This window comes from Urocampus carinirostris, chromosome 2, assembly GCF_059441175.1.
Source record: "Urocampus carinirostris isolate Australia breed hairy pipefish chromosome 2, RoL_Ucar_1.0, whole genome shotgun sequence".
In the NCBI taxonomy this organism is placed as follows: Eukaryota; Metazoa; Chordata; class Actinopteri; order Syngnathiformes; family Syngnathidae; genus Urocampus; species Urocampus carinirostris.
In genome coordinates this window covers 58,324,425-58,901,140 of record NC_142350.1, presented here as the reverse complement: position 1 = coordinate 58,901,140, position 576,716 = coordinate 58,324,425, and the positions used below count along the sequence as shown (strand labels likewise).

The window sequence follows — 576,716 nt, the reverse complement described above, 5'->3', positions numbered from 1 at the left end:
GAAAAAAATAATTACATTTCGCAAGATAAGCTGTAATTTGAACTACCTTTTTCACAAAATACATAAGAAAAACAAGTGCTTTGATTATCCGTCAATGGTACTATACATATATATTTATTCTGATTCCCTCAAGGTTTCTACAACATGGGTGATTTGAGAATCGCTGGTCAACGGCAATCCTTTCGTTTGGTGACATTTCTCCTAATTTTATTGGTACTTTCACGTTGGATATTATTGTTGTCCAGTTAGATTTCGCTTTCTTGACTGCCAAGAAATTCAGGAATGGAAACAAACTATTTTAGAAAGCAATGTGAGCTTTTCATACTGGTCAAACTGTACTATTTTAAGTTTATATTTATAATTTTTTTTTGCTAAAACATTACAATATTAACCTACTTTAAGTGATAATTATTATACTTTATTAAACTTCATTTTCTCTAGCCATTGTTTAAAAATCTCCCATGCTCATTGGTTCTTTTGGCGATTACGGATGCTTAATTTGGACATAGGGACAGAAAAGGCAGCAAAAGAAAGACAACTAGTAGAGCTGCATTTTGCAAAACTGGAAAGTATCTTAAGAAATCAGGATATACCAGTACTAAATCAATCCCACCACTACAGACGCTCCACCAACTTACGACCATTCAAGTTTCGAAAAACGGTAGATACGATCATTTTTTTCGGGATGTTGAAAAATATTCGGACATTGCTGTAAGTTAGATTTTGTATTGTGTGCACCTTTTTCTGAGTAAGGACATTATTGTTGTGCTTCTTTCCGCCGCTAATGGCGTCACCCAGTAACCACCCCGAAGAAGAAATCTGCTTCCTATATCCGCTTTCTCTTCCTAGTTCGTGTGTAAACATTCTATACTGTATCTCTAGCGCGCTAAGAACTTTGACATTTTTATTGTCTAATATCTTGTGCACCCATTCAATATGGTTGGTGTAAAGTGTGAAAAAGAGGCGAGCCGTTTCTTTTAAAATGAAAGTGGAATAAGAAAGGTTGATGCGGTTGAGAAAATGGTAGGATAATTTTTTTTCGGCCACTTTCTACCACGGAAGAGCAAGTCGCTTAACTCTTGAACGCATCTTCCAACATTAAGTTAAACTCAACTTTATTTATCTCTATAGAGCATATTATTTTTTTAAGTACAAAACAATACGGGTTACTTATACAAACCTTAAACATACATCGCTTTTTTTCAACCACTTTCTACCACGGAAGAGGAAATCGCCTAACACTTGAAGTTCATCTTCCAAGAGTAAGTTAAACTTAACTTTATTTATCTTTATAAAGCAAATTAGTTCATGAAATGTTTATTTTCATAGTTGAAAAAAAAAGGTACCGGTTACAAGCCTTAAACATACAAAATGTAGCACGAAAGCAACTTACGAACAAATTCAACTTACAAACGATCTCATTTGTAAGTAGGGAAGCCTGTGTATCTATACACTTATTTCATAAAATCCCTTAAGCAAATAAATAATCACATTTCTGGGGAAGGAAATAATCAACCATAATTCACGATTAGGCAGGGCTCAAACAGGGTTCCTGACAGCTTAAGTTAAATTCAAGACTTTTTAAGACCTTTTTTAATGCCTTTTGAAATCAAATTTGAGACCAAGTCGACAAAAAAAACCCCACAATTTAGACAAACAAAACATACAAAAAACATGGATTTGTGGCAAATTTAAGGAAATGTTTATTCTATCTTATTTTTTTTAAATCACATTTTGGTCCAGTTGAAAACTTTCCATCTGAAAAAGATAGCACCCTCCAAAGTTTTAGACATAGAAAAAAATACATAAAAAGGATGTTTACGGTACATAATGGATCCTCAGTCAAAACAAATAACCACCAATTCCAAGTAACTCTTCTGCATTTTTATAATAATGCATGGAAGAGGACTTTTTTTTACTACTTTTTTAGTTCAAACAAATATAACGTATACATGAATGTGTTTTTACATTTTTAAGAGTTTTGAAAATTGGATTTAAGACCTTTTAATGCCAATTAAGACCTTATTTTGAGGATGAAGAATTCAATGCCTTTTAAGAATTTTCAAGGAACCGCAGGAACCCTGTCAAAACCGTAATGCCTCTGTTATTTCAAAATGAAACCGGCTTTTAAATATATCTCAGTCAAATGAACTACAAAGCAATGAGTTACAAGGGGCACTGCATGCATACTAAAGGGAAATTTTGGGGAGGGGGAGATCAGATTTTTTATCTTGATTCGTACATATTTTAGTCAATCAGGGTTTCTCAAGGAATGCCTTACTGATTTGGCCATATTAGGTATAAACCTTTATTTTTTTAGGTTATTCGATAAAATCCCCAAAGAAAAAAACTACTGCTTTTATGTTGAATTGGTACGATTTTAAGTCACTCAGGGTCGACAGGTATGCATTTTCTCAAGGCCGGCAAACTTCCCCGCTATTACGCCATCTTTTTATGTCCTCTGGTTTGCAGAGAGAATCATCTAATACACTTGGGTCAATCAGGAAGCATGCGAGTCAGGCCCGCAAGACTACACACTGAGAGAAGCGCAGGAGATAAATGAGCTGGAGTTTTACAAATGTTCACTTGATGTCACCTGAGCCAATCACCACTTGCAAAGCAACTGTCGTAGTATCTTTCTATCAGTCTCTTTCTATTCCTCTCTCTCCCTTTCTTTTTTTATCTCTCTTTCCTGCTCTTTCGTTCTCCCTCTATTTTTTTTCGTCTATCTCTTACCCTGTCTCTCTCCCTTTTTATCATTTTCTCTCTCTTTTTCTGTTTCTCCCTCTCTTATGTGTATTATTTTTTCTCTCTCTTTTCTATTCCTCTCTCTACCCTTTTTTCTCTCTCTTTCTTGCTCTTTCTTTCTCCTACTTTTTTCCCCCAATTTATTTATTACCCTGTCCCTCTCCTTATTATATCTCTCTTTGTCTCTTCCTCCCACTCTTATTCTTTTTTTATGCCTCTCTCTTTTCTATTCCTCTCTCTACCCTTTATTTTCCCCCTCTTTGCTGCTCTTTCTTTTTCCTAATGGTTTTCCATTTATCTCTTACCCTGTTTCTCTCCATTTTATATTTCTCTCTTTTTCTCTTTCTCCCTCTCTTATGCTTATTCTTTTTCTATCTCTCTTTTCTATTCCTCTCTCCCCTTTATTTTTCTCTCTCTTTCCTGCTCTTTATTTCTCCTTCTCTTTTATCCCCATCTATTTATTACCCTGTTACTCTCCTTTTTATATCCCTCTTTTTCTCTTTCTCTCTTTCCCCCTCTCTTATTCTTACTATTTTTTTCTATCCCTCTATATTTTCTATTCCTCTCACTACCATTTCTTTTTCCCCTCTTTCCTGCTCTTTCTTTCTCCTTCCCTTTTTCCCCCATTTATTTATTAACCCTGTCCTTCTCCCTTTTTATATTTATCTTTATCTCTTTCTCTTGTGAGGCCCCTTCTCAAGTTTTCTTTTTTCCTCACGATGAGGTTTTGAGTTTTTCTTTGCCCGTCTGTTGGTTTAAGGTCAGGCGATGGTGTCGTTGTAATCTTGTGCAGTCCTTTGAGACATTTTTGTGATTAAGGGCTTTATAAATAAATGTGACTTGACTTCTCTCTTTCTCCCTCTCTTCCTTTGCTCCCTCTCTGTCTTTTTCTTTTCGCTTATTCTTTTCATCTTTCCTTCTCTCGCTTTCTTCTTCTTTATTCATTTCTTTCTTCTTCCTTTCCTTTGTTTCTCCCTTTCTCTATATTTCACTCTCTCCCTTTTGCTGTCCCTCTTACCCCCTCTCTCTGCACGGACCACAGACTATTGCAAACTACAGACTATTATTACACCATCCCCTGATCTAAAACCTACATGAGAGCAAGGAAAAACTGAATAAAAAACCTCAGCATGAAGAAAATGAAGTCTCTCTCTCTCCTTTCTATCCCTCTCTGTCTTTTTCTTTTCACTTATTCTTTTCATATTTCCCTCTCTCGCTTTCTCCTTGATTTCTTTCCCCTTCCCTTTCCTTTTTTCCTTCTTTCTATATTTCACTCTCTCCCTTTTTCTGTCCCTCTTACCCCTCTCTGCACGGACCGCAGACTATTGCTACACCATCCCCTGATCTAAAACCTACACGAGAGCAAGGAAAAACTCAATAAAAACCTCAGCATGAGGAAAATGAAGTCTCTCTCTCTCTCCTTTCTATCCCTCTCTGTCTTTTTCTTTTCACTTATTCTTTTCATCTTTCCTTCTCTCGCTTTCTTCTTGATTTCTTTCTCCTTCACTTTCCTTCTTTCTCTTTATTTTTCACTCTCTCCCTTTTGCTGTCCCTCTTACCCCCTCTCTCTGCACGGACCAGACTATTGCAAACTACAGACTATTATTACACCATCCTCTGATCTAAAACCTACATGAGGACAAGGAAGAACTCAAAAAACATCAGCATGAGGAAAATGAAGAGTCTTTCTCTTTCTTGTGCTTTCCATCTTTTTTCTATTTCTTTCTGTCTCTTTTCCTTAAATCTATTCATCCGGCCCCGGTAAGATTTATTTTCTAGCATGTGGCCCCCAGCTAGAACGAGTTTGAACCCCCTGATCTTATACGTTGAATGCAAACTAAAGAGGAATCTTGCTCATTTTTCGTTTTTACACAGCAGATGTAAATACAGGGTGAAAGTAAAGGCCTAGGTTCCAAATGCCCGTCAAAAGACAGGTAACATAGGAGCGTTACTACAGTACGACTGAATGTAATACAGTACAGTAACGCAGGCTCATTTTTGTCCCGCCCTAATAGCTTGATCATCCGGACAATAATAACACACCCAAAACGCAACCAACCACCTCATTTTTAAATGCCAACGAAACAAAAAATGTACTTACCGCATAAGAATAACCAATTCAGCTGAACGTATTTGTTGGAGCCAAGGGCGGAAGTCGCAAAAAAAAAAGAAAAAAAAAGTTACTCTCCTGTCGCGTCAAATAATTTACGGCCAACTGCATACACGAAGTTTGTGTCAGGTTGCGGTCACCAAACACAAATGAATTTAACTCAAAAGAAAATAAAGGCCTCTTTGAAAAATAATTAGAGGAGTCATTCGTGTTTTCCTTTCGTTTGAGTTTGTTGCCGTCCGGTGTTTGGCTACTACGAGCGGCTACGGCTAATCCCTGGTGGTTACCGCAGGTGAGTGGTGACGTCACGCAAGGCGGGTATTAATGCGCGGAGAGGCGGAAGACTACATCAACGAAAGAGGAGTGATGGGAATTGAAAACCTTTTTTTTAAAAGAAGCGGCTATTTCGATTTGTCTCACGAGAAAAAGACGTCTCTTTCGGCTTCCAAACGGTTCTTTAGATTTTTTTGTATTTATTAAATTATTCTATTACTATTTCTTTTATTTTATGATGATTTTATTTTCAACACAAGGATACTGCTGGAAGTGTGAATTTCCCTACTGGGATGAATAAGGTATCTATCTATCTATCTATCTATCTATCTATCTATCTATCTATCTATCTATCTATCTATCTATCTATCTATCTATCTATCTATCTATCTATCTATCTATCTATCTATCTATCTATCTATCTATCTATCTATCTATCTATCTATCTATCTATCTATCTATCTATCTATCTATCTATCTATCTATCTATCTATCTATCTATCTATCTATCTATCTATCTATCTATCTAATAAAGATGAATAAAGTATCTATCTCTGTCTATCTATCTATCTATCTATCTATCTATCTATCTATCTATCTATCTATCTATCTATCTATCTATCTATCTATCTATCTATCTATCTATCTAATAAAGATGAATAAAGTATCTATCTATCTATCTATCTATCTATCTATCTATCTATCTATCTATCTATCTATCTATCTATCTATCTATCTATCTATCTATCTATCTATCTATCTATCTATCTATCTATCTATCTATCTATCTATCTATCTATCTATCTATCTATCTATCTATCTATCTATCTATCTATCTATCTATCTATCTATCTATCTATCTATCTATCTATCTATCTCGTTTGTAGTTTGCAATAGTTTACGGTCTGTGCAGCGTTTTGAGACTCCTAGTGATTAAGAGTGTTACAAATAAATATGCTTGACTTGAGAGAAAGAGAATGGGAGAGAGAAAGAAAGAGAGAGAATGAGAGGGAATAAAAGAAAAAGAAAGAACAAGAAACAGCAAGAAATAGAGATAAAAGGTGAAATAAAGCAAAAGGGGAAGAGAGAATAAGAAAGAGAGAGGGGGAAGAGAGAAATCAAGGGAAAGAGAAAAGGAGAGCATGAAAGAAAGAGAGTGAAACAGACAGAGACAGAATGAGAAACAGGGAGAAAGAAAAAGAAATGAAAAGTGGAAAAGTGAGGGAGATGATAATAATAATAATAAAAATAATACATTGCATTTCAAAGCGCCTTTCAGGACACCCAAGGTCGCTGTACATATGAGTGGGACACAAGAGAAAGAACAAGGGGGGAGGAAAGAAGGGGAGAGAGAAAGAGATAAAGAGAGAGAGAGACAGAGAGAGAGAGGGGTAGGGAGAGCGCGTGGGAACAAGAAATAAAGTAAAAAATGAAAAAGACAAAGAAAGAGAAATAAAAAAGAGATAAACAGAAATAACAAGAGAAAGAGTGAGCAGAAGAGAAAGAAAAAGAGAGAGGTAAAGAGGAGGAGATAGAGAGAGAAATAATGAGGTGAGGACAGAGAAATAACGTGAGCTAAAGGAGAGAGAAAGAATAGAGAGAGACATAAACAGAAAACAAGAAGAAGAGAGAGAAAAATAGAGAGAAATAGGAAAAAAACAAGAAAGAGAGAACTCTGAAGAAAAAGAGAAGGATGGAGAAATAATGAGAGAGGAAAAATAGAGTAAGAGAGAGAAAGAACAAGGAAGAGAAGGTGAGGAAAAGATAAAGAGAAAGAATGAGGGAAAGGCTGAAAAAGTAAGAGCAAAAGAAAAGGAGGGATAGAGAAAGAGAGGTATATAAAAAGAAAGTGACCGAGACGCGAAACAAGAAAGAAAGGGGTCGAGTGTTCTTCCACTATAAAGAGTCGGCTCATAGTGCTGTTCTGTTCCTGAACGACACACCACTACACACGAGACGTGCAGCTCGGTGCAAATTCAGAAGAACCTAAAAAAAACAGTTGCATCAAACATTGAACAAAGAAAAGTGTTCGTGCTGCTGTACACACATAATGAAAAAAAGACGCGCACAGCCGAGCCAGCAAGTTATTTCCAAACAAAATCTTTCATTCTGCCCTATTTTCCCCACTACAGAAGCACTTCATCACCATCGCCTCACTATAGAAAACAATATCGCTTCCCCAACTGCTGAAGATTGTGAGTCACAAAAAGAAACAATAACAGCAATTACGGCTCGAGTGAGAAAGAAAGAATACAGCAAACGCATTCATGATATGAGGAAATCACATTTAATCCCAGAAAAATACAGATTTACACGAATGTGATACTAGGCTGGAGTTACAAGGAGGATACATAACTATTCTATATTACTCTCCATTCCACTAAAAGTATTATTCTCTTATTGTTTTGGACGGTATGCAAGTATACAATAAGTATGTTGCCTTTTATTAGTAGGAATCTTTCAAAAGTGTTGCCTTTACAAAGATTACTGTTAGAGGAAGGCGATACCCGGTATTGGTGCAGATGCCAGCCGATGCCAATTTATGGTTGCCTTCTTGTGGCCAGTTAAAATCAGAAACCTGAAATTAAAGGAATGTTCATGTCATGATAACCAATGTGAATCACCTGTGCCCGCTCCATTGGCGCCAACTGCCTCGGACTCTGATTGGCTACCTGTCCCTATTCAAACCCACTCCTATCTGTCCCTTTTTGTCAGTCCGTCTGCAAACCTCAGTTAACACTAGGCAAGCCTTTTTCGACCCTGACTCCCACCCGTCTGTCCCCGGGCTTCGACCCGTTTTTGTCCCCGACCATGTCTACTCTCCTTTCCTGAATTACGACTCGCTTCTGACCCCGTCTACGTTTTTGCTCTCCTGTCCCGGCTACTGACCCGTTTTTCTGCTCCCGACACCGCCATCGCTCACCACAGAAGACCCACTTCCGCGTTCAGAGTGACCTGCTTCCCGCGTCCAGCAATCACCGGATTGTGGGCGCAACCCTTTCTCTTTCTTCCAATGAAACTTGTGAGGAACTCAACACAAGTGGGTCCTGTCTCCGTTCTGGTCCTGACAGTTAAATTGCCTTTTAAGACAAGCTATATTAAAGGGGCAGTGTGTATTATGCATTACGTGGTTAGCGCGTGTGCGGCACTGTTCTGAGGTCATGAGATCGAACCTCCTGTGTTGAGTTTGCATGTTCTCACCGTGCTTGCAGAGGTTTCCTCCAGGCACTTCGGTTTCCTCCCACGTTCCAAACACATGCATGCTAGGTCAATTGGCCGGTCGAAATTGTTCCTAGTTGTGAATGAGCTAGCGAATTGTCTGTCCCTGTGTGCCCTGTGACTGGCTAGCAACCAGTTGACGGTGTCCCCTGCCCACTGCCTGAAGATAGCTGGGATGGGCTCCAGCACCCCCGCGACCCTACTGAGGATAAGCGGTGCAGATTCATTTAATATTTGTTATTAAATGAATTTGTAATCATGAAAAAATGTATTTATATGAAGAGCAAAAATACACGAATTATCGTACAAACATGCAATATGCTTTGAAAATAGTCACAGGTTGAGAAATTTGCTTTTATTTTAATATAACAAGACCCTCATAAAGATGTAATTGTCCGCCAGCTTGCTGCTACGGGTACTGAACATCCCAAATTCTTGCGACATTGGTGGGCAAAAATAAAAGAAAATTGTGATTTTTGGTCACTTTGAGTGATATTTAGCACTCGTTTTTGGTTGCACGACACACTCTAGCGACATCGAATGGTCAAATAATACACACTGTCCCTTTGAGACTGTCATGGTTGCCATGGCGCCCAACTGGCCACGCCCGTGTGGCGCCAGCTGCGGCTCATTGACAGATTGGCTCTTCGTCTTTTTAATCTCAGTGCTTTCATTTTTCCTTTGTCGGTCCGTCAACGAACCTCTGCCCCGCAAGACGTGGGTTTAGACTTGGTCCTGTTTTCCTGTTGGTATTCCCTGTCCGGTATTGTTCCCGTTCATTTTTGTCCTCTTTAATATCGGTTTCCAGTTTCGTTCCCGTCTATTTTCGTCCTGTTTATTTTCAATATCCTGTTTCATTATATATCCTGTCTGTCCCGTCCTGTCCGGTATCGACCCCATCTGTCCGATATCAATTGGTATCGATCTCGTCGGCCTCTGGTTTCCTATCATTTCACGCCAGACTGCTGCCTCACGTGCATGACTTCCCATTTCCCGTAAAATAAAAGGCTTGTGTGAGAACGTCACACGTTTGGGTCCTGATCCTGTTCAGGTTCCTGACATAGACAAAATACGATGTAAAGTATATAAATATCTGTCTTAATTTTGCAGAGGGAGAGATTTTTTTGTACTTTTATACTTGCGTTATGTGTTCTGTACTTATTCTTTGTGTAAAGTATCACGACTGCTATCATTGACTACTCTAGATTTGGGTATTCTATCGGTCTGCATTGTGTAACTATTGTTATGGTTTACGGCAATTTGGGATTTCTGCAACAACTGTATCAAAACTGAACCCCCCTAACGGATTTGCAAAAATATATCTTTGTAAAGGCCAGTATTTTAATACTTTTGTATCGAGTCTAGATTAGGTTCTGCAAAATAAAACCCGATAATGTCAAGCTAAGACATCCTAAAGAAAAGTTCCAGTGAGTGCCATCCAAGAACGAAGGCACTTTCAAGGTCAGGTTTTTGATGGTTTAGCTGCAGTGCATGCACAAGCTCCAAAACAAACTGTAAACCTACTGACAGTAAACTAAAATCTACAAGACATTTCTAGCTTCAGAAGAAGACTTCAGATGTTTGACTTGTGTGTCTTCAGCAACAATGCAAGTGTCATTTGTTGGCTCCTGTGACAGAGAACCCCCTGAATGGTGACGTGGACCTTCAACGCCGTTTTGCGCGGAGATATGCCCCAGGCGGGGGTCGGAATCGATCTCGTAGCGATAGTGATATCCCTCCATGACATCGTGACACGCGTCTCTCATTTCGATGATCCATTTCTTCATGTCTTGGCGGTTCAGGTAGAGCACAAAGAGGAAGACCATGCCCACAAAGCCCAGCACCAGTCCCAGGAAAACATAAGACGTCTGCAATCCCAGCTCGCTCATCTCCGCTTGGGTGGGAATGAGGCAACCGATGGTCTTCAGCCCCAGTCCTCGGATCCGGACGTTGGCCAAAACCTTGGGCGAAGCGCACCTTACAGAATCCACGTCTACGTTACCCCGGGAGTCATTCAACCAAGCCACAAAATTCTGGATCTCACAGGAGCAAGAGTATGGATTTTTACCCAGAAGGATCCGGACGCCCCTGAGTTTCTCCAGCTCTGTGAGATCGTCAGTCCCGAACACCCTGAAGGAGTTGTGCCTCAAATCCAGAACTTCTAGCTTGCTCATACCGGAGAAGGTCCCGCTGTAGACAGCTAACAGCGAGTTGTTGCTAAGGAGGAGTTGCTTCAAGCTGAGAAGGTGCGAGAACATCCCTGGGGGAAGCAGAGCGAGGCCGTTCCCGGACAGGTCCAGACGGAGAAGCCCGCTCAAGTCCCCCCAACGAAGAGCTGTGGTGAGGTCCGTCAGGGCGGTGAAGTTGTAGAGGGAGCGGCTCAGGTTGAGCTCCTGCAGGGGACTGCTGGGGATGCTCAGAGCTTCAGGGTGGATGATTGACAGTTGGTTGCTACTCAGGTCCAGGAAGCGGAGGTTGATGAGGGCCGAGAAGCTGTGCGATGCCAATTCTGTCACCCTACGGGCAGAGAGGTACTTGTTATTAGGCAAAAAAGGCAATTGCTTGGTGCCTCCGAGTTATCAGTAGCCCCAAGAGGGCCAACCAATGTTCCCTGTAATTTTCCACGGGTCTGAGCGTTCACTCAAAGTCGGTGAGCAACGCTTGAAACAACAGTGGGCAACGGCAATCCCAAGTGTGGCAGCTAAATCATTATCAAACATGTCCAAAACTTGACATCACGTTACATTTTGGTGAGCAATGCAAAATTTTTTTTCACTTTTGAATGAATTGACTAGTGTACGATTGCAAAGGTTGCAGGGCCTACAAATGGCATTTGTTTTTACAATTCTTTCACAAGATTTCCATTTCTTTTATTCCTGGTATCTTTTGTCGCATAATACTAACATTTTGGGGGGCTTATTTAGTCGGTTGCACGATACAGAACTGTATTTAATTACATTTTTTAGTGGAAATTATTTGAATGCAACACAAACTTTTTTCTTTTTCCCTGTTTTTTTTCTCCTTTTTTTTAAAATTCCTTTAAAAAAAAATCTCATTGTGTTTATTTTTTCCTAGCTTTTTTGTTCTCTATTATCTTTTTTCCCTTTGTTTGCTTCTTTCTTTTCTTCTGGCTTTTCTTCTGAATTTTTCCTGCTCTTTTCTCTTTTTCTCTCCTTTTGTTTCATTTTTTTCTCAGCTTTTCACTACTTTTTAATTTTGGTATTTTTTGTTCTATTTTGTTCTATTTCCCTCCCTTCCTTTAAGTCATTTTGTGAACAATTTTACATAATATTTGGTCGTGTAGGGATTAAAGAAGCAAAAACAACCCGAAGAGCCGTTTGGGACCAAAAGAGCCGGTTCTTTTTAGTGAGCCGAGCCGAAGAAGCCGGTTCTCGAAAAACTCTACTGACTTTACTCAACTTCGTTCTACTTCGACCTTGACTTCCAAACACCGCATTTAGAACAGAACGTCAGGGAAACCCGTGAATTTTTACCTTCATGCACTGTAACTTCGGCTTAATTCGCTTTTTAATTAGCAATTTCGAGCCCTGATTTTTGTGAGCTGGCTGGATTTTCTGGGTAGTGCGCAATTACGCACACACGCAGCTTAGAGGGAACATTGGGGCCAACATTCTGCGTTTTTGCATCACAGTGCATATTTATCTTTAAGACTATGACTTCCATTGTGCATTGACAATTGACAAAATCGGCCCCTCCTTCACTTGTTGCTCTGAGTCACAAGGTTTGATATTTCTCGTGAAAAGAAAATATTGAGTGTCACGGTTGCCATGGCGCCCAAATGGCCCCCGCCGTGTGGCGCCAGCTTGTCACGGTGGCCATGGCGCCCAATTGGCCCCGCCCGTAGGCGCCAGCTGAAGCTCGTTGACAGATTGGCTCCCTGTCAGTATTTGAACGCTGTCCTGTCAGTAGCCTTTTGTCGGTCCGTCTGCGAATCTCCGTTTTTCCTGTGCTTTTGCGCTTGTTTTTCTCCAGACACGACATGTTTGATTTCGATTTTTTCCGTTCCCGGCACCATCATCCCTCGCCACGGAGGTCCCACTTCTGCGGCTGAGCAAACTACTCCCCGCAACCAACAATCTCCAGATTGAGTGTGCGCTCCTATCTTTTTTTTCCCTAATAAAACTGCGAGTAACGTTATGCGAGTGGGTCCTGTTTCCTGTTCTGGTCCTGACATTGAGAGAATCTCAGGGAATATAAAAAAAACCAAAACAATCAAGCAGAAATTTCAGGCCGGGCCTGAAAATGTCAATCACTACGTTCGGGTCTGGCTTCTCTTTCGCTGCCTTTTTAAAAATCATCCACCTGTCATTGTGCTTCTTTGTCTCTCTCTGTCACTCTCTCCCTTTAGTGCCACACCAAATTATTAAAGACGTCCTGCTGCTATGGTGTACGGCCGAATTTTCAAACCGTCAAAACAATGGAAGGCCTTAAAATTTTCCAGTCAACTCTTAAATAAAATCCGTCAATAATGGAAAATTGTTGGTTAATGTAACTCTACAGACACATAAATATAAGAGATGTAAATGTTTATACAGCCCTGTTTAACTTAGATTCTGCTACAAAAGACAGGCTTTCATTTGTTGTCATAAATCACCTATGTCAGGACCAGAACGGAAACAGGACCCAATTGCGTAACGTTTACCACAAGTCTTTATTGAAAGAAAGAGGAAGGGCTGGAATTAAATTATATTCAAAATGGCACCATAACTACAAGACAAACTGAGTCACTCCAATGTTTGCTGATTTTAATAAGCTTCCCTAAGTTTGTGTCAAATGAAGATTTCCCCTTTATGAATGTACCACTGTTTGCTGCATCAGTCGAGGTTTTGGAGCAGGAAGCTATCAACTGGACATTCTGTCATTTCCTATAGTCAATGGGCGCCACCAGGCTGTACTTGCCCAAGACACACCATAGGAAATGGTGCCCCTTACCTAGTTGTCAAGAGATCCAACCCACTGATTTTGATGATGCCCTTGTTTCTTCATTTGAAATTGAAGTTTTTGAGTTTTTTCTTGCCCTCATGTAGGCTTCAGATCAGGAGATGTTGCAATGGTCGTCTATATAGCGCTTTGGGACTTTTTGTGACATGACTTAACTTGATGACTGCACGGCGGATGGGTGGTTAGCACGCACCCCCATGGTGCAGAGGTTCAGGATTCAAGTCCAGCTACTGCAGCCTCTCCGTGTGGAGTTTGCATGTTCTCCCTGTGAATGTCAGGTTAATTGGCCGGTCCGACTTGTCCCTAGGTGTGGATGACCGAGTGAGTTGTCCCTGTGGTGTGCCCTGCGACTGCTTGGCAACCAGTTCAGGGTGTCCCCTGCCCACTGCCGGGAGATAGCTGGGATGGGCTCCAGCACCCCCGCGACCCTACTGAGGATAAGCGGTGCAGATGAAATGAAATGATCTGCATTTATATAGCGCTTTTCAAGTCAATGACTTCCCAAAGCGCTCTACGATGTGCTCCACATTTCCCAATAGCCATGTAAGGCGCTAACCTGCTTATTGGGGGTATTAGGGGTTCAGTGTCTTACCCAAGGACACTTCGACATGCAGCACGGACGAGCCGGGATTCAAATTGGGATCCCTTGATCCCAAGACAAGCGCTCTACCTCCTGAGCTACTGCCGCCCAAGATAACGGATGGATGTAGCTGTTAAGTCATTTATTGTAGGAAATTTGCAAAGACGGCAGTTGCCAAGGCTGTTTATCATTTTATGTCGTTTTTTCACCTCATCTCATCTCATTAGCTGCAGCGCTTATCCTCAGTAGGGTCGCGGGGGTGCTGGAGCCCATTCCAGCAATCATCAGGCAGTGGGCAGAGGACACCCTGAACTGGTTGCAAGCCAGTCGCAGGGCACACAGGGACAGACAATTCGGCCAATTAACCTGAAATGCATGTCTTTGGAATGTGGGAGGAAACCAGAGTGCCCGGAGGAAACCCACACAAGCACGGGGAGAACATACAAACTCTGCACAGGAAGTCCGATAGCTGGATTTGAACCCACACAGGAGGTTCCCAAGAACTTAGAACTGTGCCGCACAAGCGCTAACCACTGCAGCACCGTGCTGCCCTCGTTTTTTCACCTGATATGCTTTATTTCATTATTGTCCAATTATGCCGTGCTTTGATTTTCACACCCTTTGGGGCTGATCTGGTTTTTGTAAACTTGAAAATGTAATAAAAAGAAGGTGTTCACGGGAGGGCTTCAAAACAAGGGTTTGAACCCCCTCATCTGAAGTCTTCCACCCCCTGTCCACATTACAATTAAAAATTCATCGATGCCTTCTTTCCTTATTACTCAAGTTTAAACTTGACAGTAGCTGACATTTTTAGTTGCAGGAAGTTCTTCCCATTTCAAATTACCGCTGGGAAACACAGCCTTCATTTTTTAAATGTCCATAATTTATAAATAATCCTTGCATTAATCCACATCTCATACTGCCCTGTTTATGTCATGAATACCGATTTGAAGCACCTTTGTCCGCTCATTTCGCGCCAGCCGCTGCAGGCTATCTGATTGGCTCCCTGTCCCTTTTTAAACCCAGTCCTGTCACTCTCCGGATGTCAGTCCGTCTGCGAACCTCTGTTGTTACAAGGCAAGCCTTTTTGACCCTGACTCCCGCCTGTCTCGTTTTTGCACCCGTTTTTTCCACCTGTCCGTTCCTGATCTCCCTGTTAGTCTCCGGTTACGACCCATTTTTTGATCTCGACCACCTCTCCTCTCCTGTCCCGGCTTACGCCCCATTTTTATCCCTACCACGTCTGCTCCCCAGCCTGGCTTACGACCCATTTTTGATCCTGACCACGTCTGCTCCCCCATCCTGGCTTACGACCCGTTTTTGATCCCGACCACGTTTTTGCTCTCCTGTCCCGGCTATCGACCTTTTTTCCGTCCCTGACACCGCCATCTCTCGCTACTGAAGATCCACTTCCGTATTCGGATCACTATCCAATTGCGAGAGCGACTTGCTTCCCGCGTCCAGCGAGCACTGGATCGCAGGTGCTGCCCTTCCTCTTTCCATTCAATAAACTCGTGGTTAACGCTACGCATTTGGGTCCTGATTCCGTTCTGGTCGTGACAGTTTAGGTGTAGCATGCACCAGTCCTCTTGGGCGCTACCTGTAGTGGACGATAACGCTTTATATGTCACGGTTGCCACGGTGCTCAATTGGCCCTGCCCATGGACACCGGCTGAAAGGCGTTGACAGATTGCTCCCTGGGAGTACTTAAACGCTGTCCTTTGAGCCGTTTGTTGTCAGAGCGTCTGCGAAACTCCTGCTAGACTCAGTGTGATATGCCAAGTCCTGTGAATTTGCCTGTGTTTGATCCTGTTTTATCTTCAGCCCGATCTGTTTGATTTTGACCACTCTTTAGTTCTGATTTCAATTCACGACCATCGATCCCCGGATTGAGTGTGCGTGCATTCCTCCTCTCCCCAATAAACTGTGAGTAGCGTTACGCGATTGGGTTCTTATTCCTGTTTCCTGTCCTGGTCCGTGACATTATAGGGGCGGCAGTGGCTCAGGAGGTAGAGCGCTCGTCTTGGGATCAAGAGATCGCAGTTCGAATCCCGGTTCTCCTTGTTACATGTCGAAGTGTCCTTGGGTAAGACACTAAACCCCTCATACCCCCAATAAGCAGGTTTGCACCTTACATGGCTGCACGGCCGCTATTGGGAAATGTGAAGCACACTGTAAAGCGCTTTGGGAAGTCTTGACTTGAAAAGCCCTATATAAATATTTATATATTTCATTTCAATGTCAAAAACCAATGCCGGCTGCCGTTAAACACGAGGGAAGAAATGCAATGGCAAAGAGAGGCCACCAGAGACCAGAGTCGGTGTTATTTTTAAGCATACGTGTTGAGGAATGTGGCAACAGTTTCAAGCATTCACAAGAACATCACCTGAAATGCAAGCATTTGTAAAGGTTTTAAGCACCCATACGAACCCTGTACAATATTCACAGTTAACCAAAAACAGTACCAAAGTAAAACCCCGTCATGCTGTTAAATACCGTGCATTCTCACCCGTTGTCGCTTAAAATGACATTAGAAACGTTGTCCAGCTCAGGAAAAGAATCCGATCCGATCCTGCCGATGGAATTCCCGGTGATGATCACAGTCTTTGCGTATCCTGGCAGAGTTTTTGGCACCGTCACCAGGTCCTTCGACACACATTTCACTGTTCGTGTGATCGAAAAACACTCACAGCCACCCGGACACTCGTGGTCCTGGGACCGGGCACCCGAAAGTAATCCCAAAAGCACCCAAGCTGCAGGAATGTGCATTTCTAAACACTGTCCGGTGAGCAAAGACACAACCCAGAATGAATTCAGAGTCAAATCTTTTTCGAGTAAGGCAGCAGAAAAAAAAGCACCTTAGTGATAGTCCTTCCTTTGCTGCACTCTGGAAATAAAGGGGTCTCTTGAATTGATGGCAGTTCTTGTAGCGCTGAATCTGCCGGATGAAAAAAGTGGGTGGTCGCCTTAAAGGTACAGGAGACCGTCGGAGCATCCGCTGACTGCGACCTCCACGATGCGATGAAGCCCCAGAGCAGTCTCGTCAAGTCAAGTCATGTTTATTTGTGACGCCCTTAATAACAAAGAGTCTCGAAGGGCCAAACAGATCAAAGACTATTGCAAACTACAGACTATTAGAAAAAAGTCGACACGGTGCAGTGTTCATTTGACCTGTGAAAAGTGAAGGGTCCCGGGGACTCGCATGCTCAAAAGTCTATGGGTCCCAACAGAGATCTATGGGTCCCCAAAATGTAGTGTTATCGCGGTTGGAATTGTAAATCGGCGACAAATATATACCGTATTTTCCGCACTATAAGGCGCACCTAAAAGCCTTTATTTTTTTCAAAAGCTGACCATGCGCCTTATAATACAGTGCGCCTTATATATGGATCAATATTAAGTTGCAAAGTCTTGCAACTAAAGCAAGCAGCCGCCGACTAGATTTTCCCCCGAAGGCGAAGTCGTCCGCGGTGTATGCTGGGATTTATATACCGGCGTTTCATTTCCTAACCAATGTGTCAATCATCATTTGAATCGGTCACTATTGGCTAAAGTTATTCGGAGGTAAAGGGGGCGGATCCTTTTAATCATTTACAGGCATAGGCTAAAGGGGCGAAACAAAGCCTGCACTTGGCCGAAAAAGATGAATGTGAATCACAGGTTGGGTTGCACTACGGCATAGAGAAAACATTTTTGAATATTCTGTATTTGTAAATATTTTACTCTCCTGGATTTACAACACTCACGGTTGTAAGAAGACCATGGTTACGTAACATTATTGAACGTGATGGCTGCAAGAGAACTTAGGTGAGATATGCGGATTTATATTTTCCCGGTATCTTGTTTTAGAACGATCTTGATGTTTCTGTGATGAGTCTATTTTTAAACTAAATTCAATTCAAAGCGTTTATTGTCATATGCACGGTAAAGAACCCCGTTTCCCTGCACAATAAAATTCTTACTTTGCTGTCCACACAGTTGCCGGCAAAAAACAAAATGGAAACTAAGAAATGTTTGTTTGGTGACATCGTACGGACACTGTTTCCGTACATGTCTGAGACATGTATTTGCTTCTTTGCAAGCTTTCGGAATGTTAAGGGGGTAATAAGTTTGACTGAACTATCTGACTGTTTTGTCGACGTTCCCATTGTAGCGCCTTATAATCCGGTGCGCCTTATGTATGGAAAATATCGGACAAAAGACTATTTTTGGGGGGTGCGCCTTATAACCCGGTGCGCCTTATAGTGCGGAAAATACGGTAATATAAATCTATATATTCATTCAGTTTTCAAATCAGTTATCACTTCAAGATTTTTCAGTTCACAACAATATTGTACATTATACAAAATAATATTGCTGAAATAATCATATTAATCTATATTATCATTCAGTTTTAATCATCATGTAACGAGTGTAATAACTTTTGTGTTATTGAAATTCCTGCTGAAATATGTGTATAGTTTTTGGTAAGTGTCCTGCAATGATGAGTCCAATAGTGCCACCTGCTGGTATGGGGTAGGGTTTGGTTTTGGCTTCTGACATGTGACCAGGAGGCGGGGTTTGTTGGCAGTCTACAGAGAGAGCTGCCAACTGTAAGACACGATCTTTTGGTGCTCCGCAAAAAAAGTTACTTTTAAACATTCTAACCACAGCTGACAAATCTCTCAACATGCACAGTAATGTGATTGATGTTGTCAAGCTGTTTGGATTTATTTTCGTTTTGTTTCTGTTGTACTAAAATGTTAATTCCCCTTATAGAGATCAAAGAGATCAAAGCCAGCAGAGAAGCTAATGTTGTGACTCATTTCATCTGCAGATAAATTGTATCCGTTTTTATACTCATTATTGTTCTTATTTTTATTTTCTCATATATATAAAAAGGATAATGTTGGTTAAAATTCAGACTAAAGAAAATATGTTGAATTCATTGTGAACGTTAAAAAAACACTATACGATCTCTTGTTAAAATGGATGTAAAAATGTATTGTGATATTCTAAAATGCATTTTATGTAAATTGAAAAGAAAGCTCTTTGATATGCTTTGGGCAGTCTACTGAGCCAGCTGCCAACGAGATCAAAGCCAGCAGAGTAGCCAATGTTGGAACTCATTGGGCGGCAGTAGCCCAGGAGGTAGAGTGCTCGTCTTGGGATCGAGGGATCCCAGTTCGAATCCCGGCTCGTCCGTGTTACATGTCGAAGTGTCCTTGGGTAAGACACTGAACCCATAATACCCTCAAGGCCGCTATTGGGAAATGTGGAGCACATTGTAAAGCGCTTTGGGAAGTTATTGACTTGAAAAGCGCTATATAAATGCAGATGATTTCATTTCATTTTCATTTCATCTGCAGAAACTGTAATAAAAACATCATCCAGTCCAGCATGAATGTGGATCTTTGGTGGGACAGGTACACCGCGGTTACAATCACAGTTAATTGGTAATACAAAGCAGTTATCACTTCCAATTTTTCAGTTCATATATTCTTTGTGGTTTGCTGTCCCGCCACAGTTGTAATGCCTTCTCAAGGTCCAATCCATTATCATCCTCCTCATAGCGTAACCAGGAATATAATTGAGTTCATTTTGGCAGAAAAGTCCTTTTCTTGCTCGGAGTATTCTTTAGTTTATTTTCTTTCGGCGAATCGTTGGCTTCAACACAAGTGTTTTCCTTGCCTTCGTGGTCTTCTGAAGAATTTCTCCGCAGTTTTTTTATGCCGGAATTATTACCGTTGTAACCACTTTCTGTATTATGTTTCGACTTCTTACCGACACTGAAGAAATTACCATTTTTTTGTTGATTTGCACCTAATACCAGCTGTTTTTTCGGAGGCATACATCTCTTTCACTCGACAACCGCCAAAACAATGACGAGATCTCGTTTGCCGAGATCGGCGCGAGACCAAAACAACAATGGCGGATCTGCCTGACGAAAAGTTTGGAGTGCGGTAAATCTTTGTTAAAAAAAAAAGGTATTGGGTGATAATGATAATTTGGTGTCAAAAAAGTTGGGTCCCGGGGATGCACGTTGATTTGACACAATGCGTCCCCAGCAAAAATAATGCGTCTAGGACGCAGGGACGCGGGCAAACGAGAACACTGACGGTGGAACCTTCAGATTACCGCTGACCATGATCACAAACCAGAAAACGCAGATAAGCTTCCCCTCCCGGTCAAATAAATAGAAATGGCCATTGTTTTGCCGCACACTTTGGTGTCAATAGGCGGCCCGCGGGCCAGATCAGGCACACCAAGGGATTGAATCGGGCTCGTGAGACAACGCCGAGAGAAGTGCAAGAGAAAAATGAGCTACAGTTTTAAATATGTCCGGCTTATGTCGCCTAAGCCAGGCGCCACTCACAAAGACACTGTAGCTGCATTTTTTTCTTTTTTTGTTTTTCTTTCTTTCCCTCTCTTTTTAGCCCCCTTTTTTCTTCACTCATTCTCTCTCCCCTGCCTTTTTCTCATCCTCTTTCTTTCTGTCTCTCTTCCTCTATTTTGTCTCTTTTCACTTTTTTTCTTGTCTTTTTCCTCTTTCTCTCTTCCTCTCTCGGAAATAACGCTTGTGTACAAATATTAACATATATTTAAGTCATTTAGGTTTTTTTTCCCTTTGTAAAAGAAAATAATTCTTGCCCCCCTTGTCAGAATATGTCCTTTTTTGTAATTATACTTTAATTTCTAGTTAAACTATTCCAAACATATTTCCTCATTGTCAGAAAATGTCGCTTATTTTAGTTTTAGTTTCAGATTTTATATTTTTAATCCAATTCATAACACATTTACACTTGCTGTCATGATTACTGATGTGACTCAGCTGTGCCCGCTCATTTGGCGCCAACCGCCGCGGGTTCTGATTGGCTCCCTGTCACTAATTGAACCCAGTCCTGTCAATCCCCAGGTGTCAGTCCGCCTGCGAACCTCAGAGCATACTAGGCAAGCCTTTTTGGACCCTTACTCCCACCTGTCACGTTTTTTGCCGCCCCCTCTGTCTCCGGCTACGACCTGTTTTGCTCCTGACCACGTCTGTTCTCCCGTCCCGGCTTACGACCTCTTTGTGTCCCCCGACTACGTCTACTCTCCCGTTCTGGCTTATGAGTTGCTTCCGACCCCGACCACACCTTGCTCTCTCAGTCCCGGCTACCGACCCGTTTTTTTCCGTCACTGACACCGCCATCGCTCGCTATGGAAGATCCACTTCCGCGTTCTGAGTACGAGAGCGACTTGCTTCCCGCGTCCAGCGAACACTGGATCATGGGTGCAGTCCTTCCTCTTTCCTTCAATAAAACTTGTGAGAAACGTAACGCAATTGGGTCCTGTTTCTGTTCTGGTCCTGACACTTGCATTCCCCCCAAAATAATTGTATTATTATTTTTACTCCATTGTCAGAAAATGACACTTGTTAGTTTTTTTTACTTCAATTCATAACAAACAGGAATGACTATTTTTACCCTGTTGTCAGAAATTTTATGCAATTATACAATATTTTTACTTCAATTTCTCGTTACAAAAGTCTTCACAAAAATATTTTCACCCCATTGTCAGAAAATGTCGCCTATTTTAGTTTTAGTTTGTAATTTAACATTTTTAATTAAATTCATAACACATTTACTCTCATGATTACCGATTTGGATCTCTTGTGCCTGCTAATTTGGCGCCAGCCGCTGATTGGCTCCCTGTCCCTTTTTAAGCCCAGTCCTGTCACTCTCCTTTTGTCAGTCCGTCTGCGAACCTCTTTTGTTACAGGGCAAGCCTTTTTGACCCGGACTCCTGCCTGTCCCGTTTTTCCACCTGTCCGTTCCTTATCCTCCCGTTTTCTTCCATGTTCTCTTTACACTCGTTTTTGGTTGCGCAACACAGTAGAGCGGCATCTGGTGGACAAATAATAAACACCGTCCCTATAAGTTTAGTAGCAAAATCGCTTTGTTTTCCACTTATCGATTTAAAATGAAATCTCAATTGCGCACTGTACCAACAACCAATTACAGCTCGTCAGTTCTCAGAAGCAAAGCCGTGATTGGTTATTATCTGAGCAATTGTCACGCCATTTTAATCAACATTGAGCGGCAAATTTCATTTCCCGAAGTCAAGGTTCGTTCACCAATTTCATGGCAACATTTAAGCACTTTCAAAGCCAATTTTTTTAATTTCTCCAGTACCAATCAGAGAAGAAATAATGCATTATTATATTGTTAATAATAATAATTAATGATTAAATGTCATGATCAATTATAATTATTGATCCCACTAACGCTAACAATGAAATTTTAGGTGGGTACAAGACAAAGGGTCATTTTTCTGGAGTTTTATTTTTGTTCATTTAATGTCAAGTCCATTCGAGACATACTTCCAAGAAACACGGTGTCGATCTCAAGCATTTACAAGCACTCCACCCAAAATCCAAGCACTTTTCAAACTATTAAAACACAACGTTAAAATCCTATCATTTTCAAGGATTTCAAGCACCCGTACCAACCCTGAAGTGGAAAAAGAAGTCGATTTTGCTTCCTCGTGTAGATTATTCCACAAACACAAAAATGATCAGGTCCAAATGACATATTTTTGTAAATACATTTTCTACGTTGACACGATTATTTACAATGTTTCTGTCATGCACTTTTTGAAATAATTTGATGTTTGTGACAATGACGATACTGTTTTATTCTTATCAATGCCATAATATGCACAAAAGAGGAAAATTGCAAAATATGTCTTTTCTCTGGTCTAACTAAACCCTTTGGAGGATCTCTATAAAAATACAATGCACAATGATAGCGAACCATTTTTAGAATATAATTCCGTTGCAAGTAGAAAAAAACATACAGGAGTTAAATACAATTCATTCAATCCATCCATCCATTGTCTTCCGCTTATCCGGGTTCTGGTCGCGGGGGCAGCAGCCTTAAAAGGGAATCCTAGACGTCCCTGTCCCCAGCCACCTCCTCCAGCTTTATTATCAAATTGGATTTTAGATTTCCTTCTCAATAGAGAACAGTTCGTTCGCATTGGTGAGAAATATTCATGTTCTATTGTCCTCAACACAGGTACGACTCAGGGCTGTCCATTCTCTCCAACTTTGTATTCCCTATTCACTCATGACTGTCAACCCAATTCTGACAATTCACTAAATACCATGGTCTCGGACTTAGAGGTGCTGATCCTCATCCCTGCCGCTGTTGTGGAATAGAAACTTGCTGACATCTGTTAAAAAAGACTTGCTTACATTTCGGGAAAGTCTTGGCAGACGAATTAGTACAAACAATCCTCCTTAAGGGAAGCGTTTGACCTGCCAATACTTTCTGAGAAAACCGAGGGAAAAATAGTTCCGAAGAAGTTACGTAAGCCCTCTCACGGGGCTGAACTGGGGTGGGCCGAACCGGTTCCATATGCTGTATTGAAGCTATAAAAACCCACACGTATCTGAGATTTTCTTGCTCAAGATGTACCAATAAAACAAGAACTCCCTCTGACGTCGTCTGATTCCTGCAATCTCTGCGAACGCGTACTAGACGAATTCTCGACCTATATTTATTCAACACCGCTTCACACTCGGCTGCAAATTTGTTCCATATACCAGTAAATACAAATATTTACTGCAACGTTATGGACCTAACTGTTTTCATATTGGACATCTAAAGTATTTTACTTATTGATGTCACTTGTTTAATGCTAAAATAACATTCCTTAATGATGATGTACAGGAGTAGGCATCGAAATGCACTTATAACACAACATGTAACCAAACTTAAAAAAAAAACACAATAAAAAAAAAACACATTTACCCACTCAGTGACATGTTTTTCTTCCTATGGGTCTTTCAATCCATCTTTGGTAGTTGCAGCGTATTACTCATCTCTTGAATAATTGATAACTACTTTCAGCATTAGGATTGTGTCGTGAATCACATTGTCATTTTACAGTCGTCAAACTGGGAACTCTCATCATAAATAAGACATGGGAAACTCGACACCGCGTCACTCAGGTATTGTAAGCACCTGAGCAAAAAACAACGTCAAATGTAGATCATAAATAGGCAAAACATAGTATTGTATTTCCCAGACTATGAGGCACATCTAAAAACTGCAAATTGGCTAGAATTTTGCCTTATAACCCGGTGTACCTTTTATACTGCAGGTAAGGTGAATAAGATTGGAATCGCATATAGTGTTTGGAGGTCTTACTATAAAAGGTCTTTTTTACGCAGGCTCATTCGAACCTGAGTCGTGGCGGTGAGGGCCACTAGATCACCAGTGGATGAGATACAAAGGCACTAAAGCGTATCTCATTATCACACACATCTTGCCAGTGCCTGAAACACTGATTTGCATAGTACATTCCTATAGGTTAAACAGTCTCTTCAAGTCTTCACCTGTGCGTCGACACCACTTCCAAAGATCAGAACCAAAAAAACAGAAAGTCATTCAGCAAAATACTACACATCGCTTCTACCAGTGTCTGAAACTCATGACAAAAAGTTACCGGACACCAGGGCAGACAATTCTGAAAAGTTGCCTGCCCCATTTTTCACTACTTGAAATGGAATAAGACGACTGAACCCAAAAAAAGCCGTTGTGGCAAAGTATTAAGGATTGATAATCAGAATATATAAGAGAACAACACTTTAAAATTAAGTTTATTATAAACCTACTTATAACATTCATTGCATGTATATGGCATCGCTGTTTTCCATCTGCCATCAGTATGTACCTGTATTTAATCTTCATTCATGCAATGTTTGCTACAAGCCACGTGAACTCCTCATTCTACGATGCTTTTAATATACGTTTACGTTTTGTAGCGTCATAAATTTTGTTAGCTTCTTTTGAATCTTTCTTCTGGGGCTGAGGTTTTGGCTTGATTCCTGGTAAGGATATGTCAGAGTGTGCAGTTTCCTTTTGCGTGAGAAGATAAGCAGGACATTGTGGTTCAGCCTTTAAGCATATTTATTTATACTCAACAGTAAACAAACAAGAACACGGCTCCATTCAATGCAACATGGCGATCAACAATTAGCAAAACGAAAAATGGTGCGTGCGTAATGACGTCACACAATGGAAAACGTCTTACCGCAATACCACGAATAAGAGCGCTATTAAATCGACAAATCTTAACAATTCCAAACCACTTATCCATTTTTGTTATGTTCTCTGTGCGTCTACTTTGCAAAATGAAATGCAAATGCGCGACCTTATAACGCTCGGGAAAGTCCGGAAGCATGAAGTTATTCGATGCAGGCTTCTGATTGGCTCCCGTGTATGCAAATTGCCAAACGAACCGAAATTCCAAAATGAACGAGGATTTCGAAATCAGAATAAAACGTTACATTGATAAAGTTGTCGGCCACCCGGGCAGAGACGTTTTGTAAGTTGTACGCCCGACGTAGAAGATGCACGCCCCGGGCGTCCGGGCAGACACTGCTTCTACGTACATATACACAGGGTTGGGTAGGGTTACTTTATCTGGATTCCATTCAATTACTTTTGGATTACTCCAATACCAAATATGCTAATAAAAGACAAAAGAAACTAAATATGAATAAAATGACTAAATTTTGTGCAGGCTTGGGGAGTAACGGAATACATGGAATGGCAAAAATGATGTTGGCAAGCTGTTTGGATTTATTTTCATTTTGTTTCTGTCGCATTTGATGTTGGTTTTGCCGGAGATCAAAGCCAGGAGAGAAAGCTTACCACGTGTTGTGAGTAATCATTTTATTTATATTTAGTTTCTTTTGTCTTTTATAAGCATATTTGGTATTGGAGTAATCCAAAAGTACTTGAAAGTAATCAAGTTAAAGTAACCCTACCCAACCCTGCATATACATATTAAATTGCAATGTTATCGACACGCAGGTGAAGAAATGGAGAGACTGTTGAACCTGTCAGAATGCAGAACAAAATGCACTATGCAAATTAGTGTTTCTGGCACTGTGTTTACAACGGCCTAATATTTAGATAAGATCCAATGCCCTTTCAGATGTTATCTGTAGTACTGGTAGTCTGGTGTTAATGTGTCGGCCCCCTCACCGCCACGACTTGGGTTTGATTATTATGTTTTGTGATTATTGGCATGGTTATTCACGAATAAACATCTTACTGTAGTCAATTTCATGCAACTTATGTATTAAAAATACCGTAAATTCCGGACTATAGAGCGCACCTGATTATAAGCCGCATCCACCACATTTCGGGGGAAAACCGATTTTGTACATACACAAGCCGCACCTGTATATTAGCCGCATGCGCCAACATTGAAAAAACGCAATACTTACACGAAATTAACCCATACCTGATGCAGTCCAAGAAACACAGCTGTCAAAATGAACGGAAAATGATACCGGTACTTACCATTTAATGCAGTTGAATGTAATCCAAGGAAAAAAGTGTATATTTCCAAAGGTAAGGGTGGGAAAAATATATATCCACTATTGTTGGCCGCATCCACAAACACGTCTCACCTTTACTCCACTTCCCGTCAGCCCGTGTTTGCCCCGACCCTTCTTTCTCATTTGCTCGTACAAAACATATCAGAATAAGTTTCTAAAATAAATACATTACAAAAATATACAGTTGCAAATACATATTATACATGGTTACACATATTTACATAGAAAGACGGTACACTGAGAGAGTTTTCAAAGCTTTAATAATAATATTTTAACTTTCAAACCCAAACCGTGCCTGTGAAGGGTAGCAAAACGCTACTAGGAACACGCTCGCAACACAGCTAACAGTTGTGTTAAAAAAACATACTCACTTTCTTCCTTATAGCTGACGTCATCAAACCCGTCTTCCTTTAGTCTGGGAAAGAGACTTTGTCATATAGACGTCGTCCCACGCCCCCTTACTCAAAAACACGCTAGCATCACGCTCACAAAGTAAAGTTTGCGCGCGATAGCTCTGTTTCCTTCTATAACGGACCGATTGCGTTTAGCTTGAATGTTGCGTCATGTGCCTTTCTTTTTGCAATTTGCATGATGAAGAAATGTCTACGCTAATTTAATTTGTGCACAAGCTAAAAAGTTGCAGTCTAAATCTTACCTCTTGTACTCGAGCGCCGCTGGCAGCCGTTAGAAAAATTACATAAATTGGCCGCATCACTGAATAAGCCGCAGGGTTGAACGTTTGGGGGAAAAGTAGCGGCTTATAGTCCGGAATTTACGGTATATAACAAAAGATTGTTGTTTGTGGCATGTGCCTTATAATCCGGGACACCTTAAAGCACAGGTGTCAAACTCACGGCCCGCGGGCCACAACCGGCCCGGCGTACAATTATATCCAGCCCGTGAAATCCTTTTATATACATCTACTATAATGCCCCGGGTCTATGAAACCCTGATAACTTTCAAATTATACTCGGATACTAAAAACCACAATGGCCGAGAAAATGATGTTAACTGACATTGCCGGTAAACCCGTGTGTCTCATTCGTGAAGATTTTGCGGCCGTAATTAAGGAATTTAATGTAAAACGGCACTACAAGACAAAACTTCAGAGTAAGCTGAAAAACCTTGAATCCAGAGAAAAGATAGTTGAAGAGTTAAAGAAGAATATGAAAATTCCCAAAGTGAAAAGCACAAATTTGATTTATATTTTCCGTTTTTTTTTATTATCATTTTTACAGTTTTGACAGGAGATATTTTTATGGAGAGCAAGGATTTTTAATGCATTTCATGTTTAAGTTTGTTTATTCTGGAATAATATTCCTAACTGTGTTATATTCTTTGTTTTTTTTTAAAGGAAAGTGTATTCAATAAATATTTATCCTGTTCGGCCCGCGACCAAAGGTGTGGTTTTGAGTTCTGGCTCTCTGTATAATTGAGTTTGACACCCCTGCCTTAAAGTGTGGAAAATATGTTATCTCTCTGCTGAAAAATTAACATGGGTGTGTAAAATTACCACCCTAAACAGACACCGCACAAAAAACTTAAAAACTCTTGCAAAAACACTTCCTCATACGAACGTAAAATGGTACTCGTGTCTATGTTTCTTGCACAATGTTGACTGCACTATGTTTACTGCTCACCTTGCACAATGCTGACTATTTTTTTTGCACTATATTGACTATTTTTGCACCAAATCCATATTGCACAAACCCTTACGATGCCAAACTGTATGTGACATCCTACATGCCGACATTTCTTGTTTAAATATTGTGTAAATAATAACCAGAACCTTATCCTCCTTGTTTTATAACCTTATCTTCTCTGTCCCTTTATCTTCTTGTTTTTTTTTTACCTCACTGTGAATGTGTGAAACTGGAGTCTCATGCCCAATTTCGTTGTCACAATATGTTAACCCATTTTGTAACAATAACAATAGAATATATTCTATTCTATTCTAAAAGAAATAGTCTCCGCGAACTGGATCACTGAAGGTTGAACATGAAGACGAACGTCGCGAGGGCAACACTGAGCATGACGAAGGGCAGCCAGGTCTTGAAGAACGCTGACCAGCTGAAGGATAGGAGAAGAATCGAGAACGTTATAAACTGCTAATAGAATACAAATGGGAAATTGCGCGAATCCCGACCGGCTCCCCTTTTTTGTCTCCATCGCAAAGAGACAAGGACAGGGCCCGTTGTCTTTATGTCTCTATGTTGGTTGTCCTGCTACTCCCACCCCCAATCTGAGGGAGCCCCAGCAGAGAGGTGACCTCCAGCGGTTGCAGGGTTTTGTCAGTGATGAATTGCACGACTCCCCCCGAGTTAAAGCGACTCCTGTGGAGCGGGAGTGGATGTGCGGAGGCAGCACAAACTGTGACGCCACAACTCTCTATGTGGGTCAAGGGAGAATAATGAGGGGGCGACTCCTGGCCATATGTCTGGGTGGGACAGGAAAACCTCGTGTGCATGTTCTCCATCTACTCTACATGTTACTACTCATACTGGCCTCATTCCGATGATCAGACAGAGAAATCAATGGAGATTCGACCTAACATTGATCTAGAGCTTCCTTTAATTGCTTCTTGGTTGTGCTACTTCCAGATGTGTGTTTTCATGTTTAAGCATTTAGCCAATCACATTTCAGCCATTAGAGACACTGCCCTACTTACGAACGAGATAGGTCCGGACGATTGATCGTAAGCAAGATTGGGTAGGGTTACTTTAACTCGATTACTTTCAATTAGTCTTGGATTACTCCAATACCAAATATGCTAATAAAAGACAAAAAAAACTAAATATGAATAAAATGACTACATTTTGTGCAGGCTTGAGGAGTAACGGAATACATGTAACGGCAAAAACGATGTTGGCAAGCGGTTTGGATTTATTTTCATTTTGTTTCTGTCGCATTTTATGTTAGTTTTGCCGGAGATCAAAGAGATCAAAGCCAGGAAAGAAAGCTTACCACGTGTTGTGAGTCATCATTTTATTCATACAGTGGAACCTCGGTTTTCGAACGCCTCTCAGTTCCAACAAATCGGAGTCCGATCAAAAATTTCGAGAAATTCTTGCTTCGCTGTTCGGTCAAAACGTTGGAGTTCGAACGCCGGTAATGCGTGAGTGCGTACGCTAGGGTGCGATGCTGAGCGGTGTACGGTGTTTTAGCCCCTTATTATGCCTCCGAAGAAAGTCAGTGCAAGCAGAAAAGTTGCTACAGGTGAAAAAAGAAAAGTAGTGCGTACAACTATTGCATTTAAGAAAGAAGTAATAGCCAAATATGAAGGAGGTGTGCGAGCACCTTCTGCTGACCACCACAAAGGTAAGAAATCCTATTCATTACGATAACGCGAACGTACGATTAGCCTGGGTTAGCTTTAAGTTTACGTTAAACATTCAGGGTGTTGGAACGGAGCCCAACATTGAGGGTGTTGGAACGGAGCCCCCTTTCCAATCAACCGCTCGCCACTTGTTGTGGAGACCCGGGTGCTAAATGACTTGTAAACGACCTGATTTTTTTATTTTTACACGTTCATGTTAGCGTAATCTTTCGTACGGAAGATTACGATAACGGAAACGTACGATTAGCATGGGTTAGCTTCAAGGTAAGCATTCAGGGTGTTGGAACGGATTAAAACGATTTACATTATTTTTAATGGGAAAAATGATTTCCATGATTGAACAAATCAGTTTTCAAACAGGGTTCTGGAACGGATTACGGTCGAAAACCGAGGTTCCATTGTATTTAGTTTCTTTTGTCTTTTATTAGCATATTTGGTATTGGAGTAATCCAAAAGTAATTGAAAGTAATCAAGTTAAAGTAACCCTACCCAACCCTGTTCGTAAGTTCAATTTGTTCGTAAGTTGCTTCAGTGCTATATTTTGTAAGTTTTATATAATTACGTTTAAGGCTTGTATAAGTAACCTGCATTGTTTTGGACTAAAAAATACAAATTTCATAAAATATTATGCTCTCAAGATAAATTAAGTTGAGTTCAACGTACTTTTGGAAGATGTGCTTCAAGAGGTCCGCCTCTGAGGTAAAAAATTGTCCGAAGGAAAAAAAAAAAAGAGTTATGACCATTTTCTCAACCGCATCAAGCTTTCTTTTTACACTTTTGTTTCAAAAGAAACGGCTAGCCTCTTCTTTACACCAACCATATTGAATGGATGCACGAGATATTAAACATAAAAAAATTCTTAGCGCGCTGGAGATACAGGAGAGAATGTTTACACACGAATTAAGAAGAGGAAGGTGGATTTCTTCTTCAGGGTGGATGCTGGGAGAGCTCTCACAGCGCCACAAGCCGGTAGTGGTGAAAAAAAGCACTGCAGTACTGTCCTGTACTCGGAAAAAGTTGCACAATACAAAATCTAACAAACTGCAATGTCCGGATATTCAACATCCTTAACATTTTTTTTGTATCTACCGTTTTTCGTAACTCGAATGTTCGTAAGTAGGGGAGCGTCTGTACTTTGAAACAAAATCTGATGAATTAACAACTGCACGGCCTCCTCCACTAGTCCAAAATACTAATTGTGAACACCGCATGCATTATTTGAGTCCTTACCTCACATATTTGCCATGAAACAAAGACCCAAAACACAAGTTGACCATGTTCCATGAGGAGCTGTTGTCATATCGCATGTTGTTGAGTGCCATAGCGACGTGGGAGTGGCAGTTGTCCAAACACAGGTTGTGCTTTCGACACAAACGATACAAGATATCGAAATGATGTTTCGGAAACTATGATTAAAACAAACAAAACTCTTGTTTTTTCTTATTTTACCTGCCTGCCTTTGTATTCCTCAGATGCATCGTGCACTGCTTGATCCCAAGTGGCAGCACCATTGCCACGCACTTTGTCCACATCAAGCTTCCAATACCTATAAATATACAAATGAATACGATATCATTATAGCATAATTTCGATCATAATGTAACTTAATACTAGTGTTTTTCAACAAGTGTACTGTAAAACCTAGTCTAGTGAGCCGAAAGAAATTGCCCAATTTCATCTTTGCAAAAGAGCATGCCATGATTCAGTATATTTGCTTTCTTCCAAGTCGAAGTAACTAACTATCATCCATATTAGTAAATGGCAGCAGATTACATTTTTTTTCTTTTTATATGCCGATTATCTGGTCATGAGGTAGCACAGGGAAATATATATTTAATATTGTATATTGTTTCAAGAAGCTGCAGTGCTTTCGATAGATAGATAGATAGATAGATAGATAGATAGATAGATAGATAGATACTTTATTCATCCCTGTAGGGAAATTCACACTTAAAAAGAGCTAAATAAATCAAAAGAACACTTCCACATCATTTTAAAGATTTAAAACAAAAAAAAGTTTTGGGGTTTTGGGTTGTTCCCGTAGCAGCAAAACGGCGGATACTCTGGATGAACATAAAAGTTTTTATCAACACACAAGTACAGTAATGCCTTGCTATTATGCTGTTTACTTTTCACGGTTTTGCTACTTCACAGATTTGCAGCGTGCATTGTTTTAAGTCTCCCTGCTTATTATTATTATTTAGCAGTAGTAAATTGTAATAAAACAATTGAAAAAAAGAACATTTAATTTTATCTGTTAAAACAAATTCCTGACCAATTAAAAATGATTTGTTCTTTAGTTTCAGTACATAATAGCAGTGTCTGAAATAACGTCTGCCCGGACGCCCGGAGCGTGCATCTTTTACATCGGGCGCACAACTTACAAAACGTCTCCGCCCGGGTGGCCGACAAAAAAATAAATAAGAAGACAAAAAAAGATTTTTTTTCAAATCAAACGTTTGCTTTATTCCGATTTCGAAATCTTCGTTCGGTTTGGAAATTTCGGATCGTTTGGCAATTTGCATACTCGGCAGCCAATCAGAAGCCTGCAAAGAATAACTTCCTGCTTCCGGACTTTCCCGAGCATTATAAGGTCGCGCATTTGCATATCATTTTCCAAAGTAGACGCACAGAGAACACAAGAAAATGGATAAGTGGTTAGAAATCAAGCCAAAACCTCAGCCCCAGAAGAAATATTCAAAAGAAGCTAAGAAAATTAATGACGCTACAAAACTTAAACGTACATTAAAAGGATCGTGGAAAGAGGAGTTCACGTGGTTTGTAGCAGACATTGCATGAATGAAGAGGAGTAAATACAGGTTCATACTGATGGCAGATGGAAAACAGCGATGTCATATACATGCAATGAATGTTATAAGTAGATTTATAAAAAACTTAAACTTAAAATGTTGTTCTGTTATATTCTGATTATCAATCCTTAAGACTTTGCAACAGCGGGGTTTTATTTGCGATAAGTCGTCTTGTTGTGTTTCAAGTTGTGAAAAATAGGGAAGGCAACTTTACAGAGTTGTCTGCCCTGGTGTCCGGTAACTTTTTGTCATGAGTTTCGGACACTGATAATAGAATATTTATTTATATAATATTATTAAAACAAATAAAGGTTTCTACTTCAAGGATTTGGCCTATAACGGTTTCTTTTTAAATAATATCACCCCTGCGAAAATGAAAGATTATTTTATCGATGAAAAGAATGCACATTTATATAAAGGTTCATGAATTTTTGAATATTATCCAAATCAATGATGTTTTTACTGGTTTTTTACACACTGCCCCTTTAATGAAAAAAAATTGTGAGAAGACCTACTTACTTTGTTGGTTTTCCAAAGCCCATGTTGTCCTCCTGGAAGATACATATCATAAAATAATTGCAAGCTTAATCAAGTACAAAAGAAAAGGCAAATCCCAAAATATATGTGACTAAGAAGTGATGATAAAGGGGATACGAACCGCCACAAAATAAGATCCAGCGAAATCTCTGATAATTCCGGAAGAAGTGCATATTCCCATGTGACCAATGAAAGGCAGCACCCACCTGCGGCATAAAAAAAGAACCAACTATATCTTAAAACACTGATTCAGAACATTCTTCATTATTGTGGGTGTTGTGCCTAAATTCGACTTCCCTGCAAAATCTGACTCCCTTAAGCTTCTCAGCACAGCACCTCCGACGTTTGTAGTGAACATAGTCTGTATAGTGTGTTTATTAAGGCATCCATCCATTCATCCATCCATTATCTGTACCGCTTATCCTTAGTAGGGTCGCGGGGGTGCTGGAGCCCATCCCTGCTATCTTTGGGCAGTGGGAAGGGGACACCCTGATCTCCTTGCCAGTCAGTCTCAGCGCACAGAGACAGACGACTCACTCGCTCATTCACATCGGTTTGGACTGGCCAATTAACCTGACATGCGTGTTTTTGGAATGTGGTAGGAAACCCACTCAAGCAAAGGGAGAACATGCAAACTCCACACAGGAGGTTCAATCTCATGACCTCAGAACTGCGCCGCCATGCTGCCCCTTAGTAAGGCATATAATGATTAATATGAAATGAAATAATCTGCATTTATATAGCGCTTTTCAAGTCAATGAAGACTTCCCAAAGCGCTTTACAATGTGCTTCACATTTACCCATTCACACACACTCACACACCAATAGCGGCCGTGCAGCAATGCAAGGCGCCGACCTGCTTATTGGGGGCATTTGTGTAGCTCTTAATCACAAGGAGTCCCATAGGGATGCAAAGACCAGACACTATTGCAAACTACAGACTATTACTACACCATCCCCTGATCTAAAACCTACATGAGGGCAAGGAAAACCCCAAAAACCTCAACATGAGGAAAATGAAGAAACCTTGAGAAGGGACCGAACATAAGACAATCCCCCTTCCAGGACGACCAAGCTGCAATTGATGTTGCATGCATAGTATACAATAATGAAATTTGATTGTTTTGAGTTTTTTTAACTCTCACAAAATCTGTGTTTTTGTTGCATTACCGTTAAAATTCTTGTACAGCATTCATTTGTTAAGGAATGGGCGTGAGCGACTGTCTTTTTCGTTTGGCACTTTATGGGCTTCTGCGCTTGTCGTACCTTCAGCTCAATCACCTCGTGCTGAAGGTAAGCTGTGCCCAATATCAGTTCGGGTAAATGTTCATATTTTGCTATATATATATATAGAAGCTGCTTTCACAAACTTTTTTGTATATAAATGCATATAAGTTGCGCTAAATAATGCATAAAAAAGCACTAATTAAAAGTAAAGTAATGCAGCTTGAAACGATGATTACCGTGATGCAAAATGTTTCAATGCAACCACGCCACGTCGTGCGACATGTTGAGTGATGTCCTGTTTTTGTATTTTTCTTAATGTTTTAGATGTATGCAGTCGTGCACAGACGCCCTGACCTATTTGTATTGTTTATTGAATGCAGGCAATAAACCAAGTGACTGTGAACCTTGTGTTGCGCATGAGGGAGGGTCATTACTATAACTAAAGTACAAATAAAAAATGGATGACCGTGTTGCAATGGATGTAGCATCAACAAACGATACACAGACATTGTCAACATGAAATATAGGTCATATATGAGCTATAGAATAGTGTGTTTTAACCCTCGATTGTAACACTTCCACTGAGATTGCAGGTCGGATCTCGAGAAGTTTCCTGTTGCACTGCATCTCCAAGGCCTAGCTTTTCTTTTCTAGTTTTGCTCTGGCATGTAGTGTGTCTTGGGCAAGTACAGCCTGGCTGCACAGATTTCTCTCCGCACATTTTTGTAGACTTTATGTACTATAGTAGCCTCGTTGTAATGTATGTTTATTGGATGTAGATGTTAATTGAGGGCAGCACGGCGGCGCGGTGGTCAGCGCGTGTGCGGCACAGTTCTGAGGTCATGGGTTCAAATCCAGCTACCTGACTCCCTGTGCTTGTGTGGGTTTCCTCCGGGCACTCCGGTTTCCTCCCACATTCCAAAAACATGCATTTCAGGTGAATTGGCCGGTCCAAATTGTCCCTAGGTGTGAATGAGCGAGCAAGTTGTCTGTCCCTGTGCGCCCTGCGACTGGCTGGCAACCAGTTCAGGGTGTCCCCTGCCCACAGATAGTTGGGATGGGCTCCAGCACCCCCGCGACCCTACTGAGGATAAGCGGTGCATATAATGGAAGGATGTTAATTGATCGTTGCAACTAGAGGACCATTGTGAATGAGACACCTGCCAAAATCGGACTCCCCCCTAACTCCCGGGAGAAAAGTCTGAAACCACTGAGGTGACATATTAACAACACGGCTATTATAGTACACTAAAAAAGCCTACTTGTGTACACCTAATCGTGATAATGGATAGTGTTTCGCTACATTGGGTTGCCTTCGGTGTAGATGACGTTTGCATGTATCTTCATAAACTTATTGAATAGACTACGATCGCTTTTTTTGTTCTAATCACGCTAATCAATATGCCTTAATCGTCACATTATACTAACTGCAAACACTTAAAAACATTGCTAAAGCAAAGGGGAGTCAGGTAAACAACGAGGGCTGTACACACGCCATTTCCATTGGTTCATCAAACTGCAAATATACGGACAACCATTGAACGCCACACACATGCTAACCAGCTAGCTCGTTAGCTCCTTACGATAAAATCGGAATTGGAGTCCAGACAATGCAGTAAGGATAGCGAAGTTGCTCGTAGTTTTTCTTCATGTTGCCGTCGTCCGCCATCAATTCTTGGCCGGTTGACGTTAACGAGAAGCGAGCAAGCGGCGCGTTGTCGCCTCACTGTGGACGGATGAACGCTCCTTGAACGCAGCACCGCCTCACCCTGTGGGACATCTAAAGGGCTCTCAAACAGAATGTTCGGATGCAAGATCATATTTTCTCATTTAAAGTACTATTTTTGGGGGGTTATTTTTCCTTTATTCTTTCCTTTTTGATATTTAGTTAAAATTAACTTTTATCTGTTTTTTTTTCCTTTTTCATTCAACCCCCCAATTTCTATTTTATTTTACTCCTTTTAATTTTTTTTCTCTTGTTGTTTTCTTTGTTATTTTCCCCCTTTTTAACATTTTTTCTTCTTTCTTTTCTTCCCCCTTTTCTTTTTTGTTCTTCCTGAAACGCTAGGCAAAAAAGTGAAGGAAAATATTGTTGTGATTTGGTCACTTTGAGTCTCCATAGTTTGTATTCTTCCTGGTGTATTTAGCGCTCGTTTTCTGTTGCACAACACCGTAAAGAGACATCCATCCACCCGTCCATTTTCTGCGCCTCCTATCCTCTAAAGCAGGGGTGTCAAACTCATTTTAACTCGAGGGCCACACGGCAGAACAAACATTCTGTCGGGGGCCGTACTAGTAGATTAAAGAGAAAGAAAAAGAGAGATAAAGAAATAAGAGAAAGAGGGAGGAAAAAGGAGAGAGGGCAGGACAAAGAAGGAGAAAGTGAGAGAGAGAGCGTGAGAAACAAGAGATAAAAAAGAGAAGTCTTGAGAGAGGGGAAAAGAAAGGGAGAGGAAGAAAGAAATCCTAAGAGAAATTGAAAGACAGAAGGGGAGAAAATAGAAAAGAAAGCGCAAAGGGTAGGAAGAGAGAAAGAGAAAAGAGAGAAAAGGAAAAAAGGAAATTACAGCAAAATAAGTTAAAAAGACACGGAGAGTGAAAGAGACAGAGAGTGGGAGAAAAGGGGTGGAAAAGAGAGAGATAAATAAATACAAGTACAGTGTCTTTGTGAGAGGCACCTGGCTTTGGCAACATCATATTTCAACCTGCAGCTTGTTTTTCTCTTGCACTTCTCTGGTTGTTGTCTCGCGGGCCGGATTCAATCCCTTAGCGGGCCTGATCTGGCCCGCGGGCCGCCTGTTCGACACCTGTGCTCTAAAGGGTCGCATGTGGTGCTGGAACCACTGGAAAAAACAGAGACATCTAGTGGTCAAATGTCACACGCTGTGCCTTTGAAGGGACACTGCGTTATTTAGCAACAATATTGATTTGAATAATAAGCAAAAATATATGATGAAATATAATCTGAACGTGCAATTCCTTAAAATACCCGTAGGTCGAGAAATTTGTATTTATTTTACATAACATGAAGCCTCACCTAGAGGGAGCTGACATGATCGTCCACCATCTTGCTGCTACGGGTACCCCCAAAAACAATATATCTTGTGAATGGCTTGGCATAAAGAGAAGAAAGATTCTTTAGTTTGGTCACATTGGCTCTCCGTAATTTGTATTCTTCCTTGTCAGTTGCACCACAAAATACAGCAATATGTAGTAATCAAATATTACTCTGTGTACCTGTAGCGTCTGCCTGAGGTCAGTAGTCAAACTGGTGGCCTGGCTCAGAGGGGTCTTTAATAATGTTACGGCTGTCCAAGCCGCAAATGTCCTCCAAACTGGACAAAGGGCAGCTGATGATCCTTTGGGCTGTGTTAATGATCTGTTGTAAGGTTATCTGGTATACTGCCATGCACCCAGCATACCATAAGTTTACAGTAATTGTTTTTTCTCTGTTTCTCCGGAAAAATTTGAATGATTTCAATGTGTTGGACATTTGCTTATTATAAGGTGGTGTTTTACATATCGCTCTGAAGGTTTTTGTGGTGGTATTGGCATTTTCATGAACGGGTACAGAAATCCTGGTCCTCGTGACGTTTCAGCCCAGTTTTTTATGTATCTCCCCCTAACAAAGTTGATTTGATTAAAATAAACTTAATAGCTCTGTAGATAATTATTGCACTTCTTTTGTTTGACGTCACCTTTGGCGTTCCACAGGGCTCTGTATTTAGCCCCCCTTTTTTTTTAGTATTTATATGCTTCCGCTTTGTGGTTTTATCTGCAGGTATAATATTAGTGTCCATTAATATGCAGAAGGAACTCTACTGCATTTGCCATTGGAGGCAACAGCTCCGTTAAGTTGTGGAAATTTGCAAAAAATGAATGTCACGAAATGTTTCTGCACCTAAACCCAGAAAAAAACAGATGTTGATTGTTGGTCCATCTCACTGTTGTGACCTTCTCTCAAACTCTGCTCTGAACCTTGACAAAAATGATGTAACCCAGAGCGTGTCGGTCAGAAATCGAGGTGTCATATTTCATCCTAATTTGTCGCTTTAGTTACATATGAATAGATTACTAGAATAGATTTTTTCCACCTTCGTAATATTGCGAAGATTGGCCCGATGCTGTTGAGATCAGATGCTGGGATTAAAATTCTTCAACTTATTTCTTCTTGGCTTGTTAACTGTAATGTATTGCTTTGTTTCTCGATATCCAGCATCAAAAGTTAGCATCTGGGTCAAAAGACGGCAGCAAGACTTTTGACTAAGACAAGGAGTTTGATCACTTCAATTTTATCTAACTTGCTCCGGCTCTTTGTCTAAGATGTTTTTAAGGTTCTGTAACCAGGGTTAGGTAGGGTTACTTTAACTGGATTACTTTCAATTAATTTTGGATTACTCCAATACCAAATATTCTAATAAAAGACAAAATAAACTAAATATGAATAAAACTATGACTCACAACACGTGGTAAGCGTTCTCTCCTGGCTTTGATCTCTTTGATCTCCGGCAAAACTAACATAAAATGCGACTTTTGTCTTTCATTAGCATATTTGGTATTGGAGTAATCCAAAAGTAATTGAAAGTAATCCAGTTAAAGTAACCCTACCCAACCCTGTCTGTAACTAACATCCATAAAATTGCATGGACTTGCCCCATCTTTTCTCTCGGATTCAATTCCCCCTATGTTCCTCCTCGGAGCCTGCTCTCAGAAAACGCTGGTCTACTTGTGATCCCAAGAGCCAAGAAGAAATCTGCAGGCTCGAGTGTTCTCCATTCGAGCCCCGGTGCTGTGGAATGATCTGCCCTCTGAAATTTGATCTGCAACCTCAGTGGTTTAAATCAATGTTTTTCAACCAGTGCGCCAGGGCACACTTTGCGTGCCGGGAGACCTTGTCTAGTGTGCCGCGGGAAATTTCCCGATATTATCTTTCCATAAATAATCATGCCAGTGATCAGTATATTTCCTTGTATTCCAGTGGTCAACCAAAAACCTTTAACATTCATCTAACCGGCAGTAGTTTTCTATTTTACCCATTAAATATGAATTATGAGGTAGACGGAAATGTTATTAATAACCTATTTTCTTTGATGAAGCTGTTCAAGATTGCACTCCAATAGAAATACAGTGGAACCTCGGTTTTCGAACGCCTCTCAGTTCGGACAAATCGGTGTTCGACCAAGAAATTTCAAGAAACTCTTGCTCTGCTGTTCGGTCAAAAAATCGGAGTTCGAACGCCGGTACGCTAGGGTGCGATGCTGAGCGGCGTACGGGTGTTTTAGCCCCTTATTACGCCTCCGAAGAAGGTCGGTGCACGCAGGACAGGTGAAAAAACAACAACAAGTTGTTCGTCCAACTATTGCCTTTAAGAAAGACATAATAGCTAAATATGAAAGAGGTGTAGGAATTTCCGATCTTGCTAGTGAATACAGCATGGCTAAATCTACTATCGTGCGATAGTAAAGAATAGGGAGGCTGTGAAATCGAGTGATGCGGCTAAGGAAGTTAGCGCTATGAGCAAGCAACTGCCGCAAGTTTCGGAAGAGGTTGAAAAACTTTTGATGATTTTTCTCTTCCACCGTCCACCACAAAGGTAAGAAATCCTATTCATAATCCTTTTTTAATTTTTACACGTTCATGTTAGCATAATCTTTCGTACGGAAGATTACGCTAACGCGAACGTACGATTAGCCTGGGTTAGCTTCATGTTTACGTTTATGGTAAACATTCAGGGTGTTGGAACGGATTAAAACGATTTTACATTACTTTTAATGGGGAAAAACGATTTCGGTGATTGAACAAATCGGTGTTCGAACAAGGTTCTGCAACGGATTATGGTCGAGAACCGAGGTTCCACTGTAATACAATTAATCAGTGTGAAAATATTTCTACTCATAGTGCTCATTTGGATTGATAATTTCTTATTTAAAAAAAACTAACAGAAAAAGTTAATGTAGTGCAATAAAAATACTGGCCCATCTTTTTGCTCATTTTAAGTATTACTTTTATATTATTATTCTTTAGAAAAATAAAATATGTAGTAAAATTTATAAAAGGGATATGGTAAAATCCCAAATTACTGTAAAATTATTAACAAAAATAACCTGTATTACCTCCATATCCACGGCAACCACAAACAATAATAATGTTACAATTTAGGCAACATGACCATTTAAGCTTTAAAATGAAAATTTTTTAATTAATATCATACATTTTCGACAGCGTGCGTCGGATTTGTTTTGACTCGGCTCAAAAAAAATTGAGAAACACTGGTATAAATTGAGAGTTAAGACACACTTCTTTTCCATAACTCACGATTAATGCTGACCTCATACTTTCCGGCTGCCTCCCTGGTGGCAAAATGAGGGAGAAGGACGAACCAGGATGAGTCCGAAGATCATCACCTGGCCCTGAAGCATGTTACCATCTGCATGGACCAGCCGGCTGAGATAGGAAGCTGTGCCGTTGATGTCTTGGACTTCTTGAACAATTATGCATATTACAGTGGAACCTCGGTTTTCGAACGCCTCTAAGTTCGAACAAATCGGAGTCCGACCAAAAATTTCGAGAAATTCTTGCTTCGCTGTTCGGTCAAAAAATCGGAGTTCGAACGCCGGTAATGAGTGAGTGCGTACGCTAGGGTGCGATGCTGAGCGGCGTACGGGTGTAGATCGCTCTTTTCGTGACCAACTGTTATAGCGTGCGGACGTGCTTCGTTTTGCTTTTAATATAGGTGTACCAAGTGTTTTAGCCCCTAATTATGCCTCCGAAGAAAGTCAGTGCAAGCAGTAAAGTTGCCACAGGTGAAAAAAGAAAAGTAGTGACTATAACTATTGCATTTAAGAAAGAAATAATAGCAAAATATGAAGGTATGCGAGTGTCTGATCTTGCCTGCGCCTTCTGCTGACCACCACAAAGGTAAGAAATCCTATTCATAATTCCTTTCTTTATTCTTTTTTTTTTTTCATTTTTTACACGTTCATGTTAGCATAATATTTCGTACGGAAGATTACGATAACGCGAACGTACGATTAGCCGGGGTTAGCTTTGTGTTTACGTTAAACATTCAAGGTAAACATTCAGGGTGTTGGAACTGAGCCCCCTTTCCAATGAACCGCTCACTACTTGTTGTGGAGACCCGGGTGCTAAATGACTTGTAGACGACCCGATTTTTTTATTTTCACACGTTCATGTTAGCGTAATCTTTCGTACGGAAGTTAAACATTCAAGGTACACATTCAGGGTGTTGGAACGGATTAAAACGATTTACATTATTTTTAATGGGAAAAATCATTTTGGCATTGAACAAATCGGTTTTCGAACAGGGTTCTGGAACGGATTATGGTCGAGAACCCAAGTTCCACTGTACCTAGGTTTATTGTTGATGTCGACTATGTTTTATGTATCGTTACCCAATTAAACCTCAATGCAGCCTGGCCCTCCATCATTGTTTCTTAATTTCCATATGCTTAGATTTTTGAGTTTTTCCTTGCCTGGATGTTGTTTTCAGATCAGGGGATGATGTAATTGTGGCCTGTGCAGTCCTTAGTGGAATTATGTGATTAAGGGCTATACAAATAATTGTGAGTTGACAAGTCTGCCATTAAAACTGCAGGTAAGACAATCCTTAAAGCACAAAAACAACCTCTTCGAAAAATAAGACCACTAGTAGGGAAAAAAAATCCAGCTATCAGTGGCCAGGTTTACTGCTATCCAGTGCACTCAATGCGCTGGACATACTTGATTCAAGGAAACCAGCTCGTGCTACTTTTCTTTACTTTTCACGTGGTTGTGAGCTTTATCACTGTAAACTTTACTGAAGCTAGGTCACCTCGTTATTATGACACATGGGTTGCCCTAATGATGATTTACTGCGCGCACACGTTGCCTTGTAGTCAGCAAAAGTAGATAGTGGGTATAGAATTGATCTATGAGCATAATTCCACAAAGTTTGTACAGTGGCCTCACCTTGGATACGATTTTGCTAACCTTGATCATTTTCAATGGGGATGTGGATTTCTTACGCAGTGTGTTCACTCAAGATGCAAGATCTAAATCTATTGGGTCGAAAATAGGCCAATTTAGGCCGATTACACGACTGGGGTATTCTAACCAGTTAACTCTAGTGTTTTTGACAAAAACAAAAACTGGGTCCTTTAATGTGGAAAACTTCAAATAGTTATTCGGCCCTATCTTATTTTGGGTCGTATTCAACCGCAATTTCTTGGTCATTTTGTTTTAACCCACCCCCACAAACGATGTGAAAAGGACACCGTGTATTATTTACAACCCCCTAGTGGTGACAAAAAAAATCGCAACAATCCTTTTATAGCTATTCATGTAGTATATTAATGCTTTCAGGCAATGTGTTCTATTGCTATGTCAATTAAGAATGCTGGTTAAATGGCCATCAATGCATAAGTCCAAATGCCCTTAATTTTGTCCCATCGTCAAAGAGAAAAGTTGGTTCTTCCTCGAGGTAAAATCTTAAGCCCAACCACACGGATATTCTGGTTAGACCTAAAATGTCAGTCATTATTTCAGGTTCAGGGCAGCACGGCGGCGCAGTGGTTAGCGCGTGTGCGGCACAGTTCTGAGGTCATGAGATCGAACCTCCTGTGTGGAGTTTGCATGTTCTCCCCGTGCCTGTGAGGGTTTCCTCCAGGCACTGTGGTTTCCTCCCACATTCCAAAAACATGCATGTCAGGTTAATTGGCCGGTCCAAATTGTCCCTAGGTGTGAGTGAGCGAGCAAATTGCCTGTCCATGTGTACCCAGCAACTGGCTGGGTACCAGTTCAGGGTGTCCCCTGCCCACTGCCCGGAGATAGCTGGGATGGGCTCCAGCACCCCCACGACCCTACTGAGGATAAGCGGTGAAGATAATGGATGGATTTCAGGTTCAGGCCAGCCTTCTCTCTAGCTGCCTTTTAAAAAAAAAAATATCTACCTGTGTTACTTGTTCAGTTTATTTTTCTTTGTGGCGTTTCCGTGCAGCGCATGCCCCCTCGCCGAAGTGTGCGTTCACCGGTACTGTCAGACACAGAATTGCGAGCGCGCAGCGGGTGGAGTCAGAAAAATCACCCTTCCTCTTCCCCGAGTCCTCACAAATAAAATGGGAAATTTGGGGTTTGCTTCAGGCTCAGATCCTTAAATCAAGTTTATGGGTCAGGCTCAGGGCGGTTCGGCCTTTCATACCCATGATTTTGTAGGCCTGATCTTACATAGTGTTTTTCATGAAGGATCATTGAATTAAAACAAACAAAAAAAAAACAGTCAAATACTCCTGCCTGTGCAAACTATACTGATTTTCATTCAAACACACCACCCCAATCGCCTGGTTCACTTTCTTGAGAATCTCGGGAACCACCTCAAAGCATGTTCTCCTCAGATCTACACAGTCCATGTAGGTCATCCTTTTTGACTTCAAAACAGCTCATTTCGCCATAAGATAAGAGATCTTTAAGCCCGATTTTAAGCGTGTACTGAATGACAAAAAGAAACCAGCGAGTGTTCAAATATTATTTAAAATGTCTGTTTTCGACGCACAATACCGAAAGAGTTCTGAAACAAAAATCTGAAATCGATGAACCAAATACTTGGAAACTTAATTTAGTAAAAAAGTTCAAAATAGTTCAAATTCATACCTGCAAATTTGACATGTGTCCAACTTGTAAAAACAAAAATCCTCAAGCTAAATTGTAACAGAACTTAAGTGAACTTTCACCCTTAAAGGCAGGGGTGGCGAACAAGTTTGACACAAAGAGATGACATTTTTAACTGTAAGAGTCAAAGAGCCACACCACGCACTGACCGGCATTAGACGTAACCTACGCAGATGATTGACAGTTAGTTATGTGTCCGGAGCAGCATAAAAACAACAAATCTGCCAAATTAATTTCAAAATATTATTTATTATTTGTTATCAACTCTGATGGATTCAAGTGTGTTTTAAGAGGGGAAAAAAACTAAACATGAAATGAGGCAAAGAGCCACGGTATATAGAAAATATGATGAGGCAAAGAGCCACATTCTTATTGGCCAAGAGCCGCATGCGGCTCTGGAGCCACGTGTTCGCAACCCCTGCTTAAAGGGATAGTGTGTAATATTTAGTGCCTCCTAGTGATATAAAAAAACTTTCATCCAGTAATAAAAAAAATAAAAATCAATTGATTTTAATACTGGGCAAAAATACATAAACCATCATACCAATATGAATTTTTATAAAAAATCATAGGTCGAGATATTTTTATTTCTTTTACACGGAGAATCCCAACATAAGTCGGCACCGTGTTCGTCCGGCATCCTGCCGCCACGCCGTGCACCGCTGGCCCTCGACAACACAGTGCCATCTCGTGTTCTATTATTCCACGTTGGGGCTTTAACAGATTTGAGCAGTGTGTCTTGGGAGAAATTCATTCAAAACCTACCTCTCTTGGGATTAAACAAACGCAACTCCTTGGCCGTTTGACTGATGGCGAGGAAAAAGAAAAAAAGCAAGTCCGGATCCTGGTCCTAGCTGGGTCTGCATTGCCCTTGTCCGTCTGAGCTGTCCTCGTCGTCTGAGCCGTCCTGGCCCACGCCGCGCAGTGCCGAGATGCGGTAGCCCATGTTTTGCAGCATCACGTCTAAGGGATTGGCGTTCATCCGCTGTTGGTTTGCCTGCGCCGCGCCTTCCATGTCCTCCACCACGCGGCCGTTTTCGCTCTCGGGCGGGGAGAAAAGGCGAGCTACTTTGATTAACCCTCGTGGCGTGCAGGAACATGTTATGTCATGCTTTTTGAATTTTCGATCAAAGAGCATTGAAAAGTAAGCACGCGGGAGCTCAACTTTCACCCGGGTTTGGGAGAACATGCAGTGTCTAGCGAAAGTATTAACACCCACCCCCCAGAACGTTGTCATTTTGCCACGTTTCCGGTTTGATACTTGATGTTTTCCAAGAATCAACAACATGTGAGACACAAATCATAAAGTGGAACGAAATTATTTCAACATTTTATGCGGCACAGTTCTAAGGTCTTGGGAACCTCCTGTGTGGGTTGAAATCCAGCTACTGGACTTCCTGTGCGGAGTTTGTATGTTCTCCCCGTGCTTGCGTGGGTTTCCTCCGGGCACTCCGGTTTCCTCCCACATTCCAAAGACATGCATTTCAGGTGGATTGACCGGTCCAGATTGTCCCTAGGTATGAATGAGCGAGCGAGCTGTTTGTCCCTGTGTGCCCTGCGGTTGGCTGGTAACCAGTTCAGGGTGTCCCCTGCCCACTGCCCAATGATTGCTGGGATGGGCTCCAGCACCCCCGCGACCCTACTGAAGATAAGCGGTGCAGCTAATGAGATGAGATGTTATAATCACAACAAAAATGGAAACGAGGGGTTGCAAAAATATTGACGCCTGCTTCCTCAGCTCAGGAGTTCCCTGATGAATTTTGAATGTTCCAATATCGACCAAAATGACTAACAATGAGTGCAATAAGTCTTTTAAATGCACCTTCTCTGTGATGAGCTTAACGGTTAAGGACTGAAGAACACACAAGGGGAGGTCCGGGATAAAGTTATGGAAAAGTTCAAAGCAGGAATAGGATACAAGACTATTCCGCAACATTTACACCTTTCCCAAAGCACTGTGCAAGCAAAAATCTCAAAATGGAGACCTGTTAGCTGAGTTTGGGCAATCTGTGCATAAGACAGTTATTAGTTGTACTCTGCATAATCTGCCTTTTATGGCCGAATGTCAATAAGAAAGCCCTTTCTGAGATAATACCATGAAAAAGCCAGTTTGGCATTTGCAAGAAGCCACATGGGAGACACAAGAAGCATTCTGGTGAGATGAGACTGAAATTGAACTTTCTGGGCTGAATGCAAAGCGTTACGTTTGGCGCATGGAGTACTACTGCACATCACCCTGAAAACACCATCCACACTGTCAAACATGGTGGTGTCAGCATCATGATCTGGGGATGCTTTTATTGAATAGGGACTGGGAAGATCGTAAGGGTTGATGAGATGATTGATGGAGTCACAATCCTATAGAAAATTTGTGTTAAGATCTGAAAAATGTTGAACAAAATAGTAACTCAATGGGGGGCAATATTTTAGAAATCCCTACTTTTCCTTTTTCTAATTTGTTAGTACAATATAAAATGTTGAATATATTTGGTTTGTTACTCACGATTGTCTCACATCTTGTTTATTTTTAGGAAATTGTTCGAGTTTTTTTTTTAATCTATGCGTTTGAAGCCTTAAATATGGGAATATGTGAAAAAGGTATTGGAGAGGATGAGGCAATACTTTTGCAAAGCAGCGTATTTAACATGAAAACTTGACTGAATGAAAACAACGTGCTCACCTCTGGTCTGGGGTTCCATAATCGAACCACCGGGTCAATACCACTTGAGGCCAGGCAGCAGTAGCTGGGGTGGGGCTGCAAACAGTTGACGATCGACTCGTCCCCTTGCATGATACGCACCAAATTTTTCGTCTCTTTTTCCCAGATAAAGAAGGAGCCATCATCTGAACCGCTGATGATGTACTGGCCGTTGCTGTACAGGAAAAGAAAACTTGCATTTACAGAATAAAGCAGTGGGTTACTGTTTGGAGTCGCGGGCTGCATTGGATTAAAAGTCAAGTCATGTTTATTTGTATAGTACTGAACGACAAGGCGTCTCAAAGGGCTGCACAGACAACAAATTACTATAACATGATAATTTGGCCAAGTGTCAGTTCCTTTCAGTTTAATCGGTTTTGCTCTATGGTTTTGAAATGATCAAAATAAATTATTGCATCCAGGTAATAAGTACGCCATTTGATGTTAGTTTTGTAGTATCACTGTAGTTTTATTTTTGAAATATTTCTGCAATAGTATTTTTGTTGTATTACCATAGTACTATTTTTCTAGTATTTCCATAGCAGATTTGTTGTTGTATATTTGGAGAAATTCTATAGTATTTTTGGAGCATTTCTGCAGTATTATTTGTTGTATTTCCATATTACTATTTTTGTAGTGTTTCCATAGTAAATAGTAAATGGTCTGCATTTACAATTCTATACAATGTGCTTCACACTTACCCATTCACACACACACTCATACACCGATAGCGGCCATGCAATGCGCTGACCTGCTTATTGGGGGCATTAGGGATTCAGTGTCTTGCCCAAGGACACTTCGACATAAAGAATTCTTGTTGTATATTTGTCGCATTTCTTTAGTATGTTTGTAGTATTACTGTAGTTATATTTCTATGGTATTTCCATTGTAGTATTTTAGTTGTGTTTCTGTATTATTTCTATAGTATAATTTTTGTTGGATACCTAGTACTTTTGTAGTGGATTTTTTTTTCTAGGATTACTGTAGTTTTCTTTTTTTAAGTATTTTAGCAGTATTTTCAAAATGGCATTTTCGTTGTCGTTCTGTAGAATTTTTGTAGTATTATTAGTATTAGTATTATTATCTGGAATAGTTAGGACTCTATTTTTAGTGTTTCGATAGTAGATTTTTTGTTTTACATTTGTAGCATTTCTATAGTATTTTTGTCGTATTTCTGGGGTAATATTTCTGTAGCATTTTTGTATTATAGTATAACAGTAGTCATATTTGTGTAGTGTTTTTTTTCACATTAAAAGCAAAAAAAGCACTACATTTGATATTTAGTTTTGTAGTAATTTTGTGGTGGTTTGTAGTTATTTGAATGTAAATTTATTTGTATTTCTGTTGTGGTATTTTTGTTGTAGACACAAAAAGTTACCACAAAAAACATTTTTTATTAGCAGAACTTTATTTAACCTTATATACGTTGTTATTTTTTGACTATTACGGTCTGCAATAAAGTGACTGCAATTTGGGTTTTATTGATTGTTTTATCTGCTCTGAAGGCAAAATGGTGTCACCGACCTTCCCAAAAAGTTGGCTTCTTTAATGTCTGTTGTGGTGTTGCAATGGCCGCAATATCTGTGCTTGTAGTCGAAACTTCGCTGTTGGAGAAACACTTCGTTTTGAGCCACTCCTTGTAAAGACCGGAACAGATTCTCCATTTGTTTGGACTCCACTTCTACATCTGTAACACAACCGATTACAACTTTAAACATTATATAAAAGCAGGTGAAAGGTTCAGAACCAGAATAAAGGTGGTTTGATATTTTATTAATTGATTATTTTTGGATGACTTAAATCAGGGGTCCCAAACTCATTTTAGCTCAGGGGCCGCATGCTTGAAAAAAATTCTCACGGAGGGGGCGAGCTATTGGAATAGAAAAGGAGAAAAAAATAGGGTGCAAAAAAGAAAAAGGGAAACGAGAAAAAAGGAGAAATATAGAAATAGAGGGGGAGGGCAAAAAGGCAAGGGAGAGCACAAGAGCAAGAAAGAGTGAGAGGGAAAGAGAGAAAGGAATAGAGGGAGATAAAAAAGAAAAGGAGAAAGAAAAATTAAGTAAAAGAGAGAAAGAAAGAGGGCAAGAGAGGGACTGAGAGAAAAAGAGAACAAGAAAAAAGATAGAGAGGAAGAAAGAGAATTAAGAAAAAGAGACAGAAGAGAAAAAAAGAAAAAGAGACTTAAGATAGAAAGTTTGATAAAGGGAAACTAGATAAAAAGAAAGAGATCAAAGAAAGAGAAAATAAGAAAAGAGTATAAGAGCCAAAGAAAGAGAAAAACAAAGAGAAAAAAGAAAATGAGGAAAAAAAGAAAAGAAATAGCAAATGAAAGAGAAAGAATAAAGAAAGAGAAGGATCAAAAAAGAAAAAGGAAATACAGCTACAGGTCTTTGGAAATGGCGCCCAGGTTTGGAGACATAAAGGGAACAAATCTAAAACAATAGTAGCTTTTGACTGCCAGTAACGGTAACGGTGTTGTAGAGAATCAATTATATTACCCCCCTACAGAAAAATAGCGCCGTCAAGGTATTATCTATAACGGCCTTATTCTCGACACGGCAAAGAGAAGCCATTAGAGAGCAGTGCCTGCGTCATTTTTAAGCAGTCTTGTTGAGAAACATTGCAACAATTTCAAGTATTTACAAGCACCCCTCCCATATTTCAAGACATTTTTAATCCTTGAAAACACACCGTTAAAATTCAAAGATTTCAAGCACCCGAACGAACCCCGGCTCACTTGATTCAGTCTTTAAGTTGAAGGTTTTGATATCGTCTTCCAATGCTTTACAAGCGCTGCTATGAGCTTGCTCTGGAAACTTCTCTTTGAAATATTTAAGGCAATCGAGCGCTTTGTCCACAAGCTTCAGCTCAAAGAGGCAGCGTGCGATCCTAAAATGAGCCTTCAGATGTTCCGGGTTTAGAGTCAACGCTGTCAGACAGTCCCTGATTGCATCATAGTGGTCTCCGTCCCTGCAACATTTGAAAAAGAAGGGAAAAAATCAGATGAAGCTTCTATATTGGTATAATGCTAAACCAAGGGTTCTTAGCTGGTGGGTAGGGACCCAAAAGTGGGCTGCGGACCTGTTTTCAGTGGTTCACGGGCCTTTGCAAAAAAAATTGCTCAGAAACTAAATTAATCGAGGGTCAACTACACTAAAACAGCAGATGTCGATAATGTCCTGTAAATATGAGTTGACACCCGGCGGTTTACACCACCGAAGTGCAGGAATCCACACAACTTGTAAGTAATAAAGTGAAAAACTGAACCAAGTGCAAAAATGAGGTACCCAGATGGGAAAAATCCTCTAGTTTCAACACGTACACTTAAAGGGAATACAGCACCAGGGCAGACAGATGTCTCTTTGTTTCACTTCAAGTTTTAAAAGTGAATGCAGCTAACAGGAGCAGAAAGAATGTATTGTTTCTATGCTTGAAATTTTTAAATACTGGTACACGGTAAAAAGTCAAGTCAAGTCATTTTTATTTGTATAGCCCTTAATCACAAAGAGTCTCGACAGGCTTCACAGGTTATTTCACAGACTATTTTTTCAGACTATTATTACACCATCCCCTGATCTGGAACCAACATGAGGGCAAGGTAAAACTCAAAAAACCTCAACATGAGGAAAATGAAGAAACCTTGAGAAGGGACCGCACATGTGGTATCCCCCTTCAAGGATTACCAGACAGCTTAGATTTAAACATTTCCACTGAGGTTGCAGATCGGATCTCAGGAGGAAGAGCATTACGTATAAAAAAGAAGGTAAACAGGAATGTGAAAATATTTGCGAACATAAATATTATTCACGATGAAACGAATATGTCATTTTCGTGACGGGCCTAGCCACGACTGTGCATTTCATTTTTTGGGCGGGCCAGAACTGTATGCCTCCAAAAAATGCCATATGCTGGTCCCCGGTCACAGCAATATGGGATTGGGGATAATGGATTACAGCTGCACAAGTGCAGTTCATTTTCGACAGAAATACAGTGACAGCAAGAATTTAAAAAAAAAACGCCCCAGGCCCGGATCCTGTATCCAGCAATATGTGATGAGGGATAGTGGATTGGCCTGCACAAATTCACTTCTTAGTGGACAGAACAGCGGAAGAGCTGCTAGGTCCGACAAAAATGTTGCACTTATTATTTCATATTCGTGCATGTTCAGTTTGTTGGAAATGGCTCAAGGTACTAGACCAGGGGTGGCGAACAAATTTGACACAAAGAGCCGAAATTTTTAACTGTGAGAGTCAAAGAGCCACACCACGCCATGACAGACAGACGCACACAAACACACACAATTAAAAACATATTTTCTCATAACACACTCCTCTCCCTACAATACAACAAGTGTTGTTGTTTTGTTGATTTCAAGGAAAGTGTCCACCCTCAATACACACAAAAAAAACATGAAACAAGGCAAAGAGCCACAGTATATAGAAAATATGATGAGGCAAAGAGCCGCATTCTTATTGGCAAAGAGCCGCATGCGGCTCTGGAGCCACGTGTTCGCCACCCCTGTACTAGACTGAAGCATTTTGGATTCCATTAAAAACGCAGCCCTAGTTGTAGAGAACAATGCTAGTTTATAATGTAGGATAAGAATTTTTTGGTGTCGATGACTACTCCCTGCACATAGAGTAAGATAATGTGTGTTTGGATGACTCTAGTTTATGTGGTGGAAAAGGTGGAAAAACTCGGTGGCACAGGCATCTGATAAAGATGCCTCCTGGACGCTTCCCTCGGGTTGTTCAAGGCATGTCCCCCCGGCAGGAGACCCCGGGGACGACCCAGGACACGCTGGAAAGACCACGTCTCCGGCCTGGCCTGGGAACACTTTGGTCGGATGAGCTGGATAAAGTGGCTGGGGTTAGGGGGGGTATGGGCTTCCCTGCTGAGGCTACTGCCCCCGGGACCCAACCGCAGAAGGAAATGGATGAAAGGAAGAAAATGCAGCTAATTGAGCAATAAAGAGAATATTGGCATCATTTTGGATTAACCGTTTTTTTGTTTTTAAAAAAACGTGAACATATTTCAACTCTGGTTTACCTCCTTTTTATTTAAAAATTTGAGATGTAAAATTTTGAATGAATTGAGTCACGGCTTGTAAATAGGGTGGGATGATGGGTCCTCAAGTCAGACCAGTTGAAAACCAGTGCGCTAAACAACACCTACCATTTTCGCTTCATGTACGCCGCAGCCCGGTTTCCATAAAGCACAGCGTTGCAGCTGGAATGAAAGATTCCTAAACTGTACAGTTCGATGGCTGCCGACCAGTGCTTTTGTGCAAATGCATCATTGGCTTGTTGTTTGATCTTTTCCAAATGCGGAGGAAGATCATTTAAACTGTCACGAAAGGGAGAAAAAAAAGTGCAGTTTAATCACACTCACTTGCCACATTTGCATCAAAAGGAAAACAACATGCTCTTCACAAATGTGTTTTTAAGAAATACTTTACTGTTTCAATACAGTGCCTAGGAAAAGCACTAAAACAAAATTGGAGCCCTACTCCTTTCAGTGTACCAACACAATTTAGAGAGCGGCTGGCTAGCTACGCGCTAGCAACCGTTGTACTCCAATAGAGTCCAGTCCCCCCGATGATTAAAATACAAAAGCAGCGAATGCATCGGTTTCCTACAGGTTGTAATTCCAGGTCATCCGTTTCATGGGTAATTCATGGGCATTGGGGAAAAGCTAGGCTCGGCAGGGGTAGCTTGTGAGGGTTGTTAGCTTAGCCGTAGCAGTACGCCAGCAGAGCAGCACCGTTATAGCCTTCTCCCCGCCGTCACTTCGTGAACCCGATAATAATCCTCTGAGCACCTGCTAGTAATTACAGTTTCTTTGCACTCTATTGACTTTCCCCAGAGTCCGATGTATTGATGAATTCATTTTCAGTGTAATGAGCCGCTAAAACAGACCTGGGCACTCCGGTCCTGGAGGGCCGTATGTTCTGCATGATTTTTGAGGTTTCTCTGATCCAATACAGGTGATTCCAATCACCAGTATCGTTAACGAGCACTTGCTAGCTTGCTAACGAGGTTATAATTTGTATCACCTGAGTTAAATAAGAGCAAACTTCAAAATCTGGCAGGACGTATGGCCCTCCAGGACCGGAGTGCCCAGGTCTGCGCTAAAAGCTATCTGGCGCTTTGTTTTGCAGTTTGTTTTGGGAGGCAGCCACTAATGCGCCCGCCCATACACCAACCTATCAAGGTCACGCACAGACACTCAAACCCACCCAACACAGACCGCCCTACTTTATCTGCCTCTGATGTCTATCAGAGCACAATGCATGATGTTGGTATAAATGACAATTAAAATCTGCGAAGCAGTGAAACAGCGATAACCGAAGTGCAAAGTAGCGAGGGGTCTCTCCAATATCAAAATGAAAAGAGCATAAAACCACCACAAACTTCAGAGACCTGGCCATTCTTCTAATATTATGGCCCAAACAAGAAAAAAACTAATCAGAGAAGCAACCAAGAGAGCCATGATCACATTGGATAACCTACAGGCATAAACAGTAGAGGTGGCACAATCTGTGCATGAGACAGTTGTCATACTCGGCATACATCTGCCCTTTGAGGAAGAGTGGCAAGAAGAAATGCTTTTTTTTTTTTTAAAATACTATAAAAAGTCCTGTTTGGTATTTGCATGACAAACGAAAGACACAAATTATATGTGGCCTTACATTTAGCGTAAGAGTAATACCGCACATCACCCTGAAAACACCATCCTCACTGTCAAGCGTGGTGGTGGCAGCATCATGCTCTGCGGTTGCTTTTCTTCAAGATCCTCAGAGGTGACAGAAAGATGGTTGGAGACAAATACAAGGCGTTTCTGGCAGAAAATTTGTTGGAGTCTACAAGAAACCTTAGAATGGGGCACAGGTTCGCCTTCCAACAAGATGACACAAAAAATAAAGCAAAATTGACATTGGATTGGTTTAAAACTAGCAGTCTAAAGGTGTCACAATGACCAAGCCAAAGTACAAACATTAATCCACTAGAGCATTTGTGGAAAGATCTGAAAAGTGCTGTGCACAAACATCCAACCTTGAGGAACTTGAGCCTGAGCAAATATTTCTGTTGCAAGCTGTGCAAAAACCTATAGACTTACACTATCCGTTTCTGTGGCTGTGATTGCAGCAAAAGGAGGTTGTAGCAAGTATTAACTTAAAAGGGGGGCAATATTTTCGCAAGGGCTACTTTTAATCTTTTTATTTGTCAGAACAACATAAAATGTTGCATAAATTTGGTTTTGTTTATGATTGTGTCTTAATTGTTGTTGATTCTTAGAAAATATTTTGACTTTTTTTTATCTGTAAGTTTGGAGCCTGAAATATGGCAATATGTCGAAAGGTTCTCAGGGAGCCAATACTTTTGCAAGGCACTGTACATCAATAATGAAAATAGTAAAACAAAAAACTCAACAAACCGTTGTGATATTTACCTAAGTTGCATCTGGCTTTGGCTAAATGGAAAATGCTTGGTTGGCAAGTTAATTCCATTGGAGACGCCATTGGTCTCCCAATCACACTCATCATACCCTAGAATCCATCAAAAAAAAAAAAAAAACATAACATCCAATATAGCTCCTCAATGTCATTAGTAGAAAAATATTTGTCAATGCTCAATCCAGTTCAAAAGACACCTCCAGTGTTTACCATTTCATATCATGTCTCTGGCAGGCGGTAAGGGTCTAATTGGTTCCACCAGGGTCTCATTAACTTGTATTATAATTATTTATTTTTTCATTATATATAAATGCAAAGTTTATCAAAATAACCAAGATATCTTAAATTAAAAAGATGGTGTGCTCGCCTGCACCCGTTTTTGCCCTCTCACTCGCCTTTGGAATTCTTATCACGAATAAGTTGAAATAACTTCGCTATCAACATATATGTTTTCCCTATATTTCATGTTGTTTTTTTTGATCATTTTAAATTGTGTACGCTGTTCAACAATTATATATATGTGTAACGGGTGTAATAATAACTTTTGTTTTATTGAAATTCCTGCTGATATATGCTGTATAGTTTCTGTATAAGTGTCCTGCAATGATGAGTCCAACAGTGCTACCTGCTGGTATGTGATAAGGTTTGGTTTGGCTTCAGACTTTGCGACAGGAAGGTGGGTTTTTTGGCAGTCTACAACGAGCTGCCAACAGTAAGACACGATCTTTTGGTGCTCGGCAAAAAAAGTTAATTTTAAACATTAAAACCACAGCTGACAAATCTCTCAACATACACAGGAATGTGATTGATGATGTCAAGCTGTTTGGATTTATTTTCGTTTCTGTCGCCTTTTATGTTAGTTTTGCCGGATGTTGCATGTTGTAGGAAAATGCAAATTCCCCTTATAGAGATCAAAGCCAGCAGAGAAGCTTACCACGTGTTGTGTTGTGACTCATTCATTGCAGGACACTTATACAGAAACTATACAACATATTTCAGCAGGAATTTCAATAAAACAAAAGTTAATATTACACCCGTTACATATATATATATATTATATATATACATATATACTCTGTCTTGCTGTGAGTAGATAGGTGCCACACTGTGTATATAATGTTTAATATCACTTAACAAGGGACTAATAAGGGGAACAATTGGCTGAGGTTTACAGGTATGCAATAACCTCCTATAAACCATCGAAGAGGAACCAGCATCCTGTCATAGCTGCACTAACAAAAGCGTCGGTGTTGATATTTAATATTGTAATCAACCAAATCATTGATACGAGTATTACATTTCATTAAATTTAAAACTCATATTTGTTATTTGGTCTGTCTACTCGCCGATACAACATCTTAAACTAGTAGTGTCGGCATTGGAACAGTCAATTCTAGTGTAATTCGATGACGAGCAGATTCATTTTTTTTTTGTATTAAATTCCCGTCTTGTTTACCCTGCTTTGTGGTATTGACTTGTTTGGTGTGTCATTGCCTTTCATAACTAGTGGATTCATGATTCAACAAATTACAAGGACACTCATTTGTCATAGATCTAGCTTCTTGACTTTGCTCCAAAAATGCACCAGATCGTTGCATTTGAATTTAAAATGTAAAAGATTTTCCTCCGGATGAGCATGCCCCCAGAGGCCCTTAAATTTTCCACCCACAGGGCTCTCAAAAAATTCTATGGGAAACACTGTACCTCAACTATTTCACATTAAAGACCTCCAATATATTTATCTCCCCATTTGGTACAGCAAAGTATCTATCATAATACCATAAACGGACGTACCTGAATGCCACGTATTTGGAAGCAGCAACATGTATGGCTTTTGCTCACTTGTCAAGTCAAATAGATAAATCTAGGAAACCATCAACATGCACAAAACCAAACATCAGACTCTCAAGAGTGATTTAAGACAACATCCTAAAGCAGAGCATCTCTACCTGTTCCCCGCCCATGTTGACAAGTAACTCAGTTCCATCCGGACTGAAAGTGACATATGTGGCCACAAACACCCTTGTGCGGTTTCTGTATGCCGTCAACACTGGAAGGTGACCTGAAAAAAAAAAGGAATTTTATGCTGTTGTTATGTCCACACCAATCCAACTGTATTCACGTGTTTAGGAGTCCTCTATTCACTAACGAGTTCCGTTTTGAAGGTAACGAGGGAGACCGAATTTCAGCGTCACTCGAATTTCTGTGTTCACTATACTTTGACAGACTCTGTAATGTTGTGCTATCCTAGTCTAAAAAATAAATTGGCGCTATTTTTTACGTCGGAACCTTGCATCGACTTTTTCCGAATTTATTTTTCTTCTTCTACAAATGAATTTAGCGTAATAGTCTTCTTCTACAATACACTCAAAATTATCAGTCTTCTACACTGCATGCCAGAAATTTCACGGTTCCCTTAACCGCGCTGGTCGTTGAAAAACCAATGAGGACGCAACTCTGGACAGTTTTCTCCACTGTTGAAAGGTACTATTTCTGCCAAAAACTAATGTTTTATTTTAAGTCAAAAGAATGGCTTTTCATACGCCCCAAACTAGCGTCATCTTCTTTCATTTTGGAAATTAAAATTGTCATCTGCTACGCCAAATACAAGCATCATTTAACGAATAACAAATCTTAATGTCATCTTCATTGGAGCTAAAAATACGTGTAAAAAGTAATTATCCTCATCATCTACAAAGGAAGTAGCCTCATATTGTTGAACACAGAATAGTAGCCTCATCTTTTACACTGGAAACTAAACTTTTTATCTACAAGCGCCACCTGCTTCTACATGGCAAACTAGCATCATCTTCAAGTTAAAAACGAGTAACATCCTCTAGTCCGGAAAATAACTGTTTTCTTCCAAAATAAATAATTAAACCAACTTATTATACACATATTTTTCAACACCAGAAACTACACGTCTTTTTTCATCTCACACTAACATTGTTGTCTGCTACCCCAGAAACTAGCGTAGTCTTTTCCACCACGTAAACTAGAAGTCATCCTTATTTGCACAAAAACACACATTATCTTATTCTATGTGCAGTAGTCATCGACACCAAAAATTTCTTATCCTACATTATAAACTAGCATTGTTCTCTACAACTAGGGCTGCACGATTTTAAAAACAGTATTGCAATTTTCGATTTTAAAAGATAAGTGCATATTCTGTGCTAGTTTTATTTGCGAATACTTAATACTCATGTAAGAGGGATGGTGTAATGGTAGTCTGTACAGCCCTTTGGGACTCTTTGTGATTAAGATCTAAACTCATCAATGTGACTGGACTTGACGGACATGCTTTTACCTAAAGGAAACAGCACCCTCTTCTGGGGACCTTTGTCAGGGTTGCTGTCTCAAGAGTGGGACAAATTAAGGCGTTCGGAGTTCTATTAAAACTTGCCTCTGATTGGGCAAACTGACAATTCTTATTGGCCAAAAACTCACTCACAAACATGGAACTATAAATTCAGCATCCATGCTAGGGGAGCAGCATCAAAAATTAGGTCTCGTGAAATTGGTCTATAAAAGCAGATCAATTTTTTAACTTACTTCATGTATAACCACTTAAAGTGCACCAGACTTCAAAATCGGCCAGTCTGTCAAAATGTAACGGCCTTCTGTTCACAAGCAGTGTTCTCGTTTGCCCGCGTCCCTGCGTCCTAGACGTATCATTTTTGCTGGGGACGCATTGGGTGAAATCAACGTGCGTCCCCAGGACGCAACGTTTTTTACACCAAATTGTCATTATTACCCAAATACTTTTTTCTTTTTTTTCAACAAAGATTTACCGCACTCCAAAATTTTTGTCAGGCAGATCCGCCATTGTTGTTTTGGTCTCGTGCCGATCTCAGCAAACGAGATCTCGTTGCTTCGAGATGACGTCATTGTTTTGGCGGTTGCCGAGTGAAAGAGAAGTATGCCTCAGAAAAAACAGTTGTTACTAGGTGCAAATCAACAAAAAATTGGTAATTTCTTCAGTGTCGGTAATAAGTCGAAACACAACACAAAGTGGTAACAACGGCAATAATTCCGGCACGAAAAAACGGCGGGGAAATTCTTAAGAAGACCGCGAAGGCAAGGAAAACACGTGTTTTGAAGCGAACGATTCGACGAAAGAAAATAAACAAAAGAATACTAGCAAGAAAAGGAATTTTCTGCCCAAATGGACTAAATTATATTCCTGGTTACGCTATGAAGAGGATGATAATGGATTGGACCTTGAGAAGGCATTACAACTATGGCAGGACAGCAAACCACAAAGAATATATGAACTGAAAATTTTGAAGTGATAACTGCTTTGTATTACCAATTAACTGTGATGATTAAAACTGCATGAATATATAAATATTTCAGCAATATTATTTTGTATAGTGTACAATATTGTGAACTAAAAAATCTCAAGTGATAACTGCTCTGTATTACCAATTAACTGTGATGATTAAATCTGAATGAAAATATAGATTAATATAATTATTTCAGCAATAATATTTTGTATAATGTAACTCAGTTAGGCTCTGAGGCCGGAACTTTCTGTTCTCAGATCAGTAAAATAATTCCAACTTGAAACGTTTAGTTTACGGTGGTTTTTCAGTTTTAAACGTCATCATTCAGCCTACTTCGGTAACATATCCTACATATTACAACTATGAATGACCAGGGATCTTTTCTAAGAATTATACATTTATTCAGAAACAATGTGATAAAATTATTTTCATGTTTGGCATTGGATGACTTATTTTAACATTTGAGTGAATACAGTTTTACACCTGAAAAAACTCACTACCTATACAAACTCAAGTTGGAGCTATGAAAAAAAAATATATATTTTTTTTGCCTTAATTGCCAAACTGGCTTGTAACTAATATAAAAAGAAACACAAAACAAAAGTTTTAGTGGTGCATGGGAAATAATATTAGACTACATCAGATCCAACAATAGGCTAGGCATGGTAAAGCAGAGAATAAATCTTTTACTGCCCTCTACCAGCCAGAGAGAGCTATCGATTCTCATTAAAAAAAATCATAACTTTTGATAGAAATGACCTGGAGACTCATTTCTAGTTTTGATGTACTCGGAAATTTAGCGCAGGCCGGATAAATCACCCAACGGGGCCGAGGTTGGCCTGCGGGCCATAGGTTTGACATACCTGCGTTAACCAGAACGGATCACAGATCAGAAATGATGCATTGTACCACTAGTGGTGGGACCAAATTAGCACACGCAACACAGGGGTCGAAAATATTTGGTCATAAATCGAGGACTCCCCGTTCACGATTTTTATCAATTCAGTACCTGGAACATAATACTGCACGGCTTTGTTCGGGAAGAGATATTCGGGTAACAAACGCAGGGCGCATGACCTGATTTTGTTGACTGACTTTCTGTGTAGAGAGAGGGCAAAAACATCAATAGGTGGAGGTGCGTTTTCAAAGTAGGGCTGTGAGCACCAACTTACCTGCTGTCACGAATCATCCTGATGTCATAGAGACGTACATAGGGATCGTTGGCCCCAACGGCCAAGTAGTTGTTGTCCCGCGGATTGACTGCTAAACATTTGGCCTCCACCAGCCGACCACAGAACTCTGTTAGGTTAATCAGAATGTCAGAGTGTTTGGTGCTCCCCCGCAAGTCATATTGTCTGCACGTGCAAGAGAGGTGCGAGGATCGTGGTTAGTATTGTTTTTCCATCCATGGAAATCACTGCCAGAATAAATCCAGAGATTTTTCTCGTACCGGATGATACCATCCTCAGCGGCGCTCCAAAAGATGTTGGGCCAATTGGGTGCGGTGGCAATGCGTTTGACCCGATTTGTATGATCGGAAAATATATGGACGGTTTCTTTCACTGTCAGGTCATGCACGTGGACTTTGGTGTCTGCAGAACCAGTTATCAAAATTCGGTCGCCGGAATGAGGCAGGAACTGTGTGGAGAAATATACATCAATTACTTGAGAGGTGCAACAGGCAACAAGCTTTTTGTTAGCTTCGGTTTTAGTGCCCATAACAATCAGATGCTATTATGGAATTAAGGAAACCCGTCGCTACTTCGCGCTTTGATTATCTCCGGTTCACTTTACATTAAATAAGCTTCATTGTCATTGATATCACCACACCGTTTGCGCGACTGTGATTGACTGACAGCATACACTAGCCTAATACCCGGGATGGGCATGCGTAGTCAATGTCTCTGAATCAAAACAAACTGGGAAGCCCCGCAACCTCTAGCTTTTGGCAGCTCGTTTCATTGAAACTAAAGTCATCCACTAAATCGGAATCATCAGTGTGTTCCCCGTGGATTATTATCGGGTTGGTGAAGCAACTATGGCCGCATCGGGAGGCAATGGCGAGGATGCCTGTCCGAACTACTGGTACGGATGATTAACAACCCACACAAGCTAGCCCTGCCGAGCCTGGCTAGTCCCCAATGCCAGATACATTAACCAGTAAACAAACAATTTGGAGCTACAAATAGTGGGAAATTGCTACATTTGAGAATTTTGTATTTTAATCATTTCGGACACTTGGCTCAATAAGAGGACACCCGATGCTAGTGACAGCTACTCAGCTGCTCTCTGAATTGCTTACATACACTGAAAGAAGGCCTCCAATTTTGTATAATGATCATCATTCAACTAATATTATGTGTTGTGTGTTATTATTTGTAGATCAATAGTTATTTTGTTACAGTCGGATACACTTAGTCGGTAATGATGTCATCTTGAGGTAAGCTTGACCTTTGGGAGCTTAAATGAAACTGCGATGCTACGATTTTCACCTTCCGCAGGTGGGTCTGGTCCCCATTAACAGCGAAAAACAAAGGATCTCTCTATTTATCCATATTCCCAACTGAACCGGGAAGTTGCCAGGATACGGAGACATAAACCAGAGCTGTCCATAACATTTAAGGGCCACATAGAGAAATAAGTAATAATGCAAGGGGCATTTTTTTTAATTGTAAATTACATAGTACATCGAACTCTAGGACTTTAGTAGCGATGGCAAAATGAAGCCCTGTTGAGCAGTGAAGCCCTGCAGGAAAAACCTTCACTTCACGTAGGGACTTGAAGATGATTAATTTACTCGACTATGCCATCGTGTGGACAGAACAATGTACAACATGCTTGGTGGGTGCAATGAAATGGTGGGGTATTAACCCAAAAATATATGTGTTTGGGTGTTTTAACATGAATTTTTCCGAGTTCAATTGTCCATGTTTATGTGTATGAATCAGGTGAAAGTGTGAAATGAGGAGGTAAAACAAATCATTTAATCATTTTTATTTAAAAAGATTTTTTTTTCAATTCAGTTTCTGTTTTGCAGAGAATTTATCTTGCTTTTGAAAACGTGCATTTCACATGGTACTGATGAAGCAGGCTGCATAGATATAAGATAGCAAGTTTGTAAAGAATTAGAACCGTATATTTCTGTGAATATCCCAGGGAATGGGGAAATCCATAGGGTTTCTTTGCCACGTTTATTTCGAACTGCACTCTAACCTAGCGAATCATATCCTGAAACAGTCACAAGGTAAACACGCTTTGCGGGACCTTAAACGACATCACGTACGTAATCAACACACGCATCGACTCGCCGTTCATGAACCACACAACTAATTACTCGGCACATGCTTCAGGGATTCAACTTGAGAAGCACATCACTAGATTTTAAATTTGTTTGAAACAGAACGGCTGTGATTCTGTATTTTTGTATCACAATACAACAAAAGGTGAAAGTTTCCGCTGTACATCGGATAATTATGCATGTTTTGTCCTTAAACACAAATAATTAAAAGAGTCCTCTGCTCAAGAAGTCGCAAACGACATTACAACCTGTTAGCTGACTGCACCGCTCATCACACCGGTCTTACCTTAACTGAGAATATGTTAGCCGCATGGCCTGTTTGCATAGTGGTAAGCTTCTTGAGTCTGAATGGATCCCAGATGATAGCATTTTGATCATCTGAGCCCGAAGCCAGCAGACTAATGTGATAGGAAGACAAAAGTTAGTTTAAGATAAAGAACTTTCCAGCGATTTACTGTAATCTGGATCAAGAGTTCTCGCTTACTCTCCACGCTCATTCCATTCCAAACAGTTCACGCAGCCTGTGTGGCCCTGCGTAAACAATACAAACAGTCGAAAAATAAACAGTCAGTCTTGCACTCTCAGGTACCGGGGCACGGGTGTTAAAAGTCAGAACCACGTATGACAGATTTTCTCATTTGTTTTTGTAGAAAAAGAAAAAAATATATACAATTGACACAAATATATAAAAATCAGTTTTTGGCAAATCAGTGCCTCTTTTCAAGCTGTATTCTCATCAATGTTTCTTTTTACTAAATTAACATTTCTTAAAATGTATTGTATTTGGGAATTTTGTTCTAAGGAACGGTTTTTGGTGCACCTGTTTATTTACATTTATGTGGTTTACCTTTCAGAACCCCCTGCCTCTGGGAAAAAAACAAAACCACAATATGACATGCAATGTTTGACACCCTTCTGTCGCAGGTTCGATTCCCGGCTCCTCCGTGTTATATGTCGAAGTGTCTTTGGGCAAGACACGGAATCCCTAATGCCCCCAATAAGCAGGTAGGTGCCTTGCATGGCTGACTCCCGATTGGTGTGTGAGTGTGTGTAAGTGTGAAGCACATTGTAAAGCACTTTGGGAGGTCTTCATTGACTTGAAAAGCGCTATCTCCAGCAGCTCCCGTGTTATTTTCGATTGTTCTCGATTGTTCTCAGCTCAGGGATGCTGCTGGAAATGTGAATTTCCCTTCGGGGATGAACAAAGTATCTATCTATCTATCTATCTATATAAATGACCATTTACCATTTTGTCACTTGTGACAATAAGGCAACTGACCTGAAGCTCAGCCTCCAAGCCAAGTCTCTTGATTAAGGAGGGAGTCACATAATAGAACCTTTGAAATCCTGATGCACTTTTCTCCTGCATCAGAAAAAAACAACAACAATAAGATGAGATGGTATTTAGTGAATAAACCAGTCTCGTGCCGATCTACAACTTCTGGCATTTACTACTAATAATGTCAACACTCACGCTGATTTGCCCATGCAGGATATCTCGGGTGATGTTGACGTTATTCATGACCTTATCTCAAAATCAAAAATTTGATTCTGGGCAGAAATACTCGGGCCTCATCCATACGACAGGTAGTTTGTGGTTCTTGAAGGTGTACTGCAAAGACATTTATATGCGCGAATAAGACATAAAAGACATAGAACAACCCATGTGACTCGCTGCTTAGGGGGGAATGACGATCGCCGTGGAACTTGCACGCATCAACAAGACGAGTTTGTTTGTTCGATCGGGCTAGCTGTCAAGCTAATACACCACTGAGAAAGTCGAAAGTCATTAAACACACTCCCCTCATCACCGACATTCTTCGCAGTGAGATTGTGACAGGCTTTGAGAATATGTGAACATTTAATTTCCTCGTGTTGTTGAAAGTGGGCGTCGTTTAAGAATTGGCGTTATCTTGTTTTCGTTAGCATTACACTCAATAAACAAGACGTCACAAGCAGGGAATTGATATCTTGAACCTTCATATTACAACTTACGACTGCGTATGCAAACTAGCTGTCGTTCTTCTGTCAGAAGTCTCAGTATCGATAACTGTCGACGAACAAAAACGTCATAAATAACATTTTTAGCGAAAACATTTGATCCCAGACGTGAACCCTCCCACCCCCAGTTACTTAGTTCCGTTATTTAATAGCCACACTTCCGGTCTAATTTTATCACCTTTTAAAAATAGAATTGAATTCATTCTAACCTAAAATAAATGGCAGTGTCAAATAATAATACAAAATTTTAGTGTTTTCTGTTCAATTAATTGAGGAAAAATATAAACGTAAAAGACATATTGTTTTTGATGCTTTGAGAGCGACGGTGAAGAAACCATGGATTTCCCAGCATGCATTGCAGCGCCCCTCGTAACTCCTTAGTTTGTATTTCATTTGATTGCGTTTATTTAAAAGACGGTTTCATTTTCGAAGAACATTTCGATTTTGAGCACTGACTGGTCGTAAATTGTGGTAGGTAAATTGGGATATGATATAATGAAATTGTGTGTTTAATTGCTGTTAAAAATGTCGGAAAAAAATGATAAAACGTCATATTGTCAGATATAACTAAATTTTAAACCTCACATTGTTTATTTGCTGTTAATAGTGTCAATAAAATTGTTCAAACAAAAAAAAATGATCATGCTGACATGCAGACTTCTACATGTTAAATTAGTTGTATTAATGGATTAGTCTCATCAAATTGGTTTTGAAACGATCACAATTAAAGCAAAATAACATTTAGGTCACCGTTTTAAGCACTTCATTTAGTTTGGAAATATTACTGTAGTTGTATTTTATTTTCTATTTTTTTATTTAAGTTAAGTTTATTTGTATAGTCCTTGATCACAAGGAATCTCAAAAGGCTGCACAGACCACAGATTATTGCAAACTACAGACTATTATGACACCATCCCCTGATCTAGTACCTACATGAGGGCAAGGAAAAACTCAAAAACCTCAACATGAGGAAAATGAAGAAACCTTGAGAAGGGACCGCACATGAGGTAATCCCTCTTCCAGGATGACCAGGCTGCAATGGATGTTGCAATAACAAATAATACACAGACATTGTCAACGTGAAATATAGGTCATTCATAAGCTAGAGCAATGATTTTCAACCACACTAGTGTGCTGTGAGAGATTTTGAGGTGTGCCGTGAGAAATTATCCAATGTCACTTTTTAAAATTTAAAATTCTATAAAACATTTATGAATAATTTTCTGCAAATATGTCATTGTCAAGTGTCTGTGCTCTAAAACCCTGGTATATTATAAATTATATTGTAATTAATCATACTGTTCAGCGTCATTTTATACCATTTTTGGTCAGTGGTGTGCCGCAAAAATTTTCTGATGTAAAAAACATGCCCTGGCTCAAAAAAGGTTGAAAAACACTGAGCTAGAGAATAGAAGAATTTAAACAGTCCCACTGAGTTTGCAGATCGAGTCTCAGGGGGAAGAGCATTCCAAAACACCAAGGCCTGAATGGAGAACACTCCTGAACCTGTTGTTCTCTTCTTGGCTCTTGAGATCACTAGTAGACCAGCAATTTCAGAGTGAAGGCTCCGGACAGAAACATATCGGGAAATTAATTTTTTTTTTTTTTTGTACTTCTGTTGTCTGGTTTTCATTGAAGTCCTGTAGTTTTGATGTTGTTTTACTGTAGTTTTATTTTTGTAGTATTTCTGCAACATTTTTTGTAGTATTTCCATATTAGTATTGTCTTAGTATTTCTGTAGTGTTGTTGTACTTCAATTGTAGCTTTATTACTGTACTGTATAGCTATTGTATTTGTTTACTATTGCAGGAGTTTTATGATTTTTAGTATTTTTGTAGTATTACTGTAGTATTTATTTTAGTATGCAGGTTTTAGATCATGGGCAGCACGGCGGCGCAGTGGTTAGCGCGTGTGCGACACAGTTCTGAGGTCATGAGATCGAACCTCCTGTGTGGAATTTGCATGTTCTCCCCATGCTTGCGTAGGTTTCCTCCGGGCACTCGAGTTTCCTCCCACATTTCAAAAACATGCATGTCAGGTTAATTGGCCGGTCCAAATTTTTCCTAGGTGTGAATGAGCGAGTGAGATAGATAGATAGATAGATAGATAGATAGATAGATAGATAGATAGATAGATAGATAGATAGATAGATAGATAGATAGATAGATAGATAGATAGATTAATGATTGTAATTCCCTTATTAAAGGGACAGTGTATAATATTTAGTGTCTCCTAGTGATACTAAAAACTTTCATTCAGTAAAAGAAACATTGATTTGAATACTAAACAAAAATACATGAAATGTAATACTGATATTCTCATCTCATCTCATTAGCCGTACCGCTTATCCTCATTAGGGTCGCGGGGGGCTGGAGCCCATCCCAGCCATCTCCAGGCAGTGGGCAGGGTACACCCTGAACTGGTTGCCAACCAATCGCAGGGCACACGGGGACAGACAACTCACTCGCTCATTCACACCTAGGGACAATTTAGACCGGCCAATTCACCTGAAATGCATGTTTTTGGAATGTGGGAGGAAACCGGAGTGCCCGGAGGAAACCCACGCAAGCACGGGGAGAACATACAAACTCCGCACAGGAAGTCTGGAGCTGGATTTGAACCCACGACAGGTTCCCATGACATGAACTGTGCCGCACAAGCGCTAACCACTGCGCCGCCGTGCATACTGATATTATTATTATTATTTTAATTATAGGTCGAGAAATGTATATTTATTTTACATAGTTGGTAGTAAACGGCCACCATGTTTGTCTTTCTGTGCCACTGGTTTTTGTCCGCATTGGACAACAGTGCCGTCTGGTGGTAAAATATTACACACTGGGGCTTTAAATTGTTTTAAATCAATCGGGTTTTGCCACCATTAAATAATACACTCAATCCACTTTAAGTGTCCCTCAGTGAATAGGATATTATTAACACTTGTTCATTTTTCCCTCCAATTTAAACAAATAAAGAAAGTTTGACATAGTCGTTTTCCGGACTCGTTTTTAGAAGAATAACCCGAAGCGATTATAACCATTGTAGGTAATAGGAATGAGTGGAGAGATGTTGTAAAAGGATAGTGGGATATTTGGACGCGTTCTAAGGGATGGGCAGGGCATCTCTATGATGCGGCAGGGGTAAACCAGTGAAAGTGTGTTGTATCACCCTGACCCGAGTGACATGGCCGCTTTCTTGTGTCCCGTTTCATCTGGAGGGACAAAAGCATGACCAACTTAGGTGCCGAGGTGCCTAACTTGTTTGGATGTTTGGGTATTTGGGTTGGCCATGGTCCAAAAATGTGTGTGTTTTTTGCTCCTTTTTCACTTTTTATTTTCTTTGTTTTTGTGTATGTGTTTGTCTTGTTGCCAGTCACTCCTCTCGAGGGATATGACCAAGGTAGATAGATAGATAGATTATAACCAGCAGGGGACGCTGTGCGCCCGAATAAGCATTCTTAACGAAGAAAAACGTTTGCTTTTGTGTTACTCATCGGCGCTCTGCAATTTTGGGCTCAGTGGTGGAACAACTGCCACCGCAACGGATGTATTTGATTTGCTTATCTATCGCGAATCGATATATGAATTTATTTACACCGATGAGGAGCGAAAGGTAACGACATCGAATGATTCCAAACACGCTTTTGACCCGAGATTAGCGCAACTATTTTTGCGGGAATTTTAAGTAGAATCCGGAGTTGTTTGAGCTTGCTAGCATTAGCATGTTAGCCGTAGCATGCTTGACGGAAACAGATTTGTTATAGATTAACAAGATTAAAACGGTGCATCGCGAGCTATTTCGGTACCACTGTTACGATGTCTGATTCGAGCAGGAATAAATCTACTATGTTTGTGGTTATTTGACTTACTGGGATGTATTTGTTGTGAGATTAATAGAAATGGTTAGTGAGTTCGTGTCACGGTCAGCTTGACCGTAACTTGCCTTATTGTTGGAGACGCATTGGGTTTATAAATTAACCATTTAGGATCGAGTAAAGAGGATCGGATTAATGTAATGAGATCGCCGATTTAGTCTGTTTTTGTGGGGACGGGAGACATCAATACGTGGGTTCCTTGACGTCGTCGGAGGCGTCCGTGTTTTGGAAAGCGATTGTGTAACAGTACATGCAGTTCTGTGTTTTTATTTTTGTTGCATCCCATCGGGAGTGCAGTCAGAGGTTAATACCCGTAACAGCTGCTAATGTCACTTGTTGGTAAACAGCGCGGTGTTTTTTGTAAATGCTCTGCATCGAAAAGTTCTAGGATGACTTGTGTTTGTTCCTCAATTTTTCGTATGAAACGACAATTCTTCCAGGTGACGTCCGGTATGGAATGACAACTTCACAGAGATACGTTGCATCCGATTCCAAACCTGCTGGTACGTCTGTCAATTTTGGAACCCTTGATTTCCTAATTCACTCTTTTCGAACCTTTATGGAGCAAAAGGCACAAAATCCCACTTGAGAAGACAGAGCTATGCCCCTGCACAATAGTATTGCCCTTTACACATTGGTTAACTGCTGTTAAAAGTGTCGATAAAAATTGTTCAAACCTCATATTGTTAGAATATAATATAATGAAATTGTGAATTTATTTAATTGCTGTTAAGAGTGTTGATAAAAACTCATATTGTTGGGATATGATATAATGAAATTGTTCATGTGTATAATTGCTGATAAAAATGTCGACAAAAAATGTTCAAACATCATATTGTTAGATATAACAAAATTGTGAATATGCTTAATTGCTGTTAAAAGTGTCGAAAAACATATTGTGAGACTTTCCAGATTGAATTGGGCATTTGAGGTGTTGCGTTATAATTGAATCAGTGTAGTTTGCGCAAGCAGTAGTACTGTATCGGAAATGTCTATTGAAAATGTCATCATGAAAATCACTTGCCTTTACTGTTTAGAAATAAAAACAATGGTGCCTTACCTAAATGCTGGTCTACTAGTGACCCCAAGAGCCAAGAAGCGATCCGCAGGTTCGAGAGCGTTCTCCATTTGGGCCCCGGTGCTGTGGAATGCTCTTCCCCCTGAGATTCGATCTGCAACCTCAGTGGAGTTGTTTAAATCCAAGCTTAAAACACACTTCTATTCTATAGCATATGAATAACCTATATTTTGTGTTGACAATATCTGTGTATTATTTGCCCTCATGTAGGTTTTAGATCAGGGGATGGTGTCATAATAGTCTGTAGTTTGCAATAGTATTTGATCCGTGCAGCCCTTTGAGACTCTTTGTGATTAAGGGCTATACAAATTAATTTGTCTTGACTACCTGAATTGTAGTGATCCGAGGAGAAAAGGTTTCCGATGTAGGGAGACGGGGTATTGTAGACTTTCCAGATTGAATTGGGCATTTGAGGTGTTGCGTTTGAATTAAATCAGTGTAGTTTTCGCAAGCAGTAGTACTGTTTTTATTTGTGTGTATTGTGCATTAGGAGTTTTTATCACACTATTTTATTGCACTGTACCAGAGAGAAACATTGAAATATAAAAATGAATGCAAAGGAAACAACTCAGACTTTGAAGGACGTTAAGTAAATGCATTGTAAATTTTGTTGGTGTTGTGGGCGATGTGACAATATTGTTATTACAATAAAACATTCCATTTTGGTCGGTATTGATAATTATACCCTTTTTTATTTTCTTTGTTATTGTTTTTGTGTTTGTCTTGCTGTCGGGTCACCCCTCTTGAGGGATATGACCAAGGTAGATAGATAGATAATTACTGTGATAATTTTCACTTTTTTTTTTCCTTTTACATTTTAGGACGTACAGCAAACTTGTTTTTTCATGGGGCTCGGTTCTTGTTGAACGTTCGCTAGCACTTGTTTGGTGCTGAATTGTTTTTCCTTCAGCATGTTCTAGCGGCCGATACTGTTTTAAACGGTGGAATAAGTTGGTCGTGTGGTCTGTCTTGGCGGCAAAGTTTGCAATGTATATGGTTTTTATCAGACTTTAAGTAGCCAAACTACCTCCAAACAAGTGAAGATGTGCTTATGACTCTTTCAGCATGTTTTAAATGGATATGTCGGCTGTAATCCGTTGTCTCTTTAGGGCTAGTTTTGACTGTGTTGTATTTCTTTAGCTTTGACTCAGTTTGAGCTGCTCCTCCGCTTATTCGTGCGAAATAATGTGTGGTCAAGTAATTTTAATTATAGCCAATGTTTGTAACTTTTGTGCTTTGTTTCAAATGAGAAAGTCAAACCAAATTTAATATGTATTTTCATTCATAAATTAGAGGTGACAAACTCGACATTTTCAGTGTGCCTGAGGATCTTAACTGGTTGTAACTGGGTAATGTGTGCAAGAGTGCTTTTAGATAGGAATATCCTAAACAAGAAAGGTTACAGCAACCTAGCCCATCAGCTTAAGTCTTCTAGCTAATATCTGATAGGTTTAATCTTAGATGATCATTTGAAGAAAGCAAATATACTGAACAATGGCATGCCAATATGAAATTCGGCTATTTTATGCGGCACCCTAGACAGTCTTACGGAAGACAAGTGTTCCCTGGCCCACTGATTGAAAAACACTTTGAATAAAACGGCTTTCATTTAATTCCCCATTTTTTAATACTGCCAACTAATTCTTTTATTACATGTTTCTACTGGCATGCAATGTCTAACCTTGTGGTAAATATTGTAAACTGCGTTGTCTTCAATGACAATAAAGACAATTTTAACCCATTACCTACGAAAAAATACCAGTTTGAAAAAGTACATCAGAAAATCTGATCTTCTACTGTCACAGTTTGATGGCTTTCCCCTTTTTCTTAACATGCATACAGCGCGGTTTGCTGACATGGAGTGGCATACGCCAGACTTGTCAGAGAAGTTCCAAAGTCGCCTGGGCCGCCGGTCGGGAACAACGGAAAACCGCAACACAAGTCTTGGCTTATCCGTGTCAGTCAGCTCAGAAGGTGACTTTTGCTAAATGTTTCCACTGCAGATGTGTGTTTTGCAATTGTGGCACTTTTCAACGTGCGGTTAGGCAACTTCCTGCACGTACCTTTTAGTTACGCTATATCAAGATGTAAACTGTGTATCTGTATTTACAAATCAAATTTAAATGAGATAAAAGTGTTACATTTTGGGTTAGAAGAACTTTAGGGCATACGAAATAGGATTTGTTCTTCTTCATGGCTAGATCTATACTAGATGTTTTTTGGGGATGCAATTCCAATGTTCCTTTTTTCTGCTCTCGCATGTCAGTCACGCTTGTGATTTGGGTCACAGTTGATTGTGATAGACAGTCTACCAAAACACTAAATTTATCGCTATCTTGTGACAAACAACTTACCTCTGATTATTTTTTGTTCGTTTACATAAATCGTCAATCAATGGTTCATTAAAAAATGGTTGTTAATATAAAACAGATGTATTTTACGACAAAGCATACCCAAATTCAATTTTTGGGCAAAACCTACATTTCATCCTTCTAAAAGAAAAGCAAATTTGCAGATTATAAGGTTTTTTACAAGACAATTAATAAATGTAAATTAAAACTTTGTGTTCAAACAGTATGCACAAAAAGGTTGATGTCATGGGGTGGCCTAACCTCATGTAAACCGTTTTTTGTGAGAATGGATGACTGGATGTCTTGTTAATTTTTTCAGCTTTGTCCCAAATCACATCAAACAGTACTTTGTTCATCTTCGTTTAGATGTGCCACCTCTTGACAGTTCAACCTGTCCTTTAGAGAGTCCATTGACTTTCAAAAATGTCTTTTTGTTCTTTTTATTGCAAATTACAATTTGGATTTATCATTCATCCTTACATAATAGGATGTATTGGTAAATCTGCTTGGCTATTCAATAGCCTATATTTAACATCGTCTGATTGACCATTAAAACACACCAATATTTAATTTTCTGTGCCAGCCACCAAAAATGGGGATGTTAAGCTTTAGTTCGAAATTTTGGATGTAATAAAATGCCACCTAACCTGTCCTGGCGAACCTACTCGACATTTTAATATGCACGTCCAAGTGTTTACTGTCTAACAAAGAGCTAATGACACTCCTGTACTCCTAAGATCAGAGCAGCCACTTCTGTCTATGAGCATTCATTTCGAAAGCTTGCAATAGCAAAGTACTGTTGATTAGTTAGTAATTATTTGCCAGGTCTTATGTGGTCAACATAGTAACAAGTTAAGTTTAAATATACATTATCGTTTAAATGCATGGTTTCAAGGGCTTGATTTAGTTGCCCAAATGTTTACTCAAACACACCTCATCAGCTCAGGCCTCATCAAAAATCATCATTCTCAGCAGGGGGAAGTTGAAGCAAATGAAGATGCAGCAGCTCATTAAACATATCAAAGTATGCAATGTGTCTACAAAGGGTTTTCCCGAGCTTCGATGGGAATTTAAACATTTTCCATAATAGTAGACAAAATGTGGAGCTTTAGCATAGCCTTTTGCTACGTCAACTGACAGGAAGCCTAGCAACATGGTTATTAAACCTAAATTTAGCACCAGCAAAGAGCTGTTGCAAAAACAACGGTGTGTGTCCAAATTAGAATTGAAATTTGAGTGATTAAACATTTCTCAAAGTGTTTTTTATTTTTTTATTATTTATCATAATCATTTGAGTCCTTTGACTTCTGCCCAAAAGCCTTTTTTCTTGTATCGGGTACCTGCAATTATATTATATAATTTGCAAAGGCAGGAATGTGTGTTGAGCAAACATCTCAAGAGTAGTTTAGACTTGTCTAAGTCAGTCATGAATCAACAACTCTTGAGGCCAGTTCTAAACTGAGATTTAAACATTAAAACATTTTCCCTGTGATTTCCTAATCATTTGTTTTAATACTCGATATTGTGCATGCAAATATTTTGTTTGTGGGAGGATGTCTTTCACACAAGTAAACACATTTCAAACGTGAATGAGCGCATGTGATGTGGGAGTGGGAGGAGGAAAGGTGCTTAAATAAGCGTCACCCACAGATCACTCTGTAACATGAGAGGTGGGCTATAAATACCCCTAACCTTTCCTGTGTTTGCGGAGTTTGATGTGTTTGCTCAGTGTTGGGCGCAGGCTGCTTGAGGACAGACAATACTCTTTTGGGCTCAAGGCCCACTCACTGCGCCGCTTTCATATGGGCTTCTTTGCGTCATTCACCGTTTCTGAGAAATGCAAGCCACGTTTGGCTTTTTGGATTTAAAGGGTCTTCCCGGTCAGCGATACAATGCTACTAATATGCTTGTTGCTGTCAAATGACTGCCTGTTTTTCCGACTTGAACAGGTCTCTAAGGTTTGTGTAGCTTTTTTTGGTTACTGTCCGAAATGGGAAAACATTTTTGGAGAGTGCTCATGATGTAACGTGGGTGTGGACTATCTTAAAACTAGCAGAATTCTGAGTGTATTAATCACTGTGACAGAGATTGCATGGTTTATTTATTTATTTATTTTTTTTTTTTTAAACACAATTGCAATACACTACATGAATGTTGGAAATTTTTATGAAATAGTGTTGTTTCTTACACAACAAAGTAGGCCACCCATTTACTTTGACTGTTCTGTCTACTAAAATAGCGCAAAAGCCTGCAGTGCTCACTGTATTCTGCATTGAGTTTTATGGCTACATCAGTATATGGAACAGTGAGATAATATGTTGCTAATTTTGTCAATTTTAATTTTGTTGCAGATTTCTGCAGTTCGAGTAGCAGCCCCTCTTTCCAGCCCATCCGCAGTCAGATCCCGATTCCTACGGCTCATGTCATGCCATCTACGGCCGGAGCCCAGGCCTCTAAGCCCCTGGCTGGCCTGCAGGAAGAGTCCAGATCATCCTCCACCTCCAGAACATCGAGTGGCTCCACCTCCAAATCGTCCTATCTTTCCAAATCTGTATCATCACCCAACCTGGACACTCAGCCACCCACAGGAAGCGAGCCTGCCGGTCCAAAGCCGGACTGCCTGAGTCGCTATCGAAGCTTGGTAAATGGGTTGGACCACTCGCTTTTCCCCACGGATCGCACAAGGATGGATGAGGGCCAGAGGTTTGACACTCCTGCTGTGGAATCTACCATGAACCAATCAGCCTTATTGGGGGGTTTATCCCCTGAGGTCAGACTCCGATTACAGGCTGCAGGGATTAAAGACACATCAGACGTGGCGTCTGAGCTTTACCGAGGAAGCACGGATAACAACTATAAAGTTCTACCAGAGACCAGGAGCGGAGTTTCTCTCGCTGGGGTTTCTGTCACCAATGAACCCTCTAATCTCAGGTCCAGCCACCCGGTTGGCAATTATGCCAGTCCGCTTAGCCTACAGACGCAGGCTCTGCTAAGGGAGCATGCGGGCTCCAAAGCGTACGATTCGGTCCGTCAGGACCGGTGTGGGGAAATATTAGGCTGGCAGCAACAACAACATAAGCAACAGATAGACAGCATCCGCATGCAAGTGGAACAAATGCAGGTATGTTCCTATTTAAGATGGGAAGGCCCTTTTGCAAATGGAGAGCTTGATCCCTGTCAAAACAAACAGTACTTTTATTTCCATGAAGTGACTGAATGATAAGGGGTCATTACAGTTGTCCAGGGGAACGCCTTTGTTTTTGGAACATGAAATGGGAGCAGACCGAAAAAAAATCGTCATTGGGAAAATAATTTTGACCTCGACTACACAAAGCCTGGGGCAAACAGACACATTGGCCTATTTAAAACTTGAATTTGAGTGAAACGCACTAGAATCGGTCTGCAAATTGATTTATGCAGATAACAATGTGAAACCGCTTTTTAGAAAGTTGTTTTCACCTGATGTCTATGCACTCTTTCAATTGCTCACACTGCACACTGATTCACTTTCATAGAATTGTGTTTTAATATTGATTAGTATATATTTTTCTTTTTTTCCCAAATGTGTTTACATTTTTAAATATTTCTTGTGCTCGTCAAATTTTGATGGTCAGCATAGATAATGTTCTACAAGCACAAATATTTTTTGGGTCTAAGATTTTGATGGTGAATATTTTTTATGAGGAGGGTTACCATGGACATGTTAAATCAAGAAATCTGTCACTTTATGTTCATTAAATCTTGCAGCCAGTTTATATCAAGTAGTGAAATAGGGTAGTCCTCATAGATTTAAGAGTATGGAACATAGCCTCTAATTACATTCCCTGACACATTAAAATTAAACAATAATACAAATGTTATAGAATAATTCATGTATATTTTGACAAGTGGTCAAGCTTATGAAAAAATGGTCAATGATCAAATTAAGCTGTTGTTAAGTCCGATGTGCAATCTTGCAGGTTGATTATTTGCAGTTATAATTCGGGAATCTTTTGTTTTCATGTCATGGCTTGAGACCATTGAACATTATTTTATCCTCTATTTCTATGTCTTTTTTCCAGCTGAGTTCTGGTGTGGGCCAGTACCCATCTTTGTACCCCACAGCCATTCATCCAGAATTTGGCAAATGGGATGCTATGGTGAAAGCCAGCGAAGATCTGTTGAAGGAAAAGGAGCTCATTATAGAGCGGTAAATATTTCCGTTCACTTTACTTCTTGTGATTGGATAACCTAGCCTTCACTTAGATTCCTTTTAGCTATAAAGATCCTGGAACATTCGCATTTACTGCTTAAGCGTTAATCAAAATATAAATGTGTAGAAGCATATAGCAGGTGTTGGATAACAGCACTGTTTTCGCAGTTAATGGGGACCAAAACCACTCGCAAAAGGTGAAAATCCGCATAGTAGAATCACACCTTTTATTTTTTTAATTGTTACTTATTTTTGTTCCGCCTTCATCAATGCGTACAATACATTTCATGATAGACATGTTTTTAATTTTTACATCATATATATACACCTCGGCCTTTTACATAAAATCTCATATTCACTCAAAGAAATCTCTAAAAATTACTTCACCGAAAAATGATTTTTTTGATTTAAAACACGAAATTAACGAAACATTTATTATTGACAAATATAGACAATGATTACTCTATAAATAACTTTCTAGTAAGATAATGTGGGGCAACTTAGATCGGGGTTCGGCAACCAGCAGCTCTTGGAGCTGCATGAGGCTCATTGGTGCTCCCTAGCCGCTCCCTGGTGCTTTTTCAAAAATGTTTGATAATAGAAAATGATATGGTTTCTGTAGGAGAACAAACATGACACAAACATTCTTAACATTTTCGAATAAATATTACCGACAGAGAGCGGGGGAGAGAGAACAAATAGAAAAAAAGTTAGATTTAAAGGTAAACAGTATGTATTTTAAATTAGTCTGTTTGTTTCTTTGCAAGGCGGACCTTCATTGAAGCCAAATTACCAACTGAGAGGGGGAACAAATAGAAAACGTTCGGATTTGTCGATGGTTTGTTTGTGTTATTGGGGAGAGAGGAAGAACAAATGGTTCGCCAGATGCATCGTTTAGGCGGCGTGACAAAGGGTTTGGGACAAAAACTTCTCACCGAGATTCAGAAAAGAATGCAGAGAAGGTATACGGTCACAATACAGCATGAAAGAGGCTACCATGTGAATTGGTTAATCGGCATCGAAGATCACAAGTCAAGAGGTGCTGGCCGATGGGTGTAAATCTTGGCTTCCCGAAACATCCATTAGTGGTGCGGGAAGCATCTGTTGTATTTTTTTCATTCAATCTTTTAATTTTAGATCAAATTGTTTTTTTTTACGCAAAGGACTAAAGCAGCGATAACCTAAGCGCGAAGTAACAAGGGGTCTCTGCATTAATTTTTTTTTCCCCCCTCCTAAATATGTTTAAAATACCTTGACTTTGCAGACAAAAGCAGCATATGACACAGTTAGAGCAACGTCTAAGGGAAAGTGAGTTGCAGGTCCACGGAGCATACTTGGGCCGAGGCGCTCCCTTCGGGGATACGTGTCTGTTTCGACTACAGGTTAGTATCCCGGGCAAATCCCGACTTAAAGTCCTTTGTAGCAGTTCTTGTTCTCACACGCGTCGCTTCTACGAACCTCTGGGGTGACTCACGTGACATTACAGGAAGCTCAGAGGGAAAACGCGTTCCTGAGGGCACAATTTGCCGAGCGCACGGATTGCGCCGCCATGGAGAAGGCGGAGGCCGAGCGCAGGCTGGGCGCGGTTGAAGCCGAGACACGTCGGCTGACTGACAGCCTTAAGGAGACATGTGAAAAGCATGCAGAGGAACTGAAGAAACAGGAAGAGAGGGTAGGCGTTAACCTCATCTTGGTTCCTTTTGATGTGTGTTTCGTCAGCTTGTAAACTACAAAATGACTGGTTGTGACGGTTAAATGCAATCTTTTTTGAGTGTTTAGTTTTTATGATTGCACTATTAACAAAGCAGCAAGACTGTATGCTGCCACTGCGTTTGGCGTTTGTTACGCAGGTTTGTTTTAGTCATATTGCTCATTTCATGCAAGATCCTTAAATGTTTGCTGCTCAAGCATTGCCAATGCAAACAGTATTGCTATTTTAGCCACCTTTATTTCTAATGAATTGTTGTAATTTTTTTAAGAAATCTTTCATGAAAATTTGTTTTCCTATTGTTGTTTTTCACTGTTTTAAATTTATTTTACATTACTGTAGTTAACTTCAAATGTGCAAAATCCTTTGCCAGGTCAAGTCATGTTTATTTGTATAGCCCTTAATCACTAAGAGTCTCAAAGGGCTGCACAGACCACACATTATTGCAAACCACAGAAGTTATTATTACACCATCCCCTGATCTAAAACCTACACGGGGGCAAGAAAAAACTCAAAAACCTAAACATGAGGAAAATGAAGAAACCTTGAGAAGGGACCGTACGTGAGGTAATCCCCCTTCTAAGAATGAACAGGCTGCAATGGATTTTGCAATAACAAATAATACACAGATATTGTCAACGTGAAATATAGGTCATTCATATGCTATAGAATAGAAGTGTGTTTTAAGCCTAGATTGAAACAGTTCCACTGAGGTTGCAGATCGAATCTCAGGGGTAAGAGCATTCCACAGCACCGTGGCCCGAATGGAGAACGCCCTTACGTCTTAGGTCTTGGGATCACTAGCAGACCAGCATTTTCAGAGTGAAGGCTCTGCACCGGAACCTAGGGGGAAATTAAATCAAAGAGATATGAAGGAGCAAGTCCATGCATGATTTTGTATAATACCAACAGAACCATAAAATCACATCTTAAGCTAACAGGGAGCCAATGCAGGTTAGCTAAAATCAGGTAATGTGATCAAACGTTCTTGTCTTATTTAAAAGAGTCAAGTGGTTAAACTTGAGTAACATTTTTTCCTTAACGCTTGGTGTCTGTATAGCACTTGTAATTTCATCATTTGGTTTGGAATCTGAACAAGACTGAAAGAAAACAAGAGAACAGAAGGACAGAAATATTGACATCCTGTCTTTGACCTTAACCGTGACCAAGTGTAGAAACTACTGAACCGATCCCCTTTTTAACAACCAAATCCTTTTTACCATCTGTGCTGATCTGTTGGCAAAATTGCTACTTTAGTTGGCTATTTTATCATAATGCACACATTTCCAGCATTAGCAAATAAACCACTACATGAGCATGAATATTGACAGCATTCAATATGCTCAATTCATTCAAATACAAATATACAAATACATTAATTGTTAGTAAAGGCCAATATGCACATTTTTAGGCTTGGTCTGTTTATCTGACATACAATAAGAACAACTGCTTTGAGTTATTCATCGTTTATCAGAATTAAACCGAACAAAGCGACAAAATCAAATGATTTTTTTCTTTCAAAAATTTTAGTGTTGATTGATAATAGGAAAAATGTATATACCTTTCCTGTACCAGTAAATTGTGCTGTACATATTTTAAACAATGGACAGAACTAGACTTGAGAATATTCATCAGTTGATATTCATCAAACCACCATTAATTCTTTTGATTGAAATCAACAACTACACTTCTACATTTTTGGTGCTGTGTAGAAATCTCCCATTTTCCAACACTTTACAGTAAAATTGTGACTTAATCTAAGGAGGTTTGATGAAAAAGATGAGCCCTGGTGTTGTGTAAGGCCTGCTTCTTACTCCCATTGATCGTCATGGCTTTTTTTCCCAGATAAAGTGCCGAGACAAGCATATTAACAACCTGAAGAAGAAATGTCAGAAAGAGTCTGAGCTCAAAAAAGAGAATCAGCAGCGCATCGAAACTCTGGAACGCTATCTGGCCGACCTTCCTACTTTAGAAGATTACAAGAGCCAGAACAAAGACGTGAGCGCAGATGAGCTTAGCCTGACACAAAAGGCATTGATTCTCATCTTTTGGTTACCGGTTACCAAATATATTTGCGCTTTAGCTTCAGGAGGCCGAGCGACTGGCAGCTCGGCTACAGGAAAAGGTGAAAGAGCTGGAGGCATCTTTACAGGTAACACATGTGCAACTTGAAGAAAAGGACACACAGCTGGAGGAGCAGAAACGAAAGGAAAGAGATTTGCTTACCACCATCACAGAGTATGTGTGCAAGAAGTTCAAATTATTTAGATAAGTTAAATACAATAAGAAGGTAACAATGTTTTCTATTTGCGTTCATCAGTATGCAGATGCGTGTGCAACAAGGCCTTGAGGATGGAGCACGACTTCCCTCTTTGGATATCGAGAAGCTCAGAGGAGAGAACAATACCTTAAGAGAAGAACAGCAAAAACTCAAGAAGGTCTTGCATGTTTTGTGTATAGTCAAGTATTCAGCTTTAACCATAAGAGCTGTTTTCTAAGCACGTATGGAGTAGTATGATAACATGTATTACATACATACATACATACATATATACAACGGTTCTTTATTTTCTCGACAGGTTATTGAGAATCAACATAGGATGATGGAGCATCTTGGATCCAAGATTCAGGTAACTGACTTTTGGGGTTACTGGTGAAATATTTCTTACAATTAAGGATAAAACAACATTGGAATTTCAAGGACTTTCCGCCTGGCAGTTATTCTCTTATTTACTTTTGCTTGGGTGTCATTGTGCTTTTGATTTAATACAAAATGTGACCGAGTGCTTGGTGAGACAAATGGCCATCGCACTAGCACACATGATTATTTCACACTCGTCTTTGATTTTGATAATTCAATCAACAACTAAAAAGACCACAGCATTCTCATTTCTTTTCTTGTTTTCTTAAAGCAATTAGGGAGTTAATCTACCGGTAAACAATTTTACCGACACACACAAGCATCGATGCAGACAGCTGACTAACATGATCCGGAAGTCTACAGAGGACTCAACATGGCTGAAATGTCCATATTTTATGAATATAAAATGAGAACACAATATGATTAGATAAATGCTCTGAGGGGACAGTTAATGGCAGTGACCAGAAGTAGTGTTCTTTCATTCAATTTGGTGGTTATATTGGTAATGTTAGAAATTTGCACTTCAATATTGTGATAGCATCTGTTCATAATTTCATGCCTACCCCTAGTCACAGGCGGATCTCAATCTCTAAAAAATTAATATCTTTGAAGTTGTATTGAAAAATGGGTAATGTATAGAAAAATGGGTATTCATATTTTATTGATCGATTTGGGAGTTTTATTGCTGCTAAACATTGCACTAATTTTCATTTCAGTGCACTTTTAGAGTATTATTGTAGTGGTATTTTTGTAGTACTTCTGTTGAAGTGTTTTTGAATTAATTTCATAGTAGTATTTGTGTAGTACTTTTGTAGTATTTCCATAGTAGTACTTTTTTAGTATTTAGTATTTTTGTAATATAACTGTAGTTGTATTTTTGTAGCATTTTTTGTTCAGCCCTTTGAGACTTCTTGTGATTAAGGGCATCACAAATAAACACGACTTGACTAAGACTATGTAAATACATTTTTAGAACTTAGCCCTGTCTCCAAGCACCAACTTGTCAATATTTTTGCCTATTCTGACTATATTTTATAATATATTTTTCTGTCTAGTCTTTATCCCATGTTTATCTTGTTTATCCTTGAGTGCCATGTCCAATCTCATTGCGAACCATGTTCACTACGTTGTAATCAATGGCAATAATTGGTCGATGTTTTCGTCAAGATAATTCGTCATTTGGAAAAAAATACTTATATTATATTATATTATAGATATGTTGTTAAAAAATGTTGGCGTATTTCTCACAGAAATATTTAAAAAGTTTCCCCTAACTAAAAATGTTAGTTTGTTACAAAAATATAAAAATAATCAGTTTGTATTTTTTGTACTATTCTTCTTGAAAAGTAACCATTCCTGAACATCAACTGGTGTGTTTTGGCAGTGCGGTGTCTGGTTTTTATTTTATTCATTTAAAATTTTATTTTTCACTCAATTTGTGTGTGTCTTTTGTATATGACAATCCGTTATGTAGGGCGAGGAGTGGTGTTTTTCTTATTGTATATTTGCATTTCAGTGTCTGTAAAGTGCTACACAAATGAATGTACATTCGAATAAAGACTATTATTATTATTTTGTGTCCTCTACAGGGTCTGAAAGTTCAGTTATCCGAGGAAGAGTACGCTTCCCAGGGTCTGAGAGAGGATGTGTTGTCCAAAGAGCAAAAACTGTCTGAGCTGGACTTGGCCATGAAAGAGGTAAGACATATACATTCTGAATGACCTATTAGTTGGCTCATTTGCAGAAAACAAATTTAAAGCAGGGTTTGAAATCCTCAAATGCTTGATTTTAAAGTTGTGTTTTCAAGTGCTTGAATTTTGGGTGAACTGAATGTGAATGCTTAAAAAAGTTACAATTTTTCCCTGTAGTATGATTCGATAAATCAGTGGTTCCTAACTGGTCTTACGTCAAGACCCACCATTTCACCCTAATGACAACCAGCGACGCAAATAAAGAAATAAATCCACTTCTCTAAATTATAAAAAGAAAGAGAGATGGAAGTATAATACACTTTGTTTAAAAAAACAAACAAAATAGACCAGCAAAACCAAAAGACTTGTTGTACTGTATACACCGGCATCTAAATGACTCCCTTAAATGTCATGTTTATTTGTATAGTAACTTTATCACAAGGAGTCTCAAATGGCTGTACAGACTATTACAGACTATTATTACACCATCCCCTGATCTAAAACCCACATAAGGGCATGGAAAAACTCAAAAACCTCAACATGAGGAAAAGAAAGAAACCTTGAGAAGGGACCGCACAGGAGGTAATCCTGTAGCTCAGGAGGTAGAGCGCTCGTCTTGGCATCAAGGGATCCCAGTTCGAATCCCGGCTCCTCTGTGTTACATGTCGAAGTGTCCTTGGGTAAGACACTGAACCCCTAATACCCCAAACAAGCAGGTTAGTGTCTTACATGCCTGCAATACAAGGCCGAGGAGGAAAATGTGAAGCACACTGTAATGCGCTTTGGGAAGTCATTGACTTGAAAAGCACTATATAAATGCAGATCATTTCATTTTCTCTTCCAGGATGACCAGGCTGCAACGGATGTTGCATAACAAATAATACACAGATATTGTCAATTGGACAGGTAGAAGGGAAAAAGCCTGCGACCCACTTGGAATGGTTCCATGACCCACTTTTGACTCCCGACCCATCAGTTGCGAAACACTGCGATACACCTTGCATTTAATGTAGAAAACAATAAAACAAGTCTGCTTAAATTGATACCGACACGCCTGCTATGGTGGCTTCGCTTTGCCATTGCATTTATTTTTGCCCTGTGACTAATGGCAGGTGGCATTAGTTTAAGGGTTCATTTGCGTGCCAAAAATCCTTACAAAATTCTTTGATTTTTATTTTGTGCTTCAAGGGTCTAAAAGTGCTTGATTTTTGGGTGATGTTCACGTCAATGTTGCCATGTTTCTCAAAAAGTGCTTAAAAAGGACACTGAAACTACTCACTGGAGGCTTTGCTCTGCCTTTGCATTTTATTCTACCTTAACTGCAGCTGGCATTAGTTTGTACAGCATTGTCCTATGTAGCGTCACTTGCGGGTCACGCCCAAGAGTACATGTGCATGTTAAACTTAAACCCACTGGTACTATAAAGTGTGTATTCCTGCTATTTAGGTCGTGCTTTCCAATGGTACATTGTAATGGGAAGTATTTCCTACAACTGAAAATGTTAGCTACATACTGCTGTATTTTTTACCTCCAGTCTATATGGGAAAAGATTTGTCTCACTAATAAGCAATGTTCCCTGTAATTTTCCACGGGTATGAGCGCTCACACAAAGTTGGTGAGCAACGCTTCAAACAACAGTGAGCAACAGCAATCCCAAGTGTGGCAAGATAATTAATTGTCCAAAACTTGACATCAAGTTAGATTTTGCTGAGTTTCCGGCAATGCAAAATTATTTTTCTCTTTTGAATGAATTGACACATGTACTATTGCAAAGGTTGTACGGCCTACAAACGTCAATTGTTCTTACAATTCTTTCACAAGATATCCATTTCTTTTTATTTCCTGATATATTTTGTCGCATAATATTAACATTTTTGGGGGCTTAATTAGTCTTGTAAGATACAGAACTTTACTTAATCACATTTTTTAGTGGAAGTACAATGTTGGCAACAAGATTCACTTGATATAATTGGAAATTAGTTGAATGCAACACAAACTTTTTCTTCTTTTTTCCGTGTTTTTTTTTCTTTTTTTTTAATTCCTTTAAAAAAAAATCTAATTGTGTTTATTTTTTCCGAGCTGTTGCTTTTTTTTTGTTCTCTATTTACCTTTTTCCTACATTTCTTTCTTTTCTTTTTTTCTGGCTTTTTTAAAATTTATTTTTCCTTCTTTTTTTCCTCTTCCTGTTGTTTCTTTTTTTCCCTCAGCTTTTCACTGCTTTTTCATTTTGGTATTTTTTTCTTTTTTGTTCTATTCCCCCTTCTGCACAATTTTACATAATATTTGGTCATGTTGGGATTAAATAAGCAAAAACAACCTGAAGAGCCGCTTAGGACCCGAAGGAGCCGGTTCCTTTTAGTGAGCAGAGCTGAAGAAGCCGGTTCTTGACAAACTGTACTAACTTTACTCGACTTCAAATACCGCATTTAGTACACAACGTCACTGGAACCCGTGTATTTTTACCTTCATACACTGTAACTTTGACTTAATTTGCTTCTTAATTCGTAATTTTGAGCCCTCATTTTTGTGCGCTGGCTAGATTTTCTTGTGCGCTGAGAATGTGCGAGCAGTGCGCAATTGCGCACGCGCGCAGCTTAGAGGGAACACTGCTAATAAGTGTATTTGCAATTCACTCAAGATCTAAAAATCAAATGTCCTGTTTAATGCACACGCGAGATTAAAAATGGCATACATTAATAGCAGATATATTTGTGGCTTTTCAATATCCGTGACACAGGATGTTTTATTTGAATGGGCCTGGAGAAATTGTAAAATTGGCTTTGAACATCCTTAAAGTGCTTGGATTCAAGGTAATACAAACCCTGTTTAAGTTGAGCTCAAACTGATTGAAGCCCCTTTCTGGCAGCTGTCTTCCCAAAACCAGGAACTGATGGAGCAGAATTTGACCATGCAAGAGCGGATAAGCGAGTCAGAGCTCAAGAACTCCAACGAGGCCTCCTCGATACCGCAGCCTGCCGAAGCACGCCTGACTCAGCATCTCCACAAGGAGCTCGTCTCCTGCCTCAGCGAAATGCGTTCTCTGTGCAGCATTTTGACTCAGAGGGCTCAGGGACAAGACCCCAACCTCTCACTGCTGCTAAATATTTCATGTAAGCTTGAATTCGATTTTTTTTTTTTTTTTACCTGATCTCGATAAATTCTTTTTCATGTCTCATTTGTTTTTTTAAAGCACCCATATCAACCACGGAACACGAAGAGGACTGGACAATTCCGGAGGTGCTCCACAAGAAGCTCATCGAAGCGCAGCAGCTTCGTCGGGACGTGGAGGACTTGCGTAATTTAATAGTGGACCGCTACGCACAAGATATGGGTGAAAACTGCAACATGCAATAGCTTTGCCCGGTTTCGCCTCAGGAGCAACTAAATCGGGTTTGACTTTCACGCCTGGTACCTGAATGTCAGAATGCGGTTTTCATATTTTTTAGAATGCAAAGGAAAGCCTAAATGTTTAAGTTTCCTTCGCCTGACTGTATGTCACTTTTTGAGCCTTTCTGTAGCACAGTCTTCCCTTTTTACTGTTGAGTTCGTCTTCTCGGACTAAGGGCTAACAGAAAAGAACTTACCTCTAATACTTGATCCTTGGATATATTTTTACTTATTTAAATGTGATATTACTATCATTTACCAAACAGTCTTAAACCTTTTTTGACTATAGTAGATGATGGCGCTTGTGTAAGTCCACAAATGATAATTTATTAAACTCAAGGTTTTCTCTCATTGGGGAGGGGGAAAGATCCAAGAAGCGGTTGACAATCAACTGGTAAAAGTGTTTTATCGTAAAGATGTTGCCACCATGCCATTATTTAAAATGGTCACAAGTGAAACATCGACAATGTCGTGAGGTAGAAGAGTTCTAAACCATCGGGCCTTCGTCTGTTCAAACCAAAGAAAGCTGGTTGTCGAGGCGGTCGTGCAAACTCCGATTTTTCTTTGCTCGCGTGACTCCGTCCACCTCAGTGAACACCATCCGGTGCCTTTCCCTCACATTTACGGTTACGGATTGCGTTTATTTAAGACCAATAAAGAGCCTGTTAAAGGCTTGTTCTTCCAGTTGTGAAATTTCTCCCCAAGCATCAGCCATTAGGATGATAGTTCATACATTCCCTGACTCTGAATGTAGCGGATGAATTAGGATGTTAGCTCTCTCTGAGTGGTGTTTTTTATTAGTCCACATCGATTTGTTCCATTGTATGTTTTAAGGTTGATAATTGCTGATTCATTAGGAAAATACACGACTGAGAAATAGTATTGACCTTCAGTATTAATAATCTCGTCTGGACTGTGTGTGCATGATGTGGACCTTTTCATACATTGCAGTAATGGTTTGCTTGATAGTAACAATGTGCAAAGGTTCCATGAAGAGTTGTTTTCCCCGTTATGTCATGGCGTTCCAAGTTTCACTTTTATGTTGGTTTGGACAATGGAATATTTCTTAACCGTACGCGAAAAGCATTGGGCTGGCTGGATCACCCAAAGGTGTTTCGCAGTGTTTATTTTTTTAAACCGATTTTCACAAGTTTGGTGTCAAAGAAGACATTTTAGGAAAACTTTAAAGGGAATTAAAGGACCTTTCGTGCACAAATATGCAATAAATACCCAGGACACAAGCCATTTCATGGGACCTACAAACCTTAAGATGCACATAATCAAAAGTCAGGCTGTGCATGCCTTAACATCTCGAAAGTAAGGGAAAATTGTTTATATGGTCATACCTTTTGTTTTTTTGTAATGCCCTATTTTAAAAATAAAGATGTTCAACATTGATATTGGATCTTGAGACTTTTTTTTCCCAAATTATGTGTTTCTGTTCTAGTCAATATATAAAAGCAAAAATTCTCTAACAGTATGTACAGAGCCGCAGTGGAGAGCATTCTGGCATAGGGTGTTACTGCGTGTTATGCCTGGAGCATGCTAACAGACAGAAACATGGTGAGTAATCAACACAGCCCAAAAGAACATTAGCTACTTTCTGCCCAGTATAGAGGATGGTGCAGGCTTGGGATACTGCAGCAGAACCATCAACTTAAAAGAGTCTTTCCACCCAGGCCACCACCTCTTTGAACTGTTTCCCTTTGGGAGGTGCCACAGATGCCTAAAACAAGGACAAACATGCTCAGAGACAGCCTCTTCCCCAGGGCCATCACCACCCTAAATGAGAACACAAAGCTGAAAACATCTCGCTACTTATTTTGTTGTTGCTAAATGTTATTTTGTTGGTGATAGGAATGAGTGGACAGGTGTTGTAAAAGGATAGTGGGACGCGTTCCAAGGGATGGGCAGGGCACCTATATGATATCTCATCTCATTAGCTGCACCGCTTATCCTCAAAAGGGTCGCGGGGGTGCTGGAGCCCATCCCAGCAATCATTGGGCAGCGAGCAGGGGACACCCTGAACTGGTTGCCAGCCAATTGCAGGGCACACAGGGACAGATAACTCGCTCGCCTATTCACTCCTAGGGACAATTTGGACCGGCCAATCCACCTGAAATGCATGTCTGTGGAATGTGGGAGGAAACCCACGCAAGCACGGGGAGAACATACAAACTCCGCACAGGTAGGCTGGTAGCTGGATTTGAACCCACACAGGAGGCTCCCAAGACAGAACTGTGCCGCACACGCGCTAACCACTGCGCTGCCGTGCTGCCCCTATATGATGTGTTAGGGGTAAACCAGTGAAAGCTGTCAGGCCCTGCTGTTGAACAGAAGTGTGTTGTGTCACCCTGACCCGAGTGACATGGCCGCTTTCTCGTGTCCCATTTTATCTGGAGGGAGAAAAGCATGACAAACTTAGGTGCCGAGGTGCCCAACTTGTTTGGGTGTTTGGGCTTTTGGGTTGGCCATTGTCCCCCAAAATTTGTGTGGGTTTTTTTTTTTTTGGGTGCAATTTTTTTCCCTTTTTATTTTCTTTGTTATTGTATGTTCGTCTTGCTGTCGGTCATCCCTCTTGAGCGATATGACCAAGGTAGATAGATAGATAGATAGATAGAAAGAAATGTTATTGCAAAAAAACCTGAAAATATGTACCTTGCCACTAAATGTCGTTGCACTTTTTTCCATTGCACTATTGTAACTTAGGCCAGTCTCTAAGCAGTATTGTTTTTTTGTCTATCCTGACGGTCTTTTTTTTTCCGCTTTACTGTACAGTGGGACCTCGCTACTTCGTGCTTCGACGTTCGCGGGTTCAGTGCTTCGCGGGCCTAAAAAAAAAAAAAAAAAAAAAAATTTAAAAAGAATAAAAAAAAGGTTTTATTTTTTTTAAGCATTTTTGAAGGGGCGTCGCTACTTTGCAGATTTTCACTTTTGGCGGGTGGTTTTGGTCCCCATTAACCGGGTCTAAAAAATAATACTAATAATAAAATCATGTTTTTTTTTTCTTTTTTTTTTTTTTAGGTGCGCCGCTACTTCGCGGATTTTCACTTATCGCGGGTGGTTTTGGTCCCCATTAACCGCGATAACCGAGGTCCCACTGTAGTCTTTACTACATGTTTACCCTGAGTGCCATGTCTAATTTTGTCGCATACAATGTTTCACAACGTTGATATCAATGACGAAGACAAATCAATACTATACTGTTGCAGCCAAGACTTTCTAGGGAGATTATTTAATCACATCGGAAACATTTAGGACTCATCTTTTGGATGTGTTAAATGTGAAACGCATACACACATGAACATCACACAATGACGACGTCACACATTTGCTTAATTCCCTTTGAAACGAACTTTGCAGTAAAACTTCGGCGACGTCATTTATTGTATAAAAATAACAATAAAATACTGGCGCGTGCGCAGTACGATTCCCAAAGATGATTCTCGCTGGCTCGTACGTTGCCAATAGCAACCTCACAAACATAAAAAGAACTAAGAAAACTTGAACTTCTCAAGTTCAGTCATGAGTTCACCAATGTCGATGCTCAAGAAAACAAGGCGTATCCCGCTTCTGTGTGAAGAAATTGCCAGACGGTAAGTTCTTAACAGCACGGTAAAACTTATAAATATTTATAAAAAGACAGGAAACTTCCGGGGACAGACGTCACGTGACATTGTAGCGCCTTATCTCCTTGAACAAAAATAATATTTAACATTGTGGTTGTCATGCTTTTTTATGCATTTTTTATATTGGGTTTTATAAAACCTAAAATAAAATAAATACTGTTGGTGCAAATTTGAAGTGTTTCTGCCCCACAGGAGCAAAATGGAGAATATTTCAACGGGTAAGCCACAGATCACAGCCAAAACCATAATAGAAAAAGTAATAAATCCTCATTGACGTGTTTCTTTTTATCTTATTTTTGCAAACTTTGAATCAGAATCTTGTATAATGGATGATACACGTTCTCTTGGAGTCAGGTCCAATCAAATGACGTTGGAAGCATCCAAAGGTAAAAGCACATCAACAATTTTACTATTTTAAAAAACAACCGACAGTAATTGCATATTAAATACTTATTTTGTAAGTATAAGATAATTAAAAGGTGGGTTGTGTCGTTAAAAAGTTAAAAGTAGGATATTTTCTCTGTTAAATATTTGTCTACAATGTCCAATTGAGTTCAAAGCCTTTGTAACGTTTTTTCCACTGTGCCTATCTGCTTTTTTTTTTCTTTTAGCAAAGTTATTCTGGGCGGAACACATTAAGTCAAGTCAAGTCAAGTCATTTTTATTTGTATAGCCCTAAATCACGAAGAGTCTCAAAGGGCTTCACAGATTGTTACACTATATTACACAAACTATTTTCAACCGACAAGAGGAGTAGGTTATTCATATGCAATGGAGTAGAAGTGAGTTTTAAGTTTAGATTTAAACATTTCCACTGAGGTTGCAGATCGAATCTCAGGGGGAAGAGCATTCCACAGCACCGGTGCCCGGATGGAGAACGCTCTCGAACCAGCAGAAGACTTTTTTGCTCTCGGGATCATCAGAAGACCAGCACTCTCAGATCGTAGGCTTCGGACCGGGACATAGTGGCAGATCAGATCCGAAAGATAAGAGGGAGCAAGTCCATGTATGATTTTGTACAATACTAAGAGAACTTTGAAGTCACATCTTTGGCTAACTGGGAGCCAATGCAGGTTAGCCAAAATCGGTGTTATGTGATCGTACTTTTTTGTCCTGGTTAAGAGCCTCGCTGCGGCATTTTGTACTAGCTGAAGAGACTTGATTCTGGACTTCGGGAGACCGGAGAGTAGTGCATTGCAGTAATCGAGACGGGAGGTAACAAATGCATGAATTATTGTTTCCGCATCAGACTGAGACAGTATTGAACGGATTTTAGCAATGTTGCGAAGATGGAAGAAGGCAGTTCTAGTAATTTGCTTTACATGCATCTCAAAGGATAGATCAGGGTCAAATATGACACCTAAATTTTTAACTGAGTCACTCTGTGTGATGTGACATTTGTCAATGTTCACAGCAGTTTTTGAGAATAAGTCCCGGCATTTAGAAGGACCAATGACTAACATTTCAGTCTTTTCAGAGTTAAGACGCAAGAAATTGAGTGACATCCACTCTTTTATCTCAGTGAGACAGGCCTCCAAATTTCCACAGTTTAGTGTGGAAGATTCCTCCAACGGAAGATATAGTTGAGTGTCGTCTGCATAGCAATGGAAGCTGATATTGTACTTGCGAATAATATCACCTAATGGAAGCATGTAAATGTTGAAAAGTAGGGGGCCGAGCACTGAACCCTGCGGAACACCGCAGGTAACATTAAAGGGCTCAGATGTCGTTTCACCATATTTAACACAGTGCGTCCTATCTGAGAGGTAGGATTTGAACCACGAGAGGACAGCTCCTGAGAGACCAATCCATTTTTCCAACCGTTCTAGTAGGATATTGTGGCGCACTGTGTCAAAAGCAGCACTAAGATCCAGCAGCAGCAAAAGTGATGAAGCGCCAGAATCCATTGACATTAGGAGATCATTTGTTACCTTGATCAGAGCTGTCTCAGTAGAGTGGTTAGCCCTGAATCCTGATTGCATGGATTCAAAAAGGTTATTCTCGGATATGAAAGCATTCAGCTGCTGTGCCACTACTCTTTCGAGTACTTTAGAGAGGAAAGGTAGGTTTGACACAGGTCTGTAATTACTTAATATTTCTGGATCAAGGTTGGGTCGTTTCAGTGTGGGTTTAATAACGGCGGACTTAAAAGCTGCTGGAACTACACCTGAGGAGAGTGATGTATTTATAATATTTAGAACTGAAGGCCCAAGGACGCTAAAAAGACTTTTAATAAGTGAACCTGGGAGCGGGTCGAACTGGCAAGTTGTCGGTTTGGCCGCATTCACCACTTGTTTGAGATCATCAAGTGACAGTTCACTAAAACCGGCCATTTTCCCAGGGCAGCCACCCTGTCGTGCATCTGTAAATTTCAGTCCTTTAATACGTGTGGTACTAACAATATCTTTTGCAATTTCTTCCTGTATGCATTGAATCTTCTTAGTGAAGAAGACCATTAACTCCTGAGCAGAGTGTGTCGAACTGTCTGCGATAGGCTGTTGCCTTGTAAGCGATGCTACAGTGTCAAAAAGGGCTTTGGGGTTGTTCTTTTGAGACGCAATCACCTTCGAAAGGTAGGCCGATTTTGCAGAGGCAAGGGCCGCTTTATACTTTAACAAGCTGTCACACCAGGTTTGATGGAAAACCTCAAGCTTGGTAGCGCGCCATTTTCTCTCCCATTTCCTGCATTCTTTTTTAAGGGTTCTAGTTTCATCAGTAAACCAAGGTGTGCGTCTTTTAGGACGTGATTTTAGTTTTATGGGCGCTATTGAATCCAGCACACTAGTCAGGGTGGTATTGAACTCATTCATGAGTGAGTCAATCGAGCCATTGTATTTAGGAAAGGACGCAACTGCTCCAGGAAGGAGTTCAAAGAGCTCAGAAACTGTGCCAGTGCTTATATTGCGTCCGCTAAATCCCTCATCTTTATTAACTCTACATTTAGTTAGCACCTCAAATGTCACTAAATAATGATCAGAGATAACAGTAGTACACGGTAGCACCATAATGTTTGAGGTTAAAACTCCTCGAGTCAGAATCAAGTCTAGCGTGTTCCCATTTTTATGGGTTGGCAAGTCAACCAGTTGAGTAAAACCAAATGCATCAATTAGAGAACTAAACGCAATAGTAAGTGAACTGTGTGGGGAGTTCATATGAATGTTAAAGTCTCCCATAATTATAATTTTGTCTGCATAGGTTACTAGTTCAGACAAAAGTTCAGCAAATTCGTCTAAGAAAGTTGTGTATGGCCCAGGTGCACGATAGATAGTTATTACATCAATTGACAATTGAGGGGACCGCATCACAAGAGCCTCAAACGTTTTGTAATTATTAGAGGTACAATTATGATCATTGGCGTGCTAAGGGGGGGTTATTGATTAGCGGATGACTTGATGCGTTTTCTGGGGAGGGGGTTTGTGTTAGTTTCTGAAAATGGTGAAAAGAAGAAAAGGCTGGTTTCAAGTACAGTCCTCGCGCCATCACAGACCCCAACAAAGATGACACAATCCATTTATAGATTATTCAAAAAAACAAACAAAAAAAACCATGTTTTTAAAACCAGAAGTGGCAATATTTTACGATTTATGTGGCTTAGTCTCGCTTCAAAATAAAACGGCAGTAGACTTAATTAAAAAATACACATTTTTTTGTTGTTTAAATTTCAAAAAGCAGTTGAGTTTTTTTGTTAGTTTTTTTTTTCAATCAGTCGACGATTTGAGTGGAGAATATCGGTTTTCTAAATGTTGATGAGTATGGCGTTTAAGAAATACACGGACTTGCTCGCGCAACATAACGAGCTTGACAAAAGCTACAATGGCACAAGGCCGGAGATGGCGGCAGCGGTCAAAAAAAGTTCTAAATTCTGTACTCCTCCTTTATACGCACATTCAGCTGCATATTGTATTTTTTCCCAAAGCACATACAGTGGCACCTCGGTTCTCGACCAAAATCCGTTCCAGAACCCTGTTCGAAAACCGATTTGTTTGATCACCGAAATCATTTTTCCCATTAAAAATAATGTAAATCGTTTTAATCCGTTCCAACACCCTGAATGTTTACCTTGAATGTTTAACGTAAACAAAGCTAACTCAGGCTAATCGTACGTTCGCGTTATCGTAATCTTCCGTACGAAAGATTCCCCTAACATGAACGTGTAAAAACAAAAAAATCAGGTCGTTTACAAGTCATTTAGCACCCGGGTCTCCACAACAAGTGGTGAGCGGTTCATTGGAAAGGGGGCTCCGTTCCAACACCCTCAATGTTGGGCTCCGTACCAACACCCTGAATGTTTAACGTAAACTTAAAGCTAACCCAGGCTAATCGCACGTTCGTGTTATCGTAATCTTAATGAATAGGATTTCTTACCTTTGTCGTGGTCAGCAGAAGGCGCTCGCACACCTCCTTCATATTTGGCTATTATTTCTTTCTTAAATGCAATAGTTTTGTACGCACTACTTTTCTTTTTTCACCTGTAGCAACTTTGCTGCTTGCACTGACTTTCTTCGGAGGCATAATAAGGGGCTAAAACACCCGTACGCCGCTCAGCATCACACCCTAGCGTACGCACTCACGCATTACCGGCGTTCGAACTCCCGATTTTTTGACCGAACAGCGAAGCAAGAATTTCTCAAAATTTTTGGTCGGACACCGATTTGTTCGAGCTGAGAGGCGTTCGAAAACCGAGGTTCCACTGTATTGTACTTTTATGAAACATAAACAATTTCAGAAGATTTCTTTGTATGAATCACCCTTCCCACTCCGATCTTATCCTGTAAAATTCAGGTGTGGCGCACAGCGACCTAGAAGTGATGTCTTCCATGATGCAGCGACTGGCCCTGCTCGAAAGGAAGGTCACATGCCAAAAAGAGGAGATGTTGCGCAAGGTGAACACTCTTTGTTTCTTAGGTTGAAGGACAGAACAGCTCACTCACGTAATAATTTCTTTTTTTGAAAGGACAATACCATTTTGAACTTAAGGGAGAAACTAAAAGCTCAGCAAGACTCAGGTAATTACTCAAAAATTTAAAGAAATGAATCCTACACTTTCGGTGAAATTTGAGTTACCTTTGTGACAGAGCGTGACCATGTGGAGAATCGCTCTACACTTGAAAGAAGGTGCCAACTGCTACAACTCCAAGTAGATGACATGGAGGTGCTTTTTTTTATCAATCAAAAACTTCTTGTGTGATTAATTTACTTATTTATGTCTCGCTACTTGCAGAAATTCCTGAACGACTATGGCTTGATTTGGGTTGGAGACGAAAAGCCCAGTAATGAATCACAGCAATCAAACATCTCAGTCAATGGTATACAGAACGTCAAGGTTAAAACTTGAGAGGGTAGTAGAATGAAAAAAAAGAACACACTCTGAGTCGTAGATTTAGGTTTTCAATAGCCCTTTCGATCGGAAGTGCGTGTTTCCAGGATCGGATCAGGAAAGAATCATGCTCCTCTTTTAGCAGAAGGCTCATTTATTGGAAACACACAAGAATGAAACTACACATGTTTTTGGTTTACATGAAAACAAGAAACGAATCTGATTGGTTTAGACAGGAATCTCATATTTAAATGCAGTGTATGATGTTGGTCGTTAGATGGCCTGCGAGTATAATAAATGAGCAATAAGGGTGACTTGGAATGTAAGAGGCAAGCTCTCGAGCGCGCTTCTTGGCACCAAAAACGAAACTTTGTAAACACAATGCGTCTGTAAGAAGAAAGGAATGTGGGAGGCAAGGCCATCTTTTGACCTTAAAGGGGCTTGCCCCTGAATACCAACTGAAAACGTAAAACCACTCAGTTATTGAGTATACGATAAAAGTATAAAGATATAAGAGTATATGAAATACAAGAGTATAGTCAAGTCAAGTCATTTTTATTTGTATAGCCCTTAATCACAAAGAGTCTCAAAGGGCTGCACAGGTTATTACACAGACTATTTTTTCAGACTATTATTACACCATCCCCTGATCTGGAACCAACATGAGGGCAAGGAAAAACTCAAAAACCTCAACATAAGGAAAATGAAGAAATCTTGAGAAGGGACCGCACATGTGGCATCCCCCTTTCAGGATTACCAGATAGCAAAGGATGTTGCAATCACAAATAATACAGAGATATTGTCCACAAAAAGTATAGGTTATTCATATGCTATAGAGTGGAAGTATGTTTTAAGCTTAGATTCAAACATTTCCACTGAGGTTGCAGAACAGATCTCAGGGGAGAGAGCATTCCACAGCACCGGTGCCCGGATGGAGAACTCTCTCGAACCAGCGGAACACTTCTTGGCTCTTGGGATCACCAGAAGACCGGCGCTCTCAGAACGAAGGCTTCGGACCGGAACATAGGGGGAAATCAGATCTGAAAGATATGAGGGAGCAAGTCCATGTATGATTTTGGTTACTAAGAGAACCTTGAAATCACATCTTAGGCTAACATGGAGCCAATGCAGGTTAGCCAAAATCGGCATGATGTGATCAGACTTTTTTGTCCAAGTTAAAAGCCTCGTTGCAGCATTTTGTACCCGCTGAAGACTCTTGATTCTGGACTTCGGAAGACCGGAGAGTAGTGCAATACAGTAATCGAGACGGGAGGTAACAAACGCGTGAATTATAATCTCCGCATCCGACTAATACAGTATAGGACGAATTTTAGCAATGTTGCGAAGATGGAAGAAAGCGGTTCTAGTAATTTTCTTCACATGTGTTAGAAAGGACAGATCGGGGTCATATGACACCTAAATTTTTAACTGATATAAAAGGCACATTTAAATCATAATTTCCCTTACACAGAAAACCATCTCGTTTTAATAGGCTAGTAAGTGCAGGTTATGTTCTCACTTTGCAGGTGCGTCTGTTTCCCCAAATTTCCATATGGACTTTGACCTGGTGATTCAAACCATCAAGGAGCTGAACATCCTTGCAGGGGAACCGTTTGTACGCTCCACACGCACAGGAGCACGGTTGGCTCGAAACGATCCTGTGCAACTGAAGCTGTACAGCAACGGCATTGTCATGTTCAACGGACCTTTCCGCTCCTATCAGGAGAACAGCACCCAGGTTTACTTCATGCAAAATCACAGTTACTTTTGTTGTGGTCCTGTACATTTCTCATACTGTATTTGGGTCTATTTGAAGCAATGCATGCAGGATTTAATGGAAGGCTATTTCCCATCCGAGCTTCAGGGCAGATTTCCAGAGGGTGTGCCATTTCAAGTGTGTTATAGTCGCACTGTGTCATTCCAGGTGAACCTGCCTGTGCAAAACTCTCTGTTTTGTCTCATAAGGTACACGACAGACGAGATGAAGAATTCGTCCTCAGAGAACCGCGGATTAAATTTCCTGGTCGAGGACAGGCTGTGCGGGAGAAAAAGGAAGAATTGCCAGTCAGAGTCAGCTCACAGTTTCCTGGTTGGTCATGCACTAACTGTATCAGGGTTTCTGAAGAAACAATAAAGGCCATTGAGTTAATTTAGCTTAAATCAGTTATAATAACGGGCACGGCTGTTAAGTGGTTCACACATCCGGGGCACAGTTCTGAGATCTTTGGCGTTCAAAACCTGCTACCAGCCTTTCTGTGCGGAGTTTACATGTTCTCCCCATGCTTTCATAGGTTTCCCCTGGGCACTCCGGATTCCCCTTGCATTCCAAAAACATGCAAGTTTTTTTAATCGGCCAGGCCAAATTGACCCTAGGTGTGAATGAGAGAGTGAGTTGGCAACCAGTTCAGGGTGTCCCCTGCCCACTGTCCAAGGACAGATGGGATGGGTTCCAGCACCCCCCGCGACCCTAGTGAGGATAATTGGTGCAGATAATGGATGGACAGTTATAATAATATTGCAATGTTTGCAAATAGAAAAGAATAGTGCATCATAACATTAGTGCAATGAAAAGATGTGCAATAACATATAGCAGCAACAAAATCCCCGAAATAAGTCACAAAGTATATATTTTCACAGTTTTGTGCAATAATATTTAGTTGGAAAGAAAAACAAAACAAAAGAAGTTCCAAAATATGAAAAAATGGGAAAGAAAATGTTGCATGGGAAATATTTTTTTTTAAATGAATTACAATGACAAAAAAGGTTATTCAAGTCTTCATTTAATCCTATTGATACAATTTATATGTTTTTAAATATTGGCAATTGACGGCGCAGTGGTTAGCGCATGTGCGGCACAGTTCTAAGGTCTTGGGAACCTCCTGTGTTCAAATCCAGCTACCGGACTTCCTGTGCGGAGTTTGTATGTTCTCCCCGTGATTGCGTGGGTTTCCTCCGGGCACTCCTGTTTCCTCCCACATTCCAAAGACATGCATTTCAGGTGGATTGGCCAGTCCAAATTGTCCCTAGGTGTGAATGAGCGAGCGACTTGTCTGTCCCTGTGTGCCATGCGATTGGCTGGCAACCAGTTCAGGGTATCCCCTGCCCACTGTCCAATGATTGCTGGGATGGGCTCCAGCACCCCCGCGACCCTACTGAGGATAAGCGGTGCAGCTGATGAGATGAGACTGAAACAGACCGTACATGTCAAATCAAATACAGTAACTATCATGACAATCACTTGTTTCTTTGTTTCACAGCTACAACAGTGAACACAAATCAATTCCTCAACAGGCGGCCAAAAGTGGAGGTGAAGGCAGGTCGAGTTGTTGACATGAGAGACTCGGTGCGGAAAACCTTGCAGGTTTGAACAGTTCCATACCAAGAAATTGGTTCGTGTGACTGACATGTAGAATTTCCTCAATTCTACCTAATCGTTTTTCTAGGGATCATCTATCACACGTGGTAGCTGCTTAGCAATTGTTGTCGACACCCCAGTGCTACAAGCAATAAAAGACAGGTACTTGTATATCGTTCATACAGTGGCTTGCAAAACTATTTGCCCCCTTGAACTTTGTGACCTTTTGCCACATTTAAGACTTCATACATAAAGATATAAAACTGTAATTTCTTGTGAAGAATGAACAACAGGTGGGACATCATCATGAAGTGTAACACACTTTATTGGATATTTTCAACTTTTTTTACACATAAGAAACGAAAAAGTGGGTGTGCAAAATGATTCAGCCCCTTTACTTTCAGTGCAGCAAACTCTGTCCAGAAGTTCAGCGAGGATCTCTGAATGATTCAATGTTGATCTCAATGACTAACGATGATATATTGAATCCCCCTCTGTGTAATCAAGTCTCTGTATGAATGCACCTGCACTGTGATAGTCTCAGAGGTCTGTTTAAAGCACAGAGAGCATCATGAAGGATGAGGAACACACCGGGCACGTCCGAGAAACTGTTGTGAAGAAGTTTAAAACTGGATTTGGCTACAAAAAGATTTCCCAAGCTTTAAACATCCCAAGGAGCACTGTGCAAGCAATGATATTGAAATGGAGGGAGTATCAGACCACTGCAAATCTACCAAGATCGGGCCGTCCCCCTAAACTTTCAGCTCATACAAGGAGAAATTTTGATCAGAGATGCAGCATTGTCTCCAGACAGAAGAGCAGTTTCAGCGACAGACTGCTGTCACTGTCTTGTACTACGGACAGACTGAAGAGATCTTTTCTTCCTCATGCCATGAGGCTCTTTAACTCTACCCGGCAGAGTAAAAGCCTACATTAAACCACACCCCCTACATTGCATATTACCGAATTTTATTGCAATATGTATTCTGTGTAGCACTATTTAGATATTCTATATAACACGCTACAGTGGGCATTTGCACGTCACACTGGGTATCTGTATATTGTATTCTTTTTGCTTTATTATTGTTTTGTTCTCAGCTCAGGGATGCTGCTGAAAATGTGAATTTCCCTTCGGGGATGAATAAAGTATCTCTCTCTCTTTCTCTCTCTCTCTCTCTCTCTCTCTCCTCTCTCTCTCTCTCTCTCTCTCTCTCTCTCTCTCTCTCTCTCTCTCTCTCTCTCTCTCTCTCTCTCTCTCTCTCTCTCTCTCTCTCTCTCTCTCTCTCTCTCTCTCTCTCTCTCTCTCTCTCTCTCTCTCTCTCTCTCTCTCTCTCTCTCTCTCTCTCTCTCTCTCTCTCTCTCTCTCTCTCTCTCTCTCTCTCTCTCTCTCTCTCTCTCTCTCTCTCTCTCTCTCTCTCTCTCTCTCTCTCTCTCTCTATCTATCTATCTATCTACAGTATATATCTATCTATCTATCTATAGGACAACAATCAGTCTTATACTGAATAAATCTGGCCTTTAAGGAAGAGTGGCAAGAAGGAAGCCATTTCTTAAAGATATCCATAAAAAGTGTCGTTTAAAGTTTGCCACAAGCCAGCTGGAAGACACACACCAAAGATGTGGAAAAGGGTGCCCTGGTCAGATGAGACCAAAATCGAACTTTTTGGCAACAATGCAAGACGTTGTGCTTGGCGTAAAAGCAGCACAGCTCATCACCCTCAACACACCATCCCCACAGTCAAACATGGTGGTGGCAGCATCTTGGTTTTGGCCTGTTTTTTTTCAGCAGGGACAGGGAAGATGGTTAAATTGATGGGAAGAGTAAAATACAGGAGCAGTTTGGAAGAAAACCTAATGGAGTCAGCAAAAGACCCGATACTGGGATGGAGATTTGTCTTCCAACAAGACAATGATCCAAAACATAAAGCAAAAGCTAACATGGAATGGTTCACCAAAAAAACATATCAAGGTGTCAGAATGGCCAAGTCAAAGTCCAGACCTCAATCCAATTGCGAATCTGTGTAAAGAACTGAAAACTGCTGTTCACAAACGCTTTCCATCCAACCTCACTGAGCTCGAGCTGTTTTGCAAGGAGGAATGGGCAAAAATATTAGTTTCTCGATGTGCAAAATACATACCCCAAGCGACTTGCAGCTGTAATCGCAGCAAATGGTGGCGTTACAAAGTACTAACTCAATGGGGCTGAATAGTTTTGCACACCCACATTTTCGTTATTTCATTTGTTAAAAAAAGTTTTGAATATCCAATAAATTGTCTTCCATTTCATGGTTCTGTCCCACTTATTGTTGATGCTTCACAAGAAATTACAGTTCTATATCTTTATGTTTGAAGTCTGAAATGTGGCAAAAGGTCACAAAGTTCAAGGGGGTCAAATAGTTTTGCAAGCCACTGTATATAGTTACTTGAGTTAAAGTAATTGCATGATTGTGAAGGCCTCTGGGTAGATTTCTGACCCTGGCAACAATTAATGGCTGAAATATGTTGATCAAAGGCTTAAATGTGAAAGCACACATCTGGAAGGAGCGCAACCAGAGGAAAATCAATGAAAGGAAGTTGACCGACAAATTAAAATTATTTAATACGTTTTTATGGACAAAATAAATTCAGATCACAATTCAGATATTTTTAAGCCAGCAGAGATGGCCTTGGAGGCCCTGGCAGCCCACCAATAAAAATAACATCAAATTGTGTGATTTTTTTTTTGAAGATCAATCTCTGTTGACCGGCCTCTGTCAGCTCACGACATCGTCACACTTAAAGTTAAGTCAGAAGATGGCAATCAAACGTATTTGCTGAAAATGTTCCTCTATGAGACGGTGGGCCAACTGAGGCAACACTTGGACACGCATAGGTGAGCCCATAATGTTGTTTACTATGTATTAGTCATCATGTCAGCTCATGTTTGCTTTTATTTATTTATTCACAGGGGTTTTGGCCAGGCCGGCTATGACATTATCAGTGCATACCCTCGGTGTCACTACCATGATGACTGCAAAACGCTAGGGTCAAGTGGACTCACGACCAATGTGACTCTTCTCCTGCGAGGAAAGATAAATAAATAAATCGTCTGTTCGAATTAAATGTGTACTGAAATTATTTGAATCAAAACTGGGTCCACTGGTCCATTATTTGATCTTTAAATGCACTTTCTAGCTTTCTAGTCACCCCAGTTTCCTTTTGCTCGCTGGTTCCTTCAGCTGCTGCTTGTTTTTCATCTTCTCATTTGTTATAATAATTAGAAGCAATGAAAACGGAAGAAAATGTTTTTTTTTTTTTTGCGATACCTTGCTCCACGCGCTTCAATTCGTTGCTTTCTTATAGTCTACCGCTAGAGTGCACCATATCCTAGTCTTCCATTTTAATCTAACGTGTTCCAAGTAGGGCGATGCAGTGGTTAGCGCGTGTGCGGCACAGTTCTGAGGTCATGAGATCGAACCTGTGTGGAGTTTGCATGTTCTCCCTGTGCTTGCGTGGGTTTCCTCTGGGCACTCCGGTTTCCTCCCACATTCTGAAAACATGGATTTCAGGTTTTGCCCTGCGACTTGTCTGGCAACCCTGCCCACTGCCCGAAGATAGCTGGCATGGGCTCCAGCACCCCCTGCGACCCTACTGAGGATAAGCGGTGCAGATAACGAATGAATAGATGAAAGTGCCAAGTAAGTAAAACATTAGATGATACAGTAAAGGTATTATGTTACATTGTATTCATTTTTATCTATCTACCTACCTTGGTCATATCCCTCAAGAGGGGTAACCGACAGCAGGACACACAAATACAATAACAAAGAAAATAAAAGGGAAATAAATAGCAAAAAAAATAAAACACACAAAAATTTTTGGACCATGGCCAACCCAATTGCCCAAACACCCAAACAAGTTAGGCACCTCGGCACCTAAGTTGGTCATGCTTTCGTCCCTCCAGATGAAACGGGACACCAGAAATCGGCCATGTCACTCGGATCAGGGTGACACAACACACTCTTTTGTTCAACAGCAGGGCCCGACAGCTTTCACTGGTTTACCCCTGCCGCATCATACAGGTGCCCAGCCCATCCTTAAGAACATGTCCACAATCCCACTATCCTTTCAGCACTGTATTCATACAGCACGAATATTAAATCATATTCATATATTTACATTTATAAATACTTTCAAAATAAAATGGAATAATATTTAAAATGAATGCCTATTGTTTATCACATCAAGGGCTTTGAACTATAATCAATTTAATTTTAAAATAATTTCACAAAGTGCTGTTAATTTTCGATATTTCAAATGCGTTTTTAATTTAAACATTATTTAAAAATGACAAATAAGAAAGATAAACTCAAAAGCAGTCAAATTTCAAGTTTTATTTTTTTGTTTTGCTTTGGAAAATATCTTTCCTGTAAGAAGAATTGTAATGGAAAAAATCACTTAAAAGGTTCTGCTTCTGCCTTTGGACACCTGACTACGGTGCAATATAGTATTGAATTGTAAAACTGCGTGCAAATATTTAGTTTTATTTTTGCTAATTCTTTGTTGCTATTTTGTGCCGTTTCCAAATAAAACGTCAAATAAAAACTAACTAACTAACTAACTAACTAACTAACTAACTAACTAACTAACTAACTAACTAACTAACTAACTAACTAACTAACTAACTAACTAACTAACTAACTAACTACTCCAAATAATTATATTTTGAGCATCAGTGTTGTTGAATTAGGTTTTGCATTGCGCAAACAGAGTAAACAGAGTCTCGTCTCATTGGTCCAAAACCCGGAAGTGATTGAACAGGCCAGGTTGTAATGTCAATAACAGAGTAGACCTTCGTATTTGTTAGTAATTCGTACCGAGTAAGATTAAAAAGAAAAGCACTTTGAAACTTTAGTTAAAGATTTTTGTTTCTGGGCATCCATGGACGACGACGAAGTGACGGGAGCTCAGCTCATCGCTGAGGCTCTTTTAAAACAGGTCAGTTGCACTGAAAGATTTGGGCACCGTTACTCAAATAATTCCTTCAATTATGAAGTTGCTCTCTTACTCTTTGAAATACAAGGTTTATTTATTCATTTTTCGACCAATATTTGTTTTAGCCTCTCTGTTTTAGGGATAAGTGAATGCGTGTCAAAGTTCACTGACTGACAAATATGTCCGGCTTATAAATTAAGTTATAGTGCTCTTATTAAAGTGCTGTTATAATCCCAATTAATGATAAGATGGCTTAACAGAGATTCCTGGCTCAAAGTGTTGTAGTCGTAAAGAACTCAACTGATATTGATTTTTTTTAATGTCACATTTAGAATTAAATCAAATCAACTAAAAAGCAAAACAAAACACCTCATGTACAGCCTACACTACATAAAACATAGACGCCCTCGGGTCACAACGAAAAAGGCTTTGTAAATTGATAGTGTCACTTAAGCAAATTCGTTTTTAAGTTATCTTGCTGAGAAGTGCTCGTATTAATTGCATTGCATGACTTTGTCTAGCCTTTCTCTCACTCTAAAGTCATCTGGGTGGACACTGCATGATCCCAAGAAGATGGCGTGATTAGTTTTGGTTTAAATGCAAACTTTGATTGTATAAAAGAAACAATGTATTCCCTTCTTGCCTTTGGATATGTTTTAAGATGCTGTACTGGAAATACTCCTTCAAGTAATCTCATACCTGTCAACCTCCACGGCTCCATGCCCTTACAAAATGTTGTATTTTCCCTTACAAAATACAAAATAGGCAGCACGGCGGCGCATTGGTTAGCGCTTGTGCGGCACAGTTCATGTCATGGGAACCTGTCGTGGGTTCAAATCCAGCTCCAGACTTCCTGTGCGGAGTTTGTATGTTCTCCCCGTGGGTTTCCTCCGGGCACTCCGGTTTCCTCCCACGTTCCAAAAACATGCATTTCAGGTGAATTGGCCGGTCCAAATTGTCCCTAGGTGTGAATGAGCGAATGAGTTGTCTGTCCCTGTGTGCCCTGCGACTGGCTGGCAACCAGTTCAGGGTGTCCCCTGCCCACTGCCCGGAGATGGCTGGGATGGACTCCAGCCCCCCCGCGACCCTAATGAGGATAAGTGGTACGGCTAATGAGATGAGAAAATACAAAATAATTTTACACCATATTTTTTTCAAAAGTGTTTATTTATGTAGTTTAACATGTTGTATTGTACGTGTGTTTCGTTATATCATATATATTGTTAATTAACATTTTGTTGAGAGATACTGAGTTGCTCGACATGAATGAGGTTTATTATAAAAAAAGTTCAAAAATTAAGTAGCTTGGACGTTCACTGTAGAAGGAAAAAATACATGCAAATATAATTAAGTAGAATAATACATTTTCTTATTCAAATTATGAATTCCTTTTCTGCATTACATGATTGTTGGTAATATACTGATTAAAGGGATAACCACAAACCTGTCTTTTTTCATTTTTCTCCTTTTATACTTTTTTCTTAACTTCTTTATACAACAATAATGATTAGTAATATAATGCATCAAAGCAAGTGAGCCGTTTGAGAGCCGGCTCTCTTTAATGAGTTGAGCCGAAAAAGCCGGTTCTCTAAAAAGAGACGGACTTCCTTTCACTACATAACTACCACATGAAATCCGAGGCGGCAGATGCATGCGTACAGTAGCATCAAACCACTCGCTTCGTTTGCAACAAAAAAAAAAACGATACCGAGATAAAGGCTAACGCGGCGAACTCGTTTGACTTGATTGATTTGCCGTTTTGTCATAGTCGGTGTATACCGGATGGTACCCATAATTGACAAATTTGCGTTTACCGTACAGATTTTCTTGTACGTCAAACACATCTTAAAATGCATAGTAAATATACTTTGTATGGCAAAAATGTACAGGTTGACAGGTATGTAATCTGCAGATTTCAGGCATACATTTTCCTAAATTTCATATAAATTTTTCGACAGGAAGTAAAATACATGTTTGGGATTGTTGGTGTGCCTATCATTGAAGTAGCCATGGCTGCTCAGGCTGCAGGGATCAAATATGTTGGCATGCGCAATGAACAAGCGGTAAGATGCACTGTATAATTCTACTCCCTCTGTACAGGTTATGTTTAATCCGATTTTCAATGCTTTAGGCCTGCTATGCTGCGTCTGCTGTTGGATATCTCACTGGAAGGTAGAGCATTGTCATGCTGAAATGCCAGCTTTATTTAATTTTCTTCTCTTCTCCCAGACCCGGTGCTTGCTTGGTAGTTTCAGGACCTGGACTCATTCATGCTCTTGGAGGAATGGCCAACGCCAATATGAATTGCTGGTATCAGTACATAAAATTTTCAAAAAATATTTTTGCCGCAGATTAAATTTTGTAGCATAATACAAAAATGTGTTTGTCTGTCACCTGCAGGCCAGTTGTTGTTATTGGGGGGTCATCAGATAGAAGTCAAGAAACGGCAGGAGCCTTTCAAGAGTTTCCACAAGTAATACAACTCTTGATGATTATTATATATACAAACTGTGCTAAAAGTTTATTTTTTTAGGTGGAAGCTTGTCGTCTATATAGCAAATTCTCTGCAAGGCCAAGCAGTCTGGAAAGCATTCCTTCAGTGATTGAGAAGGTAGGACATCCGTTTTGAGAAATGGAGCCCTTCTTTTGTTGAGGTATTTATTTGATATCGATTATATGCGAGCAAATATTTTAGTCTTTTTCAAAGCAGAAAGATGTTCAAACTTTGTTACGGATATTATTTGTTATATTTTTTGGGCTCTGCACAGGCTGTTCGCACAAGCGTTTATGGAAGGCCAGGTTCTTGTTATGTGGACATTGCAGGAGATATGGTGAATGCAAAAGTGAACAGAAGCAAAGTCAGGTTTGTCATATTGTACCTTGCAGAAATATTCAGCCCCCTTCAACTGTTCACCCTTTTGCCACATTTCCTGCTTCAAACAGATACAAAATGTATTTTTTGTGTCAACTATGAACAACAATTGGGTCACAATCGTGAAGTTGAATGAAATTGATGAAATGATCCAATGTTGTCCTATGATTGCCATAAACAAACTGGGACACACTTCAAACATGTGGAAGAAGGTGCTCTGGTCAAATAAAACCTAAGTTGCAATTTTCTGCCAATGGAAAACAATATGCTTGGTGTAAAGCAACACAACTCCTCTCCCTAAACACAGCATCCCCACTTTCAAGCATGGTAGTAGCCTCATGGTTTCTACAGCAGGGACCAGAAAGATGGTTAAAATTTATGGGAAGTTGAAAGGAGCGAAATACAGCACCGTTAAAAAAAACCTGTTCGAGTCTGCAAAAGACTTGAGACTGGGACCGAATATTTATCTCCCAACATAACAATAATCAAAAATGTATAGCTAGATTTACAATAGAATGGGTCACAATTATACATATTTAGGAATAAGAATTGCAATTTGGGCGGCACGGCTGATGAGTGGTTAGTGCGTCTGCGGCACAGTTCTGAGGTCCTGGGTTCAAATCCAGCTACCGGGACCTTCCCGTGCGGGGTTTGCATGTTCTCCCCGTGCCTGTGTGGGTTGGGCACTCCGTTTTCCTCTCACATTACAAATACATGCATATCAGGTTAATTGGCTGGTCTAAATTGTTCCTAGGTGCGAATGAGCGAGTGAGTTGTATGTCACTGTGTGCCCTGCGACTGGCTGGCAACCAGTTCAGGGTGTCCCCTTCCCACTGCCTGGAAATAGCTGGAATGGGCTCCAGCAGACCTTACTGGGGATAAGGGTTGCAGATGATGGACTGATGGATGGATGGAATTGCTGTGTCAAAGTCCAAATCTGAATCAACTTCAGAGTTCGTGAGCAGAGCTTAAGATTGCTCATCACAGGCGCTCTCCATCAAACCTCACTGAGACTGAGCTGTTTTTCAGTCTATGTGCAAAACGGTGACATACCCTAAGCGACTTGCAGCTGTAATTGCAGCAAAAGGTGGCATTATAACCTATTAATTCAAGGGGGCTGAAAAATATTGCACAGCCCATTTTACAATCTTTTAATTAAGGAAAAGGAGTATCTAGTCAATTATTTCCAAATGGCTACTGCAGGTTCGTCCACTGCTGTCTGCCCCCTCCTGTCTGTCTGGCCAACCAGGATGCAGTTGTGGAGGCCATCGCTGTCTTGAAATCGGCTAAAAGGCCTTTGATCATCATTGGCAAAGGTAACATCAACTGCATGCATTACGTCATGATAAGAAATGCTCTAATTCCTGATTGCGGCCCTTAGGTGCAGCCTATGGTCGAGCAGAAGCCGGTTTGAGGGACTTTGTGGAATTGAGCCGACTGCCGTTCCTTCCAACTCCCATGGGTAAGGGGGTACTCGCTGATGATCACCCCAACTGTGTGGCGTCTGCACGCTCAAGGTAGACTGAAAATAGGGCAATATTGCTGATATTAGCTGCTCAGATTCGCTAAAATTAAATCACTGACTCAACTAGGAATTATTAAGAGGCTGAAAGGATCTAATAGATTAATCTAATGTCACCATGTGTAAAAAGCAACTTGGAATACATGATAATGAATCTTGTTCGTGACCCTTTATGATTTCAATGTGCTATCTTGATTGTGATAACCCACTGTTTCCTCAAATAGAGCACCTGTGGGCTGTGCTTCATTTCCCCCCCTTCTCTTTCTATTAAAAAAAGCTGAATGCTATGGGTAGGCAGTTGTTTACGACTTATTACAGTATCCCTATAATAAAGTACCAGATCATATAAGTAAAGGTTATTTTGATTCTCTTCACCCAACTTTATACAATACTCTAATAGTTTTATCCTGCAAATTTGGAGTTGAGTCAATATTAATTTAATTAAATACAGTCATTTTACACAATTCTAATCAATACCACATAATTAATACTACAAGTTTTAGCTTTGTGCTTATTAGAAATGTTTTTAAATGCAAATAATCAACATGATTCTGTTTGCTATCTTTGTTTTTCAACTCAAATCAAACTGGGTAAAATGAAGAGCTCTTCTTCAGGCAGATGTTGTGCTGCTTCTCGGAGCCCGGCTCAACTGGATGCTCCATTTTGGTTTGCCACCTAGATTTGACCCAAATGTCAAGATCATCCAGGTTTGCAATTACTAAATGAAAATCTTTTTTTTAATTTCACTATGATCTTTGGTACTTTCTTGTGTGTTTTAAACTTGTAGGTGCAATTGACACAACCGTAATGTAGAAATCTTATTCTGATTTGTTGTGCATTGAGTTGCTCAATGGTTCCTGTTGGTACACTATGTTCTATATGTGCAGGTTGACCTTTGTCCTGAGGAGATTGGAAACAATGTCAGGCCCGCTGTTGCTCTTTTAGGTGACATCAATGCAGTTGTCAATCAGGTGCCTAACTCTCAAATGACCCGAATATTTCTCTGATTTTAGATTCAAAAAGGACATCATTTATTATTGTCTTTTTTCCTACAGCTGCGGGAGTGTCTCAGCAAAGACGGCTGGATGTATCCTTCGAACACAGAATGGTGGACCAATCTTAAGGAGAAAATGACGACTAATGCCAAAATATCAAATGTGAGTTTTGTGCATTTTTTGAGAAATGTAAAAGTAGAAAATAATCATAATCCTCTTTGTATGAAAACAGGCTGGATGTGGTCTTTTCTAAAACCCGATTTTTGAAAAAAGCTATAACCCTCCCTTTTTGATTTGTTTTGCTTAAAAGGACATTGAGTATCTTGCACATCCTAGTGGCAAAAAATGACTTTATTCCTACAACAATATTGATTTGAATGATAAGCAAAATACATGATTTTTTTGGTTGATCTTTCTTCGCCACATTGACTATTTACCCAAGTGCTGTAATTTATTTGTTCATGCGTAATGTAAACACAATTGGGCTTCATGACGTGTCTGTGTTCTTGGTAATAATCCAAGGGCAAGGAAAAACTCAAAACCTCAACATAAGGTTAATGAAGAAACTCGAAAAGCTTTAGCTAATTAGCGTAGCTTTCTATTCCACTAATATTTGGCAATTTCACTTTGTAATCCCCACTTAAGAACGTATTCATGTTGTATATTAAGTTCTTCTAATAAACATTGCATTTGCAGAAATGTCATAAATTAGTCACTAAATTATACCAGTGGCACTTTTTGTCCTACTAGACCCTACTAGTTCGTGCCAGTCACAAGCAGACAAATTACTGCTTATTACTAGTTTATTGAGGAATAACATCTTACTAAAGTTGAATACACGAAAACAAGTGCATGGCCTGTTAGAATTATTTTGCACGGATGCTAAAACTGTAAGAGAAAGTTATCTATCGATCCATCTCGATCTATTTATTGATCTATGTACTGAATGTTTGCTTTTCAAACATTGTTAATTTTTCTTTCTTTTTCTTAAATGGACATTGTAAATAATTTAGCCCCTCTTAGTGGTAAAAAACGTCATTAAAAACTATTGATTACTAAACACTGTCCCTTTATTAATAACCAGAATACAACCTTTTTCCTGGCAGCTCTGAGAAAATAATGTTATACCACAAATGTTTTTCTGGACCTATTTACTGGAAACCTACTTAAATGAAAATGGAGGTTTGACGCCAATAACCATCAAAGGCGTGGAATGTGATTGAAATTAAAGGTTTGTAGTTAAAAAGTATTTTTTTCTCCTACTTTCTCTGAATCACCACAGGCACTCGCTCTCCGGTCAACGCTACCCATGAACTACTACACGGTGTTTCACCACATCTCACAGTTTCTTCCCCGTGATTGCATTGTCGTCAGCGAGGGCGCCAACACCATGGATATCGGACGCACCATGTTGAATAACTACTTACCTCGACTCAGGCAAGGAACGTTTCATTACAGACTTGTTGTGGAGTTGTTTCAAATGAATAATCAAAGCAAGAATTATCCCGACTTGCAGAGTATGCTAAAGCATACAATACTTCTTTTAATAGTTTTTCGTACCACATGTTACCATTACACAAACTGTCACCTTGATTTAGGATATTTACTTTTTGTACAGAGGAATATTGCCTCTATGTCACAAAAGGCCATCCATATAACATTTTTTCTTGACATCTTTCATGTTGATTCATTCATTTTTACATGATCATTTTCACATTTATACATGATAAAGTTCAGGTTTTTATGTGATATACAGACGCTTACTTACTTAGGACCATTCCACTTACATAAAACGGTAGATATGACATTTTTTTCGGGATGTTGAAAAATATCTGGACATTGCTGTAAGTTAGATTTTGTATTGTTCATATTTTTCCGAGTACAGGACAGTACTGTAGTGCTTCTTTCCGCTGCTACCGGCGTGTGGTGGCGCTATGAGTGGTCACCCACCATCCACCTCGAAGAAAAAAATCCGCTTCCTCTTCCTAGTTCGTGTGTAAACATTCTATACTGTATGTCCAGCGCGCTAAGAACTTTCACATTTATATTGCTTAATATTTTGTGCATCTATTCGATAGCGTTGGTCTAAAGTGTAAAGAAGAGGTGAGTCGTTTCTTTTGAAATGAAAGTGGAATAAAACGCTTGATGCGGTTGAGAAAATAGAACACTTTTTTTCGGCCACTTGCTACCACGAAAGCAGTACATCTTGAAGCGCATCTCCTCAAAGTAAGTTAAACTCAACTTTATCTATCTTTATAGAGCATATTATTTTATAAAATGTTTATTTTTTAGTACAAAACAATACAGGTTACTTATACAAGCCTTAAACATACTTTTATCAACCTTAAACAAACAAAATATTGTCGTGATTACCTAACTGGAGCCACCTGAGGTAATCAGCTGGTGTGCTGGAACACGATTTCCTGATTGGTGGAAGCTTTCTACATAAGCTGTCAGCGTCCAGAGATGGACGTTCGAGTGTACTCCTCGTTTCCCTGAGTGAGCCTCCAACATTCAAGGTACCACGATCCCTTTGTGTATTCCAAGTCTGATTCTCGTTGCCTGACCCTTGTCTGTTAAAAGTTTACGATCTACTCTTCCGTCCCGGCCACCGACTTACCTGCTACGTTACTCGTCACGCGTTTTCACCACGGAGTTGCCATATCGTCCAAAGAGGCTTTCAGCTACCAAGAGACGACGTCCCAAGCCTGCTCCACCGAACCTTGTCCAAATAAATCCTTTAACTGACGCTATTGGATCCGAGTGCTTGTTCTGGTCCCTGACAGAACACTCGAACCAAAAAATGGATCCAGCGTCATTTTTTCCCACCTCCGAGAAATGCGGAAATGCCGAGCAGGAATCCGCGCTACAGCGCCTACTACATACCGAAGGCGCGGTACAACAGATCGCCCATGACGTATCCACACTGGTCCGGCAAGTACAACGTCACCAACAATTTTTTGAGCAACAGTGCGAAGCTTCCCCGGCAACACGACCACAAGATCCGGTTCCGCCTCTTTCTGATCAGGTCGGCAGTGTTGAACCACGAGTAGGTTCGCCAGAGAGATTCAATGGAGAGCCCGCCCAGATCCGCCCCTTTCTCATAAATTGCCGATTAATTTTTGATCTACAACCGCGAGCCTTTGTGAACGAAAAGACGAAGGTGGCCTATGTAATAAATCATTTGACTGGCAGAGCCCGCCTTTGGGGAACGGCAGAATACGAACGAGGGGCGACAGCATGCACCTCTTTTAGTTTGCTAAGCCAGGAAATGATTAAAGTATTTGATTCTGGTTCCTCATCAGTCGATGCTGCTCGTTCCATCTTGAACATCCGCCAGGGGAGACGCTCCATTGCCGACTATGCCATTGACTTCCGCACTCTAGCAGCCCAGAGTCACTGGAACGAAGAGGCGCTGGTCGACGCCTACCTCCATAGCTTGTCCGGTTATCTCAAAGACGAATTGGTATCCCACGCTCCTCCGGTAACTCTTGACAACGCTATCGAACTGACCGCCCGGATCGACCGTAGGGTCCAGGCAAGACGCCGAGAGAGAGAAGATCCCAGCCAATCCATCACCAGGCAAAGTCAAGACATGAGTAGGATACCGAACCCCCCAACCACTTCTACCGCACCTCATGAGATGATGGAGGTGGACCGCACCTTTCTCTCCGTCGAAGAGCGCCAGCGAAGGCGTTCCGAACGGTTATGTTTTTACTGCGGCGGCCAGGGACATAGGGTGGTAAATTGCCCGTTAAAAGCCAACGCTCGTCGGATATAGGGGACGTCCGATTGAGCTCGGCTTTAGTATCGTCCCCCAAGACTGATAGACCTGTTCTCCGGGCAAATCTCATTATTTCCGGTTCATCTCAGCCCTTCCATGCCCTGATCGATTCTGGCGCCGAAACAAATATCCTGGATTTGTCACTCGCACACAAGATGGGGATACCTGTTAAAACCCTTCCTAACCCGGTATCAGCTCGGGCTTTGGATGGTCACCTATTAGGCACCGTATCCCAAATAACTGAACCCATAGAACTACAGTTGTCTGGAAATCACAGAGAGAAGATCCGATTTCATTTACTTCACTCCCCTAACCAACCCCTTGTTCTGGGTCATCCTTGGTTGGTGCAACACAACCCCCATTTCGACTGGCGCACTGGGTCGATACTTGAATGGGGCATGGACTGTCACCAAACCTGTCTGCGAGCCGCTCCTTACCCAAATCATCCTGTTTCCACGAGGGCCCCACCCAATTTGTCCAAGGTCCCAGCCTGTTACCACCACCTACGGGAGGTCTTCAGTAAAGCTAAGGCCTCTTCCTTGCCCCCTCATAGACCTTATGACTGCGCGATTGATCTCCTGCCTGGGTCCGCTCCTCCTCGGGGCCGCCTCTACTCCCTGTCCATTCCCGAGAGGAAGGCCATGGAGGAGTACATTTCCGATGCCTTGGCGGCTGGTATCATTCGACCCTCCTCTTCTCCTGCAGGGGCGGGGTTCTTTTTTGTGGGAAAGAAGGACGGGTCACTCCGACCCTGTATAGATTATCGGGGCCTTAATGAAATCACAGTTAAAAATCGCTATCCCTTGCCTCTGCTTGCCTCTGCATTTGAGCTTCTACAGGGGGCCACGATCTTCACTAAACTTGATCTGCGCAACGCCTACCACTTAGTCCGTATCCGGGAGGGTGATGAGTGGAAGACAGCATTCAACACACCCACCGGTCACTACGAGTACCTGGTAATGCCGTTCGGATTAACCAATGCTCCAGCCGTTTTCCAATCCTTGATAAATGACATTTTACGAGATGTGCTTAATCGTTTTGTTTTTGTGTATCTGGACGATATCTTAATTTTCTCAAAGTCCCTCGATGAACACCGAAAACATGTCCAGCTGGTTCTCCGTCGTCTCCTAGAGAATTCTTTATTTGTCAAAGCAGAGAAGTGCGAGTTTCACGCCAAGACAGTCTCGTTCCTGGGCTACATCGTGGCGGAGGGGACCCTTCAGATGGATCCTGCGAAGGTATCAGCAGTCACCTCTTGGCCTGTCCCTGAGTCCCGGAAAAAACTCCAACAATTCCTTGGTTTTGCCAATTTCTACCGGAGGTTCATCAGGAACTACAGTTCGGTGGCAGCTCCTCTCACGCTTCTTACCAGCCCTAAAGAGCCATTTCGGTGGTCTTCCGAGGCTAATGCAGCTTTCAACCGTCTAAAAACTCATTTCTCTACGGCCCCCATACTCCAGGTGCCTGACCCTGCGCGCCAACTGGTGGTGGAGGTGGACGCCTCAGATGTGGGAGTGGGTGCTGTCCTGTCCCAGCGGTCTGACAAGGACCAGAAGATGCACCCGTGCGCCTTCTTTTCCCGGCGGTTGTCCCCGGCCGAACGCAACTACGACGTGGGGGATCGTGAGTTGTTGGCCGTCAAGCTAGCCCTGGAGGAATGGCGACATTGGTTGGAGGGGGTAACGGTGCCGTTCATAGTTTGGACTGACCACAAGAACTTAGAATATATTAGATCGGCCAAGCGGCTCAATCCTCGCCAGTCACGTTGGGCCCTGTTTTTCACCCGCTTTAACTTTACTCTGTCCTACAGACCCGGATCTCGTAATGTGAAGCCCGACGCGCTCTCCCGGCAATTCCAGAATTCCAATGAAACACCTCAGGATCCCGCAACGGTCCTTCCAGCTTCCCGTATGGTGGCAGCAGTTTCCTGGGATATCGAGTCCCGAGTCAAAGAGGCGTTACCCGATCAGGCGGGCCCCAGCTCCTGTCCCGAGGGTCGACTATTCGTCTCCGAACCCTTACGGTCCGAGGTCCTCCAATGGGGGCACAATTCTCACTTTTCTTGCCATCCGGGGTCGGCTCGGACTCACAGTTTCTTGTCCCGACGCTTCTGGTGGCCTACCATGGCCAAGGACGTTAGGGAATATGTCTCCGCCTGTCAAGTGTGCGCCCAGAACAAAGCATCCCACCAACGTCCGGCCGGTCTGTTACATCCACTTCCGGTTCCCCGCCGCCCATGGTCCCACATCTCCCTGGACTTTGTGACGGGGTTGCCAGTATCCGAGGGGATGACGACTGTACTAACTATCGTGGACCGGTTCAGTAAGATGGTCCATTTCGTGGCACTACCAAAGCTCCCCTCCGCCAAGGAAACTGCATTGATAGTCCAGCAACATGTGTTCCGCCTCCATGGCATCCCTCTGGACATTGTTTCTGACCGGGGTCCTCAATTCTCATCCGTGTTTTGGAAGGAGTTCTGTCGTCTGTTGGGTGCCTCAGTCAGCCTCTCATCGGGGTTCCACCCTCAATCCAATGGTCAGTCTGAGCGAGTGAACCAAGATTTGGAAACGGCACTTCGCTGTATGGTCTCTAGTGAACCGTTGTCTTGGGCTCGGCAATTGGCATGGGTGGAGTATGCTCACAATTCCTTGGTTAGCTCCTCCACTGGAATGTCCCCCTTCCAGTGCGTATATGGGTACCAACCCCCTATGTTCCCTAGTCAAGAAGAGGAAGTAAACTGCCCGTCAGCTACGGCGAACGCACGCCGTTGTCGGCGAACTTGGGCTCGTGCTCGGGCCACACTCCTTCGGGCAAGCAAGGCTCATTCCGTCGGGGCTAATCGACGGAGGAGTCCTGCTCCGAAATACCAGGTGGGCCAGAAGGTGTGGCTTGCATCAGCTGATCTTCCACTGAAGGCTGAGTCGAGGAAACTGGCTCCTCGGTATCTTGGTCCGTTTCCTATAGTAAGAATTATCAACTCCTCAGCAGTCCGTCTCCGTCTACCAAGATCTATGAGAGTGCACCCCACGTTTCATGTCTCCCGAATCAAACCCGTCAGCCAGAGCCCGTTGGCACCCATTCCACCTCCTCCCCCGGCCCCACGCTCCTTGGACGGGGAGCCTATCTATACAGTGCGCCGCCTGCTCCGCTCCCGACGCAGGGGTCGAGGCTTCCAGTACTTGGTCGATTGGGAGGGATATGGTCCGGAGGAGAGATCATGGATTCCCAGCAGGCAGATCCTGGACCGATCTCTTGTGGCAGAATTCCATCGACTGCATCCTGACCAACCAGCGCCACGCCGTGGTCGTCGTCGTAGGTCCGGCGCTGCTACCCTTCCACCGGCGGACCCACCCGCTACCGCCCCTTCAGATGCGGACGAAGGGGTGTCTATTCACTCGGAAGAATTCTGAGGTACTGTGCTGTTTGTTCTCAGTTTACCTGTGGATATTTTTTTTGTTTGTTTTGTGCGCTGCAAACGGATTTATTATCCGTCCCCGGGGATCGCTGGTGTGATGATGACCTTCTGGGGTTCATCGGACGACCTCTGGGCCCTCCATTTTGGATTATTGGTGATGTATTTTGGATTATTCGTAACTGGCCTGTGACTTTTGTTCCTTGGATTACCGGTGTTTCCATGTGACGTGTTTGGATTATTTTTTTTTTTTTTTTTCCCCTGGGGGACTTCTGGAGCCGTCCCTTGAGGGGGGGGTTCTGTCGTGATTACCTAACTGGAGCCACCTGAGGTAATCAGCTGGTGTGCTGGAACACGATTTCCTGATTGGTGGAAGCTTTCTACATAAGCTGTCAGCGTCCAGAGATGGACGTTCGAGTGTACTCCTCGTTTCCCTGAGTGAGCCTCCAACATTCAAGGTACCACGATCCCTTTGTGTATTCCAAGTCTGATTCTCGTTGCCTGACCCTTGTCTGTTAAAAGTTTACGATCTACTCTTCCGTCCCGGCCACCGACTTACCTGCTACGTTACTCGTCACGCGTTTTCACCACGGAGTTGCCATATCGTCCAAAGAGGCTTTCAGCTACCAAGAGACGACGTCCCAAGCCTGCTCCACCGAACCTTGTCCAAATAAATCCTTTAACTGACGCTATTGGATCCGAGTGCTTGTTCTGGTCCCTGACAAATATAGCACTGAAGCAATTTACGAACAAATTCAACTTACAAACGATCATCCGGAACCTATCAGCGTCTGGTAAATGGTTTCTGTTATTGGTACTTTTGTACAAAAGCTAATCGTGCTGTATTAAAAAACAGGAGAAATATCCTGTTTTTGGATATGTTTTAGGGTTTATTGTAATAATTTTAAAATGTTAAAATCATCATGTAAGGAAATGAAACTTTTAGGTAGCATGTAAAAAATTACAAACCCCTCAGAGAACATTTAAAAATGCGCCTTGCATGGCTGACTCCCTATTGGTGTGTGAGTGTGTGTGAATGGGTAAGTGTGAAGCACATTGTAAAGCGCTTTGGGAGGTCTTCAGTGACTTGAAAAGCGCTATATAAATGCAGACCATTTACCATTTAATACCTATGCAAAAACATTTACATGGCTTCTGCTTGTTATTGGTGTTTCAGGATTATGCTTACATACTTTATAGCATTTTCACATTTTTATGTTTTTGCATGATCATTTTTACATTCCAGGTTTTAGGTTCACACTACATGCTTAGTTTCACATTGGTACACGACTTCACTTTATAATTTGATAATTATGTAAATATAGATGTAAATTTTTTTATCTAGAAATTTGATGTCGCTGTTATTTTGTGGTGGCGCGGTAGCAACACACTTCTGTCGTCTACTTAGTTTTTTATTAAACTAAGTTTAACTTATTTTTTATCTTTTTGTTTATTTTCTAATGTATTCATAATAAATTTGACCTTTTTTTCACTAAAGTCATTGAAAAAAGGCATTTCAAGCAAGCTTTTACATTTTCACCTTGTTACATAATCTTTATAATGTAAAAAAAAACATCATAATGATCAAGTCAAGTCACATTTATTTGTATAGCCCTTAATCACAAGATGTCTCTGGATTACAATTACACGATCGTCAGATATTAAATGAACATGTGGGCAAGGAAAAACTCATAACCTCAGCATGAGGAAAAAGAAAACCTTGAGAAGGGGCCTCTGATAAGTTACAAATTTCAATATATTGATGTGATTTTGCTCGTTTCTTTTTCTGTGTGGCAGCAATACACTCCCACGTACCTTAAATATAGCATTTATTTTTATTTCAAAACAATGTCAAGTGTCCATTGCTTCACCGTTACTATTAACAAAACATGAATATGTAACGACATTGGAAATGCATGAATCATATTGTGAACTTGTCTTCTGTTTTGTGATTACTACCTTTTAGGTTGGATGCTGGTACTTTCGGAACAATGGGGGTGGGCCCCGGTTTCGCTATTGCCGCAGCCGCTGTGGCAAAAAGTGAGAACAAGGGCCAAAGGATTGTTTGCGTCGAAGGTGACAGTGCCTTTGGATTTTCTGGAATGGAAGTTGAAACCATGTGCAGGTCAGCAACTTTGCTGTCTTTCTGATACTAGCCGTTATTTTTCTCAGCATATGTAACCTTTCTCTTTTTTATATTTTTTATTTCAGGTATAGCTTACCTATAGTTGTGATTGTGGTAAATAACAACGGTATATACAGCGGAATGGACCTTGAAACGTGGAAAGAAATGGCAAAAATGGGTGATCTGACCGGCATGTGAGTAAAAAAAAATAACTCATTTATATTAAATCCAATGCAGTCTGCTGTGTTTTCAATCCTGAGTGTTGTGTTTGTTTATAAATAATCAGCGCACCTCCTGTTAGCCTCTTGCCTGAGGCTCGCTACGATCTAGTGATGACCGCGTTTGGCGGTCGTGGTTTCTTGGTGAAGACAGTAGAGGAGCTTCGAAACGCTTTGAAAATCTGCTTGAGCGATTGGGAGAGGCCGAGTCTTCTCAACGTGCTCATCGACCCTTCCTCAGACAGAAAGCAACAGGTACACAATATCAGGCCTTTGGAAAAACTTTGAGCTATTTATAACATATACTGTCTCATGCAGTGTTGGGCGTGTTACTGAAAAAAGTTATTAGTTACAGTTACTAATCACTTCATTTAAAAAGTCAATTACCCCAAAGATTACTGACACCAAAAATTAGCGCATTGCTCTGTAAGTAACTATGCAGCTGCAAATTACTGTATGTACTCACATATAATTGCTTTAAATAGCTACATAATAAAATAAATAGAAATAAATGTGTACACCACCCTGTGTAGGCAATGCACACTTCATATTTCTTGGCTTGGGCAATCTTGAGAGTTTGCAAACGAACACTTAGCCAAGACACTCCATATCCATTTTGTTTCTTGGTTTCAAACCACTCGAGGATCTCCTTCTCCATTTCAGGGTACTGGCCAATATGCTTTTTTTTTTTTTTTTAAATCTCCAGCTAAGTTGTATTGCAAAAATAATTTTACGGATAAAAAGATCAAAATCCTGCACACTTTTACCGTAATTTCTCTGCTCACGCTTGCCCCATTGATTTATTGTTAATACCCACACCTTTCTTCTTACACGGTGCCTATTATTCGTTACTGGTGACACACAACCAAAAATGAGCATATAAGCTAACCTTTTGGTTTCAGTATTTTATAGTTGTACATATGGCTTGGCGAGTATGTACGGTAAGGAGAATATCTACATGAGGAGAAATTTAGCGTCCTTGTGCTCTGTGATTTAGACGGCTCAACCATAACTCTAATCAAGTGTATTTATAAACACCATTTAGAGATTGCCCTCTACCAGATGAGGGATGTATGTGTCAATAACTCAATAATTGCGGACCTGCATTTATAAAGTAGCAGAGTAATGTAGTCATGGTAAATGGTCTGCATTTATTTATAGCGCTTTTCAAGTCAATGAAGACCTCCCAAAGCGCTTTACAATGTGCTTCACATTTACCCATTCACACACACACTCGCACACCATTAGGTAGTCTGCCATGCAAGGCCTACCTGCTCATCGGGGGCATTAGGGATTCAGTGTCTTGCCCAAGGACACTTCGACATATAACACGGAGGAGCCGTGGACCGAACCTCTACCTCCTGAGCTAATGCCGCTCTTAATGCACCAAGTAGTAACAACAGTAGAGTTACAAAATCTTATCACTAACGCGTTGCAGTACTCGTTATCGAGGAAAGTAATTGTGTTCCAGGAACGCGTTCCTTTGTAAGCTGATTTTTAATAAATACGAGGGTGAATCATTGTTTTTCCGCATGTGGCCTCTAAAGCCCCTTTTCCACTACACGGTTCTGGCCTTCTTTGCGTCTCCCGGCCTCTCCCCGAGTACCTTTTCCATTATAGGTCGGTGCTGCGTCTTGACGTCATTTCAGTGTCATATTTGGCGCGAATCTTCGGCAGAATCTTTGGCTAGAATCTTCTACGCGTTTGAGAAGCACACTCACACTCAGACAAGCGACAATGGATGAACGAACTTGGTAGTCTGTGTGTGGCTGTTTTTTGTAAAGCGACATGAAAGGCGTATCAATTTGGAAGCGCACCAATCAATGGTCAGCAGTGCGCCAACTTGGCGCACTAATCAGTGGTCGGCAGAGACGCACGTGACGTTTGAAGTCCCCGCTCTGGGGTATAGAACCTCAACAGAGAGGGTACCTGAGGCTGGGTTTCCAGGGAATAAGAACCAGTTACTATTTCATTATGGAAAACCAAAAAAGTTCGGGCAAGGCGAGAAAGCCAAGAACTACGTAGTGGAAAATAGGCTTAAGAGGTAGTGTTACACTTACTTTGGCACATCACTCAAACCAATCACTGTGAATACGGACAAAAAACACCCAGATTATATTTGATGTTGGTGAATTTTCAAGTATTTGATACAATACATCTTGCTAGTTTGGCAATTTATTGTAACTGCAGATTGAATGAAGCTACTTATGGCACGGTGTTCCACAGTATCTCTCATCCTTTTTGAGCCAAGGCACACTTTTTCATTGAATACATTTTGAGGTAAACTGCAAAGATGAAATGTCGAAAAAGAAAGTTCAATCAATCAATCCATTTTCTTCCGCTTACCCGGGGTCGGATCGCTGGGGCAGCAGCCTCACCATGGAAACCCAGACCTCCCTATCCCCAGCCACTTCATCCAGGGCAGGATCCCGAGGCGTTCCCAGGCCAGCCTAGAGACATAGTCTTTACAGCGTGTCCTGGGTCATCCCCAGGGCCCCCTGCCGGTGGGACATGCCCGGAACAACTCCCGAGGGAGGCGTCCAGGAGGCAACCTTATCAGATGCCTGAGCCACCTCAACTTGCTCCTCTCAATGCGGGGGAGCAGCGGCTCTACACAGAGTCCCTCCCAGATAACTGAGCTTCTCATCTTATCTCTAAGGGAGAGTGCAGCCACCCAGCAGGGGAAACTAATTTCAGCCACTTGTAAACCACCGAAAAAGGAATTAAATGAACACATTTAAAGTTATGTTTTAAAAATGTACTAATGTATTCATTTTTCAATATTTACCAAGACAAGGAACAAAGCCATGGCTGGAACTATAAAATAAATATAAGAAATATAACATGACTATATTGTATTATGTTTTTCCTATTAAAATAAGAAAATTAATAGTTGTGAAATTAGTTAAGATAATTGCAATTGGCACATTATTCATTTTTTTCTGATAATCAGAATAATTTTGCAGCAGAATTGTTCCACAGATAATGAGTAAAATTGTGGCAGGTAATTTACCTTATTTAGCTAATTTTTTCTTTTGTTTTGGACAATTTCCTGTGGCACACTAGACATGGTTTCACAGCACATTAGTAGGCAATCGTACTGATGGTAAAACCCTGGTGTAATGTGAAAAACCCGGACCAAACAGGGAAATACAACTCTTCTGGATTTGAATACTAACTATCTATTTACTTAAAAAAACATTGTTTAACCTCTTCTGTTAATATAACGATAGGTTACAACACAACTTAATGCATGGAGCTTATTTGCCGGAGCCGGGAAATGAGAACAGGTGAAACAAATAAGAAAATACTATCATATAAACAAAGACTTCAACCTCAAAGCTCTATGGAATTAAAATCACCAGTTGGCGATTATTAAAGACCAATAAGCGGCGCAGTGTTTATTTGACTGCAATGTGTCCCTGAGCGCTAATCCTTCCACTCCACAGGTGCACTGTGGAGCTGCCCCTTTCCACTCACAATCCCTCAACCTCCCATCAACTTGACCCCTCTATTTCTGGTCCCTTATAATTAGAAAGCGGGGCCCTCTGTGTTTATGTTGAATGTATCCTCGCAACCATCTGCGCTTGGTGGCATAGATACATTCAGGTGATGGAAGGTTCCATTGAGGTATTAAGCTACACGGTTGTGACCTCTTTCTTGTTATGCCATGGATGCCAAGCAGTCAGTCGCTTAGTCAAAATACCCTAAACTATAATTTTACTGGAAACTAATGTCAAATACCTTGTTTTTCTGTATTTTCAGGAGTTCCCTTGGCTCACCCGTTCCAACTTGTAAAGGAAAAGTGATGTCTTTCCACCTCCTGGGGACTAGAAAATATGATTGCTTCTTAATCATAGAAGGTTTTTTTCCATTACTTTAACTGAGTATGTCTGGTGTCGGAGAGAGCATTTTCAATAACTGTCAACTGCCAAATAACGTGGGCTGGCTTTTGATGGTTACATTTACAAGTGTCAGGGGGCTAATTTCTGCAAATATTTATTTTTAATTGTTTGAATTTTGATGATGATTATTGCATTCGTTTAAAAGAGATAGGGTTATCCTTTCTCATCTGAATCTAATGTCTTTGATATAAGTGAAAAAATGATACAAGTAGTCTGATATAAGTTAGAAAATATAGAAGAATTATTGTAAAATTCATTTTTCCTAGTTAAGTATTTTGTTCTGGTGGCAAATATTTGCTTCCATCTTTCTACATATAGTTTCTTGTCATTTTTCAAAAGTATATTATAACATTTGAAAGTTTTAAACAAGACGATTTCATTCAAGGTAAATGTTTCTAGTATTACAATTAATGTCTTAGGATGTATTTGAAAAATGATCTTTGGTCAACCAAAACAAAATTAATTGTGAAAAAATGAACTTAATTAGATTCAATCTGCCTTACCTGATAAGTTTGTTCATTATGAATTTTTTTTGTTTTGGAAAAGTGATAAAAAACAAGTAACACAATATAAAATACTTGAAATGTGCAATACAATACTTTTTGCAGTTTATTTTCGCAGTAATTAATGAATGTAGCACACTTTCTAATATCTACCGTGTGAACAGACTACAAAATTATGAAGGATATTATGATAGTTGGGCAATGTTTACAAGAAAGTGCTTGTAAAGGGCCTACGTTATAAGCGCTTCATAAAATTGTGCAATTTTGCAAAAACATTTAGCATTGTCCAAAAAATATATATAATTTTTTCTACACATAGGCATTGTTTTCTCTATGCTTGTTTGTATGTAAAAATGTGCGATACTGGTAAATAAAAATGTCAATTTAATGGATTTAATGCATATTAAACCTGCATTATGATAAAATCGAGTCAATGTAAATCTTTCTGAATTAGGAGTACTCCAATGCCTTGATTTGTGTTTAATTTTTTTTGTCTTCCTATGATTGTTGTTTGTGCACACAGTGTGTGCTACAGTAAACAAGGTTTTGTGTTCCGTTGTTTGTTTTTTTGACATTTAAGGTTTTCTCTCTCCTTTTATTTGGAGGTTACAATCAATTAAAACACCACAAATTTACTAAGCAATTGATATGAAAACAGAATAAAAAGGATGATGGGAGTAAGTTGAAGCTTATCTTGGTCCCGTCTGCTTGACACTTTCCAAACTACTGCCATTCCCGGTGTATAAGACGCACCTGACTAACACATGCACCTAGTCCATTTTTAAAGTAAAAAACATTCTGTACATACACAACATTCACCCTAATTTAAACCGCATGTGCCCAAGCTAAAACATGAGATATTTAAGAAGAATGATGGTTCACAGAAAGAGTTTTCAACGTTTTAATAACAAACACGCAAGTGGAAAAGGCATCGAGACAAAGCGACACAAGTAACAGCAAAAAACAGAGCTGGTTAAAAAACACACACTGGAAAAAAGTCACTGAGATGCTACAACACAAGTGCTGTAACACACTAAAAATCAGCAGCAACACAAGTAACACAGTGCTAAAGAAAAAGTCAAAAGAAAAAAATACATACATTAGTCGCGTTTCTGCATAAGCGAGAGATAAAATGGTGTGACAAAAGTTATGGTTTATAGTCCAGAAATTACTGCAGTTTGTTCAAGGAATTGAATTATAATAACAAAATAAACAAGTACAAATCACATTAGATTAAAAGAGAGAATGTGTTTCAGAATTATTTTCTGTTCTCAAATTTCCAAGTGCTCTGGGGGATAAGCAGGCAAAATATGTAGTAGGACAGTCCAGGAAAAAAACAAGGCTTAGGGTAAATACATACCACAATTGCTTAATAGAAAAATAAAACACAACAATCAAAGTAGCCATAAAGCCGCCACAATGTAACGTGAAAGCCTGTGCTAATGCAAAGATCACATAGGAAGGCAAACTGTGAGTGTGTCAGTGTTTTTTTACCCCCTCGTGAGGGGAGTGGAAACAACAAAGGCACCCCCTGCAGTAGTAGAGATCTAATATTGGCACCCATAAGCAGCTGGCAGGCCGCCTTCTGTAATTTTAGCGCCCACAAACGCGGAGAAAAGGTTTAATGGGCATTGGCGGACGTGCCCCCTTTTGCGGGGCGTTAAGACAGCACAACGGAGAGGAGAGAGAGAGAGGGAGAATGGGGAGGTGAAGCGCAGACAGGAAGGCAGAGAGGAAGAGAGGCTGGCTTTGGCGTCGCCAAGTAAGCAAGTCGGGCAACTATGAACGGCGGCGGCGGCATGACTCCTCAGGCACGTGGATTCTACCTGACTCTGTGCTTCTACTATGGCCTGGTTCAGTCGTCCTTCCTGGACAGCTTTAGTTCTTTCCCGGCGGGTGAGTAAGCTGCATGCACAAATTAAAGAAAACAAGCTGACAAATGTAATAAAGCTTAGTTTTGATTGACAGTCGGGAGTATCTTTGCAGCCAGGTCGAGTCTTGTTTATTTGTATAGCCCCAGAAAGTTACAACATCCCCTGATCTGAAACCTACATAAGGGCAAGGAAAAACTCAAAAACCTCAGGATGAGGGAAATGAAGAAAACTTGAGTAATTCCACTTCTAGGATGACCAGGCTGCAATGGATGTTGAAAGGGCATCAACAGACAATACACAGACAACATTCAATTTAGGTAATAACAGAATGTCCAGTTGACAGCTTCATGCCTCAAAATCTTGTGCCGGTACGATGGCTCGAAATGCATGTGCACTGTGCAACAACCAGGCTCATCCTTTCCCCTCTAGGACATGAGTATAAGGTCAACATGACTCTTACGCTATAGAATATAAGTATGTCTTACCCATTGACTTAACACTTCCACGGAGGTTGCAGATCGTATCACAGAGTGCAGAGCATTACACAGCACCGTGGCCATATGGAGAAGGCTCTTGGACCTGTGCATTTCTTCTTGGCTCTTGTTATCACTAGTAGACCAGCGTTTACAGAGAGGGGACAATCAAGTCAGAAAAATATGAGGGAAATGTTCATGCAAAATGTTGTATAGCACTAACAGAACCCTAAAATCACATCTTAACCTGACATTAAGTGCAGTGCAGGTCAGCTAAAATCAAGGCAATGTGATCAAACGTTCTTGTATTGGTTAAAACCCTCTTTAGTGTTTTTGTGAGGTATTCAAAAGCATAATAATAAATCAATCATTCCTGTCAAACACAACTAAGCTTTATAGAAAAACATGTTTTGTATGCTTGTCCTCGTCATGTGGTCTTGTAACCTGTTGTTGTCATGATGTTGTTGCCCATGTGCTGGACTGGAAATACCCCTATAAATAGACGATGTAGCAGAACCTCACGTCTGCACGGGGTACCATTGGACGGGTGTCACACCATTTTATCATTTGCACATGTTTCCCACGTGCTTACGCTTAGCGGTTGACTCTCCTCTAGCCGGCAGATGTTGATCACCATTGCTAGTATTGGGATATTTACACTCCATGGTTTACCTTCCTTGCACAGCGCTCAGTCCCCAGGAGCAGCAGCAGCAGCAGCGGAGCTTGAATCCATGCTGTTTAGTGAGTCCGCCTCCGCCCCCGCTCTTCCCTCCGCCGCCACCTTCACTTTGGCGTCGCCACGCTCATGTGAGTCCGAGTCATGTGACAGCCGTGTGTCAATGTTGTGGCGTCCTTGATTGAGGTCCAGATACTGCACATGCATGTGTGCAGGTTATGAGTGTTTTGGTTTGCTTTGGATTTGTGTCATGCTGTGAGCATTCGGAAAAAAGTTAAAAAAGAAAATAATAGATGAATTGAATTGTCTTCATGATCATGAATATCCATATTGTGAAGCATTGTGAGGAATGAGATTAGACATGGCACTCCAGAGTAAACATGTAATAAAGACTTTAAAGAGAAACACAATATAAGAGACTTTAAGACACTTGTGTCAAGCCCGCGGGCCACGTCCGGCCCGCTGTGTAATCATATCCGGCCCGCAAGACCATTTTACATTATTGTTATTAATGGCCCGTCAATATGAACAACGCCATCCCATCCCTGGACATCATATTCTGACGTTTTAGTCACTGTACCTATTCCTTCATATATGACGTATACTATACTATATACCAGGGGTCGGGAACCTATGGCTTGCGAGCCAGATATGGCTCTTTCTGAGTACCTATGGCTCAGAGACAAATTTAATTGCATGCAAATTTTCTCCATCTCGTTCAAAACTTGATCCTGTTCAGGCACATGCAAAGCCAAACCAAGGCTAAAATATAATGCAGTACTTTTCAGACTATACAGGGCACGTTTTCACTACAATTTACAGTCGAGGTGTCACACAAAAAAACTTGTTTGGCTGTACAACGCTAAAGAATCCTTTATATAAAAGCTCAGTATATAATCTGTGTTCAGTGTTCAGATACTTTTTGATGAATCCACGGAACAAATTGTAAATACGCCAAAACACCGGAAGAGAACTTAAAGTTATTTGATTGGGTGAGTGGGAGGGATGGGTGCAGCTACTCCGTCTGCGCCAAAGGTAAGCACATCAGGCTCCTGGTTCTCAGAATGTTGTGACGTTTTTACAAAATAATTTGTGTAACATTTTCATATTTCTACTTTTGACAGGAGATATGTTAAGGAGAGCAAAATCTTTTGGGATATTTAAGTTTTTTTTAATATATACATTGAACTAGGAGCAAAGGAATTTGAATGTTATTTTAATGTTAAGTTGTTTAAGTTAAGTTCTAAGTTGTATAATTTAACAAGATATTTTTATTTACAGCAAAATAATAAATACTGTATAAGTGATTTAAGGTTTGAATTTAATATTCTTGTCTGTTTTTAATTCATATTTATGTTCCAAAAATATGCAGTTTAAGTGTGTTCAATAAATGTTTATCCTGGTTGGCCCGCGACCTTAAGTGTGTTTTGAATTTTGGCCCCTTGTGCAATTGAGTTTGACATCCCTGCTTTAAGATATAAATAGGTAAAATATTTACAGAGTAGTACTTAGATAAGAGTGCAATGAAAGAATAGTGTACTGTAAACAAAACATCTATTTATTTCAACAGTTCTGATTTGTTTTGGTATTTTCCTCAACCAGGAGGGAGAGTCAGGGTCTTCATCTGAAGGCAAAGGTTCGGCATGCGCCCGTGGGGCCCCTGGACCGGCTGGCCCCCCTGGACCTCAGGTAATGTTTGAGAAAATGTCACAATTGCATTGTTAGTGTACACAGTTTTTAAAGATCTAGCCCAACTGTTAGAAAAAAACTTTTTTATAATATTTTGGTTAGTATGATTTCTAGTAAAATTAGTAAAACAATATAGCAGTTAATATTATTTAATTTTGGTACTCATTTTCTTATTTGTCAAAACTTTTAAAATTTCATTCAGTAGTAGATAAAAATATTATTTAAATTGATAATACTATATGTAATAATTCCATTTACTTTATGAATAATTTTCTTTACTTTTTTTCTGATAAATATATACGCGTATATGATATATATATATATGTGTGTGTGTGTGTTTATAGCAAATATATCCTTTAAATGATTATCATTTAGTCAGTTTATGTAACAATTTTCCATAAACATGGTCTTGTTACATTCATGACAGTGCATTGAATCTAACCGCACAAAATATTTACCCTAAAACACACAGCAATGCCGGCAGATAGAAAAAAAAAATCTGCCTATAAGCATTTCTGCATCGTTTGACGATCCTTGTTGTATTACTCCGTTTCGCCCCATTATTCCCTTTTACAACTAAACAAACTCGTTAGATGATTTCCAAAATGGCCGTAGCCCCTGATCCTTTGAACTACACCAGTTCCGACGTATTGCAAGCTTTCTTTCACGGACCATACCGTGCAATAGCCTATGAGGACCTGCATTGAAGAAAACAACATGCGTTACGTTGGCTCCAAATATCTTTAGCCAGTAGTGACCGATTCAAAAAATGGAAACATCCACCCATCCATTATCTGCCCCGCTTATCCTCAGTAGGGTTGAGCCCATACCAGCTATTTTCGGGCTGTGGGCAGAGGAGACCCTGAACTGGTCGCCAGTCAGTCGCAGGGCCCGCAGAGACAGACAACTCACTCGCTCATTCACACCTAGGAACAATTTACACCCGCCAATTAACCTGACATGCATGTTTTTGGAATGTGGGAGGAAACCGGAGCGAACATGCAAACTCCACACAGAAAGGCTGGTTGCTGGAACCCATGACTTCAGAACTGTGCCGCAGATGCGCTACCCGCTCAGCCGCCGAGCCGATGATTGAAACATTGGCTAGCCGATAAATTTCCCAAAATAAAGATATACATATGTACGGGGTGTATTCAAGTCAGAACAGAAAATAAACGTACGTAAGGCCACTTACGATCCACTTTTTTGCACAATTAGCATGCGCAAGTCTGCACAATCAGCGATGGAGACGAGGAAAGAGAAATCAAACATTTCTAACTCATAAAATGTAGTTCACGATGTCTTCAACATTGACCAAAGTCATTTGCACTGTAAAAGCGGTTTTAGAGTCGTCCCATGTTTAGTTGTTCAGATTGTGATCAAATTTCACCTGGGATCAGTTTAGGCTTAATGCTATTGTCCCAGTTGTTTTCCAGCTAAGATGCCCATGCAACACTCATCTACAGGCATTTAAATTTGGAAACAAAAATCAGGCGAGAATAAGTTGTGTGTTCCAACTTGTAGTGATTCTTTCAGTTGTGGGTGCAACTTTAGAGTGCTACCTTTCAAAAGAAACTAAAACCATTCAGATTCTCTAAACAGTTAAACGACAGCATTCAATATACTTTGGGTATGTCTCGAATCGGGATGTTAGGCGAATTTCACTGGATTGTTAAGGGGTTAATAACATTAATAGTCCTATTTTTGTGTGGAGTGCAACTGAAGCAGAAAGCACTTTCTAATGAGGCTCGTGGATTGATTTTTGCAATAATTTAAAGAGTGATGCGCTCTGTTACAATGTTCCCTGTAATTTTCCACGGGTCTGAGCGTTCACACAAAGTCGTTGAGCAACGCTTGAAACAACAGTGAGCCACCATAACCCCAAGTGTGGCAAGATCATTAATTATCAAACATGTCCAAAACTTGACATCAAGTTACATTTTGCTGTGTTTCCGGCAATGCAAAATTATTTTTCTCTTTTGAATGAATTGACACATGTCGAAGTGTCCTTGGGTAAGACACTGAACCCCTAATACCCCCAATAAGTAGGTTAGCGTCTTACATGGCTGCAATACAAGGCCGCTATTGGGAAATGTGAAGCACACTGTAAAGCGCTTTGGGAAGTCATTGACTTGAAAAGCGCTATATAAATGCGGATCATTTCATTTCATTTCATTTACTATTGCAAAGGTTGTACGGCCTACAAACGTCGTTTGTTCTTACAATTCTTTCACAAGATATCCATTTCTTTTTATTTCCTGATATATTTTGTCGCATAATATTAACATTTTTGGGGGCTTATTTAGTCGGTTGTAAGATACAGAACTGTACTTAATCACATATTTAGTGGAAATACAATGTTGTCAACAAGATTCACTTGATATACAGTAATTGGAAATTATTTGAATGCAACACAAACTTTTTCGGTGTTTTTTTCTACTTTTTCAAAAAAATTCCTTTAAAAAAAATCTCATTGTGTTTATTTTTTCCGAGCTGTTCCTTTTTCTTTTTGTTCTCTATTTACTTTTTCCTACATTTCTTTCTTTTCTTTTTTTCTGGCTTTTTTCTAAATTTTTCCTTCTTTTTTTCTCTTCCTTTTGTTTCTTTTTTTCTCAGCTTTTCACTACTTTTTCATTTTGGTATTTTTTTCTTTTTTGTTCTATTCCCCCCTTCCTTTAAGTCAATTTGTGCATAATTTTACTTAATATTTGGTCATGTTGGGATTAAAGAAGCAAAAACAAACTGAAGAGCCAATTAGGACCCGAAAGAGCCGGTTCCTTTTTAGTGAGCCGAGCCGAAGAAGCTGGTTTTCGACATACTCTACTAACTTTACTCAAAATACCGCATTTAGGACACAACGTCAGAGGAACCCGTGTATTTTTACCTTCATGCACTGTAACTTTGACTTAAGTCGCTTCTTAATTAGTAATTTTGAGCCCTCATTTTTGTGCGCCGGCTCGATTTTCTTGTGCGCTGAGAATGTGCGAGCAGTGCGCAAGTGCGCATGCGTGCAGCTTAGAGGGAACACTGCTTTGTTATAATGTTTATGAATGAATTACATTGTCATCTATGATACGCTTGGAGTCCAGAATGTGTCTGCCAGTGCCTTCATACATTTCTCCGAAAATGGCACCATTTGCATCAAAACTTAGACCTGCTTTGAGCCAGTCTAAATCGTAGTCTATTTATTATCACAAGTTGTCAATTGCTCCAGTGACGTCTGTGAACCGGAGAACTAATTTAAGATTCAATATGGTCTGCTAAACGTATTGACAGTAAACTAAGTAAGTAAAAATGAAGAAGCGCCATGCAGTTTTTGTGTCAAAAGGAAGTTTTTCCGAAAAGGCAGATCTTTGCAAATCATGTCAAATATGATTTAAACCAAGCTTAAGGGCTGAACAGGTGACATGTCACCAAGGTCTCCAATTTGAGAAATCCTCAAGAGGAGACTGCAGGGGGAATCTCCCATGCATGGAACACAGCAGCCCATTAACGCACTGCATTTAGCCACAGACATAAATAGCTTTTTTCCACTGGTGGCCCACAGTGCACCTCCTGTCTTTTTTTTTTTTTTGAAACTCGAAGAGTTGTCTGCCTGGAAATGCACGCTGGCTCTCGTACATGTTGGGGATCACCGACTTAAGGGCAAGCACGGGTGACAGACGCTCATTAAGACATTCAAGCTGATTTTCCTTCTACCGATTCATCTATTATTAAATGCTTTGCTGCGGTTGATCACCCCGGGCTGCTTCAGCAGAATCAGAGCCGAAGCGGGCACTTTTTCAGTCAATAGTTGCCACTCAATCCTTAATTAAAACGGCAGTTCCCATTCTCCACATGCTGTTTTTTAACTGAGGTGAGAGGGGTTATTTGGACATAACATTCAACTTTTTACACCGTCCTGGAGACACTTGTGAATAAGAAGGTTCTTGCCCCATGGCTTACAAATAGAATAGATTTTCTACTAGATTAGACATGACACCCCACTGTTAACTTGTAATAAAGACTCTAAAAAGAAAAATAAGAAAAAAAACCTGCAAAATTGTATTTTCAATGTGCTGCTTAGAGACATGCCCAAGTTTTAATAATACTGCAACAAAAGAATAGCGCATCATAACAATAATGCAATGAAAAGTAGTGCAGTAACATTAGTGAAGCAAAAAATCCCAAATAAGTCACAAGATTGTATTTTCACAGTTTTGCGTGCTTGTTTAGGGTGGTGATGACCCTGGGGACGAAATTGTGGAAAATAGGTGGGATTTACGGTTCATTCCTTTCCTACATTGTTTTCTGAATGTGTTACAGGGTTTGCCAGGATTACCAGGTATTGCGGGACCCAAGGGAGAAAAGGTAACAAGATTTTACTTAATTTCATTTCTAAACTGCAAAAAATACAGTTCTTACCCCATTTTGCTCATTTTAAGTATTATATTTCTTGTTTTACAATATTTTAATTAGTTTTTCTGAAAAATAACCAATATAATGATCCAAATTTTCACGTGACGGGAAGCAGATTTGACCCGTTTTAATTCTTTTTCTTGTCGTAGTAAAAAAACAAATCTTAAAATGAGCAAACGTTTGCCAAACGATACATTATTTTCTTTCTTATATTAAAACTGAAATATTTGTTTTAAATAAAGCTAAACTAAAAAGATACATTGCAAAAAATCTTACCCCGTTGGCAGAATTGTTTCTTTATATCAAGTGTAATTTCTTTAACAAGATGTTTTAACTTGTTATTTTTATTACTTAGTAACATGAGAAAAATAATAGAATGTTAGGGGTGAGTGAAATACAGCCCGGGGGCCAAATATAGCCCATTTGGCGTTTTTATCCAGCCCGACAAAGGAAAACTGAATTGTCCTCGTTATCATTGATAAATATTGCGGCACATTGTATGCAACTAGATTAGAAATGACACTCCAGGGTAAAGATGTAATAAAGACTTTAATGAGAAAAAAATAAGATAAAAGTCTGTCACGATAAATGGGCAAAAATAATTACAAAGTAGTGCTTAGAGACTGACTTAAGTTATAACAGGGATCCCACGGATCCTTAAAAAGTCTTAAGTCAAATCAAGTCATGTTTATTTGTGTAGCCCCCTATCACAAGGAGTCTCAAAGGGCTGCACAGACCACATATTATTGCAAACTACAGACTACACAGTCTCAGACCTTGTTCCACAGTTTAGCCAGCTGGGGATCTTCAAAAAGGTCTCCGTCTCGAACGTTGTGGTCCTTCAGGGAATTGCTCTCCAGAGCTCTAGCGTCTCGTTTGCCGTCCATCCCGTACTTGGCCAGGATCACGTTGGCATTGGATACATTATTCTAAAAATAAGGCCTTAATTGGCATTAAACTGTCTTAAATCCAATTTTCAAAAGTCTTTGAAATATGAACACAATGATAAGATTTATATTTGTTTGAACTAAAAAGATTTAGTTACATCTATCATTTTTTTTTTTTTTTTAAATGCACCGATTTACTTTCGTGGCAACATCAAAACGGTGATGTGGTTTCAGTCGAGCTTTTTAGAGCAGACACATGTATTAGGTCTACCCTCAATACATATAGCAACTTCTGACCGAGAGCTTGAATTTAATGGGAAGTGACTGTCCGACGAAAGTTTTTCGCCATGGCTAAAAGCTGTCCCAGGTAATGTGTACGAGGCATATTTGGTGCAAGAAATATTTGTGTTTTTTGGTTTTGTGTGTTTCAATTGTGTTTACGCATGAATTATAATCTCTGCATCCGACTGAGACAGCATAGGGTGAATTTTAGCAATGTTGCGAAGATGGAAGAAAGCTGTTCTAGTAATATTCTTAACGTGTGTTTGAAAGGACTGATTGGGGTCAAATATGACACCTAGATTTTTGACTGAGTCACTCTGGGTGATATTACATTTGTCAATGTTCAGAGACGTATTTGAGACCAAGTCACAGCATTTAGATGGACCAATAACTAACATTTCGGTCTTTTCAGAGTTAAGGCGCAAGAAATTGAGTGACATCATTCTTTTATCTCAGTGAGGCAAGCCTCCAAATTTCCACAGTTTAGTGTGGCAGATTCCTCTATCGGAAGATATAGTTGAGTGTCATCTGCGTAGCAATGGAAACTGATATTATACTTGCGAATAATATCACCTAATGGAAGCAAGTAAATGCTGAAAAGAATGGGGCCAAATACTGAACCCTGTGGAACACCACAGGTAACACTAAAGGGCTCAGATGTCATTTCACCATATTTAACACAGAGCGTCCTATTTGAGAGGTAGGATCTGAACCATAAGAGGACGGTTCCTGAGAGACCAATCCATTTTTCCAACCGTAAGATATTATGGTCCACAGTGTCAAAGGCAGCACTAAGGTCCAGCAGCAGCAAGAGTGATGAAGCGTCGGAGTCCATTGCCAGTAGAAGATCATTGGTTACCGTAATCAGGGCTGTCACAGTAGAGTGGTTAGCCCTGAATCCTGATTGCATAGATTCAAGTAGTGCAAAAACATTTAGTCGCGACAAAAAAACAATTCCAATTAAGTCAAAGATATACATTTTCACAGTTTTGGGTGCTTGTTTAGGGTGGTGAGGATCCTGGGAGAACTATCTCTGAGCCTGTATAAAGGTACCTGTTGCGCCTACCATAGGACAACAGGTCAAAGACGTGGTGCTGAGAACAGTATTTTATAATGTTGGTGGCTCTGGTGCAAAATTGCAAGCCGGCAATGTCCTCGGGACTGGGCAGAGAGCTGCCAGTTATCTTCTGAGCTGTGTTGATTACTCTTTGAATGTTTTTCCTGTCCGCTGCCATGCTCCTAGCATACCACACGGTGACACCATATGTCAGAATACTCCCCGCTGTGGCTTTGTAGAAGGACACCATCAGTTTCCGCTTCAGGTTGTTCCTCCTCTTTAGTAGAGAAAAACGTAATCAAGAAAAGCACAGTACGGAGAAATGTTCTAAACATGTTTTACCAATTGTTCATGAATTTATTTTTTGCAGTGTAAAACACATCATGTGTAACATTTTCTGCCGATAGGGTAAGAATGTATTTTTCTCGCAGTGTACCACTCAAAATCCATTGATCACGCGTGGTATTTATTTTTGTGAGCTCAATTTGTCTTGGCCTGCAGCCCAAGATGCTGACAGATGGTAGTTTGGAAATGCATTAACGGCGTCTGTCCTTGTCCTTCCTTCACGTCCTGTTGTCAGGGAGAAATCGGAAGACCTGGACAAAAGGTGAGCGTTTCCATTAATCACCAGCTATTCTGCGCTAAATGGATTTGCACAAAAATGAGATTCAATGTCAGCTCCACGAGCCAGCGTAACCTTGACGGGAGATGGCGCATAAGATGCTGAGCTCACGTCGGGCCCTCGTGTCTCAAAGTCGAGCGCTAACTTGTAAGCGTGCAGGACTAGCGGCGGAAGTGTAAAATTCCCGGCCATGGCTTTCTGCAGGAAAGGAGTCAATGGCGGGTGGTCTGAGTGGGCAGAGTTTGCAGCACTGCGGTGCAATTTAGCTTAGTGCTCAGAGCCAGGTCATAAATCATTTTATTTCCCACAAGCACTGGCTTCTGTTCTATACACAGACTATCATTTAATTAAATAGGGCCAAGTGACAGTGCTCGTTAAAGTCTGTCCTCCCCTGCGTGGGCTCCTGCATATGTCAGATAAATACTGTTGCAAACAGATTTGACTGCCTTTTGCGACGTATACCTCAAAGCAATGAGGTTTAATCCCTGTTTTTAACTTCCTATAAACATCTCAATTTATTGGCAAAGCAAGCTGGATAAGGTGTTGGTTTTTTTTTTCAAGTGTTTGTCCCCTCATCCAACAGGGTCGTAGCGGCTCCCCTGGACTTCCCGGAAAGCAAGGACCAGTTGGATGGCCAGGATCAAGTGGGCCCAAAGTGAGTAAGTCAGATCTCTTTATGTAGATATTGGATGTTGATGACAAGGCAGAGGAATAAATGCGTCCACTTTATCAAACAGTTGTGATGGGTTATTGGGAAGTTATCATTCCTTTTTCTAGTGCAATGGTTCTCAACTGGTTTAGGTTCAGGACCCACCATCACACTCTAATTACAAGCCGCAACCCAAACCAATAAATTATTCCCACTTCTAAAATGTAGCGAATGAAAGCAGCTATAGCACTATATAGATCCAATTTTTCCAAAAACAAATTAACCATAAAAATCAAAAGTAGTTTAAGTTAATAATATTCCCGTTAATACTCAATTAGCCGCATCCTGAATAAAATCTAAATCATTTGATTTATATATAATAAAATAGATTTCTCACTTATTTTTCGGTTTTACTTCTTTAAGCCAACAAACTTCGGCAGTCTGTTTCGGTTTTGTGAGATGTCGGTTGTCAACTCATCTGCAGGGCATTATCACTATCCACTGTCAAAGACATCTTGACAAAGATCTCCAGAAAGATCTGGCAAACAGGAAGGTAAAAGGTAAATGGTCTGCATTCATATAGCGCTTTTCAAGTCAATGAAGACCTCCCAAAGCGCTTTACAATGTGCTTCACACTTACCCATTCACACACACACACACACTCACACACCAATAGCGGCCATGCAGCTTATTGGAGGCATTAGGGATTCAGTGTCTTGCCCAAGGACACTTCGACATATAACACGGAGGAGCTGGGAATCGAACCTGCGATCTCTTGATCCCAAGACGAGCGCTCTACCTCCTGATCCAATGCTATCTGCATGGACAAAACCGCTGGTAATTTTGCTTCGAAGAAAGGAAACCTTCAACTAATAATAATAATAATAATAATTTCCTTGTATTGTCATTCTGTGTAACAATGTACACAGAACGAAATGTCGATTGCACCTGACCCGTTGTAGCGAGCCGATGCAGCCGCAGCCAATGCTCCAACTACAGAATCATCAGTCTCATCAGCCATGCAAGTAAAGGTTTGCTAAAGGTCCTACTAAACTGACTTAAACTACAGACTGTAAACATCCTGGCCGAAGAACAGGCAGGTTTTAGGAAGAAATATACCACAGGACCGATTTTTTTAATCTGTGAATCCGATGTAAGAAGTTTCAACAACTCCAGAGAAACCTCTATCGTGTTTTTGTTGAATCCAAGAAGGCCTTGACAGAGTACGGCAAGCCGCTTTATGGGCCAACATGCGGAAGGACAACAGGGGCCAGAATCTAGTTCAGACCATTGAACAACTGTATGCCAATGCCAAAAGTGCGGTAATGATCAATGGTACCATTGGAGTATGGTTTCGGACCACAGTCGGTGTGAGACAAGGCTGCATTCTCTCTCTAACTTTATTCAACTGGAGAAGATCATGTTTGAAGCTCTGGAGCATAATGAAGGTACAGTCAGTGTTGGGGGACACAACATCACTAACGTCCATTTGGCTGAGATATTGCTAGATTGGTAGGAGACAAACATTACCTCAGATCTGGTCAATCGCCTTGGACAAAGCATGAAGCCAGTATGAGATTTAAATCAGCACATAAAAACAAAAGTAATGACCACCAATCCCTAAGGTATCACCACAAACATCACCATCAACCACAGAGAGCTAGAACCTGTCACCTGTATCTTTGAGCTGTCATATCAAAGGAGGGGTTCGAACCAGAAATCATGGCTCAAACCACAGCCGCACTTGACAGACTTAAACCCATCTGGAGGGAGAAGAACATAGCAGTGAAATCAAAGATCAGACTTATGCTAGCGCTGGTATATTCCATCTACCCCTACGCTTGCGAGACATGGACTCATACAGCAGAACTGGAAAAGAAAATCCAGGCCTTGGAGATGCTACAGGAAACTTGTAGTCATCAACTACTTAGCCAATAAGACAAACGAAACTGTGCCCAACACCATGAGAGGCCACGTTGGACCCAACGAAGAACTGTTGTCAACTGTGCGCTGACAGAAATTTCAGTGATATGGTCACGTCACAAGATCATCAGGACTGACCAAGATCATTCTCCAGGGCACAAGCCAAGAAGTTAGGAGGAAGCATCAACAACGATAAGTGGGACACAATCATGAAGTGGAACACAGTTTATTGGATATTTTAAACTTTTTTAACAAATAAAAAACGAAAAAATGGGTTTGCAAAATGATTCAGCCCTTTTACTTTCAGTGCAGCAAACTCTGTCCAGAAGTTCAGTGAGGATCTCTGAATGATTCAATGTTGATCTAAATGACTAACAATGATAAATGGAATTCACCTGTGTGTAATCAAGTCTCTGTAGAAATGCACCTGCACTGTGATAGTCTCAGAGGTCTGTTTAAAGCGCAGAGAGCATCACGAAGAACGAGGAACACACCAGGCAGGTCCGAGATACTGTTGTGGAAAGGTTTAAAGCTGGATTTGGATACAAAAAGATTTCCCAAGCTTTAAACATCCCAAGAGGCACTGTGCAAGCTACTGCAAATCTACCAAGATCGGGCCGTCCCCCTAAACTTTCAGCTCATACAAGGAGAAATTAAATCGAATTGTAGTTTTTTTTACTCTAGATTTTTGGATTACAGTGGAACCTCGGTTCTCGACCATAATCCGTTCCAGAACCCTGTTCGAAAACCGATTTGTTCAATCACCGAAATCGTTTTTTTCCCATTAAAAGTAATGTAAAATCGTTTGAATCCGTTCCAACACCCTGAATGTTTACCACGAACGTAAACATGAAGCTAACCCAGGCTAATCGTACGTTCGCATTACTGACATGAACGTGTAAAAATAAAAAAATCAGGTCGTTTACACGTCATTTAGCACTCGGGTCTCCACAACAAGTGGTGAGCGGTTAAAGGATAAAGAAAATATTTATGAATAGGATTTCTTTCCTTTGTGGTGGTCTGCAGAAGCCATGCTCTATTCCCTCGAAAGAAGGGAAACTCGCACATCTTCTTCATATTTTGCTATTATTTCTTTCTTAAATGCAATAGTTGTACGCACTACTTTTCTTTTTTCACCTGTAACAACTTTGCTGCTTGCACCGACCTTCTTCCGAGGCATAATTAGGGGTTAAAACACTCCGTTCACCGATATTAAAAACGAAAGCAAAAAAGAAGTGCGCGTTGCCGTGACAACAGTTCTTCACGAGGGGTGGGGGCAATCTACACTCGTACGCCGCTCAGCATCGCCCCTAGCGTACCGGCGTTCGAACTCCGATTTTTTGGAAGAAAAGCGAAGCAAGAATTTCTCGAAATTTTGGGTCGAGAACCGATTTGTTCGAACTGAGAGGCGTTTGAAAACCGAGGTTCCACTGTATTTAACTTTCTCCCAATAGTATCTATATTTTATGAGATATTACGTTTGAAATTTTAACTCGACCAACGTGTGCTTGCAAGCACGTTTCAATACTTCATCTAAAATATCGAGAGAAAATGCTAAATAAAATTTCCAAGTATTTTAAATATCTTGGCAGATATTTTCACTCATTTAAGGAATTATTTGCCTTAACTTGCAGTTATCCTTTTCCTAAATTTAAACTGGATGTTCATAGTCCAATAAAAAAAAAACGGGAACAAAAACATGAGATCAAATAAACGTGCTTATTTTTGGGCAATTATTTGTGTTATTTGACAATATTAGTATACAAATTCTTACATTTCTTTAGCACATTTTTTCACAAGAAAAAATGCAGGAAAAAAAACTTAAAATGTGCACATTTATCTGCAAACAGAACAAGAATATTGTACTTTAGAAGGTTTTTCACATTGTACTATTTTTTTCACATTGCAACTGTAGTTTTTGTTCTTTTGCCCTTTGTATCGGACCTTCTACAGAAGGGGTCTCAAACTTGATTCACTGTGGAGCCGCCGCAGCTAGGGCCAGGATGACATTGGGCCGAACCGGGTTTTCCACAATAAAACCTCTAATAAAATGTGTGTATATATATATATATATATATAATATAAATTAATATATAACTTAATACACAAAAATATCTAAAAAAAAACAAGAATTATTATAAATAATTTACTTTGCCTGCACTTACAATAAAGGGCCAACGTATTTTATTCGACCACAAGATGTTGAACTATGTTGTGCAGCTGAAAAAAGTGCTAAAACGCACAATGAAAAATACAAATTAGTGACCGAAACATAGCAGTTTTCATTTCAATTCATTGCCCAGCCTTTCACAAAGAAAGAGGAACAAAAGAAAAGAGAAAAGAAAGGCAAAAGGGGAAAAAGAAGAAGAAAAACAGAAAAAGGGAAAAGCAAAGAAAAAGAAGAAGAAAAAGGGGAAAAAAAGAAGGAAAAAATTTGTTTTTTTCCTCCGGTACCCTTGGCAGCATGATGGCAGAAAATTAGTTTGTGATATGTGAAGTACAAGTATATTTCTCCAAGGAGTATTTTAAAGTGTGCGTGTTCATATAATAGTAATGTATTTTTGCTTATTTTTCAATATATATTTTTTTTAATTAATATTTTTTTACCACAGGGAGGCTCCTAATGACACACACTGTCCCTTTAAACTTTCTTACCAAAGCGGGGGGCTTAAACTGTCCTCCTGCGGGCCACGAGTTTGAGACACTTGTTCTACACCATATTAGGACAAAATCTAATAGCTGACTCCATTTTGCTTTATTTTGAGTATAAACTAGCAAAACACGATTCAGTTATTATTTTTAGAGTCTCAACTGTTAACTCAAATTAGTTTATATTCAGTTATTCAGTTTTGTATTTATTAAAATAAGGCATTTGTAAAATGTGCTTTTGTTTTTCCTTTCCTATGATCAGGGCGAGAAAGGTGATCCCGGTCTCATGGGTTTACCTGGCGGTAGAGGACCAATTGGGCCAAGGGTACGTTATCCTTGCTTTCATATTTTTTACTATATTATTTGCATTTTAACCTTTTGTTCTGGAATTTAGGGATTACCTGGCTATAAGGGTGAAAAGGTATGATTTTTTTTTTTTCTATGATTGTCAATAGGCAGGTTTTTAATATGGAATTACCGACCATATGTTTGCTTCATCAGGGTTCACGGGGGGAACATGGACAGAGAGGTTCCAAAGGTGACAAAGTGGGTACAGAATCAACATGATTTTTGGGCAATTTTGGACGCATCATATTTTACCTTCTTGTTCTCTCTTGTTGTTTCTTCAGGGGACAATGGGTTTCCCTGGAATGCTGGGACAGAAAGTAAGCTCGGGATTTTTCCTCGTTTTTCTTAATCGAATGCAAATGATTGTTTTGGGGGTTTGTTTTTGCACAGGGGGAAATGGGTCCAAAAGGAGAACCTGGCATCTCAGGAAACAGAGGTCCTACAGGTCGACCGGGCAAGAGAGGCAAACAGGTGAGTACAGTGGGACCTCGCTCCTTCACGGTTCCACAATCGCGGGTTCAGAGCTTCGCGGGTCTAAAAAAAAAACAATAATAAAATAAAATAATAATTAAAAAAAGAAAAAAAGAAAAAATATATATATATATACACAGTGGAACCTCGGTTTTTGAACGCCTCTCAGTTCGAACAAAAATTTAGAGAAATTCTTGCTTCGCTGTCTCGAACGCCGGTAATGCGTGAGTGCGTACGCTAGGGTGCGATGCTGAGCGGCGTGCGGGTGTTTTAGCCCCTTATTATGCCTCCGAAGAAAGTCAGTGCAAGCAGCAAAGTTGCTACAGGTGAAAAAAGAAAAGTAGTGCGTACAACTATTGCATTTAAGAAAGAAATAATAGCCAAATATGAAGGAGGTGTGCGAGCGCCTTCTGCTGACCACCACAAAGGTAAGAAATCCTATTCATAAGATTACGATAACACGAACGTGCGATTAGCCTGGGTTAGCTTTAAGTTTGCGTTAAACATTCAGGGTGTTGGAACAGAGCCCCCTTTCCAATGAACCGCTCACCACTTGTTGTGGAGACCCGGGTGCTAAATGACTTGTAAACGACCTGATTTTTTTATTTTTACACGTTCATGTTAGCGTAATCTTTCGTACGGAAGATTACGAAAGCGCGGACGTACGATTAGCCCGGGTTAGCTTTATGTTTACGTTAAACATTCAAGGTAAACATTCAGGGTGTTGGAACGGATTAAAACGATTTACATTATTTTTAATGGGTAAAATGATTTCGGTGATCGAACAAATTGGTTTTCGAACAGGGTTCTGGAATGGATTATGGTCGAGAATTGAGGTTCCACTGTATATATATATATATATATTATTTTTTTAAGCATTTTTGAAGGGGCGTCGCTACTTCGCAGATTTTCACTTTTTGCGGGTGGTTTTGGTCCCCATTAACCGCGATAACCGAGTACTCCAATACTCCAATGTATATTCTCGGGCAGCACGGCGGTTAGCCCGTATGCGGCACAGTTCTGGGGTCATGAGATCAAACCTTCCTGTGTGGAGTTTGCATGTTCTCCCCATGCCTGTATGGGTTTCCTCCGGGCACTCCAGTGTCCTCCCAGATTCCAAAAACATGCATGTCAGGTGAATTGTCCGGTCCAAATTGTCCCTAGATGTGTGCCCTGACACTGGCTGGCAACCAGTTCAGGGTGTCCCCTGCCCACTGCCCGAAGATCGCTGGGATGGGCTCCAGCACCCCCGCGACCCTACTGAGGATAAGCGTTGCAAATAATGGATGGATGTTCATTGAATCCATCAATTGCTCTCCAGATAAACAGGATTGTTTTTGGAATTAGAAATACAATCATCTGTAAGAGTGAGCAGTAATGTGTTTATCAAACCTTTTTTAGGTTGGTTTAGCTTGGATATGAACTTTATTATTTATGTGATTTGTAAACAAGACTAAAAATGCAGTAAAAAAAACTGGGGGAAATAAATGATCCAATATTTTTTTTACATCAGTAGCAGATTAGCTTGCAAGTTAAAGGACTGCGTTTTTAATTCTATTATATTACAAATTGTTTCTTTAGTAAAATAAATACTGTGGGAACTACAGTGAAGAAAATAAGTATTCAAACACCCTGCTATAAACCTTGAGAATGGGCCTCACAAGTGATAACCCCCTTTCCAGGATGACCGGGGTGCAATAGATTTGGCATTGGGTAACACAAACATAGTGAACATCAAAATAAGAGAAAAATAGATAACACGTTGACATTTGTCTGGAAAGTGCATGTCAGTAACGACGCCTCAAGCCTGTAAAATAGTCCAAAAAGTCCATAACTGCCGGCTGGTCGATGCAGGCGTTGACATACTTCAGGTCTAGACGCTGGTCCACTGACTCATTACAAATCGTCCTTCTCCCTCGTATCACCACCAGCCAGGCAGTCGGAAAAAGACAGGAAAAATATGAGGTGGGCATCTATCATAAGCTATTGAATAGAAGTGGGTCTTAAGTCTAGATTTAAAGAAATCTTATCTCTGGAGGCACCAGAGCCTGGATGGAGAACACTCTCAAGCCTGCAGATTTCTTCTTGGCTCTTGGAGTCACAAGTAGACCTATATTTGCAGGAACGTAGGGGGAAACCAAATCTGAGAGAACATGCAAACATTTGTATGTTAGTTAGAGAACCTTAAAGTCACATCTTAAGCGGACTGGGAGCCAGTGCAAGTTAAAATCCGACAATCATCTGTGTTTGAAGGACAAATCCGTGTCAAAACTGGAGAAAGAAACGATTACCGTTAGAACCATTGCCTTTGCAAAAGAAGATGTCCCGCTTGACCCATCAGTACTATGGCCCACTAAAGCCTGCATGACAACATAACCAACACTATTTGTGTCATCTCAAAGCATGTCATAGTAACCCCCCTAGAGGTTGCAAAGAATAGACTTAGCAAGCATGCAAGACAGTTGAAGGCGTCTATTTTTTGGTCCATGTTGCAGGGAGTTAAAGGCGACTCCGGCAGTGGCGGTCCAAGGGGACCCGCAGGCCCACAAGGATCTCCCGGCCTTCCCGGTCCGCCAGGTCCTCCTGTCACAGGTGATGACTTTGCCCAACGTTGCTAATCGTGTTGGTCGCGTTACTGAAAAACAGTCAATACTAGTGTTGGGAATTAAATATCAAAATGTATCGTTTACCAAATTGTTCGAATTAGTTATCTGACTCCATTAACCAAACACAACCTACATTCACCCAACAATGCGCGCTCGTTTCTTGATGGAAAAGATGAACAAGAAAAGCCAACATTTTCACACGGGGGATTTAATTTCATTAACAATTGAACTCAGTGAACTCCATCGAATACGGCCGAATTGGTCGAATAGTGTCGTCGGAGTCCCTGGGAAACCCTCTCTTCAAGTCCTCTCGCTTCTCCTCTCGGCCCACGTCTTTCCGTAAGATGGTGTGCCGGCTCCTCCCATGGGCGTGCCAATGAAGCTCAACGTGAGCTGCTAAATTAGTTATTTTTTTCAGTACCGGGGTAATGTAACTTATTATTTTTTCTGCCGATACAACGCTGTCATCGTTACTGACGGTCAAAAGTTGTGCATTACTTTCATGTCATTGGCAAGTAAACTATAACATAAAACTGTAAATATTAGGGGACACACAGCGATCCCCAGTAACAATTTGGCATTGTGGGTAATGTAGTTATTATGTTATTAAGCTCATAGAGAGAGGGATTAGATTTTATATTGTTTTACTGTTGACTTTTGTTGTCAACAAAACATTTGAAATGCAGTTGCCTCTTTCTACTTGACCAGTGTTTAAGGTTTTTAGAGTGTGATTTCTTTATTTTACACTGCAATGTTAAACACACTTCTGGAGCTGTTTACTTTTGTTGTGTGTAAATACTTAAAGTACAGTAGCATATGTCTACTTGAGCAGTCTGACTAGAGATTGAGTTTTATTCATTGGCGGAAACTCACTTTGCATTGTTTTATAGTAGACTTTTGTTGTGACCAAAATACTTGAAGTACAGTAACATGTGTCTTCTTGACCAGTTGTCTCAGGTTGTAAGAGTAAGATTTAATTACCGGTAATTAAACTCGCCTAATATTGTTTACTGTTGATTGTTATTTTATTATATTGTGTACTGTTTATTTTTGTTGCACTTCAAGTGTAGTATAAATCTCTTTACAGGCGAAGTGCAATAAATATGACAAAGTTCTATTACACAACTATCTGTCTGTTTTTACTCTGATTCAACTGACTCGAATACCGGTCAGAAAATTTTACTTTTTCGACATAGACTTTATTTTTAAAGTAACAGAAAGAGTTACTTTCCTTTTATAGAGAAAATTGCTTTAAATTATATTAATTTCCTTCAAATTTTAATTCTGTGGGTACCGATTTGGCCAGCAGGTACGGTTTCCCACCCAATTCAATTCGAAATAGCCTCATATTGTGTCTTGGATTTACTAAGGAAGTAGTAATTATTATTCTATTTTAACTTTAATTTTTCGATTTTTCAGTTCATTCATATGGATAATGATTGAGGAGTCCAGAAAGAAAATAGTAGAGACACGCACATAAATAATGCATGTGGTTTGATACTAACAAACTACGTCTATTTATATGACAAGGAAAATTGATTCAAACGAAAGAAAAAAAGACATTGTTGACAAGAGAAACTCGCATTTCTAATGAACTAACTGTAGTTAGCAAGGGATTTTCCCCTACAACTGCTTACTATTTACAGGGATCAGAATGGAGATTTTCATTTTCAGCTGAAATAGCCAGCGTCCAGGAATAAACCTGGGCGGAGCCCCCCCCCAGCCCCCCCCCCAACCCCCCCCCCCCCCCAACCTGGGTTTTAGGCAATTTACTTGTCCAAAACCATGCTTATATTTATCATTTAAGTAACATTTTTAGAAGATTATAATAATTTGCCCACATAACTGATTGTTTAGTAAATACTGCAAGATAAGTTCAAATGCAGTTCAGTCCCTGCAGCTTGTGCGACAATGCGGCCAATTTTTCTAACGGCCGCCAGGGTGCGCCAGAGCAATAAAGGAAAGAGTGAGACAGTCGGATTTTGAATTTGTTTGCTACGCAAGAGAAAAAGTGAAAAAGTCGGAATGCCTTTGGGGTTCAAAAACAGCGGAAATCCGCGGATCCGCGGAAAATTCTGATCCCTGTATTTACTTTGACTATAGAGTAACTTTTTGGAAGAAGTAGTGAGTAACTATAACTACTGTTCTAAAATAACATGCCCACCAGGGTTGGGTAGGGTTACTTTAACTTGATTACTTTCAATGACTTTTGGATTACTCCAATACCAAATATGCTAATAAAAGACAAAAGAAACTAAATAGGAATCAAATGATGACTCACAACACGTGGTAAGCTTTCTTTCCCGGCTTTGATCTCTTCGATCTCCGGCAAAACTAACATGAAATGCGACAGAAGCAAAATGAAAATAAATCCAAACAGCTTGCCAATATTATTTTTGCCGTTCCATGTATTCCGTTACTCCCCAAGCCTGCACAAAATGTAGTCATTTTATTCATATTTAGTTTCTTTTGTCTTTTATTAGCATATTTGCTATTGGAGTAATCCAGAAGTCATTGAAAGTAATCAAGTTAAAGTAACCCTACCCAACCCTGATGCCCACACAGTGACTCCATCTGTTTCCGGCGCTGTCCGTTGTAGCAACGGGTGCTGCCAAGCGCCTCATCAGCAAAGACTAGCGTAAGCATTCGACTTATGTCGTAAGGAGAAATCCAATCTCTTGAAGCAAAATGCTTGCGGCATGACGTCGCCGGACTGGAATGGGAAGACGGGGGTTCTGTTACACTTTATCGCTCACATCGTGTTAGAGTTCAATATCACAGGGAGCTAGCCACAAATGTTTCTTTTTTTGTTTTTGGTACTGTGATCGTTTACAGGACTTCACATGGTCGGAAGTAAGGGTGCCCGAGGGCCACCCGGTCAACCCGGACAATGCAGCTGCAGTTCCCTTAGCGGCTCTCTATTGGAAAATTACCACTACAGAGGAAAGCCACAAAATCTCAAAGTACCTGCGGTAAGGCGGGGGATATATTTTAGCTTATATGCAATATTACATTATATGATCGTCCTGAATAATAAGTACGAGAGGGATTTCTGGTTTTCTATATGAACTGTTGTTCGAAAAAATACAACCCAAGTCCTGTGCTTGTATTTAATATTTTCCAAGATCTTTAAAATAAGCAAAATTATCTGGCGAATTCTCTTTTGTTCTCATTTTAAAAATTATTTTTTCCAAGGTTTTGAAAAAACTACGTTTTAATTAAATTTTTTATTTGCATTTGTTATATTAAATATTCAATTAAATTTGATTTCTTTATTAGTAAAAATAAGAATCCTGAACTGTATGAAAAATCAGATTTTAAATTAAAAAATAACAATCTTAATATAAGAACAAATATTTCACTTGGTAAAAACAAATTTAGAAAAGGATACGGCTTATTCCAAAAATATTATAAAAATATATATAATGTAATAATTTTATAATATTATGTAAAAAAAAAATTCTATTATTAGTAAAATGTAATTTTTTTGTAAAGACTAATTCTTAAAATGACGGAAAAATGTTTTTTTTTAATCTCAGTTAAAAATAAATCCTAAAAAAAAATCTTAGTAAGTAGTGCTTAAAATGAGAAAACATAGGTAACGAACAGTATTTGATTAAACAATAAAAACATATGTATTATAAAAAACAGGGTAGCTTGTTCTGTAACGAGTGTGAGTAACATAATTCTTTTAACTCATTCAGTGCCGTGACATCAAAATACATTTTGTACAAAGCATGGTCCCTGAGTACCAAAACGTAAAAATACATTATTTTTGTTTTACCTCTTTATTTGTTTTCTTATTCTTTCATGCTGAGGTTTTGAGTTGTTCCTTGCCTTCATTGTAGGTTTAGATCAGGGGACGGTGCATAGTCTGTTGTCTGTGCAGCCCTTTGAGACTTCTTGAGATTAAGGGCTATACAAATAAATATGACTATTCTTAAGTCTTTGGCACATGCTTTCAGTGAGTATTAAGCCACTGGGAATTATTTCATTCTTATAAATCCCCCTTAGATGTCAGGAGCGGCTATGAATAGATCTTTGTCAACACACTTTGTGCCTTATTCTTTTTCCTGTGTCCACTGTATGGCAGTGTGTTGGCGGCCATTACACCGTGTATGCGCAGTGCGATGCGAAAAGCGAGCATATAAGTGCAGACAGTTTAACGATTCAAAGCGTTATTCTTTCTAAAAAAAAAGATGACAAAGTCCCTTCTCCATTGTAAGGCATAGATAGGGACGACGTTAGGGAAGCACAGAAGTAAAGTTCTGCTTGAAATACATCCTTTCTGAGAGGAGTTCTTGAAAACAAGTATTTTCAAGAAGCTTAGAAATGTTCAACTTTTGTTTACTACAAGTCAAGTCATGTTTACTTGTATTGGACTCCGGCGCTTCATCACTCTTGCTGCTGCTGGACCTTAGTGCTGCCTTTGACACTGTGGACCATAATATCTTACTAGAACGGTTGGAAAAATGGATTGGTCTCTCAGGAACCGTCCTCTTATGGTTCAGATCCTACCTCTCAAATAGGACGCACTGTGTTAAATATGGTGAAATGACATCTGAGCCCTTTAGTCTTACCTGTGGTGTTCCGCAGGGTTCAGTACTTGGCCCCCCTCTTTTCAGCATTTACATGCTTCCATTAGGTGATATTATTCGCAAGTATAATATCAGTTTCCATTGCTACGCAGATGACACTCAACTATATCTTCTGATGGAGGAATTTGCCACACTAAACTGTGGACATTTGCAGGCCTGTCTTACTGAGACAAAAAAATGGATGGACTATGGTTAAAGCTAAAAGAATACTTTTTCATTCTAATGAAAGATGAGGGTTCAGGCTTTCTTTTGATATATACTATTTTTACATAGCTACAGACCTATATTTTCTTCAAAAATGATTCCTATTTGAGAGAACAGTCCGGCACTGAATGAGATAATAGTCCATATATAGAGACTCCAGACAATGTAGCAATATTGAATGAATAATCGACACTATGTTTTTTTTTTACACTGCAAAACATTTTATACATATTTTGCCCAAATTTCGTATTCCTTTCAGATCTTTGTGGTGAGCAACGAAGAGGAGCTGGAACGTCTTCAGACCCAGAACGCTTTTGCATTCCGCAAAGATCAGCGCTCTCTATATTTCAAAGACACTGACGGCTGGTTTCCAATTCAGGTATTGATCCTATCCACGTCACCTTCCTGGTCAAAAAGTGTTTTAATTTCTCACTGACGTTTCTTAAACTCTGTAAAAGGCCTTCCCATTCCAGATGAGCGCGTTTCAATCTATGGAGACGTCGCCCGAAGATGATGGTTACTGCGGGGACGGCATCGTGCAGAGCGGCGAAGAATGCGACGACAGAAACAAAGTTGTCACTGATGCCTGCGTCAGTAAGTTGACTTTAAATCATGGAAGCATGTTACCAATAAGAAGGTATCAACATCGCAGGGCAGTATATATTTGTCTTTTTGATATTACCTTTTTTGACTTTCACTCATAAACAACGCTTTAAAACTATCTCTGATAGTGTTTACTCTTTGGCAGTATTCCAAGGAAATGACAATGTCCTATTAATGCCAACCTTGGGGTGTGTAGTTAGTCTCTTTTGGATAGTGGGTAGTCATAGGTACCATTTTAATGGACATTATTTTGCACACTCTTAGCCAACAATGTCAGCCCCCAATGTTTTTGGTGATCACATGATTCGTGTCATCATGACTATCAAAGAAGTGCACGAAACGTCTTCCCTCTCTCTGCCCTACGATGAAGAAGGGACTTTGTCATCTTTTTTGAGAAAGAATAACTCTTTGAAACGTTAAACTGTCTGCACTTATATTTTGCCGCCATAATATGTAAGGAAGAAAATTCTTTTACCTCCTTTTTTTTCCATTTCATTTTTTTAATATTAAAAAATTAAATGTATTTTTTCACAACTATGCGTGTAAAATATAAATACATTCAAAAATAAACTTCCGAAAAAAATTGTATCTTTTTTGTTTAAATAGTCGTTAAATTGGACTTCCAGATGTACCTTTACTTTGAAAAAAAGGGACGTTTTTTATTTTAAACTATTATGGCAATTAAGTCTGGGATGAAAACATAGGGAACAAAAATCAAACACATTTCTCTTTACGTTACCTGACATTGATTCATAAATCATTCTACAAATACTTTTTTTATTTCTTATTTTCTCCGATCAATTTAGAAGAAAATGTAAGTTTTTTTATTTTCAATTTGGCTAAACACGGTTTCCTCTCTATCACTTTGTCATGTGCGCAAGGGATGGGAGAGCTTAAGATCAGTCACATGGCTCAGCATGTGTAAGATGATTGTAAGGGCTTCTGAATTTTAGTCAGTACAGTGTATCAAGTTTTGTTTTGAAAATGCTTTTGTCGCACTCCTGCGTACATGTAAATGCAAATGGAATTAATATTGACTGCTTTGCCAGTTGGTTAAGATTGACAGCTGTGGACACAATCCACCAACCAGTTTCTTAACTGTGGCACAATGTGTTACTTTACTGTACTAGGCATTTCCCCGCCTTAATGTAAGAAATGGACATAATGAGTTCATTTTTATGGTCGTTAAAGCCTGCGGCTTAAAATATGGTGCGGCTTGTTAAAAAACAAAATTGAGTTAAGCTTGGGAAATCCGCTGGAAGGGCCCGACACGCCTGCAAAGTTGAAGGAACAAGCCGCGACGTATTTTATGTTCGGCTGCGGCTGCATCGACTTGCAACGGTTTTTGTACGCGTCGGCCATAAGATCCAGTCTTCGACTCAGTTTTGATGGCGCACAAAGTCGGCTCGAACTGCAGATTAAGTTACGATCGCAGTTTTTTTTGCTGGATATGCGATCATCCAGACATCAAGCGCTCGATGTTTATTAGCCACGGACTGCTATGTCAACAAGACCCAGCGGCCTACAAGGCAGCGAAGCAGAGTGGCAAGACAGCGGCGTGACCGCCGAACGAGGACATCAAGCGCTCGGTGCTACGACCACTCGACATCAAGCGCTCGGTGCTACGACCACTCGGGAGTGTTTATTGGCCACAGACTGCTATGTCAACAAGACCTACAAGACCAGCGGCCTACAAAGCGGCGAGGCAGAGTGGCAAGACAGCGGCGTGACGAAGAAGCGGGCCGGGCTAACAGCTAGGCTAAAGGCTAACCCCTCGACGAAGCGGGCCGGGCTAACAGCTAGGCTAAAGGCTAACCCCTCTAACGTTCGCTCTCTGGACAATAAACTGGACCATTTAACAACTGGAAGAGGCATCGAACCGCGAGATGACGAACTGCTGCGCTGAGATTCTGACGAAGACATGGTTAATCTTATCTATCCCGGCTGACGTTCAAAGAAACTGTGCGGGTCAGATGTATCGACATTTCGTTCTGTGTACACGTGTACACGAATGACAATAAAGTAAATCTGAATCTGAATCTGAATCTGAATCTTAAAATGTAGCAAAAAAAGGAGTGACTAATAGTCCAGAATTTGCGGTATTTAGTTATATACGTTTTAAATTCTGGAATCGCAGTTGTTTCAGATTTCGGTGAGAAAAAAATGCGGCCGCCCTCACACTCAACCTTCCTTTTTTTATTTACAGTTGCCATGCCGGAAATGGGGACAGTGGCCAAAGGGCTACTGTCAAGATCTGGTGAAATGGCGATTTTTGAAATTTATTACATACTGCGATCAACATGACTGACGGGCCACAGAGTATTCATGACAGAGGCGCCAGTAAAAATTTGATCTCGGGCCGTATCTGGGCCGCGGGCCGGACTTTAGACATTGCTGGTCTATGCCAATACATGCTTGCCTTAAACTTATTATTTATCAGGATAGGTACTTGGGTTGTGATGTGGCCACAGTAGGTGGAATGGAGTGTGAGGTATTGCACAGAGTGACTCTAGGAAACAAGGTTTTGGGTGCTCTGAGGAGATTGATGAGCAACAAGAGTATGAGTGTGGATGTTAAGAGGGGACTGTATGAGAGTGAGATTGTGCCGACTCTAATGTATGGTGCAGAGACTTGGAGCCCGAACGTAGATTTAAAAAGGAAATTAAATGATTTTGAGAGGAAGTGTTTGAGGAGTATGTTGTGAGTGACAAGATTGGGTAGATTGAGAAATGAAATTGTGAGAGACAGAACTGGAGTAGTAGTGGAACTGAGCAAGTGTGTGGATAAGAGAGTACTCGGTTGGTTTGGACACATGGAGGATGGATGAGGAGGGAATGTTGAAGAGGATCTACTAAGCAGAAGTCAATGGAAGGCGACCAAGAGGAAGGCTGCGATTGACATGGATGGATGGTGTTGTGAGTGCTCTGCAGGAAAGAGGTCTAAATATAATGCAAGCTAGAGCTCTTGTTGGTGATAGAAAGGAGTGGAGGGGTGTTGTGAAAGGATAGTGGGATTGTGGACGCGTTCTTAAGGATGGGCTGGGCACCCGTATGATGCGGCAGGGGTAAACCAGTGAAAGCTGTCGGGCCCTGCTGTTGAACAGAAGAGTGTGTTGTGTCACCCTGACCCGAGGGACATGGCCGCTTTCTTGTGTCCTGTTTCATATGGAGGGACGAAAGCATGACCGACTTTGGTGCCGAGGTGCTTAACTTGTTTGGGTGTTTGGGCATTTGGGGTTTGCCATGGTCCCAAAAAATGTGTGTGTGTGTGTTTTTTGCTACTTTTTCCCTTTTTTTATTTGTTTTTGTATGAGTTTGTCTTGCTGTCGGTCACCCCTCACGAGGGATATGACCAGGGTAGATGGATGGATGGATGGATCAGGATGGCAATTTTTTAATTCCATCGTGCATTGTACGCGTTTTGATAACAAATTCTATCCTAATCTCCAGAGTGTAAACGCGCCTTCTGCGGAGACGGCTATCGCCACGAGGGCACGGAGGAATGCGACGGCAAAGATTTCGGATACCAATCGTGTCATTCTTACTTGCCAGGGTAAGCCCATCTTGTCGGTCCGTCTCAAAACCCGGCCAGCCTCTCGCTTCATCTCACGTGTGTACCGTCTCCTCCTCTCTGCAGATCCCGGGGTCACCTCACCTGCACGTCGTACTGCGCTATCGATTCCACAAACTGCAAGTACTTCACCTGAACGGGGACTTTTTATCCGGGTCCTTCAACAAACTGAGAATATACTTTTCACCCCACACTCAAGACGCCTCGAAGGAACTGAAGAGAAGCAAATACTGTAGATAACTCCCGTGTATTGCTGCCACATGGGGGAACATTTTCACCCACGGCAACGCGGACGCCAAAATCCGTTTGTGGGGGTAACAGATCCCAGTCGTGCTGAGAGATTTGGCCAAGGGGGTCTTCATAATCTTTATCGAGTTTCTAGTAGGAGCTCCTAAACCGGGCCCGAGGCCTCAGGTATTGCGAGGGTGAAGCAGCATTTGCATGAGGCTGGCCTTCATCACGCATGTATCACTTCACCTCTTACCGCTTTCTACTTTGTTCCCTTAAGCCCGACGTCGCAAATCCGATCGATACTTTCGAACGCTACAACAAACTGACTGTTACAAACCGTGAACGCGGATAGCCGGTCACATATCCCACAACAACTCTCAGGAATAATTAGCTTGCGTTAACTCTCACAAGAATCTCTTTGGGATTTGTACAGGCACCTAATGTGGTAGTCCTATCATGTGGCAGGCCAAATCTGGCCCCCAAACCTCAGGTTTAACAAACCTCTTTAACCTGGCAACATGTGTAATATTTAGCGCCTCCTAGCGATGAAAAAAAATCAATTATTACAAAAAATATTTATTTTAGACATTTTTTCAAATACCCCTAGGTTGAAAAAAGTGTATTTGTTTGACAAAGTTTGTATTATTGCGCTTTGTAGCACTCGTTTACAGTGGCACTACATTATACAAATACAGGAGTTGAAAAATACACAGTGTTCCATTGTAGGAAACAAGGAGAGGTTACTCATTTTCACTGATCAGGTCTGGAAAACAGTGTGAAGGACCACAAATTGGCAAATTAAAAACGAAAATAAAAACATACGTAAGAAAAAAATACAAAAATGATTAATTAATAAATGTGATTAAAAATGAAAGAGACCAAATACCCAAATAGCTTAAAAGCCAAAATAATTACCCCAAAATGTTTTCAACAAAAATGTAACTTATGTCATGATTGCAAAATAGATATATTATTCAAATCTTTATTCTTCACTGAATAAATAAACAAATGAAAATATAAAAATAAAAAATGATATCGGAATATATATTTATATTTGATGAAACGATGCATACATACCTTGAAAATAAAAATAAATGCAATTTTTTTTTAAATGTAACAAATATAATGATACAAAATAAATCTGTTACCTTTATTCTTTGGTCAATTTGGAGAAAAATATGAACGAATATAAAAATATGATAAAAAAACGTTTCAAAAATAAATATTAAAAATATATAGGAACAAACTTTAAAGTGTATATATATATATATATATATATATATATATACATACAGTGAAGAAAATAAGTATTTGAACACCCTGCTATTTTGCAGTTTCTCCCACTTAGAAATCATGGAGGGGTCTGACATTTTCATCGTAGGTTCATGTCCACTGTGTGAGAGATAAACTAAAAAGAAAAATCCAGAAATCACAATGCATGATTTTTTTCACAATTTATTTGGGTGATACAGCTGCAAATAAGTATTTGAACACATGAGAAAATGAATGTTAATATTTGGTACAGTAGCCTTTGTTTGCTATTAGAGAGGTCAAACGTTTCCTGTAGTTTTTCACCAGGTTTGCACACTCTGCAGGAGAGATCTTGGCCCACTCCTCCACACAGATCTTCTCTAGATAAGTCAGGTTTCTGGGCTGTCGCTGAGAAACACAGAGTTTGAACTCCCTCCAAAGACTTTCGATTGGGTTTAGGTCTGGAGACTGGCTGGGCCAGGCTAGAACCTTGATATGCTAGTTAGGGAGCCACTCCTTGGTTTTCCTGGCTGTGTTGTCGTGTTGAAAGACCCAGCCACGACTCATCTTCAATGCTCTGACTGAGGGAAGGAGGTTGTTCCCCAAAATCTCACAATACACGGCCCCAGTCATCCTCTCTTTAATGCAGTGCACTCGTCCTTTCCAAATGTGCAGAAAAACACCCCCAAAGCATGATGCTACCACCCTCATGCTTCACAATAGGGATAGGGTTCCTCAGATTGTACTCATTCTTCTTCCTCCTATCACTCTGAGTGGAATTATGACTAAAAAGTTCTACTTTGGTTTCATCTGATCACAAAACCTTCTCCCATAACTCCTCTGTATCATCCATATGGTCATATGCAAACTTAAGGCAGGCTATGATATGTGCTGGTTTAAGCAGGGGAACCATTCGTGCCGTACATGATTTCAAACCATGACGTCTTAAGTGTATTACCTACAGTAACCTTGGAAACGATGGTCCCAGCTCTTTGCAGGTCCTTGAGCAACTCCTGTCGTGTAGTTAAAGGCTGATTCCTCACCTTTCTTAGAATCATTGAGACCCCACGAGGTGATATCTTGCACGGGCTCCACTTGATTGAGAATGGCCGTCAAGTTTAGCTTCTTGCATTTTCTAATGATTGCTCCAACAGTGGACCTTTTTTCACCAAGCTGCTTGGCAATTGCTCCGTAGCCCTTTCTAGCCTTGTGGAGGTGTACAATGGTGTCTCTGGTGTCTTTGGACAGCTCTTTGGTCTTCGCCCTTTTACAAGTTAAAGTCTTACTGATGTATGGGGTGGACAGGTGTCTTCATGCAGCCAAGGACCTCAAACAGGTTCATCTGATTCAGGATGAACATTGAGTGCAGGTGGACTTCTAATGGGCAGCCTAACAGGACCTTTCAGGGACGGAATTCTAGATGATACACAGGTGTTCAAATACTTATTTGCTGCTGTATCACACAAATAAATTGTTAAATAATCATGCATTGTGATTTCTGGATTTTTCTTTTTAGTTTATCTCTCTCACAGGGGACATGCACCGATGAAAATTTCAGACCCCTCCACGATTTTTAAGTGGGAGAAATAGCAAAATAGCAGTGTGTTCAAATACTTATTTTCTTCACTGTATGTATGTGTGTGTATATATATATATATATATATATATATATATATATATATATATATATATATATATATACATACACACACAAACACACAAACGTGTATTCTTTTCTATCAAATTTTCCAATTTATTTAAAAATATTCCTTCATTTCTTAGAATTTTTTAAAAAATTTCATTTCTAATTACATATTTTTGAAAATACTTTAATCAATTCATTTGTTAAATTCTTTTTTTATTTCACCATTTTTGTTTTTCCACAACGTATCAATCATTTTTCAGTGATGGCGGCTTTGAAGAAAAATGCGATAAAATAATAATACATTAAAAAAAAAAAACAACCTCTGTCGCTTCTTCTTCAAATAGTTTTGTAGTTTTTGGTGGAAGCTGCCAACTCCACTTTCAAACTGTAAGGGGAAGTCACGTCCCAATTCTCTTCATTAAAGCCCTAATAGTCAAATCCCCGAACCCATACAAACGGACTTTTGAATATAATAATCGAAAAAATAACAAAAAAGCTGCGATATCGTGTGAAATAACTGTACTCTATTGGTATATGTGAAGGCTTGAAAACTGTTATGTCCTTAAAGTGAGCGCACAGGCAAGGCCGCTAAAAGGCCCTAGCTGCTAATATAGGCAAGAAAACTGTTCTACCGTCTTTATCGTATTTACTCTTCTTACCTCGTTCTCCAGTCTTTGCGTCTTACACTCGCGTGAAAAAAAAAAACGATCGGTCGACATAAGCTTCTTCTGTCCATAAGCTACCATAGGGGACGTCTCCTCGCTCTTAGTAAAACGTATTGCAAAAGTATTGCCCCCCCCCCTGAGAACCTTTTGACATATGGCCATATTTCAGGTTTCTAACTGATAAAAACTGGAAATGTTTTTTTAAGAATCAACAACATGTGGGACACAAATGAGAAAAGAAAGCAAATTTGTTCAGTGTTTTAAATTGTACTCACAAAGAAAAAAATGGAAAAGTAGGTGTTGCAAAAATATTGGCCCCCTGTGACTTAATACTTCGCACGACCTCATCAGTCCACGATTGGAGCCACAACCCTTTTTGAGTATATCTATAAGTTTTGTACATCCTGGAACTGAAATCTTTTCCTATTCCCTTTTACAAAACAGTTCCTTAAGGTTTGAGGGTGATCGTTTGTGCACCGCATTTTTCAGACCTTTCCACAAATTCTGTATAGAAATGAGGTCTGAACTTTGGCTAGGCCATTCTAACACCTTAATATTGTTTTAACTATTTCAGTGTAGATTTTGCTCAATGTTTAGGGCCCTGTTGGAAGGTGAACCAACCCCAGAGCATGATGCAACCACCACCATGGTTGACAGTGGGGATGGTGTTTTTAGGGTGATGTGCAGTTTTACTCTTATATCAAACGTACCGCTTTGCATTCAGACAAAAAAAGTTTAATTTCGGTATCATCTGACTGCAGCACTTCTCCCATGTGGCTTCTGGCAAACGCCAAAGGGACCTTTTTATGGTATTTTTTTCAGAAGAGGGATGTCTTTTTACCACTTTTCCATCAAGGGCAGATTTCTGCAGAATACGACTAATAGTTTCCAGGTCTTGGTAGTTTTGCAGTTGTATTATGCACTCTCCATTTTGATATTATTGCTCGCACTGTGCTCCGGGAGATGCATACATTTTGCAAAATATTCTTATATCTCACTCCTGCTTTGAACTTCCCCACAAGTTTATCCCGGAGCTGCTCTTGGTGTGTTCTTTGGTCTTCATAATGTCTGTTCTCCAGTGTCTACTTACACAGACCTCTGAGACTACCACTGAGCCGGTGCATTTAAACTAAGATTTAAAAACACTGTCATTTAGGTTGACATTGGATCATTCAGAGGTCATTAGCATACTTCTGGAGTCAGTTGGATGAGCTGAGAGAACAGGGGGGGCAAATATTTTCTAACACTTTAAGTCAAGTCATGATTTTTTTGTATCGCCCTTTATCACAAGACCACAGATTATTGCAAACTACAGACTAATATTACTCCATTCCCCCGATCTAAAACCTACATGAGGGCAAGAGAAAACTCAAAAACCTCAACATGAGGAAAATGAAGAAACTTTGAGGGGGGAAATTAAACCTGAAAAATATGAGGGAGCAAGTCCATGCATGATTGTGTATACTACCAACAGGACCCTAAAATCATAACACTTTTTTGATTGTAAATATTATATTCCAAAGTTGACATAATTCGGTTCCAATTCAAGATCGTATCTCACATGTTTTTGAATCTTAGAAAATAGTTTCCGGTTTTTAGCTCTATGTTTAAAGCCTGAAATGTGGAAATATGGCGACACATTCTCGGAGGGGCCGATACCTTCGCTAGGCACTGTGCAAGACTGTTACCATGTTGTGTCCGCATGCAGGCGCCAGTGTGATCATTTGTGCTTTTTCTTCGTGTTACCGTCACGGTCTTTGCAGCGGGTGTCTTAAGAAACGTGTCACCGAGTCATGTCGTGCCGAATGTTTTTCCGCTTTTGAACGAAACCGCAATTGCTGTCCATCCGTACGGCTTGATATCAAGTGTAGTCTGCGCTCTGACTGGAATAGTCAACCGTTGTTATGTGTTGTTATTGTTACCCTGATATGGTTTATACAAATGTGTCAAGAGTCTACAATAAAATTGAGACTTCAAAAAAATATGGAGCTTCTCTTTGGGAAGAGTGGGTTTTGAGACTGTGGTCAGGGAGCCATTGTAGCCCATCATTTTTTAGCGTCCTGCACGATATACTGAAAATGCCATGCTGAGAAGATAATTTTAGAAGTATTGTTTTATTTATAGTGCTATTTTATTGTGAAAAATATATATATTTTTAATCTTGTGTTCGCATAACATTTTGTCTATTGTCAACAGTTATTATTGTTTTTTTAATAATTAGAATCAACCAATTGGAGAACTTTATTTTAAAAAGCATCAACAGGTACTCACCAGCCACAGGACCCACCTTTGCTGACCATGACATCATCCATCCTTTAAAATAGAGGTGCGAACGCCTTTCTGCCTCTTGCTTCACGCTGCCTTTTCTGAAAAGGAAGCTCATGGGGGGAGTGATTGGCATTTGCCCCACTAAGACCATGAAGACAAAGAAGGCCAGGATTCAGAGCAGGCCCCTCGGGGGGGAAGCCTTTCGCCCGCCAATCACGAGGCCTGGTGGGCCCGTGGGCCGAGACCTTCCTGTCAGGCTGCCGTAAAGTCCTGGAGATCAGTCTCCCAAAAGGGGAGACTTCCTCCATGTACCATGTGGAGGGGGTTTTGGTCCATTCCATCACCCTCCCACCCTTTTTTCACCCCTGTGATGCCATGTCTGACCCAAAGGTAAGCAAGAAAAGATTTAACAAAAAAATGTCTTGGGCATTTTATGCAAATATTTCATGTTGCCTTTCTATGAAAAAAAAAATCCTGATCATTAAAATGAGATAAAATATCATAAAACCGGGTTTATTGATCAGTACTCTTAATCTATTGCACAATGCCTTCCCCTATCTCCGCTTGCTAACACTGTGAGTGCTTCCGTCATCAATGTTCTTTATTCTGTCATTCGATTCAATTTTCCTTGTCACGTAAATAAAACGTAGTTTGTTAGTATCAAACTATGTGCGTTATTTATTTGTGTGTCGGTACTATTTTCTTTCTGAACTGATCAATCATTATCTATAGCAATGAAATGCAAAATCGATTATTTAAAGCTAAAAATAAAATAATTTTTAGAATATTGCTTCCTTCGTGATAAAATGCTAGATGAATATGAGGCTATTTAGAATTGATTTGGGTGAAAAAAACGTGAGCACCACATGCTGGCGGAATCTGTAACCACCTAATTTACAGGTGTCAAACAGGCGGCCCGCGGGCCAGATCAGGCCCGCTAAGGGATTGAATCCTGCCCGCGAGACAACACTCAGAGAAGCGCAAGAGAAAAACAAGCTGCAGGTTGAAATATGTCAACTTGATGTTGCCAAAGCCAGGTGCCTCTCACAAAGACACTGTACTTGTATTTATTTCTCTCTCTATCTCCCTCCCTCCCTCTTTTTCTTTTCCACCCCTTTTCTCCCACTATGTCTGTCTCTTTCACTCTCTGTTTCTCTTTTTCTCTTCCTTTGTTGCTCTTTGTCTCCTTCTCTCTGTGTGTCTTTTAACCTCTTTTGCTCTAACTTCCTTTTTTCCTTTTCTCTCTTTTCTCTTTCTCTCTTCATACCCTTTGCGCTTTCTTTTCTCTTTTCTCTCCTTCTGTCTTTCTAATTCTCTTTGGATTTCTTTCTTCCTCTCCCTTTCTTTTCCCCCTCCATGACTTTTTATCTTTTGTTTCTCACGCTCTCTCCCTCTTTTTCTTTCTTTGTCCTGCCTTCTCTCCTTTTCCCTCCCTCTTCCTCTTTAATTCATCTCTTTTTCTTTCCCTTTAATCTACTAGTCCGCCCCCCGACAGAATGTTTGTTCTATCGTGTGGCCCCCGAGTTAAAATGAGTTTGACACCCCTGACCTAATTAGATACTGAACCAAATAAATATGATTCAAAGCAATTTTCTCTACAACTTGGTGTTTCAGATCGTTGTCCTGCTCCACAATCCAAGAGCGCTTGAAATTGACGTAACTGACGGCCAAACATTTTTCCTTTTTTAGTAAAAACCACAATTCATTATTCCGTCAACCACAGCAAATCCCCCTGGTCATGATGCAGCAAAGCAGCCCCAGACCGTCACACTGCCACGCTTTACAATCTCATCCTTTTTGTCAAGTGCTGTGCCATTTAACTTAGATGTAACGGGCTACAAACCTTCCAAAAAGTTACATTTTCTACTCATCAGTTCGCAGAATATTGCTCCAAAAGTCTTGAGGATAATCAAGATGCTTTTTGGTTAATGTAAGATGACTCTTCGGGTTCTTTTGTGACAGCAGTGGTTTTTGCCTGGGAACTCTCCCATGGATGTCATTTTTTGGGTAGTGTGTTTCTTATAGTGGAGTTATGAACACTGACCCTAAAGGTGGGGTGTGTAGTTTAAGGTGTCCTTAAAAAATGGAAAGTTACATATTTTCTCTATCAAGTATATGTTATCAATGCGTAACTAAGTTCAAAGAGCCATTATGCTTTATTTTTCATTGTGGCTTGATGCTTTAATCTTTTATCAAGCCTGTTTGGGCGTAAAAAAAACCCACATAGATAAAAAAAGAAAAGTTTATTCAAGATTGTCTTAAGAAATGGACGCAAATCAGATGTTACTCTGCCGCTATCCCAAGGATTCAAATTTTCAACCGAGGGCAGCGAGGCCTGCAGTTCGTTGTTTTTCGAGATTCTTTTGTAACCCCCACTATGTGCTCCTGCCGCACTCTTGGAGTCATAGTCTCCCGAACAATCCTGGAAAGGTTTGCCACTGTTCCCGGTTTTCTCCAATTGTGGATAATGGCTCTGACAGTGGTTCGCTGGAAATGGCTTTGTGACCTTTTCTGGACCGAAAGATTTAAATCACTTTTCTTCTAGAATTTCTTTAGATCAAGGCATGTCAATTGTGTTACTGAGATTTTGTAACAGATTTCACCTTGTCTAACAGATTTAATTTAATGTCTTGATTAAACAGAGGTGGTGGCAGTCATTTTGAGTGTGGCCTGTGGAATTGAACTGAGCTTTTCTAAAACTGAGGTTAGTCACAGGAGGGGACAATAACTTTTTCACTTAGGGCCAGATAGGCCTAGGTTTAAAAACTGCAATTTGTATTTCTTTTGATTAAAATTGGTTTGATGGTCTAATCTTTGTGAGCGATAAATGTGCAAAAAACACAGAAATCAGGAAGTGGCAAATCCTTATTAGAGGGACTTTAGCTCTGAAATACATGCAACGATAAACCCAGGGGCAAAAAAAGCAGCAGTTTCCCTTCTTTTGTGTGTGTTGGCAGCAGTCTATCTCCCTGATGGATGGCCCCTGAGGACAGGCCTCCGGCTCGGAAGCACGTCCATCAAGTTCGATTCCGACTTTGTCAGCAAGCGCTCGCAAACTGCTGTGTCGAACCGAAACGAGAATCAGACCCGACTCTGGTCCCGGCACGTCAGTCGCGTCTCAAGTGTCAAGTTTGGAGATGCTGATGCAAGCCCGGCGATGGGCTGCAGGCCAGCGAAACGCTCAGCACCGTCGCCTAACTCTATTACCGCAGTTCTACGATGTCAGTCTCTCCTAAATCCCAAGCGAAGATTCGTTTTCTGGACTGGAGACGGAGGGGGATGTGTGTCAAAACCTTTTAACGCTATTTTAAACTTGAATGCACTCGTGGGCAAAAACAGGAGTCTCAAACTGAAGACCGCGGGCCATTTGCGGTCAACGAGACGAAAGTTGGCAACCCACGCCTTAATGAGATGAACGTTAGTTCGGCCCTGCGAGTTTCAAGCTACATCCTTGCTAATCAGTTGAGCAGGCTCTAAATAAGGGAATCCAGTTCGGCTCTAGGGCCAGATTCAGACTTTCTGCTCACAAGTAGGCTAGTTCATTAGAAAAATGTCAACTTAAAATGTTTAGCTTACCGGTTTGTCAGTATTGTTTGGTATTTTTCAATATTGAGCCTGGATGACAAGGGCTCTTTTCCAAGCATAACCCATTTATCTGCAAAGAATAGGAAAAAAGAATGATTTTAATGTTCGGCATTTCTTTTTAACAGTTGTGTAAATGCAGTTTTACACCTGAAACAACTCACTACCTATACAAACTCAAGATGAAGCTATGATAAAATGTTTAGTTTTGCCTTAATTTTGTGTTTCTCGTGTAAATATTGTGTGAATTATCTTTTTCTTTTTTTAAATTCTCTCAGTAAAATGTGATACTGGAGTACCACGTCCAATTTCGTTATCACAATATGTACAACCCATTTTGTAACAATAATAATAATAAATGTATATTATATTCTATTCTAATTGTTGTGCTGGTTTCAAAATAATAAAACAATACAAAATAAAAGTTTTAGCAGTGCATGGGCAATAAGACTACTGTAAAATCCGGACTATAGAGCGCACCTGATTATAAGCCACACCCACCACATTTTAAGCGGATAACCGCTTTTGTACTTACACCCACATTAAAACACGTAACACAATCATAAAATTAACCCAAATCCTACTTTGTGCCCCGCGATCTTAACTGAGGGGGGATTTTGTAGAGGTTTATTGTTCTATATTCTTTATCAATTATCCATTATCGGTCAAATCATAATACACTACAAACCCAAGAGGCTGGGACACTTGCTCCCAGCCAAGAGGCTGAGTCAAGGTCCTAGCCACACGGCCACTTAACCCATGCCTGGTAAAGTTCCAAAAATATAGCCAAATACGAATACACAGTCCTAAAACAGAAAATAAAGTACACAGTTTAAGAACCACAGCTGGCAAAATCAACGGAAAATGATACCGGTAGTTAAAATTTGATGCAGACCTGCACAGTCCAGGTCCCGTTAAAAGTAATCCAAGGTAAAAAAGTGTATATTTCCAAAGGTAAGGGTGGGAAAAATATATATCCATCTTTGTCTGCCGTGTCCACAAACACTCACCTTTACCGGTCCCTTCTTGCCGTCATCCCCTGCGTCTATTACGCCCCTTCTTTTTAATTGGTCAGTGCAAGACTTATCAGAATAAGTGTCCAAAATAAATACAAATAAATACATGACAAAAATATACAGTTGCAAATACATATTTTACATGGTTACACATATTTACAAAGAAAGACGGTACACCGAGAGAGTTTTCAAAGCTTTAATAATAATATTTTAACTTTCATCCCAAACCGTGCCTGTGAAGGGTAGCAAAACGCTACTAACAAGACGCTCGCACTAAGGTTAAAGAGTCTGTTAAAAAAAATTACCATACATGAAGAGCTTGCTCTGAACAGTGCTTTCGCACTGATCGCTGCTTGGCCCTGTGGCTAGGACCTGTTGTGATCAAAGTTGTCCTCCTTTAGTATGGGAAAGAGACTTGATAATATAAACGTCTTCCCACGCTCCCTTAATCAAAAACACGCTCGCAAGGCAAAGTTTGCGTGCAGTAGCTCTGTTTCCTTCTTTAACGGACTGTTCGATTGCGTTTAGCTTGTAAGCTGCGTCATGTGCCTTGAACTCGAGCGCCGCTGGCGGCCGTTAGAAAAATTACATAAATTGGCCGCGTCACTGAATAAGCCGCAGGGTTGAACGTTTGGGAAAAAAGTAGCGGCTTATTGTCCAGAATTTACGTTATATCAGATCAAACTACTTGGCCGGGGTTACAAAAGCTGAGAGTATATCTTTTGCTGCCCTCTAGCGGACAAAGAGAGAATTTGGTTCACATTTAATTAAAAACAAATCATAACTTTTGATAGAAACTTGTTTCTTTTTTTTGGGCATACTCAGAAATCTATGGTGGGCCAGATTAAATCATCCAATGGGCTTGTCAGGTTAATTGGCCGATGCAAATTGTCCCTAGGTGTGAATCATGGGGTGAGTTGTCTGTCCCTGTGTGCCCTGCGATTGGCTGGCAACCAGTTCTGGGTGTCCCCTGCCCACTGCCCAAAGATTGCTGGAATGGGCTCCAGCACCCCCGTGACCATACTGAGGATAAGCGGCGCAGATAATGAATGGGTGAAAAGCGGAGCGAGGGGCTTCCAGGATGTGGGAGGAAATCACTGCTGTCGAACTGAAGGTTAAAGGATGCACGATCCTTTTTTTTCCAGCAAAATCTGTTAGACTTTTCCACTCACATATTTAGTTCCTTAAGTCTTTATTATTTGCTGTTTTGTTTTCATTATTTACAAGAGATTACCTTATTCTTAATTTTTAGATATTATTTAGTGTTAAAAAATAAATAAATCAGTGGAATGCCTTTATTGGACCTTTCTTATGGCAAGGCTGTTATGACCCAACCTCACCCAGACCTCAACTCCAGCGCCCCCTTCTGTAATCTGAGTAAAGGACCCCAGGTTTTAAAAAAGGTGGACACTAGGACAACTGAGTTATGTTTATTGAGTATATATATCAAATACTTCCATATACATAGAAAAACAATCAAATATGTACAACAGAACTTATTTGCCTGTAACATATTTAAAAGCATGTGCAAGTGTATAATATACTTCTTTTTTTCAAATCTCACTGGCACGTAAGTAATAAGTTATAACAAATAAGAATTTTGATTCACTTCATTCTATATTACTCTACCTCTTGAAGTACAAATGAGATGAAACTACCATCTTAATAAGTTAAAGATAAAATAAATAAATCTAGAAAAACAAATACTCCGAACTAAATGTCCGAATGTTCAATGCCGTGTTCATGTATTTCTCAAGTGTTGCGGTATTGAGCCCTCCTGGCTGGTCCCTCTTAAGAATAAAACATAATAATCATTTTTAAAAATGCACATTCGATATCTGATCTAAAACAGAGCGACATTAGGGAGTTAGAATAATAAAATACTAGTTTGGGTTAAAAACACTGACACTTCACTTTAAAACGCTTGGGTCAAAAATAACCCAACATGGGGTGCCGAAAATGGACCCACCCATTATTTGGGGCGGCAATAGCTCAGGAGGTAGAGCGCTCGTCCGTGTTATATGTCTAAGTTTCCTTGGGAAAGACAGTGAATCCCTAATGCCCCCGATAGCAGGTATTTGCCTTGCATAGCTGATGCTGCTATCGGTGTGTGAGTGTGTGTATGAATGGGTAAAGGTGAAGCAAATTGTAAAGCGCTTTGGGAGATCTTCAATGACTTGCAAAGCGCTATATAAAGGTTATTTTGTAACATTTCTTTCGGATTTTTGTGGTATTTCTGTAGCAGTACCTTAGTAGTGTTACTGGAGTTGTCATTTTTAGTATTTAAACCCCTACCCTCACAAAAAAACAGTCTGGAAAGGCCTGGGCGCCACCAGGCTATACTTGCCCAATACACACCACAAGAAGTGGTGCTCTGACAACCCAAGGGGTTAAAGGATTCGTGAACTCTGGGTTCTGTAGTAGTATTTTTGTATTACAGTATAACTGTAGTAGTATTTTTGGTGTGTTTCTTTTATAATTCTTTTTTTCTTTTCAAAATTATAGCAAGATATATTAGGGCCCACTTTTTAATGACGTAATTTGATGTCGAGTGTAGCAATAACGGTTTTATTTTTGTCGTATTTCTTTGGTAGTATTTATACAAAGTAGAAAGAGAGAAAGAGACAAGAGAAAAGAGGAGAGAGAAGGGGTGCCGAAAATAATGGGACCTGTTTGTTTCGGTGCTGGTTGGGTACCACTGTTTTAAACATAGTAATTTGGGTCTAATATTTCCCAACATAACCAAGCTTTTAATTTTTCTTTTACGAAATAAGAATAAAGAACTGACTGTTTTTTTCCCCATAACAACTCAAAAGGTGGTGTCAAACGAAGCCTAGGAATAGCTTGACCCAAATTGAGTTATTTTGACCCAACTGCATCGGTGCACGTTTGACCCAAATTGGGTATTTTTGACCAGTTTTTAGTCTTTTTTTGTCTTAACTGAATGTACATTGAAGGATGTACTTTTGAAGTACATAAAATGACCTCTAAAAACTACACTTCATTGTTAGTGCCGAAAACTCCTCAGCGAGGACGGCTCCTGTATGAAAAACCTCCGCACCGGTAGTGTTCCGGCGACTTGGCCCACTTCCTTTCCTTTTATACGACCTCATCGGATTCCAGGTTGTATTCCTCATAAAGGGCGTCCAGGATGGCCAGTTGCTTGTCCATGGCAGGAAGATAGATGTCGAGGTCCCGTTTCATTCCGCTAGCAAAATCACTTTTTAGCTCGTCACCTTCCGTCCTCACCAGGGCGGCAGTGAAGCCCTCATAGGACGGAGCGGCTCGAAGTGCCAACTGCAAGACCAAAAATTCAACATTAGGGGCGTCACGGCATAGTGGTGTCAATCTGGGATTTACCGCAAAGACTCCCCGGACCACCCATCCGTGATACTGCCGAAGTGTTTTTCCGTAAGCGTGATCTGAAAAAGAAAACTGTTAAAAGTCCAAACCCTACCGTATTGTCCGCACTATACGGCAACCGTATAACCCAAAATTGGCTTGAAATTTGATTGTGCGCTTTATAATGCAAAATGTTTTATATGGAGACAATATTGGAAATGCATTCCCATATTTGTGCAATATTGTTCACTGAATAAAACACTGAGCACATTAGTATAATAATGGCAGCAACTGTGATTGAAATGGATAGCAATGATAAGAGCACCTAATCCCAACCACCAGGGTGCTAGGGACAAAGTTGTTCATAATTGCATAACATTGGATGCAATGGGAATCGAATCCGGATTGCTTTCAGGAAGAGCGCTGGATCCTATGTACTAGATCACTAGGGATACAGACAACAAATGAAGCCTTATCTCATTATCTCACACTATTTTTGCTACAGTACCAGACATGTTAGAGAAATGAGAAACACAAAGTAATCAAAAGTTGGTATGACATTTTGTTTCACTTTTTCCCTGCTCCTACTCAGTTTTGTAAGGGACAAACGTTTTGAATACATGTGGCCATGCATTTATGTATATCTTTTAGGAATTCTGAATTACTTACCGCAATGCATTTCTCTTCATTTAGTTCACAACGACTGGATTACTTCCCATGATGCCCTTCTATTTATTTGAGAATCTTGTGTACTTCATAAATACTTTAAAAAAAGTTCTTAAACTGTTTATAAAATGCAGTACAGAAACATTTGAAGATACAGTGAAACTTAAATCCCTATTATTAGTATACAAAGCAAGTAAGCAACAACTCTAAACAAATAGTCAACAGTTGTTTTTTTTTTGTTTTTTTGATGCAGAAGACACTCATCACCCCAGGGAATCCATAACTTTGAGGTCCAATAGTCACGCACAACATTCGAAAAGCCATTGTGCCATCCAAAAAGTTATTCATTTATGGAACAATTTAGATGACGACTTTAAACAAAAAAATCCTAATATATACTGATATCCTATGCATATTTTAGATAACTATACTTACGAAGATTTATGAATCAAATTTGTGGGGTATTATATGTTATTGGAGGGCCAGTGCAGCAGAATCAGTTTATGTATTGTACAACTTCATTGTACAGCTGTTCTTTGTGCAAATACTTTGTTTCCCGTTGCTGATTAATGATTGATGTGTTTTTTGTATGCCTTGCCTAAATAAAAAGCCACAAAGAAACTTTGCCAGTCAACGAAACAGTACTGTATTTCAGTGATCCCCAACCTTTTCTATACCACTGACCGGTTTGATGTCTGACAATAGTCTCGCACCCCAGCTCACCTATAACATCAACAATTTGGTACTGTGACTAAAAATAGTGAGATGATTAGACAAAACCTAATGCCTTTTCTTGTGTTGTCTGTATCCCTAGTGGCCTGGTGGATAGGATCCAAGGCCTTCTAGCCGCGATTCCATGCACCTTAATGTCCAGTGCGCCTTATATCTATGAGAAATCACGTTTCAAAAGAGGTGAGGCTTATAATCCGGTGCGAAAAATAGGCTAATCAATTTGTACTGACTGAGCGCTCCATGGATGTCCTTCTCCCCGGCGTTGACCTGGGACAGGAACTCTTTGAGGAATTTGAGTCCCCGCCGGAGCCACAAAAGGGCCTCGGTGGCAGAGTTGCGCACCTGGGCCACCTGCGATTGCACCTCGTGCAGCACGATGGACTGCAGCGTCGGGAAGCTAGCGGGGTCCGACATCAGCTTCTGGTTGATCTTCTGCCGGCGCCAAATTAAAAACTTTGGAATCGCTTCAGGACCTTAAACGAACGGCTCCAAACGTTAGCTCACCTTGATGTTTCCCACAAAGTCCATTTTCACTGGAGCAAAAACGGTGGGCCCAAGTTTGTCTGAGAGGACACAAACAAATATCCATCGTTTAAATTGTTAGAAAACTGAAAAAAAAAAGAAAATCTCATAAGACAAACACCTATGAAATCCTGTTTTATTGTAAAAACATCTTACAGCTAAAAGAATTCCCATTTAACACCATAATTCCAATTGTTTTACACGTTTTCTTAAATACTTTTACTTTATTTTATACAAAAGTGATTTTTTGCAAATCTGAACGGTGATTTGAGATAAACCTACATGAAGATTGCAAGTGTTACGATAATAACTTCCTTTTGTGAGGAATTTGTGTTTTAATTGCATTTACCCAGTTTATCATTACAAATGGTGCATCTTATATTAAAGGCATATTCTATTCTATTCTATTCTATCTTCACGAATTTGAATGACATATACACTTCATTAAAGTAATTCATGGAAACTGTGAAGCTCAAATGATAAAGATTAATGACAAAAATCCTTATATAGATGATCACATTTTTACATACATCTAATTCAAAATGTCTATAGAACAAAACTTGATCAAACTAAGCTAGAGACAGTATTGTTTGACCACTAAATGTCGCGTCATCGTGTAGTGCAACCAAAAACAAGAGCTAAAAAGCACATGGAAGATAAACTATGGAGACTCAAAGTGACCAAAGAATACAATTTTTCTTTTTGAGGTTTTTCGGTACCCGTTGCAGCGGGATGCCGGACAAATATGCCAGCTCCAGTTAAGTGAGGCTCATGTTATGTAAAATAAATACAACGTTCTTGACCTAAAAGTATCTAAAATAATACACATTTATATGATATTTTATGTATTTTAGCTCATTATTTAAAATCAATTGTTTTTTTTTGTACCACTGGGAGGCACTACACATTACACACTACACACTGTCCCTTTAAAAATATTAAGATTCCAGAAACCAAATGGTTAGGAGGGTAAAAACATAAAAACATAATTTCGTAGGGAATACGTTTTTAAAAATCATGGAATATTTTAATGCATGGTAAAATAAAAAAACATTTGAAAGTCATATCTTGCAAACAATAAAAAAGTGAAAGTACGAGAGGATATAAAATTAATCATATAGAAATTAATCATTCACTTCAGTTACCAGTCAATAGGAAGTATAAATCATACAGATATTAGTGCAAGTAGAAATGGAAATAAAACATGTTTTTTTTTCAATGTGATTATTAAGGGCTATGCAAATAAACATTTAATATATTTAAATTGCGGTAGTTTTTTTTTATCAAAATCTTGCTCAAAACCGGTAAAACTTTGCATTTTAAACCTTGATGTGTGGGGTATAGCTATACGGTTACATATTTGGAAGACAGGTTGAATAAAGGGGACAGTGTGTATTATTTAACACTAAAGGTTGCTGTATGGCAGGAGTAGGGAACCAATGGCTTGCAGGCCAGATCTGGCTCTTTTCATGAGTACATCTGGTTTGGAGACAAAATTAGGATCTTGCCAATTTCGTAGTTTCGAGAGTTTGAGCAAATCCAATTGTATTACTCGAGAAGTTAAAACCCTATGTAGATGGTTCGGTTAAGTATATAAAGCTTACATTTTTTCCTACAGTTTACAATCAAGGTGTCACACAAACAGACCACATTTTGGCGGTACACCGCTAAGGAATCCTTTATATGGAAGCTCATTGAACAGTGTATGTTCATTGTTGGGACACTTAATGATGAAAACTCACAGAATAAACTGTAAACAGCCCAAAATGCCAACAAGCAATCAGAGCATTTTATTTAGGTGAGTGGTAGGAATGGGCAGATCTATACACACTCCTTCCTCTCGTCCTGTGCCATCTGCGCCGAAGCTAAATATATTGGTATCCTCGTTTACAGTATTTTGTCTCATTTCTACAAATGAAATTTACTCGCACCTTGAAACCATTATTTGGGACAAAAATGACAGTCAAAATAAGCCTCAAGACTCTTACCTACGGGAGAATTTTTTTATCCGATATATTTATATTGATTTATCGTTATTTCATCAATTTGATCAAATTATCAAAAGTCACACAGTGAAATATAATCCACCGAAGAATTAGCTTTGGTCTGGACAGAAAGGTTTTAGCGAGTTTGTTGAATTCTGTCCGAAATTATATGGTAAGAAATTAAAAAAAAAATGTTCCTTTCATGGCTCTTTTGTGTCAAAAAGGTTCTTGACCCTCAGCATATAGTGTAATGCAACCTAAATTGAGTGCTAGAAAGCACAAGAAAGAATACAAACTACAAAGTGACCAAAACGCAAAATTTTACTTGTATTTTTTTGCACAGCCTTTGTGGGGTTTTGGGGTACCTGTATCAAGTCAAGTCATGTATATTTCTATAAACCTTAATCTCAAGAAGGCTCAAAAGGTTGTAATGACAATACGCATATTCAGATTCAGATTCAGATTCAGATTCAGATCTACTTTATTGTCATTCTAGTACACGTGTATACAGAACGAAATGTCGATGGATCTGACTCCCACAGTTTCCCTCAGTGTCCTTCAGTGTACAGATATAAATAAAGCTGTATTGTGTTATTTACCATAGTGCCGATAGTGCAAGAAGAGACGCTAACCAGATGTGCAGGATGGGCAGTCAGGTTAACAAGTCAGGTACACAGTACCATTATATTGTAAACAATAACACTGTAAGTAATAACACTGTAAGTAACAATAGTGCAGAGATCAAATGTGCAAGGAGTGGCAAGCTATAAAAAAACTGCCACTAGTGCAAAAGTCAAATTAGCAGCCGTTTAGATTTAAGTTAACTATATGTTAGATTGACCATTTAACAGTCTAATGGCCAGGGGGACTAGACTATTGCGGAGCCTGGTGGTCCTGCACCGCACACTGCAGTACCTCTTCCCCGAGGCTAGCAGAGTGAATAGTCCATGATGGGGGTGAGAGGGGTCCCCGGTAATGTTCTTAGCATGGGATAAGCAGCGCTTCTGGCCAATGTCCTGAATGGAGGGAAGTGTAGTCCCGATTATTTTCTCCGCTGTCCTCGTTACCCTCCTCACACTACCCCAGTCGGTAGCGCTGCAGCCTCCACACCACACAGAGATACAGCTGGTCAGGATACTCTCTATGGTGCCCCTGTAGAATGTGATGAGGGATGGTGGGGGCAGGAAGTACAGGCGAAGTACAGGCGCTGCTGTGCCCTCTTAACCAGAGATGAAATATAAGTAATAACAGGATGTCCGGTTGACGGCTTCCTGAGGTAAACATCATTCATTTATGTCAGCTCCCCCCTAGGTGAGGCTCAAGTTATGTAAAATAAATGATAATTTGTCAACCTTTGAGTATTTAACAAAATGCTTGTTTATATGATAGTTCATGTATTTGTGGTTATTTTTCAAATCAATAGTTTTTTTTTACCACTACCAAGTGCAAAGTAATACACACTGTCTCTTCAAAGAGAAGTATGATGTGTATGGAGTTGCACAGCCACACTGGAAACCATCAATTTCAGTTTAACAGAATCAGCGTGAAAAAAGAGAAACCAAAGAGACGGCAGATGCGGCGGCAGCAAAGAAGTGCTTAAAAAGAAATGATCGACGGCGGCATGAAAATGAAAGGAAAGGCGACGGCGCGATGGGCCTACCTAAAACTGGCACTATTGCATAGCACGAATCCAAAAACTCTCGCGTCGGGATGCCATTGTCCTCATCCAGCATTATATCACTAAATCTAGATGACAAAGGAATGGAGACAAGATTCAGACAGGACAAGATTAAACAAATGTATCATTTTATTTCAGCAAAACATACAGACAAGGTAACACTTAATAAGCGAGACATGACAACTTTCGTCTTTGATCGCAACTCTTTCTTTTCACTTCTACTAGTAAATTTTGCACAATAATACACAGAAAAAATACTCAAAAAACACTGGAGGAACTCCAAAGGAGCCTTAGACAAACAACTCACAGTCTGTAACAGAGCTAAACAAAAGTTGAAAGACACAACAGCACAATTAATCAATTCATTTTTGCATTATAATATTGTATCAAGTACACAAAATTGACTGATTTTTGATTAAGTTCTACTGAGTAAGAATAATTTAAATAAATAAATGAATAAATAAATAAAACTCTAAACTTACCACTGTACTGTCAATTTGATCTTACTTCAAAAGTGCTTTGTGTAATATTTGTAGTATTGACCACTAGATGGCATTGTAATGCCTAAGCCGAACAGAAAACCAGTGCTAAAATGAGCACAGCGGAGCAGCAAGATAGCAGACAAACATGGTGGCTACTTCTAGGTACTGATTCTGCTATGTAGAAGAAACAAAAATTCTCGACCTATGAATAGCTATAGATATTTGGATTGGTATCAATGTTCAAGTATTTCTGCCTATTATTCAAATCATTTTTTTTTAACTGAATGAAGTTTTTTGTACCACTAGGAGGCACTAAATTTTACACATTGTCCATTTAAGGATACGTTTTTTTGAGTTACACCCAACAAAAAATACCTATATTAGGATAATTTCATACAAATAGTTTACTTTTTTATATAGGCTGTTGGACCCAAAAAATTTCAATTTTGTAAAATTGTTCTCATCATATTGACTTAGTATTCTGGGTTTTGTGTTCCGTAATACCCCAAGACCTTTGTGACGCAGAAAATTAATGGATTTTGGGGCTGATTTCTAAAGTATTACTAATAACAATTTTTCGGTTAAATCAAATTACTTTTTTGATAAATCAAAGGAATAAAAGAACCCACTTTGTATAGTTTTGTGTTAAATTGCTTGATTTGGGGGTTTATTTGTTAAAAAAGAGAAGAAACGGGAAGTTCAGTCGATTTAACCAGCTCTTGGCCCAAATTGGGTTATTTGTGACCCAACAGTTTTTTTGTGTGTATAATGTTAGTTTACAATTTTATAGAACACATAATTCCAGTGTGGGACATGAAGTATTTAATATAAAACGACAGTTCACATCAAAGGTTGGGTGCCTAGTTTGAGGTGTTCTTAAAAAGTTCAAGATTAAGCATTTTCTCTATTAAGTGTGTGTTAACAGATTTTAATGAGGCTCTATATATGTTTTTTTTCACCACACCTATTTGCTTTTATCCATACTACTTTTGTCATCTGTGTTTCAGCCACGGAGGGCATTTGGGTTAGGGTTGCAAATAGTCCCAAGGTCGAAGTGTGTGACCACGTCAGTCAAATGTTTAGCCCCTGCATCAGGTTTACATAAGTTCATACCTGTGACTCATGGTGCTGAAAAAAGTTTCCACCGTCTCTTCAGGCTCAGCTGAGTCCTTGAAAATCTCGTCTTCACCCTCCAAATCCGCGCAGTCTGCACCAGGAAGCGCTTCCTGATGGGGCTCGTCCCCATTGTTGCTCTCAGCCAATCGGGTCTTTTCGTCTGCATCGACTTTGGCCTGAGAGAGATCCGGGGATGCCGGAGGATGAGGATCGTCCTCTGCCTCTAAGACGGAGTTGTTGCCATTGGTTGCGTGTGCATCTTTGGAAGAGATGTGACAGTACAAAAAAATGTCACTCAATACAATTTTAAGCACCAGTCAAGTTTAGGTTACTGTTTGAAAAATAATATGTAAAAAGGAAGAGCTGCAAGTGAAAAGTGAAAGATTTGCACTCTTTGCACAAAAAAGAAACAAACCACAGAATTATCTCATCTCTGAGGTTGTAACTTTATTTAAATTCCCGACACAAAGCAAATCCTTGAGGAACTGGACTCACCTGATTGAAAAAGTTGCCTTTCTGGTCCGTTGGGTTGATGGAGCGCTTCCCCTCCAGAATCCATGTTCTCGGTGTCGTGTGTCATACCCTCCGTTTCAGACATATCTCTCAACCTGAGACGTGTTTTCCATGTAAATATTATTTCTTTTAATGGTTACATGAGGAGACACCTACTTTTCTTCAAGGTGCTGATTGACGTGATTGACATGTTTGATCTGTAAAAGGCAATAAAAAGTCACACGTCTGTCACGCGCCGGGCAGCATAACAAACGCACCTTCTGTGGTTTGACGGCAGCAATGGGAGGTGATGCTGGCGGGCTCTGCTTGGATGCATCTGGTGTAAAAGTCCTGTTGGCAATCTGCATGCACTCCTCCAGGGTCCTGAGGAAAGTGGTGCATGTCGACTTCACCAGGTCACCCGTGTCGATGCCAGTCTGAAAAATGAACATAAAAATAAAAAAAACATGGATCTGAAGTTACTCGGATATGATATTTTACGACTTGGATGAATAAGTCTATACACCCCGGTTGAAATGCTACTTTTGAAAACAATATGTTTATTATCTTTTTAATATTGGACGGCTGCAAAAGGAGATTGCCCACTTCTACGTTTTGAATAATACTCACTGTTTACAACATTGTCACTATCTACCAATCAGGTTGCTATCCTTTGATTTCCACGCCCTATCGGACGAGCTGCTTTTGTAACCAATTTGACTTTATAAAGTGTTCAGCGGAGGGCTTTTACAAGAGATTTAGATCCTCTCCTGTTCTTTCAAGTTCAAAATCCATTGATGTCTTCTCTTCTTATTTTGAGTGTCTACTTAACTATAAACTTTGCATTTTGGCCTTTTGAGCCAATGACTGGGTCACAGGAAATGGAACTTATCGCAAACCGGCAACCACTTATAGCAGTTCAGATTAAATCAAAATAAAGATTGGATGTTCTGGTAGGCTTTCCTGGCAATTCTGGAGTCCCATCTTTATGTAATGATGTATAAAAAAAAGTAGTGAGAAAAGCTTACCAACTCAAAAAGTGTTTAAACATTACAGGGACAGTGTGTGTTTTAGCACTTCCTATTGGTAAAAATAAAAGCTGTGTTTGTTAATTTTATATATATATATATATGTATATATGTATATATATATATATATATATATATATATATATTTTTTTTTTTTTTTTTTAATTTATTTATTTGAATGATAAGCCAAAATACATGAACTATCACATATACTGCTAGTTTGAGACCACTGGTGTACAAAAAAGGAGCAAAGTTTACTAGGATCTTCAGGTATCAAAGCTACTTTAGCGGTGGTAGCTCAGGAGGTAGAGCGCTCGTCTTGGGATCAAGGGATCCCAGTTCGAATCCCGGCTTGTCCGTGTTACATGTCGAAGTGTCCTTGGGTAAGACACTGAACCCCTAATACCCCCAATAAACAGGTTAGCGTCTTACATGGCTACAATACAAGGCTGCTACTGGGAAAGGTGGAGCACATTGTAAAGAGATTTGGGAAGTCATTGACTTGAAAAGCGCTATATAAATGCAGCTCATTTCATTACTCACAAATTTGAATTTATTCTACATAACATGAAGCTCACCTAGAGGAAGCTGATAAAATTGTCAGCCATATTGCAGCTAATGGTACCCCTAAAAAACCTTGTGAAAGGCTGGGCAAAAAATAGAAAAGAATGGTTCGGTTTGGTCTCTGTAGTTTGTATGATTATTTGAGGTTTTTAGCACGTGTTTTTGGTTGCACTACAGAAGAAAGTGACATTTAGTGATCAAATAATACACCCTGTAGAAAGTGAGAGACTAAAAAAAGATACAGATCGTCTATGTTTTAAAAAAACATCCTGAACTTACTTCAACTGCATTGCCAGGCTCATCGTCATCGTCTTTGATTTTGTTTACTTGGCGAAGGAGGAGGTCGCAGTACAACCTGAGCTCGGACATCTTTGTCTTCAGCGCTTCTGTGTTTTCCTGGAGTTCTGAAAAGAGTTAGAAACTTCAGTTGTTGGTGAAAGCTGCGGCGTTAGGTTCACAGCTTCCAACCCCGCATTTTTACCCTTCTCTCTTTTCGTCCTGTTGTCAGTCAGGCACGCTTTGGCTGTTCCCAGAGCAACCAGCCATTTCTGCCTCTCTGCCGCATTTATGGCTCTTAGGTAGAAGTACTGCTCTCCGGGTATTGTCAGGTCAAGCCGTGTGGAGTCAGATGAATGGACTAAAAGCAAAGATATCTCAAATGTAATGTCACCCAGAGTGGCTAGGTAACAAATTTAGAAATCCCAGGAAACAATAGTATAAGGTTGACATCAATCATAAGCTATAGAATAGTGTTTCTTAAATCTAGATTTAAACACTTCCACTAAGATTGCAGATATTATCTCCAAGGGAAAACTAAACGAAAATGCTCTCAGGCCAGGGGATTTCTTCTTGGCTCTTGGAATCAAAGGTAGACCAGCATTTTCCAAACAGAAGCTCTGGTAAGGAACATAGGACACATTTTTTTTAACCTGCAGCACATGCCGAGATTTTGAGACATTAAGCCTGTCGTTGCTGACAACTAGACTTTTTGCATGACTTCAGTTAATATATGTTTATGTTGGCTGTGAATTGTCTGTTGATATTCTTGTTACATACATTGCACCCTGGTCATCCTGGTAAGGAGATTACCTCATGTGTGACCTCTTATTAAGGATCCTACCCCATACAGATGTATAATTGTATTCATGCCATGCTTACTTTGCACGATGTTGCCCATTTTGCACTACCGCATATTGCACTAATACGATCCCATACTGCAAGTTAACACCCAATGTAAATATCTTCTGCCACTACATGCCCACACTGTACTGTGTAAATATTGTGTAAATTATCTTTCTATCTTTTTTAAATTGTTTATTATCCTCACAGTAAAATGTGATACTGATACACGTCCAATTTTGTTGTCACAATATGTTCAACCCATTTAGTAACAATGATAATAAAGGTATATTCTATCCATCCATCAATCCATTATCTGTACTGCTTATCCTCAGTAGGGTCGCGCGGGTGCTGGAGCCTATCCCAGCTATCTTCGGGCAGTGGGCAGGGGACACCCTGAACTGGTTGCCAGCCAACACTTTTGGATTACTCCAATACCAAATATGCTAATAAAAGACAAAATAAACTAAATATGAATAAAATGACTAAATTTTGTGCAGGCTTGGGGAGTAACGGAATCCATGGAACGGCAAAAATGATGTTGGCAAGCTGTTTGAATTTCTTTTCATTTTGTTTCTGTCGCATTTTATGTTAGTTTTGCCGGAGATCAAAGCCAGGAGAGAAAGCTTACCACGTGTTGTGAGTCAAAATTGTATTCATATTTAGTTTATTTTGTCTTTTATTAGCATATTTGGTATTGGAGTAATCCAAAAGTAATTGAAAGTAATCAAGTTAAAGTAACCCTACCCAACCCTGCCAGCCAATCGCAGGGCACACAGGGACAGACAATTCGCTCGCTCATTCACACCTAGGCACAATTTGGCCCGGCCAATTAACCTGACATGCATGTTTTTGGAATGTGGGAGGAAACCGGAGTGCCCGGAAGAAACTCACGCAAGCATGGGGAGAACATGCAAACTCCACACAGCAGGTTTTGATCTCACAACCTCAGAACTGTGCCGCACACGCGCTAAACACTGCGCCGCCGTGCTGCCCATGGTATATTCTATTCTATTCTAACTTTCCTATGCTGCCTTTTTCCCCCCAAGAGTTTTTAATTGCAATCATGTAGGTTTCAGATCAGGAGATGTTTGTAGCAAAGGTAATCTGTGCAGCCTTTTAAGACTTATAGCAATCTGACTTAAATAGTCATCAGCCCAACTACTAATGTAGTACAATGAGTGCATGAGGAAATACATCGTTTTGTCATTCTGTTATGTCTACCACATGTCTTCTTGGCCCAAGGATTAGAAGTCCAAACCTTGAATTTCACAGACGGATATTTTAATGCTCCCCTTGCAACCTTTCCAAGCATCCTCTTGAGAGTCATAGTAGGACAAGGTTCCTCCATCAAGGACAAACCAGCGAGGCTGCCACCCTGGAGCAATGTTTAAAATACATCCAGATTAAAAAATGACGTCACTGAACTAGTTGGAGAAAACAATGTTACAAGTTTGAGGAAAGTAGCACATACTTTTGTTCCACTGCACGTATTCAAATGACAAACGACTGATATAAAATTAGTCATAGCTTGAAAAAAAATGCCGGTAGATATTTTTAAACGATATAAAAGTGGTGATATTTCGGGCGGTGATTAGCAAACGTTAGCTAGCCTGCTATCTCTTTACGCTGTCACAAACTCAACGCTGACGTTGTCATGCTAGCTAGCTTCCATCGCAACCGCGACTAAAACCTCAAAATAAGGCGTGAGAACCTACCACTTATGTAATTAGTCCACTTGTAGAGAATTCCCTCCATCTCTGAGTTTTTTGTCGCCATTCATCACTTGTTCGTCATGATAAGATTAAGTGTACAGCTGACTACAACCACTGTATCTGCCCCCAAGTGAGATTTACGTAGTACAGTAAACGCACATATAGTACAGTGGGTTTACGTTGGTAAAAGTACGTAAACGATGTCTGGAATACGTTTCTGAGCCGTCTGAACGCTTATTGTCAGAGAATTTGCGTAGCGGTGGGTGTGGATTTGAGTAATTGACAAAAGAAGAAAACCAATAGAATGATGAGGTTTAGATACAGGGCGGGACTTTGGTGCGTTAACCAATTAGATTCTGAGGAGGAAGGATCGTTTAACAGGGGCTGTTTTCATGAAGTTTCGTGCCACGTAGTTAACTCAAATCACTGTTATAGTAAATAGTTTATGATTATGATTTAAGGAAGTGATTGGCATCTAAAGGAAGAATCGTGAGTTCTTTTAACGCAATGAGATTGTTTTCCATTTACTCGTTAATATCGGTTGGAGTTATGCTTGCCCAGGGGGGTAAACTCCCAGACCCTGAAGTCAAAGTTGAAGTTCTCCATAAACCTCTTCTGTGTCATCGCAAGACAAAATATGGCGACATGCTTCTTGTCCATTACGAGGGATACTTGCACAGCAATGGCACCATGTTTCACTCGAGGTAACATCTTCATGTAACATCAATGACTCTTCAACTGGCCATTGATGCTGTTTCAATTTCTGCATTCATTCATGCATCCCAACACATGAAGTCTATTTATAGCAGTAGTTGGCAACCTCTGGGTCGCGGACCGGTACCGGGACGCACAGAAATAAAAATGAGTTCCATTATTTTTTTACCTTATGCTGTGGTACTGGTGTTGTGCTGAGAAATTCAGATTCAGATCTACTTTATTGTCATTCTAGTACACGTGTATACAGAACGAAATGTTGATACATCTGACCCGCACAGTTTCCTTGAATGTACCGATATAAATAAAATGTTGTATTGAGTTGGAGTATTGAGTACTAATAATATACTAAATAATTATGGCTATGTATAGTATTTTACAGTAGTGCAAAGAGTGCAAGAGGAGCAGCTAACCAGATGTGCAAAATGGGCAGTCAGGTAAACAAGTCAGGTAAACAGTAACAATAACACTGTAGTACGATAGTGCAGAGGAAAACAGATGTGCAAGGGGTGGCTAGCTATAAAGAACTGCCAGTAGTGCAAAAAAGTCAAACAAAACCAACAGATGTACAGATTAGCAGCAGTTTAGATTTACTATGTGTTTGATTGACCATTTAACAGTCTAATGGCCAGGGGGACAAGACTATTGTGGAACCTGGTGGTCCTGCACCGCACACTGCAGTACCTCTTCCCAGAGGCTAGCAGAGTGAACAGTCCATGATGGGGGTGAAAGGGGTCCCTGATAATGTTCTTGGCTTGGAATAGGCAGCGCTTCTGGCCAATGTCCTGAATGGAGGGGAGAGAAGTCCCGATGATTTTCTCTGCTGTCCTCGTCACCCTCCTCACACTACCCCAGTCGGAAGCGCTGCAGCCTCCACACCCTGCCGAGATTTGCATCCCCTAGCTAGTATAACCACTTTTATCTCACTTTTATATCACTTTTCGGGAATGTGGCGAACATATAACCAAAACCACTTTCTCTTGCATTTGTTGGGAATGTAATAAAACCTAAACCATTCCTTCTTTGTATTTGTTGTGAATGTAATCAAACGGTAATGCACACCGTATATAAATCTCTTTTGAGCAGGTAACATGTTTATTTTGCCTTTTTCTACTCAAATCGCTCGTATTGAAACTGTTATGCACTCTACCATAAAGCTTATTTCAGCATAATAAGCTTTATGGTAGAGTGCATAACAGTTCTCAAAAGTGATTTATATTCGGTGTGCATTACCGTTCGATTACGTTCACAACAAATACAAAGACGGAATAGTTTAAGTTGTATTACATTCCCAACAAATGCAAGACGAAGTGGTTTTGGTCATATGTTCGCCATTACATTCCCGAAAAGTGAGATAAAACGAGGTAAAAGTGGTTATAGTAGCTAGGGGATGCAAATCTCGGCAGGGATGCATTTCTCGGCATAACACTGGCACTGCTACATTTCAGACTTAACTTGACCCAGCGCTTTTAGGTGGTACATTTGAATTGAAGTCGATGTGGTTCGCACATGCGGGCATTTTTCTGTCGGGCGGTGTCAAGTCACATTTAATTACATAGCCCTTAATCACAAAATATCTCAAAGGACTGCATAAGTTACAATTACACCATCCCCTGATCTTAAACCAACATGCAGGGAAGGAAATATTTAAAAACCTCAACAGGAGGGCAATAAGAAACCTTGAGAAGGGGCACCACAAGTGGCAATCCTCCTTTCCAGGATGACCGGTGGGCAATTGATTTTGCATTGGGTAATGAAGGCAAAGGTCATTACGATGTCTCACCGCGTGTTGTTTTCTGAGACTAAAACCGAGTGTTAGGACTTTGAAAAAATAGAGCTGGAGAGAAGCAATGCATCCATCCATCCATCCATTATCTGGACCGCTTATCCTAATTAGGGCCACGGGGGAGCTGGAGCCTATCCCAGCTATCTTCGGGCAGTGGGCAGGGGACACCCTGAACTGGTTGCTAGCCAGTTGCAGGGCACACAGAGACAGATCATTCATACCTATGTCAGAGACCAGAACAAGCACTCGGATCCAATCGCGTCAGTTTTATAATTTATTTGGACAAGGGTCGGTGGAGCAGGCTTGGGACGTCGTCTCTTGGTGGCAGAAAGTCTCTTTGGACGAAATGGCAGCTCCATGGTGAAACGCGTGACGAGTAACGTAGCAGGTAAGTCGGTGGCCGGGGCGGGAGAGTAGGTCGTAAACTTTTAACAGAAAAGGGTCAGGCAACGAGAAGCAGGCTTGGAATACACAAAGGGAACGTGGGTACCTTGAATGTTGGAGGCTCACTCATGGAAACGAGGAGTACACTCGAACGTCCATCTCTGGACGCTGACAGCTTAAGTAGAAAGCTTCCACCAATCAGGAAAGCGCGTTCCAGCACGCCAGCTGATTACCTCAGGTGGCTCCAGTTAGGTAATCACGACAACCTATTAACCTGAAATGTTTTTTGAGGAAACCCACGCAAGCACGGGGGAGAACATGCAAACTCTGCACAGGAAGGCTGGTAGCTGGATTTGAACCCATGACCTCAGAAATGTGCTACGGGAGCGGTAACAACTCAGCCGCCATGCTGCCCGAGAAGCAATGCAGTTGAGGGCATTTCTTACAAAGTTTCAATATTAAAATAAAATAAGAGTGCCCTCCGGACCAATTGATGGAGACGTGTTCTCCCACCAAAAGGCAAGCAAGAATGTTTCTTCCCCTTCCTTTTAGTGAGGAATATTTGCAAAAATGGAACATGCAGCACAAACTGACATGCAGAACTCTCATTACAAGGCAAAAAGAAGAAGTCCCTGTACAAGGGATTAGCGCAGAGCTCAACCCTCAAGGTTGTATGATAAGACGATGTCTGCGGAACCTATTTAAAAGAATACATTCAGCAAGTAAATACTTCAATAAAATAGGCAGAAAAATATGATGTGCATTTATAACAACTGAATGAATAATGCGATTATCAAAGTAATAATGTTATGATTAAGTAATAAAACTAATATAGCTGGAAAACTCATGTGATAGTGACTGCATACTCAGTGACCTATTTTAATAATCTGACAGATAATAATACATAAAACCGCAACGGGGCCTCAAGCCTGGAAGATTATCCAACTCACATTGGAAACAAGGGTTCCTGCCCTCTTAAGATACAGTGAAGGATAAATGAAAACAAACGTTTACCATTAATAAATAAATAAATAAATTAATAATGAATAAAGTATCTATCTATCTATTGTAGCCAATCATCGTGGAGAACTGTCAACTACGTCAAGCTAGAGCAATTGTAAACAAATTTGCCGTAATGGAAAAATGGTGTTGGAGGATGCATGTGTGAAGAACACAACACCAGGACTACATAAGACCCACCATTTTTTTCGCAGGGTTGGTTCCTTTGGTGTGTTGGTATTTTTAATGCGGAACAATGAGACGTTTTAAGTTAAAGGATAGAATCGAAGAGTATGTTGCTATTAGCACATTCGCCACACAGTTCAGTTCCAAGTACCGGCCTCCTTGTGTAGAGTTTGCATGTCCTCCCCTTGCCCTTGGGCTCCGTTTTTCTCACATATTCCAAAAAACAAGACCCTGGAAACTCTAGTTAGGTTAAGCAGTTCGGTAAATAAAAAAAATAATTTTCTTTTCTTACAAGGAAATCTAAATGTTCCGCATGACTACACAGTGGATTTAAGCTCATTATTATTATTGTTGTTATTATTATAAATGTTATAATCTCTTTATCATTATCATTATTATTATTATTTAGCAAAACGTACAGGCGGCACGGCAGCTGAGTGGTTAACGGGGCCGCGGCACAGTTCTGAGGTCATGAGATCAAATCCTCCTGTGTGGAGTTTGCATATTCTCCCAATACTTAAGTGGGTTTACTCCGGGCACTCCAGATTCTTCCCACATTCCAAAAACATGTATTTCAGGGTAATCTGCCGGTCCAAATTGTCCCTAGGTGTGAATGAGCGAGTGAGTTGTCTGGCTCTGTGTGCCCTGCGACTGGCTAGCAACCAGTTCAGGGTGTCCCCTGCCCACTAGCCAAAGATAGCTGGGATAGGCTCCAGCCTCCCCGCGACCCTACTGAGGACAAGCGGTGCAGATAATTGATGGAACAAACATGTTCACTGCTGATGTTGAGCCAGGCCTTGAACATTTTGCTGCACAACAAACTGGTCCTGTATAGAAAAGGTTGCCGACCACTGCCATATAGTGCATTTGTGCGCATGCACCCCAAAATATCACTCTTGAAAAATTTCAGCCGCCAGGAAGGTGATAAAAATCCAGTTTGGTTCACCCTCGGGACCAAAGAAGTTATCCTGGGCTGGGACAAAGGTCTGCAGAATATGTGCACGGGAGAGCGCAGAAAAATCACCGTCCCTCCATCTCTCGGCTATGGAAAAGAAGGAAAAGGTAGCTTTAAAATAGCTGACAGAAACACGAGAAGCACAGTTATTTTTATTTTTTTTCGCAGGGAAGATCCCACCAAACAGTGCGCTCCTTTTTGACATCGAGCTCATCGATATCCGCAACGGGCCTAGGTCGCACGATACCTTCCGGGAGATGGATCTCGATGATGACTGGAAGCTCTCCAAGAACGAGGTGGGGGATTTGTTTACTATCATTTTAGCTGCATTTCAAGTAACCAGTCAAGTCACATTTATTTGTATCGCACTTAATCACAAAGAGTCTCAAAAGGCTGCACACACGACCATTACAACATCCCCTGATCTGAAGCCTACATGAGGGCAAGGAAAAGCTAAAAAAAAAAACCTCAGCATGAGGAAATTTAAGAAACCTTGAGAACGGTTCCATCCATCCATTATCTGCACTGCTTATCCTCAGTAGGATCGCGGGAGAGCTGGAGCCCATTCCCAGCTATCTTCGGGCAGTGGGCAGGGGACACCCTGAACCGGTTGCCAGCCAATAGCAGGGCACACAGAGACAGACAACTCACTTGCTCATTCACACCTAGGGACAATTTGGACCAGCCAATTAACCTGACATGCATGTTTTTGTATTGTGGGAGGAAACCGGAGTGCCCACGCAAGCACATGCAGAACATGCAAACTCCCCACAGGAAGGTTTGATCCCATGATCTCAGAGATAATGGTTCCCACATGAGGTAATCCCCTTTTCAGGATGACCAGGCCGCATTGGATTTTGCAAGGGCCTCAGGAGACAATAAACACTCAACCTCAACAATAATCATTATTAGTATTGTTTATCAAATCTGTTGATTTTCAATTTATTGTAACCTTGTGTAAGGTGACCTGGGGAAAAAAATAAAAATGTCACTCAATCAATTACAGTTATAGTAGTCAATTGAATTAAAAGTTATTATAAAAGATACACACCATAATTTAGCACCTTTCATTGATAGCGTCAGCATTTTGTGTCATCTTAAAGCAGGGGTGTCAAACTCAATTTAACTCAGGGGCCACACGATAGAACAAACATTTTGTCGGGGGCCGGACTAGTGGATTAAAGAGAAAGAAAAAGAGAGATAAAGAAATAAGAGAAAGAGGTAGGGAAAAGGAGAGAGGGCGGGACAAAGAAAGAAAAAGAGAGAAGGAGAGAGCGTGAGAAACAAAAGATAAAAAGTCGTGAGAGGGGGGGGAAAAGAAAGGGAGAGGAAGAAAGAAACCCAAAGAGAAATGGAAAGACAGAAGGAGAGAAAAGAAAGCGCGAAGGGTATGAAGAGAGAAAGAGAAAAGAGAGAAAAGGAAAAAAGGAAGTTAGAGCAAAAGAGGTTAAAAGACACAGAGAGAGAAAGAGACTAAGAGCAACATTGGAAGAGAAAAAGGGAGACGCAGAGAGTGAAAGAGACAGAGACAGAGTGGGAGAAAAGTGGTGGAAAAGAAAGAGAGAGAGAAAGAGAGAGAGAGAGAGAGAGAGAGAGAGAAGTAAATACAAGTAGAGTGTCTTTGTGAGAAGCATCTGGCTTTGGCAACATCAAGTGGACATATTTCAACCTGCAGCTTGTTTTTCTCTTGCGCTTCTCTGAATGTTGTCTCGCGGGCCGGATTCAATCCCTTAAAATGAAAAAAGACAGGTTTGCGGTTATCCCTTTAATCAGTATATTACCAACAATAATTTAATGCAGAAAATGAATTCATAATTTGAATAAGAAAATGTATTATTCTACTTACCGGTAATTACATTTGCATGTATTTTTTCCTTCTACAGTGAACCCCAAGCTACTTCATTTTGAACTTTTTTTTATAATAAACCTCATTCATTAACTATATATGATATAAGGAAACATATGTACAGTATAACTTGTTAAACTACATAAACACGTTTGAAAATAATATGGTGTAAGATTTTTTTGTATTTTGCAAGTGCATGGAGCCGTGGAGGTTGACAGGTATGAGTATGCCTCCGAAAAAACAGTTAGTATTAGGTGAAAATCAACACAAAATTGGTAATTTCTTCAGTGTCAGTAATAAGTCGAAACGTAACGCAGAAAGTGATAACAACGGCAATAATTCCGGCAGGAAAAAAACGGCAGATGAATTCTTCGGAAGATCGCGGAGGCAAGGAAAACTAGTGTGTTGAAGCCAACGATTCAATGAAAAAAAATAAACAAAAGAATATAGATTAATATAATTATTTCAGCAATATTCTTTTTTCTAATGTAAAATATTGTTGTGAACTGAAAAATCTTGAAGTGATAACTGATTTGTATTACCAATAAACTGTGATGATTAAAACTGAATGAATATATAGGTTTATGTTATATATTTGTCGCCGATTTACAATTTCAACCTCGATAACACTAAATTTTGGGGACCCATAGATCTCTGTTGGGACCCATAGATTTTTGAGCATGCGAGTCCCCGGGACCCATCACTTTTCAGAGGTAAAATGAACACTGGGTAGAGTAACACATGATATGCGTGCTTTTCTAAGAAGCGCTCAGATGAACTCTTCTTTTTCCATCTTTTTGGGGGTTTGTTCCGCCCCAAACAGGTGTGATAAAAGCAAATAGGCGCAATTGAAAATAAAGCATAAGGGCTATTTGAAGTCAGTTTTGGCATTGTTAATGATAGGTTGGTCGTTTTGGTTGTAACATTTCTCAGAATTCACTGTGTGAATATAACTTGTTTTTATATTCCTAAATATAAAAACAATCTTTCACACACACACACATGAAGTAAGGTTTCAATAATCAGTCTTATTGCATCTTTTGTAGGTTTATCAGTCTTGTACTCTTTTATTTTGAAGTCGCATTTCCGGTGTATTTCTCTGTTTCCTGTGTGAATAAAGTTAACTAGACACACGGGGGCAGGCAGTGTTACCGAAGTGGTGGCCCCGGTGGGCCACCAGAAAATAAATCTCCCGCTTGGGAAATTAGTTTACATTAATGCTTGTTTTTATTTGAGTAATTCTGCCAACATAGAGTTTATATAAGTTTTAACTTTATCAGTTAACACATACTTAATAGAGAAAATAGTTGACTTTCAAATAAAGCACCCTCGTTTAAGTTACATTATGTGTCTGACAGGTGAAAGTGTACCTGGAGAAGGAGTTTGCCAAACATGGCTACTCTCCAAATGACACTCACAACGAAGCCATGGTGGAAGATATCTTCAAAAACGAGGACGAGGATGCAGATGGTTTCATCTCGGCCAGGGAATTCACGTATCAACACGACGAACTGTGAACAATTTGTTTTGTCAATGCTCACATGCTGAATTATAGAGATTTCTCATTTTTCATGTATTTCTTTTACCTCTGAACCTGGCTCTTCGCTTGATTTGTGAATTTTTATTCATGTGCTCTGTCGACATGCACTGAAAATTTCACTCCGGATATTTAAAACATTTTTTAATTCTTTGCTTTCTCTTCCCTCAAAATACTCACACTATATAGAGTAAAGGTGCTTACACCCAGTTGGATTTTTTGCATCTCCAAAATCACATATAGGCAACCGGATTTTTTTACCTTTATAAAAATGGTCAAAAGTATTGATAGTGAAGAATAGGCTAAGCAAATTGTGATAATGACGTTTTTTCGCCTGTTCCCAGTTGTTATATACAAATAAACAAGTCTTTTTTTTTTAGCCTTTTCTTCGCCCTTCTTCCTATTGAATAATTATGACAGTTGAACATGGACTTATACTGGTTTCAAGTTTTTTTTATGGTTTAATGTTTATTTATGGGTATTTATTCTAGATGTTTATTCTGTGGATTTTCTTTTCTTTTAAGTGAACCCGAACGAAGTTTTGTTGGTCTTTTTGTCTATAACCAGTGTTCCCTCTGAGCTGCGCGCGTGCGCGATTGCGCACTGCTCGCACATTCTCAGCTCACAAGAAAATCGAGCCAGCGCACAAAAATGAGGGCTCAAAATGACTAATTAAGAAGCGACTTAAGTCAAAGTTACAGTGCATGAAGGTAAAAATACACGGGTTCCCCTGACGTTGTGTCCTAAATGCGGTATTTTAAAGTCGAACGAAGTTGAGTAAAGTTAGAAGAGTATGTCGAGAACCGGCTTCTTTGGCTCGGCTCACTAAAAGGAACCGGGTCTTTCGGGTCCTAAACGGCTCTTCAGGTTGTATTTGCTTCTTTAATCCCAACATGACCAAATATTAAGTAAAATTATGCACAAAATGACTTAAAGGAAGGGGGGAATAAAACAAAAATGAAAAAAATACCAAAATGAAAAAGTAGTGAAAAGGAAGAGAAAAAAAGAAGGACAAATTTAGAAAAAAGCCAGAAAACAAGAAAAAGAAATGTAGGAAAAAAGTAAATAGAGAACAAAAAGAAAAAAGTAACAGCTCTGAAAAAATAAACACAATGAGATTTTTGTAAAGGAATTAAAAAAAAAGTAGAAAAAAAAAAAGAATAAAAAGTTTGTGTTGCATTCAAATAATTTCCAATTACAGTATATCAAGTGAATCTTGTTGCCAACATTGTACTTCCACTAAAAATGTGATTAAGTACAGTTCTGTATCTTGCCACCGACTCAATAAGCCCCCAAAAATGTTAATATTATGCGACAAAATATATCAGGAAAATAAAACGAAATGGATATCTTGTGAAAGAATTGTAAGAACAAATGACATTTGTAGGCCGTACAACCTTTGCATTATCACATGAGTCAATTCATTCAAAAGAGAAAAATAATTTTGCATTGCCGGAAACTCAGCAAAATGTAACTTCATGTCAAGTTTTGGACATGTTTGATAATGAATTATCTTGCCACACTTGGGATTATGGTGGCTCACTGTTGTTTCAAGCGTTGCTCACCGACTTTGTGTGAACGCTCAGACCCGATGAAAATTACAGGGAACATTGTCTATGACCATCTGATATTTAGAAAATTAGAATATTGTGAGTTATTTTTCTGTCATACAATTAAGACAACATATCATTACTTCTTTATGAATTAAAAATCAGCCTTGTAGTATAGCTTTTTACGATATTTTACTGTTTTGAGATGGGATATTTGTTTTTTTTTCTCCACATAATCAGCTAACAACAATATGTTTTGACTTTTTAAAAATTCATTATTATTGCATGACATGAAGTAGGGGGTGGTGTCATAATAGTCTGTGGTTTGCAATAATCTGTGGTCTGTGCAGCCCTTTGAGACACTTTGTGATTAAGGGCGTCACAAATAAACATGATTTGACTTGACATGACTTATTCCAGGAAATAAAACAAAAGTTCGACTTTTTCTCTTCTTGCCGCCAGAGGGCACACTTGAACCTAGTAACCTTAATTCCCTTTCTCCCCATGATTTCCCTGAAGTAAAATGTAATCAGTGTGAGCTATTATGAATCCGTAGTAAAGGTTTTAAGGCATTCACTTACTTAAATTACACTCTTCAAAACGAGCTCAGTAAAATAACTTTAATAGGAAACTAAGGCACCCAAATGTATCAGTAGACTTAATGAGTTCAATAATTGTGATTTGTGAAATCTGCTGAGAAATTTATGACAGAGACTCTGGGGAAGGCTCCATGGCCTTACAAACTGTCGTATTTTCCCTTATAAAATAATCTTACACCATAATTTTTTTTCCAAACGTGTTTATTTATGTAGTTTGACATGTTATATTGAACATGTGTTTCGTTAGATCCTATATAATGTTAATTAACATTTTGTTAATTGAGGTTTATTGTAAAAAAAAAAAGTTCAAAAATGAAGTAGCTTGGACGTTCACTGTAGAAGGAAAAAATACATTTAAATGTAATTAAGTAGAATTTTCTGATTCAAATTATTAATTCATTTTCTGCATTAAATTATTGTTGGTAATATACTGATTAAAGGGATAATCACAAATCTGTCTTTTTTCATTTTCTCCTTTTATACTTCCTTTTTTTTCTTAACTTCTTTATACAACATCATAATTTGTAATATAATGCATCAAAGCAAGTGGAGCGTTTGAGAGCCAGCTCTTTTTAATGAGTTGAGCCGAAAAAGCCGGTTCTCTAAAAAGAGACGGACTTCCTTTCACTACACAACTACCACGGATTGATGCATGATGGGAAATCCCCAGGCACTAGACGCATACGCATCAAACCGCTCGCTTTGTTTGCAACTAAAAAAACCATTCCGTGATAGAGGCTACCGCGGCGAAATCGTTTGACTCGATTGATTTGCCGTTTCGTGATAGTCGGTGTTTACCGGATGGTACCCATAATTGACAATTTTGCGTTTTTCCGTACAGATTGTCTTGTACGTCGTACACGTCTTAAAATGCATAATAAACGTACTTTGTACGGCAAAAACGTACAGGTTGACAGGTATGCACTCAGAATATCTGTGCTGAGGGACGACAGGAGTTTATTGAATGAGGTAACCTGCACCAACAGGGACAAATTGACTCAATGTAGCGGTGGAACATGTTTCCACAGAAAAAGCACGCTGGTGCAATCCGGAATAACTGGAAGAGTGAGATTGTTGCGGGGCAAAGCATTAGATTCAATCAGATAGCGGATTCACAGCACAGAAATAACGACTTGGTTTCTGTTTCCTGATGCATTAAATCAAGGTTCTTAAACGGAATTTACTCAGGGGCCGCTAGAGCTAGGGTCTGGGTGAGGTTAGGCCAAATTGGGTTGTCCATAAGAAAAGCTCGGGTAAAAACATTTCACTCTCCTCAAATCGATCTAACATTTTCTACACAAAATCTAAAACTTAAAAACAAAAGGACTGGATAAGAAAATGAAATTATCAGTAACAAATGAATCCATAATTCATGCTGTCAGGAACAGTACGGAAACAGGACCCAATTGCGTGACGTTTACCACAAGTTTTATTGAAAGAAAGAGGAAGGGCTGCGCCCACGATCCGGTTTTCGCTGGTCGCGGGAAGCAAATCGCTCTCGGATTTGGACTGGGATCCGAACACGGAAGTGGATCTTCCGTAGTGAGCGATGGCGGTGTCAGGTACGGAAAAACTGGTCGGTAGCCGGGACTGGAAGAGCAAAGCGTGGTCGGGCTCGGAAACGAGTCATAAGCCAGAATGGGAGAGTAGCCGTTGTCGGGCACAAAAGGAGGTCGTAAGCCGGGACGGGAGAACAGACGTGTCAGGAGCAAAACAGGTCGTAGCCGGAGACAGACGGGAGCAAAAACGGGACAGCTGGGAGTCAGGGTCGAAAAAAGGCTTGCATAGTATACACTGAGGTTCGCAGACGGACTGACCACAGCGGACAGACAGGACTGGGTTCAAATAGTGACAGGGAGCCAATCAGAACTCGTGCCAAATGAGCGGGCACAGGTGAGTCCTATGGGTGATCATGACAAATGCGGGCTACATGAAAACTTTCATATTAAGGCGACGGCTTCAAAATAACCCCTACATTAACTAAAATAATACTATAGTTGAGTTACCCATGTTGTAGAAATTGGAGGTCCGATAATCGAGAGAAAGTCTTCTCATAAGTGGATAAAAGAAATAGACAGGAGCCAGTCTCGTTACGGAGGGAGATTGTCACTTTATTGATGCGTCAATAAAGATCTCACAGAGCTAGGAACATGACAATGTATTTAAAGCTGGTAGTGACGATTAGGCTTCGATTGAGTACACCCCAAAAGGCGGTCCTGTATCACGTATGAGTACGTGACCAGTCCCGTGTACGCCGTATGAGTACGTGACCGTTCCTTGCACGCCGTCTGGCAACGGTATCTTCAAGGTAAACTCTAATCGTCTGGTAACGGTATCTTCAACCGAGGTCACCCCGACCTTTTCCCACAAGCAAGTAATGTATTGTAAGTTAATGTAGACATGTATGCAAATCTATTTCTATATATGCAAGTGCAAATGCTTTTGAGGATTTGCCACAACATAATCCCCCCTTTTTTTTTTTTTTTTCCTTTGAATGGAAATTAAAATTGAAAAGGAATACAGAGTAGTGGCAAATTATTACCAATCATAGATATCAATACAGGACAGAGTTTACGCGAATCGAAAATAAAATAAAATTCTGGCGGTCAGCCTGCTGTGATTACTCTAACTTTCATTGTTCATGTTTCATTAAATAAAAAAGAAAAAACCCCTAACACTCCAAACATCTGACCTATGCACTAACCCCCCCTTCATTTATCTTTATCCGTACATACTGTATTATACACGTGGACCGTCGACGGTTGATCGGTACGTGATAAAGGTAAATGAATAATTAAACTGATAAGTGATAACAAATTTTGGTAACAGCCGTCGATACATTTCAAGATGAGTGGATAGTGATACAGCATATACATCGGCCTTTGGCCTGACCCCTGTGCATAATTTGAAGACCATGCACTGTCGTATTCGTCAACGGGTGGCGTGAAGTCAGATGTTGGAGTGAGTGTTATCCCAGCAGGCATCACGCTCAGTTTCCATGCAGCCAAAAACCCGGAAGCGACGATGACCATCCCAGGCAGCAGCTTGTTCCCCGGCAGTGTGACATACCAACAAAAGAATCACAATTAGAAACCAATATATTTGTTGCTGTTATTCCTAGTGCTACTTGATATTGTTATTAGTGTAGATTATCATTTGTGTCTCTTTCCGCAGATGCTCCATTATTTAATGTAATGTAGACTGACTATTAACGTTGCCAAATAAAATTCAAGGTTTTGAATTTAGTTGAGTCATCTGTCCTCCCTCAGGAATAGGCTTCGATATTTAATCACTAACTGTGCTCATTGAGCTTCTTGCCACCCTAGTATTAGCCACTACTGTCATTTGTTCTCCAAAAGTCTTAAGAATTCCTCTTTTAAGAATAGGTATGGCACAGAAACACAACAAATACATAATTATTACGATAGTTAGTACGAAAATTTCCCCCCTTCGCTAACATACCACCCCAGTACCCAAATGTAGACGAGAACCAATCAAAAGAGATACTGTTCTTTTCAGTATTTACTGTCACTTCATTGCTCAACTCACGAATCTTTGACAGTGCTTCTGTGAAGCTTCCTGCTTCGGATGTATTTAAAGGTATATACATACAGCCTTCCTCCTTTATCATATGACACACGCCTCCTTTACTGGCCAAGAGAAAATCGAGGGCCTGATGATTCTGCCAGGCCATCCTAGATGTCTCATGTAATTGCTCTCCTACTGCACTAAAGGCCTCGTTAATGTAATTAATAAACGTTGTTGGTTGTAATAAATGTAGTTAATCCATTTTGCGTTCTTATTCTGAGTTATCCAGATAAACACCGATTCTAATCCAGACTTAATTTCATTGCTAGCTATAAATTACTCTGGAATTACCCTCGGTTGTCCGATGTTATTTAGCCATACCCGTCCACATACATATGCTTTCTCTACTCCGGCCAATTGTCAACAAAAATATTTCATTTAATTACTTTTTCCCCTTTTCATTTCTTCCTTTTTTTCACTTGTATATCCCTCTCTTCTCTTTTCCTCAACGCCTACTTTCTTTTCGCCTTTTTATTTCTTCCTTTGCTAACTCTTATCTTTCTGTATTTGTAACTTCCTTACTTGCTCTGCCAACAATCCATTTTCCACATAACTCTCCCTTCTTCTACGCCCTCTAACACGTGCTTTTTAGCCCACTTGTTTAATGGGAAATTGACATATAACCATCTCACTTAATTTTCCAATTTATTTATTTATTTTTCCCAAACCAATTAAATCTACTATTCTAGCTCCACCTACTTCATTTGAAAACGACGTGCATTGATCTACAACGATTCATCTTACTCATTTGTATTCCATTCAACGAATATTTCCTCCATATTCAATGAAAAAAAAGTATTAACTCACGCTCTTCCACTATTCTCGTACAACAATGCTTTACATTCTCAAATTACTCCATTTAATTCACTCAATTGGATTTTTCCTCATCTTCACATTCCCTTATTTTCCAATTTTTAACTGAAAACGAAACATTTTTATTCATTTTCTGTCACTATTCCATCTTTCTATGGTGTGGTTCTGGCATTACCTCTATGAATCTGAAATAACTCAACATAATTTTTCCAAACTTACCACTCCTAAATTTATCGTTTTCCAATTGAAAAAACAGAAAAAATTTGGACCGTAAAAAATATTTATTGGAACCCCTTAGGCCCCTATGCGTTATGTTGTACACCCTTAGCGTCAAACACTGATTACCCAAAAAACGAACATTTTCGACTCCTGACGCGATGTGCTCTCGGTTCCACCCAAAAACAACATTTTTAAACGGTCCTACTGTTGATAACAAAACGTTTCTGTCGTTGCATTGTGCACTTAAATTCGCTTCCTTTTTCTCCTTTGTTAAAAAACGCACGCGCTCTCGTCCGCGGCATTTTTCCTTCGTATTTTTCTACTTTTTTCTTTTCAGTTACGTGGGCCGCTTAAACGCTAGTACAAACAAACATATAAGACGAGAAAAAAGAGAATATAGGACAGGATACAAACATTTACACATTGAACAAACATAAAACATATGACAAGACAAATGGCCCACAAAAATTTAAGTTGTTTAGTCAAATTAAGTCAGTGCACATTGAGACCATGCGCCTACACAACTACCGAGTTAGGGTTACGGTTTTCCTCTTCTACACAATTTCCCGAATTTTACGTACTGGCCGTGCACTCATTTTTGGCTGTCGGCGTTGTAACCTCACTCTTTAGTGCTGTCGCCGTGGGTGTAGGTTTCTCTGGACTTTGGTGTGTCGGAACCTTTCTTGTCTGTATCGTCACATTAAGGTTTAGCCTATCATTATTATTTAGTATTATTATTTAGTATATTATTAACTTTAGTCTGTACTGTCGTTAACATATTTGGTTTCTGGTAGTCCGTCGGCACTCCGACTGGTTGCACGTTTCTCTGACTCATCCCATGATACCCGGAATTTCAGTAATTCAAACTTGTCTTCTATCGCAAATTGCACTATTTATACACGTCCTTCTACTCAATCAAGGAAGCAAGGCTTAGGGCGCTCTGAGAAGAGGGATGACTGAGAATGGGCGCCAAGAGTGGACTGAGAGTGTGATCGTGGCTACTGTGTTGTGCTGCGCAGAGACGATTCAGTTTTATTAAGACGACAGCAGTATGTGTGTGTGTGTGTGTGTGTCGTCGTATCGATACTAATAACTACAAGGAGTGGAATGGAACTATGACGACTATAACATGAAACCAAACGAGACGTCACGCTCTATAGAGAATTTACCAACCTATTTCATCATCGCCTACAATCAGCTTAAAATTTTTCCAACATTCTGCTTCTTAAAAGAACCTAAAAAAAATCAGTCATTAAAAGCGCAATTAACCACCAGTCTATCGTCCCAAAAACAATTGTTTTAAGTCAATGGTGGGCAAACTTTTGTCGTCACGGCCTAGGGACACATCCAGTTTTTCTCATTTACAATTATGATGTTGTATTTCATTATATTTAATTCCTGTTTATTTACTTTGTGTAAGCTTTGCACATCAAACTGAAATATTAGCCCTTTGTTCCTTGTTATTTTTTCCATTGTTCCTTACAAAACCGCTCCCCAGTTCCCAAACGTACGACGGTGATCGCTTGGATACACCACTTTTCAGATCTTTCCCCAAACACTATTTATGTCTGGACTTGGGCTTGGCTATTCTAACACATTTATATTGTTAGTTTTAAAACATATTATTTTAGATTTTGTTTATGTACGAACCTCTACTGAACATCAGTATACCTTCAGGGCAATTGCAGTTGACTCAACAAGGTTCGTTTGCTTTCGGAACGGACTAATCCCGTTTCAATCCAATTGATTCAAATCGATAATGTGTTTCGATTTACAATTGTTTCATCATTCCATATTTACCGCTAGAACCAATTAAACGTATAAGTAGAGGTACAACTGTGTTATTGTAGTTGTGCAAGTATTTAGTATTTCTGTCATGTCCAGCATGGTCGCTGTGGCGACCGTCTAACTTGCATGTGTCCTTCTTAAGGGCTTGCCTGTTCTGAGTAAAAGCCTGTTTTATGAGTATTCCTAGTTTGAGTTCCTGTTTGCCTGTAAGCCTGTTTTTGTTTTGTTTTGTCCCTGTGTGTTGGACAATTTTGCTAAATAAAGTAACTGGTCGTTACGCGATTGAATTCAGGTCCGCTCTGCACTTAACTCAACCATTCCTGCAGTAGTATCTTATAACATTTACTAAATAAGATTAAATAAGATTTTCGAAGTTGGTTGTAGTACACTTGAGGCTATATTTTTGCAGGATTTCTTTATTTACTTTTAGCACGGGCGCTGTGCAATGGAGCAAAATGCGCATGTCCTGTTTATAGTCCTTAACACTTACCTAATCAAAACTTTTGAGTTTCTTTGCTACAGCTTCTGGATAAAACTTTCGTTGTCGGTTAAGGTTTTTTCCTGCGAGTTTTTATTAGAAATGTCTTGATAGTGAACCTAAATCGTTTAATTAGCTTTCTTATAAAGTATTTAGCAATTTATATCCAAAACAGGGATTGCTGGTGTGACTATGCGATTGCAAACTGGAGTTACTGGAGTTTTCCATAACATAACATGAGCATCACCTAGAGGCAGTGAAAAATAGTGCTTATGTGGGTGCTGTGACCCCCCTTTATTATCCTGTTAAGCACTTTTATTTTGGTTGCACTCCACAGTGCAAAGACTTCTTGCGGTCAATTTATACACACTGTCCCTTTAAAAAATTTCGAGTGCATGTCTCTTATGAAACCATATTCTAAAAATTATATTTTACACATTTTCGTCACATCTCACATTTTTCTTTTTTCCTGTAATGTTTTTGATTTTGGTACTTTAGAGCTTATCTACCTCAGGGCCAGTGAGCCCTTCATGAGGTAAAGTGTACTTGTACTTTCCAAATCACCAACCGTTTTGGCATGTTATACAGTAGTGTCACACTTAACCGGGCCGCTGTCCCTAGGATGCGTCATGGTCTGCAGCGTCGCTTTTTGGATCTCCGGTTGCACTTTCGGAACCGCAATTTCCATTCGCCGCTGCGATTTCTCGAGCTCTGCTCCTAGTAACAATCATATCAGACAATTTATTATCACACACAGCTTTGTTATCCACATCTTGTTTTCCTAATTTGAACGTTACTGCCCTGTTGATCTTGCTTGGTCTCGTTGACGGTGGCAGCAGGGGTCAGCAATAAATGATTGGTGAAAAATCAATGCCATTAATTGCGAAAAATTAATGGAATGGTTGCTTAAATTCATAAATCCATTTATTGCAAAATTTAAATAATTAGCAACTATTGCGAGTTTGCGACCCATTAATTGCGAAATTATCCGGGTTTTTTGTTAGTCGATTGCGTCAACAAACGTGCAAATTTTTTCGCCGCGCGAGCATTTCGTATGCGGTCAAGGGCACATATACGCACAATCGGGACAGTGCATGCACGCGTAAGCTACCGTGTTTCCCCCATTATAAGGCCCAGCTTTTTATGAGAAACGAAATTCAACCTTGTCAACAAATTGCCTAGAAGCCCAACTTTTTTTGTTTTCTAACAACCGCTTCTGGGACAGCGAATTTGTTTCCCACATCGTTTCATCTAATGAAAATCTCTAACATTTTCACTCTCTCCGATGTTTCTATGTTGTACACATTTTTGTTCATAAATGAATGTGTAATAAATAGCAAAACCTCTTATTACTAGGGTGTCTCACTGCGCATGATAATGTTGGCGTGAATGTTCTATCATTCACTGTTCTTCTAACCTCAGTTAGTGTTCCGACAATTCGCATATTAATTTAGGAGGAATCGACAAATTATAATTATAAAACAAGCCCCAACATGACGGTAGCTGATGTGATCACCAATAACTCAGAAGATATTTTTTGTACTAAAAGTAAAGATTAAAGGACCAGTTTGTTCGACCATATTGACACGGCTAGTATACCATTAAATTACCAATTAATGGCTAGAAATCCAATAAATACCCATCAATTGGCCCTGCCGCAAAAAAAATTAATTTTAATTTCTTCGCACTTAAACATTATTTTTCTTCCAAAAATCAATTAATGATGACCCCTGGGTGGCAGCGTGAGCCCTCGACCTGGACTGCGGCCAGCGTTGCCCTCACGACGGTGTACGGTCCCTCGCGCCTCGGATGGTTCCTCTTTCGTCGACCTTGATGTACACGAGATCCCCTGGGACGTCTTTTCAAATGGTTGTTCGACCTTGGACTCCTGTCTCTTAACCAGCTAGTAGATGACAGCCGTCAATTGTCACATTCAGTCTCTCAGTTCAGTTTGTAGTGTTTTGTAGTTGCTCAAGTGGCCCAGATGCGGTGCTGGTCTGCCTGTTACAGGGACGTGATTTGACCAAAGTGAAATTACCTGAAAATTAGGTGGGGGTCTGGGGGCGCGGGCCCCCAACTGGGTCCAGGGCAGTGCCCCGGTGGGGGGACTAGTGGGGCGAAGTCCCCCCCGAAGCTCATGGGTTTTCCGTGTTTTTAAGTACTTTCAATGCATTCAGATGACAAAGAAATAGACAAAACAACAACATCAATTTTCAATGTAGTTCGAACTATCCCATAGAAATTACAGTTTAAGTCAACTCAAAATCAGTCACCTTAAAAAACATTGGACTACCTTTGCTTTTAAAAACTATCACTGAGAATGTCATAATCTCTAACTCATGCGATTACTAAGTTAACACATAAATCATGTTGAAGAGTTCAAATTTCATGAACAAATAATTGTATCATGACCAAATGAAAAGTAACTTATTAGAAGATACCTCTAATGTCTTTGTTATGGCAGAAGAGTTTATCTATAAATGAAAGTACTGTAGTGGGTTGTACCTAATTCACCCATGGAACCATTGTTTAATGTGTAGTTTTTGTAAGATGCCCTTCACAACCTTTAGAACAAACAAATTTATCTGATATAAAGTCAAAGGTATTTCCCTGTTACCTATTCTCCTTTCCTCTGGAGACACAATCACCGATTTCCTGGAAAGCAGATTCAAAATACAATTTTAGCAGTATTTCTGTGTTAAAAATAAAATAATTCACAACCCAAACGTATCAATATTCCTCAGATTTGTAAACACTACGTCAATCAACAAGATTCTAGCGTGATTCAAAGCAGATTTGTGTTGTTAGTTATCACCGCCCTGTCGACGGCCTTGGCCGTCTGGCTCAGTCCATTGTGACGTTCACTCGCAGTCTGCCGCCGGAATGTTTTCGTGAGCTTATCAGTACCAGACTGACCTTGGTGCTCAGCTGTCTACCTCTTTCTCCTCGTAACTGGCTGCAATCAGCACTGTTTGAGGAAAGCCTGGATGTGCTCCAGTATCCCCACGACCCTTCTGTAGACAAGCGGCCAGACAATGGATTAGTGAACGTCTTTGTTTGTTCTTTGCTCGTTTTTCTGTCCATCTTCGGCCCTTTCAACGATCGTCTGACTTCCAAATCCTGTTAAATCGGTCATGTTTACAAACTCGGATGTTTAGTCTAGGTTAAATGACTGAATGAATGAATGAAGACATCACCTTAGCAATTAAATTCTTAAATTTTTCATGGTCTTCCTCAAGATCAAGTAATCTGCTCTTCATTGTATTTTGAAAATGCTTGCCATATACTGATTACGTTTATCGGAACAAGATCTCACAAATCAAAAGGCCACACGCAAACGGAGCACTTGACTTGACGAATTAAGTAATCCCTCCATTTTTTCTATTTATGACACCACTTAACATAACGTCACATAAAGTAAAGGGAAAATAATACACACGGTTGAGCTCAACTCACACGGAGATAGACAGAGTGGTGGGGGTAAGGAGGGGGGTAAACAACAAAAAACAAAAAACAAAAAAGACAAAAAGAACCAACGGTTTGCGCTAATAACCCACAAAAACCAAGAAGCAGTCACTCCATCATTCATCCATGCATCCATAACTCCACACCCAACGCCAAACAAAACAAAAACAGAAAAGACAAAAACATCAAAGGTTCTCCTCCGCACAGCGTCGTATAAATCACCCGCGTACAAAATAAGATATATTATTTCCTTTTTTACAGAAATACAGAATATAATCTGCATAAACAGTCAAATAAATATTACATTTCAAAAGGGTCTTTAACAAACGTTTAGGACACTTTTACTTGTATTTATTTTTATTATATAATTACCTCTTTTTAATATTAAATATAAAAGCAGTAACGTTCGCTCATTGGTAACATTTTTTTAATGACTGTTATTATTTAAATAAAGAGAAATCACATTTAAGCAAGCGATGTTATCTGCCATTGAAATAAAAATCACTCAGCGAAGCCCACGACCCTGAGATTAAGAATCTCATGCTCCACCGACTGAGCTAGCCGGGCGGGGGAGAACACACATCCACAGACAGAAACACACACGTACAATCCTCGCTAGCTGGCACACACCAACATTCCCGAATGAGACATCTCCCACACTTAAAACATGTCATCAATTCCCACACATTCTCTGTATCGCCTGTTCTATGCGAAAGTATTTTAATAATAAAACATCGATTACTGCTCATTTTTTAACGTCGGTCTAATAAAATCAGATTTTAGAAAATGGCGATCTCCCACGCACCACACTTTTTATTAAGTCAAGGTTACATGTCCGACTCCCAAATCATAAATCCACTAGGGAAACAAATAAATATTTCCCGTATCAACCATATATAGATAGTCTATTGTTGAACTGTCATTAGCAAATGACGACGTCTTATCACAGCTTTACACAGATCTCAAGACAATCATAAATAAACAAATACCGACGCCGCTGCACCATTTTATCCAGGTTTTCAGGCAGCCCATGTCCCAAAACAGACAGGATTCTTTGAGCTCAGAACTCCCGTCGGACATAAAAATCTCAACTCAGTCTATATATCTCATCCGTCCTAACTTGGGCCTGACTACAGACGGAAAATCCCACGTGCACGAATTTTCATAATTTAGCTCCGACGCCACAGGCTCCTGTCCACCCACGAATCTCCACAAGCAAACCGAAGTAAGGAGAGAAAAAAAATCTTCCTTACCTCAACCGCTCATTCGAGACCGTTCCACTGAGAAGTCTTTTCCCTTTTCTTTTTTACTTAATTAGTGCCAATCCACGTTGCGGCGCCAAATGTTGTAGAAATTGGAGGTCCGATAATCGAGAGAAAGTCTTCTCATAAGTGGATAAAAGAAATAGACAGGAGCCAGTCTCGTTACGGAGGGAGATTGTCACTTTATTGATGCGTCAATAAAGATCTCACAGAGCTAGGAACATGACAATGTATTTAAAGCTGGTAGTGACGATTAGGCTTCGATTGAGTACACCCCAAAAGGCGGTCCTGTATCACGTATGAGTACGTGACCAGTCCCGTGTACGCCGTATGAGTACGTGACCGTTCCTTGCACGCCGTCTGGCAACGGTATCTTCAAGGTAAACTCTAATCGTCTGGTAACGGTATCTTCAACCGAGGTCACCCCGACCTTTTCCCACAAGCAAGTAATGTATTGTAAGTTAATGTAGACATGTATGCAAATCTATTTCTATATATGCAAGTGCAAATGCTTTTGAGGATTTGCCACAACACCCGTTGTGAGGTTGCACCCTGAAACTCCAAAATCCGTAGAGAAAAACGTTCCAGAATTTACAGACTCGATCCATTTTATGACCTGTGTAACACAAAAAGTAGGGTAAAGTTAAATTATTTTCTTACAAAGCTACACATTTTTGTTGTGTAGTTTATTAATCTCAATTTTTAGGTGACTGTAAAATTCGGACAATAAGCCGCAACTTTTCCCTATCTTTCAACCCTGCGGCTTATATAATGATGCGGCTAATAAATGCATTTTTTCTAATGGCCACCAGGGCCGCCCGAGCAGTAAAAGTGAGAGTGACACGAGTGCAACATATGTGTCGAGGAAGACGCAGGTTTAATGTTACTTCGTGCTTTGTTCATGAATAAAACTAGCATGAACAGACCATCATCACGGAAAAGGTGAAAATTAATGACAAAGCGGCGCTGCCACGAGCGGCTGCCTTTTCCAGCAGCTGCCCTATTGTTTTATTGTCTGCTCCTATCTTCGGTGTTTTTTTCTTCCCGTTTTGACAACTACGCTATGGATTACTTCTATCCTATGGGACATGGGTTTTAGCGCACAAAAAATGCGTGTATTCAAGGAATTTCAACTCCTTGCCCTGAAGAATTCTCGTGCCGGCGTGATGAAGGGGCCTATCGTGGAAGAAGAGCCGGAGCTAGCGAAGCGGCTAGCGGCGTTATAAGTCTTCGGTACCATCCGTAATCATGGTAAATGCAAACTCACGACCAAATAAGATCATCGAGTGCTGGTGGAAAACATCGAAGCGCACAGGGAGCGCAGTTGCTGTGTTTTGCGGAAACGTGGCTCACGTTTAGCATTCCGGACGCTAACGTGTAGCCACCCGGAGCTACCCGGAGCTGTCCGGCTTCAACGCCGCTAAACAGAGACACGAAAGCCGGGGGGAATCGGAGAGGAGGCGGACTTGCTAACACGAGGTGGTGTATCCCTGGATTTTCACAAAGAAAAGTTTTCCATCTGCCGCAGGGATGTCGAACTTTTGGACTGGCGTGACGTCATCCACTCCGCTACAAGCACCCCTAGGGCATCATGTTCATCTGTTAATAAACAACGGGGTAGACTGCTGGAAGTGCGAATTTCCCTACGGGGATGAATAAAGTATCTATCTATCTATCTATCTATCTACAATCGAAAGGGGAGCGTAACTACCATATTGGGAATAATTTACGAGTCTGTTTGTTTGTAAACTGAAACAATGTGGCGGAACATATGGATTACAAGAAGCAATGTGCAACGAAGCAGAAATGTTCAAGGAGGATTCTTGTTCATCTGTTGGTATTTTCGTGTGTTTTGGAGTAAATATTTTACACTGTTGGATTCTATGGATTGTCTTTGATGTAACAGAGCCATTTTCGCGGGGATTCAAAGAAGTTGAAGACGGTCAGGAGTCACGCAGGCTTTATTTATGTTTGGGTATCTTGTTTCAGACTAATTTTTCTCTGATAATTATATTTTGAAATGCTCCTCATATCTTGAATCCCAAAAGTTTAAGCTTTCCAATGATATGTGAGATGAGGTATTTCAGTGACTGGTGACCTTGTACTGACACGTATTTGTCTAGTGGAATAAGAAAAGCTTGATGCGGTTGAGAAAAGGGTTGGATCGCTTTGTTTCTTCCAAAAGTATATCACACTTAACTTTATTCCTCTTTTTAGAGCATAATATTTTAAGAATCGTTAATTTTTGAGAACAAAACAATACAGGTTACTTATACAAGTCTTAAACATACTTATATAAACCTTCAACATACAAAATATAGTAGTGAAGCAACTTACAAACAATTGTCCGGAACATCGTAAGTAGGGCTGTATAACCACCGGGCTTTGCCTACGTTTTAAGTGCAACTTTGTTTCCATGATATCATTCAAAACCGATTTGGAATTTATTCATAGAAAAGCACAACACATTAATTTAACACAGCTTTTATTTCTCTTATCTCTCCAGTTATTAACTAAACATGCATCATTCCCAACTGTATATATATATATATATATTTATATATATATATATATATTACTGTGACAAAACAACATGATTCAGAGTAAAAAGACAAAAATAAACATCTTTACAAAACAAATCTGTACACACGTTGCAAAAAGTGCTTCATGAATCCATCAATTGTCTCCAGTCATCCTTTTAAATAATCATCACTGCCAGGGTTGGGTAGGGTTACTTTAACTTGATTACTTTCAATGACTTTTGGATTACTCCAATACCAAATATGCTAATAAAAGACAAAAGAAACTAAATATGAATAAATTGACTAAATTTTGTGCAGGCTTGGGGAGTAACGGAACACATAGAACGGCAAAAATGAGGTTGGCAAGCTGTTTGGATTTATTTTCATTTTGTTTCTGTCGCATTTTATGTTACTTTTGCCGGAGATCAAAGAGATCAAAGCCAGGAGAGAAAGCTGACCACGTGTTGTGAGTCATCATTTTATTCATTTTATTCATATTTAGTTTCTTTTGTCTTTTATTAGCATCTTTGGTATTGGAGTAATCCAAAAGTCATTGAAAGTAATCCAGTTAAAGTAACCCTACCCAACCCTGATTCACTGCACAAACTTTTTTTGACACACACACAAAAAAGGGACGTTTTGTTTCCATAAAATCCTCTTCAAATGGAAGCCAGCAGGGGGACGGCACAACCTGTAAACATTTCCGATTGGGCGCTAAATCAAACGAGAGCGTCTCTGCACCCGGAAACAGACAGAAACGAGACAACGGCGACACCCGTACGGTCATGCTCCGTTCGTCTCCTTCTCGGTCGTCGGAATACATCAGCTAGAACAAGACGTCTTCGTTTTCGATCATGAGCTGCACCACCAGCTTCTGCTGCCTCATGTCGTTCAGTGTGGTCAGGTCGTTCTGCTCCGGAGGCCGCATCAGCGTCGGACCGAACACGATGCCCAGGTTCTCGGAGTTCATCAAGTTCTCTTTTTCGAATGTTGTTACTCTGGATGGGGTATGCCACAAAAAAGGGGAAAAACACATGAACTGCATTTAAAAGATATTGAAAACGTTAGCTCATTCCTATCAACCTGTACGTTTTTTGCCGTACAAAGTGCGTTTATTATGCATTTTAAGACGTGTACGACGTACAAGAAAATCTGTAAAACGCAAATTTGTCAATTATGGGTACCACCTGGTATACATCGACTATCATGAAAGGGCAAATCAATCAAGTCGAACGAGTTCGCCGCGGTAGCCTCTATCTCGGTATCGTTTTTTTTCGTTGCAAACGAAGCGAGCGGTTTGACGCTACTGTGCGCATGCGTCTGCCGCCAGGGGATTTTCCATCATGCATCATTCCGATCACACGTGAACAAAGCGAAAGCAGAGCAGTAGGCCTACATCACAACATAGTTTTGAATTTTCTTTGGATAGAATCATCGAGTCGCAATGGCCGAACCTGAATTATAACGCCGTAAGTCATTCTGATCTGAAAACAACAGGCGGGGTTGATTGAGTAAATTTGAAATACATGTGATCTTAAAAAACATCGGATTTTATGTGGTAGTTGTGTAGTGAAAGGAAGTCCGTCTCTTTTTAGAAAACCGGCTTTTTCGGCTCAACTCATTAAAGAGAGCCGGCTCTCAAACGGCTCACTTGCTTTGATGCATTATATTACGAATCATTATTGTTGTATAAAGAAGTTAGTATAAAAGGAGAAAATGAAAAAAGACAGGTTTGTGCTTATCCCTTTAATCAGTATATTACCAACAATAATTTAATGCAGAAAATGAATTCATAATTTGAATAAGAGAATGTATTATTAATTAATTAATCAATTATATTTGCATGTATTTTTTCCTTCTACAGTGAACGTCCAAGCTCCTTCATTTTTGAACTTTTTTTATAATAAACCTCATTCATGTTGAGCAACTCGGTATCTCACAACAAAATGTTAATTAACAATATTTATGATATAACGAAACACATGTACAATACAACATGTTAAACTACATAAATAAACACGTTTGAAAAAAAATATGGTGTAAGATTATTTTGTAAGGGAAAATACAACATTTTGTAAGGGCATGGAGCCCTGGAGGTTGCCAGGTATGTTAGTTGAAGATAAAATAAGTAACATTTCTGACATTTATTTGCATAGTTTATTCTGTTTTTAATATTGGACGAATGCAAAGGAGATTTCATAGGATGACCGTTTCTTAGTTTGACTGTTGTTTGTTGTTTGGACACCATTGCTGTTCTTTGATACCACACCCTGTAGGGTTGATCTGTTTTTGTAACCTTGAAGATTTAATAAAAAGAGGAGGCTCAGGAAGGGCGGGTGAAAAGACAAATGGAATTTTCTTATCTCAAGGGTCCTCTCTCTGTTTCTCTTGCAAGTTCAAAATCCATTGATATATACTCTCCTTATTTTGAGTGTCGAGCTGGTTGAATCCCTTGAACACTACAACTCCTAGCAAAAAGTATGGAATCATGAGTCTCTGAAAAGTACTCACTCCGACAAACACTCAAATAAAAAGCATGAAAAAATAATAACATTTTTCAAACGTGCAACTCCTTGGCATTCAGAAACACTAAAATAAATGAATTAAAATACATTGTGGTGGTCAGTATATGCTACTTTTATAGAAAAAGCACAGAGACAAAAATATGGAATTACTCCATTTTGAGGAAGAAAATATGGAATCATGAAAAATAGACGAAGAAATAACAATCAAAACATATCACTAGTATTTTGTTGCACCACCTTTGGCTTTTATGACAGCTCGCAGTCTCCGAGGCATGGACTTGATGAGAGACAAACATTATTCTTCATCAATCTGGTGCCAAATCTCTTTGATTGCAGTTGGCAGATCATCTTGGCAGGTCAGACACTTGTTGTAAACATTTTTTTTCAATTTCCATCACAGATTTTCAATTGGGTTGAGATCTGGGCTGTTTTCAGGCCACGACATTGACTGGAGGTGTCTTTCCTCAAGGAATTCTTTAACAGTTTTTGCTCTGTGGCATGATGCATGACACACCTGATTGTGAACAGCCCACAGCTTTGGCAACCATACAAGTAGAGTAACCGTTTTGTTTGACGATCCTGTCTTTGGTCTCAAGAGATATCTCTGTTGTTGGAGCCATGATTCTTGCCAATCCACTTAGTCCAAGAGCCCTCCAAGGTGTGATAACGGCACTGTTTTAACTGCTGACTAACAAGCAAACGTAATCCAAGCCAGGTACCCAATTAAGGAAAGTAAATTGACTAGGTGTGTCCTTCCATATTTATTTCCTTGCACTTGCTCTATAAAAAGTAACATTTACTGACCATTCTCAATTTCTTTCAGTGTTTCTGAATGCCAAGGAGTTGCACATTGGAAGGACCTTACGATTGTTTCATGTTTGTGATCTGAGTTTTTTCTACAGAATAAAATTTCTGTGAGAGGTCTTGTCCAAGGTGATTCCATAATTTTTGCTGGGGGTTGTAGTGTCATGGGTTCCTGTGGTGTGTCTTGGGCAAGTACAGCCTGGTGACGCACATCCCTCTCCAGTCCAACATATGCTTCCACCTGGTCTCAAACCAGGTACTTTTTGCGTGTTAGGTTAATGTTTTAACCACAGAACTACAGAAACACTTTAGGTGTCTACAAAACTTTAAACTTAACACATGCATTCTCGCAGTTTCGCTACCTGGCGGATGGTCGCGACTTTAACTCTACATTCTGATTGGCTGAACAGCTGCCCCGCCCTTTATCTGCCTGCGTCAGACTTTGCATCAATAACGTTGCGGTCTATGTTCTAGACGTATATAAAACGAATTGAACCTGTAACATAGGTAAATCTTTTTCAATTTCGAGTTTCTCTAAAAGCCATTATGTCAGCAAAACGCTCTGGAACGACAAAAACACCAAAAAGCAGATGGAGATGCTTTCTATCGCCAACAAAGTTGGACTTCTCTACATGCTAAAGGAGGGTAAAATCATTTTTACGCCACATTTTTGCCAATGACGTCTATATGATGCCAATAAAATATCATACTTGAAATGAACATTTTCTGATATTATGATAAGAATGTATTCTTTGCATTGTGATGTTTTTTGTGGTTCAAAATACAGTTCTGTAATTGAAAACCTCTGCAAAAAATTCAATTCTAGCAGTACGGATGTCAGTAATGTTGAGTCAAATTTGGTCCTGTCCAAATAAAAAGTAGTTTCTTATTCGATCTGCAACCTCAGTGGAAATGTTTAAATCTAAACTTAAAACTCACTTCTACTCCATTGCATACGAATAACCTACTCCTCTTGTCGGTTGAAAATAGTTTGTGTAATATAGTGTAACAATCTGTGAAGCCCTTTGAGACTCTTCGTGATTTAGGGCTATACAAATAAAAATGACTTGACTTGACTTGACTATTCTGAATTGTGTTGAAATTGTGTTTTGTGTCCCACCTTTTCAAATGACCCATTAGGTAGCGTAAAGTTTCATAGTGAGCCGGCGGAAGCTGCAGCAATCCCTCGTGGACGGCCTCCAGCCTGCATTCAGCATTCGGGATTTCTGCACGAAAACAATAGAAGTAAGGATCTCGATGGGTGGTACCACTCAGAGGTATAGAACTTACTTGCAGCTTGAATGAACTTGGGGTACAAGTCAAACGTAATGACAGGGATAGGGAGATCTCTCAAGTAGAGTTTCAGGGCACCGGCAATGATGTTAATGTCTGCGTAGGCACTGGCACTGATATCAGCTTTCAGACCTTCTGTGGATGAGCAATTTTTGATTTTGTTTGATAAAATAATCAAGATGCATTTAGGAAGTTGATACTGTTTCATCCTAACCTGCCATCTCTAGCTCAATGCATAACTGTACCCTTAACCGAAGCTTAACTCAACTCCATTTTATTCATACAGCATTTTTCAGACAACCATTGATGCATTTAAAGAGCAAAAGTCATGAAATCCAGTTGAAACAAACAAACAAACCATAGTTCATAGCAGGTAAATACATTTACAGTAAATCAATAATGTGGGTGGCAGGTTAGCTTCAAGAAAAATAGCAAAACAGTCAAACAATACTGAGTCTCATACTAAGTCCAAGATTAAAGTGTGTTCTAAGGCGTGCTGGATACGAAATATCCGAACTGAAAGGAAAAACGGAAATTATTGCCGCACAGCTCTTAATAAAATTGAGTATTGAAAAATATCTGATATCAGGAACATTTTCGTGTGCAGTAACCTTTAGAGTAAGGATAAGCGGATTGTCATGTTTGCTGATTCAGGGCACCTGCGAATGCCCCGTTGGCGCCAACAGGCCTGGTCGCTGATTGGTTCCCTGACCCTTTTTAAACCCCCGGCTTCCAAGAGGAAGCTGTCAGACCGTCCTGCGAACCTACGCTTTCAGCTAGGCAAGCTCTGTACCTTCCGAAAATCTTCTGCCGTTTTCTCCTGCCTGTTACCTGTTTCTGGACCTGTTTCTGGACCCGTTTCTGCCCCGCTCTTCCGTCCCTGCCATCGACCTGTTTTGCCCTGTTTCCTGGCTGATACTTGTGTTCCACCTTTTTTCTGGACTCGTTACCGCCCTTGTTCCCCCGTCCCGGCTATCGACCAGCTTTCCTGCCGCCCACGACTATCCTCGCTCGACACAGAAGTGCCATCCTGCCATCAGCTACCTGTGTCCGACGATCATCAGATCCTGGAAGCAAGCACTGCTTTCTTTCTCAATAAAACTGAGTAAAACGAACGCTATTGGGTCCTGTCTCTGTCTCTGGCTTGTGACACGGATTGAGCCAAATATTGATATCATCGATATGAACCAAGTAATCGGATCGGATCAATTATTCAACAATTGTGACATTTCCATGCAAAAAGTATCGGATCGGTATCCATCAATACTACCCTTTATTCACTTGTATCGGGTTGTTACAAAAGTTCTAAGAATCGCCCACCCTTACTTTAGAACCTTCTCAATATTCATGATTCATAAAATAGTGTACATTTATTTTATTATTTATAGTATCAAAAATGTATTATTGCTGGTATTTTGCCAAATTTTATTGGATTTATTATTATTTTGTAAATTAAAAAATATTCTATTGAAGTGATTTCAATATCTTATTATTGATTACATGATTTTGTTTTATTGATCAGATTTCAAGAGTTTAGCTTTTAGCAATAATGCGTGAAATAATTATGATCAGTGTATATGTTTTTGAGGCTATTTTTTTCTCAGCATACTTCAATCGCACTGTCAGGACCAGAACGGAAACAGGACCCAATTGCGTCGCGTTTACCACAAGTTTTATTGAAGGAAAGAGGAAGGGCTGCGCCCACGATTCGGTGTTCGCCAGACGTGGGAAGCAAGTCGCTCTCGTACTCGGATTGTGATCCGAACGAGGAAGTGGATCTTCCGTAGCGAGCGATGGCGGTGTGAGGGAACGAAAAAAAACTGGTCGGTGGCCGGGACTGGGAAAGCAAGGCGTGGTCGGGGTCGGAAACGAGTAGTAAGCTAGAACTGGACAGTAGACGTAGTTGGGAACAAAACAGGTCATAGCCGGAGACAAACGGGAGCAAAAACGGGACAGATGGGAGTCAGGGTCGAAAAAGGCTTGCCTTGTATACACAGAGTACACAGAGGTTCGCAGACGGACTGACAACAGGGGAGTGACAGAACTGGGTTTGAATAGGGACAGGGAACAAATTGTACATATATTGTTGATTTTGGTTATCTGTGTATTATGTGAGTGTTTTATCTTGAATTGGATATGAGCGTATATAACAGTGATGATAAAATGTGATTCATTTTTGGTTATAATCATTTGGTTTCCTCAAAGCATCAATGTAAAAAGTGTTTAAACCGTTAAGGGGACAGCACCAGGATGAGCTCCAGCTTCTTCCTCTCAGCTTTTTTCCTTTCAGTTTTTCTCAATTGTTTGAGAAAAATGTTGATTCTGATATCATTGTAACCGTGTATTTGGATCAACAGAGGGTAAAAAAGTTAAAAATGTCAATCAATCAATCAAATATGATGATTGACAAAAATATCTCGTCTCACAGCTTACAAATTGGCCTACTTGGTGTGAAGTTGAAACGACTTGGTTGCTAAAAAATGTGACGTAAGAATTTGAAAACTTTGAAGAATTTCCCCCAATCACGCGAACATTCCATTCAGTCCGCTGCCCGGGTGACAAACCTCGGTCAAAGGCGAGCCTCACTTCTTCGACGTGCTCCGAGAAGCCCGACACTCGGTACAGACCTTCTGATTTCATACCTGCAACACATCGACCCGTGTTATGAAACGTCTTTAAATGTGAGCTTGGTGCCATCTCACCTCGGTGTTCGATCTCCCGGATGCAGAGGTCCACCACCATGGGCCTCGGCGTGTTGTGGGCCTTGACCAGGGTGGTCAGGTCGCAGCTAAAGACTTTCTTGATCCGCCGGAGATCCGGTTGGCAGTCACTGGGAACCAGTTTGGAGCACTGTTTGTGTACATTCAGCCCACAATCTAAAAGGGACCAGATCAAGAAAGGACGATGATAAGACAAACTATTTGTATGACCGCAACTTCTTCTTTCCTAAAAAACAAACATGGCAACAGGAAATCATTATTATGCTGGATTGTATTGTTCACAGTTCACAAATCCCTTAAGGAACCACTTCCTGTGGTGTGTCTTGAGCAAGTACAGCCTGGTGGCACCCCTCCAGGACGTTTTTTTTGGGGTAGGATTTTGCACACCTTTTAATAGACAGATTCAAGCTCTTTTTAAGAACTTTCCAAGCCAATATTCCAATTTCTCAAAATGCTGTTCCCTTCATTCAGTGCAGAATGACCGAATTACATCCCACAATGCCGTTCTCGTCTTTCATTTAAGAATCTCGTGCCATTTGTAAAGACTGCGAGTCATTTGAACCACAGACCGGTTTAATTTCTGACAATATTATCTAGCCCAGCCCAAGATTGAAATAAATAATTTGGCACTTATTTACCACTCGGAAACGCTACCTTCATTTTTTTGCATGGCCCATAATAAATGTCCATAATTGATCCGTAATCTCTGCACTAATACACATTTCATAGTGCCCTGTTTAGGTGTAGTATGCACCTGTCCTTTTGGGCGCTTCAAAGGACAATGCCATACTAACGCTGGCTGCTGTTATTCATGAAGAAGGAAGAAATGCAATGGCAAAACAAAGCCACAACAGAGCAGTGTCCGCGTAATTAAGGAACAGCGCACTCATTTCAAGCATTTACAAGCACTTCATAAAAAATTCAATCATTTACAAGCGCTTCCCCTAAAATTCAAGCAGTTTTCAATGCTTGAAAACAGAACATTCAAATTCAAGGAATTTCAAGGATTTCACTGTCCCCAAACACAGTCCCCCACATGAAAACGGGTTGTACGGTCGCTGCCCTATTTACGAACATTCGAGTAACGAACAGCGTCACATACAAATGTGTCAAAATGTTGGATGTCGAAAAATAAGTTAAGTTAGATTTTGTATCGTGCATGTTTTTCGGAATACAGGAAAGTACTAAAGTGCTTCATTCTGGTGTTACCAGCGTGAGAGGTCACCCAGCATCCACCCCGAAGAAGAAATCTGCTTCCTCTTCCTAGTTCATGTGAAAAACATTCTATACTGTATCTCCAAAGCGCTAAGAACTTTGATATTTTTATTGTTTAATATCTCGTGCATCTATTCAATATGGTTCGCGTAAGGTGTAAAGAAGAGGCGAATGAAAGTGAAATAAGAAAGCTTGATGCGGCTGAGAAAATGGTTGGATCGCTTTTTTTCGGCCCCTTTCTACCACGGAGGAGGAAGTCCCCTAACTCTTGAAGCCCATCTTCCAAAAGTAAGTTAAACTTCACTTTATTTATCTTTATAAAGAATATTATTTTATTAAATGTTTATTTTTCAGTACAAAACAATACAGGTTACTTAAACTTAGACAAGCCCTACACATACTTATATAAACCTTAAACATACATTCCAAAGTATAGCACTCGACCAGTATCTCGTTCGTAAGTAGGGGAGGCTCTGTACTGGTTTCCTTGTTACCAGTACTAGAAGAAGCCTCCTGATCTAACATACGAGAGCATAAATAGCTGATTTGAAAAAATGAGAGGCAGCTTGCAGAAGCACATGAGGTCTGATGATGCTGGATGTGCTGCAGGCTTGTCAGCATGGAAAATGCCTCAACAACAAACACTGTGTCTACTGCCAGGTCTCTGTTACCAACAGTGTATCTTGTGATCTGTTATTCATCGTTACCTTTGACTTGTCTGTAACCTTCCACGCTTATGTAATTCATATTTCACATTTGTGATGGTTGTTCATCAAGCCACAAATAAAAAAAAGGGAACATTCCGATAGGCAGTGTTGGGACTTAAGGAATGCAATTACATTTATCGGTAACGAGTAGTATCAATACAATTGCAACTCTACTATCGTTACTATTTAATGAGTTACTACATTCCTCCGTCATTTTATGAATGCAGATCAATAATTAAAGTCTCCTCTGATTGTTGAGTACTCTTGCATTGTGTTTGCACATACATACCTCAATCCGACAGAGATAATCATTGCATGTTTGTATTTACCTAAGAAAAAGAACTGTATACAGTTATGGTCATGCCATTTTAAGCACAGAATACAAAGATGCTGAATTCCTCCTCAAGTAAATATTCTCCCTACCTTATATACTCACATCTAAGACAAATTTACAACTATAAAATACTGTAAAATACAGGAAGTCAGCTTATATGCACATATTTGGTTGTGAGACACCAGTAGAGAATGGTAGGCAGCACGTGGGGGGGTGTGGCTGATACAGAAACAAAGAACCAACAGGAAATCAATCGAACAAAGGCGACGAATTTTGGTGATTTTATTTGTAAAATTATTTTTCCAAGAGGAATAAAAGAAAACGTCTTGGATAATACCCAGAAATGGAGATCTTTGAGTGGTGTGTAGCTCAGAGAGAAAATGGATATGGAGTGTCTTGTCTAAGTGTTTGTTTGTAAGTTCGCAAGATTGCCCAAGCCAAAAGATATGAAGGGTTCACTGCTTCCACAGGTTGGTGTACAATTTTTTTTCTATTTCGTTTGTTATGTGGCTAACTTGGAGGGTAACTGAATAACTTTTTAAGTCAAGTAACTAATAGCTGTAACAATTTTCCTTTGTTTCAGTAAGGCGCCCAACACTGCCTATTGGTAGAATGGACAAGTTACCAAAAATGATCAGAAAAAACAATGGGATGATTAAAAAAATCGCTGTATCGTTTTGTTTACAGCTGTCAGTAATTGATCTTAAAATAATAATAATAATAAAAAAAACAACAGATCATCAAATTCAATATTGAATCACCAATACATAATCACACCATTGCATCAAAGGTATCTTAAATGATTCACTTCTGGTTACGTAAATCTTCAAAGGAACGTTGTGTATTAGTATTATTATTCATATTTAGCAGCACATAGTTGTAAAAATAACTACAACTTTTTAAACCTTTTGTGTGTTTTTAACAGTGTTATGGCATTTAAGTCAAGACAAGTCACATTTATTTATATATATCTCTTAATCACAGAAAATTCTCAAAGGACTGCACAGGATTACAATTACACAATCACCTTATCTTAAACATCTGCAAAAAGCTGCTGAAAATATTCTATGAGACAGTTGTGGCAAGCGCCCTCTTCTATGCGGCAGCGTGTTGGGGAGGCAGCGTCATGAAGAAGGATGCCTCTCGTCTCAATAAACTGGCGAGGAAAGCGAGCTCTGTTGTGGGCACAGAGCTGGACAGCCTGACAACAGTAGCTGAGAAACGGGCACTGAAAAAGCTGCGGTCAATCTTGGACAATTCATCACATCCACTACACAGCATTATATCCAGACAGAAGAGCAGCTTCAGCGACAGTCTGCTGTCATTGTCTTGTACCACGGACAGACTCAAGAGATCTTTTCTTCCTCACGCCATGAGGCTCTTTAACTCCACCCGGCGGAGTAAAGGCCCACACTAAACCACATCCCCTACATTGCATATTACCGTACTTTTATTGCAGTGTGTATTTTATGTTGCACTATTTAAATACTATACACAACACGCTACAGTGGGTGTTAGCACGTCACATTATGTATTTGTATATTGTATTCCTTTTGCTTTATTATTGTATTGTTCTCAGCGAAGGGATGCTGTTGGAAATGTGAATTTCCCTGCGGGGATGAATAAATTATCTATCTATCTATCTATCTACATTGGTTAAAAAAATAGTATTGATTTGAATAATAAGCAAAAATTCAAGAATTATCATATAACCGTGCATATTTAAGAAGTTATACCAGACATCCTGATCCCCAAGCTTGTCAGCCAGGGGCTCCCATCATCCACGACCCATGGATTTAGGACTTTTAAATCAACTGGCCTCTGCAGGTGAAACTGGGCCACTACCTTTCAACTGCTCGCACCCTAAACACTGGCCCGCTACAGGGCTGTGTGCTGAGCCCACTCTTGTACTCGCTCTACACATACGGGTGAATCCCCACCCACCCAGGGAACATCATTGTCAAATTTGCTGATGACACATCGGTGGTGCGGAGGATAAAAGGGGAGAATGAAGAGACCTACAGGGATGAGGTCCTGACCCTGGGTGGGTGGTGTGCAACTAACCACTTAGCATTAAACATGTCTGGGACGAAGGAACTTATCCTGAACTTCCAGAGAAACAGCTCTACTCCGGGCCACCTGTACATCAAAGCCAAATGTGTAAAGCGAGGTTTGGGTCCATATCTCTGCGAAATTATCCTGTAAGTCCAACTTGACAGCCTTGGTCAAGAAAGCCCAGCAGCGCCTAAACTTCCTGAGAGAGCTCCAAAAGGAACAGCTGAACACAAGCCTGCTGGTGACCCTCTACTGCTACACCATAGAGAGCCTACTGACCTATGCTGTGTTAGTGTGGCACTCAAGCTGCACAGCAAGAGACAGGAAGAGGTTGCAGATGGTAACAGATACAGGACAAAATACCATTGGCAACCTACTGCCTTTTACATGACATTTACAATTCCAGATACCCGAATAGACCGTGTGTGAGACAGCCCCCAAAATCGGAATTCAAACCTCAGTGAAGCATTGTAATGGTCTGGGCATGTTTCCCTGGTTTTGGACCCATTTATCGCATACCAGAGATCATGGATCAGTTTGTGTATGTCAAGATACATGAAGAGGTTATGTTTCCTTATGCTGAAGAGAACATGCCATTGAAATGGGTGTTTCAACCAGAAAATTACCCCAAAGACATCATTAGAAGAGTAAAGTATTGGTTCCAACCAATAAAATGAATGTTATGGACTGGCCAGCCCAATCTCCAGCTCTTAATCCAATCGAAACCTTGCGGGATAATATAAAAAATGCTCTTTGTGAATCAAAAGAAATGTAAATGAATTTTATAATGTTATTAGGCAATCATGGAGTGAAAAATACAACGGAAAGTTGACACAAGTTGGTTGACTCTACGCCACACAGATGTGAAGCAGTTATAAAAAAACTGTAGTCATGCAACTAAATATTTGGAGTGCTAAATCCTACTATTTTTGTGGAAATACAAAATAGTTTTGAGTTTATACAGTCAACAGCACACCCTTTGAACAATTTGCCCAATTGCACAGCCTTCGGAGCATGCCTATTATGAATGCTGGGTCTTGTTTGTTTTCTGAGAATCTACTGTACCTACTGGTAACGTCCTTGGTTTATATATATATATTGGTGACAAGGGAATCTATTCTATTCTAATCTGTTTCAAAATACTTGTAGGTCGAGAAATCTGTATTTAATATACAAAAGATGAGGTTCACCTATAGTGGGATATGACATGGTTTCCCACCTTCTTCTTGTTAAGGGTACCATAAAGAACCAAAAAACAATGTGACTGGGCAAAAATATGAGAAGAGAAAATCTGCAGTTTGGTTACTCTGAGTCCCTTCAGTTTATATTTTGCCTTGCACTTTGTAAATGGTCTGCATTTATGTAGCACTTTTCAAGTCAATGGAGACCTCCCAAAGTGCTTTACAATGTGCTTCACACTTTTCCATTTTACACACTAACTAACTGATAGCAGCGTCAGCCATGCAAGGCAAGTACCTGCTATCAGGGGCATTAGGGATTCAGTGTCTTGCCCAAGGACACTTCGACATATAACACGGAGGCGCTGGGAATCGAACCTGCAACCTTTTGATCCCAAGACGAGCGCTTTACCTCCTGATCCAATGCCGCGTTCGTTTTTAGTGGTGAAATATTACGCTGTGTCCCATTAAAGGAAGATAATGTAAAAAAATGAAAAACAAACGTTAGCACTAAGACAAATGAAGTATTATATACAGTGAATTTTATTGCACATTCCAACTTTAGTTTCTTTACAACCATAATATTTTGCGTTTATGGTTTCAACACTCCCTTGCGAGAAGGTCATGCGACCAGCATAGCTCCCTTGGCTAACATGGGTTTGTTTACAGTATCATCTCATCATTAAGGTTGGTGCTGTAAAGCGACATTCAAATGCTTGCTGGCCGTTTCAAAACAGCAAAATCCCCCTCTAACCAAATAAACGTGATTCTTGGTATGTGGGAAAAAGACCCAGTAACAATGGCCTCATTATACTGATGTGCATTCCTAGGAATAATATTACCCAGCTATCAACATTGTTTGGGAGATTTTAATTAGTCCGAAATGAACACGCACGCTCACAAATTTTGCTTTCATGGCCACAAATAAAGCGCTTATCCCCACGGCTAAAAAAAGCTTATCCAGAAGTAAACGACTTCAAAAATAAGCTCACTGCAAAGGAAATGACCAAATAGAACCAAAAACACTTCAGAGAACCGTTGGCAGTGAACACGACACAGTCTGTCACTACAACTCAGAATGATAGTTAGAACTTGCTGTGCCAAGCCAAAGACACAACTAGTTAATACAATATTGCCTTGCCAGCTGTACTCCAGCTTATCATGAAATGTGTAGAACATTTGAAAGCCAAAATACATCAGCTGAGACCTCAAATGGGGAGCAACTGAACATATAAAGCAAGAATGGGAAAGAAACCTAAATGATACATCAATTTGAACTATTTGCGTACATGCATTTGAGCTTGGAGTGTAGATTTTTTGTTACCCTAACCAATGTTCCCTGTAATTTTCCACGGGTCTGAGCGTTCACACAATGTCGGTGAGCAACGCTTGAAACAACAGTGAGCAACCATAATCCCAAGTGTGGCAAGATAATTAATTATCAATCATGTCCAACACTTGACATCACGTTACATTTTGCTGAGTTTCCGGCAATGCAAAATTATTTTTCTCTTTTGAATGAATTGACTCATGTACTATTGCAAAGGTTGTACGGCTTACGTACGTCGTTTGTTCTTACAATTCTTTCACAAGATATTCATTTCTTTTTATTTCCTGATATATTTTGTCGCATAATATTAACATTTTTGGGGGCTTATTGAGTCGGTGGCAAGATACAGAACTGTACTTAATCACATTTTTTAGTGGAAGTACAATGTTGGCAACAAGATTGACTTGATATAATTGGAAATTATTTGAATGCACACACAAACTTTTTCTTCTTTTTTCCGTGTTTTTTTTCTACCTTTTTAAAAATTCCTTTAAAAAAATCTCATTGTGTTTATTTTTTCCGAGCTGTTACTTTTTTCTTTTTGTTCTCTATTTACTTTTTTCCTACATTTCTTTCTTTTCTTTTTTTCTGGCTTTTTTCTAAATTGTTCCTTCTTTTTTCTCTTCCTTTTGTTTCTTTTTTTCTCAGCTTTTCACAACTTTTTAATTTTGGTATTTTTTTCTTTTTTGTTCTATTCTATCCTTTAAGTCATTTTGTGCATAATTTTACATAATATTTGGTCATTTTGGGATTAAAGAAGCAAAAACAACCCGAAGAGCCGTTCAGGACCCGAAAGAGTTCCTTTTAGTGAGCCGAGCCGAAGAAGCCGGTTCTCGACAAACTCTACTAACTTTACTCAACTTTGTTCTACTTCGACTCGACTTCAAAATACCGAATTTAGGACACGTCAGGGGAACCCGTGTATTTTTACCTTCATGCACTGTAACTTTGACTTAAGTCGCTTCTTAATTAGTAATTTTGAGCCCTCATTTTTGTGCGCTGGCTAGAAATTTCTTGAGCGCTGAGAATGTGCGAGCAGTGCGCAATTGCGCACGCGCGCAGCTTAAAGGGAACAGTGACCCTAACCCTAAATCTCTTTTGCATGGTATGCTTGGGTGTTGTGGTCAGTGGACCAGTAGATTCCTTTCACACATTCCTGGCACAACTCACAAATTAGTGACAAAAAGTTGTATTTAGACCGGTTCAGAGCAGGTCTAAGTTGTGGCGTAGATGGTTATAAGCTGTGTTCTGTCCCACTACACCGCAAATCAGAACCGGACATAAAGGGGTTAGAATGAAAAGGATACGGCATACTTGGAAATGCTAAATGTTTTTTGGGGGAAAGTATTGAGGGAAACAAAAAGTGAAAAACAAAAAGTATAATTTATTTTGAAAAAAAAAAAAAGCACAAATGCTGTTACATGATCAGGTCTAAAAAAATCCAACCCTAGCCTGATAACTTAACCTGATTAAGGGACCGAGCTCAAAGCAAACCGGAAATTTCATATTTTATTTGTGAGGACAGTAGAGGAGGTGGGGGGATTTTGGCAGTAAACATATAGGTTTAAATTACTGTAATGTACAAAACTCAATTCCAATGAAGTTGGGAAAGTGTGTTAATTGCAAATAAAAATTGATCCAAGTAAATTGCAAATTCTTTTCAACCCATATTTAAATGAATGCACAGCAAAGACAACATATTTATTGTCTTCACTCATAAACTTTATTGTTTTGGGAGAAAATCATCAACTCTGTAATTTGATGACAGCAACACGTGCCAAAATAGTTGGGACAGGTGTCAATAACTACTCAGAAAGTGGATGAATGGAAATCAACCAACTATTTGCAGGTGAACAGATGAATTAGCAACAGGTGAGAGTTGTTACTGGGTATAAAAAAGGGAGACCCGAACAAGCTAAGTCATTCACATGCAAGGATGGGGCGAGGTTCACCTCTTTGTGAACAACTGCGTGAGCAAATTGTTGAACAGTTTAAAAACAACATTCCTCAAAGTACAATTGCAAGGAATTTAGGGATATCATCATCTACAGTCCATAATATTGTGAAAAGGTTCAGGGAATCTGGAGAAATCACTGTGCGTAAACGGCATGGCCGTAAACCATTATTGAATGCCCGTGACCTCCGAGCCCTCAAGCGGTACTGCATTAAGAACCGACATCAATGTGTAAAGGACATCACCACATGGGCTCAGGAACACTTTGGAAAACCACTGTCAGTCAATACAGTTCGACGCTATATCCGTAAGTGTGGGTTAAAACTTTATGTTGCAAAGCGTAAGCCATTCATCAACAACATCCAGAAACGCCGCAGGGTTCTCTGGGCCCGAGCCCATCTAAAATGGACTGATACAAAGTGGAAAAGTGTTCTGTGGTCTGATGAGTCAGTTTTCCAAATTGTGTTTGGAAATTGTGGACGTCGTGTCCTCCGGTCCAAAGAAGAACAGAACCACCCAGACTGTTATGCACGCAAAGTGCAAAAGCCAGCATCTGTGATGGTATGGGGGTGCATGAGTGGCCAAGGAATGGGTAACCTGCACATCTGTGAAGGCACCATTAATGCAGAAAAGTACATTCAGGTTTTGGAACAAAGTATGTTGCCATCCAAACAGAATCTTTACCATGGGCGCCCTTGCTTCTTCCAGCAGGATAATGCCAAGCCACACACTGCACGTCTCACGACAGCGTGGCTTCGTAGTAAGAGGGTGCGGGTGCTTGACTGGCCTGCCTGCAGTCCTGACCTGTCTCCCATTGAAAATGTGTGGCGCATTATAAAGCGCAGAATAAGACAAAGGAGACCCCGGACTGTTGAACAGCTGAAGCTGTACATAAAGCAAGAATGGGAAAGGATTCCACTATCAACGATTCAACAACTAGTCTCCTCACTTCCTAAACGTTTATTGAGTGTTATTAAAAGGAAAGGTGATGTAACACAATGGTGAAGAAGCCCCTTTCCCAACTACTTTGGCACTTGTTGCAATTATAAAATTCTAAGTTTATCATTATTTGCTTATGGAAATAAAGTTTATGAGTTTGAACATGGATAATCTTGTCTTTGTGGTGTATTCATTTAAATATGGGTTAGAAAAGGTTTGCAAGTCATTCTATTCTAATTTTACTGACATTTTAAACTTTTTCCCAACTTCAATGGAATTGACTTTTGTACTACTCCCCAGAAGAACCTTCAGCTGGTACAAAATGCTGCAGCGAGGCTTTTAACTAAGACAAGAAAGTTTCATCACATTACCCCAATTTTAGCTGACCTGCATTGGCTCCCTGTTAGCTTAAGATGTGATCTTAGGGTTCTGTTGGTAGTATACAAAATCATGCATGGACTTGCTCCCTCATATCTTTCAGATTTAATTTCCCCCTATGTTCCGGTCCGGATCTTTTTGCTCTGAAAATGCTGGTCTACTATTGATCCCAAGAGCCAAGAAGAGATCTGCAGGTTCGAGAGCGTTCTCCATCCGGGCCCCGATGTTGTGGAATACTCGGCCCCCTGAGATTCCATCTGCAACCTCAGTGGAACTGTTTAAATCTAGGCTTAAAACACACTTCTATTCTCTAGCTTATGCATGACCTATATTTCTTGTTGACAATATCGGGGTATTATTTGTTATTGCAACATCCATTCCAGCCTGGTCATCTTGGAAGGGGGATTACCTCATGTGCGGTCCCCTTCTCAAGTATTCCTTATTTTCCTCATGTTGAGATTTTGAGTTTTTCCTTGCTCTCGTGTATGTTTTAGATCAGGGGATAGTGTAATCGTCGTCTGTGGTTTGCAATCATCCGTGGTCTGTGCAGCCCTTTGAGACTCCTTGAGAATTAAGGGCTATACAAATAGACATGACTTGACTTTAAATAAAAATCCATCGTTATGCTCCTAAATCAAATTAAAGACCATATGCATGCCTGAACCCACACCTACATCCACCAATTATTTTGTGCCTTTTTTTACGGAAGGCTAAGTTCATGAGGATGGAATATGGCAACACACTGTTTCATCTGTCTTGACTTGAAAAACACCCTATCACCAATGCAGACTCACACCATTGCATCAAAATTATTGTAAAATATCAACTTCTGTTTAACCAAATACCTAAAGGTACATTGTGCATTATTTAGCGCCTCCCAGTGGTAAAAAAACAACTACATTAATTCAAAGAAAAACAATATTGACTTAAATAATAAGTAAATAATAAACGAACTACCATACAAACATGCAACTTTAAGAAAAACCTCGTAGGTTTTTAATTTTCGTAGAATTTTTGCAGTTATTTTACATAGCATGAGCCTCACTTAAAGGGAGCTTACATGATTGTCAGTCATCTTGCTGCTACTAGTACCCAAAAACCTCGGCAAAAAAATGAAGGGTAAAATGATGTGTTTGTATTCTACCAAATGGATTTTAGTACTCGTTTTAGGTTGCACTAGACCAGGGGTCGCCAACCTTTTTGAACCAGAGAGATACTTTTTTGTTACTGATTAGAAATAAGGGCTACCAGTTTGATATGTATTTCTTACTGTTCAACCACTAAAATCTTGTTTTGTTTAAGACACTGATCATGTTAATGACTTCTCACGGTATTTTAGAAATTGAATGTCCTAGAAAATCAGTACGACCCATTTTTGGCGAGCTATATTCAGAACCAGTACGCGGTGGTGCATTTAGGGGAATAACTGGTGCTCGCAGGCACCACGTTGAAGACCCCCTGCACTAGACCTTTAAATTACAAATCAATCAGATGAATTCAAATGAATTGCTTAGCGCCAATCACAATACAGACGCTCCCCTACTTACGACCATTCGACTAACGATAAACGGTAGATACGATCATTTTTTTCAGGATGTCGAAAAATATCCGGAAGTTAGATTTTGTATTGTGAGCACCTTTTTCCGAGTACTAGACATTACTGTAGTGCTTCTTTCCGCCGCTACCGGCGTGTGGCGCTGTGAGAGCTCACCCAGCATCAACCCAGAAGAAGAAATCCGCTTCCCCTTCCTAGTTCATGTGTAAACATTCTATACTATCTATACTGTCTAAAGTATGTCTATACTATCTCCAGCGAGCTAAGACCGTTAACATTTTTATAGTTTAATATCTTGTGCATCCATTCAATATGGTTGGTGTAAAGTGTAAAGAAGAGGCGCGCAAATTCTTTTAAAATGAAAAGTGGAATAAGAAAGCTTAATGCGGTTGAGAAAATGGTTGGATCGCTTTTTTTCGGCCACTTTTTACCACGGAGGAGGACCTCTGGAAGAACATCTTCCAAAAGTAAGTTACACTTGACTTTATTTATCTTTATATTTTTTGAAATGTTTATTTTTTAGGACAAAACAATACAGGTTACTTATACAAGCCTTAAACATACTTATATACAGGGTTGGGTAGGGTTACCTTAACTTGATTACTTTCAATTAAAGAAAAGAAAGAAACTAAATATGAATAAAATGATGACTCACAACACGTGGTAAGCTTTCTCTCCTGGCTTTGATCTCTTTGATCTCCGGCAAAACGAACATATAATGCGACAGAAACAAAATGAAAAGAAATCCAAACAGCTTGCCAACATCATTTTTGCCGTTCCATGTATTCCGTTACTCCCCGAGCCTGCACAAAATGTAGTAATTTTATTCATATTTAGTTTCTTTTGTCTTTTATTAGCATCTTTGGTATTGGAGTAATCCAAAAGTAATTGAAAGTAATCCAGTTAAAGTAACCCTACCCAACCCTGCTTATATAAACCTTATGAACAACTTACGAACAAATCCTCAGTCTGTAAATGTGCATGTGCCAAGTAAAATGAGTGACCAACAAGCCGGCCTTTTGTCTATTGATTGGAGCTCCATTATAAACTTACCAGAACAGCGGACACCTTGCGCAATCAGCCCCCACATGAAGTTGGCGCAGTACTCGCACCAATGTGGCCCTCGGAAAGTGTGAACCTGCAGGTGGAGACCCCCGTGATTACACGCACATAATAACCACACAGTTTTAGCAGTCAAAGCTAGAGAAGAAACCTTTTGATGAGCCTCACAGGGCTTACTTTGTGAACGACGACCGAGGGGACCCTCGGTGGTCGAGGAGTGCGTGTGTACATATGAAGAAGATTAAAGGATTTCCGATTTTGCGTCTGGCATCTGCTGCCCGGCAATCACTCTATGGAAATCTCTCAAGTAACATATGTGCATGGCAAAACATTGAGGATGACACCTGTGTGAGTGTTGGATTGCACATGCATGTGCAGGAAGAATGAAGTGGGCATATGGGAGGCGCGGATGGATTTGCTTTTGTTTTCTTTTGTGAATGCTAGTGACCATTAGAAGGTAGCATTGAATATATGTTCGAAATACCATAGGTTGTGGTCACTTAAGATTTTTAGTCGAAAAAACTAAAGAAAAAAACAGGGATGGATGGGTACCTATATAATATTTTGGTATCCATACTGATAACAATACCCACAGTAGATGCAACTTCAATTGGCTATTTATAGGAAGTAAAATCTTATTAAACGAATCCAATATTAGGGAAAGATATTTGGTCTGATTTAAAGCTATTTCTTTAAGAATATGAGTCAGTTCATTGTCATGTACTAGTAGCATTGATTGATTGATTGATATTTCTATTTTTTCTTCTGTTTATCAAATTCCAAATCTACAACTTTGATGAATAATTGAGAGAACAGAAGGAAAAAAGAGCTGACGGGAAGAAGCTGAAATTGAGATTCTTTGATGCTCAAAATACTGGTATGTCAGTATATGTCATATACAAATAATGTAAAAAGCTTTTGGTATTAGAATACGTTATGTGTAATAGTATAGATGGGGTATCATTCTCGATAAATTGTCCTATTAAACATCCCTGGTAAAAAACAGTCATAAAGTCATAATGAAATTTAAATACAGTTTTTTTAAGCGCAAAAAGAATACATTTGTTTCCATTATAGTTTTCAATGAAGAAGAAAACACTAGATTCTGGCATTTAAGAGGACAGTTTGTCTTATTTAGCGTCTTCTAGTGTTAAAAAACTTAAATCAGTAAAAAAACGAAAAACAATATTAATGTATAAATAAATGTACTATCAAATGAACCTGCATGTTTTTAAATACTCGAAAATTAGGACATTTACATTTATTTGACATAACGTGATATGACACAATTGTCCGCCATTTTGCTGCTACAAGTACGAGAAAAAAAATGGAATAAAAATAATACAGTTCAGTCCATTTAATTCTTCGTAGTTTTTGTACTTCCTTTTGCTTTGTAGCACTTATTTTGGTTGCACCCCACAAAACTGCGACATCTAGCGGTCAAATCATTCACATTGTCCCTTTAAGATGCCTGAACAAAAAAAGAAGCCCAGATGAGTTTTCGCAAATAACAAATAATGTCCCTGTTATATGAAAAAAACGTATCTCCAGTTTTTGTCTTTTATTTTTTGCCTAAATAGAATATTTATCTGCTGCTCCAAGGTTAGGACCAAAACGTTATAAACAGTAAATAGAAATTCACAGGTACAAGAGATTTTTTTAAACGTATCTGATTTCACAACATGCTATATAGTGTACTGGAATATCAGCAGCATATAGTCCTGTCTATGATACTAAATACCATATAATATGTGTTAAAACATTAGATTGGGACAAAATCTGGACAATTACGATAAATTGGGTCAAATAGTATATAGACGGAATCAAGCGCTTAAAATCAATGGCAATCGATTCGCTGTTCTGTTAATGGATCGGCCCCGTCCATTAGTCCCGATTTGTGCAGGGAGTCTACTGTTTGTGCTCTCAACAACATTCCAGCTGGCAAAGTCAACGTTTGTCATATTTGTATATTCATTTTAGTCTAAATCATCTCACCTTGAAGTTGTGGGTCTTCTCGTAGGAGCACCTCTTCTCCGTGCTGTCCTTCAAAGCGCTCTGCCGTACCATAGAGGACGAGATCTGTGGACAGGACGCCAAAAGTTTGATGGGCTTCCATAAAAGTGTCCCTTTGCTTCCCAGCTTGACTCCCAACGCAAATGCCAGCAGCTCCTGACGCTTCCGTTCTTGTCTCTTTGTCTTACTGTCCCTCATTTCCCCTGCTGGACCCCCCCGCTTGTCTCCGGCCTCCGAACCGGACGGTTCCCACGGACCCTCCATCTTCTCTGGAGGAAGATGAGGAAGGGAGCCGGTTCGAAAACTGCTCGCTCCCCTCGCAGATCGGACTGCGACTGATGTCCGACAGCGAGCGAGGGGGGGGTGGCTCCACTCCTGGCTCGAAAAGGCGGGGGAATAGGGACAAGACGGGCGGTGGGTGGGTGGCCTCGGGGCTGGAGTGTGCCTTGCACAATGGCCCTCTTTCACACACCCAGAAAGGAGCGAGAGAGAGAACAGGGAGGGTCTGCCGAGGGGGGATTGTCCCTGTCAGGACTGTTTCACACAGCTCAACAGCTCTGTAAAGAGGGATCAATAGTGCAGACGCCCTCTTTATATCACACCGCACTCTCACATTAGCCGACTGCCTTCCGGACACACTCCACTCCACTTAGCTGTGGATCCGAATGCCAGCAGCGACCCGGCCTGCTAAATGTGTCACGCCCTCGGAAACACACCACAGATTACCAAAGCTTCTGTTGGTCACCTCCATCTATGATAAATAGCTGCTGGAATTCCCCTGTCCGCCACTCCGGGGGAGGGGTGTTTTTCAAAAACTATCACAAGGGATGATTTTTTTTGTTTTCAGCAAAACACGCAGAGTCTTACTAAGAGGTAAGATCGAGCCTAAAAAAAAATCCAGCCCGACCCGACCCAGGGATTTTAAAACCCAACTCAGCCCAAGCCCGAATAAATACCTGGATTTAAAGGACCGAGCCCGGAGCAAACCCAAAATGTCGCATTTTATTTGTGAGGACTTGGGAGGAGGAGAGATGATTTTGTCACGATTGCTGATTCAGGGCACCTGTCACTGTCCAATTGGCGCCAACAGCCCTGAGCGCTGATTGGCTCCCTGCCACTTTTTCAACCCCCCGGGCTCCCTGTTACCAGCGTCATACCGTTTGCAAACTTATGCTCCCAGCTAGGCAAGCTCATACTTCCCGACATTTTCCTGCCCTGTTTTCTCCTGCCTGATACCTGTTGCCGACCTGTTTCTGGACCCGTTTCTACCCTGATCTGCCATCCCGACCACCGACCTGTTTTGCCCTGTTTCCTGCCTGATACCTGTTGCCGACCTCTTTTCTGAACTCGACACCGCCCTTGCTCTCCCGTCCCGGCTAGTGACCATTATCCCGGCTGCCTACGATTATCCTCGCTCGACACGGAAGTGCCACTTCCGCGTTCCAGCCACCTGCTACCCGTGTCCGTCATCGGATCGTGGAAGCAACCACTGCTCTCCCTCTTTATCAATAAAACCGAGTAAACGAACGCTACTGGGCCCTGTCTCCGTTTCTGGCTTGTGACAGATTTATGATAACACATAGCCTGTCTTTTGTGCCTAATTCTAAGTATAAATATTTAGATATTTTCAATTTATATGTGTGCAGAAGTTACATTAACTGTCAATTTTCCATTATTGACATATTTTTCAAAGAGTTGACCAAAAAATTATAAGGCATTCCATCATTTTGACTGGTTTAAAATTGGGCACTAAACTACAGCCTCAGTGTGTCCTTAAGACCCAAGCACTTTAAAAGAAAGAGAGGCACTGAGACAAAAAAGAACAATGACAGGTGGATAATAGACAGGAAGTTGTTCTTTGAATTGACATTAAGAGTTTAGCACAGAATCTGTTGTGTTGAGGAAACTTCTGTTTTTGTTGCTGACCACGGTCTCTTGTGGCCAAAACTGTTCACGGTCTCGAAACACCTCAGTGTCTCATCTCATTAGCTGCACCGCTTATCCTCAGTTGGGTCGCGGGGGTGATGGAGCCCATCCCAGCAATCATCGGGCAGTGGGCAAGGGACACCCTGAACTGGTTGCCAGCCAATCGCAGGGCACACAGGGACTGCCAACTCGCTCGCTCATTCACACCTAGGGACAATTTGGACCACCTGAAATGCATGTCTTTGGAATGTGGGAGGAAACCGGAGTGCCCGGAGGAAACCCACGCAAGCACGGGGAGAACATACAAACTCCGCACAGGAAGTCCGGTAGCTGGATTTGAACCCACACAGGAGGTTCCCAAGACCTTGGAACTGTGCCTGCACACAAGCTAACCACTGCGCCGCCGTGCAGTGTGTATAGTGATGTTAACATTGCATAACCTGCCTGACCCAAACATAACCATTGACAATTCATGCCCAACTCAGGCCGAAACTTGAGTCAGGCTCAGTCTTGGTCCTGGGTTTAAGATCTTACCTTTGAGCTAGAAAAGCAATTGATGATGGATAATGGTGGTAATCCTGACATGGCGAATAATCCTAGAGTGCCCAAATCCATTAAAAAGAGCAACGGAAGCTCATTCGGCGCTCTGCAGCCATACGGTGGTTTGGCAGTGGGGGGTTGTTGCTATGGTCAGGCTTATATGTGTGCACGTAAGCAAACACTTAACTGAAGAAGAATCTTGTCAGATGCTTATTATAAGCCTACAGCAGTAATATAGTCTCTAAACAAAGAAACCAAAAAAAAAACAATTTCCACTCCACACAATAACAAATACACACAAAGTGTGTTACATTGTGCTACTGCAGTATCTGAACACAAATAATCATGATTATAGTCAAAATAGAGCAATTATTTTCATTATCAACAAAGCATAAAGAAAAAAATAATCATAAACTGCTAACCTAAATTAAATGTCTCACTCTTTAGCCGTACCGCTTATCCTTATTAGGGTCACGGGGGGGCTGGAGCCCATCCCCGCCATCTCCGGGCAGTGGGCAGGGGACACCCTGAACTGGTTGCCAGCCAATCGCAGGGCACACGGGGACAGACAACTCACTTGCTCAGTCACACCTAGGGACAATTTGGACCGGCCAATTCACCTGAAATGCATGTCTTTGGAATGTGGGAGGAAACCGGAGTGCCCGGAGGAAACATACAACGGGGAGAACATACAAACTCCGCACAGTAAGGCCGGTAGCTGGATTTGAACCCACGCAGGAGGTTCCCACTACCACAGAACTGTGCCGCACACGCGCTAACCATCTTTAAACCTATTTAGCCTTGCGACTGGCTAGCAACCAGTTCAGGGTGTCCCCCTGCCCACTGCCTGAAGCCAGCTGGGATGGGCTCCAGCACTCCCGCGACCCTACTGAGGATAAGCAGTGCAGCATGAAAATGGTGAAGTTAAGAAAAGGCTTGCTTCTACAGAGTCCAAACACCAACTGTAACCCCCCCAAAAAGATCAGAAAAAGAAGGGTTTACTGGAGCAAGTCTAAGAAATGCGTGTACTTGCACGCACATCATGAAATGGCTGACTGAGGCTGCTATCGTGACTTTAATCCTTTTAGTTAGCTGTTTTGGTCATATCCTTGCATTCGTTAGCCGGTAATAGCGGTGTAGCTCTACAGCTCTTATAGTGCTAACATTGAAATCTACCTACTCATGTATGTGGGTGTGAAAATCATTTTCATCTATTGAAATTGACTTTAGAGAGGATTTTCACCCTGCCCTGATGCATTGGGTGTGTAAGACATGGTTAACTGTAGGGACAGCATACCTGTCAACCTGTACGGGTTTGCCGTACAAAGTACGTTTATTATGCATTTTAAGACGTGTACGACGTACGAGAAAATCTGAACGGAAAAACGCAAATTTGTCAATGATGGGTAACATCCGGTATACACCGACTATCACCAAACGGCAAATCAATCAGGTCAAATGAGTTCGCCGCGGAAGCCTCTATCTCGGTATCGTTTTTTTCGTTGTAGTGAAAGGAAGTCCGTCTCTTTTTAGAGAACCGGCTTTTTCGGCTCAACTCATTGAAGAGAGCCGAAACGGCTCACTTGCTTTGATGCATTATATTACGAATTATTATGTTGTGTAAAGAAGTTAAGAAAAAAAGGAAGTATAAAATGAGAAAATGAAAAAAGACAGGTTTGTGGTTATCCCTTTAATCAGTATATTACCGACAATAATTTAATGCAGAAAATGAATTAACAATTTGAATAAGAAAATGTATTATTTGACTTAATTATGTTTGCATGTATTTTTTCCTTCTCCAGTGAACGTCCAAGCTACTTCATTTTTGAACTGTTTTTTTATAATAAACCTCATTCATGTCGAGCAACTCAGGATCTCACAACAACATGTTTATTAACAATATACATGATATAACGAAACACATGTACAATATAACATGTTTAACTACATAAACACGAAAAATAATATGGTGTAAGATTATTTTGTATTTTGTAAGGGAAAATACTGCAGTTTGTAAGGGCATGGAGCCCTGGAGCATGACAGGTATGGGACAGACACAACAGGTGAGGACATTTGTCATTGTTGTTGAAGACATCCGCATACCGGAGGATACTATTGAGGCATACAAGTCATTAGGGGCTGAAAAGAAATATACTACTCTGGGATATTTTAGCCCCTAGAAGGGGGCGGGGGGTGATCTTTGTCTGAGGGCAGATGGTCTCTTGTCTGGCTAAAGAAAAGCATGCATGAAGGTACAAAAGTAGTCACACATAACAAGCGCCGCCTTCTTTTGGAGTGCCTCCACTCCTTTATTACTAGTCTTTGTGAGGGTGCAGCTGAGAGGCCTCCCTGTGAGTTCCAGTTTGCCACTGTCACGGCAAGAAAACAAAACAGAAACCAATCACAAACGGACGCAGTCAGACAAAAGACAACAAAACGCTAATGTCGTTCTTACAGAAAAGATTTTGTTCCTAAAAAAGTTTGGAGATGGGTACGGAGTATTGTTGGAATATTGAAATATGTGCATATATATATATCTCATCTCATTAGCCGTACCGCTTATCCTCATTAGGGTCGCGGGGGGGCTGGAGCCCATCCCAGCTATCTCCGGGCAGTGGGCAGGGGACACCCTGGACTGGTCGCCAGCCAATCGCAGGGCACACAGGGACAGACAACTCATTCGCTCATTCACATCTAGGGACAATTTGGACCAGCCAATCCAACTGAAATGCATGTTTTTGGAACGTGGGAGGAAACCGGAGTGCCCGGAGGAAACCCACGCAAGCACGGGGAGAACATACAAACTCCGCACAGGAAGTCTGGGATGGGCTCCAGCACCCACGCGACCCTACTGAGGATAAGCGGTGCGGCTAATGAGATGAGATGATATATATATATATATATATATATATATATATACACACATATATATATATATATATATATACCGGATTTTCCGTGGGTGGGTAGAGTAGAGTTTACTCAAGTAAAAGTACTGTTACTTCAGAATAATGTTACTCAAGTAGAAGTAAAAGTAGTCATCCAAATACTTACTTGAGTAAAAGTAAAAAAAGTACTTGGTGAAAAAAAATGACTCAAGTACTGAGTAACTGTAGCAATGTCGTATATCATATCGTCAAATGATAAAAGTACATCCAATAAACAAAAAAACACATTTAATTTAAAAGTTGATTAAAATAATCAACATAAATTCAAGTGCTTTAATAAACAATAAAATAAGTACCCGGTAATAGTATAAATGAAATGAAATGAAATGCATTTATATAGCGCTTTTCAAGTCAACACTTCCCAAAGCGCTTTACAGTGTGCTTCAAATTTCCCAATAGCGGCCGTGCAGCCATGTAAGGCGCTAACCTGCTTATTGGGGGCATTAGGGGTTCAGTGTCTTACCCAAGGACACTTCGACATGTAACACAGAGGAGCCGGGATTCGAACTGCGATCCCAAGACGAGCGCTCTACCTCCTGAGCCACTGCCGCATGTATCAAATAAATAAATTAAGCGCATGTATCACCAAGAAGCACATTTAAAGTCCCAATATGTATCCTGACTGGCTCTGCAATGTAAATATAATGTAGATGGTCTGCATTTATACAGCGCTTTTCAAGTCAATGAAGACCTCCCAAAGCGCTTTACAATGTGCTTCACGATTACCTATTCACACAAACTCGCATACCGATAGCAGCGTCAGCCCTGCAAATGAAGGGAGCGGTTTGATGCTATTGTGCGCATGCGTCTGCTGTCTCGGATTTCATGTGGTAGTTATGTAGTTAAAGGAAGTCCGTCTCCTTTTAGAGAACCGGCTTTTTCAGCTCAACTCATTAAAGAGAGACGGCTCTTAAACGGCTCACTTGCTTGGATGCATTATATTACGAATCGTTATTGTTGTATAAAGAAGTTAAGAAAAAAAGGAAGTATAAAAGGAGAAAATGAAAAAGACAGGTTTGTGGTTATCCCTTTAATCAGTATATTATCAACAATAATTTAATGCAGAAAATGAATTCATCATTTGAATAAGAAAATGTATTATTCTACTTAATTATATTTGCATGTATTTTTTCCTTTTACTGTGAGCGTCCAAACTATTCAATTTTTGAACCTTTTTATAATAAACATCATTAATGTCGAGCAACTCAGTATCTCACAACAAAATGTTAATTAACAATATATATGATATGATGAAACACATGTACAATATAAAACTACCGGTACATAAATAAACACGTTTGAAAAAAAAAAAATATGGTGCAAGATTATTTTGTATTTTGAAAGCAGGGTTGGGTTATTTTAACTTGATTACTTTCAATTACTTTTGGATTACTCCAATACCAAACATGCTAATAAAAGACAAAAAAAACTAAATATGAATAAAATGATGACTCACAACACGAGGTAAGCTTTCTCTCCTGGCTCTGATATCTTTGATCTCCGGCAAAACTAACATAAAATGCGACAGAAACAAAATGAAAATAAATCCAAACAGCTTGCCAACATCATTTTTGCCGTTCCATGTATTCCGTTACTCCCCAAGCCTGCACAAAATTTAGTAATTTTTTTTCATATTTAGTTTAGTTTGTCTTTTATTAGCATATTTGGTATTGGAGTAATCCAATAAGTAATTGGAAGTAATTAAGTTAACCCTACCCAACCCTGTTTGTAAGGGAAAATACAACATTTTGTAAGGGCAAGGAGCCCTGAAGGTTCACTGGTATGTTAATACATATCCACATTTTTTTTTATAAATGGCGCAAAAATAGATTTGTGTTGCAGAGCAGAGCACACATGGTCCATCCATAACTTCATGAATCATCTATAATTGTTGAAGGACAAACCCTAAAAAGATCTTTTTAAACCCCAACACATTATACATTTTGACGTTTAAAATGTGACCTATCTACAGGCAGAGCGGCCTCATTATCTGAACCAACAAAAGAGCCATCACTGCGAAAACCAGACCAGTCTGACCGGCACGGCGCCGATATTCCGCCAATTAGACAACCAGTAGGAATGCTGCGGACATCCGACCGCATTCATCTCACCAAAAAGGAATCCGAGAGATAAAACAGCAAGCAGAGTCCCGGTTGGCCTTTCGGTCGCACCGTTAGCCGCAGCTAAGTGGAGGTGCATTCAAAGGGTAAATACGTGCTCATATCGGCCATACAGTGAAGCCAGTGTGCGGCCGAAGCCTCGGGGTGCGACTCCCAAAATGGTAAACAGCCAGGTCACAAAGACTCTTCCACATTGAAACCATCAGAGGAGAGCAGTGTTTTTTCAGATAAATCCAGTCAGCTAAATAAAATATTTACTGCAAACATGACCTGACGGTGGTACCCAAACTACGGCCCGTGGGCCGTATACAGCCCACTTCCTCATTTGGTCCGGCCCCCTGAACAACACTAGAGAGCATTTTGCAGCGCTTCTATATTTTTTTTACCTAAAAAAGATTTAAAAAGTCTGGGTAAACAGTTTAAGGTTCTAACATGATTTAAACCTGGGTCACTGCAGTGAGAAAGCCGAACGCTTACCACAGGACTACCAGTGATAGAGATAACATCTGAAAAGGCATTGGGTTTTATCTCATTATCACACTACTGTGGGACCTCGCTACTTCGCGGTTCCACGTTCGCGGGTTCAGAGCTTCGTGGGTCTAAAAAATAATAATAATAAAAAAAATAAAAAATAAATAAATATATATATATATATATATATATATATATATATATATATATATATATATTTTTTTTAGCATTTTTGAAGGGGCGTCGCAAATTTTCACTTTTCACAGGTGGTTTTGGTCCCCATTAACTGCGATAACCGAGGGATTACTGTATTCTTAATCATGGTACCAGGGACGAATGTTGATATTGATTTTGCAATACATTTGTCACTGACAATGCTTAGAATAGAGTACAAACATACATTTGGTCTGCCCCCCTGAGCAATACCAGAGAGCATTATGAAGCACATTTATTTTACCCAAAAAAAATCTAAAAAGTCTAGAAGCGCGGTTAATGGTTGTAACAGGATTCAAACCTGGGTTGCCACAGTGAAAGCGCCAAACTCTTACTACAGGACTACTAGTGAAAGAGATAACATCTGAAAAGGCATTGAGTTTTATCTTATCATCACAGTATTCTTAATCATGGTACCAGGGACGAATGTTATTTTTGTTGTGCATTTCACATGTAAATGACAATAAATTTGTCACTTGATTAGAATACAATAATACATTTGGTCCAGCCCTCTGAACAATACCAGAAAAGCATTATGAAGCGCTTTTGTTTTTACCCTTAAAAAGATCTTAAAAGTCTGGGAATGCGGTTTATGTTTGTAACAGGATTCAAATCTGGGTTGCCACAGTGAGAGCGCAGAACTCTTACCACAGGATTACCAATGATAGAGATAACATCCGAAAAGGCATTGGCTTATCACACCATTCTTAGTCATGGTACCAGAGAAGAATGTTGATTTTGTTGTACATTTTACATGTTGATGGCAATAAATTTGTCACTGACAATGCTTAGAATAGAATACAAACATACATTTGGTCTGCCCCCCTGAGCAATACCAGAGATCATTATGAAGCACTTTTTTTTTTACCTAAAAAATATCTAAAAAGTCTGAAAACGTGGTTAATGGTTGTAACAGAATTCAAACTTGGGTTGCAGTGAGAGCACTGAAGTTTTACTACGGAACTGCCAGTGCTAGAGATAACATTAGAGAAGGCATTGAGTTTTATCTCATTATCGTACCATTTTTAATCATTTGTTGTGCATTTCACATGTTGATGACAATAAATTAGTCTCTGACAATGCTTAGAATAGAATATCAGAATGTAATTGAATCAATTGTCATTGTAACACATGAAAGGCACAACAAAATTAAATTGTCTCTGGTACCATGACTAAAAATAGTCTGAGTTCAGTTCTGACAACTAAGCCGAACTTGGACCTAATAAGACTGTTCACAACACAACAGAAAGTTAAAGCTACTATGTGTAATATTTGATCACTAGATGGCACTGTCTTGTCTAATGCGAATGAAAAACCAGCGACAATGAAGCACAGCGTAGCAGTAAGATGCCAGACAAACATGCCGGTAACTGCTAGGTATAGATTACGCTATGTAGAAGAAATACAAATTTCGCAACCTATTTGTATGATAGTTTAGGTATTTTTACCTATTATACATATTATTTCAGAAATAGTGTTACAGTATAATTCAATTTTGGACTTTTATTCTGTGAAGAATCCAGAAGAATTATTTGATCGTGGTTTTGTGGAAAACAATACATTTTTACAATAAGGCACTTATGCAATCGCATTTTTTTCTGTTACAAACTGACCCTAACCCCTCATCAGAGAAATGAAGTCATGTGGCCCTTGCAGGATAAAGTTTGGGGACCCTTGGTTTAAGGCTATGCATGAAAAAGAAAATTAAAATTCAATTGTCGTGATTCAGATGGTTTTTAAGAATTGCAAGCTAGTATTAATACTTGAAACAGGTCAAGGCATTGTAAATCAATTGATGACATGTTGATCGATGGCCATTGCGGTATTAATGTCTCGAGTGTCAGATTACTGACAGAAAAGCGATGGATGATGTCAGCGTTGGTAACAGCAGTTGTACGTCTGTTGGTAACAAAACCCATCAAAGAGGCATTCATTGATGTGAAAATATTAAAGAAATTTTGAACATCTCTCAAGTCCAAAGCTGTTGTGTCAATTTTTATAAAAGTGCTTAATCGATGCCATTTCCAAGAAATTCGAAGAGTGAACATTTTACCATTTCCAGTTCCAGTGAACGAATCAGCGAGTGAACGAGGGGACCATTCACATTCTTCATCTCGTGCGTTAATAAGAAGTACACGTACAAGTTCAGTCAGTCAATGTGATCTTTCCAGTATCGATTTGTTCCTCGAAGCCAGTGGTTCTCAACTTGTCTGACTTCAGGACCCACTGTCGCACCCAAATCAAGAAATTTCCACTACTCAAATTTATGGAATAAAAAGATTGTGCAGTTTGAAACAGATGTAGTGTACAAATAAAATGACCAGCAAAACCAAAAGTTGTCATGATTACCGATTGGAATCACTTGTGCCCGTTCATTTGGCTCCCTGTTCCTTTTCAATCCCGGTCCTGTCACTCTCCTTTTGTCAATCCGTCTGCGAACCCCTGTTGATACTAGGCAAGACTTTTTGACCCTGACTCCCGGCTGTCCCCTTTTTGCACCCGTTTTTCCACCTGCCTGTTCCTGATCTCCCCGTTTGTCTCCGGCTACGACCTGTTTCGATCCCGACTACGTCTGCTCTTCCGTCCCGGCTTACGACTCGTTTTTGATCCCGACCACGTCCGCTCTCCCATCCTGGCTTACGACCCGTTTCCGACCCCGACCACGTTTTTGCTCTCCTGTCCCGGCAATCGACCTATTTTTCCGTCCCTGACACCGCCATCGCCCGCTATGGAAGATCCACTTCCGTATGCGGATCACAATCCGATTGCGAGAGCAACTTGCGTCCAGCAAGCACCGGATCGTGGGCGCAGCCCTTCCTCTTTCTTTCAATAAAACTTGTGGTAAACGTTACGCAATTGGGTCCTTATTCCGTTTTGGTCGTGACAGAAGTACTTCGAGTACTTTCTATAGTGGCAAACAAGCCTACATCTCATATAAGCCACCCCTTAAAACTGCTTTAAAATCGCCACATAGTAAAGGAAAAAGGAAATAAAACCAACAAAATCACAATATAATGAGATGTTGAGCCTCTTAAACTCAATTGGCCGGGGCGATTGACTGAACAGGAGGAAGAGTTCAAGTTACGGCATTATCGCCATCTAATGTTAAGGAGTGTAATTGACCCGCTGTTTTTTCTCCTTTGCATTATTTCATTAAATCTACGGCTTGGCACATTTTCCCTGAAGAAAACGTCAAGTGTCATATCACCGTGATTGCGTTGTAATGTCTTTAAGGGACAGCTTGATTTATTTGGCTTTGTGCTGTCTGCTGCCAACACTTTTACCATAACAAGCACACTGGTCTTTGCTCGACTCCCTCCGAGGTTACATTAAAGTTCTACTGGAGGAGACTTTCATTTGTCAAGTCAAGTCAAGTTTATTTATATAGCCCTTAATCACAAAGAGTCTCAAAGAGCTGCACAGATCAAAGATTACCGCAAACTATTATTACAGACTATTATGTCACCATCCCCTCATCTAAAACCTGAGGATCTCTTCTTGGCTCTTGGGATCACTAGTAGACCAGCGTTTTCAGAGCGAAGCCTCCAGACCGGAAAATATGGGGAAATTAAATTTAGCTGAAGTCTTTGTAGAGATCGTCACAAGATGTCGCCGTTCGGGCGTGTTGAGTCTCAGGCGTCGGTTGACAGGCAAGATCGATGAAGAAATATTGGTGGAATCAGGCACAATGCCATCATCTTCGTGTCCTTCTCTGCCGTTTCGCTGATGTACAGTAGATCCCTTAGCTTAGCACACTTGCCCGAGCGACAGCCCTCCATTTGTTTACGATCCCTACACCGTCTCCGTTGCTTTGTGAGTGGGTTGGCCATCCACGGAGATCCCAGATCTCTTTGTATCTCTTGCGGGATATCAAAGGTGGTATAAAAGTGCCCGAAAAGTCGAAATTTAGACACAGACCCAATTGTATTTGTCTCTTTACCCGTCTATCTTCGCTTGTCTCCGCGTTCGTGTCTTTACTTCATATTCAATGCTTGTGCACTGAGTGGAGGCTAAATGTAAACAAAACACTCTGCCAAAGAGAACACTGCCCCCTATTGTAGCGGAGGTGCAATAGCACGCAAATCAGGGAAAATTACAAATTGAAATCAAGCGCACGACCACCCCCCTTCACGGAGTCTGGCGCGCCCCCAGGTCACAAATATGTTTGTAAAACCATCTCACCTGTTGGTCCCGAACGAAGGCGATTTTGCGAGGTTCTGTGCGCCTGTGGCTCAGCCTGTCCACCATCTTGCCCTTGAGAAGCGATGTGTAGCCCAGATGCTCGTAAATGGGGTTGGCGGTCATCCTGGCGATGTACTCGGCCGCCTTGTTTTCGATGTAAAGAGTGATGAGGGCGTCCGTGACCAGATCGTGCACCGACTCGAACCTCTTCTCGGCCACAAAGTGTTTCCCATCGTAGAAGAGACGGTAGTTGAGCGTCTGCCATCCGTATCTAGACCGGAAGCCGTCTTTGGGTCAGTGTGGGTCCAGTACACATACAGTCGTATGCGAAAGTTTGGGCACCCCTGATCATTTTCATGATTTTTTTTTATAAACCATTGGTTGTTCGAATCAGCAATTTCAGTTAAATAGCAGACCAACACCAAACTCAATTGCACAAGGGTCCAAAATTCAAAACACACTTAAGGTCGCGGGCCAACCAGGATAAACATTTATTGAACACACTTAAACTGAATGTTTTTGAAACATAAATATGAATAAAAACAAATAAGATTATTGAATTTAAACCTTAAATCACTTATACAGTATTTATTATTTTGCTCTAAATAAAAATATCTAAACATAAATAACTTGACATTAAAATAACATTCAAATTCCTTTGCTCCTATGTCAATGTATACATTAAAAAAAAATTAAATACCCCAAAAGATTTTGTTCTCCTTAATATATCTCCTGTCAAAAGTAGAAATATGAAAATGCTACACAAATTATTTTGTAAAAACGTCACAACATTCTGAGAACAGGGAGCCTGATGTGCTTACCTTTGGCGCAGACGGAGTAGGGCGAGAGAAGGGGGGAGTGCTTGCACTTTTTGCATAGCTCCACCCATCCCTCTCACTCACCCAATCAAATACCTTTAAGTTCTCTTCCCGTGTTTTGGCGTATTTACAATTTGTTCCGTGGATTAATGAAAAAGTATCTGAACACTGAACACAGATTATATAGTGAGCTTTTATATAAAGGATTCTTTAGCATTGTACAGCCAAAACGAGTTTTTTTTGTGTGACACCTTGACTGTAAATCGTAGTGAAAACGTGCCCTATATATTCTGAAAAATACTGCCTCATATATCAGCTCTGTTTGGCTTTGCGTGTATCTGAACAGGATTAATGGCTCAAGTTTTGTACGAGATGGAGAAAATTTGCATGCAATTAAATTTGTCTCTGAGCCACAGATACTCATAGAAAGAGCCATATCTGGCTCGCGAGCCATAGGTTCCCGACCCCTGGTATATAGAATAGTATATGTCATATATGAAGGAATAGGTACAGTGACTAAAACGTCAGAATGTGATGTCCAGGGATGAGACGGCGTTGTTCATATTGACGAGCCATTAATAATAATGTAAAATGGTCTTGCGGGCCGGATATGATTACACGGCGGGCCGGACGTGGCCCGCGGGCCGGGAGTTTGACGCATGTGCTCTAAACTCTTCCTATGGCTTCCAATGAGGGTCTGGATTCTGGTTGAAGGTATTTTTGACCATGCTTCTTTACAAAAGGTCTCCACTTCAGTCAGGTTTGATGGTTCCCGAGCATGGACAGCCTGCTTTAAATCACACCACAGATTTTCAATAATATTTAGGTCTGGGGACCTAGATGGCCATTTCAGGACATTGTACTTGTTCCTCTGCATGAATGCCTTAGTAGAATTTGAGCAGTGTTTGGGGTCGTTGTCTTGTTGAAGTCTCCAGCCCCGGCGCAACTTCAGCTTTGTCACTGAATCTAGAACATTGTTCGCAAGAATCTGCTGATACTGACTGGAATCCATGCGACCTTCAACCTTAACAAGATTGCCAGTACCTGCACTGACCACACAACCCCACAGCATGATGGAACCACCACCAAATTTCACTGTGGGTAGCAAGTGTTTGTCTTGGAATGCTGTGTTCTTCTTCCGCCATGCATACCGCCTCTTGTTATGTCCAAATAACTCAATTTTAGTTTCATCAGTCCACAGCACCTTATTCCAAAATGAAGCTGGCTTGTCCGAATGTGCTTTAGCATACCTCAAGCGACTCTGTTTGTGGCATGTAAATTCTAAATTCTATATTCTATGTGCGCAGAAAAGGCTTCTTCCGCATTACTGTCCCATACAGCATGTCCTTGTGCAAAGTGCGCTGAATAGTTGAACGATGCGCAGTGAAACTGTTGGGATTATATACGTATATTTATCCTACAGTTGACACAAATATGTTATAAGTGTTCTCAGCCCTTTTTGTATAGTTTTCAGCCTAAGCTGTTTCTCAAGGCCATGAGTTTTTGTTTCTGTCTCTTTCACATTCCAGTGGGTGCACCCTGACCTGTGCATGCCATAACTCAAGTTGTTTTTCCCCAAGAACCTGAATATTAGAAGGGAGGGTTCGGAGACGGGTTCGGAGACGGCTTCAGAGCGAGCGAGGAGGAGATTCTAACAGCTTGGTCTCCGCGGCTCTCATAATGATGATTAATAAAATAACCAATTCTAAAGAACCGATTCTCTTTGTCTTTTATTTCAGAGCGTTTTATTATAAATGTTGGAGACTTGAACCTAACAGAAACCATCTGCACCAAGATCATGTTGTAGGTCATTGGAGCTGGTCTGTGGGTTGAGTTTGACTGTTCTCACCATCCTCCGCCTCTGTGGTTACTACTTATTAAAAGCAAACTACTAATTACAATGTTCTCTGACTGCTGAACACTACTACATCACTCACCATGACACAAAAAACCCTGGGTCTGCCAGCAACTCTAAATGAAGGTCGGCATGTTTATATTTACCTACAGAGTACAACTGAATACTGATATGATGGCACCATCTCTGGGACAGAGTACAAAAACTCAGAATTTGTCTTTATGAAGTTATGCTCCTGACCGTATATACTCGCATCCAAGCCAAATTTACAACTATAAAATAAAATACTCAAATTAGGGGGACAGGTAATATTTACATATTTGGTTGTCTGTCACAAATTGCGAATGGTGGGCTCATCCAGTAAAGATAAACCCACAGGCAAACAATAGGGCAAATGTAAGGACAGAATTTATGGTAAAAGCATGCTGAATTTGGGTATTTTCATTTGTAATACTATTTTCGGATTACCCCATGCCAGGAGAAAAAAATAAAATGTCTTGGATAGTCACCAGAAATGGAGGAGAGGGATATGGAGTGTCTCGGCCAAGTGTTTGACTCTCAAGACTCCACAGCCAGGAGAAAAAAATCAAATGTCATGGATAGTCGCCGGAAATGGAGAAGATGGATATGGAGGGTTTGACTCTCAAGATTGCAAAAACCAAGAAATATGAAGGGTTCACAAATTCCACAGCTTGGTGTATATGTTATGTTCTATTTCTTTGAATATGTGGCTATTTTACAGCAGTTTTAGTGTTTCACCATGAATCTGAGTATTGTCACTTTTTTTGCAACTGCATTGTAACTTTCACAGAAACAAGCTACTTTATACTTCTGGGTAACAGCATTACTTTTTAAATAGGTAACTAGTAACTGTAACCAACCATAAAGTAACAGTAACATGCCTAACACTGATCAGGCACTTTAGGTTCTGTTTCTCTGTCTGGCCCTTTTCTCCTCTGTCTTGCTTGCCCTTACCTTATTTGGTCACTCACTTCCAGGCTATATTTTCCATCTCACAATCGTCAATTGTTCTGATATCCCCACTTTTTATCTTCCAACCATGACTCTTCCTCTTTCCTTTTCAGTCCTCTCTGTCCCCTTTGTTCCTTGCTAGTTTGCTGTCTTTTTCGTCATGTCCAAGTATCCATGTCAAAGCTCTCTTGGTTATTCAGTGTACCGAATTCCTGACTGACCAATCAGTCCAGGCTTGGGTTTGTCCTGCACAATTTGTTAAAGCAGATTTTTTTTCAACGAGTATGACCTTATCGACCTCAGTTAACTCAGTTGTAAAAAAATAAACCAAAAAGCACTCATTCTTAAGTGAAGTGCTTCATCGCTGCCTGCTCTCAATTTGTGCATGAAACAGCCAGTATACTTAAGCAAACTGAAAGTGTTGACAGTCAAAATACAAAACAGGCTTTTCCGCTGGTACCTTAAGGCCAAAGTATGCGTCCCGGGCTGTCTTTGACTTTCCCGAATCAAGTAGGAACCATCCGCTGCCCGCAGAAGCTCGTCCGCATACTCTCGAGAGATTATGCCGTGAAATCTGGGACAAATAACAACATTGATTCATTTGAACAGTTTCTGAGTCATCATAGAAGTCGAGTAATCAAATTTAAACTCACTCTCGGCCGTAGTATTTGGGCCTGGTCTCCATCTGGGAAACAGAAAAGAACAATGTTGCTTGAGTTGTGGAATATGCAACAACATGCCTTAAACCACATCGATTTTCATGTTAAGGCGAGACGCATCTGGAGATCGCAGCAACAAATTTCAATGAATGCTAGACAACGCGTGATGATATTGTAGTATTGATGTTGAGTTTTAGAAAACTCCATTCTCAGCATTGAGATACTTTTCTCTATCCTGTCTTTTATGGAAAACCAAAACTGTCAAAATCTCATCTCATCTCATTAGCCGTACCGCTTATCCTCATTAGGGTTGCGGGGGTGCTGGAGCCCATCCCAGCCATCTCCGGGCAGTGGGCAGGGGACACCCTGAACTGGTTGCCAGCCAATCGCAGGGCACACAGGGACATACAACTCATTCGCTCATTCACACCTAGGGACAATTTGGACCGGCCAATTCACCTGAAATGTATGTTTTTGGAACGTGGGAGGAAACCGGAGTGCCCGGAGGAAACCCACGCAAGCACGGGGAGAACATACAAACTCCGCACAGGAAGTCTGGAGCTGGATTTGAACCCACGACAGGTTCCCATGACATGAACTGTGCCGCACAAGCGCTAACCACTGCGCTGCCGTGCTGCCCACACTGTCGAAATCAAATCAACTAAAAAAATAATTAAATATTGCTACAACAATTTAGAATTACATTTCAATTAAAAAAAAATAGATGGATAAATAGATAGATAGATAGATAGATGGATAGAGAGAGGGGGGGGGAAAGAGAGACAGAGAGATGGACAGTAATAGATCGAGATCTAAATATAGATGGATAGAGAGATATAGAAAAAGAGAGAAAAATAAAAATAAAAATATATATATATATATATATATAAAACCACGAAGAATATATGAACTTAAAAATCTGAAGTGATTAAAACTGCATGAATACATAGACTATTATTTCAGCATATTTATTTTGTATAATGTGCGATATTTTTGTGAACTGAAAAATCTGAAGTGATAACTGCTTTGTATTACCAATTAAGTGTGATGATTAAAACCGAATGAATACATAGATTTGGGGGCGGCAGTAGCTCAGGAGGTAGAGCGCTCGTCTTGGGATCAAGGGATCCCAGTTCGAATCCCGGCTCGTCCGTGTAACATGTCGCAGTGTCCTTGGGTAAGACACTGAACCCCTAATACCCCCAATAAGCAGGTTAGCGTCTTACATGGCTGCAATACAAGGCCGCTATTGGGAAATGTGAAGCACAATGTAAAGCGCTTTGGGAAGTCATTGACTTGAAAAGCGCTATATAAATGCAGATCATTTCATTTATATATTTTTTTATATATTTGTCGCCGATTTACAATTTCAACCTCGATAACACTAAATTTTGGGGACCCATAGATCTCTGTTGGGACCCATAGATTTTTGAGCATGCGAGTCTCCGGGACCCATCACTTTTCAGACTATATAGATATATATATATATATATATAAGAGAGAGAGAGATAGATATATTGATGGATAGATATAATATGACTAACTTTTATTTCCATTCATATTCATTTCTCCCCCATATGATTCTATTTTCAGCATCCATTTTATCTTCACAACAATTAATTTAATATTCCTTTCTTTCCCCTTCCATAGTCTCTTCCTCTCATTGATAGCACACGCCGCTTGTTTAATTATCCAAGTTGAATAGCTGTCGGACGCACAATAGCAAACTCCTGTCCATCCTCTCGAGGTAACCAAGCAACAAGTGGACAGATGTTCCCTTTTACAGCTTAGCCATTGTGACTGTCGGACAATGAAAGGAGCGGAGAAGTTAAGATTATGCGACAGGAGTACGGCGTTCCAAACAGAATTACATACCTGTCAACTTCCATGGCTCCATGCCCTTACAAAATATTGTATTTTTCCATACAAAATAATCTTACACCATATTTTTTTTCCAAACGTGTTTATTTATGTAGTTTAACATGTTATGTTGTACATTTGTTTCCTTATGTCATCTCATCTCATCTCATTAGCCGTACCGCTTATCCTCAGTAGGGTCGCGGGGGGCTGGAGCCCATCCCAGCAATCATCGGGCAGTGGGCAGGGGACACCCTGAACTGGTTGCCGGCCAATCGCAGGGCACACAGGGACAGACAACTCATTCGCTCATTTACACCTAGGGACAATTTGGACCGGCCAATTCACCTGACATGCATGTCTTTGGAATGTGGGAGGAAACCGGAGTGCCCGGAGGAAACCCACGCAAGCACGGGGAGAACATACAAACTCCGCACAGAAAGTCTGGAGCTGGATTTGAACCCACGACAGGTTCCCATGACATGAACTGTGCCGCACAAGCGCTAACCACTGCGCCGCCGTGCTGCCCTATATATTGTTAATGAACATTTTGTTGTGAGATAATGAGTTGCTCGACATGAATGAGGTTTATTATACAAAAAAGTTAAAAAATTAAGTACCGTATTTTCCGCACTATAAGGCGCACCTTAAAGCCTTTATTTTTTTCAAAAGCTGACCATGCGCCTTATAATACAGTGCGCCTTAAATATGGATCAATTTTAAGTCGCAAAGTCAACTAAAGCAAGCAGCCGCCGACTAGATTTTCCCCCGAAGGCGAAGTAGGCGTTTCATTTTCCTAACCAATGTGTCAATCATCATTTGAATCAGTCACTATTAGCTAAAGTTATTCGGAGGTAAAGGGGGCGGATCCTTTTTATCATTTACAGGCTCGCATAGGCTATAGGGGCGAAACAAAGCCTGCAATTGGCCAAAAAAGATGAACGTGAATCACATGTTGGGTTGCACTACGGCATAGAGAAAACATGTTTTACTATTCTGTATTTGTAAATATTTTACTCTCCTGGATTTACTACACTCACGGTTGTAGGAAAACCATGGTTATGTATCATTAATGAACGTGAAGGCTGCTAGAGAACTTAGGTGAGCTATGCGGATTTATATTTTCCCGGTATCTTGTTTTAGAACGATCTTGATGTCTCTGTGATGAGTCTATTTTTAAACTAAATTCAATTCAAAGTGTTTATTGTCATATGTACGGTAAAGAACCCCGTTTCCCTGCACAATCAAATTCTTACTTTGCTGTCCACACAGTTGCCAGCAAAAAATAAAATGGAAACTAAGAAATGTTTGCTTGGTGACATCGTACGGACACCGCATCCGCACGTGTCTACGACACGTATTTGCTTCTTTGCAAGCTTTCGGAATGTTAATGGGGTAATAAGTTTGACTGAACTATCTGACTGTTTTGTCGACGTTCCTGTTGTAGCGCCTTATAATCCGGTGCGCCTTATGTATGGAAAATATAAGACCCAAAACTATTTTTTGGGGGTGCGTCCTATAACCCGGTGCGCCTTATATTGCAGAAAATCTCTGTAGAAGGAAAAAACTTCATGCAAAAATAATTAAGTAGAATTTTCTTATTCAAATTATGAATTCATTTTCTGCATTTAATTATTGTTGGTAATATACTGATTAAAGGGATAACCACAAACCTGTCTTTTTTCATTTTCTCCTTTTATACTTCCTTTTTTTCTTAAGTTCTTTATTCAACATAATAATTCGTAATATAATGCATCAAAGCAAGTGAGCCGTTTGAGAGCCGGCTCTCTTTAATGAGTTGAGCCGAAAAAGCCGGTTCTCTAAAAAGAGACAGACTTTCTTTCACTACACAACTACCACATGAATTCCGATGTTTTTTAAGACCACATGTATTTCAAATTTACTCAATCAACCCCGCCTGTTGTTTTCAGATCAGAATTCAGGTTCAGCCATTGCGACTTGATGATCGTATCCAAAGAAAATTCAAAACTGTGTTGTAATGTAGGCCTACAGCTCTGCTTTCGCTTTGTTCACGTGTGATCGGAATGATGCATGATGGGAAATCCCCAGGCGGCAAACGCATGCGCACAGTAGCATCATACCGCCTGCTTCGTTTGCAACGAAAAAAACGATACCGAGATAGAGGCTACCGCGGCGAACTCGTTTGACTTTATTGATTTGCCGTTTCGTGATAGTCGGTGTGCACCGGATGGTACCCATAATTGACAAATTTGCGTTTTTCCGTACAGGTTTTTTTGTATGTCGTACACATCTTAAAATGCATACAAACGTACTTTGTACGGCAAAAACGTACAGGTTGACAGATATGGAATTAGAACCGACAGCGGCGCTCGTGTCAGGGGGTCGGCTCACCTCTTTGGGACATACGATCCTTTTCGGTCTCGGGGCCTCCTGCTGCAATTGGTACACTGTTAGAGAGACAGATGTGGATTTTAATTAAGGCTTGTGAGCGTGCACAGTTCAGAGAGAGTTGTAATTACTCTAAAATAGTCGATTGGGACCCAAAAAAACCTCGTCGATGTACATTTAAGAGGAGGCATACCAAATTACAAGGTGCCAGACAGCACCGAGTGTGGCCTGGATTTGGTAAAAATATGTCGTTTTAACAGAAAAGACGGAAATAACTGACACGGGCTACACTGAAATCCTTCTGAAAATGAGCAGTTTCTAGTCTTTTCAATTTTTTATTTTGTTGCCGTATTTTCACCTAAGAACCCCAAATTTGCAGGTGCCCCTTATAGTCCAGTGCGCCTTGTAGCTCGGGAATTATGCGTAATTACACTGAAACGCTATTTAATACAGGTGATCCTAATTCAATAATGATAGTTTATGTTTCGGGCAGCACAGCGGCGCAGTGGTTAGCACGTGTGCGGCACAGTTCTGAAGTCATGAGTAGAGTTTGCATGTTCTCCCCGTGCTTGTGTGGGTTTCCTCCGGGCACTCCGGTTTCTTCGCACATTCCAAAAACATGCATTTAAGGTAAATTGGTCGGTCCAAATGGTCCCCAGGTGTGAATGAGCGGGCGAATTGTCTGTCCCTGTGTGCCCTGCAACTGGCTGGTAACCAGTTTTGGGTGTCCCCTGCCCACTGCCCAAAGATAGCTGGGATGGGCTCCAGCCCCCCCGCGACCCTACTGAGGATAAGCGGTGCAGATAAAGGATGGATGGATAGTTTATGTTTCGTAAGATATGGTTCCATGTTTTTTTTTTTTAGATGCATCAGAATACTTTTAGTTCCCTGCGCCTTATAGTCTGATGCGCCTTTCACGTGAAAATGTTTATTCCAGAAAGACTGCGCCTTATAATCCCGAAAATAGTCCAGAAAATATGATACATTCAATTCAATATTTTATCTGACAATTGAAATCCTTGTAACCACTGTTCAAAGTAAAAACATTCAGCTCCATTTGTTTTTTTCGAATTCCACATTTCAAGTTCTTGTTGCTTTTACCCTTTTAAAGGGACAGCGTGTATTATTAAGTGCCACCTACTCGGAAGTGGATCTTCCGTAGAGAGCGATGGCGGTGTCAGGGACGGAAAAACGGGTCGGTAGTCGGGACTGGGAGAGCAAGGCGTGGTCGGGGTCGGAAACGAGTCGTAAGCCAGAAAGGGAGAGTAGACGAAGTCGGGGACACAAAGAGGGTGTAAGCCGGGACTGGAGAGCAGACGTGGTCAGGATCAAAACGGGTCATAGCCGGAGACAGACGGGAGCAAAAACAGGACAGGCGGGGGTCAGGGTCGAAAAAGGCTTGCCTAGTATACACTGAGATTCGCAGACGGACTGACAACAGGCGATTGAGAGACTGGGTTTAAATAGGGACAGGGAACCGATCAGAACTCGCGGTGGTTGGCGCCAAATGAGTGGGCACAGGTGAGTCACATTAGTAATCATGACAAAGATATAAAAATACTAATCAATCTTAAAGTAATATTTTCTTTAAAGGGACAGTGTGTATTTATTAGCACCTCGTTAAAAAGTGGTATTGAAGTAAATAATGAGAAAAAATACATGAACTATCATATAGACATGTTCGTAGGTCGAGGAAATTTGCATTTATTACATATAACACAAGGCTCATCTACAGGGAGCTAACATATTTGTCTGCCATCTTGCTGCTAAGGATACCCCAAAAACAAAAAAAAAACCTGCGTGAGCCATGGCAAAAGTATTGTATTGTATTCTTCGTTGTGGTTTTTAGCACTCGTTTCCTGGTTGCACTACACAATACAGCGACATCTGGTGGTCCTTTTAAAGAAACTGAATGCCCTACTTGAAGAACCGGCCGGGTCCCTGCTCTAGCTCCCTCTATTGGGCATTGATTTTTAATGATTTTTTTTTTCTGAATTCAAAACAATAGATATTGGTTACACCAAGCATTACTTTAAAGGGACAGTGTGTTTTATTTGACCATTAAATGTTTCTGTATTGTGTCGTGACACCGAGAACGAGTGCTAAAAATATCAAGGAATAATACAAATTGAAAAGGGTCAAAGATTTTTAACAAGCCTTTCTCAATGTTTAGGGTTTTTGGGCTTACACGTAGTAGCAAGATGGCATACAATTATGTCAGCTCCCTTTCGGTCAGGTGGATGTGATATTTCATGTAATTTTTCCTTTAAAAAAAGCTGATAGCAGCTTTCACCATTTTCATTTTTTTTGCATTGATATTTAACACATTGCATATTATTTTTTTAATTCCTTGAATTTTCTTTTTTATTACACAGACTTTTTGGCACTTAAAATTCCACGGTATGTCTCGACCGGAACAAGCAGTGGACCCAAATGCGTAACATTTCACACAATGCTTTATTAAGGGATCGGGGGAAGTCAGGGCGAGAGAAAAAGACAGAGATCTGGTGCTGGCTGGGTAGGAGGAGCAGGAAGCTCTCGCAGCAGGTCGGGTTGCCGGGACAGGAAAACGAAGCACGGTCGTGGATCGGAAGCAAGTCGGGTAGCCAGGACAGGAGAACGGAGCGCAGTCGGGATCGGAAGCAAGTCGGGTAGCTGGGACAGGGGAACAAAGCGTAGTCTGGGATCGGAAGCAAGTCAGGTAACCGGAGGTGATCGGGAAGCCAGGGGGTTGATACAGGAAAGAGGGGACGGAATCAGGCGGGATGCAGGAACAGGTCGGAATCAAAACGGGAACCACCGTCCAAAAGTGTTTGCCTTGCATGTGCGGAGGTTTGCTGACGGACTGATAAAGAGTGACCGAGAATAATGTGCTTGAATAGGGAGAGGGATAATTAGGAAAGGAGTGGCAGCTGGAGCTGAGCGCAGGTGAGGGCAATTAGCGGGCAAGTGACAGAATCGTGACACAGTACTTGTTATGACAATAAAGATCACATTGAATTGAAATGGTTGGGATCCAGTGGGTGAGTGCCGCTCTCTTGTTTCGGTTTTAAAAAAAGAAACTCAATTCATTTCTTCCATTATATGAAATGATCTGGCTGGATTTCCGTAGCAGGGTTCGAGTGAATGTGAAGTTGAAAAATGTTTTCGGTTTACAGTGGCTTGCAAAACTATTTGCCCCCCTTTGTGACCTTTTGCCAGGTTTCAGACTTCAAACTGAAAGATATAAAACTGTAATTTCTAATGAAGAATCAACAATTAGTGGGACACAATCATGAAGTGGAACACACTTTATTGGATATTTGAAACTTTTTTAACAAATAAAAAACAAAAAAGTGGGTGTGCAAAATGATTTAGCCCCATGGAGTTAATACTTTGTAGCGCCACCTTTTGCTGCGATTACAGCTGAAAGTCGCTCGGGGTATGTCCCTATCAGTTTTGCATGTCGGAACTGATATTTTTGCCCATTCCTCCTTGCAATACAGCTCGAGCTCAGTGAGGTTGGATTCAAAGCGTTTGTGAACAGCAGTTTTCAATTCTTTCCACAGATTCTCAATAGGATTGAGGTCTGGACTTTGGCTTGGCCATTCGAACACCTTGATATGTTTTCTGGTGAACCATTCCATTGTAGCTTTTGCTTTATGTTTTGGAATCATTATCTTGTTGGAAGACAAATTTCCGTCCCAGTCTCGGGTCTTTTGCGGACTCCATTAGGTTTTCTTCCAGAATGGTCCTGTGTTTGACTCTTCCTATCAATTTAACCATATTCCCTGTCCCTGCTGAAGAAAAGCAGGCCAAAACCATGATGCTCCCACCACCATGTTTGACTGTGGGGATGGTGTGTTGAGGGTGATGAGCTGTGCTGCTTTTACACCAAGCATAACGTCTTGCATTTTTGCCAAAAAGTTCGATTTTGGTCTCATCTGACCAGAGCACCCTTTTCCAAATCTTTGGTGTGTGTCATCCAGGTGGCTTGTGGCAAACTTTAAACAACACTTTTTATGGATATCTTTAAGAAATGCCTTCCTTCTTGCCACTCTTCCATAAAGGCCAGATTTGTGCAATGTACGACTGATTGTAGTCCTATGGACAGATTCTCCCACCTCAGCTGTAGACCTCTGCCGTTCATCCAGAGTGATCATGGGCCTCTTGGCCGCATCTCTGATCAGTTTTCTCCTTGTATGAGCTGAAAGTTTAGGGGGATAGCCCGATCTTGGTAGATTTGCATTGCTCTGATACTCCTTCCATTTCAATATTATTGCTTGCACAGTGCTCTTTGGGATGTTTAAAGCTTGGGAAATCTTTTTGTATCCAAATCCAGCTTTAAACTTCTCCACAATAGTATCTCGGACCTGCCTGGTGTGTTCCTTGTTCTTTATTATGCTCTCTGCACTCTAAACAGACATCTGAGACTATCACAGTGCAGGTGCATTTATACAGAGTCTTGATTACACACAGGTGGATTCCATTTCTCATCATTAGTCATTCAGATCAAAACATTGAATCACTCAGAGATCCTCACTGAATTTCAGTTTGCTGCACTGAAAGTAAAGGGGCTGAATAATTTTGCACACCCACTTTTTCGTTTTTTTAATTTGTTAAAAAAGTTTGAAGTATCCAATAAAGTGTGTTACACTTTATGATTATGTCCCACTTATTGTCAATGCTTCACAAGAAATTACAGTTTTCTATTTTGGTGTTTGAAGTCTGAAATTTGGCAAAAGGTCACAAAGTTCAAAGTGGCCAAATAATTTCGCAAGCCACTGTACAGGGAATCGGAATAGCGTGCGGATGGGTTACAAACGGAAACTACATTTTTTTTGCACAAGGGGCAAATTCATCGTTAATCGTTATACTCACAGTAGGACTTCCATATTGGTGGTTGGTAATCCTCGGGGTCTGTAATAAGACAAAATAGGAAACAGGTCACTTCGCCGCATGCCAACAGTGTAAAATAAACTCCTAATCAGCGTTTCCGCCTCGAGGACGATCAATACTCTTCCGCCAGCTTGGTTTAACGGTGTTGTAATTCCTGTTGGATTTATTGCACCGGCCTGCGGGCTACAAAACAATTGGAACCAGTTCATGTTGACGTCTACTTAAGTGATTCATTTTTGGCATGTTACAATGAATTTTAAATCTGTTATGTAACCTAAATAATAATTACAGGGAAGAAAATAAGTATTTAAACACTTTTGCTCTTCTCCCACTTGGAATTCGTGGTGCCCACTGTAAGAGGGATAAACTAAAAAGAAAAACCCAGAAATCCCAATGCATGGTTTTTGAATGATTTATATGTGTGATACAGCTGCATGGCACGAAAGGTTCCCCTGCTTAAACCAGCACAAGTAGAGGCCCGTCTTAGGTTGGGAATTACCATTTTGATGATACAGAGGAGTCATTAGAGAAAGTTTTGTGGTCAGATGAGACCAAAGTAGAACTTTAGGGTCTTAATTCCACGAAGCGTGTTTGGAGGAAGAATGAAGAGTACAATCCGAAGAACACCATCTCTACTGTGAAGTGTGGGGGTGGTAGCATCATGCTTTGGGGGTGTTTTTCTGCACATGGGACCGGACGAGTGCACTGCATGAAAGAGAGGATGACTACGGACGTATATTGTGAGAATTTGGGAAACAACCTCCTTCCCTCAGTCAAAGCATTGAAGACGGGTCATGGCTGGGTCTCCCAACACGGCAACGACCCGAAGCACACAGCCAGGAAAACCAAGGAGTGGCTCCGTAACTAGCATATAAAGGTTCTAGCGTGGCCCAGCCACTCTCCAGACCTAAACCCAATCGGAAATCTTTGGAGGAAGTTCAAACTTCGTGTTGCTCAGCAATAGCCCAGACACCAGACTGATCTTAAGAAGATCTGTGTGGAGGAGTGGGCCAAGATCCTTCCTACAGGAAATGTTTAACCTCTGTAATAACAAACAAAGGCTACTGTACTCAATATTAACATTCATTCACTCATTTGCAGCTATATCACACAGTTAAATTGTTAATAAATCTTGCATTGTTATTGCTGTATTTTTCTTTTTAGTTTATCTCTCTCACAGTGGACATGCACCTGTGATGAAAATTCCAGACCTCTACGTGATTTCTAAGTGGGAGAAATAGCAAAATGGCAGGTTGTTCAAATACTTATTTTCTGCACTGTATATTTCCAAGAAGTACTTGGTTTGATACTGGGTGGAAAAAATGGGTTGGTTGGATCCCTTAGCCTTTAGGGTCATAGGGGCAACCTTTACCTGTGGTGTGTCTAGGGCAGGTACAGCCTGCTGGCGCCCATCCCTCTCCAGGTCAACATATGTTCCTGTAGTGCAGTGGTTAGCACATTCACCTGACACGCGAAAAGTTTCCGGTTCAAGGCTGGGTGTAAACATATGTTGGCCTGGAGAGGGCGCCACCAGGCTGTACTTGCCTTAGACGCACCACAGAAAATGGTTACCCTTGTGGTTAAGGGAACCAACCACAAAGTGTAGTAGTTCATAAAAAGGTAACAGAAGGGATCCGCAGCTTCGAGAGCGTTCTCCATCCGGGGCCTTGGTGCTGTGGAATGATCTTCCCCCTGAGATCCGATCTGCAACCTCAGTGGAAATGTTTGAATCTAAGCTTAGAACACACTTCTACTCTATAGCATATGAATAACCTATATTTTATGTTGACAATATCTGTGTATTATTTGCCCTCATGTAGGTTTTAGATGAGGGGATGGTGTCATAATAGTCTGTAGTTTGCAATAGTCTTTGATCTGTGCAGCCCTTTGAGACTCTTTGTGATTAACTTGACTCTGTGACGTTTGATGGTTTCATATAAAATACCGTATTTTCCGCACTATAAGGCGCACCGGGTTATAGGGCGCACCCCCAAAAAATTGTTCTTGGTCCTATATTTTCCAAACATAAGGCGCACCGGATTATAAGGCGCAACAATGGGAGCGTCGACAAAACAGTCAGATAGTTCAGTCAAACTTATTACCCCCTTAACATTCCGAAAGCTTGAAAAGAAGCAAATACGTGTCTCAGACATGTACGGAAACAGTGTCTGTACGATGTCACCAATCACTCAAATGCATCGTTCCAAATATCATTCGAAAGGTTAAAGTCTAAGGATTAAAGAAATGCCAAACATTTCTTAGTTTCCATTTTATTTTTTGCTGGCAACAGTGTGGACAGCAAAGTAAGAATTTTATTGTGCAGGGAAACGGGGTTCTTTACTGTGCATATGACAATAAATACTTTGAATTGAATTGAGTTTAAAAATAGACTCATCGCAGAAACATCAAGATCGTTCTAAAACAAGATACCGGGAAAATATAAAGCCGCATAGCTCACCTAAGTTCTCTTGCAGCCATCACGTTCAATAATGATACGTAACCACGGTCTTCTTACAACCGTGAGTGTAGTAAATCCAACCGTGTAAAATATTAACAAATACAGACTAGTAAAAAATGTTTTCTCTATGCCGTAGTGCAACCCAACGTATGATTCCCATTCATCTTTTTCGGCCAATTGCAGGCTTTGTTTCGCCCCTTCAGCCTATGCGAGCCTGTAAATGATAAAAAGGATCCGCCCCCTTTACCTCCGAATAACTTTAGCCAATAGTGACTGATTCAAATGATGATTGACACATTGGTTAGGAAATGAAATGCCGGGATATAAATCCCAGCATACACCGCGGACGACTTCGCCTTCGGGGGAAAATCTAGTCGGCGGCTGCTTGCCTTAGTTGCAAGACTTTGCGACTTAATATTGATCCATATATAAGGCGCACTGTATTTTAAGGCGCATGGTCAGCTTTTGAAAAAAATCAAGGCTTTTAGGTGCGCCTTAGAGTGCGGAAAATACGGTAATTGTAATTCCGGAACCTGTGTCCCATACCAATATACAAGAAATATACCTCTCAAAGTTTGACTCCCCCTAGTGGTTAAGGGATCCAAACACCCAATATGGAATACATTTTCGTTACTTTTTATGAACTAGTCAAGTGACCTTTATAAACTAGTACTACACTTGGTGGGTGAGTGGCTCCCTTAACCACAAAGGTTGTGGGAGCACCATTTCTTGTGGTGTGTCTTGGGAAAGTAAAGCCTGGTGGTGACCATCCCTCTCCAGGCAAACGTATGTTTCCACCTGGTCTCGAACCGGCGATCTTTCGCGTGTCAGGTGAATGTGCTAACTACTGCACTACAAAAATATATTCTGACCTGAAGAGGGATGGGCGCCACGATGTTGTATTTGCCCAAGACACACCACAGTAAAGGGTGCTCTTACCACCCTAGTAGTTAAGGGATCCAACCAAGTCAAGTCAAGTCAAGTAATGTTTATTTGTATAGCTCTTAATACTACTCCTGAAAGAAGATCAGAGAGCTTAGAAAATATGTCAGTGCTTATATTGCGTCCGCTAAATCCTTCAGTTATTTTAATACTACATTTAGCCAGCACCTCAAATGTAACTAAATAATGATCAGAAATAACAGTAGTTATTTTGTCCGCATAGGTTACTAGGTCAGACAACAGTTCCGAGAATTCATCTAGGAAAAATGCGTATGGTCCGGGTGCGCGGTAAATAGTTACTATATAAATTTACATTAAGGAAGACCGCATAACAAAAGCCTCGAACGCCTTATAATTATTAGAGATACGGGGAGTAAATTTAAATATTTTTTCAGAAATTAGCGCAACAGCGCCACCCTTCTTCAAAGAGCGTGGTACATGACAACTCACCGGTAAAAACTCATCCGGTCTCAACCAAGTTTCACACAGGTTAAGTTTGTAATCACGAATAATACTATCCACAAGTTGAGCTTTAGGAGCAAGCGATCTAATATTTAAAAGACCAACAGGGTTGGGTAGGGTTACTTTAACTTGATTACTTTCAATTACTTTTGGATTACTCTAATACCAAATCTGCTAATAAAAGACAAAAGAAACTAAATATGAAAAAAGTGAAGTCACCTGGGGCAATCGTTTGGCGCGCTGGAGCGCACTTCCTGATTGGCTGACGTTCTCCACTTAAGCGGTCTGCGTCCAGGGATGGACGTCCGGGTATACTCTTTGTATCCCTGAGTGTTTCTCCAGACTACAAGGTACCCACGACTCCTCCTGCCTGATTCATGCCTGCCTTCCGTTTTTGACCTGTTTCCGTTCCACGTTTTGCGATCTGCTCTCTTGTCCCGGCCATCGACTTACCCGCTCAGCTGTACTTTTCCTTCCACCCGTCACGGAGCTGCCATTCCGCCCTAAGAGGCTGACGACCGACAAGCGTCGACGTCCCGAGCCAGCTCCAACAACTCTTTCAAATAAAAGCACTTTTGAAACTAACGCTATTGGATCAGAGAGTCCGTTCTGGTTCATGACAGACGGGTCCGGGTATTCTGAAGGTTCCGGGTAAGTCGATGGCCGGGACGGGAGAGCAGATCGCAAAAAGTGGAACGAAAACAGGTCAAAAACGGAAGGCAGGCATGAATCAGGCAAAAAGAGTCGTGGGTACCTTGTAGTCTGGAGAAACACTCAGGGATACAAAGAGTACACTCGGACGTCCATCTCTGGACGCAGACCGCTTAAGTGGAGAACGTCAGCCAATCAGGAAGTGCGCTCCAGGTGACTTCACTTAGGCAATTACGACAATGACTCACAACACGTGGTAAGCTTTCTCTCCTGGCTTTGATCTCTTTGATCTCCGGAAAACAAAATGAAAATAAATCCAAACAGCTTTCCAACATAATTTTTGCCTTTCCATGTATTCCAAGCCTGCACAAAATTTAGTAATTTTATTCATATTTAGTTTATTTTGTCTTTTATTAGCATATTTGGTATTGGAGTAATCCAAAAGTAATTGAAAGTAATCAAGTTAAAGTAACCCTACCCAACCCTGAAGACCAAATTTTAGCTTTGCACGGTGACAATGCTGAAGATTAGCTTTTGTCTGTAGAGCAGGCTTGGTGATTTTGTTCAATTTTTGTCCTAAAATATATGTCGTGGTTCGCTCCACAGGAAAAAAAAAAGAATCAAAATATTTTCGCTTTTATGCCTCTTTGGGTCAAAAAGGTTCCCAACCAGTGTTCCCTCTAAGCTGCGCGCGTGCGCAGTTGCGCACTGCTCGCACATTCTCAACGCACAAGAAAATCTAGCCAGCGCACAAAAATGAGGGCTCAAAATGACTAATTAAGAAGCGACTTAAGTCAAAGTTACAGTGCATAAAGGTAAAAATACACGGGTTCCCCTGACGTTCTGTCCTAAATGCGATATTTTGAAGTCACTGTCGAACGAAGTTGAAAAGTAAAGTTAGTAGAGTTTGTCGAGAACCGGCTTCTTCGGCTCGGCTCACTAAAAGGAACCGGCTCTTTCGGGTCCTAAACGGCTCTTCAGGTTGTTTTTGCTTCTTTAATCCCAACATGACCACATATCATGTAAAACTATTCACAAAATGACTTAAAAGAAGGGGGGAATGGAACAAAAGAGAAAAAAGTACCAAAATGAAAAAGTACTGAAAAGCTGGGTAAAAAAGAAACAAAAGGAAGAGAAAAAAAGAAGGAAAAATTTAGAAAACAGCCAGAAAAAAAGAAGAGAAAGAAACGTAGGAAAAAAGTAAATGGAGAACAAAAAGAAAAAAGTAACAGCTCGGAAAAAATAACCACAATGAGATTTATTTAAAGGAATTTTTTAAAAAGTAGAAAAAAAACACGAAAAAAAGAAGAAAAAGTTTGAGTTGCATTCAAATAATATCCAATTATATCAAGTGAATCTTGTTGCCAACATTGTACTTCCACTAAAAATGTGATTAAGTACAGTTCTGTATCTTACAACCGACTAAATAAGCCCCCAAAAATGTTAATATTATGCGACAAAATATATCAGGAAATAAAACGAAATGGATATCTTGTGAAAGAATTGTTAGAACAAAGGACTTTTGTAGGCCGTACAACCTTTGCAATCGTACATGAGTCAATTCATTCAAAACAGAAAATCAATTTTGCATTGCCGGAAACTCAGCAAAATGTAACTTGATGTCAAGTTTTGGACATGTTTGATAATGAATTATCTTGCCACACTTGGGATTATGGTTGCTCACTGTTGTTTCAAGCGTTGCTCACCGACTTTGTGTGAACGCTCAGACCCCTGGACAATTAGAGGGAACATTGTTCCCAACCCCTGCGGTAGATCGTGGGCAGTGATATTTCTGCATAACAGAAAAAGTAATACCACAAATAGTTGTGGAAGCTACGCAATTCCACTGACACTCATCCAGGTTCGAACACACCCTTGCTTCCAAAACAACAAGGTTAAGTAGTGCAATCTCATCTAGCTGCCGGCTGTTTTACTATGCGAATTATGAATCATATCAATTGAGAGGCGGCACATTCTTTTGCCCTCCGCACCCTTTGGCCCTGCGGGAAAGAAATGTAACACACCTGAGCACTCCGAAGGATGAATACAGTGTCGACCAGTAAGCACTTGTTAGATGTAGCTACCGTGCATCAGGCTGTAAAATCGGATCAGACTGGAAATGCATCACCCTCCATTGTAGTTCTTATTGAGCTTAATAGATTTTCATTACTTTGATTCAATCAATTGTTGCCGTTTCACTGCAGGAGAGAAGAATAACATACCTGTCAACCTGTACAAAGTACGTTTATTATGCATTTTAAAACGTGTACGGAAAAATGCAAATTTGTCAATTATGGGTACCATCCGGTATACACCGACTATCACGAAAGGGCAAATCAATCAAGTCAAACGGGTTCGCCGCGGTAGCCTCTATCTCGGTATCGTTTTTTTCCGTTGGAAACGAAGCGAGCGGTTTGATGCTACTGTGCGCATGCGTCTGCCGACTCAGATTTCATGTGGTAGTTATGTAGTGAAAGGAAGTCCGTCTCTTTTTAGAGAACCGTCTTTTTCGGCTCAACTCATTAAAGAGAGCCGGCTCTCAAACGGCTCACTTGCTTTGATGCATTATATTACGAATTATAATGTTGTATAAAGAAGTTAAGATTAAAAAAAGTTATAAAAGGATAAAATGAAAAAAGACCGGTTTGTGGTTATCCCTTTAATCAGTATATCACCAACAATAATTGAATGCAGATAATGAATTCATAATTTGAATAAGAAAATGTATTATTCTACTTAATTATATTTGCATCTATTTTTTCCTTCTACAGTGAACGTCCAAGCTACTTATTTTTTTAACTTTTTTATAATAAACCTCATTCATGTCGAGCAACTCAGTATCTCACAACAAAATGTTAATTCACAATGTATATATATGATATAACGAAACACATGTGCAATATAACATGTTAAACTACATAAATAAACATGTTTGAAAAAAAAAAAATATGGTGTAAGATTATTTTGTATTTTGTACGGGAAAATACGACAGTCTGTAGGGGTATGGAGCCCTGGAGCTTGACAGGTATGGAATAAGCTTAATAGGAAAATGATTTTTCCCCCAATGGTTTATTACCCAAAGCGACAGTGTGTAATATTTGACCACTGGAGATGGAATAAGAGCTTGCTCTGTCCACTCCACGCATCGGCCCGGTATTGCAGTACCTACGGGATCAGTGCATTCGCATTGATCGCTGCTTGGCCCTGTAGCTAGGACCTTGACTCAGCCTCTTGGCTGTGAACAAGTGTCTCGGCCTCTTGGCTTTGCAGTGTATTATGATTTGACCGATTACGGATAATGGATCAAGAATATAGAACAATAACCCTCTAAAAACCACCCCCACCCACCGCCACACACACCCCCAGCCTCTAGCGGACCCAGTATGTATGTCATGCAACCGGAAACGAGAAGAAAACAAACTATGGAGACTCAAAGTGACTAAGCAACATTTTTCTTGTCATTATTTTGCCCGGGATTTTGTGAAGAAAAACACAAGAATGAAAAAAAATATGAAAAAAAGAAGATTAAAGAGGAAGAGAAGAGAAAATGAGGGAAAAGATATACATTTAAAAAAGATGGAAAAAAAAGAAACATGAAAAGGAAGAGAAACAAAGAAGAAAGAAAGAAAAATATGGGAAAAGAAAGTAAAAACAAGAAAAAGGAAGAAAAGGGGGAAAAAAAGAATTAAGTTAAGAAAAATGGGAAAAAAAGAAGAATAAAAAAGGAAAAAAAAATAATGAAGCAAGAAAAGTAAAGAAAAAAAGGGTCAAAAAATGAATAAAGAAAAAAAAGAAAGCAAGAAAATAGAGTGAAAGAGAGGAAAAAGGAAAACAAATCAAAGAAGAAAGAGAAAAAACTTATAAAATAAAATAAATATAAACATAAGTCTCGACTCCCCCGCAAAATCCTCCCTCCCCTCGCGTGAATGCGCATTCTGCTGCGCTTTCGACAATAGCGATCGTATTCTATACAATAAGCTTATTAAAACAATAAAGCTATTGTCGGATATTGTTTTAATAAAAATAAATAAAAATAAAATATAAATAATATAATATAATATAGGGGCAGCACGGCGGCGCAGTGGTTAGCGCTTGTGCGGCACAGTTCATGTCATGGGAACCTGTTGTGGGTTCAAATCCAGCTCCAGACTTCCTGTGCGGAGTTTGTATGTTCTCCCCGTGCTTGCGTGGGTTTCCTCCGGGCACTCCGGTTTCCTCCCACGTTCCAAAAACATGCATTTCAGGTGAATTGGCCGGTCCAAATTGTCCCTAGGTGTGAATGAGCGAATGAGTTGTCTGTCCCTGTGTGCCCTGCGATTGGCTGGCAACCAGTTCAGGGTGTCCCCTGCCCACTGCCCGGAGATGGCTGGGATGGGCTCCAGCCCCCCCGCGACCCTGATCAGGATAAGCGGTACGGCTGATGAGATGAGATGAGATAATATAATATAATAATAATAATAATAATATGGTGTAAGATTTTTTTTGTATTTTGTAAGGGAAAATACGACAGGTTGACAGGTATGTGTGAGTAACGTTACGCGAGTGGGTTCTGCTCCCTGTTCTGGTCCTGACACGGTTACATAGTTTTGATTTTTTTAAATTAAAAACGTTTTGTTTTACTATTTAAAGGGCTGAATAACACACACTGTCCCTTTAAAGCAGGAGCCAATTCTGCTTTTAGAACCATCATACTGGAGATATGAAATAGTGCATTATTAATACACTGCTGCTGCGTTTCAATGGCTAATATATAACATTTTCATAAAAGATATCATTCTATCACTGAAGCCTTTGTTGCTGTGCGGAGCACTCGCTCCCTCCCGTAAGATTGATTCCACTGCAGCTCGTTCGTAGAATTTGATTTCATCTGGTAGGCGGCCAAACGCCATCTTTTAAGAGTTTTTTTAAACCCGCTGTTCTGGTTTCGTCTCAGCTCCTCTACGAGGCACAAGATCATAAATACGGATAATCTTGCCCCAACGATGCAAAACATCAACAAAACATCAAAAGGATTTGCAGACCGAGTGTTTTGATGATGCGGGGGAACGCTGGAGGTTGTTTGTTGGGTGGGCCTCAAAGAGGAAGCAATTAGACGCATGGCCTGAAGGTCTTTAATGGTCGAAGGCGTTCGTTGAAATAATAATTAAGTTGACTTGGGTGGTAAATGAATGGGAACTGACTTCTTTACCTGCTAGTTGTCACAAGCCAGAAACGGAGACAGGACCCAGTAGCGTTCGTTTACTCAGTTTTATTGATAAAGAGAGAGAGCAGTGCTTGCGTCCACGATCCGATGATCGACGGACACGGGTAGCGGGTGGCTGGAACGCGGAAGTGGCACTGTCGAGCGAGGATAATCGTAGACTGCATGGAAACTGGTCACTAGCCGGGACAGGAGAGCAAGGGCGGTATCAAGTTCAGAAAAGAGGTAGGCAACAGGTATCAGGCAGGAAACAGGGCAAAACAGGTAGGTGGTCGGGATGGCAGATCAGGGCAGAAAAGGGTCCAAAAACAGGACGGCAACAGGTAACAGGCAGGAGGAAACAGGGCAGGAGATTGTCGGAAGGTACAGAGCTTGCCTAGCTGATAGCATAGGTTCGCAAGACGGTCTGACAGCTAGGCAAGGGGGTTTAAAAGGAGTCAGGGAACCAATCAGCGCTCAGGGCTGTTGGCGCCAACGGGGCAGTCACAGGTGCCTTGAATCAGCAATCATGACACTAGTGGCATTGGTTTTTGTAACCAGTGGTTGTGGTACGTCACAGTAAGCCTAAACTCTTGGGTTTCAACATACGATGACCGTTTCAAAATGTACTCATCAAAGAAACATCTGGATGAGATCAGGGTTCACGGGTCCCTTAACCGCATGGGGCACCAATGAGGACGCAACTCTAAACAGCATTCTCCACTAATGATGGTTCCTGGCCTGTTTTTGGGTCGTAGAAAAGTTGGCACCAGTCCATTCCTTAATGTTGTCTGCCCAGTTCTTTTCCAGTCTTCTCTCTTCCTGGTTCCTTGGACATGCCCTGGAGAATGATCTTGGTCAGTCCTGATGATCTTGTGACGTGACCATACCACTGAAGTTTGCATCTGTGCACAGTTGACAACAGTTCTTTGAAGGGTCCTCTGATGGTGTTGCGCACCGTTTAGTTTGACACATGGGCTAAATAGCTGATGACTAGAAGTTTCCTGTAGCATCGCATCTCCAAGGCCTGGATTTCCTTTTCCAGTTTTGCTGAGAGAGTCCATGTTTCGCAAGCGTAGAGGAAGATGGAAGTAACCAGCGCTTGTATGAATCTGATCTTTGATTTTACTGCTATATTCTTGTCCCTCCAGATGGGTTTATGTCTGGCAAGTACAGCTGTGGTTTGAGCTATCCTGGCTATGACTTCTGGTTCTTACCCCTCTTCTGATACGACAGCTCCAAGATATCTAAATTTACTGACAGGTTCTAACTCTCTGTGGTTGATGGTGATATTTGTGGTGATACCTTAGGGATTGTTGGTCATTACTTTTGTTTTTCTGTGCTGATTTCCATCCCATTGATGCTTGTTCCAGGCGATTGACGAAATCTCTGAGTTCCTGTTCATCTCCTGTCAATCCAGCAATATCAAGATACCAGAAAACTATAAAGCTGGCATAGCTCACCAAATAACATGCTCTCATAGTCAGCTGATTACATGGTTCCCGGCAAATATGGATTTGTTACATTCAGGAACGTCCAGTGAATCTAACTGTGTAAAATATTATTCCAAAACACACAATAATGCTGACAGATGAAATAAATACGCCTAAAAGCATTTCCACTTACAGTGGTATATCAACCGCCTGAATGCTCAACCAAATCGGTTTTTGACCCAAAAAATGTTTTGATGCAGAAAATAGCCGAATCAATAGTCGAATCGAGTCAAATAGTCGAATAAAACTTGGCGTTTTGTACACTTTGACTGACCGATCGAAAAAAGTAAAACTAAAAGTCATCATTTCGAGGCGATCTCTAGTTTTTTTTCAAAACCAAATATATACACACACGAAATGCAGTGGTTTTAGGGCAAGTTTAGGCCCCTCATTCCTTTTTTCTTACTCATTTTTTTTCCCCTTTTATTCTTGGTTTCATTTTTGTTTTTTTCTTTCCCATTTTATTTTCTTGTTTCATTCTTCTGCCCCTTTCCCTGTTCTTTTCATGTTTTCATTTTTTTTCTCATTTTTTTATAATGTCCTTTTTTCTTGCGTTTGTCTCGCTTTTTAACATTTTTTCTTCACAAATTTTGCTATTTTTTCAGATATTTTTCCTCTTACACCTCGATTCTTTTTTCCATTTTCTTTATTCACAAGGTTTGGGCAAAACATGAGAAGAATGTTGCGTTTTGGTCACTTTCCCTTCTTCCCAATAAAACTGTGAGAAACGTTACGCGAGTGGGTCCAGTCTCCATTCCGGTCTTGACAATTGAGTATTAAGCTGTATAAACCTAGCCTTATACTGCACCGCTAGGCTCTTAATGCTAAGCATGTGATTAAAAAAAAAAAAAAAAGAAAGAAAAGCCAAGTTTACTCCTGTGACCATTCCACATACATTTTTCAGTATTTTTTATTTTTTTACCGAAATCCAAAACAACTACCTTTGCCTAATTTGCCAAGAGACTGGGTCTGTTTTCAAAGAATACAATATAAACAGGCACTGCCAGGCCAGACCAAAGATGCTGACTACAAAAACCTAACTAGAAACGAACGCTGTGAAAAAGTGAAGCAACTGGAAGCTGTTTTAATGGCACAGCAGCGCTTTTTCAAAAAAAACCTGACAATTGAGTATTAAGCTGTATAAACCTAGCCTTATACTGCACCGCTAGGCTCTTAATGATAAGCATGTGATTAAAAAAAAAAAAAAAAAAGAAAGAAAAGCCAAGTTTACTCCTGTGACCATTCCACATAGTGCGGCGAGGTCATATCATGTTTGTTATTAGCTGTTGCAGCCGAAGGAATGCATCATTTATTCCGCGAGATTCTGCGTTATCGTTTTCTCACGGCCGCAATGTTCCCGACTCTCGCCAAGCTCACATTAGCCTGGCTTAGCGAGATGTCGAAGCGGTTTACCTCAAACAAGCACGAGGAAGGAGAAAAACAAGGCTGCCTTGTTGTTTGTTAGCAGTAGGTCAGGGGCGGGCCCGTCCGGCTCGTTTATCCGGCCCGGCAAATATCAGAAGTATACTAATGACTTGTATAAAATGGTTTGAAACAGTACTACTTCATGTACAAGTTGATTTGGTGACACTCTTGTCCCCGGTGTCCCCAATAATTCTGAGCTAGTTCTGTACTTACAAATACAACAGAATTACTCCAAATCATATACAAATCTTGTGCTTAAAAACAGGGATACTACAAAAATACTATTACAGTAAGATAGATAGACAGATAGATACTTTATTCATCCCTGCAGGGAAATTCACAATAGGAAGTTTTATAGTAATACTATAAAACAAAAAAATACTAATACAGAAATATTAATACAGAAATACTACAAAAATGCAACTACAGTGCAGTAATATTGCAAACACACTAAAGAAATACTAGAATACACTAAAGAAATACTTAAAAAAAAAAACAATTGCAGTGATACTATAATAAAAGAAAGCTACTATAGAAATATTACAACAGATATACTAGAAAAATACAACTACGGAAATACTACAAAAATACTACTTTGGAAATACTAAGAAAATACTACTACCGTAATACTATAAGACAAAAAATACTAATACAGAAATATTAATACAGAAATATTACAAAAATGCAACTACAGTACAGTAATATTGCAAACACACTAAATACATACTAGAAAATACAAAATAAATAGTACAAAAATACAATTACAGTGATACTATAATAATAATAAAAAGCTACCATGAATACCAAAATATTACGATTTCTATATACTACAACATTGGTACAGATATACTTAAAATAATCAACTATGGAAATACTACAAAAAATATTACTTTGGAAATACTAAAAAAATACTACTACAGTAATAATCCAACAGTAACACTACAAAAACACCATTACAAACACACTAAAGAAATACTAGAATACACTAAAGAAATACTTCAAAAAAAAACAATTGTAGTGATACTATAATAAAAGAAGGCTACTATAGAAATATTACAACAGATATACTAGAAAAATACAACTACGGAAATACTACAAAAATACTACTTTGGAAATACTAAGAAAATACTACTACCGTAATACTATAAGACAAAAAATACTAATACAGAAATATTAATACAGAAATACTACAAAAATGCAACTACAGTGCAGTAATATTGCAAACACACTGAATACATACTAGAAAATACTAAAGAAACAGTACAAAAATACAACTACAGTGATACTATAATAATAATAAAAAGCTACCATAAATACCAAAATATTACGATTTCTATATACTACAACATTGGTACAGATATACTTAAAATAATCAACTATGGAAATACTACAAAAAATATTACTTTGGAAATACTAAAAAAATACTACTACAGTAATAATCCAACAGTAACACTACAAAAACACCATTACAAACACACTAAAGAAATACTAGAATACACTAAAGAAATACTTCAAAAAAAAAACAATTGTAGTGATACTATAATAAAAGAAGGCTACTATAGAAATATTACAACAGATATACTAGAAAAATACAACTACGGAAATACTACTTTGGAAATACTAAGAAAATACTACTACCGTGATACTATAAAACAAAAAATACTAATACAGAAATATTAATACAGAAATACTACAAAAATGCAACTACAGTGCAGTAATATTGCAAACACACTAAATAAATACTAGAAAATACTAAAGAAACAGTACAAAAATACAACTACAGTGATACTATAATAATAATAAAAAGCTACCATGAATACCAAAATATTACGATTTCTATATACTACAACATTGGTACAGATATACTTAAAATAATCAACTATGGAAATACTACAAAAAATATTACTTTGGAAATACTAAAAAAATACTACCACAGTAATAATCCAACAGTAACACTACAAAAACACCATTACAAACACACTAAAGAAATACTAGAATACACTAAAGAAATACTTCAAAAAAAAACAATTGCAGTGATACTATAATAAAAGAAGGCTACTATAGAAATATTACAACAGATATACTAGAAAAATACAACTACGGAAATACTACAAAAATACTACTTTGGAAATACTAAGAAAATACTACTACCGTAATACTATAAGACAAAAAATACTAATACAGAAATATTAATACAGAAATATTACAAAAATGCAACTACAGTGCAGTAATATTGCAAACACACTAAATACATACTAGAAAATACAAAATAAATAGTACAAAAATACAATTACAGTGATACTATAATAATAATAAAAAGCTACCATGAATACCAAAATATTACGATTTCTATATACTACAACATTGGTACAGATATACTTAAAATAATCAACTATGGAAATACTACAAAAAATATTACTACAGTAATAATCCAACAGTAACACTACAAAAACACCATTACAAACACACTAAAGAAATACTAGAATACACTAAAGAAATACTTAAAAAAAAACAATTGCAGTGATACTATAATAAAAGAAAGCTACTATAGAAATATTACAACAGATATACTAGAAAAATACAACTACGGAAATACTACAAAAATACTACTTTGGAAATACTAAGAAAATACTACTACCGTAATACTATAAAACAAAAAATACTAATACAGAAATATTAATACAGAAATACTACAAAAATGCAACTACAGTGCAGTAATATTGCAAACACACTAAATACATACTAGAAAATACAAAATAAATAGTACAAAAATACAATTACAGTGATACTATATTAATAATAAAAAGCTACCATAAATACCAAAATATTACGATTTCTATATACTACAACATTGGTACAGATATACTTAAAATAATCAACTATGGAAATACTACAAAAAATATGACTTTGGAAATACTAAAAAAATACTACTACAGTAATAATCCAACAGTAACACTACAAAAACACCATTACAAACACACTAAAGAAATACTAGAATACACTAAAGAAATACTTCAAAAAAATACAATTGCGGTGACACTATAATAAAAGAAGGCTACTATAGAAATATTACAACAGATATACTAGAAAAATACAACTACGGAAATACTACAAAAATACTACTTTGGAAATACTAAGAAAATACTACCACCGTAATACTATAAAACAAAAAATACTAATGCAGAAATATTAATACAGAAAGACTACAAAAATGCAACTACAGTGCAGTAATATTGCAAACACACTAAATAAATACTAGAAAATACTAAAGAAATAGTACAAAAGTACAACTACAGCGATACTATAATAACAATAGAAATATTACTATTTCTATATACTACAACATTAGTACAGATATACTTAAAAAATCAACAATGGAAATACTACAAAAAAATAGATCGGAGGCAGGAGGCAGGAAGGATGAACTCAATTGCGTAACGACCAGTTACTTTTATTTAGCAAAATAAAAGTTGTCCAACACTCAGGGACAAAACAAAACAAAAACAGGCTTACAGGCAAACAGGAACTCAGACTAGGAATACTCACAAGAGAGGCTTTTACTCAGAACATGCAAACACAGGTTTCCTCAAGTCAGACAAACCAGATCAATGCAGAACAGAAAACGCAATGAACCAGCAACCGGCAATCCCCAAAACCCGCCTTTACGAAGCACACACGCAAATTAAACGATCTGCTACAGCCGGTGCCCAGGGGGCGGGGCCAGCCGGTCGCCATGGCGACCATGCTGGACATGACAACTATAGAAATACTACAAAAATACAACTTTGGAAATACTAAGAAAAAAATACTACAATAAACTATACCACAAAAGATACTACTACAGAAATATTACAACAGAAACACTACAATAATACAACTACATTGCAGTAATATTGCAAATTCACTAAATAAATACAAGAAAATACTAAAGAATACAGCAAAAATAAAACTGCAGTGACACTATAATAAAACAAAAATACTACAAAAATATTACTTTGGGAATACTAAGAAAATACGACTAGAGTAATATTACAACAGTAATATTACAAAAATACTACTGCAGTACAGTAAAATAATAAACACACTAAAGAAATGCTACAAAAATAGAACTGCAGTGATACTATAATAAAAGAATGCTACTATAGAAACATTACAACAGAAATACTAGAAAAATACAACTATGATAATAATAAAAAAACAGTACAGATATATTTCAAACAAATAAACTATGTAAATACTACAAAAATATTACTTTGGAAATACTAAAAAAATACTACTACAGTAATACTATACTACAAAAAATACAACTACAGAAATATTACAACAGAAATACTACAAGAATACCACTACAGTACAGTAATATTACAAACACACTAAAGAAATCCTAGAATATCCTAAAGAAATACTAGGAAAATACAACTGCAGTGATACTACGTGTATTATAAAAAAAATGCTACTATAGAAATATATCAACAGAAATACTAGAAAAATACAACTACGATAATACTATAAAAATAGTACAGATATATTTAAAGAAAATCAACTATTGAAATACTAATACAGTAATACTATAATACAAAAAATACTACTACAAAAAATATGACAACAGAAATACTACAAACATACCACTACAGTACAGTAATATTATGAATACACTTCAGAAATACTAGAATGTACAAGAGAAATACCATAAAAAATACAACTACAGTGATACTATAATAAAAATGCTACTAAATATAACATATATTTAATAACATAAATACCAGAAAAATACAACTATGAAAATACTACAAAAAAGTGCAGATATACTACAAAAAAAAAATCAAATTTGGAAATACTAAGAAAATACTACTGCAGAAATACAACACAATTTTAGAAAAATAACACTCCAGTATGTACTACACTGCTGGGATGTGCTACCCTGGTGAGGAAAATGGATGGATGGATAAATACCACAAAAATACTACAGAAATACTCCAAAAATACTAACAAAACCACAACTACAGTAATGCAACAATAAATATATATAATTTATAGCTTAAAACGTAGTTTGTTTCAATTGTGAGCGTTTAAAAAGCCAATTTGATTAAAAAAAATATTTACAAGGAAATATAGCATGCATGTGTATTTTTTCATAAATGAATAAAATTAGATGGGTGTCCGGGATGGGCCCCTTGGCCCAGTTTTTTGTGAGCCCACCCCCCAGTAGGGGGACCATCTGTGTGATGACCCCCGTCCAAAAAAGGATGCAGTAATGCCTCCGAGCAAATTTTATCGTTTGGTTTATATTCGCCTGAATACAATCAAATAATTCAGAGCCACACGTTTCTAATTCATGGTACCAGAAATATACTATTCCATGCTGAAGCTTAGAGTACACGTTTACTGTTTTTAACATGATTAGGGTTAGTGTTAGGGTTAGGGTTAGAGTTAGAGTTAGAGTTAGAGTTAGAGTTAGAGTTAGAGTTAGAGTTAGAGTTAGAGTTAGAGTTAGAGTTAGGGTTCGAAAAGGCTGGCCCGTGGGCAAGTCATGGCCCGTGATAATATCTTTACTGGCCCGCGGCCTCTGTCATTAAATTAATAATAATAGGCCCACCAATAAGGTTGACCGCAATATAAAGTACATTTGTAAAAAAAATGTTTTCACCAGTAGCCCTTTAGCCACATTGCCCTTGGTTTTCTGTGAGAATTTCAGCCCACCCTGTAAATTAAAAAAAAAAGAAAGTTGACTGTGAGGGGTCGTGGAAATTGGAGTCTATTTTCACCAAAATTTGACACAACTGCATCTGCCTAATTTACCAAAAGACTGGCTGTTTGTAAAGAACATAATATCAAGAGGCAGTGCAAGACGAAATATGCTGACTACAAAGAGACAACTGGAAACGAACACTGTGAAAAAGTGAAGCAAATGGAAGCTGTTTTAACGGCACAGCAGCGGTTTTAAAAAAAAACCCTGCGAGTCAAATGAAAATGCTACAAAGGCGAGCTACGAGATTGCGACTCTTATCGGCAAGCACTGCAAACATTTCACAGAGGGCAAATTTATCAAAGACTGCTCAAAGAATACCAGGCTGAACAGTTGGCCCTTACACGTTTTCACTTTACCAAATCCGGCCCGCTTTGTAAAAAGTTTGGACACCTCTGCTCTATAAAGATAAATAAAGTTAAGTTTAACTGAGTCCTTGGCTTTCTATGAGAATTTTAGCTCACCCCATTTCCAACATGGCGACAGTATATAAAAAAGGAAAGTTGACTGTGAGGGCAACCGCTTCAAGGAAAAGAGGAAATTGGAGTATTTTTTTTTTTTACCGAAATCCAAAACAACTGCGTCTGCCTAATTTGCCAAGAGACTGGGTCTGTTTTCAAAGAATACAATATAAACAGGCACTGCCAGGCCACATCAAAGATCCTGACTACAAAAAGCTAACTAGAAACAAACGCTGTGAAAAAGTGAAGCAACTGGAAGCTGTTTTAACGGCACAGCAGCGCTTTTTCAAAAAACCCTGCGAGTCAAATGAAAATGCTACAACGGCAAGCTACGAGGTCGCAACGCTGGTCTCCAAGCACTGAAAACCTTATATGGAGGGCGAATTTATTACGGAATGTTTAAAAACAAGGAAAGTTGACTGTGAGGGCCACCGCTTCCAGGAAATTCTGGGACTGGGGCTATTTTCAAAGAATATAATATAAACAAGCACTGCTAGGCCAGACCAAAGATCCTGACTCCAAAAAGCTAGCTAGAAACAAACGCTGTGAAAAAGTGAAGCGACTGGAAGCTGTTTCAACGGCAAAACCCTGCGAGTCCAATGAAAATGCTACGACGGCAAGCTACGCTGGTCTCCAAGCACTGAAAACCTTTTACGAGGGCGAATTTATTACCGACTGTTTTAATAATGCTCGGCTGAATTGTCGGCGCTCACACATATTTAGTATACCGAATCTGGCCCGCTTTATGAAAAGTTTGGACCCCCCTGGGTTAGATGTTGTTGTGAGTATTCATCCCCTTGTTTCTACTTCTGCTAACAATGTGTTTTTGTCATAAGGATCCCCACCCCACCCCCCAGCTCCCTTAAAACGGCATCTATTGTGTGCGCATTGCATCACACTGTATTACCCGTTTTATTTACTTGGCATAACCGGAACGCACTCCCTTTGCAGCCAGAACAGACGCCTGGATCTGGGTCAGTAAACGGCACCAGCCAGGTTTTTTTTTTGTTTTTTTTGCCGCTAGAGGTGCCGATTATTCAAATGTTGAGTCTGCCTGCCAAAAAAAAAGCGCTACTTGAAAATAATCATACCCTTGTGACAACCACTTCATCGCTGGCGGCAGTGCAACTAGCAACTTCTGATAATTACGCCGAGCGGTAATGACAGCCCTCCCCATGCCACCGAGAGAGAAACTCCTAAAACAAGCAAGGGAGCAGTCAAAGAGTGCGGCGAATGGAAGTGCCCCCCCTTTCCGAGAAATCAAATCATTTTCCTTGGAATGTAATCGTGTTTTGTGCAGTCGTGACACTCGTAGTAATTGATTCATAGAAAACAAGGGAGGACCTAAAACGGGACCCTGTGGAACACCTTACAACAGCAAGTCTTAACCTTTGTCGGTTTGTAGAATATTTCTTCCACCAAATACCCTTAACAACAGCAAAGTTGTTATAGCTGCAAGTATTTAAAAAAAAACTAATGAATAAAACTTCATTTTGAACATGAGAAAGAAAAAATAAAACAAAACAAGTCAAAAAATCAAAACAATGTGAACGTAACATGTCCGAAAAGGAATAGGAAGAAGCATATGCTTAATTGATCCTGTCACGGTTGCCCATGGTGCCCAATTGGTCCCCACCGTGTGGTGCCAGGTTCTGTCACGGTTGCCACGGCGCCCAATTAGCCCCTCCCATGGACACCAGCTGCAACTTGTTAACAGATTGCTCCCTGACTACTTAAACGCTGTCTTGTGAGTCGCCTGGTGTCGGAGCGTCTGCGAAACTCCCGCTAAACTCCGTTGTGATACGTCAAGCCCTGAAAATCTACAGTTTTTCTGTGTTTTTGCTCTTGTTTTGCCAAGCCTTGTGAATCTCCGTTTTTGCTTGTGTTTTGCTCCCGTTTTGTTCCCGCCCCGATCTCTTTGATTTTGACCACTTCCTCTTTCCGATCAATCTACTTCCGCGACCAACGATCCCCGGATCGAGTCTGCGCTCATTCCTCTTCTCCCCAATAAACTGTGAGTAACGTTACGCGAGTGGGTTCTGCTTCCTGTTTCCTGTCCTGGTCCTGACAGACCCAAGCCCTCTTTCTTAATGTGTCTTATCGCGAAAAATAATGCGTTTTTACATAAGTTTTGTTGATGCACAGTCACTCTGTCATCATCATTATCATTACTGTCTCCACCCATCCTCAGCACGCTATATAATAAGAGTATCTATAATAATTGACTGCTAAAAAAAACATAAAGTACAGGAGCTTGAGCCAGATACCCCTAACATCAAAACTCCCGCTTGTCTGCCCTAACTAAGAAATATGCAGGCAGTTCTGTTCTCTAGTTGATTGTATCCCCATTTATTTAATTTTTGTTTAGTTTTCACCATCATCACCAACATATTTATTTGCCTACAGGTTACTTATACAGTACTGTCTATACCAGGGGTGTCAAAGAGGCGGCCCGCGGGCCGCATCAGGCCCACTAAGGGATTGAATCCGGCCCGCGAGGCAACGCTGAGGGAAGTGCAAGAGAAAAAGGAGCTGCAGGTTGAAATATGTCCACTTGATGGTGCCAAAGCCAGGTGCCTCTCATAAAGATGCTGTACTTGTATTTTCTTCTCTCTCTCTCTCTATCTCTCTCTCTATTTCTGTCTCTCTGTCTCGGTCTCTCTCTCTGTCTGTCTCTCTGTCTCTGTCTCGGTCTCTCTGTCTCAGTCTCTCTCTCTCTCTATCTTGGTGTGTCTTGGTCTGTCTCTGTCTCTCTCGGTCTGTCTCTGTCTCTCTCTCTTTCTGTCTCCCTCCCTCTCTTTTCCTACCTTTTTTTCTCACTCTCTGTCTCACTCTTTTACCCTATGTCTCTCCTATTCTCTTTCTTTGTTCCTCTTTGTCTCTTCCTGTGTCTTTTTACATTATTTTGCTCTCTCTTCCTGTTTTCCATTTCTCTCTCTCCCTCTCTCTTGCTTTTCCCTTCTCTCTTTCCCTCCTCTTTTTTTCTCTCCTTCTCTCTTTCTATTCGTCTTTGGATTTCTTTCTTTCTACCTCTCTTTCTTTCCCCCTCTCTCACTATTTCTCTTTTTATCTCTTGTTCTCACGTTCACTCTTGTTCGCTTTCTCTCTTTTCTCCCTTTTTCTCTCCCTTTCATTCTTTCTTTGTGCCACCCTCTGTCTTTTTCTCTCCCTCTCTTTCTCTTATTTCTTTCTGTTTTTTTTCCTTTCTCTCTGATTTACTAGTCCGGCCCCCGAGAGAATGTTTGTTCTATCATGTGGCCCCCGAGTTAAAATGAGTTTGACACCCCTGGTCTATACTATGTCTACTATCACCAGCATGCTAAGAACTTTGACATTTTTATTGCTTAATATCTCGTGCATCCATTCAATATGGTTGGTGTAAAGTGTAAAGAAGAGGCGAGACATTTCTGTTGAAATAAAAGTGGAATAAGAAAGATTGATGCGGTTGAAAAAATGGTCGGGAACTCAAAACTGGGAAAGATGAGTTTAGGGTTGCAACAGACTATTATTTTGGGATTAATCTGTTGGATTATTTTGTGAATTGAATGGATGGTCAGAGACTTAACCCCTGAACCTAAACCCCGCGTTATGAAAATGAAAATGATTCGGAATGACATTGATTTGCAGACGACTTAGATTAAATAGGATTTAGTTTCTGGTTTGAACAGGAAGATAAGTATATGAATAAAAATATGATGTGAAAGAATAAACGAAAACAAAAAAAAGAATCATTAAAAAAATAATTTAATTAAATTTGTATAAATGTATACATTTATGAATTATTACAATACAATGTCCCCATTATCCAAGGTGCAAGGATCGAAATACTACCGATACTACCTGCTAAGCCAACAACTCCACTATTTTCTTGTTTTTGTATTTTTCTTTTTTTTTCTCTCTTTTTTTTCCTGTTTGTCATTTTTCTTTCCTTTTTTTCTTTCATTTTCCTTAGGTTTGTCTTTTTCTTTCTGTTTTATGTTTTTCTCCCTTCCACTTATGTTTTCTTCTTCTTTCTTTTTTTTAAATCATTTTTTACTGTTTCTTTTATTTTTTTTAAACTTTTCTTTTTTTGGGCTTTTTCCACTTGTCATCTTTCTTTTATTCTATTTGCCCTCGCTCTTACTTTTTCTTTCTCCTCTTTCTCATTTTATTTTCTTCTTTTTGTATTCAATTTTCCATTTTTTTCTTTTGTCCTTTCTTTTTTTGCATTTTTTCTTTTTCTTTTATTTTAACTTTCATTTTCCATTTTGGTCTTCCTTTTTCTTTCTATTTCCGTTTTTTCTCCCTTTTCCTTCTTTTTTTCATTATCGTGACATATTTGGGTTCAAAACACCCCAGAAAATAATAGGCTGCTCTCAATCCAATCCGAACAAGATTCTTTTACCCTTTTTTTCTTTTTGGTTTTAGCTGTTCTGTTCATTTTGTATTTTTTCCCTTTTTCCTTAATTTTTTTTCTTTCGTTCACAAAGCATAGTGTTGTCTTCTTGTTTCTTTTTTTCCTTTTCATTTTATTTTTTTTCCTATTTCTTTAATTTTACTTTTTTTTAACTTTTATTTTTTCCAGACTTTTTCTATTCCTCCTTTTAATTTTATTTGCCATCACTTGTATTATTATCATTATCATTATCCATCTTACTGTTTTCTGTTTTTTTCCCTTTTCCTTCTGTTTTCTTCTGTTTTCTTCATATTTTTTTTAATCATTTTTGCAGTTTTCTTCTTTTTTTCAGGCTTTTTCCATTTGTCGTCTTTCTTTTATTCTATTTGGCCTCACTCTTATTTCTTCTTTTTCCTCTTTCTTCTTTCTGTATTTGATTTTCCTTTTTTTCCCTTTCTTTTTTCACGTTTTTTTCTTTTATCTTTTCTTTTTTTCTTTCAATTTTCCTCTCGGTCTTCCTTTTTCTTTCTCTTTTCTGTTTTTCTCCCTTTTCCTTCTGTTTTCTTCTCCATTTTTCTTGTCATTTTTCTTCTCTTTTAACTTTTCGTTTTGATGACTTTTCCCATTTCTTATCTTTCTTTTATTCTGATTGCCCTCACTCTTATTTTTTTCTTTTTCCTCTTTCTTCTTTTTGTCTTTGACGTTCCTTTTTTCCCCTTTCTTTTTTCACGGTTTTTCATTGATCTTTTCTTTTTTTTCTTTCAATTTTCATCTCTGTCTTCCTTTTTCTTTCTCTTTTCTGTTTTTCTCCTTTTTCCTTCTGTTTTCCTTCCTTTTTTCTTTTCATTTTTCTTCTCTTTTCATTTTTCTTTTTAATAACTTTTCCCATTTCTTCTCTTTCTTTGATTCTATTTGCCCTCGCATTATTTTTTCTTTTTCCTCTTTCCTCTTTTCGTGTTTGATTTTCTTTTTTTCTTCTATTTTTCCTGTTTTTAATTTTTCTTTTCCTTTTTCTTTCATTTTCCATTTTAGTCAATGAGCTGTTCTTCATGTAGAGGAGTTAAAATGAAAAAAAATCCCCAAAACACGACGAGATAAATCCTTATATAAATGTTTAGTTCAACTCAAAGAGGGTTTTGACCTGAAACATCCACTTTTTCATTGAAAGAGCTTTAAACTGGGTTAAGGGGCCAAACATGAGTCTGGATTCCATTTTAATATACAGCATGTATTTGTTTCTATTTTATGGAAAAGAATAGAACTATATTAAAAAAATATAAGAAAAAATCAAGGAATGTATTGAAATTCTTACCAGATGAGACTGAAGAACCGGAAAGGCTGGAGTTGCTGGAGGCTGCCATCCCTCCCGACCCTCTCCTTCCTTCACAGCCGCTGAGCCGTGGTGCGCTCCCGGCGGCGGTTGCGGCGACTGCCCGGCGGTGCCTCCATGTCTCCCGCTTGGAATGGCGGATCCAGGCCGGCTCCCTTTCTCCTTATTCTCCTCAGGTTGTGGATGCAGACGCACGGCGGGCGGACGGCGACTTCGGTGCCTCCATGTGGCTCCGGGAGGCTGGCGGTAGAAACAGGGTTTCGCCGCAGAACCGTAGGCGCGCCTTCTTAAAGGGCCAGTGTGTATTATTCGGCGCGTTCTCGTGGTAAAAAAAAACCGTCATTTATTGAAAGGAAAACAATCATGATTTGAATTGTACGCAAAAAAACTAGCATATACTTGTAGATGGAGAAATTTATATCGATTTACCACCTAGCTGACATATTTATATGTTCAAGTGTACCCATTTCTTAATTTTTCTTATCATTTTTTCCCCGTTTCATTCATTTTCTTTATTTTTTTACTTTCGTTTTTTTTCTGGGTTTTTCCCATTTCTCATCTTTCTTCAGCTCAGTAGCCTAGATGGTAAGGCGCCCGCTTTGAGACTGGGAGGTCGGTGGTTCGCGCCCCGGCCGAGTCATTCCTAAGACTTAAAAAGTGGTCGGCGGCGCCCTCTGTTGGCTGCGGCTGCATCGGCTCGCTACAACGGGTCAGGTGCAATCGACATTTCGTTCTGTGTACATTGTTACACAGAATGACAATACAAGGAAATTATTATTATTATTATATTCAATTTGCCCTTGCTCTTATTTCTTCTTTCTGCTTGTCTTTTTCCATTTTCTTCTTTTTGTCATTTATTTTCAGTTTTTCTCTTTCTATTTTCTGTTTTCTGCTCTTATTTCTTCTTTCTGCTTGCCTTTTTCCATTTTCTTCTTTTTGTAATTTATTTTCAGTTTTTCTCTTTCTATTTTCTGTTTATCGTTTTTCTTTATCTTTCATTTTCCATTTTGGTTTTCCCTTTTCTTTCCCTTTTCTTTCCCTTTTTTTCCTCTTCTTTCTTTTTTTCTTCAATTTTTTGTTGTTTCATTCATTGTTCTTCTCTTTTTCTTTTAGCCATATTTTTTCCATTTCCCATCTTTCTTCTATTCTATTTGCCTTTGCTCCTTTTTCTTCTTTTTGCTTGTTCTTTTTCTTTTTGTATTCAATTTTCTATTTTTTTTTGTTACCATTTTTTTTCCAGTTTCTTTCATTTTTGTTTTCTTTTGTCTTTCATTTTCCATCATGGTCTTTTTCCATTCCTCATTTTTCTTTTATTCTATTTGCTCTTGCTCTTGTTTCCTCTTTTTCCTATTTCTTGTTTTCTTTTCTTTTTTTTAATTCGATTTTCTACTTTCTTTTTTTCCCTTCTTTCTTTCTTTCTTTCGTTTTTTCCTTTTTCTTTTCTTATTTCTTTCATTTTCCATTTTGGTCTTCTTTTTTCTTTCTGTTTCCTGTTGTTCTCCCTTTTCTTCTATTTCTATTACCGTGACCTATTTGGCTTCAACACAGCCCAGAAAATAATAGGCTGCTCTCTGTCCAATCTGAAGGACATTAATTTTCCTTTTTTTTTCTTTTCTGTTTTTCCGGTTTCTTTCATTTTGTATTTTTTCCCTTTTTCCTTTATGTTTTCTTTTATTTTCTTCTCTTTTGTTTACAAAAGGTCGGGCCAAAAATAATGAGAAGAAACAGTGCATTTTGGTCCCTTTGAGCCTCTGCAGTTTGCATTTTAGCTCATTTCTTTATTTGACTACTAAATACTGCGACATCTCGTGGTCAAATATGACACACTGTCCCTTTAAAGTGAAAGTTTAACTTGGCAGCGCATGAAACCAACAAAAAGCAGTCAAGTTTGACGCATTGAGTGAAAACCAAACTGCAGGAATTGATGACTTCACATGAATGCAAATAGTAATGAAAGTGCATTGGATTTAAACGTGAAGTCATGTTAGGTCAGGATTAGTCTGAGGGGTTGTAGCGCCCTCTAGTGTGTCTATTCTCTCATCTCATTGGGGCACTGAGTGACGTCACTATTAGGGTTATAGCACTGTACTGTAGTACTTTCAGCTGAATGTATCGATTATTTCATATCATAAATATTACATTTGGTCTCTAAAGTGAAAGTTTACTAAAAGATAAAAGCAATAAATGAATTGATAAGCAGGGTTGGGTCGGGTTACTTTAACTGGATTACTTTCAATTACTTTTGGATTACTCCAATACCAAATATGCTAATAAAAGACAAAAGAAACTAAATATGAATAAAATTACTACGTTTTGTGCAGGCTGGGGGGGTAACGGAATACATGGAACGGCAAAAATGATGTTGGCAAGCTGTTTGGATTTATTTTCATTTTGTTTCTGTCGCATTTTATATTAGTTTTGCCGGAGATCAAAGCCAGGAGAGAAAGCTTACCACGTGTTGTGAGTCATCATGTTATTCATATTTTGTTTCTTTTGTCTTTTATTAGCATATTTGGTATTGGAGTCATCCAAAAGTAATTGAAAAGTAATCAATTAATCAAGTTAAAGTAACCCTACCCAACCCTGTTGATAAGTAATAGGTTTATCAACCAAAAGTAAGTCTAGATAACCGGGAAATGAACTGAAATAGGAATAAAACAAAGATGAACCAAACTAAGTGTGTTCTTTTGTTATAATGCGTGTTAAATGCTGTCTATTGTCTTGTCCATTGTTTATTATTCATATTCTTCTTTTTACGTATTTTTAAGAGTTTAATCACATTGGTAATGCAAACTGTTATTGTCTACCATAAAGCTTATTATGCTGAAATAAGCTTTATGGTAGAGTGCATAACAGTTTCAATACGAGCGATTTGAGTAGAAAAAGGCAAAATAAACATGTTACCTGCTCAAAAGAGATTTATATACGGTGTGCATTACCGTTCGATTACATTCACAACAAATACAAAGAAGGAATGGATTAAATTGTATTACATTTACAACAAATACAAAGAAGGAATGGATTAAATTGTATTACATTCCCAACAAATGCAAGACGAAGTGTTTTGGTTATATGTTCGCCATTACATTCCCGAAAAGAGATATAAAAGTGAGATAAAACGAGGTAAAAGTGGTGATAGTAGCAAGGGGATGCAAATCTCGGCATAACACCGGCTACTCAGATGTTCTTAGGGGGCCACCTGGTGGCCGCGGGCACCCCTTCGGAAACCCTGGTTTAGCCTTACCCTGTAAGGTAGCGCTCAGGGCAAAAGTAAACGTGTTTATTTAAAGATCACGTGATGGACGCAATCATGTGACTGTGAGTCCACTATCAGTTGAGGGGTAAACTAGTCTGCGAAACAACACAAAATGAAGTGAGTTGCCTCAGATATTATTTTCATTTTAACAATATTAATTGTGACACAAGATGGCGTTGACATTCACTTCTATTTTGGGCAGAGCCGCGAGTGTCCTGTTTCTGTTAGCCGCTGTGGTTCCGATCCAAGCTGGCGGACCGTGCTCCTTCTTCTTCTGCCGAAAAACACCAAAAGTTAACCGAAACCTCAAGGATGTGGACCCCGGCTCACCTCTCTTCCTCACACCGTACCTGGAGAAGGGTGCCATTGATGAAGGTAGCTAACTTTATTTTCTATCCATCCATTCCATCCATTATCCGCACCGCCTATCCTCAGTAGGGTCGCTGGGGTGCTGGAGCTCACCCCAGCCATCCTCGGGCCGTGGGCAAGGGGACACCCTGAACTGGTTGCCAGCAAGTCACAGGGCACACAGGGACAAACTATTCACTCGCTCATTCACACCTAGGGACAATTTGGACCGACCAATTAACCTGTCATGCATGTTTTTGGAATGTGGGAGGAAACCCACGCAAGCACGGTGAGAACATGCAAACTCCACACAGGAAGGTTCGATCTCATGACCTCAGAACTGTGCCCCACACGCGCTAACCACTGTGCCGCAGTGCTGCCCTCTAACTTTATTTTGATTTATTTGATTTTTTTTGCTTTATTGAACATGTAATCAACAAATTTAAAGGGACAGTGTGTATTTTTAGCGCCTCTTAGTAATAAACTTTATCTTAGTGATTTTTCCTGCACACAGTTTTATGAAGAAAACCCCCTGGGCTTGTTCGATGCCCATTTATACATTTATTTAAGTAATAACTAAATACAAGTCAAGTCATATTTATTTGTGACACCCTTTATCACAAAAAGTCTCAAAAGGCTGTACAGAACATAAAAACAACAACAAAATAACTAGTGAAATATAGCAACGGCTATATAAAATATTTTGTGGGAACGGGAATACTTTCGGCAAAATATGGAAAAAGTAAATATGTAACTTGGTTAAAATTGGATCATATTTGGCATTTGGATTCTATCAACAAAAAAGGAATTGAATTTAAAAGTCGATTGAAGTAATAAATGTAAAGTCAAGTGCTTTAAAAAACAGTAACACATTTATAGCCCCAATATTTATTGTAACAGGCTCTGCAAGCATAATAATAATAATAACAATAATAATATTAATAAAGTAATATAAGCCTAAGCAGTGTTCGTTTTACCTGTGAAAAGTGATGGGTCCCGGGGACTCGCATGCTCAAAAATCTATGGGTCCCAACAGAGCTCTATGGGTCCCCAAAATTTAGTGTTATCGCGGTTGAAATTGTAAATCGGCGACAAATATATAATATAAATCTATATTTTCATTCAGTTTTAATCATCACAGTTAATTGGTAATACAAATCAGTTATCACTTCAGATTTTTCAGTTCACAATATTGTACACTATACAAAATAATATTGCTGAAATATTTATATATTCATGCAGTTTCAATCATCACAGTTAATTGGTAATACAAAGCAGTTATGACTTCCAATTTTTCAGTTCATATATTCTTCGCGGTTTGCTGACCCGCCATAGTTGTAATGCCTTCTCAAAGTCCAATCCATTATCATCCCCCTCATAGCGTCACCAGGAATATAATTTAGTCCATTTTGGCAGAAAAAGTCCTTTTCTTGCTCGGAGTTCTTTTGTTTATTTTCTTTCGTCGAATCGTTCGCTTCAAAACTAATGTTTTCCTTGCCTTCGTGGTCTTCTGAAGATTTTCTCCGCCTTTTTTTCGTGCCGGAATTATTGCCGTTGTTACCACTTTCTGTGTTATGTTTCGACTTCTTACCGACACTGAAGAAATTACCAATTTTTTGTTGATTTGCACCTAGTACCAACTGTTTTTTCGGAGGCATACTTCTCTTTCACTTAACAACCGCCACAACAATGACGTCATCTCGAAGCAACGAGATCTCGTTTGCCGAGATCGGCGCGAGACCAAAACAACAATGGCGGGTCTGCCTGACGAAAAGTTTGGAGTGCGGTAAATCTTTGTTAAAAAAAAAAAGTAATCAGGTAATAATGACAATTTGGTGTCAAAAACGATGCGTCCCGGGGACGCACGTTGATTTGACCCAATGCGTCCCCAGCAAAAATGATGCGTCTAGGACGCGGGGACGCGGGCAAACCAGAACACTGCCTAAGTCCACTGTGTAATTACTATATCCTTATGGATGAAGATGACACAAGAAAAGGCATTTGATATGATCTCACTATCACACAATTTTTAGGGTACCAGAGACAAATTTTAGAAAGATATAAACAAACTCAAAAAAAAAAAAAAAAGCTCAGAGATAAAGGAGGCCACTTTTAACTTTCGAGGTAAGCCTTGGATTCAGTTTAATTTTGGACTATACGTAAACAAATATTGTGACAGTTAAACCATTTTCTAAACTAGCTTGAGCATAAATGTAATTAAATCAATGTATGTATAATTATCAAGTAAAACTACCAAAAATTAAGCACCGCGGCAAAGTGGTTAGCGCGTGTGTGGCACAATTCTAAGGCCTTGGGAACCTCCTGTGTGGGTTTCAAATCCAGCTACCGGACTCCCTGTGCGGAGTTTGTATGTTCTCCCCGTGCACTCCGGTTTCCTCCCACGTTCCAAAGACATGCATTTCAGGTGGATTGGCCGGTCCAAATTGTCCCTAGGTGTGAATGAGCGAGCGAGTTGTCTATCCCGTGTGCCCTGCGATTGGCTGGCAACCAGTTCAGGGTGTCCCCTGCCCACTGCCCGATGATTGCTGGGATGGGCTCCAGCACCCCCGCGACCCTACTGAGGATAAGCGGTGCAGCTAATGAGATGAGACTACCAAAAATTAGATTGGAAAAAAAAATCGAAAGATCTCGAGTTTTGCTGCAGATTGTGGAAAAACGGGTGAAAATTGGCTCCTGCTTTTTTTTGGACTCATCGTAAATGATTTGTTGCAGCCAGGAAATTGAGCGTCGTCGGAGAGCTGCCCGGCAAAAACGTGAAGAGTTATGCCGGCTACCTCACCGTCAACAAGAAATACAACAGCAACCTCTTCTTCTGGTTCGTCCCCGCACTCATGGTAATATCTAACCATTCCACCTCGCATATTCATTTTGATGTCCTCGCTTGGCAAACCCACATAAAAATAAAATAAAACGAAAAAAGACATGTTTTGGAAGAATGAACCCCTACTATATAACCACCACAAGGTGGTGCTAAAATCCTACAATTTCCTGCAGCCCTCCCGTGATGTGAAGGCTCCTGTGCTGCTGTGGCTGCAAGGGGGGCCTGGAGGCACCTCCATGTTCGGGCTCTTTGTGGAACACGGACCTTATGTGGTTTACAAGAACATGACAGGTACAATAATGCTTACGGTCCTGATGATGTGTACACTTGAGATCATTTATTCGCTGCTCAGTCAAGTAAATGAGCTACCCTTAGATAGATAGATAGATAGATAGATAGATACTTTGTTCATCCCCGAAGGGAAATTCACATTTCCAGCAGCATCCCTGAGCTGAGAACAATCGAGAACAATCGAAAATAACACGGGAGCTGCTGGAGTGGCTGCCATTCGTGACGGCGCCGGAAGAAAAGATTCAATTTGAATCATGTACAAACAAACAAACAATTGAATCATGTACAAACAAACAAACAAACAAAATATTCATGTTTCAATAAGTGGAGTGTTAATAAAATGGGGGGAAAATAATTTCTGATACTGATATAACCAGGTAAAACTAATTTTAAGTTACCTGTCCAAATGAATGTTGTGCCATCTCACCTTTAGTTACATTTGATTTGCCAAGATGGAGACACTACCAATACCGATCCTTTTTAACCTCATTGATGGGAATTTTGATTGAAAATATATATGTATTCATGAAAATAAATTGCCAATATGTACTAGTTATACCCTAGGACAGGGATGGGCAAATTTTTTATGTGGTGGGCCGCATTTGGTCCAAAAATGATTACCTAATTTAAATGTCTGTATCCAATACCCAATCTTTCTCATACTTCATCCATTTTTCTGCTCCGCTTGTCCACAGTAGGGTCCCGGGATTGCTGGAGCCCATCCCAGCCATCTTCGGGCAGTGGGCAGGGGACACCATCAACTGGTTGCCAGCCAGTCGCAGGGCACACAGAGACAGACAATTCACTTGCTCACTCATACCTAGGGACAATTTGGGAGGCTAATTAACTTAAAAAGCATGATTTTGGAATGCGGGAGGAAACCCACGCAGACACGGAGAGAACATGCAAACTCCACACAGGGAAGCCGCTATCTGGGATTGAACCCTGGACCTTCGTATCGTGGGGCTGCGGCTAACCACCCAGCCCCTGTGCCGCCCTTTTCTAATACTTATTAAGAATAAATATACCTGCAGCCATCTTCAGATGCGAATTTTTTATCTGTTTATTGATAGTTGTTTTTTGTCAAATTTGAATATATTATGCCTCTTTTTAAAGCACTAAATTTGATCATATGCATTACAAAAACTCAAAGTAACAACCTTGCGAGCCATCTGAATGTTAAGGGGTTTATAAGTTTGACTAAAATATCTTCCTGTTTTGTTGACGTTCCCACTGTAACGCCTTATAGTCCGGTGCGCCAAATGTATGGAAAATATAGGACAAAAAACTATTTTTTGGGGGGTGCGCCTTATAACCCGGTGCGCCTTATAGTCGAGAACATACGGTAGGAGAAAGACAGGGAGAAAAAAAAGAAAAAGAGAGCAAACGGAGAAGAATATAGAGAAAATGAATGAATGAAAACTTTATTCGAACTTCAAAATAAAAACACAACAAAAACAATAACTCAACAACAAAATAACGTTACATAATATGTTGAAAAGGGGTAGTAAGAAGCAAATGCTTATATTACCTACCCCTTCATCTTCCCCACCAAATATACCAATGATATAACAACAATTGTAATGATATTAATAATAAAAGTTATAAGAATAGCAACAATAAGACAAAGTTAACTAGACGAACTATTCCCAATCTCCCGCACCACTCATACCCCACCCTCCTCATCTCTGTATTCCACCAGGAATGTTCCTTTGTATCTAAACCCGAACAAGTGAATAGTCGGACACCGTTTGATCTCGTCTTGCAATCCGTTCCAAAGCTTGACTCCACACACACACACACGCATACTTTTCCTGGCGGTTCTCACCTTTGGGATTATGAATTCACTACAGCCCCTTAAATTATAATTTCCCTCTTTCCGAATGAATAATTTATGGATGTTTTCTGGAACTATGTTTTTGTTGACCTTAAATAGCAGTTGTGCAGTGAAAATTTTACTAAATCATCTCATTTTAATAATTTGGACTTCAGGAATAAAATATTAGTATGGTTTCGATAGCTCAACCTTCATTTTGAGGCCTTCTTGTATCACTAACACAAACGTCTCAATTTTCAAAGCATTCAGTGTAATCTGAACGGAACGAAAGAGCAGCTTCAGCGACAGACTGCTGTCACTGTCTTGTTCCACGGACAGACTGAGGAGATCATTTCTTCCTCATGCCATGAGGCTCTTTAACTCCACCCGGGGGAGTAAAAACCCACATTAAACCCCACCGCCCACATTTGCATCCAACCCTATTTTTATTACCGTGTGTATTTTCCGTAGCACTATTTAAATACTCTATAGCAACACGTTATATTGGGTATTTTTGTATTCTATATCTTTTATTTTATTATTATTTTATTTTCAACACAAGGATACTGCTGGAAGTGTGAATTTCCCTACGGGGATGAATAAAGTATTTCTTTCTATCTATCTAGACATCTATCTATCTTTCTAGACATCTATCTATCTATCTATCCTGGCGCTAATCCTGTAAATGGTGAGATTGAAGGGCAGACAACTTACATCAAATGTCTGGCAGGCTGGAAGGAATATTAAATGGAAATTAAACTGATTTGTCTAAAATGATATTTTGCTACTAAACTTTTGTGTCACTGCAGTGAACCTGAGGGATTACGCCTGGACTTTAAAATATTCCGTCTTGTACATTGACAATCCCGTAAGTGTTTTCTTGTGGTACGGGAGTTTAATTTAGCGTTTATAAGAACCCGTCGCATTATAGGTGGGAACGGGTTTCAGCTTCACCGACGACGACCGAGGTTATGCTCAGAATCAGGATGACGTCGGCAGAGATTTGTACAGGTGCGAAAGTTCCTTCTTCCTTTCATCCTTTTGCGTGATCTCGAAATTAAAATGCTTTTATTCCTATGCTTTCCAAGTGCTTTGATACAGTTCTTCCAACTATTTCCCGAGTACCAGTCCAACGACTTCTATGCGACTGGAGAGGCAAGCATTTCTACTATTATGTTTTTAATATATGCTATTCTTTGATACAGTATTTTGATCAGAATTAGACCTTCTAGTTCACAAAAAAGCGAGGTAAGCCTAAGGCGCTGTAAAAAGTCAAGTTCAAAATACGTGAAAAATAAAACATTAGCTGTTCTGTTGGTGAATAATTGTGCAGTTTTAAGTATGGACGCTGCCCTACTTACGAACGAGATAGTTAGTTAGTTGAATTTGTTAGTAAGTTGCTTCAGTGCTATATTTTGTATATTTAGGGGTTTATGTAAGTATGTTTAAGGATTGTATAAGCAACCTGTATTGTTTTGGACGAAAAAAGAAACATTTCATAAAATAATATGCTCTATGAAGATAAAGTTGTGTTTACCTTACTTTTGGAAGATGCGCTTCAAGAGGTCCTCCTCCGTGGTAAAAAGTGGATGAAAAAAAACAAACGTTCCGACCATTTTCTCAATCGCATCAGGCTTTCTTATTCCACTTTTAGGAAGCAAATGATTGCAGTGAATGATTTAAAATGTATTTATGTTTATCTCTAGTAGCGGCATATTCATCTTCACTATCTATTATTGGCCACATCACACTTGTTTACAAACACGGAAATGTTTCTATAGATGTTGGGTAATTTATTATTTTAATTTTTATTCCTACAAGTATTTTAAGTTGCAATAATGAAAATAATATGCCAAGGTAAATGAAAAAAAATACAATCTACAACAGAAAAAATAATAATCAAAATAAGCATAGTAATCTACCAGAATAAGAACTCATTACCAATTATCAATTTAATTTTCTAAATAAACATTTTGCCTCCGAGTACTTAGCATCCGTCATGAAACCACTCTGTTGTGTTCTTAATGTGTCCGCAGTCATATGCAGGGAAGTACGTCCCTGCCATCTCTTACTACATCCACAAAAACAACCCCACTGCCAAGGTCAAGATCAACTTCAAGGGCATGGCCATTGGGGACGGCCTCTGTGACCCCGAATCGGCGAGTATTTATCGTTGCAGGTACGGCGCCTGATGCAAATGTAACGTCATCTCATCTCTCAGATGCTGGGCGGCTACGGTGAGTTTTTGTACCAAACGGGCATGATCGATGAAAACCAGAAGGGCTACGTCAACAAGCAGACTGACCTCGGGGTGACGCTCATCCAGCAGAAGAAATGGGTGGAGGCTTTTAAGGTTCTTTACAAAAGTCATTCCAAACGCCAATGTATGTTCTTGGAGTTTGTGGATATTCAACTCCTGTTTTTGTTTTTGGTCAGGTTTTCGACAGCTTACTCAATGGCGACCTGGCACCATACCCTTCCTTTTACCAGAACGCAACTGGCTGCACCAACTACTTCAACTACCTGTCATGTCAGGTACAACAAAGTCTCACCTTTAAAACATCCATCCATCTATTATCTTCACTGCTTATCCTCAGTAGGGTCGCGGGGGTGCCGGAGCCCATCCAAGGCCAGTGGGCAGGGGATACCCTGAACTGGTTGCCAGCCAGTCGCAGGGCACACAGGGACAGACAACTCACGTGTTCATTTACACCTAGGGACAATTTGGACCGGCCAATCAACCAAACATGCATGTTTTTGGAATGTGGGAGGAAACCGGAGCGCTTGGAGGAAACCGACGCAAGCACGGGGAGAACATGCAAACTCCACGCAGGGGGTTCGATCTCATGACCTCAGAACTGTGCCGCACACGCGCTAACCAATGTGCTGCTGTGCTGCCCCCTTTAAAACATTGTCTACTCGTATATCCATCCATTATCAGCACCGCTTATCCTCAGTAGGGTCAAGTTGTGTTTATTTGCAAGAGCCTTAATCACAGAGTCTCAAAGGGCTGCAAAGACAAAAGATTATTGCAAACTACAGTCTATTATGACACCATCCCCTGATCTTAAACCTACATGAGGGCAAGGAAAAACTCAAACACCTCAACATGAGGAAAGTGAAGAAACCGCACATGGGGTAATCCCCCTTCCAGGAGGACCAGGTTGCAATGGATGAAATGAAATTAAATGATCTGCATTTATAATAATAATTATAATAATTTCCTTTGTATTGTCATTCTTTGTAACAATGTACACAGAACGAAATGTCGATACACCTGACCCGTTGTAGCGAGCCGATGCAGCCGCAGCCAACAGAGGGCGCCGCCATTTATATAGCGCTTTTCAAGACAATGACTTCCCAAAGCGCTTTACAATGTGCTTCACATTTCCCAATAGCGGCCTTGCAGCCATGTAAGGCGCTAACCTGCTTATTGGGGGTATTAGGGGTTCAGTGTCTTACCCAAGGGCACTTCGACATGTTGCAATGTTGCAATAACAAATAATACACAGATATTGTCAATGTAAAATATAGTTTATTCAGATTCAAACAGTTCCACTGAGGTTGCAGATCGAATCTCAGGGGGAAGAGCATTCCACAGCACCGGGGCCCGACTGGAGAACGCTCTCGAACCTGCAGATCTCTTCTTGGCTCTTGGGATCACTAGTAGACCAGCATTTTCAGAGCGAAGGCTCCGGACTGGAACATAGGGGGAAATTAAACCTGAAAGATATGAGGGAGCAAGTCCATGCATCGACTGAACTATCTGACTGTTTTGTCGACGTTCCCATTGTAGCGCCTTATAATCCGGTGCGCCTTATGTATGGAAAATATTGGAAAAAAGACTATTTTTTGGGGGTGCACCCTATAACCCGGTGCGCCTTATAGTGCGGAAAATACGATACATTTTATTAGATACTTGAGTCCATTTTCGTTCTTTCATCAGGAACCTGAAGACCAGGAGTACTTTGCCACGTTTGTGACGCTCCCAGAAGTGCGGCGGGCGATTCACGTGGGAAATCTAGAATTCCACAATGGCTCTCAGGTGGAGGAGCATCTCATGCAGGACGTGATGAAGAGCATCAAGCCATGGCTGAATGTGCTTATGGACAACTACAAGGTCAGAGTTTGCAACACAAAGACTCATTTGGTACTTTGATCGGGCTCAGGTCCATAAAGTCCTGTTGCCTTTTTAGATTTATTCATTTAATGTCAGACATTTCTCTCAAGGTTTGCCATTTTGACTCGTTAGTTAGGCCTACAGAACATTCTGTTCTATATAGGCACGTTGTCCTGTGAAGCGTCATGTCCTAGTGGTCGCACCCAGGAGGACAGCTCTATTTAGAAAACCTGCTTTTTTTGTCTCTGCTCCTAACGGCTCCTCAGATTTTTTGGGGGGAAGGGGATATATCATCAATTATACTAAAACATTGTGCACCAAATTATTCTGTATTTTTATATGAAATACACATTAAAATATTCACAGATCTACAAAAAGTCTTCAAAATTAAGAACAATTTTTACAATTTTTACACACTAAACAGGTTTAAAGTCGAACAACAACACAAAATCCTTGAAAATGCAAAACGATTAAATCAAAATCAAAACTATTAACGCTTTAGTACTATAACTAAATGATAAAAATATAAAAAAAAAACTATTTACAGTTCTATTTCATCCAATTCAGACACAGATCCGCTGAAAAACACACCAAAAATATGAATCAAGTCAAGTCATGTATATTTGTGACGCCCTTAATCACAAAGAGTCTCAAAGGGCTGCACGGACCACAGATTATCACAAACCACAGGCGATTATTACACCATCCTCTGATCTAAAACCTACATGAGGGCAACGGAAAACTCGAAAACCTCAAGTCAAGTCCTATTTATGACGCCCTTAACCACAAGGAGTCTCAAAGTGCTGCACAAGCCACAGAATATTGCAAACTACAGAATATGATTACACCATCCCCTGATCTAAAACCTACATGAGGGCAAGGGAAAAACTCAAAAACCTCAACATGAGGAAAATGAAGAAACCTTGAGAAGGGACCGCACAGGACGTAATTAAAATAAAATAAAAAAAAAAGATCAGCAGTCTCTAAGATTAAAAGTTTCAATGCACTCTGCTTCGGAGCAACCGATGTCATTAAAATGAGTCCAAATGTGGCTAATATTCCTGCTTTTTATCCAGACAGTACTTTATTTTTGTCTTCCGTATTCAACTCAATTATAACCCAACATCTATAGAAACATTTACGTGTTTGTAAACAAGTGTGATGTGGCCAAACTGCGCACGCATTGTTAAAGCAGAACGGCACAATTCATGACAGTTTATAGCAGCCTATTGTTACAAAAAAGATTGTTGATCATAGTGTTAGGAATTAAATATATTATGTACCGTTTACCAAATTTTTCCAATTAGTTATCTGACTCCATTAACTAAACACAACCTACATTCTCCTAACAATGCACGCTCGTTTCTTGATGGGAAAATATGGACAAGAGACTGCCATTTCCACACGGGGGCAGATTTAATTTCTTAAAGTATTAAACTAAGTGACCTCCATCGTATTAGCCGAATTAGTGTCGCTCGACTCTTTGTCAAGCCTCCTCTCTCGATCTTCTGCTTCCTCCTCTGCCCACGTTTTTTCCGCAAGCTGGTGTGCCGGCTCCTCCCATGGGCGTGCCAATGAAAGCCCCCGCGTGGGGTCCAAACACCTCGGAGAAGAGCATCCCGATGTCTGAAAAAAATCATAACAGCAGAGCGCTTATCAAAACAACTTCTCCAAACAATGCCTGTTGTCCTGCGTCAGAGTTCTGGTATCAAAATTCCCCAGCCAAAACATTCTGCATTCGGATCAGCGTGACCTGTCATTGAACTTCAGCCGGTGAAAATCTTCATTGCACTCGATAAATGTAACTTGTATTTAATTGTATAAAATCCTTTATAGTAAAATGTATAAAATCCTTCAGAAGGTATTGGAAACATTGAAAAATTGGCTTTAAAAGTGCTTGAATTTGGCCTTAAAACGGTGTAAGAACCCTGGATTTAAATGCATCGTTGGCCTAATTGAACCAGTGATTCACGGTCCTCCTTCTGCTCAGGTGTTGATCTACAGCGGTCAGTTGGACGTGATCGTGGCGGCTCCCCTGACGGAGCGTTTCCTGCTCACCGTCAACTGGACGGGAGCGGCCGACTACCGGGCGGCGCCGCGTTTTCCGTGGAAGCTCCAGCCCGAAGATACCGAGGTGGCCGGTTACGTACGACAAGTGGGAGAGTTCTACCAGGTGAGATCACCAGCCGCTCTCTCACTCTACGTGTCCACGAGGTTGAAAATGTCCCATCGCGCAGGTCATCGTCAGAGGCGGCGGCCATATTTTGCCTTACGACCAGCCGGCAAGGTCTTTTGACATGATGGATAGGTTCTTGTCAACACGAGGCTGGGTATGAAGTGCCTTCGAGGTCTTCGATGAGCATGTGAGAATCAGGTTCTTCTTATTGCTGCTAATCAAAATATTGCATTGAAGACAATTTTTATGTTTTACAAATCAATGCATCTTAGATACCATTTTTGGCATTTTAATCTGATTTTATGTGTTTTTTAAATAAACATCGCATGTCACTTAATTATTTCAAACAAAATTGTTCAAATGCTTTGTGACTGTGGCTAATATATTTTTATTAAAAGGGACAGTGTGTATTACTTAGCACCTCCTAGTGGTTAAAAAAACGTAAATCATTAAAAAAGGCAGATAATTTTACAAAAAATAAATACAATGAATAATGAGCTGCACCGTCTGATATAGCATATAGCCAATAATTTTAATATTTGAGCTAATATAAAGTCTCATTTTTCTTGTTTTCGGACAATTCCATGCATATCTCTAGAAAACATAAGTGTGCCGCAGCCAGGGTTGGGTAGGGTTACTTTAACTTGATTACTTTCAATTACTTTTGGATTACTCCAATACCAAATATGCTAATAAAAGACAAAAGAAACTAAATATGAATAAAATGATGACTCACAACACGTGGTTAGCTTTCTCTCCTGGCTTCTATCTCCGGCAAAACTAACATAAAATGCGACAGAAACAAAATGAAAATAAATCCAAACAGCTTTTTGCTGTTCCATGTATTCCGTTACTCCCCAAGCCTGCACAAAATTGAGTAATTGTATTCATATTTAGTTTCTTTTGTCTTTTATTAGCATATTTGGTATTCGAGTAATCCAAAAGTAATTGACAGTAATCAAGTTAAAGTAACCCTACCTAACCCTGGCTGCAGCACATTGGTTTAAAACTGCCGTAGACACACTTGAAGAGACATTGTTTATTCTTTAGCTTCCTCTAGTGGTAGAAAAACGTAATTCATTAGAAACATTGAATTGAATAATCAGCAAAGACACAAACAATTATGTAAACATGCATTTTAAATACTAAGTTGAGAAATTTGCATTTATTTTAGATTACATGAGCCTCACGTAGAGGTAGCTGACATAGTTGTCAGCCATTTTGCTACTGTCGCCAAAATGTGGTGAAAATTTTAGAAGAAAACGTATGCTTTTTGGAAATTTTTAGCTTCTAGAGTTAGTATTTTTCCTTGTGATTTTTAGCAGTTGCACTACACAAAGCAGCGACATCCACTAGTCAAATAAAACACACTGTCCCTTCAAGATTGCACAGCATTACAGTATTAAACCCTCCCTGCTCCAAACCTACATATCCACTCCACAATTAGAATGTAAAGAATCTTTTTTCAACTTGAATTGCTGTAAAATTCCCGGAGTGTTCTGCATTATCTGTGATTAAACATACTGAAATATTGTCTTGTATCAGTGTCTGAAATAACGTCTGCCCGGACGCTCGGGGCGTAAATTTTTTACGTCGGGCGTACAACTTACAAAACGTCTCCGCACGGTTGGCCGACAACTTTCTCAAGTAAGAAAATTTCTTAAATATTCAAATCAAACGTTTGCTTTATTTCATTTTCGAAATCTTCGTTGGGTTTGGAAATTTCGGAATTTCGGTTCATTTGGCAATTTGCAGACTTGGCAGCCAATCAGAAGCCTGCATCGAATAACTTCGTGTTTCCAGACTCTCCGGAGCGTTATAAGGCGTGCATTTGCATATGATTTTCCAAAGTAGACGCACTTAGAACACAAGTGAAAAGGAGAAGTTGTTAGCAATCAAGCCAAATCCTCAGCCCCAGAAGAAAGATTCAAAAGAAGCTAACAAAATTTCTGACGCTACAAAACGTAAACGTACATTAAAAGCATCGTGGAAAGAGAAGTTCACGTGGCTTGTAGCAGACGACGCAACGCAAACATTGCGTGAATGAAGGTGAGTCGATACAGGTACATACTGATGGCAGATGGAAAACAGCGATGTCATATACATGCAATGAATGTTATAATTAGATTTATGATAAACTTAATTTTAAAGTGTTCTGTTATATGTTCTGATTATCAATCTTTAATACTTTGCAACAATGTTTTTTTTTTTTTTTTTTTGCAAAGAGTCATCTTATTGTGTTTCAAGTAGTGAAAAATGGGGCAGGCAACTTTCTGGCTGGGCAGGAAACTTTTAAGAGTTGTCTGCCCTGGTGTCCGCTAACTTTTTCTCATGAGTTTCAGACACTGCTTATACGTGTGTTAATTGTTATTGCAACATCCATTGCAGCCTGGTCATCCTGGAAGGGGGATTACCTCATGGTGCGGTCCCTTCTCAAGGTTTCTTCATTTTCCTCATGTTGAGGTTTTGAGTTTTTCCTTGCCCTCATGTAGGTTTTCGATCAGGGGATATAATAGTCTAGTCTAGTAATAATAGTGGTTCACAATAGTCTGTGCAGCCCTTTGAGACTCCTTGTGATTAAGGCTATGCAAATAAACATGACTTGATGTGCACACACAATTTTTCAGTAGTAGAAAAAAATGCATTCAAATGAGCTGTGGAATTTAGTAAAATGACAAAAGGGAATCGCTGGTTTGTTTTCCTGTGTGTATTACTATTGATGTCACGAACTATTGTTGGGTTATTTTGGGGATGAATAGATCAGGCACAAAAAATGTGTCCATTTACACGGGGACCGTCAATTAGAATATCTTGATAGAGTTCCTTATTTTCTGTAATGCAATTTTTAAAAAATCCATTCGGGATTCATGACAAATCCACTAAATATTGTTTTAGTTTCATGATAAAACAATAAAAAACTCAATGGATCTATGACGCTTTGTTTTTTTGACTGCATTATAGAATATAAGTCTAAAAATATAGGAACTTTAGGGTTGGATTGATTCAGACGTAGCAACGAGATTTTAGTGTTTATAGGACTTTCATTATTTAACTATGTAGGGGAATTGTGTATTATTTAACACGTTCGAGTGGTAAAATAGAAACTGAATTCACTAAAAAATAATATTGGCAATATTGATTTGAATAATGAGCAACTTATAAACTGTAAAATACTTTATGTGATTCGAGCAATTTGATCATTTCTAAATGGACAAACACATCTTTGCTGTAATGATTTAGTATTTGTTGAAATTATTACTACAAGAAGTTATTTTGGGGACGGGTTTCATAAGTCTTTGGCTTCATCCATTTTTCTTTGGAGTTTTTTTTTCTTCATTTTGTGATAGTATCACATGCAGGATGATTAGACCAAAGGCGGCCCGCGGGCCAGATCAGGCCCGCTAAGGGATTGAATCCGGCCCGCGAGACAACACTCAGAGAAGCGCAAGAGAAAAACAAGTTGCAGGTTGAAATATGTCAACTTAATGTTGCCAAAGCCAGGTGCCTCTCACAAATTCTGTACTTGTATTTCTTTCTCTCTCTCACACTCTCTCTTCCTCCCTTTTTTTCTCACTTTCTATTACTCTCTCTTTGACTTTCTCTTTTTTGTCCCTTTTTGTCTCTATATCTCTTTTTCCTTTTACCTTCTTTTGCTCTTTCGTCCTTTTTTATTTTCTCTCTCTTTTCTCCTCCTCTCTTGCTTTCTCCTTCACTATTTCTCTCATTCCCTCCTTCTCTTTTATCTTCTCTCTTTCTATTTTCACAAAGACACTGTACTTGTATTTATTTCTCCTTCTCTCTCTCTCTTTTCCACCCCTTTTCTCCCACTCTGTCTCCGTCTCTTTCGCTCCCTGTGTTTCTCTCTTCTCTTCCTTTGTTGCTCTTTGTCTCTTTCTCTCTCTGTGTCTTTTAACCTCTTTTGCTCTAACTTCCTTTTTTCCTTTTGTCTCTTTGCTCTTTCTCTTTTCATACCCTCCGCGCTTTCTTTTCTCTTTTCTCTCCTTCTGTCTTTCTTTTTCCCTTTGGATTTCTTTCTTCCTCTCCCTTTCTTTTCCCCCTCTCTCACGACTTTTTATCTTGTGTTTCTTACGCTCTCTCCCTCTCTCTCTCTTTCTTTCTTTGTCCCGCCCTCTCTCCTTTTCCCTCCCTCTTTCACTTATTTCCATCTCTCATTTTCTTTCTCTTTAATCTACTAGTCCGGCCCCCGACAGAATGTTTGTTCTATCTTGTGGCCCCCGAGTTAAAATGAGTTTGACACCCCTGGCTTAGATAGTCCTTTGCAAAATATAATTCAAAATGTAGTACTCGCAATGGCCGAATAGAGGCAGTGTGTGCAAAGATTTATTTTTTTACCCCCACACGTAAACTATTTCTTGATTTACCTTCTGCCATGAATATTAAGTTATTAAAATCGATTAAAATAGTATTTTGCTTGAAATAGCAGGAAATGCTTTAGAAAAGTTAAACGTGTAATGTGTAGCTAATGTGTTCTGAACCCCTGGAACCCAAGATAAAAACGTAAAAATATGGGGATCCCATTGTGCATAGGAATACATAACATTAGTAATATATATGTAAAGATCTAAAAATGTATTAATCTTTGTTCTGACATAACTTGAGGTGGTACAATGGAGTTAGCAGGTGGATGCGAAGGGAGCGAGGCGACAGTGTAGTTAAAGTTAAACTGGATTTTGAAACTTGTGAGTATTCTATTTCATGAGAAATCTTTGCTTTAATCGCCTCCTTATTTTATATATTTGTCCTGATCGTTGATTGGTTACAGCCATGCAAATTAGCGAGTGTAGCAACTCGTGTGCTCTCTTTGTATTTCTGTCTGATTGCAAGCTTCTTTTCCCTTGTTATTATGTTTATTCTTCTCCCTTTCGTACCACCGCAAGCATTGTGACCCACACTGTATGAATACAGTACAAACTAACAGGGTGGCATTAGCTCAGGAGGTAGAGTGCTCGTCTTGGGATCAAGAGGTCCCAGGTTCAATTCCTGTGTTATATGTCAAAGTCTCTTTGGGGAAGACACTGAAAGAGCTGAGCGTGTGAAGCACATTGTGAAGCGCTTTGGGAGGTCTTCATTGACCTGAAAAGCGCTATATAAATGCAGACCATTTACCATTTACATGTTAGCCTGAATTGATAATGCCCTTTTCTGTTTTTTCCTAATGTCACATCATTACAAATAAAGAGATTCAATTACAATTGTTGGGAATTAAATATTAAAATGTACTGTTTACCAAATTGTTCGGATTAGTTATCTGACTCCATTAACCAAACACAATATACATTCTGTCTTAACAATGCGTGCTCGTTTCTTTTTGGGAAAATATGGACAAAAGACCGGCATTTCCACATGGGGGCAGATTTAATTCCTTGAAGTATTTAACTAAGTGAACTCCATCGATTTAGCCGAGTTAGTGTCGCTTGAGTCTCCGTCAAGCCCTCTCTCTCGTTCTCCCTCGATCTTCTGTTCTTCTCCCGGCCCACGTTTTTTCCACAAGCTGGTGTGCCGGCTCCTCCCATGGGCGGGCCCAGAAAGACCCCCACGTGGGCTCCATCATCCCGGAGAAGAGCGTCGCGATGTCTGTCCTTGTGCGTCTGGCCTTCTTCGTCAGAGTCCTGTTATAAAAATTCCCCAGCCAAAACATTCCGCATTTGGAACGGCGTGACCTGAAGCTCACTCAGTGAAAATCTTCATTGCACTCGATAAATGTAACTTTTATTTAATAAAATCCTTTAAATGTAATAGAGAATATATGTAACGGGTGTAATAATAACTTTTGTTTTATTGAAATTCCTGCTGAAATATGTGTATAGTTTTTGGTAAGTGTCCTGCAATGATGAGTCCAATAGTGCCACCTGCTGGTATGGGGTAGGGTTTGTTTTGGCCTTTGACATGTGATCGGAAGGCGGGGTTTTGTTGGCAGTCTACAGAGCCAGCTGCCAACGGTAAGACACATCTTTTGGTGCTCCACAAAAGAAGTTAATTTTAAACATTATAACCACAGCTGACAAATCTCTCAACATGCACAGTAATGTGATTGATGTTGTCAAGCTGTTTGGATTTATTTTCGTTTTGCTTCTGTTGTACTAAAATGTTAATTCCCCTTATAAAGATCAAAGAGATCAAAGCCAGCAGAAAAGCTAATGTTGTGACTCATTTCATCTGCAGGTAAATTGTATCAGTTTTTATACTCATTATTGTTCTTATTTCTATTTTCTCATATATATATAAAAAGGATGATGTTGGTTAAAATTCAGACTAAAGAAAAATATGAATTCATTGTAAATGTTAAAAAAAACACTATACGATCTCTTGTTAAAATGGATGTAAAAATGTATTGTGATATTCTAAAATGTATTTTATGTAAATTGAAAAGAAAGCTCTTTGATATGCTTTGGGCAGTCTACAGAGCGACGTGCCAACGAGATCAAAGAGATCAAAGCCAGCAGAGAAGCTAATGTTGTGACTCATTTCATTTGCAGAAACCGTAATAAAAACCTCATCATTCAGTCCAGCGTGAATGTGGATATTTGGTGGGACAGGTACACCGCGGATACATATATAAAAGAAAAAAAAAACCTAAAAACTCCACAATTTCTCATTCATTTACCAGAGAAATGGCGTCCCAAAGACCATTTTCTTCACATGTTTCCTTCCCGAAAATCAAATCTCCGAGCCTCTTAAGCTGCAAGTCGCAGAGCGAGCACTTTATTTTCAGAGTGTAACTGCAGCGATAATACGGAACATCTGCACAAAACGACCCAAACAAGCCAACGTGGGGACAAAGAAAATGTACAAAGTCAAGCGAGCCACGGAGGGGTCAAGGCCGGTCTTTATACATAAAAAACACACATTTAAGCGCTGGAATGACAAAAGGCAACAAGTGCTGTATTCAAAACCTAGCACGCACATGTATTCCTCCAAATGAAAGGCATTCATTACATGTGCGTGATACAAATTATATACAATATTTATCATTTTACACGTAAGACAATGTAATACATGGAAATTCTTAACACGAGCATTCACACTGATTTTCTTGTTTTTGCATTTAAAGGATCAGTCAACCTCAACCCCCGTCCCAGAACTTTTATTTGAGAGAGCAAAAAATAACTATACCAATGGGTAGGGTTACATTAACTGGATTACCGTATTTTCCGCACTGTAGGGCGCACCGGGTTATAGGGCGCACCCCCCAAAAATAGTTTTTGGTCCTATATTTTCCATACATAAGGCGCACCGGATTATAAGGCGCTACAATGGGAACGTCGACAAAACAGTCAGATGATTCAGTCCAACTGATTACCCCCTTAACATTCCCAAAGCTTGCAAAGAAGCAAATACGTGTCGTAGACACGTGCGGATGCGGTGTCCGTACGATGTCACTTAAATGCATTGTTTCAAATATCATTCGGAAGGTTAAAGTCTTGGGATTCAAGAAATGCCAACCATTCCTTAGTTTCTATTTTTTTTTTCGTTCGCAACTTTACTGTGCATATGACAATAAACACTTGGAATTTAGTTTAATTCACTCAACTCATCACAGCAACATCAAGATCGTTCTAAAACAAGATACCGGGAAAATATAAAGCCGCATAGCTCACCTAACTTCTCACGTTCAATAATGATACGCAACCATGGTCTTCTTACAACCGTGAGTGAAGTAAATCCAGGAGAGTAAAATGTTTACAAATACAGACTAATGAAACATGTTTCTTTATGGCGTACTTTAGCAAGCTTGCTATTCAGAGTCATCTTTTTCGGCCAATTGCAGGGTTTGTTTTGGCCCTCTAGCCTATCCGAGGCTCCGAATAACTTCAGCCAATAGCGATCGATTTAACTGATGATAGACACATCTTTTTCGGCCAATTGCAGGGTTTGTTTTGGCCCTCTAGCCTATCTGAGGCTCCGAATAACTTCAGCCAATAGCGATCGATTCAAATGATGATTGACACATTGGGTAGCCAATGAAACGCCGGTGTATAAATCCCAGCATACACCGCGGACTACTCCACGTTCGGGGGAAAATCGAGTCAGCGGCTGTTGCGTAAGTTGCGAGACCTTGCGACTTAATATTGAGCCATATATAAGGCGCACTGTATTATAAGGCGCATGGTCAGCTTTTGAAAAAAATCAAGACTTTTAGGTGCGCCTTATAGTGCGGAAAATACGGTACTTTCAATTACTTTTGGATAACTCCAATACCAAATATGCTAATAAAATACAAAAGAAACTAAATATGAATAAAATGACGAAATTTTGTGCAGGCTTGGGGAGTAACGGAATACATTGAACGGCAAAAATGATGTTGGCAAGCTGTTTGGATTTATTTTCATTTTGTTTCTGTCGCATTTGATGTTCGTTTTGCCGGAGATCAAAGAGATCAAAGCCAGGAGAGAAAGCTTACCACGTGTTGTGAGTCATCATTTTATTCCTATTTAGTTTCTTTTGTCTTTTATTAGCATATTTGGTATCGGAGTAATCCGAAAGTAATTGAAAGTAATCCAATTAAAGTAACCCTACCCAACCCTGCTAATGGGGCACAGATTGCCTATATGAGCGTTCGATAACCGCTGCCATGGAGTTTCGAAGATTTCCTTAAAAAAATGTTCATTATTTGATCATGTACACATAGGATTGTTTTCATGGTACAGACGCTCCCCTACTTACGACCATTCGACTAACGTCGGGATGTCAAAAAATATCCGCACGTTGCTTTAAGTTAGATTTTGTACTGTGCACCTTTTTCCGAGTACAGGACAGTACTGTACTGCTTCTTCCGCGGCTACCGACACTACCCAGCATCCACCCCGAAGAAGAAATCCGCTTCCTCTTCCTAGTTCGTGTGTAAACATTCTATACTGTATCTCCAGCGCACTATTAACTTTGACATTTGTATTGTTCAATATCTCATGCATCCTTTCAATATGGTTGGTGTGAAGTCTCAAGAAGAGACGAGCCGTTTCTTTTGAAACAAAAGTGGAATAAGAAAGCTTGATTTGGTTGGAAAATGGTCGGAACGCTCTCTTTCAGCCATTTTTTTACTACCGAGGAGTGAGTCACCTAATTCTTGAAGCGCATCTTCCAAAAGTAAGTTAAACTACACTTTATTTATCTTTATAGAGCATATTATTTTATGAAATGTTTATATTTTAGTACAAAATAATACAGGTTACTTATACAGTACTGTCTGTACAATCTCCAGCGCGCTAAGAACTTTGACATTTTTATTGTTTAATATCTCGTGCATCCATTCAATATGGCTAATGGAAAGTGTAAAGAAGAGGCGAGCCGTTTCTTTTGAAACGAAAGTGGAATAAGAAAGATTGATGCGGTTGAGAAAATGGTCGGAACGCTTTTTTCCGGCCACTTTGTACCACGGAGGGAGACCTCTTGTAGCGCATCTTCCAAAAGTAAGTTAAACTCAACTTTATTTATCTTTATAGAGCATATTATTTTATGAAATCTTTATATTTTAGTCCCAAAAAAATACAGGTTACTTATACAGTACTGTCTATACTATTTTTATACTATCTCCTGCATGCTAAGAACTTTGACGTTTTTATTGTTTAATAAATCATGTATCCATTCAATATGGTTGGTGTAAAGTCTAAAGAAGAGGCGAGTCTTTTCTTTTGAAACAAAAGTGGAATAAAAGAGCTTGATGCGGTTGAGAAAATGGTCGGATCGCTTTTTTTCAGCCACTTTCCACCAAGGAAGAGGAATTCACCTAACTCTTGAAGCTCATCTTCCAAAAGTAAGTTCAACTTTACTTTATTTATGTTTCTAGAGCATATTATTTGATGAAATGTTTATTTTTCAGTTTCAAAACAATGCAGGTTACTTATACAAGCCTTAAACATACAAAATATAGCAACCTACGAAGAAATTCAACTTACTAACGATCTCGTTCGTAGGTAGGGCAGCGTCTGTGTATTACCCTGAGGACGAAAACGGTTCCCCACCCTTCGTGACGTCTTCATCACGATTCCAATTGAAATTTTGCACAGTTTCTTGATTTGGATACCTCGAACCCCGCGATTCTCAAACCTTTTTAACTCTAGGGACATTTGTACTATTGTATTGTCTATAAAGTCTGACAAATTTAAAGAAAACGTGTTCAAAACCCACAGAGGTTATTCTATCTGGGGCAACATCATTTTGCCACTTGCTCTCGACTGAAAATGACTTCCATTGTTGAGTTTGGACGGACGATATTCAAAAACTGAGCCCTGATTGGTTGTCACCTTAGCGGCGGTGAAGTAATTTTCCGTTGCCCGTAAGAACAAAAATGGCGGCCCACCTGAGATCCCGCTGAAGGTTTTGCTGCTCAATCCACATTTCATAACACTTTAATCTTTAGAAAAAGAAATATGTTAAAATCACATTTTTTTAGCCTCATATTAATTTTAACAACAGGGTCTTAATATTTTATTGAGGTTAAAGTTCAACAAGGGCGGCAAACACGTTCTAAGATCTTAAATTGTTTGAAAACAAACAAGGGGACTTAATGGGTAAATAATATATACCAGGGTTCTCCAACGTGGTGTCCGCGGGTCTTCTAACTAGCCCACAAACTGGTTCTGAAAATAGTTCACCAGTGGCATGATGGTATAGTGGTTGGCTGAGCCAATTTTGGTGGGTGGGTGGACCCCGTAACCGCCTGGGTCGTAGGGGCACCGTTCCCTGTGGTGTGTCTTGGGCAAGTACAGCCTGGTGGCGACCATCTCTCTCCAGGCCAACCTTCTAATATTTACGTACTGGTAACATAATACCATAGTAACAACATAGTAATAATATGATAACTTGTTATTTTAGAAAATACAGAACTGGGAGCCTTTCTTGATAATCAGTAATAAAATAGAAAACAGCCCATGTTTCTTAAGGTTGGTGACCCCTGATGTATACCATAATAATAATGCTGATAATGATAATAATAACTCGAGACTCACATTGTTGATTTAGATCTGCTACTGTATCTGTTTTAACTGTTGAAGGATTTTATACATTTGACTATAAAGGATTTTATATGATTGAATACAAGTTACAATTATTGAGATTAATGCTGTAGTTATTTATTGACTGTGCCTTTATTCGATGAGCAGTGAAAGTTCAGGGCAGGCATGAGTGGTGGAAGATGTTGTTTACAGAACGGGACGTACTGCTGACAAGATAATCAGCACATCCAGACGGAGGACGGCAGGCATTGTTTTGAGAACAAGGCCCTGATGATGTAGAAACGCTCTGTGTTGTTTTGAGTATTCCAGACATCGCGACGCCTGGGGGGGGGCTTCCTTGGCACGCCCATGGGAGGAGGCGACACTCCATTATGCGGGGAGAAGATGGTGAGTAGGAGAGAGCTAAAGGACTTCAGAAGAGGGCTTCCCAGAGACTCCAACGACACTAATTCGGCCATTTTCGATGGAATACACTTAGTTAAATTGTTAATGAAATTAAATCCGCCCCGTGTGAAAATGTCGGCTTTCTTGTTCATCTTTTCCCTCAAGAAACGAGCGCGCATAAATTGTTGGGTGAATGTAGGTTGTGTTTGGTTAATGGAGTCAGATAACTAATTCGAACAATTTGGTAAACGGTACATTTTGATATTAATTCCCAACAATAGTAACAACATAGTAATAATATGATAACTTGTTATTTTAGCAAATGCAAAACTGGTAGCCCTTCTTGATAATCAGTAATAAAAACAAGTAGCCCCTGCTTCTTAAGGTTGCGGTGAGAAGATGGTGAATAGTGTATAATGGAGTGCCGACTCCTCCCATTGGCGTGCCAAGGAAGCCCCCCCCCGGGCGTCACTGATTTATACCATAATAATAATGCTGATAATGATACTAATAACTCGAGACACACGTTGTTGTTGATTTAAATCTGCTATTGTATCTGTTTTAACTGTTTTTAAGATTTTTATCCCCAAGTAATATTTTTCTTAATGAAAATGTTTTTTTAAAACTTGAAAATGATCTTCCCAAGTAATATTCATTTAGGAATTACCTTAAGAAAAATAATAGTCATTTTTAGTTGTTATTTTCATTGTATTGAATAAGACTCGTTACCCTGACAAACACGGTGACCAGATGATGAAGGTGCTGTGTTCAAACAAATTAGGATCTTATGCTACTAATAACCATCGAAACCAGTTTTATCTGTTTTAAGTGGCGGGTTGGCTGGGGGTGGAGTCAAACCCCAACCAAAAAACCCCGCATGGAGATGTCCCAAGACACACCACAGAAAGTGGTGCCCAAGTGGTATGACCCAGGCGGTTAAGGGATCCGTGAACTGTTACTTAAGTAATAAGGCTTCAACAAACTTTGAGGCTGCAGTGGCTCAGGAGGTAGAGCGCTCGTCTTAGGATCAAGAGATCGCAGTTCGAATCCCGGCTCCTCCGTGTAACATGTCCAAGTGTCCTTGGGTAAGACACTGAACCCCTAATACCCCCAATATGCCATTTCCCCAGATTCTGGCCCAGATTGAAAACCTCTGGCACATTCCTCAGGAAATGCATCATAAACGGTGAAAAAAAGCCCTTTTTAAGACATAAGGCGACATCAGAAATATTTGGAGTATTTCAAAAGGGAGGTTACTTGGATATTTTCTTCTATTTTATGCATTTATTCAATTTATGGCTATCGGACACTCCGGCATGGCAGAGGACAAAGTGCATAGACGAAAGACTGAAACTGTACAACACAGTGCTTTGGGAGCGCATACAAACAGAAAAAAGGCCTGAGAAATATTCGCCGTGAAAAGAAAAAAAGGAATCGGAGACAAAACTTTGAAAAATAGAATAAGTCTGCAATGAAAATAAGTCAAAAAATAACAAATAACCGAGGCACATTGTGACATCCGTGACAAAAACCACTGTTCCTTCCTTAATAAAATCATATAGTACCATTTATGAATTACAGACATGGTCCCTTTTAAAAAGACGTATTTTTTCTTTATCCACTCCCGGATTTGATCCGGCCGACAACAAAATCAAGAAAATCTCAAGGAGAAATTACAAAAGTGTTTTAGAAAGTGCTGATAATGATGTCATCGCACACAGTCCTTTAATCGATGCATCGTATTTTTTAAAGGACTTTCGTAAAAACGGTTGTTCCCAATTTTAAGGTAAAGCTTAGGGTGGTCCTGGGAAGATTTTTGGGGGTCTCTTAAGCTGCCTGGCCGTTATCACAGTGTTCATAAGTTGGTGGATATGTTTGGCTTTCAATCATAAAGGGACAGTGTGTAATATTTCGTACCTATTTGTAGTTTTGTCATGTCCTGCACGGTCATCATGGCACCTAGCTGGTCCCGCCCCTTGACACCGGCTGAGACACATTGACTTGATTGCGTGTGGGATACTTAAGCGCTCCATTTGGGACTGCCCGTTGCCAGACCATTGCTTCACTATGAAGGAGACCTGTTCATGCCTGTTTGTTCTGAGGAAATGCCTAGTTTGTAATTTTGATTGCCTTTAAGCCTGTTTTGTTTCGTCTTTGGTCCATTTGTGTTGGACAACTTTTCTTTCCTAAATTAAAGTGACGGATCGTCTACGCATTTGAGTTCACACTTCCTGCTTCCTGGTCCGTTTCCTGACAAGTTTGGAATTAATCTTTTTCATTCATTAAAAAAAACAATATTGTTAAGCCAAAATACAGGTAATATCATGTAATTATGCATTTTTTTAAAAATACTCTTATGTTAAAAAATTTGCATTTATTTTAGTTGAAGGAAACTGACACAATTGTCCGCCATTTTGCTACGAAAGGTACCCAAAAAACTTTAAAAATCTGGTCAAACCGTGTGGTTTGTTTGCTTCCAGTTTCTGTAGTTAGTATTCTTTCTTGTTCTTTGTAGCACTCGTTTTCATTTATAATAACAATACAAGGACATCTAGAGGTCAAATATTGCACACTGTCCCTTCAAGCATGGAATTGCATAACCAATTTCATTCAAATGACTATTACAGATCTATTTTGAATTCATTCACTACCAATCCCTCCCAAAACTTAGATGATAATTTTAAGTCATTCAATGCCGTTGACAACTGTCGAGACAAATGGCTTTTAAGGCATTCAATGCCACTGACGTTTATAGATTTCAATGGCTTTTAAGTCATTCAATGCCATTGGCATATGAACGTATGCCAATCGCTTTTGAGTAATTCAAAGCCATTGATGACTATAGCCGTTAATGGCTTTCAAGTAATTCAACCCCATTGACGAGTTTAGACCTCAATTGCTTTTAAGTCCTTCAATGCTGTTGACAACTGTAGAGATAAATGGCTTTAAGTTAATCATTGTCATTGACGACTATAGACTTCAACGGCTTTTAAGTCATTCGATGCCAATGACATATATAAACACGTCAATTGCTTTCAACGACTATAGAAGACAATGGCTTTTAAGTCATTCAATGCCATCGACGAGTAGAGAGGTCAATGGCTTTTAAGTCATCTAATGCCAATGACAAGTACCCACATCAATGGCTTTAAGGGCATTCAACGCCACTGACGACTATAGACTTCAATGGCTTCTAAGTGTTTTAATGAAATTGATGACTTTAGATGTCAATGACTCTAATGTCATTCAATGAAAATGAGGAGTATAAATGCAAATGGCTCTCTAGTTATTCAACGCCACTGACAACTATAGACTCCAATGGCTTTTAAGTCATTCAATGAAATTGACGACTATGGATGTCAATGGCTTTAACGTCATTCAATGAAAATGAGGAATATACATGCCAATGGCTCTTAAGTTATTCAACGCCACTGAGGAATATAGACTTCAATCGCTTTTAAGTGATTCAAGACAATGATGACTATAGATGTCAATGGCTTTAAAGTAATTCAATGAAAAGGAGGAGAATACATGCCAATGGCTCTTAAGTTATTCAACGCTTCAATGGCTTTTAAGTCATTAAATACCATGGACATATACAGTATACACACGTCAATTGCTTTCGAGTCATTAAATGCCATTGACGACTATAGATGTCAATGGCTTTCATTTCATTCATTCCCATTGACAAGTATAGACCTCATTTGCTTTTAGGTCATTAAATGAAAATAAGAAGTATACATGCCAATGGCTCTTAAGTCATTCAACGCCACCGTCAACTATGGACTTCAATGGCTTTTAAGTGACATTGATGACTATACAGATGTCATTGCCTTTAAAGTCATTGGAAAAAAAATGAGGAGTATAAATGCCAATGGCTCTTAAGTTATTCAACGCCATGGACGAATATACACTTCAATTGCTTTTGAGTCATTAAATACCATTGACGACTATAGATGTCAATGGCTTTCAACTCATTCAATGCCATTGACGGGTATAGACCTCATTTGCTTTTAGGTCATTCAATGCCACCATCAACTATGGACTTCAATGGCTTTTAAATCAATCATTGCCATTGACGACTACAGACTTCAATGTTTTTTAAGTCAATCAATGACAATGTCCAGTCTATCAAATAATGAAAATTTAAGAGATGAAGGCCTCCAGTCTCGTCCCTCAAGTTCCACAAACCCTTTGGTCCATTTTGTACCGCTACACTGGACACAAAAAGAATTCCAGATCAATCCTGACAACGAAACTCAGAAAAAGAAAAATGGAAAAAGAGAAAATAGGCTACAAGGCAGCAAATGTACACATTAATAGGTCTATAAAAATACGTACAATGGCTACTGTAAAAAGAAGAGCCTCGGAGGCTTTTTTTGAGGTTTTTCGTGATGGGATAGGGGGCCGATGGTGGGGGGTTCATGTGTGCAGCTGGAGGTCCTCAAAAAGCTGAGGTGTGTCGTGATGAAGTGAGGAATGCGGGCAGGATGCGGGGCAGGGGGGTCGACCACCTCAAAAGGGCTGTCCAGTCTATTTCTTGCCCTAATGGATGGGGTTGATGTCTGTTCGGTTGTTGGCCTGCCCGTGCACGCTGCTGCCCCCTAGCGTTGTGGTGGAGGTGGTGATGGTGTTGTGCTGAATGACCTGCTGCTGCGTACAAGCCGGGGACGGACTTTCTGCAGGGCTGCTCTCGGGACCTGCCGACACATTGCGGGGCATGGATATTTTTGCACATAACAGTTGTACAGTACAATGATATAAAACATAAACATATTGTCATGGTTGCCATGGCGCCCAATTGGCCCCGTCCATGTGGCGCCAGCTGCACCTTGTTGACAGATTGGCTCCCTGTCAGTATTTAAACTCTGTCCTGTCAGTCCCCTTTTGTCGATCCGTCTGCGAATCTCCGTTTTTACACAGCAAACCCTTTTTCGCCTGTCCTGTGTTTTTGCTCCTGTTTTCCTCCCGCGACGATCTGTTTGATCTCGACCACGTCTGCTCTCCCGTCCCAAGTTACGACCTGTTTTGATCTCGACTACGTCTGTTCTCCCGTCCAGAATAACGACCCATTTTCCGATATCGACCACAATTTTGCTCTGCTCTTCTATCCCAGCCCCTGACCTGTTTTTTCCGTTACCGACAGTCCCAATTCCGCGTCCGAGCAACCTACTCCCCGTGACTAGCGATCTCTGGATCGTGTGTGCATTCTTTTCCCTTCTTCCCAATAAAACTGTGAGAAACGATACGCGAGTGGGTCCTGTCTCCTTTCTGGTCCTGACACACATGGCTAAAAGGAGTTAGCCAAAAAAGAAGGTTTTAACTTTTTACCCATTCAATTTTTCCTCGTAGGAAATCAATATCAAAACAAGAAAACAGAACTCTACCCCACAAAAGGCAATTAGAAAAAAATAAATTACATTTCAGACCTGTTATCATACTGCTAGCGACTCCCAGAACATATGAAACTTCTAAGGAGGGGGACTCAAGAGAGAGAGAGAAAATACAAAGAAAAGGAAAAAAAGGAAGAGAGAGCAAAAGAAGGTAAAAAGACACAGATAGAGAATGAGACAAAGAGGAACAAAGAAATGAAAAGAGAGACAGAGCGAGTGAAAGAGAGAGTGATAGAAAGTGAGAGAAAAATGGAGGAAGAGAGAGAGAGTCAGAGAGAGAGAGAAATAAAGAAATATAAGTACATTATTTGTGAGAGGCGCCCGGCTTTGGCAAAATCAAGTGGACATATTTCTAACTGCAGCTCGTTTTTCTCTTGCGCTTCCTACAGCGTTGTCTCGCGGTCCGGATTCAATCCCTTAGCGGGCATGATCCGGCCCGCGGGCCGCCTGTGGCCTAAATAAATGCAGTTTGGTGGGGGAAGGGCCCCCCAGAGTTAAGGAGCACGGCCAAGGAGACGGACGTGAATAAGTTCCTCCTCTCCTGCAGTTGTAACAAGTCGAATGCCCGGTGTATCTTTTTTAGCGTTAGCAACTTATAAGAGGTCGATTAAAGGAGGCTCACTATTCTAATTATGTTTCGAAAATGGGGGCAATGACGTCACACTGGGACCAGGAAGGGAGCCCACGAGGCGAGATTCCGTCTTTTCTTTCGGACTCGATAAAGGACGGCAAAAGAGTGGAAGACCGCGGTGAGGGTTTTGTTGTGCAGGTGACTCACTGAGGTAACCTTGGGACTCTTTTTGCATGGTGGTGATGGGACAGTCCTTGTGTGTGAGGAGAAGCTGCTTCAGCTGCGTCACCTCGTTCTTTAGCATGGTCACTTCGTTCTGGAAGGAAACAGCAGAATCCTTATAGCTGATCGACGCCATCGGATCCGCGTGAAAGTCAATTGACACTCAGTGAAAATGGGTTAGAAAAGCGTTAGCTAGTTGATATATTTGATCTTTAAGCAGTACTGAATACAAATTATATTTATGTCTCTTTCTGTCTTCCTTCCTTCCTTCCTTCAGTCCTTCCTACTTACCATTTGTCCTTCTTTCCTTCCAACCCAGCATAGGTCCTTCCATCCCGTTCCTTCCTACCTACCTACCATTCATCCTTCCTTCCTTCCTTCCTTCCTTCCTTCCTTCCTTCCTTCCTTCCTTCCTTCCTTCCTTCCTTCCTTCCTTCCTTCCTTCCTTCCTTCCTTCCTTCCTTCCTTCCTTCCTTCCTTCCTTCCTTCCTTCCTTCCTTCCTTCCTTCCTTCCTTCCTTCCTTCCTTCCTTCCTTCCTTACTTACTTACTTACTTACTTACTTACTTACTTCCTATCTACCAGTCGTCCTTCCTTCCTTCCAACCCGCCATAGGTCCTTCCATCCTTCCTTCCATCCTACCTACCATTCGTCCTTCCTTCCTTCCTTCCTTCCTACCTACCATTGGTCCTTCCTACCTACCTAACATTCGTCCTTCCTTCCTTCCTACCTACCATTGGTCCTTCCTACCTACCCACCTACCTACCTACCTACCTACCATTCGTCCTTCCTTCCTTCCAACCCACCATAGGTCCTTCCATCCTTCCTTCCTTCCTACCTACCATTGATCCTTCCTTCCTACTTACCTACCTGCCTACCATCGGTCCTTCCTTACTAATAACCTACCATCGGTCCTTCCTTCCTACCGACCTACCATCGGTCTTTCCTTCCTTCCTCCCTTCCATCCTACCATCGGTCCTTCCCTCCTTCCTTCCTACCTACCTACCATTGGTCCTTCCCCCTTCCTCCCTACCATCAGTCCTTCCTTCCTACCTACCTACCATTGGTCCTTCCCCCTTCCTCCCTACCATCAGTCCTTCCTTCCCACCGACCTACCATCGGTCTTTCCTTCCTTCCTCCCTTCCATCCTACCATCGGTCCTTCCCTCCTTCCTTCCTACCTACCTACCATTGGTCCTTCCCCCTTCCTCCCTACCATCAGTCCTTCTTTCCTTCCTTCCTTCCTACCTACCATTGGTCCTTCCTTCCTTCCTCCCTACCATCAGTCCTTCCTTCCTTCCTTCCTTCCTTCCTTCCTTCCTTCCTTCCTTCCTACTTACCTACCTACCATCGGTCCTTCCTACCTATCTACCTTCATTGGTCTTTCCTTGCTACCTAACAACCATCAGTTCTTCCTTCCTTTCTCCCTTCCTTCTTACCATCGGTCCGTCCTTCCTTCCAAACCACCATAGGTCTTTCCATTCTTCCTTACTTCCTAACTACCATCGGTCCTTCCTTCCTTACTACCTACCTACCTACCATCGGTCCTTCGTTCCTTCCTTCCGTCCTTCCACGAATGATATAGAAGCACTTCCATAAACCTCCCTTTCACCTCACATTCCAAAGAAACTCAATGCTCCTGTCCACGTTGATACCTGAAGCTGCATGTTGGTCTGTGTGAGTTCTTCCGCTTTCTTCTCCAGCGACATGACCCAAACTTTCCTCTTCTGCCGGCACCTGGTTGCCGCCGCCCGATTCCTTTCCAGGAACTTCCGCCGACGCTCGTCGGGGTCCTCGTCCACCGTTCTCCTGCGCCGGCCGCCACTCTGGGGAGGAGAGTGCAACGTCTGCGTGGGCTGCATGTGCTGGGTGGCGGGAGACATCTGAAACAAGGTTCAAGGTTTCAGAGCTTTGCGGTCTGTAATGGTTAAAAAAAATAAAATAGAAAAAATAAAAAATGGGTTGGGGGGTAGTCGGCAGAGGTCACTCCCGGGCCGCACGACGCGAGAAAAGGCGGCGGGCGTGATCGGCCTACCCCCGTAACTGGGGGGGAGCCCGCTCGTCCGACGACCCCAGTAGCGTGGCGCGACGACAGGCGGCGGACGTGCGCGGGACCCCCATAACTGTGTCGGTGTCGTGCGTATCGCGCCTGAAAGTACCCGCGCCGCGGGTTAGGGGCTCGCTCGTGGGAGCGACCGAACGGCACCCGCGGTGCGGCGCAAGTATAGACCCTGTCGTGAATTTGTCTCCGATCGTCCCGATCGGACGGAAAAATCGCCCAGCTGTACGACTCTTAGCGGTGGATCACTCGGCTCGTGCGTCGATGAAGAACGCAGCTAGCCGCGAGAACTAATGTGATTTGCAGCTGCGATTGGCTGGCAACCAGTTCAGGGTGTCCCCTGCCCACTGCCCGGAGATGGCTGGGATGGGCTCCAGCCCCCCCGCGACCCTAATAAGGATAAGCGGTGCAAATAATGAGATAAGATGAGATTTTTTTTTTATTTTATTTTTTTATTTTTGAAGGGTCGTCGCTACTTTGCAGATTTTCACTTTTAGCGGGTGGTTTTGGTCCCCATTAACCGCGATAACCGAGGTCTTACTGTATTCATCATAACCAGGGTTGTGTAGGGTTACTTTAACTTGATTACTTTCAATTACTTTTGGATTACTCCAATACCAAATATGCTGATAAAAGACAAAAGAAACTAAATATGAATAAAAGTATGACTCACAACACGTGGTAAGCTTTCTCTCCTGGCTTTGATCTCTTTGATCTCCGGCAAAACGAACATAAAATGCGACAGAAACAAAATGAAAATAAATCCAAACAGCTTGCCAACATCATTTTTGCTGTTCCATGTATTCCGTTACTCCCCAAGCCTGCACAAAATCGAGTCATTTTATTCCTATTTAGTTTCTTTTGTCTTTTATTAGCATATTTGGTATTGGAGTAATCCAAAAGTCATTGAAAGTAATCCAGTTAAAGTAACCCTACCCAACCCTGATCATAATCCAGCTCTCTAATGAGACAGTTTACGCCTGCCAAGCTTGCAACCAAAGAAAAAAATCTTTGTGACACACCTGGAAAACATCCAGACACCTGACTGCCGCAGCCACCCCGACGCTCTCCAAACACAAACAGGCGTCCCCGCCTTTCCAGAGTGCCAACTGCCCCCAAACAACATCTGCTTGGTGCAGGGATTGACTGGGCTGATTCAGCCACTTGCCTACCTTGTTACAGAGGTGTCAGGCGCTTTCCCATCACCCACTTCCACTCAGACTAACAGCGGCAGACAGAAGTGGACGCGGAGGGGGGGATCGTGACATTTACTTGGCAAGGCCGACTGTTTGCAGTTAGGACCGTTCGGTAATGGTCCGTACTGCCAACGGAAAACCAGGACCGCTTCCAAGCATGGGTACGGAGGATCGGGGGGTTTGTTTGAAGGCGTTCAGCAGTGACGTGCAGTCGGGGGAGGCAGGGATGAATTTTCACGTTGTATTATATTATATGGTGCAGAGATTTAGAGCCTGAACGCACGTTTGAGAAGGAAATTGAATGTTTTTGAGATGAAGTGTTTGAGGAGTATGTTAGGAGTGACTAGATTGGATGGATTGAGAAGTGAAATTGTGAGGGACAAGACTGGAGTAGTAGTGGAACTGAGCAAGCGTGTGGATAAGAGAGTACTCGGTTGGTTTGGACACATGGAGAGGGTGGATGAGAAGCGAATGTTGAAGAGGATCTGCAGAGCAGGAGTCAATGGAAGGAGACCAAGGTCTAAATTTAGTGGAAGTTAGAGCTCTTGTTGGTGATATGAATGAGTGGAGAGGTGTTGTGAAAGGATAGCGGGATATTTGGACGCGTTCTAAGGGATGGGCAGGGCACCTGTATGATGCGGCAGGGGTAAACCAGTGAAAGCTGTAGGGCCCTGTGTTGTGTCACCCTGACCCGAGTGACATGGCCGCTTACTTGTGTCCCGTTTCATCTGAAGGGATGAAAGCTTGACCAACTTAGGTACTGAGGTGCCTAACTTGTTTGGGTGTTTGGGCATTTGAGTTGGCGATGGTCCAAAAATTTTTGTGTGTGTTTTTTGCTATTTTTTCCCTTTTATTTTCTATGTTATTGTATGTGTTTGTCTTGCTGTCGGTCACCCCTCTTGAGGGATATGACCAAGGTAGATAGATAGATAGATAGATAGATAGATAGATAGATAGATAGATAGATAGATAGATAGATAGATAGATAGATAGATAGATAGATAGATAGATAGATAGATAGATAGATAGATAGATAGATAGATAGATAGATAGATAGATAGATAGATAGATAGATAGATAGATAGATAGATAGATAGATAGATAGATAGATAGATAGATAGCTAGATAGATAGATAGATAGATAGATAGCTAGATAGATAGATAGATAGATAGATAGATAGATAGAATTATGAATACAGTGTGTCACGTTTTACTGTGCTGCAGATGCAGAGTGAGGCACGCAATTCTCTTGCCTCCTGGCAGAGGGCAGAAGTCAGTTGAAGGATTCCGTTTAGCACCAAACAACAGAATTAGCAAGCTAACAGCAAGTCAAGCCATACAGTATTTTTTTTTTTCTCATAGGCTGGACTTTTGTATATCATCCCTTCCTATCAGTTACTGTAACTTTAAATGAATGAACTTTGTTTTTTGCCTGTTTCAGTTCTTTTTAATCGTATTCTTTTAGCTGGACTCGCCACACTCTCACTTTCTAAGGAAAAATGTATCCAAGGAGATTTGTTTAAGCCTCCCCTTCAAAATGCGTAAAGCAAATGTCATTGAACAGACTCCTAGCACGAAGATTCGCCATTTCTTCTGGATGTTTACGACGAAAGCAGCTACTTCCTCCCAGTTAGCCAATCAACGTAGTTCTCGAAACCCCTCTGGTGTTGGTGAGATGCAGACTCTCAAACTGGGACCAGTTGATGCTGACAGTGAGCGATCCCTAGTGGTAATCTCTGGTATCTGCTCAGAGAAAGATTTTTGTTCCAAACAAATCCTGATATTGTCATTTTTATATTTAGAAGTTCTCGTATAAACAGTGACTAACGAAAGTATAGCCCCCCCACATTTCAGACTTCAAATTGACGTGAAAACAATGACAGTATTTTCTAAGAATCCAGAACAATCGTGAAGTGGAGCCGAATTATTTCTACATTTAATATCATATCTTGTAAAAGGATAGTGGGATGTTTGGGCACGATCCAAGGGATGGGCAGGGCACCTGTATGATGCGGTAGGGGTAAACCAACGAAAGTTGTCGGGCCCTGCTGTTGAACAAAAGAGTGTGTTGTGTCACCCTGACCCGAGTGACATGGCCGCTTTCTTGTGTCACGTAGATAGATAGATAGATAGATATTATATTTACAACGAAAAAATGGAAAAGTAGGTGTTGCAAAAATATTGGCCCCCTTTCTTCTCAGCTCAACCAACTCCAGAAGTTTCCTGATGACTTCTGAGTGATCCAATGTTGACCTAAATGACCTACAATGACATAGTGCATAGAGTCTCAGTTTGAATGCACTTTTTGGGCTCAGAGGTCTCTGAAAGAAGACACTGGAGAACGGACAGCAATATAAAGACCAGGGAACAGTTTAGGCAGGTCCGGAGTAAAGTTATGGGAAGTGTTCAGAGCAGGAATGGGATACAAGAAGATTTCACAACATCTCCCAGAGCACTGTCCAAGCAGTAATATCAAAATGGAGAGAGCATAAAACCAGAGGAAACCTACCAAGATCTGGCTGTCCCTCTAAACCAGGGGTGTCAAACTCATTTTAACTCGGGGGCCACACGATAGAACAAACATTCTGTCAGGGGCCGGACTAGTCGATTAAAGAGAAAGGAAAAGAGAGATAAAGAAATATGAGAAAAAGGGAGGGGAAAGGAGAGAGAAGGCGGAACAAAGAAAGAAAAAGAGAGAGCGGGAGAGAGCGGGAGAAACAATAGATAAAAAGTCGTGAGAGAGGGGGAAAAGAAAGGGAGAGGAAGAAAGAAATGCCAAGAGAAATAGAAAGACAGAAGGAGAGAAAAGAGAAAAGAAAGCGCCAAGGGTAGGAAGAGAGAAAGAGAAAAGAGAAAAGGAAAAAAGGAAGTTAGAGCAAAAGAAGTTAAAAAGACACAGAGAGAGAAAGAGACAAAGAGCAACAAAGGAAGAGAAAAAGAGAGACACGGAGAGTGAAAGAGACAGAGACAGAGGGTGGGGAAAAGGGATGGAAGAGAGCGAGAGGAGAGAGAGAGAGAGAGAGAGAGAGAGAGAGAGAGGGAGAGAGAAAGAAATACAAGTACAGTGTCTTTGTTCGAGGCACCTTTCTTTGGCAATATCAAGTTGACATATTTCAACCTGCAGCTTGTTTTTCTCTTGCGCTTCTCTGAGTGTTGTCTCGCGCGCCGGATTCAATCCCTTAGCGGGCCTGATCTGGCCCGCCTGTTTGACACCTGTGCTCTAAACCTTTGGCCAAATTAAAGAGAAACCGGAGTGCCCGGGGGAAACCCACGCAAGCACGGGGAGAACATGCAAACTCCACACAGGAGGTTCGATCTCATGACCTCAGAACTGTGCCGCACAGGCGCTAACCACTGCGCCGATGTGCTGCCCACGACCCAAAACATAAAACGAAATATGCAGAGGTCAAACATAGACTTAGGTTGTGATTTCACCCATCGCCACTAGATGGCAGACTTCTTTTGTCTCATTGTATCAGAGGGAAAGGTACATCAGCACAAGGTCCCAAACTGAAGGTTCACCTGAGAGTGCATCTGAGCGTGTGGTGAGGTCTGGTGAGGGTGCCCAGGGTGGAGGTGGACATTGTGGGAGTTGTGATGGGGGTTGTGGGCCTGCGGGTGATGGTGGGGTCCTTGGGCGTGGCTCTGGTTGTGGTGGTGGTGGGCGTGGTGCTGGTAGGCGTGGGGCCCCGCCTGGAGGTGCTGATGCGGGTGCGGATGAGAGTGCGAATGCATGTGATGATGGTTGGCTTGCTCTTGCCGAGAAGACATCATCTCCATCATGTGGCCCATGGAGCTCATGTTGCCGTTGGAGATGGAGCCGGGATGGTGGGAAAGGGCCGCCTTCAGTCTCTGCCGCCGGAGAAAAGCACAAAGTGGATCGAGTTTAGTGAAATTGTTTCCACGGATCATTAAAGATCAGGGTTGGGTAGGGTTACTTTAACTGGATTACTTTGGATTACTTTCAATTACTTTTGGATTACTCCCATACCAAATATGCTAATAAAAGACAAAAGAAACTAAATATGAATCAAATGATGACTCACAACACGTGGTAAGCTTTCTCTCCTGGCTTTGATCTCTTTGAACTCCGGCAAAAAATGCGACTTTTGTCTTTTATTAGCATATTTGGTATTGGAGTAATCCAAAAGTCATTGAAAGTAATCCAGTTAAAGTAACCCTACCCAACCCTGTTTAAGATACTGAATTGGATTCCGAATAAAGAGCGGGAGGTACAATATAAAGTATAGTACTCCATTGAAACCAGTAGGGGCGATGTTGAGGCAACATAAATAGGAATAAATAAATAACTTGCCAGAAAATGAACAATTGAAGCACAGTTAGAAAATTTGAAAACATTCTCTTTCTCTTTCTCTCTCTCTCTCTCTCTCTCTCTCTCTCTCTCTCTCTCTCTCTCTCTCTCTCTCTCTCTCTCTCTCTCTCTCTCTCTCTCTCTCTCTCTCTCTCTCTCTCTCTCTCTCTCTCTCTCTCTCTCTTTCTGTCTCTCTTCTTCCCATTTTTGTCTCTTTTTGGCCCCTTTGTTCCTTTCATTTTTTTCTTTCTGTCTTTCTTTGTATTTCCCTCTTGGTCTGTCTCTCTCCATCTGTAATTCTCTCTCCATCCCTCTCTCTTCTTTCTATCTCTTTCTAAAGCTCTCAATCTCTTGCTATGTTTTTCTGTCTCTCTTGTTCTCTCTCTCTTTCTCTCTCTCTCTCTCTCTCTCTTATTCTTTTTCTCCCCCCTCTATCTCGTTCTGTCTATTTCTCTCTCTTTCTTACTTTTGTTATCTCCGTTTCTCTCTTTATTTCTCTGTTTTGTCTCTTTATCTGTTTCTTGCTATTTTTCTCTGTCTTTCTCCTCTTTCTCTCCTGGTCTTTTTTCTTGTCTTTCTCTGTCTTTCTATCATTTTTCCTCTCATTCTCACCTATAGGAGGAGAAAGATAAAAGAGAAATAAGAAAAAAGAGAGAAAAAAGAGAAAAAGAAATTGAGAAAGAGAGAGAAATTGAAAGAAATGTAAAAAGAGAAAAGAAAAGGATAGCGAGAGTGAGAGAGAGAGAGAGGGCAAGAGACTGACAGACAAAGGGAGAAAGAGAGAAAGAGAGATAAGAGCGAGAGAGACAAAGGGAGAAAAACAGGGAGTAGGAGAGAGAAGCGAGAGAGAGACAAAGGGAGAAAGAGAGAGAGAGAGAGACGAAGGGAGAAAAAACAGGGATTAAGAAAGATAGAAAGAGAGAGCGAGTACAAGAGTGACAAAGAGAGAAAAACAGAAAAAAGGAAATGACGAAAAAAACACAGCTACAGTTGCCCCGGTGGTGGCCTCTGGCTTTATTTAAAACAGCAGCTTGCCGTTTGCCATTTTTTTCCCCTTGAGCGTCCCTCAGCTTTGTCTCACAGGCCGGATAAGACCTGTGGGTGGGCCTGAACCGGCCCCCGGGCCACACGTTCTACACCCACGTGTCGGAGGGAGCGCTCCTTTTTATCATGCCGATCGCTAACGCTCGTGAAGGCTCCATGCGCTGACTAGATAAGATGATGGATAGCTCCATAAATCTATACGTCTGCGGGAAACAAATCCAAGCACTTAGCCCGTCCTCTGTCTCCCCTTCAGTCCCGTCATCCGTCCCCCTTTTACATTCCCTGATTGGCCGTTCCACGTCTCGCCTCTTCATATTCCTAATAACCTCGTTGCACTTTTTCCTTCTTGAAGGATCTACCCAGCATGCACTTGTTAACTATCAGTTTAACTCCAAATCACTAAAGACATTTTCATTCTCTGAGTTGGGGTAAAAGACTGAAGGATTTTATACATTTGACTATAAAGGATTTTATACGATTGAATACAAGTTACATTTATTGAGTTTAATGCAAGATATTCACTGACTGGGCTTTAGTTCAATGACAGGTCACGCTGTTCCAAATGCAGAATATTTTGACCAGGGAATTTTGATAACAGGACTCTGACGGAGGACGGAAGGCGTTGTTTTGAGAAGCCCCACGTTGGGCTTCATTGGCACGCCCAAGGGAGGAGCCGGCACACCATCTTGCGGGGAGACGTGGGCCAATAAGGAGAGAGCTAAAGGACTTGAGAAGAAGGCTTCCCAGAGACTCCAAAGACAGTAAATCGGTTGTTTTCGATAGAGAGCACTTAATTGAAATGATCTGAAATTATCTGCATTTATATAGCGCTTTTCAAGTCAATGACTTCCCAAAGCGCTTTACAATGTGCTCCACATTTCCCAATAGCGGCCTTGCAGCCATGTAAGGCGCTAACCTGCTTATTGGGGGTATTAGGGGTTCAGTGTCTTACCCAAGGACACTTCGACATGTAACACGGACAAGCCGAACTGGGATCCCTTAATCCTAAAACGATCCTATTTATTTTGATGTAGAACTCTGCCAGGCTTTTCCATGTTTAACCAATCAAACGTAGCAGCTTCGTCACGTGACCATATTTGACCTCTACTGTTGTTGCCTAAAGCCTGCAATCCACTTAGCTGAGACTTCTTTTCTTTTCTCTCTCTTTCTCTTTCTAAAAATCTCTCCCTCTTTCTCTTTATCTCTCTCTTTCTATCTGTTTTTCTTTCTGTCGTTTTCGTTTTCTCTATCTTTCTTTCCTTTTTCTTTCTCTCCCTCTTTCTCTCCCGCTCTCTCTTCTTCCCTCTGTCTTTGTCTACCACTCTTTTTTTCAGTCTCTCCTTCACTCTCTCTCTGTCCCTATCATTTCCTGTCTCTCACCCTCTCGTTTTCCTTCTAAGTAGGAGGTACTTCCGTCTCTCTCTTTTTTTTCTCTTTCTTTCTATCTATTTCTATTTCTCTCTCTCTTTGCCTCTTTTTCTCTCTAGAATATATCACTCTCTTTCTCTCCTTCTTTTTGTTTTTCCTGTCTCAGTCGCCTTCCCTGTTTTTCTCCCTCTTCCTCTCTCTCTCTAAAAATCTCTTTCTCTCTCTCTCTCTGTCTCTCCCTCTGTCTCTCCACCACTCTATTTATTTCTCTCTTTCTATTTGTTTTTCTTTCTGTGTCTTTCTCTTTCTCTCTCTCTCTTCCTCCCTTTCTCTTTCTCTACCACTCTCTCCTTTACTCTCTTTCTGTCCCTCTCATTTCATATGTCTCTCACCCTCTCGTTCTCCTTCTCTACCTCTCTCGGGCGTCTCTCTGTACTTCCGTCCCTCTTTTTTTCTCTTTCTATCTCTTTCTCTTTCTTTCTATCTATTTCTATTTCTCTCTCTCTTTGCCTCTTTTTCTCTCTAGAATATATCTCTCTCTTTCTCTCCCTCTTTCTCTTTCTCTCTCTTTCTATGTCTTAATATCTCTCTCTTTCTCTCTCTAAAAATCTCTCTCTCTTTCTCTGTCTCTCTACTTCTTTCTCTCCCTCTTTCTCTTTATCTCTTTCTTTCTGTCTGTTTTTCCTTCTACTTCTCTCTCTTTCCTTTCTCTTTCTCTCCCCCTCTCTGTCCTTCTTTTTCTCCCTCTTGCTTTCTCTCTCTCTCTCTCTGTCTCTTCCTTTCTCTCTCTCTTTCTATCCCTCTCCTCTCTCCTTCCTGCCTTCTCTCTTTTTCTCCCTCTTCCTCCCTCGCTCTTTCTCTAAAAATCTCTCTCTCTTTCTCTCTCTCCCTCTTTCTCTCCCTCTCTTTTTCTCTCTCTCTCTTTCTATCTGTTTTTCTTTCAGTCTTTCTTTTTGTCACTTTCTCTCTCTTTCCTTTCTCTTTCTCTCCCTCTTGTTCTCCTTCTCTTCCTCTCTCGGGCGTCTCTCTGTACTTCCGTCTCTCTTTTTTCTTTCTAAGTGAGCAAACGAGCGCTCCTGCGGTGAATCCCACACTTCTCTTTTGTGAACTCCCTTCCCCCTTCGGTCCCAGCTGCTGTCAGTAAGGGTTCCATATCCTTTAACAAGCTCCGCATTCACGATTCCCACAGGGAAGGCCGTCCAGCTGGTCTGGATCACCGATTTCGGCGCCACCGGAGAACGCCGCCAGCTCGCCCTCTCCTCTATCGCACCGTCCACGGCCGGAAAGCTTTTTCCCAGACTCAGAAAAGAAGCTCGCCTCTACATTATTTTCTGACCTTCATTTTGAGGTTTTCTCTCAAAGTTAGCCATCATTTCTTTGTATCTAAGTACTTTTGATAGGTGAAATCTATGAAAAAGTAGCATTTTTACAATAGAATAGTTTACGATACCTTAAAACCAAAGAATAAACAACAAACAACAAAAATTAGGGTATAGTCAGAGGTGGGTAGGACATTTACTTAAGTAAGTGTCATGATTACTGATTCAGGGCATCTGCGGCTGCCCCGTTGGCGCCAACAGCCCTGGTCGCTGATTGGCTCCTTGCCACTTTTTAAACCCCCCGGCTCCCTGTTACCGGCGTCAGACCGTTCTGCGAACCTATGCTCTCAGCTAGGCAAGCTTTGTACTATCCTACATTCTCCTGCCCTGTTTTCTCCTGCCTTAATACCGGTTGCCGACCTGTTTCTGGACCCATTTCTGTTTTGCTCCTCCGTCCCGGCCATTGACCTGTTTGGCCCTGTTTCCTGCCTGATACCTGTTGCCGACCTCTTTTCTGGACTCGTTACTGCCCTTGCTCTTTTGTCCCGGCCATCGACCTGTTCTCCCGCTGTCTTAACATCCCATTGACCCATTGGGAATTACTTACAAGTATCTGGGGGTCTACCTGGTGACCCCTGTACAAGAAAAAACGGGATTGTGAAACGATGACCTTGTCAAGCCTGTTTATTTTGAAAATATTATCACTTTGTCAACTGACGAACACAGTCTCGAAGATCTCAAATATTTGTTCCTCATCTATTCTAGTTTCATCATTAAAACAGGCTTTGGTAGATGGTTGACCACCCGACTATCACAGTTTGCAGAGGCAAGGGCTGCTTTGTACCTTAACAAGCTGTCACACCAGGTTTGACGGAAAAACTCAAGCTTGGTAGCGCGCCATTTTCTTTCAGAGTTCCTGCAGTCTTGTTCAAGCGATCTAGTTTCATCAGTAAACCAAGGTGAGCGTCTTTTAGGTCCTGATTTAAGCCGTAGGGGCGCTACGGAATCCAGGACACTAGCCAGGGTAGCATTAAACTCATTCATGAGTGAGTCAATAGAGCCTTTATATAAAGGAAACCACGCATATACTCCTGAAAGAAGACCAGAGAGCTCAGAAACTATGCCAGTGCTTATATTGCGTCCGCTAAATCCTTTAGTTTTTTTAATACAACATTTAGCCAGCAACTTAAATGTAACCAAATCATGATCAGAAATAACGATAATACACGGTAACACCGTCACGTTTGAGGTTGAAACTCCTCGAGTCAGAACCAAGTCTAGCGTGTTTCTGTCTTTATGAGTCGGCAGATTAATCAGTTGATTAAAACCAATTATTTATTCGTCTGCATAGGTTAATAGGTCGGACAATTTCCCCATGTCAAGGTTTTTCGAGTTTTTCCTTGCCCTCATGTTGGTTCCAGATCAGGGGATGTGTAATAATAGTCGGAAAAAATAGTCTGTGTAATAACCTGTGAAGCCCTTTGAGACTCTTTGTGTTTAAGGGCTATACAAATAAAAATGACTTGACTTGACTTGAGAACACTTCCAAGAATTCATCTAAGAAAACTGAGTATGGTCCTGGTGCGCGATCAGGGTTGGGTAGGGTTACTTTAACTGGATTACTTTCAATTACTTTTGGATTACTCCAATACCAAATATGCTAATAAAAGACAAAAGAAACTAAATATGAATAAAATTGTGCAGGCTTGGGGACTAACGGAACACATGGAACGGCAAAAATGATGTTGGCAAGCTGGATTGATTTTCATTTTGTTTCTGTCGCATTTTATGTTCGTTTTGCCGGAGATCAAAGAGATCAAAGCCAGGAGAGAAAGCTTACCACGTGTTGTGAGTCATCATTTTATTCATATTTAGTTTCTTTTGTCTTTTATTAGCATATTTGGTATTGGAGTAATCCAAAAGTCATTGAAAGTAATCCAGTTAAAGTAACCCTACCCAACCCTGCAGACGGGGATATCGTCAGCCTATCACGGAACTGAGAACGAAAGCCTTTGCAAAACACATTAGCTTCAACTTGTCACTCAGGGAGGTGAGTCCGGCCCCTCTTTTGTATAAGGAAACCAACCAGAACCAAGCACAGGGTTCCTAGTCGCGTCACTTTATCACAAAAACAACATAAAACGGTTATCAGGAGAGGGTGATTAGATACCTGCTCCCGGAACGGCGTCACTTGAGTGGGAACGTGTTTATCGGGCGTGTTCGAAAGACCTCCAGCCGGCAGCGCGTTGCTATCTTAACTAATTGAATTAGTTAACCGCGAAAAAACAGACGCTGTCATGATTACTGATGCGAGGCACCGGAGTCTGCTCCTTTGGCGCCAACTGCCTCGGACGCTGATTGGCTGCTTGTCTTTTTTTAAACCCCCGTCTTCCTGTCACCCGTTGTCAGTCCGTCTGCAAACCTTAGCTCCTGCTAGGCAAGCCTTTCGACCCTGACTTTCTCCTGTCCTGATTCCTGTTTGATTCCCGGCTCCGACCCCTTTTCTGATCGCGACCATGATTTTGCTCCCCCGTCCCGGCCACTGACCGCTCTCAACACTGCCATCGCTCGCCACGGAAATACCACTTCCGCGTCTGAGCAACCTGCTCCCCACGACCAGCGATCTACGGATTGTGTATATTATCCTTTCCCTTCTTCCTAATAAAACTAAGAGAAACGCATGCAAGTGGGTCCCGTCTTCGTTCTGGTCCTGACAGACGCAGGTGAAACGGATTCGCTGGGATGACGGTGAAGAACTGAAGTGGAAGAACCGACGGAAACGATGAGTGAGTGACGCGGATTTGTTTGCATATACATGCGACAACAACTCCCCATGTGTTTGAATTTATTACTATTCACAGAATATGTTTAAACATGGAAAAACAAAACTCATCTGCCTAAGAGATAGATGGATAGATAGAACCCTAACCCCTGTTGTCAGTCCATCTGCGAACCTCAGTTTACTCTAGGCAAGCCTTTTCCGACCCTGAATCCCACCTGTTTTTGCTCCCGTCTGTTCCCCGGCTTCGACCCGTTTTTTGATCCTGACAACGTATACTCTCCTCCCCTGGCTTTCGACTCGTTTCCGACCCTGACCACGTTTTTGCTCTCCTGTCCTGGCTACTGACCCGTTTTTTCCATTCCCGACACCGCCATCTCTTGCCATGGAAGATCCACTTCCGCGTGCAGAGCGACCTGCTTCCCGCGTCCAGCAATCACCGGATCGTGGGCGCAACCCTTTCCCTTTTTTCCAATAAAACTTGTGAGAAACCCAACGCAAGTGGGTCCTGTCTCCGTTCTGATGCTGACACAGGCAGAATCATAACAAATGTAATACTCATTTAAAATACACATTAAATATTTTTTTAATCAGCTGGCAATCAGTTAGCTGGGATAGCAGTGACCATTGAAGGATTTTATACATTTCACTATAAAGGATTTTATATGATTAAATACAAGTTACATTAATTGAGTGCAATGAAGATTTTCACCGAGTTGGCTTAAGTTCAATGACAGGTCACGCTGATCCGAATGTTTTTTCTAGTTCTGTTGATAACAGGACTTTGACGCAGGACGGCAGGCATTGTTTGGAGAAGTTGTTTTGGTTAATTCCAGACATCGCGGCGCTCTTCTCCGAGATGTGCCGGCTCCATGGGAGGAGCCGGCACACCAGCTTGCGGAAAAACGTAGGCCGAGAAGAGAAGGCAGAAGAACGGAGGGGAGGCTTGACGGAGACTCGAGCGACACTAATGCGGCTAATTCGGCCATATTCGATGGAGTTCACTTAGAAATTAAATCTGCCCCCGTGTGGAAATGCCGGTCTCTTGAGCGCGCATTGTTCGGTGAATGTAGGTTGTGTTTGGTTAATGGACTCAGATAACTAATTTGAACAATTTGGTAAACGGTACATTTGAATATTTATTTCCTAACACCATTGAAAAAAGTCTTTTTCTACTTGCTGTCCCTTTAAGTGGCAAACCTTTTACACACAGTTTCTAATAAAGGGGCTTTCAAACTCAGGTGCAGCTTTCTGCAAGCAAAACGTAGACACAGACATAAAGCTACTCCAAATTCCTTCCCATAACGACAGTAACGTAAGCGCAGGATGCTAGCAAAACGCCGATGACTGTTCTCAAACACCTTCATCAGCGTTCTTGATGCCTCCAAACACATGGTTGCGTTTTGCCACATCTGAGCCGACACGTGCATTCGACTCTAATAACACAGGCGGTACTGTCCGTTACAACATGGCAGCCGCCAAAAACAGTCATTAAATAAGCGCAGGTGTTAGCCTCTAGCGTCAGGGCGTAGGTTTCGTACTGTTTTTTTTTTTGGGGGGTAGGCTGACGGGGAGAAAACACAACAAACTCAACAAAAAACTCGCATTTGCGCTGGCATTTATGAAACCATTTTAAATAGAGTATATACTCACAAACAGGGTTGGGTAGGGTTACTTTAACTGGATTACTTTCAATTACTTTTGGATTACTCCATTACCAAATATGTTAATAAAAGACAAAATAAACTAAATATGAATAAAATGATGACTCACAAGACGTGGTAAGCTTTCTCTCCTGGCTTTGATCTCTTTGATCTCCGGCAAAACGAACATAAAATGCCACAGAGACAAAATGAAAATAAATCCAAACAGCTTGCTGACATCATTTTTGCCGTTCCATGTATTCCGTTACTCCCCAAGCCTGCACAAAATTGAGTCATTTTATTCATATTTAGTTTCTTTTGTCTTTTATTAGCATATTTGGTATTGGAGTAATCCAAAAGTAATTGAAAGTTATCAAGTTAAAGTAACCCTAACCAACCCTGAAGCTTACCACGTGTTGTGAGTCATCTCATCTCATCTCATTAGCCGTACCGCTTATCCTCAGTAGGGTCGCGGGGGGCTGGAGCCCATCCCAGCAATCATCGGGCAGTGGGCAGGGGACACCCTGAACTGGTTGCCAGCCAATCGCAGGGCACACAGGGACAGACAACTCATTCGCTCATTCACACCTAGGGACAACTTGGACCGGCCAATTCACCTGAAATGCATGTCTTTGGAATGTGGCCCGGAGGAAACCCACGCAAGCACGGGGAGAACATACAAACTCCGCACAGAAAGTCTGGAGCTGGATTTGAACCCACGACAGGTTCCCATGACATGAACTGTGCCGCACAAGCGCTAACCACTGCGCCGCCGTGCTGCCCCGTGTTGTGAGTCATCATTTTATTCATATTTAGTTTCTTTTGTCTTTTATTAGCATATTTGGTATTGGAGTAATCCAAAAGTAATTGAAAGTAATCAAGTTAAAGTAACCCTACCCAACCCTGCTCACAAATTTCGAAGTATAAAATACAATACTAAAATCAGGGAATTGGCTTAAATGCGCATAAAATAGATAAACACGAGGGGCCAAAACAGGTACAGCCACTCAAGCCACCCAATGGCCATTCCCTAATGCTGCCTCCTCGCCCAGTCTCTTTTCCTTTGAGAGGAACCATCTCTCATTTTATTGAGATTAAGTGCGTTTTATTGCCTATTTTTGCTCATAAGAAAGAAAGTTAGTGATAAGGAGAAGGAAGAGTGGAAAATAGTGACAAGAGCGGCAGCCTTTCCAGCAGCTCCGCGTTATTTCGCTCTTTTTGGGATTTATTGTTTTAAGGGTCTGCTTCTATCTTCGGTGTTTTGCGTCCCGTTCGACAACTACGCTTTGGATTACTTTCCATCCTATCGTTATGGGTTTTAATGCACAAAAATGCGTTTATTCGAGGAATCAACTCCTTGCCCTGAAGAACTCTCGTGCCGGCGTGATGAGGGGGCCTATCGTGGATGAAGAGCCGGAGCTAGCTAAGCGGCTAGCGGCCTTATAAGTCTTCGGTACCGTCCGTAAACATGGTAAATGTGAACTCTCTACCAAATAAGAACAAACAAACTAGCTGTGCTGGTGAAAAACATCAAAGCGCACAGGGAGAGCAGTTTGCTGTGTTTTGCGGAAACGTGGCTCACGTTTAGCATCCCGTACGCTAACGTGTAGCTACCCGGAGCTACCAGCGCTACCCAGCTTCAGCGCTGTTAGACAGAGACACGAAAGCCTGCGGGAAGGGGAGAGGAGGTGGATTCGCTAACTACGTGAACACGAGGTGGTGTAACCCTGGGCACAAAGATTTCCATCTGCTGCAGGGACGTCGAACTTTTGGCCTAGCGTGTGACCTCATCCACTCCGCTGTTGCTAAACTACAAACACAGCACCCCGAAGGCATCCTGTTAATCAACAACAAAGGAGACTGCTGGAAGTGTGAATTTCTCTACGGGGATGAATAAAGTATCTATCTATCTATCTAAGATGATGGAGCTGAAAACATAAATGATTGCGAAATACAAGAAGGGTGTACAAGTGTCTACCATCAAAGTGCTGCTTGAGAGCAGGGGTGTCTAAACTTTTCAGAAAGTAGGCCCGATCTGGTAAGTTCAGCCAGGTATTCTTTGAACAGTCTTTAATAAACTCATCCTTCGTGAAAGGTTTGCAGTTTTGGCGATCAGTGGCAACCTCGTAGCTCACCGTTGTAGCATTTTCATTTGGTCTTGTGAAATAAGCGATGCTGTGCCGCTAAGACAGTTTCCAGTTGTTTCACCTTTTCACAGCGTTTGTTCACAGTTAGCTTTTTGTAGTCGGCATGTTTCGTCTAGAAACGCCTCTTGATATTATACTCTTCAAAAACAGCCACAGTCTCTTAGCAATTCAGGCAAACACAGTTGTTTTCGGATTTTGGTCTGATTACACTCCAATTTCCGTTTGTCCTGGAAAAAAACTGCCCTCACAATCAACCTTCATTTTTTTATTTACAGTCGCTATGTCGGAAATGGGGTGGGCTAATATTCTCACAGCCAAGGGCAAGATGGCCAAAGGGCTACTGCCTTTACCACTGTAAAGGCATGCCACATATTATTAATTTTATGAGAGAGGCCGGGGGCCAGTTAAAATTTGATCACGGGCCATAACCGACCCCCGGGCCGGACTTTGGACATGGATGGCTTAGAGGTACAGTAAAGTCAGACCAGGAACCGTCAGTAGTGGAGAAAGCTGTCCAGAGTTGGTGCTTTGACCACCCAGATAGTTAAGGGTGCACCACGAACCATCGAATGCTTTAATTTTTTTCTTTCATTTTTCATAATATGTATTCTAATTAATCTTTATTATCTACGCATTTAAATAGGTATCGTTGCTTAGGTATGTGTTTTATTAGAAAATTGGTTCCAAATTTAATATGTGGCTATCTTGAAGGAGTCTCGGCTGACATGCTATGTAGGCTTATATAGGAGGATTTACGGTAATATGCAAAAATTGTGGACAATAATGCAGATAAAAGGGAAAAGCTATTAGTTATATTATGTATACGGCCATGCTTGTTGACTTGTTTTAAGACATATTCGACTTTTTTTTTTTTATCCATCTCTGATGGCAGCCATTTTGGTATTTACTGTCCACTGATTTTGAAATCAAAATTGCCCAGCATGGAGAACTATGATGACATTTCCAGTGTCAAAATGGCTGCACAGTGACAGGGTGGATTTTCCAAAAACATGCATGCTGGGTTAATTGGTGGGTCCAAATTGTCCATGACAATGAGTTTGTGAGTTGTTTGTTTCTGTGTGCCCTGTGACTGGCTGGCAACCAGTTCAGGGTGTCCCCTGCCCACTGCCCGAAGATAGCTGGGATGGGCTCCAACACCCCCCGTGATCCTAGTGAGGATAAGCGGCACAGAAAGTGGATGGGTTTTAAAGCACCAGCAGGGTTGAACAGCAACAGGAAGCAAGTCACAGATTCTCTTCAATCAGAATGAACTTATCAACAAAAAAGAAACATGAAAGTGGAACAGAATGATGACATGATTGCAAAATGTCGCCAATCCAGTTTGCTACAAGACTTTTACTTAATTGCAAACTCAAAGCCTCCAAAAACGTTTTTGTCATTCGTATTGAAGGATTTTAAACATTTGACTATAAAGGATTTTATACGATTGAATACAAGTTAGGTTTATTGAGTGCAATGAAGATTTTCACCGAGTGGGCTTTAGTTCAATGACAGGTCACGCCGTTCCGAATGCAGAATATTTTGTCTAGTTCTGTTGATGACAGGACTCTGACGGAGGACGGCAGGCATTGTTTGGAGAAACGCTCTCCTCTGTTTTGAGTTTTCCAGACATTGTGGTGGGGCTCACATGAGGCTTCATTGGCACACCCATGGGAGGAGCCTGCACACCATCTTGCGGAAAGACGTGGGCCGAGAGTAGAAGGCTGGAGGACTTCAGGGAAGGCTTCCAAGAGACTCGAGCGACACTAATTCGGCCATATTCGATTGGGTTCACTGAGTTAAATGGTTTATGAAATTAAATCTGCCCCCGTGTGAAAATGTCTCCTTTTTCTGTTCATCTTTTCTATCAAGAAATGAGCGCGCATTGTTGGGTGAATGTCGGTTGTGTTTGGTTAATGGAGTCAGATAACTAATTCGAACAATTTGGTAAACGGTACATTTGAATATTTAATTCCCAACAGTATCTACAAATGACACTGTTTCATCGTTGATTCGCACCATGCGCGAATGCCCAGCCACCGTTTTCCTTCAATCCACGTCTATTGTCGACTCTCAGACCTTTGCACCCGATCTCTCTACTTTCCCTTTTTTTTAAACGACGTTTCTTTTTATGTGGTTTCAGGGAGAGGTTTCAGGTGATGGGCCATTACTGATATTTATTAACGGCCACTTCCTCTTTGACACGAGGGCGTCTTTGAGTGATGCCCCGTGAGTGCTCCGGGCACCTCCGAAGAAGACGGTCGGCCCGGGTTTCCACTCCGCAAATGACTTCATCTTTATTAACCCCGCGGAGGAAGCGAAGAGCAGGTACTGAGGGGAAAGAGAGCATCGTAGGGGGGCTAAATCAAGCCCGGGTCAAAGGGAGCGCTTTTATTTGGCTTAATAGTAGAATTGGGTATTGTTTGGCTACAAGGGGCCCTCTGGCGCCGCAAACCTGCTCTCAGAGATTTAGAAAAGCTACACATCACGGGAAAGTGTCAGACTGAAACAGTTCATTTCATTTAACTTCAGCCATTACTCCCCCTATTATTGAATGCAAGTGATAATAAACCTTATAAATGAAATGATCTGCATTTTATATAGCGCTTTTCAAGTCAATGACTTCCCAAAGCGCTTTACAATGTGCTCCACATTTCCCAATAGCGGCCTTGCAGCCATGTAAGGCGCTAACCTGCTTATTGGGGGTATTAGGGGTTCAGTGTCTTACCCAAGGACACTTCGACATGTAACACGGACGAGCCGGGATTCGAACTGGGATCCCTTGATCCCAAGACGAGCGCTCTAGCTCATGAGCTACTGCCGCCCCAGCATAAACACAACGTGGCATCAAAATTACAGTTCGTAAAGTGGCCACTTCAGGGCTACAATTTTGAAAACCACATACCTGTCAACCTGTGCGTTTTTGCCATACAAAGTATGTTTATTATGCATTTTAAGTGTATGACGTACAAGAAAATCTGTACGGAAAAACATAAATTTATCAATTATGGGTACCATCCGGTATACACCGACTATCACCAAACGGCAAATCAATCGAGTCAAACGAGTTCGCCGCGGCAGCCTCTATCTCAGCATCATTTTTTTCTGTTGCAAACGAAGCAAGCGGTTTGGTGCTACTGCGCGCATGCGTCTGCTGCCTCGGATTTTATGTGATAGTTATGTAGTGAAAGGAAGTCCATCTCTTTTTAGAGAACCGTTTTTTTTCGGCTCAACTCATTAAAGGGAGCCGAAATCTGAACGAAATCTGAATTTTTATCCTTCAATATTGATTGTACAGCTTACGGCAATAGTTTGAACTAGTTCATGATTGATCGATACATGATTATAACTCGGCGGCACGGCGGCTGGGTGGTTAGCACGCAGCCCCACGGTGCAGAGGCTCAGGGTTCAAGTCCAGCTACTGCAGCCTCCCTGTGTGGAGTTTGCATGTTCTCCCCGTGCCTGCGTAGGATTCCTCCAGGCACTCCGGTATCCTCCCACATTCCAAAAACAAGTATTCCAGATAAATTGGCCGGTCCAAATTGTGCATAGGTGTGAACGAGTGAGTTTAATTGTCTGTCACTGTGTGCCCTGCGACTGGCTGGCAACCAGTTCAGGGTGTCCCCTGCCCACTGCCCGAAGACAGCTGGGATGGGCTCCAGCACCCCCGTAGCCCTACTGAGGATAAGCGGTGCAGATAATGGATAGATGGATAATGGATAATTGACTACATCATCGTTCTCAATAGAAAAGTTTGAATTTGAACAACTTGGAAGCTAACCAACGTCACTATACAAACCTCAGACTATTCAACATGCGTGTTTTTGAGCCGTTAACTCAGGGATCAGGAAACCTTTTGACCCAAAGAGCCACAGAAGCAAAAAATGTTTAAAAAAGAAATTGAGAGAGCCACATCATATATTTTCAGAGAAAATTGAAAAAACTGCCAAACACGCTCTTTAGACAAAAGCTAATTCTTCAGCACATTTAATTTCACTGTGTGTCAGTTGATGATTTAATCAAATGTATGAAATGATAATAATGCCAAATCCTGTGTCCCAAATCAATGTAAATATGCCATTTACAATTTGTCTTCCACCTTCAGTTAAGAGTGTTGAGGCCATTTTTTTCCATGAAATTTGTCCTTAATAACGGTTTCAAAACAATGTGCATGCAAAGTTCTTTTGTAAAAATGTCACAAATGACTGCAAACGATAAGCATATCGTCATATTTACTTTCGGTGTAGAGAGAGAAGGAAGTGCCTTGCGCTGTGTGCAGGGATCCGCCCACCTGTGCTGCTCACCCAATCAAAGTCGTTTGCCAGCCTTTTTATTTATCAGTTGAAATGGTTTCTTATCAAACTTCTGCATGAAGTTGCTTCGGCTTTATATGGACCAAAATCGGGATGAAATCACTTGACTTTGGAAAGCCACAGAGAGATGTGCAATAGTTACATTTTATTTCGGAGCCATACGTACTACATACGAAAAGAGCCATATATGGCTCCCGAGCAATGTTCCCTGTACTTTTCCACGGGTCTGAGCGTTCACGCAAAGTCGGTGAGCAACGCTTGAAACAACAGTGAGCAACCATAATCCCAAGTGTGGCAAGATAATTATCAAACATGTCCAAAACTTGACATCAAGTTACATTTTGCTGAGTTTCCGGCAATGCAAAATTATTTTTCTCTTTTGAATGAATTGACTCATGTACTATGGCAAAGGTTGTACGGCCTACAAACGTCAATTGTTCTTACAATTCTTTCACAAGATATCCGTTTCTTTTTATTTCCTGATATATTTTGTTGCATAATATTAACATTTTTGGGGGCTTATTTAGTCGGTTGTAAGATACAGAACTGTACTTAATCACATTTTTTAGTGGAAGTACAATGTTGGCAACAAGATTCACTTGATATAATTGGAAATTATTTGAATGCAACGCAAACTTTTTCTTCTTTTTCCCGTGTTTTTTTTCTACTTTTTTTTTAATTCCTTTAAAAAAAATCTCATTGTGTTTATATTTTCCAAGCTGTTACTTTTTTCTTTTTGTTCTCTGTTTACTTTTTTCCTACATTTCTTTCTTTTCTTTTTTCTGTCTTTTTTCTAAATTTTTCCTTCTTTTTTCTCTTCCTTTTGTTTCTTATTTTCTCAGCTTTTCACTACTTTTTCATTTTGGTATTTTTTTTCTTTTTTGTTCTATTCCCCGCTTCCTTTAAGTCATTTTGTGCATAGTTTTACATAATATTTGGTCATGCTGGGATTGAAGAAGCAAAAACAACCTGAAGAGCCGTTTAGGACCCGAAAGAGCCGGTTACTTTTAGTGAGCCGAGCCGAAGAAGCCGGTTCTCAAACTACTCTACTAACTTTACTCAACTTCGTTCTACTCTGACTCGACTTCAAAATACCGCATTTAGGACACAACGTCAGGGGAACCCGTGTATTTTTACCTTCATGCACAGTAACTGACTGAAGTCGCCTCTCAATTAATAATTTTGCGCGCAGCTTAGAGGGAACACTGCTCTCGAGCCATAGGTTCCCTACCCCTGCGTTTACTTGTAGTCAAATAATACATTCCTCGCTGTCTTTTCCGACATTTCTTTTTTGTCTCTGGAACTCTCGAGCCAACACGGCTCACCATCTGCAATTTAAAAGCCGCGGATGGCCCGTGTGTAGTTTTGCCAAGCGCTAAGAGGATCTAATTCCACTCGCTAGCCGCTACGTGCCTGCCTGCAGAGCTCGCTCTGTGTCCCCTTCAACTGCACACCCCCATTAGTTCCCTTTTATTAGATTTCCCTCTCGCCCAGAGAGGCAGTAACCCTCCACCCCCTTTTTTTTCCCTGCACTTGCCAAAAGCTGGGGACTGTTAAACTGATTTCCTCAGGGAACAGCAAGGCAGACAGTCTGATGGGAGCGCTCGGCGGCAATGTCGCCCCCTCCGGGTCCCGGGCCAAGTGCGTTCCCACCTCTGGAAACGAGCGGGCCGAGGATAGGCGACCGGCGTTAGCCATGACAGGCCATTTAAGAAGTAAATAATACTAGCTAGCACATATATCATCATACTCTCACACATGCAAAACTATACTCTCATTTAGACACCGTCATACCGATGCACAAACACTACTATATTCGCCCATACATACTACTATGCTCTCATACACACTATTATACTCTCTCACACATATTACTACACTCTTATTATACACTATTATTCTCTCTCCAACACATGTTACTTTAATCACATACATGCATTACTATACTCCCTAAACACATACTACTATATTCTCTCTATATTTTCATACACACCACTATGCTGTCACACACATACTACTTTAGTCTTTCCATATACTACTATACTCTCTATAACAGTAGTATACTCTCACACATACCACTATACTCTCATACACATATTTAAGGAGGAAATAATACTAGCTATCACATATATCATCATACTCTCACACATGCAAAACTATACTCTCATTTAGACACCGTCATACCCATGCACAGACGCTACTATATTCACTCATGCATACTACTATGCGCTCATACACACTGTTATACTCTCTCACACATATTACCATACTCTTATTATACACTACTATACTCTCTCTAGCACATATTACTTTAATCTCATACATGCATTACTGTACTCCCTCACACATACTATTAATATCCTATACACACACACTACTATATTCTCTCTCGCACAAATTACTATACTCTCATACACACCACTATGCTGACACACACATTCTTCTTTATTCTTTCCATATACTACTATACTCTCTATAACAGTAGTATACTCTCACACATACCACCATACCCTCATACACATATTTAAGAAGTAAATAATACTAGCTATCACATATATCATCATACTCTCACACATGCAAAACTATACTCTCATTTAGACACCGTCATACCCATGCACAGACGCTACTATATTCGCTCATACATACTAGTATGCGCTCATACACACTGTTATACTCTCTCACACATATTACTACACTCTTATTATACACTACTATACTCTCTCACACATATTACTAAACTCTTCTACACACAATACTATACTCTCTCACCCATAGCACTATACTCTCATACTCACTACAATACTCTCTCACACATGTTACTACACTCTTATACGCACACTACTATGCTTACATGTTAATAATAACCTAATACGCACCACTATGCTGTCACACGCATACTATATTATGTCCATATACTGCTACACTCTCTTCCACATCCTACTATACTCTTATTCACACACTAGTATACTCTCACACTTGCCACTCTACTCTCATACACTCGCTTCTATACTCTCTCACACTTATTATCAATCTTTCAAACACACACTACCAAACTGTTTCTTACACATATTACTATACTCTCATACACACACCATCATGCTGTCACACACGTACTATTATAGTTGCTCACATAATACTATAATCTCTTGCACATACTACTATCCTGGGAGCAACTCCAGTTTGACATTGAAAATACCCAAAGTAAAACTACGCTGAGATGAGAGGTGATCATTACATCAGGTGTGAAAAAACACTATAATAATAGCAATCCTAATGTTGTGTGTGAGAAAGAACGGTACTATGTGTGAGAGAAAGTATATTAGTGTGTGTGAAAGTATAGTATGGAGGTATAGTCAAGTCAACTCATGTGTATTTGTATAGCCTGTTGGAATTAAATATCAAAATGTACCGTTTACCAAATTGTTCAAATTAGTTATCTGACTCCATTAACCAAACGCAACCTACAGTCACCCAACAATTTATGCGCGCTCGTTTCTTGAGGGAAAAGAAACGAGGGAAAAGATGAAGTGTACTCCATCGAAAACGGACAAATTAGTGACGTTGGAGTCTCTGGGAAGCCTTTTTCTCAAGTCCTTTAGCTTTCTCAGATTGGCCATCTTCTGCCCGCATAATGGCGTGCCGACTCCTCCCATGGGCGGGCCAAGGAAGCCCCCTGGGCTTCACCATCTCGTAAAAGAGTCCTGATGTCTGGGGTACTCAAAACAACACAGAACGTTTCTACGTCATCAGGGCCTTTCTACGTCACCAGCGTCTAGATGTGCTGATTATCTTATCAGCCGTACGTCCCGTTCCCGCCGTTCCTCTAAACAACATTTTCCACCAGGGTGCCATGACCTCGCACCACAGCCCAGTCAGTGAACATCTTTTGCATTAAATGTAATTTGTATTCATCCATCCATCCATTATCCGTACCGCTTATCCTCAGTAGGGTCGCGGGGGTGCTGGAGCCCATCCCAGCCATCTCCAGGCCACAGCTGAATTAAATTTAAAAATAGACTCATCACAGAAACATCAAGATCAGTCTGAAACAAGATACTGGGAAGATATAAAGCCGGGTTAGCTCACAAAAGTCGTCTTGCAGCCATCACGTTCAATAATAATACGCAACCATGGTCCTCGTACATCTGTGAGTGTAGTAAATCCATCCATTATCTGCACCGCTTATCCTCAGTAGGGTCGCGGGGGTGCTGGAGCCCATCCCAGCCATCTCTGGGCAGTGGGCAGGGGACACCCTCAACTGGTTGCCAGCTAATCGCAGGGCACACAAGGACAGACAACTCACTCACTCATTCACACCTAGGGACAATTTGGACCGGCCAATTAACCTGACTTGCATGTTTTTGGAATGTGGGAGGATACCGGAGTGCCCGGAGGAAACCCTCGCAAGCACGGGGAGAACATGCAAACTCCGCACAGGAAGGTTGGTAGCTGGATTTGAACCCATGACCTCAGAACTGTGCCGCCGTGCTGCCCAATTTGTATTCAATTGTATAAAATCCTTTAAGTCCTTAATCACAAGAAGTCTCAAAGGGTTGTGAGATACTGAGACACTACACCTACTGTTTATAGTGCAATGGTGGATGGTAGTATAATATTAATTGTGTGAGAGTATAGTAGTACTAGGTGTGTGAAAACTATAGTAATGTGTAAGACAGTATAGAAATGTGTTTCGTAGTGTTGTGCATGTGTTTGACAGTCACTGTATGAGAGTACAGTTATGCACGTGTGAGAGTATGATCCTAATATGAGAGTGATTTACTTCTCAAAACAGCCTCTCATAGATACCCAAAGCATGCGCTCATACTCTGCTGCTTCTCCACCCTGTCAACTTAATAAATGAGGTTCTGGCGACAGTCTGTTGCCGCTCTTGTAAAGCTGAGCTCTCGACAAGCGTTTAAAGCTCACCGCCACGACCGCTAAACTCAACAGAAGGCGGACACAGACCAAAATCTGTCTTATAAGAATAACCACACGCTCATGTACGGAGAGTACAGATCACCAAATATGCTTTCTCTTTAGATGCAGCTCCGATGTGAGCCATTGTCCTTTGACAGAAAAGAAACACAAAAGCATACCTGTCAACCTGTACGTTTTTGCCGTACAAAGTATGTTTATTATGCATTTGAAGATGTGTACTACGTACAAGAAAATCTGTACGAAAAAACACAAATTTGTCAATGATGGGTACCATTCGGTATACACCGACTATCACCAAACGGCAAATCAATCGAGTCAAACCAGTTCGCAAGTCTTTCTGATCTGAAAGCAATAGGCGGGGTTGATTGAGTAAATTTAAAATACATGTGGTCTTAAAAAAACATTGGATTTCATGTGGTAGTTGTGTAGTGAAAGGAAGTCCGTCTCTTTTGAGAGAACCGCCTTTTTCGGCTCAACTCATTAAAGAGAGCCGGCTCTCAAACGGCTCACTTGGTTTGATACATTATATTATGAATTATTATGTTGTATAAAGAAGTTAAGAAAAAAAGAAAGTATAAAAAGAGAAAATGAAAAAAGACAGGTTTGTGGTTATCCCTTTAATCAGTATATTACCAACAATAATTTAATGCAGAAAATGAAGTCATAATTTGAATAAATTATTCTATTTAATTATATTTGCATGTAGAAAAAATTCCTTCTACAGTGAACTTCCAAGCTCCTTAATTTTTGAACTTTTCTATAATAAACATCATTCATGTCGAGCAACTCAGTATCTCACAACAAAATGTTAATCAACAATACATATGATATAACGAAGGGCAGCACGGTGGCGCAGTGGTTAGCGCGTGTGCGGCACAGTTCTAATGTCTTCTAAGGTCTTGGGAACCTCCTGTGTGAGTTCAAATCCAGCTACCAGACATCCTGTGCGGAGTTTGTATGTTCTCCCCGTGCTTGTGTGGGTTTCCTCCGGGCACTCCGGTTTCCTCCCACATTCCATAGACATGTATTTCAGGTGGATTGGCCCGTCCAAATTGTCCCTAACTGTGAATGAGCGAGTTGTCTGTCCCTGTGTGCTCTGTTGTTTGTCCCCTGCCCACTGCCCGATGATTGCTGGGATGGGCTCCAGCACCCCCGTGACCCTACTAAGGATAAGCGGTGCACCTAATGAGATGAGATGAGATGAGATGATATAACGAAACACATGTACAATATAACATGTTAAACTACATGAATAAACACGTTTGAAAAAAAAAAATGGATTATTTTGTATTTTGTAAGGGAAAATAGTTTGTAAGGGCATGGAGCCCTGGAGCTTGACAGGAATGCAAAAGGGAGTCTTTTATTAAATTTCATCCCTGTTCCGCAGAGAGAAACTGGAGAAAGGGAAAATAAAGTGGGACAAAATGAGATCTCCCGGTGTCCGAGGAGATCAGATATTGCCCAAACTCGTCAATGTTGACTTGAACGTAATCGGAGTGAAATCTTTGACCCGGCAATTTTAATCCAATCACTTCTCTGCTGAGTGAGGTCGTGGTGTGTAGCCCAAAAAAATAGTACTGGTGATCAATGTTCCCTGTAATATTCCACGGGTCTGAGCGTTCACACAAAGTCGGTGAGCAACGCTTGAAACTACAGTGAGCAACCATAATCCCAAGTGTGGCAAGATAATTCATTATCAAACATGTCCAAAACTTGACATCAAGTTACATTTTGCTGAGTTTCCGGCAATGCAAAATTATTTTTCTCTTTTGAATGAATTGACTCATGTACTATTGCAAAGGTTGTACGGCCTACAAACGTCGTTTCTTCTTACAATTCTTTCACAAGATATCCATTTCTTTTTATTTCCTGATATATTTTGTCGCATAATATTAACATTTTTGGGGGCTTATTTAGTCGGTTGTAAGATACAGAACTGTACTTAATCACATTTTTTAGTGGAAGTACAATGTTGGCAACAAGATTCACTTGATATAATTGGAAATTATTTGAATGCAACACAAACCTTTTCTTCTTTTTTTCGTGTTTTTTTTTTAATTCCTTTAAAAAAAATCTCATTGTGTTTATTTTTTCCGAGCTGTTACTTTTTTCTTTTTGTTCTCTATTTACTTTTTTCCTACATTTATTTCTTTTTTTTTCCTGGCTTTATTCTAAAAATTTCCTTCTTTTTTCTCTTCCTTTTGTCTCTTTTTTTCTCAGCTTTTCACTACTTTTTCATTTTTGTATTTTTTTCTTTTTTGTTCTATTCCCCCCTTCCTTTAAGTCATTTTGTGCATAAGTTTACATAATATTTGGTCATGTTGGGATGGAAGAAGCAAAAACAACCCGAAGAGCCGTTTAGGACCTGAAAGAGCCGGTTCCTTCTAGTGAGCCGAGCCGAAGAAGCCGGTTCTCAGACAAACTTTACTAACTTTACTCAACTTCGTTCTCCTTCGACTCGACTTCAAAATACCGCATTTAGGACACAATGTCAGGGGAACCCGTGTATTTTTACCTTCATGCACTGTAACTTTGACTTAGGTCGCTTCTTAAGTAGTCATTTTGAGCCCTCATTTTTGTGCGCTGGCTCGATTTTCTTGTGCGCTGAGAATGTGCGAGCAGTGCGCAATTGCGCACGCGTGCAGCTTAGAGGGAACACTGCTGTTGGGGTTCTTTGACGGTAGGGATCGGTCAGGGGACTTTCGGCAACTCGGCTATGTTCGAACGTTACATAGTGTGGAATCAAAAGTATCCGCAAAACTCAGCATTGATTTATTATAAAACATTCAAAAAAAACAGAGCAACAGTAAACAAAACCCATACTTTCATTTGAGATGTAATGCCCAGCGCAGAAGAAGGTAACTCGAATTCAAAGGATGAGCCCCCAAAGAAAAGTTCCATGTTTTCTATAGAAGAGCAGATTCAGCGATAGACTGCTGTCACAGTCTTGTTCCACGGACAGACTGAGGAGATCATTTCTCCGTCATGCCATGAGGCTCTTTAACCCCACCCGGGAGTAAAAGCCCGCATTTGCATTTTACCCTATCTTTATTACGGTGCCTATTTTTCTGAACACTATTTAAATTAAATACTCTTTATTCCACACATTCTATTGGGTATTTTTGTATTCTATATCTCTTATTTTATTTTTTAACACAAGGATACTGCTGGAAATGTGAATTTGTCGTCCGTCTGTCTGTCTGTCTGACAGACAGACAGACAGACAGACAGTCTGTCTGTCTGTCTGTCTGTCTGTCTGTCTGTCTGTCTGTCTATCTATCTATCTATCTATCTATCTATCTTTCTATCTATCTATCTATCTATCTATCTAGTAAAGGTTTAGTTAAGTGTGAGGTCTTGTAGGCATCTAGCAAAATAAAAATATAACCAAAGTTGTTTTTAAGTAATTATTACTATAACAAATAAAAAAAACACTTGCTAAAAAGAAAGGCTCTCATGGATTTCCATGATATCACCAGGTATCAATCGTATCAGGAGCGATACCAGCTTTTATTTACTCCATGAAGGTTGCTGATACCAGTGTCATTAAAGGCAACATTTTGTTAGGAATTATTGATGTTTCTTCATGTAAGGGAAATTATAGTTTGAATGGGCTTTTGTATGATGTTATTCTCAAAAGTGGCTTAGCGAAGCCAAGGATTATATCGTATGTTCGTATTCTTGCAACAATTGTATCCTTTTGGGGCCTTCTAACTATTAATCAAGATGGCCTTCATTTTTAGTGTCGGGAAGCCCGCTCGAGAGCTTGCCTCCCTACAATTACAGAGACGCATTGTGTTATAAAGTTTCACTTTCCATATTGCTCATTTATAATACTCACACGCCATCTAGCGACCAACATTATACACTGCATTTAAATACGTGATCCCTCTCTAAACCAATCAGATTAGTTTCCTGTGTTCATATAATCTTGTTTAAACCAATCAGATGTGTTGTTTCATTCTTGTGTTTTCCAATAAATGCCACGCCATGGGCGGAGCGGCATTTCTTCCTGATCTGATCCTGGAAGCATGCGACCCCGATGGAAGGGCTATCAAAAACCTAAATCTCCGTCTTAGAGTGTCTTCTTTTCTTCATCCTGATACAATCTCAAGTTTTAACCTTGACACTTCAAGATTCATTAAAACACGTACACTTAAATTTTACCATTTATTTTCAGATAAACACAATACAGACTCTCTGGTCTTGTTTAGGCTTTGCGTTTGTGTGTTTGTCTTTGAAAATCAAATTTTTGACAATGTGCAGTTGTTGGTGTCATTTCAAAGTGAATGAGAGGAGCCGCTTTGATTGGCTATTAGTCGACCGTATTCCATTCCTCAAAGGGGCACAATGAGGGGAATCCCTTTAAATTTTATTCAGGAAATTAGTACAATTTGGCTATTCCTTAGACATTTGAATTAATTCAACCGTGTTTTTTTACTATATCATTATCGTGACGTATCACTTGAATGGAATTCACTTTATTATCATTGATAACGACGTAGTGTAATTTGTTTACAATGAGATAAGACGTGGCACTTCAGGAAAATCTTGCAAAAAAAGACTTTAAAGAGTCAGTTTTTAGTGCCCTCTGGCGGTAAAAAAACTTTTTTAATTCTTAATAAAAAAAATTCAATATTGGTTTAAGTAATAAGCGAAATAACACATTATCTATGATAGAAATTTCCGTTTTTTAAATACTCCTATGATGATAAATTTGCATTTATTTTACGTAACATTTAGAGGGGGCTGACTTCATTTAATTAGCCACCATCTTTCTGCTACGCGAACCTGAAAATAAAAGACGCCGCGGAAGGATGGGCACACAAAAATTGTGCAGTTAGGTCACTTTAAGTCTCTGTAGTTTTTATTGTATTTTTTGCTTTTAAGCACTAGTCTTCATTTGCATGACACAATACAGGGGCATCTGGCGGTCACATTCTATATCTGTCCCTTTAAAGTAGGTAAAAGTATACAGCTTATGGTTACAACTTACTTTGTGCAAGGCCAGGGGTTCTCAAATAGTGGGTCAGGGCCCCCTAAGGGGACGCAAAACTGCCCAGGGAGGCTGTTTGACATCGGGAACTTTTTCATTGTTCTAGAATGAAGTGCATTGCACCTCCCCTACATTAAGGGGCAGCAGTGTTCCCATGGGCAGAGTGTGCACTCGATTGTAAAGCATCCACGTTTTCCACATGCATAGCCAATAAAATATAAAGTCTAGACACAAAGTGTTGCAAACCCTCCAGTGACCCCATGAAAATATATTTAATAAGAATGAGAAGACAGGCGGAGAGAAACACGGATGAAGCGGACAACCAAAATCTCTCGAAAGCTAATACGAGGAAGTTTAACGAAGCATTTGTAGAAATCAGCTTCTCTTCGACCAGTGTGTTAGACGAGGAAATGTCGGTATGTGTGTGTGTTTTTTTTAAATGTTGGCAGCGGACGGCATGAAACCAAACAAATTACAATGTCAATTAACGGCATTACACCAAAATCACACTGATAAGATGCTTGCACAGACAACAGCCTATTGCAAACTACAGACTATTATTACGCCATCCCCTAATCTAAAACCCACAAGAGGGCAAGGAAAAACTCAAAATCTTGAAGAAAGTGAAGTCAAGTCAAGTCATGTTTACACAGCCCCCAACCACTAGGAGTCCCAAAGGGCCACACAGACTATTGCAAACGACAGATGATCACCACACCATTCCCCGAACCAAAACCAGGTTTCTTTATTTTACTCATGCTGAGGTTTTGACTTTTTCAATTCCCTCATGTATGTTTTGGATCAGGGGATGGCGCAGTAGTGGTCTGTAATAGTCTGTGATATGTGCAGCCCTTTGAGACTTTTTGTGATTGAGTTTTCCAAATAAACATGACTTGACTTGACCTTCATTCATTCATTCATTTGATAACTGCATATGAGTGTGTAAACCAAGACACCGAGACTTAATGACGGTGTCGCACAACAGCTCGAGAGACTGTTCGTCTCTAGGTCAGAAAACAAAACAGCAGAGTGGGAACAATGTGAAAAGCACCCCCCTCAGCCACCTTGGACTGAGTCCAACTCTGATAAACTAAGCAGCTCCTCACTCCTCCCAACGCTGAAAGAAACAGTTGCTAATTTACAATGTCGGCACGTGTGCAGCGTCCATGTTGGACTGAGGTTAAAAAAATACCAAATACTTTAATATACTATTTGCAAACGGGTTGTTGTCATCCATTTAATCCACAAATTCAAACACATATCTGCAGCGCTGTTGCCCAAATTTTCTTGAGCTAAGGCATATTTTCTTCATTGAAAATGTTTCGAGGCATCACCCGTGGGAAAAAAGTTGAAAAAAAATTAAAATAAGACAAAAATATATATGTAAAGAGAGTGAAAAACAAGAGAATCTCATCTCATCTCATCAGCTACACCGCTTATCCTAAGTAGGGTCGCGGGGGTGCTGGAGCCCATCCCAGCAATCATCGGGCAGTGGGCAGGGGACACCCTGAACTGGTTGCCAGCCAATCGCAGGGCACACGGGGAGGGACAGACAACTTACTCGCTCATTCACACCTAGGGACAATTTGGACCAGCCAATTCACCTGAAATGCATGTTTTTTGGAATGTGGGAGGAAACCGGGGAAACCCACGTAAGCACGGGGAGAACATACAAACTCCGCACAGAAAGTCTGGAGCTGGATTTGAACCCACGCAGGAGGTCCCCAAGACATGAACTGAGCCGCACATGCGCTAACCACTGCGCCGCCGTGCTGCCCACAAGAGAATCTATTTTATAAATAAGCAAAATAATTTACCACTGTAGCCAGTTTATAAAACTACAGTTTTTCAAATGTGTAGAAGAAAAAATATCTACAATGTGCAGATTATCTGCAAACAGAAAGAGAAATTTGTTTGTTTGTTCACTTTTTTCGTGGGTGTAATTAGTATATTACCAACAATAATTTAATGCAGAAAATGAATTCATAATTTGAATAAGAAAATTCTACTCAATTATATTTGCATGTATTTTTTCCTTCTACAGTGAACGTCCAAGCTACTTCATTTTTGAACTTTTTTTATAATAAACTTCATTCATGCCGAGCAACTCAGTATCTCACAACAAAATGTTAATTAACAATATATATGATATAAGGAAACACATGTACAATAACTGGGAGGTCGGTGGTTCGCGCCCCGGCCGAGTCATTCCTAAGACTTAAAAAGTGGTCGGCGGCGCCCTCTGTTGGCTGCGGCTGCATCGGCTCGCTACAACGGGTCAGGTGCAATCGACATTTCGTTCTGTGTACATTGTTACACAGAATGACAATACAAGGAAATTATTATTATTATTATTATTATTATTATATTAAACTACATAAATAAACACGTTTGAAAAAAAATATGGTCTAAGATTATTTTGTATTTTGTAAGGGAAAATACGACAGTTTGCAAGGGCATGGAGCCCTGGAGCTTGACCGGTATGAGTACTGCACTTGGATTGAAACATTTCTGCTCATGACTGGACCTTCTTTAGTGTACCGTATTTTCCGTACTATAGGGCGCACCGGGTTATAGGGCACACCCCCAAAAAATAGTTTTTGGTCCTATATCTTCCATACATAAGGCGCACCGGATTATAAGGCGCTACAATGGGAACGTGGACAAAACAGATAGTTCAATCAAATTGATTACCCCCTTAACATTCCGAAAGCTTGCAAAGAAGCAAATACGTGTCGTAGACACGTGCTGATGCGGTGTCCGTACGATGTCACTCAAATGCATTGTTCCAAATATCATTCGGAAGGTTAAAGTCTTGTGATTCAAGAAATGCCAACCATTCCTTAGTTTCTATTTTCTTTTTTGCTCGCAACTTTACTGTGCATATGACAATAAACACTTGGAATTGAGTTTAATTTAAAAAAAAGACCCATCACAGAAACATCGACATCACTCTGAAACAAGATACTGGGAAAATATATAGCCGGGGTAGCTCACCGAAGTCGTTGCGTTCAATAATAATGTGCAGCCAATGTCCTCTTATATCCGTGAGTGTAGTAAATCCAGGAGAGTAAAATAATTACAAATACAGAATGGTAAATCATGTTTTCTCTATGCCGTAGACAACCAAACTTGCTATTCACATTCATCTTTTTCGGCCAATTGCAGGCTTTGTTTCGCCCCTTTAGCCTATGCGAGCCTGTAAATGATAAAAAGGATCCGCCCCCTTTACCTCCGAATAACTTTAGCCAATAGTGATCGATTCAAATGATGATTGACACATTGGCTGGGAAATGAAACACCGGCATATGTATCCCAGCATACACCGCGGACGACTTCGCCTTCGGGGGGAAATCTAGTCGGCGGCTGCTTGCCTTAGTTGCAAGACTTTGCGACTTAATATTGATCCATATATAAGGCGCACTGTATTATAAGGCGCATGGTCAGTTTTTGAAAAAAATAAAGGCTTTTAGGTGCGCCTTATAGTGCGGAAAATACGGTACTTAAGACCAGACATCACACACATTGTTGTTATCATGAGCTGAAATCATTGCACATCATTGTTCTGCAGCACACTCGTTTAAAAAAAACACAAATCTACAATACACTCGCTGTGAATCCGCTCGCGGATTCAGCTGTGCACTGAGTTCACCGTCCCTCTCCGATGACATCATGCTCCGACAATGTTGGTATTCATACAGATGTTGCTTGCAAAACCTGGATTCCCACTTATGCGCGTACGCTCTTTTCTTCCCAAAGCTTAGCCTGAGGTGTTCTACTACGGTGACAACAAACACAATCGTTCACTAAGCAAATGACTTCATCCCCTCGCAATTTAGATCGTAAAGAAACTATGAAGGGTGCGACATAAACACATGCTGCGGCACCAGGGTTGGGTAGGGTCACTTTAACTGGATTACTTTCAATGACTTTTGGATTACTCCAATACCAAATATGCTAATAAAAGACAAAAGAAACTAAATATGATAAAATGACTAAATTTTGTGCAGGCTTGGGGAGTAACGGAATACAGTTAGAACCTCTGTTTTTTGAATGCCTCCCAGTTCGAACAAATCGGAGTCTGACCAAAAATTTCGAGAAATTCTTGCTTCTCTGTTCGGTCAAAAATTCGGAGTTCGAACGCCGGTAATGCGTGAGTGCGTACGCTAGAGTGCGATGCTGAGCGGCGTATGGGTGTAGATCGTCCCCACCCTTCGTGACCAACTGTTATCACGTGCCTACTTGCCTCTTTTTGCTTTCGCTTTTAATATCGGTGAACCGAGTGTTTTAGCCCCTAACTATGCCTCCGGTCGGTGCAAGCAGGACAGGTGAAAAAAGAAAAGTTGTTCGTACAACTATTGCCTTTAAGAAAGACATAATAGCTAAATATGAAAGAGGTGTGCGAGTTTCCGATCTTGCTAGGGGGATATACAGCATGCGCCTTCTGCTGACCACCACAAAGGTAAGAAATCCTATTCATAATTCTTTTCTTTGTCTTTTTTTTTTTACACGTTAGCGTAATCTTTCATACGGAGGATTACGATGACGCGAACGTACGATTAGCCTGGGTTAGCTTTATGATTCGAGGTAAACATTCAGGGTGTTGGAACTGAGCCCAAAATTCAGGGTGTTGGAACGGAGCCCCCTTTCCAATAAAGCGTTAGCCACTTGAGGTGCTAAATGACTTGTAAACGACCTCATTTTTAAAATTTTTACACGTTCATGTTAGCGTAATCTTTCGTACGGAAGATTACGATAACGCGAACGTACGATTAGCTTGGGTTAGCTTCGTGTTTACGTTAAACATTCATGGTAATCATTCAGGGTGTTGAAACGGATTAAAACGATTTACATTATTTTTAACGGGAAAAATGATTTCGGTGATTGAACAAATCGGTTCTCGAACAGGGTTCTGGAACGGATTATGGTCGAGAACCGAGGTTCCACTGTACATGGAACGGCAAAAATGATGTTGGCAAGCGGTTTGGATTTATTTTCATCTTGTTTCTGTCGCATTTTATGTTCGTTTTGCCAGAGGTCAAAGAGATCAAAGCCAGGAGAGAAAGCTCACCACGTGTTGTGAGTCATATTTTTATTCATATTTAGTTTCTTTTGTCTTTTATTAGCATATTTGGTATTGGAGTAATCCAAAAGTAATTGAAAGTAATCCAGTTAAAGTAACCCTACCCAACCCTGTACGGCACACAACATTTCATAGACGAAACTTAACTACGCTAAGGGCCGTGTAAACCAAATGTAAAAGTCTGGTGGAGAGTGGAAACCCTTTGATGAGAGGCCCTCCAGCGTATGATGAAATATCTCTTTAAGAGACCAAGTTCACCCCCCTGGTCTCCTCCTTGACGGAGTAAAAGGAGCACATTTAGAACATGCCAACAATTATGTCATCCACTCTCCATGTGCCAGCTCCAAAGCCAAGAGCGCAGCGGTGGAGCAACGTATAGCATTGTTTACCTCATTAAAAACTGGGCGCCTAGCGCCATGCTTGGTGACATGTTTATTGTCCTTGGTAACATTATAAACAATTTTTAATAGGAAGCTAATAAATAACACATTTTGCTTGCAGGGAATTAAAGGGGTGTCTGAAGTTGGCAGGGGGGGACTAGTAGAAAACAGACAGAAAATGGATCCACTGACATGAGCTGAGTCATGTTACGTTCATGTTAAGTCAAGTCATGGTTATTTGTATTGCCCTTAATCACAAAGAGTCTCAAAGGGCTGCATAGACCACAGACGATTATGACACCATCCCCTGATCTAAAACCTACATGAGGGCAAGGAAACACTCAAAAACCTCAGCATTATTAAAATAGAGAAACTTTTAGAAGGGACCCCTTCCAGAATGACCAATCTGCGATGGATGTTGTAGTAACAAACAATAAAATTAAAAAAATTAAAGTATAATATAAAAATAGAATAAAATGGATTACCAGGTTGCAATGGATATAGCATTAACAAACATGCATCCAGCTATTATCTGCACCGCTTAGCCTCAGTAGGGTCACGGGGGTGCTGGAGCCCATCCCAGTTATCTTCGGGCAGTGGGCAGGGGACGCCCTGAACTGGTTGACAGCCAGTCGCAGGGCACAAAGAGACAAGGCAAGGAAAAACTCAAAAACCTCAACATGAGGAAAATGAAGAAACCTTGAGAAAGGACCACGCATAGGGTCATCCCCCTTCCAATATTCATTGCTTCGAAGCAGCGTGCATTCAATCTTTCAATCTTTCAATATTAGACACCGCTGATCTTTTGCTTTTTGTTTTAATTATTTTAATTCTTTTTTTTGGCCTAGTTTTCAGAAGATTTTTGTCTAAATTGGTTAAAATTGTCATGATTGTTGATTCAGGGCACCTGTGACTGCCCAATTGGCGCCAACAGCCCTGAGCGCTGATTGGTTCAGAGACTCCTATTAACCCCCCGTCAGACCGTTTGCGAACCTACGCTTTTGCTAGGCAAGCTCATACCTTCCAAAATTTTCCCATTCTGTTTTCTCCTGCCTGATACCTGTTGCCGACCCGTTTCTGGACCCGTTCCTGCCCTGCTCTACCATCCCGACCACCGACCTGTTTTGCCCTGTCTCCTGCCTGATACCTGTTGCCGACCTGTTTTCTGAACTCGATACCGCCCTTGTTCTGCCGTCCCGGCTAGTGACCAGTATTCCTGTTGCCTACGATTATGCTCGCTCGACACGGAAGTGCCACTTCCGCGTTCCAGCCACCTGCTAACCGTGTCCGTCGATCATCGGATCGTGGAAGCAAGCACTGCTCTCCCTCTTTATCAATAAAACTGAGTAAACGAAAACTACTGGGTCCTGTCTCCGTTTCTGACTTGTGACAAAAGTAAAATTGCAAATAGTTAATTTTTACATTTTATCATTGCTTTATGTGGCGCTCAGGTATGTTTATCAAGGAGCCAAATAAGGCAATTTGTAATACTTGTTGTCAGGAACAGAACAGAGACAGGACCCACTTGTGTTGCTTTTCTCACAAGTTTTATTGGAAGAAGGAGAAATGGTCGCGCCCACAATTCGGTGATTGCTGGACGCGAGAAGCAGGTCGCTCTGAACGCGGAAGTAGATCTTCCGTGGCGAGCGATGGCGGTGTCGTGAACGTAAAAACGTGTCAGTAGCCGGGACAGGAGAGCAAAATCGTGTTCGGGTCGTAAGCCAGGAAAAGAGAGTAGACGTGGTCGAGGACAAATAGGTCGAAAGCCGGGACGGGAGAGTAGACGTGGTCAGGATCAAAAACGTGTTGAAGCCGGGGGACAGACAGGAGCAAAAACAGGTGGGACTCAGGGTCGAAATATAGGCTTGCCTAGTGGTAACTGAGGTCCGCAGACGGACTGACAAAAGGGGACAGATAGGATTGGATTTAAATAGGGACAGAGAGCCAATCGGAGTCTGAGGCAGTTGCTGCCAAAGGAGCGGGCACAGGTGATGCATATCGGTAATCATGACACTTGTGTAATATTTGACTACTAGATGTTGCTGTATTGTGTAGTGCAACCCCAAAAAGAGTGCCACAAAGCATAAGGAAGGTTACAACTACGGCGACTCAAAGTGACCAAACGACACGATATTTCATCTCATTTTTGTTCGTCTTTTCTGAGGTTTTTGGTGTTTGGGAGTAACCATAGCAGCAACATGGCAGACAATCGAGTCTGATCTGGTGAAGTGGGCCTCATGTTATGTAAAATAAATGCACTGTCATGATTACCGATATGATGCACCTGTGCCCTCTCCTTTGGCGCCAACTGCCTCGGACTCTGATTGGCTCCCTATCACTATTCAAACCCACGTCTATCTGTCACCTGTTGTCAGTCCATCTGCGAGACTCAGTGTACTTAGGGCAAACTTTTTCAACCCTGACTCCCACCTGTTTTTGCTCCTGTCTGTGTACCGGCTTCGACCCGTTTTTTGATCCTGACCACGTCTACTCTCCTCTCCTGGCTTTCGACTCGTTTCCGATCCCGACCACGTTTTTTGCTCTCCTGTCCCGGCTACTGACACGGTTTCTCTGTTCCCGACACTGCCATCGCTAGCCACAGAAGTCCCACTTCCACGTTTAGAGCGACCTGCTTCCCGCGGCCAGCAATCACCGGATCGTGGGTGCAACCCTTTCCTTTCTTCCAATAAAACTGAGTGAAACGTAACGCAAGTGGGTCTTGTCTCCGGTCTGGTCCTGACATGCACATTCCTCGACCTAAGAGTGTTTTTAAAAAAATGTACACTCGTATGATATTTTTGCTGATTATTCAAATATGTATTGATGTCTTCTCTCCTAAGGTTGAGCTTCTACTAGACTTTAAATAGATCAATGCCCTGATCTTATTTTTTTTTAAAAACATCTTTTAACATATTCCACCTCTTGACTTATATCAATAAAAAAAAGGTGCCTATGCTATCAAAAACATTACGAAACACTTACAGTACAGTGCTCATTTACCTCTGCGTGAATTGTGTTGGTTATTGCGCAAAAATGATGAAACGGACGTCGCATGTGTGAGCAAGCGCTCAGGAGGCCTGGCGGAGAATCGACTTAGGGCGGTGATGTAATTTTTTGGCCGGCGTGCAGTGGAACTTGGCCCGGTCCCTGTTTCCTTCACACTACCAAAAGGTCGACTATCCCACAACCTGGAGTTGGCAATACGCACCATCCTGTTCCCTAGACCACAACAGATTAGAACACAAGCAAACCAGCCAGGGCGCTTACCCGATTACCCTCTTCACAAAAAACGTCCTGTTCCCTTGACCACAGCGGACTAGACAAAACCACACCCGGCAGGGCACTTACCCGACGCTCTACACAAAAAAACCTCCTGTTCTTTAAACCACACTGAGTAGAACACAACCACACCCGACAAGGCGCTCACCTACTGCTCTACACAAAAACTACCTGTTACCTAGACTGCAGCAGAGCAGAAAACAACCACACTCGGTTGGGCACTCACCCGGCGCTCTCCTAAAAAAACGTCCTGTTACCTAGAACCCAACAGAGCAGAACACAACCAAACCTGACAGGGCGCTCTTGACCACAACAAACTAAAACACAACCACACCCGGAAAGTTGCTTACCCTGCGCTCTACACAAAAGAGTCCTATTCCCTAGACCACAACAGTCTAGAATACAACCAAACCCGGCAGGGCGCTTGACCAAAGCTCTACACAAAAAAAAAAACGTGCTGTTCCCTTGACCACAACGGACTAAAACACAACCACACCGAGTAAGGCGCTCACCCTGCGTTCTACACAAAAAAGTCCTGTTCCCTAGACCACAACAGAGTAAAAAACAACCACATTCAGTTGGGCACTTACCTGGCGCTCTACACGAAAAACGTCCTGTTCCCTAGAGAGTAGAACACAACCAAACCCGTCAGGGCGCTTACCTAAAGCTCTACAAAAAATTGCCCTGTTCCCTTGACCACAAGGTACTAGAACACAACTACACTCGGCAAGGCGCTAAACCCTGCACTCTACACAAAAATGTCCTGTTCCCTAGACCACAACAGACTAGAACACAACTAAACCTGGCATGGAGTTTACCCAAAGCTCTTATCAAAAATGTCCTGTTCCCTTAACCACAAGGTACTCTTTGTCTCTTTCTCTCTCTGTGTCGTTTTAACTTCTTTTGCTTTAACTTCCTTTTTTCCTTTTCTCTCTTTTCTCTTTCTCAGATTCAGATTCAGATTCAGATCTACTTTATTGTCATTCTAGTACACGTGTATACAGAACGAAATGTCGATACATCTGACCCGCACAGTTTCCTTGAATGTACAGATATAAATAAAAGTTGTATTGTATTATGGCTACGTATAGTATTTTACCATAGTGCCGATAGTGCAAGAGGAGTAGCTAACCAGATGTGCAAAATGGGCAGTCAGGTTAACAAGTCAGGTAAACAGTAACATTAACACTGTAACAGTAACACTGTAAGTACAATAGTGCAGAGAGCAAATGTGCAAGGAGTGGCAAGCTATAAAGAACTGCCAGTAGTGCAAAAAGGCAGATTAGCAGCCGTTAAGATTTAGGTTAACTATATGTTAGATTGACCATTTAACAGTCTAATGGCCAGGGGGACTAGACTACTGCGGAACCTGGTGGTTCTGCACCGCACACTGCAGTACCTCTTCCCAGAGGCTAGCAGAGTGAACAGTCCATGATGGGGGTGAGAGGGGTCCCCGATAATGTTCTTAGCATGGGATAGGCAGCGCTTCTGCCCAATGTCCTGAATGGAGGGAAGTGTAGTCCCGATTATTTTCTCTGCTGTCCTCGTTACCCTCCTCACACTACCCCAGTCGGTAGCGCTGCAGCCTTCACACCACACAGAGATACAGCTGGTCAGAATACTCTCTATGGTGCCCCTGTAGAATGCGATGAGGGAAGGTCGGGGCAGGTGGGCTCTCCTCATCCTCCGCAGGAAGTACAGGCGCTGCTGTGCCCTCTTAACCAGTGATGCAGTGTTCACGGACCAGGTGAGTTTGTTTGTAATGTGCACCCCTAGGAACTTGATACTGCTGACAACCTCCACAGCCTTGTTGTTGATGCGCTTTCTTTTCTCTTTTCTCTCCTTCTGTCTTTCTATTTCTCTTGGGATTTCTTTCTTCCGCTCCCTTTCTTTCCCCCTCTCTAACGACTTCTCTTTTTATCCCTTTTGTGTCTCACGCTCTCCTCTCTCTCTTTCTTTGTCTCGCCCTCTCTCCTTTTCCTCCCTCCTTTTCTTATTTCTTTATCTCTCTTTTTCTTCCTCTTTAATCTACTAGTCCGGCCCCCGACAGAATGTTTGTTCTATCGTGTGGCCCCCGAGTTAATATGAGTTTGACACCTCTGTTCTACAGTGAACGTCCAAGCTACTTCATTTTTGAACCTTTTTTATAATAAACCTCATTCATGTCGAGCAACTCAGTATCTCACAACAAAATGTTCATTAACAATATATATGATACAACGAAACACATGTACAATATAACATGTAAAACTACATAAATGAACACGTTAGAAAAAAAAATATGGTGTAAGATTATTTTACATTTTGTAAGGGCATGGAGCCGTGGAGGTTGACAGTTATAACTGTTACAACTTGGAGAAACTTGAATGCTAGTGGCAAATTGCAGAGACAGATAAAAAAGGAGAAAATAAGAACGCTGATGCGAATAATAACCCCTGTGTCCTGTAGAGCTCGGGGCAGGATACAGGTCCCCTGGGGGCCACAGCAGTCCTTTGGCTCATTAACTATTTACACCAGAGACAGGCCTCCCTGCTGCTCCGGCCCACCGCAAAATCAATTAGCCTTCATTAGACCCCCAAGCTCTGGACCCTGCAGTGTGCTTTCTCTAACGGGGGAGGGGGGAGGCTTATATTCTGCAAATGGGGGCCTCCAGTCACCACAAAATATCAAACAAACACAAAACGGCTCCTTTCAAGTGGAGAATGATCCCAATTTCCCGGCCTTTGGCGCGTCGGAATATCCATGTCTTGGGTTTTTCAACTCCCTGTCTATCCATTTCCCTGCCGTCTATCAAAGTCCCACTCGAACCCCTGATAATGTAAACTTTGGTGGGAGAGAGCAGACCCGGGTTTTGCGCCTCGGGGGTGTAGGGTTACAGTCTGGAGATTTCCCATTGGCGGAACGTCAACATGGTGGGGCTAATGCGATTAGAGCCGGATCGAGAACGTCGCAGGGGACACATGGGCCTGATCACGGCCCGGTTATCCGATAGCGAAGCCGTATTTATCGACCCGGCCCGGGTACGTATATCGTGGAATTTCGACCCTTTCGTTGTCTACGAAACATACTAAAGATGTCCTTCTCGATAGCACCATCGCGTCCAATTCTACCGTCCTGTAATCACGAAAATCCATCAGTTGTGTTCTTATTTTTTCGATGCCTTATTTCTGGCTAGCTTAAGCGGTGGCCTGCAGCCACTTAGTGACTGCATATGTTTATGGGAGGCCCAATGGAGCATTTACAATTCAATTACAAAGATAGGAGGAGTACAAAAACGAGTAAGATGTGTCTGGATGACAGCCAGAGGAGAGATAAGCCTAATACACCAATATTGTGTTACCCCGGTATGTTACCATAGGAACCGTCGAGGAGATTCAAAAGACCACAAAGACGATCAATCTTGAGAGAGCAGGAGGAAGAGGGAGAATTAAATGCCCTGGGAATGCTCCTGCGCTCCTCTATCAGAGCAATAACTCTTCTGATGACCTCCACGACTCTTCTCCCTCGCTCTCTCTCTCTCTCTTTTCACTCTCTCGCCACGTCCTGTCCACTCTCCGGCAAAGTCAGCCAGCAGTGGCTATTTCCAAGCGCGCTTTTCCATTACTCATTAAACTTCCAAGTCGTAAGCACAATTTCCCAAAAATCTGACTAATCATTGAATAATCTGTAAAAAAAAACACACGAAAGACAAGGTTTCTAGTATTGAGTAGTTAAAGAAAGCATGCATTTTGAAGGATTTTATACATTTGACTATAAAGGATTTTATACGATTGAATACAAGTTACATTTATTGAGTTTAATGCTGTAGTTATTTAATGACTGTGACTTTATTCAATGAGCCTGGAAAGTTCAGGGCACCCTGGTAGGAAATATTGTTTACAGGAATGGCGGGAACAGGACGTTAGGCTGATAAGATAATTAGCACATCCAGACGCAGAAAGGCCCTGATGACAGAGGACGGCAGGCATTATTTTGAGAAACGCTCTCCGTTGTTTTGAGGAACCACAGATATCGGGACGCTCGTCTCTGAGATTGTGAAGCTCACGTTGGGCTTCATTGGCACGCCCATGGAAGGAGCCGGCACACCATCTTGCAGAAAGACGTGGGCGGAGAGGCTATAGGACTTGAGAAGAAGGCTTGCCAGAGACTCCGACGGCACAAATTCGACCGTATTTGATGGAGTTCACTTAGTTCAATTGCTAATGAAATTAAATCTGCCCCCGTGTGAAAATATCAGCTTTTCTAGTTTATCTTTTCCATCAAGAAACAAGCGCGCATAAATTGTTGGGTGAATGTAGGTTGTGTTTGGTTAATGGAGTCATATAACTAATTTGAACAATTAGGTAAACGGCACATTTTGATATTTAATTGCCAACAATGTATTTAAAGCATTTCAGTACCAAGAAAAAACAAGCATAAAATTAATCAGGGGATAAAAGTGCTTGTTAAAGAGGCCTGTCTTATCAAGAGGACTGCGCGAAAGTGTCTGGGTGTAAGCTGTGGGCAACAACAGCTTTGTGTTTTCTCACCTTCTTTAGTTGTGTTCTCTGATTTCAATAAAATGCTCTACTGCCTATATGAGAGGATATCTCAGAAGGTAAATATTCTATATATAGATATGTATAGAACGAGTAATTTTTCATGATTGCTGATTCAGGGCACCTGTGACTGCCCAATTGGTGCCAACAGCCCTGAGCGCTGATTGGTTCAGAGACTCCTTTTAAACCCCCGGCTTCTAAGACCGTTTGCGAACCTATGCTCCCAGCTAGGCAAGCTCATACCTTCCGACATTTTCCTGCCGTTTTCTCCTGCCTGATACCTTTTGCCGACCTGTTTCTGGACCCATTTCTGCCCTGCTCTGCCATCCCAACCACCGACCTGTTTTGCCCTGTTTCCTGCCTGATACCTGTTGCCGACCTCTTTTCTGGACTCGATACCGCCCTTCCCTCCCGTCCCGGCTAGTCACCAGTATCCCTGCTGCCTACGATCATCCTCGCTCGACACGGAAGTGCCACTTCCGCGTTCCAGCCACCTCCTACCCGTGTCCGTCGATCATCGGATCATGGAAGCAAGCACTGCTCTCTCTCTTTATCAATAAAACTGAGTAAACGATTGCTACTGGGTCCTGTCTCCGTTTCTGGCTTGTGGCAAATTTGGCATTTTCTTCAATTAGATTCACTGCTCCATCACTATATCACATTAGGAAATATCAGCCTATCATTTTTGTCTCTTCACTCAGTGGATATACAGGACAACAACTTATATAAAAACTGAATTTGATATCCGGGTCAGCAATTAGGCTCAACACCTACAACCAATCCTGTTACTTGACTTAGAGATGTAACCAAAAAGATCAGGGTTGAGTATTAACCTTCAGGCCACTGCTCATAAGCTAAAAATGATGCTAAGGACTAAGCTAGTCAGCATGAGAGCTGAAACATTTGAAAACAATGACCATAAGCTGCTTACATTTAGAAATCTAAAGCATACAGGCTGATATAACTTTTGTCTCTTTGAATTGGGTTCAAGTAAACAAATTAATTGCTTGTCGAGGCACCCCAAAAAGAAATCGGATATAGCATTTTCAGTGGAAATGACTTAAAAGAACTGTGTGACATTTGAAATTTTGTACCTCTTTGCCAATCTCCTAGCTTAAAGTAATGATGTGCGTGCAAATACGTGGATTTCTTAGACACGATCGAATAACCCCCCCCCCCCTATTTTTTGGCCTTGGGTTGGCATTTGGACTCTAACAGAAGCAGACCTTTTCTGACTTTCACCATTTTCATGCCACACTGACCCCCAAAAAAACCACCGGGGACGAGCATGACATCACTCTCCAGCACACCCCCATCCAATGTCCTTGAACCTAATGTGTTCTGACCCGAACGGCTCTGATAAAAGTAAGATACAAGCAGATAGACGCAATGAAAAATAAAGCACATAGCTCTTTGAACTCAGTTGGGCATTGGCAACATATACTTCATTGAGAATCTATTTAACTTTTAACTATTTAATGACACATCAAACTATTTAAAAAAATTGTCATGGAAAAATATGGTTGTGGTTATTTACACATTTGAAAATTATTATATGTTTTCCATTTTTGTGTTGGTCATTTTGACTTGATCAATTTGTAAATAGCTTGAATTGTGAACATGTGACTGTTTGGAGCAGGGGTCGGGAACCTTTGTGACCCAAAGAGCCAAAGAAATTTCCAAATCTGCTCTCCAAACAAAAGTTAATTTTTCAGCGCATTCTATTTCACTGTGTGGTATTTGATGATTTGATAACATTCATGAAATCATAATAATGCCAGAGCTTCTGTCCCCCAAAAATATAAATACACCACTTACATTTTGTCTCCCTCCCACACAAGTGTTCAGGCTCATTTTGACTTTTTGTCCTAAATAATGGTTTCAAAACAAGGTGCAAGCAAAGTTTTTGGTGGAAAATGTCGCCAAATACTACAAACGAGAAGGATACCGACATATTTAGAGAGAGAAATGTGAGTGCTTGCGCTATATGTGCATATCTCAGCCTATATCTACTGCTCACTCAATCAAATTGCCCTGGATGCTTTGCTGGCATTTATGGGTGTTTACAGTTTTTTCTGTGGGTTTTCATCACAAAGTGTCACAACAGTGAACAAACATTGTTTAAGGAGCTTTTATGTGAAGGATTCCTTAGCGATGTACAGCCAAAACGGGGTTTGTTAGAGTGACGCCGTGTCTGTAGTTGAGACTGTGCCCTATATACGCTGGACCGAGCAACTAAATTCTCAAGTGGTGCAATGACTTTGCATGTTCTCATGTTGTTTGACAATAAGCGACATAAAGGAAATTTGCAAGGATCCCATTTTGTCTCCGAGCCAGATGTGTATCTATCTATCTACCTTGGTCATATCCCTCAAGAGGGGTGACCGACAGCAAGACAAACACATACAATAACAAAGACAATAAAAAGGAAAAAAAAATAGCAAAAAAACACACACAAACGTTTTGGGGACCATGGCCAACCCAAATGCCCAAACACCTAAACAAGTTAGGCACCTTGGTCATGCTTTCGTCCCTCCGGATGAAATAGGACACAAGAAAGCGGCCATGTCACTCGGGTCAGGGTGACACAACAGCAGGGCCCGACAGCTTTCACTGGTTTACCCCTGCTGCATCATACGGATGCCCTGCCCAACCCACTATCCTTTCACAACACCTCTCCACTCATTCCTATCACCAACAATAGCTCTAGCTTTCACTAGATTTCGACCTCTTTCCTGCAGTGCACTCATAACACCATCCATCCACGTCAATCGCGGCCTTCCTCTTGGTCTCCATCCATTTACTTCTGCTCTGTAGATTCTCTTCAACATTCGCTCCTCATCCATCCTCTCCATGTGTCCAAACCAACCGAGTACTCTCTTAAAGAGACAGCAAGGCAAAGAGCCAGATGTACTCATGAAAAAAAACATATCTGGCTTGACCCCTGATTTAGAGTACATACGCACAGTATTATAAACAGGGTTGGGTCAGGTTACTTTAACTTGATTACTTTCAATTACTTTTGGATTACTCCAATACCAAATATGCTAATAAAAGACAAAAGAAACTAAATATGAATACAATTACTACATTTTGTGCAGGCTTGGGGAGTAACAGAATACATGGAACGGCAAAAATGATGTTGGCAAGCTGTTTGGATTTATTTTGATTTGGTTTCTGTCGCATTTTATGTTCGTTTTGCCGGAGATCAAAGAGATCAAAGCCAGGAGAGAAAGCTTACCACGTGTTGTGAGTCATCATTTTATTCATATTTAGTTTCTTTTGTCTTTTATTAGCATATTTGGTATTGGATTAATCCAAAAGTAATTGAAAGTAATCAAGTTAAAGTAACCCTACCCAACCCTGATTATAAAATATTATAACTAGACAGTATGCAAATGAACTACAGCAGGTTTAATTTTGTAACTCTGGACCCAGCCCCCATTCCCAAGCGCTCCCTTTGTCAAGTATGACATCATGTGAGTTTGTAAAACGAGTGCTAACAAGTTGCCGGAGCAATACGACGCATTCTGTACATTACGATATACATCAGGCAGCCACCGGGCAGCTGTGCCACAACTGCATAAAAAGCCCTTTCTTCCAGTTCTCCAGCTTTGCGCAGCTTTGATTACACAGCAAATGATGAAACCCGCACAGGACCGAGCACTTGGCAAAGCGCCGTGGAAAAGACATTTTGGAGCGTGTACCTTCGCGAGCGCGCTACTTACCAGTTTGGCCTCTGAGTGCATGGAGGGAATGTGCGCGGAGGAACAGGGGCTGCTGTGGGTGGGGCCTTGCATAGCCATCATGTTGGCGCCCATCGAAATTTGCCTCTCCATCTGACAACACGAAGGCAAAAGTGAGTCAACAAAACCCGAGATGAGAGGCGAGCGGAGGGATGTTTCACACGACAGGCCCTCCTCTGCTTTTGTGCCATGATAACAGGAGCTGACCCCAAACAGGAAGGCGGTATGGAGAGACTTAACACAGGAAACTGGTAAAACGAAGGTGTGTGTGCTGATAGTTATTAACCGTATTTTCCCGACTATAACCTGCACCTAAAAACCCCCAATTGGCCTGGAATTGGAACGTGCGCCTTCGAAACCTGTGCCTTACATACCGCAGAATACAGATACGGTTGGAAATGCATACAGTATTTATTAGGGTTACAATGATTAATCGACGTTGTTGACAAAACTCAATAATAGAAACAGTTGACAAGGGAATTCATGGTTATCTGTTGAATCCGCACACATTTTTCTAACAGACTAAAGCATCTTTACATGAAGATAATCGCTGCTGAAAGTCGTACATGCACATTAGCGTCTCGAGCGGTAACATAAACACACAAAAATAGTGTTATCAACATCAAGTACTCTTACCGAAAAATCGAAAGTTTGGGAGCATTTTAACCTGGATACAATGAATAAAAGACTACCGTATTTTCCGCACTATAAGGCGCACCGTGTTATAAGGCGCACCTTCAATGAATGATATATTTTAAAACTTTTTCCATACATAAGGCGCACCGCATTATAAGGCGCTACAGTAGAGGCTGTAGTTACGTTATGCAACCATTAGATGGTGCCATGTTAAAGGGAATGTCAACAAAACAGTCAGATAGGTCAGTCAAACTTTATTAATAGATAACAAACAAGCTTTCCACAACTCCATTCACTCCCAAAATGAATAAACAGCTGTTTTGTTATTTTCTCTGAGGTAAAGCATTTTCGTGACACATCTTTAACATCTTTGAACAACAGCAAGGCATAACATTTTACTTTTCCTCCATTTAGTCAACATGCAAAAAACCGTCTGATACTGTTATGGTAAGTTAAACGTTAGTGCAATCGCAATATAGTGACACTCGTAATGTGCAAAAACAATAACAAGTGCAAAACAATAACAATAAAGCAATAACATAATAACTGTAAAATGTAAAACGTAAACAGCTCATCCTCATGCTTCCTCCACTTCCGCACCATCGATTCATTAATGTTAAACTCTCTTGCTGCTGCTCTATTTCTGTGTTCTACTGCGTGACTGATCGCCTTGAGTTTAAACTCTGCGTTGTAAGCGTGTCTCTTAATAGGAGCCATTTCAGGGTCTTTTACAAACGCACAAATAAAAGAGAATCGTTGTTTAATATTTCCCAGTATGCACAGCGCACTTCTTCTTCGACGCGAAAAATGGAGTCGGTGGCTGCTTACCGTAAGTTGCGAGACCTGTCGCGGCTCAATATTGATCCATATATAAGGCGCACCGGATTATAAGGCGCCTAGTCAGCTTTTTAAAAAAAAAAAACAGATTTTAGGTGCGCCTTATAGTGCGGAAAATACGGTACTTGAAGAGCTTACATAGCATGGCAATAGCTCTGTGACACACGTTGGACAGTTGAACGAAACGGTGTCACTGACCAGAAACAGAGACAGGACCCGGTAGCGTTCGTTTACTCAGTTTTATTGAAAAAAGAGAGAGCAGTGCTTGCTTCCACGATCCGATGATCGACAGACATGAGTAGCAGATGGCTGGAACGCGGAAGTGGCACTTCTGTGTCGAGTGAGGATAATCGTAGACAGCCGGGATACTGGTCACTAGCCGGGACGGGAGAGCAGGGGCGGTATCGAGTTCAGAAAAGAGGTCGGCAACAGGTATCAGGCAGGAAACGGGGCTAAACAGGTCAGATGTCGGGATGGCAGATCAGGGCAAAAACGGGTCCAGAAACAGGTTGGCAACAGGTATCAGGTAGGAGAAAACAGGGCAGGAAAATGTATGAAGGTATGAGCTTGCCTAGCTGGGAGCATCGGTTCCATACGATCTGACGGCTTCCTCTTGAAAGCCGGGGTTTAAAAAGAGTCTCTGAACCAATCAGCGCTCAGGGCTGTTGGCGCCAATTGGGCAGTCAAAGGTGCCCTGAATCAGGAATCATGACAAACAGAGTCTGACTCGCCTCGGTGAGATTCAAGTAACCTTCAAGCCAATACGGTTTCTATGACATGCTTTGTACATTTTATATGCATTCATTTTGCTATAAAAGAGTATGAACGTTATGTCGGACTGTACCTGATAAATGTATTTGAAATGAATTGCTTGCAGTCTGAATAACAAACAAAAACCTAAAAATAACTATCCAATTGTTTGACTAATAATTTAAGAAGTCGGTGATTAGTCGAGTCTTAACACAATCGTTTGTTGCAGCCCTAATATTTAGAGGTGTGCTTCACAACACAGGGTTTTGCAGTAGACTACTGTGTTTGTGCATGATCGATCAATCGTTCAAACGTTGCCGACCAAAATAGCAAAAAATTTTATCAAACAGGATTAGAGTGCTGACATTTTACCACTAGACCACCAGCGGTACTGGCGTTGTATGAAAAGGCATTAGACCTTATCCCATTATTACATACATTTTACTAACAGTGCCAGAAATGAATGTTTAGAGAATGGAGAAAACAGGAAGTTTTTTTAACAAAACACTATACAAGCTCCTTTTTTTGTATACATATTAAACCGCGTCATTGAATAAGTGGAGGGACTGTTAATCCCAAGGTTCAGCAACCCAAAATGTTGAACGAGCCCTAACACATTTAAAAAAAAATACCGTAATGGCTAGAGAAGCAAAAAAAAAAGGCTTTATACAAAAAATTTACAAAAAAAATAAAAAAGATCCAAAATCAGATATCCTCTATTTTCATTCTTATACACATTCATACAGAACAAAATACGCTTGAATCATACAGTATAATATTTAGAAAATATATGGATGAACAATAGTGTATAATTTTAGCTCTGTGAATACTACAGAAATGATAACTTTTAAAAAAGGATTTTAATAAGTGACATATTTAATATCCATTCTAAACATTTTACAGCCTTAAAAATGTTTGTTTTGTGTTCATCCTAGAGCAGGGGTGTCCGAACTTTTTAGAATGCGGGACAGATTTGGTAAGCTGAAAATGTGTGAGGGTCGGCTATTCAGTCTGGCATTTTAAAACAGTTTTTAGTAAATTCACCCTTTGTGAAAGGTTTGCAGTGCTTCACGATCAGCGTGGCGACCTCATAGCTCACCTTTGTAGTATTTTTATCTGATTCTCAGGGTCTCGTGAAAAAGCGCTGCTGTGCCATTGAAACTGCTTCCAGTTTCTTCACCTTCAACAGCGTTGGGTTCAAGTTAGCTTTATGTAATTGGCATGTTTCATCTGGCGTCGGCCCTCACAGTCTACTTTCCTTTTTTTATTTACAGTCGTCATGTATAAAATGGGGTGGGCTAGAATTCCGTGCGAGGTGGCCAAAGCACTACTGCCAAATTCTGGCAAAAAAGTAGATTTTTTGGGGGTACAAATTTATTTTATACTGTGGTCAACATTACTGACGTGACGCGGGTTCGATTTTTGTTTCAGGCAATGCTTTTGCAATTTTGGTCGGCAACACTTAAGTTTATAGAGAGCCTTATACACGAATTAACACGGTAGCACTTCCATCCATCCATTATCTGCACCGCTTATCCTCAGTAGGGTCGCGGGGATGCTGGAGCCCATCCCAGCTATCTTCGGGCAGTGGGCAGGGAACACCCTGAACTGGTTGCCAGCCAGTCGCAGGGCACACAGCGACAAACAACTCACTCGCTCATTCACACCTAGGAACAATTTACACCAGTCAATTAATCTGACATGCATGTTTTTGGAATTGTGGGAGGAAACCGGAGAGAACATGCAAACTCCACACAGGAAGGTTCGATCTCATGACCTCAGAACTGTGCCACGCATGCGCTAACCACTGCGCTGCTGTGCTACAGTAGCACTTACTGTAGTATTATTTTCATGCGCCTTGAAGCCGGGTGCGCCTTATGCAGTGTTTCCTCTAAGCTGTGCGAGTGCGCAATTGCGCACTGCTCGCACATTTTCAGCGCACAAGAAAATCTAGCCAGCGCAAAAAAAATGAAGGCTCAAAATTACTAATTAAGACGCGACTTAAGTCAAAGTTACAGTGCGTGAAGGTAAAAATACATGGGTTCCCCTGACGCTGTGTCCTAAATGCGGTATTTTGAAGTCGAGTCGAATTAGAACGAAGTTGAGTAAAGTTAGTAGAGAACCGGCTTCTTCGGCTCGGCTCGCTAAAAGGAACCGGCTCTTTCGGGTCCTAAACGGCTTTCAGGTTGTTTTTGCTTCTTTAATCCCAACATGACCAAATATTATTTAAAATTATGCACAACATGAAGGAATAGAATAGGAAGGGGGGGGAATAGAACAAAAAAGAAAAAAATACCAAAATGAAAAAGTAGTGAAAAGCTGCGAAAAAAAGAAATAAATGGAAGAGAAAAAAAGAAGGAAAAATCTAGAAAAAAGCCAGAAAAAAGAAAATAAAGAAATGTGAGAAAAAAAGTAAATAGAGAACAAAAAGAAAAAAGTAACAGCTCTGAAAAAATAAACACAATGAGATTTTTTTAAGGGAATTAAAAAAAGTAGAAAAAAACAGTGTTGCATTCAAATAATTTCCAATTATATCAAGTGAATCTTGTTGCCAACATTGTACTTCCACTAAAAAATGTGATTAAGTACAGTTCTGTATCTTACAACCGACTAAATAAGCCCCCAAAAATGTTAATATTATGCGACAAAATATATTAGGAAATAAAAAGAAATGGATATCTTGTGAAAGAATTGTAAGAACAAACGAGGTTTGTAGGCCGTACAACCTTTGCAATAGTACATGAGTCAATTCATTCAAAATAGAAAAATAATTTTGCATTGCCGGAAACTCAGCAAAATAAACTTGATGTCAAGTTTTGGACATGTTTGATAATGACTTAGTTGCCACACTTGGGATTATGGTTGCTCACTGTTGTTTCAAGCGTTGCTCACCGACTTTGTGTGAACGCTCAGACCCGTGGAAAATTACAGGGAACATTGGCCTTACGTATGAAAACTATACAACAAAAGACTATTTTTGGGGTTTGCCCTATAATGTGATGCGCCATATTCAATAACTTGACATTGAGTAATTTATGATTTCGCCATACATTCGAATTTGTGCACAAAACTTCCCAGCTGCTGACTCCGGATGGTGGCTTTAGAGGTGGGGTATCCCCGGGGATGGAGGGAGTAGCCCCCCGAAGGCCTCAGAGAATAGTCAAGGAGAACCTGACACACAGCCTTAATTGCACTAAGTGTGTTTTGTGTCAAAATATCACCCTCACCCGCACCCCTTTCCTGAACCGTCAATCTTCCCCCGTAGTGGCTTAACTCTTAATTTAATAAACATGCGGGTTTTTTTCCTCTCTTTGCGTACCATAAACCCGAACTGTCTTGTGTTACAATATGAACGTGCAAAAAAAAGAAGGAAAATTATAAAGACACCTGGCCGAGCCGAGTCGGTCAAACTTTTACAGCTATAACAACTTCCGTTGGTTCAAAAAAAACAGAGGAGGGGTCCTGCCCGAGGGAGGGCTGGCTATAAACTCATACAAAGTCATTGTCACAGGGGGGGTTCTTCGAAAAACTAAAATGGTCAAAAAATCGCAGACGGACCGACAAAAGGGGACTGACAGGAGAGAGTTTAAATACTGACAGGGAATCGGCATTCCATCAGTCCGTCGTTCATAAATTGTCAGCAAACTGTCCGTTAGTAAAGGTCAGAACAGGGGTGGGTAGGATAGCCCAAAAAGTACTGTTACTTCAGAATAATATTACTCAAGTAGAGGTAAAAGTAGTCATCCAAATACTTGACTAAAAGTAAAAAAGTACTCAAGTACTGAGTAACTGTAACAACGTCGTAGTGATTGATTTTACTTTTAAACAATCAATCGGATCATCAAATGATCAAAGTCCATCTAACAAACACCAAAAAAACCAGTAGATTAAAATAATCATTGTAAATTCAATGTCAAGAACCAGGACATGAATCAGGAGAACCCAATCGTGTAACGTTACTCACAATTTATTGGGAAGAGGAGGAATGCGCGCACACTCGATCTGGAGATCGATGGTCGCGGAAGTGGATTGATACCAAACAGATCGGGCCGAAAACAAAACAGGATCAAACACAGGCAAATTCACAGGACTTGGCATATCACACAGAGTCTGGCAGTTTCGCCAACGCTCTGACACCAGGCAACTCGCGAGATCGCGTTTAAGTAGTCCGGCAGCAATCTGTCAATGCGTTTCTTCTTTTTCCCTGTTTTTTTTTCTATTTTTTTTTTAATTGCTTTAAAAAAAATCTCATTGTGTTTATTTTTTCCTAGCTGTTACTTTTTTTCTTTTTGTTCTCTATTTACTTTTTTCCCTTTGTTTCTTTCTTTTTTTTTCTGGCATTTTTTCTGAACTTTTCCTATTTTTTCTCTTCCTTTTGTTTCTTTTTTTCTCAGCTTTTTTACTACTTTTTCATTTTGGTATTTTTTTCTTTTTTTGTTCTATTCCTCCTTCCTTTAAGTCATTTTGTGCATAATTTTACATGATATTTGGTCATATAGGGATGAAAGAAGCAAAAACAACCCGAAGAGCCGTTTAGGACCCGAAAGAGCCGGTTACTTTTAGTGAGCCGAGCCGAAGAAGCCGGTTCTCGAAAAACTCTACTGACTTTACTCAACTTCGACCTTGACTTCAAAATACCGCATTTAAATCACAACGTCAGGGGAACCCGTGTATTTTTACCTTCATGCACTGTAACTTTGACTTAATTCTCTTTATAATTATCAATTTCGAGCCATGATTTTTGCGAGCTGGCTAGATTTTCTTTCGCACGGAAAAGCTCTGGGTAGTGTGCTTGTAAATTGCTTTGTCTATTTATCCTGACATCCTTTTATCTTATTTTTCTTTACTAGGTGTTTACCCTCGAGTGCCATGTCTGTTTCCGTTGCAAACAATGTTCACTACATCGTCATGAGTGCCAATAAATAAGATTACATCAAATTCATTTACAGCTTAGACAAAGAATCAGGCTTTGTCTTGTTTTATCTCATTGTCAAGTGACACTTGCTAAGTTCCTGGTTTGTATCGGTATAGAATCATGCCTTTTTTACTGAACTTTGCTGAGAAAGTCTCTGCATCCATGACTGGCCAAAACAGTCCTAATTAAAATTAAAACTGCTGGAATAACCTAGCCAAAACAGTATGCTACAATTCAAGGATTGGAATACATCCAACTTTTGACATGATAATGGATAGATAGATAGATAGATAGATAGATAGATAGATAGATAGATAGATAGATAGATAGATAGATAGATAGATAGATAGATAGATAGATAGATAGATAGATAGATAGATAGATAGATACTTTATTCATCCCCGTAGGGAAATTCACACTTCCAGCAGTCTAACAGATGAACATGATGCCCTAGGGGTGCTTGTAGCGGAGTGGATGACATCACGCTAGTCCAAAAGTTTGACATCCCTGCAGCAGATGGCAAACTTTTCTTTGTGAAAATCCAGGGATACACCACCTCGTGTTAGCAAGTCCGCCTCCTCTCCGATTCCCCCCGGCTTTCGTGTCTCTATTCAGCGGCGTTGAAGCCGGATTGCTCCGGGTAGCTCCGGGTGGCTACACGTTAGCGTCCGGAATGCCAAACGTGAGCCACGTTTCCGCAAAACACAGCAACTGCGCTTCCTGTGCGCTTCGATGTTTTCCACCAGCACTCGATGATCTTATTTGGTCGTGAGTTCGCATTTACCATGATTACGGATGGTACCGAAGACTTATAACGCCGCTAGCCGCTTCGCTAGCTCCGGCTCTTTTTCCACGATAGGCCCCTTCATCACGCCGGCACGAGAATGACAATTACAGTCATTTTAAATCCACAATATTAGAATATCGACAATATTTTTACATTGCAAATCAGGAATTGACTAAAAGTCCGCGAGTACCCAATAACACAGAGAGCTCTATGATATTTTTTTTTACGTTTGCTGTCTGACAGAGAGTTTGTTATTATTTACTGCTTAGACGAAATGCAGACCTCGAATACTGGGTCGGTAGCGTCTGTACTATGCCAAGTTGGTAATATTGTCACGGTTGCCCATTGCCCTTACTTGGCCCCGCCTGTTTGGCGCCAGCTGCGGCTCGATGCCTGATTGGCTTCCCTCCTATTTAAGCTCAGTGCTCTTACTCACCACTTGTCAGTACGTCAACGAACCTCTGCACCAGCAGGACGTGTGTTTTGTCTCTGTCCGGTATCCTGCTTGTGTATCCTGTGTATCTTGTTGTGTTCGATATCTCACTCCAGTCACCAGTGTCTGGCATCGATCCCGTCTGTCTTGTCCTGTCTGATATCTGAATCCAGTCTCCAGTATCGAGTATCGATGCCGTCTATCTCGTCCTGTTTGTTATCTGTCTCCAGTCTCCAGTGTCTGGTATCGATCCCTCTGTCTCGTCCTGTCTGATATCTTGCTACAGTCTTCGTTTTCCAGTATTGATTCCGGCTGTCTCATCCTGTTCGATATCTTGCGCCAGACTCCAGTATCCGGTATCGATCCCGTCTGTCTCGTCCTGTCTGATATCTGACTCCAGTCTCCAGTATCTGGTATCGTTCTTGTCTGTTCTGTCCTACCCGGAATCGATCCCGTCTGTCCGGTATCGGCTTGTGTATCTGGTATCGATCCTGTCTGTCCCATCCTGTCCGGTATCGAAAACTAATTATGTCGGTAATGACTTTTTTGCAAACTAAATGTTTATATTCATTCAGGGTTAAAGTTGTGTCTCATCTAACTTCACAATTTTGGGATTTTCTTTTCCAAAATTGCTGATTTTTCCATTATGTTTCGAATATTGAAAAATAAATTCAGCACAGAAAAAAACAAACAAAAGTAATGACCAACAATCCCTAAGGTATCATCACAAACATCACCATCGACCACAGAGAGCTGGAACCTTTCACCAAATTTAGATATCTTGGAGCTGTCGTATCAGAAGAGAGGAGAGAACCAAAAATCATTGCCGGGATAGTTCAAACCACAGACGCACTTGCCAGACTTCAACACATCTGGAGGGACAAGAACATAGCAGTGGAATCAAAGATCAGACTCATACAAGCGCTGTGTACTTCTATCTTCCTCTACGCTTGTGAGACATAGACTCCCACAGCAAGAAAATGCAAGCCTTGGAGATGCGATGCTACACGAAACTTCTAATCATCAGCTACTTAGCCTGTGAGACGAGCAAAAGGGTGCGCAACACCATCAGAGGGCACGTTGGACCCTACAAAGAACTGTTGTCAACTGTGCGCAGACGCAAACTTCAGTGGCATGGTCACGTCACAAGATCATCAGGACTGACCAAGATCATTCTCCAGGGCACAGCCTTGGAGATGCGATGGTACAGGAAACTTCTAGGCATCAGCTACTTAGCCTGTGAGACGAACAAAAGGGTGCGCATCACCATCAGACCCTACGTTGGACCCTACGAAGAACTGTTGTCAACTGTGCACAGACGCAAACTTCAGTGGCATGGTCATGTCACGCGAGCCTCAGGACTGACCAAGATCATTCTCCAGGGCACAGTCCAAAGGCGCAGAAGGACAGGATAGGAGGAAGACCGGGAAAGAACTGGACAGACAATAAGAAATGTACTGGTGCCAACATAGATATGATCCAAAAACAGACCAGGGACCATCAACGGTGGCAACGGCTGTCCAGAGTTGCGTCCTCTTTGGTGACCTGACAACCCATGCGGTAAAGGGATCCACGAACCGTATCTAACGAATTTGTGTGCTGAGGGTCTGCAGACACACAGTGAGACAATCCATTCTCTTGCCTCATTGTAGAGGGCGTCAGGGAAACTAGGGATCCTGTTTTGGCGTACACTTCAGACCCAAACAACAGAATTCGTCATAGTTTTAGCAAGCTAATAGCAAGTCAAGCCATGCATTCATTTTTTTCCTCATTGCATGGCCTTTTTCTCATCATGGATGATTACCTATCTAATGATGCTTTTATTCAGACGAAGCCGCGCATGGACTTAATCCATAAAATAAGCTAGCTTTTCTATGCTGCAGGTTATACATTGCTTTCTTGCTCTGTCAATCAAGGGATGAATAAGATGTAGGTTTATTAATGACCGTAAATTCCGGACTATGGAGCGCACCTGATTATAAGCCGCACCCACCATTTCTTAGATGATCTGCTACTTTTGTTCTTACACAAGCCGCACCCATGTATAAGCCGCGTGCACCCGCACTCAATCTTGTGACACAATCGCAAGTTTATCACAGACCGGGCTGTAAGCTCCACATTTGTAACTGCATAGATAGTACACAATTCTAGAGTCACAGGTAGCATCATGAATGCAAATTGATACCCGTAATTAACGTATAATGCAGACTTGTAAAGTCCGGGTCCCGTTGAGAGTAATCCAAGGAAACAAAATGTATATTTTCAAAGTTAAGGGTGGGAAAAATATATATCCACTTTTGTCCGCTGCGACAACAGACAGATCTAACGGTAACTTTACCCCAATTCCCATCAGCCCGCGTGTGCTCCGCCCCTTCTTTTTGATTCGTCCCTAGAACACATAACAGAATAAATCTCTAAAATAAATACATTACAAAAATATACAGTTGCAAATACATATTATACATAGTTACACATATTCACGAAGAAAGACGGTACACCGAGAGAGTTTTCAAAGCTTTAATAATAATAATATAACTTTCATCCCAAACCGTGCCTTTGAAAGGTACCAACACGCTAGTAGGATCACGCTCGCAATGTATCAAACGCGCCTGTTAAAAAAAAGGAACCAGTAATTGTGAATTTCACGGAAGATCGTCCTCAACTTCATCCTCACAACTATCGCCATCAAGAGCGTCGCCATCAAGGGCGTCGTCCTCATTATCGGAACGTACCTTAACTATACAGACAATGTATGCTTAAACTTAGAGGTTGCAGTCTCTCATACCAGCTCAGTAGCCTAGATGGTAGGGCGCCCGCTTTGAGACTGGGAGGTCGCTGGTTCGTGCCTCGGCCGAGTCATACCTAAGACTTATAACATTGGTAAAATGGCGGCGCCCTCTGTTAGCTGCGGCTGCATCGGCTCGCTACAACGGGTCAGGTGTATCGACATTCCGTTCTTACAAAGAATGACAATACAAAGGAAATTATTATTATTATTATTATTCTTGGCGCCCATATTCTACTGGTCTTAATCTTACCTTTTATACTCTAGCGCCGCTGGTGGCCGTTAGAAAAATTCCATAAATTGGCCCCTTCACTGAATAAGCCGCAGGGCTGAACATTTGGGAAGAAAGTAGCGGCTTATAGTCCGGAATTTACGGTAATAAATCAGTCTGGCCTTCACCAGACACGAACCTCGACTCACGTCACCGCTTGAAATGACTGTTGTAAACCCAGCGTACGCGAATGAAACTCGATGCCTGCGTGTGTGAGTACAATCTGTGTTTCTGTGCGTTTTAATGGCGCGTTTGAGCGCTCCATTGTTTACTCACGGGCATCAGCACGGCAGAGGAGCCGGGCATGGTAGGGTCTGGCAGTGTGCCGGGCATGGAGGCTGGTAGCGGCTGTCTCTGTCTGTTTCGGAGGTGCAGCAGCGAGGACAGAGAGCCGGGTACGGGCCTTGAGAGGACACACAATGAGAAGTCGATGAAAACCAGTTCCATAAATCAAACATTCGATGTGGTAACGTAATAGAGGACTGACTAAGAAGTGTCATCATTACTGGAATACATACTTTAGGATTTTGCTTTTGTTAATTGAAAAAATATGAAAAAATAGGCCCCAACGCACTGTAACCGCGGTTTTATGATTTAATGGCAATCTGTTTCGTTTTCCGTGGACTGAATAGCAGTAAGGCTTTCCATTTTGGTCATTTGGTGGAGCGTGCTGAGAATGGTTTAAAGGGCATTAAGCTCACAGCACAGAGCCTACTATTCATGTTCATGGGAGTGAAAAAAACATTGAACTATTTTTGCTTTAAATATATCCAAAGTGACTCTTAAATTTTGGAAAACCATTTGGTTCCTGGTGCTGAAAATCATATTTATTTTTTATAACAGTGGACTTTAAAGCAGCGGTTCTCAACTGGTGGGTCGGGACCCAAAAGTAGGTCCCAAAGCCGTATTCAGTGGGTCAGGTCTTTGCTTAGGCAACATAATGCTAAGAAGAAGAAAAGAACCGAGGGTCAATTACGCAGTAGATGGCAACAATGCCCTGCTCGATCTTTTCTCCCTGTTCAGTCAATCAGCACCATCCTAATTGTGTTTGAGAGGGATCACATCACATTTTCTTGCAATTGTGTTGGTTTTATTTCCTTTATTCTGATTCAGATTAATTATTGTCATTCTTGTACACGTGTACACAGAACGAAATGTCGATACATCTGACCCGCACAGTTTCCTTGAATGTACAGATATAAATAAAATGTTGTATTGAGTTGGAGTATTGAAGTACTAATAATATACTAAATAATTATAGCTATGTACAGTATTATACAGTAGTGCAAAGAGTGCAAGAGGAGCAGCTAACCAGATGTGCAAAATATCTGCCCAATATAATAGTTTTCAAAAAAAAATAGTGATAAGGGGAAGGAATAGTGGCGAACAGTGACAACAACAATCCAGTCAAAGAAGGGAATTATTGCAAAATACGGAAATATTGTACGAGTGTCTGCCATTGAAGCACTGCTTGAAGATACAATAAAACGTGGATATATGAAACTATCTTTGCTTTAACTGTACAATCCTTTCATTCGATGAATTTGAGAAGTGGACTTTTTTTCACAAGTGTGGAGTGGTGGGTATAATATTTAATTACTAAATGTCACTGTATAGAGTAATGAAGGGATGTTTGGCTCTGGGTCCGGATCCAGACTTTCTGTTCTCAGGTGGGCTGGTTTCCGTTCTCAGTCAAAATATGTCAACTCCAAATATTTAGCTGTTTTTCAGTACTGAGCTTTAACATTCAGCCTACATTACAGATTATAAGCATAACACATTTATTCACAAGCAATGGGAAAAATGTTTGGCATTGAATGCATTAACTGGTTTATTTTAATGGTTGAGTAAATGCGGTTTTACACCTGAACCAACTCACCATGTTATACATATTAAAGTTTGTATTTTTTTGTCATACTTGTTGGAAATTAATTTAAAGGAATAACAAAATAAACGTTTTATCAGTGCAGTACGTCAGCTCTATTGTGCATTGACACCCTCTAGTGGCCGGAGCCAGCATTTGGTTTGCATTTATTTTTCAAAATCATAACTTTTGATAGAAATGACCTAGAGAATCACTTTCCTTTTAGACGCACTCAGAAATTATGGCAGGTGAGATTAAATAATTTAACAGGCCAGCCATATGTTTGACATGCCCGTCGTAGTGCAACCGAAACGAGCGCTACAAAGCACAAAGAAGAATACAAACTATAGATTGCAAAAGGGACTTGACCACGACATTATTTTTTCTTTTTTTTCATCCAGCCTTTTCAAAAGTTTTTGGGGGAGGTAATATAAAACAAATACACATTTCTTTACCTATGACTATTTTAATAAATGCACATTTATATGATAATTCATATACTTTTGTTATGTCCTGCACGGTTGTCATAGCGTCCAGCTGGCCCCGCCCCTTCACACCGGCTGAGACGCATTGGACTGATTGCTCTTGCAGTACTTAAGCGCTCCTTTTGGAACTGCCCGCTGCCAGATCATTGTTTAACCCTCGTTGAAACCCAGTTCATGCCCGTTTGATCTGAGAAATGCCCAGTTTGTAATTTTGCCTGCTTTTGAGCCTGTTTTGTTTTGTTTTTGGTCCGTTTGTGTGTTGGACAACTTTTCTTTCCTAATTAAAGTGACAGATCGTCTACTCCACAGGTGTCAAACAGGCGGCCCGCGGGCCAGATCAGGCCCGCTAAGGGATTGAATCCGGCCCGCGAGGTAACAAACAGAGAAGCGCGAGAGAAAAACAAGCTGCAGGTTGAAATATGTCAACTTGATGTTGCCAAAGAAAGGTGCCGCGAACAAAGACACTGTACTTGTATTTATTTCTCTCTCTCTCTCTCTCTCTCTCTTCCCCCCCTTTTCCACCCCTTTTCTCCCACTCTGTCTCTTTCTCTTTCACTCTCTGTGTCTCTCTTTTTCTCTTCCTTTGTTACTCTTTGTCTCTTTCTCTCTCTGTGTCTTTTCAACTTCTTTTGCTCTAACTTTCTTTTTTCCTTTTCTCTCTTTTCTCGTTCTCTCTTCCTACCTCTCGCGCTTTCTTTTCTCTTTTCTCTCCTTCTGTCTTTCTTTTTCTCTTTGGATTTCTTACTTCCGCTCCATTTCTTTCCCCATCTCTCACAACTTCTCTTTTTATCTCTTTTGTTTCTCACACTCTCTCTCTCTTTGTCCCGCCCTCTCTCCTTTTCCCTCCCTCTTTCTATTATTTCCTTATCTCTCCTTTTCTTTTGCTTTAATCTACTAGTCAGGCCCCCGACAGAATGTTTGCTCTATCGTGTGGCCCCCGAGTAAAAATGAGTTTGACGCCCCTGGTCTACGCATATGAGTTCCGACTTCCTGCTTCCCGGTCCGTTTCGTGACAACTTTTGCTTATTATTCCAATCAATATGGTTTTTTGATGAACGAGGAGCTAAATAACTCACACTGTCCCTTTAAAATTAAAAAAAAAAAAAAATGATCAAGAGTGCTTTCAAAGTGCAACAAACTGCCACCACAGTTTAAGATTAAAAACCTGGGATATGAAAGCTAATCATTTTACTTAAAGTGCTTGATAGCTTTGTGACCTTTTTAACTACTGTATGCTCAAAAGTGCAGCAGCCAAAGAGGTATCGATTGTCACATTCCTCAAGAAAACGGTCGATGCAGTCCGCTCGTTTCCAAAATCGGTAACGGTGGCGCAACGGACAAAAAAAGGCTGTTTCGAAACGTATATGTCTCCACACACGATCCAAAATGCAGAATGAAGAAACGTATAACTGAAAGCAGAGTTCTCCCAAACATTCGTCACATTATAATGGAACGCTTCTGAAACTTCTACATAGAGTCGTTAAAAAGTCTGGTCATAACCCACAGAGTATCGTGCTTCCCTATATGAGTAATCGCTCTCGTATTAATCATTTTCAAAGCGAGATTTACTCCTGCGGGTCTCTGATTTAGAAGCGATTCGTCAGGATAGGAAAGTCTGGACGCCAAAGTTGAGGTGTCGGGCGATGGATCGCGGATGTACTTAGAACATTCACGCTTTATGCTTAGTGACAGAAGATTAAATCCATACATTCATCACTGTGAACAGTAAGCAGCAGAATAGTCTCATGAGATTCCTACTGATAAACTGGAAGGCTTGTGAATAAAGGAACACTCAGGCCATGAGCTGGGTTCCTGTAATTCTTTAACCTTGTGTTTGTTTCATGTATTGGTGGGATTGAAGCCCCAATTTAAGAAACACCGATAACAATGTTGTGAACATTTTTTACAACTGGATTAACATGGCGATCCAGGATAAACACGTAATAAAGACGGGAAAAATCAAATGAAAATGAATGTCAGGATAAATAAGCCAACATATTTACGAGGTGGTGTCATGATTACCGATGTGATGCACCTGTGCCTGCTCCTTTGGCGCCAACTGCCTGGGACTCTGATTGGCTCCCTGTCCCTATTTAAACCCAATCCTATCTTTCCCCTTTTGTCAGTCCGTCTGCGAACCTCAGTTTACTCTAGGCAAGCCTTTTCGACCCTGACTCCCAGGGTTGGGTAGGGTTACTTTAACTTGATTACTTTCAATTACTTTTGGATTACCCCGATACCAAATATGCTAATAAAAGACAATATAAACTAAATATGAATAAAATGATGACTCACAACACGTGGTAAGCTTTCTCTCCTGGCTTTGATCTCTTTGATCTCCGGCAAAACTAACATAAAATGCGACAGAAACAAAATGAAAATAAATCCAAACAGCTTGCCCACATCATTTTTGCTGTTCCATGTATTCCGTTACTCTCTAAGCCTGCACAAAATTTAGTAATTTTATTCATATTTAGTTTATTTTGTCTTTTATTAGCATATTTGGTATTGGAGTAATCCAAAAGTAATTGAAAGTAATCAGGTTAAAGTTTTTTGCTCCCGTCTGTTCCCCGGCTTCGACCCGTTTTTTGATCCTGACCACGTCTGCTCTCAGCTCCTGGCTTTCGACTCGTTTCCGACCCCGACTACGTTTTTGCTCTCCTGTCCTGGCTACTGGCCCGTTTTTCCGTTCCCGACACCGCCATCGCTCGCCCAAAAGTCCCACTTCCGCGTTCAGAGTGACCTGCTTCTCACGCCCAGCGATCACCAGATCGCAGGTGCAACCCTTTCCTTTTTTCCAAAAAAACGGAGAGAAACGTTACGCAAGTGGGTCCTGTCTCCGTTCTGCTCCTGACAGGTGGTGCTTGGTGATTGGCCTAAATTGTAAATAATGGTGCAGTGAAAAATAGTGTAATGACATTTGGCAGCAACATATTTCACAAACAAGTCGAATAATAAGTCATGATTACTCATTTTTCAAGACTAAGAGAAGATATTTATTTTATTTACAGTCAGTTGTGCTTATTTAGGGTGGTGATGACCCTGGCAAAGAAAATGTCTCTGAGGCCTGTTAATTCCCGTTTCAGAGCCCACAGCAGGTTAAAGAGGTGTTGGGCAGGGAGAAAGGAGTCCTTTATACAGTAATGATGCTGGCTCTGCTGCGGTATCTGTCCTCTAGACTGGGCAGAGAGCAGCTAATGATTTTTTTGTCAGTGTTGATGACTCTTCGTATTTATAATTAAGACAGCGGCATGTACAGGTGCAGTGGCTAATCACTCTCCAGCTAATTCTGTTTTATTTCTTACAGTTTGCTGTGGAATATAAGATAAGATATGCAACCTCAGTGGAACTGTTTAGATCCAGAGTTAAAACACACTTCTATTATATAGTATATGAACAGGGTTGGGTAGGGTTACTTTAACTTGATTACTTTCAATTACTTTTGGATTACTCCAATACCAAATATGCTAATAAAAAACAAAATAAACTAAATATGAATAAAATGACTAAATTTTGTGCAGGCTTGGGGAGTAACGGAATACATGGAACGGCAAAAATGATGTTGGCAAGCTGTTAGGATTTATTTTCATTTTGTTTCTGTCGCATTTTATGTTAGTTTTGCCGGAGATCAAAGAGATCAAAGCCAGGAGAGAAAGCTTACGATGTGTTGTGAGTCATCATTTTATTCATATTTCTTTTGTCTTTTATTAGCATATTTGGTATTGGAGTAATCCAAGCGTAATTGAAAGTAATCAAGTTAAAGTAACCCTACCCAACCCTGCTTATGAATGACCTATATTCCATGTTGACATTATCTGTGTATTTATTGTTATTTCAACAATTTTATTTTGGCCTGGTCATCCTGGAAGAGGGATTACCTCATATGCGGTCCCTTCTTAAGGTTTTATGATTTTCCTCATGGTGAAGTTTTGTGTTTTTCCTTGACCTCATGTAGGTTTTAGATCAGGGGTTAGTGTAGTCTGGTGTTTGCAACAGTCTGTGGTCTGTGCAGCCCTTTGAGAATCCTTGTGATAAAGGGCTATACAGGAAAACATGACTTGACTTTAAAATTGAAATTTGAATATGTAACCTTACACATACGAAACGTTTATATCAGAATGAAAATGTGCAAAATTCTACCTGCGGAGCAGATAATGGATGGATTTCAAGGGATAAAAAATGGACATTTATATGACAGTCCATCTTTTTTTCAAATCCACATTGTTGTTTTTTTTAAATAAAATCATTTTGTTCTATCACGAGAGGCCCTGAATCCCACACAAAGTCCCTTTAAGCAACTAATAACTTGTCATCAGGACGAATTATACCCTTCATTCATCAATAAAACCCAGCTCAATAACCACATGCATTTGGGGATAAGTTCACACAAGGAGTATTTAAGTCCAGCAGGTTAAGGTAATCAATTGACCACATCATAGGGGGATTATTCTAATAGCAAGGTCACGCCTAAGAGCATCGGTCACCTAACTGGGAGCGCAGCAGCTCCGGCACCTGAATAAACACCTGTATTTTTCCAAAGCTAAATATGTGCATTTACCCTGCAGACATTTTGAATGGCTGCGTACACACAGCGCCATTACCATCCCGACTGCGTGTCGTTTCGGTCTAACATAACAATTTATCACAATCGCGCTCATTTAACAGCGCGCATGACACCTGAGCAGCGCTGCGAATCCAAACATTTCCACATGGGGAAAAAAAAAAGTCATGAAAATACAATGAGGTACGTAGTGCGGCCCTGCACCGCTCGGACGCAGTTTTTCTCCGACAGCTGTCAGGAGAGTGAAGGAATAATAAGTTGGAGGCAGAAATAAACTGCGGATTCTCTTTGTCGGTTTCAGCAATTCGAACCACTTCTTTGCACGTACGCTGCAAAGACAACAACAACATCTTTGTGAAGTATTCTTTTTTTCAGTGTTTTTTTTCTACTTTCTAAAAAAAAAAACCTATAAGAAAAATCTCATTGTGTTTTTTTTTTTCCGAGCTGTTACTTTTTTCTTTTTGTTCTCTATTTACTTTTTCCTACATTTCTTTATTTTCTTTTTTTCTGGCTTTTTTTCTAAATTTTTCCTTCTTTTTTTCTCTTCCTTTTGTTTCTTTTTTTCTCAGCTTTTCACTACTTTTTCATTTTGGTATTTTTTTCTTTTTTGTTCTATTCCCCCCTTCCTTTAAGTCATTTTGTGCATAATTTTACATAATATTTGGTCATGTTGGGATTAAAGAAGCAAAAACAACCTGAAGAGCCGTTTAGGACCCGAAAGAGCCGGGTCCTTTTAGTGAGCCGAGCCAAAGAAGCCGGTTCTCGACATACTCTACTAACTTTACTCAACTTCGTTCGACTTCAAAATAAAAAAAAGTCATGAAAATACAATGAGGTACGTAGTGCGGCCCTGCACCGCTCGGACGCAGTTTTCCTCCGACAGCTGTCAGGAGAGTGAAGGAATAATAAGTTGGAGGCAGAAATAAACTGCGGATTCTCTTTGTCGGTTTAAGCAATTCGAACCACTTCTTTGCACGTACGCTGCAAAGACAACAACAACATCTTTGTGAAGTATTAAAGGGCGAAGTAAAAGGTTGTTACACAAAAACACGCCTTCAATTTGGTTATAAAGCTTTATGAGACATATTATGTTGCTTACCTGTGGAAGAACAATATTTGTTTTTTGTTTATCAATTCTATAAATAACATTTCAATGGTTAATCAAACAGCTCAGGAGGTAGAGCGCTCGTCTTGGGATCAAGGGATCCCAGTTCGAATCCCGGCTCGTCCGTGTTACATGTCGAAGTGTCCTTGGGTAAGACACTGAACCCCTAATACCCCCAATAAGCAGGTTAGCGCCTTACATGGCTGCAAGGCCGCTATTGGGAAATGTGGAGCACATTGTAAAGCGCTTTGGGAAGTCATTGACTTGAAAAGCGCTATATAAATGCAGATCATTTCATTTCATTATTTGAAAATTATTGTTATTTTTATCATGTCAATATTAAATCGATCATTGCCGTCTTGTCAAATTCATATTTGGGGTTAATAATGGGAAGAATAGTTATTTTGTTACATGACAGTGACATTTTATATTTCAAGGGACATATACAGTGAAGAAAATAGCTATTTGAACACCCTGCTATTTTGCTATTTCTCCCACTTAGAAATCATGGAGGGGTCTGAAATTTTCATCGTAGTTGCATGTCCACTGTGAGAGGGATAAACTAAAAAGAAAAATGCAGAAATCACAATGCATGATTTTTTAGCGATTTAATAAGTATTCGAAAACCCGAGAAAGTGAATGTTAATATTTGGTACATTAGCCTTTGTTTGCTTATACAGAGGTCAAATGTTTTCTGAAGTCTTTCCTCACATTGCTTGGAACCATTGAGACCCCACGAGGGGATATCTTGACTGGGGCTCCACTCCGATTGAGATTAATCGTCAGGTTTAGCTTCTTCCATTTTCTAATGATTGTTCCAACAGTGGACCTTTTTTCACCAAGCTTCTTGGTAATTGCTCCATAGCCCTTTCCAGCCTTGTGGAGGTGTAAAATTTTGTATCTGGTGTCTTTGGATATCTCTTTGGTATCCGCCATGTTAGAAGTAAAAGTCTTACTGATTGTACCAGGTAGACAGGTGTCTTTATGCAGGTAACCACCTCAAACAGGTGCATCTGATTCAGGATGATACATGGAGTGCAGGTGGACTTCTAATAGGTGGACTAACATGTCTTTCAGGGTCAGTATTCTACATGATACGCAGGTGTTCAAATACTTGTTTGCGGGGGGTTTTGGGGTTTTTAAGGGTTATTGATCTATCTTCGTTATTCATTATCCATTATCGGTCAGTTCATTATATGCTACAAAGCCTAGGAGACGGGACACTTACTCTCAGCCAAAAGGCCAAGCTAAGGTCCTAGCCCTAAAGCCTTGTTGCGATCATTGCGAATGCACCGTTCCCGGAGGTACTGCAATACCGGGCCGATGCATGGAGTGGACAGAGCAAGCTCTTATTCCATCTCCGGAATGCAAAAATCAAAAGGCCAAGTTAAGGACCTAGCATTAAAAGGCTAAGCTAAGGTCCTAGCATTAAGGCCAACAGGCCAAGCTAAGGACCTAGCATCAAAGCCTTGATGCCAAAACTATTGGCACATGGTCTAAATGATGTCGGTATGGTCCAAGACCCACAGCCGACGAATCAATCAATAAAAAGTGACGCGTTGTGATTTCTGGATTTTTCTTTTCCTAGTAGCGTTTTGCTACCCTTCACAGGGACGGTTTGGGATGAAAGTTATAATATTATTATTAAAGCTTTGAAAACTCTCGCGGTGTACCGTCTTTCTTTGTAAATATGTGTAACCATGTATAATATGTATTTGCAACTGTATATTTTTGTAATGTATTTATTTTAAAAACTTATTCTGATTTGTTTTGTACGAGCAAATGAGAAAGAAGGGGCGGGGCAAACGCGGGCTGACGGGAAGTGGAGTAAAGGTGAGACGTGTTTGTGGACGCGGCCGACAATAGTGGATATATATTTTTCCCACCCTTACCTTTGGAAATATACACTTTTTTCCTTGGATTACTTTCAATGGGCACCTGGACTCTGCAGGTCTGCATTAAATTTTAAGTACCGGTATCATTTTCCGTTCAATTTGCCGGCTGTGTTTTTTGAACTTAATCGGGTATTGGTTAATTTCGTGTTTGAAATTGTGAATATGTTTGATTTTCGAGAAGGTTTGTTCAAAGCTCACTTTGTGTTTGCTGTTAAAAACGTAATATTGGAATATAATATTGTGAATGTGCTTAATTGCTGTTGAGATTGTCATGATTGTTTTCTGTTTTTAGTGTCAATAAATTTGTTTAAACCAAAAAAATTTCATGTTTGAATTGCGTTTTTTCAATGTGGGCGCATGCGGCTAATACACAAGAGCGGCTTGTGAATGTACAAAATCAGTTTTCTTCCCGAAATGTGGTGGGTGCGGCTTATAATCAGGTGCGCTCTATAGTCCGGAATTTACGGTATTTCACTTTTGTCATCATTTCAAAATGCATAAACCCTGCCAGCAATTCAGCAACCTTTGCTAGCGTCGATTTAAATTCAATGTACGTTACACGTAGGCCATTCGTCATGCACATTTGGAATGTGTGACTGAATTTCAGAGGTTGGGCAGAGGTGCTACACTCGGATCTTGCTAACATTTTAAAAACGGGAAACAGCAAATACTTTCTTCTAGTCTTTTTGCACAGGAGGTGTGTAGACTTTTCATTTGACTCTTTTCTTTATCGCCAGCCGAGTTTCCAGTCCTGTAAACAAATTTGCATATGGTTTTACCTTTAAGTGGTTCGTGTAAGACCAAAGAGCACACTAAGTGACTCTGTGGAGCCTCATGCTTTTGTGTTCCTTTACATGTGTGTGTAAGTGAGTGAATAATGACAGGCTGCAGCTCCTCTGGGGGGAATTGATAATAGCTCGGGGTTGGGGGTGCAGGCCCCCTTGGGAGAGCAGGTAGACACTCCACAGTCCTGACCCTGCACTCTCACATTACTGAGTGGCGGGCTCTCACCACGGCGCTTCCCATCCCCAGATCCACAAATCCTCTCCCCAACACCAGGTTTAAGTCCGACATGACATCACTGCCGGAGCTATCCTGAGCCCCTTTGTGATTTGGAGAGTTACTGTTTTACCGTGACTAGTTTGTTGTGGTCAATGTTCCCGGTAATTTTCCACGGGTCTGAGCGTTCACACAAAGGCAGTGAGCAACGCTTGAAGCAACAGTGAGCAACCATAATCCCAAGTGTGGCAAGATAATTAATCATCAAACGTGTCCAAAACTTGACATCAAGTTACATTTTGCTGAGTATCCGGCAACAATGCAAAAGTATTTTTCTCTTTCGAATGAATTGACTCATGTACTATTGCGAAGGTTGTACGGCCTACAAACAATTATTTCACAAGATATCCATTTCTTTTTATTTCCTGATATATTTTGTTGCATAATATTAACATTTTTGGGGGCTTATTTAGTCGGTTGTAAGATACAGAACTGTACTTAATCACATTTTTTAGTGGAAGTACAATGTTGGCAACAAAATTCACTTGATATAATTGGAAATTGTTTGAACGCAACACAAACTTTTTATTCTTTTTTTGGTGTTTTTTTCTACTTTTTAAAAAAAAAATCCTTTAAAAAAAAATCTCCTTGTGTTTATTTTTTCCGAGCTATTACTTTTTTCTTTTTGCTCTCTATTTACTTTTTTCCTACATTTCTTTATTTTCTTTTTTTCTGGCTTTTTTCTACATTTTTCCTTCTTTTTTTCTCTTCCTTTTGTTTCTTTTTTTTCTCAGCTTTTCACTACTTTTCATATTGGTATGTTTTTCTTTTTTGTTCTATTCCCTCCTTCCTTTAAGTCATTTTGTGCATAATTTTACATAATATTTGGTCATGTTGGGATTAAAGAAGCAAATACAACCTGAAGAGCCGTTTAGGAACCGAAAGAGCCGGTTCCTTTTAGTGAGCCGAGCCGAAGAAGCCGGTTCTCTACTAACTTTACTCAACTTCGTTCTAATTCGACTCGACTTCAAAATACCGCATTTAGGACGCAACGTCAGGGGAACCCGTGTATTTTTACCTTCATGCACTGTAACTTTGACTTAAGTCGCTTCTTAATAAGTAATTCTGAGCCCTCATTTTTGTGCGCTGGCCAGATTTTCTTGTGCGCTGAGAATGTGCGAGCAGTGCGCAGCTTAGAGGGAACACTGGTTGTGGTCAACCTTGTATTTTTTAAAAGGATGACCTGCACGCCCAAGTACTCCAATTGGAGTACTACAGACTTCAACACAAGGGCCTTGGATGCACTCCAAAAGGAGAGAAAGAGGCGGAGAGAAAGGCACAGGACCACTGAATCATATCCTTCCCTCTCTGAGTCTACTCCAGCAATGATGTAATGCTTTTGGCTTTTGGTCCTCCCTCCCCCTGTACCCGCCTACCCCGAGATTGGGTCCGCCCCTCCTCCGGCCCTCCCGATGCGCTCGTCCCGCGCCGGGGGTGAAGTCACCGAGCTCCGAGTGGACACGACGGCTAAAAAACTTTCGAACGTAACCAAAACATCCCGGGGCCGAGTTCCAGACGCTCGGGAGACGGTGGTGCGGTTGCCACGGCAACCGGAGTAAACAGGGGGAGAAACAAGGGCCTCAAACAGCTTGCAGCTGCCTGGCTCTCCGAGTAAACACTACGCAGGACCTTCCCCTGATTTACTGCCTTTAATCACTGGTGGGAGGAGAGTGCCATGGGCTTTGGGCTGAGGAAATAAAACGAATCTGATCAAATAAATCAGCGCTAATGGGTTAAGACGCGGCCTGACTTTTATTAGCCGGATGGCAGAGGGATGGATGCTGGGATGGCGCTTAGCTGCGAGAGGAGATGGGATGGATCCGAAATGGAAGGGTGGTCTCATTTCAGAGAGACTTGCACTACCGGTCAAAAGTTTGGGGTGGAATAGAAATATCCTTATATTTAATGGAAAAGCACTGTTTTTTACAATGAAAATAATATCAAACTGATAAGGAATACACTCAACGAGTATTTTAGCTGCAAATGTATGGTTTTTCATGCAATATCCTCAAAGGGGTATCGAGGCCCATTTCCAGCACTCCAGTTTTCTAATAGTACATTGTGTTTGCCAATTGAGTGAGTAGGTCAATGGATGATTACAAACCCTTGTGCAATTATGGTATCACATTTGAAAACAGTTTGGCCGGTTACAGACGCTAAAACTGAATTTTCTACATCTGAAGCAAGATGTGAAACTTGACAGTCTATTCTTGTTAGTAGAAATGGAGGCTATTCTATGCCAGAAATCGCCAAGAAACCGAAGATCTCCTACGACGGTGTGTACTACTCCCTTCAGAAAACAGCGCAAACAGGCTTTAACCAGAGTAGAGAGAGAAGTCAGAGGCACAACCAAGCAGGAGAGCAAGTATATTGGAGTCTCTTTTTTAACAAATAGACACCTTACAGGGCCACAACCAGGAGCTTTGTTAAATAGTATCTGCAAAACATCAGTGTCAACATCTACGGTGAAGAGGCGACTCCAAGATGCTGATTTTTTAAGACAGACTGTCAAAGAAAAATTGATATCTGAGACTGTCAGAACCAGCACGGAGACAGGACCCACTTGCGTTGCGTTTCTCACAAGTTTTATTGGAAGAAAGAGAAAGGTTTGCGCCCACGACCTGGTGATTGCTGGACACGCGAAGTAGGTCGCTCCGAACACAGAAGTAGATCTTCGGTGGCGAGCGATGGCGGTATCAGGAGCGGAAAACAGGTCAGTAGCCGGGACAGGAAACGAGTCGTAAGCCAGGAAAGGAGAGTAGACGTGGTCAGGATCAAAAACAGGTTGAAGCCAGGGGACAGACAGGAACAAAAAACAGGTGGGAGTCAGGGTTGAAAAAGGCTTGCCTAGTGTTAACTGAGGTCCGCAGACGGACTGACAAAAGGTGACACATAGGAGTGGGTTTAAATAGGGACAGAGAGCCAATCAGAGTCCGTGGCAGTTTGCGCATAAGGAGCAGGCACAGGTGAAGCATATCGGTAATTATGACAGAGACTGGTCAAAAAATTGAAGAGATAAAAAAGACCAAAATTACTGGACAACTGTTTAAATTATACAAGTGTGACCTTTTCAAACAAAACACAGAATTGTCTGAATAACCATAAACTTTTGAACGACAGTGACGAAAGCTAGTGAACGATGGTCTGTTCCAAATTAGTGCGTTGTTGCTCACTCAAGGAGCGATGTGGCACCAGGAGGACATCAAGAATTATTCTGTCAGCCAAGATGAAATATTACGAAAGTGTGTCCATAAATTTAAGTTACTGAGAAATGAGATAAATCTATTGGCAACAATTAAAGCTTTTCTTTTACACGAAACTGCTAACTGCTGGCTTTGATTCAAGAGCCTTTTTCTTCACCCTGAAGAAAACGTTACTGACACGGAACGGGGTGACAAAGTCAATCTGGCCTTGGCACGTATTATAAAAGCTGTAATACAGAGATGGGAGGGGCGTTTTGGGCGAGACAGTCAGTAAAGCATGACTGAAATATCAATCTGGGTGTAGAAAACAACTATTGTCGTGTGAAAGCAGACAGTTAGGTCAAAATCTGTATCTGTGTGGAACCAGCTTGGTGTCCTTGGTCGGGGACAAAAAAGGTCGAAAGCCGGGACGGGAGAGTAGACGTGGTCAGGATCAAAAACAGGTCGAAGCCAGGGGACAGACAGGAACAAAAATCAGGTGGGAGTCGGGGTTGAAAAAGGCTTGCCTAGTGTTAACTGAGGTCCGCAGACGGACTGCCAAAAGGGGACAGTCACGGGTCCCCGCCCCGTGACTGGGAGGTTGCTGGTTCGAGCCTCGGCCGCGTCATACCTGTTACTTTGATAATATTGGTACTGCTTCATGGCGCTTGGCATTAAGAGTTGGGGGTTTGCTCACCTAATGACTCCCAACAAGATGTTGCAACACATCAGTTGGGTTGAGCGAGGGGGCTGGGAACCCTCTCCCCTGTATCCATCTCCCAGAAAGAGTCAAAAATGTGAATGTGTTCATGACTTTTGCCATCTACCACTAGGGGGCTATGGCTCCAGTATATATAATATACCGTAAATTCCGGACTATAAGCCGCTACTTTTTCCCCAAACGTTCAACCCTGCGACTTGTTCAGTGATGCGGCCAGTTTATGTAATTTTTCGGCCGCCAGTGGCGCTCGAGTACAAAAGGGAAGATTTAGACCGGTGGAATATATGCGCAGAGGAAGACTGCAACTTCTTGGCTTGTGCATAAATTAATTTAGCATAAACATACCCTCATCATGCAAAATGCAAAAGGAAAGGCACAATGACGCAGCTTTCAAGCAGTCCGATAAAGAAGGAGCGAGCGTGTTGCTAGCGTGTTTTGGAATAAGGGAGCTTGGGACGACGTCTATACGACAAAGTTTCTTTCCGACACTGAGGAAGACGACTTTGATGGCTTCAGTTCTAAGGAGGAAGATGAGGACGGTTTACCGTGATTTTTACAAGTACGGTATGTTTTTTTAACAGACCCTTTTACTGTGTTGCGAGCGTGTTGCTAGCGTGTTGCTACCATTAACTGCCCTGTCACAGGGATGAAAGTTATCAAAGCTTTGAAAACTCTCTCGGTGTACCGTCTTTCTTTGTAAATATGTGTAACCATGTATAATATGTATTTGCAACTGTATATTTTTGTAATGTATCTATTTCAGACACTTATTCTGATATGTTTTGCACGGGCGAATGAGAAAGAAGGGGCGGAGCAAACGCGGGCTGTGTGAAAGGCCCTAACTGTTAGATGAAAGGCATTTAGTCATTAACTTTTCAGCTTCTTGCCCGATGATACCAATGTCCACCACGTAGTTGGAACAGTACCTATGATACTGTTTTTTACATACATTTCCACAAGTTCATATAAAATTTGGAGAGACAAAAAAAAATCTAGTAATATATAAAAATGAAAAATTATCCAAGAGAAATGTTCTTGTTCTGTTGGGAAAATTTTTTTCACACAGCCTTCTTTTGCACATATCCAATGCTATAACGCTGGCCACTTGACAGGTGCTCCTTTATGGATTTGTGTAGTGCATTGTGTTCTTTATTCTGGTTGGCTAAACCCGGGGTTGGGGACATATGGCTCGTGAGCCAGATATGGCTCTTTTCATGAGTACATCTGGCTCGGAGATCGAATAAATGCCATTGTAATGGTTTTTTGTGCCCATCCATTTTTAATGGATGCAAAACTGAAGCAACACCAAATACTCGGTCTAAAATATGTAAGACGTTCCAACTATAGAAATTTTGTAGTTGATTTTTTTTTGCGTGTTTTGTCGCATATTTCGTAGTGTATATTTTCGAATATTTTGTTTTCATTTATTTCGTTGTGCATATTGTCTTTTATTTTCTCATGTATTTCGTCACGTTTTTTGTTGTGTATTTTGTCATTCATATTGTCATGTCATATTGTCTTTTTGTCACATATTTTGTTGTGTATTTGGTCATGTATCTTGTTATGTATCTTGTCATGTATTTTGTAGCGTTTTTGTTGTTCAATTTGTCGTGGATTCCGTGTGCTTTATCGCATATTTTTTCAAGTATTTTTTTTGTTTCTTTTGTCGTGTCCATTGTCATGTATATGACAATAAACTTTATACTATACTTTGTCGTGTATTTTGCCATGTATTTTGTTGTGTATTTGGGCACGTATTTTGTCATTTATTTTCTCATACATCTTGTCATATATTTTGTTGCATTTTTCGTTGTGTATTTTATCGTGGATAACATCATTTATTTGTTCTTTTATTATGTCAGGTTAGATGGTAAGGCGCCCGCTTTGAGACTGGGAGGTCGGTGGTTCGCGCCCCGGCCGAGTCATTCCTAAGACTTAAAAAGTGGTCGGCGGCGCCCTCTGTTGGCTGCGGCTGCATCGGCTCGCGACAACGGGTCAGGTGCAATCGACATTTCGTTCTGTGTACATTGTTACACAGAATGACAATACAAGGAAATTATTATTATTATATTATTATTTGTCGTGTATTTGGTCATGGAAAATTCATATCTAAAATTAGGGGGCGGGTCAAACTGGCAGAGCTTTTTACCTATAGCAACTCATTCAGGTTTTTTCTTCAAAAGACCTTTAGAAAGTGAAAGCATTGCGAGTTCAGCTAAAAGGGATACATAAGGTGATAAATAATTTTCAGTATACAATAAGTGCTTGCGAATCATCAATGGTCTCCTCTCCATCACTCCTCCTGCACCCCTCCACCATCCCAACTCACCCACCTCCATTACGGCGACTCCCTCATAATAAACTCACATTTTATTTCGTTAATATACTCTTATTTATTTTATTACTGTATTATCTATGTTTAATCACTATACTGTATTATTGCAATTTCTATTTATTTTAGATGGTTTTGGGGAGTTTGGGAACAGAACAAGTGATTTTTAATGATCTCACATGCAGAAAATTTGCTCATTACACGAGAAATACAAGCTATGGAAAGAATTAAGCGTATCAAGAGGTACCACTGTGCATGACAACGGACTTGGCAAAATAAATAAATAAATAAAAATATGACAAAATGCATAAATAAATGAAAAAAATGCATTTATGTTTATATATTTAGGTATGTGATTTATTTCTGTCTATTTATGTACAGTATATGGCATCTATTTCTATTATTTGTACATACGGTAGGATCAATCCTCCATCTTTTATTCCCCTGTACAGTTTCAACATGATCTAACTTTTCCTTTCCTTGTGCAAACAAATCTCCCGCCATCCCACCGAAGCCACCCAACGCCTCCCGTCTGGGAATCCTTCATTTCCTCCCCTGCGTCTCCCTCCTGCTCCCTCTTCCTCTCCTCCATCCACCTCTGATCCCTCTCTTCCTGCCCTCGGTCTCCCTTCTGATCCCCACTTTTCCTCACTGGCTTTCCCCCCGCCGGGCACGATCGACTCGTGCAGGAGGCTGCATGTGTGGTGGCCCCGGGGCCAGGATGACACAGGCCCGCTGGAATGAGAAGGAACAGGCTGGGCGTTCCTCTGCAAACGCGCTATTAAATGCACTGCAGTACACAATGAGCTCATCCCTAATTCAGGTCAGATGGACGTCAGATGTTCTCCAACTCGATTTCTCTACTTTTTGGTGTGTTATCAGCTGCTTAACGCTTTGGTCCCCAAACTATAGCCTGCGGGGAAGGATACAGCTCGCTTCCACGTTTGGTCCGGCCCCCTGAACAATACCACAGAGCATTTGGTATCAGCAACATCAACACAGTCCTGAAAATCATCGGCTTCTCTCTGCCTAGTCTAGAGGACATTTCCGGCTTGAGATACCGTAGCGGAGCCATCAACATTATAAAAGACTCTTCCCACCCTAGAGACAGCCATCACTGCCCCAAACGAGCGCACAAAACTGTGAAAACATTACTTGCGACCTCCATCCATCCAATATCGTCACCGCTTATCCACACTAGGGTCGCGAGGTTGCTTGAGCAGCTATATTCGGGCAGTGGGCAGGGGACACCCTGAACTGGTTACGAGCCAGTTACAAGGCACAAAGAGACAGACTCACATTCTCATTCACACCTAGGTCATCCATCCATCCATTATCTGCACCGCTTATCCTCAGTAGGGTCGCGGGGGTGCCAGAGCCCATCTCAGCTATCGTCCGGCAGTGGGCAGGGGACACCCTGAACTGGTTGCCAGCCAGTCGCAGGGCACATAGAGACAGAAAATTCGCTCGCTCATCTAGATACAATTTGGAACGGCCAATTAACCTGAAATGCATGTTTGGAATGTGGGAGGAAACCGGAGTGCCCGGATGAAACCCACGAAAGCACGGGGAGAAAATGCAAACCCCACACAGGAGGTTCGACATCATGATCTCAGAACTGTGCCGCACATGCGCTAACCACTGCGCCGCCGTGCTGCCCACACCTAGGTCAATTAACCTGAAATGCATGTTTTTGAAACATGGTAGGAAACCGGAATGCCTGGAGGAAACCCACACAGGCACGGGGAGAACATGCAAACTCTGCACAGGGAGGTGTCTGTAGCTGGATTTGAATCCTGGACTTCCGCACTGTGGGGTTGCGTCCTAACTACCCATCCGTTGTGTCATATTTCGACTTTTTTATTTTTTTATTTGAATATTATTGCACAAAACTTTGAAAATATATACCTTATCTTTTCCTTGTTACAATGCACTATTATTTTTCATTCACAAACATTGCACTGTTATTATAACTTGGGCCAGTCTCTAAGCACTATGCTGTAAATATTATTTTCCGCTTTTTATTCTGATAGTTAATTATCCTTTTTTCCTCTTTAAAGTATTTGTTACATGTTTTACCCCGGAGTGTCATGTCTAATCTCATTGCATACAAATGTTTCAAAACCTGTCAGAACCCGAACAGACGGAGGACCCAGATGCGTAACGTTTTCACAAAAGCTTTATTTTAAGGGAATGGGGCAGTCATGCACGTGAACACAAACGCCAGGGATGCGGTGATCGCTAGGCGGAATAAGTGGGACAGAGAAGTCAGAGGCAGAACAGACGGGATCGATAAGGATACTGGAGCAGGATACCGGACAGGATGAAACAAACAGGGTCAAAACCGGATACAGAAGACTAGAACAATATACCGGACAGGACGAGACCGACAGGATCGATACCGGATACTGGAGATTGGAGCAAGATACTGGACAGGACAAGATAGGCCGGATCGATATTGGATGCTGGAGACTGTAGCAAGATACCGGGCAGGAGGAGACAGACGAGATCGATATCGGATACTGGAGACGGGAGAAAGATACCACACAGGACGAGACAAGCAGGATCGATATCGGATACTGGAGACTGTAGCAAGATACCGGCAGGAGGAGACAGATGAAATTGATATCGGATACAGGATACACGAGCAGTATACCGGACAGAGTCAAAATGCTTCCCTGGCAAGTGCAGAGGTTCGTTGAGGGACTGACAAGGAGTGATTGAGAGCACTGAGTTTAAATAGGAGGAAAGCCAATCAGGTAACAAGCCACAGCTGGCGCCAAACGGGCGGGGCCAAGTGAGGGCAATGGGCAACCGTGACACAACCGTGATAATAATGAGGACAATTCAATCCAATCCAATATTGAGGCACATTTTATTTTGACCTAAAAAAAATAGTCTGGGTGCACATTTTTGGTTGTAACTAGATGTGTCATTTTGTCTTATGTTTTTGCCAATACTATCTTGATTCATGAATACACTTTTTTTTCACCCCAAAAAGATTTGGTGCACGTTATACCGATGTTTTACTGTAGAATATCATCATGATTAAAAATCGATCAGTCGACAAATGCAAACTCATTTGCTCAGCATCCGGGGAATCAAACCCGGATCTCACTGCTGAATCCTAACCACTAGGTTACTAAGCTTGTAGATGTCAATGGAAAATGCATTACATTTTATCCCATCATCACACTATTTTTACTCTCGGTACCAAGTTGTTCAATGTTGTTATAGAGCATTATAGGAAATAGTTCAGCAATGAGCAGTGATAATAAGATAACATAGAATGCCTTTTCCTATGTCATTTTTCTTACCCAATAAAAACGGTTTAGGTTCGCGTTACACCGAGGTTTTACGGTAGTACATAACCGTAATTGAGCAATGTTTAATCAGTGGACAAATATCGCTGACCTAATTTGCTCAGCTCTAGATACAATGGAAATCGAACCCGGATTATGGCGGTGAGCATCCCTAATCCTAACCACTAGGTTTTATATGACAAAAGAAAAGGCATTACATTTTATCTCATCATCACACTATTTTACTCACAGGGCCACATTTTATAATATTATAATGGAGTATTATGGGAAAGAATTTAGCCCAAAACAACATCTTACAACATCATGAGTAAAACCAGTGTGATGATGAGATAAAATCGAATGCCTTTTCTTGTGTCATCTAGATCCTTAAGGGTCTAGTAATAAACAGTGAATCTGGGCTATATTCATTATCTCATCTCATTAGCCGTACCGCTTTTCCTCATTAGGGTCGCGGGGGGCTGGAGCCCATCCCAGCCATCTCCGGGCAGTGGGCAGGGGACACCCTGAACTGGTTGCCAGCCAATCGCAGGGCACACACGGACAGACAACTCATTCGCTCATTCACACCTATGGACAATTTGGACCGACCAATTCACCTGAAATGCATGTTTTTGGAACGTGGGAGGAAACCGGAGTGCCCGGAGGAAACCCACGCAAGCACGGGGAGAACATACAAACTCCGCACAGGAAGTCTGGAGCTGGATTTGAACCCACGACAGGTTCCCATGACACGAACTGTGCCGCACAAGCGCTAACCACTGCGCCGCCGTGCTGCCCATATTCATTATTATTATTATTATTATTATCATTATTAATAATAATAATATTTTTATTTTTATTATTTTTATCATTTTCATCATTTTTATTATTTTTATTATTTTTATTATTTTTATTATTTTTATTATTTTTATTATTTGTATTATTTTTATTATTTTTATTATTATCATTATATAAATGTTGTTATAATTACAAATGTTATTATTGGGCAGGAAAAGGGTACCAACCACTAATGTAGATGACACATAAAGATACATTTGCTTTTATCTTATCACGCTAAGTTTAGTCACAGTACCAAAGACAAATGCTAATTCCATTGTGCATATCACATGTTTCAGCGAAAATGCATTTGTCACTTAAAATCCTTAGAATATAATAGTAGAAACGAACAACGAAACTAGCATTTGTCTCTGGTAGTGTGACTAGATATGGACTGCCTTTTTGCAAGTCATCTATAGCACTAATGGTTATTATTCATTTATTTCTGACTACTGTTCTGTGAGGAATCTAGAGAGGTTAATTGATTGTGGCTTTCTGGAAAACAATCCGTTTTTACATTTAAGTCAAGTTAAGTCTTGTTTATTTGTGACGCCCTTTATCACAGAGTCAAGAAGAGCGGCACAAACCACAGATTATTGCAAACTACAGACTATAATTACACTATCCCCTGATCTAAAACCTACAGGAGGGCAAGGAAAAACTCAAAATTCTCAGCATGAGGAAAATGAAGAAACCTTGAGAAGGGGCCACACATGAAGTAATCCCCCTTAGGCACCCCTAAAATCCCCACACTTTTTCTGTCACAAATTGACCCTCATCAGAAAGGTTATGTGGCCCCCACGGGATTAAAATTTGGGGACCCCGGACTTAATGTATTCTCTGTATATAACTTTTGCTGATGTGGAGATTTGCCCTTGTCAAGTCAGTGCACGAGGACACCCGGGGCGTTTTGTAGAGGTCTCGCTCCCTTGCACTCAGGAAAAGACTTTTCCTCTTATCTCCACGAGTAAATCATAAACACTCATAAAATATGTTTTGTTTGAATTGTCAACCTCTGTGAGGTTAAAGTTTATCTACCGAACACAAAACGCCCGGAGCCCTGTCTGGCGCAGAGCCTTGTTAATGCTTTCAAATAACGGAACAGGTATAAAATGGTGAAATATTAAAACACCAAATGAACTTGAGCCGTGTTTGAACAAGTAAAACAACACCAGACTTTCCGCTGAGCGAGATGGTAAACGAATAAAATATTGATTTTTTTTTTCAATGATAGTGGATTTTAGATCACAAATAGCATATACATTTAAGACATTTCACCTTAAACTACAGGCATTAATACGATTATATGGTTACTTAAACCACATGTGTCAAACTCATGGCCCGCAGGCTAAAAGTGGCCCGTCACCTCATTTTATGCGGCCCTCGAGACAATGCTGAGAGAAGCTCAAGAGAAAAATGAGCGTTTGAACAACTATTTGCAGTTTTTAAAATGTCCACTAGATGTCAGCAAAACTAAGTGCCACTCCTAAAGCTGTATTTGCTGATTACCATTAATCTACCAGAGGACATCGAGGAAACCCATTTTGATTTTACTATCAAGTCATTAATGCACTGTTTAAGTCTCATCTCATCTCATTAGCCGTACCGCTTATCCTCATTAGGGTCGCGGGGGGGCTGGAGCCCATCCCAGCCATCTCCGGGCAGTGGGCAGGGGACACCCTGAACTGGTTGCCAGCCAATTGCAGGGCACACGGGGACAGACAACTCATTCGCTCATTCACACCTAGGGACAATTTGGACCGGCCAATTCACCTGAAATGCATGTTTTTGGAACGTGGGAGGAAACCGGAGTGCCCGGAGGAAACCCACGCAAGCACGGGGAGAACATACAAACTCCACACAGGATGTCCGGAGCTGGATTTGAACCCACGACAGGTTCCCATGACATGAACTGTGCTGCACAAGCACTAACCACTGCGCTGCCGTGCTGCCCACTGTTTAAGTCAATTCTAAAAATAAACTTTAACTAAAATTATTTTTTCTAAAAAGCACCTGGGTGTTTTTTAAAGAAGCTTTTGCTCCTTTCTATAACATTTATGAAATCTAACATCGGAGTTTACATATTCAGGTAAACGTTTTGAGGAAGAAATAGACTTTTAAATCATTAAATCAATCATTTAAATAGGTTTTATATGCTATTTTGCATGCAGTTAATAAACACTACAATAAAATATTGAGAAAATAAACCCACTCAATAATCTTTTCATAATCAAATCTTACAACCAGAATAATATTTATTGTGAGCCTCCTAAAAGACCCTCAGCCTTCCAGCTAAGGCACAGTTTTTATGCTATTTATTTATAAGTCTGGTTTCTGTGAAAATATTTTTTTAACCTGTGGCCCCTGAACTCTATTAGTTTGACACCGCTGACTTAAAGGCGCAGTGTGTCTTATTTGACCTCTAGATGTCACTGTATTGTCTTTTGCAACTAAAAAATGAGTGCTACAAAGCACAAGGAATATTCAAAATTACAGAGACTCAAAGTGACAGAACCATTTTTATTTTCTTTCTTTTTTTTTAACCCAGCCTTTCGAAACGTAGCAGAAAGATGGCGGACAGTCATGTCAGGTCTCTCTAGATCAGTGGTGTCAAACTCATTTTAACTCGAGGGCCACATGATAGAACAAACACTCTCTTGGGGGCCGGAATAGTGGATTAGAGAGAAAGAAAAAGAGAGAGAAAGAAATAAGAGAAAGAGAAGAAGCTGAAAAGAGAGCGGATGGGACAAAGAAAGAGAGAGAGAGTGAGCGAGAGAATGTGAGAAACAAAAGAGATAAAAAGAAATAGTGAGGGAGGGGGAAAAAAGAGAGTGAAGGAAATCCAGAGAAAATTAGTAAGAGAGAATGAGAGGAGAGAAAAGAGAAAGAGAGGAGAGAAAGAAATGGAGAAAAAGAGAAGGGAAAACAAATGAGAGAGAAAAGAGAAAAGGAAAAAGGAAGACAGTGAAAATTAGGTAAAAAGACACACACAAAGAAAGAGAGAGAGAAAGATTGAGAGAGAGAGAGATTGAGAGAAAAGGAAAGAGAGAGAGAGAGAGAAAGGGAGAGGGAGAGAGAAAGAGAAAAAAAAAGAGAGAGAGAGAAAACAGCGTTGGTGAGAGGCACCTGGCTTTGGCAACATCACGTGGACATATTTCAACTCATTCAGCTCATTTTTCTCTTGCGCTTCCTTCAGCGATGCCTCGCGGGCCGGATACAATCCCTTAGCGGGCCTGATCCGGCCCGCGGGCCGCCTGTTTGACACCTGTGCTCTAGATGATATGCAAAATAAATGCATATTTCTCAAAGTATGCTTTATTTTTCTTTTAAATGCACATTTACATAACAGTTCGTGTTTTGTTTTTAATGAATGACTATTTTAACCACTAGGAGGTGCTAAATAATAGTAGTCGGAATTATAAAGTATACAAAGAAGAAGCTCCGGCGTTCGAATCTTATTCTCCAATTTTTTGATGTCCAAGCACTGTTCTATTATTACTGAGTTCTTCAAATGAGCTAGTAGTATCAATATCACAGTTTATTATAGCAATAAACTACAAAAAGCAGATTTAGCTATATATATATATATATATATTCTAAGTATTGCAACATCCATCGCAGCCTGGTCATCCTGGAAGGGGGACTACCTCATGTGGTGGTCCCTTTTCAAGGTTACTTCATATTCCTCATGTTGAGGCTTTTGAGTTTTTCCTTGCCCTCATGTCGCTTTAAGATCAGGGGATGGTTTAATAATAGACTGCAGTCTGTGCAGCCCTTTGAGACTCATTGTGATTAAGGGCTAAACAAATAAACATGACTTGACTTGACTAGACTGATGATTGAATTACTACGATTTGCATTCAGTCATCATTACAACCACAATCCTTTTTACAAAGAGTTTTACGAAATGGAAACAAAAGGGTAAATGTGAAAAATGTATTACAGTATATATGTAACGGGTGTAATAATAACTTTTGTTTTATTGAAATTCCTGCTGAAATATGTTGTGTAGTTTTTGTGTAAGTGTCCTGCAATGATGAGTCCAACAGTGCCACCTGCTGGTATCGGGTAAGGTTTGGTTTGGCTTTAGACTTTGCGACAGGAAGTTGGGTTTTTTTGGCAGTCTACAACGAGCTTCCAACGGTAAGACACGATCTTTTGGTGCTCCGAAAAAAAGTTAATTTTAAACATTAAAACCACAGCTGACAAATCTCTCAACATGCACAGGAATGTGATTGATGTTGTCAAGCTGTTTGGATTCATTTTCGTTTTGTTTCTGTCGTCTTTTATGTTAGTGTTGCCGGACGTTGCATGTTGTGCTAAAATGCTAACTCCCTTTATAGAGATCAAAGCCAACAGAGAAGCTTACCATGTGCTGTGACTCATTCATTTGCAGGTAAATTGTACCCGTTTTTATACTCATTATTGTTATTATTTCTATTTTCTCATATACCAGTATATAAAAAGGATGATGTTGGTTAAAATTCAGTTTAAAGAAAAATATGTTGAATTCCTTGTAAACGTTAAAAAAACACTACACGATCTCTTGTTAAAAGTATCTTGTTAAAATGGATGTAAAAATGTATTGTGATGGTTGATATTCTAAAATATATTTGATGTAAACTGAAAAGAAAGCGCAGCACGGCGGCGCAGTGGTTAGCGCGTGTACGGCACAGTTCTGAGGTCATGAGGTCAAACCTCCTGTGTGGAGTTTGCATGTTCTCCCCGTGCTTGCGTGGGTTTCCTCCCACATTCCAAAAACATGCATATTAGGTTAATAGGCCGGTCCAAATTGTCCCTAGGTGTGAATGAGCAAGTGAGTTGCCTGTCTCTGTGTGCCCTGCGACTGGCTGGCAACCAGTTCAGGGTGTCCCCTCCCCACAGCCCGAGGATGGCTGGGATGACCTCCAGCACCCCCGCGACCCTACTGAGGATAAGCGGTGCAGATAATGGATGGATGGATGGATGAAAAGAAAGCTTTTTGAAATGTATTGGGCAGTCTATAACGAGCTGCCAACGAGATCAAAGCCAAGAGAGAAGCTTACCATGTGTTGTGACTCATTCATTTGCAGCAACTATAATAAAAACCTTATCATCCAGTCCAGGGTGAATGTGGATCTTTGGTGGGACAGGTACACCGCGGTTACATATAAAAACACTGAAAATGTCCATGTATTACATAAAACCGCAAAACCCGGAAATTCAACAGAGCTACAGCAATATTTTTGCACACGATTTTACTCACTTCCTTTATGGCGAATATAAGGACTGCAAAGAGATAGTGGGTCAAAGGTGTGAAATATAATGTGCTTTTTATGCAACATGTAGAGAGTTTGATTTCCTGTGCGGTCTGTGTGATGGCAGTGAAAAAAATAAGTAGTCTTATGTTGAAGATTATTTACTTTCTGGACAAATTTCAACATATTTCCTATTGTTTTCTTTTATTGTATATGTCTTCTATTTGTTAAATCAATTGCACCCTGGTCATCCTGGAAGGAGGATTACCACTTGTGAGGCCCCTTCTCAAGGTTTCTTTTTTCCTCACGCTGAGGTTTTGAGTTTTTCCTTGCCCGCATGTTGGTTTAAGATCAGGGGATGGTGTCATTGTAACCCCGTGCAGTCCTTTGAGACATCTTGTGATTAAGGGCTGTACAAATAACACAAAAGTGTCATTATTAACCAATTACATTTTTTTCAAACAAAGATTTACCGCACTCCAAACTTTTCGTAGGGCAGATCCGGCAGATGTTGTTTTGGTCTCGCGGTTCGAGTTTTCGTCTGCACGCCGATCTCAAGTTGTGTGGTGAAAAGTCCGTCTCTTTTCAGAGAACCGGCTTTTTCGGCTCAACTCATTCAAGAGAGCCGGCTCCCAAACGGCTCACTTGCTTTGATGCATTATATTATGAATTATCTCATCTCATCACATCTCATTAGCTGCACCGCTTGTCCTCAGTAGGGTCGCGGGGGTGCCGGAGCCCATCCCAGCAATTATCGGGCAGTGGCATGTTGTGTAAAGAAGTTAAGAAAAAAAGGAAGTTATAAAAGGAGAAAATGAAAAAAGACAGGTTTGTGGTTATCCCTTTAATCCGTATATTACCAACAATAATTTGATGATTAAAACTGAATGAATATATAGATTTATATTATATATTTGTCGCCGATTTACAATTTCAACCTCGATAACACTAAATTTTGGGGACCCATAGATCTCTGTTGGGACCCATAGATTTTTGAGCATGCGAGTCCACGGGACTCATCGCTTTTCAGAAGTAAAATGAACACTGCTGTAATAGATTTTAGCTTTTGAATTTAACTATCACTTTGTTTTAGGAGCAATACCAATGAGAGTACTCAACTCTGGACTATCCACTTGGATTGATGCCTTGTCCCAAACCATGAGTAACTTCGTAATTAGTCATCAATAATTTTTAATGATTTGCCAATATGGCCTTTTCCCTAAAGAGGTTCCCAGTTATATTTTTACTCTCTACTGACACCTCTGGCCCTAACCACAATGGCTTCCTCTGTGCTTGGTGCAACCAATATTTCTATGACTGATACGATACCCAAATCCTGAGTGATTATCGACACCAGAGAATGGAAATCTTTTGGACCCAAACAGCCAAAAGTTGACCAAATACTACCAGTGTTCTCGTTTGCCCGCGTCCATTTTTGCTGGGGACGCATTGTGTCAAATCAACGTGCGTCCCCAGGACGCAACTTTTTTGACACCAAATTGTCATTATTACCCGATTACTTTTTCTTTTTTTAACAAAGATTTACCCCACTCCAAACTTTTTGTCAGGCAGATCCGCCATTGTTGTTTTGGTCTCGCGCCGATCTCGGCAAACAAGATGTTGTTGGTCCGAGATGACGTCATTGTTTTGGTGGTTTTCGAGTGAAAGAGAAGTATGCCTCCGTAAAAAACAGTTGGTATTAGGTGCAAATCAACTAAAAAATTGGTAATGTCTTCAGTGTCGGTAATAAGTCGAAACATAATGCAGAAAGTGATAACAACGGCAATAATTCCGGCACGAAAAAAACGGTAGAGAAATTCTTCAGAAGATCGCGAAGGCAAGGAAAACACGTGCATTGAAGCGAACGATTCGACGAAAGAAAATAAAAGAATACTCCTAGCAAGAAAAGGACTTTTCTGCCAAAGTGGACTCAATTATATTCCTGGTTACGCTATGAGGAGGATGATAATGGAGGCTGTGATGCGTGTACCCAGCGTGACAAAAAAACTGGATTGCATAAATCATTTTGCAATACGAACTTTCAGAAAAGCACATTGGATCGACAAAACTACAATGAAAACCACAAATTAGCTATGGAAATTCTGTTGCTGCAGGAAGAGAGAGGCAAGTATGAACAGATAAGACATCAAAAAGAAGATTTGGCCATGCTTTCACTGCCAAAGATAGTTAAGTGGATGGCAGTATTTTCAGTATTTTGTATAACGTACAATATTGTGAACGGAAAAATCTGAAGCGATAACTGCCTTGTATTACCAATTAACTGTGATGATTAAAACGGAATGAATATATAGATTTATATTACATATTTGTTACTGATTTACAATTTCAACCTCGATAACACTACTAGATGATGAAATAAGAAAACGATGATAATAAAATATCGATTTAGCCATTATTATTATTTTTCTGATTGTAATAGGAGAGTTTCCATTTTAATACCAAACAAAAGCAAAAAAAAAAAAAACAGCTCCTTGTATGACCTTAAGCATTCAGAAAAAAACACTTAACAAAATAAATCACCGCTCAATTCACTGAATAACATAATGGTTAATTGTGCTACGTAATGGAAAACGACTGGATTCAAACCCTTCCCGGAATCGAAGTGGAATCATGTCCCAAATGTCTCGTGCCCACACCCATCTCCGGAAAAGACGTCTGCTACGACAAAGAAAAGCAGAATGTTGGATCTCATGCTTGACTAGTCAAGTCAAGTCATGTTTATTTGTATAGCCTCTAATCACAAGGAGTCTCAAAGGGCTGCACAGACCACAGATTATTGCAAACTACAGCCTATTATTACACCATACCCTGATCTAAAACCTACATGAGGGAAAGGAAATGCAGTAACATCCATTGCATTTAACAAAGAAACAACTCAGTGCTAGATGTTGACATCCATCCATTATCTGCACCGCTTATCCTCAGTAGGGTCGCAGGGGTGCTGGAGCCCATCCCAGCCATCTTCGGGCAGTGGGCAGGGGACACCCTGAACCGGTTGCCAGCCAGTTGCAGGGCACACAGGGACAGACAATTCGCTCGCTCATTCACACCTAGGGACAATTTGGCCCGGCTAATTAACCTGACATGCATGTTTTCTGAATGTGGGAGGAAACCGGAGTGCCCGGAGGAAACCCACGCAAGCACGGGGAGAACATGCAAACTCTACACAGGACGGTCGATCTCATGACCTCAGAACTGTGCCGCACAAGCGCTAACCAATATGCCGCCGTGCTGCCCCAGATGTTAACAGTTCCATTCAAATTGCCATGAACCCCTTTTCCCTTTGGGGCTCAGGAGGTAGAGCGCTCGTCTTGGGATCAAGAGATCGCAGTTCGAATCCCGGCTCGTCCGTGTTACATGTCGAAGTGTCCTTGGGTAAGACACTGAACCCCTAATACCCCCAATAAGCAGGTTAGCGCCTTACATGGCTGCACGGCCGCTATTGGGAAATGTGAAGCACACTGTAAAGCGCTTTGGGAAGTCTTGACTTGTGAAAAGCGCTATCTAAATGCAGATCATTTCCTTTGTATGATGATGAAAGTCGTGGCTTCCCGAGCTGCTATTTTTTTTCAAACGCCAGTTTGTGTCAGCTGGGCTCCCCGAAGACCCTTTTTGGGGACACAGGGGAGGAGAAAAGTGAGTAGGAAGGAGGGAGAGTGAAAAAAAAGTCCTCAGGTTTCACAGCTGTAAGCCCGGCTGTACTCGAAAGTAAATGGACGTGAGGAAAGCCAATCCTAATTGATTCCAAGCCTCAAAGCTCTTTAGTAAACATTGCGGAGCAATGAAAACGACTTGTTATCTTAAATTATTGGATGCTCATGCTACGCGTTGTAAAAAGTTCTGTAACAATTCAAGGAAGCAGAAAAATGTGGCTCGAATCCATGATTTTTTCCCCCCCCTTTCTTTTAAGCGATATAACCTCTGCTGAGCTCATGCGCAAAAGAATAAAAATTTACAGGCCTCCGGCGTTTGCTTGAAAAACGATCAATCCGGAATGGGGAAAACTTGTATGTCAAGGTATTTTTGGTGGTTATGCAATTTCTTTCAATAAATGGGCCTCAAAGGAAAAACTACAAAATGATCGTGGATGGAGGAAATACAGTATAAGAGTAATGAGCAATATAAGAAACCAGCTGGGTCAAAGCAAAGATCGGATATTTATGGAAAGTGTCATGGGGATGAAATTCCCTCAATTTGCTAGAATAGATTCTTGTAAAAAATATATTCAGAAAAATATTGGAGGGGTGACGGTTTGTGAGTTATCTTGAAATATCTATCTATTTAACCTGGTCATATCCCTCGAGAGGGGTGACCGACAGCAAGAAAAACACATACACAAAAACAAAGACAATTTAAGAAAAGGGAAAAAGGAGAAAAAAAACACACACAAACATTTTTTGGGGGGACCAGGGTCAACCCAAATGTCCAAACACCCAACCAAGTTAAGCACCTCGGGACCCAAGTTGGTCATGCTTTCGTCCCTCCAGATAAAACGGGACGCAAGCCATGTCACTCGGGTTAGGGTGACACAACACACTCTTCTGTTCAACAGCATGGCCCGACAGCTTTCACTGGTTTACCCCTCCCGCATCATACAGGTACCCTGGCCGTTTAGAACACGTCTAAACATCCCACTATCCTTTCACAACACCTCTCCACTCATTCCTACAACCAACAAGAGCTCTGGCTTCCACTACGATATTGTGAACACTACATAAAAATTTCCCTATTTGATTGTTCTCTTCCCTTGTGACAACAATTTGTCAAAAGATGAGGAATTTTACAATCTTTTTAAAGATAATTAAAAACATTTAATTCGCTAATTAAATTTCTGTAGTCCGGTAATCCAACCCATTGGTCTGGAGAAGAGAATTTTGTTGGGTGCCTGGTGTATTGATAACTAAATCTATCCATTCTTTAGTTTTACATGTCATGCTTTTAGTTGTTAAAGGGACACTGTGTAATTTTTGACCATTTGATGCCGCCGCATAGTGTATTGCAACCAAAAGTGAGTGCTACAAAGCACAAGGAGGAATAAAAACTACAGAGACTCAAAGTGGCACTATTGCCACTATTGCACTATTTTTAATCTTTTTTTGGTGACATTTTTGTGGGTACTCTTGGCAGCAAGATATCAGACAATCATGTCAGCTCCCTCTAAGTCGAGGGCTTTGAAACTAGCAGCTCTTTGGCGCTCCATAGTGGCTCCCTGGAGCTTTTTCCAAAAATGTTTGATAACAGACAACTATATGGTGGCAAACATGACCCCAAGATTCCTAATTTGTTCCAATAAATATAGATATATGTATATAAATCCATCCATTATCTGCACCGCTTATCCTCAGTAGCAATTTTTTTGTTTTTGTTTGTTACTTTGTTCCTTGCATTATATATTTCTGGTTTTGGCCTTTGTTTTGGGTTTGGACTTTTGAGTCAGGTTTGATTTTTTTTGGCCGCAAGTCAGGTGGTTCGCGCCCCGGCCGAGTCATTCCTAAGACTTAAAAAGTGGTCGGCGGCGCCCTCTGTTGGCTGCGGCTGCATCGGCTCGCTACAACGGGTCAGGTGCAATTTCTGTGTACATTGTTACACAGAATGACAATACAAGGAAATTATTATTATTATTATTATTATTATTTCTGTGCCCGCTTGCTCGTCCATTACTTTGTTCCTGGGTTGTTCATAAAAAACATTCTTGCCTCACTTCCAGCTTCCCCTTCTCTTGGGTCCGCCCTCAAAACAAAACACTATGAGTTGGTAAATCATTTAAAAACATAATATAAGTTCAGATTTTACGTCCAATATTATATATATCAGATTTTATATTCAAATTCACGGATGATGAAATGAAAGGTCAGATTCAATAGATCAGACAAGCACGTGTGACTATAAACCAGCGAAGAGGTTAACATTCTTCGGTAAGGTGAGGAGTTTTTAATGACAGGTAAACTCAGGTGAAGCAGGTACCGCAAAGTGTAGCTTACTGGCCGTGATTGCCGCTGCGCCTCCATAGCGGATGAAATTCCATCCTTGTCCTTGACAAAGAGCCCGACGGGATGTCAGTCAGGCTTATAGCGGCGGGCCTCCCATCCAATATTCACAAGCTTCTCAAGCTGTAAATCTACACAGGATAACCTCGACACGGAGTAGCCCACGACTGAGATATCTCAATGTCTGGAAAGCCTGCTTTCAAGTACTGGCTAGAGCATGCAGTGAAGGTGGCCGGTCTGCTTAATCGTAAGATAATGTGAGGCTTCACAGCTGAGAGTCTTCAATGTCAGCACATATGTTGCTTTATGCTTTTATCAGGCAAAGGACCATGTATGGACTCTGCACACGTCAGGTTAAATTATTTAAATCAAGCAGAAAATAAATACAATATTTTGTCGCTCTAATTTTTCTAGACTTTTAGACTATTATATAAATCCAGATTTGCGCATGTGTGTGTTTGTGTTCGTAAGTGGCTTAAAGGCTTCGAAACGACTGAACCGATTTTAGTGAAAATGTACACAGTAATACTTTAGACCACTGGGGGTGTCTTTTGCTAGGTTTCATGTCATGGCACCACCAATAAAGACCGACAAAATTGATAAACATCTGCTATCGTGTACCGGCGACTCTGGAGCAATCACTGCCTGGCGGCTCTCTGTCATTTTTTTTTCTAGAAACCATGGCCCCAACAACCTCCCTAAAGTAGAATGCCCGGCATGGCCAAGACCAGTAATGCTTTTCTGACAAGAACATTTAAAAAAAATATGTAAGATTGTTTTGCATTCACTGAAAGATTATTATGATACAGTGACAGTCGGTGAGGTTTGTGTCAGGTGAGAGACAGTCAAATTTAAAAATTAGGGTTCCCGCAGATCTTTGAAGTCTTTAGAGCCATTGAATTCCATTTTTTACCATTATCTACACCGCTTATCCTCAGTAGGGTCGCGGCGGTGCTGGAGCCCATCCCAGCTGTCTTCTGGCAGTGGGCAGGGGACACCCCGAACAGGTTGCCAGCCAGTCGCAGGGCACACAGGGACAGACAATTCGCTCGCTGATTCACACCTAGGGACAATTTAGTCCGGCCAATTCACCTGAAATGCATATCTTTGGAATGTGGGAGGAAACTGGAGTGCCCGGAGGAAACCCACGCAAGCACAGGTAGAATATGCAAACTCCACACAGGAGGTTCGATCTCATGACCTCAGAACTGCGCCGCACACACGCTAACCACTGCGCCGCCATGCTGCCCAGCCATTGAATTCATTATTCTAAAAATAAACCCTTTATTGGCATTAAAATGTCTTAAATCCCATTTTCGATATTTGAATAAATTAAATATAAATATATTTGGTATAACTAAAGATATTTAGTGAGATTTATCAACTGTCATTTTTTTAATAATTTACAAATTTACTTTGGTGTCAACACCGGGTGACCACAATTCCGAGCTATCAAAACAGTCAAGTGGTTTCAGTCAGGCCTTTCAGAGCATGTCTTAGGTCTACCCACAATACACATAGCAAATTCAGACAGAGACGTTAACTTTGGACAGTGGAAAAATGTCAATTTATTGAGAAGTGGCTGTCCGACCAGCGTTTTTCGCCATGGCTGAAACCTTTACATGCAATGCACGATGTATCGTGTGCAAGAAATATTTATTTCTTTTTTTTAAAAATTGTGTTACATTTGGTCGACTTGGTCTTAAATTTGATTTTAAAAGGCATTAAAAAGTCAAAGGAGGACCTCTTGAAGCTTATCTTATGTTCTATAAAGATAAATAAAGTTAAGTTTAACTAACTTTTGGAAGACAAGCTTCAAGAGGTCCTCCTTAGTCTTAGAGATTGGCCGAAAAAAAGCGTTCCTACCATTTTCTCAGAATTTAACTTGCCTTAAGTTGTAGAAACCCTTTAAAAGAGTGAACCTGCATCTTATACATGATTTTAATGGCAGAACAAGAAAGCATTAGATGTATATGAACTAAAGCATAAAAAATATATATTGTCTTCACTTAACCTAAATGATGTCCAGGGTTGGGTAGGGTTACTTTAACTTGATTACTTTCAATGACTTTTGGATTACTCCAATACCAAATATGCTAATAAAAGACAAAAGAAACTGAATATGAATAAAATGACTAAATTTTGTGCAGGCTTGGGGAGTAACGAAATACATGGAACGGCAAAAATGATGTTGGCAAGCTGTTTGGATTTATTTTCATTTTGTTTCTGTCGCATTTTATGTTGGTATTGCCGGAGATCAAATAGATCAAAGCCAGGAGAGAAAGCTTACCACGTGTTGTGAGTCATCATTTTATTCATATTTAGTTTCTTTTGTCTTTTATTAGCATATTTGGTATTGGAGTAATCCAAAAGTAATTGAAAGGAATCAAGTTAAAGTAACCCTACCCAACCCTGATGATGTCAATGCTCTGTTACTTTTAAATGAAAGCATCAATGGATAGGTAGTCTCTAATCCTCCGTGCAACGATAAAAAAAATGACTGGATGGCTTGACTTGCTGTTAGCGTGCTAAGACCATCACTAATTCCATTCCAGCACAGTAATTCGTCACATATTCTTCGTAGAAACAATTTTCATGTTCTAATGTGAAAAATCAGGGATATATAAGGCATTCAATTCAATATTCTAAAAATAAGGCCTTTATTTGCATAAAAATGTCTTTCGATCCCAAAAGTATATATCCATCCATCCATTATCTGCACCGCTTATCCTCAGTAGGGTCGCGGGGGCGCTGGAGCCCATCCCAACTATCTTAGGGCAGTTGGCAGGGGACACCCTGAACTGGTTGCCAGCCATACACAGGGCACATAGAGACAGAAAACTCACTCAATCATTCACATCTAGGGACAATTCGAACCGGCTAATTAACCTGACATGCGAATTTTTGGAATGTGGGAGGAAATCCATGCAAGCACATGGAGAACATGCAAACTATGCACAGGAAAGCTAGTAGCTGGATTTGATCCCATGACCTCAGAACTATGTGCCTCACCCGCCTCCCCTGATTGCACGCAGGTTTGGGTAGGGTTACTTTAACTGGATTACTTTCAATTACTTTTGGATTACTCCAATACCAAATATGCTAATAAAGGACAAAAGAAACTAAATATGAATAAAATGACTACATGTTGTGCAGGCTTGGGGAGTAACGGAATTACATGGAACGGCAAAAATGATATTGGCAAGCTGTTTGGATTTATTTTCATTTTGTTTTTTGTCGCATTTTATGTGAGTTTTGCCGGAGATCAGAGATCAAAGCCAGGAGAGAAAGCTTACCACGTGTTGTGAGTCATCATTTTATTCATATTTAGTTTCTTTTGTCTTTTATTAGCATATTTGGTATTGGAGTAATCCAAAAGTAATTGAAAGTAATCCAGTTAAAATAACCCTACCCAACCCTGATTGCACGTTACTGCTATGTAAATTGTGTAAAAAGGAAATTAATTCAAGAAAAGGTCTCGATTGCAAATAGCCTGATTTAAAAAAAACAAGCAAAATAATAGTCTATCAAAGTGAAATCTGGTTCATATTCCTTTCATACTTGTGTGACAATAACAAATAAGCCCCAAGTTGGATGTCAACCAACATCCAGTAACACAATGCAATCAGCCTCGGAGGTTCCAAGATATTTAATTTCACATTCCAAATTTCTGGTGTGGTTTCACACCCGTGGCATGCAAAACTCCCGAAGAAACACGCCGCTACTGCTGTCATTCCCTCCCAGTGAAAAGAGCAACTTTAGAACCTGAAACCACTGTTAAAGCGGACACTACTGAGGACTTGAACCGTGAGCTCATCTTTGGCATGTTCTGCTTAAGGACATTGTCCGACAAAGAGCATAACATGCGCGGCTTCCACTGCGAGTTCGCGGCTCCAAAAGTAACAAAACGTGGACATGATCTCAGAGACCCACTCAGAGGAAACCCATCAAACCCATTGCTTCACTTGACGTGACAGCGTGCCAATTGTCGTATTAGATATATATTTCCAAATCATCCATTCCCTTTGGTGCATTCTCATACCTGTAAACCTCCACGGCTCCATGCCCTTGCAAAATCTTGTATTTTCCCTTACAAAATACAAAATAATCTTACACCATATTTTTTTTTTCAAATGTGTTAATTTATGCAGTTTAACATGTTATATTGTACATGTGTTTCTTTATATCATATATATTGTTCATTAACATTTTGTTGTGGGATACTGAGTTGCTCGACATGAATGAGGTTTATTATAAGAAAAAGTTCAAAAATGAAGTAGCTTGGACGTTCACTGTAGAAGGAAAATATACATGCAAATATAATTAAGTAGAATAATACATTTTCTTATTCAAATTATTAATACATTTTCTGCATTAAATTATTGTCGGTAATATACTGATTAAAGGGATAATCACAAACCTGTCTTTTTTCATTTTCTCCTTTCCTTTTATTCTCAACTCCTTTATACAACATAATAATTCGTGATATAATGCATCAAAGCAAGTGAGCCGTTTGAGGGCCGGCTCTCTTTAAGGAATTGAGCTGAAAAAGCCAGTTCTCTAAAAAGAGACGGACTTCTTTTTACTACATAATTACCACATGAAATCCCAGGCTGCAGACGCATCCACACGGTAGCATCATACGCTCGTTTCGTTTGCAAAAAAAAGAAAAAAAAGGATACCAAGATAGAGGCTACTGCGGCGAACTCGTTTGATTGATTTGCCATTTCTTGATAGCCGGTGTATACCGGATGGTACCTATAATTGACAAATTTGCGTTTTTCCGTACAGATTTTCTTGTACGGCGTACACGTCTTAAAATGCATAATAAACGTACTTTGGACGGCAAAAACGTACAGGTTGACAGGTATGCCTTCTCCAGATCTTAATAATAAACGAGGTAGCACCGGACGACTCACCCGATCTGTCGGTTGGTGGACGGGGCCTGTGTGATGACAGAACTGGACTGAGGGGAGGGCAGAGCCTGCTGGATTACGATGCTGGTGTTGTCGTGGTTTCCCATCCGCGAGTGGGTCTGCTGGTGTTGGCCTCCTTGGCCGTGTAGGGAGATGCTCTGAAACAGAAAATACAGGAGCGTTAAGTTATTGGTGTCACATGAAAAATTAGTCCACAAACCAAGGACTAGACCAGAGGTAAGATCTTCAAGCTGAATCCAAGCCCGACCTGAATTTTGGCCCGGGCCGTGCTTAAAATGTCAATCATTACGTTCGGGTCGGGTCGGGCTTCTCTCTCACTGAATTTTTAACATATAAATATATACAAACTTATACTAAAACAATGTGTGGATACTAAACTAAAGAAAAACCATTCTATCATCTATCTATCAAAAGTAATTTTGTGAATATTATTTGAAATGTATTATATTACTTATGTTGTTGCACTTCGCAGTATAACAACCAGTGCAGAAGCAAAAAAAACGATGTCAATCATCGGAATTGTGAAATGAAACTATTTTAAGTAAAAAAACATGTTTGTAATTACCCTTTTCAAAAATCTTGCTGCTTGTTGCCCTCGCCTCTGGATTGTTTTGTATTTTTAAAACAAAAGGCATGTTGTTAAATTCATGCAGATGTGAAAGCTGATCGCTGATTCAGCAATACAAATCTGAATCCGAATAAGCAAGGACTAAAAGATCTTATAAGTTTATTACTGGTTCCCAATCTACCATTGTCAATTACAAAATCTTGCTCCGCACCTACGTGGCCATTCATAACCTTGCCCCTCCCTACCTCTCCAATCTACTTCACACTGCCACGCCATCCCGCACCCTCAGATCATCTTCCTCCCTCCATCTCACGATACCCCCTGCCCGCCTCAGCTCCATGGAGAGCAGAGCTTTCAGCCGCTCCGCCCCCCAGCTCTGGAACTCATTGCCGCGTGACCTCTGAAATTCTGCGAACCTGTCCACCTTAAAATCCGGACTCAAAACTCACCTCTTCAGACTTGCCTATTCTTGATCATCTGCCTCAACATTTAGCTATAATGTGTTTTATTGGCTATTTATTACTTGCTTGTTTTACTCTTTTACTCTCCGTTTATTGGTGTGTCCTACTTATATGTACAGTGACCTTGGGTGTCCGGAAAGGCGCTTTGAAATAAAAGATAGATAGATAGATAGATAGATAGATAGATAGATAGATAGATAGATAGATAGATAGATAGATAGATAGATAGATAGATAGATAGATAGATAGATAGATAGATAGATAGATAGATAGATAGATAGATAGATAGATAGATAGATAGATAGATAGATAGATAGATAGATACTTTATTCATCCCCGTAGGGAAATTCACACTTCCAGCAGTATCCTTGTGTTGAAAAATAAAATAAAAATATAAAGATACAGAATACAAAAATACCCAATGTAACGTTTTGCTATAGAGTGTTTAAATAGTGCTACGGAAAATACACACTGTAATAAAAATAGGGTAATATGCAAATGTGGGGTTGGGGTTTAATGTGGGCTTTTACTCCCCCGTGTGGAGTTAAAGAGCCTCATGGCATGAGAGAGAAATGATCTCCTCAGTCTGTCCGTGGAACAAAACTGTGACAGCAGTCTGTCGCTGAAGCTGTGTGGTGGATGTAATCAAATGTATTATTTTTTTTTATAGCTACTTTTGCACCTGTGGCCAACAGGTACAGTTACAGTAAGGTACGGGTTACATACTGTAGATCTGCATTTTACTAGACAGGATATGCGATAGTGCCACATTTCTAAAGTGCTCTAAAAAGTTTATTTTGTGTATTTTACTCGGATTGTTTTGTCTTGGCGAGGTCTCCTGTCATAAAGTTTAGGGAATGGGGAGGCAAGACCTGGTTGACCCGGTCACATCTAGAGTCAAAACACTTGGACAACATCAACTGGTACGTCTTGCACCACACTCAAGATTAGATAAGAAGTCAGTCTTGTGATGATCTGACCAGTAGCAATTCGTCGTCTCCACCTCTCAAATCTAGCTTTATAATTTGATTGTACGAAAGCACGTTTCTAAGTATCTCTGCATGGTCTCTGTCGACACTGAGGAAGATGGAGGACTTGCTCTCAAGAGGGAGGCTTTACTTCAAGTTACCGGAGGAGAACTCAATCTCTCATCTCCTCACCTGTAGTGGATGACAAATCTCCTCCTGCACAATCGGGATTTCAATGACTTCAAGAGCGATGAGCAGTTTTCGGACTGACGCGTTACCAAGTACAGTATTTTTCTCTGTAATGAGTACTCTAACACGTTATTATTCAGATTCAGTGAATCAACCGTCGTTACTTCATGGAGTGTTCCTGTGATACTCATACCTGGGCGGCAGTAGCTCAGGAGGTAAAGCGCTCGTCTTGGGATCAAGGGATCCCAGTTCGAATCCCGGCTCGTCCGTGTTACATATCGAAGTGTCCTTGGGTAAGACACTGAACCCCTAATACCCCCAATAAGCAGGTTAGCGCCTTACATGGCTGCAAGGCCGCTATTGGGAAATGTGGAGCACATTGTAAAGCGCTTAGGGAAGTCATTGACTTGAAAAGCGCTATATAAATGCAGATTATTTCATTTAATTTCATTTCATACCTGTCAACCTGTACGTTTTTGCCATACAAAGTACGTTTATTATGCATTTTAAGACGTGTAGGACGTACGAGAAAATTTGTACGGAAAAACGCAAATTAGTCAATTTTGGGTACCATCCGGTATACACCGACTATCACGAAACGGCAAATCAATCAAGTCAAACGAGTTCGCCGCGGTAGCCTCTATCTCGGTATCGTTTTTTTCTTTGCAAACGAAGCGAGCGGTTTGATGTAGTGAAAGGAAGTCCGTCTCTTTTTAGAGAACCGGCTTTTTCGGCTCAACTCATTAAAGAGAGCCAGCTTCAAACGGCTCACTTGCTTTGAGTCACCATATTATGAATTATTGTGTTGTATAAAGAAGTTAAGAAAAAAAGGAAGTATAAAAGGAGAAAATGAAAAAAAACAGGTTTGTGGTTATCCCTTTAATCAACAATAATTTGATGCAGAAAAATAATTCATAATTTGAATAAGAAAATGTATTATTCTACTTAATTATAGTTGCATGTATTTTTTCCTTCTACAGTGAACGTCCAAGCGACTTCATTTTTGAACTTTTATATGAAAAACCTCATTCATGTCGAGCAACTCAGGATCTCACAACAAAATGTTAATTAACAATATAGATGATATAACGAAACACATGTACAATATAACATGTTAAACTACATAAATACTGTAAAGACGTTTGAAAAAGAAATATAATGTAAGATTATTTTGTATTTTGTAAGGGAGATCGTAGCTTGGTTAGACGGAAAAACGGGAGATCAGAACGTGGTCGGGGTCAAAAAACGGGTCATTAGCCGGGACGGGAGATCAAAACATGATCGGGGTCAAAAGACAGGTCGTAGCCGGAGACAAACAGGGAAATCAGGAACGGACGAGTGGAAAACGGCTGACAAAACAGGACCGACTGGAGTCAGAGTAAAAATTGCTTGCAATGTGAAAACAGAGGTTCGCTGACGGACTGACAACAGGCGAGTGAAAGGACTGAGCTTAAGTAGGATGGGGAACCAATCAGGTAGCCAGTAGCGGTTGGCGCCAAACGAGCGGGCACTGGTGAATTGTCATTATGACAGAATTTCTCTTCTTGTAACTATTTTCCTACCAAATACTGTATACACTCCTATGTAAGCCACATTTACAACTATAAAAATAAATACCCAAATCAGGGGTTGAGCCTATATGCACATATTTGGTCATGTGTCAACAGTAGCGAATGGTAGGCATGTGGGGAGAAGGGTGTGGCTTATACAGGAAGAATGAACCAACTCAATCAATGGGGAAATAAAAGCACAGAAACTAGGGTAAAAGTGTTCTGAGCTGGGGTCTTTTTATTTGTAAAATTACCCAGAAATAGGAGATTTTCAATTTTTTTAAGCCCAGATGCAAAATGGATATGGAGTGTCTCGGCAAAGTGTTAGTTTGCAAACTCTCCAGATCGCGCAGGCCAAGAAATGGAGGTTTCACTGCTCAAACAGGCTGGTGTTTTCTTCTATTTCTTTTATTATATGGGTATTTTAAAGCATTTCTAGGGGGTTGGCTTCTGTTTGAGTATACACCTTAATTTGTAACTGGAGAGTTACTTTCGGAGTAACGGACTACATTATGGTGTCAGGAATCTGAAGTTACTGAGTTACGTTTGAAATGGAGTAACTACAAACTAATCACAAATTTTCAGTAACACACATTGGCGATGAGGACGTTGTCATGATTACCGATTGGAATCACCTGCACCCGCTCATTTGGCACCAACTGCCGCGGTCAGTATTTGAACCCAGTCCTGTCTGTCCCCTTTTGTCAGTCCATCTGCGAACCTCAGTGAACACTAGGCAAGCCTTTTTTGACCCCAACTCCCACCTGTCCTGTTTTTTGCTTACGTCTGTCTCCGGCTTCGACCAGTTTTGATCCTGACCACGTCTGCTCTGCCGTTTCGGTTTACGACCTCTTTTCGTCCCCGACTACGTCTACTCTCCCATTCTGGCTTGCGATCCGACCATGCCTTGCTCTCCCAGTCCCGGCTACCGACCCATTTTTTTCCGTCCATGACACTGCCATCGCTCGCTATGGAAGATCCACTACTGCGCTCGGAGCACCGTCCGAGTACAAATGCGACTTGCTTCCCGCGTCCAGCGAACACCAGATCGTGGGCGCAGCCCTTTCTCTTTCCTCCAATAAAAATTGTAAGAAACGTAACGCAAGTGGGTCCTGTCTCCGATCTGGTCCTGATAGACATATAAAATTGAGTATTAAACTCAGTAGAAACAATTTTAAAATAGTATCTGAAAACGTGTAATGTAGAGGCTGTTCTCTTTAGTTCAAAGAGCAAATTATACACTCCAAAGAAAACAAAATACCGTAAATCCCGGACTATAAGGCGCTACTTTTTTCCCAAACGTTCAACCCTGCGGCTTATTCTGTGATGCGGCCAAATTATGTAATTTTTCTAACGGCCGCCAGCGGCGCTCGAGTACAAAAGGTAAGATTTAGACCGGTGGAATATATGTGCCGAGGAAGACTGCAACTTAACTGAAACTGTTTTACTCGCTGAAAGTTTTTCGCTAGTCTGCCAGTGGATCCTGACAGCGTGGGGCAGCATTGAAAAATCCACCATCACCAACGGGTTCCGAAAAGCCGGTCTGCTGCGTGTCAGAGAGGAGGGCACAGAATCAGGAGGGGATGAAAGTTCCAGCGACAGTGACAGCGCGATTTAGGCTGCGGGAGCGTGGGACGACGTCTATATGACACTGTTTCTTTCCGACACTGAGGAAGACGACTTTGATGGCTTCAGTTGTAAGGAGGAAGATGAGGACGGTTTACCGTGATTTTTACAAGTATGGTATGTTTTTTTAACAGACCCGTTTACTGTGTTGCGAGCGTGTTGCTACCTGTCACAGGCACCGTTTGGGATGAAAGTTATATTATTATTATTAAAGCTTTGAAAACTCTCCCGGTGTACCGTCTTTCTTTGTAAATATGTGTAACCATGTATAATGTATTTGCGACTGTATATTTTTGTAATGTATTTATTTTAGAGACTTATTCTCATATGTTTTCCACGGGCGAATCAAAAAGAAGGGGCGAAAACAACGGGGGCTGATGGGAAGTGGAGTAAAGGTGAGACGTGTTTGTGGACGCGGTGGACAATAGTGGATATATATTTTTTCCACCCTTACCTTTGGAAATATACACTTTTTTCCTTGGATTATTTTCAACGGGACCCGAACTCTGCAGGTCTGCATCAAACCTTAAGTACCGGTATCAGTTTCCGTTCCTTTTGCCGGCTGTGATTTTTGGACTGTGTACTTTAATGAAGGACATTCATGTTTCAATCGCGGGACTTAAAGTTGGGTTTGGGTTAATTTTGAGTTTGTGTTACATGTTATAATGTGGGTGCGTGCGGCTTATATACAGGTGCGGCTTGTGTAAGTACAAAATCGGTTTTCCTCTTAAAATGTGGTGGGTGCGGCTTATAATCAGGTGCGCTCTATAGTCCGGAATTTACGGTAAATACATGAGAATGTATATAATGGGTACCCCTTATGTGCTCTCTAAAAATGGTTCAGAAGGTGTAGTTCTCACAAAATCTGTATCCCATGAAGGAGGAAGTCTCCAGACAATTGATTTGACTTGATGCTTGGCTTGCTTCTGACATGCACGGTCCACCTGTGCGTCCCTCTCCCACTCATCTCCAATCAACTGCATTATTACTCCAATTCAGCTGTAGAAACATTTCAGTGATGATCCGAGCAAACAGGAAGCACCTGAGCTCAATTTTGAGGTTCATGGAAAAGACGGAGGATACTTATCTACACATAGTTTGAGGTATCCTCAGACCTTCTTTTACAATATTACAGGGTTGTTCAATAAGGGATTTCGGTGAGGCAATTTCTTGAATCAGCAAATGTAGGTGGTCCAAAACAATAAGGTAAAGAAAATTTGGTCTCATGCCTTTAAAATGTTGAAACATTAGAAAGACAACTGCAACGTTGGATAACAATAGAGGAGTCGTGAACATAAACTGAAATGGTAAGAATGTTTAAACTATAAATATTCTCTCATCTGCAAGAAAAATAGCATTACTTCTGCTTCTAATTATTTCAGAATCAGATTCTTAGAGCCTGCAAAGAGGTGTGGTATCCATGGTGTCAAACACAACTTCCTAAAACCACCAAACAGAGATAATACCTCTATAAGTACAGTCAGGGAAGCCTGTCTTCATGGAAAAAAACAATTAAAAACGCATTCAATGGTTATCTTTATTCCGTATTAAAGTTTTCATTTCACAATTTTATGGTTTTCGCTGAATTTTCACATAATTATTATTGTATTATATCCATCCATCCATCCATTATCTGCATCACTTATCCTCAGTAGGGTCGTGGGGGTGCCGGAGCCCATCCCAGCTATCTTCGGGCAGTGGGCAGGGGACACCCCGAACCGGTTGCCAGCCAGTCGCAGGGCACACAGAAACAGACAGCCAATCACACGCAGGGTCAATTCAGACCGGCCCATTAACCTAACACGCATATTTTTGGAATGTGGGAGGAAACCCACGCTAGCACGGGGAGAACATGCAAACTCCACACAGGAGGTTTGATCTCATGACCTCAGAACTGTGCGACACACGTGCTAACCACTGCGCCACCGTGCTGCTTATATCCATCCATCCATCCATTATCTGCATCACTAATCCTCAGTAGGGTCGCGGGGGTGCTGGAGCCCATCCCAGCTATCTTCGGGCAGTGGGCAGGGGACACCCCGAACCGGTTGCCAGCCAGTCGCAGGGCACACAGAAACAGACAGCCAATCACACGCAGGGCCAATTCAGACCGGCCCATTAACCTAACACGCATATTTTTGGAATGTGGGAGGAAACGCACGCTAGCACGGGGAGAACATGCAAACTCCACACAGGAGGTTTGATCTCATGACCTCAGAACTGTGCGACACACGTGCTAACCACTGCGCCGCCGTGCTGCTTATATCTATCCATCCATCCATTATCTGCATCACTTATCCTCAATAGGGTCGCGGGGGTGCCAGAGCCCATCCCAGCTATCTTCGGGCAGTGGGCAGGGGACACCCCGAACCGGTTGCCAGCCAGTCGCAGGGCACACAGAAACAGACAGCCAATCACACGCAGGGTCAATTCAGACCGGCCCATTAACCTAACACGCATATTTTTGGAATGTGGGAGGAAACGCACGCTAGCACGGGGAGAACATGCAAACTCCACACAGGAGGTTTGATCTCATGACCTCAGAACTGTGCGACACACGTGCTAACCACTGCGCCGCCGTGCTGCTTATATCTATCCATCCATCCATTATCTGCATCACTTATCCTCAGTAGGGTCGCGGGGGTGCCGGAGCCCATCCCAGCTATCTTCGGGCAGTGGGGAGGGGACACCCCGAACTGGTTGCCAGCCAGTCGCAGGGCACACAGAAACAGACAGCCAATCACACGCAGGGTCAATTCAGACCGGCCCATTAACCTAACACGCATATTTTTGGAATGTGGGAGGAAACCCACGCTAGCACGGGGAGAACATGCAAACTCCACACAGGAGGTTCGATCTCATGACCTCAGAACTGTGCGACACGTGTGCTAACCACTGCGCCTTCGTGCTGCTTATATCCATCCATCCATCCATTATCTGCATCACTTATCCTCAATAGGGTCGCGGGGGTGCTGGAGCACATCCCAGCTATCTTCGGGCAGTGGGCAGGGGACACCCCGAACTGGTTGCCAGCCAGTCGCAGGGCACACAGAAACAGACAGCCAATCACACGCAGGGTCAATTCAGACCGGCCCATTAACCTAACACGCATATTTTTGGAATGTGGGAGGAAACGCACGCTAGCACGGGGAGAACATGCAAACTCCACACAGGAGGTTCGATCTCATGACCTCAGAACTGTGCGACACGCGTGCTAACCACTGCGCCTTCGTGCTGCTTATATCCATCCATCCATCCATTATCTGCATCACTTATCCTCAATAGGGTCACGGGGGTGCTGGAGCACATCCCAGCTATCTTCGGGCAGTGGGCTGGGGACAGACAATTCGCTCGCTCATTCACACCTAGGACCAGCCAATTAACCTGAAATGCATGCTTTTGGAATGTGGGAGGAAACCAGAGTGCCTGGAGGAAATCCACACAAGCACGGGGAGAATATGCAAACTCCACACAGGTGGTTCAATCTCATATTATTAATACCAATCGTATGTGACATATCACCTTGCAGATGCAGAGTGAGTCATACAATTCTCCTGCTTCATGGTAGAGGGCGCTAATAAGACCAAATATTTTGATTTGGTGCACACCTCTGTGCCCAAAAATTAAATTAATGATATTATTAGCAAGCTGACAGAAAGTTAGTGATTTTGTTCTTGTTGCATGGACTTTTATCGTATTGGAGGATTACTTATTTAGTGATGCTTTTGTTTCTAAGTTTAAGTAAGACAATAAATATTCTTTCTAATAGATCAAATGTAGGGTTGTCAGAGCCCGAACAGACGGTGGACCCAGACGCGTAACGTTTTCACACAAGCTTCATTTTACTGGAATGGGGCAGTCATGCGCGGGAACACAAACGCCAGCGATTAGGTGATCGCTGGGCAGAAGCGATCGAAACGGGACAGGACAGACGGGATCGATACCAGATACAGGATACAGGATACACGAGCAGATACCGGACAGGGCGGGACGGATGGGATCGATACCGCATACTGAAGACTCTAGCAAGATACCGGACAGGACGAGACAGGCGAGATCGATACCAGATACATGAGCAGATACATGAGCAGATACTGGACAGACGGGGTCGATACTGGACGGAACGGGATAGACGGGATCTGTACCAGATACACGAGCAGCTACCAGACAGACAGGATCGATACCGGACAGGACAAGACAGACAGGATCGATACCAGATACTGGAGACTGGAGTCAGATACCAGACAGGACGAGACAGGCGGGATCGATACCGGATACTGTACTGGTATCGATCCCGCCTGTCTCGTCCTGTCTCGTCCTGTCCTGTATTTTGCTCCAGTCTACAGTACAGGACATACCAATTTGTCTCGTTTTTCTCTAATTGCGAAATTATCGAAGCAGTTGAGGTGAGAACAATTTTCTCCAATGCTCTGAGCCAGTAGATGTGGCCTGCCTCTAAATACCTTCCGCCGCATATTTTGTTTGTCCGGTGTCCCAAAAGCACATTTGGCTAATTCTATCATTTTCAATCCTTGAAAACCACAAGCCATTACATTAATGACAGGCGGGATCGATACTGGATACTGGAGACTGGAGCAAGATACCAGACAGAGTCAAAATACAAGTCTTACAAGTTCAGAGGTTCGTTGACGGACTGACAAGGGTGTGCCACTCACACATGGTTTCGGTTCGAATTGAGGAATTCAAAGAAAATAATCACAATTGAATAAATGTCTGGAATCTAGAAAAAAATGATTTTGTTGCACGTTGTAGTTTGTTACGTGTAAAGTAAAATCAAATAATCGATTTAAGGTGTTCAATTCAATAGAATACCAAAAGACACACTGTTCTTCATCAACCTAAAACTGACTTAGGAACTGAACTATACCGCTTCCAGTGGAAAAGCGATATGACTGATGAGGGCGCCAGGTTCGAATTCATCTCCACCTGACCCCGCTGTCACAGAACATGCGGCTTCAGGTTCACTCGTTTTAATTTAAACCTGAGGCTTCTGTTCCAGCGTACAGTACCTGTTTGGAGTCCTCTTCTTCCTGGGCTTTGCAAAACTCTTGCTCAATGGAGCAGTCCAGCTCACTGAAGAGTCCCACCTCTTCGCAGTTCTTCAGGAAGCGCGTCGGCGTTGGCGTCTGATCTGCGTGTTCAAAACAAATATTATTATATACTATCACGAAACAATGAAGATTTTCACAGAGTGGGCTTAAGTTCAATGACAGGTCATGCTGATCCGAATGCGGAATAATTTGTCTAGTTCTGTTGATAACAGGACTCTGACGAAGGACGGCAGGCATTGTTTTGATAAACGCTCTGCTGTTTTGAGTTTTTCCAGACATCGAGGCGAGGTGGTGGAGCCCACGTGGGGGCTTTCCTGGCACACCCATGGAAGGAGCCGGCACACCAGCTTGCGGAAAAACGTGGGCCGAGAAGAGAAGGCAAAGGATTGAGAGAGGAGGCTTGACAGAGACTCGAGCGACACTAATTCGGATAATTCGGCCATATTCGATGGTGTTCACTTAGTTAAATTGTTTAAGAAATTAAATCTGCCCTTGTGTGGAAATGCCGGTCTCTTGTCCATCTATTCCATCAAGAAACGAGCACGCATTGTTAGGTGGATGTCCTCTCCTGTTCTCTTTGCAAGTTGGATAAAAAAGGAAAAAGCTTTATTTCGAAAATGAGAAAAAAAGCAAATATTGACATAACATGTTTGAAAATGAGTAGGAAAAAATGTGTCATGATTACTGATGCGAAGCGCCTGTGCCCGCTTTTTGGCGCCAACTGCCTCGGACTCTAATTGGCTCCCTGTCCCTATTTAAACCCACTCCTTTCTGTCACCTGTGGTCAGTCCGTCTCCGAACCTCACTTTACCCTAGGCAAGCTTTTCGACCCTGACTCACTCCTGTTTTTGCTCCCGTCTGTTTCCCGGCTTCGACCCGTTTTCTGATCTTGACCACGTCTACTCTCCTCTCCTGGCTTTCGACTTGTTGCTGATCCCGACCACGCTCTCCTGTCCCGGCTACTGACCCGTTTTTACGTTCCCGACACCGGTATCGCCACTTCCGCGTTTGGAGCGACCTGTTTCCCGCGACCAGTGATCACCGGATCGTATGTGTAATCCTTTCCTTTCTTTCCAACAAAACTAAGAGAAACGTAACGCAAGTGGGTCCTGTCTCCGTTCTGGTCCTGACAGAAATGTATGCTTATCTAATTCCACCCCTTTTAATTTCCTATTAATAGTGTCCTAAAGCTAGATCTCTTGAGCATTTGCATACCCCAAACCGCCTTATGAATATACTTATTTACATCGGTTCATATTATCAGACAAAATGGAGATTAAAAAAACAAAATCAATAAAAATAATACTAATAAATAAAAAATAATCAACCATATGTAGTTGAAAAGTGTATAAATAATCTGTGAATAGCATCTAGTGATCCTCAAAGCACTTCATTTCCCCTGTACCCTGTGATCCCATGTTTTTGTCCCGCTTTTTGAATTGAGTCATACTTGGACATTGCTCAAGCTCCGCACCCATCCAGTTCCACAATTCTTCCCTACATATAGAAAACCGAAAATGTTTTTAACTATAATCCCAATTGTGATCCCCATCTCTGTCAAAAACAATTTTTGGATGTTTCTAGGAAGACGATTACCGTAAATTCCGGACTATAAGCCGCTACTTTTTTCCCTAACTTTCAACACTGCGGCTTATTCAGTGATGTGGCCAATTTATGTAATTTAGCGGCGCTCGAGTGTTGCTACCATTAACTGCCCTGTCAAAGCTATATTATTATTATTAAAGCTTTGAAAAATCTCTTGGTGTAAATATGTGTAACCCATGTATAATATGTATTTGCAACTGTATATTTTTGTAATGTATTTATTTGTATTTATTTTAGACACTTATTCTGATTTGCACGGGTGAACGAAAAATGAGGGGCGGAACAAACGCGGGGTGCCGAGTTTAAGTGGGGACCGCTAAAGGTGAGGGACAGACAAGGAAAGAAGAGGGGGTAAAAAGTTAGTTAAAGAAAAAGGAGTTGCGTGAGTAAATGTGTTCATCTGATATATTTTTCCCACCCTTATCTTTGGAAATATACACTTTTTTCCTTGGATTACTTTCAAATGGATCTGGATTCTGCAGGTCAGTATCAAACCTTAAGTACCGGTATCATTTTCCGTTCATTTTGCCGGCTGTGATTTTTGGACTGTGGACTTTGATGAAGGTTTCAATCGCGGGACTTGAAGTCAGGTTTGGGTTAATTTTATGTTTGTGTTACATTTTTTTAATGTGGGCGCATGCGGCTTATATACAGGTGCGGCGTGTATATGTACAAAATCGGTTTTTCTCTCAAAATGTGGTGGGTGCGGCTTATAATCAGGTGCGCTCTATAGTCCGGAATTTACGGTATTTATTGCTTTGTACATAATGGTTCAAGATTCATTTATGTCTTCTCTCCTAAACTATACATTTATCAAAGACTATACAAATATTGCCCATTCTTATTTGTTTATATTTATTTCATTTCAGTTTTATGATCCTGGATAATACAGACGCTGCCCTAATTACGGACGAGATAGGTTCCGGACGATCGTTTGTATGTTCAATTTGTTCATAAGTTGCTTCAGTGCTATATTTGGTATGTTTAAGGCTTGTATACGTAACCTGTATTGTTTTGTACTAAAAAGTAAACATTTCATTAAATAATATGTTATATAAAGATACAAAAAGTTAAGTTTAACTTATTTTTGGAAGATAAGCTTCAAGAGGTCTTCCTTAATGTTAGAGATAGCCCGAAAAAAAGCATTCTGATGATTTTCTCAACCGCATCAAGCTTTCCTATTCCTGTAAATTAAATACTATTTAGTTATTTTTGCATTTCTCAGACACCTATGTTACAAATTAACTTGTTTTAACCTGTTTTTTCTACTTCTGTTTTCTATTTTTCTATTTTTATATACGAGTAATCATTAAAATACACACACATAGTCTAATTAAAATACACACACCTTTTGGTTTTTCCTTGTATGTAACGGAAAACTAATGTGTAACTCCATTGTATGTTAATACGCATGCGCTGCTATGGCGTGACTTCCCGAATAAATGAGACTGCCAACCAGTGTTCCCTCTAAGCTGCGCGAGTGCGCAGTTGCGCACTGCTCGCACATTCTCAGCGCACAAGAAAATCGAGCCAGCGCACAAAAATGAGGGCTCAAAATTACTTATTAAGAAGCGACTTAAGTCAAAGTTACAGTGCATGAAGGTAAAAATACACTGACGTTGTGTCCTAAATGCGGTATTTTGAAGTCGAGTCGAAGTAGAACGAAGTTGAGTAAAGTTAGTAGAGTTTGTCGAGAACCGGCTTCTTCGGCTCGGCTCACTAAAAGGAACCGGCTCTTTCGGGTCCTAAACGGCTCTTCGGGTTGTTTTTGCTTCTTTCATCCAACATGACCAAATATTATGTAAAATTTTGCACAAAATGACTTAAAGGAAGGGGAGAATAGAACAAACAAGAAAAAAATACCAAAAGAAAAAAATAGTGAAAGGCTGAGTAAAAAATAAACAAAAGGAAGAGAAAAAAAGTTGGAAAAAAAGAAAAGAAAGAAATGTAGGAAAAAAGTAAATAGAGAACAAAAAGAAAAAAGTAACAGCTCGGAAAAAATAAACACAATGAGATTTTTTTTAAAGGAATTTTTTTAAAACGTAGAAAAAAACACGGAAAAAAGAAGAAAAAGTTTGTGTTGCATTCAAATAATTTCCAATTATATCAAGTGAATCTTGTTGCCAACATTGTACTTCCACTAAAAAATGTTATTAAGTACAGTTCTGTATCTTACAACCGACTAAATAAGCCCCAAAAATGTTAATATTATGCGACAAAATATGTCAGGAAATAAAAAGAAATGGATATCTTGTGAAAGAATTGTAAGAACAAACAACGTTTGTAGGCCGTACAACCTTTGCAATAGCGCATGAGTCAATTCATTCAAAAGAGAAAAATAATTTTGCATTGCCGGAAACTTAGCAAAATGTAACTTGATGTCAAGTTTTGGGACATGTTTGATAATTAATTATCTTGCCACACTTGGGATTATAGTGGCTCACTGTTGTTTCAAGCGTCGCTCACCGACTTTGTGTGAACGCTCAGACCCGTGGAAAATTACAGGGAACATTGCTGCCAACCCGGAAGTGGGCGAGAAAAAGATTCAGCCTAGCAAGGACGTATCGGTTTTTCCCTGCTGTACAGTAGTCCCTTAAAAACTCCAGATTTGCCTTTGGATTATTATCTTTATAATTCTCACAATTCCACTTTAATTTCAAAAGAAACGGCTCGCCTCTTCTTTACACTTTACACCAACCGTATTGAATCTCATCTCATCTCATCTCATTAGCCGTACCGCTTATCCTCAGTAGGGTCGCGGGGGGCTGGAGCCCATCCCAGCAATCATCGGGCAGTGGGCTGGGGACACCCTGAACTGGTTGCCAGCCAATCGCAGGGCACACAGGGACAGACAACTCAATCGCTCATTCACACCTAGGGACAATTTGGACCGGCCAATTCACCTGAAATGCATGTCTTTGGAATGTGGGAGGAAACCGGAGTGCCCGGAGGAAACCCACGCAAGCACGGGGAGAACATACAAACTCCGCACAGAAAGTCTGGAGCTGGATTTGAACCCACGACAGGTTCCCATGACATGAACTGTGCCGCACAAGCGCTAACCACTGCGCCGCAGTGCTGCCCCCGTATTGAATGGATGCACTAGATATTAAACAATAACATGTCAAAGCGCGCTGGAGATACAATATTGAATGTTCACACACGAACTAGGAAAAAGAAATAGATTTTTTCTTCGGTAGATACTGGGTGAGCTCTCACAGCGCCACACGCCGGTAGTGGCGGAAAGGAGCACTACAATAATGTCCTCTACTTGGAAAAAGGTGCACACAATACAAAATCTAACTTACAGTAATATCCGGATATTTTTCGACATCCCGAAGAATTTTTTTTTTGTATCATAAGTAGGGGAGCGTCTGTATAGATAAGGTCATTCAGGTTGATGTGAATTTCCTGAAAACGTGACAACCTTTGAATGTAACGCGGAAGGAAAGCTGCTTTACTCTGCGACGTAGCTGATAAAGTGCAGATCTGGCCCCCCACACGGGGGTCCCATTTGTCGAGGGCCCTCCAAAGCCACGCTATTCAACTTGGCTTTGTGGGGGGGTGCACGCAGGTATCGTGTTTCAGACGGTCGGGGGTGATTTTCGGATCAGGGTTTTTTCAAAGGCTAAAAGCATTGCTCGCAGTCAGTTTATCTACTTTTGGGAAGCCGAGGCTTGTTTCGCCCGGGCTTGCGTGTTGGCCTGTGACCCCAAAGTCCTTTTTTTTACGTGCTTGAAAGAAAAATGAGAGTTCTGATATGAAGTCCATGATAAGACACGAGAAATAATAAATGAAAAAGAATAAACATTTTACAAATACTGTAAATTCCGGACTATAGAGCGCGCCTGATTATAAGCCGCACCCACCACATTTTAAGAGGAAAACCGATTTTGTACATACACAAGCCGCACCTGTATATAACCCGCATGCGCCCACATTAAAAAATGTAACACAAACACAAAATGAACCCAAACCCGACTTCAAGTCCCGCGATTGAAACTAAATGTCCTTCATTAAAGTCCACAGTCCAAAAATCAACGGAAAATGATACCGGTACTTAAGGTTTGATGCAGACCGGCAGAGTCCGGGTCCCATTGAAAGCAATCCAAGGAAAAAAGTGTATATTTCCAAAGGTAAGGGTGGGAAAAATATATCAGATGAACACATTTACTCACGCAACTCCTTTTTCTTTAACCAACTTTTTACCCCCTCTTCTTTCCTTGTCTGTCCCTCGCCTTTAGCGGTCCCCACTTAAACTCGGCACCCCGCATTTGTTCCGCCCCTCCGTTTTCGTTCACCCGTGCAAAACATATCAGAATAAGTGTCTAAAATAAATACAAATAAATACATTACAAAAATATACAGTTGCAGATACGTATTATACATGGGTTACACATATTTACAAAGAAAGACGGTACACCGAGAGAGTTTTCAAAGCTTTAATAATAATAATATAGCTTTGACAGGGCAGTTAATGGTAGCAACACTCGAGCGCCGCTAGCGGCCGTTAGAAAAATTACATAAATTGGCCGCATCACTGAATAAGCCGCAGGGTTAAAGGTTGGGGAAAAAAGTAGTGGCTTATAGTCCAGAATTTACGGTAGTTGTATCAACAGTGATCATAACGATGGTAGGATAGAGGCAGGCCGTGACTCACCTGATAATAAGCTGTCATTCTTAATGGATGGAAACTTGAGGGTCATCTCATGTTTGTGTCGATGAATCATCAAATGGTCTTCGGTGGGAAATCGCTGCATAGAAAATGAAAAGGAATTTCTTATTATTATGATGAAGTCAAAAAAAATTTTAACAAACAGAAAATGCATCAGAAAATATAGATATTTTGGAGATGCAGCTTCAACAGCATTCTGGCTTCATGGTAGTGTATACTCAGAACAGAACAATAGATAGTTATCAATATAGCCTAAAAAAATCAGTGGTTGCCCTTTGCCCAGTCTGGAGGACACTGCCTGGTTGCAATACCATAGCAGACCCTAAAACATTATGAAGTACTCCTCTCCCCCCTACCACCACCTTTTTGAGCTGGTAAGTACTGCAGGTCCCTCGAAACCACCCACAAAGGTATTCATTATGGAATGACATGCATATGGGGAAACCCAAGCAGGCACAGGGAGATCATGCAAACTCTGCATTGGGACGCTGCAGTAGTTTGAAATTATACCCTCCTTCACACGTCTCACTTTTTGTGATTTATTGTTTTATTGTCTGCTCCTATCTTCGGTGTTTTTCTTCCCGTTTGACAACTACACTTTGGATGACTTTCTATCCTATGGACATGGGTTTTAGAGCACAAAAATGCGTTTATTCGAGGAATCAACTCCCTGCCCTGAAGAATTCTCGTGCCGGCGTGATGAGGGGGCCTATGGTGGAAGAAGAGCCGGAGCTAGCTAAGCGGCTAGCGGCGTTATAAGTCTTCGGTGTACCATCCGTAATCATGGTAAATGTGAACTCACTACCAAATAAGACCAACGAGTGCTGGTGGAAAACATCGAAGCGCACAGGGAGCGCAGTTGCTGTGTTTTGCGGAAACGTGGCTCACGTTTAGCACCCCGGACGCTAACGTGTAGCCACCCGGAGCTACCCGGAGCTATCCGGCTTCAGCGCCGCTATACAGAGACACCAAAGCCTACGGGAATCGGAGAGGAGACGGACTCGCTAACACAAGGTGGTGTATCCCTGGACACAAAGAAAAAGATTTCCATCTGCCGCAGGGATGTCGAACTTTTGGACTGGCGTGTGACGTCATCCACTCCGCTACAAGTAGGGCATCATGTTAATCTGTTAATAAACAACGGGGTAGACTGCTGGAAGTGTGAATTTCCCTACGGGGATGAATAAAGTATCTATCCATCTATCTATCTATCTATCTATCTATCTATCTATCTATCTATCTATCTATCTATCTATCTATCTATCTATCTATCTATCTATCTATCTATCTATCTATCTATCTATCTATCTATCTATCTATCTATCTATCTATCTATCTATCTAAAACACCCAGTCATTAACAGCTGGTCAATTGGTGACTTCAAACTGTCCCAAGGTATGCGTCACTGTTGCCATGGCGCACAATTGGCCCCGCCCCGAGTAATGTAACGTGAGTGGGTTCTGCTTCCTGTTTTCCTGTTCTGGTACCTGACAGTTTGAGTGAGTGAATGACTATGTGTGCCCTGCGACTGGCTGGCAACCAGCACAGGGTGTCTGATATCCACTGCCCGAAGATAGCTGGCATGGGCTGTACTTTGGGGTATACCATACTGAAATATTGTAAATTTATAATACATTTACTTCAAATAGTGAGCATTAAAGAGTCCTTACAGTTGAGTAAAGTATTTTCTTACTTCAAAGAGTCTAATCTTCTTGTAATCTACTCAACCCAAACAACAATTTGCCAGTGGAGTAAAGCTGTTTGATGTTAGCCTGTATTTAATGGAGTGTCTCTTTGTTCATGTCCCCAACAATTCTGTGAATTACCTGTAATAAAAAGCGGAGTTGTTGAAGTTTTGATCAGATGAGAATCAGGCCCTGAACTGATTACATCTCCTCATGAGCTGAAATTAATGTCTCTTTTCATTTAATGTGTGACGTGTACCATATACGTATTTTAAATAAATTTGTCTAAAGAGGATAAATATATCAATATTTTTCAGGGTATTATATGTTGTAGGAGTCGCTAGTGCTGCAATTGTAAGTTTAAAATGTCATTTATTTGTTTTATAATTTCCCTATGTGCTTTCTCTGCACGGAATATAATGTGGGAAGGCACTTACAAGATTCAGACTACTCTCTTTGGGCACATGTTTATGAATTATATTATTGTGTTGCACAGCTACTTTTTGTACAAATATTTTGTTCCCTTTAGTTAATTAGTGGTTGATGTTGTTTTTTTATGCTGTGCCTAAATAGAAAGCCACAAAAAACAAGGACTAACAGACTCGGATACAATTTCTTCCCTAGGGCCATCACCACCATAAACAAGCACGCAATAATGTGAAAAATATATTTTTTGCCTGTGTATATGATATTATTTTGGAATGATGTGGCAGCTAATTGTTACTGCACTATTTTTCGATACACTCACAAACTAAGCCAGTCTCCTCCAAGGAGTACATTGTGAATAATTTTGCCTATTTATATTGACATTTCTTGATCCTTTTAAGTCTTTATTACGTGTTTATCCGCGTGTTTCATATCTAATGTTGTTGTTGACAATGTTCACTGTGTGGCTATCTGTTAAAATGGTATTTCTCATCTGATCTTTTTTTTGTCGATGAATCATTTGATTGATCTAAATTTAGTTTCACAATCATAGCGATTTGCTAATAGCAGAACACTGCTTTCTTTCTGTTCATTCAAAAATATTTAGCTTTTAAGCTAAAACATTTGGCTTTTAAGCTGAAATGGAATGTGCTTGTTGATTGTTTTTCGAGAATTTTTGCCAGATACTTTTGTTTTCTAGACAGTCAGTTCAAAAGACTGTACTGTTTGCGAAAAATTTGTTTCGAAAGTTGTTTTAACGTATCCAATCGACAAAATATGTCGTTTTCTCTCCACGCGCTCACCTGAGAACAGCCGGGCGCGTTGCACACATACGGCCTTTCCGGGTCTGAGTTCATCACAACTTCTCATTAAACTGAAAAAAAAGGAGAGGAAAAAACAGTAAATAAACAAAGTTAGTGACTCGGGTTTTAAAAGCAGGATCCCAGAATGGAAAATACACAGATCGCATTTATACCTGTTGCAGCCGCGAGGCTTTTTCTGCCATAAACGCCGTCGGCTCACATTTCACTTTCAATGATATTAATGTAATGGCTTGTGGTTTTTAAGGGTTGAAAATGACGGAATTAGCCAAATGTGATTTTGGGACACCTGACAAACAAAACATGCGGCGGAAGGTATTCAGAGGCAGGCCACATCTACTGGCTCAAAGCATTGGAGAAAATTGTTCTCACCTCAACTGCTTCGGTAATTTTACAATTAGAGAAAAACGAGACCAATTGGTTAAGACGGTCAAATTTCATTTTAGGTTGTGGGGATGACGTCGTCAAGGTTCATCACAGAGCAAACATTTTGATGTCAATTTCTCAGTGTGAGTTGGTGAAAAATCCAGGCACATAGTAAGCCTACCCAGCTGCTAGTCTGTGCATTTGTTTGTTTTTTGGTTTTATTTGCAATACTGGCAGTCAATGTTCCCTGTAATTTTCCACGGGTCTGAGCATTTACACAAAGTCGGTGAGCAACGCTTGAAACAACAGTGAGCAACCATAATCCCAAGTGTGGCAAGATAATTCATTCATCAAACATGTCCAACATGTCTTTTTTCCGTGTTTTTTTTCTACTTTTTTTTAATCCCTTTAAAAAAAAGTCTCATTGTGTTTATTTTTTCCGAGCTGTTCCTTTTTTCTTTTTGTTCTCCATTTACTTTTTTCCTACGTTTCTTTCTTTTATTTTTTTCTGGCTTTTTTCTAAATTTTTCCTTCTTTTTATTTTCTTCCTTTTGTTTTTTTTCCCCAGCTTTTCACTACTTTTTCATTTTGGTATTTTTTTCTTTATTGTTCTATTCCCCCCTTCTTTTAAGTCATTTTGTGCATAGTTTTACATAATATTTGGTCATGTTGGGATTAAAGAAGCAAAAACAACCTGAAGAGCCGTTTAGGACCCAAAAGAGCCTTCCTTTTAGTGAGCCGAGCCAAAGAAGCCGGTTCTCGACAAACTCTACTAACTTTACTTTTCAACTTCGTTCGACATTGACTTCAAAATACCGCATCAGGGGAACCTGTGTATTTTTACCTTTTTGCACTGTAACTTTGACTTAAGTCGCTTCTTAATTAGTAATTTTGATCCCTCATTTCTGTGCGCTGGCTAAATTTTCTTGTGCGCTGAGAATATGCGAGCAGTGCGCAATTGCGCACGCCCGCAGCTTAGAGGGAACACTGCTGGCAGTTCTCTTATACCTAGCCACTCCTCTGCACGCCTGTTCTCCTCTGCACTATCGTACTCCAGTGTTATTGTTATTGTAAAGTGACTTGTTTACCTGACTGTCCATTTTGCACATCTAGTTAGCTGCTCCTCTTGCACTCTTTGCACTACTGTATAATACTATACATAGCTATAATTATTTAGTATATTATTAGTATTTCAATACTCCAACTCGATACAACATTTTATTTCTATCTGTACATTCAAGGAAACTGTGCGGGTCAGATGTATCGACATTTCGTTCTGTATACACGTGTACAAGAATGACAATAAAGTATATCTGAATCTGAATCTCTGAATCTGCTTTTACTGTACAAAGCACTGAAGCCTGGAACTGTTTACCCACTGAACTTAAGGAAAAGTCAAACTGGGTCCTTTATAATTATATATCTAAAGACTTTTTAATCAGAGGTCAGATATGTGACCACTAGTAGCCTCTGTGATTGTGTTGTTTTATACTACAGACGCTCCCCTACTTACGAACATTCGACTTATGTAAAACGGTAGATACATACATTTTTTTCATGATGTCAGAAAATATACGGACATAGCTGTAAGTTAGATTTTATATTGTGTGCATCTTTTTCCGAGTACAGGACAGCACTGTAGTGCTTCGTTCCGCCACTACGAGTGAGTGGCGCTGTGAGAGCTCACCCAGCATTCACTCCGAAGAAGAAATCCGCTTCCTCTTCCTAGTTCGTGTGTAAACATTCTATACTGTATCTCCACTGCGGTATGACACTTTTACTGTTTAATATCGCGTGCTTCCATTCAATATGGTTGGTGTAAAGTGTAAAGAGGAGGCGAGCCGTTTCTTTTGAAATGAAAGTGGAATAAGAAAGCTTGATGCGGTTGAGAAAACGATCGGAACGCTTTTTTTCAGTTACTCTCTAACACGGAAGAGGACCTCTTGAAGCGTATCATCCAAAAGTAAGTAAAACTCAACTTTTTTATCTTTATAGAGGAGGGGTAGGGAACCTGTGTCTCGGGAGCCATATATGGCGCTTTTCATGAGTACGTATGGCTCCGAAATAAAATGTAACTATTGCACATCTCTCTGTGGCGTTCCAAAGTCAAGTGATTTCATCCCGATTTTGGTCCATATAAAGCCGAAGCAACTTCATGCAGAAGTTCGATAAGAAACCATTCAAACTGATAAATAAAAACGCTGGCAAACGACTTTGATTGGGTGAGCAGTACAGGTGGGCGGATCCTTGCACACAGCGCAAGGCACTTCCTTCTCTCTCTCTCGCTCAGTGCAGTCTACGCCGAAAGTGAATATGACGATATGCTTACCGTTTGCAAATATTTGTGACATTTTTACGAAAGAACTTTGCATGCACATAGTTTTGAAACCGTTATTTAGGACAAATTTCATGGAAAAAAATGGCCTCAACACTCTTAACTGAAGGTGGAAGACAAATTGTAAATGGCATATTTACATCGATTTGGGACACAGGATTTGGCATTATTATCATTTCATACATTTGATTAAATCATCAAATGACACACAGTGAAATAAAATATGCTGAAGAATTAGCTTTTGTCTAGGGAGCGTGTTTGGCAGTTTTTTTCAATATTGTCTGAAAATATATGATGTGGCTCTTTCAATTTATTTTCACAACATTTTTTTGCTTTTATGGCTCTTTGGGTCAAAAAGGTCCCTGACCCCTGTTATAGAGCATATTATTTTAAGAAATGTTTATTTTTTAGTAGAAAACAATACAGGTTAGTTATACAAGCCTTAAACATACTTATATAAACCTTCAACATGCAAAATATAGCACTGAAGCAACTTCAACAAATTCAACTTACGAACAATCGTTTTGTTTGTAAGTAGGGCAGTGTCTGTATTGTGTATTTTGAGTATTTATTTTTCTAAAAGAGCCCTTCTGGGGACAGACATTGAGAATTAGCTTCGTATAAAATGTTACAGTATGTGACATGAGTTTGTGGAGCATACTTGTCCCTTTTCAAATAAAGTCAAGTCATTTTTCCCACACTACAACATCACCAAATAATTATTTTCGCCTGCCCAAAAATTTGAGAAATTCCAACTTTAGGTGTATAAAGAGTCTCAAAAGATGCCTGTCTGATATTGGTCAACATAATAGGATGGTCATAAGAGATTCAGAGATTCGGATTCAGATTCAGATATACTTTATTGTCATTCTTGTACACGTGTATACAGAACGTAATGTCGATACATCTGACCCGCACAGTTTCCTTGAATGTACAGATATATATAATATGTTGTATTGAGTTGGAGTATTGAAGTACTAATAATATACTAAATAATTATAGCTATGTATAGTATTATACAGTAGTGCAAAGAGTGCAAGAGGAGCAGCTAACCAGATGTGCAAAATGGGCAGTCAGGTTAATAAGTTCTAAGTTATATTTACTCCGTTCTATTTAATTGAGTACGTTTTGGGACATTTTGAGTACTTTAAAGTCAATATACTTTTACTTGAGTAGATTGTGACTAAGAAAGTGTAGTCTTACTCCGCTACACTAGCCTACATTGAAGCCGTTACTTAAGTAAGTAAGTCTGTCTGTCTCTGTGGCGAGCCATGCGGTTTACACTTCACTCCAGTCTGTGTCATTCGAACGATATTTTTTTACAGGCATTCTGTGTTGTATAAAAAAGGTTGACATTGTTTTGTAGTTATTTTAGTTTTCACCTGTAAATATTTTAATGTATGTTCCTGTGTTTTTGTTTCATATGGGTTTACCAAACAAATGTAAAGTTTACTCTTGTGTTACATAGTTTATTTGTTCTTGCACTGAATAGTCAATATTTTTAATTAACCTTTTTTTTTGAGTGTTTTTAGAGATTCTGAGCTGCTTGAAGTTGTCATGATTACTGATGTGACTCAGCTGTGCCCGCTCATTTGGTGCTATCCGTTGCGGGTTCTGATTGGCTCCCTGTCACTATTTGAACCCAGTCCTGTCAATCCCCTGTTGTCAGTCCGTCTGCGAACCTCAGTGTATACGAGGTAAGCCTTTTTCGATCCTGACTCCCACCTGTCCCGTTTTTGCTCCCGTCTGTCTCCGGCTGCGACCCATTTTGACCACGTCCGCTCTCCCGTCCCGACTTACGACCTGTTTTTGATCCCGACCACATCTGCTCTCCCGTCCCGGCTTACGACCCGTTTCTGACCCCAACCAAGTTTTTGCTCTCCTGTCCCGGCTATCGCCCTTTTTTTCCGTCCTTGACGCCACCAGCGCTCGCTACGGAAGATACACTTCCGTGTTCGGATCACAATCCAACTACGGGAGCGATTTGCTTCCTGCACCTAGCGAACACCGGATCGTGGGCGCAGCCCTTCTTCTTCCCTTTAATAAAACTTGTGAGAAATGTAACAAAATTGGGTCCTGTTTTCGTTCTGGTCCTGACACAAGTTGGCATTAAAGTATAAAAAAGTTCAAAGTTTAAATGAGTTACTTGACACTGCGACATCTTTTGGTAGTGTGAAAAAATAATAATTAATGCTATTATAATTTAATGGAATAATGAATTTTTTCGAAACTATTAATACATTTGGATACATTATTATTGGTAATGTACTGATTAACGGGACCCCCCCAAAATCTGTTTTTTCTAGTTTTCTCCTTTTTTCCCTCCGTCTTTTATCACAAACACAGACAAACACAATTTATACGAGTTCATAGTCGAGCTTGTTCTTTTCCCTGCAGAGCCTGTTACAAAGTTACTAGGACTTTAAATGTGCTACTTGTGCTTAATTTATTTATTTTATTTACACTATTATTATCTTATTATTAATTACAGTACTCGAATTTACTTAGATTATTTCAATCTATTAAACGTAATTTTTTGTTGATTGGGTGTCAGGACCAGAACGGAGACAGGACTTGCATTGCGTTTCTCACAAGTTTTATTGGAAGAAAGAGAAAAGGGTTGCGCCCACGATCCGGTGATTACTGGACGCGGGAAGCAGGTCGCTCTGATACTTGGATTTTGCTCTGAACGCGGAAGTGGATCTTCCGTGGCGAGCTATGGCGGGAAAACGGGTCAGTAGGTGGGACAGGAGAGCAAAAATGTGGTTGGGGTCAGAAGCGAGTCGTATGCCAGAATAGGAGAAAAAGACCTAGTCGGGTACAAAAAGGGGTCGAAAGCCGGGACGGCAGAGTAGACGTGGTCAGGATTAAAAACGGGTTGATGTATGGGACAGACGGGAGCAAAAAACGGGACAAGTGGGAGTCAGTGTCGAAAAAGGCTTGCCTAGTGTTAACTGAGGGTCTCAGACGGACTGACAAAAGGGGACAGACAGGACTGGGTACAAATACTGATCAGAACCCTCAGCAGTTGGCGCCAAAGGAGTGGGCACAGCTGTGTCACAACAGTAATCATGACATTGGATGGACTTTGAAAAATTAATAAATAAGACAGTTACTCAGTACTTTTATTTTACTTTCACTCAAGTAATATTTTGGATGGCTACTTTTTACTTTTACTTAAGTCATGTTATTCTGAAGTAACAGTACTTTTATTTGAGTAAAAGCCAATCGCGTCTAGGGTACTCACATTGGTTTTGCGTCGCAACGATGAAAATGCTGCTTTACTGTTGGATGAATAACCTCCCACTATGACTACTGTATTTTTTGTACTGCATCTATTTGCTCTGAGTCTCAAGGCTTGTAGAGATGCTAAAGGGAGAAGCAGACCTAACAATTTAAATACAGGAAAGGTGATCCTGTGGCCCCGGCCTTTGGGCAGACATGTTAAGAGCGCCTCGTTGTCACTATTTCACAGCAACTCGGTTGGATATGTTCCAGGTGGCAGAGGCTTGATCTTTATCGCAGAAATGTTGACATTATATGTAAGCATATTAAAAAAGGCAAGTGAAGAAATGAATTTTGCTCGCCAGTTTGCAGCTAAGAATCGAGTGTTTTCAATTAACGAACACACCCTCAACATTCGAAAACATTTTCAAACCACATTTCGCCGTTTTTCTTTTTTTAATGATTCCAATTCAGCTAACACTACTCTTCTTTGTGGTGGGTCACATTTCGATGACATTTATTTTCACTTTACTGGAAGTCTTATTTACACCGGTTAACGAACGTCTTTGAATATTTTTATGGCGGATGTTTCAATTTGATTGAAAGCATCGCGTTTACAGTCAATGGGTTATATTTTATGTCGGAGTCTGCAACTGATTATTTCTTTTGGAACCATTTCTTAGGGGAAAAGGGTTTTGAAATCCAAACAAACTGGAGGTTGACCAGCTTTTAGCGATGGGACTGTGTTCTTTTCAGCAATGGAGCTTTAACTACAGCGGAGAGCTGCTTTTATCAAGCATAAACACAATTTAGAGGCAGGCACCTGGAGAAGAATCGAAGGGAGTTGAATACCTCGCTTGAGTGATCATTACTCACAGTTGCCGTATTCTTTGGCAGCCGGGAATTCAAGATTATGAAAACAAAGAGGGTCTAAACTTAAAAGAAGCTATTCTGAGGCCAAATGGTATGCCACAATCTTTTATCGTTGGTAGTCATTTTAATCTTAACTTCTTGTAAACGAAAATTCCCATTAAGATATAGAGCAAACCAATTCTGTAAATTGGAAGATGGGGGGATAAAATTTTCAAGCCGCGGGCTGCTTTGGTTTGAGAACCTTTACTCAGGGGCCCGGCCAGAGGAAAAACAATGGCTGATTGATGCGTTTCATTTTTTGTATACGCCGATACAGAGTTGTTACGTTACTTCGGCAATACATAAGGGAAAAAGATAACATAAGCCAATTTAATTTTTCTCTCTTTTGCATTTACAGTGAAGAAAATATATATTTGAACACTATGGAGGTCGCTGGTTCGCGCCTCGGCCGAGTCATACCAAATTGGTAAAATGGCGGCGCCCTCTGTTGGCTGCGGCTGCATCGGCTCGCTACAACGGGTCAGGTGTATCGACATTTCGTTCTGTGTACATTGTTACAAAGAATGACAATACAAAGGAAATTATTATTATTATTATTATTATTATTTTGCTATTTTCCCGCTTAGAAATCATTTAGGGGTCTGGAATTTTCATCGTAGGTGCATGTCCACTGTAGAGAGATAAACTAAAAAGAAAAATCCAGAAATAACAATGCATGATTTTTTTACGATTTATTTGTTTGATACAACTCCAAATAAATATTTGAAGACCTGTGTATCATCTAGAATTCTGACCCTGAAAGACCTGTTAGTCCGCCCATTAGAATTCCACCTGCACTCCATGTATCATCCTGAATCAAAAGAACCTGTTTGAGGTCCTTAGCTGCATAAAGACACCTGTTCACCCCATACAATCAGTAAGACTTTAACTTGTTACATTGCAAAGACCAAAGAGCTGTCCAGAGGCACCAGAGACAAAATTGCACACCTCCACAAGGCTGGAAAGGGCTACAGAGCAATTGCCAAGGAGCTTGGTGAAAAAAGGTCCACTGTTGCAGTAATCATTAGAAAATGGAAGAACCTTAACATGACGGTCAATCTCAATCGGAGTTGATCCCCATTCAATATATCACCTCGTGGGGTCTCAATGGTTCTAAGAAAGGTGAGGAATCACCCCGGAACTACACGACAGGTGTTTGTCAATGACCAGAAAAGAGCTGAGACCACCGTTTCCAAGGTTACTCTAGGTTATACACTAAGATGTTATGATTTGAAATCATGCATGGCACGAAAGGTTCCCCTAATTAAACCAGCACACGTCAAGGCCCGTCTTAAGTTTGCATATGACCATTTGGATGATACAGAGGAGTCATGGGAGAAATTTTTGTGGTCGGATGAGACCAAAATAGAGCTTTTCGGTCGTAACTCCACTAAGCGTGTTTGGAGGAAGAAGAATGAGGAGAACAATCCGAAGAACACCCCTAATGTGAAGCATGGGGATGGTAGCATCATGTTTAGATAGTGTTTCTGCACATGGGACAGTACAAGTGCACTTTATAAAGAGAGGATGACTGGGGCCGTGTATTGTGAGATTTTGGGGAACAACCTCCTACCCCTAGTCAGAGCATTGAAGATGGGTCGTGGCTGGGTCTTCCAACACGACCACGGCCCGAAGCACACAGCCAGGAAATCATGTATTGTGATTTCTGGATTTTTCTTTGTAGTTTATCTCTCTCACAGTGGACATGCACCTACGAATAAAATTTCAGACCCCTCCATGATTTCTAAGTGGGAAGAATGGAAAAATAGCAGGGTGTTCAAATACGTATTTTCTTCACTGTACATGTACAAGTCATATTTATGTGTCTATTTATTTATTAAGGAACTTTTTCAACCAACTGGTTTTGAAACACTCAAAATATACATATACTTATTTAAGAATACAATATTTAATTCAAAGGCATAGGAAAATCCTATCTCCCTTTTTAAGCACTAAACTTGATCATTTGCATTGAAAAACTCAATGCAATAGCCTTTGCAGGAGGGCTTGAGAAATAAAATTGATTTTAAAAAAGCAAGTACGGAAAAATGTAAACAGCTATTTGAATGTCGGCCAGGAGATTAATGAAATATATAGTGTTCATGCGGGCACACGAAGGGATACTGGATAAGAAAGAACACCAAAATAACAACATATTTTTCTTAGTAGTACGTTTTTTAACATATATGTTAGCATTGTATCCATTTATGTTTGGCAGGTTGGGTTAAAACAAGGGTGTCAAACTCATTTTAACTCGGGGGCCACACGATAGAACAAACATTCTGTTGGGGGTCGGACCAGTAGATTAAAGAGAAAGAAAAAGAGAGATAAAGAAATAAGAGAAAGAGGGGGGATAAAGAAAGAGAGAGAGGGGGAGAGCCTGAGAAACAAAAGAGATAAAAAGAGAAGTCATGAGAGAGGGGAAAAGAAAGGGAGAGGAAGAAAGAAATCTAAAGAGAAATAGAAAGACAGAAGGAGAGAAAAGAGAAAAGAAAGCGCAAAGGGTAGGAAGAGAGAAAGAGAAAAGAGAGAAAAGGAAAAAAAGGAAATTAGGTGATCATTTGAGATGATCAGGCTTATTTTTCTTATGTGTTTCTCTCATCTTTGTCCCGCGTGCCGGATGAAATCCGTTGGCGATCCTGATCGGACCCGCGAGCCGGAGTTTGCCGACCTTTGCTGTAACTAGTTCACCCTTTCATCACTTACAGTAATTGGAATGCAGACATGGCAATGACACAAAAGAACGCATCCGGAATTCATCTCAATACGCATTCATGGTTGAGCATCAAGGGGAAGAAAAATGAAAAAGCACATCAAAACATTTTAACTGCGTCTCTGATCCAAGGCCGAATGCGCGGCGTTTTAAAGGCTCACAGGCCCGAGCGCAATTTGCTAGATCCAACCTTGACTCGGTGTTGCAAATGTAAAACTACACGAAGGGATTGACAGCCCGTCTCAGCTACGGAGTCCAATGTTTGCCGATGAACCCGATTAACCTTGTTAAAGGGACGAGTGCCGTTTATAAGTCAAGGACATTGAAGGCTGAAGCACGTTCTGAGCATGGATGGATCAACGGCCTATGTTCAAAGCAGAGCCTGGATAGCTCAGTCGGTAGAGCATCAGACTTTTAATCTGAGGGTCCAGGGTTCAAGTCCCTGTTCAGGCGTAGTATTTTCTAGGAATCAGTGACATAACTGTCAAGCTCCAGGTCTCCATGCCATTACAAACTGTCGTATTTTCCCTTACAAAATATAAAATAACCTTACACCCTATTTTTTTTTTCAAACGTGTTTATTTATGTAGTTTAACATGTTATATTGCACATGTGTTTCGTTATATCATATATATTGTGAATTAACATTTTGTTGTGAGATACTGAGTTGCTCGACATGAATGAGGTTTATTATAAAAAAAATCAAAAATTAATTATCTTGGACGTTCACTGTAGAAGGAAAAAAATACATGCAAATATAATTAAGTAGAATAATACATTTTCTTATTCAAATTATGAATTCATTTTCTGCATGAAATTATTGTTGGTAATATACTGATTAAAGGGATAATCACAAACCTGTTTTTTTATTTTCTCCTTTTATACTTCCTTTTTTTCTTAACTTCTTTATACAACATCATAATTCGTAATATAATGCATCAAAGCAAGTGAGCCATTTGATGAGTTAAGCCGAAAAAAACGGTTCTCTAAAAAGAGACGGACTTCCTTTCACTACACAGCTACCACATGAAATCCGATGTTTTTTAAAACCACATGTATTTCAAATTTACTCAATCAACCCCGCCTGTTGTTTTTAGATCAGAATGACTTACGGCGTTTCAATTCAGGTTCGGCCATTGCGACTCGATGATTGTATCCAAAGAAAATTCACAACTATGTTGTCATGTAGCCCTACTGCTCTGCTTTCGCTTTGTTCACGTGTGATCGGAATGATGCATGATGGGAAATCCCCAGGCGGCAGACGCATGCGCACAGTAGCATCAAACTGCTTGCTCCGTTTGCGACAAAAAATAAAACATACCGAGATAGACGCTACCGCGGCGAACTCGTTTGATTGATTTGCCGTTTGGTGATAGTCGGTGTATACCGGATGGTACCCATCATTGACAAATTTGTATTTTTCTGTACAGATCTTCTTGTACATCGTACACGTCTTAAAATGCATAATGAACATTTTGTACGGCAAAAACGTACAGGTTGACAGGTATGCAGTGATTCAGCCACTAAAATTATTTCTCAATTCCTGTCATGGAAAGGATTCTATTTTGAGACATGTCCTTGATTAAAAATGTAATTCATGTTTCTGTTTAGATTCTTCCTGAGCTACCATGAGTGGCTTTTAACTCTTTTGTAACCAAGGTTATCTTTCCAGCTAACTTGACCTATGATAGCAGGTTGGTGGCGACCCGTGTTTTAAATAATCCGTGAAATACACTAAACTGATCCCTTATATAATTTTCTTTAACTCTTGGTAACATTGTTAGGCGGGCAGCACGGCGGCGCAGTGGTTAGCGCTTGTGCGGCACAGTTCATGTCATGGGAACCTGTCGTGGATTCAAATCCACCTCCAGACTTCCTATAGGGAGTTTGTATGTTCTCCCCGTGCTTGCGTGGGTTTCCTCCGGGCACTCCGGTTTCCTCCCACGTTCCAAAAACATGCATTTCAGGTGAATTGGCCGGTCCAAATTGTCCCTAGGTGTGAATGAGCGAATGAGTTGTCTGTCCCTGTGTGCCCTGCGATTGGCTGGCAACCAGTTCAGGGTGTCCCCTGCCCACTGCCCTAAGATGGCTGGGATAGGCTCCAGGATTTTTCTGTTACCTGTCTATTACAAATGGTATTACAACACATCTACAATTTATTTTTTCAATTTCATATTATTAACTATAACTATGGGCATTTGGGTTGGCCTTGGTCAAATTGTTTGTGTTTTTTGCTACTTTTTTTCCTTTTTCCTTTTCTTTGTTTTGGTGTATGTTTGTCTTGCTTTCGGTTACACGTCTCGAGGGATATGACCAAGGTTGATAGATCGATAATAACATCTTTGGTTGAGGGTCAGTTTTGTCCCGTATATATTTACTACAGGAAAAAGGATAAATAAAAAAATCAGCGATGCAAAAATAAAATGAAAGACAGGCCAAGTCAAAAAACAAACTTATGTGGAGTTTATAAATCACTCGCTCTGTACCAGGGTTCTCCAAAATCTTTTCACCTGAAAGCTACTTTTTGCTGCTATTTAGTAAAAAGGAAACCCAATTTTATAAACATTTCTAAAAAGTAACTACTAATCATGATAACACAATGTTATAATCAGGTTAATAATTGAAAGTAGGGTTAAGTAGACTATGTCTACCTTGAAAATAATAATTTTACTATAAAATCACACTGACCAAGCACTGGTGAACTATTTTCAGAAGAGGTCCATCCATGGGCACCTCAGCTGTCTTTAGGGGGCACTGTGTTGCCCGCGAGCACTACATTGGAGACCCCTGATTTATACTACATTGTATATTGAGTGCAAATGTCCTTGTTTTGTTGTTTTGCAGGTATACTGGAAAACATTGGAAAAATAAGAATCCCCTAAAGCTCACAGGACAGGAGCTTCCTTTCACTGTGTTGACTGGCAGACCACTTATGATTTAAATTTTAATTAGAGACCTAATAATAGAATTATTTTTTTATGTATTTTGTTGAAATATACACCCCTGACAAAATCAAGAAGCCTTGATGCAATCAACAAATGTATGTGTTTTGCATGCATTTAAAATTCAGATCGGGTTGTGGCGACCCGAACTCGAGACAAGGGTTAGGTCACTGTTCATGCAGTGGTCGTTTCTGTCATGATTACCGATGTGATGTACCTGTACCTACTAATTCGGAGCCAACCGCCGCGGGTTCTGATTGGCTCCCTGTCCGTACTTAAACCCAGTCCTGTCAATCCCCTGTGGGCAGTCCGTCTGCGAACCTCAGTGTATACTGGGAAAGCCTTTTTTGACCCTGACTCCCACCTATCCCGTTTTTGCTCCCGTCTGTCTCCGGCTATGACCCGTTTTGATCCTGGCCACGTCTGCTCTCCCGTCCTGGCTTACAACCTCTTTTTGTCCCCGACTCCGTCTACTCTCCCGTTCTGGCTTACGACTTGTTTCCGACCCCGACCACGTCTTGCTCTCCCAGTCCCGTTTTTCCGTCCCTGACACCGCCATCGCTCGCTACGGAAGATCCACTTCTGTGTTCGGATCACAATCCGAGTACGAGAGCGACTTGCTTCCCGCGTCCAGGGAACACCGGATTGTGGGCGTAGCCCTTCCTCTTTCCTTCAATAAAACTTGTAAGAAACTTAACGCAATTGGGTCCTGTTTCCGTTCTGGTCCTGACAGTTTCATTAACATGTCAAGTCAAGTCCTGTTTATTTGCATAGCCCTTTATCACAAGGAGTCTCAAAGGGCTGCACAGACCACAGATTATTGCAAACCACAGACTATTATTACACCATCCCCTGATCTAAAACCTGCATGAGGGAAAGGAAAAACTCAAAAACCTCAACATGAGGAAAATGAAGAAACCTTGGGAAGGGACCGCACATGAGGTAATCCCCCTTCCAGGATAACCAGGCTGCAACGGATGTTGCAATAACAAATAATACACAAAAATTGTCAACGTGAAATCTAGGTCATCTCAATATTAGCACAGCGATCAAGGCCACTTTGTCTTCAACAAGGAATGAAGAACACAGTATCACTTGAAAAGAACTTCATTTTGAAAATGCTGAGTTGGCACAATCAGTATATGGAAATAAATCAGTTTTGAGAGGATTCAATGAAAATCAAACACATCGCTATGCATTGCTAATTTGTTTTGAATTATGCAAGACAACACAGTCTTGCCATCATGTAGAAGAAGATAATAAATTAAGGGGCAATCTTAATGTTGGTCTAATTCATCCAACATGCACCAAATGAAGTCCCAAAATAATCATTGTTGAGATGTCCTCGTCTAACCTGGTCCAAATTTAGTCCAAATGAAAATCTATTAAACACCATTAGAAGAGGGTAGCTTTTTTCTGAACTTTTGGGATTTTTCATTTTTTTCTTTTCAGGCATGTCGCAACAAGCATCACATCAAAAAGCTAACAAATCACCCGAAAAGAAAAAAAGGGGTTGACAGAGACCCATCCCGTAAATCCCGTAAATAAATGTGGACGCTTCTTTGATCAATTATTCACAACTCTTACATCATTATAACAGTTGAAATGATCACAACCGGTACTATCACGATTTTTATTTGACATTTTCTGATTTTTTCAATTTTTTGTTTTTATATTATTTTTCTCCTTCTTACTCTCTAGAAATAATACATTATAGTAATCCTAGGGTAAATTGACATTTTTCACATGTAGATTTATGGACCGAGACCCAATAAGATACTTTTCGACCAAATAAACGGACGTTCACTCATCCATACATCCATTTTCTGCACTGCTTATCTTCAGTAGGGTCGCGGGGGTGCCGGAGCCCATCCCAGCTATCTTCGGGCAGTTGGCAGATGACACCCTGAACCGGTTGCCAGCCAATAACACGCAGGGACAATTTGGACTGGCCAATTAATCCATGCAGGCTTGGGAGAACATGCAAACTCCGCACGGGGAGGCTGCGGTAGCTGGACTTAAACCCTGAACCTCTGCGTGGGGCTGCCTGTGAACCACCCATCCACCATGTAGGGCAAGGGTGTCAAACTCTTTTAAGCTCAGGGGCCACACGATAGAACAAACATTCTCTCGGGGGCCGGTTTAGTAGATTAGAGAGAAAGAAAAAAAAAGAGAGAAAGAAATAAGAGAAAGATAGGGAGAGAAAGGTAGAGAGGGTGGGATAAAAAAAGAGAAAGAGAGAGAAACAGAGAGAAAGTGTGAGAAACAAGACATCAAAACAGAATTAGTGAGAGAGGGGAAAGAAAGAGAGAATGAAATCCAAAGAGAAATAGAGAGAAAAAGAGGAGAGAACAGAGAAGGAGAGAAAGAGAGAAAGGGAAAGACAGAAGGGGAAAGCAAGAGAGAGAAAGAGAGTAAAGGAAAAATAAAGAGAGAGCAAAAGAAGGTAAAAAGACATAGAGAGAAAGAGACAAAAAAGGAACAAAAAAAGAGAAAAAGAGACAGAGAGTGAAAGAGAGAGGGATGGAGAGAGTGAGAGATAAATGGAGGAAGAGAGAGAGAGAGAAAGAGAGATTAGAGAGAGAGAAATACAAGTGCAGCATTTGTGAGAGGCACCTGGCTTTGGCAACATCAACTGGACCTATTTCAACCTACAGCTCTCTTTCTCTTGCGCTTCTCTGAGCGTTGTCTCGCGGGCCGGATCCAATCCCCTAGCGGGCCTGATCCGGCCCGCGGGCCGCCTCTTTGACACCTGTGATGTAGGGGGTCTTTTTTTTTTTTTTTTTCTTTTAATATGGGTGAAAAGAAGTTCTTGACATAAGGCTTCTTCTCTTTCTAGCAAAATTAGAAAAAAAATATTGTTTACGAAGCAAATACATTTAATATACAGGAAAAGAAGAGAAAAAAATACCAAAATAGCATGAGTATATGGGTGGAGTTCAAATAAGCGACCTTACTTAGTAGGGAGGGAACACTGCCGTAGTACATTTGTTATTCTGATTAAACCATGCATTTAAATATCGTTCCCTGCCATGTAAAAAAAAAATTATCAGGAGGATCACAAAACACTATAATTCCCAGTGAGTGAAATTTGGAGACGTGTTTGTTTTATCATGAAAGGAACGATATATTTTTATAATTTCCAAATTAAGAAAATGATTAGCCTTTAAAACAACTTGATAATGAACCATTGTGTGCCAAACAACAGGACAGGGCACAACAGGGCTTTTGAATCTACTCCCTGAAGCAAAAGTTTTGAAAATAAAAAATAAATACATTGATTTGTTGCTACTCTTGTCCCCTCAATGTATACTGCACCAACATTCAAATAATATAATTCTCATCTCATCTCATCATCTCATCAGCCGTACCGCTTATCCTCATTAGGGTCGCGGGGGGGGCTGGAGCCCATCCCAGCCATCTCCGGGCAGTGGGCAGGGGACACCCTGAACTGGTTGCCAGCCAATCGCAGGGCACACAGGGACAGACAACTCATTCGCTCATTCACACCTAGGGACAATTTGGACCGGCCAATACGCCTGAAATGCATGTTTTTGGAACGTGGGAGGAAACCGGAGTGCCTGGAGGAAACCCACGCAAGCACGGGGAGAACATACAAACTCCGCACAGGAAGTCTGGAGCTGGATTTGAACCCACGACAGGTTCCCGTGACATTAACTGTGCCACACAAGCGCTAACCACTGCGCCGCCGTGCTGCCCATAATATAATTCATTTTTTTTTAAATCTGCTTTTTCCTATTTATTTAATTCATCAAGATATTTATAAATTAACATGCAAAAAAGTAATCTTTTGCATTTCTGCATTTTGAGTTTTTTCGAATGTAATTATTTAAAAAGGCCATAATATTACAGTAAGACCTCGGTTATCGCGGTCAATGGGGTCCAAACCACCCGAGATAAGTGGAAATCCGCGAAGTAGCGGCGCACCTTCCAAAAACAAATAAAATAAAATATAAATGAATAAAAATTTCTTTTTTTTTTTTTTTTAATTATTATTTTTTAGACTCGGTTAATGGGGAACAAAACCACCCGCAAAAAGTGAAAATCTGCGAAGTAGCGATGCTAAATAAAAAATAAAATAAAAAATCTCATCTCATCTCATTATCTGCACCGCTTATCCTTATTAGGGTCGTGGGGGGGCTGGAGCCCATCCCAGCCATCTCCGGGCAGTGGGCAGGGGACACCCTGAACTGGTTGCCAGCCAATCGCAGCTGCAAATCACATTAGTTCTCGCGGCTAGCTGCGTTCTTCATCATCGCACGAGCCGAGTGATCCGCCGCTAAGAGTCGTACAGCCGGGCGATTTTACGTCCGCCCGGGACGATCGGAGACAAATTCACGACAGGGTTTTTACTTGCGCCGCACCGCGGGTGCCGTTCGGTCGCTCCGGCGAGCGATCTCCTCACCCGCGGCGCGGGTACTTTCGGGCGCGATACGCACGACACCGACACAGTTACGGGGGGTCCCGCGCACGTCCGTCGCCTGTCGTCGCGCCGCGCTACTGGGGTCGTCGGACGAGCGGGCTCCCCCCAGTTACAGGGGTAGCCTGATCACGCCCGCCGCCATTTCTCGCGTCGCGCCGCGTCGCGCCGCGTGACGCCGCGTCCGCCGAACTTGCTCTGTCGCGCGGCCCGAGAGTGACCGTTATAATTCTTTCAAGGTTCATTCACCAGTTTTTGAAATCAAAATGGAGGGGTATACAAGCGGAAAAAAAAGACCAAGTGACCTACACCCAAAATGGAAAAAACAACATTTGGATGGATAAGGAAGCCTAACAACGTTACCAAGAGTTAAAAAAAATCATATAAGGGATCAGTTTAGTGTATTTCACAGCTTATTTAAGACACGGGTCGCCGCCGTCCTGCTATCATAGGACAAGTTAGCCTGAAAGATAACCTTGGTTACACAAGAGTTAAAAGCCCCTCATAGTAGCTCAGGCAGAATCCAAACAGAAACATGAATTGCATTTGGAATCAAGAACATGTCTTAAAATAGAGTCGTTTCTATGACAGGAATTGAGAGATAATTTTAGTGTCTGAATCACTCATTTCCAGAAAATACTACGCCTGAACAGGGACTTGAACCCTTGACCCTCAGATTAAAAGTCTGATGCTCTACCGACTGAGCTATCCAGGCCCTGTTCTAAAAGCAGGCTGTTGATGGATCCATGCGCAGAATGTGCTTCTTTTTTGGGAATATATTTACAAAAAAATATTGGAGGGGTGACGGTTTGGGAGTTAAGTGAATATCTTGAACTATTTATCTATCTACCCTGGTTATATCCCTCGAGAGGAGTGACCGGCAGCAAGACAAACACATACACAAAAACAAAGACGATTTAAGAAAAGGGAAAAAGTAGCAAAAAACACACACTAAAAAAATTGGGGGACCAGGGCCAACCCAAAAGCCCAAAAAGCAAACAAGTTAAGCACCACCCTTTTCACTAAAAGTCAGTCCTGCTTTCGTCCCTCCAGATGAAACAGGACACAAGCGGCCATGTCACTCGAGTCAGAGTGACACAACACACTCTTTTATTCAACAGCAGGGCCCGACAGCTTTCACTGGTTTACCCCTGCCGCATCATACAGGTGCCCCTGCCCGTCCCACTATCCTTTCACAACACCTCTCCACTCATTCCTATCACCAACAAGAGTTCTATCTTCCACTATATTTTATTTATTTTTAGACAGCAAGGTAAATTAATATATCATGTATAAAAAGGATGGCAGCACGGCGGCGCAGTGGTTAGCGCGTGTGTGGCACAGTTCTGAGGTCATGGGTTCAAATCCAGCTACCAACCTTCCTGTGCGGAGTTTGCATGTTCTCCCCGTGCTTGCGTGGGTTTCCTCCGGGCACTCCGGTTTCCTCCCACATTACAAAAACATGCATGTCAGGTTAATTGGCCGGTCGAAATTGTCCCTAGGTGTGAATGAGCAACAAATTGTTTGTCCCTGTGTGCCCTGCGACTGGCTGGCAACCAGTTCAGGGTGTCCCCTGCCCACTGCCCGGAGATGGCTGGGATGGGCTCCAGCACCCCCGCGACCCTACTGAGGATAAGCGGTGCAGATGGATGGATGGATGTATAAAAAGGGCAGCACAGCGGTTTGGTGGTTAGCGGAAATTCAGGGTTCAATTCCAGCTACTGCAGCCTCCCTGTGTGGAGTTTGCATGTTCTCCCATGTCTGTGTGGGTTTCCTCCCCCATTCCCAAAAACATGCATGTCAGGTTAATTGGCCGGTCGAAATTGTTCCTAGGTGTGAATGAGCGAGCGAATTGTCTGTCCCTGTGTGCCCTGCGACTGGCTGGCAACCAGTTCAGGGTGTCCCCTGCCCACTGCCCGGAGATGGCTGGGATGGGCTCCAGCACCCCCGCGACCCTACTGAGGATGAGCGGTGCAGAAAATGGATGGAAGGATGGATGTATAAAAAGGGCAGCACAGCGATTTGGTGGTTAGTGGAAGTTCAGGGTTCAATTTCAGCTACTGCAGCCTCCCTGTGTGGAGTTTGCATGTTCTCCCATGCCTGCGTGGGTTTCCTCCCCCATTCCCAAAAACATGCATGTCAGGTTAATTGGCCGGTCCAAATTGTCCTTGCGTTTGATTGGCTGCCTCTGTCTCTGTGTGCCCTGGGTGCCCTGTCCCCTTCCCACTGCCCGAAGATGACTGGGATGGGCTCCAGCACCCCCGCGACCCTACTGAGGATAATGGATGTATATACAAATAGAGGTCTGCATGAAATTGCATATATTTTGTCGTACTTATTGCCAAGGTATCATTGGATCGAGAAAATCAAATTAATAACATTGTTTTCTAACCAAAAGATTTTCCCCACCATATTTGTTATTCTCCAAACCTGGGTCCGAGCAAAAATCCCAGGGCATAAAAATACCGAGTCTTCTTTTACGGGTTTGTCGTGGCAAATTTGCCGCGTCTCTTAGAACATACGGAGAGCTATAAAAGTCTTACACTAATTAAATCCTCCTCGTTGCAGCTAATATTGGTCATTTATTCCACACATCACATTTACGATTATTTTTACCTTTGGGCGAGTTCAACTGGGCACCAGATGTAAACTACTTCAATGTGACTTTTTCATGGCGACAGACTTATTTCCTCAAGCACAGTCAAAACACTCGGATATTGTGTTATGCTAAGCAGCGCTGTTTTCCCAACAAACTGTGCTTCATGAACCAGGCTGCAGAACGTGGTCTGGACAGGGTCTCTCTGTCAAGGGCCAACCAGACCCCTGCACTCGTTTGCTGGCCCCTGAGAACTCAGCTGGTTCCCCTTGACACAACAAATAAAATATGAAGCCGAACCGGAGGAAAAATGGTGAGAATTCATGCCACGTTCCATTGTTTCTTGTTCGATTTCCGACAAAATAATCAAAACATTTAAAAATATAAATGAGTGTTCCCCGTGACTGTATACAAATTTTCCTAGTTTATATCTTTTTTCCCCTCACAGATATTTCAATACAATTATATTAAAAAATGAATGAGATTTTCATTCAACAGAAAATGTTTGACTTCGTGTAGTGAAAATGATTTTGTTTCATAAAGGGACAGTCTGTATTATCGAGTGGTTAAAAAAAGAAGAAAAACGTCATTCATTTAAAAAATAATGATGATTTAAAAATTGAGCAAAATTATCCGAACTATCATATAAACATAATTTACTTTTGTAAATACTCATAGATAAAGAAATTGGAATTTATTTTACATAATATGAGCCTCACTGAGAGAACTGACTTTCGCGCCTCGGCCGAGTCATACCTAAGACTTATAACAATGGTAAAATGGCGGTGCCCTCTGTTATAACATTGGTAAAATGGCGGCGCCCTCTGTTGGCTGCGGCTGCATCGGCTCGCTACAACAGGTCAGGTGTATCGACATTTCGTTCTGAGTACATTGTTACACAGAATGACAATACAAAGGAAATTATTATTATTATTATTATTATTATTATCCGCCATCTTGCAGCTACGGATACCCAAAAAACAAAAACCTTGCAAAAGGCTCTGCAAAAAAGAAAGATTATGTGGTTGTATTCTTCCTTGTACTTTTCAGCACTCCGTTTCACTTGCATGACAAAATACAGAGACATCTAGTGGTGTCATAATACACACTTTCCCTTTAAAGGGACAGTGTGTATTATCAGTAACCTCCGAGTGATTAAAAAGAGAAAAAACGTCATTCGTATAAAAGAATAATGATTTAAATAATGAGCAAAATTACCCGAACTATCATATAAACATAATCCATTTTTCTAAATACTCGTAGGTAAAGAAAATTGAACTTATTTTACCTAACACGAGCCTCACTGAGAGAGAACTGACATAATTATCCGCCATCTTGCAGCTACCGATACTCAAAAAAACAAAAACCTCGCAAAAGGCTCGGCAAAAAAGAAAAGATTGAGTGGTTGTATTCTTCCTTGTGCTTTTTAGCACTCAGTTTCAGTTGCATGACAAAATACAAAGACAATGCAGAGACATCTAGTGGTGTAATACTACACACTTTTTTCACACTGTCCCTTTAAATCCTCCTCGTTGCAGCTAAGGGACAGTGGACAATTATGTCAGCTAACCTGTAGGTGAGCCACATGTTAAGTAAAATATATTCAATTTTATTGACCTATGAGTATTTTAAACACGTTCATACATTTTCACTTATTATTCAAGCCAATATTAGGTTTTTTTCATGAATGTTTTTCAACCACTAAGAGACACTTAATAATACACACTGTCCCTTTAATTTGGCAGATCTTAGCTGCAGTTATTATACGGCAGCAGTATTTGAAAAATGTCATACTAATAGCTACATTGATTTAGTACCGATGTATAACTGTATTATCATTGTTAGCTGGAAAACAATGTCATATTAAATATTGTTGAAATAAGATCAAAATGTCTTAAAAAACACATTCAATATATTGAATAAAATCTAACTTTATTCAATGTAGAAATTCCCCAAAGCTATGCAGAAAATTCAATTGCCCATCCTGACTGAATAAAAATCATTATTTTTCTAAAAAAAAAAAAAACGATTAAAAAATAATAATAATAAAGTGCTTACTGTAGAATAACACTGAGGGTGTTGAAAATTCCCTCACTTGTCCCATCAATGTGCACGGGTATGTTGAGCATCCTTGTTTTGGTTCTATTATTTATGTCAAATATTTCTTACCAGGACTGCAAGGCGCTTGTCGCACTACACGCCCATAAAATGTGTCCTCATCGTTCTTTGTCCCGAAATTCTTTGCCATTTTGCAAAATGTAGTTGTCTTTCTCTTTTTAGCTTCTGATTTTGCCCAATTTCCAAATTCAGCGCCAGTCATGTAATGTAAGCTGCTTTTAGTTGTGTATTTCTCAGACTCCTATGCTATGAAATTAACCTGTTTTTCTATTCTTAATATACAAGTAATCATCACACACACACACACATAGTCACATTTTCAAAGATCTACGTTTTCAGTCTAATTCCATTGTTTTTAATACGTTTTCAATGTTTTTCTATTGGCTTACAATAGCCTCAAACTCTTAACATATCCTTCACTCCCAGTTATAAGCGTGAATAAACAGGAAGTAAGGTAAAGCTCCAGAAAATCCAGAAAGAAGGTAGTGATGGATGCTATTGTTTGATAAATTGTCTCTAATAGAAAAAAAATCTAAAAAAATCCACATATTGCTCAGGGTTATTTATCTAAAGTACTTCATAAATCCCAATTTATGTGCGTCTGTATGTGACCTATAGGCCCCAAAACGGTTGAAACTATTTTCATGAAAATTTACACGGTTGTACTTAAGGCCTCTGTGAGTGTCTTTAGCTAGGTTTTGTGTCAATTAACTCCCAAAGAAATACCAACAGAATCAATAAAAATCTGCGTTCATTGGGTTTGCTTTTGTGGCGTGTATAACTCCCGGCAGTCAAATTCGGTACTGTAGCTCCCTACCACCGACCGCTCCAAGCAGACAAATCCCTCTATCGGAAACAACCAGGGTTGGGTAAAGTTACTTTAACTGGATTACTTTCAATTACTTTTGGATTACTCCAATACCAAATATGCTAATAAAAGACAAAAGAAACTAAATATGAATAAAATTATTAAATTTTGTGCAGCCTTGGGGAGTAACGGAATCCATGGTATGGCAAAAATTATGTTGGCAAGCTGTTTGGATCTATTTTCATTTTGTTTCTGTCGCATTTTATGTTCGTTTTGCCGGATATCAAAGAGATCAAAGCCAGGAGAGAAAGCTTACCACGTGTTGTGAGTCATCATTTCATTCATTTTTAGTTTCTTTTGTCTTTTATTAGCATATTTGGTATTGGAGTAATCCAAAAGTAATTGAAAGTAATATAGTTAAAGTAACCCTACCCAACCCTGGAAACAACACCTTGATTGATGCAATGGTTTCTTATGCACACGATTCAACAAACCAAAGTCCGCCACACCGGGCAGTTCTGCTAGTTCCTTTTAAATAAAGATTCACTGTTGGATATTCAAACTATGAGGTAAAAAAAGTGCAAAATCTAATTCTATAAAGGACCCAATCGTTTTCACACTTCTCTTAATAAGTGCTACGATGTCCTTTTTTTCAAAAAAGCCACTCGGCTTTAATTCAATAGAGATGTTAAAGTTTAGCGAAGGAAATTCGGTTACGCTTTACATTAACTATAACCTGATGTGCGTGCAGGAAAGGGATTAAGGGTGCGGAGTTCAATTTCAAGAAGAGGTTGGGGAATGAATTCTCCAGGTTGGTCGCATATTTGAATTTCAACAGCACATCAAGGGAACGCGCGGCCGGGGGTGCGGAGAGGTGCAAAAGCAAGCGAAAACATGCACAAGAACTCAAACTCAGTCGGCGGGCCTTTGACAGACGGGGTTCAAGGTGGGATCACTGCGATCCCTGAGGCGAGGGGACAACACTTTGACAAAAACCCAGAGTATAGGTACACCTGAGTATTCAAGTCAAGTCATGTTTATTTGTGATGCCCTTAACCACAAGGAGTCTCAAAGGGTTGCACAGACTATAGCAAACTACTGACTATTATGACACCATCCCCTGATCTAAAACCTACATGAGGACAAGGAAAAACTCAAAACCACAACATGGGGTAAATGAAGGAACCTTGAAATGGGACCGCACATGACGACCTCTTTTGGTCCCTGACTGCGTATTTGAATCAGCTGTACCCGCTCATTCTGATTGGCTCCCTGTCACTATTTAAACCCGGTCCCGTCAATCCCCTGTTCTCAGTCGGTCTGCGAACCTCAATGTATGCTAGGCAACCCATTTTTCGAACCTGACTCCCACCTGTCCCGTTTTTGCTCCCGACTGTCTCCGACTACGACCTGTTTTGATCCTGACCACGTCTGCTCTTCCGTCCCGGCTTACGACCTCTTTTTGTCCCCGACTACGTCTACTCTCATGTTCTGGCTTGCGACTTGTTTCCGACCCCGACCACGTCTTGCTCTCCCAGTCCCGTTTTTCCGTCCCTGACACCGCCATCGCTTGCCACGGAAGATCCACTTCTGTGTTCGGATCCAAGTACCAGAGCGAATTTCTTATTATTACACCATCCCCTGATCTAAAACCTACATGAGGACAAGGAAAAACTCAAAACCACAACATGAGGTAAATGAAGGAACCTTGACATGGGACCGCACATGACAACCTCCTTTGGTCCCCGACTACGTCTACTCTCCCGTTCTGGCTTACGACTTGTTTCCGACCCCGACCACGTCTTGCTCTCCCAGTCCCGTTTTTCCGTCCCCGACACCGCCATCGCTCGCTACGGAAGATCCACTTCTGTGTTCGACAAGGGTTAGGTCACTGTTCATGCAGTGGTCGTTTCTGTCATGATTACCGATGTGATGCACCTGTGCCCACTCATTTGGCGCCAACCGCCGCGGGTTCTGATTGGCTCCCTGTCAGTATTTGAACCCAGTCCTGTCAATCCCCGGTTGTCAGTTCGTCTGCGAACCTCAGTGAATACTAGGCAAGCCTTTTTCGACGATGACTCCCACCTATCCCGTTTTTGCTCCCGTCTGTCTCTGGCTACAACCCGTTTTGATCCTGGCCACGTCTGCTCTCCTTCGCTCTTTTGGACCCCGACTACGTCTACTCTCCCGTTATGGCTTACGACTTGTTTCCGACCCCGACCACGTCTTGCTCTCCCAGTCCCGTTTATCCGTCCCTGACACCGCCATCGCTCGCTACGGAAGATCCACTTCTGTGTTCGGATCCGAGTACGAGAGCGACTTGCTTCCCGCGTCCAGGGAACACCGGATTGTGGGCGCAGCCATTCCTCATTCCTTCAATAAAACTTGTGAGAAACTTAACGCAATTGGGTCCTGTTTCCGTTCTGGTCCTGACAGTTTCATTAACATGTCAAGTCATGTTTATTTGCAATAGCCCTTTATCGCAAGGAGTCTCATAGGGCTGCACCGACCACAGATTATTGCAAACCACAGTGGGGCGGCAGTGGCTCAGGAGGTAGAGCGCTCGTCTTGGGATCAAGAGATCGCAGTTCGAATCCCGGCTCCTCTGTGTTACATGTCGAAATAAGACACTGAACCCCTAATACCCCCAATAAGCAGGTTAGCGCCTAACATGGCTGCACGGCCGCTATTGGTAAATGTGAAGCGCTTTGGGAAGTCTTGACTTGAAAAGCGCTATATAAATGCAGATCATTTAATTTCATTTTCACAGACTACTATGACACCATCCCCTGATCTAAAACCTACATGAGGGCAAGGAAAAACTCAAAAACCTCAACATGAGGAAAATGAAGAAACCTTGGGAAGGGACCGCACATGAAGTAATCCCCCTTACAGGATGACCAGGCTGAAACTATCACAACCAGAACGGAAAGTTGTCCTGGTCCTGAGGCAGCAAAGCGGCCCCAGACTATCACACTGCTAGCAACATGCTTTACTGTTGGTATCATAATCTTTTTGTCAAATGCTGTGCCATTTTTACAGTAGATAAAAAAATACAGGATTTAAACTGAGTACCAGCACGATCAACGATCTACGGATCGTGTATACTATCCTTTCCCTTCGTCCTAATAGAACTAAGAGAAACGCACGCAAGTGGGTCATGTCTTCGTTCTGGTCCTGACATACAATTGAGTTTACACTTTGAAATATTATGTATCGGAAGGTATTATAGTTTTCTTCTTGTATTTTTGTTACATCACTGCTTTTCTACCTTTATACTGAAAGTATTTTATTTTCTACAATCTTAAAGGTTTTTTTCACATGCTATTGTTTACAATATTTGCACTTCTTGACTTTAATTTCAAAACAGTGTGCAATGGAAGATATATATTAGTCATGTTTGCATTGTTATATTTGTATTTCATTTAGATTGCTGCTTTTTGGGGTTTTACTCTCTTCACTTTTCTTCTGAATGAGTTGTTTGGTAGAAGTATATTATTTTTTCAGATATTGTGTAATGGAAGGTATTTCAGTTGTGTTGTTAACGTTGCTATAAAGTATTTGGATTTTTGTTACATTTTTTAGCTTTGACTCTCTAAAACAGTTGTTTTAATAGAATATCAATATAATAATATTTTTTATACTGTTACAGTTTGCATAATAATTATTTTTCAAAAAAAGATCAAATGTTTTGAGGGACTAAAATATTTGTGCCGCGTTTATTTTAATTATAAAGTAACGCAACAATCACAACATTTACAAGCAAAAAGTATTAGTATCAAATCTGTATTGGTTGATAGTAGCCCGTATTTCCCTGGATTGGATTAATATGAAAATTCCAAGTATATATCCAGTTTTAGCGAAAAACGAGTTGAATTCTTCTCTGGTATACATCACAAGGTACGAAATCACTCCGACGTTTGCAGTTTTTTGCTTGATACTGTGCCAGCAATTCCCCCCCGATGTAAAATATGCACTTTGACTGAAAAAAGATGTTTGTTTATGAGCAAATGAGCAAAACCGTCCACTGAACCGTGACTGATTTCATAGATTCAGGCCACAATTAGAGGAGGTTTCACCTTGAACGCGCGTAACAACCATCACCAAAAAATGGAATGGAAATTCAGGTCGTGTTTCATGTGCAGCTGGATAATCAACAAGCTGGTTCGGAATATGGGAAGAATTATAAGCACGTGAGCGTCGTTAGCGATACGTTTTCGATCCTGGATGTAAAAAGTGGGGTAGGGGGGCAGAAGTCAAGGGGACTCCACTCATACAAGCTACCCTAGAGTAAGAGATTTGAGAAATGATGAGAAAAACTGAATGCTTGAGAGCATTTTGTGTCATTTATCATGAAGTTGACAAAAAAATCTAAACCAGTAGTACTTACTGGTGTATCACGCCACTTAGGGCTCATACCAAACGGTTCTAGGGTATTTTATACAAGCTCTGTTGGTGTCAGTCTATAAGAAACTGCACCTCAGCTGTACCCGCTCATTTGGCGCCACATCCGCGGGTTCTGATTGGCTCCCCATCACTATTTGAACCCGGTCCCGTCAATCCCGTGTTCTCAGTCTGTCTGCGAACCTCAATGTATACTAAGCAAGCCTTTTTTCGAACCTGACTCCCACCTGTCCCGTTTTGCTCCCGTCTGTCTCCAGCTACGACCCGTTTTGATCCTGACCACGTCTGCTCTCCCGTCCTGGCTACTGACCCGTTTTTCTGTCCCTGACACCGCCATCGCTCGCTACGGGAGATCCACTTGCTTCCCGCGTCTAGCGAACACCGGATCGTGGGCGCAGCCCGTTCTCTTTCCTTCAATAAAACTTGCGAGAAACGTAACACAATTGGGTCCTGTTTCTGTTCTGGTCCTGACATTATATGCCAGAAATACAGTAAATAAAATTAGAAATTCTATATATGTGAGGTTTGTTTTTCGTTGCAACTTTCCGTCTTACTGCAGTTTTAATTTCATTTGTCTTGTAGTGCCCTGGATACTTGCCCAAGACACACCACAGGAAAATGCCGCTACGAGCTTAGTGGTTAAGGGATCCAACCAACTAACAAACCACCTTATATATGAAAAGAATATTTTGTAATGGAGTATTTTGAGGGTGCGCTATGTAATAGGGTGTTTCTTATAGTCTGGAAAACACAGTCGTTTTCACTTATTGTGAATGAAGGAATGAACGAATGAAAACTTTATTCGAACATTAAAATAAAAACAGAACAAAAACAATAACCCAACAACAAAATAATATTACATAATATGTTCGAAAATTGGTAGTCCCTACCCCTTCATCTTCCCTATTAAATACACCAATTATACAACAACAATTGTAATAATATTAATAGTAACGGTTATAAAATATCAATAGCAACAATAACACAAGGTTAACTATAGTTCTAGACGCACTATTCCCAATCTCTCGTATCACTCATACCCCATTTTCTTCATCTCTGTATTCCGCCAGTTTTTTTGTATTTAAATTTGAACACGTGAATAGTGGGACATTGTTTGGTCACCTCTTGTGAATTGTTCAAAAGTTTGACTCCACACACAGACACACACGTACTTTTCCTGGTGGTTCTCACCTTTGAAATTATGAATTTACTACAGCCCCTTGAGTTATAATTTCCTTCTTTCCGAATGAATAATTTATTGTATTGTACTTTTTAGATTAAATGATCCAAAATTAAAATTCACAGTTTTCGAGGAAGTGAGCATTTTAATGTGAAATTAAAATGAGGCTTTTAAACTGGAGGGATATGTAAAAAAAAAATCAAATTCAAAAGCAATGCTGAAGTTGCATAGTTCATGGGTGTCCAAACTAAGACCAAGGGGGCCTTTGTGGCCCGCTAACCGTTTTAACTCTTGTCAAGTCAAGTCAAATTTATTTGCGACGCCCTTAATTACAGTCTCAAAGGACTGCACAGGATTAAAATTACACCATTACCTGATCTTTGACCAACATGCAGGTAGACTTTCAACCAGTGTGCAGGGGCACACCAGTCTGCCGTGAGACTTGGTCTAGTGTGCCACAGTTAAATACCCAATCCTATCTTTGTACACAAAAAAGCATGCTATTGCAATATTATTGCTTTCTTCCAGTGATCAGTTACTGTAGAATTCCATATCCGTATGTGGCAGCAGACTACATAATATTTTTCTTTTATATTAAAGCTATCTGCTCATGGGGTGGTACTGTAAATTTAAACACTCATTTTGTTTGATGAAGCTGGTTCTGCAGCATTTTCTTGGTCGTAGAAAATACGTTTTATACACTGTTCATCTAAATAACTGTTTACAATGGAGGTGCAAAAACGAATTGAACAATTAACAACATACCAATCACCAAATTTATTTGCAAGTATTTTTATAATTGAATATTTGTTAACACAACTTTGGATAAAAAATTCTCAACATTTTTGTTTTTTAGAGTAATAATTGAATTAAAAATTATGACTGATTTCCATTATAAACGACTCTATGCGTGTTAAACTATAATAAAACATTTTGCTGATTACATATAAAAACCTCGGGTCACATAAATTCAATATTTCAAGAAATTTATGATATTGGTTAGCTCGTGTTTGGCTATTAATTTATTTTTGTCTTTTTTATACGTTCCAAATAATTGATCAAGTATTGAAATGTCAAGTTTAAGCAGGTTTTAAAGAAAACATTAATTTATTGAGGATTATTTAGGATGCAGAAAATTTCAGCCTCCTGCTCCTTTAATTTTGAGAATTGTATCGGGCAAACCGTAATAATTGTATCTTTATTATTTTGTATGTTTGTAAAATATTAATTTCAGTCATTCTTAATGCGCGAATCTATAATGTTTTAAAGCCCTAATTTATGTATTTTTCATAAAATAAATCATTTTAAAAATTAAGCCTAATGAATGCTGTTTTGCTGTTAATGGTAAATTACAGTTAAATAAAAATATATAAAATCATCCAAAGAGCGGGTTGTAATGTTCCTTTATCTTCTTGGCTTTTTTACCTCAGAGTGAATGTGTGAAACTGGAGTGTCATCCCCAATTTCGTTGTCACAATATGTTAACCCATTTTGTAACCATGACAATAAAGGTATACTGTATTCTATTCTAGGAATATTCTATTCTAATCCATTTTTTTTCCGAGGGTGAAGTTCGGACACGTCTGATTTACCTCATACATTTTCAGAAGCAATTACTTTTTTCAAATATTACATTGAGCTACCAAAAAAGATGTGTAACACACAGGAGACCAAAACATGTATATAGAACTCAAGTCTCACCGGTTCAATTCCCTAACACAGGACACCATTTAAAAAAAAACATCTCTTTGTCGCCATTAATGCTCTGTTTACAGTAATGGATTAAAAAAAACAAAGAACACATTTGCCAGGAAAAGAATCGATCTCATCAAAAGCATGGATGTCATATCCCACACTAAATTCAATTAACAACCACAGCATCTCTTTAACCGTGACCTGCTTTTATGGCAGTTTTCAGACTGTACCCTAAAAACGTAAGCAGCGCTGAATAAATAGCAGCATCATCAAGCTTAAAGCTTTTATATGAGGCGTCTGATCACTATAAATAATGAAAAAGGGGGCACTGTGGATAACGGTGAAAGCTTACATCATTATTTATCAACACTCGCGGCAGCATGCGCTGGACACAAGCGGTTATTGATAGCGTGTCACATTAAACGTAATGGCAGTGGGGAGTCATTAAATGATTGGGGCGTTTGGTGTGATTTTAATAAAAGAAAGAATATAGAATAAGGTGCAGGATTTGCATTTAAGTTAAAAGCATGAGTGCTTATTGGAATATTTTAGATCGGGTGGGAAAAAAACACGGAGAAAAGATGTAGTGGGCTGCACCGCGCGCTTCCTATCCCGAGACGGGACAAGCAGATCAATGAAAAACTGAAACTGAGAGAAATCAACGATCAGATATTTAATCAGCGCGATAAATTCCGTGGATTTCAAACTCACCGGTCGAAACCGAAGTGACATGTCACCGGAAAGTAAACCGTGACATTTAATGCACAACGAAGAAGATGGAGGGGAAAAAATAAAAATAAACAAGTTGTTGCATTGGAAAGTAAAGCGAGATCGGCGTGGATTTGAAAGAAAATCCGGTAAAGCTGCGTGGGGCGCGTGGGGTGTCCCGCCGCGAGTATTTTCAACTTACCAAACAAGTGTAGAAAAACGCGAGGCAGCCTCCGAGGAGAAAGCACGTTGGACTGCGAAAAGATTACAATACGATCTATTTAGAGAAGCATCACGTCACCCTGGGGTGACGTCACGTGGGATTCCTGAAGTTCTAAATCATTGCGGTCCGCTCGGAGGCGGTGCGTTGTGGGCGGAGTCAGAGGGTGGGCGGAGCCGGACGCGGACGGCGTGGGGCTTCGCGTGGGTGTGGTGCAAAAGCTGGAGCCACGGCCTGGACTGCATAGAGTGGCCCTGGAACGGTCCAGAACAGGAGTCTCCAGGGTGCACACCAAGGACCAATGTTCCCTGTAATTTTCCACGTGTCTGAGAGTTCACACAAAGTCGGTGAGCAACGCTTGAAACAACAGTGAGCAACAGCAACCCCAAGTGTGGCAACTAATCCATTGTCAAACATGTTCAAAACATCACGTTACATTTTGCAAAATTATTTTTCTCTTTTGAATGAATTGACTCGTGTACTATTGCAAAGGTTTTACGGCCTACAAACGTCATTTGTTTTTACAACAATTCTTTCACAAGATTTCCATTTCTTTTTTTCCTGGTATCTTTTGTCACATAATAATAACATTATTGGGGGCTTATTTAGTCGGTTGCACGATACAAAACTGTATTTAATCACATTTTTTAGTGGAAGTACAATGTTGGCAACATTCGCTTAATATAATTGGAAATTATTTGAACGCAACACAAACTTTTTCTTCTTTTTTCCGTGTTTATTTCTACTTTTTTTAAAATTCCTTAAAAAAAATCTCATTGTCTTAATTTTTTTCATTGCTGTTACTTTTTTCTTTTTGTTCTCTATTTACTTTATTCCTTTGTTTCTTTCTTTTATTTTTTTCTGTTTTTTTTTCTAAATTTTTCCTTCTTTTTTCTCTTCCTTTTGTTTCTCTTTTTCTCAGCTTTTCACTACTTTTTTATTTTGGTATTTTTTCTTTTTTGTTTTATTCCCCCCTTCCTTTAAGTCATTTTGTGCATAATTTTACATAATATATGGTCATGTTGGGATTAAAGAAGCAAAAACAACCTTAAGAGCCGTTTAGGACCCGAAAGAGCCGGTTCCTTTTAGTGAGCCGAGCTGAAGAAGCCGGTTCTCGGCAAACTCTACTAACTTTACTTAACTTCGTTCTACTTCGACTCGACTTCAAAATACCGCATTTAGGACACAACGTCAGGGGAACCCGTGTATCTTTACCTTCATGCACTGTAACTTTGACTTAATTCGCTTCTTAATTAGTGATTTTGAGCCCTCATTTTTGTGAGCTGGCTCAATTTTCTTGTGCGCTGAGAATGTGCAAGCACGCACGCAGCTTAGAGGGAACACTGCTGAGGACCTGTCTTGAATTAGAATTAAAATTAGAATATACCTTTACCTTTATTATCGTTGTTACAAAATGGGTTGAACATATTGTGACAACGAAATTGGACGTGGCACTCCAGTTTCACATTTACAGTGAGGATTAAAGAAAACGAAGAAGACAAAGGAACAAATAAGATGTTTGTATTGTCCTTGAATATAGCTCACCAGTGCTGGGTCATTGTGATTTTCTTTCTAAAATTATTTTTATCGGTTGACTGAGGCTATTCAACCCTATTCTTAATATTTAACCTGGTAATAAAATCGTTATTACATAGTAACAACATGATAAATTGTTATATTAGAATTTTGAATTCAAAAATTCCAGTTCGTCGACTTTAAAAAAAAGATTCAAGCATTGAGAACTATTTTTAAGCAACTACCGGTAATTAAGAAAACAGAATGAGAATCTATTCATGCGTTAAAGAATTGTATTTATTCATCTTTTTAATGAATTATTTTAGAGGAAACACAACAAACTAAATTCCAATACATGGGTTTTATATGGTTAAGTGAATGAGCAAAACACACTTTTTTAGCTAGCCGTCTGGCTACCTTTTTAGCTTAGTAGAAAGCTATCTTCCTACATTTTTAGCTATTTAGCAAGCTATATAGCTAGCTTTTTACATGTTTGCATGCTATCTAGCTAACATTGACCACCCCCCCCCCCGTTCCTAGCTATCTATTTAGCTTTTTCTATTTAGCTTCCAATATTGCTATTTAGTTGGCTTTTTACTCTTTTAGCTAGCTATCCAGATCCCTTTTAGTTTCTTACCTATTGACTTTTTTAGCTAACTAGCATGCTAATTTCTTTAGCTATTTAGCAAGCCGTCCAGCTACAGTGGCTTGCAAAACTATTTGGCCCCCTTGAACTTCTTGACCTTATGCCATATTTCAGACTTCAAACACAAAGATATAAAACTGTAATTTCTTGTGAAGCATCAACAATAAGTGGGACACAATCTTGAAGTGGAACACATTTTATTGGATATTTTAAAAAAATTTAACAAATAAAAAACGAAAAAGTGGGTGTGCAAAATTGTTCAGCCCCGTTGAGTTAATACTTTGTAGCGCCACCATTTGCTGCGATTACAGCTGCAAGTCGCCCAGGGTGTGTCTCTATCAGTTTTGCACATTGAGAAACTGATATTTTTGCCCATTCCTCCTTGCAAAACAGCTCGAGCTCAGTGAGGTTGAATGGAAAGCGTTTGTGAACAGCAGCTTTCAGTTCTTGCCACAGATTCTCAATCGGATTGAGGTCTGGACTTTGACTTGGCCATTCTAATACCATGATGTGTTTTATGGTGAACCATTCCATTGTAGCTTTTGCTTAATGTTTTGGATCATTGTCTTGTTGGAAGACAAAAATCTGTCCCAGTCTCAGATCTTTTGCAGACTCTATCAGGTTTTCTTCCAGAATGGACCTGTATTTGGCTCCATCCAGCTTTCCATCAATTTTCACCATCTTCCCTGTCCCTGCTGAAGAAAAGCTGGCCCAAACCATGATGCTGAGGGTGATGAGCTGTGCTGCTTTTACGCCGAACATAACGTCTCGCATTGTTGCCAAAAAGTTTGATTTTGGTCTCATCTGACCAGAGCACGTTCTTCCAAATGTTTAGTGTGTCTCCCAGGTGGCTTGTGGCAGACTTTAAACAACACTTTTTATGGATATCTTTAAGAAATGGCTTCCTTGCCACTCTTCCATAAAGGCCAGATTTGTCCAGTATACAATTGATTGTTGTCCTATGGACAGATTCTCCCACCTCAGCTGTAGACCTCTGCAGTTCATCCAGAGTGATCATGGGCTTCTTGGCTGCATCTCCGATCAGTTTTCTCCTTGTATGAGCTGAAAGTTTAGGGGGACGGCCCGATCTTGGTAGATTTGCAGTGGTCTGATACTCCCTCTGTCATGATTACCCAAGGGGAGCCACCTGGGGTAATCATCTGACGCGCGGGAATGCGCTCCCTGATTGGTTTATGTTCCCTTTTTAAGCTCGCTACGCCGAGACCTGTTTGTCTGAGGATACTTCTGTACCCCGTAAGACTCTCCCGATTACATGTGCTTTCTTGTTTACCTGATTCTGCCTGCCTGCCTCCAATCCGACCTGCTTCCGTCCCACGCTACGATCTTCTCTTCAGTCCTGGTAAACTCGACCTGCCTCCGTCCCACGCTACGATTGATCACGTCTCCCGCTAACCCTGTACGCTTCCCCAAATAAAAGACTTGTAACGAACGCTCTGGGGTCTCCTGCTCTGTTCTGGTCCGCCCTGACAGAATCCTCAGACCAGAATGGACCCCGCGTTCGTACATGCGCCCCCTGACGACTATGAAAGCCAGAACCAGCAGCCCAATCCCCCTTTAGAAGGTGCAGTTCGGCAAGTCATTTCCGACGTGGCGGAATTGGCTAAGCAAGTGAGTCAGTTACGGCTCGAGTGGGATCTGTTAGGTCGGGACTGGTCCTATCTCTCCAAAGTAATGATCCATCAAGCCACTTCATCGGCGCCCAACACTGACCGGCCACCTTCGGCCTTTCCCAGTTCATTCAGCGCAGGATTCGCTGAGCCGCGAGTGGGCTCGCCAGAAAAGTTTGGGGGAGATCCCGCTCAGATCCGCCCATTCATAGTAAATTGTAGATTAATATTTGATCTCCAGCCCCGCAATTTTGCTACGGAAGCAGCTAAGGTAGCGTTTGCCATTAATCACCTCACAGGAAGAGCGCGTCTTTGGGGAACGGCCGCCTACGAGAGAGGTGCTACGGCGTGCAAATCATTCAACCTCTTGGCTCAAGAGCTGATTAAGGTCTTTGACTCTGGTTCCTCATCGGTCGACGCGGCCCGCTCGATCATGAACATCCGCCAGGGGAGACGTTCCATTGCCGACTATGCTGTCGACTTTCGTACGCTAGCAGCACAAAGTGATTGGAATGAAGAGGCGCTGGTCGACGCCTACCTCCACAGTTTGTCCGGTTATCTCAAGGATGAATTAGTCTCCCACGCTCCTCCGGCAACACTTGACGAAGCTATTGACTTGACCGCCCGGATCGACCGTAGGGTTCAGGCGAGACGCCGAGAGAGGGAGGGTCCCAGCCAATCCGTCACCAGGCAAGTTCAAGAAGCTAATAATGTACCAAACCCCCGGGTTCCGTTCAGCCCCATCGTAGAAAGGATGGAGGTGGACCAGGTCCCGGTCATCCCCATCGAAGAAAGGATGGAGGTGGACCGGGTCTCTCTTTCCCCCGAGGAACGCTGGCGAAGATTTATCAATCAATTATGTTTATACTGCGGTGGTAAGGGACATCGCGTGGCCACCTGTCCGGAAAAAGGCCAACGCTCGTCGGACGTAAGGGGCGTCCGATTGAACTCAGTCCTTGTATCTGCTCCCAAAGACGCTAGACCCGTTATCCAGGCTTCTCTCTTCCTCCCCGATTCTACGCAGACATTCCCAGCCCTGATTGACTCTGGCGCTGAGGTAAATATCCTTGATCTGTCCCTCGCACGCAAAATGGGGATACCTGTTAAACCCCTTCCTAGTCCGATATCTGCTCGGGCTTTAGATGGTCACCTGTTAGGCACCGTGTCTCAAATAACTGAACCCATAGAATTACAGTTGTCTGGAAATCACCAAGAGAGGATCCGATTCCATTTGCTTCACTCCCCGAGCCAACCCCTCGTTCTGGGTCATCCATGGTTGGTCCAACACAACCCCCATTTCGACTGGCGCACTGGGTCGATACTAGAATGGGGCATGGACTGTCACCAAACCTGTCTGCGAGCCGCTCCTGACCCGGGTCACTCTACTTCCACAAGAGCTTCACCCAATCTGTCCAAGGTCCCATTTCGTTACAACCACCTACGGGAAGTCTTCAGCAAAGCTAAGGCCTCTTCCCTGCCACCCAATCGGCCTTATGACTGCGCAATGACTCCCATGCCTGCCTGTTCGACTCCCATGCCTGCCTGTTCGACTCCCTTGCCTGCCTGTCCGACTCCGCGGCCTGCCAGTCCCACTCCGCGGCCTGCCAGTCCCACTCCGACTCCGACTCTCCGGCCTGCCTGTCCGACTCTGCGGCCTGCCTGTCCGACTCCGCTGCCTGCCAGTCCGACTCCGCTGCCTGCCAGTCCGACTTCGACTCTCCGGCCTGCCAGTCCGACGCCGCTGCCGGCCCTGATTCTGCCTGTTCTGATTCTGTCCTTTCTGCCTGCTCTGTTTGCCGGTTCTGATTCTGCCTGTCCTGTCTCCGCCCCTGTCTTGCCTGATCTGATTCTGCCTGTCCTGTCTGAATCGCCGGTCCTGATTCTTCCTGTTTGCCCTCCAGACCCACCCTCTGCCGCCCCTTCGGATGCTGATGAGGGGGCTTCCCTCCATTCGGAGAGATTCTGAGAGGTACTGTGCTGTTACATAGTTTCCCGATTACTTGTGTTTCCCTGTGACGTGTCATGGATTAAAAAAAAATTTTTTTCCTGGGGGACTTCTGGAGCCGTCCCTTGAGGGGGGGGTTCTGTCATGATTACCCAAGTGGAGCCACCTGGGGTAATCATCTGACGCGCGGGAATGCGCTCCCTGATTGGTTTATGTTCCCTTTTTAAGCTCGCTACGCCGAGACCTGTTTGTCTGAAGATACTTCTGTACCCCGTAAGACTCTCCCGATTACATGTGCTTTCTTGTTTACCTGATTCTGCCTGCCTGCCTCCAATCCGACCTGCTTCCGTCCCACGCTACGATCTTCTCTTCAGTCCTGGTAAACTCGACCTGCCTCCGTCCCACGCTACGATTGATCACGTCTCCCGCTAACCCTGTACACTTCCCCAAATAAAAGACTTGTAACGAACGCTCTGGGGTCTCCTGCTCTGTTCTGGTCCGCCCTGACACCCTCCATTTCAATATTATTGGTTGCACAATGCTCCTTGGGATGTTTAAAGCTTGGGAAATCTTTTTGTATCCAAATCCAGCATTCAATTTCTCCACAACAGTATCTTGGACCTGCCCGGTGTGTTCCTCGTTCTTCATGATGCTCTCTGCACTTTAAACAGACCTCTGAGACTATCACAGTACAGGTGCATTTATACAGACTTGATAACACACAGGTGGATTCCATTTATCATCTTTAGTCATTTAGATCAACATTGAATCATTCAGAGATCCTCACTGAACTTCTGGACATAGTTTGCTGCGCTAAAAGTAAACTCGTTTTTTTATTTGTTAAAAAAGTTTAAAATATCCAATAAAGTGTGTTCCACTTCATGATGGTGTCCCACTTGTGGTTGATTCTTCACAAGAAATTACAGTTTTATATCTTTATGTTTGAAGTCTGAAATGTGGCAAAAGGTCACAATTTTCTAGGGGGCCAAATAGTTGTGCATGCCACTGTAAGTAACCTGTATTGTTTTGTACTAAAAAAAATAAACATTTCATAAAATAATATGCCCTATAAAATTAATAAAGTTGAGTTTAACTTACTTTTGGAAGATGGGTTTTAAAAGGACCTCCTCCATGGTAGAGAATGGACGAGAAAAAAGTGATCCAACCATTTTCTCAACCGCATCAATCTTTCTTATTACACTTTCAAAAGAAACGGCTCACCTCTTCTTTACACTATACACCAACCATATCGAATGGATGCATTAGATATTAAACAATAAAAAACGTCAAAGTTCCTAGCTTGCTAGAGATACAGTATACGTAGTATGTTTAAACATGAACTAGGAATTTCACTTCCAGAACAAAGGGTAGACCATATTGCGTAAAGTTTCTCACAAGTTTATTAAGATAGACGGAGGAAGGGCAGCCCCCGCGATCCGGTGCTTGCTAGACGCGGGAAGCAAGCCGCTCACACAATCGGATCGTGATCCGAATACGGAATTGGATCTTCCGTAGCTGGAGATGGCGGTGTCAGGGATGGAAAAACAGGTCGGTAGCTGGGAGAGGAGAGCAAAAACGTGGTCGGGATCAAAAACGGGTCGAAGCCGGACACAAACGGGGAGATCAGGAACGGACGGGTGGAATAACGGGAGCAAAAACGGGACAGGCGGGAGTCAGGGTCAAAATGTAAGTCGAATGGTCGTAAGTAGGGGAGCGTCTTTAACATGCATATCAAACCACTTTTGCGTAGTAAAGCAAGTGTTTTAACTAAAAAGAAAAACGTTGCCCACAAGATCCAAGTTATAGCGGAAATCTGAGTGCATGTGCCTCTGCTCAACTTCCATATTTCAATCTGCTGCAGTCTTAAACCTGCAAGCTCCTCCTGTGCTCAAGTGTTACAAAAACTCTTTATGGATTAAACTACAGCCCATCTAAAAGTTTTTATGGCCCGTAATAGGAGTGCATTTACGCGTCTCAAGGTACAATCTCCACTAATGTACCCAATAGGGCTAATTATTGGGCTTCAACAGTTTGTACCGCTGCCAAAAAAGTTTAAAAGTTTGCTCCCAATATGTCGAAGCCAAGTCTCAAGGGTACAAAAGCAAACGCAGTAGACCTGAACGGTGTAAAGTCTCCACCACTATTGAGTACGACCAAAGCAGAGAGAGTCTCCTAAAACCGCAGCATGTTTAAGAGATTCATTTTGGGTGTGTGTTAGCCATTTCATTGGCCATTTTTCTACTCCTTTTTTTCTTTTTCTTCATCATATAGTCACCAAGTTGGGCCGCTTGCAAGGCTAAAATATGGAAATAGCTACAGTCCTCTTTCAATCAGTGTCAAGATACTCTTAAATAGGCAACAACCCCCAAATTTCTGTGTTTCTTTCCTTCCCTCGATTTCTCCAGCTAGTGTTTAAGATTCCCGTTTTCCATATGTTAAAAAATATGGCATACATTAAGTCTCCCCAAAGGTGAAAAGAAAGACTAGGTCCATGCATACTGATTTTGACATCTTCACAGATTTGACAATGGCTTTGTGTGTTTACAGAGATTATAAACACATCACGTCGAAAACATAAGCCAAAATTGTAAAACAGAAACAGCGAAACTACCTAAATCCGTTACAATAGCAAACTGATTTGATTTGTTATATTTATTGTCAGTTCATGAAAACACGTTTGGCGCTTTCTGTATTCAGACACTCAAAAAATGTAGATAAATAAATGTAATCAAAAATAAAGAAACCGATGTGATGCACCTGTGCCCGCTCCTTTTTGGCTTGATTGGCTCTCTATCACTATATAAACCCACATCTATCTGTCACCTGATGTCAGTCCGTCTGCAAACCTCAGTTTACTCTAGGCAAGCTTTCGACCTCAACTCACTCCTGTTTTTGCTCCTGTCTGTTTCCCGGTTTCGACACGTTTTTTGATCTTGACCATGTCTACTCTCCTCTCCTGGGTTTCGACTCGTTGCTGATCCTGACCAGGTTTTTTGCTCTCCTGCCCCGGCTACTGACCAGTTTTTTCCGTTCCCTACACCACCATCGCTCGCCACTTCCGCGTTCAGAGCGAACTGCTTCCCGCGACCAGCAATCACCAGATTGTGAGTGCAATCCTTTCCTTTCTTCTCAATAAAACTGAGAGAAACGTAATGGTTCCTGTCTCCGTTCGTGAACTTAATTCTTTGACAGCTGGTTCATCATTTAGAAATCTTGTTGGATTAAAAAAAAAAAACACAATCTGAAAATTCAGGAAAAACTTTCAAAATGCATTTACAATACATTTGATCATTTGTGTTGTATTTCATTGAAGCACAGTAGTAATACAGTATTTATTTTTGCTATATTTTTAAAATAGTTATTCCATAAAATGTATTACCATCATCCATTTCTTTTAAATCTTACTTTGTAAATCTAAATCAAAACATAATACTTAAAACAATATCAAAAAACGTTAAAAAAATGAGTTTATGTATCATGATGACGGATTAGTATCACCTGTGCTCGCTCATTTGACGCCAGCCGCTACGGGCTACCTGATTGGTTCCCTGTCCTCTTTAAGCCCAGTCCTTTCACTCTCCTGTTGTCAGTCCACCAGCAAACCTCTGTTTCTACAAGGCAAGCACTTTGACTCTGACTCCCGTCGGTCCCGCTTTTGCACCAGTTTTTTCCACGCGTCCGTTCCTGATTGTTTCCGGCTACGACCTGTTTTTGACCCCGACCACGTTTGCTCTCCCGTCCCGGCATCGACCCGTTTTTGATCCCGACCACGTTTTTGCTCTCCTGTCCCGGCTATCGACCTGTTCTTTCCATCCTTGACACCGTCATCTCCCGCTCCGGAAGATCCACATAAATCTACATCTACAAAAAATAAATAAGCAAAAAACAATTATTAATGAAACTAAATGGAATAGTGAATGTGAAGTTTATATATTTTCTTTTGAATTTGCTGTTGTTAAGTAAAACATGAAAACAATACACAAAGTGAGCAGAACTGCCTGCAGACGATGCAATATTTTACTTTTAATATTTAATTAAAACGTATTCTCAAATTTTTATACAATTGAAAAAACATGAAATGAGAAAAACTAATTTCTTGTTTTTCACAGCATCTGTTGTTACTTTGTAAAATAATGATGAAAATGTTTTCACACCGTGATTTTATTTTCATTCATTTTCGGAACTGCTACTTTGAAATTTCCTGTGTGTTCATAAAGAGAATAACTTTGAATATTTTATTTGCTAATCACTTTCCATAAGAAATGCCACCTACTGTTGTGGATGTGCAATCACACTCTACTGAAGGACAGTGAAAAAAAAATTGTAACTGGGATAATTAGCCCTATCGGGTACATTAGTAGAGATTCAACCTTTGGGCGGCAGTAACTCAGGAAAGAGCTTGTCTTGGGATCGAGAGGTCGCAGGTTCGATTCCCGGCTCCTCCGTGTCATATGTCGAAGTGTCCTTGGGTAAGACACTGAATGCCTAATGCCCCCGATAAGCAGGTAGTTGCCTTGCATGGCTGATGCTGCTATCAGTGTGTGAGTGTGTGTCAATGGGTTGGTGTAGAGCAGGGGTGTCAAACTCATTTTAACTTGGGAGGCCACACGACAGAACAAATATTCTGTCGAGGGCTGGACTAGTAGATTAAAGAGAAAGAAAAAGAGAGATAAAGAAATAAGAGAAAGAGGGAGGGAAAACGAGAGGGGGCGGGACAAAGAAAGAGAGAGAGGGAGAGAGAGGGAGAAACAAAAGAGATAAAAAGAGAAGTTGTGAGAGAGGGGGAAAGAAAGGGAGCGGAAGAAAGAAATCCAAAGAGAAATAGAAAGACAGAAGGAGAGCAAAGAGAAAGGAAAGCGCGAAGGGTAGGAAGTGAGAAAGAGAAAAGAGAGAAAAGGAAGTTAGAGCAAAAGAAGTTACAAAGACACAGAGAAGGAAAAAGACAAAGAGTAGCAAAGGAAGAGAAAAAGAGAGACACAGAGAGTGAAAGAGACAGAGACAGAGATTGGGAGAAAAGGGGTGGAAAAGAGGGAGAGAGAGAGAGAGAGAGAGAGGGAGAGAGAGAGAGAGAGAGAGAGAGAGAGAGAGAGAGAGAGAGAGAGAGAGAAAGAAATACAAGTACAGTGTCTTTGTTCAAGGCACCTTTCTTTGGCAACTGCCGTGGGTTCTGATTGGCTCCCGATCAGTATTTGAACCCAGTCCTGTCTGTCCCCTTTAGTCAGTCCATCTGCGAACCTCAGTAAACACTAGGCAAGCCTTTTTTTCGACCCTGACTCCCGCCTGTCCCGTTTTCTTGCTCCCGTCTGTCCCCGTCTTCGACCCGTTTTTGATCCTGACCACGTCTGCTCTCCCTTCCCGGCTTCCGACCTCTTTTTATCCTTGACTACGTTTTCTCTCCTTTTCTGGTTTACGACTGGCTTACGACCCCGACCACATTTTTGCTCTCCCCTCCTGGCTACTGACCCGCTTTTTCTGTCGCTGACACCGCCATCGCTCGCTGTGGAAGATCCACTTCCGTGTTCAGATCACAATCTGAGTACGAGAGTGACTTGCTTCCCCTGTCCAGCGAACACCAGATCATGGGCTCAGCCCTTTCTCTTCCTTCCAATTAAAACTTGTGAGAAACGCAACGCAAGTGGGTCCTGTCTCCGTTCCGGTCTTGACAGTAGAGCACATTGTAAAGCACTTTGGGAGGTCTTCATTGACTTGAACAGCGCTATATAAATGCAGACCATTTACCATCTACCTGTCTTACCATTTTTTCTTACCATTTTTTTCTTTTAAGGCGATCTGTCCATTCTGTGATGTCACGTTTGTCGCAACAAGAATGAAAATAAAATATAAACGAAAATTACAAATACAAATACAAACTAGCCACCCCTTAGCAAATTCCAGTACCTTTCCCTTTTCAGGTGGAGACAGCTCTCTGGGTGTTATTGAACTTCTATTTCCATGTATTGTATTGCGGAGGAGTTGTCATCATGATAAAATGTTGGACAAAGTCCTAACTCATTTACATGACGTAATTTTTCGGGCTAGAACTAGTTGACAATAAATTACCCGCACAATTAACTAAATTCCTAATTATCACCACGATCAGCAATGCTTTATTTATTTCCCACACAATGACTACAGTGGGGCCTCGGTTATCGTGGTTAATGGGGACCAAAACCACCCGCGATAAGTAAAAATCTATGAAGTAGCGACGCCCCTTCAAAAAAAAATATACTTTTTTTTTATTATCTTTTTTTTTTTTCAATTATTATTTTTTTAGACCCGGTTAATGGGGACCAAAACCACCCGCAAAAAGTGAAAATCTGCGAAGTAGCGACGCCCCTTCAAAAAAAAAAAAAAAACTTTTTTTTTAATTATCTATTTTTTTTTTCAATTATTATTTTTTTAGACCCGGTTAATGGGGACCAAAACCACCCGCAAAAAGTGAAAATCTGCGAAGTAGCGACACTCCTTCAAAAAACAAAAATAATACTTTTTTTTTTATTATCAATTTTTTTTTTATTATTATTTTTAGGAGCCGGTTAATGGGGACCAAAACCACCCGCAAAAAGTGAAAATCTACGAAGTAGCAACACCCCTTCAAAAAACAAAAATAATACTTTTTTTTTTTTATTATCTATTTTTTTTTTATTATTATTTTTAGGACCCGGTTAATGGGGACCAAAACCACCCGCAAAAAGTGAAAATCTACAAAGTTGCGACGCCCCTTCAAAAAAAAAAAAAAGTATATATATATATATATATATATATATATATATATATATATATATATATATATATATATATATATATATATATATATATATATATACTTTTTTTTTTTCATTTTTTTAATTATTATTTTTTTAGGACCCGGTTAATGGGGACCAAAACCACCCGCAAAAAGTGAAAATCTACAAAGTTGCGACGCCCCTTCAAAAAAAAAAAAAAAACTTTTTTTTTTATTATCTTTTTTTTTTTTCAATTATTATTTTTTTAGACCCGGTTAATGGGGACCAAAACCACCCGCAAAAAGTGAAAATCTGCGAAGTAGCGACACCCCTTCAAAAAACAAAAATAATACTTTTTTTTTAATTATCTTTTTTTTTAATTATTATTTTTAGGAGCCGGTTAATGGGGACCAAAACCACCCGCAAAAAGTGAAAATCTACGAAGTAGCAACACCCCTTCAAAAAACAAAAATAATACTTTTTTTTTTTTATTATCTATTTTTTTTTTATTATTATTTTTAGGACCCGGTTAATGGGGACCAAAAACACCCGCAAAAAGTGAAAATCTGCGATTTTTTTTTTTTTCACATCTTTTTAACTATTATTTTTTTAGACCCGGTTAATGAGGACCAAAACCACCCGCAAAAAGTGAAAATCTACAAAGTAGCGACGCCTCTTCAAAAAAAAAAAAAGCTCTGAAGCCGCGAACGTCGAATCTCGTAGAAGCGCGGAGTAGCGAGGTCCCACTGTATTCCATAAATCTTTTGCTCAAATTGATATTTCCCATCACTGCTTTTATTCACGCCAACTCCAGTTGCTTCACTCCATTGTTTTAACGTGTGCCTTAATTCAGCACCAAGCAAGAGATTTAAAGGACTTCTGAGAACACGCCATTTATTTAGTCACTGTGTTTGACCTGCTGGTGCCAACTGGCTGTGATTTCTAGGGGGGCCACAGACGCTGCTCGCGAAGCAGCAGCCGGGCCCCCGGGATTAATGACTCCTCACACATGGAGAGATGTTTACCACTTGCCTGCGACCACTCGGCTAAGAGCACTGTCACTGAAACAATAACGCAGTCTGAAAAGACGCTATAACTCAGCGCTCCTCCGCCTGTGTCTCTTAACCAGCGCCTTAATCAACGTTTATGACATCCTTTTGTCTCTTTATTGCCAATATATTACCCAAGCAGTCCAAACATTATGTTCTCGGAGAAGCAGACTATTAAGGCTGGAAAGCGCAGATGCAGTTGGGGTCTGTGACCCTCACTAAAGCCGATTTGATCTATATTATACTAAACCTTTTATTATTATGCCTTTGTGCAACACTTATGAGGATGTTCACCTTGGAAGTGTTGTGAGGGTGGCAAAAGGTAATGGATCCATAAAGGCATTATACATCAAAAGTAGCTTTTGTGAGTGATATTTTGCTGTTTATTCTCCAGAGATGTAAAAAATGTCCTGATTATGCTATATAATGCAACATGCATTCTACATACCAAGTAGACACACAAGAGGTACGAATTAAGTTTTAGGTTTCGCTAGTTTACAATCAGCAATGTCTACGATGGCTAAAAAACAAATAGTAGTCAAGTCAAGTCATGTTTTTTTGTATAGCCATTAATCACAAGGAGTCTCAAGGGGCTGCAAAGACCACAGACTATTGCAAACCATAGACTATTATGACACCATCCCCTGATCTAAAACCTACATGAGCGCAAGGAAAAACTCAAAAACCTCAACATGAGGAAAATGAAGAAACCTTGAGAAGGGACCGCACATGAGGTCATCCCTCTTTAAGGATGGCCAGGCTGCAACGGATGTTGCAATAACAAATAATACGCAAATTTTGTCAACATGACATATACAGTGTTCATTTTACCTCTGAGAAGTGATGGGTCCCGGGGACTCGCATGCTCAAAAATCTACGGGTCCCAACAGAGATCTACGGGTCCCCAAAATTTAGTGTTATCGAGGTTGAAATTGTAAATCGGCGACAAATATATAAATATCTAAATAAACACATAAATCTATATATTCATTCAGTTTCAATCATCACACTTAATTGGTAATACAAAGCAGTTATCACTTCAGATTTTTCAGTTCACAAAAATATTGTACATTATACAAAATAATATTGCTGAAATATTAGTCTATATATTCATGCAGTTTTAATCACTTCAGATTTTTCAGTTCATATATTCTTTGTGGTTTGCTGTCCCGCCACAGTTGTAATGCCTCCTCAAGGTCCAATTGCAGCAACGGAATTTCCATAGCTAATTATTGGTTTTTATTGTCGTTGTGCCAATCCAATGTGCTTTTCTGAAAGTTCGTATTGCGAAATGATTTATGCAATCCAGTTTTTTTGTCACACTGGGTACACGCATCACAGAACATGTAGCCTCCATTACCATCCTCCTCATAGCGTAACCAGGAATATAATTGAGTCCATTTTGGAAGAAAAGTCCTTTTCTTGCTAGGAGTATTCTTTTGTTTATCTTTCGTCGAATCGTTCGCTTCAAAACACGTGTTTTCCTTGCCATCGCGGTCTTCTGAAGAATTTTTCCGCCGTTTTTTCGTGCCGGAATTATTGCCGTTGTTACCACTTTCTGTATTAAGTTTCGACTTATTACCGACACTGAAGAAATTACCAATTTTTTTATTGATTTGCACCTAATACCAACTGTTTTTTACGGAGGCATACTTCTCTTTCACTCGACAAGCACCAAAACAATGACGTCATCTCGAAGCAACGAGATCTCGTTTGCCGAGATCGGCGCGAGACCAAAACAACAATGGCGGATCTGCCTGACGAAATGTTTGGAGTGCGGTAAATCTTTGTTAAAAAAAAAAAGTAATCGGGTAATAATGACAATTTGGTGTAAAAAAAATTGCGTCCCGGGGACGCACGTTGATTTGACACAATGCGTCCCCAGCAAAAATGATGCGTCTAGGACGCAGGGAGACGGGCAAACGAGAACACTGCATATAGGTCATTCATATGCTATAGAATATAGATTTAAACAGTTCCTGTCACGATTACCGAATCACCAGTGCCTGCTCATTTGGCGCCAACCACTGCGGGCTCTGATTGGCTCCCTGTCCCTATTTAAACCCAGTCCTCTCAATCCCCTGTTGTCAGTCCGTCTGCGAACCTCTGTTTATACAAGGCAAGCCTTTTTCGACCCTGACTCCTGCCTGTCCCGTTTTTGCTCCCGTTTGTCTCTGTTTTGATCCCGACCACGTCTGCTCTCAGGTCCCAGCTTACGACCCATTTTTGACAAATGATAATGGAGAAAGCCTTAATTAATCCTACACTTTTTTCAGAGCTTTTTTCAGAGCGTGGCTTTATCGATAATTTTAATTGAATTCATATGAATGTATTTTGTTATACGTATTATATATATATGATACGATGTAAACGAGACGTTTTGGTAAATTTGTAAATAGGGCTCGTCGGCAGGTGGTAAAAAGTGAACATTTTTGGTCACCTGAATGAACTTGTATGCCGCCATCTTCCTGGGTGGTTAGCGCACAGCCCCACGGTGCAGCGATTCAGGCTATCGCAGCCTCCCCGTGTGGAGTTTGCATGTACTCCCTGTGCCTGCGTGGGTTTCCTTTGGGCACTCCGGTTTCCTCCCACATTCCAAAAACATGCATGTCATGTCACGGTTGCCACGGCGCCCAATCCCCCCCCCCCCCCCCCCCCCCCCCCACGTGGCGCCAGCTGCGGCTTGTTTCTGTGTATTTTAAGCTCAGCGCTGTCACACTTCCTTTGTCAGCCTGTCAACGAACTTTTGCCCCGCAAGACGTGGGTTTCGGTCCTGTCTCTGTTGATATTTCCTGTACGGTATTCCCCCTGTTTATTTTGTCCTGTTTGATATCGGTTTTCAGTTTAGCTTCAGTCTACTTTTGTCCTGTTTATTATTTTCTCCAGTTTTTGTTCCCGTCTAGTTTGTCCTGTTTATTTTCGATATCCTGATTCATTATCTATCCTGTCTGTCCCATCTGTCCGATATCAACTCGGCAATTGGAAACAATCTCGTCGGTCTCTGGCTTCCTGTCTTTCCACGCCAGACCACTGCCTAACCTGCATGATTCCCCATTTCCTGTAAAATAAAAGGCTTGTGTCAGTACGTCACGCGTTTGGGTCCTGATTCTTTTCTGGTTTCTGACATGTCAGGTTAATTGGCCGGTCCAAATTGTCCCTGCGTGTGATTGGCTGTCTGTCTCTGTGTGCCCTGCGACTGGCTGGCAACCAATTCAGGGTGTCCCCTTCCTACTCCTCAAAGATAGCTGGGATGGGCTCCAGCACCCCCGCGACCCTACTGAGGATAAGCGGTACAGATGGATGGATTCCGCAATCTCCCATGTGGCTCATGTGCGTTCAATAGCCATTAAATTTTCCTAGCGAGTTCCTGTGACGCTAAAAGCCACAAACATAAAATATGAATTTCATTCACAGGCGGTTTTTGATATACATCTCCATCAATGGCAGAGTATCAGTTATTCGCCAAGGGGGGGATCTTGTTTTAAAATAAGAAGATCTGGGAAGTCTACCCACGTCACAGATCAGATTGTGTCGTTTAGACGGTTCCACGTGCAACGCTGACCATTCCGAAATAATATGATATATTAGTCTCCAGACTTTCTGGTAACAAAGACTTTATTGTGTCATATATAGCGGGGAGAAAAAGCTAGTCGGACAGCCACTAGCAGATTAACGGTTGAGTCTATACAAGCATGACTGCTGAACCTAAATCAACAAAATGTATGGAGTGAGAGGCTCCCGATAGATAACCCCTGTGACATTCCAGCTCTCAAACACTCAAGCCTGTAACATTTACATTAGGTGGCTGGAGAATGCGCCCGTGGATTTATTAGCGTATTGGATAATGCTCTGTGTGCTTACTATGGGCCCATGGCGCTGTTGATGTCTGAATCCGACGGCTGTTTGTGTTCTATCTGATGAAGGAGTAGAGGTCCGTACTGAAAAGGGGGAGGAAATGAGTCAAGTTTGAAAGAAATTGTAACAGTATTCACAACCAAATCTGTTCTGCCATTGCAAAATTACAGCAAAAAAATCTCTCATCTCATCAGCTGCACCGCTTATCCTCTGTAGGGTCGCGGGGGTGCTGGAGCCCATCCCAGCAATCTTCGGGCAGTGGGCAGGGGACACCCTGAACTGGTTGCCAGCCAATCCCAGGGCACACAGGGACAGACAACTCACTCGCTCAGTCACACCTAGGGACAATTTGGACCGGCCAATCCACCTTAAATGCATGTCTTTGGAATGTGGGAGGAAACCGGAGTGCCCGGAGGAAACCCACGCAAGCACGGGGAGAACATACAAACTCCGCACAGTAAGGCAGGGAGCTGGATTCGAACCCACGCAGGAGGTTCCCACGACCTCAGAACTGTGCCGCACACGCGCTAACCACTGCGCCGCCGTGCTGCCCACAGCAAAAAGATGACTACCTAAAAAAAAGTCTTGGAATGCTCTTCCCCCTGAGATCCGATCTGAATCCGATGGCTGTTTGTGTTCTATCTTAAGAAGGAGTAGAGGTCCATACTGAAAAGGAGGAGGAAATGAGTCAAGTTTGAAAGAAATTGTAACAGTATTCACAACCAAATCTGTTCTGCTTTTGCAAAATTACAGCAAAAAAATGACTACCTAAAAAAAGTCTTGGAATGCTCTTCCCCCTGAGATCCGATCTGAATCCGACGGCTGTTTGTTTTCTGTCTGATGAAGGAGTAGATGACCATACTGAAAAGGGGGAGGAAATGAGTCAAGTTTGAAAGAAATTGTAACAGTATTGACAACCAAATCTGTTCTGCTTTTGCAAAATTACAGCAAAAAATTATTACCTAAAAAAAGTCTTGGATTGCTCTTCCCCCTGAGATCCTATCTGCAACCTCAGTGGAAATGTTTAAATCTAAGCGTAAAACACACTTCTACTCTATAACATATGAATAACCTATACTTTTCGTGGACAATATCTGTGTATTATTTGTGATTGCAACATCCTTTGCTGTCTGGTAATCCTGAAAGGGGATACCACATGTGCGGTCCCTTCTCAAGGTTTCTTCATTTTCCTCATGTTGAGGTTTTTAAATTGTTTTTCCTTGCCCTCATGTTGGTTCCAGATCAGGGGATGATGTAATAATAGTCTGAAAAATAGTCTGTGTAATAACCTTTGCAGCCTTTTGAGACTCTTTGTGATTAAGGGCTATACAAATAAAAATGACTTGACTTCATATATAAGGAGCACTGCACGATAAAGCACATGGAATTAAAACTAGAGTAAGAGCTACCATATTAATCAGTATATCATTGTTTTATTTTTTTCAGACTTATGGTATTTATTAGTGCAGCGATTGATCGGTCGGAAAATGTCAGTGACTGAAGTCGCAAAACCCTGTATACTGTCAGGAACCAGATCAGGACCCAATCGCGTGACGTTCCCACACAAGCCTTTATTTTACGGGAAATGGGGAGTCGTGCAAGTTAGGCAGCTGGTCTGGTGTGGAAAGACGGGAAGCCAGAGACCGACGAGGTCGATAACGAATCAGGATATCGAAAATAAACATGAGAAACTAGACAGGAACAAAACTGGAGAAACTAACAAACAGGACCAAAAAAACTGGAACCCAAAATCAAACAGGACAAAAATAAACAATATTTATATTAATACCAACAGCAAAAGAGGACCGAGTCAGAACCCACGTCTTGTGGGGCAGAAGTTCGTTTGGCGGACTGACAACCGAAGCAAGAGAGCGTTGAGCTTTATATAGACAGAAATCCAATCTCTCAACGAGCCGCAGCTGGCACCGCCCGGGCGGGGTGTTATGCCGAGAAATGCATCCCTGCCGAGATTTGCATCCCCTCGCTACTACAACCACTTTTACCTCGTTTTATCTCACTTTTACATCACTTTTAGGGAATGTAATGGCGAACATATAACCAAAACCACTTCGTCTTGCATTTGTTGGGAATGCAATACAACTTAAACCATAGGTGTCAAACAGGCGGCCCGCGGGCCAGATCAGGCCCGCAAAGGGATTGAATCCGGCCCGCGAGACAACACTCAGAGAAGCGCAAGAGAAAAACAAGCTGCAGGTTGAAATATGTCAACTTTATGTTGCCAAAGCCAGGTGCCTCTCACAAAGACACTGAACTTGTATTTATTTTTCTCTCTCTCTCTCTCTTTCTTTTCCACCCCTTTTCTCCCTCTCTGTCTCTTTCACTCTCTGTGTCTCTTTTTCTCTTCCTTTGTTGCTCTTTGTCTCTTTCTCTCTTGGTGTCTTTTAACCTCTTTTGCTCTAACTTCCTTTTTTCCTTTTCTCTCTTTTCTCTTTCTCTCTTCATACCCTTCGCACTTTCTTTTCTCTTTTCTCTCCTTCTGTCTTTCAATTTCTCTTTGGATTTCTTTCTTCCTCTCCCTTTCTTTTCCCCCTCTCTCACGACTTTTTATCTTTTGTTTCTCACGCTCTCTCCCTCTCTCTCTTTAACTCTTTCTCTTTCCCACCCCTTTTCTCCCACTTTCTGTCTCTTTCACTCTCCGTGTCTTTCTTTTTCTCTTCCTTTGTTGCTCTTTGTCTCTTTCTCTCTCTGTGTCTTTTTAACTTATTTTGCTCTAATTTCCTTTTTTCCTTTTCTCTTTCTCTCTTCCCGCCCTTTGCGCTTTCTTTTCTCTTTTTTCTCTCCTTCCCTCTTTCTATTTCTCTCTCTGGATTTCTTTCTTCCTCTCCCTTTCCCCCTCTCTCATGACTTCTCTTTTGATCTCTTTTGTTTCTCACGCTCTTTCTCTCCGTCCCTCCCTCTCTTTCTCTTTCTTTGTCCTGCCCTCTCTCCTTTTTCCTTCCTCTTTCTCTGATGTCTTTCTCTTTTTCTTTCTCTTTAATCTAGTAGTCCGGCCCCCGACAGAATGTTTGTTCTATCGTGTGGCCCCCGACTTCAAATCAGTTTGACACCCCTGACTTAAACCATTCAGGTTTTGTATTTGTTGTGAAAGTAATCCAACGGCAACGCACACCGTATACAAATCACTTTTGAGCAGGTAACATGTTTATTTTGCCTTTTTCTATTCAAATCCCTCGTATTGAAACTGTTATGCACTCTACCATAAAGCTTATTTCTGCATAATAAGCTTTACGGTAGAGTGTATAACAGTCCTCAAAAGTGATTTATATACGGTGTGCTGCGTGTGCATTACCGTTCGATTACATTCACAGCAAATACAAAGACGGAATAGTTTAAGTTGTATTACATTCCCAACAAATGCAAGACGAAGTGGATTTTGTTATATGTTCGCCATTACATTCCCGAAAAGTGATATAAAAGTGAGATAAAACGAGGTAAAAGTGGTTATAGTAACACCGGTCCTGAAATCAGAGGCTAAACTAAACCTTAGCCCATACCAGCAGGTGGCGCTGTTGGACTCATCATTGCAGGACACTTACAGGGTTGGGTAGGGTTACTTTAACTTGATTACTTTCAATTACTTTTGGATTACTCCAATACCAAATATGCTAATAAAAGACAAAAGAAACTAAATATGGCAGTAGCTCGGGAGGTAGAGGGCTGGTCTTGGGATCAAGAGATCGCAGTTCGAATCCCGGCTCCTCTGTGTTACATGTCGAAGTGTCCTTGGGTAAGACACTGAACCCCTAATATCCCCAATAAGCAGGTTAGCGCCTTACATGGCTGCACGGCCGCTATTGGGAAATGTGAAGCACATTGTAAAGCGCTTTGGGAAGTCATTGACTTGAAAAGCGCTATATAAATGCATGCAATTTCATGAAAAAAATGACTACATTTTGTGCAGGCTTGGGGAGTAACGGAATACATGGAGCGGCAAAAATGATGTTGGCAAGCTGTTTGGATTTTTTTTCATGTTGTTTCTGTCGCATTTTATGTTAGTTTTCCCGGAGATCAAAGCCAGGAGAGAAAGCTTACCACGTGTTGTGCGTCATCATTATATTCATATTTAGTTTCTTTTATCTTTTATTAGAATATTTGGTATTGGAGTAATCCAAAAGTAATTGAAATTACCGTATTTTCCGCACTATAAGGCGCACCGAAAAGTCTTAATTTTTTTCAAAAGATGACCATGCGCCTTATAATACAGTGCGCCTTATATATGGATCAATGGTGTGTCGCAAAGTCTTGCAACTAATGCAACAGCCGCCGACTAGATTTCCCCCCGAACGTGAAGTAGTCCGCAGTGTATGATGGGATTTATATACCAGCGTTTCATTGGCTAACCAATGTGTCAATCATCATTTGAATCGATCACTGTTGGCTAAAGTTATTCGGATGTAAAGGGGGCGGATCCTTTTTATCATTTACGGGCTCGGATAGGCTAAAGGGGCAAAACAAACCCTGCAATTGGCCGAAAAAAATGTGTCAATCATCAGTTGAATCGATCACTATTGGCTTAAGTTATTCGGAGGTAAAGGGGGCGGTTCCTTTTTATCATTTACGGGCTTGCATAGGCTAAAGGGATAAAACAAAGCCTGCAATTGGCCGAAAAAGATGAATGTGAATAGCAAGTTTGGTTGGTTGTCTACGGCATAGAGAAAGCATGTTTTACTATTCTGTATTTGTAAATATTTTATTCTCCTGGATTTACTACACTCATGGATATAAGAGGACCATGGTTGCACATTATTATTGAACACGACTTCAGTGAGCTACTCCGGCTATATATTTTCCCAGTATCTTGTTTCAGAGTGATATCGATGTTTCTGTGATGGGTCTTTTTTTAAATTAAACTCAATTCCAAGTGTTTATTGTCATATGCACAGTAAAGTTGCGAGCGAAAAAGAAAATAGAAACTAAGGAATGGTTGGCATTTCTTGAATCCCAAGACTTTAACCTTCCGAATGATATTTGAAACGATGCATTTGAGTGACATCGTACGGACACCGCATCCGCACGTGTCTACGACACGTATTTGCGTCTTTGCAAGCCTTGGGAATGTTAAGGGGGTAAAAAGTTTGACTAAACTATCCGACTGTTTTGTCGACGTTCCCGTTGTAGCGCCTTATAATCCGGTGCGCCTTATGTATGGAAAATATAGGACCAAAAACTATTTTTTGGGGGTGCGCCCTATAACTCGGTGCGCCCTATAGTGCGGAAAATACGGTAATCAAGTTAAAGTAACCCTACCCAACCCTGTTCATGACATTTGAATCATTTGGATTTTATCGCTATCTTTTGCTCTTGTGACACATCCTGATGGTCACCAGTAATAGAAGCTTATGTCAAGCTATAACAGCTCAAATTATTACATTATTAAAATAAAATATGCCCCCATCTTCAAATAAACAAGTCAGTAAGGTCTGATTGCTAAACAAACAAAAATATGTCAATTACATCATACATGTTTATGATCAGAATAAAAAACAATGATTAGCTGCAGCATTTGTGATCTGCAACTTCAATAAATGAATGACGTCATCCTCAGACAAAAATCAATTAGGACTGAATTGTGAGGCAGGTTTTACAGCAGTGTATTGTTTCACAAAATATAGAGAGACGCCATTTTTCTCAATGCTCGGGTGTGGTCAAGTAAAATGAGGAAACAAACTGCATGTTGCTTTCCATGTTTTTCCAGACGAAAATAAGCGGAAAAAAATGTAGCTTCAGGTCCACGCAAGCAATTGTTTAACTTAAGCAACACTGCCCCTCCATGGCAGTATTATGAACAGCGACTTAGTGTCACTCAGGGTAGGATAAACCTCACAAACGCCACTTACCCTCTGGTACAGGGGAGTCAAACTCATTTTAACTTGGGGGCCACACGTTGGAACTAACATTGTCTCGGGGGCCGGAAGGGTAGATTAGAGGGAAAGAAGAAAAGATAAAGAAATAAGAGAAAGAGAGAGAGAGAGAGAGAGAGAGAGAAGTAGAGAAGGTAGGACAAAGAAAGAGAGAAAGGGAGAAAGAGAGAAAAAAGCGAAAGAGAGAGAGAGAGAGAGAGAGAGCATGAAAAACGAGATAAAAAGAGAAATGGTGAGAGAGGGGAATGAATAGAAAAAGAGCGAAAGAGAGAAGGAGAGAAAGGAGAAGGAAAGAAAGAGAGAAGGAAAATGGAAGAGAGAGAGAGAAAGCATGAAAAACAAGCGATAAAAAGAGAAATGGTGAGAGAGGGGAATGAATAGAAATAGAGCGAAAGAGAGAAGGAAAATGGAAGAGAGAGAGAGAAAGCATGAAAAACAAGAGATAAAAAGAGAAATGGTGAGAGGGGGGAATGAATAGAAATAGAGCGAAAGAGAGAAGGAGAGAAAGGAGAAGGAAAGAAAAAGAGAAGGAAAATGGAAGAGAGAGAGAGAAAGCATGAAAAACAAGAGATAAAAAGAGAAATGGTGAGAGGGGGGAATGCATAGAAATAGAGCTAAAGAGAGAAGGAGAGAAAGGAGAAGGAAAGAAAGAGAGAAGGAAAATGGAAGAGAGAGAGAGAAAGCATGAAAAACAAGAGATAAAAAGAGAAATGGTGAGAGAGGGGAATGAATAGAAATAGAGCGAAAGAGAGAAGGAGAGAAAGGAGAAGGAAAGAAAGAGAGAAGGAAAATGGAAGAGAGAGAGAGAAAGCATGAAAAACAAGAGATAAAAAGAGAAATGGTGAGAGAGGGGAATGAATAGAAATAGAGCGAAAGAGAGAAGGAGAGAAAGGAGAAGGAAAGAAAGAGAGAATGAAAATGGAAGAGAGAGAGAGAAAGCATGAAAAACAAGAGATAAAAAGAGAAATGGTGAGAGAGGGGAATGAATAGAAATAGAGCGAAAGAGAGAAGGAGAGAAAGGAGAAGGAAAGAAAGAGAGAAGGAAAATGGAAGAGAGAGGGAGAAAAAGAGAAAAGGAAAAAAGGAAGAGAGCAAAAGAAGGTAAAAAGACAGAAAAAGACCAAGAGGAACAAAGAAAGAGAAAAAGAGAGACAGAGAGAGTGAAAGAGAGAGAGAGAGAGAAGTAGAGAAGGTAGGACAAAGGAAGAGCGAAAGAGAGAGAGAGAGAGAGAAAGAGAAAGCATGAAAAACAAGAGATAAAAAGAAAAAAAGTGAGAGAGGGGTAAAAAAGAGAAATAGAGCGAAAGAGATAAGGAGAGAAAGGAAAGGAAAGAAAGAGAGAAGGAAAATGGAAGAGGGAGAGAGAAAGAGAAAAAAGGAAAAAAGGAAGAGAGCAAAAGAAAGTAAAAAGACAGAAAAAGACCAAGAGGAACAAAGAAAGAGAAAAAGAGAGACACAGAGAGTGAAAGAGAGAGAGAAAGAGTGAGAGAAAAAGGGAGGAAGAGAGAAAGAAGAAAAGAGAGAAAAAAGCGCGAGAGAGCGAGAGAGAGAGAGAGAAAGAGAGAGAGAGAGAGAGAGAAAGCATGAAAAACAAGAGATAAAAAGAAAAATAGTGAGAGAGGGGAAAAAAGAGTAATAGAGTGAAAGAGAGAAGGAGAGAAAGGAGAAGGAAATAAAGAGATAAGGATAATGGAAGAGAGAGAGAGAAAGAGAGAAAAGGAAAAAAGGAATAGAGCAAAAGAAGGTAAAAAGACAGAAAAAGACCAAGAGGAACAAAGAAAGAGAAAGAGACACAGAGAGTGAAAGAGAGAGAGAAAGAGTGAGAGAAAAGGGGAGGAAGAGAGAAAGAAGAAAAGAGAAAGAAATAAGAGAAAGAGAGAGAGAGAAGTAGAGAAGGTAGGACAAAGAAAGAGAGAAATGGAGAAAGAGAAAAAAGCAAGAGAGAGAGAGAGAGAGAGAGAGAAAGCATGAAAAACAAGAGATAAAAAGAGAAATAGTGAGAGAGGGGAAAAAAGAGAAATAGAGCAAAAGAGAGAAGGAGAGAAAGGAGAAGGAAATAAAGAGATAAGGATAATGGAAGAGAGAGAGAGAAAGAGAAAAAAGGAAAAACGGAAGAGAGCAAAAGAAGGTAAAAAGACCAAGAGGAACAAAGAAAGAGAAAAAGAGAGAGAGAGAGAGAGAGAGAGAAAGAGTGAGAGAAAAAGGGAGGAAGAGAGACAGAAAAAAAAGAGAAAGAAAGAAATATAAGTACAGCATTTGTTCAAGGCACCTGGCTTTGGCAACATCAAGTTAACATATTTCAACCTGCAGCTTGTTTTTCTCTTGCGCTTCTCTGAGTGTTGTCTCGCGGGCCGGATTCTATCCCTTAGCGGGCCTGATCTGGCCCGCGGGCTGCCTGTTTGACACCTGTGCTCTAGTAACTTTAAACCAGGGGTGATTTTAGGTTCAGAGGATCTAGCTGGTTATAATTTTTATTCCTACACATTCCACTTAAAGGGGCAGTGTGTACTATTTAATGGTACAAAAAACGCCCATTCAAAAAAAAGAACAACCACATTGATTTGAATACTGGGGAAAATAATACCTGAACTATTGTACCAATGATGGAGGGACTGGTCATCAAATTTTTTTAAAGAGACTATCTGTCATGAACCAGAACAGGCTCAGGACCCAAACGCGTGACGTTACTCACACAAGCTTTTTATTTCACGGGAAATGGGGAGTCAGGCACGTTAGGCAGCAGTCTGGCGTGAAATGATAGGAAGTCAAAGGCTGACAAGATCGATACCAATTGCCCGAGTTGATATCGGACAGATGGGGTCGATACCTGACAGACAGGATTGATAATGAAACAGGATATCGAAAATACACAGGACAAACTAGACGGTTATAGAACAAAAATAAACGGAAACAAAACTGGAAACCGGAATTAGCGCTTGTGCGGCACAGTTCATGTCATGGGAACCTGTCGTGGGTTCAAATCCAGCTCCAGACTTCCTGTGTGGAGTTTGTATGTTCTCCCCGTGCTTGCGTGGGTTTCCTCCGGGCACTCCGGTTTCCTCCCACGTTCCAAAAACATGCATTTCAGGTGAATTGGCCGGTCCAAATTTTCCCTAGGTATGAATGAGCGAATGTGTTGTCTGTCCCTGTGTGCCCTGCGATTGGCTGGCAACCAGTTCAGGGTGTCCCCTGCCCACTGCCCGGAGATGGCTGGGATGGGCTCCAGCCCCCCTGCGACCCTAATGAGGATAAGCGGTGTAGCTGATGAGATGAGATGAGATAATAAATGTGAACAATACCGGACAGGAAATATCAACAGGAACAGGACCGAATCGAAACCCACGTCTTGCAGGGCAGAGGTTCGTTGACAGACTGACAAAGGAAAAATGAAAGCACTGGGCTTAAAAAGACGGAAGGCCAATCCGTCAATGAGACGCAGCTGGCGCCATACAGGCGAGGCCAATTGGGCGCCATGGCAACCGTGACACTATCAAGGTAAAACTTTTAAATCTATTGATTTTATATATGGATGTTTGATGAAATGTAGTGGGCATTCATCACTCTATACTAAAATAAAATGGGAAAAGGAGATGGATTCGAAAATAAAAGACGACGAGTGGTGGAAAATCTGCAAAACACTTTGCACATCAACTAGCTCCGTGTTTTTCAATCCTTTTTGAACCAAGGTACCATTTTTATTTACAAAAAAAGTTCCGAGGCACACTGTCCGTAGAAAATGTTTGAAAATGAAGTTATGTCAAATAATTCACTGTACTACCTCAAAAGAAGGTAATTAGTATATAAAAAGAAGAAAATAATACGTAAAATGATCAAGACCAGAACGGAGATAGAACCCACTTGCATTGCGTTTCTCACAAGTTTTATTGGAAGAAAAATAAAGGGTTGCGCCCACAGTCCGGCAATTGCTGGACGTGGGAAGCAGGTTACTCGGATACTTGGATTGTGCCCCGAACGCGGAAGTGGATCTTCCGTGGCGAGCGATGATGTCGAGGAGGGAAAAACGGGTCAGTAACTGGGACAGGAGAGCAAAAACGTGGTCGGGGTCGGAAAGGAGAGAAGACAATAAGCCAGGACGGGAGAGTAGACATGGTCAGGATCAAAAACGTGTCGAAGCCGGGGACAGACGTTGTAGGAGAAAATGCAGGTTCGATATCTTTTAAGTCTTCTTACGTGATTTAATAAAGTACACCGAGGCTTGCCATGAGGGGGAGCTCTTTATTTCGTCATCCCAAAGAACTCAGAGAACTCCAGAAATAACAACGCTTTTATAGCTTCAGTTTGAGTACAACCCTAGTCCTCAGTAACAACAAGGAAGATGCTGTCGTACCCTTATTAGGACATGTTGTTCGCCTCAGTTTGCTCAGAGAGTCCTTGAAGGTCCCAAGGACCTTCCCGAAATGATGTCAACATTCTGTCACACTGTAAGCAAGTCTTTCTACATTTCTTTCTAAATGTATACAACTCTGTTCTACAAATGCAAGTCTATTTTCCACAACAACGTGAGCAAAAAGTAGGACAGGTGGGAGTCAGGGTCGAAAAAAGGCTTGCCTAGTGTTAACTGAGGTTCGCAGACGGACTGACAAATGGGGACAGACAGGACTGGGTACAAATACTGATCGGGAGCCAATCAGGACCTGCGGCAGTTGGCGCCAAAGGAGCGGGCACAGCTGAGTCACATCAGTAATCATGACAAAAGTAAAAAAGAATGATATGCTTTATTTATGTTTTTATTTTTTACATACAGTGCAATCTTAAACCGCTTTGTTAAACAAATTGTTATTAAATGTAGCATTTTTTACAACTTGAAACACAATAAGATGACTAATAGCAAAAAAAAAACATTGTTGCAAAGTATTAAGGATTGATCATCAGAATATATAACAGAACAACACTTTAAAATTAAGTTGATTATAAATCTACTTAAAACATTAATTGCATGCTTTTAATGTATGTTTATGTTTTGTAGCGTCATCAATTTTGTTAGCTTCTTTTGAATATTTCTTCTGGGGCAGAGGTTTTGGCTTGATTCCTAACCACTTCTCCATTTTTCTTGTGTTCTCATCGCGTCTACTTTGGAAAATGATAAGCAAAGACTTTATAACGCTCGGTAGAATACGGAAGCACGAAGTCATTCGATGCAGGCTTCTGATCGGCTGCAGAATATGCAAATTTCCGAACCGAAATTACGAAATTTCCAAACCGGACGAAGATTTCGAAATCGGAATAAAGCAAACGTTTGATTTTTAAAAGATAAAATTGGGCAAATTCCAGCGGCACACTAGACAAGGTCTCACGGCACACTAGTGTGCCCCGGCACACTGGTTAAAAAACACTGCAATACCTCCCGGATACTGAGGGAAATCCACTGGAAGAACCTGGTCTGATTTTTTTTATTCCCCCCCAAAATTAAGAAAAGTTTTATGGAGATTAAATAACCAAAATGGAGAGCATGTGAAGAGGAAGACATCTATCACGTGCATATATTCTAGCTATGTTGAAAAGATCACACACAGAGTAAGCCCACACAGCTGCTAATCTGTACATCTGTTTGTTTTTGTTTTTTTGCACTACTAGCAGTTCTCTTATACCTAGCCACTCCTTTGCACATCTGTTCTCCTCTGCACTATCGCACTCCAGTGTTATTGTTATTGTATAGTGACTTGTTTACCTGACAGCCCGTTTTGCACATCTGGTTAGCTGCTCCTCTTGCACTCTTTGCACTACTGTATAATACTATACATAGCTATAATTATTTAGTATATTATTAGTACTTCAATACTCCAACTCAATACAACATTTTATATATATCTGTACATTCAAGGAAACTGTGCGGGTCAGATGTATCGACATTTCGTTCCGTATACACGTGTACTAGAATGACAATAAAGTAGATCTGAATCTGAATCTGAAGATTACTGGGACAAATTATGGTTTGTTTTGAAAAGAAATGTGGTAAACAGGATACCCGAAACATTTAAATGGCTCTATTTGGGGTACCTAAAGGAAGAAATATTCATCTCATCTCATCAGCTGCACCGCTTATCCTCAGTAGGGTCGCGGGGATGCTGGAGCCCATCCCAGCAATCATCGGGCAGTGGGCAGGGGACACCCTGGACTGGTTGCCAGCCAATCGCAGGGCACACGGGGACAGACAACTCACTCGCTCAGTCACACCTAGGGACAATTTGGACCGGCCAATTCACCTGAAATGCATGTTTTTGGAATGTGGGAGGAAACCGGAGTGCCCGGAGGAAACCCACGCAAGCACGGGGAGAACATACAAACTCCGCACAGTAAGTCCGGGAGCTGGATTTGAACCCACTCAGGAGGTTCCCACGACCTCAGAACTGTGCCGCACACGCGCTAACCACTGCGTCGCCGTGCTGCCCGGAAGAAATATTACCAATAAAAATTCTTCTCACAGCTAGCAAAAAAAGTAATCACCAGATTATGGTAACTAATCACCATTTTGAATAATCCTGGACAAATGCGTAAAAAGGATAGATTACAGGGAAAATAAGGACACCCCAAATGAACAATGGCCGTTTGGTCACCTGAATAAACTTGTATGGCGCTATCTTCCGGGGTGGTTAGCGCGCAGCCCCACGGTGTGGGGGTTCAGGGTTCAAGTCCTACTACCGCAGCCTCCCCGTGTGGAGTTTGCATGTACTCCCCGTGCCTGTATGGGTTTCCTCCGGGCACTCCGGTTTCCTCCCACAACAAGACTGGCCTTTAAATCATGGAATATACTACCTAACACTGCAATATTGTCTTGTTTTATTTATGTATTTTATTTTGTAATTATTTTTTCTTTTTTTATTCTTGCTTTTTTTTAAATATAAGTTTAAAAAAGGAGAGAAAAAAGCACAAAAATTTACAAAAAAAGAAGCTTTACCTCCTTTTCTATAACAGATATGAAATCTAACAGCCAGGTTCCCATATTCAGGGAAACATTTTCATAAAAAATAAAAATAAAAAAGCAGAAAGACTAAAAAATCAATAAATCAATTACATGAGTGTTTGTATGCTAACGTGTCACTTTTCTGTTTGCATTTTTAATAAACTGTAGTGAAAATTGATTATTTTATTTTTTTACAAACTCACAATTGATAAGAACTATGTGAGATTAAGTTTTAGTGAAGGAAGGTAATATTGAGGAAAAAAACTCATATCATGATTTGTCAATTGCCCTAACCTGCGCTCACTCGATCAGCCCCAGCTGCCACTCGTTCCCTACTCAGTCCTCCTCCTATTTAAGCACGTCATTCTAGTTTACTCCTGGTCAGTCCGTCTGCGAACCTCAGCGCATGCAAGGCAAGCACTTTTGACTCTGGCTCCCGTTTTGATCCTGACCCGGTTCCTGTATCGATCCCCGATCCAAGCTCCGTTCTCCTGTTCCGTCTCCCCATATCCTGATTCTGTTTCCTGTATCACCCCGATCCAAGCTCAGTTCTCCTGTCCTAGCTACTCGTAACCTGATTCTGTTTCCTTTATCGATTCCTGATCCAAGCTCCGTTCTCCTGTCCCGGCTGCTCGTATCCTGATTCTGTTTTCTGTATCGATCCCCAATCCCTGGCTTCCCGCTCGTCTCCGCTACCCGACTTGTTCCGATCTTCGACCACGCTTCGTTCGCCAGGGCTTCCCGCTCCTCCTGCCCAGCAAGCACCAGATTGCTGTCTTTTTCCTCTCACCCTGATTTCCCCGATCCCTTAATAAAGCATTGTATGAAACCTTGCGCATTTGGGTCCCCTGATAGTACCAGTCGTTACAGTTCTATAATCAAATCCTACATCCCTGGATCATAATTTAAAGGTGGGGTGCGTCGTTTGAGGTGTCTTTCAAAAGTTTAAAGCAGAATATTTTCTCCATTATCCAACTGATTTCAAAGAGCCCTTAATTTTTTTTCCTGACATGCCTATCCTTATGTAACTCTTAGCAGAGCTATTCGGGGTCGTGGAACACATCAGGTAATAGGGGGGTAAGATTTTGGATAGTGACCTAATACTCGTGACCAGAGTTTTTTGCTAGTGTAGCATAAAAACGGTTAAAGTAAGAAAAGGCATGTTTCAAGTACAGTCCAACGGGTGACCCAAAACCCCTAAAAGATGGGGAAAAAAAGAACTTATACAAGCGCATCCATGAAATGCACGTACATGCACGCTTAACATAAGCTTAACAGAGGCTGCAATGACGACAAAGGCCAGAAGATGGTGTCAGCGAGTAAAAAAGTTCCAAATTCTTTACAACGCCTCTGAAAAATACAGCCCTTCAGCTTAGGCACACTTTTTATGCCATCCATTCGTTTTTCTGGCCCCAGTGTGAATGTCTTTTCTACCATGTGGCCCCCGTGCGGAAATAAGTTTGGCAAGCCCGAGTTAATGACAGAAATATTGCACTTTTGAAATCACGATGCGTGGTATTCAAAAGTGAGAAGAGGAGACTTAGGCTGCGTCCCATTCTTCGCACTTCCACTCGCTATGTGCCCTAGTCACTCGGTTTGCGCGTTCACGTGAAAATGGGGTGTGTCCCGATACTCTCAAGACCGAGGCAGAAGTGCCCTCAAACCATGTCGTAACCACTTCAAGACCGAGGGGGCTCTCGACCTCACTTGGCGGCGAAGTGACTACCCAGAAGGCTTTGCGAATTCTCAATATCAACAAACATGCCCGAAAAGGAACCGCACAAATGTAAGTAGTTTTCCACAACCACGCATGTATTTGCAACAAAATGTATTGAGATATCTTAGTTAGACGTAAATGCAATAGAAAATCGTATTTTCGCGTTAAAACACGAACATTGCAAAATCGCTACTTTACGAAGTGCACTAATCTACCAAGGGAGCTGGCAAAAAAAAATCTTCACGCTACAAACTGTAAAGTAGGATAACTGCAGAAAATCACGGTTGAGCCCATCCCTGTTTTTATCTTAAACGAGTCGTGCTTTTACATTTACATGGCCAGTCGCTAAAGGAGCATAGTCAGAATACCGTTCTGGACATAGCGCTTGTTTACTGCACACAATTTCGGGTGTCGTGTTTTATTTACAATATGATTCTTTCATGTGAGATCAGAATGCATTAGTTTTCATCATGCATTATGAGTAATGTCTCCGAATTTCTCGTGGAAATACAGTTGAAACAAACTACTATCACATAGTCCACTGCCTTCTCTGTAAACACATATTAAGTAAACTAATTACCTTCTCAAAATGTTGTCCAAATGTGGAGACAACTCTAAAGCATATGTGATGCTGGCCAATAGAAGGTTCATACAGCCATAAGAATATCATGTCATTTTTTTGTATCTATTCACTATCAAATAATTATCCAGAACACATCCTATAATTTCCTGTCTCATATCAACTTGTTGAGCATCCTATACACAGTTGTTTTTGTACAATACATCAGCATTAAGTAATTCTTGTTTTTTCCACCCAACCTAAAGGCCACTGTAGAACGTCCCGTGGAAGAGCTGGTCACCATCACAGCTACCACGCCATCCACACCACCGGGCACGTCGTTGGCACCTTCTAATCGGGCGCCAAACCCCAAATCACCCAGAAAAAAAAGGAAGCACGATACACTCCTTGACTTTTTGAAAGCGGAGTCTGCCGGAGCGAGGAAAAGGCTCGAAGAAACTGTGGCCAAAACTGAGCGGTTCCCGTCCTTTTTGGGAAGCTCGTGGACAAATTTCCAGAACAGTGACATCTCTGCAATGTTTCCCTTTGTTTTATAAAAGGATTTTTTTATTATTATTATTAAGAACTCAATGAAGTTCCAGTTTGTGTTTCCAGCTTTATGGAAGTATTGGTATATTTTTGTTAAAATTTGTGACACATTATTTATTTACTATTATGTATTTTGGCCCAATGTGAGTTTGTTTTTCTGAAAGTAAACTATTATTTAAGCTGGAGTGATTTGTAGTTGTTTTCTGTCCAACAGTCACATAGTTCACACACAGTATCTCACATCATTATGAAATAAACCACCAAGGTGTTACTCAAAATGAAGATGTTTATTGAATAGTAATGCAGAAAAGCACATAATGCAAATGTGGGTCTGACTTCCAGAGCCTAAAATATGGCTTTTGGGCAATTTATTCCATATTAACTGTGGACAATTCTTTGTACGGTGGACCTGGGAACCCTGAAGACCCGTGACACCACACGGTAGGACAGAGCGTGGACCAGCCAGTACACGTAGATCAAGACCTCCAGCCATGGCCCTGTTCCCTCTTTAGCAGCTCCTGCAGGGCCCACATAACCTTCTTGCTCAACCTTAAGTCCTGAATGAGTTCTGACTCCACATCCAACCATAAGCACAGGATGGGAACATTCCTGTCCAACCTGTCCACGCTTATGGGACAGCCACTCTGGAACACAATAGATAACAAATCAATTTAGACATAAATGTGGGCATAGAAAAGAAAAAGACCGCTTTAACTGTGATGTAAGCATCATGAAAAAATGTTGAAATTACCTTTTTATATTCAATGACAACTCTTTTGAATTAAATTCCTTATGAACTAAGGTTTTTGGGTCGTACAGGGAAGTTTGGTGACGATATTATGCCAGCTAAAGGGTCAGGTGGACTGTTCTTGTGTTTGTTTACGTTTCGTCATGTCACAGATTCAAGACCCCTACAATATGTCATAAAATGGCATTAAGATACTAATAAGTAGATTGCCATTTATGTCTACACAAACTAGGGTATTATGTGAACGTGCATTGTATGTTAACTCTTACTGTATATGACCGAACGGGTCATTTTTTTTAATGAGTGTACGTACCTTGTAAAGATGAATCAGCACTACATAGCGCCGAAGCTGTCTTCAGTATAGCACATTTCTCCTCCGTTGATTGGAGACATGGAAAAGATGAAGAGCTTTCAGGCAATCGGTAATAACACAGCAGTAGCGGGCATTTTTAACGTTGCACGAACTCTCCAACTGACACACTACAGGTTGAGACTCGAGTTGTTTACATGTGACGTAGACCAATACGTCACTGAGGTCTACAGCCAATTAATATTACCGCCATCTCCTGGACAGGGGTGGAACCTTGCAAGTCTTGTCCAAACCATCTCCACTTTGCACTCCACCGGCGGAGGGCACTCCTCTATCGAGGGACCTCACTGGAGGGTCCTCAGGGCCGAGTGAGAGAAATGGGATTGGGCCTTAAAGTCTAGACCCGTTTATTATAATCCTTCAAAAGGACTTTTTAATTTACTTTTTTAAAAACTTGAATACAAATAAATGGATCATGTTTATTAATGAGACAGGTATTTTACATAACATCCGGGTATTTTGTTTTTACTCTGAAGGGCAAGGAATTCTACTTCCGGTACCAGTACCTGTCTGCGCGTTTGACACATCTTGAAAAAGTCCCGGCCGGCGCGCGGCAGTACACCGCCCCTCCAGCTCCAGCTGTTCCCACCGCTGCGCCTCGGCCGTCAGCCCGCTGCCGAGCCACCAATGCCGCAGCGACCATGACAGGCATCGCCGCTGCTTCTTTCTTCTCCAACGCGTGCAGGTTCGCTAGCTGCGGACTCCATTTCGACTCCTTGGCTGAACTCATCTTGCACATCGAGGATACGCACATCGGTAAGCGAGCTTAGCGGTTAGCATTAGCGGCTAGGCTAACGAGCTAGCCGGCGGCTTCCTGCTCCTTGACGACCCTGTTGCTAGGTGTGGTGGGTGTCGCTCTTTGCCTCGACTTCCTGTCAGTCACGCCGCAGCGTTAACGTGGCGTTTTTCCTCACTGTTTGAATGTCACCGCATGGCGAGAACTATTTCGACTTTTGAGGAAGGAGAAGAACTCTTGACACGTCTGTTTTTCCTTCTCGTGCGGCATTTATTGTAGCTCGAGGCCCTTCGCGCCAATGTACCGGAAGTGCGCTTAATTCGAACTCCACTTCACGTCAAGAGAATTTCAAACTTGAGGATTATCTGTAATATAATATATATCCCTCTGTAACTGTATCCCACTCTGTATATTTAAATATTTTCTATCTAGATATCTAGACATCTATCCATCTAGATATCTATCAATCTAGATGGATATCTAGACATCTATCCATCTAGATATCGATCAATCTCGATGGATATCTAGACATCTATCCATCTAGATATCGATTAATCTCGATGGATATCTAGACATCTATCCATCTAGATATCGATCAATCTCGATGGATATCTAGACATCTATCCATCTAGTAGATATCGATCAATCTCGATGGATATCTAGACATCTATCCATCTAGTAGATATCGATCAATCTCGATGGATATCTAGACATCTATCCATCTAGTAGATATCGATCAATCTCGATGGATATCTAGACATCTATCCATCTAGTAGATATCGATCAATCTCGATGGATATCTAGACATCTATCCATCTAGTAGATATCGATCAATCTCGATGGATATCTAGACATCTATCCATCTAGTAGATATCGATCAATCTCGATGGATATCTAGACATCTATCCATCTAGTAGATATCGATCAATCTCGATGGATATCTAGACATCTATCCATCTAGTAGATATCGATCAATCTCGATGGATATCTAGACATCTATCCATCTAGTAGATATCGATCAATCTCGATGGATATCTAGACATCTATCCATCTAGTAGATATCGATCAATCTCGATGGATATCTAGACATCTATCCATCTAGTAGATATCGATCAATCTCGATGGATATCTAGACATCTATCCATCTAGTAGATATCGATCAATCTCGATGGATATCTAGACATCTATCCATCTAGTAGATATCGATCAATCTCGATGGATATCTAGACATCTATCCATCTAGTAGATATCGATCAATCTCGATGGATATCTAGACATCTATCCATCTAGTAGATATCGATCAATCTCGATGGATATCTAGACATCTATCCATCTAGTAGATATCGATCAATCTCGATGGATATCTAGACATCTATCCATCTAGTAGATATCGATCAATCTCGATGGATATCTAGACATCTATCCATCTAGTAGATATCGATCAATCTCGATGGATATCTAGACATCTATCCATCTAGTAGATATCGATCAATCTCGATGGATATCTAGACATCTATCCATCTAGTAGATATCGATCAATCTCGATGGATATCTAGACATCTATCCATCTAGTAGATATCGATCAATCTCGATGGATATCTAGACATCTATCCATCTAGATATCTATCAATCTCGATGGATATCTAGACATCTATCCATCTAGATATCTATCAATCTCGATGGATATCTAGACATCTATCCATCTAGATATCGATCAATCTCGATGGATATCTAGACATCTATCCATCTAGATATCGATCAATCTCGATGGATATCTAGACATCTATCCATCTAGATATCGATCAATCTAGAATAATATCTAGACATCTATCAATCTAGATGGATGTCTAGTCATCTATCCATCTAGATGGATGTCTAGACATCCATCCATCTAGACATTTTCATTTGCCAAAAAAATCAGAAAAAAGTAAACCTCCTTTTACAACTAATGTCAACAAGTCTGTTTTTTGGGTTACATTTTTGAATATGATCAACATTCTCAATCTGCAAATATACAATATGCTTAAAAGGGCTGCCCCTTGTGTTGAGGTACACATATGTCATCATTATTATTTTTCTTTATACATTATATATTTTATATTTATTTTTATTCTGTATTTCTGCAATAGTTTATGTTCATTTGAAAACAATGTGGTGTTTGTCTGTTCCTTGCCAATTTTGTTTGTAATGATGCAATGAGGGCAGCTGAGTGGTTAGCGAGTCTGCGGCACGGTTCTAAAATCATGGGTTAAAATCCAGCTATAAGCCTTCCTGGCTGGAGTTTGCATGTTCTCCCCCGTGCTTGCATGCGTTTCCTCCACTCTGGTTTTCTCCCACATTCCAAAAACATGCATGTCCGGTTAATTGGTCGGTCCAAATTGTCCCTAGGTGTGAATGAGCGAGTGAATTGTCTGTCTCTGTGTGCCCTGAGACTGGCTGTCAACCAGTTCAGGTTGTCCCCTGACCCATGCCCGAAGATGGCTGGGATGGGCTCCAGCACTCCTGTGCAGATATTGAATGGATGTATGTATGATGCAATGATCCAAAAAAAAGTAAGATACTTTTATAAAAATGGTCTTAGGCGGCCTCTGCCGGACCAAAAAGGTACTACAACTTGATCCAATTCACTCATTTGCATTGATTAACCTGCTATAAATTGTGCAACACGACGAATAGATGAGGTAATTAGTTGCAACGCTTTTAATAATCGATTTCAATCGATTTTTGATTCATACATCTTTGCAGCCTTAAGCACATCTTCTTTTTATGATATTTCCTACGCCCATTCCCCACCCACAAAACAACCCTGAGGCTTTGTTAAAATCACCAAAGTAGTAATCAATTCCCTTTTTACCCTGAATTATGTTATGTTTTCATTTAAAATTCCTTGCTGATTGTAGTCACAGACTTCAAGGCAAATTGTGTCTTATTAGTGCCTCAAAGTGGTTAAAAAAAACGCAGTCATTACAAAAAAAGAGCTTTTAGCACTTATTTGAGTTGCACGTCTCAGTAGCAGTCAAATAATACACACTGTTCCTTTAAAGTTTCAGCCAATATATCATTTGTGTTTCCTAGTATACGATAGTCCTCCTGACCTTCATGGTTGACGTATAAACTATCCGCGTGATACTAAAAGTCACCCCATATTTATCTAACACTCTCTGTGTATGACTTTTAATGCCAGGCTTTGGTTGCAAATTGTAGTTTGCAGTAATCCAAAGAGTAAATTCCCTAAGTTAGCTCCTGCATCTGTTCTCTCCGTGTAATATTTCAGTCTCATTATTGCAACTGACAAGGCCCAGCTGCCTCTAGTGCTCTTGTTTGTTGCTTGAACGCCTTTAATATCCTCTCCCCTGTCATGTGTGCAGTAAGGTGTTAGTCACGAGGGATAAATGGGGGAAAAAAATCCCCTGAAATGACTTATTGGGGAATAATGAGGCAATTAGTGTGCTCTGTGTGGAAAAATCTTTGTAGCGCCCCCATTTCTGTGTTGCCTGTGCCCACTCAAAGTGCAAAATCTTGCTCGCTGTGCCAAGCCCCCGTGAAGTGTAATTACAGACAAGAGTGGCTGCATTGGCCACTCTTCCTCCTCATCTGGTGGCCTGCTGCACCAAGCTCATTCTCCTTTATAATTAAAGCGCTTGGAAAACAAGCGTCGACATTCTCCCTCCGGAGCAACAGGCTGCTTTGGAGAAGTTGTCTGGCAATAGATGGCGCTACCCTGCTGCGGCTGGGGGAAAAGGGACAAAATTAATGGCTGACATGTTCACCGTGTAGATGTCAAGGCTTGTGAGTTTTGTGGATGTTTAACTATGGTGTATACTCTGAGTCAGTGCCAGAGTTTGTTGTCTACACTAAAAAGGAAGATTTCGAAGCATTTCTCTCCTATAGCTTATGTTCCTGATTTAGTAAAATTTTTCACTGCACAACTGCTATTTAAGGTCAACAAAAACATAGTGCCAGAAAACATCCATAAATTATTCATTCGGAAAGAGGGAAATTATAACTTAAGGGGCTGTAGTAAATTCCTAATCCCAAAGGTGAGAACCACCAGGAAAAGTATGTGTGTGTCTGTGTGTGGAGTCAAACTTTCGAACAATTTACTAGACAAGATCAAACAATGTCCAACTATTCACTTGTTCCAATTTGAATCCAAAAAAAAAAAACATTACTGGCGGAACACAGAGATGAAGAAAATGGGGTATGAGTGATAGGGGAGATTGGGAATAGTGAGTCTAAAACTATGGTTAACTTTGTTGTTATTGTTGCATTTGTTATATCATAACGGTTATTATTAATATTATTACTATTATTGCTATTATCATTGGTGTATTTGATAGGAAAGATGAAGGGGTAGGGAAATAAAACATCTGCTTCTTACTACCCCTTTTCGAACATATTATGAAACATTAATTTGTTGAGTTATTGTTTTTATTTTAATGTTCGAAATAAAGTTTTCATTCATTCCTGGATGATACTAGTGTGTTTTTGGACATTCTAGACTTGAACTCTTTGTTATAGTCAATTTTTACTTGAGGATCAGCACTTGGTTTGCTGCGGCAATTCCGTCACCACAAATGTAATCCATCCTATGGCTGGTTGATATAAATGATGACTGCCACGAGGTAAACAATTCATGCACAATGAGAAACTGCATATTTGAAGTCTGATTGGTTGATCAAACCCAGAACTTGTGAATTTTGGAGTAAACGTGCTTTAAAGTCAAACACAATGCCACCTAAAATTCTAATGAAAAAACAAGCTTTTATATATTAATGTTGGTGATATACATTATAGTTACTACACCAAGAAAAATGTTACAATTGTTAGATGTTTGCAGCAAAATTTAGGCAAATCATAGTCATTTTGAAAACTAATACAATCAACCAATAGTTGTCACGGCTGATACTAGGTAAATATTGTCTGCTGATACTAGCATTGCATCAGTTACTTGCGGCACCAACCTTTGCCAGTTTTACCATCAGAAACTACACCGGCGGAATTGGAATGGTTTAGTAATCGCTAATAAATTGTAATATTTGACCTCTAAATGTCACTGTATTGTGTAGTGCAACTGCAAGAATAAAAACTAGAAACTCAGTGACCAAATGGCATTTTTTTTCTTTCTGAGATTTTGTTTTGGTTTAAGGGTATACCTATAGCAGCAAAATGGCCAACAAACCATGTCAGCTCTCTCTAGATGAGCTTTAGGTTATGTAAAATAACTATACATTTCTTGACCAACGAGTATTTAAAAAAATGTACGTTTGTATGATGGTTTTGATATTTTTCTTCAATTCAAATCGATAATTGTGGGTTATTTTCCAGTAAGAGGTGCTAAATGATACCTACCGTAAAAATCGGACTACAAGGCGCACTTCATTGTAAGCCTCACTTTCTACAGAAAAAAACATTTATACAAACATAAGCCGCATGTGTCCACAGTTAAACATGAGATATTTCCAAAGAAAATCCGTACACGGAAAGAGAGTTCATAACATATGGCAACTTAACCCCTTAACCTTCCAGTGGGCTGACGGACTTTTGATAAACAAATACGTGTCTGTGCGATGTGACTAGTCACTGAAATACGTCATGCCTCAGATCATTGGAAAGCTTGAACTCTTGGGATTCAAGATATGTCAATTTCAAAATATACTCATCAGAGAAACATCTTGATCCGTGTGAAAAACGATAAAGCCGGCGTAACACCATTAGGTCCCCTGGGCCGTCTTCATTTTCTTTGAATGTCTGGAAAAATGTTATGCTCTGAAAAAAAGTAATACGTTTACAAGTATAGCCTCTAATGTCTTTAAAAAGTGATGATTTTATGAGAATATTTTCTAAAATATAGTGAACCAATTATCAAGCTACCTTTTTCTTGTAGGATTGAAACATTTTCCCTTCATTGCAAATGCATTTTTAGAAAAACCCTTGAGGCTTTCACAGTAATTCCCATGACTAAATCAAAACCACAGTTATTGTGCAATGCTGTGAGAGTGGAAGCTGTTACATCTGCAAAAAAGGCCAACCATGGATCATTAATGGATTCCAACTTTGTGAACATGTTCACCCACAATGAAAGAGCAGATACTAACAAGAACCAGAAGAATAGCTGCTTGCGCAGAAAGACTTCAGCATGGAGCCTAAATCAAGTTATTAGGTTTGAAAGATGTCCTCGGTGGTCTGCTGGTTATGTGTTTGCAGGAAAAGCCTCGCTTAAATGTTTGCTTTGTCGCTGAGAAACCAGACATAAGTTGACTCCAAGCACACAGTGAGTGTTATTAGGCCTGTGTACGTATGTTTGCGCCTTTGTGCGTGGGGTGTGTGGGTACTGCTAAGGTCTGGCGTCATGATGGCCTGCACTGTCCAAAACTTGCTAACAATCAGCGTTTTTGTTGCCAATTCTCACTGGAGGCACATTTAGAGGATTTTGCTCAGGTACCCTCCATTTCCCCCCGATATTATGCGTAGGTAAAATGTTTATCAAAGCCCAACTAGGTTCCCTAAATCTGTGCACAAGGCTGGCCTAATTAGATTTCTCCTCCTTGCAACACTGCTACCGTTTCTGTGTGATGTTTTTTTTCCAAAATATGACTAGAATTAAATTGTGTAACACCACTGAGTGTTAGTTCAGCGTTCAAGGGATAGTTTAATTGAATTAAGTTGAAATTGTCTATGTAGCTGGCAACCAGTTCAGGATCTCCCCTGCCCACTGCCTGAAGATGGCTGGGATGGGCTCCAGCACCCCCGCGACCCTACTGAGGATAAGCGGTACAGATACTGGATGGATGAATGGATGGATTGTTTAGTTAATATCTGTTTTGTTTTTCCAATGGACCAGGGTTGGGAAGGGTTACTTTAACTTGATTACTTTCAATTACTTTTGGATTACTCCAATTCCAAATATGCTAATAAAAGACAAAATAAACTAAGTATGAATAAAATGATGACTCACAAGACGTGTTAAGCTTTCTCTCCTGGCTTTGATCTCTTTGATCTCCGGCAAAACGAACATAAAATGCGACAGAAACAAAATGAAAATAAATCCAAACAGCTTGCCAACATCATTTTTGCCGTTCCATGTATTCCGTTACTCCCCAAGCCTGCACAAAATTGAGTCATTTTATTCATATTTAGTTTCTTTTGTCTTTTATTAGCATATTTGGAATTGGAGTAATCCAAAAGTAATTGAAAGTAATTCAGTTAAAGTAACCCTACCCAACCCTGCAATGGACTCGCATAAAAATCTCTCACCTTTAGAAAAAAGTGACCTACGAGAATTGTATAGATACAATGAGAGATTGTTTTGAAGCAGGGACTGTGAGATTTCCTTGCGTGAATGCAATGTTTTAAGGTGGTGCGTTTGGATTAATATCAGTTTAGTTCCCGTGGGCAGGAGTATTGTATTTATTCGTGAGTAACGCACATTCGATTGTATCTCCTTACTACACTATTTTTTTATTCACAGTACCAGAGACAAATGTTGGAGAATAAAGAAAATAAAAAGTCGCCCCGAAAGATATAAATAAACGCAAGAAAGCACGATGTGAGGAACGACTCTTTGGTGTATCTGATGATGAATGACTTTAAAGAACATTAAATAAATACATTGTACATTTTATGTTGGTATTGTGTTCGTAGTTGACACTAAATGATTTGAATCGTGGTCACAGGTATTCATCATTTGTCACTTTCAATGAGAAAAGGTAAACCAATTTTTTATTCCGATTTTCAATAAAACATTAGGGGTGCACATTATACACAAATAAATATGGTATTTATTGCTCTGCTCTTAGATTCGATCTGCAACCTCAGTGGAAGTATTTAAATCTAGGCTTAAAACACACTTCTATTCCATAGCTTTTAATTGACCTATATTACAGGTTGACAATATCTGTGTATTATTTGTTATTGCAACATCCGTTGCAGACTGGTCAGCCTGGAAGGGGGGATCACCTGATGTGCGGTCCCTATTGTTTTGCTAATTAAAATTTGTATTTATATTTTTGCCGCATTTTACTGAAAATATAACAAATTTTAGGATTTTCATAATTTCACTTATCTGCCTCTGGCTAGAAAAAATTCTACTTTATCTGTTTTGTTTCTAATAATAATAAACTAAACGGTACTAAGCATGATCAACATGACACATAAACAAAAACGGGAGGTGGGTTGATATGTATGCTGAAATATACGGTAATTTTTTGATATGCCAATAGTTTAATCGGGCGGCAGTAGCTCAGGAGGTAGAGCGATCGTTTTAGGATTAAGGGATCCCAGTTCGAATCCCGGCTTGTCCGTGTTACATGTCGAAGTGTCTTTGGGTAAGACATTGAACCCCCAATTACCCCCAATAAGCAGGTTAGCGCCTTACATGGCTGCACAGATCACGGCCGCTATTGGGAAATGTGAAGCACAATGTAAAGCGCTTTGGGAAGTCATTGACCTGAAAAGCGCTATATAAATGCAGATCATTTCATTTCATTTCATTTAATATCCGTCCCTTATTAGACCTTATCTTAATGTTTTTCCTTAAAAAATAAGACAAATGATTATAAATTACAGTGGGACCTCGCCACTTCGCGGTTCGAGGTCCCAAAATTATTATTATTTTTTTTCTTTCTTTTTGAAGGGGCGTCGCTAATTCGCAGATTTTTACTTTTAGTGGGTGGTTTTGGTCCCCATTAACCGCGATAACCGAGGTCTTACTATAGTTAGTTTCTCTAACATGGCAAATAGATATTGAAGCTATTCGAGTGATTTAATGCGTGTGGACTAGGTTTACTTTTATTCTAGGATGATTATGGTGAAAGTAAGAGAAGAACTGTTTCAAATACAGTCTAAATGCCAGCCGGAACCCCAAAAAAGATTTTAAAAGATGAGTTTATTCAATCGCGTTTAAGAAACTCGTACGTGCACGTGCCATACAAGCAGCTTGACAGAAGCTGCAATGACGATTTCAGCCAACAGATGGCATCAGCAAGTTGAATATTTTGAAGTTACGGACGCCACTTTTACGAAGTATTGATGTGGTGGTATGTGTATATTATCACAAAGTCAACACCATGTATTATGGTGGGCCAAGCAACCCTCTTTTACAATTTGATTGCACTTATAAACAAAGCAAAGTAGTTTAAAAAAAAAAAAATCGACATTTTTATTTCATGCCCCATTTATTTTGAAAAAAAAAAAGGCCAAAAAAAATGTCTTTTGTATTTTTGTCTGTGCCCATGCCTTAGTCAGCACTCCAACCGAAAATATTTTTTTGACTGATCGTTTAAAACCCTTTCTGTTTTGAATACGCGGCGAGACATCTTGCACACGGAGCCCAACGACTTTGTTTCATTTCCTTCTGGAGGCCACATCATAATGAATAGCCTGTGCCCTGACTCCCGCCGGTATCCCCCGCTGATCACAGCCGTCATAAACATGTCACCCACTGTAGGCCCCGCCCGACATTTAGCCCCACCCCGCGGGGCATCTGGCCCTCTGGGTGGATGGCAAAGGGGGAGCCAGACGACGATGGAAATGAGAGGCCAGGGTGTGAGACGGAGAGGGGGAGTGAAGGGTCGGTGAGGGCGTTGGTAGCGGGCTGAAGGCGTCACTTCCTTTGTCGTTTTAGGAAGGTTTTTTGGGTTCTTTTTGCACAATCCCATCGGGTCTTAAAGTAATGCAGGTGACGAACTAAAAAGATTATAAATACAGTGGTATCTCTTGATACAGGCTTAATTTGTTCCAGGATCTCGTGTAACGAGCAAATTTTCCCGATACAAATCAATTAAGAACTAATTGGCCCGTTACCGACCTAAAAGCATCAACGTTCACCCTAAATAGCTCTAGAACACTTCTTCCTGTTCAGGGCGGAACACATTAAGTTCAAAGAATGGGGTCTGGGGGAGTGTTGGTGAGTGACGTCACGAAACTGGTGAAAGTAAGAAAAGGCTTGTTTCAAGTAAACTTCAGTAGCTAACCCAAACTCCAAAAAATATGAAAAAAACAACTTTTTTCCACCTTATTAAAGAAATGCACATACTTGCACGCGCATCACGAATACGCTGACTAGGGCTGCGATCATGAATCTAAGCCTGGAGATGGTGGCAGAGAGACACAAAGTTCCAATTTCCGCACAGCTCCTCCAAGAAGTGAATGCCAAAATACTAATTAAAATAGTATTGTGATGATTCAAACGTATTAAAGGTAAAAAAAAATTGATATACACTTAAGGGCTCTGTTAATATGTTCTACTCAAAATGCACTTTTGGGGAACCACAGGCTAATTTACTTTACTCGCTCTTGAGTATGCCGAGGTACTGTTTTGTTGGTTCGTTTTGGTTTTCTTTTAGTTCCTTTTTGTTACGCGCTGTTGTTTTGAGAAAAAAGGGTTTGATTTGTTTTGTTATACTGTTACCATGGATGCTGTAAAATTATTGTACGAACTAGAATAGTGTTAAATTTGTATCCCTAGTGACCAAAAATCCTATAACAAGGAAAGACATTGTATAGAAAGTTTTTAAGAGAAACTCATACGCTCATGGCTACATATGCAGTGACACATTTCAATATTCTAACACTGACTAAATATGTTGACAAATCTTTTCATTTTCCGCCTGCTGATTTTTATGCCCGCCACATTGGACCACCAATGTTGTTTCTTTCAAGAAATTCCCATCTCTACTTGAGGCGCCTTTTTCCAGGTGCCCCATGCCCTGGCTTGAATGCCGGTGGGCCCCAAAAGAACTGCAGCGACTGTGGGGAATTGGCCCCTGGAGACCATCCATCTCCGCCGTCCCCCCCTACCTCCCGTGAGGTGTGGGTGATTTACAGCGTGCAGGAACGGATTGATGCGCTGCCATTCTGCTCATTAGTTGGGCTTTGGCCTACGAACTCACGAAGCTCACAACAATTTGACTTTGTGAGCCGCTTTTGGTATTTGCTGCTCTTCGGCGGCTTGCCTTAGCAGTAGGTGTGCAGCTATTGGTTGACATAAATCGATAATAGAAATAGTTGACTTTTGTCAACAGAAGGCCGTCCTGTAGCTACACAGCACTCACTGATGCTGGGAATGACTGTTGCCAAATATTACCGTATTTTCGGCACTATAAGGCGCACCCAAAAGCCTTTATTTTTTTCAAAAGCTGACCGTGCGCCTTATAATACAGTGCGCCTTATATATGGTTTGAACAATTTTATTGGCACTTTTAACAGCAATAAACACATTCACAATTTCATTATATCATATTCTAACAATATGGATCAATATTAATTCGCAAAGTCTTGCAACTAAGGCAAGCAGCCGCCGACTAGATTTTCCCCCGAAGGCGAAGTCGTCCGCGGTGTATGCTGGGATTTATATACCGGCGTTTCATTTCCTAACCAATGTGTCAATCATCATTTGAATCGGTCACTATTGGCTAAAGTTATTCGGAGGTAAAGGGGGCGGATCCTTTTTATCATTTACAGGCTCGCAAAGGCTAAGGGGGCGAAACAAAGCCTGCAATTGGCCGAAAAAGATGAATGTGAATCACACGTTGGGTTGCACTACGGCATAGAGAAAACATTTTTTACTACCCTGTATTTGTAAATATTTTACTCTCCTGGATTTACTACACTCACGCTTGTAAGAAGACCATGGTTACGTATCATTATTGAACGTGAAGGCTGAAAGAGAACTTAGGTGAGCTATGCGGATTTATATTTTCCCGGTATCTTGTTTTAGAACTATCTTGATGTTTCTGTGATGAGTCTATTTTTAAACTAAATTCAGTTCAAAGTGTTTATTGTCATATGTACAGTAAAGAACCCCGTTTCCCCGCACAATAAAATTCTTACTTTGCTGTCCACACAGTTGCCAGCAAAAAATAAAATGGAAACTAAGAAATGTTTGGCATTTCTTGAATCCCAAGACTTTAACCATCCGAATGATATTTGGAACGATGCATTTGAGTGATTGGTGACATCGTACAGACACCGTTTCCGTACATGTCTGAGACCCGTATTTGCTTCTTTGCAAGCTTTCGGAATGTTAAGGGGGTAAAAAGTTTGACTGAACTATCTGACTGTTTTGTCGACGTTCCCATTGTAGCGCCTTATAATCCGGTGCGCCTTATGTATGGGAAATATAGGACCAAAAACTATTTTTTGGGGGTGCGCCCTATAACCCGGTGCGCTTTATAGTGCGGAAAATACGGTAATTCTGGCAGAGTGGAAGTCACCCATTTCTCCTTCATTTTAGAGCTGGGTGGCTGACATGCTGTCAGTCATTTAGATGGAAAGACAGATTTCTGAGGACCGGCTCAGCCAGGAAATTTCAGACAATCTGGGGGCCATTTCTCACCTACCTAGACAAAGCTAAGGTGGACGAAACAAATGAATGATATTCTCATCCTCCGCTCTTACAGGATCTATTGTAGCGTATATGGCATTTCATATGAGCATTGTAGTATGGAGCAGCTGTTATTCTTCTTTTGTTTTTTTCTTTACATATCTGAGCCTGTCTATTTGTTATAAAATGCAAAATATAAAAAAGAAAATAATTGACAATGAATTCCATTGTCGGCTATTGTTGCCAGACACGTTTTTACAACAGACTGAGGCATCTCTACAGTAACATAATCTCATGCCTGATAGCGTCTTTGTCTCGAGCAGTAACATAAACCTACAGAAACTATGTACCAAAACGTATCAAGTTTGGGAGCATTTTAGCCTGGATACGACCAATAGAGACTATTTTGCAAAGTTCGTAACGCAGACATTGCCTACCATGGGAGTAGCTCGGTGACTCACAAACATTCGACTGTATTTGAAACAGTTCTTCTCTTACTTTCACCATAATCATCCTAGAATAAAAGTAAACCTAGAGCACACGCATTAAATCACTCGAAAGTTGAACCAAACGGAGTCTGATTCGCCTCAGTAAGATTCAAGTGACACTCAAGCCAATACGGTTTTGATGACATGTATGGCACATTCTATATGCGTATATTTGGCTATAAAAGGGAGCTTGAGACTTTACCCGACAAACTTATTTCAAATTAAATGGACGCAGTTGTTAAACTGTTATAAACGACAAACTTCAAAAAAATGTTTCAAAATGTTGAGAATTGTTAAGTTCCTATGTTATAGACTTTCCAGTTGACCACTGAATGTTGTTCACAAAATGCACTTACCGTAAATTCCGGACTATAAGCCGCTACTTTTTTCCCTAAACGTTCAACCCTGCGGCTTATTCAGTGATGCGGCCAATTTATGTCATTTTTCTAACAGCCGCCAGCGGCGCTCGAGTTCAAGGCACATGACGCAGCTTACAAAGCTAAACGCAATCGAACAGTCCGATAAAGAAGGAAACAGAGCTACTGCACGCAAACTTTACCTTGCGATCGTGTTGCTAGCGTGATTTTGAATAAGGGAGCGTGGGATGACGTCTATATGACAAAGTTTCTTTCCCATACTAAAGGAGGGCAACTTTGATGACGGCAGTTATAGGGAGGAAGATGAGAATGTCTTACCGTGATTTCTATATGGACGGTATGTTTTTTTAACAGGAACTTTGACCATATCGCGAGCGTCTTGTTATTAGCGTTTTGCTACCCTTCACAGGCACGGTTTGGGATGAAAGTTATACTATTATTATTAAAGCTTTGAAAACTCTCAATGTACCGGCTTTCTTTGTAAATATGTGTACCCATTTATAATATGTATTTGCAACTGTATATTTTTGTCATGTATTTATTTGTATTTATTTTGGACACTTATTCTGATAAGTCTCGCACTGACCAATTAAAAAGAAGGGGCGAAACAGACGCAGGGGATGACGGGAAGTGGGGACCGGTAAAGGTGAATGTTTGTGGACACGGCAGACAAAGGTGGATATATATTTTTCCCACCCTTACCTTTGGAAATAAACACTTTTTTTTCCTTGGATTAATTTTAACGGGACCTGGACTGTGCAGGTTTGCATCAAATGTTAACTACTGGTATCATTTGCCGTTCATTTTTCCGGCTGTGGTTTTTAAACTGTGTACTTTATGTTGGCCGGCTGTGGTTGTTGAACTAACTGTGTACTTGGTTGTTGAACTGAGGCTGTGGTTGTTTAACTGATGATCGCTGCTTGGCCCTGTGGCTAGGACCTTGACTCAGCCTCTTGGCTGGGAGCAAGTGTCTCGGCCTCTTGGCTTTGCAGTGTATTATGATTTGACCGATAACGGATAATTGATAAAGAATATAGAACAATAAACCTCTACAAACCCCCCCCCCCCCTCAGTTAAAATCGCGGGACTCAAAGTAGGGTTAGGGTTAATTTTGTGTTTGTGTTACATGTTTTGATGTGGGCGCATGCGGCTTGTGTATGTACAAAAGCGGTTATCCTCTTAGAATGTGGTGGGTGCGGCTTATAATCAGGTGCGCTCTATAGTCCGGATTTTACGGTATTTGTTTTATTTAGTGCTCTGCTGTTGCAAATGAGCCTATCATTGGTTTACAGGATTAGGAAATCTGTATTCTTAATGCTATTATTAATTTGCCTGTCCCTAAAAAAAATGGACAGAGGCTTATTCGTGGATTTATGGCCTTCCTGACCAAGCACTCCGCCTGATTGGTTTTAGGTGCGTTTTGGGGTGTTTTAATTGAACTTTTGAACAAATTTGCAATATTTTCAATAAAAAGATACAGTAAATGGAGTAGAGGCGTTGTCCTTCTCGCCACATCCACGGCTAAAGAAACACATGCCTGCGTTATGGCGTGTCCTTGAGAATGTCATATGTTGAGTTGTTCTCAGAAGCTTACCTGACTGTGCCAGCATCATAAAACCGCCGCGTGTTGTCAGCCAAGCAGGCAATTACCGAGTGATGCTCTGTCTTAGGGAAACTTAATTATAATGGAAAACAAGGCTGGCGAGTGCACCGGGCCCTTCATTAGGTCCACTTGCTGAGCAAAACATTTAGAGCGCTATCATAAATTCTGCATTCTAAAACTACATTGCAAATGTCCAGTTCAGAAATATGTACTTAAATAATAATCCATTCTTTTTTTTGTTCTGTTAGATCATTTTCTCATCTAATATGTATTTTATATATCTAAATAAGTCAAGTCATGTTTATTTGTATAGCCCTTTATCACAAGGAGTCTGAAAAGGCTGCACAGACTATTATTACACCATCCCCTGATCTAAAACCTACATTAGGGCAAGGAAAAACTCAAACCTCAACATGAGGAAAATTAAGAAACCTTGAGAAGGGGCCGCACATGAGGTAATCCAACTAGTACAGCAATATTGTTTTCTTCTACATTGTTTGCCATCTTCCATTTATCAGATTATTTTGCTAATTTCAATAATTCTTTACTTTTTTCATTTAATTAAATATTTTTAAAGTACATTTTGAAATAAGAACAACAATTATCTAAGCAGATCTATCTTTTTCATATATTTAGTTTTAAGGCCTTATTGTAAAATGCGCAAAATATTATAATAGGTATTTCTGGTGTTTTTCCCAAAAATATAATATGAGCAAATTGATAATAAACCATGAACAGTTATTAATTTTAAGAATTATTTTATATTCAGAAATACTAGAAGAATATGATCTGCTGCTTACAACTAATTTTATGAATTATTTCTATAACTATTCATAAATATTCATCAGATAATTTTCCTCAGTTCAATCATTATGGTAAAAAATAAACTCATGTGTTTTGATTTAATGTATATCTTCATTGCACAAGGGTAAATGTAAAAAGATGGGTGAAATAATACAAAGAAATAAAATAAGGTTTAGAAATTAAATGAGCTACATTATTTGTCAGTAGGACAATGTGTTTTTTGGAGGGTGTGGGGAAAATGTCTTGTTCAATATGGAATTTTTTTTATACGTAAATATTGGTCATATAAGATATGACCAAAAACATGATTTTTTTTCTCCTCCAAAACCGACCTTTTCTACAAAAATACATTCAGAACTTTCAAACATTGCACTTTTTTTCAGAACGGATAAAAAAGATTTTTTTTTAAAAAATCGTTTTCGTAGTAGCATTTAGGAGTGCCGCTTTTACGTCAAACTGTTTTTTAGACAATGTCACTGTTAATGTTAAAAAAGAAACTGCACATAAAAACCCGTCATTACTGCAAGTATCCATCAGATGCCAGTAATGTGCCTTGAATAACCAAGGTTTAACATTGTCAATACAAAATGAGCATGAATTTTTCGTAGTATCCATATAAATGGCTAGTTCATAATTTGCTATAGGATGGCGTAGTAGTGAACCACATAACATTAGTAGTATTTGGTAGAACTGTATTTTGTATATAGAAGGTTTCCTCCCTTTGTAGGCCTGGCAGTCCACCAAGCTTTTCTTCCAAGTCCTTCAAATAGAGCCCTTCCCCTTCAGTAAAAGTTATTATCACCAATTGCATTCTCCAATTAAAACAAATGACGCCTCACTCCAAAAAGACTTTATTTTCTTTTTTAAGAGAAACTGGCTACCAAGGCTACGTTTACGCGACAAAACTGGCAACATGATCGTTGGTGGACGATTTTGTCTTCAGCTAATTTCCTGATGTTTTATTACAGTTGTACTTATTTATACGATCACCTCTAGACAGGAACATTTCGACACACAAGGTTTTTTTGACAAAAATCTTGCTTGCTGTTCGTAGTAAAATCCAGTTCATGAGCAGTCCCAAGGGCTACCCCCTGAGACCGTTTAAGAACGTCTACCGCACCTCTCGCCATCAGGCACCTGATTCTGCGTGGAACCTGATGTATTCCGCAGCAAGTTTGTTTTGATTGTGTGTTTTTTTTTTTTTAAATCGAGTTCGATAGCATCTCCTGTTTGTGACCTTAACAACGATAGACAGAAATGGAAACGGTAACGTGTTTGAGAAAATTAGGGAAATAAAAAATGCCTAGAGAGGTTAAATTCAACAAAGAGGAGGACAAACCAGAGAAGCTGGCGTCTACAGAGAAGATTAAAAGCCAAGTGGGAAGAATTTGCTGGTTTTGTCCAAAATTTATGTTTTTCTTAAGTCTTGTAGAAAGTGATTTGTTGCGAGTCTAGCTAAAAGGGCCTTGCTTATCCTCAGTAGGGTCGCGGGGGTGCTGGAGCCCATCCCAGCTGTCTTTTGGCAGGGGGCAGGGGACGCCCTGAACTGGTTGCTAGCCAGTCACAGGGCACAGAGACAGACAACTCACTCGCTCATTCACACCTAGGGACAATTTGCACCAAGCAATCAACCTGACATGCATGTTTTTGGAAGGTAGGAAGAACCCATGCCACCATGGGGAGAGCATGCAAACTCTGCACAAGTAGGCAAGGCTCGTAGCTGGATTTGATCCCATGACCTCAGAACTGTTCCGCGGACGCGCTAACCACTCATCCGCCGTGATGAATGAAAACCGAAACGGTCTGGCAAAAAAATGTGCTGTAAAAAATGGTGTGATTTCAAGTCTTATAATTTGAAGTATACTATGAGTTCTTACGTATTATTAAAAGTCGCGCCCCCTCCCAATCCTACACCTTCGCACTTCGCAGACCCCTTTGTTTCAGGGACCCATAATAAACCCACATTTTATTTCATTAATATCTTATTCATCTTCTTACTGTATTTCTTGTATTTAATTACGATTTGAATGTGTTTTAAGTTTAGTTCGCCTTGGGTTTGGGGTTCACTTTGATGTTTTTGGGAGGTCGGGAACGGGCCGATTAGTCTTTAATGATTTTCTATCGGGAATATGTGCTCGTTACCCGATCTTGGAAGGAATTAAAATCCAATGTAGAGGTACCAGCGTTTTCCGCCATCATTAGGCCTTCTAACATTTGCCACAAACAGCCTGGGGTGCAAGTAAACGACCCGGTTGACGGGAAGCAGCCACATGGGGGTAGTAGACTTTCGCAGTCGGAGGCAGCCGGGCAGGGAGGCGGATCTGACTTTTTATGGGCCATCCCGGGTGGACGGCGCTGCGTGGAACGTTTGAAGTCGGGCCGTTTCCCCTCAGGGTGTGCAGAGCGCCTATTGTCCCTTCAGCAGCGCTTAGCAGGTTGGATGTCTGGCTCCCGCTTGCTGTTTGTTGAATCTAGTTATGCTTGAGTACTTTGGAGTGTGTGCAAGAGCTCCTTATACCTATTACAAAAAAAGTGTGGAGAGTTAAGAATTAAATCGTCTTTTGGACGAACTAATTGACTGGAGGTCTGGTTACGACAATAATAAAAGACTGCATTGTGGGTAATGCTTTCAATACCGCAACGGAGCCAACAACATTATCAAGGATTCCTCTCATCCTGCCCACAACCCCTTTGACCTGTTGCTCTCTGATAGGCAGGGATCAGAATTTTCCGCGGATCCGCGGATTTCCGCTGTTTTTGAACCCCAAAGGCATTCCGACTTTTTCACTTTCGTAGCAAACAAGTTCAAAATCCGACTGTCTCACTCTTACCTCTATTGCTCTGGCGCACCCTGGCGGCCGTCAGAAAAATTGGCCGCATTGTTGCACAAGCTGCAGGGACTGAACTGCATTTGAACTTATCTTGCAGTATTTACTAAACAATCAGTTATGTGGGCAAATTATTTTAATCTTTTAAAAATGTTACTTAAATGATAAATATAAGCATGGTTTTGGACAAGTGAATTGCCTAAAACCCAGGAGCTTGGGGGGGGGGGGGGGGGCTGGGGGGGGCGGTCGCCCCCAAACCCCTAGCTAGGTTTCAGACTTTTTCTCCTCACGTCAATCACATCCCTACAAAGGTCATTCCCGTACATCGTCTAAATTCGATGAGAAAATATTTTGGGGGGGTGAGGTATGATTCGTGACCGTTTCATCACCCCAAGTTAGCAGTTAGAGATCGCGAGAAAAATAGGCAAAAAGAAGCGCAGCGCATTAGATCTATAACACACAACGTGGTTTAGCTAACAAATAGATCGACTCCTACCATTGGTGGATAGGTTCGCTGATAATCAATCAGCGGAGCTTTTGTTCAGAGCATTGGCTTTCTCAAACATGGCGCTTCTTCCGGTCTTTTCAAACGGTGAAATGAGTGTTTGAAAAAGTAAATATGAAAATACTAAGAAAAGAAGACGAGGCTTTTGTCTCAGAGATTGATAAAGGAATCGAGAATAAATTTAAGTGGTCATGGCTGGAGAAGACTGTCACAGTAAACGTTAAAATCGGCGCAAAGATCGAGGAAGTTACAGAAACTTTGAGCCAGTTCATCGCAAAGTGTGATGTTCCAGGGAAAGCAAAGTGTCTATACTGTGTCGATCTGATCAATTATGGTACGCGAGGTTGTGTGGCACTGATCGATCATGCTAAAATGAACAAGCACAAAGCAAAAATAGCTTGCCGGCGATCAAATTATGCACTCGGATCCGCATTTAAAATCGGCAGTGAAACTAACAGTAACACCACCGGTTCAACATTATTGGCCGTTCCAAATCCTTCCACTTCAAATACTAGCAGCAGTCAACCACTGGTTCCCCTGTGTGACAGAAAATCCCAATCTGAGGTATTTATAAATCTATTTATTTATGAAATGATTTTATCTTTTGTGTTTATACAATATTTAGAACAGGATAAACAAAATTTATGACATGTATTTTCTTTAAGCATGTTCAGTTTGTGCATTCTATTTTCAAATTAATGATGAATGGTTATTAATGTATATATTTTCATATATATTGTTGATTAGTAGCTAAATACAAGGTCCATCTTCATCATCAAAACACAACAACAATGGTGATGGTTGTAACATTGTAATCCCCCAATTGTTTTAAACATCTTAAAACTGAAAAAAATACATGGTTTCTGTTTTGTTGGATTTAATTCATTCTAGTGCAATTTTCACATAGCAAATAAGATAAATGCTGTTGGCTTATAGGGGGGCTTTGCCCCCCTGAGCCCCCCACCGGGCACCGCCCTGGACCTGGCCGGGGCCTGCGGCCCCTGGACCCTGGCTATTTCAGCTGAAAATGAAAATCTCCATTCTGATCCCTGGATAGGTAGATAGATAGATACTTTGTTCATCCCTGTAGGGAAATTCACACTTCCAGCAGTATCCTTGTGTTGAAAATAAAACAATAATAAAGTAAAAGGAATATATGAATAAATACCCAATGTAACGTGTTGATATAGAGTATTTAAATAGTGCTACATAAAATACACACTGTAATAAAAATAGGATAATATGCAATGTGGGGGTGTGGTTTAATGTGGACTTATACTCCCCCGGGTGGAGTTAAAGAGCCTCATGGCATGAGGAAGAAATGATCTCCTCAGTCTGTCCGTGGAACAAGACTGTGACGGCAGTCTGTCGCTGAAGCTGCTCTTCTGTTTGGAGATGATGCTGTGTAGTGGATGGTAGGCACTGCATGTCCTTTAAAAACAAGGACTAACATGATAAGAGACACTTCCTTTCCCAGAGCCATCACCACCCTAGACAAGAGTGCAAGACTGTGAAAAATGTATATCCTTACAGTTTTTTAGAAAAATGGGTATACATTATTCTATTCTTATTTGGGAATTTTGTTGGTGCTTACTGTCATTGCTCTATTTTTCCATGATTACAATGCAAATCTCCAAGCGTTACCAAGTTGATATTTTTCCCCATTTATCCTGACATTTTTTATTTTATTTTTCTCTTTTAATTCTTTAACGTGTTTATCCTGGAGTGCCACGTCTATTCTCATTGTAAACAATGTTATGAATGATGATAAAGACAATTATAATACTAATGGAATATGATTTAAGTTGCAATAACAAGTGCAACTAAGCACGAGGAAGATTAGAAAGAAAGGAGCCACAAAGTAACAAAACTACGGGGTTTTTTTTTCTTTTCATTTTTTTGCTCAGCCTTTAAGGTTTTTGATTTTGTGGTACCATTAGCAGCAAGATGGCAGACAATTATGTGAGCTCCCTGTAGGTGAGCCTCATATTATGTCAAACAAGTTGAAAAATCTTGTGTTTTTTTTAATGCCTGTCAATATGATAGTTCATTTATTTTTGCCTATTACCTAAATCTTTTTTTAAATGTTTTTTTAACCACTAGGAGGCCCTAAATAATACTCAATGTCCCTTAAACAACTAAAATACAGATGCTATTTTGACCAGTTAGTCTCTGTACTTTTGATAGGGCTAACGAAATAAAATTAACAAAGCTTGAATGCTAAGTGTTCAACTCTGGGAAATATTCCAAGACCGTAGTTGGGGTACCACAGGGTTTTGTTTTGTTTTCTGCTATGTTGCAATATTGAAATATACAACCATGACCATTTATATGCAGTGAGTTTTCGAGTGTAACCTTTATTTCGATATGTATAATATATAATTTGGATGTCAATGTTAACAAAATCACATTAATATACCACATTTTTATCCTTCATTTAGTCAAATGTAATCCACCTCAAGTTTATTCATATAAATGTATCGTAATTATTTACATCGTGATATAATCACAAGATTCCTTGATATATGCATATCCATTCTTGTGTTGGAATTTAGAGTTTGCCAAAGGCGCAATAATATTCATAATACACAGTTTATATTAGTTTAGGCATATTTGGCTGAATTTGTATTATTCCAACTAAATGAAAAAAAACTTAGCTGTCCCTTGTATTTTGGTTTCCCCACAGACACAGACCCCCGCCTTCTGGAGAAGCAGGAGCAGCAGCAGCCCACCTATGTCGCCCTCAGTTACATTAACAGGTAAACAAACATGACTCGCCACTAAACATTGTTTCAACCGATGTCACGTGTGTCATTGTTCAGTTTTCACCATTATTTACCGCAAGCCTGCACAATCATGGACTTGACTCCTAGAAAGAGAAGTCAAACATTTAAAACTCTTACACAATGTCTAAAAAATTGGCCAAAGTAAAATACAAATTTGTAAATGTAATGGGCAACAGCTAATGGGCAAAAGGTGGTGATGATGGCTAGAACCAGGAAGTGGGGTGGCAAATGGGCTGAATCAGAAAGTGCAGTTTTAGTTTCACCAATGGCAAGACAGCATTACGACAGGAAACGGAAGGCTTGATAACTGAAAATCGGAAGCAAAATAAACACACCCCTAGCCTTCAGAGCGTGCCTATTATGAATGCTGGGTCTTTTGGAGAGGACGTAGTTGGGCTAAAATATACGCAGAGACGAAATATGTCAGAGAGGGAACGCTCTTTATTGCATCCGTTCATTCATACACGTTCGAAATTCGTCCAAGAGATGCTGGTATTTATACCGTGTTCAACAAGATCACGTGATGTTTTTCTCGGAACCGAAAGTGTTTTTTCTCGGAATCGACTCTCTTAGTCAACAACTTGTGATTTCTTGTATCAACATTATCTCATAACATCCTGCCAGATGTTGTCAGCTCCAAAGCTGCTGACTTACAGTTAATCCACAAGAGGACTTGTTTGTTTGCTGAGAATCTACTGCACCTACTGGTACCTTGTTTGGCATGTAACAATAAATAATATACGAAAAAACCAGGAATATTCTGGTTAGTCACATTGCACTGCTATTCTTCTAAACAGCACTGTATGGGTTAAATACAGAAATAGAATGAGCTACAGAGACTGCTGCATCTTTAAACATGGTGCGCCCTATGGTTGTGAAAATATGGTAGGTGGCAACGTAAGTGAGGGAAGAGTACTCGACAATCAGAGGAAACCACAGACACTTTCCTACTTACGACCATTCGACTTACGAAAAACGGTAGATACAATCATTTTCTCCGGGATGTCGAAAAATATCTGGACATTGCTGTAAGTTAGATTTTTTTTTTTGTGTGCACCTTTTTCCTAGTACAGGACAGTGCTTCTTTCCGCCGCAACCGGCATGTGGCGCTGTGAGAGGTCACCCAGCATCCACCCCCAAGAAGAAATCCGCATCCTCCTCCTTATTTGTGTGTAAACATTCTATACTGTATCTCCAGCGCGCTAAGAACTTTGACATTTTTATTGTTTAATATCTCGTGCATCCATTCAATATCGTTGGTGTTAAGTGTAAAGAAGAGGCAACTTGTTTCATTTGAAAGGAAAGTGGAATATGGAAGCTTAATGCAGTTGAGAAAATGGTCAGAACCCTTTTGTTGGGCCACTTTTTACCACGGAGGACCTCTTGAAGAGCATCTTCCAAAAGTAAGTTAAACTCAACTTTATTTATCTCTATATAGCATATTATATGAAACGTTTATTTTTCAATACAAAAAATACAGGTTAGTTATACAAGCCTTAAACATAGTTATATAAACCTTAAACATACATTCCATACAAAGTCTATCACTGAAGCAACTTACGAACAAATTCATATTACGAACGATCTCGTTCATAAGTCGGACAGCGACTTGCATTCATACAACAGCGGAGCAATGTAGAAACGTAAATGAAATGAAATGATCTGCATTCATATAGCGCTTTTCAAGTCAAGACTTCCTAAAGCGTTTACAGTGTGCTTCACATTTCCCAATAGCGACCGTGCAGCCATGTAAGGCGCTAACCTGCTTATTGGGGGCATTAGGGGTTCAGTGTCTTACCCAAGGACACTTCGACATGTAACACGGAGGAGCTGGGATTCGAACTGCGATCTCTTGATCCCAAAACGGGCGCTCTACCTCCTGAGCCACTGCCGCCCCGTGCGTAATACAGATGCTCCCCTACTTATGAACGAGGTTCCGGACGACTGTTCATAAGTTGAATTTGTTCGTAAGTTGCTTCAGTGCTATATTTTTTATGTTTAAGTTTTACATAAGTATGTTTAAGGCTTGTATAAGTAACTTGTATTGTTTTGTACTGAAAAATAAACATTTATTAAAATAATATGCTCTATAAGGATAAATAAAGTGAAGTTTAACTTACTTGTGGAAGAAGGGATTCAAGAGTTAGGCGACTTCCTACCCCGTGGTAGAAAGTGGCCGGAAAAAAAGCGATCCAACCATTTTCGCAACCGCATCAAGCTTTCTTATTCCACTTTAATTTCAAAAGAAACGTCTCGCCTCTTCCTCACACTTTACACCAACCATATTGAATGAATGCACGAGATATTAAACAATAAAAATGTCAGTACATACAGTATATTTACACACAAACCAGGGCTGTGACTGGAAGAGGAAGCTGGTGGATGCTGGGTGACCTCCCACAGTGCCACCACACGCTGGTAGCGGCGTAAAGAAACACTACAGTAATGTCCTTTACTTGAAAAAAGGTGCACAATACAAAATCTAACTTACAGCAATGTCCAGATATTTTTCAACTTCCCGGAAAAAAATTTCACCGCTACCGGTTTTCGTAATTCGAATGTTCGCAAGGAGACGGAGCGTCTGTAGTTAGTACAGTTGAGTTAGAAGGTCTTATGTCTTATTAATAAAAGTAATTGCATTCCTTTGTAAATGTTAGTCCCAACACTGCCCCCGGTTTACGACTTCTTTTTCCGCTTCAGGTTCATGACAGAAGCAGCGAGGCGGGAACACGAGGCGCTGAAGAAGAAGACGCAACCCAAGTTGTCGTTGTCCTTAACGGGAAATTTATGTCGCAACAACGGCGCGCCAGTTCCGGCACCGCCGCGTCACGCTAGCGGCAACCTCACCCCGCCCGTCACTCCGCCCATCACCCCGTCCTCGTCCTTTCGCAGCAGCACGCCCACAGGTAACCCCGCGTCATCCGGGTCACCGCACCGATGGGGAAAGTCACAACCGGCGTTCGGATTTCGCAGGCAGCGAGTGCGATGAAGAGGACGTGGACTTCGAGCAGTCGGACAGCGACGAATCCTGGACCACGGAGAGCGCCATCAGTTCCCAGTCCATCCTCAGCGCCATGTGCATGAACGGCGGCGACGAGAAACCCTTTGCTTGCCCCGTGCCGGGATGTAAAAAGAGATACAAGGTTTCTTGCACGTTGCCTTCGCCAGCATCTGTTAGGGTGGAAACAATAAGGATGATTTTATAGTTTCATAAAAAATGTGGCCAGTACAAGTAGTTTCTCTAACTAACCACCCATATTAAGTACCGATACTTCTTGTAATTTTGATATACATTCAATTTGGTCTGGAAAAATAACCCTAAAATCTGTCTTACATAAGATTTAAAACAGCCGGAGTGGAGAGTGGAGAGTGTGGAGTGGAGAGTGTGGAGTGGAGAGTGTGGAGTGGAGAGTGTGGAGTGGAGAGTGTGGAGTGGAGAGTGTGGAGTGGAGAGTGTGGAGTGGAGAGTGGAGAGTGGAGAGTGGAGAGTGGAGAGTGGAGAGTGGAGAGTGGAGAGTGGAGAGTGGAGAGTGGGGAGTGGGGAGTGGGGAGTGGGGAGTGGGGAGTGGGGAGTGGGGAGTGTGGAGAGTGGAGAGTGGAGAGTGGAGAGTGGAGAGTGGAGAGTGGAGAGTGTGTGGAGTGGATGCCTTAACCACTTGGGCTGTAGGGGGACAGTTTCCTGTGCTGGTTCTCATGTCAAAGCTTTAAAGTGGAATTGAAGCTAAGAGTTAAAGATTTAAAGCTTCTTTACACCAAGAGTTAAGAGCTGGTTTAACTTTTCCACTATTTTTAATCTTTAGCTCAAGGAGTCAAGGAAAAAGTATGGTTTTAAAGCTGTTTACAGCAATAATTTGGATGGTTTAATGGTTTAATTCTTCAGTTATCTTTAACTCAAGTTGAGTTAAAGCTTCTTTGAAGTTTAGCTTGAGTTAAAGCTTTAAAGTTGATTTGAAGCTAAGATTGAGTTAATTATTCAAAGCTTATTTACACCAAGAGTTAAAAGCAGATTTAACTTTTCTCTCAAAGCAATTTTAAAGCTTTAGTTCAAGGAGTCAAGGAAAAACTATGGAGTTAAAGCTTTAAAGCTGCTTTACCGTAATAATCGAGAGCAAGTTTAATGGTTAAACTCCTCAGTTAACTTTAACTCAAGTAGAGCTAAAGCTGCTTTGAAGTTTAGCTTGAGTTAAAGCTTTAAAGATGCTTTGACGCTAAGATTGAGTTAAAGATTTAATGCTTCTTCATACCAAGAGTTGAGATGGTTTAACTTTTCTGTTAAAGCAATTTTAGAGCTTTATCTCAAGGAGTCGAGGAAAAACTATGGAGTTAAATCTTTAAAGCTGCTTTACTACAATAATTTAGATGGTTTAACTCTTCAGTTAACTTTAACTTAAGTAGAGTTCAAACTGCTTTGAAGTTTAGCTTGAGTTAAAGCGTTAAAGATGCTTTGAAGCTAAGTTTACGTTAAAGATCAAACGCTTCTTTACATCATAACTTTTCTGCTAAAGCAATTTTAAAGCTTTAGCTCAAGGAGTCAAAAAACTATGGCGTTAAAGCTTTAAAGCTGCTTTACCGCAATAATTGAATTGTTAAATGGTTTAACTCTTCAGTTAACTTAAACTCAAGTAGAGTTAAAGCTGCTTTGAAGCTAAGCTTGAGTCAAAGATTAAAAGCTTCTTTACACAAAGAGTTAAGATCTGGTTTAACTTTTCTATCAAAGCAATTTTAAAGCTTTAGTTCAAGATGTCAAGGAAAAACAATCGAGTTATAGCTGCTTTATTATAATAATCTAGAGCAGGTTTAATGGTTTACCGCCTCAGTTAACTCTAACTCAAGTAGAGTTAAACCTGCTTTGAAGTTTAGCTTGAGTCAATGCTTTAAAGCTGCTTTGAAGCTATGATTGAGTTAAAGAATTCAAGCTTCTTTAAACCAGTATTTTAGAGCAGGTATAACTCTTCAATCAAAGTAGCTGTATAGCTTTAACTCAAAGGGCTTTAAACTATTTTACTATTTCTTGTTAAGAAAAAAAACTGTGATGCCTATTTATTCATAATATTGTTAACCATGTATCCTTTATCTTTTTTATTGCCACAAAAAGAATGTAGCCTACCTTTCTTCAGTGTAAATTATAGATTTTCTTGCTCGTCTTTGTATCCTTCAAGTTTTTTCCAGTGAAATTGAGAAAAAAAACACAAATATGTTGCCTGTACCCACCAAGTGCCACGTTTCCCTTTTTTTCAGAACGTGAACGGGATCAAGTACCACGCCAAGAACGGGCACCGGGCGCAAATCCGAGTGCGCAAGCCCTTCAAGTGCCGTTGCGGCAAGAGTTACAAGACGTCTCAAGGTCTCCGGCATCACACCATCAACTTCCACCCGCCCGTCTCCGTCGACGTCATCCATCGCAAGATGCAGCAGTAGTGCGCCCCCTGCAGGGCGGGAGACCTCCACCGTCACCAGCATCGTTTTCTTCTTCGTCCTCCACACTCGATAGTTTTGCATGCTTTAGTAGGTCACCGTTTTGTCATTTGCACATTGAAGTGACATTTTTATTATTTTTTTCACACTTTTTCCCCGCTATATTTTTGGGGGTGAATATAGGAGACTTATTTTTTCTCCACTTGCGGAATGCTTTTGTCACGCATCAACTTGCCAAACTGGTGCCCACCTAAACGCACTGGCCAAATCCGCACAAGTTCATAACGAGGGCTGAATTTTTAAAGACTATTATTGTTTCTTTTTCATTTTTAGCTCAGGAGGTAGAGCGCTCGTCTTGGACCCAAGAGGTCGCAGGTTCGATTCCCGGCTCCTCCGAGGTAAATATCGAAGTGTCCTTGGACAAGGCACTGAACCCCTAATGCCCCTGATAAGCAGGTAGGCGCCTTATATGGCTGACTGCACTGTCGGTGTGGATGTGAGTGGGTAAGTGTGAAGTACATTGTAAAGCGCTTTGGGGGTCTTCATTGACTTGAAAAGCGCTATATAAGTGCAGTCCGTTTACTATTCTTAATAGGTTTTTAACGTTATGCTGAGGCTTGATTGTAAGCATAAACAGCAGGTTTATTTTTATCCTACTTGCAACTGGGATTGGCTCCAGGATACCCGGGACCCAAAGGGTTCATTGTTTTAAATACGAGTGAATGGACCGAAGTATTCAAAGTAGCCTGTAAGGAATAAACTTATGTAGTCGGAAATGTTTAATTCAATGCACATATAGAGGTGGATACAAAGAAACGTAAATATATTGTAATGTTCTATGCCCACCGCAGTCTGCGTTTTGGACAGGGTGTATGATATAGCGCCTCCTAGTGTTAAAAAAACCCTCCATTAAAAAAAAAAATATATATATATTATATATATATATATATATATATATATATATATATATATATATATAAGTATAATATGGTACATTGAAACATTTTATCTTATTTTGCACAAGCAAAATGGTCCTGTGTTGTCAGGCCGATAAAAGATTGGATTTGGCTGCTTGGAGTGGTCTCTGGTCTGGAGCTGTAGTTCCCAATTTTGCCACCGGTGGGCATTAGAGACCCCACAAAAGCAAGCCACATGAAACCACGTTTATTGATTTTTCAAACTTGGCTAAAGACACTCATGGAGGCGTAAAGTACAAATGTGTGAATTTTCACAGAAATCAGTTTAGCCGTTTCAGAGCCTATAAATTGCATACAAACGCACTGGTATGCACAAGTTGGGATTTATGAAAGTGTTTAAATTTAGATTAATAGATTAGATAAATTACTTTAGACTAGCTAGATTGAGCCTCACTTGGAGAGATCTGACATATTTGTCCGCCATCTTGCTGCTATGGTTAGCCAAAAACCTCAAAAAGGCTCAGAAAGAAAAATGAGAAGAAAAATGGTGTGGTATGGTCACTTTGAGTCTCAGTACTTTGTATTCTTCCTTGTGGTTTTAAGCACTCGTTTTTGGTTGCATGACGCAATACAGCAACATATAGTGGTCAAATATTACACACGGTCCCTTTAACAGAATCTTGAGAATCTTTCTGTAAAGTTAGTATACAATTTTTCCCAAACTCATCAATTTTATTTAAAAAAAAATGTAATTAGAAATCACCCGAATGAGGTAACACAGTATTTTAGGAAAATCTGTATCTAAAAAAATATAAAATCAATTCATGCAACAAACTAATTACACAAAAAAGGCCCTTTTATGGTTCAATTAAAAAAAAATTACAATAAAAATATGTAAATGTGACAATTACACATCCAAATCCCCACCCATAGTTGCAGATGAACAATTATTCGTTTTCAAGTGTTAAAGGGACAGTGTGTGTAAGCAAAAAACATGAACTATCATATAAATGACATATTTTTAAAATACTCACAAGTAAAGAAATGTGCACGTACTTTACATAACTTGACCCTTACTGAGACTGCTGACATAACTGTCCGTCATCTTTCTGCTACGCGTACCCGAGATTCTCAAAAACCTTGCAAAAGTCTGTGCGAAAATACGAGAAAGAAATCGTTCAGTTTGGCCACTTTAAGTCTCCGTAGTTTGTATTCTTCCTTGTGCTTATTAGCACTCGTTTTCGGTAGCACGACACAATAGTTAGTGGTCAAATAATAGACACTGCCCGTCTTTCCATTCACTTGACTACACTTGTGCTGAAGTCAACCCCAGTTTAAAGAGCAAATGTGGAGTGCACCCTGGATTGGTTGTAAGCCTTCTTATTTTTATGAACTAGTTTCACTGCCCAGAACAGCTAAACACAAAGATCCATTAAAAAGGGGGATGACAGTGTACTTAAATCTTTTTTTTTTTTTTTTCAGGCGATCATTTCCTGCACATAACCTTTTCCTTGTACTGTATATCAGTTTTAGCGTTGCAATGATCTCATGACCCTATTTCTCTTTTTTTTTTTTTTTACGAACGTAACTGAAATCAAGTTTGCGTTTATAGTAGCCATTATTTCCATTCATTTCAATCATTTATTTTGAATCCTTTTGACATCCGAAATGTTGGAGGGTGAACTCAGGTGACAAGCATTTCAGCAAACCTGGAAGATAAACTAACAAAAAAATAAACTGTCGTACCAGTGTTTCAAGCTACTCGCGCTATTGTTTAGCTTCATTTACCCTATGCAGTTTTTCAAGCACTTTTGTTTCGTGAAACACGTTGCCAATGAGCATTTTTGCCAACCTCACATTTGTAGATATATAAAGTATATGCGGTTTTTTTGGGGGGGGGGACAAAATTCCAGTGTTAACATTCGTCCTTTGCCTTGAATTGTGAACCATTCCATGATGACGGTGGGGGGGCTAACATTAGCCTCCATGTTTTGTGAAGCTTTTAGACAGCAGGGGTGGGAGACCCATTTTTTATCAGTTTTGTATCCTTCAATAGGACTTCAAAAGAAATGGCAGTGCCTTGCGAAAGTATTGCCCCCCGCCAAGAACTTTGCCATTTTTCAGGCTTCAAACCTATAGATGAAATACTTAAAGTAGTTTCTAAGAATCAACAACATGTGAGATACAATCGTGAAGAGAAACCAAATGTATTCAACATTTCATATTATGCTAACAAAAAATTGAAAAGTAGGTGTTGTTAAAATAGTGGCTCCCCTTGAGGTAATACTTTGTACAGCCACAAGTTATTTTGGGTATGTCTCTTTAAATTTCGCAAATGTTGAAAGCAAAATTGTTGCCCATTCTTCCTTGCATAACTGCTCAAGTTCCTTAAGGTTTGATAGTGATCCGTAGTGCTCAGCATTTTTCAGATCTATCCACAAATTATCTGATATTGTTAGTTTTAAACCATTCCATTGTAGATTTTGCATTCTGTTTAGGGTAGTTATCCTGTTGGAAGGTGAACCCACACCCCACTTTTTGATTTTCTTCCTTAATTGCCCTGTATTTGGTTCCATTCATCGTCCCATCAACTCAAACAATATTCCGAAACCCTGCTGAAGAAAAGCGACCCCAGAGCATGATGCTGCCACCACCATGGTTGACAGTGGGGGTGGTGTATTCAGGGTAATGCGCAGTGTTACTCTTACGCCAAACGTAACGCTTTCCATTCAACCCCAAAAGTTCAATTTTGTTCCATATGTCCTATATGGCTTCTTGCAAATGCAAAACGGGCCTTTTGATGGTATTCTTTTAGAAAGGGCTTTCTTCTTGCCACTCTTTCATAAAGGGCAGATTTTTATTGAGCGTATGACTAATAGTTGTCTTGCGCAGATTGTCCCACCTTAGCTGTGTATGCCTGCAGGTCATCCAATGTGAGTAAGGTCTTCTTGGTTGCTTCTTTGATTAGTTTTCTCCTTGTTTGGGCCGAAAGTTTTGAGGGACGGCCAGGTCTTGATAGGATTGCAGTGGGTTCATTCTCTCTCCAATTTTATATATTGGCTTGTACAATTCTCCAGGAGATGTTTGAATGTTGTGATCTCTTCTTGTATTCCACTCCGGCTTTGAACTTTTCCTCAACTTTATCTTGGACCTGCCTGGTGGGTTCCTTGGTCTTCATAATGCTGTCGGTTCTCCAGTGTCTACTTTCACAGACCCCTGAGCCCATCACGGCCGGTGCTTTTAAACTTAGTCTTAAAGGGAATCTCAAATAGTAAACATACTAAATTTGAGAAAATATTAGTTTTTTTGCATTTTATGTATACAGTATATATGTGTTAGGTGCAACAATGGTACAACAAATGGCGAGCAGCCAAAATGGGGCGAACTGGCAAAAATAAATCGCAGAGCAAGCAAGGTCTGAACCAGCCGGGACACTGCAGACTAGCTGACTGCCTTAGAGGACGAACCGGGGCAGATCGGTGGAAAAAAACTGAAGGCTGGCTAACCGAAAACATGTAGTAAGCAGCCAGGATAACCACCAGCCAACAACAAAAGCGAACCCAGCCGGTAGAAATAACAATGAGCACGGCAGGCTGGCCAGCTAGCCATACACTAATCAGGGTAACCTAGACTAAACAAAAATGGAAGCCTTCGGGAGATATCTGGACAATATATTACATTCAAAAAACACAAGAAGCAAAGTCACAATCGCATACCTAAAAATGAGGCGAAGTAAAAAAGGAACACGGCGGGAGGTAAACATACCCTTTCGCTAGGCACTGTACCGGAGTATTTACAGGTTTGTTAGGGACTTATTCTCAGGCATTCCCAAAGGACAAAGACGTGGTCCTGACATGAGTAGGTTCCTCCTTACCCCTGCTCTAAAAGAAGGGCCTCGACCTGTCATAGTTTTCATATTGCTCCGGCGTTATTCAAAGGTGTCATTCAACTCAAGTGCTACTATCATGTTTGAAAAATATTCTGGCTTGGAACTGCAATCCCAAGGCAAGTTGTGTTACTGCCAGAAATTTTGACTATGGTGTAAAGTGAATGTATGTTTAAAGTGCATTAAATTATATTTTCATATGTCCTGAGGGTGGGGGGGGGGGGTCACACTTGTTTATTGGGGTGAATACAGATGAATATCACATGATGTACTGTATTTCCTTCAAGAAGCTGCTTTGTTGTGAATAAAATTTCTTTCGATGTTTCATATAGTGCTCTCGAGTCATTACTTGCGATTCATTTTTCCTATTCTCTTAATTTCATGATTGGATTATGTTAATGATGTATTTAAAGGGACATTGTATATTTTTTAGAGCAACCAATGTTCCCTGTAATTTTCCACGGGTCTGAGCGTTCACACAAAGTCTGTGAGCAACGCTTGAAACAACAGTGAGCAACGGCAATCCCAAGTGTGGCAACTAATCCATTATCAAACATGTCCTAAACTTGACATCAAGTTATATTTTGCTGAGTTTCCGGCAATGCAAAAAAATTAGTCTGTTGCACGATACACAACTGTATTTAATCTCATTTTTTAGTGGAAGTACAATGTTGGCAACAAGATTGACTTGGCATAATTGGAAATTATTTGAATGCGACACAAACTTTTTCTTCTTTTTCCGTGTTTTTTTTTTTTTTTTTTTTTTTATTCCTTTAAAAAAAATCTCATTGTGTTTATTTTTTCCGAGCTGTTACTTTTTCTTTTTGTTCTCTATTTAATTGTTTTCCTTTGTTTCTTTCTTTTCTTTTATTCTGGCTTTTTTCTGAATTTTTCCTTCTTTTATCTCTCCCTTTTGTTTCTTTTTTTTCTCAGCTTCTCACTCCTTTTCTATTTTGATATGTTTTCCTTTTTGTTCTATTCCCCCTTCCTTTAAGTCATTTTGTGCATAATTTTACATAATATTTGGTCATATAGGGATGAAAGAAGCAAAAAAAAACCTGAAGAGCCGTTTAGGACCCGAAAGAGCCGGTTCCTTTTAGTGATCCGAGCCGAAGAAGCCGGTTCTCGAAAAACTGCGCTGGCTAGATTTTCTTGTGCGCTGAGAATGTGCGGGCAGTGCGCGATTGCGCACGCGCACAGTTTAGAGGGAACATTGTCTCCAACCCTTTGCAAGCTGAGAGCTACTTTTTGTTTCTAATTAACGCCTTCTCATGTTATTACAATGTTATTAGCAGGTTAATTATTGGAAGTGGAGTTAAATAGACTGTCAACCACTAAAAAAAAATAATTTTACTAGAAAATCACAATGACCGAGCACTGGTGAGATTTTTTTCAGAACAGGTCTGCGAGAACCTCAGCTGTCCTTTAGGGGGCACCACAGTTGAGGCCCCTGATTTAGAGCTTAGTAATATATATATGTTTTTTTTAATTGATTTGAATAACATACTCGAACTATCATATGAATGTATTTTTTAGTAATACTCGGGTGAAATCATTAGTACCGTATTTTCCGCACTATAAGGCGCACCGGGTTATAGGGCGCACCCCCAAAAAATAGTTTTTGCTCCTATATTTTCCATACATAAGGCGCACCGGATTATAAGGCGCTACAATGGGAACGTCGACAAAACAGTCAGAAAGTTCAGTCAAACTTATTACCCCCTTAACATTCCGAAAGCTTGCAAAGAAGCAAATACGTGTCGAGAACACGTGCGGATGCGGTGTCCGTACAATGTCACTCAAATGCATCGTTCCAAATATCATTCGGAAGGTTAAAATCTTGGGATTCAAGAAATGCCAACCATTCCTTAGTTTCTATTTTCTTTTTCGCTCGCAACTTTACTGTGCATATGACAATAAACACTTGGAATTGAGTTTAATTTAAAAAAAGACCCATCACAGAAACATCTAGATCACTCTGAAACAAGATACTGGGAAAATATATAGCCGGAGTAGCTCACCCAAGTCGTTGTGTTCAATAATAATGTGCAACCATGGTCCTCTTATATCCGTGAGTGTAGTAAATCCAGGAGAGTAAAATATTTACAAATACAGTACAGAATAGTAAAATACTGTTTACTCTATGCCGTAGTTCTACCCAACATGCTATTCACATTCATCTTTTTCGGCCAATTGCAGGCTTTGTTTTGCCCCTTTAGCCTATGCCAGCCTGTAAATGATAAAAAGGATCCGCCCCCTTTACCTCCGAATAACTTTAGCCAATAGTGACTGATTCAAATGATGATTGACACATTAGTTAGGAAATGAAACGCCGGTATATAAATCCCAGCATACACCGCGGACTACTTCGCGTTCGGGGGGAAATCTAGTCGGCGGCTGCTTGCAATAGTTGCAAGACTTTGCGACTTAATATTGATCCACATATAAGGCGCACTGTATTATAAGGCGCATTGTCAGCTTTTGAAAAAAAATAAGACTTTTAGGTGCGCCTTATAGTGCGGAAAATACGGTAATTATTTCGCATAATATAAGGCTCACCCAAAGGCAGCTCTCATGATTGTCTGCCGTCTTGCTACTACAGGTACCCTCAAAACCCACAACTTTGTCAAATCACATTTTTTTGTATAGCCCTTAATCGCTCAAATTTCTCAAAGGGCTGCACAGACCACCATTACAACATCTCCTGCTGTCAGGTGTGAGCCGCTACAGAATTGAATAAGTATATCAGGTTATTTTTGTCAAATTCGAACTGGGGTGGTGTGCCCCCTTTTCAAGAAGGGGGACCGGAGAGGTTGTTCCAACTACAGGGGAATCATACTTCTCAGCCTCCCCGGTAAGGTCTACTAAGCGGTACTGGAGAGGAGCGTCTGACTGAAACGCCTCAGGATCCTGCTGGATGAAGTGGCTGGGGATAGCTATTTAGCAAGCCATCTAGCTAGGTTTCTGTTTTAGAAATGTATATGAAAGTGGGTGCCCTTTGCGCTAATTTGTAACAAAAAGAAGCTCTCAGTTTGCAGAAAAAAAGCTTTATCTAGTGGTCAAATATTACACAGTGTCCCTTTAAAAATGTTTTGTTTTCTTGTTTAATGTTTATTTTCTAATCAATATTTTAACTATATATGGGAAACACAGATTTGTTCTTATATACCAACAGCTAGAATGGAGACTGAACAGTTTTTTTAAACATTTTTTATACCCATTGTTTTAAATGTGCGTCACCTTTTATAGATCAATTCAAATATTATACATATATACATATACATACCCTCTCCTTAAGGCAGGACACTCGTCTTGTCCTATGTGCAGAAAACCCCTTAAGAATGATGCTACCACCCCCATGCTTCACAGTAGGGATGGTGTTCTTCGGATTGTACTCCTGTCTTTCAGGGTCAGAATTCTAGTACACAGGTGTTCAAATACTTATTTGTGACTGTATCAAACAATAAATGGTTGCATTGTGATTTCTGGATTTTTCTTTTTAGTTAATCTCTCACAGTGGACATGCACCTACAATGAAAATTTCAGACCCATCCATGATTTCTAAGTGGTAGAAGTAGCAAAATAGCAGGGTGTTCAATTTTTTTCACTGTATATCGTGTTTTGTTTTGTTTTTTTATATGAAAGTGCTCTGCGATTTGTCAAACCCTGTCAACGTTAGTGGCTTGTTGCTAGGTAACGCTGGAGATTTGTGCAGTATGATTAATTACCGTCCATTTCATAGCATCTGCATTTTGTGCATAGGGACACAGCAGAAATTTCTTACCACAAATCACAGGTGGATAGGATATTTAGTTTTTGTCTTTTATTAGCCTATTTGGTATTGGAGTAATCCAAAAGTAATTGAAAGTAATCAAGTTAAAGTAACTCTACCCAACCCTGATTATAAATCTACTTATTTATTGCATGTATATGAATATCACTGTTTTCCATCTGCCATCAGTATGTACCTGTATTGAGTCATCTTCATTCATGCAATGTTTGCGTTGCCTCGTCTGCTACAAGCCACGTGAACTCCTCTTTCCACGATGCTTTTAATGCACTTTTACGTTTTGTAGCGTCATAAATTTTTTTATCTTCTTTTGAATCCTTCTGGGGCAGAGGTTTTGGCTTGATTCCTAACCACTTATCCATTTTTCTTGGGTTCTCAGTGTGTCTACTTTGGAAAACGATATGCAAATACACGACTTTATAACACTTGAACGTCCAGAAGCACTGAGTTTTTCAATGCTGTCTTCTGATTGGCTGCTGAATATGCAAATTGCCAAACAAAATAGAAATTCCCAAGATTTCGGAATAAAGCAAACGTTTGATTTGAAAAAAAATCTTACATTGTTTTTCCTTGAGAAAGTTGTCAGCCACCAGGGCGGAGACGTTTGGAAAATTGTGGACCAACATGAAGGTTGCACGCCCCGAACGTCCGGGCAGAGCTTATTTCAGACACTGTTAACACACGCCAGTCGTTTCAAATGATTTTTATTAGTTCCATAACCAGATAAAATCATTCTATGGCGAAACATAATAGAAAGGAAGCGAAAACCTACAGTGACTCACCAACTAAATATTCAAATCCGACAAAGGGAGAAATAACCCAGAGTGGTATGGACAGAATCAAACCAGTCACAATTTCATCGGCTTATGTATTCTAAAATAAATCTGACGTATGCGTGAATAAATGTATTTCCATTTATATATGGTTTTCTCCAAAGCAAGGAAGGGGAACCGGTCTCGGTTATGATATAACGTTATGAGCTCGCGTGGCTTACTTGATCCGATGTAGCGTTAACAGTGTCGGGTTCTGGAGATTAACTATGAAAATTGGGACAAGATTTCCACAAAGATGGAAACTCCGATTGCTGTAAGAAAAGCGGGACGGACGTGAGGCGCCGTTAATCGAACTCCAGCGGGTTCGCTTCGAAGTGGGTGAGCACGTGAGTGGCGAAGGCTTTCTGGTCGCAGTCCAGCGGGAACTGCTCGCTGCACATGGGGCAGATCTTCCAGTGGCTCTCCACGTGTTCCTCGAACTTGGACTGGTCGTAGTTGGGCGGGAAGATGACCTCGCACAGCGGGCATCGCTTCATGTCCATGCTGCACACAAAAAGGGGGGAAGGGGTGCGTTAGATATGCTGCAACTCATTCTACTGCCCATTGTCGGCATGTGTCACCTTTCGTAGATCAATTTAAATATTATATATCCTCAATGCAGGACACTCGCCCTGTCCTATGTGCAGAAACCCCTCCCAAGTATGATGCTACCACCCCCATGCTTCGCAGTAGGAATGGTGTCCTTTTCGTATTCAAATGTGAATCATCATTTGCATATGACAACAAATGATGGTTCTGCTAGGCCAGTGTATGGGGTTTTCACAACTATACATTAGCATCAAGCTAACAATTACAAAGGGCAAGTTTAACCAGCTGGACCATTTAAAATGTCAGGTTTATTCATTTGTTAAGACATATAGGAAATCTAAGTTGATATCATTGATACTTGTAAAACATGCTTTTGTTTGTTTTTAGGGTGATGTCGGGACGCGAACACACTAAACTCTTCCATTTCAGTCGCTTGTGTATTGAGGGATCACATCTCATTTCATTGTGATTTTTATTGTCTTTTTGCCCATGATAATCGGTCCCAAGACAGGGGTCCTACTGCTTAAGGCAATTTGAATTCAAGACTTTTTAATGCCTTTTAAAATCATATTTAAGAGCAAGTTGACCAAAAAAACACAATCGAAACAAAGAAAACACAAATACATCGTGCCTCATACACATTAATGGCACAGCTTTCAACAAAGTTACGCTTTTCAATGGTCCAAAGTAAACGTCTGTCCCAAGTTGCTCTGTGTATTGTGGGTAGACCCAAGACATGAGTCTGCTCTGAAACATTTATATTTATCGCTATTACTATGCCTGGAGGAAACTCCCGCAGACAGGGAGAGAACATGGAAACTCTGCACAGGAATGCCAGTACAGACGCCTCACGACTTACGTCCATTCGACCTACGATTCCGGTAGATGCGAACATTTTTTTCTTGATGTCGAAAAATATCCGGACATCGCTATAAGTTAGATTTTGTATTGTGTGCAGTTTTTTCCGGGTATAGGACAGTACTGTAGTGCTTCTTTCCACTGCGTGGTGCTGTGCGGATCACCCAGTATCCACACCGAAGAAGAAATCCGGCTTCTACTTCCTGGTTCGTGTGTAATCATAACAATGTGTACTGTATCGCTTGCTGTAACTTTTACATTTTTATTGATTAACATCTCGTGCATCAATTCGATATGGTTGGTGTAAAGTGTTAAGAAGAGGCTAGCCGTTTCTTTTAAAACAAAAGTGGAATAAGAAAGCTTGATGCGGTTGAAAAATGGTCGGAAGGCTTTTTTTCTGCCACTTTTTACCACGGAGGAGGAAGTCTCCTAAAGGAAGTTAAACTCAACTTTATTCATCTTTATAGAGCATATTATTTTATGAAATGTTTAATTTTTAGTACAAAACAATACGGGTTACTTATACCAACCATAAACATACTTATATAAACCTTAAATAAACAAAATATAGCACTGAAGCAACTTACGGACAAATTCAACTTACAAACGATCGTCCGGAATGTTCGTAAGTAGGGCAGAGTCTGTAAAATGCTTTTGTGGTCATCACAAATCAAAACATTGTACTTTTACTTTATTTACAGGGTACCTGTTGCTAAAGGCAAGACGTTTAATACCTTTTGAAATCGAATTTAAGACCAAGTGGACAAAAAAAAAAAAAAAAAAAATTAAACACACAGAACCGAAAAACAAATATTTCTTACACAGAACATCTTGAACTTGTCACCTGGCATGGCAGACCTAAGACTTGCATTTGCTCTAAAAGGCCCGACTGAAACCTCATCACCGTTTTGATAGTTCTGTCATTAGGGTCATGCGACGTTGCTGCGGAAGTCGATCGGTGAATTATTAAAAAAAGACAATTGATGATTGCGACAATCTTTTGAGTCCGAATTTGTTCACATTTGTAAGACTCTCGAAAATTGGATTTAAGACATTTTAATGCCAATTAAGGCCTTATTTTAAGAAGAATGAATTCAATGCCTTTGAAGCCTTTTCAAGGATCCGCTGGAACCCTGATACACCATTCTTTAAACCTCTACAGTGGAACCTCGGTTCTCGACCATAATCTGTTCCATTTCTTTGTATGAAAACCGATTTGTACGATCACCGAAGCAGTTTTTTCCCATTAAAAGTAATGTAAAATTGTTTTAATCCGTTCAAACACCTTGAATGTTTATCTTGAATATTTAACGTAAAGCTAACCCAGGCTAATCGTACGTTCGCGTTAGCGTAATCTTCTGTACGAAAGATTACGCTAACATGAAAAAAATCAGGTCGTTTACACGTCATTTAGTCAAGTCAAGTCATTTTTATTTGTATAGCCCTAAATCACGAAGAGTCTCAAAGGGCTTCACAGATTGTTACACTATATTACACAGACTATTTTCAACCGACAAGAGGAGTAGGTTATTCGTATGCAATGGAGTAGAAGTGAGTTTTAAGTTTAGATTTAAACATTTCCACTGAGGTTGCAGATCGGATCTCAGGGGGAAGAGCATTCCACAGCACCGGTGCCCGGATGGAGAACGCACCCGGGTCTCCACAACAAGTGGTGAGCGGTTAAAGGATAAAGAAAAGAATTATGAGTAGGATTTCTTACCGGTCGGCAGAAGCCATGCTGTATTCCTGAAAGAAGGGAAACTCGCACACCTTCTTCATATTTTGCTATTATTTCTTTCTTAAATGCAATAGTTGTACGAACTACTCCTCTTTTTTCACCTGTAGCAACTTTGCTGCTTGCACCGACCTTCTTCCGAGGCATAATTAGGGGTTAAAACACTCCCTTCACCGCTTTTGAAAAACGAAAACAGAAAAGGAGTGCGCGTTGCCGTGACAACAGTTCTTCACGAGGGGTGGGGGCAATCTAAACCCGGACGCCGCTCAGCATCGCCCCTAGCGCACCGGCGTTCGAACTCCGATTTTTTGAACGAAAAGCGAAGCAAGAATTTCGAGAAATTTTGGGTCGAGAACCAATTCGTTCGAGCTGAGAGGCGTTCGAAAACCGAGGTTCCACTGTACTTGGGAAATTATCCAAGCTTTTAGTTTTTTTTTTTTTTTTAAACAAGTCACTTTTTTCCAGATACACAGGTATCTGCTTTCAATCAAGTAAAGAATAGAAGTACTTTTTCATATCTCTTGAGCAAACGAGCAAGTGATGACATGGAAAAAACCACGTGGGTGGGCCACACTAGGAAGCAAGAATATAGGGGGTCGGAAACCGTAGACCCCATTACACGTGTTAAAATGCGCAACGTCAGGAAAACGAGGGGCACCCGACTTTATGAGAAGCCGTGTTACCTGTGATCAAAGCAGAACGGAGTTTGCCCGTCGTTCACCGAGGGGTTGCGGGGTTCGGTTGCCGCCGGCCTCTCGTTGATGTTAACCTGCGGAGTCAAACGCAGATCAGGCACTGAAAACATTAGATGCTCGGCAAAAGCTACCAGTACGTTGTTGTTGTTGGCGTTGTCGGGCGGTTCTCCTGCCCCCTCGCGGGTTTCGGTCCGGGCTTGGTGGCGGGTGGGCTGGATGCAGACCACGTTGCTGTCCCAGGAGGGTGGCCCCATCGGGGGGAGGCAAAGGAGCTGCTCGTCCGACAGCTCGTCGTCATTGTCGTCATCTGCGGAAGACATGTTGATGTATTGTGATGAAATACCCAAATGTATCAGTAATAACATAATAACGACATAGTTATAACAGTGTCTTAAACTCATGACAAAGAGTTACCGGACACCAGGGCAGACAACTCTAAAAGTTGCCTGCCCGGCCACAAAGTTGCCTGCCCCATTTTTCACAACTTGAAACACAATAAGACAACTAATCGCAAAAAAAAAAATCATCACAATATATAACAGAACAACACTTTAAAATTAATTTGTTATAAATCTACTTATAACATTCATTGCATGCATATGACATCGCTGTATTCCGTCTGCCATCAGTATGTACTTGTATTTACTCATTTTCATTCATGCAATGTTTGTGTTGCATCATCTGCGACAAGCCACGTGAACTCCTCTTTCCACGATGCTCTTAATGTACGTTTACGTTTTGTAGCGTAATACATTTTGTTGGCTTCTTTTGAATCTTCCTTCTGGGGCTGAGGTCTTGACTTGATTCCTAACCACTTCTGCATTTTTCTTTTGTTCTCTGGGCGACTGCTTTGGAAAATGATATGCAAATGCACAACCATATAACGCTCAGGAAAGTCCGGTAGCACGAAGTTATTCGGTGCAGGTTTCTTATTGGCTACAGAGTATGCAAATTGCCAAAGGAACCTAAATTCCGATATTTCCAAACCGGACGAAGATCTCGAAATCAGAATAAAGCAAACACTTGTTTTGGGGGGCAAAAAAAAAAAACCCGAAAGATTTTTTTTTTTCCCTTCTTGAAAAAGTTGTTGACCACCCGGGCGGAGACGTTTTGTAAGTTCTAGGCCCGACGTAAAAGATGCACGCCACGGGCGTCCGGGCAGATGTTATTTCAGAAACTGCTAATAACAGTTGTCATTTAAAGCAGTGGTCGGAAACCTTTGCTGCACCACGGACCGGTTTAATATCAATATACAGGATGTTCTGAAAGTAGGGCACATCTTAACATTCAATATCTCGGAAACTATTAAGGATATAAAAACACATCTGGTAAATTCAGAAAGCTGCCAAATTTGAAAATGATCAAAGCGATCGTCAAATTCTTGCCAAACGCGTGCAATATTTCTTTGTCAATGGTAGCAACAGCTTAAGTTATTTGTGTCCTCAGCTCATTCGCATCTTTTGGAATAGATCAATCTTTTCATGGTGTTAGATCTTGAGATCTGGGTGGCCAGGACATGAAATCGTGATTATTCCTCCAAGACCGTCCAATGTCTAGCAGTGTTGTGTTCTGAAACTGTTTGGTGGCAACCCTTACTGGTGGAAAACGAATTCACTCAATGTATTCATTTACCAGTTTTCCAGCATGTTGAGGTACGTCTCACCATTGACTGTTTCTCTTTTAAAGAAGTATGTACTGTAGGCAACCATCTTCGAAAGCACAAAACACAAATTCCTCAACCTATGAGTATTCAAAATACCTGCACATTTATATGGTAGTTCATGTATTTTTTGTGTGTCATTCAAATCGAGTTTTTTCATGAATAAAGTGTTTTTTATCACTTTAAAAATTGAGTTGTATTGCGAGACGAAGCGAACGCACCTTTCGAGTCGGAGTTTGGCGAGTATGGGTTCCCAAAGTGCAGCTTGGTGGGACTCTGAGAGACCAAGAGTGGGGTGGGGGCATCCTGAGCATACGGCATGGGGTACTGCAGGAATAAAGGCACACTGAACTGGACATTCTCTGCGCTGACTTTCCCGTTGGGACCCTGCTCGGCCTTCTTATTGTTGCTCTTCTGAGGCTCCTGGGGAGCCAAAATGCAAAGTTGGAATGGACAATGATAGGTATTGGTGTGCAAGTTGTCCTCATAAGTTCATACTTGCTAACTTCAGTTAAACAAAGACAATTGAAAAGAGTTTTCACAGCTTAGCAAAATTCTGTTGGGTGCTTTTGATATAATATTATAGCACAATGTCTATGTCAATGTCTAGTGTAAAGCTTGCTCATAAAAATCATCCGAGTTGGACACCCTCGGACAGATATGATCATTATACAGTACTTACCATGGAAACCATAGGCAGACTTGAGGACTTGGATTTTTTTCTTTTTAAGTCTTAGTTGTAAGGCTTTGTGTACAAATCATCAGTTTGAATCCTTTTTTAGAATTTTGTTCAATGAAACTGTTCTTTTTCAGCTCCATGAAAACTATTGGATCATTATTCTTACACAAACGATTTAATGGCAGAGTGCATAGTTTGACTTGTTCTTAAAAAAGTTGAAAGTATAATTTTTTCTCTCTATTAACAGTGTCTGAAAATCGTGCGAAAAAGTTACGGGACACCAGGGCCAGACAACTCTGAAAAGTTGCCTGCCCCGTTTTTCACTACTTGAAACACAAAAAAACCATAGTTGCAAAATATTAAGGATTGATAATCAGAATATATAACAGAACAACTCTTTAAAATTAAGTTTATTATAAATCTACTTATGAAATTCATTGCATGTATATGACATCGCTGTTTTCCATCTGCCATCAGCATGTACCAGTATTTACTCATCTTCATTCATACAATGTTTGTATCGTCTGCTACAAGCCACGTGAACTCCTCTTTCCACGACCCTTTTAATGTATGTTTACGTTTTGTAGCGTCATAAATTTTGTTAGCTTCTTTTGAATATTTCTTCTGGGGCTGAGGTTTTGGCTTGATCCCTATCCACTTATAGATTTTTCTTGTGTTCTCTGCGTCTTCTTTGGAAAACGATATCCAAATGCACGACCTCGGGAGAGTGGAAGTTTTTCGATGCAGGCTTCTGATTGGCTGCCGAGTATGTAAATTGCCAAACGAACCGAAATTTCCAAACCGAACGAAGATTTCGAAATTGGAATAAAGCAGACGTTTGATTTGAAAAAAAAAAAAAACTTTTTTTCCCCTCCTTGAAAAAGTTGTCGGCCACCCGGGTGAAGACGTTTTGCAAGTTGTATGCCCGACGTAAAAGATGCACGTTATTTCAGACACTGATATATATTATATATACACACAATTTAAAAAACTTGTTTAATGCTGTCGGCCAAAATAAAAAAAAAATGTTTATTTGTGGGCCTTCGTTACTATGATATTCAAATTTCAAGTGTTTGTTTGGGTCATTAGGTTTGTACGTCTGTATTAGTGCAGTCACACACACCTTAAAAACTAATCTCAAAGGCACAGGGGGGCCTTTTTCTTTCTTTTATTTTAATGGATGCTAGTCTCAGACGCCTGCCCCATTTACAGTCTACCACTTTAATTGGGTCATTTGGGCCCTCTAAAGCGACTTTAAAAATGATTTCAGGGCATTTTAGGTCTTGCCGTGGTCCAAACTAATGGAAAGGAGGGGGAGAAAATATTGACTTAACTTTTACAATTAGGAGACATTTCACGCTTGAGACCAGATGAGCGAAAATGGCTACTGTTATTCGGGAGCTACTCTAAAGGGGGAAGAAGTCCATAAAAGCGAAAATGCAAGTGGTTACAAAGCACCTCCAGTTTCACCTCGAGTTTTCTCAGCTCCTGGCCTTTCTCTGCTACCTGGCTCTGGAGTGAACCAATGAGCATTTTTGAGGAATGAGCATTTTTGTCCCTAGTTCTACACGAGATTATTTTGCCTAGCGTTGATTTACAAGCACTACTGCCTAACAGAAAGCGTGGCAAATACACGCCCAAGCCAAGTGAAGCATTAAGATGGCAAAACGAGGAGAATTTCGAGGCCGGCTTCCATTGTCTCTAGTGGCAGACATATACAGCCGTAAAGTTTTGTCTCACGGACAGGCTGGCTCATAAACGACAGTAGCAAGGGGATTGTGTACAAGGAAGATGTGTAGTGGAATGCTGAGCTTACTTTACCCATGCAGAGATGACAACACTTGGATTTATGAGATTGTCACCATGGTAACCAGGTATACGTCCAGTGCAGTGGTTTTCAACCGGGAAACACTAGTGCGCCATGTTTAGTTTAGTGTTTTGCAGGAAACTGCCCAGTTTATCCATCCATCCATCATCAGCACTGCTTATGCTCAATAGGGACACGGTGGTTCTGGAGCCCATCCCAGCTATCTTCAGGCAGTGGGCAGAGGACACCCTAAGCTGGTTGCCAGCCAGTCGCAGGGCACACAGAGACATAAGTAATGCGCTAGTTCACACCTCGGTACAATATGGACCAGTCAATTAAGCATAAATGCATGTTTTTGGATTGTGGGACGAAACAGAGGTGCCCACACAGGCAGGGGGATAATATGCAAACTTCGCATAGGAAGTCAACTAACTGGGTCAGAACTTTGCCGAGGAAGCGCTATAACCACTCAGCTGCAGTGCCTCCACACTTCCCAATTTAATCTTTACAAAAAAGAATGCTTGTTGTTCAGTATCGTTGTCACTCGTATGTCACCGGATGCATTGGGCTCTGAAAAGATTTTGGAAAGTTCATTGAAATGCATCCTTTCACAAAAAGCTGTTTTCTTGAAAATGATTTTTTTAGCAATATTCAACAGTTGTTTACTAAAGAATGGTGAAAGCGAGAAACATACTTTTATTCTAAGGAAAAACGTTATTCTTCGTCACAAAAAGCATTCATGAAGTTTGGTTCTTTTATGACTTTATGAAGGGTTAACAGAAAAAGTGATCAAATCTACTGGGTCAAAAACATACATACAGCAGCGCTAATATTTGGTAACATGTCCCTTGGCCAATACATCACAAATACAAAAGAAATCCATTCTATATTTGCATTCTTTGAATACAAATATTTTAAACAAGTCTTTTCTACATAGGGCTGCACGGCGGCTGAGTAGTTAGCGCAACCACGGCACAGTTCTGAGGTCATGAGATCGAACCTTCCTCTGTGCATGTTCTCCCCGTGCTTGCGTTTCCTCCGGGCACTCCGGTTCCCTCCCACATTTCAAAGACATGCATGTCAGGTTAATTGACCAGTTCAAATTGTCCCTCGGTGTGAATCATTGGGTGAGTTGTCTGTATCGGTGTGCCCTGCAACTGGCTGGCAACCGGTTCAGGGTGTCTCATTCCCACTGCCCCAAGATAGCTGGGATGGGCTCCAGCACTCCCGCGAGCCTACTGAGGATAGGCGGTGCAAATAACGGGTTGATGGATGTATTCCAACTTTCTACAATAATGGCAATCCAAATCAAAAACCCCAGCATCAGCCTTTTCACAAACATTGCGAAAACATATGTTAATCTATCCTCCTTGGGTGTGTTTCATTTTAATAAACTCAAACTGATTTTGTCATACGTGGCTGGAAGATAAACCCACCATGCAGCGGTCTTCCTCCGAGGAGGGCTGCTGTTTAAGATTCTCACTCATCTTCTGCTGCTCTTTTACTTTCACCAGCATCTTGGAAAGATCATCATGCATCATGCCGCCACGCTCCTTCTCCTCCTGCGAGATGGATGAGAAGAGTAAGGAAATTGCTTCTGTACGTTTGCTGGGGATCCAAGTTGGACCTCATACCATGAACAATGGCTTGTATTTCCTGTATTTGGGGAGCCTGTCAGGAGCTTCTTTGCTGATGCCTTTGAGCTTCTCCTGGATGAGGGCATCCAGCATGGGATCTGCAGAACCAGGGCTACCTGTCAAGACCACGGAAAAAACACGAGACGACAGAATAAACTTAGCAACTCAATTATGAAATATTCAACGTGACGGACTAACCTGGTACAGATGTGTCTGGGCTCACTGCAGAAGGTATTGCTGTAAGATCTTGTGCAGAGTTTCTTTTCAACTCCTAGACGCAGGAGGACAAATCTCAATTCTACTACTCAGAACGAGTATTTTAAAAGTATGTTGTGCAAGTAAGCGTAACGTAAACACACCCCCTGCTGCTCAGACAGTTTGACAACTTGTTTTTGCAGCCGAGAGCATTCCTTGTATTTCTCCTTGTAGTGTTCAGCGGCCATATGCAGACGAAGCTTCAGGTCTTCTACCTCTCTTTGCAGCTCAGCTACCAGAGCAGGGTCTGTACCGACGTCTTCTGCTTTGGCCTGCTGGGGGCGAGAGATGGTTTTGCTCATCAAAATTGGAAATTATTGAACATTGTTAAAAGGCAGTGGCGAGTGTAAATCTTTAAGATCATTTTAAAAACTACATATTGCATTTGGATCAGTGTCTCCCAAACTTTCTTGAGGCAAGACACCTTTTTCATTAAAAAAATCTCGAGGTGCACAGTCCGTCAAAAATATTTAAAAATTAAATACCAGCAGTAGTTTCATATTTTGTCTTTTTAAAGCTTAAATAATCATGTTGCCCAAGTCATCAGTAAAGTATCTTATCATTTGTGGTCACTGGGGCTTAGGGCGTAATACAGGTTATGTGGATTATTTATTTTCCTCTCATTTGGGATTTTGGTATGTTTCTAACTTGTCTATCAAAGTTTATTCTATTTTTATCTTGTTTTTCTCAAAAATAATATAGTGCTGTACCGACTATGGAACCTTTCTAATCGCTGACACCATCTTCTGGCTTGCGTCATCATTGCAGCCTCTGTCAAGCTCCTTATGTTGCGCATGCAAGTACATGCGTTAAGGGTGCTAGTTTTAGGACCAAGAGGTCACATGTTTGATTCCCAGCTCCTCCAAATTAAATATCAAAATGTGCTTGGGAAAGACACTGAAACCCCTAAGGCCCTTAAAAAGAAGGTAGGCGCCTTGCAAGGCTGTTGCTGCTATCAGTGTGTGAATGGGTAAGTGTCAAGCACATTCTGAAGCGCTTTGGGAAGTCTTCAGTGACTCCAATAGCGCTATATAATATACCCTTTTTTTTAATGCAATGCAAAAAAAAGATGAAAGCAGATAGGTGTGGTGGGGGGGAAAATTATAAAGGCTCTTCGAACCCAGATGGCCATTGTTAACATATTTTTAGTAAAATACAGAAATATTAAAAAGGAGCAAAATTATCTGCAAGATTTTAACTTTATCTTGTCCAATGCAGTCTTATGCGGCTCTATCAAACAAATGTTAATATATTTCCATGTGCTACCTGAGTTAATTATTTTTTAATTTTATGTTTTTGGTCCCCTTAGGAAAATGAATTTTCACCAACTGTACAGCCGGTTCTGTCGCAGCAGACGTGTGCAAAATGACAGATTTAAAGCAACTGCTATTCTTGGGCGGTCTCCCATCAAAGTTCTAACCAGGCTTGACAGGAGTCATCTGGGTAGTTGCCATTAACAGGTCATTAGTATATAAAAAGAAAGACAAAACAGGTATCTGCTGCCACCTACGGATAGGGATGAAGTTTCAGTTACAGTTGAACAATGGCAGACTATTTAGACAGAAAGAAATTGGGAAATTTCCCTTATGCACACTGGGCAAATACACTAATGTGCCCTGGCACACTGGATGAAAAACACTGATTCAGATAAATACATTCGGGTATTTTCACATTCCCATACCAGTCGGGAATATTTTTGTCCTCTTGTGTTTTCCAGCGTACACTAAAAATCTGCTCACCTGTTCCACGGGAATGATAATGTGACCTGATGCATACAGCAGATTACGACTCTCACACAGATTACTTCAATATCAATTATTCACCAGTGGCTTATAACAAACCCAAAAATTTGTAGTGGACTCACTGCTTCCCTCTTGGCTTCTTCTTTCATCTGCTCCACCAATTTCTCCAGGCGGCCAGTGTGAGCCTGCGCCTCAACTTTGGCCTGTCGCAGAGCATCGGCCTCCAGCTTCATTTGATAAAGTTCAGACATAGTCCGGTCGCGGGTGCTCGAGGCGTCCCTCAACTCTGTCGCCAGCATAGTTGCTTGCTGCTGGTTGGCCTGGAGCTGCTCCTCTTTCTGACGCAGCTGTTCCTTCAGGGCCTTCAAATCTCCCTGTTGCACACCAAAACACATTTTAGGACATCAGTTCTCAAATGTAGGGGGAGATTCTTGATGGCAATCTGAGAGGCACTTTATATGTTGAAGAACAGCTTCAAACAAGGGCGTAAGTTTGGCATTGGCATTGTTAGGGACATAGCCCGTTTTTTAGGTGATCACATAATATTGGTATGGACAGAACAGTGATTGCTCAATCTTGGAGGGGACACGTCCCCTCCTCCATGCCAAAACTATGCCCTTGGCTTCAAAGTACTACTCATGCAAACATCACAGCGCTTGTGATAGAGGTAAGATTATGAGCCCAAGCCAGACCCAAAATTTCTTGAGGGTCTAAAATGTCAATTATTATGTTTGGGTCGGGCTTCTCTCTTCCTGATTTTTTTAAAACTTATTATTATCCACCCGTCAATGTTTTTCTTTGATTCTCAGTCTCCAATTTTGCGGTCAACTCTTAAAAAATGTGATAATGATGCAAAATGCTCAGATAATGTAACCTCTGCAGCCACAAAAACAAAAGATGTAAATATTTATGGAGTCTTTTTTAACTACGATCTCGTTACAAAAGACAGGCTTTAAGTGTCGCAGGGACGAGGATCCACGCGATGGATTCCGTCCCCTTCTCACCATACGCAGCCTGCTTCGCCGCCGCTCACAAATAAAATAAGAAATTTCAGGGTTGCTTCTGGTTTAGTCATGCAAATCAAGTTAATTGGTCAGGCTCGTACTGATCAGGCTTTCAAACACACGACTTGGGTCGGGTCGGATTTTTTAGGCCGGATCTTACCCTCTAGATCAGGGGTCGGCACCCCTGTGACACGCGTGCCACTGCTGGAACGCAAGCGCACGGCAAAATAATAATGATTATTTTTTTAAATTGCGCGTTTTTACCTGAAATTCAGACATTTTCAGTTGTGCGCCGTGTTTACAGTAGCACCCCTCCTCCTCTGCTTCGTGTGTGTGAGTCTGTGTTTGGGCGGTGCCTCGCAGAGGAGAGATCCGTGTTTTAACCCAGACAATGAAACACACGCGCGCGATAAATGAACGAATCATGAAGGCTCCTGGAGTGCAAACATCGCGTTCTTTCCAGCCAGCGTGGACAGACGAATTGTGCTTTGTGCAAAAATGACCGTGCTGTTTGTGCATTAGATAGATAGATACTTTATCCATCCCCGCAGGGAAATTATGCCTTGAGAGCGTTGTACCTCGCACAGCAAGTGTTTAACGTCGTGAAACATGAACATGAATTCAAGACGGAGACATTAAAAGGTGTTTTGTCCAGGTACGGCTCACAAACACGGACCCTGAAAACCTTTGTCACTGCTAAAAACACAGACACTAAAGAAAGCTATCACATTGCTCACTGCATCGCAAAGCACAGAAACCCATTTACTGATGTCAAATATTTCAAAGAAGCATGTGTGTGCGTGTATGCGCGCGCATGCCTTCTGTTTTGCTGCTGTTATTTCAAGTTTGGATATTTTCTGCAACAAGATATCATTGATGAATGATATGGTAGATATCCAGATCACTTGTTTTTTGATTGTAATTCATTGTTGATGAAAAATGGTTGATTCTGGTTAATTCGTGTGGTAAAAAGTTGAAGTCAAGGATGGCTACAGGCCTTTCCACTTGTTTTTCACATTCATTTTTTAGATGACTGATAAACAAGAATAGTGGAAGATAAATTGGTCAGTTATACGATTTCAGTGTATTTTCATGTTGTCTATTTGGACTGGTGTAAAATTACAGCTCTGTTGGATATAAAACACACTGAAAAAACACACGGGCACACTGATTTACAAGGAAATTTGAAAGTGGCACTCCATACCAGAAAGGTTGCCGACCCCTGCTCTAGATTGTGATTTCCTATATTTTCGAAATAATAAAATTAGAAAAAATAGACTTAAATGAGAAATACGTAAATCCATTGTTTTATTTTAACACAAAAATAGTTTTGAATCTAGTTAAATGAAAACAATTCTTAAAATAATAACCGATTTCCCGCCATGACAAGTCATGTGAATTATTAAAATTTAAAAATAAGTTAAAAATGTACTAAGAGAATACATTTTAAAAAGTCAATAAAGAAAAATAATTATCATTCTAAGAAAAAGATAAACGCTATTCTAACAAATGAGGCAAGTGAATTTCATGTCAGTAACTATGATCAATGTAATATTACCATGCACTTACCAAAGGGGAAACTTTGGCCAAAACCTCTTTGTACTGGTTCTCTTTCTCAGTAAGGCATGTCTGCAGTCGTCCCACTTCATCTTTAAATTGAGCAATAGTGTTGTCTTTGTTGACGTCCACCGATTTCATCATCTGCAACTCCGCACTCAGTTTGGTGTTTTCCAGCTCTCGGTTTTTCAGGTGAATCTGATGCAAACAAATGAAAATAAAACATTTACCATATTGGACAAAATTTTGATTACAGTGCTTGTTAATGATGAAAGAAATCACAATAAAAAGGAGATTGGGTAAAGCCCAGATGTCCTGCATTTATAGTGCAAGGTGGGGGTTGATGTTTTTTTGGGCACCATTTCCGTAGTGGCTGTGCAGTTTGTGGCAATCCCATTTCCTTTGCAGCACCACCACAACAAAGACCCACAAACACCAAACAGCAGACACAGAAGAAGACGCAATATGGCCTTGGATGATGTTTGGAGAAAAAGTGCGCAAAATAATCACAGTACTTACGGGTTTAAAACAGACTGCCCTTTTGAGGCAATGTAATAGCATGAGAACAGCAGTAAATTATATGTGACATTAATCTGTCCCTAAACAAAATTGTCAACTAAACCGCTGCCGACCAAAATTGAGAAAATGATTATGCAACAGGAGGGCTCCCTATGGCCATATTCTGGGTTTTTGCCATTCCAATGCGAGTCTTCATCTTGAGAAGGGCGATATCCCAATGTCACATTTTTCACCCTCAAAGAAAATCACGTAAGAAACCAATAAACTAAAAGCATATTACCTTGTAGAGCTCTTTCTCATCTTTCTCATTGTTGAGTTGAGACTCAAGTGTTTCCTTCTCTGATGCTAGTTTCTTCATTTTGTCCTTCAGACTACAAAACGCAGAGATTTACAGTGTTAGAATTTGTTTAAATATTTTAATATATTTAATATCAAGTTGAAAAATAGTACGCAGACAAGATATTTGAGAATTCAAAATTTCATGCATCACAAGAGAGCAATTTTTAAACTTCTTTTAGACATTTTGAAGTTCTGTTGATGATGGCTACAAGCAGTGTCTGAAACTCATGACAAAAGTTACCGGACACTAGGGCAGACAACTCTGACAAGTTGCCTGCCCATCCATAAAGTTGCCTGCCCCATTTTTCACAACTTGAAACACAATAAGACTCATCGCAAAAAAAAACCTTGTTGCAAAATATTAAGGATTGATAATCAGAATATATAACAGAACATAACTTTAATATTAAGTTGATTATAAATCTACTTATAACATTCATTGCATGTATATGACATCCCTGTTTTCCATCTGTCATCAGTATGTACCTGTATTGACTCATCTTCATTCGTGCAATGTTTGCGTTGTGTCGTCTGCTACAAGCCACATGAACTCCTCTTTCCACGATGCTTTTAATGTACGTTTATGTTTTGTAGCGTCAACAATTTTGTTAGCTTCTCTTGAATCTTTCTTCTGGGGCTGAGGTTTTGGCTTGATTCAAAACCACTAAATCAATTTTTCTTGTGTTATCTGTGCATCTACTTTGGAAAATGATATGCAAATGCACGACCCTATAATGCTCGGGAAAGTCCGGGAGCACCAAGTTATCCGATGCACGCTTCTGATTGGTTGCCGAGTATGCAAATTACCAAACGAACTGAAATTCAGAAATTTCCAAAACAAAAGAGGATTTCAAAATCAGAATAAAGCAAACATTTGACATGAAAAGAAAAGTTTTTTTTTTCTTGAAAAAGTTGTCGGCCACCCGGGCGGAGACATTTTGTAAGTTGTACGCCCGACGTAAAAGATGCACGCCCCGGCAGACATTATTTCAGACACTGCTACAGGCACTGATTGCAACTTTTTGGATGTTGTTATTCAAGGTAATTTTATAATTCTGTTCTGCAAATTGATATAAATCACATTGTGCCGATATACCAACATGCAATTGTTAATTTCCCTCAATTTATAAACAGAATAAATCAGCAAAATTGTTCTAATCACTGACATAATTAAAAACAAAAAACAATGTTTTAAATTGGGGATTTTTATGTCCTGAAAGCATTAGCTACTTAGTCATTAGAAAATATGCTTTTTTGTACTAATATCTAAAGTCTGATATAGAATAATTTGATATAATGTAAGGATTTTTTTAACAGGACACACATCATCTCATGTCTATTTCTGACCAATCAGAACCCCATTAGCCTCTATAAATGATTGTCCCAGTTTTAAAATAATGATCAAGAAAGATTTACATACATTTATATGAGTAGATTCATACATTTTGGTTTGAGAAAAGTGGACTTTACTGATCTTCCTGACTTCAGACTCTAATCCTGGTTGAGGAAGAACATGTTACATTTAACTAAGGAATCGAGAGATTTTAGTGATTGTTAGGAAATTCAAACTGTATAGAGAACCGATGGACGTAGGCTTTCAAAAAAGAGTGGTTGTGCATGCAAAAAATGCAAGTATTACAAGTCTAGCTCGGTTTCCTTTTGCAGGCCTCTCTGCGTGACTCCAATAAGGTCTTCTTCCAGCTGTAAAACCCTGGACGTGGCCTCTTCCAACCTCCTTTTAACTTCCTCCTTCTCTTCTTGCAGGACCTTGGCAGAACATTGCAGTTCCTGAAAAGCAGAATATAATCTAATACCCTATAGGATGATATTAAAATAAATCAGAAGAAATAAAGTGCCTTCTTAGAAATAAATTCAATGTTTGCATTCAAAATTAAATAATTGCTCCCAAAAGTGGCAAATGGAGATGTGACGCATACTGACTGAACTGAGAAATCTGAATAAATGTGTCAATAAAAACACTAATGTTTTGTTTTACTGTTCAAAAGCAACATTTTTTGGCGTATATTCACACCACATAGAAAACCATAAAGGCATGGCCATAAAACTAACATCCACAAAATAAGTCATCACTCTGTAGTGAAAGCTGCTGTCAAACAAGCAGATTTATGGCCAAAGACAGCAAAATGGATTCAAAATGCTATTACTTTTAAGACATAACGGTCGAGTTGTAAAAATGTTGGATATTAACAGACATACATAACTGTCAAAATCTTGATTTATCAAATCAGAGGCATATGTTTAAATATGTCTGCATGTATTTCACTAGGGGGCACTAAAAGCATGGCGAGACCGCTTGGGGCCATTCGGACAGCTCAAGAAACAATCATACTTATTCCTACAGATAAACTTTTATGTGTACTGTATAATCGACATGTTTCTAATTTGATGACCTAAAATTCTTCCTTTACTCCGATTTGAACTCGACTTTACTTGATTTTGTCTTTTCAGCAGGGCGCAATTCTCCTCCTCCCGTTGGCACGCCTTCTGCAGACTATCCTTGGCCAATTCCAGCTGCTCCATCTCCTCCTGCACCAGAGCCACTTTTTTCACCAGCTCGTCTTTCGCCCGGTGGGCTTCCTCCACTTTTTGCTGTTTGGAGAAAAAACAACTTGTTAATCTTGTTGAGCATGGCTCATTGTAGGGTCAACTTGGATGTGTACATTTAATTATAATTATGTTTAAAAATATATATTCGTAAAAATGATCCCTATTTTAGCTCATCAAACTGAAAATAATATGATCCTTCTTTTGTTGTTTAGATGTAGAGAAAAGGCTAGAGAGAGGGAGAGAGAGAGAAAGAGAAAAAGAGAAAGAGAGGTCGTTAGTATATTGAAATTTTGATTATTCTTTTTTTAGTTTCATTCAAAGGTTTTATCAAAGACACATTATTAATGTTGAAATCGATTTTCAACAATAGTTTGGCAGCACACATTTCACCCTGGTGTTCTTTTATGTCTTTGCCGTTTTGAGTTTCTGTACCTTTCGCCAGCTAGTCGTGAACAGTATGTTTAGCTTTTTTGGCATTTTCCAGTCTCGTTTCAGCACACCTTTGTTCCGACACAATCACTAGATGGATTTGGGACTCCCGTTTCCAAAGCAGCAACTAGCATTAGCGGCTAGTCTCACTGTGTGACAAACACTATCATTCGCGCCAATTAATATAGAGGGGGCATGGGTACAAGCAAACCAGGTTTACTCAAATGCAGGGATCAGAATGGAGATTTTCATTTTCAGCTGAAATAGCCAGGGTCCAGGGCGGAGCCCGGTGGGGGGCTCAGGGGGGCAAAGCCCCCCTGAAGTCAACAGCATTTATCTTATTTGCTATGTGAAAATTGCACTAGAATGAATTAAATCCAACAAAACAGAAACCATGTATTATATATATATATATATATATATATATATATATATATATATATACATATATATATATATACATATATATATATATATATAAATTAAAAAAATAATAATATATTGACATTAAAAGCATTTGTAATATTGAACATGATCATGATGATACAAAATCTATTTTAATCATGTTTATAACAAATTTAAAATTTTGTTTATCCTGTTCTAAATATTGTATAAACACAAAAGATAAAATCATTTCATAAATAAATAATTTATAAATACCTCAGATTGGGATTTTCTGTCACACAGGGGAACCAGTGGTTGACTGCTGCTAGTATTTGAAGTGGAAGGATTTGAAACGGCCAATAATGTTGAACCGGTGGCTGTCGATTTTAAATGCGGATCCGAGTGCATAATTTGATCGCCGGCAAGCTATTTTTGCTTTGTGCTTGTTCATTTTAGCATGATCGATCAGTGCCACACAACCTCGCGTACCATAATTGATCAGATCGACACAGTATAGACACTTTGCTTTCCCTGGAACATCACACTTTGCGATGAACTGGCTCAAAGTTTCTGTAACTTCCTCGATCTTTGCGCCGATTTTAACGTTTACTGTGACAGTCTTCTCCAGCCATGACCACTTAAATTTATTCTTGATTCCTTTATCAATCTCGGAGACAAAAGCCTCGTCTTCTTTTCTTAGTATTTTCATATTTACTTTTTCAAACACTCATTTCACCGTTTGAAAAGACCGGAAGGAGCGCCATGTTTGAGAAAGCCAATGCTCTGAACAAAAGCTCCGCTGATTGGTTATCAGCGAACCTATCGACCATGGTCTAAATGCTAACTTGGGGTGATGAAACAGTCACGTATCATACCTCACCCCTCCAAAATATTTTCTCATCGAATTTAGACAATTTACGGGAATGACCTTTGGGGTTCAAAAACAGCGGAAATCCGCGGATCCGCGGAAAATTCTGATCCCTGCAAATGTTCTTTGCTTGTATAAAAATGAAAACCAGTTGATTACTTATAATCTAGTATAATGTGTTTTTCATACAGTAGTTTAATTTTAACGTGCGTCGGATTAGCAAATTATCAGATTGTTGAGGTATTTTTGAAGAAGAGGAAACATCAGCGTTTTTGTGTAACAGCGGTGTTATAAAATCTCCATGTAACAGCACTAATTCCATTAAGTGCAATTTGTTATACGTAATCATTATGTATCTCTGAAGACATTAAGGTTATTCATTTTGAATCTGGATCAAAAAATGTTTTAAATCATTACCTAAAGTAGCTGTAGGAAATTTGTAACTTTTTTACTCTTTGGTGCCAATTCATGGAGAGTGTCATCATTGCAGATTCAGTCAGATGGTTTATGATGCGTGTGCAAGTACATGCATTTCTTAGACCTGCTCGAATAAACTCCTCTCGTGTTTCATGGGGTTTGGGTTGCCATTTGGACTCTACTTGAAGCAGGCATAATCTTACTTTCACCATTTTAATTTTACACAAACAAAAAGAAACTAAAAAAACCTGGGAGAAACGTGACGTCATTCTCCAACACTGACCTTGCCCCCATTCCTCTTATCTAATGTACAGCTTTGTAAAAATAAGGTAAAAGAACATAGGCGCAGAGGGAAATAAAGGATACAGGGTCTTTAAACTCAGTTGGACATTGTTATCGCATACAGAATGAGAAAATATTTAACTTTCATTTTTTTTAGGGATACTTCAAACGATACAACCGACCTTTAATCGCAGGGAAAGACTGTTAAAAAAAAAAAATGTTTATTTTTAAAAATCGGACATTTTTTGTGGGCAACATCTCCAAATCCTATGTGCCGACCCTTACATCCAAATTTGAATTCACTGGTGCTGAATTTACCTCAAGTAAGCCTGCCTTGGTGGTGACCACTAAGATATCGGAGTTGCATTCATCCTCCACGGTCAACAGATCATCCTCAGAGGGGCTATTAGCGCGAAAGAGGAAAGGCGTGCTGGCTCCACGAATCTCCCCTTTGTAGGTCACGTAACAGAACTGGTAGAATTCCCCGTCATCATTGGGCACATAGTATCCTGGAAAAGAGAGAATACAAACATAATGAACATGTAAAATGAATATTGTACTAAAACACAAATCAACTCACATCTACAGTATAAAACAAACATATCATTCACTCATTCAAATGGCAATTCAAAGAAATCATCCGATCATAAAGCACTCTGAGCTTACCCTGGAATACCACTGTTCGGTTGACTGCGGTGCCATCCACATAGTTCTCAGGGAGAGGAGACCACAAGAATGTGTAATAGTCCCTCGCTGTGCTCCAGCCAACCTGCGAGACATTGCGGGGAAAAGTTTCAAACAGACGCCTATGCCGCAACAGTGTAATACAACAATAATAGTGACTTCAAAACCATTGGGTGACTCCTGAGAGGCCGACACTATTAATCACAGATGAGTGTACGCGTCTGACAACATGTCTTGATAGCAGAACGCTGACGATTGACATAGGTGTTATAGTACAGAAAATACATATTTAACCTCCATGTACTGCTATAAAACAGTCAAACACAATCACTCAAAAGATGTGTCTGGTTTTATTGTGTGTGCTCCCAAACACGTCCCAAAAGAACTCTCCTTGCTTATATACTTTAGGAAAAAATGCTTCGTCATTTGAAACATATCACGTTTATCCGTCTTAAAGTAGTCACATCTGCTAGTGTAAAAGTTATACTAAAGGCTGGCTCTCTAACACTATGTGTTCATCAGAGCCAGAGATAGACGGCCCTAGTTTGCTGTGAAACTCTCAGTTGTTACTTCCAGCCTGCAGCAGTAAAGAACAGGAAGCAATTAAAACACACACATAGTGAGTTTATGTCATTACTGGAGGCGAGCCCCCACCAGCACGCTCATTAGTGGCACTGGCTGCAAAGTCTTCAGAGAAACTCTTTCACTTAACGCAGATATGCCTACAATGTACACTCACACGGTCCAAAACTGTTTGGTCCACCAATGGGCTTGCTTTTGATTGAAACTTTTGAGAAAAAGTATCCATTTAACAATCTTAGAGTTACGGGTAACATTGAATTAAGCTTTTGTAATAATTAAATGAGTTGGTCACTATGATAACATTTTTTAACACTTCAGAGCATAATGAATGAATCAATGAATGAACATTTAAATAAACACAGGACAAAAACATTGAGTCAACAACAAAATAATGTCGCATAACGTGTTCGAAAACAACAATAATGGATTGCAATTTGGGTTGTTCGGAAGTTCTTTGCAGGAGAGATGTTCTAACCTGGTCCATGCCATTTATGGCCCGCTATCGATTTGTAGGTAGCATGTAGCACATCCTGAAAATGACTACATATAAATAAGCTTTTATTAATACTCTGGAATTTTCGTTTCTTTTTTTTCAATCAATTACCTAAAATGAAACATATACCACTATAATAAAAAAAACAACTAGTAATTCAACCATAAACCAGCAATCATAAATGGTTGCTGCCACTTTTCATCTCTCAAGTTGTAAACCGTCACATGAATATGATAATTCTTAAGTATTAGCTTTCACCAATCTGCTCCTCTTTTGGTTTTGCGTTTACATTTAAAAATAAAAATAGAACTACCATTTAATTTAAGGGCGCTGATGGGTTACAGCAGGGGTCGGGAACGTTTTTGACTCAAAGAGCCATAAAGGCAAAATATTTAGATTTTTTCTCAAAGAGCTACACCATATATTTTAATACAAAATTCAACAAAACCACTAAACCCGCTCCCCAGAGAAAAACTAATTCTTCAGCGCATTTTATCTCAACGTGTGACGTTTGACGATTCAATAAAATCTATGAAATAATAATGCTATTGCCTGTGTCTCATATAAAAAAATATACCACCTAAAATGTGTCTCTGTCCCGAGTTACTTAAGCGTGCTAAGGCTGATTTGGATTGTAATTTTTGTTATAAATAATGGGTTCAAGGTGCGAGCAAAGATCTTGTGTAGAAATGTCACAAAAATTCTGCAAACAAAGATACCAACGTATTTACCTTCGGGGTAGACGGCGGAGGGCGCTCTGTGCATAGCACCGCCCATCCCTACCGCTCACCCAATTAAATTACATCGGCTGCTTTTCTGACATTTTGGGGGTGTGTGGGTTTGCATCATAGTGTCTCAACAGTGAACATGCAAACGGATTATTTAATAGGCTTTCATATAAAATATTCCTTAGCTGTGTATAGCGAAAGCAGGATATTTTGGTGTGATACCTTAACTGTAAACTGTAATAAAGCATGTATCCTATATAGATATACTGGACAGTTTATTTGAAAATATCAGCATTGGGAATGTGTAGAGAAAATTGAATTGGTCTCAGGTTTGGCTCTGAGCCAGATGTACTTATGAAAAGAGCCATAGGTTTCTGACCCTTGGGTTACAGGTTTTTCAATCACTCCAAAAGATTTTCTAAATTACTTACTGTAAGAATTTTTACGGACCTTATTGTGGGTGATTAGTTTATTCTGTTTTTAATATTGGAAAGCAGCAAAGAAGGTTGCATCAGATGCCACTTCATAATTTTGACTATTATACCTCAATTTGCCCTGCGGCTGTCTGGTGTCCCCTGCCCACTGCCCGAAGATAGCTGGGATGGGCTCAGCACCTACGCGACCCTACTGAGGATAAGCTGTGCAGATAATGGATGGAGGGATGGATACCTCAATTTTGTTCGTTATTTGGACCATCATGCACTGCTTACTGACAATAATTTCGCAGTTTTTTGGGTTTCCACGCCCTTTAAGGCAGATTTGTTTTTGTAACCTAGATTTACAGTAATAAAAAAGAAGGACACAGGTGAGGGCTTTTAGGACCGATCTAATTGAAGGGGTTTTGTAGTACAGTCCTCTTCAGTTGTCCTTGCAAGTTTAAAATGTATTGATGTCCTCTCTCCTTATTTTGAGCGTCAAAAACATTTTAAACGTATCAGTGGGCTGTTTAAATTAAAGTTAAATCAATGTGGTCGTTGCAGGAAGACGTTTGGCACCCCATTTCGAAGCCTATCTCAAACAAGGTAAGTATTTTTTTTTAAACGTGTTAAGTTTTATCTGTCCTGTAGGAACGAAAGTAAAGAAAATCAGAAATGCACTGACCCTGAAAAATTGGACCGTGATCAGTGTTGGAAAAGGCCTCTTAACTCTTCGGTGCCATTGACAGCACATAGCAGTCAGAGGTTGCTAATAAAGTTGCACGCTATTGACGGCTATGTTCCCTCAAGAATGGATTATAATAAATGGAGCAATGCAGTTAAAGTTCTGGGACCTGCAATCAGACCCACTTGGGCATTTCTGATGCCAATCTATACTTAATAGATTATTCAGCACAGCAATCCCATGCAATCAAACACTCCCAGAAACAATCCCACAACGAATCCTCAAATTCCAACTGATTTTGAATATATCAGCCCCCAGATATTGGTGCAAATAAGCACTGAAATAACCTACACAAAGCACGTTTATCCTGAATTTTCCTCCAAAATGGTTGATTTCACAGAAACCAACCTATTTTCTAGGGCGGACAACTAAAGAACAGAATAAGCGAGAAACAAAACTATTTTTCTGGTCAAAAATGAGGGTCCAATCCGTAGCCCTGCGTGACCATTATTTGTAGATCTTGTAATATCATTCGAAATGCTTGAAAATCGCTTAACACTGCTAGCTAAAATGTACGTTGAAAGAGAGACAAGTAGCAACAGGAGGCCTATCAGCTGTCCTGGTGCCCGACTGAGTGTTTTTGAATCACATTGTTAGTGAGAATTTCTAACAAAAAACTGTTTGCTTTCTCTTCTGCCTTGTGACAGGCTGCCACAAAGCCACACCTTCTCAGCAACCCTTAGCAACACCTTTCACACAGTACGCTAACTGTTCTAAGGGCCAAAGTCAAAGATTGCAGATGTAAGAAAAAATGTAGACGATGAGTACATTTTTATGTCTGACATTTATTGCCCCAAGGGTGTAGATAAAAAATTCCAAATATGATTTACGGTTTTACATTATCTTGTACAGCAAAGACCGCACTTAGAGCATGTTAAGTGTAGGGATGTAAATCACTTTTTTTTAAATGAATACCATTTATCAACTTCAGCTCTTGACCAGCTGCAGAATAGGCTATTAAGGTGTGAGTACCATTATAGTGTGATCCAAACGCTTTAGTCAACAAAGAAATGTTGCCACAGCAAAATGTTCATGTTTGCGTACTTCCTTATTTTCTAATGGCGTCAATTATCACGTTTTCTGAATAAATCGATACATTTACCCTCTTAGTTAATTGGTGGTACAAAATAAAAACAGAAGACAATGTTTGTTGACGTAATGTCTGAATCATCTCTTGCAGACAAAGACTGCACTATTTTTCCTAAGAAAGACAGACGGGACTTGGTTGTCTAAAACGAAGAATTTGACAATAATTATATAATGTTTGAATATTAGGAAAACAAAAGGTTTCTGGCATGTGGAAGCATTGAGTACTAAATTAACATCAAGATAATCAACAGACACGCTAACCCAACAACCTTAGAAGCAGTATTTTATCCTTCAACACTGTCTGCAATTTATCAAATAATCCAACTTGGTTGAGCCACAGGAGTTGGAAATCAATTTTTGGCTTTTGAGCTTACCTAACATGAGATTCGGACAAATGTGCACATCACCTGGGATCAAAAGGTCACAGGTTCGATTCCCGGCTCCTCCGTGTTATATGTCAAAGTGTCCTTGGGCAAGACACTGAATCCCTAATGCCCCCAATAAGCAGGTCGGCGCCTTGCATGGCTGCATGGCCGCTATTGGTATTTGAGTGTGTGTGTGTGTGAATGGGTAAGTGTGAAACACATTGTAAAGCGCTTTATGAGGTCTTCATAGACTTGAAAAGCGCTATATAAATGCAGACCATTTACCATTCAACATTCTCTATCATCAATCATTTGTATCACCTGCATCACTCCAAAAACCCTGTATCTAAAAATTTATAAATGTAATCATTAATTTGGTTTTGCAAGTCAATGATCATCAAAGAGAAGCACACTGTACAACCTCACCTCATTTTTTCCTAATTGATCTAAAGCAGGTTTTAAATGTATAGCATAAAATAAAACAGATTTAGAAAAAAAATTGCACCAATATGACCTTAATAATTGGCTGGGGAAACACATCAAAGTGACAGAATCCCAGGGACCATTGTATAAAGAAACTATTAAAAGCATTTTGATAACATTATACTGTTATTTTGTCAAAAATAACACACATTCTCTTCTTATATTTAAAGTCTGTTTGTCTTTAAGTAACCACTCTACCACTATTAGGTCAAGTAGAATTCTTAGTACAAGGTTTTTTAGAAACACTAAATGAGGTTAGTCACCTTGAAGATGCCAACCCAGTCCTTTGGGTGTGGCTTGATGAACTGTGTCAAGGTATAGTGGCACTCAAGAGCAGCATGAGGCAGGTAACTCTTGCCAACGTTCTGGAAGATGACGTGGGCAAAGTTGGAAGTGTCCATGTTGTTGTCTACTAGAAGTTGGTCCACTTTTAGTTCCATCAATCAGTCAACAATGTCTGGAAAAGAGGAAGAAAAAACGACGTAAAACTTGAGTTACTTTATGGCCAGCAATAGGCATGACAGCAATATGGACAGCCATAAAAACAAGTTTTAGACTATGGGTTTGCCTAAATTTGAAAACCTAATTACAAATTCAAAAACTGTCCGTTTCCACTTCATCTTTAGTTCTACCTACACTTTAGCTTGTGCAGGAGTGTTTTGTTTTTTCCCCTATATTCATATCTCCTGATCGATGACTTGGTCCTTGTCTATGGAACTGCCTGCCGGGAAAAAAAGCACATCCCTGGCAGTCCTTGGTGTTTACATGAGGATGCTCAAGACACAAATTATTTTTACATGTTATTATATTAGTTTTACCTTCACGCTTTTATTATATTGTATTTTCAATTATGTTCACATGTCTTCTGTAAATATTTGTGTGGGGTTTTTTTTCAGATGGGAGGCCTCCGCACCGTGAAGGGTGGCTAGTTCTTAGGTCCTCATTCCTCAGATGATTGATCTCTGCCATGTTCTTTCATCGCAATTAATGTGTTTTTGTGTATACCGCTGTCAGAGATTGTTTGGATACGGAGAAATAGGGGGTTATTTTATAGTTTATTTGATTTAATAGATAAAGAGCATCACAAATACAATTGATTTGACTTTTAAAGGGATCACACAGGGAAAGGTTACCATCTGAACCACTTGGCCAGAGTAGGCGTGTTTGACTTTGGAAGCTATATTTCACTAATGTTTCGTATTACAGTATATGCCCGTCTGCCAAATATAAACCGTTCATCACACGGTTACAGTTACACCTACAAGTCCCCATGAAAGTCTCTGGCTGACAACAAAGGAGGAGATTGTTAGTGGACATCGCAACTCTCCATACTGGACAAAAAAAATGTGAACAGGCTTGGAAAACGCATTTACTTTTGTGTTCTGAGTAAAAGATACTGAAATCTATTAGGACATAAGTACTATTTAGTATTTTCTGTTCCATTGGTCAAGTGGCACACCTCTTGAATGTACTGTTTTTTAATACAAAAATGGTTGAAACTAATGAACTAAGAAAAGCCACATCCCATGATACAACCGTCCCGGCTCTAAAAATGACACACTTCCCAAGATGCGAGCAATATGGCGTTGAAGATTTTCCTATAAAAAGATAGGATGGGGACAAGAGTTCAAAACTGTAATGGTCTTTTTTTGTATGGCAGTGGAAAATGCACAGCCCAGATCACAACTCAAAGCTAGATGAACAGCTACGGACTGTACTAACAGGTCAAACTGCCAAAACCGTGTGACAACGCGTCACGCGCAATAAAGATCCACACGAAACACAAAATTTCCAAACATCCATCATTTTTAAAAACATCTTCATACTTCAATCTACCTTCTGTGCCACTTTTGCTCGCTTGAGGCACATTGATGAATTTCTTGCTCAGACAAATAACTACAGAGCAATCATCTATTTACTAGTGATGCAAAGAAACCTAAGTCGATCCACACGTAGCTGAATTTGTACCAGTGCATAGTATGTGCTTGATTCAGCTTCTGATTTATATTTTAAATGTGAATAGGGAAGAGACAGAGGAAGCTGTCAAAACGTGAGTTCTGCAAAGTTTATCAACAAAATATTTTCAAAAAGGTTTGTTTGTCCTTCTGCTTCCACACTTTTGTTATCCGGACTTTAGCTAATGTTAAAACTAAAGGGCTAACTTACTACAGTTGAGCTGGTTTAATTTGTAAATACGTACTTTGGTGTGACATTCAGTCCATTTGTCCCCAAAGTCCATTGGCTGGTACTACGCTACGCACAGCTTTACTATTGTTTTCCTTGGGTAGATATGGGAGTGTGACTCGTTTATTGCATTATCAGTTTCCAACTTCTCTTGTCATCAGTATTCACCAAAAACTAGTGTCACAAATCACAAGGAAGGATAAAAACCAAACTATAGAGAATCAAAGTGACCAAACAGCCTCTCACAAGTTATGTGGTTTTTAGGGGTACCAGCAAGACGGCATACAATGATGTCAGTGGCTTTGAGATGAGCCTTTTTATGTTATGTTTGTTATGTAAAATGAATACACATTTCCTGATCTAGGAGTATTTAAATAAATGCACAGGGGTAAGATAATTCATGTATTTTGGCTTATTCATAAATCGATAATGTTTATTGTTTTACCACTAAGAGGCGCTAAATAATACACACAGTCATTTTAAATTACAATGAACTTTCTTGTGTTGTTTGCATTTTCAATCTCTCAACAGTTTTACATCTTCTGTATCACTTTGTCATCTAACATTTTGAAGGCACTTAACAAAAAGGGCATTTGTTTTATGATAATTTAACAGTGGTGGGCTGTCAGGGCCAGCAAGATCTTCTCAGCTGACCTAACATAACCAGACAATATTATCATAAATGTAACTAAAGTCAATTTGATTTCAAATGTATTTTTCCTGGCCGTGAATGCTAAGGTTCGGCGGATCTCTGAAAGGCGGGAGGTGGTATTACACGCAAAAACAATGGCGACCAGATAAGGAAGGGGCTGTATTTGAGTCAGATCAAAGGCTTCTCCTGTTACTGGTAACCATGGAAAACTGTACTGATTTATGTGGGGGAGCAAACCCCTACCCCAAAAAAACAGCCTGGAGAGGGATGTATTTGCCAGAGACACACCACATGAAGTGGTGTCCCTACGACTCTGGCTGTTAAAATTATCGGTGAGCTAGGGCTGCATGATTAATTAATATCTAATAGATATAGTGATGTAATGCAGCAAACACTGCGTTTGTTTTTTTCAAGGATTCATAGTTCCAGTTTGTTATTCGAGTGATGGATTCTTCGGCCAACAAAAATTGTCACGTTTCGTGATTTAACAGGGCTGGCCGATCAGAAGCAGGTTTTAATGGTTGGTTTAGCGGCACCAGCCAATAAAGGCAAGGCAAAGTTTGAAAGACGTGTGTGCACGACTTTGATAGGCCGCTGTAAGCGCTCATTCAAGCAGCCGGGCGCACAACTGGCCACCAAAACGAACGGGATAGCCCGCGGCTTTACCAGCTCATTACATAAAAAAAAATAATTCGTCAATTAAATCGGACTATGGGGAAGTCAGAAGAGCTCAAAAAAGCGTTATCAGCGGGTGCTCCCTGGATTTTTATTGTGTCCGGTAATTGACTGAGGCGGCGTCGGAAGGGAAAGCTAACAGCTCGGCTAACAACTCTTAAGCCACCACTGGCAAACGTGGCAAGGCACAAACGGCAGATCCATTAACAATAAAGTGGACGACTTGGAGCTACTACTCGTGGAAAACTGCTACAAAATCGCATTGAAATTACAATTTAGGTCTGAAAAGTAGCAATTTTTTTCCAAAATCATGCAGCCCTACTGTATACTATTCGCCATATTTTGTTATTTTTATGATTCCCCCTATCTGGTTACAATCCTTCCAGTAGTTTAAGGTTAGAGTTTCTATTCAATCAGAATTCAGCAATCCTGTGTCGTCAGCTAGTATACCTGCCAAGGACTTTTAGAATCAACGGTGCTGGTGTCTGAGCACTCCATGTGGACAGCACATTTAGCTAAGAGATAGTTGCAATAGCCAATGAGATTACATTATAGCGACAGTAAGGACAGCTAGGTCTCATGTTAAGCGTGACAGAGGACGATAATGCACCAAAATGATGGTACCAACAGTCATTAAACCTGAAGAGGAAAAAGTGACATTTACGCATCTAGTGATAGGAAACTCACTTGAGTTACACAAAGGCTACGCGATAGGTACCATCCGGTATACACCGACTATCACGAAACAGCAAATCAATCAAGTCAAACCAGTTCGCCGCGGAAGCCTCTATCTCTGTATCATTTTTTTTTGTTGCAAACTAAGCAAGCGGTTTGATGCTACTGTGCGCACGCGTCTGCCGCCTGGGGATTTCCCATCATGCAACATCGGATTTCATGTGGTAGTTGTGTAGTAAAATGAAGTCAGTCCTTTTTTAGAGAACCAGCTTTTTCGGCTCAACAGCTCACTTGCTTCGATGCATTATATTACGAATTATTATGTTGTATAAAGAAGTTAAGAAAAAAAGGAAATATAAAAGGAGAACATGAAAAAAGACAGGTTTGTGGTTATCCCTTTAATCAGTATATTACCAACAATAATTTAATGCAGAAAATGAATTCATAATTTGAATAAGAAAATGTATTATTCTACTTAATTATATTTGCATGTATTTTTTTTCCTTCTACAGTGAACGTTCAAGCTACTTAATTTTTGAACTTTTTTATAATAAACCTCAAAACAAAATGTTTATTAACAATATATATGATATAACGAAACACATGTACAATATTTATTCGAACATCAAAATATAACATGTTAAACTACATAAATAAACACGTTTGAAAAAATATATGGAGTAAGATTTCGTATTTTGTAAGGGAAAATACGACAGTTTGTGAGGGCATGGGGCCCTGGAGAGTGATTGGTAAGCAATATTGTTCAAAAGTCGGCAATGAATTTTGGAAACCAGTTAAAAAAATAATAGTCAGAGGACAAACTTAAAACATTTAAAAACAACTTAAAACAGAAATTAACTTTTAATAACGTATGTAATTTGAACTCCGTCAACTTTTGGACTTTTGTTTACCTGATCGTGTTCAAATTTCGAAACGCGATAGTCAAGAAAAACCGAGTACTCCGTGGCCGAAACTGACAGACGAGGCCTCAAGCGATTTCAGACAACAAAGCCATCCCTTTGCTAATACTTGCCGCAAAAAAATGAATGCAAGTCGTTTATGAAATGACAGGGAGAAATGTATTATATTCCAAATACGATTATTAGCTAAATAAAATCGTTTTCCACTTTTTACTGATAATTTTCCTCTTCTCATCGACTTGTCGACTGCTAGCTAACGTCAACAGTTAGCGAACGCAGACTCTTAAGCTATCAAAAACTCGCATCCGACGCGGCCATTTCGATCAAAAAGTGTTATTAGCAAGAAAATACGAATTAAATTTGATACATACCGAGTTGTCATGCTGAATAACGAATCAATTCGTTATGTATTATAAAAGATGACTGTTGACGCAGTTTCAGTGCTATGCGCTTCCTGAAAGGACAACAACACGACGTCATTTCCGGCCAGTCGAGCGGAACATTGTTTTTAAAAGCAAGAAAAGGTAGAATCAATATATAAGTTTTAGTGAATTGATCACGTTTTCAATCTTGAACGTTTGACAACCCCTTACAAACACAATTCAAAGATTTTATTTTTTTTTTGTTAACAAAGCCAGATTTTAGTTGTGAGCTTCGTGTGTGGAGCGCACCGAGAGTGTCTCGCTGGTTACATTTGTCAATGTTCAGAGCAGTTTCTGAGAACAAGTCACGACATTTAGATGGACCCATAACTAACATTTCGGTCTTTTCTGGGTTAAGGCGCAAAAAGTTGAGTGACATCCATTCTTTTATCTAAATGCAGACCATTTACCGTTTATCTCAGTGAGGCAGGCCTCCAAATTTCCACAATTTAGTGTGGCAGATTCCTCCATCGGAAGATATAGTTGAGTGTCATCTGCGTAGCAATGGAAACTGATATTATACTTGTGAATAATATCACCTAATGGAAGCATGTAAATGCTGAAAAGAAGGGGGCCAAGTACTGAACCCTACGTAACACCACAGGTAACACTATAGGGCTCAGATGTAAATGAAATGATATTAAATGATCTGCATTTATATAGCGCTTTTCAAGTCAATGACTTCCCAAAGCGCTTTACAATGTGCTCCACATTTCTCAAATAGCGGCCTTGCAGCCATGTAAGGCGCTAACCTGCTTATTGGGGGTATTAGGGGTTCAGTGTCTTACCCAAGGACACTTCGACATGTAACACGGACGAGCCGGGATTCGAACTGGGATCCCTTGATCCAAGAGGAGAGGAGCGGAGAGGAGAGGAGAGGAGAGGAGAGGAGAGGAGAGGAGAGGAGAGGAGAGGAGAGGAGAGGAGAGGAGAGGAGAGAACAGAATAGAACAGTCTTTATTGTCATTAAACGTGGTGAATCATTGTATGCAGCGAGATTAGACATGATCTCCAGGGCAAACATGTAATAAAGGCTTTAAAAATAAGATCAAAGACTGTAAAAATGTATAGGTAAAAATGTTTACAATGTACTGCTTAGCCCAAGTTATAATGAAAGAATGGCGCATCTCGCCCCTGTCACCACCTTTTTGACCCGATGCCCTACTGGTCTTTTAAAAACAAGGACAAACAGGTTCAGAGACAGTTTCTTCCCCAGGGCCATCACCACCCTAAACAAGCAAAAAAAACTGAAAATGTACCTTGAAGATATACTGTGAGCATTGTTATTGATGCTAATGTTATTGCACTACCTCCTGCACTGTTGCTATGATGCCCTTTTCTTTCATTTCACTATTACAAGTGCAAATTCAGGAGTAGAAAACCCCTTTTATAGCCTTTAAATATGAAGTTAGACAGTGCATTTTGTCTGTAAAGCTTTCCCCCAACTAGAGGGCCATTAAAACTTAAAATATCTGTAAACATTTTGGAATTTTTATGTATGTAGCATATTTCTATTTCTTGTAATCTGGATTGTTTGTACAGTTTGTTCAAAATGTTGCTCAGGTAGTTTGCATACCTTCCAACACTATCTCTTTACATGTTAGATTGTGCTCATCTACCATATTTTTAGATTTAAACAACACTTTAAAATACTTCTTTTTGGACCAAATATTTTAGTCTTCATTTGATTTATTTTAAAGCCATACTATTGCTTCATTCAAAAAAAGTGGGAAGTCGGGACCTCCAACCAAGAGAAAATATATGTCCTAGTCGTGAATTCTGGGTACATATCTTTTCTCCTGGACACAGGTTTAGAACACCTGACTTACCACTTTTCTTAAAACCTTTTGAGGTCGTATCTGGTACAATCTGGGTGGGATAAATCCGATTATTCAGTTTTCTGGAATGCATCATATGTATTTGTGCGTGAATAAGCCGTTTCAACGATTGCATTAGATTTCTATATTCCATCTATATCTATCTGTGTCCCTGTGGTGAGGGGGGCCTCTCCTCGTGAAGACTAAAAGGAAGGTTGATGTGTTAGCCTTGAGTGAAACTTAGATTTCAGTTTTGGTAAAAGTTGGCCACTTCCTGTTTTAATCAATGAAACCTTTTCTGTTTTTGATATTCAAGAGATGCATTGTATTTTGCACGTGAAAAAAAAAGAAAATCGCCCCCTTTAAAATGTCAAAAGGTTGGCACGATCGCACTTGTCGGTTGTGTACATACGTTTGTTCAATAAAGCATTGAAAAAACAAACGGAAACATAACTCTCACTTCTGAAGCCTATTGGCTGAATCCTGGGGCAGTTCTGCCCAAGCGCGTTCCTTGATTGGCTGTAGCCTTTGTCATTGTTCTACGTAAGTATGCGTCATCACGCTTGGTTTAGAAGAGACAAGCATGGCGGCCGTGCTGAAAGGGAGTCGGTACCTGGTCGCCAGGCGGTGCAAGAATGTTTACTTTACGATCGGTGAGAATTTCTCCTGAAAGCCCTTCGCTAAATTTTTGTCCTCTTTAATGGTTTTAATTTATAGACCAACTCAAATTTGCAAGTCACTTTCAAAGAGCAGTTTGAGTCATTTTTCGATACTGTTAAACTAGATGAGAAACCTTGCCCTCATTAACGTATTTTCGGATTATTTGTCTGTCAAGAATAATTCTTGTTTAATGACTAAATGTAAGTGGTTCCATGCAACTGACAAAAGTACACCGATCGTGGCCGCATTTTGACTACTTTTGAACGAAAAGTCAGAAAATACGCCCCCTTTTCACTCGCTATTTTCTTAAGGGATATTATGTAATTACACACGTGTCATAACCTTGACAGACAGCTCTGGGCGAAAACTTGTTCAACTCTTGAAATTTTCTTTCATTCATATTTTTTCCCTGTGTAATTTGAATCAATTGGTTTCCTTTTTTTAATTAGAAAAAAACTCATTATCTCATCTCATTAGCTGCACCGCTTATCCTCAGTGGGGTCGCGGGGGTGCTGGAGCCCATCCCAGCAATCATCGGGCAGGGGACACCCTGAACTGGTTGCCAGCCAATCGCAGGTCACAAAGGGACAGACAACTCGCTCGCTCATTCACACCTAGGGACAATTTGGACCGGCCAATTCACCTGAAATGCATGACTTTGGAATGTGGGGGGAAACCGGAGTGCCCGGAGGAAACCCACGCAAGCATGGGGAGACATACAAACTCCGCACAGGAAGTCCGGTAGCTGGATTTGAACCCACTCAAGACCTTAGAACTGTGCCTGCACACGCGCTAACCACTGCGCCGCCGTGCTGCCCCTAGAAAAAAATCCATCCCACCGAAATGTTTTTAACTGGAAATGTTGGCCTGTGTGTGTGACATGGATCAGAACATATGGAATCACTGGTGGATATTAACAATCACAAAGTTTTTTGGGTTATGAGAGTCCAGCATCATGTGAGATTATTATAAAATCTATTAATGGCACAAAAAAGACAGGATGCTTTTGCACTGAGTTTTTCCTTGTCCTCGTGTAGGTTTTAGATCAGGGGAGGTGTAATAATAGACTGTGGTCTGTGCAGCCCTTTGATACTCTGTGATTAAGGGCTTTACAAATAAACATAACTTGACATTTAGTAGTCATTTTTCAAAAGCACTATTTACTCACTTGTGCACCACATTTTTTAAAATCCCTTCTTGAAAGTATTTTGAAATAAATATAGCTTGCATTTCTGCTGAGGACCCGAAAACATGAATGATTTTCAAATCTTCGAATGACAAGGATTCAGTCTAGTGGAAGGCTGAACATTTCCAAAGAAATGTTGCCCACCAATAAGTTGAAAAAAGCAGCAAAGTCAAGTCATGTTTATTTGTATATCACTTAATCACAAGAAGTCTTAAAGGGCTGCACAGACCACAGACTATTAATACACCATCCTCTGATCTAAAACCCAAAAGAGGGCATTTCAAAAACTAAACCTCAGCATAAGGAAATTAAGAAATGTCGAGAAGTGGCCACACAAGAGGTAATCCTACTTCCAGGATGACCAGGCTGTAATGGATATTGCATCAACAAACAATACACATACAAAGTCAACATGAAATATAGGTAATTCATAAGCTATAGAATCTCAGAGGGCAGATAATTCAACAGCACTGCCAATAAATGCAATTTTAACATAGAGGCGGCACTAATTACTAACTAGCATTAATCATAAAACAGATGTAACATTATTTTTTGTTACACATTAAATAAAATAAATGGCTGCATCGCTGCTGTTTAAACATCTATTCAATAAACTTAAAATAGTGATAAATTAATGTGTGTATAATTACTATATCTCCTATGTTAGAATTATTCTAGAAAAACTATCTTTGCTTTCATTCATTGATATTTAATAATGAGTTCATCAACAAACCTATTGGATTTTGATATACGTGTTAGAAAACCTAAATTATGTTACAGGTAAGTGAACTTCTGTAGTATCCCTGATAATAAGCCTATTCTTTTTCAGCCTCAACGAGGTCCATGGCCTCCAAGACACAGGTGGGCTTTATCGGCCTTGGAAATATGGGCAACCCTATGGCCAAGAATTTGCTGAAGAACGGATACCCGGTTATTGCAACTGATGTATTCCCAGAGTCCTGTAAGGAAGTTCAAGAGCTAGGTGCCCAGGTAGGATTATGCTAATTTTTACCTCCTTGTTCCCTCCAATTATCTTAAATTTCCGCGCGTCCTCAGATTGTTGAGAATCCCGCCGAAGTGGCAGAAAAGGCTGACCGCATTATCACCATGCTTCCCTCAAATCCCAATGTTATTGATGCGTATACTGGAACCAATGGGATCCTCAAGTACGCCTTTGGTTTTCTCGTTTTCCTTAATAACTTGCATGGACTTTCTTGGTTCTACTTTAACAAGCCGTTTGCGGTCACAACAGGAAAGTGAAGAAAGGCTCCTTGCTTATTGACTCGAGTACGATTGATCCTGCCGTTTCGAAAGAGATGGCGGCCGCTGCTGAGAAGATGGGAGCTGTTTTTATGGACGCCCCTGTGTCAGGAGGTGAGTTTTTTAAGGAGTCTTTAATGGAAGTATTGTTTGCTGCGCATGATTCTGTGTCTACACACCCTTATTTGCCTGTAGGTCATAATTGAATGTTCCAGCTGCGCAAGAGGGAGTTTTTTTCTACCTTGTGAACATTTTTGAGGATGTGGTTGATGGGCTGCTGTTGAGCTGAAAATTGTGGGTGGTCTAAAACAGCCAGCACGGGCAACTTGGGCCACATTTTCATATGTCGTGTATTGTTGTTTTCCATGCATTTTACACAGCAAGGAGCAGTTTCTAACATTAAATTAGGTTCCCTGTTTGTTTGAACTCTCCCTACTCAAAGTCACTCCAGGTTGTTTTGACTTGAAAGTTAATTTCATGGGCTCACAGCCTTGTAAACAGTTCACATTAAATTGTATGTCTGATTTTATTTATCATGCTAAGATCATAGTAGGTAAACATTTGTGTTCTCCTATTCATAAAAGTACAGCAACATGGCAATTATTGTTTATTCTTAAATGTTCAAACGTTTACCTAGAGTTGGGAATTTAATTGAGTCAGCATGTGTCTTTTTTTGCTAATTCTTTATGTGAAATAAAGCCAGAACCAGATGAGAAAAACTACACTGATTTCTCTCCAAAAATATTACTGAGAGTAGTCAAGTCATGTTTATTTTTAAAAGCCCTTAATCACAAAGAGTCTCAAAAGGGCTGCACAGATTATTGCAAACTACAGACCATTATTACACCAACCCCGGATCTAAAACCTACATCAGGGCAAGGAAGAACTCAAAAACCTCAACATGAGGAAAATGAAGAAACCTTGAGAAGGGACCGCACATCAGCTAATCCCCCTTCCAGGATGACCAGGCTGCAATGGATGTTGCAATAAAAAATAATACACAGATATTGTCAACATGAAATATAGGTTATTCATATGCTATGGAATAGAAGTGTGTTTTAAGCCTGGTTTTGAACAGTTCCACTGAGATTGCAGTTCAAATCTTAGGGGGAAGAGCATTCCACAGCTCTGGGGCCCGAATGGAGAGTAGAAGAATTTATTTTTGTGATGAATGACCAAAGAGCTATGGATTGTTTTATATCAATTCATACTTGAAGCAATCATCTCCCACTGGGAATCTGCTTGAAAAGTTAACGCTTATTTGACTAAGTATACACAACCTTTTACCAAAATTATACAGTACGGAATTGCCTCAAAAGCAAGAATCAGGAGACCTCATGGAAATTTTTGCTTCTTTCTATTGGCGTCCTGGAAACTGGATGACTGATTCCAGCCTTTCCTGGTATTTGTGGTTAGCGTTTACCAGCAACAATTTACCCTTGGAGGTTCTACACTTCTTTGACTAAACTGGTAACTTTTTTTGTGAGTGCAGTGGTTTCTTTTTTTAAACTCAATTGAAATCTAAAATTCTCTTTTTATCAAAAGTCCATCTTAGGTTCAAGTGTTTAGGATGTCTGAAAACCCTTTGGAAGAAGAACTTTGAGGGGACATTATTTGTTATCCACCGCCACCAAGGAAAACCTTCATTTTTTGATTAAAAAATGATTTAAATAATACGCAAAAATACATGAACTATTATATAAAGGTTGTAGCGAAATTGGGTTTTTCTTATGCGCAAACACAGCTCGGTCCATTCCTGTAAATTCCAGCTGGGGGAGAAAAAGGATGCTATCCATGTCTGTTTCGAAGCAAAATGCTGTCCCCAAAATTGTCTCCATTACAACGTGCATTTATTAAAATACTCTTAGTCAAGTCAAGTCATGTTTATTTGTATAGCCTTTAATCACAAGGAGTCTCAAAGGGCTGCACAGACCAGATTATTGCAAACCACAGACTATTATTACACCATCCCCTGATCTAAAACCTACATGAGCGCAAGGGAAAACTCAAAAACATCAACAGGAGGAAAATTAAGAAACCTTGAGAAGGAACCGCACATGAGGTGATCCCCCTTCTAGGATAACCAGGCTGCAACGGATGTTGCAATAACAAATAATACACAGATATTGTCATCGTGAAATTTAGGTCATTCATATGCTATAGAATAGAAGTGTGTTTTAAGCCTAGATTTAAACAGTTCCACTAAAGTTGCGAATCTCAGTGGGCAGAGCATTCCACAACATCAGGGCCTGAATGGAGAACAGTCAAAACATTTCTATTTGTTTTATGTAACATGAGTTTCCGACACAGACGCTGCCCTATTTACAAATGAGTTAGGTTCCGGACGATGGTTCGTAAGTTGAATTTGTTCCTAAGTTGCTTCAGTGCTATATTTTGTATGTTGAAGGTTTATAGAAGTATGTTTAAGGCTTGTATTAGTAACCTGTATTGTTTTGAAACTGAAAAAGAAACATTTAATAAAACAATATGCTCTATAACGTTAAAAGCAGGCTGAATGACAAAGAATAGTACTGAAAAGGTGTTGACATTCTGTGGTCTGAGAAGCCCTTTAAGACTCCTTGTGATTAAGGGCTATACAAATAAGCATGACTTGACTATTAAGATTAATAAAGTTAAATTTAACTTACTTTTGGAAGATTTATACGACTCCCTCCTCCGTGGTAAAATGTGGATGAAAAAAAGTGATCCAACCGCATCAAACTTTCTTATTCCAATTTAATTTCAAAAGGAACGGCTCTCCTCTTCTTTACACTTTACACCAACCATATCAAATGGATGTACGAGATATTAAACAATAAAAACGTCAAAGTTCTTAGCGTGCTAGAGATACAGTGCAGTGTGTATATACACAAACCAGGAAGTCTTCTTCAGGGTAGCTGCTGTGTGACCTCTGACAGCGCCAAGCGCCACGTGGCAAAAAGAACCATTTCAGTAATGTCCTCTACTCGGAAAAAGGTGCACACAATACAAAATCTAACTTACAGCAATGTCCGGATATTTTTCAACATCCTGAATTTTTTTTTCCGTATGTTCCGTTGTTCCTAAATCAAATGTTTGTAAGTAGGGGAGCGTCTGTTGAGGGATTTGACACGATTGTCGACCAGCTTGTTGCTAAGAGTACTCCCAAAACAAAATAAAAACCTTGTGAAAGTCCGGGCAAAAAAAGGAGAGGCAAAAGGGTGTAGATTGGTCACTTTAAGTCTCCGTAATTTGAATTTTTCCTCTGGCTTTTTCAGTTGCACTACACAATACAATGACATCTAGTGGTCAAATACTACATAGTGTCCCTTTAAGAAATATACTGTACAGAAAAGTCTTGGTGTTTGAAACATATCTACCATAACACTGCAGTGGATATTTTATATCTGTTCTGTGGTTATACAGCTCTCCCGAGTCAAAATCTGTCACCGGGTGAGACAAATATGAATACTGGTGACAGTTTTATGAACACATTCATCTGATTTTCCTCCGCCACCTCTTGTCTGTCCATCAACCTCTTAAAACAGTTTGAAGCTAGCAACAAAGCGTGACAGTCGCCTGATTTCAATTGTTAGGTGTGGGTGCTGCCAATTTGGGAAAGCTGACTTTCATGGTGGGCGGAGCCGAAGAAGAATTTACGGCCGCCAAAGAGCTACTCAGCTGCATGGGAGCCAATGTGGTGTATTGTGGTCAGGTTGGAACAGGACAGGTAGGAAAAGTCAAAGATGTCTGTGATCTCTTGCCCACCCACCTGCAAACAATGGTCAGTTTTATAAGTGAGTGTTGGTGAACATTTTAAAGTTTGTTTTCTCATTCACTGCATACAGGCTGCTAAAATCTGTAACAACATGCTCCTTGCAATTGGTATGATCGGAACAGCCGAAACGATGAATTTGGGAATCCGGTAACAGCATTTAATAGTCGATGTAGCAGTAATCTGTCCCCAGGTTGTATGAAACCATTAGAAATGAATGTTCCCTCATTCCAGACTTGGTCTTGATCCAAAACTCTTGGCTAAGATCCTCAACATGAGTTCAGGCCGGTGCTGGTCCAGTGACACCTACAATCCTGTTCCCGGAGTGATGGAGGGAGTGCCTTCTGCAAATAACTACCAAGGAGGCTTTGGCACTCAACTCATGGCAAAGGTCAGTTTTCCTCTTATGATGATGTCCCTGCAGCTCAAAAATGTTAATGTTGAAAACAAAACAAAAATAATTGTGTCGAAAAGAAACTGATTCGTTACGAAGATCAATTCTTTTAATCCCCCAAGTAGCTCAGTGTATCTGATCCGCCGAGACCAATCATCATAGCATCATTGCTCCTCTTTTTTTTTTTCTGCGTGTGTATTCGTGCTCTTCAAAATACCGATGATTATGTAAAAGTGTATCTAAAATATTGATATTGATATAAGATTTATATGTAGGGCGGCACAGTGGTTAGTGTGTGTGCAGCAAAGTTCTGATGTGGTGAGATCCTCTGTGGAGTTTGCATGTTCTCCCCTTGCTTGCGTGGGTCTCCTCTGAGCTCTCCGGTTTCCTCCCACATTCCAAAAACATGCATTTCTTGTCTATTGGCCGGTTAAAATTGTCCCTAGGTGTGAATGAGTGAGCGAATTGTCTGTCTCTCTGTGCCCTGTGACTGGCTGGCAACCAGTTCAGGGTGTCCCCTGCCCACTCCCCACAGACAGCTAGGGTGGGCTCCAGCACCGCCGCGACCCTACTGAGGACGAGCGGTGCAGATAATGGATTCATATGTAATTTTAACAAAAGTTTGGCCATGCCCGTTTATTTTCCCTTGCTGACTCAGGTAGTCGGGAAACTTGCAAAGGTGAATAATAGATGTAGTAGTGTTAGTGCTATCTTTTCTTTTTCTTTTTTTTTTCTTTCTTTTTTCTTAGTATGACCCACTTCTCACAATATGACACAAATTGTCTGTTTTTAGATGGGTGGGTCTGTAAACAAATATATTGATTTTGTTATATTAAATATACTATTGTGTTATTATTGATTGTTTTTGTTTTTATTTTATGTATTTTAGAAAAATTATTAACTCATTTCCCAGAAGTTATTTAAACCTTACACATTTTGAGGGATGCTGGCGGGCATGGCGGGATGGGTGGTTAGAATGCAGCTCCATGGTGTGAAGGTTCAGGGTTCAATTCCAGCTACCGCAGTCTCTCCTCTTGGAATTTGCATGCGGGTATTCTGGTTGTCTCTGTGGCCTGGAACAGTCCGAAGATAGCTGGGGACGGGCTCAGTACATCCACGACCCTACTGAGGATAACTGGTGCACATAATGGATGGATGGAAGTAGAAGATCGGTCCATTCCAGTAGATCAGTTTTCATGCCTAGTTAGTTAGTTATTTTTGACTTAACTGTTTTATAGTTGGGCAGCACGGCACTTTGTGGTTATCACAGACCCACGGAACGGAGGTCTATGGTAAATTCCAGCTCCTGCAGCCTCCCCGTTTGGAGTTTGCATGTTCTCCCCAGGCCATGAGGGATGTTGCTTTGTTGTCAGGCACTGCAGCTGGGTGGCTAAAGTGCAGCCCCACGGTGCGGGGGTCCAGGGTTCGATTCCAGCTCCCGCAGTCTCTCCGTGTGGAGTTTGCATGCGTGGGGTTCCTCCGGGTACTACAGTTTCCTCCCACATTCCAAAAACGACTGCGGTTTATTGGCCAGTTCCAATTGTCCCTAGGTATGAATGAGCAAGTGAGTTGTCGGTCTCTGTGTTCCCTGGCAACCAGTTCAGTGTGTCCCCTGCCCACTGCCCGGAGACAGCTGAAATGGGCTCCAGCACCCCGGGGGATAAGCAGTGCAAATTGGATGTTTATAGTGTTGCCATGATTCTGATATGTTGTCCAAATAACGTAAAAATATTGTGCTTATTTCATATTAAACACTGAAGTTTTAAAGACATACGTATAATTTAGAGTATTTATGTTGGTGAAACATCTTTCCCATGTCCATGGGAAGCCACAATGCCATGTTTTGAGTTATAGCCTTGTAAAAGTACACAGACTTAAAGAGTACCAACCCGGAACGACAGACGTAATTAAGCTTGCTGGTCGTCCGTATATATGATGTATTTTTACCAGGCTTCACATCATAAAGCACTTGACAAAAATGCGGAAGCACTCGCTGAAAGGTTGGCCATCCATCAATAATGTGCCCCTGCTCTGTCGTTTTTGCCCATCCTGCTATAAAACAACCTCGTTACTTGGGTAACACTGAATGTCAATTTCTGATTGGTCAAAATCACTTTGCATGCTCAGTTTGAACTGAGCGTGTCAATTCTGAGAATAAAATGGTTTCTCTAATGAAATATACTAATTTTAAATAATTAAGTGTTACAAAATATGGGAATTCAAAGAAACGGAGAATTAATATATCAAGAGTTTCTCTTAAGTATTTGATGATATAGGAGTTGATAGCAGTATGATTCCTGGCCTGAGCAAAACAAAACAAACCAAATATATTCATATATATTTTAGTCTTTGTTTTTTTGTGGGGTGATGTATTTTTGTTTTGATTTTAAATATGTTTCTCTTGCAAGACAAATAAATAAATAAGGGCTTGCAGTATGAGCTTTGTCTTCAGCCTACTCCCTTAAGGGAACATGTTTATGTATTATATCATTGTACCGTACAGCTTTTTTGGTGCTAATATATTTTTGTTTCCTTTTGTTAATTATTGGTTCCAGTTGTTTTTGTGCTGTGCCCAAATAAAAAGCCCCAAACAAGTATCTTTTGAGGCATGTGCAAATGAGTAGCGTCCGTTTCATTTATTTCTGATAAATCCTATTTTAGTGCTTAAGAATGCTTTACACAGATTTTAATCACAATTTTGGCAATACTTATCCTATATAATTCTGGTATTTACACTATAATCCACTAAATTTTACACATCATTACAAAGCCTTCTTGATGCCCTGAAATCTGTCACTGCATATATCGTCATTATTATATTATAAGGTTTCAGCTCTAACCTTTTTTTGTTATTTCATTATAATTATATTGCCTTCATTTAGTCGTAATTAAGCCAACCCCTTATTAATTTAAAAAGAGTGACCACAATAATGGAACTATCAAAACGGTGATGTGGTTTCAGTCGGGCCCTTCAGAGTAGACGCATGTCATAGCTCTCCCATAATACACATAGCAACTCTGGACAGAGACGTTTACTTTGGACCATCGGAAAATGTACTTTTAATGAGAAGTGGCTGTCTGATAAATGTTTTTCACCATGGCGAAAAGCTTTGCCAGGTAATGTGTACGAGGCACGATGTATTGTGTTGTGTTGTCTTGTTTGTTTCACTTAAATTTGATTTCAAAGGGAATTAACAAGTATTAAATTTTCCTTGCTTTAATCTGTAATCCAAGATGGCGGCGCGCGCAAATGCAGCAGCTTCACAGTTAATCTTTTTACTTTCAGTGTTCTTTTATCCTTTATCGTCTTTGTTTCCTTTTATCCTCACTGTCAAATGTGAAACTGGAGCGCCACGCCCAATTTCGTTGTCACAATATGTTCAACCCATTTTGTAACAATGACAATAAAGGTATATTCTATTCTATTCTAATCCAGTAGGCAGAAGTACTTGAGTTGCATAAGTATTGGCCGGACTGGGTCTGGACAAAGGACCTGTGTGAGGCTAGCATTTTCGGGATTTCCCACTGATTTAGGTTTCGTTTTTGTCATAGCACGCTGTGTTCTGCGCCTCTGGTGCATAAATTGTTCATACAGTATGGAGTACAAATATTTATTTACTTAGTGATATAATCACCAGACTCTTTGATATATCGAGCCATTCAGTTGTTATTCAGTCTCTACAGCATTTCAGATGATGTTTTTAGTTAGGAAAGGAGTTGTGTAAAGATGTGATTTTGGGGGGATTTTCCACTGACTTCAGTTCCGTTTTTGTTTTTTTCTTGGAAACCATGTTCTGCCCCTCTGGTATATAAATTATTGTCAGCACTTTTTTGAAACCATTAAAGTATTGTTCTGTACTCACAACCCCATTATATTCAGTTTTGATATGTTTTGGTTTAATAAAACCTTGACAGAACTGGTCCACAGTGTTCTTTTTTACCAATCTTGTCTCGCCACCCAGATGTTGATTCGGACACGCAGAAAAAGAAAAGGTCCTTCCTCCTTTGGCCCTAGTTTATTTGCTTTAGGGCAATGTTTGGTAATAAAATGGCATTTTTAAAACACTTAGACGTTGGGTGCATTATTTATGTAGTTCAGCATCTCACAGCAGCCAAGTATGAAATCAAGACGAGTGCATCGCTTTTCGTAATCTAAACCAATGTTCATGACAATAAGCATTTCAAGTTGCTTTGTCTTTTCTAGGATCTTGGTCTGGCCCAGAACACAGCCACCAGCACGAAGACCCCCGTCCCACTCGGCTCTTTAGCTCATCAAATCTACCGGATGATGTGTGCCCGTGGTTATGCCAGTAAAGATTTCTCCTCTGTATTTCAGTTCTTGCGCGAGGAGGAAGGACAGCAATAGGTTTCTCCTTTTCTCCATCCCGTACAAGCCTTACCTTAGCGGGTCTGTCAACAGGCCTGCTGTCATATTGTAGGCAGGGGATCCATTTGTGGAAGCCCTGTGAGCACTTTTCCAAAGTTAACAGACAGAAGCCACATGAGCTACCAAAAACGACCTTTAATTCAACAATGCAACACTCCTTTCTCTGTAAGAGGCAACACTGTTGGACATGCAGAATATCCGAAAGATTTAAGGCTGACCTAAACGTCTCGTGCCGGTGGGGATTTTAGTTACAAGAATGTGACGGTGTATTTGTTTGCATTAATTTTTATGTTACTCATTTCTCTGTATTCATTGTGGCAATGTGATTTTGGCATAAGCGTGTCATAGAATATATCATTAAATGAAATAAAGACTATGAGATGTCTTCAGCTTGAGTATTCTGTGACGTGCGTCCCTGACGCTGCATTCTGGTAGGTCAACATTCTATATATCTATCACCTACCTACCTACCTACCCTGGTCATATCCCTCGAGAGGGGTGACCAACAGCGAGACAAACACATACACAAAAACAAAGAAAATAAAAGAGGGAAAAAGAAGCAAAAAACACAAAAATTTTGGGACCATGGCCAACCAAAATGCCCAAACACCCAAAAACAGGCTAAGCGGTCATGTTAAGCGGTTAAGTGGTCATGCTTTCGTCCCTCCAGATGAAATGGGACACAAGAAAGCGGCCATGTCACTCGGGTCAGGGTGACACAACACACTCTTCTGTTCAACAGCAGGGCCTGACAGCTTTCGCAGGTTTACCCTTGCTGCATCATATAGGTGCCCTGCCAGTCTCTTAAAACGCGTCTAAACATCCCACTATCCTTTTACAACACCTCTACTCTTTCCTATCACCAACAAGCCTCGAGACATAGTCTCTAAAAAAATAAAACAGCGTGTCGTGGGTCTCCCCCCAGGGCCTCCTGCCGGGCGGCATTAGCTCAGCAGGTAGAGCTCTCGTCTTGGGATCAAGAGATCACAGGTTCGATTCCCTCGTGTTATATGTCGAAGTGTCTTTGAGCAAGACACTGAATGTCACCGAATGCCCCCAATAAGCAGGTAGGCGCCAGGAGGTGTCCCTCCCGGATGACTGAGCTTCTCACCTTATCTTTAAGGGAGAACTTATGGGAAAAATATTTTGTAATTCCAAAAGCCACACCTGACTATACTCTAAGCTGCATGTGCCCGCATAGTATTATGAGATATTTACAAAGTAAGACTACACAAAAAGTCTTCAAGTTTTTATTATATTACCTCAACATGTCTGTACCGTGGCAGTAACAAGGCACTATACGCTGCGTCACATGCATATCTTCTAGCATTTTCCATGATAAATTATCCAAACTAGCACCTTTTGTTGGTACAAAAAAATCCCCCTGGCGTCTTCCTTGTCACATACTTTTCCTCTTTGTCTGCTCAAAACCCCCTGACTGCCTTTCGAAAGAAAATGTATACATTTGACAAAACATCAATTTGCTGTATAATTGTTTGGACCACAGTGTTTCAAATCTAGGAAAGAACTAGCCCGGGGGGAAAAAAACGAATATTTTGACGAATTTCTTCCCTAGTAACACATTTAGGAGCCATTGTTTCACAAAAGCCCACCTCTTTTTGTCCAGCAGCAATGAAAACCAAAAGCACGTGCGCTAGATAATTCATATAGTTATATATATTTTTTAAAACAAAAGTTGCAACGCAGGTTTTTCCTACCAATAACTTTTTTTAAACTGATTTTTAAAATAGGGAAAAAATAGCACAGAAAATTCAATTATTTTAGATGTCTTTTTTTTGTTTACAACTACAATAACATTAAAGTTCGGTAATCATGTCTCATCAAAAAGTAGTGTTGGCGATCACTTCTTACTTTGTTTGTCAGAAATGACTGTAATGACAAGATATTGTTATCAGCACCATAAAACTGATATATATATATATATATATATCCATCCATTATCTGCACCGCTTATCCTCAGTAGGGTCGCGGGGGTGCTAGAGCCCATCCCAGCTATCCTCGGACAGTGGTCAGGGGACACCCTGAACTGGTTGCCAGCCAGTCGCAGGGCACACGGAGACGGAACTCACTTGCTCATTCATACCTAAGGACAATTCAGACAGGCCAATTAACCTGGCATGCATGTTTTTGGGATGTGGCCGGAAACCCACACAAACCAGGTTCGATCTCATGACCTCAGAACTGTGCAGCACACTCGCTAACTGCGCTGATGTGTATATATATATATATATATTTATATATATATATATATATATAGGAGGTAGAGTGCTTGTCTTGGGATCAAAAGGTCGCAGGTTCGATTCCCGGCTCCTCAGTGTTATATGTCGAGGTGTCCTTTGGCACGACGCTGAAACCCTACTGCCCCCAATAAGCAGGTAGGCGCCTTGCATGGCCGACTCTCGATTGGTGTATGAGTGTGTGTGTGTGAATTGGTAAGTGTGAAGCACATTGTAAAGCGCTTTGGTAGGTCTTCATTGACTTGAAAAGCACTATATAAATGCAGACCATTTTACCATTTACCATGAAGGGTTAGCGTGCCTGCGGCACAGTTCTGAGGTCATGGGATCAAATCCAGGTACTAACCTTCCTGTGCGGAGTTTGCATGTTCTCCCCGTCCTTGCGTGGGTTTCCTTCAGACACCAGGGTTTCCTCACACATTCCAAAAACATGCATGTCAGGTTAATTGGCCGGCCCAAATTGTCCCTAGGTCTGAATGAGCGAGGGAATTGTCTGTCCCTGTGTGCCCTGCGACTGGCAGGCAACCGGTTCAGGGTGTCCCTTGTCCACTGCTCGAGGACAGCTTAGATGGGCACCAGCACCCCCGCGACCCTACTGGGGATAAGCGGTGCAGATAATGGATGGATGGATGGATGGATATATCTAATGACTATGGGTGTTTTCATAATGTGAAAATGTCTCTTCTAAACATCATACAAATGGCTCCAATACTTAATGTCACACATTTGTTGGCCGAGACAAATATTTCACTCATTCTTATCAAGTGGCATTATACTAGATGTATCCATTAGAAGCAACCGTATAATAAACAAAAGTTAATATTCAGTGCAATTAGTGATAGGGGGAAAATTGTATTGCGCATATGTAACATTTGGCCAATAATAACTGTAGAGGTTTCTAATAGCAGCACACGTAAAGCAAATGCATGGCAGCAATGATTTGCTTAAATTGGAAAGGACATTGTGTATTATTTTGTGCCTCATGTTGACTTAAATAATAAGCATAAATAAAAAACTTTTTTACAAACATTATTTTTTTTTTTAAATGCTCGTAGGTCAATTTATTTGACATAACATGAGCCTCACCTAGAGGGAGCTGATGTAATTGTCTGCCATTGCTGCTACAGGCTAATTTTATACTGCATACTTTGTATTCTTCCTTGTGCTTTTTATCACTCTTTTTTTTGCTTGCACTACACAATACAGCGACATCTAGTGGTCAAATAAACAAATGGACTACCTTTACATGCAAGGAATATTCTGATTGAAACTGTAAAAATCCCAGGATTCCGTTTATGTAAAGCTAGAAAAGATAGATAGATAGATGGATAGATAGATACTTTATTCATCCCCGTAGGGAAATTCACACTTCCAGCAGTATCCTTGTGTTGAAAATAAAACAATAATAAAGTAAGAGGAATATAATACATAAATACCCAATGCAACGTATTGATATAGAGTATTTAAATAGTGATACATAAAATAAACACTGTGATAAAAATAGGGTAATATGCAATGTGGGGGTGTGGTTTAATGTGGGCTTTTACTCCCCCGGGTGGAGTTAAAGATCCTCATGGCATGAGGAAGAAATGATCTCCTCAGTCTGTCCGTGGAGCAAGACTGTGACAGCAGTCTGCCGCTGAAGCTGCTCTTCAGGATTAGTCCTGTCAATTTTCAACTGCTCTTGCATGTATACCCAGTAAAATAATCTCTTAAATCGTGTGCATTACTGTTACATCACGGTTCCTTCATCTGCGATATTTTGAGACTAATTATGACCAAGCTCTCCAGTGCCTCCTGCTCATTATGAAAAGGTAGAGAGGAGACACCACCAAGTTGTACTACTATTTCTAGAGAACATTAGAATATACTCGAATGAGGAACATAAATGCTCTGAATCTTTCCAACAAGTGACCAAACCAATAACGTATATGACCAGAATCTGTTCAATAACTATCAACCCGAACATTTCCGAGCGTCCTTAAAAACTCAGAGTTTAAACTTACTTTTGTGTCAAACCTTTTTTGTAACAATCAAGATGTGAGCTGCCGGTTACCTTATCCTGACTCGTGCGCGGCATGTTTCTGATCTGCTCCTCCGAAGAGAGCCACCGAGGGGCCAAGGTGCCACAGGTCATGCGATCACAAGACAACCCCATAAAAAGTCCATTAAGAGTCCTAGGCTGAGAGCTGTGTTGTCATCTGCTTGATAGGTACTGCAAACACAGCAGTGCTTTGCATTCGTGCTCTCACGCCAACCCGCACCCGTTTACGCTCAAAATAGTTACTTTGCATTCGACGTTTGTGGTGTTCTTATTACGTTTGCGTATATTTCTCATTTTGCCGAAAATGTTTACACAGGAGCTAGCTACCTTAGCGCTTTCTTACACTAGTTAGGCCCAAAAATAACCTAGCCAGATAATGAGCCTAAGCCAAAGAATTGATATATTTTTCCAACGCTTATGATGGTGATCTGTTTTAATATTCTAGATACACTTTATATTTCTATGAGTATCCATAGCAGTGGTTTACAACCATGTGTGCCAGGGCACATTTTTGTGCAGGGAGATCCTGTCTCGTGTGCTGCAAGATATTGCTCAATTTTATTGTTGCAAAAACAATATCTTTGTATTATTTGTTATTGCAACATCCATTGCAGCTTGCTCATCCTGGAAGGGTAATGACCTCATGTGCAGTCTCTTCTCAAGGTTTCTTTTCCTCATGTTGAGGTTTTTGAGTTTTCCCTTGCCCTCATGTAGGTTTTAGATCAGGGGATGGTGTAATAACAGTCTGTAGTTTGTGATAATCTGTGGTCTGTGTAGCCTTTTGAGACTCCTTTTGAATGAGGGCGTCACAAATAAACATGACTTGACTTAGCTTTCTTCACAGTCAGGTAACTGCAACATTCATCCATATCAGTAGGTGGCATAATTTATTTTTTTGTTTTTTTTTTGTTTTTTTTTGCTTTTTATATACTTATTATTTCTGCTCATGAAATGTTCCATTGAAATATATTTAATAGCCTTTTTATTTGATGAAGCTATTTAGGATTACACTGCAAAATATAATGCATTTAAAAAATGTCAAAATCGTTTACATCATTTTAATAATTTTAAAATTTTCTCATTTAATTAGAAAAAAAATGTTTTGGAAAAACAAAGTTGACTCACTAAAACATTCCTTGTTCCATTTACAGATACTTTATTTGTCATTTTCAACATTATTTCGGTCATTTTTCTAGAACAATAAAAATAACCTCTATAACTCTTTAAAAACACGTCAAAAATATTGTAAAATCCAAAATTATAGCAAAATGATTTTCCAAAATCAATAACCTAGTGAGCCACGGTGACCACAAATGATAAGAAAAACAGTATACAGTACTGTTAATTTAGGCAACATGATCATTTAAATAAAAAAAAAAAAACAAATTGGTGCGGGGAATTGATTTTTAAATATTTTTGATGGGAGGTGTGCTTGGATATTTTTCAATTAAAAAAAGTGTGCCTTGACTTAAACACCGTTGGGAAACAACAACCTATGGTATCTAAATAATTATCCACACGAATAATTACCGGAAAGTGGACTGTTAAATCGCTAACCAAATGGCCAAGAGAAATCTGAATCGACATCAAATACTGGATATATATATATAGTTTCATGAAATATCAACAATTTAATTGTTGTTCTTTGGTGGGTATTAATACTTATCATTAATTATTAAGATTGATTTCGTAAATCTTGCCTTGGCCTACGCGTTTACCTCACAGCAAACCTTGTTTTTATTCACAAGTCATATTAAATAAAGATTACATTTTAATTCTTGCAGATTAATGCTATCATGAATTTGCATTTTGGAAGA

At 40.4% G+C, this 576,716-nt stretch overlaps 17 protein-coding genes, 2 long non-coding RNA genes, 2 other non-coding genes and 2 pseudogenes across 28 annotated transcripts in view; 11 read left to right on the top strand and 12 right to left on the bottom strand.

Annotated features, from left to right (window-relative positions):
* kdf1a (keratinocyte differentiation factor 1a) overlaps positions 1 to 4,949 on the bottom strand; it is a 16,854-nt gene extending 11,905 nt beyond the window's left edge. For both annotated transcript variants that reach the window (XM_088327315.1, XM_088327317.1), the window contains exon 1: positions 4,850 to 4,949. The gene's annotated coding sequence lies outside the window, so the exon portion shown is untranslated. The remainder of the gene's footprint in view (positions 1 to 4,849) is intronic.
* Positions 4,950 to 7,441: 2,492 nt separating this feature from the next.
* Positions 7,442 to 17,257, bottom strand: LOC148372745 (trophoblast glycoprotein-like). The gene is made up of 2 exons (XM_088327314.1): positions 16,402 to 17,257; positions 7,442 to 10,867 (listed from the first exon to the last, which is right to left on the bottom strand). The coding sequence occupies exons 1-2, from the start codon at positions 16,659 to 16,661 to the stop codon at positions 9,892 to 9,894; spliced, it is 1,236 nt and encodes a 411-aa protein (XP_088183440.1). The 5' UTR covers positions 16,662 to 17,257; the 3' UTR covers positions 7,442 to 9,891.
* A 10,679-nt stretch (positions 17,258 to 27,936) lies between these two features.
* LOC148372744 (transmembrane protein 222-like) lies at positions 27,937 to 36,750 on the bottom strand. Its single transcript, XM_088327319.1, has 6 exons — positions 35,766 to 36,750; positions 33,077 to 33,161; positions 32,938 to 32,969; positions 31,058 to 31,154; positions 30,839 to 30,969; positions 27,937 to 28,341 (listed from the first exon to the last, which is right to left on the bottom strand). Exons 1-6 carry the CDS (start codon positions 35,849 to 35,851, stop codon positions 28,254 to 28,256), a joined length of 519 nt encoding a protein of 172 aa, XP_088183445.1. The 5' UTR covers positions 35,852 to 36,750; the 3' UTR covers positions 27,937 to 28,253.
* A 6,938-nt stretch (positions 36,751 to 43,688) lies between these two features.
* wdtc1 (WD and tetratricopeptide repeats 1) lies at positions 43,689 to 63,714 on the bottom strand. 2 transcript variants are annotated; one of them, XM_088327313.1, is made up of 16 exons: positions 63,582 to 63,714; positions 63,061 to 63,198; positions 62,866 to 62,949; positions 62,071 to 62,117; positions 61,873 to 61,984; positions 59,739 to 59,926; positions 59,461 to 59,643; positions 59,298 to 59,386; positions 55,949 to 56,061; positions 55,794 to 55,863; positions 53,996 to 54,092; positions 51,719 to 51,889; positions 49,281 to 49,513; positions 48,068 to 48,230; positions 46,526 to 46,718; positions 43,689 to 44,910 (listed from the first exon to the last, which is right to left on the bottom strand). In XM_088327313.1, the coding sequence occupies exons 2-16, from the start codon at positions 63,106 to 63,108 to the stop codon at positions 44,824 to 44,826; spliced, it is 1,878 nt and encodes a 625-aa protein (XP_088183439.1). In that variant the 5' UTR covers positions 63,109 to 63,198; positions 63,582 to 63,714; the 3' UTR covers positions 43,689 to 44,823. The 2 variants fall into 2 exon arrangements, with proteins under 2 accessions (XP_088183439.1, XP_088183438.1); XM_088327312.1 differs by having other exon boundaries at positions 43,689 to 44,887.
* A 250-nt stretch (positions 63,715 to 63,964) lies between these two features.
* Positions 63,965 to 85,907, top strand: cep85 (centrosomal protein 85). Of its 2 annotated transcripts, XM_088327310.1 has the most exons (14): positions 67,052 to 67,199; positions 67,902 to 67,964; positions 70,382 to 70,513; positions 73,242 to 74,011; positions 74,952 to 75,079; positions 76,347 to 76,464; positions 76,569 to 76,754; positions 78,636 to 78,788; positions 78,874 to 79,028; positions 79,111 to 79,228; positions 79,370 to 79,420; positions 81,021 to 81,128; positions 83,989 to 84,232; positions 84,313 to 85,907. In XM_088327310.1, exons 2-14 carry the CDS (start codon positions 67,919 to 67,921, stop codon positions 84,474 to 84,476), a joined length of 2,373 nt encoding a protein of 790 aa, XP_088183436.1. In that variant the 5' UTR covers positions 67,052 to 67,199; positions 67,902 to 67,918; the 3' UTR covers positions 84,477 to 85,907. The 2 variants fall into 2 exon arrangements, with proteins under 2 accessions (XP_088183437.1, XP_088183436.1); XM_088327311.1 differs by lacking the exons at positions 67,052 to 67,199; positions 67,902 to 67,964 and adding an exon at positions 63,965 to 64,058.
* Positions 85,908 to 87,932: 2,025 nt separating this feature from the next.
* ubxn11 (UBX domain protein 11) lies at positions 87,933 to 99,912 on the top strand. Its single transcript, XM_088327309.1, has 14 exons — positions 87,933 to 88,105; positions 88,331 to 88,356; positions 88,453 to 88,524; positions 92,921 to 93,021; positions 93,093 to 93,144; positions 93,214 to 93,290; positions 93,360 to 93,444; positions 94,982 to 95,193; positions 95,272 to 95,349; positions 95,421 to 95,544; positions 96,713 to 96,816; positions 96,899 to 96,972; positions 99,539 to 99,682; positions 99,758 to 99,912. Exons 1-14 carry the CDS (start codon positions 88,035 to 88,037, stop codon positions 99,891 to 99,893), a joined length of 1,356 nt encoding a protein of 451 aa, XP_088183435.1. The 5' UTR covers positions 87,933 to 88,034; the 3' UTR covers positions 99,894 to 99,912.
* Positions 88,755 to 91,649, bottom strand: LOC148372741 (uncharacterized). Its single transcript, XM_088328175.1, has 3 exons — positions 91,605 to 91,649; positions 90,381 to 91,497; positions 88,755 to 88,759 (listed from the first exon to the last, which is right to left on the bottom strand). Exons 1-3 carry the CDS (start codon positions 91,647 to 91,649, stop codon positions 88,755 to 88,757), a joined length of 1,167 nt encoding a protein of 388 aa, XP_088184301.1.
* Positions 99,913 to 101,598: 1,686 nt separating the features above from the next.
* Positions 101,599 to 121,767, top strand: hacl1 (2-hydroxyacyl-CoA lyase 1). Its single transcript, XM_088328105.1, has 17 exons — positions 101,599 to 101,787; positions 103,743 to 103,847; positions 103,916 to 103,956; positions 104,014 to 104,094; positions 104,185 to 104,257; positions 104,318 to 104,395; positions 104,553 to 104,647; positions 105,860 to 105,972; positions 106,038 to 106,173; positions 106,780 to 106,885; positions 107,066 to 107,149; positions 107,234 to 107,335; positions 108,456 to 108,610; positions 116,336 to 116,494; positions 116,581 to 116,688; positions 116,781 to 116,967; positions 120,478 to 121,767. The coding sequence occupies exons 1-17, from the start codon at positions 101,731 to 101,733 to the stop codon at positions 120,508 to 120,510; spliced, it is 1,713 nt and encodes a 570-aa protein (XP_088184231.1). The 5' UTR covers positions 101,599 to 101,730; the 3' UTR covers positions 120,511 to 121,767.
* A 1,066-nt stretch (positions 121,768 to 122,833) lies between these two features.
* On the top strand, positions 122,834 to 152,096 carry colq (collagen-like tail subunit (single strand of homotrimer) of asymmetric acetylcholinesterase). The gene is made up of 17 exons (XM_088328104.1): positions 122,834 to 123,016; positions 124,153 to 124,274; positions 125,746 to 125,832; positions 130,138 to 130,182; positions 133,037 to 133,063; positions 133,662 to 133,733; positions 138,562 to 138,624; positions 138,694 to 138,720; positions 138,801 to 138,845; positions 138,929 to 138,964; positions 139,038 to 139,118; positions 141,614 to 141,710; positions 144,560 to 144,696; positions 146,786 to 146,905; positions 146,985 to 147,120; positions 150,579 to 150,681; positions 150,766 to 152,096. Exons 1-17 carry the CDS (start codon positions 122,902 to 122,904, stop codon positions 150,833 to 150,835), a joined length of 1,383 nt encoding a protein of 460 aa, XP_088184230.1. The 5' UTR covers positions 122,834 to 122,901; the 3' UTR covers positions 150,836 to 152,096.
* Positions 152,097 to 162,771: 10,675 nt separating this feature from the next.
* plekha8 (pleckstrin homology domain containing A8) lies at positions 162,772 to 176,974 on the bottom strand. 2 transcript variants are annotated; one of them, XM_088327308.1, is made up of 13 exons: positions 176,802 to 176,973; positions 176,345 to 176,461; positions 174,446 to 174,601; positions 174,244 to 174,368; positions 172,651 to 172,809; positions 172,550 to 172,590; positions 172,376 to 172,488; positions 171,878 to 172,139; positions 170,265 to 170,350; positions 166,602 to 166,660; positions 166,328 to 166,529; positions 164,718 to 164,779; positions 162,772 to 164,654 (listed from the first exon to the last, which is right to left on the bottom strand). In XM_088327308.1, the coding sequence occupies exons 1-13, from the start codon at positions 176,860 to 176,862 to the stop codon at positions 164,457 to 164,459; spliced, it is 1,641 nt and encodes a 546-aa protein (XP_088183434.1). In that variant the 5' UTR covers positions 176,863 to 176,973; the 3' UTR covers positions 162,772 to 164,456. The 2 variants fall into 2 exon arrangements, 1 of the variants encoding a protein (XP_088183434.1); XR_015849559.1 differs by lacking the exons at positions 162,772 to 164,654; positions 164,718 to 164,779 and adding an exon at positions 164,801 to 166,152 and having other exon boundaries at positions 166,205 to 166,529; positions 176,802 to 176,974.
* A 194-nt stretch (positions 176,975 to 177,168) lies between these two features.
* Positions 177,169 to 186,304, top strand: fkbp14 (FKBP prolyl isomerase 14). Its single transcript, XM_088328103.1, has 4 exons — positions 177,169 to 177,502; positions 181,778 to 181,929; positions 181,991 to 182,118; positions 185,027 to 186,304. The coding sequence occupies exons 1-4, from the start codon at positions 177,306 to 177,308 to the stop codon at positions 185,183 to 185,185; spliced, it is 636 nt and encodes a 211-aa protein (XP_088184229.1). The 5' UTR covers positions 177,169 to 177,305; the 3' UTR covers positions 185,186 to 186,304.
* Positions 186,305 to 201,435: 15,131 nt separating this feature from the next.
* chn2 (chimerin 2) lies at positions 201,436 to 274,160 on the bottom strand. 2 transcript variants are annotated; one of them, XM_088327306.1, is made up of 13 exons: positions 273,865 to 274,160; positions 249,343 to 249,381; positions 244,486 to 244,541; positions 240,250 to 240,281; positions 240,057 to 240,170; positions 235,952 to 236,222; positions 223,534 to 223,617; positions 221,530 to 221,614; positions 208,814 to 208,987; positions 208,676 to 208,753; positions 206,109 to 206,246; positions 205,939 to 206,044; positions 201,436 to 202,487 (listed from the first exon to the last, which is right to left on the bottom strand). In XM_088327306.1, the coding sequence occupies exons 1-13, from the start codon at positions 273,911 to 273,913 to the stop codon at positions 202,316 to 202,318; spliced, it is 1,398 nt and encodes a 465-aa protein (XP_088183432.1). In that variant the 5' UTR covers positions 273,914 to 274,160; the 3' UTR covers positions 201,436 to 202,315. The 2 variants fall into 2 exon arrangements, with proteins under 2 accessions (XP_088183432.1, XP_088183433.1); XM_088327307.1 differs by having other exon boundaries at positions 206,109 to 206,243.
* Positions 274,161 to 277,160: 3,000 nt separating this feature from the next.
* On the top strand, positions 277,161 to 289,047 carry cpvl (carboxypeptidase vitellogenic like). Its single transcript, XM_088327305.1, has 13 exons — positions 277,161 to 277,255; positions 277,341 to 277,513; positions 280,220 to 280,341; positions 280,502 to 280,619; positions 283,245 to 283,303; positions 283,367 to 283,446; positions 283,524 to 283,590; positions 284,472 to 284,594; positions 284,657 to 284,788; positions 284,872 to 284,970; positions 286,382 to 286,555; positions 288,546 to 288,728; positions 288,793 to 289,047. Exons 1-13 carry the CDS (start codon positions 277,251 to 277,253, stop codon positions 288,889 to 288,891), a joined length of 1,434 nt encoding a protein of 477 aa, XP_088183431.1. The 5' UTR covers positions 277,161 to 277,250; the 3' UTR covers positions 288,892 to 289,047.
* A 15,484-nt stretch (positions 289,048 to 304,531) lies between these two features.
* Positions 304,532 to 454,774, bottom strand: creb5b (cAMP responsive element binding protein 5b). The gene is made up of 11 exons (XM_088328102.1): positions 454,643 to 454,774; positions 423,980 to 424,050; positions 421,051 to 421,144; positions 414,744 to 414,865; positions 404,334 to 404,488; positions 367,103 to 367,229; positions 355,395 to 355,505; positions 313,050 to 313,379; positions 307,928 to 308,155; positions 306,260 to 306,368; positions 304,532 to 304,788 (listed from the first exon to the last, which is right to left on the bottom strand). Exons 2-11 carry the CDS (start codon positions 424,031 to 424,033, stop codon positions 304,634 to 304,636), a joined length of 1,485 nt encoding a protein of 494 aa, XP_088184228.1. The 5' UTR covers positions 424,034 to 424,050; positions 454,643 to 454,774; the 3' UTR covers positions 304,532 to 304,633.
* On the top strand, positions 308,561 to 308,835 carry LOC148372733 (5.8S ribosomal RNA; annotated as a pseudogene).
* Positions 376,124 to 376,292, bottom strand: LOC148372732 (U2 spliceosomal RNA; annotated as a pseudogene).
* trnak-uuu (transfer RNA lysine (anticodon UUU)) lies at positions 433,929 to 434,001 on the top strand. The gene has a single exon. It is a non-coding gene; the product is annotated as a tRNA-Lys (tRNA).
* Positions 441,574 to 441,646, bottom strand: trnak-uuu (transfer RNA lysine (anticodon UUU)). The gene has a single exon. It is a non-coding gene; the product is annotated as a tRNA-Lys (tRNA).
* A 31,602-nt stretch (positions 454,775 to 486,376) lies between the features above and the next one.
* LOC148372728 (uncharacterized) lies at positions 486,377 to 487,837 on the top strand. The gene is made up of 2 exons (XR_015849658.1): positions 486,377 to 486,613; positions 487,370 to 487,837. It is a non-coding gene; the product is annotated as an uncharacterized LOC148372728 (long non-coding RNA).
* An 83-nt stretch (positions 487,838 to 487,920) lies between these two features.
* Positions 487,921 to 489,094, bottom strand: LOC148372727 (uncharacterized). The gene is made up of 2 exons (XR_015849659.1): positions 488,714 to 489,094; positions 487,921 to 488,296 (listed from the first exon to the last, which is right to left on the bottom strand). It is a non-coding gene; the product is annotated as an uncharacterized LOC148372727 (long non-coding RNA).
* A 221-nt stretch (positions 489,095 to 489,315) lies between these two features.
* jazf1b (JAZF zinc finger 1b) lies at positions 489,316 to 517,493 on the top strand. Its single transcript, XM_088328101.1, has 5 exons — positions 489,316 to 489,526; positions 511,123 to 511,195; positions 513,923 to 514,128; positions 514,196 to 514,365; positions 516,461 to 517,493. The coding sequence occupies exons 1-5, from the start codon at positions 489,412 to 489,414 to the stop codon at positions 516,638 to 516,640; spliced, it is 744 nt and encodes a 247-aa protein (XP_088184227.1). The 5' UTR covers positions 489,316 to 489,411; the 3' UTR covers positions 516,641 to 517,493.
* Positions 517,494 to 525,918: 8,425 nt separating this feature from the next.
* On the bottom strand, positions 525,919 to 557,212 carry tax1bp1b (Tax1 (human T-cell leukemia virus type I) binding protein 1b). Of its 3 annotated transcripts, none has more exons than XM_088327302.1 (17): positions 557,089 to 557,212; positions 551,875 to 552,068; positions 546,693 to 546,795; positions 546,345 to 546,535; positions 543,530 to 543,688; positions 542,718 to 542,866; positions 541,020 to 541,110; positions 540,233 to 540,418; positions 537,782 to 538,033; positions 536,022 to 536,192; positions 535,861 to 535,933; positions 535,660 to 535,778; positions 535,462 to 535,587; positions 531,761 to 531,962; positions 530,017 to 530,186; positions 529,868 to 529,953; positions 525,919 to 526,546 (listed from the first exon to the last, which is right to left on the bottom strand). In XM_088327302.1, exons 2-17 carry the CDS (start codon positions 552,049 to 552,051, stop codon positions 526,348 to 526,350), a joined length of 2,454 nt encoding a protein of 817 aa, XP_088183428.1. In that variant the 5' UTR covers positions 552,052 to 552,068; positions 557,089 to 557,212; the 3' UTR covers positions 525,919 to 526,347. The 3 variants fall into 3 exon arrangements, with proteins under 3 accessions (XP_088183428.1, XP_088183430.1, XP_088183429.1); XM_088327304.1 differs by having other exon boundaries at positions 531,761 to 531,866; XM_088327303.1 differs by having other exon boundaries at positions 536,022 to 536,189.
* A 2,301-nt stretch (positions 557,213 to 559,513) lies between these two features.
* Positions 559,514 to 570,982, top strand: hibadhb (3-hydroxyisobutyrate dehydrogenase b). The gene is made up of 8 exons (XM_088327301.1): positions 559,514 to 559,609; positions 561,632 to 561,792; positions 561,859 to 561,968; positions 562,055 to 562,176; positions 565,638 to 565,771; positions 565,890 to 565,966; positions 566,051 to 566,207; positions 570,415 to 570,982. Exons 1-8 carry the CDS (start codon positions 559,540 to 559,542, stop codon positions 570,574 to 570,576), a joined length of 993 nt encoding a protein of 330 aa, XP_088183427.1. The 5' UTR covers positions 559,514 to 559,539; the 3' UTR covers positions 570,577 to 570,982.
* The last annotated feature ends 5,734 nt before the right edge of the window (positions 570,983 to 576,716 follow it).

Excerpts from the sequence above, each read along its gene's own strand:
- creb5b (XM_088328102.1), bottom strand. The coding sequence starts at position 424,033 with ATGAACTCAGACCCGGAAAGGCCGTATGTGTGCAACGCGCCCGGCTGT. Across the intron at positions 404,489-414,743 it reads AAGAAGAGGACTCCAAACAG|AGCATCTCCCTACACGGCCA; the intron begins GTACTGTACGCT and ends TTTCTGTTTCAG. Across the intron at positions 367,230-404,333 it reads TCCACCAACCGACAGATCGG|GCCCGTACCCGGCTCTCTGT; the intron begins GTGAGTCGTCCG and ends TGTCCTCTCAAG.
- fkbp14 (XM_088328103.1), top strand. The coding sequence starts at position 177,306 with ATGAGATTGTTTTCCATTTACTCGTTAATATCGGTTGGAGTTATGCTT. Across the intron at positions 177,503-181,777 it reads GGCACCATGTTTCACTCGAG|CCGCCAGGAAGGTGATAAAA; the intron begins GTAACATCTTCA and ends GAAAAATTTCAG. Across the intron at positions 181,930-181,990 it reads CTATGGAAAAGAAGGAAAAG|GGAAGATCCCACCAAACAGT; the intron begins GTAGCTTTAAAA and ends TTTTTTTCGCAG.
- hibadhb (XM_088327301.1), top strand. The coding sequence starts at position 559,540 with ATGGCGGCCGTGCTGAAAGGGAGTCGGTACCTGGTCGCCAGGCGGTGC. Across the intron at positions 559,610-561,631 it reads GAATGTTTACTTTACGATCG|CCTCAACGAGGTCCATGGCC; the intron begins GTGAGAATTTCT and ends ATTCTTTTTCAG. Across the intron at positions 565,772-565,889 it reads GTCAGGTTGGAACAGGACAG|GCTGCTAAAATCTGTAACAA; the intron begins GTAGGAAAAGTC and ends CACTGCATACAG.
- cep85 (XM_088327310.1), top strand. The coding sequence starts at position 67,919 with ATGACAACTTCACAGAGATACGTTGCATCCGATTCCAAACCTGCTG. Across the intron at positions 70,514-73,241 it reads CGTGTCAGTCAGCTCAGAAG|ATTTCTGCAGTTCGAGTAGC; the intron begins GTGACTTTTGCT and ends ATTTTGTTGCAG. Across the intron at positions 81,129-83,988 it reads TGGACTTGGCCATGAAAGAG|CTGTCTTCCCAAAACCAGGA; the intron begins GTAAGACATATA and ends CCTTTCTGGCAG.
- wdtc1 (XM_088327312.1), bottom strand. The coding sequence starts at position 63,108 with ATGAATAACGTCAACATCACCCGAGATATCCTGCATGGGCAAATCAGC. Across the intron at positions 62,950-63,060 it reads TCCTGCATGGGCAAATCAGC|GAGAAAAGTGCATCAGGATT; the intron begins GTGAGTGTTGAC and ends TTTCTGATGCAG. Across the intron at positions 59,387-59,460 it reads AGGATGATTCGTGACAGCAG|AAAGTCAGTCAACAAAATCA; the intron begins GTAAGTTGGTGC and ends CTCTCTACACAG.
- hacl1 (XM_088328105.1), top strand. The coding sequence starts at position 101,731 with ATGGACGACGACGAAGTGACGGGAGCTCAGCTCATCGCTGAGGCTCTT. Across the intron at positions 106,886-107,065 it reads CAAATGTCAAGATCATCCAG|GTTGACCTTTGTCCTGAGGA; the intron begins GTTTGCAATTAC and ends CTATATGTGCAG. Across the intron at positions 107,336-108,455 it reads CTAATGCCAAAATATCAAAT|GCACTCGCTCTCCGGTCAAC; the intron begins GTGAGTTTTGTG and ends GAATCACCACAG.
- chn2 (XM_088327306.1), bottom strand. The coding sequence starts at position 273,913 with ATGGCAGCCTCCAGCAACTCCAGCCTTTCCGGTTCTTCAGTCTCATCT. Across the intron at positions 240,282-244,485 it reads GGATCGTATGTCCCAAAGAG|ATGGAGACCAGGCCCAAATA; the intron begins GTGAGCCGACCC and ends TCTGTTTCCCAG. Across the intron at positions 206,247-208,675 it reads GAGGCTCGCCTTTGACCGAG|AAGGTCTGAAAGCTGATATC; the intron begins GTTTGTCACCCG and ends GCTCATCCACAG.
- colq (XM_088328104.1), top strand. The coding sequence starts at position 122,902 with ATGAACGGCGGCGGCGGCATGACTCCTCAGGCACGTGGATTCTACCTG. Across the intron at positions 138,625-138,693 it reads GAGGACCAATTGGGCCAAGG|GGATTACCTGGCTATAAGGG; the intron begins GTACGTTATCCT and ends TCTGGAATTTAG. Across the intron at positions 144,697-146,785 it reads AAAATCTCAAAGTACCTGCG|ATCTTTGTGGTGAGCAACGA; the intron begins GTAAGGCGGGGG and ends TATTCCTTTCAG.
- tax1bp1b (XM_088327302.1), bottom strand. The coding sequence starts at position 552,051 with ATGGAACTAAAAGTGGACCAACTTCTAGTAGACAACAACATGGACACT. Across the intron at positions 536,193-537,781 it reads AAGAAGCCAAGAGGGAAGCA|CAGGCCAAAGCAGAAGACGT; the intron begins GTGAGTCCACTA and ends TCTCGCCCCCAG. Across the intron at positions 530,187-531,760 it reads GCCAAACTCCGACTCGAAAG|ATGACGACAATGACGACGAG; the intron begins GTGCGTTCGCTT and ends TGTCTTCCGCAG.
- jazf1b (XM_088328101.1), top strand. The coding sequence starts at position 489,412 with ATGACAGGCATCGCCGCTGCTTCTTTCTTCTCCAACGCGTGCAGGTTC. Across the intron at positions 489,527-511,122 it reads CATCGAGGATACGCACATCG|ACACAGACCCCCGCCTTCTG; the intron begins GTAAGCGAGCTT and ends GTTTCCCCACAG. Across the intron at positions 511,196-513,922 it reads GCCCTCAGTTACATTAACAG|GTTCATGACAGAAGCAGCGA; the intron begins GTAAACAAACAT and ends TTTCCGCTTCAG.
- plekha8 (XM_088327308.1), bottom strand. The coding sequence starts at position 176,862 with ATGGCGACAAAAAACTCAGAGATGGAGGGAATTCTCTACAAGTGGACT. Across the intron at positions 176,462-176,801 it reads GTGGACTAATTACATAAGTG|GGTGGCAGCCTCGCTGGTTT; the intron begins GTAGGTTCTCAC and ends ACATTGCTCCAG. Across the intron at positions 164,780-166,327 it reads GGACATCCATGGAGCGCTCA|ATCACGCTTACGGAAAAACA; the intron begins GTCAGTACAAAT and ends TTTCTTTTTCAG.
- LOC148372744 (XM_088327319.1), bottom strand. The coding sequence starts at position 35,851 with ATGGCGGACGACGGCAACATGAAGAAAAACTACGAGCAACTTCGCTAT. Across the intron at positions 31,155-32,937 it reads GGCTTTGGAAAACCAACAAA|GTATTGGAAGCTTGATGTGG; the intron begins GTAAGTAGGTCT and ends GTATATTTATAG. Across the intron at positions 28,342-30,838 it reads TTTCATGGCAAATATGTGAG|CTGGTCAGCGTTCTTCAAGA; the intron begins GTAAGGACTCAA and ends CCTATCCTTCAG.
- ubxn11 (XM_088327309.1), top strand. The coding sequence starts at position 88,035 with ATGAGTTCACCAATGTCGATGCTCAAGAAAACAAGGCGTATCCCGCTT. Across the intron at positions 95,545-96,712 it reads AGTCAGCTCACAGTTTCCTG|CTACAACAGTGAACACAAAT; the intron begins GTTGGTCATGCA and ends TTTGTTTCACAG. Across the intron at positions 96,817-96,898 it reads CGGTGCGGAAAACCTTGCAG|GGATCATCTATCACACGTGG; the intron begins GTTTGAACAGTT and ends TCGTTTTTCTAG.
- cpvl (XM_088327305.1), top strand. Across the intron at positions 283,447-283,523 it reads GTCGGCAGAGATTTGTACAG|TGCTTTGATACAGTTCTTCC; the intron begins GTGCGAAAGTTC and ends ATGCTTTCCAAG. Across the intron at positions 286,556-288,545 it reads TGCTTATGGACAACTACAAG|GTGTTGATCTACAGCGGTCA; the intron begins GTCAGAGTTTGC and ends CCTTCTGCTCAG.
- LOC148372745 (XM_088327314.1), bottom strand. The coding sequence starts at position 16,661 with ATGCACATTCCTGCAGCTTGGGTGCTTTTGGGATTACTTTCGGGTGCC. Across the intron at positions 10,868-16,401 it reads GTCATTTTAAGCGACAACGG|GGTGACAGAATTGGCATCGC; the intron begins GTGAGAATGCAC and ends CTCTGCCCGTAG.
- LOC148372741 (XM_088328175.1), bottom strand. The coding sequence starts at position 91,649 with ATGGATTGTGTCATCTTTGTTGGGGTCTGTGATGGCGCGAGGACT. Across the intron at positions 91,498-91,604 it reads TCTGTGATGGCGCGAGGACT|CACGCCAATGATCATAATTG; the intron begins GTACTTGAAACC and ends ACCCCCCCTTAG.